The sequence below is a fragment of the Schistocerca americana genome, chromosome 5 (assembly GCF_021461395.2).
Source record: "Schistocerca americana isolate TAMUIC-IGC-003095 chromosome 5, iqSchAmer2.1, whole genome shotgun sequence".
Classification (NCBI taxonomy): Eukaryota; Metazoa; Arthropoda; class Insecta; order Orthoptera; family Acrididae; genus Schistocerca; species Schistocerca americana.
In genome coordinates this window covers 646,289,709-646,866,424 of record NC_060123.1, presented here as the reverse complement: position 1 = coordinate 646,866,424, position 576,716 = coordinate 646,289,709, and the positions used below count along the sequence as shown (strand labels likewise).

Genomic DNA, 576,716 nt, shown 5'->3' with positions numbered 1-576,716 from the left:
TACAATTTAAAACTACAATACCGACTGTTGCTTGGTCGATTCTTTGCCCTCTACCCTTTTGAGGAGAGTGCTTTTTCATATTTCCCGAGATTGTCTAACCTAACAAACAGCCCAGTCCACGCCACACAGTCCCTGCTACCCGTGTAGCCGCCTTCTGTGTGTAGTGGAGACCTGACCCATTTAGCGGAACCCGAAACCCCACCACCCTATGGCGCAAGTCGAGGAATCTGCAGCCTACACGGTCGCAGAACCGTCTCAGCCTCTGATTCAGACCCTCCACTCGGCTCTGTACCAAAGGTCCGCAATGGGTCCTGTTGACGATGCTGCAGATGGTGAGCCGGCCGTGGTGGCCGAGTTGTTCTAGGCGCTTCAGTCCGGAACCACGTGAGTGCTACGGCCGCAGGTTCGAATTCTGCCTCGAGCATGGATGTGTGTGATGTCCTTAGGTTAGTTAAGTTTAAGTAGTTCTAAGTTCTAGGGGACTGATGACCTCAGATGTTAAGTCCCATAGTGCTCAGAGCCATTTGAACCAGATGGTGAGCTCTGCCTTCATCTCGCCAGCAAGACTGGCAGTCTTCACCAACTCAGATAGCCGCCAAAAACCAGAGGGAATCTCTTCCGATCCATGGCGACACACGTCATTAGTGCCGACATGGGCCACCACCTGCAGATGGCTGCACCCTGTACCCTCCATGGCATCTAGAAGGACCCTTTCCACATCTTGGATGACTTCCCCCGGTATGCACACGGAGTGCACATTGGCTTTCTTCCCGTCCTTAGCTGCCATATACCTAAGGGAGCTCCTTAGGGAGCGCCAAGCATTGGATCTCCCAGTGACAAGCAATCCCAAGCTCTGCGCTTGTCCGGACCTCTCAGGAAGACCGGCCACTGCCGCGACAGGCGAGGCGGCCCTTGCTGCCTCAGAAGTACTTTCAGCAGTGGGCAATTACCTCAAACCTGTTACGGAGGAGTAAGGGTGCAGCCTGGCGGCCAGCACCAACTTTCGCCTTCCGCCCAGGGATTCGCGACCCCGCCATGGTTCGCCAATCACCATCAGGCAAGTGTCGATCGGCAGGGACGTCCGAATCTGAGGGCGCAGTTTCATCAGAGATCCCAGGCGATGCTACAGGTTCCAAAGGCGCCAAGGCGCTCGTCTCGGGTGTGCCAATGTCACCGCGGCCCGGGGCAACAGCCTGGAGCCTGTCAACCACGGCCAACACAGCTTCCAGCAGTTTACGGACGGTGGCCAACTGCCCCTGAATCCGTACACAACAGGCGCAGTCCCTATCCATCCCTAACAATTTTATCCTCTCTTTTATCTCACAAGCTGTTCAAAACAAACAGATGACTGACTGACGAATACGCGAATTTACACTATACGGGTACTAAAACGCGATGCTACAGCTCTCAAATACTATAATACGCCCGAAATTTGTGAATTAAACTATGCAAGTACCCAAAAAGACGCCAAGAAATTAGCAATCGAAGTATGAAACGAATAAGTGAGCGTCCTGGTGGAGGCTGGAGTACCTCCATTGCTGGTCAGGAGTACGCAACTGCTCTCCAGTTACGTTGCACACGTTCGTAGTTCTCCTGCACATCCGAATCAGTCACCTTTCCCATCCACGGCGGTTCATCTCCCGCATCGGCGGCCCAGGTCAGGGCTTCCAATTGTAGTTCGCGTCCGATCCCTTCTATCTGAACTGAATCCTTTGCCTTTACCACCTATACTCGAAGTCAATTGGCGTGCACCGCCATGGTGTACACCTAGGTCACGGTTTCGCCTGGACCTTTCGCATGGCCCAAAGGACTCAGTTCAACCTGCAGCTCTCCGCAGTCACTTCCTCTCGATCCTTTACATGTACCGAGGCCATGAAGTGATTTACACCGACGGCTTGATGGCTGATGGTCACGTCGCAATCACATGTGTTCATGGAGGGCATATTGAACAGCATTCCTTGCCAGATGACGGCAGTGTTTTCACTGCCGGGCTGGTGGCTATATCTCGCGCTCTTGAGCACATCCGTTCATGCCCTGGGGAGTCGTTTCTTCTGTGTACTGACTCCTTGAGCAGCCTACAGGCAATCGACCAGTGCTACCCTCGTCATCCTTTAGTAGCAGCCATCCAGGAGTCCATCTATGACCTGGCGCGGTCCGGTCGTTCAGTGGTGTTTGTGTGGATCCCTGAACACGTCGGAATCCCAGGCTACGAACTAGCTGACAGGCTGCCCAAACAGGCTACACGGAAGCTACTTATGGAGTTCGGCGTTCCAATGACTGACCTGCATCCGTTTTTACGCCGCCAGGTTTTCCAGCTTCTTGAGACGGAATGGCGTAGCCACAGTACACACAAGAAGCTGCGTGCCATTAAGGAGACTACGAATGTGTGGCAGTCCTCCATGCGGACCCCTCGCAGGCACTCTGTGGTTCTCTGACGGGTACGCACTGGCCACGCTTGGGCGACCCACGGCTACCTCCTGCGCTGTGGAGGCCCGCCTCAGTGTCGATGCGGCTCCCGGTTTACAGTGGCCCACGTTGTGGTGCACTGACCCAGTTCGACTGTACTGCGACGAAATCGTCGGTTACCGGACTCGTTGCCGCTATTTTTATCCGACAGCGCCTCGTCGGCTGATTTTGTTTTACGTTTCATTCGTGAGGGTGGGTTTTATCATTTGATCTAAGTTTTAGTGCATGTCTTTTGTCCCTTTGTGTCCTCCACCCTAGTGCTTTTAGGGTGGAGGTTTCAATGTTTTGCAGCGTGACTGGCTTCTCCTTTTTATTCTCATGGTCAGCCAGTCATGGTAATCTGTTTTGTCGTTTTAAACTCTTCTCCCTGTTTCTTGCTTTTGTTATTTTCTTGCCTCCTTTTTTTTGATTTTGTGTTTGTTGTCCATCCGTCGTTCTTGACTTTTCCTTTCTCTCCGTTTTGTGTTGTCAGTCGCGCTTGTCTTATTCTCATCCTTGTGGCATTGTTTTATTAGGAACAAGGGACCGATAACCTAACAGTTTGCTCCCTTCCTCCTCTTGTAAACCAACCAACCAGTCACCTGTTGAGGGCGAAGAGACTTCTCGATAGCGAAATGCGAATTTAGTCATCCAAATGCGCCAATTCCGCATATTGACGAACCCATCCAAATGAAAGTGGGATTTGTTGCTAAACCAAACCATATTCACACCGAAGCGTTGCTCGCCAGTTCTATAGAGAATAGTGCTGGCGAAACACAACCGCTGTTCCATGGCTCTTGGGCTTAATGGCTGATGGGAATGAATTTTGTATGGGAAGAGACGCAAGTCTTCAACAACTTGTCGCAGTGTCTCCCAGCTGTTTCCCACCTGTTGTACAGCTCGTCTGATGGATTTCCTGGGACTGGTTTGAAACATAGCGCGTGTCTTCTAGATGGTTTCAGCCGTTTCTACCCTTTTTGGACGGCCGACACTACCCACTCTCATCACGAACACTACCCATTCTCTCAAACTTGTGAATCAAATCCTTGATTGTTAGCACACTTGGACCGGTTGTGTTCAGCATGAACTCGGTCGCAAACTTCCCTTTAGCCGCAGTTGGTCTGTTACTGCTCGCACAGTAGGTTTTCACAAGCACTATACGCTCAGGCATGCTGTACGATATCATTTTCACGTGCAAATGGCCGACAACAACAAGGAGCATGTGTACACTGATCCAATCATGCCCCGCGACCAACCGTACAGTTTGAACGTCCTAATGCAAACCTTTCATTTCATATAGTTTAATAATGGTCAACCCTTATGTTTGACAGTTCACCTGCACGTATAGCGAATTTCGACTTCAAGTTTCGTTTTCGCACAGCTCAAATTTTTTGAGTCGTATCTCCAGAAGTACATGTCTTAAAATGATATACTTTTGTAGGTACATTCAGCGGTATATGTGGATGCTGTCTGCGAAATGTATTGCGAACAGAGTTCGCACCAAAGAAGTAATAAATGTAAACGTCATGCATGATGAGTTTTTCATTAATCTCGGTATTTGTCATATCTCCTTAAAATGTGTCATATAATCTAATTTTGCAACCACATTGAGTGATATATTCTAATGCCATCTGCAAATAGGTAGTAAAGAAGAAATAAGGTACAACGTCAAGTTTGCTGCGGAAGTTTAACTGCATGAACAGAGAAAATTCAGTAAGCGATGAACTTCTTTCCTTTCATCATTTTTTGGGGATTGGCAGAGAGAAAGTCTCAAAGATATAAAATTGTTTCATCTTTGTGGGTTGGTTGAAATGGCTCTGAGCATTATGGGACTTAACTTCTGAGGTCATCAGTCCCCTAGAACTTAGGACTACTTAAACCTAACTAAACTAAGGACATCACACATATCCATGCCCGGGGCAGGATTCGAACCTGCGAGCGTAGCGGTCGCGCGGTTCCGGACTGTAGCGCCTAGAACCGCTCGGCCACCCCGGCCGGCATGTTTGTAGGTATTTGTGCGTCGTTCGCTACACTTCTTCCTCACCCCCACCGCCACCCCTTTGATACATTTTTCTTGCCCCACAGCAATTGTTTCCAGACGTGTGAACCAACACTGGTTGAAATCGGTCCAGTGGTTTGGGTGGAGATGTGAAAGATGCAGTCATACTGCCTTTTTCGTAATGGATATGGATTATAGTACGAAAGCTATTCGATTCTCTAACTAGAAAACGAAACTACAAGTTATGTTGGTAGCAGTGGTACAGGTATTATAAGAATAGCAAGCAAGGCGTCACGTGCATGGAACAAAGTGACTTTCGTAATTAAAGTATAGAACATGAGTGTCTCGTTCATTTGAGTATGTTGTCTGGTTAGTCACATTTTTTCATGAACGACGCAGATGTTTTGAAATCTCAGTACAAACAATTCAAAAACGGCGCTGATAACCACTGGTTTGCGTGCGCACTAAAGCAGTAATCAATTAGTACCAAATCTTGTCATATCGTCAGCACATCCACTCATCCAATTGTGATCGATTCATAACCCGAATCAGAATAAGTTTCTCCCACACACTGCTGAATTCTAGTTTGAGGCTATATCACATTGGTCTTCGGATGTCTAGCACCGACATAGTTGGACTGAGCAAGGCACTGAAGACTATTAAAAGTAAAACTAATTCACTAAATGTGTGTGCATTAAGAGGTGAAGTCAACGGTACTCGGTATAACAAACGTTGCATCATGGGCGAAAACTAAGTTGTATTTTGAGAGAATTGCAAGAGCACGCTGTAGACAGGTGTGCAAGAATGAGGAAGGCTTATCTTGGGTACTATCGTGTATCTATTGTCGCAACATCTCGAAATTTAACGTGGGCCATTACATACTGACTATACATCAAGCGAAGACATTCTGAAGGTCGACTCACAATAGTTGAGCGAGGTTCGTAGCCTGTTGCAAGCTTGAGTTAAAAAAAAAAAAAACTGACTTTAACGACCACAGTGTACTACAAAAAGAATGGCGTGTGAAGTATATAGCTTTTATCTGTCGTCAGACGCTCGTTTGCTAGCTATTAACGGCCGCGCTGTGTGCTGTGTGATACCTATCGCACTTGGAGCCTTGCTGACGTCGGTTATGACAACACTAAGGTACTCCTACGTTTGTCGGCTGTCATACAGTATAGCGGTTTTTAAGGCAAACCTTATGTCGTAGGTTTGTACTATAATAAGATAACTTGACTAAAATGTTCACTAACTTACTGTTCGTCTGAGGTTTGTCGTACTCCTGGTTCAGGCTGCTGTTTCGTGAAAGTACGGAAATACCTTCAGAAAAACTACAAATGATTCTGCTCCAAGCAGCGCATCCCTCTGTAGTTGAAAGTATCACTCATCAATGTTTACATTTAGCCTGGGATGGTTTGCAGAAATGACACAATTTTTCGGTTAGAGTGCACAGCTTCTTGAGCTGCGACAGAGATGTTGCAATAATAGGGAAACGAAGCAAGATAAACAACAGCTATAGCTCATTCCAATCCACACAACCGACTTACTTGAATTCAAAGCCCTCAGGGGCTCAGCATTCGTTTGCTGGTTACGGACTTGGCGACCCCAGGGTTGCTGAGCTGGGGACTGGTAAGCTCCGCCATTACCCCGTCACTGTATGCTCTGAGCATCCTTCAGCGACCACCGTGCGGCACGGGAGTGGAACGTTGTGTGTCACAGAAAGAAAAAAGAAAAAGAAAGAAAAAAAAGAAAAAAAACTTCTTCTCAATGTGTGATGCGTGCCGATGAGATGCATGGCTATTGAAGTGGAACAGTCGGTAGCGGGCAACCTCTGCTGAGCCTGTCGCATCTCAGCTCTATAGGGCTTACCCATGCAAGTGTGGCTCTGTCTGAGTGGACTCTGTTTCCTAGCTGCTAGTGGGAACACCATTAAGCCTAAATCTCACGTTTCAACTCCCAACAGTTCGGATGGGCTGTTGGGCAGTACTAACACCCAAAATCCTAAGAGGCCTCCTGTGGTTAGTCCACCTGGGCCATCTATAACTCTCAGCGGCGGTAAGCAATGTAACAGATCAGATTTTGGGTGGATAACGTTTTCGTTGTGATGAAACATGTGGACGCTTCTTCTGAAAAACTGTCGCCATTCTATATCCAAGGGACTTTCAGGGTAATTCAAATCTGTTAAGAGGCTATGGAATGGTACTCTGCTGCTGGAAACCACGAAGGCTCTCCAAGTACAGAAACTGTTGAATGCCAAGCTTCTCGGAGAATATCTCATCAACAGTGAGTTGCACACTGGGTTGAATGATGTTAAATGTGTTGTAACGTGCCAGGATATTTGGATATGGATAAACAAAAGAGCAGCAACAGGAATGGGAAAGTGTGTAGGTGACTAAGTCCAAAACGTTTTGAGAAAGGTTGATGGGAGCTTCAAAAGTCAGTATAATTTATTCTGACGTTCAATCTGCCGAAGTTGTTGGACTACATTGCAGCAGGATTTCTACAAACAGGGTTTCCAGTGCACTGCGCCACCAAGGTGTGTTATTTGCTCCCTGGCCCTCCTAGCAGACAAGAGTGTATTTTGCGAATTGTGAACTGACTGTCTAGTGCCGCGATCGCGACATAAAAATTGTATAATGCAGTGCTGTAGCATCAGATGTTAAAGGCCGCCCTTACTTGAAAACCCCTCAGACTGCATTTAAGTGTTTAGTGACTATACTGAAAAATAGAAATAAAATACTTGTTCAAATTATAAATCAATGTGAGTGACTCAATATTTTAAATTTCACCGCAATATCTGCCTGCATTGATTTTTTTTTTATTTTTTAATTCAGCTTAAAAACTGAGGTTACGACAGGTGTGAGCTGGCACCCTATGACGAAATACGTAGCCAAGCATTCAGACCAGCAACATCTCTGGGCCACTCAATTTGCTGAGTGTAACAAACATACATATTTTCGTGGCATAGCACGTGCAGGCTAGAGTCAAACTATTCAAGCTTCAATGTGTAGTGCCCAGCACCATGGTACCGTGGAGAAGTAATTACTCAGTGACTGCGCCAATACGAACACTGTGTTTGCATTCGATTTTAATTAGGATTAAGAGTAGCTTTAACGCCCTAAAGACAGAAATAATTTTTTTACCACCACTTGAATGTAATATTTACTCAATGATGAAAGCAGAACTTACCACTATACTGAAAGGAAAGGTTGTAGTGATATGAACCTCAGCAAGCCCAAACTCGCAGATAAAACATTCTCCGAACCTCTTTCATCACTTCGGACGATTCTGTACTGCTTTATTACAAGTGATCATAAAGGATTATTAATGTTGGAATGACTCCTATCGCATGGTTTAAGAACGATTTGCCATTTCACAAAGTATTTATTTACTTAGTACAAGACCAGACCCAATATTTTGCCATGACACTAACTACGCGCATATACAGGGTGTTCCGAAATTTCCGTTACAAACTTCTAAGACTTGAAGAGTGGAGTGAGTACATAATATTTTGAATAGGAATCCATGTCCGCAAAAGTACAGTTTCCGTTCTACAACGGTTTCATTTCAGATTTTTGGCTCATCCAGTTGTGCTTGAGGAACTGAATTAGGCGTGGCTCAGTACTATTATTAGGTAACAATTCGAAAGGAAACATAATGAAACGTCTATTTATCACGTAAACTGCTTGTGCGTGTTAACACTTAAACATTACATGCTGACGTTATTTCAAAGAAGACTCAACTTATGGTACGTAGGTACAGTACTGATGTATTACGACAACGGTTCGATGCCAAAACCACTAACTTTGTTACAAACATTATACATGGTGACAATTATTGAGCTATATGAAATAAAATCGTCATAACTTCTGAACGGTTTGCGTTAGGATGTTCAAACTTCACGGTTGGCCGCGGGGCATGCTGAGAATTACTATGCGCATGCATGGTTTGGTTTAGCAATAAAGCTCGCTTTCATTTGGATGGGTTCATCAATAAGGAAAATTGGCACATTTGAGGGATTCAGAATCCGCATTTGACGATCGAAAAGTCTCTTCACCCTCAAAAGGTGACACTTTGGTGTGCAGTATCCAGTCACAGAATAATCGGTGCGATATTCCTTCATGGCATGCTGACAGCCGAACGTTACGTGAATATTTTGGAAGATGCTTTAATCCCCATTATCCAAAGTGATCCTCATTCGACAAGATGTGGTTCATACAAGACGAAACTCGACCCCCATCGAAGTAGGAGAGATGTCCTGGAGAAGCACTTCGGGTACCGCATCGTAGCTCTTGGGTACCCAGAGGCCACTGGCATGGGCCTTGATTGGTTGCCATATTCTCTGGATCTGAACACATGGGACTTTGTTTTGTGGGTCTCTATTAAAGACAAGGTGTACAGCAATAATCCCAAAACCATCTCGGAGCTGAAAACAGACATTCAGGAGGTCATCGACAGCACTTCAGCGGGTCATGCAGAATTTAGCAATTCGTCTGCGCCAATGATGGCAGGCACATCGAACATGTCATAACCCAAATCCGAATGTCTGTAGTGACTTATATATGTTGAATAAAGTGAGTGCACGCCGTAGTTTGCAACTAATTTGTTTTTTCATAGTTCAAAAATTGTCACGATATACCTGCGAAGTATCCTCTTTTACACTTCCTTCATCGCGTCCTTGTGTACCTACAGTTTCTCGTACAGCAGCCAGAACTCTTGCCAGCAGATCTTTCTGTCTCTACTAGATCCTCGTAAATTAATGCAAATATGCTTCAGTAGTAAAAGGATGTTTCGTTATGTTTCCTTTTGCGTTGTTAACAAATAATTGTACTGTGACACTCCTTATTCAATTCCTCAAGCAGTAGCAGAAGTGGAAGAGTTAAGCATCTGAATTGAAACAGTCGTAGAATGGAAACTGTACAGCCATGGGTTCTTATTGAAAATATGTTCTCATTGCCCACTACAAGTGGTAGAAGCTTTTGACTGGAATTTCCGAACATCCTGTATAAATAAATGACAGAAAACCTGTACTATAGAGTTGCTGAAGCTCGTAGGCGATGGTGAGGGAAGCAACTTCATGCAATAAACTTCAACGCAATTCACCTTCCTTAATTTAATGCGTAAGTGTGCATGGCAGTGTGCTAGTAGGGTTTCTCCTCATGAAAGGCTATTTAGGCGACTGTTCGTGAGGATATACATATGCAAGTAATTTATGCTTTTGCAAACAGCTTAAGAAGGGATTGGGCACCACACTACCTCACTTAACATGTCCCGTTGGAGGTATTATGCAGCTGCCTTCCTTCAAACGTTGAGCTCATATACACAGCCAGTTACAGGAGCACTTAAGGTTAACGTGGATTACGAGACACGGTGCAACTCGGCATTTTTCCTATATGCAAATCGTTTTCAGAGGTCAACGATTAGTGGCCTATAAATCTGTCTCCTCGAAATTTTAGTAACAGGTTCTCTCTACGGTATGAAGTGCCTCCGCTTTGTAGCTCCCATTAGACATGACTCAACATCTGTGTTGTCGAAATTAATATCCCTACCTCCCTCCCTCCCTCCCTCCCTCCCTCCCTCCCTCCCTCCCTTTCACGTCTGCTCGCTCGCTCGGAGATTGAACTCCCTCCGTCCGTCCAACAGAATGCTCTAGCACACAATGGGAAACTTTTTTTATACCCTTTGTATCGGGTCCATATATTTCACTGTGTCGAGGACAAGATGATGATGAATATAGATGATGCATCTATGAGGAGCGTCTGCAGCAGACTAAACTAGCAGTTCACAGAGGAGACACTTCTGCAAATTGGTCCCGATGACTACTGAGGATGCAGGCGCTCTGCTTCGCTAACAGTACGTTACGACCATGTGGTTTCGGGTATAATATTTTATTTATGTCAGATGTTGAAGGATTCCAGATTTACTTGTTGTTGTTGTTGTGGTCTTCAGTCCTGAGACTGGTTTGATGCAGCTCTCCATGCTACTCTATCCTGTGCAAGCTTCTTCATCTCCCTATACGTACTGCAGCCCACATCCTTCTGAATCTGCTTAGTGTATTGATCTCTTGGTCTCCCTCTACGATTTTTACCCTCCACGCTGCCCTCCAATGCTAAATTTGTGATCCCTTGATGCCTCAAAACATGTCCTACCAACCGATCCCTTCTTCTAGTCAAGTTGTGCCACAAACTTCTCTTCTCCCCAATCCTATTCAATACCTCCTCATTAGTTACGTGATCTACCCACCTTATCTTCAGCATTCTTCTGTAGCACCACATTTCGAAAGCTTCTATTCTCTTCTTGTCCAAACTGGTTATCGTCCATGTTTCACTTCCATACATGGCTACACTCCATACAAATACTTTGAGAAACGACTTCCTGACAATTAAATCTATACTCGATGTTAGCAAATTTCTCTTCTTCAGAAACGATTTCCTTGCCATTGCCAGTCTACATTTTATATCCTCTCTACATCGACCATCATACGTATTTGTACTCCCTAAATAGCAAAACTCCTTTACTGCTTTAAGTGTCTCATTACCTAATCTAATCCCCTCAGCATCACCCGATTTAATTTGACTACATTCCATTATCCTCGTTTTGCTTTTGTTGATGTTCATCTTATATCCTCCTTTCAAGACACTGTCCATTCCGTTCAACTGCTCTTCCAAGTCCTTTTCTGTCTCTGACAGAATTACAATGTCATCGGCGAACCTCAAAGTTTTTACTTCTTCTCCATGAATTTTAATACCTACTCCGAATTTTTCTTTTGTTTCCTTTACTGCTTGCTCAATATACAGATTGAATAACATCGGGGAGAGGCTACAACCCTGTCTCACTCCTTTCCCAACCACTGCTTCCCTTTCATGCCCCTCGACTCGTATAACTGCCATCTGGTTTCTGTACAAATTGTAAATAGCCTTTCGCTCCCTGTATTTTACCCCTGTCACCTTCAGAATTTGAAAGAGAGTATTCCAGTTAACATTGTCAAAAGCTTTCTCTAAGTCTACAAATGCTAGAAACGTAGGTTTGCCTTTTCTTAATCTTTCATCTAAGATAAGTCGTAAGGTTAGTATTGCCTCACGTGTTCCAACATTTCTACGGAATCCAAACTGATCTTCCCCGAGGTCCGCTTCTACTAGTTTTTCCATTCGTCTGTAAAGAATTCGCGTTAGTATTTTGCAGCTGTGACTTATGAAACTGATAGTTCGGTAATTTTCACATCTGTCAACACCTGCTTTCTTTGGGATTGGAATTATTATATTCTTCTTGAAGTCTGTGGGTATTTCGCCTGTCTCATACATCTTGCTCACCAGATGGTAGAGTTTTGTCATGACTGGCTCTCCCAAGGCCATCAGTAGTTCTAATGGAATGTTGTCTACTCCCGGGGCCTTGTTTCGACTCAGGTCTTTCAGTGCTCTGTCAAACTCTTCACGCAGTATCTTATCTCCCATTTCGTCTTCATCTACATCCTCTTCCATTTCCCTAATATTGTCCTCAAGTACATCGCCCTTGTATAAACCCTCTATATACTCCTTCCACCTTTCTGCCTTCACTTCTTTGCTTAGATCTGGGTTGCCATCTGAGCTCTTGATATTCATACAAGTGGTTCTCTTCTCTCCAAAGGTCTCTTTAATTTTCCTGTAGGCAGTATCTATCTTACCTCTAGTGAGACAAGCCTCTACATCCTTACATTTGTCCTCTAGCCATCTCTGCTTAGCCATTTTGCACTTCCTGTCGATCTCATTTTTGAGGCGTTTGTATTCGTTTTGGCCTGCTTCATTTACTGCATTTTTATATTTTCTCCTTTCATCAATTAAATTCAATATTTCTTCTGTTACCCAAGGATTTCTATTAGCCCTCGTCTTTTTACCTACTTGATCCTCTGCTGCCTTCACTACTTCATCCCTCAGACCTACCCATTCTTCTTCTACTGTGTTTCTTTCCCCCATTCCTGTCAATTGTTCCCTTATGCTCTCCCTGAAACTCTCTACAACCTCTGGTTCTTTCAGTTTATCCAGGTCCCATCTCCTTAAATTCCCACCTTTTTGCAGTTTCTTCAGTTTCAATCTGCAGCTCATAACCAATATATTGTGGTCAGAATCCACATCTGCCCCTGGAAATGTCTTACAGTTTAAAACCTGGTTCCTAAATCTCTGTCTTACCATTATATAATCTATCTGATACCTTTTACTATCTCCAGGATTCTTCCAGGTATACAACCTTCTTTTTTGATTCTTGAACCAAGTGTTAGCTATGATTAAGTTATGCTCTGTGCAAAATTCTACAAGGCGGCTTCCTCTTTCATTTCTTCCCCCCAATCCATATTCACCTACTATGTTTCCTTCTCTCCATTTTCCTACTGACGAATTTCAGTCACCCATGACTATTAAATTTTCGTCTCCCTTCACTACGTGAATAATTTCTTTTATCTCGTCATACATTTCATCATCATCTGCAGAGCTAGTTGGCATATAAACTTGTACTACTGTAGTAGGCATGGGCTTTGTGTCTATCTTGGCCACAATAATGCGTTCACTATGCTGTTTGTAGTAGCTAACCCGCACTCCTATTTTTTTATTCATTATTAAACCTACTCCTGCATTACCCCTATTTGATTTTGTATTTATAACCCTGTATTCACCGGACCAAAAGTCTTGTTCCTCCTGCCACCGAACTTTACTAATTCCCACTATATCTAACTTTAACCTATCCATTTCCCTTTTTAAATTTTCTAACCTACCTGCCCGATTAAGGGATCTGACATTCCACGCTCCGATCCGTAGAACGCCAGTTTTCTTTCTCCTGATAACGACGTCCTCATGAGTAGTCCCCGCCCGGAGATCCGAATGGGGGACTATTTTACCTCCGGAATATTTTACCCAAGAGGACGCCATCATCATTTAATCATACAGTAAAGCTGCATGTCCTCGGGAAAAATTACGGCTGTAGTTTCCCCTTGCTTTCAGCCGTACGCAGTACCAGCACAGCAAGGCCGTTTTGGTTAATGTTACAAGGCCAGATCAGTCAATCATCCAGACTGTTGCCCCTGCAACTACTGAAAAGGCTGCTGCCCCTCTTCAGGAACCACATGTTTGTCTGGCCTCTCAACAGATACCCCTCCGTTGTGGTTGCACCTGCGGTACGGCCTTCTGTATCGCTGAGGCACGCAAGCCTCCCCACCAACGGCAAGGTCCATGGTTCAGAGCGAAAATGTACAAGCTTTTCCCACTGTTCAGAGATTGCCAGTTTGCTGGCAGGCTGACCTATATTATCCCACGTAGCCGCAGAGGTGCAGGAGGTGAAAGTGTGACAAGCAACATTATGCTCCAATGCACACCCAAAATCCCCGTTCCACGCGGTTTTCTGCAGTTCACAGGACATGGGGAACAGTGTAAAGACGTTACACAGAAGTGAAAATTACACTTGTGAGTAATTTAGTGGGTCGGAACGACAAGCTAATTTCTCGTGGCAAATAATTACGTCGGCACAGAATTTTGTACAAAATTTAGATATATTCCGATCAAAAGTATCCGTACCTATTAATGGACACTGGCATGTGGGGTGTCAACCCTTCACCTTCATGACGGCTCCAACACGGCTGCGGACGCGTTCAGTCAAGTGACTGGAGGAATGTCCTCTCATTCTCAGAAAAGAGGCGCAACCAGAGAAAGTAGTGATATTGCGCACTGACGTCTGGAGCGAAGTCGACGATCCAACTCATCCGAAAGCTGTTACATTGGGTTCAGGTTGGGACTATGGGCAGACCAGTCCACACCAGGAATGTAACGTCCACAAACCACTGCCTCAGATAGTTCACTAAGACATGATGCATTGCCATACTGCTACAACCTATCAAGGTGTAAATGGTGTTCCTGCTTCCGTATTTAGCGTTTTCTTAAGCACAGTAAGGGACCACACCTCGACCACAAAAACACAGCCATTTCCGTACTTCACTATTCGCACAACGCATGACGGCAAGGTAACGTTCTCCACGCGTTTGCCTAACCCAAACTCTTCCATCCGATTGCCACAGCATATAGCTTGATAAATCAGTCGAAATCACCCGTTTGCAGCCGTCCACTGTCCAGTGGCACCACTCTTTACTTCTTCAAATGCCGCTTAGAATTGACAAGAGCAATTTGTAGCTTGTGAGGGCTGCTCCACCATCGTGCGCCATTCCATGTACGAGGTCTGCTCAAATTCCGGAAATTTGCCCATAAACTTTTCTAAGCTTATCTTTTACTTATTGTGCATGGTCTCCTTCGAAATACTGTCCACAATTGATGCAGCGCTCCCAAAACCGTTTCCACTTCCAGAAGCAGTTTTCGTACGCCTCTTGCGAAATTTCTTTTATATCATTGCAGATATTGCTCCTTGCGACAAGGTTTCCAGCTTTGGAAACAAAAAAGGCTCTAGAGGCCAGGTCTGGAGAGCACGGAGGGCGGGGCAGCACGGTGATTTCGCTTTTTGTGCCAGTCATCTTGATGAAAGAGCCCTAAATTGTCTCGCCACATTTCAGGCCGTTTACTTCTCACATTTTTTCGCAGGCATCGCAACTCGTCCCGATACAACCATGCATTAACAGCTTGCCCTGTGGCACGAATTCGTCATGAACTAATTCTTGAGAGTATAAAAAAAGTACTAGCACGGCTTCGACATTTGGCTTTGACGGCTTCGACCCGACCAGCTTGTTTTGGTGCTCGATAACCTTTCCCTACCCACTGTGAAGATAGAACCTTGGTCTCAACATCACAACCGTAGACCCACGTCACATCACCAGTTATAAATCTCTTAGAGAACATCTCGTTCTCATTTGCGTGATCCAGAAACTCTTCAGACTGTGAGTTGAAGGTCTTCCTGGTCTTGACTCATGAGCCATGGGGCGAATATGGTGGCTACACGATGCATTACAAGATGCTGTGTCGGGATCTCATGACATGATCTGACTGAAATGTTACAGTCTTCTGCAGTCTCTCGGACCGTCAGACTTATATTGGCATGCAGAATGTCATTGCCATTCTGACATGTGCTTCGCGCAGACGTTGAAGGATGTCTTGATCAAGGGTCATCTTTAACTTCGGTCCGGTCATTTTTAAGCCGTAACAAGAACACATTGAAAGCCTCTATGAGGGTGAAGATTTGTCTGATGTGATAGAAGAAGAAACAGGAGTCGATTTAGAAGAGATAGGGGATCCAGTATTAGAATCGGAATTTAAAAGAGCTTTGGAGGACTGACGGTCAAATAAGGCAGAAGGGATAGATAACATTCCATCAGAATTTCTAAAATCATTGAGGGATGTGGCAACAAAACGACTATTCACGTTGGTGTGTAGAATATGAGTCTGGCGATATACCATCTGACTTTCGGAAAAGCATCATCCACACAATTCCGAAGACGGCAAGAGCTGACAAGTGCGAGAACTATCGCACAATCAGCTTAACAGCTCATGCATCGAAGCTGCTTACAAGAATAATATACAGAAGAATGGAAAAGACGATCAGTTTGGCTTTAGGAAAAGTAAAGGGACGAGAGAGGCAATTCTGACGTTACGGCTAATAATGGAAGCAAGGCTAAAGAAAAATAAAGACACTTTCATAGGATTTGTCGACCTGGAAAAAGCGTTCGACAATATAAAATGGTGCTAGCTGTTCGAGATTCTCAAAAAAGTAGGCGTAAGCTATAGGGAGAGACGGGTCATATACAATATGTACAACAACCAAGAGGGAATAATAAGAGTGGACGATCAAGAATGAAGTGCTCGTATTAAGAACGGTGTAAGACAAGGCTGTAGCCTTTCGCCCCTACTCTTCAATCTGTACATCGAGGAAGCAATGATGGAAATAAAAGAAATGTTCAGGAGTGGAATTAAAATACAAGGTGAAAGGATATCAATGATACGATTCGCTGATGACATTGCTGTCCTGAGTGAAAGTGAAGAAGAATTAAATGATATGCTGAACGGAATGAACAGTCTAATGAGTACACAGTATTGTTTGAGAGTAAATCGGAGAAAGACGAAGGTAATGAGAAGTAGTAGAAATGAGAACAGCGAGAAACTTAACATCAGGATTGATGGTCACGAAGTGAATGAAGTTAAGGAATTCTGCTTCCTAGGCAGTAAAATAACCAATGACGGACGGAGCAAAGAGGATATCAAAAGCAGACTTGCTATGGCAAAAAAGGCATTTCTGGCCAAGAGAAGTCTACTAATATCAAATACCGGCCTTAATTTGAGGAAGAAATTTCTGAGGATGTACGTCTGGAGTACGGCATTGTATGGTAGTGAAGCATGGACTGTGGGAAAACCGGAACAGAAGAGAATCGAAGCATTTGAGATGTGGTGCTATAGACGAATGTTGAAAATTAGGTGGATTGATAAGGTAAGGAATGAGGAGGTTCTACGCAGAATCGGAGAGGAAAGGAATATGTGGAAAACACTGATAAGGAGAAGGGACAGGATGATAGGACATCTGCTAAGACATGAGGGAATGACTTCCATGGTACTAGAGGGAGCTGTAGAGGGCAAAAACTGTAGAGAAAGACAGAGATTGGAATACGTCAAGCAAACAATTGAGGACGTAGGTTGCAAGTGCTACTCTGAGATGAAGAGGTTAGCACAGGAAAGGAATTCGTGACGGGCCGCATCAAACCAGTCAGTAGACTGATGACCAAAAAAAAAAAAAAAAAAAACCATTCGTAACACCGAGTACGGCTTAAGCACTCACCACCGGAGGCTTCCTGCATCATTTGGCGTGTCTCTATAAAGGTTCTCTTGAGTTTCACGCAAAATTTAAATCAGATACGTTGCTCCTCTAATTCTGAGATCTCGAAATTCACAAACTGTACGACACAACGTTCTACTCAATACAGCACTGAACAATAACAGACATACAACAATGAAACTTCCGGCAGTTACGCATTAAATACAGGCGTGTGCAGCGATGCAACCGCATTTCGCTCCAACACAACATTGGCGCGAAATTACGAATGTACCGGAATCTTTTGAAGAGACCTCGTACAGCCACTGTGCTAGCTGGACTGCACTTCGGAACACAGGGGTGAGTATTTCCGCTGAATCCGTGACATTTTGTTCAACCACTTTCTGCAATACTAGCGCTCTCTTTCTCCTGAAGAAACACACTTCCATGATGGACACTCTCCAATTTTTCATGGTTATCTGACATTCTGTCAGAAATGTGCTGGCCCCATTTTAGCATCTGGCTGGGTCTGCACTTTGATTCTCTCTGATGTCATTAGCTAGATCCCCTTCGTACCAACCTGGAAGTAATAGCAGTAAGAGTTCAAACGACCCCAGAAAAGACCATCAGCAATGTCTACCTCCCTCCAGGTAGGCCTCTTCCTTGTGTTGAACTGTATATCTTAATACAGCAATTCCCACCACCATATCTCCTCAGGGACTGCCACATCTATGGGTAGGGGTCTTGTAACTGACCAACGTACTACAGACTTTGATCTGTGCCTGCTTACTAACTATTACCCTACCCACATAAGTGCTGCTCATGGCACCTTCTCTGCTACAGATCACACGATCTCCTCCCCTGGTCTTGTGGCTTCACTACATTGGTCACCCCATGAATATCTTTGTGACACTGACCAATTTCCGGTGATTCAATGGTTCCTCTGCCCACCAGGCAGATTGGCCCCCAAGTCAGGCATTCTACAGAAACAACTGGCCTTTATGTGTCTGCTGTGCACTTAGACACCTCTCTCTCGGGTTGCATTGATGTGGTCGTCTCTGGCACTGCTATCCCCCTCTACACAGGTCGCCCTCGTCGTCGATGGGTACCGTGATGGATCAAGGACGTAGCAGTCGCTATCCAGGACCACCGACGGGCGCTGCAACCATTTAAACGACACCCTTCACAGACAAATCTTGTCCATCCTAAACGACCTTCAACTACCCAGGGTCTTATCCTGCAGGATACTCCGTGTACTGATTCACTGGTCCTTTCAAAACACATTGCGACAGCATCAGTGTCCCCTTTCTATCGAGCTACCTTTTCCCAGCAGACACAATGAGTTGAAGAAACTCCTCTGTTTCGACCCGGAGGCTATAATGAACTCCACACTGAGTGCGGGTTCTTGCCGGGTCTTACCTCTTCATATGACACGGCACCAGGCCTGTTTCCATCCACAACCAGATCATTCAACACTTGGATGTTATCTAGAGGCAAGATCTACTTAGGGTCTTCAACTGTATTTGACTCACAGGTTCCTTTCCATCACAGTTGCGACACAGCTATTGTCCTTAAGCCCAGGAAGAACCCAACATCACTTGGCAGCTACTGAACAATTAGCTTCATAACCAGTTTACTTTGTAAATTTCTTGCGAAGATGGTTAGCTTCTGATAATGTTGAGTCCTCGAATCTCAGGGGGCCATTTGTCGCCGTATTCGTGCGGTTTCTGGGAAGGACGGCCTTTAATTTATCATTTACTCAGATGGGAAACAGCAAGCTGAGAGGCTTTTACTAACTGATATCTTACCATGATCTTTGACCTACATAAGGCATATGACGTGGCTTGGTGCTGTCGCATTGTAGTTACCCTCCATGAATGGGGCTTTTGTGACTCACGCCAGATTTTTATCCGAGAGTTTTCATCCCATCAGCTATTCTGGTTTAGAGTTGCCACTTCACTCAGCACGCATTGGATCCAGAAGAATGGAATCCCACAGGGTTCTGCATAAAGTGTCACATTCGTTCTCATCGCTATCAATGGGCTTGTAACGTCTGTTGGGCCTCTGGTTACCCTGGCGTTGTATTTTTGCTACCCACTCGGTAGCATCTGATGAATGCCTGCTCCAAGGCGCCATCCAACGGGCCTCTGCATGGAGCCTTTCTCATAGCTTCCAGTTCTCTCCCCCCAAAATGGGGATTACACATTTTTGCCATCGATCCACACTACACCTCCACCAGAACTTTATTTACAGTCATTTCTTGGACCGCCGTGATAAAACGCTGACATGGCTGCCCCATATTCGCCAACTGAAAACTACCTACATGTAGAAGTTTAATGCTCTCCGCCACCAGGCCTACACATCTTGGAGAGCAGGCCATGCCACTCTTCTCCATCTTTACCATGCTTTGGTTTTTTTCCAGACTAGATCATGGTTGTCAGCTTTATGGCTCAGCTGCTCCTTCCACTCTGAAACTACTTGACCCTGTACATCATCAGACGGTGCATCTGGCTATCGTTGCTTTTTACAGAGCCAATTCGACGATTCCCTGACCATCACATGTATCCCATCCTTTCTACAAACGAGGGATATCTCCCCCCAAATACCCTCGTGTGGGGAAAAGTTCCCCATGTATTTCTTCCTGCACCGCTACCCCCCCCCCCTCCCCCACCTTTGGATGGATGCCTTAACCATGTATTAGGACAGACCTATCCCAGGATCCCAAGGTATCTGTCGCTTCTATGAAATTCTGACGTCTTGTACGTTCTTTACTGGAAGACTTCCAATGTGCTATCATCTTCTACACTGATGGATCTAAAACGATATATAAGGCAGGATACGCTTTTAGGTCACCCACTGGCATGGAACACCATTTACTGCCAGTATCATGTGGTGTATTCACAACAGAGCTTCTAGCCATTAACAGGGCCCTCCATTCTGCTACTCAGGCCTAGATCCACAATGTCGTAACATGTACTGACTTAATGAGCATCCTGCAGGCTATAGACTGACGGTACTCTATTCACCCCTCAGTCTCTGCTATCCGTGACCCACTTTCTGCAATAGGCCTCCTCAGTTGTCTTCCTCTGAGTCCCAAGTCCTTTGGGTATCCTGGGGAATGAACTGGGTGACTGTTTGGCTAGAGAGGCAGATACTTACCTACCCCTCCCCCCCCCCCCCCTCCCATTCCATTTCGTGATTCCAGCTGCAGATACGTAGATCTACATGAAATATCTCTTTGCCCAAAAGTGGAATGACATCTGCTGCGCTAGTGCTCACAGTAAGGAACTCTGTTCAATCAAGGAGACTACTTCAGTTTGGCGCTCTTCCTACTGCTCCTTTTCGAAGGAGTCCACTGTCTTACGCCGTCTACACAGTAATCATACTACTCTCACTCATTGTTTTCTCTTGCATAATGAGCCATGCTCACAGCGTGGTTGTGGAGCCAGACTGACAGTATCCTGTAGATTGGTGGAATGTCCTCTTCTTTTGGCCCTTCATATTAGGTTTAGCCTTCTAGAGTCCTTGTCCTTAATATTAGCAGACAATTCACGAATGGTCGAACTGGTCCCTAGTCTCCCTCATGAAAGTGGTTTCTATTTTCAGTTAAGATTTTGCTTTACTCCTGGGGTGGGGGCAGAGTGGTTGTGGTTGGGGCCTCTCCTCGTGTTGTCTGTGTCTTGGATCCGTGACCATCACCCCGTTTTTCCAGTTTTTAGGTTTGGCCTAACCTTTTATTCCTTCTGCTGTGTGATATTACCTTTCTCGCTTTATAGTTTGACCCCTCTGACTGGATCCGCCCACTTTCAGTGGATGCCTCTATCTTACACATGTAACTTTTGAATTGTGGGACTGATGACCTTGCCGTTTAGTCCCACAACCGTCAATCACATCTGCGTAAATAGCAAATTTCCAAGAAGCTGACCTGAAGCTACTGTCATATTTATACCTTCCTTGTAGCTGCCATCACCAACAGTGTTTTCAAGTTGATCGAACGCATGTTTCAAGGCTGGCTGGTATGGTGGCTCGAGTCTCTAAATGTACTAACCGCCGCACAATGTGGATTTCATGCGCGACATTCCACAACTGACCATATCGTCACTATGTCAACCCACGTCACAAACGGTTTTCTCCGGAAAAGCCAGACTATGGCAGTGTTTCTTGATTTGGAGGAAGCCTAAAACACTTTCTGGTATCCTCTGTACTCAATGAACTCTATAGACATGCAGCTTCCATGGACCCTGTCCTATTTCCCTCAGAAATTTTTAAATGACAGATTTTTCAAGATACGCGAGGGTTAGCCTGGAGAATAAGTTTCCTCACGGCTCCGTCCTAAGTGTCGACCACTTTATTGTAGCCGTTAGCTCCTGTACGGCCTGTTTCCACCTCCAGTTTCCATTTCGTCGACAACTTTCCAATCTATTTCAGTGCTACGTGGACTTTTCTAGAGGAGCTATGTCTTGATCGGATTCACACGTGTAGCGTCTACAAAGGCTATCGCGTTCCCACTGACGAAAACGTTTGTATGAATTATGGCGGCTCAATGAGTTTCTCCCACAGTCTTTACATATTGAGCCTATTTCTCTTCCACTCGCTGAAACTGCGAAAGTAGCTTTCTTGGTCCTCCCTCACATCTTACGTGGCAGCATGCTGTACCTAGTCCATCAGCGTCCAATGTGTTCAAAACTGTACTTCCTGGGAAGCGGATCGGACCACCCTCCTTCGTTTATACCAATCCCTTGTCCGTTAGAAACGAGACTACGTGCCTTTTGTTTATTCATCTGCCGTATTAACACAATCCATCATCGTGGAATACGTTTGGTGCCTTTTGCACTAGCCCAGTTGAGTCTCTATGGAGAAGCTGCCATCGTGATGTCCACCACAGTCGATACACACGTAGTTTGTCTTCCATGCTCGGCCACCGATACTATGCCACCTATATCTGACTCCCTTCGCTGCCATAACGGTGCGCGCCCTTCTTCTATATTACCTCCCAAAGTTCGATTTAGGCTTCTGCTCCCGCAGCTTAACTTCACGCTGCCTGTCACGTTACCAGTAGGTGTGAAACCTTCACTGACTTGGCTTTGTTCGGCGGCTCGTGTTCATCTTTCTCATTCGCTTCCCAATGACACTACCCTGGATTCGATCTATCGCTGATCTCTGCACGCCCTTAACGATACCACTTTCATGTACACCGATGGCTCTAAGAACGACCGTGGTGGTGGGTGCACTTCCGTCGCTGGCAGCAACCATTTTCGGTATCGGCTTCCAGAACACTACTCGATTCTTACAGCAGAGGCCTTCACCCTCTGTCAGGCAATCCTGTGCATATGGTGACACATGGTTTTTTAACTGTCGTATGGTCCATTTCTCTTAGTGCTTTTCAGAGCCTCTGTGTGCTGTGCATGGTCCATCCCTTAGCGCACGGATCCAAGAAAGCTTCCACTCTGAGGTAGCCACCGTGATACTCACGTGGGTCACGTCTGTCTGACTGGAAATGAGTTGCCTACGCTGCTGCCAGGCTGCTGTCTCCTACTTCTTCCGTCCCTTTGGATGATCTCAGTGTTGCCGTCTGTTGCCACATGGTGTCATTTTTGATATTACCACTGGTCTTTCTTCACGGGAACGAGATCAGTGGAATTAAACCTCTCCCAAGGCTTACCCGACCTGCTCTGGACTCTCTCGTCGTGAGGAGATAATTTTATCTAGGCTGCGTATTGGGCACTGTTTTCCTGGTCATCGGCATTTAAGTGGTGATATCCCACCACTTCATGCTCTTTTGTCATCAGCCTTCAATGCCCCGCCATTTCCTGACTCGGTGCCCTTTTCTTAACCACTTAATGTTTGCCGTCTGCATTATCGGCCGTTTTAGCCAACGATGTACGGGCTGTCAATAGCGATTTACTTCTTATTCGTCTTAGCGATATGTCGAAGGACATTTAATCTTTGGTTTTGGACCTCTGCTGTTTCTACGGCATATTTTGTGACCCTTTCTCTAAGGGAAGTCCTTGTTTCTAAATTCTTTTCCTTCCGTCTATCGGGCTTAGCGTATAATCATTTTTAACTTCTTTTACTTTCTGGTGTTCTAAGGTTGTAATACGGGCGCTTATGCACTCAATTCTTTTTATGCCCAAAAAAAGTACTTGTAAGTCTAGCCTGCAGTTTTTTTAACGAAGTCAGATTGTAACCATGACAATTATGCAAGCTACTTCCTTGCGTTCACCCTAGAATACCAAAGGGGAAAAATGTCACACCACTACAACACTATCGTAAAATTACTACTCCACATTTTATTCAAAACCAACCATACTTCGATAATTACAATTATTAATTAAATAATTAATTAGTTAATTAGATCTCCACTCGTAAGATAAATAGCACATTATGTTCAAAATTTTCTGTTCATACCCTCCTGCAATAGTACATTTTAGAAGAGTTTTTACCTGGTGTTAAGAACAACATGATCTTCTCACCAAGATCGCGGTTCTACCTCGACGACCTCTGGCTCTGATCCTATTATCTGCTTGGCAGGAAAAGTTGTCTGGTGAAAGTGGAAAGGAATTCCAGCAGCAAGATCCTCATTCAAAGTTCAAAGCACCATCCCTCAATTTATAACAATATGTCTTCGTTTTCTTATCTGCTACGTGATGTATCGCTCCATCAATATTTTATTTTATCATCTAAAGTTTAGATCTATAGTGACACGAAGGGGATACCCTAAAATAATACTCTTTATAGGGAGGGCATGTATGTCAAACTGCTTGCGTGCAAAAGAGCATTATGGTTCCGTGCACTGAGGTGACAAGTCACGGGATGCTTCCTAATATCATATCGGGCTCCGTTTGCCCGGCTTAGTGCAGCAACTCGACATACCTTGAACTCAACAAGTCGCTGGAAGTGCTCTGCAGAAATAGTGAGCCATGCTGCTTCTATAACCGTCCAAAATTGCGCACACACACACTGAAATCGAGATTGTGTCAAATAAATGTTACATGGGACTCATGCTCAAATTGTTCAGAATGTTCTACGAACCAACCGCGAAAAATTGTCGCCCGGTGACATGGCGCACTGTCATCCATAGAAATTCCATCGTTGGTTGGGCACATGACGTTTACGACTAGGCTGCGAATGGTCTCAAAGTAGCCGTAAATCCAGAGGACGCAGTTCATTCCATGCAAACAAAGCCCACACCATTATGGAGCCGCCACCAGCTTGCACAGTGCCTTGTTGACAACTTGGGTCCATTTGTTCGTGGAGTCTTCGCCACGCTCAAACCCTACAATCAAATGGTTCAAATGGCTCTGAGCACTATGGGATTTAACCTCTGAGGTCATCAGTCCCCTAGAATTTAGAACTACTTAAACCTAACTAACCTAAGGACATCACACACATCCATGCCTGAGGCAGGATTCGAACCTGCGACCGTAGCGGTCGCGGGATTCCAGACTGTAGCGCCTAGAACCGCTCGGCCACCACGGCCGGCCCCTACCATCAGCTCTTGCCAACTGAAATAGGGAGTCATCTGACTAGTCCACGGTTTTCCAGTCCTCTAGTGTCCAATCCATACAGTCACAAGTCTTGGAGAGGCGCTGGAGGCTATGCTGTGCTGTTAGCAGAGGAGGTCGCGACCGGCGTCTGCTGCCATAGCCCATTGACCTCAAATTTCAGCCCGGTGCCCTAAAGGATACGTTCGTAATTTGTCCCAAATTGCTTACAGCGGTTATTTTACTCAGTGTTGCTTGCCTATTAACACTCACAACCGTACGCAAAAGCGGCTGCTCTCGGTCGTTAGGTGACTGTCGTCGGCCACTACGTTGTCTCTGGTGAGAGGTGACGCCTGAAATTTTGTAATCTCGGCACACTCTCGACATTGTATCTCTCGGAATACTGTATTCCCTAACGATTTTCAAGATGGAATCTCCGAGCGGTCTAGGGCGCTGCAGTCATGGACTGTGTTGCTGGTGCCGGCGGAGGTTCGAGTCCTCCCTTAGACATGGGTGTGTGTGTTTGTCCTTAGGATAATTTAGGTTAAGTAGTACTGATGACCTTAGCAGTTAAGTCCCATAAGATTTCACACACATTTGAACATTTTTAGATGGAATCTCCCATGTGCCTAGCTCCAACTACCATTCCGCGTCCAGAGTCTGTTAATAGCCGTCGTGCGTCACGAAGGAAACCTTTACACGTGACTCACCCGAGTACAGATTGCAAACTCCACCAATGCAATGCGTGCGGTACTACAGCTATTTGTATGTGCAAATTCATATCCCATGTCTTGTCTCATTGTAAAAGTTGTATAAGCTATGTACCATCTTTTGCAACCATAATGAAAGCTTAAGACAAAACACGTTTCCCTTATATTCTGCCGGCCCCTGTGGCCGAGCGGTTCTAGGCACTTTAGCCCAGAACCCCACTGCAGTTACGGTCGTAGGTTCGAATCCTGCCTCGGCCATGAATGTGTGTGATGTCGTTAGGTTAATTAGGTTTAAGTAGTTCTAAATCTAGGGGACTGATGACCTCAGATATTAAGTCCCGTAGTGCTTAGAGCCATTTGAGCTTGTATTCTAAAGCTTTTTAATTGGTCACTGTAGAAACTTTCTTCAGTTTTGTTTGCTTGGATCATGAACAGTATGCTTGTTTTACTCACTACTATAAACAGTATTACTTCTTAGTATTACTTAAAGATACTTCGTTACTGGCTTTACGTCATACGACTTGAAAGTACAGAGCACACTTCATAATCCTTGAATGTCAAATATAAAGTAGTATCCTTTCAACATACATACACTTCGATGATACGAATGTATTTTTTCCAGTACTCTATCGACGAACTTAGATTTTGCTATACTCCTTAGTTAATCTGGTCGCGTTGATAGTCAGCGCTCGTCCATAGTGATTAGAAGTTTAAAAAAGACGTATGGATTGTCGTAACACAGCTGCAGCATTTCCGCTACTACTGCGTTGGTATTCTTAAAAGGAACCTGGACGTTATGAGAGCCAAAAATTGATTTTTTATTTAATGAAGATCTGTGACTGTTCTTTATTCTAAGAATATATTTTGTATGTACATTCCTTCATTATTTTCGTTTTTATATGCTTTTCTAAAGCAGATTCGGCGCGTGAATACCTAGCTGTCACGCTAATGTCGAACACAAAACCTTGCCTACAATGTCTCGCTATTTAATTTTGACACGGCTATTTCCGTAGCAACTCGTTTGTGTAACATTCTTGAACTTATGGACATTACTATGAGCAAGGATTTATTGCACTGGATCTTTCTTTTTAGATGGGAAACACAGAATCCGAATGCTAGCTTCCATAGTTATATTTGGAAACGCTTGTTAAAAGGCGTTTGTCGGTATTTCAGCTTCTCAGACGGGTGTGCTGGACGCCGTAATATGTTTCAGTGATGGAGTAACAAGCAGGTTACAAACCACGAGCAGAAAGACATGAAAACTGGGGACAACACGAAAAGTGGGCTGCTGCGAGTGGTCAGGCAACGTGCCGCTGAAAACGAAAACGCTGATGAAAACATGACGAAGAAGACCACAATAACAAATACAGTAAGGAAAACCAAAGAGGGTAAAAAGAAAATTCAGAACCAACAAGATTAAGGACCTGCAATATTTGGAAATGTCATCATTTCAAAGAAAAACATGTAAAACTTCATTATGAATTTCTCATAATGAACGTTTTTGCATACTTAGGTATTTTATCTGATCAAATATTAAAGCTACGAAGGAGGTTCCGCATGAATAATACAGTGCTTCCTACACAGTAAACAACGTTATTCATCACTGTACTAAATATTTTTTAAACTTGAGTATGTCAATCTACTCAAATTATTAGGAGAAAACACCTACTTCTAAAATCATGTTCCTAAAAAATACATTAAACAATAAATTGGTAAATATTCCTGCTTGATTGTTTCAATAAGATAACTGAAAGAATAATTTTTTTGACATTTCGAGTAGTGTGGAAGTGCAGTGTACATAAAATAAAAATATTATGTACTTCAGTACGTAAAATAAAAATCCATATTCAATCCTATATGTATTCCACAGTTTTTAAATTTTTTGCTCGTAGGTTGTAGTATGCTAATTACTTGTTTAAAGTTTCATTCCAGTATCAAAGTTTGAGTTACTAAATTTCAAAACAGTAATACGATTAAAAACTTTGGGCCGCGCTGTCCAGGTCCCATTAATGATTACGGGTATTCGTGGATATGACGACCTCAGTCATGATAAAAATATTGTGTAACATGCTGAAAACTAATCCACGACTGATTTTAGCTCTTTTGTATTAGAGCTCCAAGATACCACTTTCCTTGAGATTCCCAGCTCTTTGCAGAGAGGTGTGCCACTTCGTCCATCATTCTTTTCTTTTTTTACCTGTGTAGTGATGGACTGTCGCTGTATACATTCACTAACACAGCGTGTATTATTCCAGCATCGTTCTTCCACTGTAGGAAACGAATTACTGCGGAAAACTAATAGCGTTGTTGTTGTTGTTGTTGTTCATTGCAAATAGCTGAAATGTTGCAGTTAGTTATAACGGTTGCCTCCTATATCCTATTTAATATTAAGACATAAACTGAATGTGTTAAAGTGAAATTTCCTTGTGCGCCTTACTTCTCGTTATGGCTCTAAATGTTTTGATGCCGGTAGCACCAGGGCAGAGTTTGCTCCAGCACGAAGCCATAGTTTAGTGCTAGCGGTACGAGGTACAACGGGGCTCAAGAGGCTATCTATTGCTGCTGTCAGCCTAAAGGAGTGGCCGCTAAGCGGTTTCGTCTTATCTCTAGGAACAGTGAGCGAAACGAGACTATCGCGTGTCGACATCCAAAACGATGTTGCACGGAAGCGTTGCAATAGGACTTGAAAAGTTCGCGAAATTTGCTGTTCGCAGGGTGAAAGACCTCGAGCCTCAGAGCAGAGCAGCAGCCGCTAATGTGGTGTACACATTGTTCACGTCGTTTAATTTAGTGCTGTTCTAGCTTACTTCTGAGCAGAAGTGGACGGTAGCTGTTTATAGTGGTACTATATATTTTTGTTGTAAGAGGTTGCGTATTTTTCGATCTTTCGTCTTGAGTGAGTTTACTTTCCAGTGTAGTTTCCAGCCGCAGGAGTTGCTAGTGATACTTCATTTACTTGATTCCACTACCCTTGCGAATAGTAAATATTCAGTAGACAACAGGGCTTAATCTCGCGTTTTGTAAGTGTATATTCAATTAGTCAGTAGCGCAGTATTTGCTGAGGTGTTTTGAGACTAGTAACAGTTGTAATCAGCGTCTTTAGCAGCACAATTCGGTGCCAGATATCGCCAGTGACTCATCTCCAGGACACAAAGTTAGGTATTTAGCTAATCCCATGATTTCTTAATAGTGTATATTTAACTGCTCACGTGTTTTGATGTGTAAGTAGTTTAGGCCCTCTTGATTGTTAGCTGTAAGTGTAAATTCAGGCGGTCTACAGCTCAGTTGTTATTTCTTCTGAACAGCCAGCTCCATATTTGAGAAACCAGCGTCCCTTTGCTTCACGTCAGGATGGTAACAAGTTGCTTACCTATGTTGCTGCCAGCTTTTACTGTTTACTCTTCAGTTAGTTCTGATATGATGTGTTCCTGCTGTGTGCAGAGGCAGTAGTAGCTGATCGCAATAGTTCGCGATCAGTCGCCTGCATGCTACCGCCTCGGAGTGCAGCTGTGGCTGAGATTTGGGAGCATCGCAAGGGACACCGCAGGTGTCGCTTGTTTCGCCCAAGGGCTCTGTTGCCGAGGCACCTTCTAGAGTAACCGACGATGTCGACCGCGTAGGGTGAGTGCTGGGTGCAAGCGCGTCGCGTCCCTAGAGACGGAGTGCCAATGTGACGGCTATCGTATGGCCTCGCCTATTGCACCCTGTGAGTGTTCAGTTGGCCGTTCATTCAGTAGGGTCCGAGCAGGAACACGTGGGTAGCGTTTGCTGATTATTGGGAGCTCCAGTGTTAGGCGCGTTATGAATCCCCTTAGGAGGATGGCGTTTAGGGCAGGAAGGAAAGCCAGTGTGCACTCAGTATGTCTGCCGGAAGCCCTCAGCAGAGATGTGGAGGCAACCTTGCCAGTGGCTGTCGAGCGTGCAGCGTGCCGTCGTCTGAAAGTTGTGCCTCACGTCGGCGCCGACGAATCCTGTCGCATGGGTTCTGAGGCATTCCTCAGTTCTCACAGGTGGCTGGCGGAGGTGGTGAAGCCTGTTGGCCTCGCACGCAGGGTGCAAGCAGTGCTCCAAATTTACAGCATCGTTACCAGAGTTGGCTGTGGTCCTTTCGTTTGGAGCAGAGTGTAAGGTCACAACTACAGACGGGCAAACTCGTTCATCCTTGGGAACTGGTTCATGGTGATCACTCTTTTCTTGGAAACCGTTCGTTTTTACTCGTTCACCGTTCGTTTGTGCATGGTATATTGTACTAACGATTAATTGAAAATTGGTAGCATGAGTGACTCTCAAGGATGGGATGGGGGAGGGGGGGGGGGCAGAAGCGACTGCTTATTTCCCACATGGAATACAAGGTCCTTATTTATCGTGCAATTCCTCAGACACTCACAGAGATAAGTTTCGCAATTTAACACCTTATGGATAAAATGAGTGTATCTGTCTGAGAATTTTTTTTTATGGACTTGTAGTCCGGGGTGATATGTTACAATACAGCATCACCGGTTTATTACGGTCTAACTGTGTTTGTGAGGCAGTAAATTTCCACAGGGCAGTGACTGCGTCACTGCAATTCACTTTGGAGGTGTGGCGGTGGGACTTGTAGTCCCGTACCACCCTCTGACATTATGAGAGCCAAAAATTGATTTTTTATTTAATCAAGATCTGTGACTGTTCTTTATTCTAAAAATATACTTTGTATGTACATTACTTCGTCATTTTCGTTTTTATATGCTTTTCTAAAGCAGATTCGGCGCGTGAATGCCTAGCTGTCACAATACCGTCGAACACAAAACCTTGCCTGCAATGTCTCGCTATTTAATTTTGACACGGCTATTTCCGTAGCAACTCGTTCGTGTAACATTCTTGAACTTATGGACAATACTATGAGCAAGGATTTATTGCTCTGTCTGAGAATTTATTTTTATTTTGTTATAAAAGGACTTGTAGTCCGGGGTGATATGTTACAATACAGCATCACTGGTCTATTGCGGTCTAACTGTGTTGGTGAAGCAGTAAATTTCCACAGGGCAGTGACTGCGTCTGAGAAAGATCGCAGCAAACTAATAAAAAGTGCCACATAAAACCTGGCTGCGAGTACAGACTGCTCGCCAATACGCACGATTTGTTGGCCGTTACGAGCACAGTAGATAAACACGTATTAATTACGCTCTAAAGAAACAACAAATAAGCTAATGCAAACAACTACTTCCAAAGAACAATGAGCAGTCTAGCACTGAGGCCTGATTTTTCCTGCGCCACCGTGTACCACTGAAATAATATTGTAGAAGATATCATATTCTCTTCAGAAACACGAGACCAGATACTCGATTACGGAGCGCGGACTTTATCCGGAGCGAGGGCTTCATCCGGTTGTAAGTCGGTCTGCCTCTCATAACAATGAAAACGCTGTTTTACCTTGTATCAAAAAGGACGGAAAATGGCTACACGTGCCGATTCACCGCGGCTTAATAATGGATTTCGGAACACACCGAAGAAGCAAAGGCTGTTGCGCACTCTGTTCAAAAGAAGATGCGCAAATGACGATAGGTAAAGATTAGTAGAGATCCTTGCGTCTATGAAAAGATATCTTCGACAAGCACACAACTGCTACCATCGTCATACCTTGGCTAAAGATCTGGTGAAAAACCGAAAATTTCTGCTCATATTGAAACGTCCCCTTTGAACAATTTTATACATGACTGTGCTTAAACTGACACACAATATTTTGTTAGCGCAACGCAATCTGACTTTCAAAATTCCCTACAAAAGAATGGCCCTGACTAACATTAAACTATACCTTTCACAAATCACTTACCTCACAAAAATCTTCGCTGCTCAAGCTACTGCAATACAGCGAGCGCCACTACTGCCAGCTAAATAAAAGATTCAAACTATGGAAGGCACTAACTACTGATAGGGATAGTTAGCAAATGAAAGATATTAATAGAGAACAAACAATGTATTTACCTTGATATCATCATATATAAATATAGCAGTTCATGACAAATTACAAATCTCCGCCATCTCTCTCCCCACATCCACCACTGCTGGCGGCTCACCTCCAACTGCCCAACGCTACGCGCTGTTCACATCCAGCTGCCGCTGCCCAACACTACAATGGCAGACAACAATGCAAAGCAGCCACAGACTGCACACAGCACAGCCAGTGATTTTCATACAGAGGTGGCGTTACCAATAAAAAAACCTAAACAGCCTACTTACATAGAGAAAACATAAACAGCCTACTTACAATATGTAAAATCGCTAAGCGGCCTAAGGCTTGGATTCAGTCATTCGTTGATCAGTACGGTCTGGCACTAGAAGATAGCAAAAGGGATGCCGAAGCTTTAAATTCTACGTTTAAAGAAGCATTCACGCAGGAGAATCGTACAAACATACGGGACATGTGACCATAGCACAGTCCCGTATGGATGACGTATCTCTGCTGTAGAGAAACAACTGAAAAAGCAGAAAACAAATAAGTCCCCAGGTCTGGATGGGAGAATCCAATTCGGTTTTACAAAGCGTATTCTACGTCAGTGGCCCCATACTTAGACATTTATCGCGAATCTCTTGACCAGCGAAAAGTGCCAAGCGACTGGAGAAAATCGCAGGTGACTTCTGTATACAAGAAGGGTAAATGAAGTGACCCATAAAATTAGACCAATATCCCCAACTTCGGTTTACTACAGGATTCTAGAGCATATTCTGAGTGCGAAACTCAGCTTGCTCTTCTCTCACATGATAACTGCGAATTATGAAGGGTAACAGGCTGAGTCCATATTTCTAGTTTCCAAAAATCATTAGACACGATACCCCTCTGCAGACTGTAAATGAAGGTGCGCGTAGACGGAACAGATTCCCAGATATGAGTTGCCCGAAGACTTCTTAAGTAAAAGGGCCCAGTTTGTTGTCCTGGACGGGGACGGTTAATCGGAGACAGGGGTAACATCAGGAGTGCCCCAGGGCAGTGTGATAGGGCCGTTGCTATTTTCTACATACATAAATGATCTGCCAAACAGTAGACAGCAATCTGCGATTGTTCGCTGATGATGCTGTGCTGTATAGAAAGGTGATGAAGAAAAAAGACTGTAGGTTGATAAAAGATGACCTAGACAAAATTGTAGTTGGTGTGATAAATAACAGCTAACGCATAATGTACAAAAATGTAAGTTACTGTGGGTGAGTAGGAAAAACAAACCCCTAATGTTTGGATACAGCATTAGTAGTGTCCTGCTTGACACAGACACGTCGTTTAAATATCTGTGCGTAACGTTGAAAAGCGATATGAAGGGGAACGAATGTGTGAGGATTCTGATAGGGAAGGTGAATGGTCGACTTCGGTTTATCGGAAGAAATTTAGGAAAGTGTGGTTCATTTGTGAAACAGAAAGCATACAGGACTCAAGTATGTACATATAGTTTAACGGGACAAGGTCCAACATTTTTCGTTTTGTCAGACGAATTCTGTTTCGTACACCATCACGATGGACGTATCAGTTCGTGAAATTCACGTGAGGTGCCGATTGCTAATACCTTGTGAAAAGTCCAGAAAAGCATACTTTCTATCGTGATTTACCCTCACCAGTAACTGATCGAGATAGCTGCTAGGTTGGAGGCAGGACCACACGCTTTCCAGTTTCACATGGAAAACTGTCTGAGGAAGCACATGGAAAAATATTTCGAAAATGAAGGGCACAGATAACATTGCGAAAACATTTTTGTCAAATACGATAATTTTCTCAGCAGCTAAGTGTTTACCATCGATACTGGGAAGACGACGTAAGGCAATCAAGAAATAAGCGTGCGATATACCTAATGAGGCTACATAACTTGATTTGTAAATGATCTGGTAGTCTTCAAAAATTCAGCGAAGTTTATATGAAAGGAAGTTTAAGATCTGATATTTCGTTTTAGAAGAAAATATTAAGGCCGCTTAAAAATTAAATTTTCGAGATAATAGATCTGACATTAAATCGATATTTAACGAAAAATAAATCAATTTTGTAATAGCTCTTGTTTCTTTAAACACGAGACATTTATTGATAAAATTCCTAGAGACCAATACAAATATGCGGTTTCTGCACACGTCTTTATTCATCTATTTAATGCAGTATGCTTCAAGGTATATGGAGTTCTACCACCGGTTTTTGAACTGCGGCAAAAACTGATTTATATATTATAATTCTCGAAAGACAACAAAAGATTTCTAAGCTGAGTTATAACTGAAACGTGTAAATGAGTTTCAATACTCGAAGGGCGAAATACTTCCACGGTAAGCGATGTAAGGAGAAAAAAAGGTAAGACTGGCTACTGCAAGATACCATTCAGGAAAAGAAAATTGTCACCATCGAAAAAGTTTTTTGTTAGAAGGGCTCTTATCTTTTCGATAATATTAGTCTTCGAGGTGCCCTTTCCTGGAAGCAAAACGTTGACAATAATGAAGGGGGATGACAAACTTTTGAAATGCGGTGTTAAGAAAATTGCTGAGGGCACATAAACTAATCTAGTGGTACTGAACGAAATGAGAAAGGAACTTTATCCTCATCTTGACTGATACAACGGTTAGCCTGACGGGGCACATCGCGAGGCATCAAAATTTTCAGAAATTGCAAACCTGAGACGGTGAGGGCGGTAGCAGAACGTTTTTTCAGCAAATTTTCAAAGCCCTCTTAAGAGAAGACGTTCAGTTTGATTTACCCAGCATTTACGTTTGATAGAAATAAATCTTTCGGTCGTAAAATTACGAAGCCAGATTTTGAGATGTGGCCACGTCACCATTGGTGGCTTAGTAAGGATATAAGAGGTCTACGTCTGTAAATGTACTCTGCCAATTAATGTACAGTTGCGCTAGAATCCTGGAATCATTATTAATAATTTCGTTAAGTCAACAACCATGTTTGAGCACACAATATTTCGCGCAGTCTTACCGTTGGAGATACCATACGACAGCAGATTTGTTCTGCTTCCTGTCCTGCGGTGTCCTTTGACATAGGGAGAGAAATATTTCGGTAAGGACTCCCTCAGGTTATCGGTGCGCCAAAGGAATGTGGTACACTTGTGAACTATAAATAACTTACGGTGTCGTGAAAGAAATATTGAGTGCTACTACAAGATTTAGTAAGAGTACAGTTCACTCCACGGCTGTTAAAATAAAAATTAAAATAGTACGATGTCAGACAATTTAGTGCAAAACAGAAAACTAAATCAGCTACTCATAACATTACAAAAAGTCGTCTACCCATCACCACTGTTCACAGCTCCGGTGAATAAATGAACACGGTATTTACTGGTCTTAATCGAAATTCCCCGTATCAGGAACGAAAGCCTTCCCTTCTGAGAATTCTGCGATAGCTTCTTAATAAGCTAGGTTTAATAAGTTCTTAAACTTCTGCGGAATGCAGATTGGTTTAGCAAGGACCTGTTTTCGCAAGGCTGTAGTAACTGGTTAAACCGGTTTGCAGAATACCACTCAGGTTAAGAGCGCCGAAGATTCGGGGACTGTAACTGTAACATAATCTGATTTTGAAATGAAGAATAAAGAAGGTACCATCCCAAATTATTTCGTAAAACTTTAATGAAACTTAAGAGGAACACAGAATTTGCCTAAGACTGTAATTAACTGATCTTAACTTTTGTTATTTGATGGATTTCGAGGCTTCTAGCGTCACCTTCAAACGTTCCATTGTACAATTCCCGTACCCTGGAGAAGTAAATATACGTTCAAACCCTGCACTGTTTATGCAAACGCGGAATCAGAGTCGTATTATATAGTAATAGTAATAAAAAAATTGCCGCAGACTGCAAGTAATTTCGTCAACGATGGACAATTCAAAAATACAGAGTGATACCAACCGAAGCTACAAATTTTAAGGGATGTTGGCGAAGGGTAAATCTGTCAATATGAAGTAAGGCACCGTCGCCGGAAACGAAAGATCGAAAGCCACAAACGAAAATCGTTCTGGTAAACCTACCTCGGCCAGTAGAATACATAACCCGGTACTGTTACCGGCAAATATGGACCCAAACAAAAGAAAAGGTCCAATAAATATGCGACCTAAAATGCATACCTGAATGGCTATAAGCACCTGGTTCATCTTCGCCGCCGGCCGGAGTGGCCGAGAGTTCCTAGGCGCTTCAGTCTGGAACCGCGCGACCGCTACGGTCACAGGTTCGAATCCTGCCTCGGGCATGGACGTGTGGGATGTCCTTAGGTTAGTTAGGTTTAAGTAGTTCTAAGTTCTAGGGGACTGATGACCTTAGATGTTAAGTCCCATAGTGCTCAGAGCCATTTGAACCATTTTTTTTTTTTCATCTTCGCCACTGTGAAACATATATCTTTTACTGGAAAAATGTCAATAGTTCTTGAGATACGCAGTTCAGAGCCTATACATTTAGTGAAAACTTTTTTCCTGTTTTGGTCCATGCGCCACCTCTGAAAAGCTAAAACAACGGTACCTGCTCATGTACTCCATCGTAACAGATATGAGGAAGATTTTAGCGTATAACTTCAGACTCTCTTTTCCGGACCAGGAACTCATACGTCAAATTGTGCATTTACCCTTCTCCAGCATCCTTCAAAGTTCGTACCATCATCACGGAACCACTCTGTATGTTTCACCTGCATATGGGAACTTTTAAAGGTACATACACTGAACAGCCAAAGGAACTGGTACACCTGCCTAATGTCGTGAAGGTACCCGCGAGCACGCGGAAGTGCCATAACACGATGTGGCATCGACTCGACTAATGTCTGAGGCCGTGCTGAAGGAAACTGACGCCATGAATCCTGCAGAGCTGTCCATATATCCGTAGGCGTACGAGGGCGTGGAGACCACTTACCACTTCTGAACAACACGTTGAAAGGCGTTCCAGATATGCTCAATGTTCATGCCTGGAGAGTTTGGCAGCCAGCCCAAATGTTTAAACTCGGAAGAGTGTTACCGGAGCCACTCCGTAGCAGTTCTGGACGTGTGGAGTGTCGCATTGTCCTGCTGGAATTTCCCAAGTCCGTCCGAATTCGCAATGGGCATGGACGCAGGTGATCAGGCAGGATGCTTACGTGCGCGTCATCTGTCAGTCGTATCTAGACGTATCAGGGGCCCATATCACTCTAGTTGCACACGCCACACATCATTACAGAACCTCCAGAACAGTCCACTGCTGACATGGAGGGTCCTTCGGTTCATGAGGTTTTCTCCATACTGCACATGTCCACCCACTCGATACAATCTGAAACGAGACTCGTCCGACGAGGTATCATGTTTCCACTCATCAACCGTCGAAAGTCGGTGTTGACAGGCCCAGGTGAGGCGTAAAGCTTCGTTTCGCGGTCAAGGATACGCGAGTGGGCCTTCGGCTCCGAAAGCCCATATCGATTGTGTTTCGTTGACTGATTCGCACGCTGACACTTTGTTGACAGCCCAGCATTCAAATCTGCAGCAATTTGAGAAAGATTTGCACTTCTGTCACGTTGTCGGTCCCGTTCTTGCAGGATATGTCTCCGGCCGCTGCGATGTCGGAGATCTGATATTTCACAGGATTCCTGATATTCACGGTACATTCGTGAAATGGTTGTACGGAAAAATTTCCACTTAATCGGGAGATACTGTGTGCCATCACTCGTGTGCCAACTACAGCACCACGTTCAAATTCCTGATCAGCTGCCATTGTAGCGGCAGCAAAGATCTAACAACTGCGCCAGACACAATTGTGTCTTACGTAGGTGTTGCCAACTGCATCGCCGTATTCTGCCTTCTTACTCGTCTCTCTATTAGAATACGCATGCTTATACCAGTTTTTTGGCGCCTCAGTGTCTAAATAAAAGGCTAGTGCCTAGCGTCCGATTATACTATAATAAAATTGAAGATCACTAAATTGCAGTCTGAGACATTCATTCTTACTCTCAATTTATCATATGACGGAGTTGTTCCTACGGTTTCATGAATGATCGAAAGTAATAATGTTAATATAACTGTATTAATCAAAGGACTTGTTGAAAAATGACTTAATGGCGTGTTGTCCCACACTTCAGAATTACCCCCCAGAGGGTCCACAACTCTTTTGTGGACACGTGCGTAGCGAGCACGGGACCCCGAGCTAATGTGGCCCCCCTTCCTTTCTGGGCTGAATACCTTCCCTTTCCTCATCCTTCCCCGTCCCCCATCTTCGCCCCCCCCCTCACCTCTGGCTCTTTCCTTTCCTGTCTCCCCCTCTGGGAGTATGGTTTGTGCCTACGTCCGGAGACGGACGCTCGAAAATGTTACAAATCCCTTGCTTTTTATACTTGCAAGTCTTTGTCCTTCCTCTGTTCTTCTCTTTTCCTTCCCTCTTCTCTTTGCCCTTTTCTCCGCTGCGGCGTTTGAGACCCCTCTTCTTTCCATTCCCTTTCTCTTTTTTCCTCCCTGTGCGTGTCCGAAGGCCGACCCACGCACTTCCATGCGTAGCCGGTGACTGGGTAACGCGTAATTCCCCGCCCCGGGTAGACAGGTAGGACACGTACGTACCCCCTGGTAATGGCCAGGCCCAGGGAGGGGTGATTACCCGAGCTGATACCTTCCGAAAGTGCCGATTGGTCCCTCTGTCCGTTTGTCGGGAGGTGTGACCTGAGGTGTGAACAATCACCTAAGGCGGGAGTGCCCTCAGAGAGGGCCCCCCCAAGGGAGGAGCGCGCCATCAGAGACGCCGGTAATCATGGGAGATTCTTCCGCAATGGTTTCCTCACTTTCCACTATGTCTGCTCACAAACGTAAGTTCACTGAGTCTCAGCCACAGACGGTTCTTCCATCGTTGCCACAGTTCCTTGTTGTTTCCCGGTCTGACGATGGTCACGACTTCTCCATGGTCAACCCTTTCATTATTCAGAAAGGTGTCGACGCAATTGCAGGTCCTGTAAAGTCTTGTTCCAGATTACGGAATGGCACCCTGTTGTTAGAAACGGTCAGTGCCCTCCAGGCACAAAAATTGCTGTGTACTTCTCTGCTCCACACCTTCCCTGTCCGGGTGGAACCGCACCGTACCTTAAATTCCTCTCGTGGAGTCGTTTATACACGCTCCCTCGATGGATTGTCTGACGAAGAAATTCAGCACTACCTGTCTGACCAGGGCGTAACAGCTGTTCATAGTCACGAAAAGGGTTGACACGAACATCATTCCAACCCGCACTGTCTTCTTGACATTTGACAAAGTTCAACTCCCATCGAAAATCAAAGCAGGCTATGAGATAATTTCTGTTCGCCCTTACGTCCCAAACCCTACGCGTTGCTATCGGTGTCGGCGGTTCAATCACACCAGCCAGTTCTGTTCCAATCCGGCCAAATGTGTTACGTGTGGCAAGGATGCCCATGAAGGTGCTTGTCCACCTCCATCCCCTCGCTGCATCAACTGTATGGGTGACCACGCTGCTTCCTCTCGAGATTGCCCCGTTTTTAAGGACGAAAAGCTCATCCAGGAAATAAGAGTGAAGGAAAAGGTGTCGACCTTTGCTGCTCGAAAATTATTCGCCAATCGACAGCCCACCGTGCCTCAGAAAGGAAAATACAGCACTGTCCTTGCTTCTCCTCGGCCAACAAAGGAGGCGGCCACGCAGACTTGCGACCTCACCTTTAGTACCACGGTCGTCAGATCGGCCAGCGCAAAGATCGCCCGTTCAACCTCACCTCTTTCGCCTGCCCACTCTATGGCTCACCCTTCGTTGGGTTCTGCTAAATCTCGAGCCCAAAAGTCAGACACCAAGTCTTCGAAAAAAGAGCATTCTCGAGAAGAGTTTTTACGTACCGCAACTTCACAACCATCGGTTCCTCCTTCATCTAAACATCATACTTCCAAGAAGGCTACGAAGAAACACAGTTCCTCTCCTTCTCCGCCAAGGCGTGTCTCATCTACAGCACCACCTGGCGGAAATCGCCCTCGGCCGTCTTCTGTGTCGCCGAGGCGCACTGCTGGTGGCCGGTCAACTGGCCAATCGTTGGTGGCAGGAGCTGCTCCTGACCAACCTATGGATCAGGATCTTCTGCCTTCGACTGAATGCCATTCCATGCTGTCGGTCGCAAGCTCTGAGCAGTCGTTGAGTTGACAGCACCCTTGGTCACGTTCCTCCATTTTCTGTTCACCCTATGTCCATTATCCACTGGAATATCCGCGGCATTCGAGCCAATCGGGATGAATTGTCGATCCTCTTACGATCCTACTCGCCGGTCATCTTCTGTCTTCAGGAAACAAAGCTGCGTCCCCATGACCGCTTTGTTCTCCCTCATTTTCAGTCTGTCCGATATGACCTCCCCTCTGTTGAAGGCACTCCAGCCCATGGAGGACTAATGATTCTTCTCCATGATACTCTCCATTATCACCCAATCCCCTTAAACAGTTCTTTCCAAGCTGTCGCCGTCCGTCTTTCCCTTTCTGGATACACGTTCTCTCTTTGTACGGTATACATTCCATCGTCCACACCAATGGCACGAGCTGATCTCCTTCATCTTCTTGGTCAGCTTCCACCCCCCTATTTGCTGGTTGGGGACTTCAATGCCCACCACCTGCTTTGGGGATCTCCACATCCTTGTCCACGTGGCTCACTATTGCTAGACGTCTTCCACCAAGCGGATCTAGTCTGCCTCAACACTGGGGTCCCTACATTTTTGTCTGCCTCCACGACAAATTTATCTCATTTGGACCTTTCGGTCGGTACTGTTCCGCTAGCTCGGCGCTTCGAATGGTTCGCCCTTGACGATACACACTTGAGTGACCACTTTCCATGTGTCCTTAGACTGCAGCCTCAAGCCTCAACTGCCATATATGCGCCCGCGACGCTGGAAGTTCACCCAAGCCGATTGGACACTTTTTTCGTCTCTAGCGACATTCGATGACCGTCACTTTCCCAGCGTCGACGATGAGGTCACACATATTACCGACGTTATTCTTACAGCTGCGGAACGTTCAATACCACGCACCTCCGAATTGCCCCGGCGCCCCCCAGTTCCTTGGTGGAAAGAGGCGTGCCCTGACGCAATACGTGAGCGGCGACGTGCTCTTCGCGTTTTCCGCCACCATCTTACTTTGGCCAACTGTATCCGCTATAAGCAGTGCCGTGCGCGATGCCGTCGCGTCATCCGCGATGGCAAGAAGGCAAGCTGGAAATTCTTTATTAGCTCATTTAACACCTACACTCCCTCCTCGGAAGTTGGGAGTCTGTTTCGACGGTTATCAGGCGCGCCTAGTTTCTCCCCGGCCTCTGGGCTCACTGTCGCGCATGATACATTAGTGGACCCCGTCGCAATTTCTAACTCATTGGGTCAGCACTTTGCTGAGATTTCGAGCTCTTCAAATTACCCGCCAGCGTTTCTCCCGAAGAAACGTGCAGCGGAAGTGCGACATCTTGCTTTCTCCTCCCAAAAACGCGAAAGCTTCAATACTGTTTTCTCCATGCGGGAACTGCAACATGCATTCTCTTCTTCTCGCTCCTCCGCCCCAGGACCGGATGGTATCCACGTCCAAATGTTGCTGCATTTATCAACCCATAGTCTGGGTTACCTCCTTCGCCTTTATAATCGAATTTGGACCGACAGTACTTTTCCCAGACGATGGCGGGAAGCTATCGTCGTTCCTGTTCCGAAACCTGGAAAGGACAAACATCTCCCCTCTAGCTATCGCCCCATTTCTCTCACGAGTAGTGTCTGTAAGGTTTTGGAGCGTACGGTGAATTACCGTTTAGCGTGGTGGCTGGAATCCCGCAGTCTTTTAACACCTGCCCAATGCGGATTCCGAAAGCATCGTTCTGCAGTTGACCATCTTGTTGCTCTCTCCACTTATGTCATGAACAATTTTCTCCGGAAACGCCAAACAGTAGCAATATTTTTTGATCTGGAGAGAGCATACGATACCTGTTGGAGGACAGGCATCCTCCGCACACTGTTCTCTTGCGGCTTTCGAGGTCGGCTTCCCCTTTTTCTTCGCGAATTTATGGCAGAACGCACATTTAGGGTGCGGGTGAACACTACTCTCTCCCGTACTTTCTCCCAAGAAAACGGGGTGCCCCAGGGCTCCGTGCTGAGTGTTGTACTGTTTGCCATTAACATAAATCCAATTATGGATTGTCTCCTTCCTGATGTCTCGGGCTCCCTCTTTGTGGACGATTTTGCGATCTACTACAGCTCTCAACGGACCAGCCTTCTTGAACGACGTCTTCAAGGATGTCTCGATCGCCTCCGCTCTTGGAGCATCGAAGCCAGCTTCCGTTTTTCTCCCAGTAAGACCGTTTGTGTTTGGTGACGTAAGGAGTTTCTTCCATCCTCCTTACACCTATGACCTGTCATCCTTCCGTTTTCGGATGTCGCTAAATTCTTGGGTCTTATGTTTGACAGAAAACTGTGCTGGTCCTCCCACGTTTCCTAACTTTCGGCTCGCTGTCTGCGATCCCTCAACACCCTCCGTGTCCTGAATGGTACCTCCTGGGGAGCGGACCGAGTGGTCCTTCTCCGCCTCTATCGCGCCTTAGTGCGCTCGAAATTGGACTATGGAAGCATAGTTTACTCCTCTGCTCGGCCGTCTATTCGTTGTCTCGACTCTATCCACCACCTTGGATTACGTTTAGTGTCTGGAGCTTTTTACACCAGCCCTGTGGAAAGCCTTTATGCTGAGACTGCTGAACTTCCGCTGTCCAATCGGCGAGCAGTCCTTCTGAGTCGTTAAGCTAGCCATCTGTCTTCCATGCCTGCTAATCCAGCCCATGACATTTTTTCCGACGCCTCCTTTGATGTAGGGTATGCAGGCCGCCCCTCCTCCCTACTACCACCGGGAGTCCGCTTCCGTCAACTGCTCCATTCTCTTTCGTCCCGCTTTCCTAAAACCTTCTTGACAACTTGGGGTACAGCACCGCCTTGGCTCCGTCCCCGGATCTGCCTGCTCCGTGACCTTTGTCAGTTTCCCAAGGACGGTACCCCTCCACTTGTTTATCGTCGGGCATTTTCTGGTCTATGTGCACAAATGACGGAAGCCACATTGAATTACACTGATGGCTCAAAAACATCGTTTGGTGTAGGGGGCGCCTATATTGTTGGCGACACCCCAAATCAATTTCGGCTTCCCGACCAGTGTTCGGTGTATACTGCGGAGCTTTACGCTGTTCTCCAGGCTGTCCACTACATCCGCCGCCATCAGCGGATACAGTATGTTATCTGCTCAGACTCTCTCAGCTCTCTCCTCAGTCTCCAAGCTCTTTACCCTGCCCACCCTCTGGTTCACCGGATTCAGGACTGTCTGCGCTTGCTCCACCTGGGGGGGGGGGCGTCTCGGTGGCGTTCCTCTGGCTCCCGGGACACGTTGGTATATGTGGAAATGAGGCGGCCGATATGGCGGCCAAGGCTGCAATCTCTCTTCTTCGGCCAGCTATTCAATCGATTCCCTTCGCCGATCTACGGAGCGTTTTATGCCGTGTTGTTCTTTTATGGCAGGCACATTGGTCGACAGTTCCCCGAAATAAATTGCGGGACGTGAAAGCTCTTCCTTGTGCTTGGACCTCTTCCTCCCGAACACGTCGTCGGGAGGAGGTAATTTTAACTCGACTCCGGATAGGGCACTGTCTTTTTAGCCCTCGACATATTTTAAGCGGCGATACTCTCCCACTCTGTCCCCACTGCTCTCAGCTGTGGACGGTAAGACACCTTTTAATTGAGTGCCCCTATTTTACTCCGTTACGCGCCCGTCTACAGCTGTCGCCTGAAATATCGTCCATTTTAGCAGATGACACGCGCTCGGCCGATCGCGTTCTCGAGTTTATTAGTGCCAGTGAAATGACGTCAGTCATTTGAAGCTTTTTTTTGGGGTCAACCAACCCCTTTCTGTAGTGGATTTTTAAGCCTTCCTTCTGCTTTTAGTTTCTCCAATTTTTTGAGTTTCGTTTCCATTGCTGCTGGTTTCCATTTTCGGTTTTTTACTGTTTCCTAAGTCACGGACCGGGCGCTAATGACGATAGCAGTTTTGCAGCCTGAAACCAAAATAAAAAAAAACAAAAAAAGGAAGCTCATGGTTGTTTCGTGAGTTTGTGTCTGATGCATACAGGACCCAGAGTTTGTTTGCCCCCATTGTTCCTTCTCAGTTGCATTTCCTTCCCTATGCCCCTTCCTCCCTGCCCTTGTTCCTTCCCTTCTTCATTATCCTTACCCCCTACAAGTGTTCTCGCTTACATTTATCTATCAACCAAGTTTCATATATTCTTTCCAGTTTCTGTTCCCCTTGCCTTTCCCTTTTCATCCTTCCTTTTTGACATTTTTGTTCTCCCTTTGGGGCTCGGCCTCCACTTCTAAATTTTCTCTCTGTAGTGGGAGCCATCTGAGGAAGAACACCCTCCCTAGTATTTATGACGTGAATACCTCTCCCACTCTCGTTCTCCTCTTTATTTCCCTCCTCTGTCCCACTACATCACCTGCACACATAGCCAGTCCGTATGGTGGTGCTGTTGTGTATCCATCTGGCTGAACCCACTGACAACACAAGGATGACACTTCTGATAGCTGTGCTGTTGTCTCCCATGTGTGCCAAGGAGTGATTCCGGGGCACTGAAACTCTTAGCACTGGCCACTGTGCCAGACAGCCCTTCCTGTGGCAGGTGTCGCCCGTTGGGAGAGTCCCTTGATTGGAGTGGATGGTATCAGGGAGAATGCTTTGCATGTGAAACGTATCAAGCTCCAAAAAACTTGACGTTCTTCTACAGCTGTCTTTTGATCCTGTGGCCTTCATTCCTCCTGCTACACCCTGCGAGTAAGGGCAGGCACGCCAGCTTACGATGAAACACTATCCTCCCTACCTGGTCTGCCTCTAGGACCGATGGGGACATGTTCACTGCCACCAAGCAGTTATCTTTTCTAGAAAATATTTAAGACCAGCTTGGTGAAGCGGGGCCTCTCTGTAAGATGTGGTTGGGGTTCACTGTTGATCGAAATAACTTCTGCAACCCCAGTCTGCAACTCTTCGTGCTTCTGACCATCTTTTCGACGTAGTGTTGTCCATTACTTCTCACCAGTCCTTCAATGTAGTTCAGGGAGTCATTTTTCATGGGGATATCTTCCTTCAAACTGATAAACTGGCCATACTGGAATGACAGGGCTTTCATTACTTTTTTTCTATGTTTGGAAAAGTCGTAAGGACAATCACGCCAACACCAGTGCTTTATTCTAGCATTTGAGCAAGATTCCCTCCTGTAGAAGGGCAGGATTGTGTATTACCAGTGTGATGTGAAGCTGTACGTTCCGCCACCCACGAGGTATTTTCGGTGCTTGCGTTTTGGACATGTCTTCTCGCTATATGGTGGTACCTCTATGTGGTGACTGTGGACACCCACTCTGAGGTGAGTCTCTGTGTTCCACGGCACATGAGTGTTCTCATCACCCTCACTCTCCATGCTCACCAAATTGCTTCGTTGCTACGAAGAAAAAAAAGAGGATAATAAGTCCCTTGATCGCTCCTCCTACAGAGGCTCATATAAAGAGACAGGCTTTCCCCATGTGTTGATTACTTCTGACTTCACCTCTGTGTGCTGTACCCTTCTCTCTGCTCCCCCGTCCCCAGCCAGAGAAATGCCCCCAGCCCAGAGAAATGCCCCCCTTCCCTTAGACACCCACTGGTGATGGAGGCTAGCTCCCAGGATCTCCCCCCCACCCCCCTTTGGCGTCACCAAGACCAAAGTCCTGATACCACAACTCAGCTGTGGGGCGCACAGACCGTGTGTCCCCAAGGACGCCTGCTCTCTTTCTGTTTCGGAACTTGCTGAAGCCCTCTCTCTCTCTCTCTCTCTCTCTCTCTCTCTCTCTCTCTCCCCATTCTCTCTCTCTCTCTCTCTCTCTCTCTCTCTCTCTCTCTCTCTCCTCTCTCTCTCTCTCTCCCCATCTCTCTCTCTCTCTCCCCCATCTCTCTCTCTCTCTCCTCTCCCCATCTCTCTCTCTCTCTCCCCATCTCTCTCTCTCTCTCCCCATCTCTCTCTCTCTCTCCCCCATCTCTCTCTCTCTCTCCCCATCTCTCTCTCCTCTCTCCCCATCTCTCTCTCTCTCTCCCCATCCTCTCTCTCTCTCTCTCTCTCTCTCTCTCTCTCTCTCCCATCTCTCTCTCTCTCTCTCTCTCTCTCTCTCTCTCTCTCCCCATCTCTCTCTCTCTCTCTCTCTCTCTCTCTCTCCCCATCTCTCTCTCTCTCCCCATCTCTCTCTCTCCCCCCATCTCTCTCTCTCTCCCCATCTCTCTCTCTCTCCCCCATCTCTCTCTCTCTCCCCCATCTCTCTCTCTCTCCCCATCTCTCTCTCTCTCCCCATCTCTCTCTCTCTCCCCATCTCTCTCTCTCTCCCCATCTCTCTCTCTCTCTCTCTCTCTCTCTCATCTCTCTTGCTCTCTCTCTCTCTCTCTCTCCCATCTCTCTCCCATGGCCTGCCTGCTCGACCTATGAAAGAGGACGGGGGGGGGGGGGGAGAAGAAGAAATGTAAGTCCCAGGACGACCACTCCGGTTGCCCCAGAGATGGTGACCCCCACTGCAATCAATCTGACCTCTTACTTATGTATATAACACCATTCGTGACAGATTTTGACTCAGCAGTGTGATTGGCTCCAGCTCATTTGTTTTATGTCTGTGCTTATTCAGTGGAACTCTAATGGACACTAATGTCACCTCCAGGAGTTGCAATCCCTTATTTCCTTTGACTTGGCAGCTTGTCATTTTCCAGGTATCTCCTTTACTGATACATACCCTTTGTGGATTCTGTGCTTTGTTGGAACTGGGTCTGCCTTTTTGAGGGCTTCCTGTTGCATTTTCATGTTGGTCCATATGGATGTTATTACACGTACCACATTGGAGGCAGTTGCTGTATAGATCTACTTGGACTCTGTGCTCACGATTTGTAATCTCTGTCCCTCCTGATAGGGCTCCTACACCTGCTGCCATAGATTTCTTCCTTCAGCAACTCCCCACTCCTTTCATCCTCCTTGACTATTTTAATACCAAAATCCCTGAGTGAGGCAGCGATTTTTAACCTAGTTGGGTGTGTCCTTATGACCAATTTCTTGCAGACTAAAAGTTCCTTCTTAATGATGGTTTCCCTACTCATTTTCATGCCACATATCGCACTTTCTCTGTCATTGGCCTTCTGATCTCTTCTTTCTTTATTCCTTTCTTACACGGGTCAGCATACCTCTGTGATAGTGGCCATTTCCCGTTGATTCTCTCGTTCCCTTCCCACCTTCCAATTGCCAGGTTACCCCACTGGGCTTTCCATTGTCCTTACTGGCACTTTATACCTTCCAGTTAGTGTTTAATCCTATTTGTCATGTTGTATTCACGTTGCTTGTGATCATTCAGACAAGATATTGACGCTGCCACACTGCAGTTTCCTGCTCTACAGGCCCCATTCACCTTCGATCAGTTTCATGGTGGTGCGCAGTCATTGCCACCACTATCTGTGATCGCCATCGCGTCTTGCAATGTGTAAAGCGGCACCCGTTCACCGCTGGTGTTATTACCTTTAAACGTCATTGCGCCAGAGCCCACTTCTTAACAAAACAGCAAACAGATGTGTTCGGAATGTTGTCTGCTCCCTCAGCTCCTCTGTCACTTTGTCACAGATGTAGGCTGTGCTCTTCACCCTCTGCGGTTGCCAGTGCCAGTCTTTCATTCCAAACCTTGCTCTTCCAGATGGCCACTGTCCAGATCCATCAGTTCTTGGAGAACACCTTACAACCCATTTTGCCAGGACATTGGCATCTGACTCCTAACCAGCCACCATCTGTTTCCTTTGGAAACAGTGGGCTGAAGCTTCCCACCTAGGTTTCACACCATGTCAGGCAGAATCCTGCAGTGAACCTTCAACTGGTTGGAAACTTCTGCCCCCCTCTTCTCAAGATTCAGCCCTCTGGCCCTGATTTAATCCATAATCAACTGTTTCAACAGCTCAGTCCTCGATAGAAACAATGTCTCCTCCAAGTATTAAACTATATTTAACTCAAAGGCAATCCCTTCTCAATGCAGAGACAGTGTTTTCGTTTCCTCTCCTTAAGCCTGGAAAGGATCTGTAGTCCCATTAAGAATTACCAGCCAATCAGTCTGACATCTCGGGATCTTCTATCTCTCTAGTGCGGCTTTTGTGAGAAACGGTCTCTGATCTATCATTTGCTCTGACTGGAAGCCGCAGTTTGGCTGGCCTTTACTCAACACTCCCATCTTGTCACATTTTCCTTCGATCTTTGTAGGGTCTACAACACAGCTTGGCGCCATAAAATCCTACATAGGGTGTGGGGTCTTAAGGGCACCATTCTCAGCACTCTGCAGACCGAGAAGAATGACGTTCACATGGCTCTGTATTAGGTGTCCTTCTTTCTCTCATCCCTATTAATAGATTCATCACCTCCACCAGACTGTTAACCATATCTGCCCTGTATGTGGACGATTAATGTTTTTGGGTCAGCCCTCACTCAGTGGCCTCTGTCAAGCAAGACCTCCAGCATGCCATCTGAAGTGCTTTATCATGGACACAGTTGCAGAGTTTTCCCATTAAGTCGTATGGTCCATCTGAATCCAGAGCTCCTCCCAGGAGGCCCTCAGTCCATTATTCGTGGGAACATGTGTGGCACACACAGGGCCCCAAGCTGTTGCAGTCTCCTTCCTCTTTACAGACTGCATTACTGTCCCTATTCCTCTCCTTCATTGTCCTTGCTCCTTTCTCCCTGCCCACTCCTTTCTCTCTTAGTGGACTTCTTTATATCGACCTGGGTATCCTCCTGGCTTTATTTTGTTATGTGCTATTGTTTAGTTTGCTGTTTCCATCTCCTTTTCGGCGTTTTTGGTCCCACTGGGGTTTGACCTCCTCCTCCAACGTTTTCCATTCAGTGTGAGCCATTTGGGGATGAACTCCCAACCTAGTTTCCATGGTGTAGGCTCCTCTCCCCCTCCCCTCACTTTTCCCCTTGCACCCTGGCCCCCTTCCTCCTACATCACCAGTATGGTAGCCAGTCTGTGTGATGGGGCTGTTAGTACACACTTGGATGAGCCCCCTGACAACACAGGGATCGCACTGCTATTACCTGAGCTGTTAACGCCTACTGTATGCCAAGGTGTCACTGCTCATCACTTTGGGGCATCAGTACTCCCAGTAATGAAAACCGTGCCATAAGGCCCTTACTGTGGCTGGGTGGCGCCCACAGGGCGAGCCCCTGGTCAGAGTGGGTGGTACTAGGGTGGACGTCTTGCATATGAAGTGAGAAAAGCTTCAGCATCCTGGCCATTCTGTGAGCATCTCTAAGAGTGATAGAAGACATGACATTTTTTTCTTCTGATCCTTCGGCCTTCGCCTCCCTGACCACGCTCTGAGAAGAGGGTCAAGCTCGCCAGCTTGGGTTGAAACCTTTCCCTCGGTACCTGGTTTGTGCCAAGAGAGATGCCGAAAGTTTTACCACGACCAAGACTTTGTTTTTCGTAGAGACGATTGGAGATAAGTATGGCCAAGTGGAGTCCATGAGAAAAATGCGATTCTTTCCTCATGAAGACACCTTCTGCTGCCCAATCTGAAGCCCTGCGTGCTTATGACCATGTTCGTGATACCCCCGTCTCCATCGCACACCACCACTCTTTGAATTCGATACAGGGCGTCATTTTCCACTGGGATCTGACCCTCTTTGGGGTAGTCACACAACTACCGCCCTGGGCAAGACAGTTGCAGCTGTTCTGGCAGGGCTTGACCTCTGTCTACTAAACACAGGCGCTCCCACACACATTAGTGTGGCACACAGCACTTTCTCTGCCATTGACGTACCCATCTGCAGTCCTGGCCTTCTTCCCTCTATTCAGTAGGGCGTCCGAAATGACTTACGTGACAGTGATCATTACCCAACTGTTTTGATCTTCCTTCAGTGTATCTCGCTGTTTCACCCTCCAAAGTGGGCCTTCTCTAAAGCTGATTGGGGTTCCTTTTCCTCTACCACTATCCCCCCCCCCCCCTCTATACCAGACCAATACTGCTGTCTGGTCTACACAGACTCTGACTGTCACCACTCTTTCTGCAGCTGTTTCAGCCATCCCTTCTTCGGGTTCCCCCCATCGGAAGATGGTCACTTAGTGGTCTCTGGAAAGTGCTGCAGCCATAAAAGGCCGCTGCCTTGCTCTTCAACTACTCAGGTGGCACCCTTCTACTGCTCTCCTTCTGGTCTTGAAACGATACCATGCCTGGAACCGTTACCAAATCAAATTTCAGAAATTTTTGGCCATCGTCCTCCTACTGGCGTTGCAGGAATTTCTGTGCATTGAGTTGTCCTTACCCATCTGCCCTTTGTTGCAGAGCATTTCGCTCATCACTTTTCCCAAGCGTCTGCATCGACTCAGTGTCCACCCATGTTCCTCCACCTGAAAGAGCGCTCAGAACGACTGTCTTCGTCTTTCGTTTCTCGCTGCTTCGAGCCTTATAATTCCCCATTTAGCGAGTGGGAATTCGCCAGCGCCTTCTCCCTTTGTCCCGACATGACTCCTGGACCGGGTCGGATACATAATCAAATGCTCCAACACTTACTGGTGGCTCGCCATCGTCGTAAACTGACCCTTTTCAACGGTCTGTGGAGTGAGGGGGTATTTCCTACCCAGTGGCAGGAAAGCTTTGCTATTCCAGTGTTTAAGCCTGGGAATCCTCCTCTTCAGTTGGATATCTACCGTCCAATTAGCCTTTCCAACACCCTTTGCAAGCTCCTTGAACGCCTGGTGAGTCGGCAGCTGTTTTGGATCCTTGAATCCCACTACCTTTTGTCATCGACTCAAGGTAGTTTTCGCTGTGGCCGCTCTACGGTGGATAATTTGGTCCACCTGGAGTCTGCAATCCAGTCGGCTTTTGCCCATCGGCAACATCTCACTGCAATCTTCTTTGACATGCATAAAGCCTGCGACAACACCTGGCGCCATGACATCCGCGCCCCCTTTCATGAATGGGGCCTTCGTGGCGCTCTGCCCATTTTTATCTGTAACTTTCTCTCTTGTCGCTCTTTCCAGGCCAAAGTTGGTTCCTTCTAAAGCACCTCCCATGGACAAGAAAATGGGGTTACACAGAGTTCTGTGCTGAGCATCCCTCTCTTCCTCATAGCCATTAATGGATTGGGGGTGGCTGCTGGGTCGACAGTGTCCCCCTCATTGTACGCTAACGGTTTTTGCATCTAAATTGCTTCCTCCATCATGAGCACTGCAGAACGCCATCTACAGTGGGCAATCTACCAGGCGCAATCTTCGGCTGTCTCCCAAGGCTTTCAGTTTTCGGTGGCAAAGTCGTGTATGACGAATTTCTGCCATCGCCGTACAGTCTATCCCCATCCAGACCTGTTCCTCGATGGCTAGTCCCCCAAGGTGGAGGACACCTATCGTTTCATGGGTCTGGTTTTCGATGCCCAGTTGACATGGATTCCTCGTCTTTGCCAGCTGAAGAGGACATGCTGGTTACATCTCCATGTTCTTAGGTGTTTGTTCACATGTGGTGCAAACTGCTCTATTGTACTGTGATTGTACAAAGTGCTGGTCCAGTCTCGTTTGGACTACCTGAGTCCAGTCTAAGATTCTGTGTCACCTTCGATATTATAGATACTAGACCCCCATCCACTATTGTGGGGTATGACTTGGGACTGGTGCCTTCCAGAGTAGCCCTGTGATTAGCCTTCTCGCAGAGGTGGGGATTCTACTGCTACGAGTTTTGCGCGAACAACAGCTGACATCTCACGCGCTCCGCATTTTCTGTACCCCAAAGCACCATAATTATGTTCTCCTATATCCAGACACGGCTATCAACCTCCTGTGGCGGCGGCCACGATGTGGGCTTACCATGGCTGTCTGCTTTCAGTCACTCATTTCTGAGCTCCAGCACTTCCCTTTACCGCCTCTTTTCTCTGCTCCTGCATGTACCCCTTCTTGTTGCATCTCTTGGCCACAGCTCTGTCTTGACCTCCCCATCAATTCAAAGGATTCTGACCCTTCAGAGGCCCTAATACAAGAATTCTAGTGTCTCCTCAGTTCATTCCAGGGTTCAGAAGTGATTTATACTGATGGCGCCATGGTTGCTCGTCACACTGGTTATGCTTACACCTATGTGAGACACACGGAACTTCGTTCCTTGCCAAATGGCTATAGTGTTTTTACTGCGGAATTGGTAGCTATCTTGCGTGCACTGGACCATGTCCGCTTCTGCTCAGGACTGTCCTTCACTATCTGTAGTGACTCCTTGAGCAGTTTGCAAGCTATCAGCCAGTGCTTCCCTCGCCAACCATTGGTAATAGCTTCCCAGGATTCCCTTTCTCTCCTTGATCCATGTGGATGCTCCTTGGTTTCCATTTTCACTCCAGGCCATGTTGGGATCCCTGGCAATGAACTTGCCGCTCGACTGGCTAAATTGTCTACTAACATGCCATCTCTTGCTATTGGCATTCCAGAAATAGACCTTCGCTCGGCATTACGTCGTCAGGTTTTGGAACTTTGGAATGCAGAATGGCACACTTATTCTTCGCTGAATAAGCTCAGGGCGATAAAGGATTCTACAACTATGTGGCTGTCCTCCTTACAGGCCTCTCGTAAGGCCTCTGTCATCCTTTGACAGCTCTGCATCGGCCATACTTGGCTGATTTACGGTTATCTCCTCTGTCGTGAGGATCCCCCTCTCTGTCGTTGCGGATCAATGTTGACTGTGGTTCACCTCTCACTGGACTGTCACAACTATTCCGTCCTGCAACGGACTTCTAGCTTTCCTGACTCGCTACCCGTGGCGTTAGCTGACAATTCCCCAGTGGCAGATATAGTTTTACGATATTTTCGTGAGGGTTTTTATCGCTTTATTTAAGGGTGGGACTTTCAACCCTATCGGTGGGTGGAGGGGATGGCAGGCCGTCTTGCTCCCCCCTTCGCCCCGATTGGACTGGCTTCGACTGGGCTTGGTGTTTCACCCCCGCCCTCTGCATTCTCACTCCTTTCCTTATGGGGGGTCTGTTTTATCTTGAGTGTCCATCTTGTCTACCTGTGCTTCTTCCTTCATGCTCCTCTCAGTAGTCACTTTCCTTCCCTCCTCTCTTCTTCTGCCTTCTTCCTTCCTTCTCTGTCAACAGTTTGTAAGTTTACGGCCATTGTAATTATCTCATATAGTGTGAGGTTTTGTCGGCTTTAGTTATTCCAAGGTCGGAGGGACTGACAACCGCATTGTTTGATCCCTTCTCCAACCAACCAGTTACTCAATATGGTGGAGACTTGCTGCTTTCTAGCACCGATCTTCGATATACAGGTGCACAGATTCCCCATCTACACTAGCTTGAGTGAAAATGCTGGTTGCTCCTTAAAACACTTCGATGCCTGAGTAACATCAGCTGGAGTGCATATTGTACTTTCTTCTGCAGCTTAGAAAGCCCTCATACAATCTTGTCTTGAATACGGGAGCATGGCACACAGTTTGGCCTCGTCATCAGCATTACGGATACTAGATCCAGTAAGCTACGGTGGGGCTAGACTTCCCACAGGAGCCTTTCAAAGTAGCTCTGTGTACAGCTTACTTTGGAGGCTGCAGTCCCTTCATTGTGGATCAGGCGCCAACAACAGCTTGTCAATTATGCTAAATGTTTGAGCTCCCCTAAGCATTCTAACTACCATCTCCTCTTCGCAACCTCGGAAATACTTCTCCAGCAATTGCGGCTCAGATCAGAAATTACGATCAGTCTGCATCCATTTACTCCTGTCTGAACTCCAGTTGTCTCCTCCACCACCTCTTCTCCAGGCCTACTCACGTACACCTCTATGGTGCAACTCCTAACCACAGCGTCATCTTAAGCTATCACAAGGTCCAAAAGACCTGGTTGTTCATGAGGCCCTCCACCACCATTTCCTCCCCACCTTCGGCGCAACGTGGGGTTCAGTAGTAGTCCAAATGCATGGCTCGATAGTTGCTGATCATGTAGGCTTTGCTTATGCCACCGCTGGACGTACGAACTGCACATCCTTGCTGGACGGGCGTAATCTTTTCGCTGTGGAGTAGGTAGCCATCCTTCATGCTTCTGAGCACATCTGTTCCTGCACTGGTCCTTCCTCATGTGCAGTGACGTCGTTAGCAGTGTGCGAGCTCTCGACAATATTACCATCGCCATCACTTAGTCCTTGCCATCCAAGATTACCTGTGTGTCCTCGAACAGTGTGGACACTGTCCCCTCCGTTTGGACCCCAGGCCACATCGCGATCCTGGGGAATGAAGTTGCTGATAGCCTGGCCTAACTGGCTACCAGCAAGCCGACTCCAGAGATCAGTATTACGGAAACACATCCAATGGTTATTAAGCTGTCAAGTTGATTGGCGACTCCACGGAGTGCTGTGTGCACAACGACCATATATGTTAAATTAAATGAAGGTCAGCCTTGGCCGTAATATTGATGGTTTATTGATAGCAAAATCGATTTTCAATCACATAGTGATCGTCTTTGGTGCTGTGGTGTGCAAATTAACTCATAGACACTGGTATCAAGTTACCAGTAACCAAAACTGAGAAGCGATCACAATATTGTGATCTGCATTAACGCCAATACCTTTTATTTTCTCTGATAACTGTTTCTGAATTTTTTTAGATTCATTCCATAGTGACTATATAATAAGCTTCTTTTTTTTAAGATAGGTTCTTTTAACAATCCTGTTCCTTCCTACATGCAACATAATTTTTGCTACCTACAGGAGGTGGTACCTTCACTGCACCGAGTGTCAGTACTGCGCATCGGAAATAACTGACCACACGTACAACGACCGACGTTTACCTGAAACTATTATCTTTACATTTGTATTATTTATCGAGTAAGCGAAATTTAATGGAATTTCTTACTATCCATGTGGAGGACCTCACTTTTGTCGTCAATGGTACGTTTTAGCACAATAGAGGTATTTTGTCTGAAAAATTTTCTAGTATTCGTGTCCATCTTCTGATGAAGTTACTAGGCGGCAAATGGTGGCATCGACTGGAAACATTCTAAAAGGCTGCTCAGATTATCTCATCAATCGCGTATGTCGATAAGAATAGCAGAGGATCTGAAAACACTTATGTATGTTGCGTGTACCATACGACGATCCACAGGCATGTACCACGTTCTATTTTCTCGTTATTTTGCAACATGCTTCGTCAAGTAAAATAATACGAATTTTGTGTTCCCTGTTTGTAATTTAGTTTTTGTTTAGCATTGTAATTTTTTAAGACCTGGTCCCAAAAATTTTGAGATTGCGTCGAACAGGAAATAAATTAAGACATATTGTAAAAAAAAAAAGCGGGTAACCATCCCTGTTCTAGCACCTGGAGTCCTTTTCGTTCCATACATAATGCAGACGTGACGCTGATAATGTGCGCAGAGGTCTACCAAATCACATTTAACCGCACTGAGAGGCAGTAAGTCTCTTAAGGTACTTAACACAGCTGACTCGAAAAGAAAGCAGAAGTTGCGTTTCGTAGGAAGTGAGTAAGGGTGCAAATACTCACTGACTCAGTTGAACAATTTATTGTACCATTTGTTCTATCTCACTCAGCTAGGATCTTGTAGGTAGTGGTGTTGTGGGTACCACCGCAATTTCCTTGGTCTTAGGGGTCTTCTTTACGGATTTCTCTCGCTGCTCCTGGAGTTTGCCTGGCTGCGAGGACTTGACTCAGTCATTCTCTGGGACTGAGGATGAGCGTGAAGCCCTGCGATCAGCTGCTTTTGAGCTCTTCAGACAATGGTGGCTGTCATACTTCCCACAAGCAGAAACCTGGGAAGGGAGTGACTCAAGGGACCCCTTCCTAGCGAGAGAAGCTGGCTTACAAGTGCGAACCGGTGTCCCCGATGGTTGGGGGAGGAACAGGGAGGGAAATGCCTCCCCCCCCCCACCATCAAGGGGTGCAGGTGTAGTCTTCCGGCTCTGTGACAGGTGACTAGGTTTGGCGGAGCTGACTGTGCCAGAACTGTTGTAGCGGCGACTTAAGACGATGTCATACGTACAGGATGCAGACGTTCGAATTTCCTCTTAGCCGTCCTTACATCTCGGTCCCGTTGCTCTCCCATTCGTGGAGGCAACAAAATTTTTAGGTCTTACATTTGACAGGAAACGTAGCTGGTCTCCACGTGTCATATTTGGCTGCCCGTTGTACCCGTTCTCTAAATGTCCTCCGTGTTCTCAGCGATACGTCGTGGGGAGCGGGTCGAATCGTCCTACTTCGCCTACGTCGGTCGATCGTCCGCTCAATGCTGGATTATGGGAGCTTTGTATACTCCTCTGCACGGCCGTCCATCTTACACCGCCTCAACTCTATTCAACATCGGGGGTTACGTCTAGCGATCGGAGCATTCTATACTAGTCCCGTCGACAGTCTTCATGCTGAAGCCGGTGAATTGCCACTAACCTACCGGCGCGATATACTGCTGTGTCGGTATGCCTGCCGGCTATTGTCAATGCCCGACCACCCGTCTTATCGTTCCTTTTTTGACGGCTGTCTCGACCATCAATACGGGTTGTATGTATCTGCCCTGCTACCCCCTCGTGATTGCTTTCGTCGCCTCCTTCAGCACCTTGATTTTTCACTCCCTGCAACCTTTCGAGTGGGCGAGAGCCAAACGCCACCTTGGCTCCAGGCTCAGGTTCGCGTTCACCTTGACCTCACCTCACTCCCAAAGGAGGTTACCCCTTCTTCGGTATACCGCTCTCGGTTTGTCGAACTTCCTTCGAAGTTCATTAATACGATCTTCATTTATACAGATGGCTCTAAGACCAATGACGGTGTCGGGTGTTCTTTTATTGTCGGGACACACAGTTTCAAATACCGGTTCCATGGCCATTGTTCGGTCTTCACAGCTGAGCTCTTTGCCCTCTACCAGGCTGTTCTTTACATCCGCCGCCACCGACATTCTGCTTATGTCATCTGCTCCGATTCCCTGAGCGCCATCCAGAGCCTCAGTGATCCGTATCCGGTTCACCCTTTCGTGCACCGGATCCAACGCTCTCTTCAGCAGCTGGCGGACGACGGTTCTCCGGTTACCTTTATGTGAGTTCCTGGCCATGTCGGTATCCCTGGGAACGAAGCTCCAGATGCTGCGGCCAAGTCTGCGGTCCTCCAGCCTCTGACAGCTTCTTGTTGTGTGCCTTCATCTGATTTTAGCAGGGTCATTTGTCAGCGCATTTTATCGCTGTGGCATGCCGACTGGGCTACACTTACTGAACACAAGCTTCGGGCCTTGAAACCTCTCCACACGGCTTGGACGACCTCTTCACGCCCTTCTCGGTGGAAGGAGGTCGTTTTGGCCCTGTTACGGATTGGACACTGCCGGTTCAGCCATCGCCATCTGCTGACGGCTGCGCCGGCGACGTTCTGCCCATGTGGGCAATTGCTGACGGTCCGCCACATTTTAACGTCATGTCCGAATTTTAATATACTGGGCATTGATCTTGGCCTGCCACGTACTCTGGATGAAATTTTAGCGGATGACCCAGGACCAGCTGCTCGCGTTCTTCGTTTTAGCCAGTTGACAAACCTGTCTAAGGACATTTGATTATGCTGTTTTCTTTTAATCCCTTGCCTGTTAATGTGCCTTTTATAGTGTTGTCCTTTTTACTTACTGTTTTCACTTGTGCCTCGCAGTTCATTCATAACTTAGTCTGGGCGCTAATGACAACTGTAGCTGTGTGCCCTAAAACCACAAAAAAAAATCATCAGACTGCAAAAGAAGGTCACTGTGTAATATGATACCCTGGACCACATTTAAGCTCTTAAGGTACGTGATGGTTACAGAAACATTCCCCAGCTTGTCACAAGCGAGTAACGCCCATGACTGGGCAGAGGATGCTGTTTTGTTCAAGAATGACCCATAAGGTAGATCAGTGCTGAAAGAAAATCAAGCCGGCCGCTGTGACCGAGCGGTTCTACGCGCTTCAGTCTGAAACCACGCGACCGCTACGGTCGGAGGTTCGAATCCTGCCTCGGGCAAGGTTGTGTGTGATGTCCTTAGGTTAGTTAGGTTTAAGTAGTTGTAAGTTCTAGGGGACTGATGACCTCAGATGATGTCCCATAGTGCTCTTAGCCATTTGAACCATTTGAAAGAAAATCGAAGTAAGTATTGAAGCAGCAGGTCAAGAAACATTAAATATACGAGTTAAAAAGCAAGACTGGAAAACAGAACACGATGGTTTCGAGAAGAGATTAAGGAAATGTGTAGAAGCATGTGTGTCTGTTCTAAATGTAAAACACTTCAAAACAACTCTTCACGAGACAAAATCACTAGTGGAAACGTTATAAGAAGGAACACTGGGAAATTTCTGAAGATACAGAGCGTGACTTCTAGGCCTGTAGAAACAAATATGGAGAATCATACGACAGCAGACGAAATAATTCAATGAAATTTTGGAAGTGAACGATATTATTGGAGCTCAGTATTAAACAGAGTGTAAAGGTAGAAAAAACACCAGGAAACGGAAAGAAATCAGATTGGCATGCAACTAAACCTTTATATAACCGCTAAACATCCATAGGTAGAAGATGCTGTAAATTTACTAAGAAATAGGAACTCCCAAAGGACACATTCGTTTCACACTGAATTACTGAAGTATGGAAGATATCAACGTCCCGTATAATTTAGCAAGTTATTTAACACTTTCAATTACTAATAAAATTCCAAATGAATGAAGAACTACTAAGTTACTTCTATCATTACTTACAAAAAAGAAAAGAAAAAGACCCTTTCAATTACAGAGCAATAACTCTACTGACAAAACTAATACAGAAAAAAAATAACCCTTGCAAAGGAGCATTATGGTTTGACAGGTCACGCACAGATGCTCCAGGTATTCTTAAACAGATTGTGGAGCAGTCCATAGAATACAACAGGCCATTTCGTCTTCGTTTTATTGGCTTACTAAAGGCTTTCGATACGACAGTGAACACATGTGGTAAACCTGATCTATGGTATTCCTTTCATATCAATAAAAAACAATTGAATAAATCTATTCGAATATCTACAACCAGGTGGAAATTGATTCCAGGCTAACTAGCTGTATACCAGTTAATAGGGCTGTTAGACTTCTTAATATAGTCATTGACGTGGTGATAAAGATGTTAGTTGGTAGTGGGTATAGAATGGATTACGAAGAAATAAAAATAATTTGATATGCTGACAATGCACTTTACAAATATTTAATGTGAGAATGAGAAACATAAATGTGGTCATATCCACTCAAAACGCCAAATGTATATTCATATCAGAGGAACCAATTAGACGCGAACCGGAAGTAGACGGCAGAATTATTCTATACCTTGTCACCTTGGTATTGAATTGTCCAGCGGTGGAAATGTCGAAAAAGGACGTTAGAGAAGTAGCAAAAGCAAACAGTGGCAGGCTGTTTAAATGACACAATTTGGAAAACCCAACATACAGGAAAAGATGCATAGAGAAGAGTATACAATGAGACTAATTATGGCATACACGGCCTAAACAAAACGTGAAACATAAACTAATAAGACTTTTGGAAATCACGGAAACGAAAATTCTGCTGAGGACTGAAGAGAAGACATTCAGAAATTGAGAACTGAAAGCCTTCAGAAGGGATGTAAAGTGGACTCCATTAATGAGTACATACATAAGAGAAAGCATGAATGGAAGGAACACACAGAGAAGATGGATAAATGGAACATTGTGAAAATCGTAAGTAAACGAAAGAGGAGGAGGAAGAGGAGGTGGTGGAGGAACGTGGAGGAGGACTCAGCTAGATACCTACGAATAATCACATGGAAAATGTTGTGAAAAGGAACCGCAGACAGCGTTTTATTGGCAAAACCATTTGAAGGTGCAAAAACTCTACTAAAGAGATGGTCTGCAATATGCTTATTCATCTTCGTTCGAAGAATTTTTATGCAGTGTAGGATTCATACCAGATGGGACTGACGGAGAACATCAAAAAGATCAAACAAGGCAACTCATTTAGTACTGTCACGAAACTGCGAAGAGAACATCACGGATGTGGCAAGCCAGTAGCAAACCGTAGCAACCCTTAAAACAAAGGAATTTTTCGTTGTGGCGAGATCTTCTCACGAAAATTATATCACTAGTTTCCTCCTCAGATTCCCAAAATATTTTGTTAGTCGCCTACATTTGGAACAGTGTCCAGGGTAATAAAATAAGAGAATCAGAGTTCGCACGGAAAGATCTGAATGTTCGGTTTTCCCATCGTACAGTAATCACGCAGATGTTAGGTGGGTATCATTTCCTGGCAGCACCGTTTGGCTCGTCCTCGTCGCTGCTGTGTGCTGTTTCCGATATTTCGATGATGATTACATGACAAAAGCCTGTCGTTTAGTCTGGAGGTGTCGGGGCAGTGTTGCACGAATTCTTCTCAGTGGTTTGAGATCCGGACCAAGTAGGTTGTTTTCACGGGCGAGGAATTCTCATCAGGCTGGTATTTTCTAGCAGATTGTAGAAATACAGTTCTGGAGGACTTGGCAGGAGGCAGTAACTTACATAGATGTCCTGCTGGCGAGAGCTGGAACTGGCTAAAGAAACTCCCTGACTGACCTCCGGAGACTAATTTATTGGAAAGGCTAAATGTCAAGTTGTTTCTTGAAAGGGTTCGGAGCTCGCGAAATAGAAGAGTTGGCCAGTGGCGGTGCACTCTCTGTGGCGGAGGTGGCGTTTTCGTAGCGTATTTCGGAAGACGGTGTTAAATTGTTCTTCGTAACCAACTAAGTTATTTCTTGCAGTACGCAGAACACAAAGGAATCGAAAGTATGTACCCATGTGCAGGTGTAGAATTCTGGATGTTATTTCCGGTTCTCTAGGCGTGCGTCGCCGCTTCGCGAGTGCACAGCTGAGGAGGCTCCGTAACTGTTTCATACCTAACATCTATGGGCATGAGTCTCCTATTCATCTAGATCCACACACATACTCTGCAAGCCGCGGTTCGGCGCTTGGTAACCTTTTCCACCACTAGTCACTTACTTTCCCTTTCCACTCGCAAACAAGAGAAAGAAAAAGATTGTAGGAGCCATAATTTCTCCTATCTTCGTGGTCCTTGCGTGAAATGTACGTTGGGGTCAGTAGAATCGTTCTACAGTCGGCTTAAAATGCCAGTTCTCCAAATTTTTTAAGTAGTTACTCGAGAAGAACGTCCCCTTCCCTCCAGGTATTCCCATTTGAGTTCCCAAAAGTTCCACCGAAACACATGCGTGTTGTTTGAACTTACCGTAACAGATGTAGCAGCCCGCCTCAGAACTGCTTCTTTGTCTTCCTTCCGTCCGACTTGGTGCGGATCCTACGCACTAGAACAGTCCTGAAGAATAGATCGCACTAGCATTCAATATGCTGTCTCCTTTACACGTGAACCACATATTCCTAAACATTGTGGTGTTTTTTCTTTTAACAAATATTTATATTTTGATTAAATTATTATTCTCTTGTGATGATTCAGAAATCTGTTGAGAGTTTTGCACCACTTCTTGGCGGGAAGAGCAAAGACTTTTCAAAAACTTAAGTACTGCATGTGATAGTTTGTCACTTGAAATCGTTTGTAGAAAGCGTAGCGTTCTCAAGATTAAGAACAGAGTTCACATTTCCACTTAATTTATTTCTGTCGTGATCGTGTTTGATCACGACCGGTTACGAGACATAGCAACTACGAACAGAGAAACCTAAGGGACCAGAAAGAGCTGGAAATTTTCTTTACTACACTAAAACACACGTTAAAAGAAATCGGATTTAAATCACGAATAAGGTAAATGGCAATGCGCTTTCTGCCTTAACTACGACGCTTGCCGACGTGCAGTCGGTCCCTGGTAGTTGTATGAAAACTATAAAAACACCTTTATTTCTGTTGCCATTAATAGGAGATGGATAGCACAGAAATACTTTAAGTAGTAAGCAGTCACTACAGCATTTGAGAGCACAATAACCAATTCGATTACCTTAGTCAGTATTGCTGACAACAGGCTCCGTAACATTTCAATTTCATATCTTGCTGGCTGTTTCCTTAAATAAAGTCCTTTAACATTTCCGATATTTCATCTTAGATGCACACACAAATTCTTACATAGCACAGAACAATAGTGATTGAGGACCACGCCACATACGCGTCCGCCGTCTTTAAGAAATATATCAGGACTGTGGTAACAGAAGAGGATTACAATTCTTCAGCTGTCAAAAAATAAGAAACACAAAATATCGTTGTTGTTGTTGTTGTGGTCTTCAGTCCTGAGACTGGTTTGATGCAGCTCTCCATGCTACTCTTTCCTGTGCAAGCCTCTTCATCTCCCAGTACCTACTGCAGCCTACATCCTTCTGTATCTGTTTAGTGTATTCATCTCTTGGTCTCCCTCTACGATTTCTACCCTCCATGCTGCCCTCCAGTACTAAATTGGTGATCCCTTGATGCCTCAAAACATGTCCTACCAACCAATCCCTTCTTCTAGTCAAGTTGTGCCACAAACTCCTCTTCTCCCCAATTCTATTCAATACCTCATTAGTTATGTGATCTACCTATCTAATCTTCAGCATTCTTCTGTAGCACCACATCTGGAAAGCTTCTATTCTCTTCTTGCCCAAACTATTTATCGTCCATGTTTCGCTTCCATACATGGCTACACTCCATACAAATACTTTCAGAAACGACTTCCTGACACTTAAACCTATACTCGATGTTAACAAATTTCTCTTCTTCAGAAAAATCGTTATCGATACAGTTTATGAACAATTCGTATTCTGCGCCGTGGCGCCCAAGATTTCTTTGAAATATCAGGTGGTCGCTGCTCAGCAACGATCTAAGAAATTTTTACGCGGATTGTGTGGCTTTTTTGAGCCTGCATGGTTATATTATCGAATGTAAGTTTATTTAAGCTATCGAAACCGATACTAGTATTACAACTTTTCCCAATAAATCGAAGTCGACCATTCGGCTTCCCTACCACAGTCCTCACATACTCGTTCCAGTCCATATCGCTTTTAACGTTATACGCACTTACTTAAATTACAGGAACTGGCCCAAGAGAATACTCCTACATCTACATCTGCATCTACATCTATACTCCGCGAGCCACCTTACGGTGTGTGGCGGAGGGTACTTATTGTACCACTATCTGATCCCCCCTTCCCTGTTCCATTCACGAATTGTGCGTGGGAAGAACGACTGCTTGTAAGTCTCCGTATTTGCTCTAATTTCTCGGATCTTTTCGTTGTGATCATTACGCGAGATATATGTGGGCGGTAGTAATATGTTGCCCATCTCTTCCCGGAATGTGCTCTCTCGTAATTTCGATAATAAACCTCTCCGTATTGCGTAACGCCTTTCTTGAAGTGTCCGCCACTGGAGCTTGTTCAGCATCTCCGTAACGCTCTCGCGCTGACTAAATGTCCCCATGACGAATCGCGCTGCTTTTCGCTGGATCATGTCTATCTCTTCTATTAATCCAACCTGGTAAGGGTCCCATACTGATGAGCAATACTCAAGAATCGGACGAACAAGCGTTTTGTAAGCTACTTCTTTCGTCGATGAGTCACATTTTCTTAGAATTCTTCCTATGAATCTCAACCTGGCGCCTGCTTTTCCCACTATTTGTTTTATGTGATCATTCCACTTCAGATCGCTCCGGATAGTAACTCCTAAGTATTTTACGGTCGTTACCGCTTCCAATGATTTACCACCTATGGCATAATCGTACTGGAATGGATTTCTGCCCCTATGTATGCGCATTATATTACATTTATCTACGTTTAGGGAAAGCTGCCAGCTGTCGCACCATGCATTAATCCTCTGCAGGTCCTCCTGGAGTACGTACGAGTCTTCTGATGTTGCTACTTTCTTGTAGACAACCGTGTCATCTGCAAATAGCCTCACGGAGCTACCGATGTTGTCAACTAAGTCATTTATGTATATTGTAAACAATAAAGGTCCTATCACGCTTCCCTGCGGTACTCCCGAAATTACCTCTACATCTGCAGATTTTGAACCGTTAAGAATGACATGTTGTGTTCTTTCTTCTAGGAAATCCTGAATCCAATCACAAACCTGGTCCGATATTCCGTAAGCTCGTATTTTTTTCACTAAACGTAAGTGCGGAACCGTATCAAATGCCTTCCTGAAGTCCAGGAATACGGCATCAATCTGCTCGCCAGTGTCTACGGCACTGTGAATTTCATGGGCAAATAGGGCGAGCTGAGTTTCACATGATCTCTGTTTGCGGAATCCATGTTGGTTATGATGAAGGAGATTTGTATTATCTAAGAACGTCATAATACGAGAACACAAAACATGTTCCATTATTCTACAACAGATTGACGTAAGCGAAATAGGCCTATAATTATTCGCATCTGATTTATGACCCTTCTTGAAAATGGGAACGACCTGCGCTTTCTTCCAGTCGCTAGGTACTTTACGTTCTTCCAGCGATCTACGATAAATTGCTGATAGAAAGGGGGCAAGTTCTTTAGCATAATCACTGTAGAATCTTAAGGGTATCTCGTCTGGTCCGGATGCTTTTCCGCTACTAAGTGATAGCAGTTGTTTTTCAATTCCGATATCGTTTATTTCAATATTTTCCATTTTGGCGTCCGTGCGACGGCTGAAGTCAGGGACCGTGTTACGATTTTCCGCAGTGAAACAGTTTCGGAACACTGAATTCAGTATTTCTGCCTTTCTTCGGTCGTCCTCTGTTTCGGTGCCATCGTGGTCAACGAGTGACTGAATAGGGGATTTAGATCCGCTTACCGATTTTACATATGACCAAAACTTTTTAGGGTTCTTGTTCAGATTGTTTGCCAATGTTTTATGTTCGAATTCGTTGAATGCTTCTCTCATTGCTCTCTTTACGCTCTTTTTCGCTTCGTTCAGCTTTTCCTTATCAGCTATGATTCGACTACTCTTAAACCTATGATGAAGCTTTCTTTGTTTCCGTAGTACCTTTCGTACATGATTGTTATACCACGGTGGATCTTTCCCCTCGCTTTGGACCTTAGTCGGTACGAACTTATCTAAGGCGTACTGGACGATGTTTCTGAATTTTTTCCATTTTTGTTCCACATCCTCTTCCTCAGAAATGAACGTTTGATGGTGGTCACTCAGATATTCTGCGATTTGTGCCCTATCACTCTTGTTAAGCAAATATATTTTCCTTTCTTTCTTGGCATTTCTTATTACACTTGTAGTCATTGATGCAGCCACTGACTTATGATCACTGATACCCTCTTCTACATTCACGGAGTCGAAAAGTTCCGGTCTATTTGTTGCTATGAGGTCTAAAACGTTAGCTTCACGAGTTGGTTCTCTAACTATCTGCTCGAAGTAATTCTCGGACAAGGCAGTCAGGATAATGTCACAAGAGTTTCTGTCCCTGGCTCCAGTTCTGATTGTGTGACTATCCCATTCTATACCTGGTAGAGTGAAGTCTCCCCCTATTACAATAGTATGATCACGAAACTTCTTCACGACGTTCTGCAGGTTCTCTCTGAGGCGCTCAACTACTACGGTTGCTGATGCAGGTGGTCTATAGAAGCATCCGACTATCATATCTGACCCACCTTTGATACTTAACCCAGATTATTTCGCATTCGCTAATAACTTCACTGGATATTATTGAATTCTTTACTGCTATAAATACTCCTCCACCATTGGCGTTTATCCTATCCTTGCGGTATATATTCCATTCTGTGTCTAGGATTTCGTTACTGTTCACTTCCGGTTTTAACCAACTTTCCGTTCCTAATACTATATGCGCACTATTTCCTTCAATAAGAGATACTAATTCAGGAACCTTGCCCTGGATACTCCTGCAGTTTACCAATATTACGTTAACTTTTCCTGTTTTTGGTCTCTGAGGACGGACGTTCTTTATCAACGATGATAATGTCCTCTCTGGTAAGCCGTCAGGTATTTTATCGTTTCGCCCAAGGGGGGGTCCCTCTAACCTAAAAAACCCCCGTGTGCACGCCACACGTACTCTGCTACCCTAGTAGCTGCTTCCGGTGTGTAGTGCACGCCTGACCTGTCTAGGGGGGCCCTACAGTTCTCCACCCAATAACGGAGGTCGATGAATTTGCAACCATTATAGTCGCAGAGTCGTCTGAGCCTCTGGTTTAGACCCTCCACACGGCTCCAAACCAGAGGACCGCGATCGCCTCTGGGCACTATGCTGCAGATATTAAGCTCAGCTTGCACTCCGCGTGCGATGCTGGTTGTCTTCACCAAATCAGCCAGCCGCCGGAAGGAACCAAGGATGGCCTCAGAACCCAAGCGGCAGGCGTCATTCGTTCCTAATGCTGCATCCGAACAAAACTATTTATTTTCCCTACTCATCCGCATTGAGTTACGTTTTTCTACATTTAGAGCTAGCTGCCGTGCATCAAACAGACTAGAAATTGTCTGACATTTTGTACCCTTCCACAGTCTTCAACGAAGACACATTATCACCAACCAACCGCACATTGCTGTCCATCCTCTACACGAAAACATTAATGTACAGAAAATAATAGCGGACCTATCATACTTCCTGGGCTCTTCTGACGAAACTGTCTTCTCCGATGAACACTCGCCGTCGAGGGCAACATACTCTGTTCTATTATTTAAAAAGTCTTACAAGGGGAAGGTCTCAGACACGGCCAACCGATTCGGTTGAAATTTGGCAGGTCGCTTGGGTACAACCGAAAACGAAGGACTCCAAGATATTTTGGGTCAACACCCCCGCAATTTTGAGAAAATCACCCCTGAAGGTTATGACGAGCAATCGACTCAAAATTGGCGGGATCGATAGATAATTGTAAACAGAGAATTTTTCATCATCAGGTATGGGGTCCGAAAAGGCATACTTTTCCAGAAATCGAGGAAAGAAACTTATACAACTGCCGCTTCTATACCAACATGGTAAACGCTCTTTGGCGACAGCGCCGATAGCGCAACGGCTAAGGTAATTCGCTGGGAATCGGTAAACCCGGGTTCTAATTTCCTAGAAACCTTCATGGCATAGTACTTCAGTATCAACAAAAGTCATTTCGTTCGTCAGCTCCAAAAATCGCTCGACGATAACCGCTCATATCGATCTGGAACGCCGAGAAACAGAACTGCCTGCTTCCAGTAGTGTATTGATAATGCATCTGTCTTGCAACACTTTTACAAACCAAACCACAGCGTCGGTAATACTGTGACACTCTCAAATATATATTACAGCGCTAGTAGAAGGGTGTACATCCTCCATTATTCAGATTATGCACCTGAATGATATGAAACAACAAACAATAACTAGTTAATACGGCATAAACAGACGAGCTACAAACTACATACATTACTCGTCATATGTTACTTTAGCGCATTAACGATTAAAAAAGTAAATATATGCATCCGCGAGGTTCGCGGCAGCCTAATGACGGAAAACAACTCTTTCCGATTGACTTCTATAAGGCTCGTGCTGGTCACTTTCACTCTTCCAGGTTCACAACTATGATATGACGAAGTGGCAACGGGGACAACATAACTCTTCCCGCGTTCATTCTGTCCGGTGCCTCGCTGTAAACAAGCGTCGCGCGGTTGGCTATCTGTGATCCCTTGTGAAGAATTCGCAGCACTCTTACTCGGAGTTGTTTTCATGTGACAAGGATTAAAAGTTTAATACTTTACTAACTCACAGCGTTTGGGAAATTAGGTTGCCTACCTTGTTATTATCATTCCTTATTGATTTACTTACCTTATTAACCCTCCTATCCCTATCAATTGAGATATGGAAAAATACAAACGAAAAGAACAACATCCGCTAAGTTTCTTCGAGATTCGAACCCGGGTTCTCCGATTCCCAGCCAGTTACCATGGCCGTTGCGCTATTTTTTTTAATCTCGTTTTGTTCACTTTTGTTCGTTGCATCTGCTCGTGGCGGATGTCGTAAGACATCCGAATAAGTTCGTTGTTCATCGATTAACTCAGTTTTTTTTTTTTTATTACAGAGGGCAGCTAACCCTCTGACCGAACACGCTGAGCTACCGTGCCGGCAAGCTATCGGTACTGTCGGCGAAAAGCGTTTACCATGTCGGTACAGAAGCAGCAGTTGTAAAAGTTTCTTACCTTGATTTCTGGAAAAGAATGCCTTTTCGGACCCCATACCTGATGATGAAAAATTCTCTGTTTACAATTATCTATCGATCCCGCCAATTTTGAGTCGATTGCTCGTCATAACCTTCAGGGGTGATTTTCTCAAAATTGCGGGGGTGTTGACCCAAAATATCTTGGAGTCCTTCGTTTTAGGTTGTACCCAAGCGACCTGCCAAATTACAACCGAATCGGTTGGCCGTGTCTGAGGCCTTCCCCTTGTTAGAGCCACTCAAATACCTGTGAACCTGTTCCGTATGCTCGTATCTTCTTTAAACGTCTGTAGTGGGGCATCGTGTCAAAGCCTGTTTGAAATCTACGAATATGGAATCTGCCTGTTGTCAATCATCCGTAGTTCGCAGTGCATCATGTGAGGAAAGTGCAAGCTGAGTTTCACACCAGCGACGCTTTCTAAAACCGTGCTGATTCGTGGATATAAGCTTTTAGGTCTGTATGAAATTTATTATATTCGAACTGACAGTATGTTTTTTGCTAGGGAGGGATGAAACGATTTATTATTCAAAACACAAAAACACTAACCAGGCGCACTGACCTTCTCAAAACATGTTCTAAGTGACAACTTCCTGCTTCCAAGCATCCCCTGAGCGCGCGTTCCATACTTCCACGTACGGTGTCGAAAGCTGCTGGTGTGTTCCGTATTTGGTCAAACTTTCTTTTTGATACGATCCATTATAACGTCGACATTGAGTACTGCAGTTGAGCACACTAGTGGTTTTAAGCAAAAACGCCATTTTATTCAAATATGGTGATCGTACAGGCCGTGCTATGTATCCCACTAGACCAGTCCACCTGTTCGGAAACTGGTTGTCGAGACAGTGAGAAACTATACGTCCAAAGTGAGGTGAAGCACTATCGTCAAGGAACCACATTCGTTTAATGACTTTCAAACTTACGTTATCAAGTAAATGAAGGAATTTATTTCTGAGAAATTGTAGACATGTTGGTTTAGTAAGAGGTGGCGTAAAAAAATAGGGACCAGTGAGAGGTTGTTGTTGTTGTGGTGGTGGTGGTGGTGGTGGTGGTGGTGGTGGTGGTTCCACCCAACATGTTGAGACCGAACCTCTGTTACCTTTATTGCCGTACTTCGTAAGGGGTTTCATAAGCTCAGAGATGATTTTTATGATAATTGGAGAGCCCACCATGTGAAAAGCGAGCCTCATCAGTGAATAAGGCACATAATAAGAACTGCGCGCGCGCACACACACACACACACACACACACACACACACACACACACACACACACACACACCGCAGTGCCCTAACATGCATCGACAGGCAATTACTCTTAGCTAAACTTATGGCTCATTTCATTTTTCCAGCCGTTGAATTTTCACGCTCAATGTTCCACGCCATCATGTGATAAATGCTTCCCTTTCTCGCAGCCCTCTTTATAGAAGCTGTTGGAGTGTCATTCGCAGGACAAAGAACCCGTTCTTAAAGCTCAGGCGTTCGTGCATTGCGTAGTCTCCCACCATCTGCAACCCACTTCTCAAATGAGTGCCTGTCTCTCGCGTCGTACAAACGTTCTTGCACAAGGCAGTTGCTTTCCAGAGTAACATTCAGCAAAACGCTGACGTGCCGTGTCCGCATTACCATCTCCTAGGCCATACATGTACCGCATGTCTGTCATTCCAGAGACTGAATGCGTCGTTGTGATGTGTTGTAGTGGAACTTACCCAAAAACAGAACAAACAAGTCACACAAACAAAAACAAATACCTTGAGCAATTGTAATCAACGAAGTAAGTAAAAATGCACATCTGAGGTAAATTAAGCAACCAGCGGTCGTTACAATGAATTCCATTCAAGCATCCATAATGAAGGATTTTCCGACATACTAACTTGTAATATTTTGATGACAACAATAGATCTCTCAAGTTTGACACATGTTTTTACACAACCTGTGTTCCAGCCAAATAGTTGGGTAGTGGAATCTTTTTTAGTTATCCATAGGTTTTTTAATTATCCATAGGTTTTTTGATTATAGATTTAGAAACAGCAAAACTTTTAACCCTGTCTCTCAGATCAAAGCGAGCATTGTGGCCCTCATTTAAACTGATTCTGCAAGTCGTTTATTTTATCTTTGCTGTTTGTTGTGTATGTAAACTGGTTACCTAGTTTTAAACATTTGTGTAGGTCTGTGTTGTAATGCGAATCTGAACAATGACGAAGTGAGTCGCCAGATCCATCTGAAACTGTCTCTCTGTATTGAAACTGACTTATATCAAAAATAATTAGAGAATGTAAGACTGTATAATAAATAAGCTGATCCGCTAAATTCTGTATTGCGTAGTGCTGTGAACAATGCTACGATGTGTGACGTCAGAGTATGTGTCATGCAATTACAACACACACAAACTAGCACAGTTAAAGTTCTTCATAAAATTATAAACTGAGCTTCGGAAGGATAACTGTCCAAAATGCTTCTGTAGAAATTGTCCAGCAAATTTACGTACCAAAACTGACTAAATAAAATTCCAAACTGTAAATGGCTCACACGTGAACACTGAAACTGCGCAGTAAGAATAAGAATGAGGAGAAATTAAATCTGAACTTGAAGTAAACTAGACTTAATAATAATTCGCTAATGCAATCTGTAACTGTGAGCTTTGTGTGTCGTAGCTGTGATTTTAAACTGGCCCTAAAATATTTTCATGACTTCTGTTGTGGTTAAGGAAAGCCTGTATGGCTCGAAAGTGATGCATATTAAATTGCATCGCTGCAGAAAATCTGCTAAAGAAAAACCTTGCCAACTGCGATGCAAGGAAAAGCATCTATGCGTATCACGCCATGATTTATATCTCGAGCAGCTGTATTCCACTAAGCCCAATGTAGAGATACAAAGTTACAAACCTTCGTGGGGAGATTCTAGGAAAGACTCGACTTAATGACTGGAAAGAGAGAAACATTAAATTGTATTGTGGAAGAGTGATTACTTGACAACTGTAACCTTTATGATCCAATAGGCCAGCAGCTTTGAAGATATCTCTCAAAGATGTTAACGGGTAGATGGCCATCTTCAGACCATGTGCGAAAGTTACATGATTTTTTATTTCATCATAATGTTCGTTATCGTGTTTTCATATATACAAATGTTTTACTTATTTCCACGTATCGTCTGTGGTCAATGTCACTCTGTATTCCATTACGGTGTGATGTAGATTTAGTACTCTTGTTATACCTGTTTTGCGGTTTGCTGCTGTTAATAGTCCTTTCTCGCAGTTCGTATAATTTGACCTTTCATCATCAGACTTAGACTGAAAGTTGGACAGTTGGACAAAGATATTACGTGGTTACAGTTGCTACGGCGCGTTCGTTATTTTGGGCTGCATGTATGATCTATGTAATCGATGTGGCTATAGTTCGTTGTTTGTGTCCGTCTGATATCTTTGGTCAGGCATTGGACATAATTTTGTATGCAATGGTTCGTAACATAATATAGTGTGACAGAGACCACTGATGATAGATGGACGTAATTACAAAATTTGTGTATCTGAAAAATACGGTAACGAACATTATAATGATGTAGCACAAAAATAGTTTCTAACTTCCGCAGATGGTTTAAAGATGGAAATGTAGCCTGAATGGATCCATCACAACAAAACACTAAACTCCTACAGCAGTAATTTGGACTCCCTTACGGTACTACAACCTTCTTCACTAAATTCACTTATTATGAAAAAATAACTCTTCCATGAAATTAGCTAATAGAATGGTAAATCAGTGGTGACACTATAACTCCTGGGTGCAGGCCATGTGTGCAGATAACTTTGTTTAATCACCTCCTGACAATCAAACTAACCCGAACCAACAATACGACGTATTACAAAATTTGCCTTTCTCAAACTCATAACAATTCTTGCTTAAGCAAGCAGTGCAGGTACGACATTTCCTGAATATTTCTTGATTCAAAAAACTTTACCAACAGGCGTATGTTTTGGTTTATTTTATTTTATATCTGAAATGCTACCAGTTTCGGCAACTCAATATTGCCATCTTCAGGTCCCTGAGTAATATAGGAGTATACATGTACCGATATACTGGTGTACAGTTAAAGTTTACAATTGGCAGGTATTCATAATGGTGCTTAAACTTAAAAATATAGCACAAATATGCCAAACCTCTCTGTATATCTAGCACAATAGATTAAAGCTTGAGTACACATTTGTTATTCATAAAACTATTTCACATGACAGATTTACTAGGGAGCACGTAAAATCATTAAAAAGATCCGCACAAGGCAGCGTACAGTCAAGAGCTGTGTACGAACAAAGCGCGCAGTTTTTTTTATAGTGAAATCCTATAAAATTCTTTTAGATGAGGGATCGCCTAGTGTGTATGAATCCCAATCGTTCATTTAAAGTAAACGTCACATAATAAGGTATGAATTACAATAGCCTCGACAATATTACGGATGGAAAGACAAGTAGTTATCACAGTATCAAAAATAACTTGACACAAAACCCACTGGCAATCGACATATTAATAGAAAATAGCATGCATAGCGAACAATACGAATATTGACAACTGGTGGCCTAAGTTATACATAACTCGGAATAAAAGATATGACTGGTTTCATTTACATCCTTGGATACGTTAACACTACCACAGTGAACTAAAAAACAGTCAAATCCTACTTAAGCAGGGCGAGTCCATAAAGTTCACAGCCGACTACTTCATACAATATCCTTGTGAGTGTAAAGAATTCCTTACACGGCCTATCTATAGACACGATATATCTATATATACGATATTGCTATAGATATCTATAGATATGATCTATAGATACGTGAATATCTTCAGTCTTTACAAAATTGTTTCCAAAAGGTAACATCCTCTGCGATGCATGTGTATGTCTGCTAGTTATTTCCAGAAAGGTCAGCACCGTGACCAACATCCGCCACTTCTCACTGAGTGCTACACTGGCAACGACAATGCTACCGACAGCCAAACATCACATTGCTTGTACTCTGAACCTCTGTGGTGTAACATATCGACCATTATACACTTCTTTCTGTTTGATAAACATCCAGCGTGCAGATATGAAGTATGACACATCGAATGAAAATACAGTTCACATCACTTCCATGTAATACCAGAAACAAGTTAGAAACATTATAAAGTGTAGCAGCGGAGAGAATTAGTTTACCCATAACCGTTTCATCAAATCTGCTTAATATAGCTGTGTGGATTCTAACAGCCCGATGGCACGGAGGTTTCGAACAGACGGAAACAAAAGTCCAGAACGGCTGTTGGTAAGCATCTGTGAGCTAGAATACCTCACATCTTTCATTACATGAACACGAGCTGTACAGGGAAAATAGTTCACTGGCTGCCTCTTCTAGGAACGTACGCCATCGGTATTCCGATAATAGACGTAAACTCCGTGAACCTCAACGCATCCTTTGCAGTATCTGAAAATGGAGCATCATTAACATCTCCGCGATGCATTCGTGCTTATTAATCGAAGAATCCCTGTGGAAAAGCACTGCTGTTGTTTGGATCTTCTCTGATAAGGATTCCAGAGAGGGGAAATACTGAAGCAGTGGTCGAACAATGGTTTTGAAAGCAACTTTCTTCATGGGTGGATTCCGTTTCCTGAGGATTCTTCCAGCGTGTGGCATTTGGCTTTTCTATGATTAGCATTACGTGGTCGTCCCACTTCAGATAGCTTCATATACTAACTCCCAGACATTTGAGCGATTTAAGGGCTTCTATTCATTGTTCGATAATCGCGTAATCTAACATTAACGGGCCTACCTGCATTTCTCTACAATTTTCTAGTTTTTGTAACTTCCCTAGAGAGAACGGCATCACCTTGTATATTCTCAGTAATGTTCCTACCACTTTGTCATGTATCTCAATATTTATAACGTCATACATCATGAATTAGGAGTTGCACGACGACATAATTTTGCAGGCGCATCCAGCAATATATATGAATAATGTCTGCAAAATGTTTTGTCAGTAGTTAATGGTAAAGATGTAATAAAAAAATGGGTCAAATGGCTCTGAGCATTATGGGACTTAACCTCTAAGGTCATCAGTCCCCTACAACTTAGAACTACTTAAACGTAACTAACCTAAGGACATCACACACATCCATGCCCGAGGCAGGATTCGAGCCTGCGACCGTAGCGGTCGCGCGGTCCAGACTGTAGCGCTTATAACCGCTCGGCCACCCCGGCCGGCGATGTAATAAATTAAAACACCATGGCTGACGCTGAAGCTTTATTGCACGAGCAGCAAAGATGTAGAAAGGGACACACTCTCTTTTCTTTAATTATTTTGTGAAGAACGTCACCAAGTAAAAGTTTAGAAAAGGTTTGAAATATTGTGTGAAGTTTGTTGGAAGGCTGGTCGAATATAGTTTGCGTAATTCTAGCGCATTCAGCTACGCTGACTCAGGCACATAAAGTTTCTAACTCACATACTTCTTTTGTTCAACCTTTGACACAGTTGTACCTCTTATTGAGTAAAGCATTTTAAATTTATGAATATAGTAAGTAATTACATAAGATACTGAAAATGAAATTTCCGTTCCCCCCAGGCATGCATTATGCAGGCGGCTGGTAACTGGCGCAAATTGATTCTTTTAGCCGTGAGTAAAATACATCGTGAACAGTATTATCACTTGGAACACGCATTATGTCTGTAAATTTCTCAGCGTTAAGAGTAACATATTGTGTTGTCAAATTATTTATTGTCCACCAGAATCACATCAATTTCGAAACGAAATTAACCGTTTCGGTCGTCACTGGTCGCCCTCGTATCATAAAAGATGCTGCTGAAAAATAAAAAAATGCTTCAAAACTATCACTTCATTCAAATATCACATGAAATGTGTGATTGGAAAAGTACGTTCCAATAGTTCTAAAACGAAAGCAATTTTCTTAAAGAAATTGTTTACTTTTTGGGATTTTCTTGGGTGGGAAGAATTAATTAGAATTTAATCAGATCTCAATTTCATTCATATTTCGAACACTTTTTTGTGAATTTTTTAAATAATTTCTGCCAAAAATAAGTTACGCTGTGATGTCCGCTGAAGGTTGTGAGTATAGTTCTCCAATTGCGTGCATTGTAGTCATTCCCATTCTCATCTGAAACCAAAAAGGTTCTAATTTTACATTTATAACTTGTTTTCTAAGAATATGAAACTCAATGCAGTTGAAAATAATGAAAATAAAAAATTTCACTGGCGTTGGAACAATTTATTTAGATTTTCAGTATGTTTTATTCTCAAATTATGCAAAGAAAAATACCCTTAAAGTCGTATCGTCATCTCCTCACAAGTTGGTTCATATGATTCATAATGTTATAAAGAATCTACTATCAGTTTTTATAATGATAGATTCAATACTGTTCGAGTTAGACTGCACGCAAATGTGAAAAAGTCATTTAGAGATAAACGCGTTAGAAAAATAAATTCTCGGAAACTAGAACTTCAAGGAAGTTAACAATAATGTAAAATGCTTACCGATTAATCTGCAATTCCAACACCATATAGTAATCCTTTTTCCTCAGTCTTCGTTTTGCGCTTGCAGCAGTGCTTTCCGACCTTCCTTCGATTCCAATGTACTACGTCGATTCTGCCGGCTCACGCGCTGGTTGTACATTTGTTTGGCATAATTAAAGCTTTGTGCGCCTACTAAAATTCCTGCCTCGTTTATGACCAACAGAAGGGATGAATAAGTCCGCTGCTAAATATGATGCCAATTCAACGACTTTTAGTCCAAAGTGCAAGTGTTTAAGAGCTAAAAGCCAAGTAGTGGAAAAATAAAATTTTATTCGCATTTTGTGTGTGGCCACCTAAACATCTCTCCAATAATTCATGCCCTGATAAATCTTTATATATTGGAAGAATTTCCTTCTGTACGTCGGGACGCAATGGAGTAGGGCCCGGTTCATGTTCCACTCAAAGGGCTGTCTGTTTCTGCCACGCGTACCAGCTGTCTTCTCCCTTTGGGCAATACTCGTCTCGAGGATTTTCACCATTGGAAATCATATGATAGCATGTCGCCATAATTGCTTTTTTCATGTCTTGCACACTATCCATATGTCTTCGAATCGCTAGTCCATAATAAGTGTGAGCTTTTTCACTATTGAGTCTGTGAGTTTGCCTTTTCCACCAAGCTTTTTAGTTTTTGCGAATGTTTGGGAGCCGAATCCCCATTCTCTTCTGGAAGTGACCTCTACATTCGCTTTTTAAGACTTGATGATTCTATGCTCATAAAATCTAAACGAATGCGAATTTCGCTTTAAAATTTTAACAGCGTATTCTTGGATGTCAAGCTAACGATTTATGCAATAAAAATCTGATTTTTTTAACCTCCTGATGTGGCTTCCCCCCTTACGCAAATTGCTGAGTTGCGACATTTGAAGAGGACATGGTGATCTTTCGCACCTGAAGGTCTGTTCTGACTATACTGCTCTTTCGGTCAGCAGTTCGTTAAACTATTTCGTCCTCCCTTTCCTGCTCCACTAAGATCATTCCGTCGTTCTCCCCATACATTTCTCTCCCTGACCATCCCACACCACCCTACCGTTTACGCTAGCTGATTTAAATGTTACCTGAAAACATAATTGGTACGACATCAGCGTTAATGCCCTGAAAATATTCCCCTTCGTGTAGCAAATTTTGACCCAGAAATGCATAACTACGCTATCTTACTTCTGTTTATCAGACATTCGGAAGTAGCGTGAACTTTCATAGTGCACAATAAATGTAAGGGATCTTGAACGTACGTTTAAGTAAATCAAAACAACGACTAATGCGCCCAAACCAGCTAAAACAAAATGGCTCTGAGCACTGTGGGACTTAACATCTGAGGTCATCAGTCCCCTAGAACTTGGAACTACTTAAACTTAACTAACCTAAGAACATCACACACACCCATGCCCGAGGCAGGATTCGAACCTGCGACCGTAGCGGTTGCGCGGTTACAGACTGAAGCACCTAGAACCGCTCGGCCACACCGGCCGGCCCTGCTGAAACGACCTGACAGTATATTGCACCCTCTCTCAATAGAGAGAATGCGTGCAATGGAGAAGTAGACTCAAAGTTTCATAGTCTAGCATCTATTCACAAGAAGCACTAACAACATATTCATGACCGACACGAGTCTAAAAGTTGTCAGTAGCTCAGACATACTTCCTGTAACATACAGGCTACGAAATAAGTGTACTATCTACCGATGGCATTTTGTCTCGAAAACAATTCGACAGGATGTATTCAATGAAGCGTACTCGCATAAACTACGATTTTATGCTAAGAATATGCGAAGACGCTGAAAAGTATCGTCCGGCCCGAGCGGACAACGGAAACAAGTGTCCTGTCACTCCGTCCACATGGTCAAGTAAACTAAAATCTCAACCGCCCTGTCAGCGGATTAGTCAGTGGGGTACGGCCTCCACAGTACCACTTACAGAAATACTTAAGCTATGCAGCTAAGGACTACTGCTTCCCTAGCAGACGAAATACTGTGCATAGTCTCTGTACCTTATCAGCGAATTAAAATTCGCCTAAAGATAAATGATACGAAAGACGTTTCAAACAGATGGCTTTCAACATCGCACACTTTTAAAAAATGGTTCAAATGGCTCTAAGCACTATGGGACTCAACTTCTAAGGTCATTAATCCCCTAGAACTTAGAACTAGTTAAACCTAACTAACGTAAGGACATTACACACATCCATGCCCGAGGCAGGATTCGAACCTGCGACCGTAGCGGCCTCGCGGTTCCAGACTGCAGCGCCTAGAATCACACGGCCCCTTCGGCCGGCACACACTTTTAAAACGAGCCTCGTACTCCCATTTTTCCCCTTGACTGTATGGTTTCCGAAGGTTTTTCTGTCAAATGACAGCTTACTTTACTACCATTGGTAAATACGTACTTCCACTTGATTTATTCTATCAATCTGCCAGCTGTAGTGTGGGTAACTGATATAAAACTGGCACATCATGCTGCTTCGACACGTAACAGTTTGTAAACTGTTTTTCTCTCTTTTAATACGTACTATCTTGCAAAGCGGCTTAAGATAAACACGACTAATCCTTCCCCTTCCTTATCTGCTTGTCACGGTAGCAAAGTAGGCCTATCTCGCGCAGGCAGTACTGTAGGATCCACTCGCCTGACTGTCGTCCTAACCACGAAGTTTGCAGGAGCGTTTTGAGCACACACTGATCCCTTGCCACAAAGTGTTGTTTCCACTAGAGCGCTTTGCTAAAGTGAACCACCACTCACAGCTCACTACTGCTCGAGATGTTTCTCCGGTAATAACCAAGTATATTTTGTGCGACAATGTCATCACCTAAGCGATCTGTCTCGCATGAACTGTCTTCTTGCGATTCAGTCACCGACAATGATACCCCCAACCACACTTGCGTTTGTGTCGACTGAGATGAGTACACGCATCGTCCGCTTACCACTACTAGCTGACAAACCCGGGTGTTTATTTTGACAGATTTCTGTTAGAAACGAAAACAAGAAATTGGCCAGCTGCGAGTAGGACTCGTGAGCCGAGGGCTCTGTACGAACTTAATTGTGTGTACAGATGGTTCATCTGTTCCAGGCATTGATGATATTGATAACTTTTGCCTGTTACTGAGACTGATACTGGGAAGATATCGGTCCCAGGAAATGCTACAGTTTTAAATTGGAAATCGGATAACAAATCTACAGCCGGCCGCGGTGGTCTAGCGGTTCAGGCGCTCAGTCCGGAATCGCGGGACCGCTACGGTCGCAGGTTCGAATCCTGCCTCGGGCATGGATGTGTGTGTTGTCCTTAGGTTAGTTAGGTTTAAGTAGTTCTAAGTTCTAGGGGACTGATGACCACAGATGTTAAGTCCCATAGTGCTCAGAGCCATTTGAACAAATCTACATCTACATGGCTACTCTGCAAATCATTTAAGTGACAGGCAGAGTGTCTATCGAACCACCTTCACAATGACAAACGAAATACTTTTTGCGTGTGATATAAATACAATTTAACAGTTTTCAGATTTTTCCTTTATTTTTAATGTGAAACGTTGCTTCTTGCCAAATTTCGCGATTCTGTCAACCTGAAGACTCTATTGATTTTAATGAGTTTCCGAGTACCAAAATACGTCACATAAAGAGCCGTATCTTTACATCGAAGCGACTTGGTTTCAAATTTTTTACAGCTCCAAGGATGAACGGGCCTTAATTTGTGACATAAATTTCAACTTAATATGTCTACCCTTTCGCGATAAGAAAGGGTTCTTGACTGATAGACCATAAAGCGATCTTATAAGGGTTCCGTTTTTACAGACTGAGGCACGGAACCCTAGAAATAAACTGTTTGTAGTGAAGTATTGAATAAAATTTCATTTCCACGTTTTCGTGAAAACGCCTATGAAATTGCGAAACAGTCCTGCAAAGAAATATGCATAATGTATAAGTACGGTATCCAAATTAGGAAACACGATCCCGGACAGCTTCTGCACGTTGGGCGCAGCTGCTTCTCGTGTCTACAACACGATATCGTAAACGCCTTCATGGCAACGCATCTTCATAGCTCTATACACGGTTATCGTTTCCGCCTGCAGTCGTTTGCGCTTCGCAGTTGAAAGCTGTCAAAAGTGCTGCCAGGAGTCAGGGATTCCCGTCAGTTGACTGTAGCAGTGTGTTAGTAGTAAAGAATAAATGTGTTAGAACTTCATGCATGTTGCCGTATTTTTTCACGTATCTGTGTTCATGACGCCAAATCTCTTGAATCATGTGTTGCCACATCATATAGAGGGCGTCTAAGAAACAAATATGCATAAGGCAGCAATTGACACGTACAGACATACTCTCTCTTAAAATACAGGTAACATATTGAAGTTTCATGCACATGTACATTTACTAAATTCCGTGACTCATGTGTTGGTTACTACGTCGTAAGACCGAGCGTGGTGTTGCAGTGGTTAGCACACTGGACTCCTGATTTAGGTTGTCCATGATCTCCCTAAATCGTTTCAGAAAAATGCCGGGATTGTTCCTTTCAAAGGACACGCCCGACTAACTTCCCCATCCTTCCCTCATCCGGTGAGACCGATGACCCCTCTGTTTGGTCCCTCCTCCCAAATCAATCAACCGTTTCGTGAGGGATGGATGTCATGACGTCATTAATGCTGTGCCGTAATGCTGCTGTGTCGTTCACTAGTGCTTCGTAACCAGGGCCTTGGCATAACCGTACAGGAAGAAATCCAGTGGTTCAAATGACTCTGAGCACTATGGGACTTAACATCTGAGGTCATCAGTCCTCTAGAACTTAGAACTGATTAAACCTAGACAACCTAAGAACATCACACACATCCATGCCCGAGGCAGGATTCGAACCTGCGACCGTAGCGGTCACGCGGTTCCGGACCGAAGCGCCTAGAACCGCTCCGCTAAAATCCATTCGTGTTAGGTCCGGTGATCACGGAGGCCAGTTCATGACACCACCATGTCTGATCAATCTTCGTGGAAACGTTGTATGCAAATATGCACGAATATCTAACCCGAAATGAAATGGCGCACAATCTTGATGGAAAATTAAGTTCGGAACAACAAATAACTAAAACATACAGACGTAGGTATTGGCTGTGGTTGTCGTTTCACTGAAGAAAAAATGATCCTATGATTTTGTTGCACTTAAGACCGCACCACACGTTCAGCTTAGGGCTGTCTCGAACGGTCTCAAACACAGCATTGGGATTCTAGGACCAGCAGATGATATCATTGTGTCGATTGATAACACTGACCAAATGCAACGTCTTAGCATGTGAGAAAGAACACCTTCCAGAGTGTCATCATCTTCCTCAGTCTGTCAGCATGGCAACAGTGACCGAACGAGGTGGTGCAATGGTTACCATACTGCACTCGCATTCGGGAGGACGACAGTTCAAACCCGCGTCCCGACATCCCGATTTACGGTTCCTGATAATTTCCCTAAATCGTTCCAGCAGCCAAATGCCGGAATACTTCCTTCCCCACCCTGTCCTAATCCGATGGGACCTAAGACCTCGCTGCTGTTTGCTCCTCTCACCCCCACCCCCCCCCCCACCCCGCCCACCCCCCTATACCAACCAACCAACCATGGCAACATCAAAGGTCAAAACGAGCGCAGTCATCCGTTGGTTGGACTTTGTACACACGGAAAAGAACTTGTTTATTCAGCACGTAGTGCACTGATGTCTGTGGAAACTGCGGACTGACTTCTTAGGACGCGAGGGCGTCTCACATTCTCTGAATTGTCTGCACACTAGATCAAGGCCTACCTGTTCTAGGAAGATCAGACAAGCTCCCTGTTCCTTTAAACTTCGCATACCACATATTGATGCTTTCAACATCTGGTGGTTTTCTATGATATGCCGTCCGGAATTTTCTCAGGACTGTTTCTGATGGCAGTGTCTGTCGATACCAGAGGACACGTGGGGCTTTCTCCTGACCTGAATACATGTTTGCCAATGGTGTCAGATTCCGACGTTACGTTACTGGCCCCTTTAACAACCAAGGTAACAGTATGTATGTATGTAGACAAAAAATTGAATTTCGCATTCAGTTAAAGATAAAAAGTGTTTGTCTATGTGTCATAATTCATACAGTTTGAATATTTGTAATCAAGGAAAGACTTTTGCGACAACCCGGTATTTGTATAGGTACATTCAGTGGCTTATGTGGAGAATGTGAGTACAATATGTTCCGAACAGAATTAGTAGCAAAAAGTAATAAATTTAAACGTTGTGCGTGATACGGCTGTTTTTCAGGCACCTCAGTGTTAGACTTCATACCTCCTGAAATATAACAGGTAGGTGATTCTTATTCTCGCCGCGCAGTTGTAGCATGACTGTAAGGGATATACGTAACAAGTTTGGTTACAATCGATCCAGTGGTTTCCCAGGAGATGTGCGAACACACACTAATACATTATTCAACGGGAATGACCTTCTGCCCTGCACTTTCCAATGGTTTGCAGAGTAAGGCTGTACATAACCCTGATTTCAGTTTGGATTAAGCAGTGCCTGATGGAGCTAAAACTCTGTCCTAGCATGCAAGTTTGCCAGCGAAGCACGTTACATTAGGAACATCAACAGAAAGCTATAGTACCTATTTCTGAAATTGCTTACTGTGTTTCTACTGCTACGCTGTGACATGTGGCACTCCGCCGTTTGCACGACTTACGAGGAGAACAGGGCATGTGACATTTGCTGAGTGGGGGAAGGGTCAAAATAAGCGAACACCTATCTCGACTTACACGTAGATACTCGACTGTTTCTGTGAAGACAACGGTCGAATTTTTCGACGTACATTATGTGGCTTTTAGCAAGTAAATTCAACCGAAGTGATGTCACAGTGGCTAGCATGAGCCTTCACGCTTATGCATCCCGCTTTCCGAACCCGATTGCTTTTAATTTTGTGTTTAGATTTCATTTGTCTACCGATGTCCGTAGAAGAATGCTGCACGAATGTGTTCCAAAGTATACTGAAATAACGTTGTCCTTATTCTACTAGTTATGTCCATATTACACTAATTGTGTGGCAAATGAATTATAGAAAATGAGAAAAATTTTAAATTATTTTCGACGAAAGTGTTGTAGGATATCTTGATTCAGAATCAATTGAAAGAACCAGTGTACGGAAAAGTGATCCGTTACGCGTGGTTTGATGCGAAATTACTGCCGATACTTGAAATCATCATCAGTGTAGTGACGTTTCTTTCCCGAGGGATTTTTACGAAGAAATATCACTGTGGCAAACCTTTCTTCGCTCGTGGTGTTCGGAATCTCTGTTTTGAATGTTTCCACGATCGGTATCGTCAAGGGACTGCACCAAATCTTCCTGAAGAAGGAACATGAGAACAAAAGATATAGTAATATGAGTTTTGGTATAAGAATAAGATGTAAGAAAATCAGAGTTTACAAAGATTGTAACCCCTGAAAATACTATACTCGAATATAGCAAATTATAAATGTATACCGCTATGGAACACAAATGTAATTTTTGAACCATTATGACGTCCTTGCATCCCCTAATTTGGTAAGAAACATTCGTGTAGTAAAGTTCTGTGGACATAGGTAGACAAACGAAAAAAAGAAAACAAATAAAAGCAATAATAGAGTTTCGAACTCGGGGAGCAAAAGTGGGAGGCCCACAACGTTAACCACTGTGCCACTACTTCGACTGAGGTTGTCGCCCTCTAAAAGGAATCTAAAGTAGATCGTTTTCTCATATATAGTAGAGTATCTACTGATGATCTGAGACACGTGTTCGCTTATTTTGAAATCTCTTCCACTGAGCGAACTTCCTTGGAAATCTGGTTATGGCACTTGTCGTGTTCTTCTCGTTAGACTAGGTCCCCCTTTGGCAGGCAGCACATAGGGCTTCAGCAGTTAGCTTACAGTTAAGTTTGCAGTCCACTGATATTGGGCACATCTGTCTTGGGCCTGCAGCTTTTCCGTCAGCTCTGACGGTAATGCAATCGATTAAAGATCAGTCCTGGTAAGAATTTGTTTCCTTATCGTTTTTTGTACATGTTCCTTTACAGAAACCAATTTCTGCTGGTACATCACCGTGAAATGCCTGTGCGTGGTCTTTCAGTATGGTGAAAAACTGTTTACTGTTGGGTGCCTAAGCTTGGTCTCACCGTAAGAACTTTTGTAAATCTACGTGACATGCATAGTTCATTGGGACTGGTCTTCAGGCGTGCTATGGTGTATGACGTACCACCGGGCTGCACCTGTTCTTCCTTTCTGAGAACCGTCACTTCGTTGCATAAATGGCTTTTTTCCTTTTCATTGGTAGTGCTACTTTCGTCTTCCTTAATATTACTCCTTCCCATTTGCCAACAAAGCCAATGATACCTCCTCATTCAGCTTTTCCAACGAAGAAAGAAACACAATTCAACTACCTTAACCTGAGTGGCGTTCTTATTCCTGCTCACTGCATCAGAGACAGAACAGTGAACTCAATTTATACTTCCAATTCTGAAGTAACACTTACTTTCAGTCTACATTGCAAGGAATATTTACAAATTTTACAAGTTTGGGGCAGTGTAACAGTGCTACCAAGTGTCTAGTGTCCCCTGCGGGCCGAACAGCACAATAAACTTGGGTTCGGTGTGGGGCAGCGGTGGGGTGGGTGAACTGCTATGGCCCGTTGTGAACCACTGAGAGGGCTACGGCGGGACGAAACCTCCTAGTCGTTTCTAGGTCCCCGGTTACACACACACACACACACACACACACACACACACACACACACACACACACACACACCATACCTACTTTTCCCCTCCATTTATTTTACTTTTCATTCTTGTGCTACGTTTTGATGATTCATCTCATGATACTGCTCCATATGGTTCTTTCTGCGGCACCCTAGTTTACTCTAATATCACAGGTCTTCCTTGTAAGAACTTTTTGATGTCGAAAAAATTCAAGACACTACAGAAAAATCTAAAAGAATACTGAAAACACTTTCTCCTCCGATCTGTGGATGGTTCGGAGCCCTAGCTACTTCGTAGATGCCTTGAAGCTTGTGTAACTTGATAAGCAATTTCGAATCCGTTGTCTTTGGTGCGGCATCACTCTATCAGAAGTTCGGGCTTGACAGCGATAATTCTAGCATGTGCACATGGAGCTTGTGGAAGTTATCTGGACATTGAAACACGGATGACGTTTGGTGTCACACAAAGCACAATATAGAGCAACATCAACAATCCGCCTGCAGCGCAAGATACAAATTAAAATTGGGGTGAATATGTACTTGTCTGGTGTAAAACTGAAAATCGTAATTAAGTTAAATGGTTCAAATGGTTCTCAGCACTATGGGACTTAACATCTAAGGTCGGCAGTCCCCTAGAACTTAGAACTACTTAAACCTAACCGACCTAAGGATATCACACACACCCATGCCCCAGGCAGGATTCGAACCTGCAACCGTAGCCGTCTCGCGATTCAGGACTGAAGCGCCTAGAACGGCTCGCCCACCGCGGCCGGCTAATACAGTTAAATTTTCAGGAAATATTACAGGCGGAGTCAACAACTCGGTATATTGACATGACGTTTTCTGTGTCACTAGTGGCATGTAGTCACACAATTTAGAAAAGTGTTTATGAAAAACTCGACATGGTTTCAGAAAAATGTACCGCCGTGAAACTGTTCTCGTTTTTGTCACGCGTGATATCTTGCCAGTAGCAGACGCAAGTAAGGAAACAGTCTTCCTAGATTTCTCGAATAGCTCTCACTGTATCGCACCAATCGATAAAAGCGATACCGTCTTACGAGCTATTTTCTCGAATATGACTGGCTTGAAGAAAACAAAACAGAGAGGTGGCGCATCCGGGAGGACGAAGGTTCAAACCCGCGTCCTTCCATCCTGATTTAGGTTTTTAGTGATTTTCCTAAATCCATTCAGGCAAATACCGGGATGGTTCCTTGGACAGGGCACGGCCTTCCCTTATGCGATGGGGCCGATGACCTCGCTGGTTGGTCCCTTCCCCCTCCTCCATATCAACCGACCAGAAACGACACACTAATGTCCATTTATGAATCACAATAGGACTTCAGTATTCTGTTCCCTGATGTTACGTACTGTGAAGCATAGGTGACTGCCTACTGGAAGGCGAATGCAGAACGATGTGAAATGTTTTAATTCGGTTCACTCAACAGTGGTTCTCCTTAAATGAGAATACGTGTAACGCATTACACACAAAGAAGAGGAAACTTACAGTATTTCAGGAACACATCTGAAACATGTCGCGTCAGTAATGGTACGTAACGATACTGAAACTGTAAGTTGCCTTATTTTTTCTACAAACAAATGTTGATGCAAAATTGATGCCCTGAAAATCACCCCCAGGCAATGAATGTCGCCCAATGGTACCGCGATAGGACGTTTCGATTAATGATGGGAGATGGCACGCTGATGCAAAACTCAAAATGAGGCGGGAAAAGTTACTCGTAATACAACTGAATGTTGAACATGTACATGAAACTGCTAAGCATGTATTACACAAACGTCAGTGTGTGGTAAATCACATCTCTTACGTCCGATTTGTGCAAGAGAAATGTCTTTGTCCTCTCTTACCTACTTATGCAGTGTAATATCTTTTTAACCTTCAGTGCGTGTGGTGAAAGCAGAGATTGGCAATTACATAGTATCGGTGGAATTGTATCAGCACCAACATACCTGGTTTACTGAAAATATTTCGCAAAAAAGAAATACTAGTAGGGAACGTATGTGCAGTGTAATCTGAATTAACTGCAAGAAATACACTGCCCCATGAAAATACACAAGAATTGCAACATGAAAGAAAATAAACGTGGTGGAAGTCGGCTATTTCAGGAAGAAGGTGCGTTAATGACCTCGCTAAGTCAAAATGTAGTAGATAAACAATATCATTAACCAGTAGATTATGCATACACATTCACCACAGTGTTTCTCAACAAACACCGGAAGCATCTCACATTCCTTCTAATCATTATCTCCCAGTCACAAAAGGAATGTTATCACAGACCGCCGAAAGTTCTTCGTGAGTGGAAAAAAACCTCTAAACTGACACTTGAATTTACAGATTTCTATCACAAAGATTCATATCACCAAGTGTTCTGAACCAACTGAAAATGTTAACAAAGACACGATGCTCTGCACATGAAATATCTACGTAAGAGACACGGGAATCCGATATGACTTGACCTAACTCAGCGATCATCATCATCATCATTCCCAATCATACGAAAGCTATTGGAATGCTTGCAGCTTGCTACGGTCTCACCGTTATACTGAAGTTTATTTAAGTGATTAACATTGCAAATGTGAATTTCTGGTATACTAATAACCAATGTAACCGCCAGAATGTTGAATGCAAGCATGTAGACGTGCATGTGCATGTGTTGTGTTGTACAGGTGCTGGAGGCCAGTTTGTGGGACGGACTTCCATTCCAGTTGAACTTGGCTCGAATTGATGGCATTTCCAGCAGGATAATAAAATCTTGTTCCCAAGAGATAAGTGGGATTCTTAGCTACATACGTAATAGGTCTCTGAAGCAGGGTATTTTCCCAGATAGACTGAAGTATGCCATTGTTTAACCACTGCATAAAAAAGGGGATACGTCTGATGTCAACAACTACTGCCCAATCTCTCTTCTGACTGCCTTATCCAATATTCTTGAAAAAGTAATGTATTGTAGAGTAGCTTCACACCTTTGTAAAAATAAAGTTTTAACTAAATGTCAGTTGGGTTTCCAGAAAGGTTTTTCAACAGAAAATGCTATATATACTTTCACTAATGAAATATTAAATGCTCTGAGTAACCGGTAGTCACCCGTTGGGATTTTTTGTGATCTCTGTCTTTCGACTGTGTAAATCATGGAATACTTCTAGATAAGCTCAAGTACTGTAGTGTTAGCGTTCAAATGGTTTAAATCTTACCCAAGTGGAAGAGTGGAGAAAGTTGAAATAAGCAGTTCACTTAATATGCAAAAAAATGGTGATTTCTCAAACTGGGGAGCAATCAAGAATAGGGTGCCGCAAGGTTCGGTCTTGGGTCCTCTGCTGTTCTTAATATATATTAATGACTTGCCATTCTATATTCTCGAAGATGCAAAGCTGGTACTTTTTGCCGATGATACAAGTATAGCTAGACACACCCAACAGACAAGAATTAACTGGTCGGCTCTTATTAAACTTTGACAAAACATAGTACACACAGTTCCACAAAGTAAATGGAATGATACCATTAATAAATATAGACTTCGATCAGAATCGGTAGCTAAGGTAGAATATTCAAAATTTCTAGGTGTATGCATTGATGAGGGGTTGAACTGGAAAAAACACACTGAAGATCTGCTGAAACGTTTGAGTTCAGCTACTTATGCTTTTAGGGTCATTGCAAAATATTGTCATGTAATATTTCGTGTAATGTAATATCTTGTATAGGCACCTTTTATTAACCTCACACGTTCCATATCATTACGAAGTGTCGTATTCATGCTCTATGGAACAAGTACTAATCTAATCTAATCTAATCCAATACAGAGACATGAATGCTGTTCGTGGATGACACTGCAGTTGTCTAGAATGTCCTACATACACTCGATTGGGAACAGATGTGGTGGTCGTGTAGATCAAGACAACACGTCTGTACTCTGTAGAGCTTGTTGAAGGGATCATAGAAGTTATTACTACGGGTTCGTAGTATTCACTAAGAGACTTCAAAGGGATTTATGATTGCATTTACCTAAAATTCCTCAACAAGAACCATCTGCTAAATTCAGTTTGTGCCAGTGTACTCCTTGCTCGGCGGAAACAAATTAGAAAGAGATAGCTGACAATACAACTAAATATGGCAGTGTTTATCTGAGCGATAGTCAAAGGATCATAATTTACTTTTAAAAGGGTCAAGTGCTTTTTGCCAGAGAAACGTTAAAGAACAATACAAAAACACTACTGGCCATTAAAATTGCTACACCACCGAGATGGGGTGCTACAGATGCGAAATTTAATCGACAGGAAAGAGATGCTGTGATATGCAAATGATTAGTATTTCAGAGCATTCACACGAGGCTGGCGCCGGTGGTGACACCTACAACGTACTTACAAGAGCAAAGTTTCCAACCGATTTCTTATACACAGACAGCAGTTGACCGGCGTTGCCTGGTGAAACGTTGTTGTGATGCCTCGTGTAAGGAGGAGAAATGCGTTCCATAATGTTTCCGACTTTGATAAACGTCGGATTGTAGCGTATCGCGATTGCGGTTTATCGTATCGCGACACTGCTGCTCGTGTTGGCAGAGATCCAATGACTGTTAGCAGAATATGAAATCGGTGGGTTCAGGAGGGTAATACGGAACGCCGTGCTGGATCCCAACGGCCCTTGTAGCAGTCGAGATGACAGGCATCTTACCCGCATGGCAGTAACGGATCGTGCAGCCACGTCTCGATCCCTGAGTCAACAGATGGAGACATTTACAAGACAACAACCATCTGCACGAACAGTTCGACGACGTTTGCAGCAGCAAGGACTATCAGCTCGGAGACCATGGCTGCGGTTACCCTTGACGCTGCATCACAGACAGGAGCGCCTGCGAAGGTGTACTCAACGACGAACCTGGGTGGACGAATGGCAAAACGACATTTTTTCGGATGAATCCAGGTCCTGTCTACAGCATCATGTTGGTCGCATCCGTGTTTGCCGACGTCGCGGTCAACGCACATTGGAAGCGTGTATTCGTCATCGCCATACTAGCGTATCACCCGGCGTGATGGTATGGAGTGCCATTGGTTACACGTCTCGGTCACCTCTTGTTCGCATTGACGGCACTGTAAACAGTGGACGTTACATTTCAGATATGTTACGACCCGTGGCTCTACCCTTCATTCGATCCCTGCGAAATCCTACATTTCAGCAGGATAATGCACGACCGCATGTTGCAGGTCCTGTACGGGACTTTCTGGATACAGGAAATGTTCGACTGCTGCCCTTGCCAGCACATTGTCCAGATCTCTCACAATTGAAAGCGTCTGGGAAATAGTGGCCTAGCAACTGGCTCGTCACAACACGCCAGTCACTACTCTTGATGAACTGTGGCATCGTGTTGAAGCTGCATGGGCAGCTGTACCTGTACACGCCATCCAAGCTCTGTTTGAGTCAATGCCCAGACGTACCAAGGGGGTTGTTCTGGGTGATGATTTCTCAGGAGCTATGCACCAAAATTGCGTGAAGATATGACATGTCAGTTCTAGTATAATATATTTGTCCAATGACTACCCGTTTATCATCTGCATTTCTTCTTGGTGTAGCAGTTTTAATGGCCAGTAGTGTATTAAATGTCGGCATCTAAACTGGACAACCATCCTATGAATAAACGATCGCTATAAATGCCTAAGGTTATCTGAGGCTATGGGTTCCTCCTCAATGACGCACATTCGTGCGCTGTTTTTATGCATTTCTGTCATCGTGCTGGGTTAATGGAGTTGGGAATATCTTATCCTATTAATCGTTCTTGATGTGAGTCTGATGGAAAAACGGAAATGTCGCGTACTAATGACAAAGGGAAGCTGTTGGGAAAGACGTCTTCGTTAACTGCGGTAGATTTTCAGAGAGGCATACTTGTGCTGTTAGTGACTTCCTAGAGATTAGAGCTATATGTCTCTGTAGAAAATGTTCCTACAGGTGTTTTCTCAAGGGATTTGTTTCCATTACTTTACTAGTCACATTACTGATGGCGTTCTTATGTTCAGAAAAAAAGTGCAAGGAAAACATTTTTTTCATCCTACTATCACGCGATCCACAGTTTTACAAAGGTGTCTTAAAATATCTACGATTGACACAAAACTGAATTACACCTAGAGGATATTAGCTAGAGTGTGGGAGACGCATTGTGTTTTCAATAAGAGCGCTATTCTGAAGATGAATCGTGAATGATCATTCGTAGTTCAACAAATAGTAATTGTCTTTCTTCAGAGGATCCAAAACTAAAAATCTCTAGGTCAGTAACCCAAGATTCCCACAAAAGAAAATATCGTTCAGAAGTTGAGGCGTAGTTTTGCAGTCTACGGTGCCTAAACAGCGAAGCATATTAATATGTCTCAAGGGATTTATATGCGGGGAACATTGGAGTGTTTGTAATGATATGGAGATACATATCTACAAAAATGTAGCCACCTGTGAGACACGATAAGACGAAATGGGGACACTGGTGAACAGTAAGCCATAAATCGTTCACATATGGGCAGTCTACCGCCGAAGGCCGAAGGGAGATCCTGGAAAATCCTCCGTGTGACCCTGGTATCACAGTGCCGCGCCCTACCCATGTAGAGGGAACACACTTCGAAAGACATAGACGAAAGTTAGCTATTAGTCGATTATGCTCTACACCGTCTTTGAGACTAATCATTTGATGATAAGAGATGACCTTCACATCAAACGTATACTTCATTTCTAAAACGAAATCATCGGAAGAAAGAGAAGGCGAGTTCATGCCACAGCCACGCAGGGATTCCAAGAAGCAGTACTATGGCGAGGAAAAGATTTTATATCCGACACCTCACAAGAAGAAAGCGAGTTAGCATCCCACACCCTTATTGAGAAGGATTGGAAGGGTCGTCCATTAGTGCCGGAAGACGGGTCTGCTAGGAACACCTCCTCTTGCGCATAATGTGCTCTGTGGATATGCAGGTTAGACTGATGATGAATCTATCACCTAAGGTCATGTGCGAGGGTTATTCCAAAAGTAAGGTCCGATTCGCCGTAACTATTGAAATTTGGCGCCAATGACAAAACACGCATGCGCGCCGACTCCCGGCAAGCCTTGCGCGTCAAACGCCACCATTCGCTTTGTTACTGTTGCTGAGTGTAGTTCACAGTGTCGCTTTACAATGTTTAAGACAATTGATCAGCCCGCCGATTGTGAAGTAAGGGCAGTGATACGGTTTTTGTCTGCAAGAAACAATTCAGCGGCGGAAATCCATCGGCAGATTACTGAAGTGTACGGTCCTAACATAATGAGCGACAGTAAAGTGCGCAAGTGGGTGCGAGCTTTTAATGAAGGACGGGATAATGTGCACGATGAACCACGGTGTGGCCGACCATCAGTGATTTCAGACGATTTGGTCAATGCGGTTGACAAAAAAATTCGTGAAGATCGCCGATTCACTATTACAGACGTAGACATGCATTTTCCGAATGTGAGTAGAACAACTTTGTACAGAATTGTGTCTGAACATTTGAAGTTTCACAAATTGTGTGCCCGTTGGGTTCCCAGGCTGCTTACTGAGCCCCAACGAATGAAAAGAATGGCTTTTGCTCTTGATTTTTTGGAGCGATATCATAAGGAAGGTGACAGTCTTTTAGACAATGTTGTCACAGGGGATGAGACATGGGTTTCTCACATCACTCCAGAGTCTAAACGTCAGTCAATGCAATGGCGTCACACGTCATCGCCAGTCAAGGTCAAGGCAAAGCAGACAATCTCAACACGTAAGGTTATGGCGACTGTGTTCTGGGATAGACGTGGAGTATTGTTAGTCGACTTTATGGAGAGAGGAACAACGATTAATAAAGCCGCCTACTGCGCTACCCTGACTAAACTTCGACGTGCAATCCAGAATAAGCGACGTGGTCTTTTGTCGTCTGGAATCTTGTTGTTGCATGACAATGCCAGACCCCACACTGCAAATGAAACGCAAGCTGTGATCAAGAAATTTGGATGGGAACAGATGGACCATCCTCCTTACAGTCCGGACCTGGCGCCAAGTGATTTCCACCTGTTCCGTTACTTAAAGGAGTTTCTCGGCGGCAAGCGCTTCGACACAGATGATGAAGTGAAAGAAGCAGTTAAGGACTGGTTATCGTCACAGGCGGCCGATTTCTATAACATGGGCATTCAAAAGCTTGTTGAACGATGTGACAAATGTTTAAATAAGTATGGAAGTTATGTAGAAAAATAGATAAAGATGTAAGGAATGTAAATAAAACAACTGTTTTGAAAAACATTTTAGTTTTGATTTTTTTTTTTTATAACCGGACCTTACTTTTGGAATAACCCTCGTAAAATAATTACGTTCATGAAGATAACAGGCTACTTAAAAAATAACCAGCTGCCGCTCACATCGGAAAACGTTATTTCATAACTTTCTGAACTCGTCAGGGGCTTCGCGTATTGCATATGGCTGGAGGACCTGGACATAATATATTTTCTTCAACGATTGGTGATGACACAGTTTGACCTGGTAAAATATTTATTCAAACAGTGTGAAAAAAATGCACGTCAAGGTTATAAAACAATTAGAGACTGAATTAACGAAGTTGAAATAGAAAAGTGATAGAAAAGTTGTTGTTCGGGTCGTCACCAGGACGACGCTGCACAGTTATGGTTGACATGATGCCCACACACATGAAGGACACGAATTACGCTTTCAACCGTGATTACAGAACATTGAAATTACGCAAAAACTGTATGAATCGAATGGAGTATACAACAGAGAAGTAAATAAAGGAAGAATCAAGAAGAAACATCACTAGACCTGTGAGCTCCAATGACATAAGTGGACAGCGATACAAAACATGAATGGTTGCGGGAATTGTCCCCTTTGACGCAAGAATTAGATCGCAGGAATTTTGCATACTAGTGCGTCAAGTGCGTAGACCAAGGTAGGAAAATAAAAAAACAAGAAACCTGTAAAGAACTACTCTTCCCTCAATATATCGCGATTTCCGACACAGGGAGTATGCATTGCAGATGCGATCTTGCCGTGGCTGCCATTGAGGTGGTCCGCGACAAGTCTGGGTGAGCCGGACTGTGCTCGCTGTTAGCTGTCGCTCGGCTGAGCCCGTGCGACGTGACTGCGAGCAGCGGGTCTCAACAGCCTCCTCACTACAAGTTGCGCTAACGAACGGAAGATCAAAATGAATGAAACATGGAAGACTCGGCAGAGAGCCGAAGTCGTAAACACGTACGAGCGCAGAGTCCAGAGTAACTTCACCTTGTAGAAGTTCGAATCAGAATACCCATAAGAAAGCCTCTGTGAATTTTCTTAGCCACCCATGAGTCCTCGGAAAGGCAGGGCACACAGTCTTCCCAGCCAGTCCCACAAAGGGCCTAAATGCTCCCCCACTCAAAGATCTGGAAGTGCGTTCCCTAGCTCCAACCACAAAGTAAAAATGTTTCCACCAATGACATAAGTGTATAAGGAAACGGGAGACGAGTGTTGCCCCGGTCCCATGTCCGGACTTGTTTGTCGGAAATGCTGAAAATAATGTTGACGGTGTTGGGACAGCAACCAGCCACGAATTTACAATCAGTGCAACGTGTGCAACGATAAGATTGGTTGGTTTGTGGGGTTAAACGGACCAGACTGCTATGGTCATCGGTCCCTGCAACGATAAGAATGCAGTAGGAATGTATGCACATCTGTTGGACGAATGTTATGAAAACACACACTCCAAACCGACATTTCACGTAAGTCACATCCGATGAAAAATCTGTAACAACCATCTGTGTGGCGTGTTTATAATTACGTATTATTTATATTTTAGAGCACTCTGTAAAAAAAAAAACGCACCACATGTTGTAAGGAAAGCATGTAAACCGTCTGAAGATGAATCATTACGATTCGAAACCGGTAACGCTACCCTTTGAAAAAAGGAAATGAAAGTAAATTTGTGGCTGGTTGCTGTCCCAACACCATCAACATTCGTCTTCAAATAACAGCCACGGTCTCCAGCCGTGTCATCGAATGACAAAATTGCAACATGCTGAAAATATATTTCGATTTCTCACACAGTTCCTTTGGGAAGGTCAAGGTTTGGAAATCTGAGACTATTTTGCTTGAGGAAACGTGTCTGCGAAGTACACACAGCAGGAAAATGGGGAGTAACAGCTAAGGACTCCACTCGAAGTTTACTAATAAAACAGAGGTTTCTTCTTCACCAGTGGTTTCCCGTTCTTCTACTAAGGACACCAGTCTTCTGATCCGCCGCTCATTGTCCACGGAAGCTGAGCCAGGAGGATAATCCCTGTAAAGGCTCGTCCAGCTCTCCATGCGGCCCACGAGAGAGAGGCCCTGCATTCCAAGTGACCGGCAGCTCTTCCAGAACGTGCGAAAGTTCCTCCAGTTTTCGCCCACCATCGACTTGGTCAAGACCAGATTGGTTTAATGGAAAAAAAACTCCTACAATAATGAAATTCAGAGGGATGGGATACCTACATCGCTACACACTACCCCTAGCCACAAATGTAATCAGCACGCAATACAGGTGGTAAAATGACAAACTGGACCTAAAAGTGTCTAGTATGAAAATTCCGTACTCGAATAGCGTAAAACGAGAGGAGAAAGGCCTTAAACAGTCTGCTGCCTCACGGTATCTGTGGTGGGTTCTAGGCTACACAGGTTAAAGATGGCAGAGTTTTTCGAACGTAGGAAGTGCCATCCCACGGAACATAGCAAGTGAGATGAATGGGCACAAATCACACTGACCTTGGATTTCATATATACGAAACACATTCTGGTTGGACTCGCATACCTCTGCGCCTCTAAATTATTTCTCAGCTCTAGCTTCAATATTACTTTCTACGCATAGATTTGACCACTATCACATACGTTCAGAATTAGATCAAATTTTTGACTGAGTAAAAAAACTTAAGACCAGCTGCAGTACAGTAAGTCAGTATAAAGGCATGTATTTTCGCAGGAAAATTACCATTATCTGTTGGAACAGGTGTGCACAATGTATGTGCAATAGTAAGGAATCCGGTAAACGACAAATGCAGTCAAACGATGTCGCATTTGGTGTCAGGAGTACAGTCTATACCAAGACATCGATTCAAGTGGTACCGGCTGGAACTCGGTATAAACACAGTCGGTTCTGTGGGGTGATAGTGTGTGCGTATGTCTTAGCTGAAGATAGAAAACACATACGATTGGTGACAGTCGATGTTGTATACATACACGACCATTGAGAGACTGCCAGATGGAAAAATAGTTATCATGTGACGAAAATCAAAAACTGGTAGGTAGAAGGAAACGAGACGCTGTAATCGTAAAATTGCCAACACGATCAATTAGAATACAGTGATCGATGATTTCGTTAAGTTGGGCGCATGACTGGAGAGAAGGGACAAGGCAGAAAATTGTGATTTTTGAAAAGGTTATTTTTGCGCAAATTAAGGGCTACAACCGTTATTTACAACTTGTTGCTGATTTACAGCTGCCAGTAACTGCCAGACATGTACGAGAAATTTTTTTCACACGACAAACATATCTTCAAGAAACGACTTAGAAAGCCGCACTAACACCCGAACATAGACAGGCTCGACTGGATATCGCTGACAAACATTCGTCATGGACTTGAGAGTGGGCTAATGTGATCTTTAGTGATCAGTAGTAGTTCAATTTAGAGGGGCAGGATGGATAAAATGGTTCAAATGGCTCTGAGCACTATGGGACTCAACTGCTGAGGTCATTAGTCCCCTAGAACTTAGAACTAGTTAAACCTAACTAACCTAAGGACATCACACACATTCATGCCCGAGGCAGGATTCGAACCTGCGACCGTAGCGGTCTTGCGGTTCCAGACTGCAGCGCCTTTAACCGCACGGCCACTTCGGCCGGCCAGGATGGATACTATTGACATGATCTGAGGACAGAGCAGCGGGTAAGACTGAGGAAAAATTCTGGTGGTGGAAGTGTTATGATTTGGGCAGTCTTCTGAGCTAAAGGTAAATCACGTTTTGTTCGGGGTAACACTAGAATGAAGTATACGTGCACCGAGACCCTTGAACAGTGTTCCCAACCTTTCTCAGGCCTTTACACCTGAGTGCAATGAGAGACTACCTAGTTCCCCCACTACTAAAGTCAACAACATCGCTAACTAAATTTTAGAATGACGAAAGATAGTTCCTGTAGGTCTTTAATTATATCATGAACTGATGATGATGCTGAGTTCTAACAACCTTTTGTTATAGAATGATGAACACTTGCAGTGCATTGTGATTGTTACCTGTACTCCTTTCCAGGGAAGAAATCTATCCACACTGAAGATAGACACATTTTACTGACTATGCTTCCTCTGCACCACTCTTCATCCTATAGACTCTTGCTTCACACATACTCTGCACCACCGTTTAAAATCAACCGAATAAAAATGCGTGAGCTGCACCTACTGTTTGTAAATGACTTCATAGCTGGACGCCCTGCTTCTGAACTGGCACAAATTGGCAGCCAAAGCTTTGTCTTCTTACTACTACTACTACTACTACTACTACTACTGCTGCTGATAACCGTTGCAGCAATTTAGTAAGCGTTAGGTAGTAACTGCTAACGTGCCTCAATTAGATGGTTTATCAGTTGCCAAATGAACAAAGGAGCCATTTTTGGTCCATTTTGGGAACTACCTACAACTAAGAGAAGGCGTTTTGATGAGGTATTAAAGCATATGTGATGTATACGTCTCAACTTTACTGTCGTAGATGCATGGCACAACGTAAAAAGTTCGTGTAAAAAGTGGACTATGTGACTAGATTATGTCCACACATTCATTTCATAAGCCTTATGCTCAGTCAAACTGTCCGGGTTAATGCTCGTGTTTGAAGAAAAGATAAGGACTGGCAACTTCGCAATCAGTATTAGTCTTACGTAATACGGATGATAACAGTAGTAATAATAAATCTTTAAAAAACAGTTTAGCTTCGTAACCGTAACACAATGGAGTTCTTTTGTTTTTTACCCCTCAGGGGGTAATTTCCCCCAGGTTGGGAACCACTACCCTACAACTACATACTAACGCGAATTCTTTCCAGGCGAATGGAAAAACTGGTAGAAGCCGACCTCGGCGAAGATCAGTTTGGATTCCGCAGAAATGTTGAAACACGTGAGGCAATACTGACCCTACGACTTATCTTAGAAAATAGATTAAGGAAAGGCAAACCTACATTTCTAGCATTTGTAGACTTAGAGAAAGCTTTTGACAATGTTGACTGGAATACTCTCTTTCAAATTCTAAAGGTGGCCGGGGTAAAATACAGGGAGCGAAAGGCTATTTACAATTTGTACAGTAACCAGATGGCAGTTATTTAGGGTGCGGGTGAACACTACTCTCTCCCGTACTTTCTCCCAAGAAAACGGGGTACCCCAGGGCTCCGTGCTGAGTGTTGTACTGTTTGCCATCGCCATAAATCCAATTATGGATTGTCTCCTTCCTGATGTCTCGGGCTCCCTCTTTGTGGACGATTTTGCGATCTACTACAGCTCTCAACGGACCAGCCTTCTTGAAAGACGTCTTCAAGGATGTCTCGATCGCCTCCACTCGTGGAGCATCGAAACCGGCTTCCGTTTCTCACCCAGTAAGACGGTTTGTGTTAATTTTTGGCGACGTAAGGAGTTTCTTCCGCCCTCCTTACATCTAGGTCCTGTCAACCTTCCGTTTTCCGACGTCGCTAAATTCTTGGGTCTTCTGTTTGACAGAAAACTGTGCTGGTCCTCCCACGTTTCCTATCTTTCGGCTCGTTGTCTGCGTTCCCTTAACACCCTCCGTGTTCTGAATGGTACCTCCTGGGGAGCGGACCGAGTGGTCCTTATCCGCCTCTATCGCGCCTTAGTGCGCTCGAAATTGGATTATGGAAGCATAGTCTACTCCTCTGCTCGGCCGTCTATTCTTCGGCGTCTCGACTCTATCCACCACCGTGGATTACGTTTAGTGTCTGGAGCTTTTTACACCAGCCCTGTTGAAAGCCTTTATGCTGAGACTGCTGAACCTCCGCTGTCCAATCGGCGGGCAGTCCTTCTGAGTCGTTATGCTAGCCATCTGTCTTCCATGCCTGCTAATCCAGCACATGACATTTTTTTCGACGCCTCCTTTGATGTAGGGTATGCAGGCCGCTCCTCCTCCCTACTACCCCCGGGAGTCCGCTTCCGTCAACTGCTCCATTCTCTTTCCTTCCGCTTTCCTAAAACCTTCTTGACAACTTGGGGTACAGCACTGCCTTGGCTCCGTCCCCGGATCTACTTGCTCCGTGACCTATGTCAATTTCCCAAGGATGGTACCCCTACACTTGTTTACCGTCGGGCATTTGCTGCTCTATGTGCACAAATGACGGACGCCACATTTATTTACACCGACGGCTCGAAAACATCTTTAGGTGTAGAGTGCCTATATTGTTGGCGACTTCCCAAATCACTTTCGGCTTCCCGACCAGTGTTCGGTTTATACTGCGGAGCTTTACGCTGTTCTCCAGGCTGTCCACTACATCCGCCGCCATCAGCGGATACAGTACGTAATCTGCTCAGATTCTCTCAGCTCTCTCCTCAGTCTCCAAGCTCTTTATCCTGTGCACCCTCTGGTCCACCGGATTCGGGACTGTCTGCGCTTGCTCCACCTGGGGGTCGTCTCGGTGGCGTTCCTCTGGCTCCCGGGACACGCTGGTATCTGTGGGAATGAGGCGGCCGATATAGCGGCCAAGGCTGCAGTCTCTCTTCCTCGGCCAGCTATTCAGTCGCTTCCCTTCACCGATCTACGGAGCGGTTTATGTCGCCAAGTTGCTCATTTATGGCATGCGCATTGGTCAACACTTCCCCATAATAAATTGCGGGAAGTGAAAGCCCTTCCTTGCGCTTGGACCTCTTCCTCCCGAACGCGTCGTCGGGAGGAGGTAATTTTAGCTAGACTCCGGATAGGGCACTGTCTTTTTAGCCATCGACATCTTTTAAGCGGCGATCCTCCCCCACTCTGTCCCCACTGCTCTCAGCTGTGGACGGTCAGACACCTTTTAATTGAATGCCCCTATTTTAATCCGTTAGGCTCCCGTCTACAGCTATCGCCTGATCTATCGTCGATTTTAGCAGATGACACGCGCTCAGCCGACCGCGTTCTCCAGTTTATTAGTGACAGTGAAATGACGTCAGTCATTTGAAGCTTTTTTTGGGGACAACCAACCCCTTTCTGTAGTGGATTTTTAAGCATTCCTTCTGCTTTTAGTTTCTCAAATTTTATGACTTTGTTCCCATTGCTGCTGGTTTTAAATTTCGGTTTTTTTCTGTTTCCTAAGTCACGGGCTGGGCGCTAATGACCATAGAAGTTTTGCGACCTAAAACTACATACAAACAGACAAACAAAAAGATGGCAGTTATGAGAGTCGAGAGGCACGAAAGGGAAGCAGTGGTTGGGAAGGGAGTGAGACAGGGTTGTAGCCTGTCCCCGATGTTATTCAATCTGTATATTGAGCAAGCAGTAAGGGAAACAAAAGAATAATTCGGAGTAGGTATTACAGTCCATGGAGAAGAAATAAAAACGTTGAAGTTCGCCGATGACATTGTAATCTGTCAGATACAGAAATTGACTTGGAAGAGCAGTTGAACGGAATGGACAGTGTCTTGAAGGGAGGGTATAAGATGAACATCAACAAAAGCAAAACGAGGATAACTGAATGTAGTCGAATTAAGTCGGGTGATGCTGAGGGTATAGGATTAGGAAATGAGACACTTCAAGTAGTAAAGGAGCTTTGCTATTTGGGGAGCAAAATAACTGATGATCGTCGAAGTAGGGAGGATATAAAATGCCAGTCTGCAATGGCAAGGAAAGCGTTTCTGAAGAAGAGAAATTTGTTAACATCGAGTATAGATTTAAGTGTCAGGAAGTCGTTTCTGAAAGTATTTGTATGGAGTGTAGCCATGTATGGAAGTGAAACATGGAAGATAAATAGTTCGGACAAGAAGAGAATAGAAGCTTTCGAAATGTGGTGCTACAGAAGAATGCTGAAGATTAGGTGGGTAGTTTGTGGAACAACTTGACAAGAAGAAGGGACCGGTTGGTAGGACATGTTCTGAGGCAGCAAGCGATCACCAATTTAGTACTGGAGGGGAGCGTGGAGGGTAAAAATCGTAGAGGGAGACCAAGAGATGAATACACTAAGCAGAATCAGAAGGATGTAGGTTGCAGTAAGTTCTGGGAGATGAAGCAGCTTGCACAAGATAGAGTAGCATGGAGAGCTGCATCAAACCAGTCTCAGGACTGAAGACAACAACAACCACCCTAGAACCATACGAAAGAGGACTCAGGGGACGAAAGTCTAATATTTCATTAATATGATGCATCTGCGTATGGTTCTGATAGAACCGAAATGTGATTTGAAGAAGAAAGATATCGATATCTTGCCCTGACCTGCATGTAGCACGAATCTGAACCCAGTGGAAAACATTTGTGGAATACTTGAAAGGTGTGTGTATCGCAAAGGAAGGCAATGTGAGGCCGTATGCGAGCTGAAAAGAGAGATGCAAAACGAATGGGCGACAATTTCACTCAAAGAACTACAAACTATAACAAAACAGAGAATTTTTGAGGTAATTAGGAAGAACGGAGGTTGGACAAAGAACTAACAATGCAATGAGAGCCATTGCATTAATTTCTATCCGGGGAAAGTAAGCGCATTATTTTGTTCATCGTGTTATGAAACAAAGGTAGTAGTCAACGATTGTCTATCTTACATTTATCTACAACTTCAGTAGCAAATCCAATACATGTATGCTACAGACGTTGTGGTACAACGTCGTCGGACCCAGCCTGTACACTGAATTCCACTCCTGCGTCTGTCGAACGAGGGGCCGATGACTTGGCTGCTCAGTCCCTTAACCCCTAACGAACAAGTACGCGTTCGGGCTGGCTGGCTGGCGGAGGGGGCCCGGGGAGTTCTCGTTAGGCGGCGGCGGCGGCGGCGGCGGAGCAGGTGTCGGGTAGCGGCTAGCAGCGAGCTGCTGGCGGCCACTGTGCGTGGGCGGACGCGGAGGACCCTGGGGCCCCAGCGGCGCCTCATATCTGCGGCGGCGCTCCTCCGCAGCGCTCAGTCCGCCAGCAGACATGGCCGCGACAGCAGACCCCACCCAGCGGCGGCGGCGCGGCGGCGGGCCTCTGCCGGCCGTGGACCTCCGCAGACACCTGTGCGCAGCCGCGGTGAGTCCGCTCCCCAGACTACGTACACGGGTGTTCCAACAGGAATTACCGGTATTCGAGGACATATCTTGACGTACATCCAGAGCAATAAAATCTCGTAACCGTGGGCCCTAAAATGCATACCTGCAGAACTAAGACAACTCGTTCAGTAGAAGAGATGTCTATCACTGTATCGAGGATGAACAAGTGGTGAATTCTCTTAAAGTATACATTTTAGAGCCCATGTTTACCAGACTTCTTTTCGCTTGTAATGATCGTCCCTCTCATCCGTGGATACCGACCATTGCTCCTGGGACGTCCTGTAAAGGCCGCGCTCAACCACTCCCGCCTCCCTCTCTGTCGTGTTTAGGCTTGAAGCAACACGTCACGTGAAAAAGGGAGAAAAGCTTCTCGATAGGCGAATACGAGCAGTCGGTTCAGTTTTTCTCGTTGTAGCTGACAACATTCAATTATTACAATAATTGAACAACTTCTTGCAACACTACTACACACACAGCAATGCAATTTGTCAAATTTCTCAGAAATTTTCAGCGTTAACGTGATGGGCTTCCTTTTTATATTTGGCCACCTGCAAAGGCAACAAACAGTTTGAAACATATTGTTGGTAGTTCATTATTTTTTACAAACGACAGAATCACATTTCAGAGAAACTTCCTGGCAGATTAAAACTGTGTGTTGGACCGAGACTCGAACTCGGGACCTTTGCCTTACGCGGGTATGTGCTCTCCCAACTGAGCTACCCAAGCATGACTCACATCCCGTCCTCACAGCTTTACTTCTGCCAGTATCTCGTCTCCTACCTTCCAAACTTTACAGAAGCTGTCCTGCAAACCTTGCAGATCTAGCACTCCTGGAAGAAAGGATATTGCTGAGACATGGCTTAGCCACAGCCTGGGGGATATTTCCAGAATGAGATTTTCACTCTACAGCGGAGTTAGCGCTGATATGAAATTTCCTGGCAGATTAAAACTGTGTACCTAACGCAAAGGTCCCGAGTTCGAGTCTCGGTCCGGCACACAGTTTTAATCTGCCAGGAAGTGTCATATCAGCGCACACTCCGCTGCAGAGTAAAAATCTCATTCTGAACACTTCAGAGAAGACTGAAAATACCGCTCCGGTTACAAGCTCTTTTTATTTATATTTCAGCATTTAGACAACAACCGGTTTCGGGTTGTTACGCGCCCTTCAACATGTGTGATTGCTCTGCACTCAAAGGGGCTACGCCGCGTCATATGCTCTCCATCGCGGCGCTCGGGCTCACAGCACAAAATTATCACACCAGATGATGGCATGTGGTATCCCGAAACGGGTCGTTGTCGATGCACTGAAAAATAAATAAAAATGCCTTTACAACTGATCCGGTATTTTCAATCGTTATTATTATGTTCAGTTATTGATGTTCGGCCGGCAGGATTGCTTTTGTAGTTTCTCAGTGATTATGGCAAAACGCATTAAGTTACCTGACGATTCCTCGCTAATACATGTGCAACATGAAATTACATCTATTTCTATCCACAATCCCTGCTTTTACACAAATTGTTTCTTCTATGATTTTTGCTTAATTTTCCGCAGGTACCGAAACAATGTTAAGGTGGGATGCATCATAATATATTGGAAAACATTGGTTACTGATGATAGTTCTGCAGTCAATTAGCTATTAAATGTTGTATTGTCCCAAAATCCTCGTCGCTCATGTAATTTCAGAATTTTGCCGATGGAGCGAAATATTACCTCCTCTTTCATATGTTTGATGCAACAAAACAATGAAGAACGTTTCACCATTGTAATAAAGAAATCTTAGAGAAAATACTGGAATTAAGAGCCGTATAAATTTTGCCGTACTCCAGAATTAGATGCTGCCGCTGGTCAGCTGACAAACGTAAACATTATAACGACATACTGTGCCTCTCTCTCTCTCTCTCTCTCTCTCTCTCTCTCTCTCTCTCTCTCGCACGCAGTTTCTCTATTCCCTGCAGCCAAACTCGACCTATATCTATGCGCCGTTCACAACCTTCCAGTATATCCGACGTTTGCTGTCCCGGTCCGTAGTGGTGCACAGGAAGACTTGTAATGACATTGCACGGCATGGATTATCATCGCGATTGGATTCGTGATTTCCTGTCAAACAGGTCACAAGTCATAGTGACTAACGGGAAGTCGTATAGTGAAACCGAAGTTCCATCTGACGTTTCCCAGCGAAAGGCTGTGGGTCTTCTGCTATTGTTAATCTATACATGCGATTCATGAGACAACCTGACCAGTCCACTTATACTGTTTTCAGTTGGTTGTGTGTGTCTACCGCCGGCCGAAGTGGCCGAACGGTTCTAGGCGCTACAGTCTCGAACCCCGCGACCACTGCGGTCGCCGGTTCGATTCCTGCCTCGGGCATGGATGTGTGTGATGTCCTTAGGTTAGTTAGGTTTAAGTAGTTCTAAGTTCTAGGGGACTGATGACCTCAGATGTTAAGTCCCATAGTGCTCAGAGCCATTTGAACCATTTTTTTGTGTCTCTACCGCCTAGTAACTTCAGCAGAAAATGAAAACGAATTAAAAACTGAACTAGACAAGATACCTCTATAGTGAGAAAGGTGGCAATTGAACCTGAAAGATATAAAGTTTTAATCAACACTAAAAATTACATTAAATTTCAGTTAACCAATAAATAATAAAAATTTAAGGCTAGAAGTTTCACGTAAATACCTAGGTTACGAGAAACTGAGATTTCAGCCACCACATACAAAGTAATGAAGACGAACAGCAGATATTGCGATGATTGGAAGAACGGTTTGAAGGTGCAATAAGTCTAAAAAAGAGTTTTCCAACGCCCCGCTTGTCCGTCATCAGTTAAAGTATGCTGTGCACTATGGAAACCTTACCAGGTAGGATTGACGGGGACATCGAAACACAGCCATACAGAAATCATCCTGTGCCATTGACAGAGCTGACACTTCGAAAATAATATTTAATTGATCTATATTGATATACTGCACACAACAAATTAAATATGTTATTGCAATAAATAAACCACAAGTAGCAAAAACTTTCTAGGAAAAAATCCATACAAAAAGGTATTGTATTGTCATGTATACAAAATAAAAGTCCTGCCGGGCTATGTCATGGCATTACTTGGCAGAGAGAAAGTGTACCAAAAAAACTGTTAGCAGTTTCCCAACATACGAGTACGAATTAAGCAACAGGAATGAGGCCACATTCATTGCGTTGTGTCGATGAAATAATTGTAAACTCACGTCGACCTCAAGGGAACATTCTCAGAAACAATAGACCTGGGGTACCCAACCAGATCCCTCACGTCGCTACCACACACTGTTCTCAGAAAATAGTTCACGATGTTCTAACCCGCAGAGGTGCAAATGTCGACTCGAGTCACTATAGAGTTCGCATCAAAGTTAAACTCGCCCCAAAAGAGCACAGTGCAGTACACGGAAAACGTTTTTTTAGCCCACTACCACTCAAACCACAGCTTTAAAACCGTGTCGTGAAATAACCGCGATTGACCCAAAACTAAAATACAACCGGCGGATGTTACCTAGACTGTATTAGACGCAATATATGCATTTTAATAAGAATGATATTCTGAAGATAGAAAGTAAATGATCACGTTTAGTTTCACAAACGGTTATCATTCGTCTAAGCACCCAAAATTGAAAATCTCAAAGTGCAGTAGCTAGGATTCCCATTAAAGATGACAGGGTTGCGAAGTTAAGAATGGACGTACACGAAGTTGCAATACGTCATAATTTTTGGTACAGTCGTTAAGGAATGTTATATGGATTCACAAATACGTTTCGTGCTTATCAAAATTTTTTAATTGTAAACGACTGAACTTTTTCAGCAAGGTAAACACAAATGTCTTTTTTAATGTCAGAATGAAACTACTTTCGTACAAAGTTTGATATATTATTGTTAGAAATAGGTGAGGGACATAATATTCATATCTTAGTTTGCTAGAACCTTTCAGCTCTCCAAATTTCTGTGCAAAAGAACTTCAGCAAATCTTAGGGCTTTTTTCTTACATAAATGCCTCGCTACTGTAGTAAATGCAAATTCCAAAACTGTAGTTTTGACTAATTGCTTGCAAAATTTAAGTATTTTAATTTCAGTAGTTTATGAGGAAAAGGTACATAAAGTTGCCAAAGTGTAAGTTACGGCAAACCTGAATCAGAAATCTGACGGTGTTTGTTTGTATTAGGCCTTATCTTACCTGGGTGAACTAGTGCAAACCACATGCATTCACCTCTTCGTCCTCAAGCAGTATTCTCTTTGCTTGTACTTTTACGTTCACCGGATTTTCAAAGTGAGTAACAATGTCAGCTGCTGTAATTCTCCCGTTATCGATTTTCTTCAATATCGACAGTGTGAAAGCTCCTGGATCAAATCCTAGATCCTAGTCTCTATAGAGCCCGTAGTCTGCCATGATTAGCTCAGTTAAAAATTGAACAAGCATAATAAGCTGCAACTTCATCAGCAGTTTTTCTGTAGTGATAATAATAATAATAATAATAATAATAATAATAATAATAATAATAAAGCCCGTGGAGGCCCGGGAAAAGAATAGGCCTCCGGTATGTTCTGCCAGTCGTAAAAGGCGACGAAAAGACAAACCACTAATAGGGCTAACCCCCCTTTTTAGTGTGATTACTTGGTTCAGGACAGAACTAAAGAAGCCTCGGACAAGCGCCGTCATGGTCGGGGACGACGCTTGAACCCTATGCCCGCCCACAATGGTAACGACATTGCTAGCCAACTGGAAAATGATTTAAATCCAAATAGAGGTGATTTGCGGGATATGCTTCCTGCAACCACCTTAGAAGGAAAACAAAGACAGATCAGATGGTCAGATGAAGTTAATAGACACCTCATGTTCTGTTATTACCAAGCAACAAACCTAGGAACCAACACAACTGGATACAGATCACAAGTATACACAACATTTATTACGAGATACCCGGAATTAAAATTTTTAACAGAACAACGACTAGCTGATCAGATCCGTGTAATAATAAAAAATAACAGGATACCCCAGTCAGAATTAGAAAACATCAAACAACAGGTACAACAAACACTGGAACAAAATAATGTGCAATTAGAAGAAGAAGAAAATACAGTAATGGACTCAAACATCCCAGTAAAGGACTTAAACATCCCAGAGCAAACAAACAAAGACCAACACGCATCAATTAAACAATCAGAGGAAAACGAAATCTTAAGACAGCCACCAGAACAAGCACAAATAGAACACGAAGTGACACACATGTTAGATATAGAAGAGAAATTTCAGCTGACATATATAGAATACAAAGACACAAATACAGACATTAGACCATTCTTGCATAGACCGCCAAATAACCCACAAGTCGAAACATCAATAAAAACTATCAACACAATCATACACAACAAAATAAATGAAAACACAACTATGGACGAGTTACAACTACTGGTTTATATAGGAGCACTCACTACACTAAATATACACACTAGGCAGAGATCAGAACCAACCAACACACAGAAGAAACCCACAAAACCAGCATGGCAACACAGGCTACAGACCAGAATAGAAAAACTGAGAAAAGACATCGGACAGCTAACACAATTTATAAGAAATGAAATATCAGACAAAAAACGAAAAAGGTTAGATAAAATCTCACAACAAGAAGCAATAGAGCAATTAGATGAAAAGAAGCGGCAATTACAAGCATTGGCCAAACGACTTAGAAAATACAAAAAAAGTGAAAATAGAAGGAAACAAAACCACACATTCAGCACAAACCAAAAGAGATTTTACCAAACAACAGATAACACACACATTAAAATAGACAATCCACCAAACATAACAGACATGGAAAACTTCTGGAGCAACATATGGTCAAACCTGGTACAACATAACAGGCATGCACGGTGGATACAAGCAGAAACACTCATAAAAGATGATACCACAAATGCCTGAAGTGATAATTTTGCAACATGAAGTCACCCAAGCAATTAATTCTACGCACAATTGGAAAGCCCCTGGAAATGATAAAATAGCAAGTTTCTGGCGAAAGAAGTTCACCTCAACACATTCACAGCTAACTAAATTATTTAACAGTTACATTGCAGACCCATACACATTCCCTGATACACTTACACATGGAATAACCTATCTGAAACCTAAAGATCAAGCAGACGCAGCAAACCCAGCTAAATATCGCCCCATAACATGCCTACCTACAATCTACAAAATATTAACTTCAGTCATTACACAGAAAATGACACATACAACACAGAACAAAATTATAAATGAAGAATAAATAGGCTGCTGCAAAGGAGCACGAGGATGTAAAGAGCAACTGATAATAGATACAGAGGTGACATATCAAGCTAAAACTAAATAAAGGTCGCTACACTACGCATACATTGATTATCAAAAAGCTTTTGATAGTGTTCCCCACTCACGGTTACTACAGATATTGTAAATATACAAAGTAGATCCTAAATTGATACAGTTCCTAAACACAGTAATGAAAAACTGGAAAACCACACTTAATATCCAAACAAATTCAAATATCACATCACAGCCAGTACAGATTAAGCGTGGAATATACCAAGGAGACTCATTAAGTCCTTTCTGGTTCTGCCTTGCTCTGAACCCACTATCCAACATGCTAAATAATACAAATTATGGATATAATATTACTGGAACATACCCACACAAAATCACACATTTGCTATACATAGACGAGCTAAAACTACTGGCAGCAATCAATCAACAACTCAACCAATTACTAAAGATAACAGAAGTATTCAGCAATGATATAAATATGGCTTTTGGAACAGACAAATGTAAGAAAAATAGCGTAGTCAAGGGAAAACACACTAAACAAGAAGATTACATATTGAATAACCACAGTGACTCCATAGAAGCGATGGAAAAAACAGATGCCTATAAATATCTAGGGTACAGACAAAAAATAGGAATAGATAATACAAATATTAAAGAAGAACTAAAAGAAAAATATAGACAAAGACTAACAAAAATACTGAAAACAGAATTGACAGCAAGAAACAAAAGCTATAAATACTTATGCTATACCAATATTGACCTACTCATTTGGAGTAGTGAAATGGAGTAACACAGACCTAGAAGCACTCGATACACTTACACGACCACAATGCCACAAATATAGAATACATCACATACATTCAGCAACAGAAAGATTCGCATTAAGCAGAAAGGAAAGAGGAAGGGGATTCATCGACATAAAAAATCTACATTATGGACAGGTAGACAATTTAAGAAAATTCTTTCTAGAACGAGCAGAAACTAGCAAAATACACAAAGCAATCACTCATATAAATACATCGGCTACACCACTGCAATTTCATAACCACTTCAACCCTTTAGATCACATAACATCAACAGATACGAAGAAAGTAAATTGGAAAAAGAAAACACTACATGGCAAGCACCCGTATCATCTAACACAGCCACACATCGATCAAGACGCATCCAACACATGGCTAAGAAAAGGCAATATATACAGTGAGATGGAAGGATTCATGATTGCAATACGGGATCAAACAATAAACACCAGATATTACAGCAAGCATATTATTAATGATCCCAATATCATAACAGATAAATGCAGACTTTGCAAACAACAAATAGAAACAGTAGATCACATCACAAGTGGATGTACAATACTAGCAAATACAGAATACCCCAGAAGACATGACTATGTAGCAAAAATAATACATCAACAACTTGCCATAAAACATAAACTAATAAAACAACACGTTCCCACATACAAGTATGCACCACAAAATGTACTGGAGAATGATGAATACAAATTATACTGGAACAGAATCATTATAACAGATAAAACACCACCACATAACAAACCTGATATCATACTCACCAATAAAAAGAAGAAATTAACACAACTAATCGAAATATCCATACCCAATACAACAAATATACAGAAGAAAACAGGAGAAAAAATTGAAAAATACATCCAACTGGCTGAGGAAGTCAAGGATATGTGGCATCAGGATAAAGTTGACATTATACCGATTATACTATCAACTACAGGAGTCATACCGCACAATATCCACCAGTACATCAACGCAATACAGCTACATCCAAACGTATATATACAACTACAGAAATCCGTAATTATTGATACATGTTCAATAACCCGAAAGTTCCTAAATGCAATGTAACATATACCGTACAGTTAAAAGGAAGTCACGCTTGATCAAGGTCCGCGTCACTTTTATTTTTGACCTGACATAACGTCTGAGAAAAGAAAGAATAATAATAATAATAATAATAATAATAATAATCACTTAAGACTGATTATGCCTTTCAGCGTTCAGTCTGGAGCATAGTCCCCCTTATATAATTCCTAACTGATCCCCTATTCAGTGCTGACATTGGTGCCTCTTCTGATGTTAAGGCTATTACTTAAAAATCATTCTTAACAGAATCCAGGCACTTTCTCCTTGGACTACCCCGACTCCTCCTACCCTCTACTGCTGAACCCATGAGTCTCTTGGGTAACCTTGCTTCTCCCATGCGTGTAACATGACCCCACCATCTAAGCCTGTTCGCCCTGACTGCTACATCTTTAGAGTTCATTCCCAGTTTTTCTTTGATTTCCTCATTGTGGACGCCCTCCTGTCATCGTTCCCATCTACTAGTACCTGCAATCATCCTAGCTACTTTCATATCCGTAACCTCAACCTTGTTGATAAGGTAACCCGAATGCACCCAGCTTTCGCTCCCATACGACAAAGTTGGTCACAAGATTGAACGGTGCACAGATAACGTAGTCTTGGTACTGACTTCCTTCTTGCAGAAGAGAGTAGATCGTAGCTGAGCGCTCACTGCATTAGCTTTGCTACACCTCGCTTCCAGTTCTTTCACTATGTTGCCATCCTGTGAGAATATGCATCCTAAATACTTGAAACCGTCCACCTGTTCTAACTTTGTTCCTCCTATTTGGCACTCAATCCGTTTATCTCTCTTTCCCACTGACATTACTTTCGTTTTGGAGATGCTAATCTTCATACCATAGTCCTTACATTTCTGATCTAGCTCTGAAATATTACTTTGCAAACTTTCAATCGAATGTGCCATCACAACTAAGTCATCCGCATATGCGAGACTGCTTATTTTGTGTTCACATATCTTAATCTCACCCAGCCAGTCTATTGTTTTCAATATGTGATCCATAAATAATATGAACAACCGTGGAGACAGGCTACAGCCTTGTCTTACCCCTGAAACTCCTCTGAACCATGAACTCAATTTACCGTCAACTCTAACTGCTGCGTGACTATCTATGTAAAGACCTTTAATTGCTTGCAAAAGTTTGTCTCCTATTCCATAATCTCGTAGAACAGACAATAACTTTTCTGTAAAAAAAAAAAAGTCTTGGTCATGGTTTTCTTATCAGAGATTTCTAAGTTTCATTCGGATTTTGAGTTTTTCCATACACAGACTTTTGTAGAAGTTCTGGATCTGCTGAACACAGAAATGTTCCCCACATTGTGACTGCATAAAACTGGAAGGAAACACCGCAGCAACGAATAATACGAGGAAATACAGAACAGCAAAGGAACCTGGCCTCGTGCACGCTTTTGTTAATTAGTATATTTTTTAAACTTAGGAGCGGAATTGGAACGTAATATTCAGGAATTGAAATTTCAATGTGATGTAGTAAATGAAGATCGAATAAAAAAAATTTTCATAATTTTGGGCGCTTTCGCGTACATATATCCTCACAGCGAGGTTTTGCAGTCAACGGTACCCAAACAGCGAGACACATTAATATAACTGTGTGAAGGTGCTGTACGCAAGCAACATGTGTGTGTTTGTAATGCTATGGAGAGAGTTATCTAGAGAAGTGTAGCCACGTGTGACACGATAAGACGTCGTGGGAACACTGGTGAACGCTAAGCCATAAATCGTTCACACAGCGGCAGCGTGATCGCCGAAGGTCGAACTGAGATCCTCGAAAATCCTCTGTGTGGGCCTGGTTTCACAGTCATCCATCATAACACATCGAAAGAGGCAGATGTAAAATGATCCATTGCTCGAGTCAGCCCTTCACAGCTTTGGTAATCAATCGTACGATGAGAGATAACCATCACAGCAAATACAATTTTTTTTTCTTCCGACGATTTCATATTAGAAATAAATTATCAGAAAACGCGAGTTAATGCGACAGTCACGTCTCTGAAACGCATAAGTAGTAGTTTCATTCCAGCAGGTATTCCAAGTAGCAGTATCCGTGGTCGGCTCCAAGCTCCGCATGACAGCGTTTTGGGAGCGTAGCACGTATCATTCCGTGAAACACAGCAAGTAAGATGCACTAAATTGATTGGAATTTCGCATCAGTACTCCTCTCGGCGATGTCTAACAATGCATTTAGAAATTACAGGCTAGAGGATATACAGACGAAAAGAAAACAAAACTTAAGAGTTAGCGAATACCTTTATTGTTTCTTACTTGTTTGAATATCTGTATCGGTTGCATAATTTGTTTAACGCAACTGACATAAAAACACAGCACATGAGAAATTACGAGAAATGCATAAAAAAGCTGAATGGGTACTTTGAAAACAAACGTTAAGATTGCGAAAGGAAGAACATTTCATCAAACACTTTAGCACTAGTGTAAAGCGATGTTGCCACCGTTTGTCTTCCATGGAGCCCTGTAGAGACAATAAAGACCAGTTCAACCCTTGAGCTATGGTTGGTTGTTCACAAAGAAGTACTGTAGAATGAACACTCCATTTCTTGAAGCAAGACTTAGATCTCCCAACTTGCGATCTTAATCTGAAAAGGAACTTCATTCAGTGTGATTTTTAGTCTAAGCTAACAGCGATCTGGGAGCATACGATCTTCCGACACCTTTGTCTCTGGAACGTTGATGGGCCGCACAGTACTTCAGGAAAAGCTTGGCCTTCACTTCAGTCGTGAATAGAAGGCTGACATCCAAGTGATCGGTATGTATTTTTTACTTGTCAGCCCGCCGCTAGATTATGTAATCCCTAAAGCTATCAAATAATAATCCCCTTACCTTATCACACATCACACATCACACATCTTACATCATATATCAACCTGCACTTTTACGGAGTGACAGTTACTGAACTACACGAAAAAAACCTAAATTATTTTCAAACTACTGTTTGCACACGCTTTATTCAACATGTAAACGTCGCCACAGATATTTAGATGTAGGTTATGGCATGTTCGATACGCCTCCAATCATTGGTGACGATGTGGAGCAGAGGAATAGCGAAATTCTGCACGACCCGCTGAAATATCGGAACATCGATGCTGTCGATGACCGTCTGACTGGCCGTTTTCAGCTCAGCAGTGATTTTGGGTTTATTGCTGCACGCCTTGTCTCTAATATACACCCACAAAAATGAGTCGCACGTGTTCAGATCCAGAGAATACGGTGGCCAATCTAGGCCCATGCCAGTGGCCTCTGGGACCACAGAGCCAGAATGCGGCCCCCAAAGTGCTCCTCCAGGATATCACACTCCTCCTTCGATGGGGTCGTGCACCGTCTTGCACGAATCACATCTTGTCGAAACCAGAGCCACTGGGGATGACATCTTCCAAAACCTTCACGTACCTATCGGTAGTTACCGTGTCACCAAGGAATTTCGCAGAGATTATTTTGTGACTGGACATTGCACACCGCAGTGTCACCTGTTGAGGGTGAAGAGAGCTTTCGATCGTGAAATGCGGATTCTGAGTCCCTCAAATGTGTCACTTTCGCTTATTGATGAACCCATCCAAATGAAAGTGGGCTTCGTCACTCGACCAAACCATGCACGCGCATACTAAGTCACGTCATGCCCCACGGGAAACAGTGCAATTTGAATGTCCTGACGCAAACCGCTCAGAAGTTACGATTTCATATACACTGCAGAGCAAAACAAACTGGTACACATACCTACGCCCCCCGCGAGCATGCTGAAGTGCCACAACACAACGTGGCGTGAATTAAACTGTCCGAAGCAGTTCTGCAGGGGAATTGACGCCACGAGTCCTACAGGGCTGTCCATAAATCCGTAAGAGTAGGACGTGGTGGTCATTGCTTTTGAACAGCACGTTGCAAGGCATCCCAGATATACTCAATACTCTGTAGCGATTGTGAACGTGAGAGATGCCCCCATTGTCCTGTTGGAATTGCCCATGTCCGTCGGAATGCACACTGGACATCAACGGACGCAGGTGATCAGGCAGGATGCTTACGTACATGTGACCTGCCACTCGTATGTAATCGTATCGGGGGTCCAATGTCACTCCAACTGCACACGCCCCACACCATTACAGAGCCTCTAGCAGCTCGAACATTCCCCTGCTGACATGCAGGGTCTATGTATTCCTGTGGTTGTCTCCATACCCGTACACGGCCATCCACTCGATATAACGTGAAACGAGACTCGTCTGACCGGACTACATGTTTCCAGTCCTCAACAACCCACTGTCGGTGTTAACGGGCCTAGGCGAGCCGTAAAGCTTTGTCATGCAGTCATCAAGGGTACACGAATATCGATGATGTTTCTTTGAGTGGTTAGCACGCTGACATTTGTTGATGGCCCAGCACTGAAATCTGCAACAATTTGCGGAAGAGTTGCACTTCGGTCATGTTGAACGATTCTCGTTTGTCGTCGTTGGTCCCGTTCTTGCAGGATCTTTTTCTGGCGGCACCGATGCCGGGGATGGTCGTACTGGAAAATCACCACTTCATCGCTACCTCGGAGATGCTGTGTCCCATCGCTCGTGCGCTCGTGCGCCGACTATAACACCACGTTCAAACTCACTTGAATCCTAATGACGACTGCGCCAGACGCTTGGCTTTCATAGGTTTTTCCGACCGCAGCGGCGTATTCTGCCTGTTTACGTATCTTTGTATTTGAATACGCATGCCTATACCAGTTCCTTCGGCGCTTCAGTGTAGTTCAGTAATTGTCACTCTGTACCATAACATCAAAATTGAAGTCCAACAACCTACACGATCCTTTGTACAACAAAAATTATTCTTTAACCATCTCCCTCTGTTAATCAAACTTTGTCGTTCTTGGTTACTTTTCTACCATTACCAAATGAATATTTGAATCCAGTATTCTACAAAATCTTATATACAAGAGCTCATCTATGAATACCTTCCTCAATTAAATCACCAATATTGGAAACAGCTCCACCATCTGGATCACAAGTGCTATATTCGTTAACTGCCACGTTCATCATATTCACATTGTTTATTCTTAGAAGGAAAATTAACCTCTCGACCCCAAACTTATTTCCTCTGGACACAGAGGACGAATATCTGTTTACGGGTAACGTTACGAAACACTGTCATATTTAGATGCTCAGTCTATTATTATGTTATTTTTTATTATTATTGCTGTGTACACTTTTCATGTTTGATTTTAACTCTCTGTTTTTCAGTTTCACACGATTCAAAACAGTAAATCGATAATCGCTTTCCACATAGTTTGTCGACACCACACAATATGTTTCAAACTTATTCTACTTTTTTTAAATATGATCGTTCCTTCGCTCTTCATTATGGCAAGGCCATAAAAACATTCCTTACCTCTCCTCTTTTCTCACTTTCCTCTATTCCTCTTCATCCTACATTGCTACTATCATTTCACACCTTAAATTAACTATATCTGCATTAACTATTCCCATTTACTCCTTTTCTATTTTAATAATTATCTAAAATTTCGCTTATCACTGTCCACCGGAATTCATGACTTCATCCAGCAATCACTTACTATTCTCCCATTCATACTTTGCAGCAAAACACACTTCTCAGCTACTTCACATACTTACTGTTCAGTAATTACTTTCCATTTTCAGTCATTGCTCCTACACAGCAACAAAATACTCTATTACTATTTCTACTAAAGTTACAAACCCCAAAACAAATTTAGCTATTAAAATACTGCCACACTAAAATATCAGTCTTGTGATTCGTAGTTTTAATTATCAGCACTCCCACATACCCTGTATAAATCTATTAACACACAAACTACTCCTGTTGCTTTCATCTGTCACTAATTTACCTATTCAACACCATCATCAGGAATTATGTCTCATTTCGGGGAATTTTGTCATACAGTTACGTCTCCTCAGTCCTTGTTCTGGATAGCTCGATAGCTGAACGAGTTGCTTTGACAGATATAAAGGATTGTAGAAGACTATGAAGCAGTGCAGAAACATAAAAAAAGAAACAGCATTAAAAGAGCTTGGGACCCTATGCACGCCACTGCACGTATTCACTAGTGAAACCCTAGGGTTTGCTTTGCCACAACAAATGGTCAAATGGCTCTGAGGACTATGCGACTTAATTTCTGAGGTCCTCAGATGCCTAGAACTTAGAACTAATTAAACCTAACTAACCTAAGGACATCACACACATCCATGCCCGAGGCAGGATTCGAACCTACGACCGTAGCGGTCGCTCGGTTCCACACTGTAGCGCCTAGAACCGCACGGCCACTACGGCCGGCTCTTTGTCACAACAGATCACTTCTCAACCATTACTTCGGCGTCCACAATTCGTGGTCCTTACCACAGTTTCCATTACCCTCTACACAACACAGATTTTATGTAAATTGATGGGTATCACTGCTGTCAGCTGCAGTGGGACATTACGGGGAATCGGCGGCGACGAGTGAAAATATGCACTAGACCTGGATTAGAACTCGGAATCTCCTGCTTACTAGACAGGTGTGGTAACCACGGTGACATCCGGGACACAGCGTGATCTCAGCTTCGGGGACTATCTCGGCACGCCTGAGTCGATCCACATTCCCACCGATCTCTGCCTATCTGCTGTCCCTGTCTATTGACTACATGTTCACCACTCTGAGATTCCCACTGGAGGTCGGACGTATTTGTGCATCCACGCTGAAGAAAGTGGATCCATTGCCCAGCTGGGCGTATCAATCATATGAACGCGTGGCGCCTGTTCTTTCGAACATGCCTGAAATAACACACACCACGCATTCATATAACAGTTAGGTTGCCATTTACCAATATCCATCATTCTGTTCAAGATAACCTTTACTCTATTGTTCTGACCTACCAACCTACAACTCTGCGGACAAGGCAAATTCTTTCCCAACACTTCAACAGGATTACTTTTTATTATAAAGTCTTAATATTTTAAATCATCTACCTCATTCACATTTTCAGAAGTGATCTCTTCAACTTCCTCCACTTCTGCCTCATTCTTCCTACTACACCCTGGAAAGCCTGGTCAGTCACTCTACTTCAGCAGCTTTGGCGTCAGTCAGTTTATCCAAGCGTACTACCTCTTCATTTCTAATACTTTCTGACTCATTTTGTACTGTAAACATTGTACTTTTAACTTCTTTAGTGTTTGATATATTGTTTCACTTAGATCGTCTAGTATTTTCTTTCGTGATTCATCTACCTTTCTGCTAAGAGTTTCTATCTATCCACCTAGTTCTCACCGCCCTTCCTCCATTTTCGCTAATAGCAATCCAAACTTACCTTCTACTCCTCCCTTCCCATCTACTTCTCTTCTGACACCTGGCTCCAATTTGACGATTAATCCTTCTCCTACATTTTTCGTAAATATCCTGTATCTTTATCTACCACTTTGACTTCCCCAAGCATGGAAACCAGCTGCCTGTTCAACCTCTTCATTCGTCATTTTGTGTACTCCTTAAAAACACGAAACAAAACGATCCACATCCCAGCAGATCTCCAACTTCGATCCTAAGATTAGCAGATTCGTCAAGACAGTATTAAAATAACACTGTCGGGTCATACACGGTCGACATGTGGAGAAGACGGTTCTCATGAGCGTATTTCGCGAGATTATAGGCAGTGTGCTTATAGAAGGTTTTTTAGAGATAACCTGGGTTGGTGTCTGATTATTTCGCCCCACGACAACTAGGTCTACTTCCGAATTGCGTGAACGTGAAAAACATGAGTCCACCTAGTTACTAAATTATGTATATCACACATAATTCTGTTACTAATTCGTAAACACTACAATATTTGACTATACATGCGTCCTCTTATCCTTTAAGCCAACAGATAGTTAGTACTCCTGAAAGTTTAGTAACACAACTGTGAGCACGATGTAACCATAACCTGTGTGGTTTGGCAGCTGTCATATTAATTTTAGCATCGACCCAAAGCTTAGACCAATAGCAAACAAGCAGCTTTAACAATGTTAGTCGACGCCCTTCCGGACGATATAGGCGCACCATCTTATCTAATATTAAAGGTATGTCTACTCACTCTGAAGATAACACTGCTGAAGCATCTGTAACAATCTACTCAAAAGGCACATAACACAAACTGCTGCAGTGTTAATTTAAAAGAAAGATAGTTTAAGTAAATGAAAATACTTATTAACCAATAGTGGCTCCACAAGGAAAGAAAATAATTTTACAATGTAACAAACGATTTACAGTTTGAACCGCTGAATTCGGTTAGTTTTTAACTGGGGAGAGCGCACGGCAGTGTAGCTTGTGTGTTCGTTGTTGAAGCGTAGCGCCGTGTCGAGGTGACTATGGTAGCTTGTGACGCTGCAGACGAGGTTATTACAACAATCCCCTTTGTCGTATTTCCACGGAAAAGTATGCTGGTGAAGTCTCTTCTCGGTTAGGCTGCGAAGTGCTTCGCAGTGACGTTTGACAGAACATTGCCTCAATAGACGTAATTATGGTGATAATCAACACGTTTGGTACGTGCACGTCCATTACTTATTATATACACTTAGTTTTCGTTTCAGTACTTCATGCACAGTTCGTGATAATTTCCGACCGCTGTATAAGTGTTCGTCACGTTTGCATACGACCACCGTGATCGTGAGAACTCAGTAAAACCGTTCTTATACCTGATCCATAACTGTAATTATGTTCACTGTAACAGTTATGGCTTAAAGCACTCGGTTATACATTAAGATGACAAACACATAAAACAGTTCAATGGAGCTTTAGCTCTCGCGATACGATAGATGTCAAAGCAGTTTCATTCACATGGTAGCAATAGTTAGTGTATTTTCGGGAAAGCATTGTCAGTACCCGTATAGACAGTCCATTTAGTAATACTCACACAGCACGCTTTTCCCGTTCGTAATCACTTCAACTTCCATTAGGCACTCCAACAGTGATCGGCACAGTCCGTAGTAAAACTCCGCGATTCAACACACGCGGGCGCGTGCACTCGCTTGTGTTGAATCGTGGACTTTTGCTACGAAATGTGCCGATCACTTTTGCAGTGCATTTTATATCGCCACTCAGCTGTTACGCTCGATATCGCTCTTTGCTTTCACTGTCACATGATTAAACAGATTTAATCATGTCTGTGATTAACAGAGCAGGTGTTTAACATCTGTTTGTGTCACATCGCTTACTCTTCATGAAGGAAGAGATTCTTTCCACAAAGGCATTGGGATACTTAACAAAAATTCTACCATTTTGGAATTATTTGGGACACGTGGCTCGGGCATTGTCAGTCAGTTTGCCAAATAACAACATTCTTCAATCAATTCTGATTTAGTCCATTCTCATGAAAGGTTGGAGGCAGTTGCAGAATAAATAAAAATTTGGGACAGATGTTTGTTTATGCTGTCTGGGCTTTAATAACGTTGACTATGTTTCACTGCATGATACACTAAACCAAATTCACTTCTGGTTATTGGCCATTTTATCACACTCTTCTTTACTGTATAAGTTAACAGAATAGCTTGATAGCTAATTTGAACTGCTGGAAATACATTTTTTAGTTAATTTGGTGTCTCTTGTGTTCCGTATGTTTCTTCAGGTCAATTTGTCCACTAAGCAAAGTATTAAAATGCCTGAATTGACGAAGTTCACGAAAGGTATGATTGAAGATATATAACTCTGAATATAAAAATACAAAAACAGATAATTACTCACTCTGGGAAAAAAGTAAACAGAAAAAGAAAATCCGAGCGAAAAAATGGAGGCATCCTTCAATAACAGAGAGGCTGTTAACATTACTAAGAAGGGCACTGATTCATCACATCGTTGCCGGCCGTGGTGGCCGTGCGGTTCTAGGCACTGCAGTCTGGAACCGCGGGACTGCTACGGTCGCAGGTTCTAATCCTGCCTCTGGCATGGATGTGTGTGATGTCCTTAGGTTAGTTAGGTTTAAGTAGTTCTAAGTTCTAGGGAACTGATGACCTAAGATGTTAAGTCCCATAGTGCTCAGAGCCATTTGAACCATCACATCGTTACTCAAAGGATGTCCTATTATTAAGCAGGAATCTCGTTGTTCTAGTGCTGACATCTGGTGGTAATTCCATGAATCTACTCAAACTACCCTCGTAGCAAGGCATTTCGAATGTTACAGCTTATGTTTGTTGTTCTCCTCATGCCCAGGTTTCCGCAGCTACAGGGACACATCCATCGTGTTAAAGAAAAGATGTATTCCAGTTTTTGACAGGCGATAGCATGGATCAAAAGAGCACAAAAATGTCCAGCAAACAAGATCTCAGGAGCTAGAACTGTGTCTTCGCTAGTGTGAAACACATTTCTTTTAGTGTAAGCTTTCTGCTATTGTGAACCACATACAGAATGCAGTAAACAAATGGGAACAAACATTGTGGAACAGCAGAGCTAATGTTATCTGCTTTCTATTACGTACGACCAGCACTTATGAGCCACCCCTAAAATGAGGTCCATTCATAGTAAGGCATGCCTCATTCCGACGTCTTCAGGTATCACGCAGTCCCTCATAAATTCCAGGTCGATCACGAATGAGTTAGCTGGCACTGATTCCTGTAGTCTTTGCTCATCATCATCAATGTGGCTTGCATACACCAAAGATTTTAAGTATCTCTTAGTCAAACATCAACGGTATTAGGATCCAGGACAAGAGCTGGCCAACTCAGGCTCTCTCCGTCCCAGTCATAGCCGATTAAATGTCAATGTAAGGTATTGTCACACATGTCTGAGGAAGTGGGCTGGTGCTTGTGAAGTTGTAGCCATCAGTGATAGTTAAATTTTTCTGTTTTTTCTGTCATTTATTTTGATTTCTTAGACTAACTATTCATATCGTTGACACTGTAGCAAAGCTGTGTTCGGTAATAACGTTATAAAGTAATTGCAATTTATTTCCTTTTCTCTAATGGATAAAAACGTCTTCTTATTACTTGAATATGGAAAAACTTTAAATTATTTTATCTTCATTTGTAATGTTGACTGTGATGTGAAGAACTGTTATGTTAATCACAGACATGATGAAATCTGTTTAACATGTGACAGTGAATTATGAAAGCATACCTGTTCAGAGTTTTCAAGTTTTGCAAAGAGTGACATTTATTTATTTAAAGTTGCAGAAGTCGGTAAAATACAATTAAAATCAAACTGAATCTGACTAACCTCTGAAAATGATAATTATGTACTTTTGTGCCGTTTGTATATGTACTTACGCGCAATTATTTTGTGCAGCCTGTTAAATATATGAGAGGGATATGTAACTTCTGTATATTTTTGTTTTGAAAATATTGTTATAAACAAGTACTGATTCATCACTCCTTCATTTTACAAAAACTGGCAACCCTATCTAATAGAGATCTGTGGTGCAGATGTCTGTGTTGTTGTTCCCGTGCAGCGCTTTTTGAAGAAGAAAACACTGAGATTCGACCATTGATTAAGTACCTTGTAAAGGTAGGAAAGCAATGGAAACTTGTGAAGGAAGATCTGAAAGAAATAAAAATGTGCCGATTTTCAGAACACACTGGGAGAATCTGCTCCTTCATATTCAGCTGTTGCCAAGTGAATGAAGCTGTTTACGTTTGGTCAGGACAGCTTACACGATTCACGTAGTAGTCGGGCAAGATGTGCCACACACCAGACATTATTGCAAAAATTCGTAATGGTCGTGGATGATTCCCACGGAAAGTGCGTGGGACTGTTGAAGTTGTGGGGACGTCTGAAAGGGCATATCAGATTTTAACTGTGGAATTGGAAACGAGAAAATTATCTGCTAGATAAATGACACGGCTCTTAACACACGATCAGAAATGCATCAGAATGAAAATGTCCGCACTATGTTTGATCAGTTTTCAAACCAGTTAACAAGATTATTTACGGCATTTTGTGACAACAGATGAAAGTATACACCTGAGACAAAACATTCATAGTAATGGAAACATGTTGATCCACCACCACCACTACCAAAGAAAGCAAAGGCAAAATGGTCGGTCAGAAGGGTCACTTTTCTGGGATGCGAAACGGATTCTGCTGGTACACTTACCTTCCAACAAGCCAAAGAATTATGGAACAGGACTAAGCGACTGGACCAACTACAGCAAAAGATCGAAAAAGGCTTCGTTTGGCGAGGAAGAAAGCCGTCTTTGATCAAGACAATGTGCGCCCACACCCAAGTGACTTTGCCATGGCAAAAATACATAAATACATCAACAAAGATCCGAATTGTTGCCACATCCGCCTTAATCTCCTGATTTGGCTCCATAAAACTTCTGTCTCTTCACCAAGCTCAAAATTTTCTTCGGTGGACGAAGGTTCTTTTCCAACGAAGAACTTACAGCCGAAGTTGATGGGTCTTTTGCAGGCCTGGAGGAATCTAATTTTTTATGTGGGATCAAGACATTGGAAGATCGCTGGAAGTAAGTGCGTTACCGTACAGGGAGACAACAGTGAAAACTGTTTCATTGAGGTAAGTCGTTCATTTCTACTTCATTCCGACAAGTTTCCAAAGTACCGTCGTACTTCACTGTATCCAGAGAATGTATCTACAGAACTATTAATTACCTGTACGTTACGAAGAATGTAGATAAAGTTTTTTTTTCCCCAATTACAACTACTCCTCTGCATCTGTCATCCTTGTACCAACAATCGTCCTTCTCCCGGGCCATTCGTGACTGGAACTGGGAAGGGGAACACTGAGAGTAGTACACAAAGTTCCCTCCGCCATACGCTATAAGGTGACTTGCGGAATGTAGAAGCAGATGTTGTGTGTGGAGAGGCGTACCAGAGTCTATCATCATAGCTCAGACTGACTCGATGGGTGGCCGTGTTGGAACACCTGTTGCTACCAGAGGTGGTAGTTCCTTGTACCAAATCTTGAATGCGCCAGCACGACCCAGAGGTTTAATCGCACTTTGTTTGTACTACAGACTGTTCGTTCTATAAGGAAACTTGGTTGGTTGCCTGTAGCACGCCAGTCCAGAAACCGCATCGCCCAGGTCCCCCGCACATTTCGCGCAGTGCTAGGCCGCTTTTAGCGGGAGTCGAATGAGACGCAGAGGCCTTTCACCCTCCCCGCCTTCTTCCCCACCCAGCCGTCAGACATCGTTAAGCCGCCAGGCCTTCCCCGTGCCACCTGTCGACCTTGAGAGCGGCCGTCGGCTGGCTGACGCTGCTCCGTGTTGGGTAATCTCTTACAGCAGCGGATGAAACCTGTCCCGTTTCTCCGGCTGCGTCACCACGCTAAGCCGAGGCCTTCGCGAAACGGCGACCGCCTTCAGTGACGTCACAGTGTGCTCGGCACAGACAGAAACGTGACGCCGCCGTCGGCTCGGGGTGCGAAATGTTGGTACAAACGTACAAACCGTCATACATTATGCATTTTATACAAATCATGTTATACTATATCGGTACTGGGAAGCTGTAATAAGAACTAGGATTGAACAATACTACTTTACACAATAAGAACCTTCACTGATCACTTCATTTTAGTAAATGCGCTACCTTGAAGTTTCCAGTGTTAAAAAAATGGTGCTTTTAAATCACATCGTACAGAATGGGAATGGCGGCATTTAATAGGAGGAAGACATCCTTATGTGGCAAACCAGATAAAAGTTTGAGACAAAGGCTGTGGGAGTATTCTGTCTTGGAGTGCGGCACACTCTGCGGCAGACAAATGGACACTGAGACGAATGGATGAAAAAAGGCTAGAAACAACTGAAATGTTGATGTAGAGGACGGAGAGGATAAGTTCGATCGAACGAGTAACGACAGAGTGTTGGAAAGGGTTCCAGAGAGAAGACTACTGCAGGTTACACGAGAAAGTTAGAGCAACTGGGTGGGACGTTCGTTGTGACTGGAGTGCTTGTTAACATACACTTTGCAATGACTAGCTAGTGGAAGGAGATTGAGAAGAAGGGAAGAGATAAAAGACGATAGATTAAATACAGGTAAGAGGAAATTATGTAGACATTAAGAAGATGGCAGAAGACAGGAAAGCGTGGAGAGTTGCTGATATATAGAAAAATATTCACGAGGGAACACTGAGAAGGAAAAGATCTGCCGCTGCACAGAAATCTGCGTCTAATCTGAAAATGTAACTTCGGTCCACTCTTATATTGAAGAGGGCTATTCCTTATTTTAGAATCATTGTTTGTTTAAATATTTCCAGAACTGTCACGTTTTTGAAATGATTTCTCTCAAACCTTCCGTACAAGTAGATGTCTCAGAAAAGCGAGTACACTCAACTGTTATTTCCAGAAAATGTTTTAACACTTACCTATTACTTGTGCAGCTTACGTACTAACTTTCAGTACCATCACCTTTGTTGGAAGCAGTTACTATATTTTGAAAGTTCGAAATATTAAACCACATGTTTGTCTTAAGGCGCCTCTGCACAGATACAGAAAATATGGATCACTCTCACATCGCATTCTGTCCGCAGAGAACTCATTTTAAACTTTCCGCACACATTTACTAATTTTAATAAACAGTGTCATGTGTAACCTTAAATACAGATAAATGCAGAACGTTGCGTTACTTCTTTTTGATTTACATGTTCATGAACGGGTTCTAAATGCCTAATCGGGTAATTCTACTGAACGTACTTCACACAATTTCGTAGGAACAGTGGTATCTTCTGTTATACCTAAATAAACGCCACCGGGCAACTACAGTTTGTCTTGGCAACTGCACCTCTGGGACGCCATAGCTGATGATGACCTGCTGCACATATTGAAACCGGTAGACAGTTACAGAAGTAGTTGTAAGTAGGCTGTTTATGTTTTCTCTATGTAAGTAGGCTGTTTAGGTTTTTTATTGGTAACGCCACCTCTGTATGACAATCACTGGCTGTGCTGTGGGCAGTCTGTGTCTGCTTTGCATTGTTGTAATACTCGCCATTGTAGTGTTAGGCAGCTGGCTGTGAACAGCGCGTAGCGTTGCGCAGTTGGAGGTGAGCCGCCAGCAGTGGTGGATGTGGGGAGAGAGATGGCGGAGTTTTGTAATTTGGCATGAACTGCTATATTTATATATGATGATATCAAGGTAAATACATTATTTGTTCTCTACTAATATCTTTCATTTGCTAACTATCCCTATCAGTAGTTAGTGCCTTCCATAGTTTGAATCTTTTATTTAGCTGGCAGTAGTGGCGCTCGCTGTATTGCAGTAGCTTGAGCAGCGAAGATTTTTGTGAGGTAAGTGATTTGTGAAAGGTATAGTTTAATGTTAGTCAGGGCCATTCTTTTGTAGGGAATTTTGAAAGTCAGATTGCGTTGCGCTAACAAAATATTGTGTGTCAGTTTAAGCACAGTCTTGTAGAATTGTTCAAAGGGGACGTTTCATATGTCGACCCTTAGCCTAGGATACCTCACTGGAATCTTCTGATTTTTCTTGTAGTTTGTGTAATTAGTGTAGATTTTGTTTATTGCTAGCGCGTAATTATAGAGAGAATTTCCTTTGTAGTTGCAGTCTTTCATTGTTGTATAGTAAAACAGTTGTGGCATGCATGTAGATTTGCACTAAGTATTTCGCAGCTGCGCTTGCAATTAACTAGATATTATTTTCAGTGCTATGTCAATGTGTTCTCTTATTTTTGATCTTCAAATTGTGTTTTTCTGTGTTGTCGTGTGAAATACTGTGACAATAATGGCGTGTGAAAAACGTAACACTAGGCTCCAAAGTAAACTGAGAAATGACAGTGAAAATGAAAGCAGTGTGTTAGCGCCACCGAGTAATGAATTAACTGATGTTCAAAGTAGTAATTTGGTAATCGTGCATAGGGAAATGGAGCGGGCTGCAAACAATGGTGTAGACAGTGAAACAGGTAGTGAACAGGGAAGCATTTTCGATCGATCGGTCGGCAACAGCTCGCCTCAGGAATCCGAAATGACAGGACACAATTTCGCAAATACTGTAGATTCAGGTTTTGGGTCATCACCGTTTTCTCAAATAAGTCAAGACACATTTTCTGCTTGTCAAAATGTGAATGTTGTCGGTGCAAATGCACTGCCGAAAAGCGTAGAGAAACAGATTCCAGACACTAATACATTATTATTGCAATTAATGCAACAAATGGAACGAAATCAGAGACAAACACAGCAAAAGCTTGAAAAGTTAGACACAATGGAACAACACCAGAGACAAACACAGCAACAGTTAGACACAGTGGAACAAAATCTCAAAAAGTTAGACACAGTGGAACAAAATCTTAAAAAGTTAGACTCATTGGAACAAACACTTGAACAAACACGTGAAGATTTAACTACTGAGTTACATAAAATCGAATCGAAATGTCAAAAAGTCTGTAACGACGTAAAAACACAAATTTGTGAGCATTTTCAACCTATTTTTTCGCGGCATGAAAATGCATTACAGAATCACGAAGCAGCCATAAAAGAACTGCAAATTATTGTTCATGAAAATCACAACACCTTGCAAGCTAAAATTGACTCAGTTGCATCTACCGATTCGGTTACGCAACTTGCAAAAACTCAGGAAAACTTAAAAGACACAGTAGATACGATTTCAACACAAATGGACACTCTGAAACTTGGTTCAGAAAAACATAGAGAGGAAATGATTTCACTATCGGATAAAGTAGCCGAACTTTCAGATCAGTTCACTAACTTATCTACAAAGGTAGATGATGATCTGAATGACACAACACCTGTAGCTTTCATGGACACTGAAGAGTATGAACAAATTAGAAAATTCAAACAAAATCAAAATCAAATCAATACACAGTACAAAAGAGAAATCCGGGAAGTGCAAGATCAGTTGGCACAAATAGTACAAGAATTACGTATTTCAGAGGACACTCGCGCCCCAATACGGGAAGAGGGACATACAAATACGGAACAGACACAAAATAATAACACAGGGCATTTCGGAAGTTATGAAAGCAATTGGCAATGTGCACCGAATTTTGAGATGGAACGGCCGACACGACCTAACAATGACCGATATGCGACTCGACGACATGATGATTTTGACTATAAGCTGTTCATTACTACACGTAAATTCAAAACATTTAAGAATTCTGGCAACGACATTCATCCACAAGCATGGCTCCATCAATTCTCTCATTGTTTTCCTCCCAACTGGTCGTTAGAACACAGATTAGAATTTATGTGTGGCTACTTGGAGAATGAACCAGCTGTAAGAATGCGATCGGTAATTCACGATTGTCACAGTGAAGGAGATTTTTATCATGCCTTCCTCTCAGCATATTGGTCTCAAGCCACACAAGACCGCGTAAAACATGGTATCATAATGATGAAACATTTCGAACAATCTGAATTTTCCAGTCTTGTGAAATATTTTGAAGACATGTTGCACAAGAATCAGTACCTGTCAAACCCATACAGCCCCTCAGAACTCATCCGCATTTGCTTACTCAAATTGCCTGAACATTTACGACATATTATTTTGGCAGGACGTTGCAAAGACGACATTGAAGCTTTTCAGGGACTGTTACAAGAACTGGAAAGTGACACTGACAATCGGGGAACGCGGAAACAGGAGCACAACAATTACAGGTCACATACGTCACAATTCCGTGACGACAGAAACAATAACTGGACACGACAAGGCTATTCTTACAACGCAAATCGTGACCAAAACAGACACCATCCATATGACAACCACTGGCAAGGTAATAATAGTTACAGAGAAAGATCGCATTTCCGTAGTAATGAATATGACAGAGACAATCATAGAAATAGACAATATAGTAATCAGAACTATTATTATCAAGGGAGACAGAATAATTTCAGACGCAACAGTTCAGCGCGCAGTTACGATTCAGGGAGAAATTCTCCACCACATGACCGACACGAAAGAAACTGTGTAAACTACCGACAAAACGACAGACCTGAATTCCATCAGAACTGGCGAGCTTTAAACAGAGCTGGGCCCTCTCGGCAAGGCGAATTTGTAGAAGTTAGGTCTCCAAATCCCATTAACGACGCGCGCCAACAAAGAGACAATAGGCAATGACTCGCACAGCAGGCAGCTGCGTGCGGCCGCTGGCTCAGGGAAAAATAACAAAGACGCTAGCCTTGGGAAAAGATTTAGCATTCTTTACCGATGTAAACAACATGATAATTGCTTTGAAGTTGAAAGTCTGCGTACTAGGAAGAGTAAAGGATTGCACCACACTTCACATGTAAAACCGTTTATTGAAAGATAATCTGCTTTTTAACTTAGTCTTTGTCATAAAATTTTTCGCTTCACATTACTAGTATGCTTTGTCAGACTTAAGAATCTGTTAACATGTAACAATGTTTGAAGTGAAATATCCAGTCAAGAACAAAGAGAACTTATTTAAACAGAAATGACGAATGCATTGTTATAGTAAACAGACGTCACAGTGTTATTGTGTGTGTACATTCTTGCTTGTTTGTTGCACGATTACGTAACGACTATAAGGCTCACATACTTAGAACATTTACCAGTACTGCTAATGAGATTTTAATGCAACATTTTGGTTTATTTGAAAATACATTCTGAATTTAAAGTGCTTTCTGAGAGATACCAGATGACACAGAGGTTAGTTTATGTAACAGCTACACGATTTTTATCACGACGTTACTAAGGAGTGACAATTTACAATGTTGCTTTTGCGGTGTATCTGTTTTATATCTGCACAGTTTTTCTGAATTCTTCTGGAAAGTAAAACAGGTTTTAGTAGTAACTTTTGTGGTATAGCAACAATGAGACAGCCTTTTTTGTGGCACAACAATACGTTACTGTACAGTACTTTCTTCATCACGCCAATAACCATAATAACTATGATATCTATACGCAAAGCATTTCACTTTTGTTTATCATGAGGTAAGTACATTGACTTCTGCAGAACTTAGCTTTCGGAGGACGATAACTACGACACTTCCACAGAGATTATGTTACAAGACGCACAGTTTCGCGCTACAGTACACGCATTTGAGTGATTAATCTTATACTTAAAACACTTATTTTTAAATATTTTTTGAATTACAAAGAAAGTTTTGCGTGATACATTTCATTCCATTGCTGTAATCTGTAACACCTGAGGGTATAATTACATTAATCCTCAGGGGGGTACACGCTTACTTTGTGTACCATGTGTGTGGCAACCACAAGGAACCCTAGCTAATATGGTATTTGCTTATACAACTTTACACATCGGTACCATATTTCTCTAACACACAAATTACACAGCTATCTGATCATTTAACTGAGAGATAAACATTTTTTTTACTACGTCAGTGACAGATGTTTACGTAATTACACAGCTGGATAACTTCACACTTATGAAACTGTATTTTGTCTGTGCATTGTAAACTGTTCATATTTTTTCGGAACCATTGTGATACTATGAGAGCTTTGAATGATGTATTTGGTATGGATTCATGATTTTTAAAGTACTTTTGAGGCAGATGACACTTTTGACATGAGCAGAGAATTTTTTTTAATTATTGGAGGAAGTTACGACGATTTTAAGATTTGACTGAAGTGTTATGAGGTTATTTTTACGACGACGATGTGTATTATGCTGCTGAGGTATGTTTATGATTAATAGGCTGAGGCTATATGAGTTATTTGAATATGCTTCATATTTATAATGACGAAATATTGACGAGTGTCGATGGATACGTATATGTGTAATAAGGTAAGGAGTAATGAATAGTGGGTAGGGACTCTGATTTATGAAAAGGATGTTGGAAACCAAGAAACGTACTTTAAGAGTTATGAAATGTGTGTGTATATGCATGAATGTATTACAATGCAGACGAAAATTTTTTGGACACTGTTATATCAATAGCATTTTGTTTCTACAGATTTGCAACGCTAATTCTTGACCTGTGAAATATTTTTATATGACTGCCACGGTAGCGGAAACTGCTGTCGTAAATATTTCCGTAAGAAAGTTAAGTGACCACCTGCACGTAATGCGTCGCGGGCACCCAGCTGTCAGACGCCTGGAGAAAAAGCCATTATTGCGAGCCCTTTTCAGCGGCACAGGTAGAACAAAAAAAAAGGGGAGGCCATTATCCTCGGAAATATTTTTACATCTGCACACCTGATTACGACAAGCGTCTTTCTACGAGAGTTGAGAGAATTTCTACTAACTTATGAAATGCCACATAGTTATTGAATGATGTTTTTATGCTTTGGTTTGCGTAATTGCTTATTTCATTTGACATCTGGTTTCCAGCTGTGTTGCAGCATTAGTTTTATAAAATGAAATGCATTTGCTAATGTGAACACTTTCTGTCAACAGATCTATTAAATAATTATTTTATGATCCACATTCTTTAAAAAAGGAGCACTTGGAAAGGAAAGAACAATAAGAAGGGACTAATACCAGTAACTGCATCTATAATTTTCTTTTCAAGTACATGGTAATATTTCTTTTTACAATCAGTTGTTGTGGTGCACCACTTTAATTACTTAGACATTAAGATGTGATTATACATTTCCCTTATCTGCATTGTTATCTTTAGTGTACTATTTTTTCTGCTTGCGCTATGTCATGTTTAGGTATAAGTTGCTGCTGTTTGCCAGGCATAGTGTTATTGAATTTGACTTTTGCTCATTTATGCTGCTAGCTTTGCCAATTTGCATTTTTTGCATTGCTGTTTGTGATAACTTGTTTTGTGCTGCTGCATTGCCTCGTCCCTTAGTTTAATATCTGAGCTCAGTAGATTTAAGTTAGCTTAAGAGGGGGTAGACTATATAAGAAACTGACTATGGAGAATAGGTAAAGAAATGCATTGAGAAAACAGGTTTAGGTAGGATTTTCTTGGAAATAAATGTTGAGGTAAGAAATGTGTGAACATATAAATACAGAAAGCATGCTTAGATAGAATTTTTTTTGGTGGAAACAAAGGATGAAATAAGAGGAAAGATATATGAAGTTTTGGGTTGGACTGCAGTACCACATGTTACACTGACAACGAACCCTGTCCTTTCCTATTGGTGTTATCCCACTATGTGTGTGTGTACCCTTGTGTATTTGTTTTCTTCCTGTCTCTGTGCAGTTTCATAGAATTTTTTCTTCTATTAATATTAAGCTACATTCACTATGATGAGGAATACTGTTATCCTCAAATATAATTGGCATTCATAATATGTTATTTACCTTATAAATATGCTTACACATTATTTATTCTGTTTAAATGCTCATGTGTGAAGTTGATGTTTCAGTAATTATTCGGATCTTCTATGTATGTACTCATGTCATAATTCCTGTAACACTGATGTATATGTCTATTTCTATTCTTTTGTAAAGCCTGTGTTACTGCAATTGTTATCTATATTGCTATGTTTTTAATGATGTATTTTGTACCTTTGTTATTGTATTCTTCTGTTATAAAATTGTAATTGTCACCAATTCATGATATTATTAACTTGTAAGTTCCATTTCACTGCACACGTTTCTGTTGGTCATAGTATATGGACAATATGTGAGAAGTTGGGACTGTTAGTGTTTGCACGTGTGTTACTAATTCAGCAAGGGACTGGATAACAGCATTGCTTGTTCTAAGGACAATTCCAAAAACTTTGTGAGTGCACAAGTGGTGGTTTATGGACTTGCTATATTCTCCGCAAGACTCTTCAATGGTGAATGTGCACCTGCACAATCGCAACAGATGGCTGCTGGCCATCTCTACAAGGACTACAGTGGGTCTGCACCTCTGGTGGCCCACCAATACCATCATCTCTACAAGGACTACAGTGGGTCTGCACCTCTGGTGGCCCACCAATACCATTATCTCTACAAGGACTACAGTGGGTCTACATCTTTGATGATCCATCAATACCATTATTTCTACAGGGACTGCAGTGGGTCTGCACCTCTGGTGGCCCACCAATACCGTAATCTCTACCAGGACTACAGTGGGTCTGCTCTGTGATGACCTACCAATGTTCTTCAAAACGTCGAATGACTCTGCTGTGGGTTTGCTATGTTGTGGCCCATTATCTGTCAGCATATCAAGAGTCAGCACTGTCTTTCCATTGGAAGGACAACACTACTTCTTCAAGACTGCATGGAAATCCACTACTTCTATGTGCATTTTCTTTTACTGCTTGGACTTTGAGAAAAACTCTGCATTTTTACTGTGATGAACAATGTGGACTGTCTTTATGGACTGTGAGAAATTTTGATCTTTTGACCAACATAATATTAATAAGTGTGTGCATTTTATATCTTTGTTACTGTAATTGTGAAAAATTTTTGTCAAATCTGTATTGGCCAGTGCCCAACACCATTTGTAAAAATTTTTGTGGGGAGCATGGGGGCTATGTAAGTAGGCTGTTTATGTTTTCTCTATGTAAGTAGGCTGTTTAGGTTTTTTATTGGTAACGCCACCTCTGTATGACAATCACTGGCTGTGCTGTGGGCAGTCTGTGTCTGCTTTGCATTGTTGTAATACTCGCCATTGTAGTGTTAGGCAGCTGGCTGTGAACAGCGCGTAGCGTTACGCCATAGCTGATGATGACCTGCTGCACATATTGAAACCGGTAGACAGTTACAGAAGTAGTGATCCAGACTGTGTCCTTTTTATTTCTACAGAGCTCATTGTCGGGTGTTTTACACAGAAGTCCCCAAACAACAGAGGCCCCGTTTCTAATACACTCAAAGTAATGAGTTTCTTTTAGGGGTCTGAGAAATTCGTTAGTAACGTGGACCAAACATTTGTCTGTAGCGAGAAACGGTACTCTTTAGGGACCTGTCTGAAACTTCGATAGTCGTAAATATTTACAACTCATTGAAAGCATTCAGATAAGTGAATGCTGTTGTTGTTTCTGACAAAGAAGAAAATATCAGGCGTAAGTTTTAAAGTATTTTCGGAGGAAAATGCATGCTCCGATAGTGGCAAACTCTTCCACTGCGTAACAAATTTGTCACACTTTCAAGTAATTAGATATTGACATCAAAGCACTTGCAACTGATCTGAGCTGATAACCAGTCCTGGAAGAACGATAATTCAAAGCAGAACCTACGGTATTTCCAAAATTCACATAGAACTGGCTCTGACGCAGCACCTACTTCGTGAAGTCACACTAGTGGGTGCCTGTCAGCTGTCGCAGGTTCTACACCCATCAAGGAGCTCCCACACGCATGTGGCAACGCTTACCTCGATACCCCACAATTTGCCAATTAATTTCAGTCGGTATTAAGAACGTCACTGTGTCCAAAATATCTCCTACGGAAAATGAACTATGTTTAGCGGCAGTTACAGTTTTTTTTCGTATCCTCACTTGGAAAGCAGTAATTTAAAATTAAGGAGAATTATAATTTATTAAACTAGCCCAAAAACGTTTTTCTTGGGAACTGTCAATAGCTTTACAGAACATATTACATTTATCACTGACCCCAAATGGTCTGCGTACATCTTCCTAGTGTGCGACACAAGCCGTTTTTCGTTTATTAGTCCTCACTTCATTTTTTATTTACTAGCCCTTAACTTTAACCGCAAGTATTTACACAGTTTACTTGATATGTCTATAGAGATTATGCCAACAGCAGCACTACTGACCACCGTAGCTCTGATTATAAACTGTATGAAGGTATCGCTGTCATCTGTCACTCGTGTGTGTGGGGTCCCACAGCCACGCAGCGTGTTGCCGTCAACTCAGTACACTGAAATCCACATGGGCACTGTATGTTGTCGCTTCTAAAATAGTTCGTGTATGTGCGAGACTTAATAATCACTGTAAAGTTTGGAAGGTAGGAGACGAGATACTGGCTGAAGTAAAGCTGTGAGGGCCGGGCGTGAGTCGTGCTTCGGTAGCTCAGATGGTAGAGCACTTGCCCGCGAAAGGCAAAGGTCCCGAGTTCGAGTCTCGGTCGGGCACACAGTTTTAATCTGCCGGGGAAGTTTCATACCAGCGCACACTCCGCTGCAGAGTGAAAATCTCATTCTGGAGACTTAATAATAGTTTGTTCCGTAAAATAGAAGTCATGTTAGATGTAGACAACCGGGTGCTCTGCTCCACGGGGTAGTCAAATATGTCTTTACCAGCGCCAGTTTTACACGTATCATGTCTGTAAACCAGTTGTTGCAAATTACCTTAACACGGTGGACGAAGTTACCGGATTATCGAAACATTTTTAGCAAAGAATGTGACATTACAGGTGTCAATTACTTCAGACGGAGAAAAATCAAAGTATAGGGGAAGAGATGTCTAAAACTATCACCTGTTTCAATTACTACTTCAGAAACTACAATAATTACATCTAATTAGGGAAAAAGTGCGAAGGTATCACTGGTAGAAACTTATTGCAATAATTTTGAAGGCTTGCAATGGCTAGAGAACTTACAAATGCGTAAACATATTAATCATTTTCCACACAAAATTAGTGGAAGCTTTTTCGTAAAAGATTCCATTGTCCACTGCGCATTGTGTAAGAGAGCCTTTGTCTCACTACGGATACACCTGTTCATATACTGCATGTGTCTTACTTACGGGGTAGTTGCTAATGTCTTCTTTTAGTCCTCAAATAGATAGTTTGTCTCTCTCTTCCCACCTAATAAAGATCAAATTTTTTTTCAGTACAATGAAGAAAATAACTTATTGCTCAGTAAAATATTTATTTTCATCCACCCTACATTATCTTCTCCACAAGAACCACTATTGGCAAAATAAGTGGCAACCTAACCACCCTGTCACGACACAGGTACATGGTATCGTCATGCCGTAAAACCCAACTGTGAAATCTGAAAACTCAAACATCATTCCTGGACTCTGATATATAGTATTTACATAAGAGACCAGATGCTTTTTTAACTTCTGTTGTGATACCCTACCCGTCAAATATCTGGTTTTGGTGTGTGTTCACCCCAGGTAATTGACTAACAGATCAACAGAGAGTGCAAAACTGCCGCAATGTCGGATAACGCAAAAAAAGTAATAAGGCCCTGTGACTCCTGATTGAACTGCGGTGGCAGTGTTGACATTAATTTATTCAGAATTGATCACTTTTAACAGGTCCGTAATATTTTTGAGAGTAGCCGCAATTTGATCCTCGTCCTTTTGTGGTTGAAAATGCGACTCTTCTCCTCTGTTCTGAGGAACGCTTCGATATCTAGACAAGTACCGTCTCCGCGCCCCCGTCGGATCACTTGTGAAGGAATCGTTTGATAATGGTCGGACACCGTTTTGTTCCAACACACTCTGGCTTCCTAGGCTGGATGTTCCATACTTATGGATTAATCCTGTACTCCCTGCGTCTCCCGAGCCCTCAGTATCACTGCTAGAATCAACGTCCTTGCTATTCAGCGGACTAAACCGGTTGTGAGACCCAATTTCACGAAGTTCCAACTCGCGCTCGTCACGCTCATCGGTAGAGCTTTCCCTACTATCACCCATGTTCTCCCGAGTAACAATCTGATTAAATTCTGCCGTTGTCTTGGCTTTTCTCCTCGTTATAATTTCACTTTTATGTTTCACGTTAACTCAAAACCCAAGTACCCCCTACACTCAATAATTAGATAACGCAAAACATATATCAGGACACAAATTGATACACTGGGTGTGAGCAGTGACCCGAGAAATAGTTCATGAAGCATTCCCCAAAAAGGCTAGTACCAATGATTGTGTTCTGTGTGCTCAGCATTGACTGATTACGGCACTGCACATCATAAGAACTCCAACAAATCACAAATACAATGCACAGGCACCTATAAATGTCAATTTGAAAGGACAGCACATGAAGAAGATAATGGACTTACTGTAACCAATGCTACCCGTTTTTCAATTAAAAATGGCTAAGCAATGGATCACGTGGAAAAATTTCCTTCTTCAAGACTACTTCCTAGCAATTCCCGAAGTATCATATCCTGGCATGGGTCAGCCGTATGTAACACCCCACCTGTCACTTATCTGGTTTTGGTGTGTGTTCACCCCAGGCAATTGACTAACAGATCAACAGAGAGTGCAAAACTGCCGCAATGTCGGATAACGCAAATAAAGTAATAAAGCCCTGTGACTCCTGATTGAACTGCGGTGGCAGTGTTGACATTAATTTATTCAGAATTGATCACGTTTAATTAAAAAGGGGTGCACATTGATGTTATATTCAGCTATTGAAAACCAGATGCAAATGTTGAACATAGAATTCATTATGAAAGTGACATGGGATTTCAACTACTTGATTGAAAAAAGATGCAGTAGATTAGCACAGATTTATTTTAACTCGCGACCTTCAATCATCACATTACATGACTCTGCTAACAGGCAGTGGTAATAAATTGCGTTTGCGTGGAGTAAAGCGCGATAAATGAAAAGTAATTCCTATCGACTGACCCAGGCGTAACGCGAAGTGCGAGAGGAATTCTACAATACAAGGCCCATGAAACCCTCATGGAAACTTTGCCGACGTGATCCAACAAATTAATGTGGCCTACTTCAAGCCGGAGTGGGTGCAATATCACCGAATTCAGCGTGGCGGGGAGGCGTTATTTTGAGGACGTCGGCCGGCCTCTTGGGGCTGTAAGGCTGCACTCATCTATTCACTCCTGGCTATCTTGCTCAGTACATAGCTGAACCATAACTTTCTATCTCCAAGCTCAATCGTTCCATTTGCTGAGTCCTAAGCTGCAGAGATGCTCACTCTCTCTCAGGAAAGCTGAGTAAAGAACGCCACGTTCACACTCTAGGCAAGCTGGGAACGGAAGACGACTACAGAGACTTCTCCCGGTCCACTCTTCACCTCGGTTTCCCCTCCAGCAAAGTCACTTACGCCAATTGCAGTGCAAGTCGCGTTAATTATGCGTCGCTTCCCAGCGCCGGCCAATGCCTACTCTGGGAAGTTAATAAATTCCCACAAAATTTGCCATCCTCTCAACTTCTGCTATTTAGCTCCTCCCAGGCCACCCATCAAGGTTAGCGTCTGCACAAACACCAATTTTTCCGTAATTATGACTCCCAGGAGAGTACTTCAAATTCCTTGGTCCAACGTTCCCATTGGAGGCCAGCGTATTTCATTCTGTCGCTCTTCACCTGATTTACTTCAGACTCTGCAGACCGTGAATTCAGTGTGAAGTTGCTATAGTCACGAACACACATATTTTGACCTGTTGACCGCTCCACCATAGCTTTGTGCGGCTTTCTCACATGTTTCACTGAAAACGGGACGACAGACATTTATCGACAGGCATACAAGTTCTCTGTCTGCTTCCCAGTACACCAGCATGGGGTCAACCACCCACTCGCTGCCACTCATATTAAGGTAGCTGGAGGCCGCACCCCGTTACCACTTTCTCAAGAGTTTGAACCGCCCTAAGCTGCCTATTGTTGCTTCCCTTCGCTGCTCCCACTACGGCCACGGTCAACTCGAATACTTCCCTGCTCTAGCCTCCAGTAAATCGAAGCGTTTTCATGTCGTGTGAATTACTTTAAAACGATCACCCTACATTAATTATTCCAATATACCCATACTATTCCCTCTACAAGATGCATTGTGCCTTGTCAGTCAATTTTGTTCAGCCCCACTGTTCGCTCAACGTGAGTTAGGTGATCTTGAACATATTCTCTCTTCGAATATAATAAACTTTCTTGAGTCTGAGAAGCTTGTGTCCACGAGTCAGTATGGTTTTAGAAAGCATAGCTCGCGCAAAACTCAGCTTGCCCTTTTCTCATATGATATACTAAGAACTTGATGAAAGATAATGGGCAGCTTCCATCTTTCTAGATTTCCGGAAAGCACTTGACACGGTGTCCCATTACAGGCTGTTCTCGAAGTTACGAATGTAGCGAATAGTCAACCAGGCATGTGAGTGGCTCGAAGACTTCTCAAGTGATAGAACCCAGTACGCTGTCTCTGTTGAGCACTCGCCGTCGAGGACAAGGGTGTCGTCAGGAGTGCCCCAGACAGCGGACAGACTGGGCAACAACTGCAGTTGTCTGCTGATGATGCTGTGGTACAAAGTAAGATGTCGAAGTTGAGTGACTGCAGGCAGCTAAAGACGACTTAGACAAAACTTCCAGTTGGTGTGACGAACGGCAGCTAGCTCTAAATGTGGAAAAATGTAAGTTATTGCGGATGAATAGAGATACGGAACCTCTAATATTCGGTTACAGTATTACTAGTGTCCTGTTTGACACAGTCAAGTCGTTTAAGTATCTGGGCGTGACGTTGAAAAGCGATATGAAATGGAACGAGCATGTGATACCTGTGGAAGGAAAGGCGCATGGCTCACTTCAGTTTCTTGGAAGGATTTTAGGGAAGCGTCCTTCACCTGTGAAGGAACCACATACAGGACATTGGTGCGACCTGTTATTGAGTACTGCTCGAATGTTTGCGATTCATCCCTGGTAGGATAGATGGAAGACATGCAAGAAATTCAGAGGCAGGCTGCTAGATTTGTTACCGGTGGGTTCGAGCATCACTTGTTCCGGAGATGGGTCGGGAACTCAGATGGGAATCCCTGGAGGGAAGGAGACCTCCTTTTCAAGAAACACTACTGAGAAAGTTTAGAGAACCGGCATTTGAAACTGAGCGCCAAACGGTCCTTCTACCGTCAACATACGTTGCGTTAAGGACCACGAAGAGACGATGTGAGAAATTATGGTTCATACAGAGGCATATAGACAGTGGTTTTTTCCTCGCTCTGTTTCCGACTGAAACACGAAAGCAAATGGCTAGCAGTGGTACAGGGTGTCCTCCGCCACGCATTGTACTGTGGCTAGCGGAATATTGATGTAGATTTGGAAGCACGTCGTAACACCTTAACATCAATGTCTTCTAATCCGGTTTTCCCACACTCCACGTCAAGACGTAAAAATCACTTGCGTATTATTAGACGGTCAAAACAGGCACCTGGCCCAAGTCATAGGCTGCCTGCCTAACTGCATCCAGGGGCAACAAAAATTTAAGTTTTTCGTACCGCACCGTACGTGACAGTGCACCGTGCCAGTACCTTTCAAATACCGTGTGAGCGAAAAGGCTACTTTTCAGAGGGTCATATCTCTGGTTTTTTTGACCAAAGATAAGGGTTCAGATGTTTTGGACAGCACTTCGTATAGCGACCATTTATATACTTAACGGAAGAACGTCGACACAGTAGCCGTCCTATACTACAGGTTCAAAATTTAAACATTACACACTTCCTCCAGCTCACTCAAACTGGAAATATCGGTTGGTTCTTTTGCTTTTGGTGTGCTCTGACAGGACTGAGCCGGCTTATAAAAGCATCATTTGTTCATGGGTGGTTCCTGAGAAATCAACGAAAAACATTGGTTTTCGTGTACGAAAAATTCCAGTTCTGGGTGTGTGGCCACTTACATAATTTGTTCGTGTGAGATAGTAGAAATCTTTAATGTGTATTCTTAAGACGATAATCTCGGAGAAATTCGAAACTTTTTTTCGATACCATTATCCGCTACCGAGGCAGATTTAACTAACACAGTGAACAGATGTCAACGGTTCTGAAGTGACCAAAATATTTTGTCAGTCGGCACTTTCCAATCAAGAAAATTTTACGACGCGTGTGTTTGTGTAATAGGCACGCCTATACCAGTATGCCCAAAGTGGTAATTTAGCGACAAAATATGGGATAAAAAGGATCTTGACATACCTGAAAAGAACATAGCGTCTCCTTAAAACTATGTAAAACTGGAAAGACCGCAAATTCAGTAAGATATTTTTAATATTTTTACTCTTTTAAGATATAAACGATTTTGTGTTTCCATTATGTGCACCCATTTTTTGTTTGTGTGTCGAAGTATATAAACTGCAAAAATTTTACTGACCTACGGAAATCGTTTTACATAAGTAGCATACCATGCTGTAGCAGAGAAAAGAATGAAACCAGCGGAAAAATGCGCCTGTCGGAGCACAAAAAAGGCGAATATCCTCCTCTTTGAAAGACTGCTGAAAAGTGGGGAACGAGATGCCTCAATTGTCGCCTTCCTCGCCGAAACCTTTGGCATGCGAACAGATTTTCGCTATTGTGCTGAAACAGGTATCAGAGACAGTGACAGGACTGACGTGGAATAAAGGAGCAAGGAGACAGTGCCAGAGAGAGAGAGAGAGAGAGAGAGAGAGAGAGAGAGAGAGAGAGAGAGAGAAAACAGAGTATCACTTGGAGGCAAAGAGAGGGGAGACAGTGGAAACGAGAAATACAAGTGAGTGGAGACCATTCATAGACTGGAGAACTTCAACGCATAGGTATAGGGATGGGCTTCTTTGAGACAGACATTTTAAACTTGAGTATGTAGGAAAATGTAAGGGTAACCCAGAATTTTTGAATCGTATGGTGGAGACAGTGGCAAGGAGACAGTGTAAGTGAAAGGGACAGTATGAGATTTTCACTCTGCAGCGGAATGTGCGCTGATATGAAACTGTACGACACACATTTAAAGAGATTCCGTATCATAATCTGATTGAAATTTCTCTTCATTAGTAATAAGGAGGAGCGATTTCTAATAGCTTTCCAGAAAATTTAATAGCCGAGTTGAATTCAGTATTACTTATTACTGATTTCATCAGTTAAGGTTCATCTTCCAGTTAAGGTTCATCATCTGACCTTTAAAGAACTCTCTGTTCAGTTACGACTCTCTCACATATTCCATGTTGCCATTCTAGTGGACATTGTGTAGCCAACTCCACACAGGTTTGTTAAAAATAAAAATATATCACAAAGACAATACAGTTAAAAAGCACCTTGTGTTATTAGGGACGTCGAAACATCTAACATTCCACTGATGCTTTTTGGATGCTGAATTTTTAACAATCCACATTTCGGCTCTTGTTTACGTTTCAATTAGGAGTTAAATACCTGTTGTATCAGCATTCTTTAATGTACACAGTTCAACTCAAAACACATCATTAACATTGACATGCGTGAGAAACCAGTTTTGTTAAATCGGGGAACAAATTACCCCATTCTTATCGCTCTCTTCCCCCCCCCCCCCCCCTCCAACGGAGGCGCAGGGATGTGGGGTCACTGATTTATCACTAAACCATACAATTACACTCGACGTACATGCTGTCACAGCGGATTACTTTGCCAGAATTCCGCAAGGGTGCAGTTTGCGGTGTTACACATTCCTTGTCACACTGCCTAGTAATAACGCATGAATTTCGATATGCCATGGTATTCTCCCTGGTGTCGTTATACCTGTAGCCATATAACAATGTCCGATGCCTGTCTTGTATCCTCTCATTCAGAGTGTCTGAAACTGCTTTACGCCCATAATCTCCAATGTATTCGCGCTGAATTCATTAAAACTGGTACTAGTAAAGATCGTTCTGGCATCAACAGTGTAAAAATGTTCGAATTAAAATATTGGAGATTACTGCACTGACGTTGCTTTGCGGATTTTCTTTTCCAAATACATCCTATAAAGCAACAATATAATGTTGGCACTGATAACTCTGTAGTCTAAACTTCGATCGAGCATTTCCTTTTAATAGACGAAAAATTCCACTTTCATTTAGTTAATTGGCCAGATGCAGTTTGATACATCTATATAGAAAACGACGATGATCATTATTTTAGTAAGACTGTTATTTTAAAATTGTTAGCTGACTAAAAGGAGGTGAACACATTGTAATATCTCCGTGACATCACTCTGGCTGATGACTGAAAAAATAACAGTAATTTCAAAATCGCAATAATTCCAGATCTTAAAAACCTATGCAGTTACTACTGAAAACGTATGCATGCGCTGACATGAAATTCCCTGACAGATTAAAACTCTATGCCCGACCAGAACTCGAACTAGACATATTTGCCCTTCTCGGGCAAGTGTTACACCTACTCGAACATGACCTACGATCCGTCCTCAGTTTTACTTCTACCAGTACCTTTCCTCTTACGTTGCCAAACTTCGCAGAAGTTGAAACTTCCTGGCAGATTAAAACTATGTGCCGGACCGAGAGGAAGCTACCCATGCACGACTCACGCCCCGTCCTCACAGCTTCACTTCTGCCAGTATCTCGTCTCCTACCTTCCAAACTGTGAAGGACTGTGGGACGGGGCGTGAGTCGTGCTTGGGTAGCTCAGTCGGTAGAGCACTTGCCCGCGAAAGGCAAAGGTCCCGAGTTCGAGTCTCGGTCCGGCACACAGTTTTAATCTTTCAGTAAGTTTCGTATTAGCGCATACTCCGCTGCAGAGTGAAAATCTCATTTCGCAGAAGTTCTCCTGCAAAACTGCGTGATTGTCACACCCAAAAGAAAGGATACTGAGTATTCGTGGGTTAGGTGTAGCATGGGGGACTGTTTACAGAATGAATTTTCACTCTGCAGCAGAGGGTGCTCTGTGAGGAGCAGTCGTGAGTCGTGCTTGGGTAGCTCAATAAGCAGCGCATTTTCCCACGAAAGGCTCAAGTCCCGGTCCGGCACACACGTTTTATATGCCAGGAAATATCAGAACGGTACGTAATTGTATCAAAACAAAAACTTAAAAGCACCACAACTGGTTATAAATACAGAAAAATCAGTTTCATAACAAAGTAACAATTTGTACACGGTCCACGGGAAATACAGACCCAGCAACGAACTAGTGACGTCACGCTAATCGTCTTGCCTGACATACATCATGAGTGCTCGACTACGTCCGGGGTCAGGCAGGATATCAGTAGGTCAATGAAAAAGTACCCAATAAAGTCAAAAACTTCGTCATGTATTACCGAGAGCATGAGTCTATTTAAACGTGCAGCTATGAAGTAGTCTGAAATAGTAACTCGCTCCCCAGCGCAAATGATCGCTGCAACTGCATTAGATGCACTGCAAATGTGAATTACCACCACAACTGTGTGCTCTGTAAAACGGGTGCACCACATTAGCCTGGCTTGACTCAACCAAAACTTTGGCTAGTTACAGAAATTAATTTCAAAAATACCTTCTTGTCATCACATACTGCCAACGTCTCTTGGAATTAGTGTTTTTCATAGTACCTTCCTTCCATTTTACTGAAGTTGTTCAGTTTTTCCCTTGTGTTGAGGATAACACACTCCACTGCATAAAATCACTCCCGTTTAATGAACGTGTTGCAGTGATGGATTTTTGTTTTTGCTGAGAGTGACTTTCTACTGTAAATGTCCTTCGTTAATTGATAAGCCTTTTCCGTTTTATGGGCTTTGTTTTTGTTTGGTTTTCTGTCCAGACCGTTTTACTGTAGTATTTCGCCTAAATACCACATCTAGCACTTCGGAGTTGTGGACAATTTTTAATATTATATGTGAATTCTGTCCTCTCAAAAGAAATTAGCAGTCAAGTATTTATGACATCTCTTTCAAGTGGTTGGTCACCTCCGTCACTGTATCGATGTTTTCGAAACATTTTGCTACATCGTCTCCGAAAGTTGGACATTTGAGTTTGACGTCAGAGTTTTTATATCCCATTCTGATTTCTTATATTCCTTATCCTTCAAGTTTAAGGTTCCATTCCCTTACTTTCTTTTTCCAAAACGCAGTTTGTCAATGGTGAGAGACCATCACCTTGCCATACACCAGTTTTTATTTCAAGTGGTTCTGAAATTTCTCCATGAAATCATTTTGTTTCTGTCACTGTTTCTTTAAATATTGCCGGAGTTCTTATGTCTGTGCCAGATCCTTTCAGTGTATTGTCTAGTGAGTCGTGGGCATCCTTGCCGTCTAGTCTAAGACTAGATTTTTGCTTCTCTGGCAATAGTTCCATAAGATCAATTTCAAATTTATTCTCTCTTCCATGTAGGATCGCTCCTTCCTAAATCTCCCACGGTGTTCGCCTAGCTGATAATATGATTGCTCTCCAGAAAGATTTTGAAACGCCTTGAATAGATTATCATCGTAAAACCCATTAGAGAGTTTCGTCTATAGTAGTTGACGTCTGACTTATTTCCTTCAAGTGTGAAGGATGTACGAGGACGCATTCCCATTCATCTGGGATTTTCTCTATTACCCAAATTTCCCACAAAAGTTTCAGAAATTCTTTCAATCGTGTGATAGCTAACATTTTCCACATTTCCCCGAGAGTTGAATGCTCTCCAAAAGCTTGGTTATTTTCGAGTTCTTTCATCATATTCTGAATTCTTGTTTCATCTAGCGGCTTCGAATTTAAAAGAAAATCCATGTTCTACCCTGTTAGAAGATCACTTGATCCTCGTAGTGCAGAAATTTCTTAATGTGTTCTACTGTAATTTTCATATTTCTTTATTGTTAATGGCAAATTTTCTGTTTTCTCTTTTAAAACATAAACTTGGTGGTTGATAGCTCGTTAATTTATTTTTAAATGTTTTATAAAAATTTGTTTTTTCTGGAATACTTATTCAGTATCATGTAGAAGAGAATCTTCATGATTTATGTTAGCAAGTCTAACAAACTTTTTGTCGTTTACTTTCCTTGGATTATGAATTCCAAATAATGAACGTCTTTTTTTTTGTATTTACCACCCTCCCCACGCCGTAAATCTGTCTTCAATAGCATCTTCAGTCTTCATTCCAACATCCGTATTTCTTGTTCCTTTGCACTGGGGCTGTTTCCTTGGTAGTATATATTATTATGGTACTGATGTTTTTACAGTCACTAGTTTCTAAGTTGTTTAACGTGTTTTGGAAGATTTCTTTGTTTGTTACATTACTTCTGTGTGTCAATATTATATATTTTATTCCTCTCGCTTCTAGTCTTAATTTTACCTTAGTTGTTGTCAGGTAATGATATGTTTCGGTATTTGATCCTTTTTGTTTAAAGTTGCAACTTAGATTTCGTACTCCGATAAATATGGATATGGTTACCTTAAAGGTTTTATTGTGTGTTGAAATATTTGGACATCAGTTTTAAACTGAAAGCTTTCATAGACTGATCAATGTTCACACATTTCTATTAGTTCTTTTTAGTGCTCGGTAGTCTCTGACAATTTTTCGAAACGATTCACCTTTCCAATTTGAACCTCAAAATCTCCGAACAGTATTTGTACATTATCAAATTGGTTCAAATGGCTCTGAGCACTATGGGACTTAACATCTATGGTCATCAGTCCCCTAGAACTTAGAACTACTTAAACCTAACTAACCTAAGGACATCACACAACACCCACTCATCACGAGGCAGAGAAAAATCCCTGACCCCGCCGGAAATCGAACCCGGGAACCCGGGCGTGGGAAGCGAGAACGCTACCGCACGACCACGAGCTGCGGACTGTACATTATCATTTGGGAATTTGGATACATCATTTTCCAATGTTTCCCAAAAATATTCCACGTTATCTGGGTTCTTCCTACCATCTTCATTTATAGGAACACAGCAATTAATCGACGTGTAATTTTTGTTTCACCACTTCAGTGTTAGAAGGGACACTCTCTCAGACGGAAAATAAATGTCACAGTGTGCATCACTTTACAGTTGATGGCGAATGCCGTCCCCTAGATATGTAATACCTGGTTTGTGACTGATTCTTACATTCCCTTCAAAGTTGCGGTAGTTCACATATTTCATAGAGTTGTCTTCCGTGAACCGTCTTGCCTCTAATGCTAAAATGTAAATTCTGTGTTTATCTAAAGCTTTTGACACTCTTTAGTTTTCTTCTTTTTAAAATTAAATTTCTTCTGTATTCTAAGCAGATATTTCTTTTTGCGTTCTCGATTTTGAGTTTTTTTTTCAGAATGCTGAGATTCATTGCTTGCATCCTGGTTTGGGCCCTCCAGAACTCGTAGGTTCAATTGCATCGCCTAAAACGACGAAGGATTTCGTTTTCAGGACACTTGCCGGAGTCGTTCATTCCTGATCGATTTCCGTTGTGCTTTCAGGAATTACTTGAACATCAAAAGGGAAAATGAATTCGTTCATTTCATTCTGAAGACTGCAATTGTTTGGTCTGTGTGAGCTATTTTTTATTTTACATTTGGTGATTCGGTAAGGAGCCCTGTGTGGGCCAGGTGGAACGTGCTCCGTAGGAGTATCACACCTCTCCCCCTGCTACATCCTCACATTAATAACATTCTAATAGGGCAGCCGTAAATGGAGATAACACTTAGAGGTTTGCCGATGACAATGTAGTTCTGAACAGACAGCAAGGGACTCGGAAGAGCAATTGTAAGAAATAGTGTTTCTTCAAAGGATGATATAAGATGTTGTTGTTGTGGTCTTCAGTCCTGAGACTGGTTTGATGCAGCTCTCCATGCTAATCTATCCTGTGCAAGCTCCTTCAACTCCCAGTACCTACTGCAACCTATATCCTTCTGAATCTGCTTAGTGTATTCACCTCTTGGTCTCCCTCTACGATTTTTACCCTCCACGCTGCTCTCCAATGCTAAATTTGTGATCCTTTGATGCCTCAGGACATGCCCTACCAACCGATCCCTTCTTCTAGTTAAGTTGTGCCACAAACTTCTCTTCTCCCCAATCCTATTCAATACCTCCTCATTAGTTACGTGATCTACCCACCTAATGTTCAACATTCTTCTGTAGCCCCACATTTCGAAAGCTTCTGTTCTCTTCTTGTCCAAAAGTTATTTTGCTCCCCAAATAGCAAATCTCCTTTACTACTTTAAGTGTCTCATTTCCTAATCTAATTCCCTCAGCATCACCCGACTTAATTCGACTACATTCCATTATCCTTGTTTTGCTTTTGTTGATGTTCATCTTACATCCTCCTTTCAAGACACTGTCCATTCCATTCAACTGCTCTTCCAAGTCCTTTGCTGTCTCTGACAGAATGACAATATCATCGGCGAACCTCAGAGTTTTTATTTCTTCTCCCTGGATTTTGATACCTACTCCAAATTAACCATACACTAAAGCTGCATGCCCTCGGGAAAAATTACGACTGTAGTTTCCCCTTGCTTTCAGCCGTTCGCAGTACCACAACAGCAAGGCCGTTTTGGTTAATGTTACAAGGCCAGATCAGTCAATCATCCAGTCTGTTGCCCCTGCAACTATTGAAAAGGCTGCTGCCCCTCTTCAGGAACCACACGTTTGTCTGGCCTCTCAACAGCGAAACAAGAGTATGGGAATATTTGAATTAAATCAGGCGTTGCTGAGGAAGTCAGATGAGGAGACGAGACACTAAAACTAGTGTGAGTTTTGCTATTTAAGCAGAAAAATAACTAAAAATGGCCAAAGTAGAGAGGATATAAATGCTGATCGGAAATTGCAAAAAAAGCGGTCCTGAAGAAAAGAAATTTAACATCAAACATATATTCAGGTGTTAGGAAGTCTATTCTCAAGGTATTTCTGTTCATACCCTTATATGGAAGTTAAATATGCCCATCTTGAAAAATAGAAAAACAGTGTTTTGTTTTGTATTGACTTTTTCTCACAACATACCTTTTAAAACTGTATCAAGTGTAAGTATGACCACGAACCTGAGAATAGCTTTTGTCACATCTCTCAGTAACATATATGCACTTCCAATAATGTATACTACCAATGGGGCGAAGAGTACATTATGCCGACCACAAAATGGTTTTAAAAACACAAATTTCGTTGGTTCTTGTCGACTTTTACTAACATCTTATTTAAAGGAATACTGATGCATAGGGAAGGTGCTGAATCTGAAAATACTGAATACATTTATTGAGGAAGTGACATCTACTTCGAAGATATGTTTGCGTTAAGTTATGGAATGTGATAGACGGATTCATTAAAAACAGTAAAAATATTTTCAAAATTTTAAAATATAAAGAAACTGACAAGATCACAGTATTTTCAAATGGTGGGCATAAATTGTTTTCACCCCCACCCGTTTGGTGTGGGCGAGGGTTAAATCAGCAGAGTGACATTTCACATGCACAAACCTTTCACTGTTTACTCTTACGTTAATATCGGGATTCATAGCCAAGGTAGCATGCTGTTCTTCAGTTTGCGCATCGGAGCACTGCTCGTGGTGACGTTACGTACCGCAAATGATGGTGATTAGGCTACCAGGAGCTCGAAAATGAACCGCTGCAGTTATTTAAATGTTGTTCCAAATGAATCGTTCACAAAAATATTGTCACGATTGAAACTTACCAGTAGACTAACCGCAAGCCAGGCCGGGACGTTAACACAGTCCCTTGTCTTTCGTGGGCAACTTTTTTATCTACTGTTTCATACAAACCGACATTTTCCGACCGACTCTTATTAACATCGTAAATCTCAGTATATAACGCGATCTGACCTTAGAGGAAGGAGTCATCAAAAGTCTGAATGTCTCGAATGACACTGATGAAATGTTTCCCTTCCACGGGAGTAATCAACACGCATAGTTGTCACTTAATTGGAAATTTACATCATTCGAGGCAGATCGGCTTAGTATAGGAATTTATCAACACCACTTTAGCACCAATGGTAGCATTCCGTATGTTATAATGTGGAGATACGTGCGATGCACACTTTCACCTCTGGAAACTTTATCAGTTATTCGAAAGGCTAAGAGCAAACAAATACGTATCTGCTCGTGAGACGATTCAAAAACTGGAAAGCTTATCGTAAGGAGCTCTTGTCAACCGGTTTTCCCGTTGAGTCGGGTTTCACGTCATTAAGATAGTAACCAGGTTATCACCCTCGGCAAGGTTTCTTCCGCAGTGTGTCACTGAACGGAGGGAACTGAAATTCCGAATGGCAGGGCTTCTACAAATAAGCAAGCAAATATCTCAGCAAATTCTTCATGATAGCTTCATTCTGATCTAATGCTGAAAAGGGTTTCGCAGTTCCACAGACTTTTATATCGAAAACCTCATTTTTAATATGCTTTTTATTGGAGAAAGCCGGCCGCGGTGGTCTAGCGGTTCTAGGCGCGCGGTCCGGAATCGCGCGACTGCTACGGTCGCCGGTTCGAATCCTGCCTCGGGCATGGATGTGTGTGATGTCCTTAGGTTAGTTAGGTTTAAGTAGTTCTAAGTTCTAGGGGACTGATGACCTCAGATGTTAAGTCCCATAGTGCTCAGAGCCATTTGAACCAATTTGTTGGAGAAAATTGCTACGTAAAGCAGACAATGAAAAACATAGTCACAGTGCAGTTAAGTACATCGCCATGATTCTGTTTTATTCAAAGTCAGCCACAGGTTGTGGTTTAGTTAGTTACAGTTATCAGATCTACAATGGTATGTTTCATATCTAACTAAGAGCAAAATTCTCTTTCTTATACCCAGCTGCAAACGAAAGCTTTACGAGGGTTTAATAAACTAAGGTAATATGTAAATGTTTTCTCCATATTTCGTTAAAAAATTCCTTCTAGAAATTCGCAGCTTAGTTAAATAAAACGACAAATAAGAAATCTGAGTGCACTAGTCACCACTGCGATTAAAACTGACAATTAACGCCGTCCTTGCATAATAAGACAAGCGCGGAACACTGACCTAGCAAGACGCTACTGGCAGCACGTTTCTGTCGCCGTCACACTGGTCGCAGAGTCTCGTAACGCAAAGTTAAAGGGGAACGGCTTCCTGGAGTCCAAAATTTTTTCTATTCCAGTGTCTCACTAAAATGAGGATTAGGACTGTATATAAGGGCCGATCAAAAAGTTCCGTTTCAGGGCATTGCTGCGGCGTATATACAACGAAGCGCCAATCCGATGAAGGTCACAGGGTGTCCCATTTTAATCTATACCAGCCGATATCTCTGGAGCGGCACAACGCTGCAAAAAAAAAAAAAAAGTCTCTAGCGGAAGTTGTAAGGTTTGAAGGCTATCATGGAATGGTTATCTCGAAATGGCCTTGAACCTTGTTTTCAAGTTCAAACCAAGGTCAAGTTCAATTTTGTAAATGGTAACCTTCATTTTCGTATTCCACGTGAAAAAATACGCATTGTTTGTAGGGAACATTTTTTTTTTCTTTTTCGAAAAGCAACAGTTTGTCGCCACGGGGCACTACGCTGTAACTTTCCCCGTTACCAGTATCTCGAGAACGAAGCAAGATCGGAAAAAAGTTTCAGTGAAGATCTTGTATGGTTTCTTAACTCTGGCCATTAGTGAAATTTTCGTGAACTTGAAATAGCCTTGAAATTAACCCCAACTGAAGAATTTCAAGGCCATTTCAAGTTCACGAAAATTTCACCAGTGGACAGAAATCAGAAACAATACAAGATTTTCATCGAAAATTTTTCCGAGCTCCCTTCGTTCTCGAGATACTGGTAACCTGGGAAGGTAACAATGACGTACCCTATCGCACAAACCATTGGTTTTTTGAAACGAAATGGTTCCTACAAACAATACGTATTTTCTCACGTAGAATACGAATATGGAATAAAAAGCAGGGGTTACTATCTGCGAAATTGAATCTCAGCTTGGTTTGACCTTGAAAACAGTGTTCAAGATCGTTTCCAGGTAACCACTCTATCACCCCCTTAAACCTTACAACATGTACTAGACATTTTTGGCCGAATTGTGCCGCTTCAGAGATGTAGGTCGGTATAGATTAAAATGGGAGACCCTGTATAGGCATCGAGATGTAGGCAACTGGTCAGTGTGGCGCTGGTTTTTTTATTTTATTTTTTTATTTTTATTTTTTTATTTTTTTATTTTTTTATTTTTTTATTTTTTTACATGCGTGTGGTAAATGCAGGAACGTGAACTATGAAGACGTTATTACCAAATGTGACCAACAGGGCCAGAGTTGTCATACTTGACTGCCGAAAGATGAACATTAGTAAACATTTGTCGGAGAATGAATAAATTGTATGGGGCAGCATGGCAGTTGAGCATCACCGTTGTTGAATGGTGTGAAAAGTAGTGCTGCTGCTTCGTGATAACGAGTCCCTATATCGCAAATGCCGTCGCGCAGAAGTAATGCCAACTAATCTCAGGACACTGGAGCATTTGCTCTGTACTACTAATCTCTCCCCCATCCGATTGTTAAGCAGTTACCTCCTTTAAAGAGGGCTCCAAAAGTCGCGAATGGTATCGGATGAACAAGTGCAGAAGGCAGATACGGACTTCTTCGCACAGGAAGACACGGTGTTAGACCAAATGTGTATCTTCGATCTGGTACGTCGGCTGGAAGATTGTCTCAATGAGCATGGCGATTTTGTCTGATTAGCATACCGATAGTACTACTTTCGAAAGTTTTTGATCGCCCCTTAAAGCACGAGACATCGAAGTGGAAAAGGAACGCCAACCGACTTTAGAGGGCAATTCAGGACTACACGCGTAAGTAATAGCACTATCATTTAATTGCCAAATGTTTCCAAAGATGATAATTGTGAATAGTGCTACGGGCAGCTCTGTAGCGAGCTTCAGAGGGGAGAAGTCCCGCACACGTCTGTGGTTCTTATGCAGCATTATCTTCTGATAAGACACGCACGCAGAGAGAGGGAAAGAGAGAGAGAGAGAGAGAGAGAGAGAGAGAGAGAGAGAGAGAGAGAGAGAGAGAGAGAGAGAGAGAATGAATTCACAGGAACCCTCCTAATACCGTATGGGACCTTCTTTTGCTCTTTGTACAACTACTTCTGGACGTGCCCGCTGCAGGAATATTGAGCTATGCTGTCTCTATGGCAGTCAGTAATTGCGGAAGTGTTGGCGGTGCAGGAATTGTTGCACGAAATGACCTCTGGAGATCTGGGTGGCCAAACCATTCGCACGAACTTCCCAGAATGTTCTTCAAACCTATCGCGAGCATTTGTGGCCCGGTGACATGGCGCACTGTCGTCCATAAAAATTACATCTGTGTTCGAAACATGACGTCCCTGAATGGCTGCAGGCGGTCTGAAAGTAGCCCAATATCCAGAGGACGATACAGAGGATGTAGACACAGCCCAGACCATTACGGAGCCACCACCAGCTTCCTCAATGCCTTGTCGACAGTGAGTGTCCACGGTTTCTTGGTGTCTGCGCCACACTCGAGCCCCGACATCAGCTCTTAGCATCGGGACTTGCCTGGCGAGGCGTCCGCAGCTCGTTGTCTCGCGGTCGCGTTCTCGCTTCCCGAGTATGGGGTCCCGGGTTCGATTCCCGGCGGGGTCAGGCATTTTTACCTGCCTTGAGATGACTGGGTGTTCGTGTTGTCCTCATCATTTCATCATCATTCCTGAAAGTGGTGAGTTTGGTGAGCAAAGGTTGGGAATTTGTATGGGCGCTGATAACCGCGCACTTGAGCGCCCCACAAACCAATCATCATCAATCATTACCTGGCGAGGCGACGGTTTTCCGGTCTTCTAAGATCCAACCGACACGGTCACAAGCCCAGGACTGGCGCTGCAGGCGATGTCGTGTTGTCATCAAAGAGACTCGCGTCGGTCGTCTGCCGCCATACTCCTTTAACGCCAAATTTCACCGCGCTGTCCTAACTGGTACATTCGTTGTGCGTCCCACATATATTTTTGCTGCTATTTGAGGCGCTGTTGTTTGTCTGTTCCCCGTCTGACTGACGACTCTACGTAGACGCGGAAGCTCACAGTCGTGAAGGAAGGTCGTCGGTCACTGCGTTGTCCGCGATGAGAGGTAACCGCAGAAATGTGCTAACCTCAGCGCACTCTTGACACTGTGGATCGCGGAATACTGAAATCCCTAACGATTTCAGAAATGAAATGTCCCATTATTCTAGCTCCAACCACCATTCCACGTTCAAAGTTTGTTAATTTCTGTCGTGCAACTGTAATCACGGCGGAAGCCTTTTCTAGCGCGTCACTTGAGTACAGTTGACAGTTCTCCCAATGAACTGCCCTTTTATACCTCGAGTATGCGATAGTGCCTCCATCTATACATGTGCATATCGCTATCCCTTGACTTTCGTCACTTCAATATATATGAAAACAGGTATTAAAAAGAAACTATTAAAATGCTTGAGAAAGCTACGCTGCAGACATAAACACCAGAAAAACAAGTAAATATTTTGGAGATATAAGAAAAGTTGCATTATCAACGAGTAGTTCATTAAAGTAATGAATAAATCTTCGAAAAACTATACTTGTGACTGCTACCCTGTTACCATTATTCGTACCTGCAGAAAGGATAAGTCACTTCGCGGGAACAGCGTTTCATCACTTGCCTTCATAACAGAGTGGAGCTTATTAATATAGGACTCTTCATTGAGTTTTCCATTATTCTTTGGGGAGGACCTGCTACGTGAGCCGAGATACAGCTCCATATGGCAACGGGGAACCGTTCACTTCTTTGACTTTCGGAGAAGCTGTTTGGTTGGAAGCGTTCTCCCTGTGGGCGGTACACCTACTAACAGTGCAACCTTTTGCTTCTTAAAATAACTATTCACACTGTCAACGCTTCCCTTTACTTAACAGATAAAGGATCTATCTAATAACAATATTATAGTGTCGGTTACTTTGAGCCTAATATAAAGGCCGTTTACGGCATAAAAGAACTGTTGTTGAAATAACTCTTTACTGTAACTTTGATGTCTGTAAAGGGTCATGGCTAAACGATGAAAATACTTTCTCATTCAAAAAGATTACTCTGCTCTAGTCGAAGCTAACATATTCTTTAGCGTAATTCATGCTGTCAGTCTTCTAATAGCTAGTGAAAGGTTACTTCGTGGCTGCTCTCCGACAGTGTAAAACATCTTCTTGTCTCTTCGAAACAGTTTCTCCGACACCACGAAAATGAGAACTCTCTCTCATTGCAAGTCAGCTGAGGAATGGCACAGCACGTATGTTCTCCATGAGACGCTGATCATCTCCTTCACTAGACAAACGGGACTGAACGCTCCCTCCCTCCCTCCCTCCCACCCGATACAGCCACCCTCCCGACTAGTCTTTTCCACCACGGTCTAGCCGTGATCTACGGTACTCCACACTTCCTCCACCTAACTAGCTTCCATTTTAGATCAGTGTAATCGCTCGTTCTAGCATCGGTGCTATTGCTACTGCATCAGCACTGTCGCCATAGTGACATGAGATTTATTAAAGAGGACCATTTACAACTCAATGGACGAACGGATATAACATACGAAAAACCGAACTCCTGTCAGCTGACACAGAAAATATAAAATTTGTCAAAATTCTTCATGCGGAATCACTGCTAAAAAGTGCAATATAAACGAGAATCTAAAAATAGTTCAAGTGAGACTACATACAGCAAAGTAAATAATTGATTCCTGTCCCGTTTGACGTATTACGAGGGGGCGTTCAGTGAGTAATGCAACCCATTTTCTTTTTCTGGAAGCAGGTTGGTTTTATGCAGGATTCCAATAAATTATATAATTCCCCACTCTTTTGGGACAAAAACCTATTTTTCAACATGATCTCCGTTCAATACGACGGCCGTACGCCACCTTAGACGGAGGGCCCGAATCTCCTAATGGTCTCCCTCTACTGGTCTAAATCGGAGCCAACGTCTTGCTGCATCAATAAACTCCCCGCCGTCCAAGTACTGCTAACCCGCAGAGTGCACTCTCATTGGGACAAGCAGATGGAAGTCTGAAGGTGCGAGAACCGGGCTTTAGGGTAGATGAGGTAGAACGTTCCAATAGTTCTGAGCTCCTCTGGGGTGCGCAGACTTGTGTGAGGCTTTCCGTTACCACGGTCAAAGAGAGATTTGTTTGCATTTTTGTGGCGACGAACACGCTGATGTCGTTCCTTCAGTTCCGGAAGGTGGTACGATTAGCAGTTGCTCACTGCAATTATTTTATTCGTTTGTATTAGGTCGGTGCATAAGCTCATAACGTTTTTGTTTTGTATATCAGTATTCCGGTTGCTGTGAGTGTATTCATCGATTCTTATTCGTTCTCGTAGGTCACTGTTGCTATTTGCGTTTACAAATTGTCGCTTCGTCATCTGGAGGTAGTGAATGAAACTGTGGACGGTAGAAAATGATGTGCGTAGTAGAGAAGTCAGAACATTTCCGACATACTCTTCTGTTTGAGTTCAATACCGGGATGACAACAGCGGAGGCAGTCGTGTATTGGGACAATGTCATTGTGCGGAGCACGGCGAGAAAGTTATTTTGTCTTTTTAAGGGGGATCATTTTGACATTAGCAATTCTCCACGTCCAGGAAGACCTTCAGGGTTGGATGAAGATAGTTTAAACGCAGTAATCCACAGTGATATAAATCATTGTACTCTAGAATTGCCATATGTGATGAACTGTGGTCATTCCAGCATCGTGACACATTGGCATGCAGTGGAGAAGGTTCAAAAATCGGGTGCATGGCTATCGCATGCTCTAAGCTAAAATCACTACAATTAGTGGCCGGACATATGTTCATCTCTGTTTGCTCGGCATCAACTGGGTCGTGGACAATCGTGTAGCGTCACCGGTAACGAGAACTGGTGTCTTCATGGAAACATAAGGAACAGAAAGAAATGGCTGAGCTCAAACAAAGCAGCAACTCCCTGTACAAGAACCTGCGCGGGTATACAAAAGATAATGAGACGTACATGGTGGAACAGCGATGGTGTGTTGCACGAACATTTATTTCCCCAATATGCAACCATTACTGCTGACAGTCAGTGTCAACAACTGAACAATCGAAGAACAACGATCGGAAAACTGCGTAAAGTTATGCTACTAATCCATGATAACGCCTTCCTGCATTCTGCTAAACAGACAGAAAACACTACAGACAAGTTATCTTGGGAAGTCATTCGGCACCCACCATATTCACCTGACCTTGCGCCCTCAGACTTTCAGCTTTCTCGCTCCCTATCTAACAACCTCCAAGGAACTTATTTTTTCATGCGCTCATATCATGAGTCGCCCAGCGCTTCGCCTCAAAAGTATATTTCTTCAGTCGCGGAATCGAGCAATCGTCCCAGCGTTGACAGACTGCTGTAAATAGTAGGAGAATATATTATTGATGATCAACGTCTCTGTTATGCGTATGTGACTTGTCTATTAAGCACAGACGTAGAGCAAAAATTATTCCTGTACTCAAACGTAGGTGTATCTCCAAAAATACTAAAGATAAAATCGTAAAACTAGACACTATTATATGCAACATAATGAGTGATATTCTGTGCAATTTTTGTTTGAAAATACGCATCGAAATAAATTTTATAATGATCTGAATTTTTAATTACTGTTGTTTCTATGATGTCCCTTTCCTCGTCAACTAAACAAGCAATAAAATTGCAATTTCACAGCTTACATCTGCATAAGACGTTAATAAAACGTGTGGCACAGATTCTTGGTTGTCATAGTTATTTTGAAATTTGTCAGTCTCGTATTACCCGGAACTACTCTACTTTTCTCAAATTTTAAGAGAGACTTTTTTGTCAGTGAAAAGAAAAAATAAAAGTGCTGTACACGATTATTCAGTAAGTAATTCTTGCCAGATTTCAGGATGTTAGCCTTTAGTACCTGAGAAAAGATACATTACAGCTCAAAAAAGTCAGTTTACGGCTATTCGCACATAAAGTTGTCATTTCAGTTTTTGAAAATATTGCTATAGCTCTATTGACTAATGCTGCCCATTTCCATAATATCTATCCTCTTCCTCGTCTTCCTGGAGTAATCTCTTCCCCTGCCTCCTTTGCCTGCCCAACTTCTGCATTTTCTCAAACATGGTTCAAATGGCTATAAGCATTATGGGACTTACATCTGAGGTCATCAGTGCCCTAGACTTAGAACTACTTAAACCTAACATCACACACATCCATGCCCGAGGCAGGATTCGAACCTGCTACCGCAGCAGCAGCGCAGTTCCGGACTGAAGTGCCTAGAACCGCTCGGCTACAGCGGCCGGATGCATTTTCTCTTCTGCTACCTTAGCTTTGTGCAGTTGCTCTTCATCGATGCTTCTGAGTATATTCAGTGTGAATGGAAACCCACATTTCCACTATTGAACACTAGGCAGGCATCACATGCAGCTAACTTCACAATTATTAGGGACACGCATACTGTTTTTGGACAACGCATCCATATAAGGTGATTGTAGCTCTCATTTGTATTCCGTTTTTTTCCCAGGTACACATCTTTTTACAGTAGCTCAGGATTGACTGCGAACATGAGAAGTGGTTTTACATCATTTCTGAAACAGAAAGTGGCAAACCATGTTTGTAGGTGTATGACTTTCCACTGGCTACTGCCTGAAGATATTTGCACCACGACATCTCAGGAAGGGAATGTTAAGGATTATCATTTGTGGAAAATCTGTGAAAGAATATTCCGACTTGGCTTGTTGCATTGTTTTCACGCTATGTAAGTTATCCCTGATAGCTTTTTCTATAATATATTTGTAAAGTGAAGATTTCCTTGTCTATCAGTTTAACATCTCTGAGGCTTTTCATCTTCTAATCTCTTGCCTTTCATTTCCCTGTCTGTGAAGTCTACCTGTCATTCGTTTTTGAACATCCTCCCACACATGCAGTGATGTGTGGCCTCTTTATCCAGGTACGTCACAATAGATTCACAGATCTGTCTTCACTACAGTGTCCTCCTTCCTCTCCATTGTCAATATCTGCAGCTTCCTCAACAGCTGCTTTCGTGTCGTCCTTGCACTCAACTTAAAGAGCACTGAGCAGTGTTCTGGTGTCCACTGAATCTAGTTCTGTCATGTTCATTAAGCCACAAAATAAATTGGTGCCTTCTCTGCCTACAACTATTTCACGGCGTAACACAATCTTGTGTTGGCCTCATACAACTTCCCACCGAGAACAGAAGTCCTGAACTGAACATCGTAGTTACAGACTACACACAAAATATGTATATTACTTAAAATGCCAATTCTATCACTGCAACCATACAGTCTAAGGCCCTTTGACCCTCAATTACCACATGCACATGAAACGTTATTCATATGGGTAACCATTTATAAGTCAATTAACCTGAATCCACTGGAAAACTCGCCTTTGGAACTGTACACAGCATCATCAATTCCTTCACTAATTTTCTTCGATGAACTCAGTGACTTTGTCGGAAATTCTTTCACACTTAGCACCAGAATCAGTAACGTTGGTACTCAAATTTCCTGTACCTTTTACATGTGAAATTCATTTCCTAGCTTTTCTTAGTATGCGTCCGCTGTTGTGACCTATTTCGAGCAAAACAGGTTGTTATATGACAAACTAAAAACGGAAGTAAGTTTGTAGCACTTACTATTAAAAAAACCACTTTGTAAACAATGAAACAAGCAAAGATAATGTTTCTCACAGCCTTCCAGACTCATCTGCAGTTCGTTTCGACTCTGTCAAAGAAAAATAAACACGCACACAATTTCTCTCTTCGAGAAGACGTGAATCACAGCATAGGGAGAGGGGGCGTGGCTGGCGCAGAGGCCCAAATAAATGTTTTCAAAACATATTTCTAGCCAGAATTAGATTATGAAACTTAGCGATGTTATTCTTAAAGAATCACTCTAATATGATATACAGTAAAAAACTTTGACTTTTTTTTTCCCTACATCTGCCCCTAAACTTACGGTAAAACGCTACCAACTTAAGCACCATCATTGGGGAAATAGTAATTGTGACAGAAAATTATGTTCTTCAATGTGTCTCGTGGCATAAGCTACCTGACAAAAAATTATATCGATAGCTTTGGTGTCCTTACGCTGAAATTATATAACACTGGCATTAATAGCCACGTTCCCAGCCGGAACGCTTCAAAAATTGGGAATTCTGGATTAAATTTAACGATGTTTTAAGTATAGAGACGCTAGAAACTCTCAGGAGATAAGTGATTCAAAACCAAAGGCCGTCGCGCCTCCCCTCTCACAGACCATCAGGGACGAGGGCGGCATATATATCGCTACGGAGCTGCTCCTAGCACAACTAGGAATTGGCAGCATCGTTGCAGACATGTGGCAGCTATATAACAGAACATCTATTTCCGTGAGTGGTCCTGAATTGTCCTGTAAATTCACTTCGAATTTGCACTCTAATTCCACTTTAATGATTCAAGGAACAAATCCTTATTTACGATGGGAACTTAGATAGAACATTTAATACTTAAAGTAAAGGAATGCTACTTTTCACATGAATAACAACTGTTCTTATCTTTCTTTAGCGTTCCATTATGAGGCCCAGAGATCAAAATCACAGTGAGAGGGACCCACTGCCAGCAAAATCTCGTTAGCTGAGTGGTTCTGAATGTGTCTTAAGGTGCAATGGCGTTGAGAGTTGTCATTTCTATTCGCGGTGAAGACAGGTGTAATCAATGTTCTCATTTTTCGTTTTATATAATGGACCTGCAAATTTTTTAGAACAAATACTTCAACGAAATCTGAAGGAAAATCTTTACACTTTAAGTGCACAAGCTCGTCTCAGTTAAGATGTGTTACTGGTCATAGATGCCTGCTTTGCGATTTCTAAGCTGCTTCACTACAAAAAATACCTGAAGTGATCCGAATCGACCGTTAAAGATAAGAATTTGAGTTTCGGCCGCCACTTAGAACTCACATGCCAGGGAGATACTTACAAAGACAACATGTTGATCAGTAAGTGCTGAACCTGAGACGTCCCCTTAGAAAAATTAATGAATTACTGTGCTGGTAAACCCCCTTACGTTATTGATTTTCAAACAGCTGAGCAAAACTGAACGTACTCAGACATTTCGCCCTTTACCTACTCTGATCAACACTAAACTGACACACAATATTTTTTAGCGCAACGCAATCAGACTTTCAATCATCCCTACAAAAGAATGGCCCAGACTAACATTAACCTATACCTTTCACAAATGACTTACGTCACAAAAATCTTTGTTACTCGAACTACTGCAATACAGCGAGCGCCACAATGTATTTACCTTAATAGTGTTCAAAAGTCATTATATATATATATATATATATATATATATATATATATATATATATATATATATAATGAAGAAATGAAAGAGGAAGCCGCCTTGTAGAATTTTGCACAGAGTATAACTTAATCATAGCTAACACTTGGTTATAGAATCATGAAAGAAGGTTGTATACCTGGAAGAATCCTGGAGATACTAAAAGGTATCAGATAGATTACATAATGGTAAGACAGAGATTTAGGAACCAGGTTTTAAATTGTAAGACATTTCCAGGGGCAGATGTGGATTCTGACCACAATCTATTGGTTATGAACTGCAGATTGAAACTGAAGAAACTGCAAAAAGGCGGGAATTTAAGGCGATGGGACCTGGATAAACTGAAAGAACCAGAGGTGGTACAGAGTTTCAGGGAGAGCATAAGGGAACAATTGACAGGAATGGGGGAAAGAAATACAGTAGAAGAAGAATGGGTAGCTCTGAGGGATGAAGTAGTGAAGGCAGCAGAGGATCAAGTAGGTAAAAAGACGAGGGCTAATAGAAATCCTTGGGTAACAGAAGAAATATTGAATTTAATTGATGAAAGGAGAAAATATAAAAATGCAGTAAATGAAGCACGCAAAAAGGAATACAAACGTCTCAAAAAACGAAATCGACAGGAAGTGCAAAATGGCTAAGCAGGAATGGCTAGAGGACAAATGTAAGGATGTAGAGGCTTGTCTCACTAGAGGTAAGATAGATACTGCCTACAGGAAAATTAAAGAGACCTTTGGAGAAAAGAGACCCACTTGTATGAATATCAAGAGCTCAGATGGCAACCCAGTTCTAAGCAATGAAGGGAAGGCAGAAAGGTGGAAGGAGTATATAGAGGGTTTATACAAGGGTGATGTACTTCAGGACAATATTATGGAAATGGAAGAGGATGTAGATGAAGACGAAATGGGAGATAAGATACTGCGTGAAGAGTTTGACAGAGCACTGAAAGACCTGAGTCGAAACAAGGCCCCGGGAGTAGACAACATTCCATTAGAACTACCGATGGCCTTGGGAGAGCCAGTCATGACAAAACTCCACCATCTGGTGAGCAAGATGTATGAGACAGGCGAAATACCCACAGACTTCAAGAAGAATATAATCCCCCCTGCGGGTCCGGGGATTAGAATAGGCCCGAGGTATTCCTGCCTGTCGTAAGAGGCGACTAAAAGGAGTCCATCCCCCTCACGGGGGTAGTTAGCGCCTGCGTCCGGAGACGGACGGTTTCACGACCTATAATCGTGGTCTCTTTGGTTTTTCACTTCTCGTTTCTTCCTTCCTTTTGTTGGTTCCTTTCCTTGCTCTTCTCCACTTCACTGTCTTCCTTACTCTTTCCCTTGACTTCTCCTTGCCTTCTCATTGCCTTTTTCTCCTTGCCTTCTCATTGCCTTTTTCTCCTTGCCTTCTCATTGCCTTTTTCTCCTTGCCTTCTCATTGCCTTCTTCTTCTTGCCTTCTCATTGCCTTCTTCTCCTTGCCTTCTCTGGTCTCCGCCTCGGCGTTTGAGACAGTCTGTCCTCTTTCTCCCTCTCTCTCTTCTTTTTCCTCTTCTTCCTTCCTCCCTGTGCGTGTCTGAAGGCCGACCCACGCGTTCGCATGCGTAGCCGGTGACGGGGTAACGCGTAAGTCCCCGCCCTGGGTAGACATGTAAGGCACGCGCGTACCCCCTGGTAAAGGCCAGGCCCGGGGAGGGGTGATTGCCTGAGCTGATACCTTCTGACCATGCCGATTGGTCCCTCCGTCTGTTTCTCGGGAGGTGTGACCTGAGGTGTAAACATTCACCTAAGGCGGGAGTGCCCTCTGGGAGGGTCCCCACAAGGAAGGAGCGCGCCATCGGAGACGCTGGCAATCATGGGGGATTCCTCCGCAATGGATTCTACTCCATCGCTTTCGACTTCGACCCAAAAACGGAAACGTGACCAGCCAACAGTGACAAAAGTACTACCGCCTGCCCCACAGTTCCTCGTAGTTTCTCGATCTGAGGACGGAAAGGATTTTTCCTCTGTCAACCCTTTCGTCATTCAGAAGGGCGTAGATGCCATAGCCGGATCTGTCAAATCTTGTACCAGGTTGCGTAACGGTACCTTATTACTAGAAACTGAGAGTGCCTTTCAGGCGCAAAAACTGCTTCGGGCCACACTCTTGTACACGTTCCCTGTCCGGGTGGAGGCCCACCGTACTTTGAATTCGTCTCGTGGTGTAGTTTATAGTAGCTCCCTCGACGGATTGACTGACGAGGAGCTTCAATCTTTCCTCGCTGAGCAGGGTGTGACGGCTGTCCATCGGGTCATGAAAAAGGTCAACAATGACCTTGTACCGACCCGGACACTTTTCTTGACCTTCGATAGTGTTAAGCTGCCATCGCGCATCAAGGTGGGCTACGAGGTTATTTCTGTTCGCCCCTATGTCCCGACACCTACGCGCTGCTACCAGTGTCAGCGTTTCAATCACACTCGACAGTCTTGCTCCAATGCGGCTAAATGTGTCACTTGTGGCAGGGATGCCCATGAGGGTGACTGTCCACCTCCGTCTCCTCGTTGTGTGAACTGTCAGGGTGCCCATGCCGCATCCTCCCGCGACTGTCCTGTCTATAAGGAAGAACGCTGTATCCAGGAAATTCGAGTCAAAGAGAAAGTGTCCACCTCGGCTGCTCGCAAGCTATTGGCTAGTAGGAAGCCCACGCTGCTCCCAGCGGGGAAATACAGCACTGTCCTCGCCTCTCCTCGGACTACCCGGGAGGTAGCAACCCAGACATGCGATCTGACCTTCAGCACCACGGTCGTCCGTTCGGCCAGTGCTAAGATCGCGCGGTCGACGTCTCCTCTTCCTCCCGTCACTCCACAGACACCAGCCACTTCCTCAGTTTCTGCTAAGTCGAAGACCCCGAAGTCAGATGCACGGGCCTTCAAGAAGGAACCATCCCGTGCAGACTTCCTCCATCCCTCGACCTCCCAGCCTTCGACTGGTACTTCCACCAAACGTCCTTCTAAAAAGGCGCATAGGAAGCACAGTTCTCCTTCTCCGCCGCGGCGCCTTTCTTCTCCTGCGCCACCCAGCGGTTGCCGCCCCAGGCCGTCATCCGTTTCGCCTGGCCGCACCGCTGGTAGCCGAACATCTGGCCGTTCACCGGCGGAGGAAGCTCCCCCTCCCGGCCATCCTCCCGAGATGGCCGATGACCCTATAGACCCCATGGACGATGACTGTCCGCCTCCTGATAGCGGCGGCAGTGCTCGCTTGAAGCCAGGCCCTAAGCGGCCTTCGAGGTGACCACTTCTATCATCTTCCTTTTCTTACGATGGCACTTATTCACTGGAATATTCGCAGCATTCGCTCCAACCGAGAGGACTTGAAGTTGCTGCTCCGCTTGCATCGTCCGCTCGTCGTAGCCCTCCAGGAAACGAAGCTACGCCCATGCGATCAAATTGCCTTGGCACACTACACCTCTGTGCGTTTTGACCTACCTCCTGTGGTAGGTATCCCAGCTCATGGAGGGGAAAATGTTGCTGGTCCGGGATGATATTTACTACGATCCCATCACGTTGCACACCGGCCTGCAGGCAGTTGCCATCCGCATTACTCTTCCCACTTTTACGTTTTCCTTTTGTACCGTTTACGCTCCATCGTCATCTGCCGTTACCAGGGCAGACATGACGCAACTTATTGCTCAGCTACCTGCACCATTTTTGTTAACTGGAGACTTCAATGCCCACCATCCCCTTTGGGGCTCTCCAGCATCCTGCCCGAGGGGCTCCTTGTTAGCAGACCTTTTCAACCAGCTCGATCTTGTCTGCCTCAATACTGGCGCCCCTACTTTTCTTTCGGACACATCTCACACCTATTCCCATTTAGACCTCTCTATATGTACTCCCCAACTTGCACGCCGGTTAGAGTGGTATGCACTTGCTGATACATATTCGAGCGACCACTTCCCGTGTATTATCCATCTCCTGCAGCGTACTCCCTCTCCGTGCTCCTCTAGTTGGGCCGTCTCCAAGGCAGACTGGGGGCTCTTCTCTTCCAGGGCGACCTTTCAGGATGAAACCTTCACAAGCTGCGATCGTCAGGTCGCACACCTCACGGAAGTCATTCTCGCTGCTGCTGAATATTCCATCCCTCACTCTACTTCTTCTCCACGTCGCGTACCGGTCCCCTGGTGGACCGCAGCATGTAGAGACGCTTTACGTGCTCGTCGACGTGCTTTACGCACCTTTAAACGCCACCCTACAGTGGCGAATTGTATTAATTATAAACGATTACGTGCTCAGTGTCGTCGTATTATTAAAGAAAGCAAGAAAGCCAGCTGGGCTGCTTTCACAAGCACCTTCAACAGTTTTACTCCTTCTTCTGTTGTCTGGGGTAGCCTGCGCCGGCTATCTGGCACTAAGATCCACTCACCAGTTTCTGGCTTGAAGGTCGCGAATGACGTCCTTGTGGCCCCTGAGGCTGTCTCCAATGCCTTCGGCTGCTTTTTCGCCGAGGTTTCGAGCTCCACTCATTACCACCCTGCCTTCCTCCCCCGCAAACAGGCAGAGGAGGCTAGGCCACCTGACTTCCGCTCCTCGAATTGTGAAAGTTATAATGCCCCATTCACCATGCGGGAACTCGAAACCGCACTTGGCCGATCACGGTCCTCCGCTCCAGGGCCTGATTCTATTCATATTCAGATGCTGAAGAACCTTTCTCCTGCGGGTAAAGGTTTTCTTCTTCGTACATACAATCGCATCTGGATTGAGGGACATGTTCCCGCATGCTGGCGCGAGTCTATCGTTGTCCCGATTCCTAAGCCGGGGAAGGACAAGCAGTTGCCTTCCAGTTATCGACCTATCTCGCTTACCAGCTGTGTCTGTAAAGTGATGGAGCGAATGGTTAACTCTCGATTGGTTTGGCTGCTCGAGTCTCGACGCCTACTTACCAATGTACAATGTGGATTTCGTAGGCGCCGCTCTGCTGTTGACCATCTGGTTACCTTGTCGACCTTCATTATGAATAACTTCTTGCGGAAGCGCCCGACCGCGGCTATGTTCTTTGATTTGGAGAAGGCTTATGACACCTGTTGGAGGGCGGGCATTCTCCGCACCATGCATACATGGGGCCTTCGCGGTCGCCTCCCTCTTTTTATTCGTTCCTTTTTACTGGATCGACAGTTTCTTGTACGTGTGGGATCTGTCCTGTCCGACACCTTTCGCTAGGAGAATGGGGTGCCACAGGGCTCAGTTTCGAGCGTCGCTCTCTTCGCCATCGCGATCAATCCAATAATGGATTGCCTCCCAGCTGATGTATCAGGCTCCCTTTTCGTGGACGATTTTACCATCTATTGCAGCGCGCAGTGTACACGTGTCCTGGAGCGCTGTCTTCAGCATTCTCTTGACCGTCTTTACTCCTGGAGTGTCGCCAATGGCTTCCGTTTTTCTGCCGAGAAGACGGTCTGCATTAACTTCTGGCACTACAAAGAGTTTCTCCCACCGTCCTTACGACTCGGTCCCGTTGCTCTCCCAATCGTGGAGACAATCAAATTTTTAGGCCTTACCTTTGAGAGGAAACTTAGCTGGTCTCCACATGTGTCATATTTGGCCGCCCGTTGTACCCGTTCTTTAAATGTCCTCCGTGTTCTCAGTGGTATGTCGTGGGGAGCGGATCGAACCGTCCTACTTCGTCTATATCGGTCGATCGTCCGCTCCAAGCTGGATTATGGGAGCTTCGTATACTCCTCTGCACGGCCATCCATCTTACGCCGCCTCAACTCCATACAACATCGGGGTTTACGACTTGCGATCGGAGCATTTTATACCAGTCCCGTAGAGAGTCTTCATGCTGACGCTGGCGAATTGCCACTCACCTACCAGCGCGATATACTGCTTTGTCGGTATGCCTGTCGGCTACTGTCAATGCCCGACCATCCGTCTTATCGTTCCTTTTTTGACGGCTCTCTTGACCTTCAATACGGGTTGTATGTCTCTGCCTTGCTACCCCCTGGAGTTCGCTTTCGTCGCCTCCTTCAACACCTTCATTTTTCACTCCCTGCAACCTTTCGAGTGGGCGAGAGCCGCACGCCACCTTGGCTCCAGGCTCAGGTCCGCGTTCACCTCGACCTCAGCTCGCTCCCAAAAGAGGTCACCCCCGGTTCGGTCTACCACTCCCGTTTTTTGGAACTTCGTTCGAAGTTCATCGACATGACTTTAATTTATACAGATGGCTCTAAGACCAATGACGGGGTCGGGTGTTCCTTTATTGTTGGAGCACAAAGTTTCCAATACCGGCTCCATGGCCATTGTTCGGTCTTCACAGCTGAGCTCTTTGCCCTCTACCAGGCTGTTCTTTACATCTGCCGCCACCGACATTCTGCTTATGTCATCTGCTCAGATTCCCTGAGCGCCATCCAGAGCCTCAGTGATCCGTACCCGGTTCACCCTTTCCTACACCGGATCCAACGATCTCTTCAGCAGCTGGTGGACGTCGGTACGCCGGTTAGCTTTATGTGGGTTCCTGGCCATGTCGGTATCCCTGGGAACGAAGCTGCAGATGCCGCGGCCAAGGCTGCGGTCCTCCAGCCTCGGACAGCTTCTTGTTGTGTCCCTTCGTCCGATTTTAGCAGGGTCATTTGTCGGCGCGTTGTGTCGCTGTGGCATGCCGATTGGGCTGCACTTACCGACAACAAGCTTCGGGCCTTAAAACCTCTTCCCGTGGCTTGGACGTCCTCCTCACGCCCTTCTCGGCGGGAGGAGGTCGTTTTAGCAAGGTTACGAATTGGACACTGCCGGTTCAGCCATCGCCATCTGCTGACGGCTGCGCCGGCGCCGTTCTGCCCATGTGGGCACTTGCTGACGGTTAGACACATTTTAATGTCCTGTCCAGATCTTAACACACTGCGCCTCGATCTTAACCTGCCTAATACTTTAGATGCCATTTTAGCGGATGACCCACGAGCAGCTGCTCGTGTTCTTTGTTTTATCAATTTGACAAACCTCGCTAAGGACATTTGATGATGTTTTTTCGTCCTATGCCTGTCAGTCTGTCTTTTATTGTGTATTCCCTTTTAGTTGTTGTTGTCAACTTGTGCCTCGCGGTGCATTCTTAGAGTAGTCAGGGCGCTAATGACCACTGAAGTTGTGCGCCCGAAAACCACAAAAAAAAAGAATAATATAATAATTCCAATCCCAAAGAAAGCAGGTGTTGACAGATGTGAAAATTACCGAACTATCAGTTTAATAAGTCACAGCTGCAAAATACTAACGCGAATTCTTTACAGACGAATGGAAAAACTGGTAGAAGCGGACCTCGGGGCAGATCAGTTTGGATTCCGTAGAAATGTTGGAACACGTGAGGCAATACTAACCTTACGACTTATCTTAGAAGCTAGATAAAGGAAAGGCAAACCTACGTTTCTAGCATTTGTAGACTCAGAGAAAGCTTTTGACAATGTTGACTGGAATACTCTCTTTCAAATTCTGAAGGTGGCAGGGGTAAAATACAGGGAGCGAAAGGCTATTTACAATTTGTACAGAAACCAGATGGCAGTTATAAGAGTCGAGGGGCATGAAAGGGAAGCAGTGGTTGGGAAAGGAGTGAGACAGGGTTGTAGCCTGTCCCCGATGTTATTCAATCTGTATATTGAGCAAGCAGTAAAGGAAACAAAAGAAAAATTCAGAGTAGGTATTAAAATCCATGGAGAAGAAATAAAAACTTTGAGGTTCGCCGATGACATTGTAATTCTGTCAGAGACAGCAAAGGACTTGGAAGAGCAGTTGAACGGAATGGACAGTGTCTTGAAAGGAGGATATAAGATGAACATCAACAAAAGCAAAACGAGGATAATGGAATGTAGTCAAATTAAATCGGGTGATGCCGAGGGAATTAGATTAGGAAATGACACTTAAAGTAGTAAAGGAGTTTTGCTACTTAGGGAGTAAAATAATTGATGATGGTCGAAGTAGAGAGGATATAAAATGTAGACTGGCCATGGCAAGGAAATCGTTTCTGAAGAAGAGAAATTTGTTAACATCGAGAGAATAGAAGCTTTCGAAATGTGGTGCTATAGAAGAATGCTGAAAATAAGGTGGGTAGATCACGTAACTATTGAGGAGGTATTGAATAGGATTGGGGAGAAGAGAAGTTTGTGGCACAACTTGACTAGAAGAAGGGATCGGTTGGTAGGACATGTTTTGAGGCATCAAGGGATCACAAATTTAGCATTGGAGGGCAGCGTGGAGGGTAAAAATCGTAGAGGGAGACTAAGAGATGAATACACTAAGCAGATTCAGAAGGATGTAGGTTGCAGTAGGTACTGGGAGATGAAGAAGCTTGCACAGGATAGAGTAGCATGGAGAGCTGCATCAAACCAGTCTCAGGACTGAAGACCACAAAAACAACAACAATATATCAGTCCATGATATCCAATATTACAAATTTACTGTTTCTGATGGACACACGTCCGGATCATCCGCTCCCAAAAATCCGCCATCTCACTTCCCCACATCCACCGCTACTGGCGGCCAATGGCGGCTCACCTCCAACTGCGCAACACTACAATAGCAAACAACAATGCAAACCAGCCACAGACTGCACACAGCACAGCCAGTGATTTTCATACAGAGCGCTGCGTGGCGTTACCAATAAAAAAACCTAAATAGCCTACTTACAAACCTCTGCAACAGCAATTAAGCTCACTCTGCAGGTGTGCGCTGATGCAGGGTATCATCATCTTCCTTCCATTTCGGGTGGATTACAAATTGGCGATTTCGTTTGCTTCGATGTTAGTGAACAACTTAAATACCATATTCGAACATCGTTAAGTTCCCCTTAATTCCATCCGTGGACATCAAAATGAGCAATGTGTCTACATTGCTATAGGCATTCACTGCGTTGTGTTCCCATAGTTTATCGGATTCATCTACTGTAAGGAATCGAACGATGACGGTAAAACACACACCACAGTTATTCTCTCTGATTTGAAGGAAACACACGAACTCTTAACAAAAAACGTTGGATGAAGAGTTACCTGTAAAAGGAAAACAAATGAAGTATATGGCATTGATAGCAGCATTGAACAATATAGTGAGATATTTCAACTGAATCACAAACTACAAAATTAATTATGAGCCATAGTCATATCTTGCATATTAATGCGATAAGACTCATATTAAACAGAGTCGACTGCCCCCGTTGCTATCGAGCGTGAAATGCAAATCGTATCCATTTTATTTTTTCAGCATTTGTCAACAACAGTAAAGCATTTTACTCTACCAGTAGCTGGCGCTTTCGACAAAGGGCGAGGTAGCGCTACGCTACCACCGCCGCAGCCGCTGCTGGATACCAGCAAATGCGTTTTTGATGGCTCTGGTGCATAAGGTATTCAGTGGCTGATAGTCTGCCAAGAAATCTGTCGCAGAAATGTCACTGGACAGAACTGTTGTATGGAGCGTCAGAGTGAAAGGCATCTATCATTGTACTCATGACCAGCTTTCAGACGAATGCGCTATAAAACTTCATACAACTAGTGGTCTCGATCGACCAACGTTGCATTCACATGACATGTAGGTTACAACTAGACCAGAGAAGCAGACGTCGCAGAACAATTTGAGCAGAAGGCAGTACACAAAGGAATTAAAGACATTAGTTGCCAGTGGGCGTTGCTTTATATCAATGGAGCAGACTGCTACGCCGTCCAGGTGGTCACCACAATCGCACGGCTTCCCTAGCACGCCTCCTGTCACATTAAAATTCTCAGTTTACACCACACACCACTGCACACTACCCACCCTGCTCATTGCCCTCATTACTCGCCGTATCTCGCAGATTCCCGTAACAGTTGGAGCTTAGTGTGCATTTGCGCTGAAGGGATCATTGGCTGTCATAGCCTTAGTTTTACATTTGTTGTGTGTATTCTTTCGGACATGTCTAAAAGAATAGACACGAACATAACCCGAAGATGATACTTCCTCCAGGAACTGTCTGAGCCTGCAGTGTTGCCAGTCTGCGCAGGCAGCCAGACTTAAAGAATTATGAGGGTGGCCAGTTTATTTATCTCAAGTCGTGATCGACGCGTACTTAGATTATATTTATGCTGCAACCTCGCTGCTGGCACCTCACTGGTCGTAGGGAGCCTCGTTGCACTTCCACGCAGCCTCGCTGCTTACACATCGCTGCTATGTGGTCGCACGGTATCTCGCTCTCCCATTAGAAATGTATACGCTGCAGTGGTTCGCATTGCCAATTGAGTGGATCACTTACAGGACATTATGCAAAGCAAAAACAGTATTCTGTGCTTCGTCTGATAGAGAAGTGATTCTTTTGCTTCTAAAATGTACTTATTGACAACGAGAGAGTAGACGGTGCATGGATTAACCATTTGAGTGTAGATTATCCACATTGCAGATACCTTCACCAGTTCTATTAACAGCTCAAAAATTTTCCAGATCACTTTTTCAGAGAGTTACGAATGTCTTAACAAATTTTGGAGTTCCTTCCAGTCCAATAACATTTAAAATAGTTAAATATTTAAGGTTCTGATCCAAAATTATTAGCATGATACTTCACACTCTACATCTGCCACTATGAAATTTCCGCAATGATTTAATACTGAAAAAAAAAAAAGATTAGATGAAACAAAACATGTAATTACCAAAATTTATTACAACCTCCATTATCCACCATGAAGGGGTTTGATCTATATACCCCTGGTCCCAGATGCTTCTGTGTCCAAAAATTGGTGACATAAATTCCTATTTAAAAATCGTTACTTACAGCTATCACAACATTACTGCCCCCCTGCGGTTCCGGGGTAAGAATAGGCCCGAGGTATTCCTGCCTGTCGTAAGAGGCAACTAAAAGGAGTTTCAACCGTTTCAGCCTTCCATGTGATGGTCATCCTTGGGGTTTGACCTCCATTTTTCAAAATTCTACAGAAGTACGAGCCTTTTGGGGAAGGACGCCTTACGTGGTGTACCACTGGTCCTCAGTGCACTAAGACCTTGACACTCAGCATTGTAACGGCGTTGTAACCATACCCACTATTCATCAAATTGGGCCTAAACGCCTGATGGGTTGTACATGTTACGCACATAGTGAGTCCCCATCTGCACCTACGATCATGATGGACTTTCCATGGTACCCGAAATCCAGCACGGTAGCCAGCCTGTTGTGGTGGGGTCGTCATGTACCCTCTAGGTTGTAGCCCCCTGACAACACAGGGATCGCACTGCCGATATCTGAGCTGCACCCTCCCCACCTCGGCCAAGGAGTAGATGCCCGTCTCCTTGGGGCATCAGGACTCCCGGCAATGGTCATCCTGCCAGATGGCCCTTGCTGAGGCTGGGTGGCGCCCGTGGGGAGAGCCCCTGGTCAGAGTGGCTGGTATCAGGGCGGACGTTTTGCAGATGAAACGTCAACATGTATCAAGTCGCTCTGCGGCCGAGTCTTTTAAACAGAAAGGTACTGTCTCTGGTTCTGGTTCTCCTGCCCTTTACCCCTTGGCCACTCCCTGGGAGGAAGGACAGGCCCGCCGGCTTGGGGCGAAGTACTTCCCCCACTATTTGGTCTGTTCTCGGACTGATGGGGGGACGTTCGCCACCTCCAAGCCCATTTTCTTTGTTCAGCACATCGAGGACATCTTCGGGGAAATCGAGGCTCCCAGTAAAATGCGTTCGGGGTCCGTTCTTATAAAGACCACCTCCGCCACACGGTCGGCGGCGCTCCAGGCGTGCGACTGACTAGGGGACATCCCAGTGTCCATTGTCCCGCATCTGGCACTGAACAGGACGCAGGGGGTTATTTTTCATTGGGACCTCCTGCTGCAATCTGATGTGGATCTCAGGGCCAACGTGTAGTGCTGAGGCGTGCATTTCGTCTGGCGAGTCCAGCGCGGCCTCAAAGACAGTCGCATCAACACCGGGGCCTTTATCCTCGCCTTCGAGGGGGACGTTCTCCCAGAGAAGGTAAAGGTGATGTCCTACAGGTGCGAAGTGCAACCTTATGTCCCGCCTCCTATGAGCTGTTTTCGGTGTTTGCGCTTTGGGCACATATCGTCATGGTGTGAGGCTGAGCCCCTTTGTGGCGATTGTGGACGTCCTCTTCGTGAGGAACACACATGCACCCCACCACCTCGGTGCGTTAATTGTCCCGGCACCCACTCGCCTAGATCCTTAGATTGCCCCGCGTATCAGAAGGAGAAGAAGATTCAAGAACTCAAAACTTTGGATCGTCTCTCTTATTCTGAGGCCAGGAAGAAGTATGACCGCCTCCATCCCATGACATTGACCACTTCGTTAGCCTCAGTCGTGTCCACTCCTTCCACGGTATCCTCACCCCTATCTTGTCCCCCCTCCACCTCCTCCCCCCATCTGGGGTCTATGCCTCCGCCTCCCAAATCCCTCCTTTCCAAACCCTCCTCCCCCGCGGCCCGTGCCCCCTCTGCCCCAGGGGCCACCCTTCCTCCTCCTCCCCCTCCCCCGCCACCTGAGAAGCGATCCTCTTCTCAGGCGTCCCCGGCTTCCGAGGTCCGGCGTTCCAAAACGGGCCCTGCGCGTGAGGACCTTCTTCGGGTCCAGCCCACCATCCCTGTGCCTCCTCGGACTTCCAAGAAGGCCTCCAAGAAGAAGTCTCTATCCCCCTCTCCACCCCGACGCGTTTCGTCTGATACTCCATCCGTGAGTCGCTGCTCCCGGCCGTCCTCAGTTTCGCCGGGACGCTCTGCTGCCAGGCGCTCAGTTGGCCTCTCGTCGGCAAATGATGCTGCCCCTCCTACGTAACCCGGGACAGCGGCCACAGCTGGCGACGACTCAATGGAACAGGATCCGCCCCCTGTCGGTTGTAGCGTTGTTCCCTCGAAACCTGGCCCTCCGCGGCCGTCGAGGTGACCAGCTCTTCCCCCGTTACGTTCCCCCTCTTTATTGACTAGGGATGACCTTGTTACATTGGAACATAAGAGGATTCGATCTAATCGGGAGGAATTACAACTGCTCCTCCACCTGCACTGTCCGCTCGTCCTTGGTCTCCAGGAAACCAAGTTGCGCCCAACTGACCGTATTGCCTTTACCCACTATACCTCGGAGCGGTATGACCACACCCCTGTGGACGATATCCCAGCTCATGGTGGGGTCATGTTGCTCGTTCAGGACGATGTCTATTACCGTCCCATCCCATTGACCACCCCACTCCAAGCAATAGCTGTCCGTATTACTCTTTCTGCTTTTACTTTTTCAGTTTGTACCATCTACACTCCATCATCATCCGCAGTTAGTCGGGCTGACATGATGCACCTGATTTTTCAGCTTCCTTCACCGTTTTTATTGTTGGGCGACTTCAATGCCCATCATCCCCTTTGGGGCTATTCTGCATCATGTCAAAGAGGCTCCCTCTTGGCGGATGTCTTCAACCATCTCAATCTTGTCTGCCTCAATACTGGCGCCCCGACTTTCCTCTCGGACTCTACTCATACCTTCTCCCACTTGGACCTCTCAATCTGTTCTACCACTCTTGCCCGTCGGTTCGAGTGGTATGTCCTTTCTGACACCTATTCGAGCGACCACTTCACCTGTGTCTTTCGTCTCCTGCACCACACCCCATCCCCATGTCCTTACAGCTGGAACATACCGAAAGCTGACTGGGGACTTTACTCATCCCTGGCGACCTTTCCGGACCACGATTTTCTTAGTTGTGACAGTCAGGACGAATACCTCACGGCTGTTATCGTCAATGCTGCCGAATGTTCCATTCCTCATACTACCTCTTCACGTCGCGTTTCCGTCCCCTGGTGGAATGAGGCTTGTAGAGACGCAATCCGTGCTCGACGACGTGCTTTACGCACGTTTCGACGCAATCCTACGTTGGCGAATTGTATTGGATACAAACGACTCCGAGCGCAATGCCGTAGAGTCATCAAAGACAGCAAAAAGCTTGTTGGGCCTCTTTCACCAGCTCCTTTAACAGTTTTACTCCCTCTTCTGTCGTTTGGGGTGGACTGCGCCGGCTGTCGGGCATTAAGGCCCACTCCTCAGTACCTGGCCTGACCTCAGGTAATGAGGTCCTTGTTGATCCTGTAGCTGTCTCCAACGCCTTCGGCCGGTTTTTCGCGGAGGTTTCAAGCTCTGCCCATTACCACCCTGCCTTCCTTCCCAGGAAAGAGGCAGAAGAGGCTCGGCGACCTTCCTTCCACTCGCTGAATCTGGAAACTTATAATGCCTCCTTGGACAGGAAACTTTGTTGGTCTCCGCACGTCTCTCATTTGGTGGCCCATTGTACACGTTCCCTTAATGTCCTCAGGGTTCTTAGTGGTTCATCTTGGGGAGGGGATCGCACTGTCCTGCTTCGCTTGTATTGGTCCATAGTCCGATCGAAGCTGGATAATGGGAGCTTCGTCTACTCGTCTACTCGGCCATCCCTCTTACGCCGTCTCAACTCCATCCACCATCGGGGGTTACATCTTGCGACCAGAGCCTTCTACACTAGTCCCGTCGAGAGTCTTTATGCTGAAGCTGCCGAATTACCATTGACCTACCGGCGCGATGTACTGCTGTGTCGGCATGCCTGCCGGCTGTTGTCAATGCCCTACCACCCCTCTTATCAGTCCTTCTTCGCTGATTCTCTCGACCGTCAGTACGGGTTGTATGTGTCTGCCCTGCTGCCCCCTGGAGTCCGCTTCCGTCGCCTGCTTCGACAATTGGATTTTGCTCTCCCTACCACCTTCAGAGAGGGTGGGAGCCCGACACCACCTTGGCTCCAGGCTGCGGTTCATATTTATCTCGACCTCAGTTCACTCCCGAAGGAGGGTCCTCCAGCTGCAGTGTATTGCTCACGGTTTATCGAACTTTGTGCTCGACTTGCCGGTCACACCTTTATTTACACCGATGGCTCCAAAACTGACGATGGTGTCGGCTGTGCTTTTGTCGTTGGGGCAGTCACCTTTAAATACCGGCTCCTCGACCAATGTTCCAGCCTTACGGCCGAGCTTTTTGCTCTCCATCAGGCCATTCAGTATGCCCGCCGCCACCGCCATTCATCGTATGTACTCTGCTCTGATTCCCTCAGTGCTCTTCAGAGCCTTGGAGCTCTGTATCCGGTCCACGCCTTGGTGCAACAGATCCAGCAGTCCCTCCATTCTTTCGCTGATAATGTTTCTCCTGTCAGCTTTCTGTGGGTTCCCGGACATGTAGGAGTGCCTGGGAATGAGGCTGCTGATGCTGCAGCCAAGGCTGCAGTCCTCCTGCCTCGGCCAGCCTCCCATTGTGTCCCATCATCTGACGTTCGTGGGGTTGTTTGTAAGAGGCTTGTGTCGTTGTGGTGGGATGCTTGGTCATCCTCCTAAGGAAACAAGCTCCGTGCAGTAAAACTGCTCCCAACTGCTTGGACAACCTCCTCCCGACCATCTCGGCGAGAAGAGGTCCTTCTGACCAGGTTGCGGATTGGGCATTGCCGGTTTAGCCACCGCTACCTGCTCTCCGGTGACCCAGCCCCGCAGTGCCCTTGTGGTCAAGCATTAACAGTGCACCATGTTCTATTGTCGTGTCCCCACTTTAGTCAATCTCGTGTTGTCCTGTCCCTGCCATCTACTTTACCGGATATTTTAGCTGATGAAGCTCGAGCAGCTGCTCGTGTTCTGCGTTTTATAACTTTGACTGGCTTGTCCAAAGACATATAACTTTTTTACTTTTTTTATCTGCATCTTTGTCAGGACTTTCTGGTGTCTCCCTCCTCCCCTTGAATTTTACTAGATTCCATGTGGTCTAACAATTGTGACTGAGCGCTAATGACCTCAGTAGTTGAGCGCCCTTCAACACCACCAAAAAAAAAAAAAAACATTACTGCTTGCCTATGGTGGTTTCACTGGAAGGATACTGAGACGTTACATACAGTCTCTCTCTCTCTAGATAGACTATTTAGAAAGTTTCGTATGTGACTTCCCAATATCCTACCAATGAAATCAACACACGTGGACAGTAATGTGATAATTGTAACTAATGATTTTTGAACGAACTTATTTCAACCAGTTTTGGACGCAAAGCTATCTGAAACCGGAAGCATACTGATCATCATAAACACTTCGTGATGGATTATATTAGGTGTAACAGGTTTCTGGTAATTAGTTCCTCTCTTACACTTAATTTACCGTTTCCTTTTTTTCGTTAGAATATCAGCACCAATATCTCGAAGTGAGAGATTTATTGCACCAAGTAAACATTTATAAAAACTGACTAAATATTACTCTGGACTGAATAGACGTACGAGCTGCATCTCAGCAAAAAGTACGTTGATGTGTAGGGTTGAATTTTATTATCTTAATCTATTCTGGTTCAGTATTATTTAAAATTGAAACATTTGTTGCGACGTTCATAACTACCTCAAAATGTGCTCTGGATAATTTTCAGCTGTTCTTGTAACTTGTAAACTATTTGTATTATGGGCGATTTACATATAAACGGTTTTCAATAAGAACATTATTGGTATGAACGACCACTGTTGTTGTCGTCCGACGATGCACAGAACACAGTTTCTGCTTCAAACACTAAAATTAATCGACTCAGCTAACCACGTGCACAGCCACAAGGTACGTCTTCATCTACATAGATACTCCGCAAGCCACGGTACGGTGCACGGTGGAGGTTACACTGTACCATTACTAGTAATTTCCTTTCTTGTTCCACTCGCAAACAAATGTAGAGAAAAACTGTTTGCGTGCCTCCGTATGATCCATAATTTCTAGAATTTTATGTTCGTGGTCGTTATGTGAAGTGTATGTTGGTGGCGATAGAGTAGTTCGGCACTCAGCTTCAAACGCCGGCTCTGCAAATTTTCTTAAGTGTTTGTGCAAAGGACGGCTTCCCTCCAGGGATTACAATTTGAGTTCCCAAACTACCTCTCTAACAGTTGCGTGTTATTCGAACATACCGGTAAGAAACCTAGCGGCCCGCCTTCAAATTACTTGGATGTCTTCCTTCACTCCGAACCAGTACAGATACCAAACACTCGAGCAGTACTCAACACTAGATCGTACCCGCATCCTATACGCGGTCTCATTTGCAGGTGAACCACTCTTTCCTAAGATCCTCCCAAGAAACCGAAGCCGACCAGTCACCTTCCCCACCACAATCGTCAAATGCTCGTTTGATTTCATATCGCTTTGCAACGTTATGCCCAGATATTTAAACGACATGACTGTGTCAAGCGCGACACTAGTAATACTGTAACCGAACATTCTTCCCACTCACTCACATCCATATCACCTCGCCTGCCAGCACTCGCGCTCGCCTGCCGCCGCTTAGTTCACCTGTCACCGTTGCTCTGACTGACAAGCCACGCCTTGTTGCAGGCTGCGGTGCTGCTGCTAGCCCAGCTGGCAACGGCAGCTTGTGAGTCAGGGCGCAGAAAGACGGCCACTGCTCCAAGGGCAGGGGACGAGCCGTTCTGCCTGCAGGAGTGCATCAGCGGAGAAATGTCAGCCGAGGGCTTCGACGCCACCTGGGTAGGAGGTGAGTGTCAGAGTGCGGCCAGCTGTGGCCTGTTATTGCTGTTGGTTTCAGACACTCGTGGGAAACAAATGTGCTCATCTCAAGACTTGACCTAGGCACCCGTTTCTGCATAAAAAGAAATTCCAACCTCCGTACTTCTACGCCTATGTCACTATCTAGCTACTCACCATGTTTTGTGTAACAGAGGGTATGTAGTGCACCATTATCGTTTCCGCCTCCCCCCTCCTATTTTATAAGGGGATGTTAGACAAGTTTCTGTAATTATAGCACCATAGTCATTATGTAAGAACTAAACAGTAGGCGTATAGTTTACCTGTACTTACAAAAATTAGCTTCTAAATACCTTTAGGAGATACAGCTATGTGGCTTATTGAAAATGGTGTCTTAACTTATAATGTTTCGCACATGTGCACCATTTGTTGGCTATAGAACGTCTGGGCGATACTCAATTTTTCTCCGTCTCTTCGCCAGTATGTCTTTCTTCACTGCCTTTACAGTATCCTGTATTCGTGTCGTAAGAGTTCACACATCATACACAAGTGGGCAGAACAGTTAGTGCTTAATATAACCCGACAAAAATGTCTGAGCGTTTCCTGCGGTGGTCGTAGTGGCTACTAATAATCATCTCTGCCGATCCGTCTATCCAGAAAGATTTCATCCAAAACGCACAAACCCCAATGTAGTTATGTTCCATGTTGTTCAAACTCTACCCATGGCCGAAGTTCATGTAATTGAGATGCAACATAGTAAACTGGTGCGGTAATAATGGGCTCAGTTAAAAAGAATGGTCCAATAATTGTATTATGCGTTAGGCCACATCACGCATTCACATTCAGACTACCCCTTATCTGCTGTACCGATATATGTTTGATCTCTCCGACTCCCTGACTGGGGTACCACTATATGTGGGGTCTCTCCGACCCCGAGATGGAAACATTGTCTGTTCCCTTTAGGGGAGATGTGAAAAGTCGCTTAATCGGAAAAAAATATCTCTAAGGCAGTCGTTATCTGCATCGAATCGTGTCATTATATTGTTAGCAAATAATCGCTTCTAGGCCTATCGTCTGGCTCAAAACGTGCAGGAGTTACACTTTGTACGCAGGGAAATACAGTCGTTTGTGAAAAATCATAATCACAGTACTCTTAGACACGCCTCATTCTCTGGAAAGACGACACGTCGATTTCCGCGGACGACGCTGAAATACTGTGCTCATGGTATCAACAGCACGTCATTCGCTACTACATGCACATCTATACTTCCCGGGTCACTTCACGGCGTGTGGTGGAAGATAAGCATTTATATGGGCTCGAATCTCTCTGATTCTGTCTTCATGGTCTTTGCGCGAGATACACTTTGCAGAAAACAGTATACTGGTTGACACTTCGAGGAACCTACACTCTCGGAACTGTGACCATAACGTGATGAATAGCGCCTCTCTCACACCGTCTGCCACTGCAGTTGGCTGAGCATCTCCATAACGTTTACGCGCTTGCTAAATGAACCTCTAACGAAACGTGCTGCTCTTCTTTGGATATTCTTTCTTTCTCAGTCCTGTCTGGTACAAAACACGTCCTGACGAGCAATATTTAAGTATTGGTCGCACGATTGTTTGGAAAGCTATCTGCTTTTTTGATGGACTATATTCCCTGAGCAAACTTCCAGCGGTTTTGTTTGGCATTTGCCTTACTCGCAGGCATGTTGGAAAAGCCGTCAAGCGCCGACGCCACACTGCAGCTCACCGTCGTCGGGGTGGTTGCCACCTCAACCCCTCGACTACGCGGCCTTCCGGTTCTGCCCTTTTGCAGCACGACCTGCAGAGGGCCTTCGCGTGCACCTGACCAAAGCACAGACGGCGTGTAAATCAGCAAGAGAGATTGCTCCTGCCGCGAATCTGTCGCTGGATCCGCCAGTGTCCCGTGCAGGCAGTCAGGAGGAAGTGTACCTCCGCCGCGAGTGTATTTAGGATCGCGCTGATCTCGGCAGTAAGGCCGCGGCCACCAAAGAGTACTAGTCTGCTTCGAATCCAGAGCCACCTACACCGCGCGTGGCTTCGCCTCCAAGAGACCTCGGCAACGTGCTCGTGGGCCTGTTGGTATTGTCAGACTCACTTGGCAAGACTGTAGAAACTGTAATCTGTTCCAATGTGCTCCATTCAAAGAGAGCGAGGACTTGAGCATTTGGAGAACGAACTCTGACTGTACAAGCAACTATTGTTGTTTCATCAACCAAAACTTGTACTTAAAGTTCTCATGTTTAGTCTTGAAATTATTGTCCTGCTGTGTTCTGTACTGTGTCTTTTGGACAAACAGAGCGAGTTGGGTTTCACACGATCGTAGGTTCCTAGGTGGTTTCGGCTTCCAGATACGTCACAAGCCCAAGCATTAAACATGTTCCCAAATTCTGCAAGTAACAGACTGCGGAGAAATAGTTTTATATTGCTATGCGTCTTTTCGACGATCCTACCCGAAGAAGGGAATGACCTGTGCTTTTATCCAATCACGAAGTCTGCTGCTTCTTGGCTTGTCACCGAGCGAGGTGGCGCAGTGGTTAGCACACTGGACTCGCATTCGGGAGGACGACGGTTCAATCCCGTCTCCGGCCATCCTGATTTAGGTTTTCCGTGATTTCCCTAATTCGCTTCAGGCAAATGCCGGGATGGTTCCTTTGAAAGGGCACGGCCGATTTCCTTCCCCATCCTTCCCTCACCCGAGCTTGCGCTCCGTCTCTAATGACCTCGTTGTCGACGGGACGTTAAACACTAATCACCACCTCCTCCTCTTGGCTTGTCATCAACACTGCCAGTCTCTCCAAACTTTTCATGCCATCCTTTGAAGCTCTGCATATCTGGCGGATCTGGACCATAGGCATTCGGAGTTTTTACTGAACTGTGATAGGGGGCCGTGTTTCACGAAACGACAGGACACACTCAGTTCCCCTTGAACAGGTGCCATTGTGACAGCAGCACTACTCGTACATTTCTCTATCTGTAAAACTTAAGAGGGTGAGGGGGATCAGGATCAGATGCTGTCAGAGCACATGTCCGAGTGCCAGATCGTTCAGAAGTGATACTACAATTGTCAATTATTCGGTTTGTTACCACAACGACCTCTGGTTTTACTTTCACAACCGTAAAAAGTCCTGTAAATAGCAAATATGGAACTTGTAACACAGTCTAATGCAACAGCTTTCAGATGCTGAAGTATTATGTGGTTGCCATCGCTGCGGGAACAGTTAATCATAGCATCGTTGACCAAAGTTGTTTTCAGCGCCATAAAACAAAACAAAAAATAGCATCGCTGGGCCAGTCTCTCATTACATTCAGTAAAGACATATACGCGGTACATATCTCCAGTATCGTGAGTGAAAGGAACAACTTTGTTCCCAAACAAGACACATCGTACATACCGTGAATGTTTGCACTGTTGGACAGCGTTTTCAGTGCGATTCGGAAACAAATATAGATGTTGTAATCAATCAAACGAAATGCAACTGCTATGTAACAAACTACCGGAGTTCGCAGGTGTCACATGCCAAAATACTCCAACCTCCCTGAAGGATCTGCGAAGTTCTGTCGGTAAAGTTCAGGTTCCCGAGGCATAAAAAGCGTTTAATAGTTAAGATTACAGTCCTCTAGGGGTTGTGGATGAGGTTATGACGAATAACCATTGTCCGGGTATGTACCCTCTGGATGTGAAGTAAGTTCGTAAAGTGGATGACTTTCAAATTTCCCGCGGGACTTCACGCACGCAGCAGAAACAATGAACTCTGACTTGTGTGCTCCACAGAACCTGCTCCACATGGTGATCTTGCTGTTCGTTGCACAAAGTTGCGACGCATGCTTACATTACACACGGTACACACACTATGGTGAGCTGAGCTGCAGTGGAGCCCCACAGCCGACCCTCTTATAGTTGCGAACAACCTATCAGTTTCGCACAGCCTTCATTGCAGTCGGAGGAAACTGGTATGCGACTGATAGAAGCTATCCGTACATGGATGCAATTTGTGCAGCTGTACCGTTACGAACAGCACTGGGAAGCGGACCTTTTGAAAGTGATCCGAACTTCAAACTTAAGTTACAGCCAAACGGTACATTTACAGATATAGGTTCTTTATCAGAACTTCACCTACTAAGCCGTTCTTAAACCCCTAGATGTATGTAATGTTTAAAAACATTGTATATTGTTAAAATCAGAATGCCTATCACACTATCTTGAGGTACGTCAGACGCTACGTCAGCTTCTGACGACGTCCGTCTGTTGAAAGGACGACACACTGACTTCCGCTCGATAAATCTCCAGTCCAATAACACCTCTGTCACTTTGGTGTCGTCTGAAGGAGGAGGTCCCATGTCCGAGTTGGTTCCTTGCAACGTAATAACAAGTAAGGACTTGCTGCCCGATGCAGCAGCGAGTAAGAGAGGTTGGCACAAACCCGCATTCAACAGGTTAAATACGCCGCCGCGTCTGGAAGATGACTTATGCCAAAGCGCAGCGCCGATAAGCTAGACTCTGCAACCATAGCTTACGACGGCATCGTCTTCTTACTTCAGATCCAGCAGCGCTTGCTATGGGGCCTATTGCAAATCAGAACTGTCTATCGAAGCCTGTAGTCAGCAAGCTGTGGCGGACCACGCTTTGCTGTGCGTGTCAGCTTAAATGGTGAAGAAACAGAGAAGGGAGAAAGCTCACGTCTCTAGATATACGACCTAACATCCTTCTCGCCACTGCCTCTGTCCGTCTCCCCCTCCTCTCTCTCTCTCTCTCTCTCTCTCTCTCTCTCTCTCTCTCTCTCTCTCTCTCGCGCGCACACACAATCCATCTCCTCCTTCCCATGTTCTACGTCCATTTCCTTCTATAGCCTGCCATAATTGCTAAAATGTTGCCAGTGTAGGACGTCGTACACAAACTGAACTATCGAGTATTCCCCGTAAATGTTCCCTAGGATTCGTGTCGGGCGATCTAGATAGCCAAATAATTCGCTCGAATTGTCTAGAATCAACTGCAGACAATTTTGGCCCAGTGACGTGGTATATTGCCATGACAACGAGAAATTCATGAGTGGCTACAAATAGACTCAAAGCTGCCAAACATAATCATTTCCAGTCAACCATAGGATCAGTTGAACAAAAGAACCCAATCCATTCCATGTAAACACAACCCACACTATTATGCAGCTATCAGCAGCTTCCACAGTGCCTTGTTAATAATTTGGGGGCCACGGTTTCGTGTGATCGAACCCTACCATCAACTCTTACCAACTGAAATTGGGAGTCATCTGACCAGGCCACGGTTTTCCAGTCGCCTATGGTCCAGTCGATATGTCACGAGCCTAGGAGATAACGTGCTGCTAGGCACTTGCTTCGGCCGCCTGCTGCCATAGCCCATTAACGCCACATTTCACCGCATTGCCCTAATGGACACGTTCGTTCGTACATTCCACATTGATTTGTGCTGTTAGTTCAGAAAATGTTGCTTGTCTGTTGGCAGTGACCACTCTATGCAAACACTGAAGGTCGTCGGCCACTGCGTTATCCGTCGTGGGAGGTAATGCCTGAAATGTTGTGTTCTTGCCATACTCTTGATACTGTGGACCTCGGAACATTGAATTTCCTAACGATTTCAAAAATGGAATGTCCCACGCGTGTAGCTCCAACTACTATTCCGCATTCAAAGTCTGTTACTTCCCGTCGTGCGACCATAATCACGTCGGAAACCTTTCCACATAAATCACTTAAGTGCAGATAATACCTCTACCAATGCACTGCCTTTTTATACATTGTGTACGCGATACTTCCACGATGTGTATACGTATCGTTATCCCACGACTTCTGTTAACTCAGTGTAGGATGTAAAGTTGACAGATTTCGAAGATATCATTGTAGAACCTTCGGAGATAAACGGCTTTGAACATACATACATTTATGTTTTTATTTGTATAGACTGAACATTGAGAGAAGACTCCCTCATTCTGAATTGTGTCAAGAGAGAAGTTACTGATTCGGCGGCAGTAACAAACACTGTGGGCATGTATTGTTTCCAAGTTAAGTATTTTATATTGTTTCAAACTTCAGTAAAGTGATCCAGTATTTTTGTGCATTGTAGTACCTGCTTGGCCCTCTCCAGAAATAAATCTCTGCCTGCCAGGACCCACTACAGTGCTGACGGGAATGTCTCAAGTGTTTTTTGGTCCTGCACTGCCCTTATGCACGAGGAGCACGCGACGGAGCAGAAACGGTTCGATGGTTTTCTGCATCAAGAAACACGAAGTCTACCTGAGCTTAGGTACCTATTTTCTTCTGGATATCGTAATCGTTCAAGCTGGGTGAAAGCTGTGTTCCACACCATTACTGCTTTCTGACATGTTGATTGAAGATAATATCTTGTAGTTGGTTAGGCGATATCATGTTCCTGTTCAGTTTCATCTACACAATCGACTTTTAGACCCCTCTGTTGGGATGTGCTTCACGATCTTCTTGTGTTCACGAGTAGCTGAATACTGTCAAAGACCAGTTTCACGTTCGCTCATGAATCTGATTTTTTTCCCCCAATTTTGCCGTTAAAGCGGAGCTTTTTGGTAAATTCCTTCCGTCTACTTCTGATGGTGCATCGTCATTGGTCAGAGAGCGAAATAGGCAGAACAAGACATGAGGCATGTTAATGAAAATTGCGTTTTCGTGGCGCAAATGTCTTCGTTTGTATTCCTCGTGCACCGTATTACTTCATTGATGTCAGGAAACCACGAAGTTACGTTCTTTCTTGGAAACCTCAGTGTCTTGGCCGCAGTTGCTCTGATGCTCCCCTGTCGTAGATTTTACGCTATCTTTTAACCGCGTGTGGCGTTTATACTCTTTATAGATTTCTTTCACATATCTTCTTTCTTCCTATATACCCTGTGCACAGTCACATATCATTTCATAAAGTCTCGCAGTGTGAAGGTAACCAGGTGCGTCCGTTTTGCATCGGAAACAGTCTTTTGTTTTGTACCGACTGAAAAGTGTAGTCCATATAGCATTTTTGCGTAGAATCCCGCTGATGCTTCTCCTTGTTGGGCACCACTGTTCTCTATACTTACCGAGCGCATCTGTTGACTGAAGGTGGTTTCGGTTGGCGTAACACTTTCCGGTGGCAGTGTCCATTGAAACAGTATTTGTTTCGATACGAAACTCCTTACTGTGAAGGGAACAGCCAGAATTGTGTTCTTGAGAGACGAGGCGGGGTGGGACATGTTCGTATTCCAAAGGGGCAGACATCGAAGCAGTAGTATCTTCCCGCTTTGTTTCCCCTGGCGTGTCTGTCACAGGAGACTGAGTCAGCAACTGTTCTTACTTGCCAGTAGTTTTCCCACCACTTGTTCATCCAGCTGCGATAATTCTCTGTCTCTAATGATGGCTTTAACGACGGGTTATAAAAGCTCTATTTTCTTTGTTTCCTTCTTTTTCGACAGGTCGGACCATTTGTAATGAGATAAGAGGTCGTTCATCTTGAACCGGCACCTTCAAATTTCTTGTCCTATCAACAGCACAACTAGACAGTTCTATGCACCAATGCTTCCAAACTGTCCACTTAAGTCACACAATTGCCTCAGTTTACATTCAGACCCTGCAATTCTGCAATTAAGTCAATCACTAGTCATCGGTAACAAAGCGGGATAGGCACAGAAGTTAGTGGCAGACCCCATATTGTGCTTCAGCGAGAACAAACATATTCTTGTGACCTCCTACAAAGTACTCAAAACCACTGCTTAACAAAAGTTTTCATTCCGTCATTGTTCTCGAGTCGATGAATTTTTCAGTTTTACTTACTTATCGGTTTGGACTGGGTCTTAATGTACGTCCACACGGACCATGACGTCCAACACAAGGCTACACGAATTGCACCCGTGTATGTACGACTATATTATCACTCATTTGCCTGGCCATTTTTGCGGCAATGTATTCGCGAGCCAGAAGTGTTTACGCAAGCCACAGTATGACCGCGAAATGGACGAAAGCGAGCTAGTAGGAGTGAATGCCACTCTCCTGCGTTAGTATTCTACACGTAGAAACGTTAGCAAGAAACAGCGAAACTGGGATTCGTGGAGTCATTTCTTGCTTAAAAAAAAAAGGGAGCTGCTTCCGAAACTTTCGCTTATAAACTATTGCTGGACTCCTACCTTCTCCAGAAACGTAAAACACAATTTTGAATGTATCGTTTAAAAGCGTTGCTTCCGATATTTTGTAAGACCAATATCAATATGAACGACTAGACACCACACTGCGCAAAATAATTACAAGGTCACTTTTTGAAACAATTCATTTTCCCCTCACTGCGGCGCAGAAGCATGAAATTAGGCTCCACCGTAATCATGTACAAGCGTGCTACCCTATGACGTCATCCTAGGTCTCGGCGACGGTTCAGATAGCAAGGTGTCGACACGTGGGAAGAAAAGGCCAGTGTTCAGAACTTTATGTAAGTTTTAGGTGGGGTTAATGCTGTCACATTGGCATCAAAGTTCACCACTATTCCGCCCAACGCCACCATGGAAGTGTCACACTATGGAAAAGTCGTCACATGCCACCTTACCTGCATATCAGCCTTTCTCTTGACGCCACTGAGCTGGAGGTCAGAACCGCGACGCATAGCGTTCAAACCAAGCGCTTTTCTTGAAAGTTGCTGAGGAATGTATTTCAAACACACCGTCGCTGAGTATCGACGCGAAAAGGCTTCGGGAGGTGGCATGACGGGCGTAAATGAAACCACCTGTTGTCTTGGGCCTCTCATTTACACGCATTTCGTAGCCTAAGAGACAGTTTCCACTACAATATGCAACGGAATGACGTACTTCAGTCTTTGACACTGCTTACACCCTCGCGGAAGATTAAACCCTTCCCTAAGGACATTGTGGGGCTGCAACCCCAATGAACCTGCTCTGACCTTTTTTGGAGTGCAGTGTACGTTTTGGTTTGGTATACTGGATGGAACCACTAGACAGAGTTGAAAACCATTCGACGAAACTGAAACTTGGTCCGAAGCTGCAAAAAAAAAGTGGTCTTTCTGGTCTTGTAGTTTGGTCCCTCCTATGGAGGAGAGGGTGCGATTAGGACACGTGTGTGAATGAAAGGCAATTCGGTGCTGCTCATGCATCTTTGTTGAGCAGTTTAAATCGTACCAAAGCAAACAGCCCTCTACCTAGTCCTATGTAGCTGTGGGTAGGCAACCGCGTGGAAATCTGATTCCCATGGCCGGAAGAAGGCGTAAGTGCAGAAGTGTAGCACGGTTCAGCTAAGGACGGCGAAGGCGACTGCGAATCGTTCAAGGTTTATCTCTGTAGGGTTACACACTGAAGTTCCGACGGACTTCGGCAATTCCAGCAGGACAATGCGACACCCCGCACGCTCATAATTGCTACACAGTGGCTCCAGGAACACTCTTCTCAGTTTAAACAGTTCCACTGGCAACCAAACTTACCAGGTATGAACATTATTGATCATTCCTTGGATGTTTGCAAAGTGCTATTCAGAAGAGATCTCCACCCCTCTTACTCTTAAGGATTTATGGACAGATCTGCAGGATTCACGTTGCCAATTCCCTCCTGCACTACTTTAGACATCAATCGAGTCCATGCCACGTCGTGTTGCGGCACTTTCGCCTGCTCTCGAGGGCCCTACACTGTATTAGGATGGCGTACCAGTTTCTTTGGTTCTTCGCTGTGTAATTGCCTTCTGTTTCCACGATTTTCCTTTCACTCAGTGTACGTGACTCGCTCCACTATTGCAGAACGGTTATTTCACACGGTAAGACATCCTTAATTGCTACCAAATTCAAGGTTCGTTCGTGTGCACTTCCGACACACTCCACACGCACACTGTAATAAATTAAATTGCTTTTAACTATGGAAAACAGTCCAAGTAAATTTCTGTACCTCCGAAATTATGAAAGACATAGAGTTGAATTTAATATGGTAAACACGTACTTCTATATGACAGCATAACATAGTTTCATTAACATTGGTTTATGGAAACGCACAAAATGCCGTCACAGCCTGTCACGTCAGTTAACTTACCGTTACACAGCAGAATGCTGCAGCAGGGCAGATGGATTCGAAACTGTGGGGATCCAGCCACATGCTGTATAGCATTTGCAGATGCACAAAACTGCCTTTCACACTGAATTACATAATGATAAGCGACAAGCTGCACGTTCCATAGGAATTCTGCTTGAGAATGGCTCCTTTCGATCTTGAGAGCAGTTGGGGAACTAGGAACCCTGAGGTGAAAACACTGAGAAAAGGAAGCTGTAAGACTTTCTCGGATAGCTCAGTTAGTAGAGCATGGCTGCTGGAATAATCAGACTCACTACTTCCGAAGTAGGTGCTATTATTCTCTTTAACGAGCCCATTCATGGTATGTGAAGTTTAGAACTCAAATATGTCGACGACAGGAGTTCGATGCAATTCTCAAAAATTCTCGAGAAAATAGGTTTTGAAGTTCCTCGACCATACGGAATACGCTAAAATAAGATGGGTTTGTTGATCAGCTGTGTGGCTCTGTTGCAGTGCTTGCTTAGAGATGAGGGAAGTCTTGGGTGCGGTTCCCAGCGAAATGAAATTTTTAAACAAATTTGAATGTTCTACGAGGATTTCTAGGAAGGGTATAATACATAACGATTGAAAAAACAGGCAGCGCCCGAGACTAGTAAACGCTGGGTCATTTTTTTGTTTTGGCCGTTTAGTTCGAATATCGGTCACTTAAATTTAAAATTCAGCAGCTCTATGGCAATTAGTACAACTAATTGGAGTTTCATATAAAATGCATGATCCGTATTTCTAATCACGTACCACATATAAAAATCCAGTTTGCCTTGCAAACATAAATTCCGGATTACCACCTTTTGTAAAAGATTGTTTAACAAGGGTGTTTAAATTTAAAAAAATTACATACTAAATTTTTTCCATATTTATGTATTTTATGCTTGACGAAAATTATCGTAGAACACGTACCTTTACTGAAAAATATGGTTCCACTGGCAATAGAATCCAGTCGCCCACACCTCAGGTACTCTACTACATAGCCACACTGCTTGTTTACAAAAAAAAACTCTTTCAGTGTTAAACATGTTTGAACAATTTCGTGGTTGAGAGTTTTGGGAGTTTCAAATGCTTTTGGTGACAGATATTTTAGTTCTTTGCTTCACATGCCACAAATACATTTTCAAAAAATACGAATATCCGATTACCGTGTGACGTTCTTGCAAGATTATTCATCCCATAGTCTCTAACCTGTCTCTCTTGTGTAAAAGAATAACTATTATTTGTCTTCTGCAACTGATTTTAGTGCTGTTTCAACAAAACATATTTCACCATTCTTTAGCTTTCTGTTGTATCCATTGTTTTGTGCTGTGGAGTCCCTGTGTGACCACTGCCATTTCATATGACACGGGTGACCGGAATCTTTGTGCTAGGGCTACCATGTTTGTGGTTGCTCCTTTTCTAAAGGTATTGACGCTATCACTCGTAGACTTCGTTATTTTGACATCTCGGTAGTGTTACCCTTTCCATTTCCATACTATATTGAAGCGCCAAAGAAATTGCTATAGGCATGCGTATTCAAATAGCGTGTTATGTAAACAGGCAGCATATGGCGCTGCTGTCTGCAACTTCTACACCTACATCTACATTTATACTCCGCAAGCCACCCAACGGTGTGTGGCGGAGGGCACTTTACGTGCCACTGTCATTACCTCCCTTTCCTGTTCTAGTCGCGTATGGTTCGCGGGAAGGACGGCTGTCTGAAAGCCTCCGTGCGCGCTCTAATCTCTCTGATTTTACATTCGTGATCTCCTCGGGAGGTATAAGTAGGGGGAAGCAATATATTCGATACCTCATCCAGAAACGCACCCTCTCGAAACCTGGCGAGCAATCTACACAGCGATGCAGAGCGCCTCTCTTGCAGAGTCTGCCACTTGAGTTTATTAAACATCTCCGTAACGCTATCACGGTTACCAAATAACCCTGTGACGAAACGCGCCGCTCTTCTTTGGATCTTCTCTATCTCCTCCGTCAAACCGATCTGGTACGGATCCCACACTGATGAGCAATACTCAAGTATAGGTCGAACGAGTGTTTTGTAAGCCACCTCCTTTGCTGATGGACTACATTTTCTAAGCACTCTCCTAATGAATCTCAACCTGGTACCCGCCTTACCAACAATTAATTTTATATGATCATTCCACTTCAAATCGTTCCGCACGCATACTCCCAGATATTTTACAGAAGTAACTGCTACCAGTGTTTGTTCCGCTATCATATAATCATACAATAAAGGATCCTTCTTTCTATGTATTCGCAATGCATTACATTTGTCTATGTTAAGGGTCAGTTGCCACTCCCTGCACCAAGTGCCTATCCGCCGCAGATCTTCCTGCATTTCGCTACAATTTTCTAATGCAGCAACTTCTCTGTATACTACAGCATCATCCGCTAAAAGCCGCATGGAACTTCCGACACTATCTACTAGGTCATTTATATATATTGTGAAAAGCAATGGTCCCATAACACTCCCCTGTGGCACGCCAGAGGTTACTTTAACGTCTGTAGACGTCTCTCCATTGATAACAACATGCTGTGTTCTGTTTGCTAAAAACTCTTCAATCCAGCCACACAGCTGGTCTGATATTCCGTAGGCTCTTACTTTATCAGGCGACAGTGCGGAACTGTATCGAACGCCTTCCGGAAGTCAAGAAAAATAGCATCTACCTGGGAGCCTGTATCTAATATTTCCTGGGTCTCATGAATAAATAAAGCGAGTTGGGTCTCACACGATCGCTATTTCCGGAATCCATGTTGATTCCTACATAGTAGATTCTGGGTTTCCAAAAACGACATGATACTCGAGCAAAAAACATGTTCTAAAACTCTACAACAGATCGACGTCAGAGATATAGGTCTACAGTTTTGCGCATCTGCTCGACGACCCTTCTTGAAGACTGGGACTATCTGTGCTCTTTTCCAATCATTTGGAACCCTCCGTTCCTCTAGAGACTTGCGGTACACGGCTGTTAGAAGGGGGGCAAGTTCTTTCGCGTACTCTGTGTAGAATCGAATTGGTATCCCATCAGGTCCAGTGGACTTTCCTCTATTGAGTGATTCCAGTTGCTTTTCTATTCCTTGGACACTTATTTCGATGTCAGCCATTTTTTCGTTTGTGCGAGGATTTAGAGAAGGAACTGCAGTGCGGTCTTCCTCTGTGAAACAGCTTTCGAAAAAGGTGTTTAGTATTTCAGCTTTACGCGTGTCATCCTCTGTTTCAATGCCATCATCATCCCGGAGTGTCTGGATATGCTGTTTCGAGCCACTTACTGATTTAACGTAAGACCAGAACTTCCTACAATTTTCTGTCAAGTCGGTACATAGAATTTTACTTTCGAATTCACTGAACGCTTCACGCATAGCCCTCCTTACGCTAACTTTGACATCGTTTAGCTTCTGTTTGTCTGAGAGGTTTTGGCTGCGTTTAAACTTGGAGTGAAGCACTCTTTGCTTTCGCAGTAGTTTCCTAACTTTGTTGTTGTACCACGGTGGGTTTTTCCCGTCCCTCACAGTTTTACTCGGCACGTACCTGTCTAAAACGCATTTTACGATTGCCTTGAACTTTTTCCATAAACACTCAACATTGTCAGTGTCGGAACAGAAATTTTCGTTTTAATCTGTTAGGCAGTCTGAAATCTGCCTTCTATTACTCTTGCTAAACAGATAAACCTTCCTGCCTTTTTTTATATTCCTATTAACTTCCATATTCAGGGATGCTGCAACGGCCTTATGATCACTGATTCCCTGTTCTGTACATACAGAGTCGAAAAGTTCGGGTCTGTTTGTTATCAGTAGGTCCAAGATGTTATCTCCACGAGTCGGTTCTCTGTTTAATTGCTCGAGGTAATTTTCGGATAGTGCACTCAGTATAATGTCACTCGATGCTCTGTCCCTACCACCCGTCCTAAACATCTGAGTGTCCCAGTCTGTATCTCGTAAATTGAAATCTCCACCTAAGACTATAACATGCTGAGAAAATTTATGTGAAATGTATTCCAAATTTTCACTCAGTTGTTCTGCCACTAATGCTGCTGAGTCGGGAGGTCGGTAAAAGGAGCCAATTATTAACTTAGCTCGGTTGTTGAGTGTAACCTCCACCCATAATAATTCACAGGAACTATCCACTTCTACTTCACTACAGGATAAACTACTACTAACAGCGACGAACACTCCACCACCGGTTGCATGCAATCTATCCTTTCTAAACACCGTCTGTACCTTTGTAAAAATTTCGGCAGAATTTATCTCTGGCTTAAGCCAGCTTTCTGTACCTATAACGATTTCAGCTTCGGTGCTTTCTATCAGCGCTTGAAGTTCTGGTACTTTACCAACGCAGCTTCGACAGTTGACAATTTCAATACCGATTGCTGCTTGGTCCCCGCATGTCCTGACTTTGCCCCGCACCCGTTGAGGCTGTTGCCCTTTCTGTACTATATAAGACAGCAAGTGTCTGGCGGAGTTGTTACATCGGTTACTGCTGCTACAATGGCAGGTTATCAAGATTTAAGTGAGTTTGAATGTAGTGTTATAGTCGGCGCATGAACAATGGGATACATCATCTCCTGTACAGTGATGAAGTGGGATTTTCCCGTATGACCATTACACGAATTTCAGGAATTCGGTGAAACATCAAATCTGAGACATCGCTGCGACCGGAAAATATCCTGCAAGAGCGGGACCAACTTCCGGAAACTACTGCGGATTTGAGTGCTGGGCCATCAAGTGTTAACTGGGCCATCAACACCATGTCAGCTGTGGATACTCCGTAATCGTGTTGGACGCGTGCAAGTGGAGTGATACGGGACCCCTCATACGTCTTCATACGACCCTGACACGTGACACGTGTGTATGCATCCTGTCTGATCAGATGCATCCATTATATGTCCACTGTGCATTACGAAGGACTGCAATCCCAGCAGGACAATGCGACACGCCAGACGTCCAGAATTGCTACAAAGTGGCCCCCGGAACAGTCTTCTAAGTTTAAACACTACCGCTGGCGACCAACTCCCCAGCCATGAACATTATGGAGCATATCTGGGATGCCTTGCAACGTTCTGTTGAGAAGAGATCTGCATCCCCTCGTACTGTTACGGATTTATGGACAGCCCTGCTGGATTCATCATGTCCGTTCCCTCCCGCACTACTCTGGACATTAGTCAGGTGCATGCGTCTCTTCTGAGTGTTCATGGGGGCTCTACATGATATTAGGCAGGTGTACCAGGTTTTTTGGCTGTTCAGTATAAAGTGAACGCTATAATGTATGTTACCAGAATGGGCACATTGTTCCCTGTGGTTCACCTGTGACGCGTGTATCAGCTACATATTTGTGGCAGTATATGGCTTGATATATATGTTACACAAATCATACAAAAATTCTGTTTCCAGTTCTTTAACAGGAAACGTACTTGCTTAAGATCGTGTACATACGACGTTACTGTAAAACTTTTATAAGAAGTCCCTTAAATTCAAATATCCTGTTTCGAAAAGTATAAACCACTGGAGATGCCTAAAACTATGTGATATATTTTTGCTTCCACCAATAACAAACACTCAGTTTATCAAGACGAGTAAAAGTTGTTCTTATCTACAAGAGAAAAAACTTCAACAAGGTAACTGATTAAAAATGGTAGTTGATGGTATTAAGTCTCCTCTGTTAGGTGTGAACTTGCATTGTTTCGAAAGGAAGTCGACCACTCTTCCTAACCAGCCCAAACCATTTTCTCATTCAGTTTATTTAGCTAAAAGTATTGGAGCGAAGAAGATGATTTCCTTACTTAATAAAGAATTTCTTTACTTAACTAGATGCTTTTGCTTTGTATTTTTTTCGGAGTTTGCAAATTGCTATTTAAAAACATGACATTGTACTCAGAGCGGGTAAAAGAACGACATTTACCCGTATTGTAAAACCTGTGTTAATCTAATGTTCAGCTATGCCTCTATATATTACATATGCACATGATTCTAGCATTTCTTGTACTGTGTCTTTTAAATTTAGCAAGTGTGAGGACTGAGAGAGCAGTATTGTGACAAAATATGTGAATCATCAGCTCGTTGCATCTCGAGCAACTGAAAACGAAGAAAATGGATTGTTCGCATTTGTGGTTCTACGGATGGACGAATCAGTAACTGACTGTGGTGTCTACTGTTCCAGAAAGCAAGCTGTTCCACGCAAAGGATGGCCAGATGGTTGTCACGGACATCAACACCAACGAAAGCACGGTCGTGGTGCCCACAGAGGTAAGTTCTATTCGAAGTAAAAAAATACCCACCACGAGAGGGAATGCTGCCTGGTGGCACTTTTTTTAAAGTGTAACTATGTTAGAAAAACTGTTATGCCTTTTTACGTTGCATTGGCTCGTTGATACGTGACACTGCATGCATTCGAAAATAGCCACAGACCGAAACTAGCCAGTTACGTACTACGTGATGTAATAAAATTCACCTGTATGAAAGTTTCTATCAGCCTACGGTTGAGGTGAAAATGGTTTCAGCATTTACAGATTATCGGTTTGCCGACTACGCCATCGATTTAAGTCACTGTACTAAGTGCTGCGATATTTAGTTGGTTGTTACTGGTACTCCGCTCTTGAATCCTCCTCACGACTTAAAGTGCCTTTCCCCATGACTGGTATGCTTTGAGTTATAGGATTAGGTTTCCTTGTGTATCCCTAGACGATGCATACTTCGTGTTGAGTGTCAATGTCAATTCCTTTACTTATATGGGCAGCGCCGTAAGCACTGTAATGTGATTGATTCATGACGGACTATTCAAAAATCATTCAGAGCCAACGGCCGGGTTGGGGATTTTCTCTGCCCGGGGACTGGGTGTTTTGTGTTGTACATCTAGAACCGAACGTAAAAGTCTCGTGTACTGTTTAGGGATTTTTCCAATTTTACTCGCTTCAGTGCGGATACTCCGGGGACTCGTTGCGGACAAAACGACGTCCGTGTTTCCTGGAGGCAAACGTAACGACCGCTCTCTGATCAGTCATCCACAGACACGCGAGTGCGTGTGGACGTGGGTGTCAAAACTTTTCTTTCCCCCCTGCGGGTCCGGGGATTAGAATAGGCCCGCGGTATTCCTGCCTGTCGTAAGAGGCGACTAAAAGGAGTCCATCCCCCTCACGGGGGTAGTTCGCGCCTGCGTCCGGAGACGGACGGTTCCACGACCTATCATCGTGGTCCTTTTGGTTTTTTCACTTCTCGTTTCTTCCTTCCTTTTGCTGGTTCCTTTCTTTGCTCTTCTCCACCTCACTGTCTTCCTTACTCTTTCCCTTGCCTTCTCCTTGCCTTCTCATTGCCTTTTTCTCCTTGCCTTCTCATTGCCTTTTTCTCCTTGCCTTCTCATTGCCCTCTTCTCCTTGCCTTCTCATTGCCTTCTTCCCCTTGCTTTCTCATTGCCTTCTTCTCCTTGCCTTCTCTGGTCTCCGCCTCGGCGTTTGAGACAGTCTGTCCTCTTTCTCCCTCTCTCTCTTCTTTTTCCTCTTCTTCCTTCCTCCCTGTGCGTGCCTGAAGGCCGACCCACGCGTTCGCACGCGTAGCCGGTGACGGGGTAACGCGTAAGTCCCCGCCCTGGGTAGACATGTAAGGCACGCGCGTACCCCCTGGTAAAGGCCAGGCCCGGGGAGGGGTGATTGCCTGAGCTGATACCTTCTGACCATGCCGATTGGTCCCTCCGTCTGTTTCTCGGGAGGTGTGCCCTGAGGTGTAAACATTCACCTAAGGCGGGAGTGCCCTCTGAGAGGGTCCCCACAAGGAAGGAGCGCGCCATCGGAGACGCTGGCAATCATGGGGGATTCCTCCGCAATGGATTCTACTCCATCTCTTTCGACTTCGACCCAAAAACGGAAACGTGACCAGCCAACAGTGACAAAAGTACTACCGCCTGCCCCCACAGTTCCTCGTAGTTTCTAGAACTGAGGACGGAAAGGATTTTTCCTCTGTCAACCCTTTCGTTATTCAGAAGGGCGTAGATGCCATAGCCGGATCTGTCAAATCCTGTACCAGGTTGCGTAACGGCACCTTATTACTAGAAACTGAGAATGCCTTTCAGGCACAAAAACTGCTTCGGGCCACCCTCCTGTACATGTTCCCTGTCCGGGTGGAGGCCCACCGAACTTTGAATTCGTCTCGTGGTGTGGTCTATACTGGCTCCCTCGACGGATTGACTGACGAGGAGCTTCAATCATTCCTCGCTGAGCAGGGCGTGACGGCTGTCCATAGGGTCATGAAAAAGGTCAACAATGACCTTGTACCGACCCGGACAATTTTCTTGACCTTCGATAGTGTTAAGCTGCCATCGCGCATCAAGGCGGGCTACGAGGTTATTTCTGTTCGCCCCTATATCCCGACACCTACGCGCTGCTACCAGTGTCAGCGTTTCAATCACACTCGACAGTCTTGTTCCAATGCGGCTAAATGTGTCACCTGTGGCAGGGATGCCCATGAGGGTGACTGTCCACCTCCGTCTCCTCGTTGTGTGAACTGTCAGGGTGACCATGCCGCATCCTCCCGCGACTGTCCTGTCTATAAGGAAGAACGCTGTATCCAGGAAATTCGGGTCAAAGAGAAAGTGTCCACCTCGGCTGCTCGCAAGCTATTGGCTAGTAGGAAGCCCACGCTGCTCCCAGCGGGGAAATACGGTACTGTCCTCGCCTCTCCTCGGACTACCCGGGAGGTAGCAACCCAGACATGCGATCTGACCTTCAGCACCACGGTCGTCCGTTCGGCCAGTGCTAAGATCGCGCGGTCGACGTCTCCTCTTCCTCCCATCACCCCACAGACACGAGCACCTTCCTCAGCTTCTGCTAAGACGAAGACACCGAAGTCAGATGCACGGGCCTTCAAGAAGGAACCATCCCGTGCAGACTTCCTCCGTACCTCGACCTCCCAGCCTTCGGCCGGTACTTCCACTACACGTCCTTCCAAAAGGGCGCATAGGAAGCACAGTTCTCCTTCCCCGCCACGGCGCATTTCTTCTCTTGCGCCACCCAGCGGCTGCCGCCCCAGGCCGTCATCCGTTTCGCCTGGCCGCACCGCTGGTCGCCGTACATCTGGCCGTTCACTGGCGGAGGAAGCTCCCCCTCCCGGCCATCCTCCCGAGATGGCCGATGACCCTATAGACCCAATGGACGATGACTGTCCGCCTACTGATAGCGGCGGCAGTGCTCGCTCGAAGCCAGGCCCTAAGCGGCCTTCGAGGTGACCACTTCTCTCATCTTTCCTTTCTTACGATGGCACTTATTCACTGGAATATTCACAGCATTCGTTCCAACCGAGAGGACTTGAAGTTGCTGCTCCGCTTGCACCGTCCGCTTGTCGTAGCCCTCCAGGAAACGAAGCTACGCCCATGCGATCAAATTGCCTTGGCACACTACACCTCTGTGCGTTTTGACCTACCCCCTGTGGTAGGTATCCCAGCTCATGGAGGGGTTATGTTGCTGGTCCGGGATGATATTTACTACGATCCCATCACGTTGCACACCGGCCTGCAGGCAGTTGCCATCCGCATTACTCTCCCCACTTTTACGTTTTCCTTTTGTACCGTTTACACTCCATCGTCATCTGCCGTTACCAGGGCAGACGTGATGCAACTTATTGCTCAGCTACCTGCACCATTTTTGTTAACTGGAGACTTCAATGCCCACCATCCCCTTTGGGGCTCTCCAGCATCCTGCCCGAGGGGCTCCTTGTTTGCAGACCTTTTCAACCAGCTCGATCTTGTCTGCCTCAATACTGGCGCCCCTACTTTTCTTTCGGACACATCTCACACCTATTCCCATTTAGACCTCTCTATATGTACTCCCCAACTTGCACGCCGGTTTGAGTGGTATGCACTTTCTGATACATATTCGAGCGACCACTTCCCGTGTGTTATCCATCTCCTGCAGCATACCCCCTCTCCGTGCTTCTCTAATTGGACCATCTCCAAGGCAGACTGGGGGCTCTTCTCTTCCAGGGCGACCTTTCAGGATCAAACCTTTACAAGCTGCGATCGTCAGGTCGCACACCTCACGGAAGTCATTCTCGCTGCTGCTGAATATTCCATCCCTCACCCTCCTTCTTCTCCACGTCGCGTACCGGTCCCCTGGTGGACCGCAGCATGTAGAGACGCTTTACGTGCTCGTCGACGTGCTTTACGCAGTTTTAAACGCCACCCTACAGTGGCGAATTGTATCAATTATAAACGATTACGTGCTCGGTGTCGTCGTATTATCAAAGAAAGCAAGAAAGCCAGCTGGGCTGCTTTCATAAGCACCTTCAACAGTTTTACTCCTTCTTCTGTTGTCTGGGGTAGCCTGCGCCGGCTATCTGGCACTAAGGTCCACTCACCAGTTTCTGGCTTGACGGTCGCGAATGACGTCCTTGTGGCCCCTGAGGCTGTCTCCAATGCCTTCGGCCGCTTTTTCGCAGAGGTTTCGAGCTCCGCTCATTACCACCCTGCCTTCCTCCCCCGCAAACAGGCAGAGGAGGCTAGGCCACCTAACTTCCGCTCCTCGAATTGTGAAAGTTATAATGCCCCATTCACCATGCGGGAACTCGAAAACGCACTTGGCCGATCACGGTCCTCCGCTCCAGGGCCAGATTCTATTCATATTCAGATGCTGAAGAACCTTTCTCCTGCGGGTAAAGGTTTTCTTCTTCGTACATACAATCGCATCTGGATTGAGGGACATGTTCCCGCATGCTGGCGCGAGTCTATTGTTGTCCCGATTCCTAAGCCGGGGAAGGACAAGCACTTGCCATCCAGTTATCGACCTATCTCGCTTACCAGCTGTGTCTGTAAAGTGATGGAGCGAATGGTTAACTCTCGATTGGTTTGGCTGCTCGAGTCTCGACGCCTACTTACCAATGTACAATGTGGATTTCGTAGGCGCCGCTCTGCTGTTGACCATCTGGTTACCTTGTCGACCTTCATTATGAATAACTTCTTGCGGAAGCGCCCGACCGCGGCTGTGTTCTTTGATTTGGAGAAGGCTTACGACACCTGTTGGAAGGCGGGCATCCTCCGCACCATGCATACATGGGGCCTTCGCGGTCGCCTCCCTCTTTTTATTCGTTCCTTTTTAATGGATCGACAGTTCAGGGTACGTGTGGGTTCTGTCCTGTCCGACACCTTTCGCCAGGAGAATGGGGTGCCACAGGGCTCAGTTTTGAGCGTCGCTCTCTTCGCCATCGCGATCAATCCAATAATGGATTGCCTCCCAGCTGATGTATCAGGCTCCCTTTTCGTGGACGATTTTACCATCTATTGCAGCGCGCAGTGTACACGTGTCCTGGAGCGCTGTCTTCAGCGTTCTCTTGACCGTCTTTACTCCTGGAGTGTCGCCAATGGCTTCCGTTTTTCTGCCGAGAAGACGGTCTGTATTAACTTCTGGCGATACAAAGAGTTTCTCCCACCGTCCTTAAGACTCGGTCCCGTTGCTCTCCCAATCGTGGAGACAACCAAATTTTTAGGCCTTACATTTGACAGGAAACTTAGCTGGTCTCCACATGTGTCATATTTGGCCGCCCGTTGTACCCGTTCTTTAAATGTCCTCCGTGTTCTCAGTGGTCTGTCGTGGGGAGCGGATCGAACCGTCCTACTTCGTCTATATCGGTCGATCGTCCGCTCCAAGCTGGATTATGGGAGCTTCGTATACTCCTCTGCACGGCCATCCATCTTACGCCGCCTCAACTCCATACAACATCGGGGTTTACGACTTGCGATCGGAGCATTTTATACCAGTCCCGTAGAGAGTCTTCATGCTGACGCTGGCGAATTGCCACTCACCTACCGGCGCGATATACTGCTTTGTCGGTATGCCTGTCGGCTACTGTCAATGTCCGACCATCCGTCTTATCGTTCCTTTTTTGACGACTCTCTTGACCGTCAATACGGGTTGTATGTCTCTGCCCTGCTACCCCCTGGCGTTCGCTTTCGTCGCCTCCTTCAACACCTTACTTTTTCCCTTCCTGCAACCTTTCGAGTGGGCGAGAGCCGCACGCCACCTTGGCTCCAGGCTCAGGTCCGCGTTCACCTTGACCTCAGCTCGCTCCCAAAAGAGGTCACCCCCGGTTCGGTCTACCACTCCCGTTTTTTGGAACTTCGTTCGAAGTTCATCGACATGACTTTCATTTATACAGATGGCTCTAAGACCAATGACGGGGTCGGGTGTTCCTTTATTGTCGAGGCACAAAGTTTCAAATACCGGCTCCATGGCCATTGTTCGGTCTTCACAGCTGAGCTCTTTGCCCTCTACCAGGCTGTTCTTTACATCTGCCGCCACCGACATTCTGCTTATGTCATCTGCTCAGATTCCCTGAGCGCCATCCAGAGCCTCAGTGATCCGTACCCGGTTCACCCTTTCGTACACCGGATCCAACGCTCTCTTCAGCAGCTGGTGGACGTCGGTTCTCCAGTTAGCTTTATGTGGGTTCCGGGCCATGTCGGTATCCCTGGGAACGAAGCTGCAGATGCCGCGGCCAAGGCTGCGGTCCTCCAGCCTCGAACAGCTTCTTGTTGCGTCCCTTCGTCCGATTTTAGTAGGGTGATTTGTCGGCGCATCTTATCTCTGTGGCATGCCGATTGGGCTGCACTTACGGACAACAAGCTTCGGGCCTTAAAACCTCTTCCCGTGGCTTGGACGTCCTCCTCACGCCCTTCTCGGCGGGAGGAGGTCGTTTTAGCCCGGTTAAGAATTGGACACTGCCGGTTCAGCCATCGCCATCTGCTGACGGCTGCGCCGGCGCCGTTCTGCCCATGTGGGCACTTGCTGACGGTTAGACACATTTTAATGTCCTGTCCAGATCTTAACACACTGCGCCTCGATCTTAACCTGCCAAATACTTTCGATGCCATTTTAGCGGATGACCCACGAGCAGCTGCTCGTGTTCTTCGTTTTATCAATTTGACACACCTCGCTAAGGACATTTGATGATGCTGTTTTTTAATCCTATGCCTGTCAGTCTGTCTTTTATCGTGTTTTCCCTTTTAGTTGTTGTGGTCAACTTGTGCCTCGCGGTGCATTCTTAGAGTAGTCAGGGCGCTAATGACCATTGAAGTTGTGCGCCCTAAAACCACAAAAAAAAAAAAAAAGAAAAAACTTTTCTTTCTTTTTGTCCGCGGCTCGTGGTCTAGTGGCTATCGTTGCTACCTCTGGATCACGTGGTCCCGGGTTCGATTTACGGCCGGGTTGGGGATTTTTCTCTGCCCGGGGACTGGGTGTTTGTGTTGTCCTCATCATTTCATCATCCTCGTTATTCGTGACAGTGGGTAGAATGGACTGTGAAAAAAGGGGGCTGTGAAAAAATTAGACCTTAGTACGGGCGCTGATGACCGCGTAGTTGAGCGCCCACAAACCACACATCGCCATCATCACAAGCTCTTTGATTTTTCTCCCGTGTGGTCACTATTGCAGATGCGACCTTTGGTTAGGTTTTCTCTTAAAATGAACCTGTTCCCATCTGCCACAAATGTTTTTAATGTCTGCATTTTAGGGTCTTCTTCGTCTGGAACACTTGCACTTGGCCGCCGAACAACTCCAGAAGGGGCCTCCCAGCCAGAAATCCCGTACGGTCATTTCAATGCAGGCCATAATCAAATTGCTACGCCTGTGTGAAATTATACATTAAGAGACCGACAAAATCGAAAGGAGGTTAAAAAATGTCAGCAGTAGTTTCTCTAACAGCGGCTACAATCTACACTTGAATTCCGGGCTGCCGATCCGTTATCTCTGGCTGTGTCAAATTGTACTTCCAGACTCCTAAAAAACTTTCGATTTTAATGTCTTGATTACCGCGAAATGACTTGGGTCTTTGCTGCATTCACCACATACGTGTTGCTCCCGACGTACACGCAGCAAGAAGCGAATCCTGTAACACAGTATTGTAGTTACTACGTTAGTGTGGTGTGCTTTCGCGTTCAGAACTAGACTCGTCGCAGGTTTGTAGTAACTAAAATATCAAAGTTGCAAAAAGCATAAGATAAAAATAACAGTAAAATAATCAACTGCCTGACAAGAGGTGAAGCACCCAGAAGAAATGGATGACAACGTAACAGGTATAAGAGCCACGGAGTGCTTTAGTGTAGATCGTGTTTAGTCTTGTTACCAGGCCTGGTGGGCTATCTAAGGAGCATAAACAGTTTCCGACGTTTGGCGATCGCTGTGAAGCACGCGAAGGTGCCGCCCAGGAATCTGTAGTCGTTTAACATACATACTCGTAACGCGTAGAGGTGGTGACTGGGAAGCAGGGTTCTTAAATTTCTTGCACTGTCACAGATATTCTGGACGTCAGAGGAAAACTATCGTAAGTGCTAAAATGACGATTTTGAGGTTTCTATGGCACGTGGCTTATTTAAGTAGTACGTTCTTAATGGTGAACTACGGTATGTATACGGCTCACAGAAAAGAAACTCAGTTATGTGACAGTATTGAATGTGCAAGCAGAACGCAGCGGTAGTCAGTGGTAAGTGATCATGATAAAGACGAACTGCACGCAGAGACTACTGGGAAAGGATAACTGTACATTTGACTTACTTCACAGGTAGCAAAGCTCATCCGCAGCATCTTCTCTGTTCTCTCCTGTAAAGTCAGTAAAATGACACTTAAATATAGTTTAGCCACGACGTCCAAATTTTTCAAAGGTAATTTTTTCTCTGTCAGAAGTAATCTGTTCCACCAATTAATCAACTGCTATCGACGCTAAAATATTTCGCCGCTGGTGATTTCTTTCCATTAGAGACTTCATTGATATTGATAACTAGGAAGACAGCAGGATTAGTAAAATGATGTGTACGCAAATGTGCAACATGCACAGGGACAGTTTTGTTAATTATTTCATTCCTCTGTTGTCATTAAACGAAAATAAAATAAATAAATAAATGTATATACATTCATTTTCGTTTTTGCTTAAATCTTTTAATTTCTCTTTTATACATCTTATTTTGAACACAATGCCATTTCACTTCTTCCTCCATCTTTGGTTCTCATCATGTTACTTTACAAGCAGCGCCATCCGAAACTCACATCTACGAACAGGTATTTTTATTCTGTGTATAAAATTGCTTTATGGAGAGGATTGTACAAAAAAGAACAACACAGCGAAAGTGTTGCGTCTCCAGTTACTTCCTCCTCTCTCCACACTAGATTTAGCAGCACAAGCAAAATTATGTACAGTATGTAATTGTTACTGTTCCTCAAACTATAACAGCAGCATCCAGTTTGGATATGTGCATGGGTGCACTTATGCCTCAGATATGTAAAAGGAATTACGGTCGTTCAATGAAACTGTTGGTAACTTATTCTCTATATATCTCACTAATATAATAATTAAAATGACCACATAATAGAAATTGGTTTTGTATATGATGAGGAACTGTAACAGTGGATGCCCAAAGGGTGATCAATAATTCAGCAAATGTACTTCCTGTATAACATCAATTACTGCCTGTATAGCACGAATTACTGCTATCATGATTTAATCATTCTAACCACCAGACATAAATACAATAACAAGTTAGCCAGTGAGTAATCAACTCCTATGATGTCTGTGTTCTTATAGTTTAATTAAGACCCTCAAAAGGATCACTTTTTCACGAAGCATATTGCACTTCAAATTTTCTATTATATTGGGTACCTACTTAGTCTTCTATCATGCAGCTGTGCTCAGTGAACATTATCTTACTTACAAATGTTGTGTGACAATCGATCATACTGTGGCGCCCTTATGTTGGGAACTTTATCAAATCGTGTATTTTAGTGTACACACTTTAGAACTTACAGGGTGTCCAGAAAAGGACTCCCTGATTTCAAAATTAAATATCTCGAAAACAAAGATCGATAGAGGAATGCAGTAAACGGTATGTTTATTGTGAAAGCTGTAAGAAGTTTATACAGCAGTTTGAAATAATAGTTACAAAAGCTGCTTACAGATGGCGCTGTAATCGCCATACGTAATGCCTAGTATAAATAATGATCCGAAGCCCAGAGCGATCAGTTCCACTGTTGAAACGTGAAAGAAGGTTAGCGTACCGAAGGAAGAGATTAAAACCATTTACTCCATTGAACAACGCGTTTTTCTGGTGCTAGAGTACCACAGGTTAGAAGAGAGTCCTACGGCAACAAGGCGGAGTTTTCAAACACGATTTAATGTTCCAAAAGGACCCGATGCGAAGACTATTCGTACGCTCATCGCAAAATTTCAACGAACAGGCAGCGTAACTGATGATCTAGTGGGGCATGTTGGCTGCAAGCAAATCGCAGATACGCGTGAAAATATCGCCACAGTTTCTGGAATTATTCAGCGAAATCCAATGTCATCCGACCGTAGAATTGCATCTGAGACTGGTTTGAAGCGTTCCAGCACGCAGAAAATACTGAGAAAGAGCCTACACATGTTTCCACTCAAAATTCAAACGCACCAGGCCATACCCGTACGAGCTGTGCAACAAAGGGTTGCCTTTGCTAATCAGATGCTCACAGTGATTGATAGTGAAGGATTTGATGTTGGCTGCATCTGGTTTACAGATGAAGCACACTTCCACCTGAATGGATACGTGAATAAGCAGAACTGGCGATTTTGGGGTTCCGAAAAGCCACATTGGTGTGAAGCGAAACCCCTGTATTTTCCTAAAGTTATTGTGTGGGCTGCTGTATGCAGCAGAGGCATTACTGGCGCTTTTTTTCATTCGAGAAAGGGTAACTGGTACACGTTACGTTGCAATTTTGGAACAATTCGTCGCCACACAGCAAGCGTTAGAGGATCGACCAGGTACAGAGTGGTTTATGCAAGATGGAGTCCGACCACATCGAACCGAACAAGTGTTTCGCTTTCTTGAGGAATACTTCGGGAATCGAGTCATTGCTTTGGAATATCCCAAATTTAATGGTGCAGCCATGGATTGGCCTCCATATTCGCCGGATTTGACTCCCTATGACTTTTTTTTGTGAGGCACAGTGAAAGACATGGTCTACCCGAAGGATCCCGCCACGCTGGACGAGCTAGAATCGGCGACCTCTGTGGCATGTGAATCTATTTCGGTTGAGACACTACGAAATGTGATGGCGAATTTCATTCTTCGTCTGCGCCATCTCTGTAGTGCTAATGGTGAACATTTTGAAAACATTGTGATGTGATTGTTTGCAAAGATTGTTTTCACACGATTATTTCACTTATGTATGCTGATATGAGCTGTAGAGCGTACAGCGCCATCTGTTAGCAGCTTTTGTAACTATTATTTCAAACTGCTGTATAAACTTCTTACAGCTTTCACAATAAACACACCGTTTCCTGCATTCCTCTATCGATCTTTGTTTCCGAGATATTTAATTTTGAAATCAGGGAGCCCTTTTCTGGACACCCTGTAAGTTCCTCACATGGGTCCCTGTCAGTCTGTGTCCTTTTTCTGGGCATAGTGCTTACATGTTGCCCTCTTTACAGGATTCTGGATGCTCTGTCAATCTACGTGAAGTCATTTCTAAGCAAAGTTGTTGCATGTACTTTCCAATCCGTTAATCAGAAATTTAGTACGCTCTCTTTTTAGTCACTCAACAGATACAGATTTTTTACTAATTTCAAGATAGTGTTGCTGTTTACATACACATGCCACACAAGCTTAGTTAAAAATCTTAGACTAATATTTCCGCTGCACGAGAATATGTTTTCATATTTTCTACTACTGTATGGAACTTGTTTACAATATACATTAGCGTCTGGCACGGCTATCGCTCGTGTTACCTTGATTAAAATACTTTGTGACTGGAGGATGGCAGGGGTGGGGAGCGTAGTTGCTGGTTTGTACAGAGCATACTATGTGCTCAAGTGATCGATAGCTGCGCGCGCACCAAAGAAGAAACAAGTCTACTTACCGACTGTTACACCGTCCTCGTAGGTAATGGGGACGGCTGTGGTGCGAACTGCTGCTGCTGTGCGAGACTGGTGCACTGAGATGCCGTAGTAACACGCTATAGGCAAATAACAGCAACAAGACGGACGAGCGTTTAGTCACACGTGAATCGAAAAGTAACGAACAAAAAGGCAAAGAAAATTTTAAGTGGTGCACACGACACACTAACGGATGCACGCCACTTACATCTGAATCACACTCGCTTCTTCAGCGTCACTCGAAGCTGTCAGAGTTCAATGAAATAAGTTCATCCGTATCATTTTCTACTATGCATTCATACTCCAGTACTTTCGTTATTACTTCTTTCGTGTGTCTTACAACATTATTCCAGTCTGATGGCGAAGTTCGGTTTACAGCATCTTTTGCCAATTTCTTTCCACTTCCGCTAAAGTACATTTTTTTTTTCTGTCCCTTGTAACATAACATTTTACTTGAGCATATACGGGTCCAATCGAACTGAAGCGGCATTGGTGTGGTGGCAGTCTAAGGACTCTATGACCATATTTTTGTCATTTCATCTAAAACGTAAAGAGGTAAAGGTGGTTCACTCTGAGCCACGAGATCCAACAGTTCACCCTTTGTACAGTCGTCTGGTAGGGAATGTTTCTTCGTTGTAGACCGTCGATAACGTCTTGCTTCCTGGAAGCAACTGCAGGTGCCTAATCAAGGATAGTTGAATGATATGAGGAGTTATCCGTAAGAATTGCTGAGGGCTTGCTCAAGTTTTTCAGAAGAGAGTACTTAAACTAGCGCCGAAATGTATCTCTATTCATTTCTTCGTGGTTATCGGCGCTTTTATTCGATCTAAATAACAACATACAGTTTTCTATAAATCCTGCAGATCTACCTGCATGGAGAAGGCCCCCCTGCGGGTCCGGAAAAGAATAGGCCCGAGGTATTCCTGCCTGTCGTAAGAGGCGACTAAAAGGAGGTTCAACCGTTTCGGCCTTCCATGTGATGGTCCCCCTTGGGGTCTGACGTCCATTTTTCAAAATTTTACCGAAGTACGAGCCTTTTGGGGAAGGACGCCTTACGTGGTGTACCACTGGTCCTCAGTGCACTAAGACCTTGGCGCTCAGCATTGTAACGGCGTTGTAACCATACCCACTATTCCTCAAATCGGGCCCAAACGCCTGATGGGTTGTACAAGTTACGCCCATAGTGAGTCCCCATCTGCACCTACGATCATCATAGACTTTCCATGGCACGCGAAATCCAGCACGGTAGCCAGCCCGTTGTGGTGGGGTCGTCATGTACCCTCTTGGTTGTAGCCCCCTGACAACACAGGGATCGTACTGCCAAAACCTGAGCTGCACCCTCCCCACGTCGGCCAAGGAGTAGATGCCAGTCTCCTTGGGGCATCAGGACTCCCGGCAACGGTCATCCTGCCAGGTGGCCCTTGCTGAGGCTGGGTGGCGCCCGTGGGGAGAGCCCCTGGTCAGAGTGGGTGGTATCGGGGCGGACGTTTCGCAGATGAAACGTCAACACGTATCAGGTCGCTCTGCGGCCGAGTCTTTTAAAAAGAAAGGTACTGTCTCTGGTTCTGGTTCTCCTGCCCTTTCCCCCTTGGCCACTCCCTGGGAGGAAGGACAGGCCTGCCGGCTTGGGGCGAAGTACTTCCCCCGCTATTTGGTCTGTTCTCGAACTGATGGGGGGACGTTCGCCACCTCCAAGCCCATGATCTTTGTTCACCACATCAAGGACATCTTCGGGGAAATCGAGGCTCTCAGTAAAATGCGTTCGGGGTCCGTTCTTACAAAGACCACCTCCGCCACACAGTCGGCGGCGCTCCAGGCTTGCGACCGCCTAGGGGACATCCCAGTGTCCATTGTCCCACATCTGGCACTGAATAGGACGCAGGGGGTTATTTTTCATCGGGACCTCCTGCTGCAATCTGATGAGCAGCTCAGGGCCAACCTGGAGTGCCGAGGCGTGCATTTCGTCCGGCGAGTCCAGCGCGACCCCAATGACCGTCACATCGACACCGGGGCCTTTATACTCGCCTTCGAGGGGGACGTTTTCCGAAAGAAGGTAAAGGTAATATGCTACTGGTGCGACGTGTGACCTTACGTCCTGCCTTCTATGCGCTGTTTCCAGTGTTTGCGCTTTGGGCACATGTCGTCACGGTGTAAGGCTGAGCCCCTTTGTGGCGATTGTGGACGTCCTCTTTGTGAGGAACGTACATGCACCACACCACCTCGGTGCGTTAATTGTCCTGGCATCCTCTCACCTAGATCCTTAGACTGCCCCGCATACCAGAAGGAGAAGAAGATTAGAGAATTCAAAACATTGGATCGTCTCTCTTATTCTGAGGCCAGGAAGAAGTTTGACCGCCTCCATCCCGTGACGTTGACCACTTCGTTTGCCTCAGTCGTGTCCACTCCTTCCACGGTATCCTCACCCCTATCCTGTCCCCCCTCCACCTCCTCCCCCAATCCGGGGTCTATGCCTCTGCCTCCCAAGTCCCTCCCTTCCAAATCCTCCTCCCCCGTGGCCCCCGCCCCCTCTGCCCCAGGGGCCACCCTTCCCCCTCCTCCCCCCCCCCCCCCGCTGTCTGAGAAGAGATCCTCTTCTCAGGCATCCATCGGGGAAACGTTCCGGACCCCAGCTTCCGAGGTACGACGTTCCAAATCGGGCCCCGCGCATGAGGACCTTCTTCGGGTCCAGCCCACCATCCCTGTGCCTCCTCGGACTTCCAAGATGGCCTCCAAGAAGTAGTCTCTATCCCTCTCTCCACCCCGGCGCGTTTCGTCTGACGCGCCATCCGTGAGTCGCTGCTCCCGGCCATCCTCAGTTTCGCCGGGACGCTCTGCTGCCAGGCGCTCAGCTGGCCTCTCTTCGGCAAATGATGCTGCCCCTCCTACACTACCTGGGACAGCAGCCGCAGCTGGTGACTACTCGATGGAACAGGATCCGCCACCTGTCGGTTGTAGCGTTGTTCCCTCGAAACATGAACCCTCTGCGGCCGTCGAGGTGACCAGCCCTTCCCCCGTTTCGTTCCCCCTCTTTTTTGACTAGCGATGGCCTTGTTACATTGGAACATAAGAGGTATTCGATCTAATCGGGAGGAATTACAACTGCTCCTCCGCCTGCACTGTCTGCTCGTCCTTGGTCTCCAGGAAACCAAGTTGCGCCCAACTGACCGTATTGCCTTTACCACTATACCTCGGAGCGGTATGACCTAACCCCTGTGGACGGTATCCCAGCTCATGGTGGGGTCATGTTGCTCGTTCGGGACGATGTCTATTACCATCCCATCCCATTGACCACCCCACTCCAAGCAATAGCTGTCCGTATTACTCTTTCTGCTTTTACTTTTTCAGTTTGTACCATCTACACTCCATCGTCATCCGCAATTAGTCGGGCTGACATGATGCACCTGATTGTTCAGCTTCCTCCGCCGTTTTTATTGTTTGGCGACTTCAATGCCCATCATCCCCTTTGGGGCTCTCCTGCATCCTGTCAAAGAGGCTCACTCTTGGCGGATGTCTTCAACCATCTCAATCTTGTCTGCCTCAATACTGGTGCCCCGACTTTCCTCTCGGACTCTACTCATACCTTCTCCCACTTGGACCTCTCGATCTGTTCTACCACTTTTGCCCATCGGTTCGAGTGGTATGTCCTTTCTGACACCTATTCGAGCGACCACTTCCCCTGTGTCATTCGTCTCCTGCACCACACCCCATCCCCACGTCCCTCGAGCTGGAACATACCGAAAGCTGACTGGGGACTTTACTCCTCCCTGGCGACCTTTCCAGACCACGATTTTCTCAGTTGTGACAGTCAGGTCGAATACCTCACAGCTGTTATCGTCAATGCTGCCGAACGTTCCATTCCTCGTACTACCTCTTCTTCACGTCGCATTTCCGTCCCCTGGTAGAATGAGGCTTGTAGAGACGCTATCCGAGCCCGACAACGTGCTTTACGGACCTTTCGCCGCCATCCTACGTTGGCGAATTGTATTGGATGCAAACGACTCCGAGCGCAATGCCGTAGAGTCATCAAAGACAGCAAAAAAGCTTGTTGGGCCTCTTTCACCAGCTCCTTTAACAGTTTTACTCCCTCTCCTGTCGTTTGGGGTGGCCTGCGCCGGCTGTCGGGCATTAAGGCCCACTCCTCGGTACCTGGCCTGACCTCAGGTAATGAGGTCCTTGTTGATCCTGTGGCTGTCTCCAACGCCTTCGGCCGCTTTTTCGCGGAGGTTTCAAGCTCCGCCCATTACCACCCTGCCTTCCTTCCCAGGAAAGAGGCAGAAGAGGCTCGGCGACCTTCCTTCCACTCGCTGAATCTGGAAACTTACAATGCCCCCTTTACTATGCGGGAACTCGAACGTGCGCTTGCACTGTCCCGGTCCTCCGCTCTGGGGCCAAATGCCATTCACGTTCAGATGATGGCACACCTTTCTCCGGCGGGCAAAAGCTTCCTTCTTCGTACCTACAATCGCGTCTGGACCGAAGGTTAGGTCCCCATGCGTTGGCGTGACGCCGTCGTTGTTCCTATACCCAAACCCAGGAAGGATAGACACCTTCCTTCTAGTTACCGCCCCATTTCTGTTACAAGCTGTGTCTGTAAGGTGATGGAGCGCGTGGTTAATGCTCGGTTAGTCTGGATTCTTGAATCTCGACGTCTACTTACCAATGTCCAATGCCGCTTTCGGTGCCGCCGCTCCGCTGTTGACCACCTTGTGACCTTGTCGACATTCATCATGAACAACTTTTTGCGAAGGCGCCAAACGGTAGCCGTGTTCTTCGGTTTGGAGAAGGCTTACGATACCTGTTGGAGAGGAGGTATCCTCCGCACTATGCACAGGTGGGGCCTACGCGGTCGCCTGCCCCTTTTTATTGATTCCTTTTTAACGGATCGAAAGTTTAGGGTACGTGTGGGTTCCGTATTGTCAGACATGTTCCTCCAAGAGAATGGAGTGCCTCAGGGCTCCGTCTTGAGCGTAGCCCTGGTTGCCATTGCGATCAATCCAATTATGGATTGCATTCCACCTAATGTCTCAGGCTCCCTCTTTGTCGATGACTTTGCGATCTACTGGAGTGCCCAGAGAACATGCCTCCTGGAGCGCTGCCTTCAGCGTTGTCTAGACAGCCTATACTCATGGAGTGTGGCAAATGGCTTCCGGTTCTCTGAAGAGAAGACGGTTTTTTTCAACTTTTGGCGATATAAAGCGTTCCTTCCGCCATCCTTACATCTCGGTCCCGTTGTTCTCCCATTCGTGGAAACAACTAAGTCTCTAGGACTCACACTGGACAGGAAACTTTGTTGGTCTCCACATGTGTCTTATTTGGTGGCCCGTTGTACACGTTCCCTTAATGTCCTCAGAGTTCTTAGTGGTTCATCTTGGGGAGCGGATCGCACTGTCCTCCTTAGCTTGTATTGGTCCATAGTGCGATCGAAGCTGGATTATGGGAGCTTCGTCTACTCGTCTGTTCGGCCATCAATCTTACGCCGTCTCAACTCCATCCACCATCGGGGGTTACGTCTTGCGACCGGAGCCTTCTACACTAGTCCTGTCGAGAGTCTTCATGCTGAAGCTGCCGAATTACCATTGACCTACCGGCGCGACGTACTGCTGTGTTGGTATGCCTGCCGGCTGTTGTCAATGCCCGACCACCCCTCTTATCAGTCCTTCTTCGCCGATTCTCTCGACCGTCAGTACGGGTTGTATGTGTCTGCCCTGCTACCCCCTGGAGTCCGCTTCCATCGCCTGCTTCGACAATTGGATTTTGCCCTCCCTACCACCTTCAGAGAGGGTGGGAGCCTGACACCACCTTGGCTCCAGGCTCCGGTTCATATTTATCTCGACCTCAGCTCGCTCCCGAAGGAGGGTACTCCGGCTGCAGTGTATTGCTGACAGTTTGTCGAACTTCGTGCTCGACTTGCCGGTCACACCTTTATTTACATCGATGGCTCCAAAACTGACGATGGTGTCGGCTGTGCCTTTGTCGTTGGGGCCGCCACCTTTAAATACCGGCTCCTTGACCAATTTTCCAGCTTAATGGCCGAGCTTTTTGCTCTCCATCAGGCCGTTCAGTATGCCTGCCACCACCGCCATTCATCGTATGTACTCTGCTCTGACTCAGTGCTCTTCAGAGCCTTGGAGCTCCCTATCCAGCCCATCCCTTGGTTCAACGGATCCAGCAGTCCCTCCATTCTATCGCTGATAATGGTTCTCTTGTCAGCTTTCTGTGGGTTCCTGGACATGTAGGAGAGCCTGGGAATGAGGCTGCAGATGCTGCAGCCAAGGCTGCAGTCCTCCTGCCTCGGCCAGCCTCCCATTGTGTCCGTCATCTGACGTTCGTGGGTTTGTTTGTAAGAGGCTTGTGTCGTTGTGGTGGGATGCTTGGTCATCCCTCCAAGGAAACACGCTCCGGGCAGTAAAACCGCTCCCAACTGCTTGGACAACCTCCTCCTGACCATCTCGGCGAGAAGAGGTCCTTCTGACCAGGTTGCGGATTGGGCATTGCCGGTTTAGTCACCGCTACCTGCTGTCCGGTGACCCAGCCCCGCAGTGCCCTTGTGGTCAAGCATTAACAGTGCACCATGTTTTATTGTCGTGTCCCTGCTTTAGTCAATCTCGTGTATTGCTGTCCCTGCCATCTACTTTACTGGATATTTTAGCTGATGACGCTCGAGCAGCTGCTCGTGTTCTGCGTTTTATAACTTTGACTGGCTTGTCCAAAGACATCTAACTTTTTTATTTATTTTATCTGCATCCTTGTCAGGACTTTCTAGTGTCCACCCCTCCCCTTGAGTTTTACTAGATTCCATGTGCTCTAACAACTGTGACTGGGCGCTAATGACCTCAGTAGTTGAGCGCCCTTCAACCCCACCAAAAAAAAAAAATAATGCATGTAGAAGAATGTTCACTACCTTTTCCAATGGGTTGTGGCATGGTGCCACACACTGAATCATCTGTCCCTCCTGTTACTCATTGAATGGCTTACATGTACCCATGTTTCATCTAGCCAAACTGTCATCAGAATTTTCCTTTGCTATTGCCCTCAAAAATTGACATAATGATATTAAGGATGTCACCTCTCTCCATTTGACATTTCTTACATCAATTTTTTTATATACGAAGCACAAGTCGTGCTCCACATTTTGCAGCGGCGATTTGCTGCCTTTGAAAATCTCCGCTTCTTCTAAGGAAGCTTTCATTATAATGCGGGGGTGATGTTCCTTTCTCGAATAGTAACTGTAAATGTGATGACGAATTACATCTTCCTGAAAATCGTAGATATTCGTCAAACGCTTCTCGAATTGCCTCTTTTCTTTTTTTTTTCTGGAGTGCTGAGGTGGGATGGTTCAGCTTCAATTTCTACGGTTCCGTGCTTTTCCTTCCCTATTCTTAAAAGTGTTTTTGAGAATTTTTAACGCCTCCGCGGTTCTGTCAGTGACTTAAGTGAGAGGAAGCAAGTGTCCACCATTGTATTTCTCTCGTTCGAAGTATTTCCCGACATTATTGCCATAGTCACGAGCCTGACCTGTCAGTGCAGTGCCCTGACCGCGGATAGCCTTCTCTCGCACAGCATGCGTCCGCAGGCGCCCTCTCCCCCTTCTTGCTTCTGACTTTGGAACAATGTGAATGTGAAGAAATAATCACACAAGTCAGGTCACAGCACCGCACAGTGCATCTGATATACGATCACTGTAAGCTTCGAGTTTAGAGCTAGTTTGTAGCCACAAGGGGGTTTCTTCTCTTTTGTCCTCTCTCGAAAGCGATCACATTACGGAAAGTGCAGTTTCCAAGAGGATTTCCATCTCCTTTCCTTGGACATCCGTAGATAAAAGCTGGAAAGCCAGCAAGTATCCGTGGCTGTCTTCGCGAACCTGTGGACGCAGCGGGTTGTGAGGTCTCGCCTTCCTTAAGGCACCTTACCGTACAAGAAAATGCACTGAACCCAGCAGGCTGTTACTGCGAAAAAACATTCGCGTAACCACAGAGGTATTATTTCTGTGGCCGTTATTACGGCTTTATAAAAAATCATTCATTCGCCTTGTCGTTTCGCACATTACTCCTTCCAGTGCGTATGCACGAATCCACGCCATGAATATCCCATATCTATCATGTAATCGGTAGACGTTCTAACAACCCTACCACAACAACGTGTTGCTCACGCTGCTAAATATTGCATTTTCGGGAAACAACAAAGTTATATTATGTGGCAGGCGTCATTAGAGCACAGTTAATAAAGTCATTTCTTGAAATAATGGATAAACTAGGCACTCATCTTTTCGTGTTTCTCACGCTGGTCTCGTTGTGAACTCACGGCTCAATCGTCGAAAATATAGGTAGTGATGATTCCAAGCTCGGATGCAATGAGGCCTAGGTGTTTTTCTGCGATATTCAAAAGTTTTATAAAAGTGTTTCATAAACCATTCTTGAAGATTAAACTTTTGCAAGTTAGGACAATGGTGATGTAAAAAAAGTAATCAGCACTCCGAATTTAAGTTACGTTTCGTTTTTATTACTTTCGTTGCAATATCACGTAACTCCTTCCAAAACATCACTTCACAATATAAATCATACTTGAAAATATCTTCCTCACTGTTAAAGTTCACATTTCATAAACTGACTGTAATTTGCGTCTTTTTAACATGACGACCAAAGCTTGACTCTTTAATAACCGCTTACGCGCCCAAAAATCAGAGCTACAAGTACGTCAATGATCACAGTGACAAAAAAAAAGAATACACATAAGAATAATATCATTGCAATATATACATATCGATGTATCGAAGTACCTCTACATAAATGAAATCAAATGTGAATGTTGTCACAGAAATATGTTAACTATTTTACAGAAACACAGTAGAATATTGCTGGTATCGAGAGGTTGAGATGAGGTGCCGTATTGGTTACGTAATTAAAGTACCATTACAACGTGAACCAGCCTGCATTTCCAGACATTTACGCTAGGTGCGCTGCTGCAGATTTGTATTTCATAGGTGTACCATGTAATAGAGCCTTCAAATACGAAAGGCATATGCGAAATTAAGCAGCGTGCTCCATTGTTGTTGTCAACCTAACAGAATGGATACGCTGTTACAGGGATAACCAGCCGGAGAATAAAATGACGTCATACAACGTGCAGCCCAATTTACACAGCGGATAGCCTATTCCACAGATTGCTATCCCTAGATTTAGCACAAGATTGTATAACTGGTTTCTAAATAGGCTAAAATAAAAAGTTCGTGTTCTGATATAACTATAAAATACGTGTATTTCATATGCAAATTCACAATATGATCATGATTCTGTATGTGAGGGCCATACGGCAATGTTAAAATATGTTCATTTATATTTTTTTGGCAGTAAAGAGCAACTGATGAGTGCGCCAAGAGAGAAGCTTTCTGGGAATAAAAACAGAAAGAGAAGTAAGGATATGACTGAACAGATAGATAAATAAATTAGCTTCTAAGATCAGAAGATAGCTTCACAAAGCAGGCATGTCATCAAGCTCCACTGATGCTTCTCTTACTATGATTTTAGGTATTTCGAAGAATTCTTGTAATTTGGATATTCAAGATAATTCGACTGTACAGTCGAAAGTTCAGGTCTCAGATGATGGTAAACAGCCTTCATCGTCGGTATTATCTCAGCGGGAAGATGACGTTGAGCAGACGGGTAACAAAAAATGTGTCTAATGGACCCAGGTACATGGCAGGACCATGAATAAATTATAGATCACCGAAGGTCATTCTTCAGCAAAGAAACTGTATTACTAAATGATAAACATCCATGGAGTTTAGGTCCACTGAACGCAACGGTGGGTATTTGAAATATCACATAGGGTTCGGAACAATGGCAAGTCAGGAAAATCTTAAAAGATCCTGGTGTGTTCATTCGAAGGTAAAAAATGCAATTTACTCTGCCGCCTGCAAGCTATACGGCAGCTCTTCTGCATCAGCCTTGTCTAGAGAGCGTCCCATTAATTGCGAAAAGCTCCAAAAAATGACTCGAGCATGAAGCATCACAGACACACAATGAATGTTTTATCAAATGGAAAACCGGCTCGCAGCAAATGAAATCGTGCCAGGGCATCGATCACAAGACTGAGAGATTTAATCACTCTGAGAAAGAAAAATGGAGACATATTCTGCATTTAGAAAAGAACGCTGTCATGTATCTTGCCACAAACTCTCTTGCTTATAGAGTATCTAAAGAAACACCTAGTGGTGTCACTGAAAATTTTCCTCCACCTAGACAAGGAAATTTTCTTAATTTGATAATTCCGCTCGCCAAATACAATCCTACTCTCAAGTGCCAGTTAGCTCACTAGAAAAAGGGACAGGTATCATACTTGTCGAAGAAAATACGAAAAGTAATCATCGATAAAATGGCAAATTTTGGAATCAGATAAAGGAGACCAACTATATCATCATGTTACGCTAGATGTATTTCACAGAGAACAAATTAGTCAAGTAATCATTGCATAAAAATAAACTGGATGTGAAATAAAGGAAATTGACGGAAAGGCTGGAGTATATATCACACTGCAAATACTACAAAAACTAGAGGCTGATGGTTTGAATGTGCAAAAATGTCATGGAGAATCTTACAATAACAAATCTAACACGGCCGGCATATATAAGGATCTCCAGTCTAGAATTATGGAAAGGAACGAGCTAGTAAAGTTTGTTCCTTGTCTGGCACTCTCTTTAAATCTTGTGGGCGTGCATTCTGCGTAGTCTTGTCCAGAAGAATTTTGTCTGTTTTGGATTGTCCAGAAACTGTATTGCATTTTTGTTGGGTCCACGATAAGGTGCAAAATAATGCAAAACTCCTACCTATTACAGTTCTATTAAATAACCTACCAGAAATTGTCAAAGCTCTGGAAGAAATCGAAAAATCCTCCCTTTGTTGCAGAATCTAAGTACGAAGCTGGCCATCTTCTAGATGCTGTGATGGATTTTAAATTTATCCCGAAGTTAACAATTTGACCTGGTACCCTTAGAGAGATCAATAGAGTGAACGTCGAAATACAGAAAGAGGACACTATCATTTCCCGCCCTGTGGTACTAATGAAATGAAATGTCGTGTGGCTAGGGCCTCCCGTAGGGTAGACCGTTCGCCTGGTGCAGGTCTTTAGAGTTGACGCCACTTCGGCGACCTGCTCGTCGATGGGAATGAAATGATGATGATTAGGACAACACAACACCCAGTCCCTGAGCGGAGAAAATCTCCGACCCAGCCGGGCATCGAACCCGGGCCCTTAGGATTGACATTCCGTCACGCTGACCACTCAGCTACCGGGGGCGGACGTGGTACTAATGCAAGGGCTTGTTAAGATCTTGCAAGAAATGAGAGAGAAACCAATAGAACTGTGGATCGAAGATGCTGTATCTATTCCAAAAGAGTTGGAAATCGAGCCTGTCCTCAGAGCAAACGAACTGCCAGAAAGATAAGGCAACACGAAATTTGCGAGGTTGAATCAAGAACACTAGACGCGACTAAGCTGTTTTCCAAAGACATAAAAATAGTAATTGACAATTTTAACACAAATTGAAACAAGGGTAGAGTGTGCAAAAGTCTAAATGGAAAATTTCGCGTTCCCTGATAGTCACGCACTTTTAAGTATGTCGACTGAGGATCTACAGAAAAATAGAGCCTATCTAGTACGAAAATATACGAAAGACTTCAGTGCAGTTGGTGTTTGCCTGGAATTCGCTGTATTCAAAAAGTTTGTGACCTAAATTAATGGAGAATCAAGTGCGTTCGACCAGTTACAACATCTGTACAAGCACGACTTACAAGAAGTTTTTCCTAATATAAGAAAAGCTTTAAGGATATACTGCACATTACCGACACCTGCAAGCGGTGAGGGAAGTTTCAGCAAACTAAAACTAATTACACGCTATCTGCGTTCAACAGTGAGTCAGGAACGTCTATCTGGCCACACGATCCTAACCACTGAAAATAAAATGGCCTATGAGGTGAACTTCGATGGGGTAAGATTCCTTTCGTAGAAAGGAAAGCACGGCGTGTAAAGCTGTAAAAGCTTAGAGAGAAAAATATGCTGGGACTCGATGACTTAAGAAATGTTTGTCTTGCTTGTCTCTTGTCTTTAATGGTTGTATGTTTCCCGTATTTCATTCTGTGTGACACAGAAGAGAAAGTTATTAGCTAATAGGCAATAAAGGTGCAAATTTTCTGAAGAGTTCTTATTCTCTCGGTCACAAATAATCTAACCCAGTATTAATGTTTTTTTTTCTCTCCTCTAAAAAGGGGTTAGGATGTCAAACCGGCCGAATGGGAGCAGGAGAGCCACCACAGGACATTTCAGCTTTCACTCTCCTGAATATGGTTGTGACGGTTTTTAGTACAAAATAATATACAGTTGAATTCCACAGAGCGAAAGACAGTGTTACACTATAGAAGAATGCTGTGTGAAGAAGCCTGGCACCCTTAGGACCAATAACATATCTTAAATTTCCTCAGACATGTGTGTCTTATTTATCAAATTCTCCAGAAAGATGTGTACTACAGAATGAATGCATTATTGAAAACTTGATTTTTTAAAATTTTTGATGTCCTATCTCAAACGCTGCAGAGGTGGTGGATGGGCGAGAGGGAGGGATCCACTATAAAGTTTTTGTCCCGGTTCCGAAATATCGTAGATCGGGAACTGTATTCAGGGGCCTGACGATGGTGTACTGTAACACCGAAACCGCTTGCATATGGATGAAACCAGTACATACAACTAATGTTATCCTTACTACGAACAATAGTTAATATTATTGTCGATCTTCATAGCTTCTATTATAATTTCTTATTTTTGCTGTCGTTGTTCATTTATTATTATATTTATTTATATTAAAACTATACCCATGCTAAAATTTCAAGGACACACACATAAATTAAGAATACTTTGTAGTACTTTTTGACATGTAGGAGACCGCCTGAAGCTCCCAATCTTCCCAGGTCAAATAAAACAAGTGACTAATGGGTACGAGAGGACAATACGTTGACTGACTATTCCAAAAATGTACGACCTGAGGAGTCTGTTTTAAAGTTCGTCTGCTACGAGAACTGCCTTCAGTTGTTTACAGTCGGGTTTACAAGTTGCCATGCCGGCACCAATTGTTCCCTTCTGTAACGAGCAATCGCAAGTACTCGCAAGACTGGCTGTTGCAGAAACAGAGCTTCTTTATACTGCCCTGAACGCAGCGCTAGAAGCGTATCGAAAGGATTAGGGCTCGCCAACTTCTTTCGATTCAGCATTCCCAGACTGCTTCGCTGCCTTAAAGGAACAATGTACAAAAACAGGTCCCATACACTGAAGGACCTAACGGTTAATATGATGGCGGAGATTATCCGCGTCAATGTCAACGTGTACGTACTTCAGTTTATTCATTGTACTTTATTTCTTTGCAAATGTTTTTTATTCCAGTCTTTGATCACAATATCAATTCTTTTGACGATGACCGGTTTCAGTCATTAATGACCATCCTCAGATCTTTGCTACACCATGTCCTAAAGTGAGAAGGCCGTAATGGCATCGTCAAAACATGTAAATATGCTCATCATAGCATCGTCACATAGATCTAAAAAAAATAAGGTGTAGAATTGGCCACATCGTCCACACAGTCATTTTTGCAACTGGCTTGAGTCTTAAAATCTTCGCGTAAGCATGTCAAAACATTGTACTACCTGATGATTTCTGCACACTCATATCGCAACACCAACTGGGTTACGCCTGCAATATAGACTAACCGATTTACACTTCAACACCTGGTCTGCTGCGCAGGGAGACACAAGCACTAATGGTTCGCTCTTGCCACGAGAACTTGCAGCTAGTAACAACCGTAAAAACATTCTACTACTAATAGCTGTTATTATTAGAGTGCAAATGAAGTAAATACTGATGTAATGCTCTATAATGCACAGTCCTCCGTCGCCATTAAATATCTGCACTTGCACACCTAACGCCCTGTACGTGTATACAGAGACAGAGAGAGAGAGAGAGTTAGAGTTTTAAGACTGGGTGCGCTTGTGTTGCAGATTCTGCAGCAGTACCAGCCAGAGCTGATGTCGCTGTCTGCTGACGAGCGGTACGTGCTGCTGGGCTACAACGTGAGAAAGGTAAGACTAGCCATCTCGTTTCTTATGATGCCAACACTCGTAATGTGGACACCGCGACAGGCGCCAGCCAACGAAGCAACCCTCCCTATAAGGTGGCCGCTGTAGTGGAATCATTTGCAAATACCCATTTGTAAGTTAGTAACATCAAGAAGAGACATAAACTGGCCCAAAGTAGTCACAAATCCGCCTCAGACTTAGAAAAATCTGCCAGCCTTCTACAACATGACAACAGCAACGCATCAAGTTCTGTTCTTTCAGAAATTTCGGAAATGCTTTTGTTTAATTCGTTGGATTTTTGAAGGTCCAGAAACTTCTGTAACAGCGTATGCGATGTCGGTGAATGATGCAGTGCCCCATTAGTTCATTTTTATTAAAGCGTGCCAACACAGCGAACTATCAAGGTCATGTTAGGTTTGAATGTTCTTGTACCATGTCTCTATGATCTTCGGGAAATTGGGTAGAGAAAAGGTAGCAACAAGTCCCCATTTCTACTAAACTTCCAGAAATGCCTCAGTTTAGTCAGTGAGTCCGTAGGAGATAGTATAAGAAACGTACAGTATGACTGGCCTCGCTTTTCCATCCGAGTTTTGCGGAAAGTAAGACAATCCGTCCTTAGACGATCTTAGTGAGTAGTTGTCCAGGATTGTTTCTACCTGTTTCGCCGAGAAGCTCTCGAAGTTCGTCTCTGGCAGAAGCAGTATCAGCGCCGTCGGGGTTTTTACAGCTCATTTCTACTTCCTGTGTCTGTAACTGATGAAGAACGAAACTGTATTATTCGGAACAACGTTCAAAAGGGATCACATTATGACATAGTTATTTACTGAGCACCATAAACTGACGATATGAACACAGGTAATAAAGGCTAACTGAGAAGTAACAATGTCCTGAGAGCGTTATTTTATGACACAACTGCATCGGTAGGCATCCTATCGCAGATTACGGCGCTTAGCATGAACCTCGTTCTTATACTCCAGACATTTCGAAGTCGTACGTACACTTTACTTAGCTAAAACATTTTATTTATGAAGACCATCGATTTATGGTGTTCTCCTAAGAAAACGCTTACCACCCATAGGCCACGTGTGATATTTGTATTTGAAAAAGCGACTTTCATTGGCAAGTAAGAGGGTCGTTCAATAAGTAATGCCCCACATTTTTTTTCTCAGAACATTCATTGTTAAGAGTGAGAATTGTGTGAAAATATACATCAACATGTCTTCTTCATGTCCTATTTTTCTACATAGCCAAATCACGTTCAATGGCCGTACGACAACGTTGTGGAAGAGCATGTGTTCCCGCTGGTAAAAGCTCTTGCCTTGTAGGCGCAATGATGCCCAACCCAATTTGGCGATGTGTTCCCGGGTTCTCAGACTTGCGTGTGGGCCTGCATTATCGTGTTGGAGCAAGATATCTGCTGGATTCTTGTCCGATCGAACCATGGCCGAAACGGTTCTTCAGTTTATTCAGAGTCTTCACGTACGCCTCGGAATTGATGGTCAATCCTCTTGGCATCACATCCACGATAATGGCTCCATCATAATCCCAGAGGACTGTCGCCATGACTTTTTCGACAGAGGAGCTTGCCTTGAATTTCTTCTTCTGTGGTGAATGAGTATGAGACCACTCCATGGACAGCCGTTCTGTTACTGGCGCACCCAGCTTTCGTCCCCCATAACGATCCGTAGTAGAAAGGCCTCTCTGTCGGTCTCGAAACGCTCCAACAATTCAGATGAAATGACCTTTCTTTGAACCTTCAAATCCGCTGTGAGCATTCGTGGAACGCATCTTGAGCACCTCTTAGCATATCCGAGAGTCTCGATCATTGCAGACGCTCTTCCAGTGCCGACCGACAACTGTAGAGCCATCTAGTGGTGGGCAGGAAATCGCGTATCTGTTAGAAATCACAGTGATTGAGAAATCACAGATATCACAATAACAACTTTACAAAATCTAACTGCGATTTCAGTCACAGTTAGCAGTCGGTAGTAGCATTTCACATTCAACGCCGTGAGCCATCTGTGGGCCGAATTCCATACTCCTTTCTGCGATTTCTGTGACAAGTCGCAACTAAGAGTCGCAAGTAGCAACTAAAAAGCGCAGTTAACATACTTTTCCCAGTGCCATCTGTTGACCGACGCACGTACTTCGTTATGAGAGCCTTGTGCCTCACGAGATCGATGTGCTGTGTGTGCATATGAAGGGCTTATTTCAATAGTGGTACAAGTCCATTTTTGTTCATTTTGAGATAGAGTCGTAAAGCTAAATGAGCGCTGAAAAATCTGCAGTTGAGATACCAGAAATAATTCAAGCATATGGCTTCTTGCTAGAGATGAACCTTTATTTATGTTTGTTTGGATCATTAATTTCAGAAGCATTATAGATAGAAAAGTGGAGGTAATGGACTTGTACCACTATTGAAATAAGCCCTCCATATTATACGAGGGCAGTTCAATAAGTAATGCAACACATTTTTTTTCTCGGCCAATTTTGGTTGAAAAAACCGGAAATTTATTGTGGAATATTTTCAAACATTCCCGCTTCGTCTCGTATAGTTTCATTGACTTCCGACAAGTGGCAGCGCTGTACAGAGCTGTTAAAATGGCGTCTGTAACGGACGTGCGTTGCAAACAACGGGCAGTGATCGAGTTTCTTTTGGCGGAAAACCAGGGCATCTCAGATATTCATAGGCGTTTGCAGAATGTCTACGGTGATCTGGCAGTGGACAAAAGCACGGTGAGTCGTTGGGCAAAGCGTGTGTCATCATCGCCGCAAGGTCAAGCAAGACTGTCTGATCTCCCGCGTGCGGGCCGGCCGTGCACAGCTGTGACTCCTGCAATGACGGAGCGTGCGAACACACTCGTTCGAGATGATCGACGGATCACCATCAAACAACTCAGTGCTCAACTTGACATCTATGTTGGTAGTGCTGTCACAATTGTTCACCAGTTGGGATACTCAAAGGTTTGTACCCACTGGGTCCCTCGTTGTCTAACCGAACACCATAAAGAGCAAAGTAGAACCATCTGTGCGGAATTGCTTGCTCGTCATGTGGCTGAGGGTGACAATTTCTTGTCAAAGATTGTTACAGGCGATGAAACATGGGTTCATCACTTCGAACCTGAAACAAAACGGCAATCAATGGAGTGGCGCCACACCCACTCCCCTACCAAGAAAAAGTTTAAAGCCATACCCTCAGCCGGTAAAGTCATGGTTACAGTCTTCTGGGACGCTGAAGGGGTTATTCTGTTCGATGTCCTTCCCCATGGTCAAACGATCAACTCTGAAGTGTATTGTGCTACTCTTCAGAAATTGAAGAAACGACTTCAGCGTGTTCGTGGGCACAAAAATCTGAAGGAACTTCTCCTTCCTCATGACAACGCAAGACCTCACACAAGTCTTCACACCCGAGAGGAGCTCACAAAACTTCAGTGGACTGTTCTTCCTCATGCACCCTACAGCCCCGATCTCGCACCGTCGGATTTCCATATGTTTGGCCCAATGAAGGACGCAATCCGTGGGAGGCACTACGCGGATGAAGAAGAAGTTATTGATGCAGTACGACGTTGGCTCCGACATCGACCAGTGGAATGGTACCGTGCAGGCATACAGGCCCTCATTTCAAGGTGGCGTAAGGCCGTAGCATTGAATGGAGATTACGTTGCAAAATAGTGTTGTGTAGTTAAAAGATTGGGGAATAACCTGGTGTATTTCAATGCTGAATAAAACAACCCCTGTTTCAGAAAAAAAATGTGTTGCATTACTTATTGAACTGCCCTCGTATGATGACATGCACATTCAGCATCAGTTATGGTTGGTCAAATACTGCTGTGACTCTGTATTAATAAGAAGCAACATTGCCTTATTCTCTTGAAATGTCAAGTAGCGTAACAAATGTGTTTGATTCTGCTTCCAATATGACAGTTTTGGTTAATACTCCACATGCCTACAGGACTTTGCAATGTTAACACAGCAGAACTCTGACATCTGCATAAGTGTAGTGAAATGAAAACAGTCCTATGAATGCCTCACTTTTGTTCCGACACAGTTCAAGACTCGGGAGAAAAGTTTTACACCTGGTGTTCTACATGCTACATGGCAACTTCACACACAAGAACTTCCGACACTACTGTGTTACTTTCAAGTAATGCACTTAAGCTATTCCTGATTTAACTGGAAGATCTATACTTCCCACTATCATATCAACAGCCTCAAAATGCATATTGTTGACTTCGGGATAAGTTACAGGTCAGTGTCACACCAAGATTGTGGAGAAATGGGGGGGGGGGGGGGCGGGGGGTGGGGGGGGGGGGGCGCGGCATGTCACTCTCCAACAAGTGTTTGCCAATAAGTAAGTGGCGGAAAATTACGGGTATTGGACGGCTTAACATGTGGAAAATGAGATGTTTATTATTCACTAACTGTATTTAACATATATTATTCCTTTAAAAATCGCACTACTACTTCAATAAAATACAGTTTAATCATTCACACACTTATTTCACAATTATTTCACTTTTAAACTGCAAATCCTCTAAGAGCTGTCTTGAATCTTCACGAGTCTCTCTCAACAGTCTTGATGTGGATAGATACGTACAGCAACCAGTAATCAGAGTCAGAACTGCGTCTGCAAAAACACAAGGATTATTAAACAATTTTTGCTGTCACTAATTATTAGCAATATAATTGACATAGTAGATTGCTAATATTTGCTATAATGAATATCACATTTGCAAGAACGATCTCACTGAAGTAATTAAGTCCATCGAAACGCTTAGAAACTAACCTCTCGTCTGACGAAAACGGTCTAAAGACGCAGTGGCAATTTCTTCAGATCTGTTGACAATGATATTTTATCACTTTACTGAGAGACTGAAATGTAGTTCAGGTACCTGTGAACATAACAATATGTTACAATTCATTTTCTAAACACGAACTATTACGGTACTGTACGGCTACTTACATATTAATTACACTATTAATATTTTCACAGCTGTTTCTTTAATACAAAATTAAAGTCAACGGAAGAAAAACGTAAAACATACTTGCCAATGACAGGTTTGTTGAGATGCAATTTTCTGTGTTGACAGATGTAACTTTTTCATACGGTGGTAAGTCGCAGAAATAGCAGGAGTCACAGAAATCACAGAAGTCGCGGAAGTAGCAGTGGCGGAGGGATACACGACCTATGTTCCTTAACTGCGACTCTTAACTGCGACAAATCACAGTTAAGAATAACAGATACTGAAAAGTAGCATTCACAGAAATCACTGATATCGGAAAATCGCAGATTAGCCCATCACTAGAGCCAACTGTCGAGTTTTCATGCTCCGGTCGGCACGAATAACGGCATCCGCACGACTCAGCATGTCTGGAGCAGTGTCAGTCACAGGAGGCTCATCATGGAACTCTGTATTTCCTGCGGCTGTAAGTTTCTTTACCCATCGCCCAACTATACCATCAACTGCAGCATCGCCATAAACTGCACGCAAACGTTTATCGATGTTCACCGGCGTTTTCTTTTTCCGCACTCAAAAATACAGTAACAGCACGTTGCTTGTAACGTGAGTCGTATGCAGACGCCATTTTGACGCTTGACTACGGCTCTGCCATCTGCCAGAGCGGTTCGAAACTTCACCGGCGCAGAGAACAAACATCAGATGTGAACCACCAACAAGGATGTTTGTGTATATTAATGGTTTTTTTTTTTTTTAAATGGCGGTAGTTATTGAATAACCCTCGTATTTCATAAGGCAGATTACCTGTTTCGCGCCAGAATAACTGTGCTTTCCCTGCGTACCTCGCTGCTGATTTAACGATCGTTCTCACCGTCCATTTGCAACGCCATATGGTGCACCAGCTGCTTGAGCCAGCGTGAGAACTAAAATCTTTGTCCCGACTGTGTGCGTTCTGCAGTACCTCTTCACTCAGTGAATGCTACGTAAAATCTGCAGACGCGATACAAAATTGTAAAACTGGGAAACAAGGAAATAAGTGTTGCATTCGAACAGAAGGGCTACCTTAGAAGGTGCTGTCCAATGGCGGCGAGATTATTTCACTCACTCTTTCGAAAAGGCAGGTATCTCGAACTTCGCTCCCATCAATTCGAATGACACAGCACACCAGCTAAAGAGCACTCTTCGAGCAACTCGACAGTGATCATCATTCCCTTGCACCTACACATAATCTACTTGTCAGGCAACAAAAGAGAACCGGAGACAACGTGCTGAACCTGCAAACACTACGAACGCTGAGCTACTATTCCTTTGCCACTCAAATTGTTCGCAGACAGGTTTCACTCGAAACAAAACCGTTAAAAATAGGACATGTTTGTATGATTAGCTCACTTCCGGTCAACCTAGCAAAGAAATGTTTCGGTTTGTACAGTTTTACGCAAGCGTGAAAGGCGTTATGGTAGAGCAGTCATCACTGGATTGCACCACCAGCTTACCTTACCCTTCTTTCGAAACTTAACACGTATGACGTTAGACACCACTCTGGATAGCTGTGCGTGTAAAAGCACCACTCGCCTGACGAGGGAAGAGGCTGACCCCAGATGGAATCTGCCCAGCGGATTAACGACAAGAGTCGATGTACTGGCCGGCTTCGATATGGTTTATTGCCTGTGTTCCACGTCGCACTAGATGACTCCCGGGCGGTTTCAGAGTCCCGTCCCAGTTAAAAGATTCACAGATAGTCAGAAAACATTCGTTCACTGTCCCGTGAATGACACTATACACAGACATCTGCGGTACACATTTTCTATCCCGGCTGGCAAAGGGTTGGCAACAGGAAGGACATTTGGTAACGCCTTCAATTAACCACACCACATCCGTTCCTACAAGTGGCGACTCAGCGCAGACGCGAGACAAAGGCACAAGAAAAAGACGACGATATTTATGACAGTAGACAGGTGTCGATGGCTAATCGCTACAGTCAAGGGAGAAATTAGCAAAGCAAGGCACAATCGATTTACGAGAAATATTACATCAACAAAGACTAACACACAGGCTGCGATTTTCAACAACCGGAAAATTTAAATTCATCGTAATTACGTAAACTGAAGGCCAAAGAAACTGCTACAGGCACGTGTATTCAAATACAGAGACATGTAAACGGGCAGAACATGGCCCTGCGGTCGGCAATGCCTATATAAGACAACAAGTGTCTGGTGCACTTTTTAGATCGGTTATTGCTGCTATAATGGCACATTGTGAAGATTGAAGTGAGTTTTAACTTGGTGTTATAGTCGGCGCACGAGCGGTGGGACACAGCATCTCCGAGGTAGCGATGAAGTGGGGACTTTTCCCACACGACCATTTCACAACTGTGCCATGAATATCAGGAAACCGGTAAAGCAAATCTCCGATATCGCTCCGGCTGGAGAAAGATCCAGCAAGAACGGGACCAATATCGACTGAAGAGAATCGTTCAACGAGACAGAAGTGCAATCCTTCAGCAAATTGCTGCAGACTCCAGTGCTGGGCCATCAACAAGTGTCACATGCGAACCATTCAACGAAACATCATCGATATGAGATTTCGGAGCCCAAGGCCCACTCGTGTGCCTCTGATGGCGGCACGACACGAAGCCTCACCTGGCCTGTCGACAGCGACAGTGGACAGTCGACGACTGCAAACATGTCGCCTGATCGGTCGAGTCTCGTTCCAAATTGTATCGTGCAGATGGACGTTTATGGATATGGAGACGTCCTCATGAATCCATGGATCCTGCATGTCAGCAGTGGACTGTTGAAGCTGGTGGAGGCTCTGTAATGGTGTGGGGAGTGTGCAGTTGGAGTGATATGGAATGCCTGATGCTTCTAGATACGACTCTGTCAAGGGACACATACTTGAGCATCCTTTCTGATCACCTGCATCCATTCATGTCCATTGTGCATTCCGACGGACGTGGGCAATTCCAGTAGGACAATGCGGTACCCCACAGGTCCAGAATTGCTACAGAGTGGCCCCAGCAACACTGAGATTAGACACTTCCGTTGGCCACCAAACTCCCGAGACGTGTACATTATTGATGCCATGCAACGTGCTGCTCAGAAGAGATCTCCACCCCCTCGTACTCTAAAGAATTTATAGACAGTGCTGCAGGATTCATGGTGTCAGTTTCTTCCAGCATTACTTCAGAGATTAGTCGAGTCCTTTCCATGCCGTTTTGCGGGACTTCTGCGTGCTCGCGGGGCCCTACACGACATTAAGCAATGTACCATTTTCTTGTATCTCAAGTGGATTTCCCCTTTCACCCATTCCCCATCCTTTACTATGATTTCACCTAAAGGAAACAAGTAACGATTATTGTTCATTCCCTCTTCTCTGCTGGGACATGTAATCCTTCAGCAATTTTATGTCAACCTTATAAGGAGCGTGGAAAACAATGTAGGCTTCCGAGCATATGGTTTATATCAAAATCTTTGGGAGTGCGCAAGTCATTGTTTGGACAGGCACCACTCTGTCGCTCAGTTCGTAGCACTGAACAAACATGATTTGATCAAAAGTATCCGGATACCTATTGGCATTGAAATGGACTGTGTCCTCCCTTCGCCTTTAGAAGGCTTGATCACTTCTGGAGGCACTTTCAATTATGTCTGAGTGTCTGTGGAGGAACGTCAGCCCATTCTTTCTCAAGAGCCGAAACCAGAGAAGGTAGTGATGTTGACGCTTGGATCTGCAGCAAATTTGACGTTCTAAACTTATCCCAAACGTATTCCAATGGATTAACATTGAGACTGTAGAACGGCCAGTCCATTCCAGGAACGTTCTTACCCACAGACCATTGCGTCACAGATACTGCTTTACGATGGGTACATTATCGATCTGAGACAGCCTCATAAGATTTCCTCTGTTCTGCACAGTACACATTGCTCTAACACATGTTCATTTTCTTCTTCAATCACTGCTTTATAAAGCTCAATAAGAGGACAACACCCTAACCTCAGAAAACACCCTATTACATAATAACACCACCTCCACATTCCGCTGTTAGCACCACACATGATAGCAGGTAGCATTGTCCACGCATACAGCAGATCCAAACTCTTCTAGTGGATTAGCACAGGCTATTGTGTGATTCATCAGTCCAAATCACTCGGTCCCAGTCATTCAGTGTCCAGTGGCGTCAACCTCTACACCGCCTCGGGCTCTGATTAGCACTGACTACAGAAATGTGAGGGTTACGAGGAGCTGCTCGATCAGAGTACGTCATTCTCTTTAACTCCGTAAGGACAGTTATTGTGCTATTTGGGCTGCCGGCAGCACTTTCAGACTCAAGTGCGATTTCATCCCCTGGCTCACAACCACCCTACGGAATGCTCGGCGGTCCCTGTCCTTCAGTACCTGAGATCTGGCTGGTCTTTGTTTAGCCTTGCTTGATCCTTCGCGCTTCCACTTCAGTTTCACGTCGTAAACGGTCCACTTGAGATGTCCCTGGTCGAGTTGGTACAATCGCAGGTCACATTCAATAAATAGGCCATCTTCAAGGTCACTTAGTTCTCCTGACCGACTCATTCTGCCATTACTGTTTCTCTGCTGCTAACTCAGCAATCACCACTTCCTTTCATATTGACAGGTCTGCCACTCGTGACATCTTGTGATCAATCGTGCATTACATTTAAAGATGCCCGGAAACTTTAGATGAGATAGTGTACGTGCAACGTAGATAGTCCCTGATTTAAACGTATTGTTTCACTACGGAAGATCATAATACCGCCCCTCTTTCAATCGTTGTACAAAAATCTAAATGGCAGATGATGTCAGTGATCGCGGTATAGAAAAGCTACAAAAATCGCTTAGTAGTGGTTGCCGTTAGGAAGCTAGGCTGAAATTGATAGGAAGAATCTCGAGGAAATGTAATTCATCCGAAAATGAGGTGGCTTACAGGAATCTTGACCGACTGATTCCTGAGCATTGCTCATCAATCTGAACCTTACCAGGTGGAATTAATAGAACAGGTAGCCAAGACTGAAGGAACAGTGGTGGTTTTTGTGACGGAATCGTTTCGCCGGCTCGGCAGCTTCACAGAGGCGGTCAAACAAACTCAAGTGCCACATACTGCTAGAGAGACGTTGTGCATCTCGGAGGGCTTCAAATGGTTCAAATGGCTCTGAGCACTATGGGACTTAACATCTGTGGTCATCAGTCCCCTAGAACTTAGAACTACGTAAATCTAACTAACCTAAGGACATCACAAACATGCATTCCCGAGGCAGGATTCGAACCTGCGACCGTAGCGGTCACGCGGTTCCAGACTGAAGCGCCTAGAACCGCACGGCCACAAAGGCCGGCTTCGGAGGGCTTAACTATTCACATTCTGAGGGGGTATCTTTCGGGAAGAGGTCGACAATATATTACTTCCTCTAACATACGTTTCGCAAAATGAAAAGAACCAGAAAATTGGAGAAAATCGAGCTAAGACAGAGGTTCACAGAAAATCGGCATTCGCGAGTGGAACTGCGATGAGGGGGTCAGTAAGTGGCGCCAGAGGTACTCTCCAACACCCACTGTCTGCTGGCTTGCAGAATACAGATGTAGACGTAGAACATAGTTTGGGTAATATGCTCGTAGTTACTTACGCTGCTTGAAGCCAGATGAAGTTTCTAACTTCAGTACTTACTGTGTTAGTGCTAACTTATGATTATACCGCTCCTTGCCGTAAAGAAGACATCTCAAGTTGCAGACATGCACGGTTAAAACAGTCACATATAACTTTTGGCCGTGTGTGTGTGTGTGTGTGTGTGTGTGTGTGTGTGTGTGTGTGTGTGTGTGGTGTGTGTGTGTCTTTCATTGACGAAGGCTGTGGTCAAAAGCTATATTCGTCTTTTTAATTGTGCCTATCTGCAACTTCACGTGTCTTCTTTACGGTAAACAATTCCGTCACGAAACCCACCACTCTTCGTTCAGTTTTGGCTACCTATTCTATTAATTCCACCTGGTAGGGTTCCTAGATTCTTGAGAAGTGCTCAAGGAATGAGTCGGTCAAGCTTCCTGTATGCCACATAATTTGAGGATGAATTACATTTCCTTAAGATTCTTCCTACCAACTTCAGTCTTGCGTCTGTAACAATGTGTTTTTTCCTACATTTTTTATATTCCTACCTGGTGTTTCCATTGTTTGATTATATGTCTGTGCGTTTTAAACGTTAAAATTTGGACAGTAGTGATACGCCGAAGGGCCAAACAAACTACTATACGCATTCGTATTCAAATACAGAGATACGTAAACAAGCAGAATATGGCGCTGCGGTCGGCAACGCCTACGTAAAACAAGTGTCTGGTGCAGTTGTTAGATCGGTTACTGATGCCACAGTGACAGGTTATCAAGACTTAAATACCTTTGAACATGGTGTTATAGTAGGCGCACGAGAGATGGGACACAGAATCTCCGGGGTAACGATGAGGTGTGGATTTTCCCGTACGCCCATTGCACGAGTGTACTGTGAAAATAACGAATCCAGTAAAACATCAAGGATCTGACATCGCTGCTGCCGGAAGAAGATCCTGCAACAACGGGAACGACGAAGACTGAAGAGAATCGTTCAGCGTGACAGAAATGCAACCCTTCCGCAAAGTGCTGCAGATTTCAGTGCTGGGCAATCAACAAGTTTCAGCGTGCGAACAATCGATATGGGCTTTCGAAGCCGAAGGCCCGCTCGTATACCCTTGATGACTGCACGACACAAAGCTTTGCGCCTAGCCTTGGCCCGTCAACACCGACATTGGACTGTTGATGACTGGAAACATATAGCCTGGTCGGACGAGTCTCGTTTCAGGTAGTATGGACCGGATGGACGTAAACGGGTATGGAGACAACTTCATGAATCTATGGACCCTGCATGGCAGCAGGGGACTGTTAAAGTAGGTGGAGGCTCTGTAATGGGGTGGGGCGTGTGCAGTTGGAGTGAAATGGGACCGCTGATACGTCTAGATACGACTCTCACGGGTGACACGTGCGTAAGCATTCTGTCTGATCATCTGTATCCATTCACTTCCGTTCTGCATTCCAAAGGACGTGTGCGACACCCCACATGTCCAGAATTGCTACGAAGTGGGTGCACGAACACGTTTCTGAGTGTAAACACTTTCGCTGGCCACCAAACGCCTCAGATGTGAAGATTAATGAGCGTATCTGAGATGCCTTGCAATGTGTTGTTCACAAGAGATCTCGCCCCCCACCCCTCCCCCGTACTCTTGCGGAGTTATGGATAGCCCTGCAGGATTCGTGGTGTCAGTTCCCTCCAGCACTACTTCAAACGTTAGTCGAGTACGTGCCACGTCATGTTGAAGCTCTTCTGCGTGCTCGCGGGGTCCCTACACGATATTAGCCAGTTGTACCTGTTTCTTTGCCTCTTCAGTGTATGAAATACTGGTATTCAAATCTTTGTTGTCCCTGTAAGCCGCTAGTCTGACAACCTTCAAGTGAGGTTGGTGACTGGTTTAGCGGTTAAGCGTTGACTCTTCTTCAGTTCCATATACTGCCATGAGTTTTACCTTCATGGGAAGAATGAAACGGGTTCACTAGGCTTCGTGATGACAGTTGAATAGCTATTTTGAGAGAGAGGTAGCGGCTCAAAGATCTGGAAATCTGGTGGGTGGACCTCTGATTGAAGCCGTATGGCACGGTGGTCGGTAGATTTCGAGTGGTCCTCTGCGCCTGATCGTGGAGTTTGTTTTACTTTGTAGAGTCTTCAGTCTCCTGAAGGTGCAGACCAGCCATGGATTCTTCTTGTGCCAAACTCTTCATCGCCGAGTAACACTTGCATCCAACATCCTCAGTTATTTGTTTAATGTATTCGAATCTCTGTCTTCTCCTAAAATTTCTACCCTCTACAGTATCCTTTATTACGAAATTACCCCCCATAAATGAAATAACGCCCTCTCGATTACAACTTCTTATACTAATGACTGCCGGTTTCAATCTCACCTGAAGCGCATATTCAGGTAAGGCGCCGCGAGGTGCAGTTTGTCAGCATGCCATGCCGTGATTTTTATTGTTGTCCCACCTACAGAAAATAGTCCACTCGCCTTGGGGTCATTTCTTCTTCAGCACACCTGCCCACACGCCTGACATTTTACAAAATGAACAATGTTCGTCGGCTAGAGAAAACCATTGCGGAAATCAGAAGCACTACACACCCCTGAAAGTTGCATCAAATGTTATCATATGAACTGTGCTGTTAAAGGAATAGGTACTGTAAGGGAAAACTTAGATATATTGTTTTCCTTTAATACAGAACACCGCCAAGTCTGTGCTAAGTTACAGTTTAGATACTCCCAGGCACTCATAGTCACTCCTAATGGGCAACTTACGGTATTTAACCGACCACGTTACCAAAAAGATTAAAAAACGAGTTGTCTGTGACAATGCTCGCGCAAATATTACAGAAAGGGACGACTACGACTACTTAGTTCGCAGTCACGACTTGTACACGAGACCACGCGGATTTTGGTTAATTCAGAAGTTACAGTTTACACACAAGAATGGGAATTACGCGTGTTTGCCTTTATTCTACGTTCGCGTTCACTTTGGGGCACTCCACGGTCAAGTTTCTCTCATTATTCCGCGAAATTGTTACATACATTAAGAGCTCCTAGTGTACGCATCCGAACAGGCTGACGGCTGAGCTCCTAACTGCACTTTAGACTTCACGAAGCAATTCCGTAGTCCACAAAATCAGCGCTACGTATTGTCCTCTGTTCGACTGCTACACATGATAGCCAGTCCAGAATTAGTATTAAACTGCTCAATTCCGCGTCTTTTACATTTGATTAATCATAAGCTAATAGATGCTGTGGACAATTTATCAAATTAACAAATTTAGAAAATCCTCAGTTACAAAAGTATCTCCCTTTTTGAACAACTGCTTATCGTAAAATGTTTGTTTGGTAGTACCATGAATTGACTGGTTGCACGTCATAAGTTTCCCCCGATACTAAGATTCGCTCCCCCTGTACAAGCACAGTTCTCACGCAAACATATTCTCACATGATGGACATACTCCTTTATTAAGTACTTCATATTCAAGCCATGATTTACACCAATAATTAAACCTATTAAATCATAAATAATTAACAACAGTCGTAATATTCACAAAAGGTACAGTTTTGTTTCCAGAATACCGTGTTTTAACTAAGTGTGATTTCACATTCCGTGAGAGGCTGACAACTTTAGACCACAACCATTACTACTTTCAGCTAGCTTGAGAAACGGAGCGCACATGTTACACGAGAACAATGACACATTGTATCTACCTGCTCGCTACCGTCTGGCTTACATAGGCACCATACCAGACGCTACGCCTCAAACAGTGGTATGAATGAGAAAAACTTTGAGTTTAGTCATTCATACCATTGTTGACAAACAGCACTTTGCCTGAAGATGGTCTGCAGGGCAGATTCAAACCGGTAGTCGTTAATAAAACAAATCATGGTCCAGTTGGTGTTTTCTTCGTTAATCACAACTATTGATATTACGAATACTATGGCGTGTCAATTATGTTATTCCCTGATACCTTAGCACATTTCCTGTCATTCTGCTCCTTCTTCGTGGCATTGTTCCCACATATTCGAATCTACGGCGATTCTACAAAGGACCCTTGCTTACGTCATCAGTCCACCAGCTTTCCAGATTCCCCTGCAACGTCACATTTTTAACACTTCGATTCTGGTCTTTCGCGGTTCGTCCGCTGTTCATAATTAACTCTCACACAATGATGAGCTAGAAAAGATCATTCTGAGAAATTTCTGCCGGTCGGAGGGGCCGAGCGGTTCTAGGTGCTTCAGTCTGGAACCGTGCGACCGCTACGTTCGCAGGTTAGAATCCTGCCTCGCGCATGGATGTGTGTAATGTCCTTAGGTTAGTTAGGTTTAAGAAGTTCTAGGAGACTGATGACCTCAGCTGTTAGGTCCCATAGTGCTCAGAGCCATTTGAGAAATTTCTTACTCGGATTAAAGCTCGTTTTTCACACTAGTAGACTGATTTTAGTGAGGAATTCCTTCTTTGCTTGTGGTAGTCCGTTTCTCACATTTTCCTCATTTCATTCGTCACACGTCGTTTTGTTCTAAGCTGGCAGAATTCTTTTACTCTCAGACAAGGTTATCTGCTCATATACACTCCTGGAAATGGAAAAAAGAACACATTGACACCGGTGTGTCAGACCCACCATACTTGCTCCGGACACTGCGAGAGGGCTGTTCAAGCAATGATCACACGCACGGCACAGCGGACACACCAGGAACCGCGGTGTTGGCCGTCGAATGGCGCTAGCTGCGCAGCATTTGTGCACCGCCGCCGTCAGTGTCAGCCAGTTTGCCGTGGCATACGGAGCTACATCGCAGTCTTTAACACTGGTAGCATGCCGCGACAGCGAGGACGTGAACCGTATGTGCAGTTGACGGACTTTGAGCGAGGGCGTATAGTGGGCATGCGGGAGGCCGGGTGGAGTACCGCCGAATTGCTCAACACGTGGGGCGTGAGGTCTCCACAGTACATCGATGTTGTCGCCAGTGGTCGGCGGAAGGTGCACGTGCCCGTCGACCTGGGACCGGACCGCAGCGACGCACGGATGCACGCCAAGACCGTAGGATCCTACGCAGTGCCGTAGGGGACCGCACCGCCACTTCCCAGCAAATTAGGGACACTGTTGCTCCTGGAGTATCGGCGAGGACCATTCGCAACCGGCTCCATGAAGCTGGGCTAAGGTCCCGCACACCGTTAGGCCGTCTTCCGCTCACGCCCCAACATCGTGCAGCCCGCCTCCAGTGGTGTCGCGACAGGCGTGAGTGGAGGGACGAATGGAGACGTGTCGTCTTCAGCGATGAGAGTCGCTTCTGCCTTGGTGCCAATGATGGTCGTATGCGTGTTTGGCGCCGTGCAGGTGAGCGCCACAATCAGGACTGCATACGACCGAGGCACACAGGGCCAACACCCGGCATCATGGTGTGGGGAGCGATCTCCTACACTGGCCGTACACCACTGGTGATCGTCGAGGGGACACTGAATAGTGCACGGTACATCCAAACCGTCATCGAACCCATCGTTCTACCATTCCTAGACCGGCAAGGGAACTTGCTGTTCCAACAGGACAATGCACGTCCGCATGTATCCCGTGCCACCCAACGTGCTCTAGAAGGTGTAAGTCAACTACCCTGGCCAGCAAGATCTCCGGATCTGTCCCCCATTGAGCATGTTTGGGACTGGATGAAGCGTCGTCTCACGCGGTCTGCACGTCCAGCACGAACGCTGGTCCAACTGAGGCGCCAGGTGGAAATGGCATGGCAAGCCGTTCCACAGGACTACATCCAGCATCTCTACGATCGTCTCCATGGGAGAATAGCAGCCTGCATTGCTGCGAAAGGTGGATATACACTGTACTAGTGCCGACATTGTGCATGCTCTGTTGCCTGTGTCTATGTGCCTGTGGTTCTGTCAGTGTGATCATGTGATGTATCTGACCCCAGGAATGTGTCAATAAAGTTTCCCCTTCCTGGGACAATGAATTCACGGTGTTCTTATTTCAATTTCCAGGAGGGTAGTTTCCGTTCCTTTTAACGGGTCCTTTAGTTCATCCGAATTTTCACTGGGGTGTGAATGTCAGGATAATTTTAACCACACTTCTGAACCGTCGTCGCCTCTTCCATGTGCCTATCGAACAGTGGAGGGCACGGTTGTGTTCCTGCCAACGTTCTTTACGATTAGAGTACTACACTTGGCCTTCAGCTGTTCGTCCTACATATTCTACACTTCTTTTTTATTTTGCACAGCACCGCAAAAACCTGTATGCCATCTCTCTCTCAACAACTATAAAGGTTGTGAAAAAACTCCAAAATAAGACCAACTATGTTCCCGGGCCGGATGACAGACTTGTAGTGTTCTCGTCCAAGCAAGAGGTGGAGAAGGCAACAGAACATCGTACCTTCTGCAATTCTTAACAATGTGCGGCTTCGCGCGCTAAGCGTATACCGAATGTCACACACTTTAACTTGGCAACGCGTCAAACTGTTTCCATGCCCATTTATACACAGGGCAGCGTGCGTGAATAAGCGTCTCGTTTTATAAACCAGTGGTCGCTTTTGTTATGCCCCCACACGTCATCACCTTTCATTCTCGTAAGTTTTAAACGTGAATACTGTAAGGGAAAAATTGGAGAACTTGTTTACCAGTCATAAAAACAGTACATGAATCAAAAACATTGATATCACAAGGTTGCTAATTACATACGTTGATGCCAGGAGAAAAGAGAAGTATTCGGTGGTGACACGTTCGTCACTAGCATAAATGAAATACTTCCAGCGAGGACTTAGCCTTTTCTTTTGTCAGGTAGGTATCAGACACCAACTATCAAAGGCACAGCATTCCTTTCCTTGCGTGAGCTGATTTCACGGGAATTTTGCAAACATGTCCGCTAAGACATTTCCTGCATTCACTCTCCAAGCTGGTAACTAGGAACCATTTGGACTGCATCTAGTAACAAAATTCGGTTTCTCAAACGCCCCGGACTTACGTTGGCTTTGTCTCTTAGTATTCAAAGTACTCCAAAGAGGCGTTTTTATTTTTAAAAAATACTTCGAGGTGGAACGGGTTGGTAGCCTATTATCCTTGGGAGAAGAAACAGATAAGGGCTTGATTAGAATCCTTGCACTACAATGTGACATGGAGTCGCTGTGAGGCAATAGGTGGTGCAAATAGTTCAGATTCTCCATAACAATGAACAGTAGTGTAAGTGGATGGTCTAATTCACGAGGAAGGGAGCAGACAACAGACAAGACATACATACAAAACCGCAGACCAATCAACCTGGTTTTGCGTAACGAAAGATGATCACTAAACAGAGGGTGAACTACATAAAAATGTATAATTTTCATCAGAAAAAAATAATCTGACTTCAGAAGCAAATACAACGGAAATTCACTATAGCCGACATATTCGTCTCGTGAGAATCGGCAACTGTTTTAATTTTTAAGATAATTTTCGGTTTTTTGTCTCGGTTGGGCGTTTTTAATTAGATAACCTGGTTCGATCACTCAGGATCATCTTCAGATCAATGTAGTTGCGTCAGCAATCCATGCTCTCTGTTCAGAATCACAATTCAGAGTACTGGTTGATCAAAGCGTGTAACCTAATTAAAAAAATTTGCAGCGAGATTGAACAATAAATAATTATCGTAAACAATGGAAACTGTAGAACGGGTAGCGAACGTGGATTTCTGTGACTTGTTCATTTTGAGAGTTCTTAAGCCGGTTTCAGCCATTTATATGATAATAGCTGTAGAGAAAAGATATGTTTACGTTATCCATTAGTATATCGAAGATTATGCGTCGTACAGCCTATGATTTAGTCCCGCAGGTGTCCGATACATACAAGAAAAATTGTCATTTCTCGTTGCATCTCCTCTGAAGCGAAACTGCGAGTCTCACATCGTGCATTGAGATGTGTTAGTGTCGTTTCGTAGATATATTCGCAGTCTTAAAAATCAAATAAGAATATGGGTGCATCTTCATGTTTTCGTGGCGTAAAGTCTGTTCCATAAAAATTCGGGCGTGCAGCAGCATAAATTCAGATCATTCTTCTAATATTTCGGCTGAATACCGTCCAGCCATTTTCAGAGTGAGCCGAGGTGACTTTCGCTCCAGCACTTGCTCCGTCCTTTTAAACTCAAGGACCGAACCCCTGCGTATGCAGCCAATGATACAGAAGGCGCCAGAGACGTTGACAGGCAGCCAAGAGGTGTAACTTTTGCAAAGAAATTAAACCTATGGCTGCGCAGTCGATCCACACGGTAATATCGATGTGTCACGGAGAGCTGCACCGTCGCGTCGTCTTTGTGATTTAATTGCAGAAATTGCCGGATTCAGTGACTTGTCCAAGCTGAAGCCGCTTTCTCTGTTAAATACGTCGCCAACCGAATTTAAATTGCTTCCTTCACTACTGAGTCCCAGAAAGATGAAGTCGAGGCTGCAATTTCGACATTATCGTACGCCATAGGCTGCCCAGTGCCGGCAGATTTATTAGGTTGTAAGAGACGGGTGTACCTGCGGTGCTCTGTGCATTCTCCTGGACTGTGAAACATCCCCTTAGTAAAATTTGTAAATGACAGTGCTGGAAAACCTCTACGTCATTTGATTTTCAAACAGCTGAGCAAAACTGAACGTACTCAGACATTTCTCTCTTTACTTATTCTGATCATCACTAAATTGACCCACAATATTTTTAGCGCAACGCAATCGGACTTTCAAAAATCCCTACAAAAGAATGGCCCTGACTAACAATAACCTATACCTTTCATGAATGACTTACCTCACAAAAATCTTCGTTACTCAAACTACTGCAATACAACGAGCGCCAATACTGCCAGCTAAATAAAAGATTCTAACTACTGAAGACACTAGCTACTGATAGGCATAGTTAGCAAATGAAAGATTTTGATAGAGAACAAACGATGTATTTACCTTAATAATTCTCAAAATTCATCATACATGATATCCAGTATTACAAATTTACTCTTTCTGATGGACACACGTCCAGATCGTCTGCTCTCAAAACTCTGCCATCTCTCTCCCCCCACATCCACCACTGCTGTCAGCTCACCTCCAACTGCGCAACGCTATGCGCTGTTCACATCCAACTGCCCAACACTACAACAGCAAATATTCCAACAATGCAAACTAGCCACAGACTGCACACAACACAGTCAGTGATTTTCATATAGAGCGCTACGTGGCGTTACCAACGTAAAAACCTAAACAGCCTACTTACAACTGTACGTGTCGCCTGTCCGATGTATAAACGACAACACCCACGGGGGATCTTATAAACCCCAGGCTTCCAAAGCACCAAATCATCTTTAACGGAACCCAAGAGTGCTGCAGTCTTTGGTGGAGGGCTAGAAATCACTTTCACTTTGTGTTTACTGAAGATCCGTCCTATTTTTGACGAAAGGCTTCCCACATATGGCAGGAAAGTCATGGATTTAAAACTCTCCGTGTCTTCTTCCTCTTTTCTTGTGCCCACTGTTGTTTTCATTTGTAATGTCTTGTGCTGTGGAGAGTACCTGATGGCTTCAAAAACTCTTCTCAGGTGTAGAAGCTCGTCTTCCAGACTGCTCTCGCCAGCAATGACGCGCGCTCTGTGTACTTCTGAGTACACACATCGTCTGCGAAGGAGCTATTTGCACATAAATACAAATCCGTATGGGTCGGTTTTCGATACACTGCATGTCCCAAAATGCTATCTTTGCGCCGTACCAACACATCCGAAAATGGAAGGCATATATCTTTTTCGATTTCCATCGTGAACTGAATTTGTCTGTAGACTTAATTCAGATGATTTAAAAATTGTTTTAGCTTGTCTTCACCATGGGGCCACACTACAAACGTGTCATCAGCCCACTTCCAAAACACTGTGGGTTTCAAGCTAGCAGGTTTCAGCGCTTTCTCCTCGAAGTCCACCATAAACAGTTGGCCACCAAGCGCGACAAAGGACTACCTATGGCGACGCCGTCAGTCCGTTCATAAAATTCGTTATTCAATAAAAAATATGTCGAGGTCAAAACATGTTCAAATAAAGCTGAAATCTTTTTATCGAAAGTCTTTCCAATGAGAGACAATGATCCCGAAAGAGGAACCTTTGTGAACAACGACATGACATCGGAACTAACATATCACAATTGTTCAGTTTGAGTGATTTCAGTTCGTCAATGAAGTCCACGGAGTTACATGTGTGATGAGCGCATTTTCCCACCAGAGGCCTTAATAACGATGCTAAGTTCAAAAATGGTTCAAATGGCTCTGAGCACTATGGGACTTAACATCTGTGATCATCAGTCCCCTAGAACTTAGAACTACTTAAACCTAACTAACCTAAGGACATCACACACATCCATGCCCGAGGCAGGATTCGAACCTGCGACCGTAGCGGTCGCGCGGTTCCGGACTGAGCGCCTAGAACCGCTAGACCACCGCGGCCGGCACGATGCTAAGTGTTTGGATCAATCACAAGTTGGAGAGCCAATGTTACTCTCTATCGGACGTAGAGGAACACCATTCTTGACGATCTTTGGAAGTCCATAAAGCCTTGGGAGAACGGCACCACTTGGTTTCAATATTCGAGCAACTTCTGGTGGAAGGGGGGGGGGGGGGGGGGGAGGCGTTCAGAAGCACAGCATTCTTCCTTACCAGCTGGTTGGTGGGGTCTTTACCGATCTTCCGGTATGTGCTGTCACTCAGTAAACTGTTCATTTTTTCATGATAGTCATCACGAGACATTAAAACAGTGGCATTGCCTTTATCAGCTGGAAGAACTACCGTCTCGGAATCCTGGCGAAGCTTACGTAGTGTAGCCCTCTCTGCGTTAGTCACCTCGGCTGACTCTGAAGATGGCTGGACGGTATTCAGCCGAAATATTAGAAGAAGCTGAATTTATGCTGCTGAACTCCCGAAATTTTATGGAACAAGAATATGGGTATACAATATTGTCTAAATTATCCAATTTCCTGTATTCGTTTTGTTAAGGAATGCCTTTCTTAATCACCTAATTTGATGCGAGGAAGTTCGGAAAATAAAGGAAACCTAACTCAGGCGGACCTGAGAGAGGTCTGAAACCGGGTCTTCCAGAACGCTAGTCCAGTGCGCGGTCCGAAATCTCATTTAGTACAGTCAGGAATGTGGGAGATGATACTTCTGGAAATAACAACTACGGTGAGAGATGTTGCGCAGCCTGAGAGCTGACTCCATGGAAAACCACTTAACATTCACTGCCAGCTGCAGACCGTCTTTAGATCGTGAGGTTGGTGCGAAAGCGAGACGTTATTGTGCACTTTACTTCTCTATTTCAGCAGCCAGTTATATGCACTTGAGAAAAAATACCTGCAGCTCTAGGACATTGCGCCATGCTGCTGATGAAACTTCACCTCTTGATAGTTTTCAGGCTATTAGTGCGACACATAATTAAGGGTACATGACATCAGATTTTCTTTCGGTGTTAGGACGATATAAACGTGCAGTTCATGTGCAGCACGAGCAGAAATAGGACGAAGTACTTAGAAACATCGTACCAGGAGAATAATAGCAATGAAAGGGAGGAATAAATGCACGGTCTTAATAGTGGCGCTTTCTAGTCATAAACGTTTGATATCAAGTTAAATCGTAAACGGTGAATGTACCGCTTCGCCTGGCACGTTTAACACACGGTGTTTCTATTTTATTATTTCTTGGAGATGCTGTAGGAGACCTAAACAAAGTGTATAGTGTGTACATTGTGACCGCAGTGCCACCTACACTGGGGAAATCGGAAGGAAACCTACTGGTTAAGGATGCGGGGATGTGGGAGTGGTGAACTACCCACGCTCAGCATCAGCAGCGTAATTAAACAGTTCTAAATGATTACCACAAATTTACTTCAAGCACACATTGGTAATAGAGACATCTTTGTTAGAGTAATAAAGTGACTGCAATGTAACGCGGCCAAAACCAAAATACTACAGAGGCTCCAATAAGGAACCGTAAGAAGGAATTATTTAACTGCGGCCCAAAAGCAGCTCAGACTACTTACCAGCAATTACTTGGGAAACACCATTAATTTACACTGCACCACAAGATAAAAAACGACTGACCACGAGGGAATTACCAGAATGCGACGGATGTCACTTATATGTACAAACAAACAAATGATTAAAATTCCAGAAGCATAATATAATTTATTGGGGAGAGAGAGAGAGAGAGAGAGAGAGAGAGAGAGAGAGAGAGAGAGAGAGATTCACAAATTCAGCAAGTCAATAACGCCCTGGTCCGCTTCTGGGCCTTATGCTAGCAGTTACTGGGCTTGGCATTGATTAACAGAGTTTTCATGGGGGATGTTGTGCCCATTTCATTCTGATTGGCATGTTAGTCCCGCAAAATTCCGAGCTGGCCGGAGGGCCCTGCCCATAATGATCAAATGGCGAGAAATCCGGCAAACTTGATGGCCGAGGTAGGGTTTGGAAAGCACGAAGAAAATTCCTTCGTGGTGCGTAGGTTTTCCTCTTTTTTTTTATTCTTAGTGTATTTTCAAGGGCTTCAATAATTAACAATATCAAAGAATTATTTTAATACAGCCAAAATCAATTCTGACCTCTTACCACAAACTGTTTTAAAACCACCAGTAATGCAAAATAGTTTGCATTAGATCTAAGGGTTTGCCGAGGAAGAACGCCAGGGGCCCGGGTTCGGCCTGAAAACTACGTTCAGACTCCCGTCTTTAACAATTCTACATGGGTACAATACTTCAGGTTTTAGAAGTCTAAAACAAAAAACGACGTTAACAGAGATACAGTAACGTGTTAAAACAAACAATGTAATCTACATTGAAGCGCGAAAGAAAATGATGTAGACATGCGTATTCAAACACCATTCAAACACCATTGCATTGTGTAAACAGGCAGAATACGGTGTTGCTACTGGCGACGCCTATATAAGACAAGTGCCTGGCGCAGTTGTTAGATCGGCTACTGCCGCTGAAATGGCAGGCTATCAACATTTAAGTGAATTTGAACGTGGTGTCACAGTCGGCGCACGAGCGATGGGACACAGCAACTTAGAGGTTATCAGCGTGGTAGCGATGAAGTGCGCATTTTATCGTACGATCATTTAACAAGTGTACCGTGAATATCAGGAATCCGGTAAAACATCAAATCTCCGAAATCTCTGCGGCCGGAGAAAGATATTACAAGAATGGGACCAACGACGAATGAAGAGACTCGTTCAACGTGACAGAAGCGCAACTCTTCCGGCAATTGCTGCAGGTTTGAATGCTGGGCCATCAGCAAGTGTCAGCGTCCGAACCATTCAACAAAACATAATCGATATGGGCTTTCGGAGCCTGACGACTGGAAAGACGTTGCCTCTTCGGACGAGTCTAGTTTCAGAGTGCATCGAGAGGATGGACAAGTACTGGTAAGGAGACAACATTATGAATCCATGGACCCTGCATGTCAGCAGGGGCTGTTCAAGCTGGTGGACGCTCTGTAATGGTGTGGAAAGTTTGCAGTTGGAGTGATATCGGACGCCCGATACGTCTAGATACGTAAGGATTCTGTCTGACCACCTGCATGCATTCATGTCCACTGTACATTACAAAGAACTTGGGAAATTCCAGCAGGACAAAGCTACTCCCCACACGTTTAGAATTGCTACAGAGTGGCTCCAGGAACACTCTCGTGAGTTTAAAAACTTGCACTGGCCACCAAACTCCCCAGGCATGAACATTATTGAGCATATCTTTGACGACTTGCAACGTGCTGTTCACAAGAGATCTCCACACTGTCGTACTCTTACGGATTTATGGAGAGCCATGTAGGATTCATGGTGTCAGTTCCCAGCAGAACTACTTGAAACATTAGTCGATTCCATGCCACGTCATGTTGTGACACTTCTGGGTGGTCGTGGGGCCTCTATATGCTATTAGGCAAGTGTACCTCTTTCTGTGGTTCTTCAGTGTAGGATGACGTACCAGATCTGCTCCCTTTTACTTTTAAGAACATACGAGAATTCCCCAAATAATCAGCCGAGAGGAAGCACAAAAACAGACCAACGTAAGCCGCTACTTAGGCAGGACATTTTTATCGTTAGGAACAATATCCAAGAGACACACAAGTTATCACTGGCACCTGCTTTGGAAATTTTAAACAAAAGCAGCACTTGAATACTAAGGCAGCCGAATCCCCGATGGCATCGTCAACATTGAATCACAAGAAGGTTCATTTACTTTGTCCTCACTAAGATGTAAAACGGCAGAGGATGTCTCACCATGAACTTCCGTTGTATGTTAACCGCCACGGCGCCAAATACTCCTCAGAGAACTACACCCGTAGTGAAATTAGAAACAGCCCTCCCTATGGGAGTGCTCCAAACCAGCAAGTAAATGCCACTGAGGAGCCTGTGTGTTTACATGTAGCTACCCATAACATTGCCATCTTCAAACAGGAAAACCTGCCGCCCTCACAAGATATTACTCGCCCAGTCCTCGTGTACTCGCGGCTGCCACCATAGTGCCACCAACATACCGCCTAACCCCTTCTCTTCTCTCTTTCGCTTGAGTGACGCTCCCAGACCGCCGATCCAGTAACAGTGCGCACCCGCCGTTTACCAAAGAGCTCCTAGACAACGTATCGCCACCGGCTTAGCCAATATACACTGTCGAAAGTCCCATCAAGGAGGAGTTGAGCGAGGTAAAGGAAAATATCCGCATCTGAAAGATGACGTCGATTCAAATTTAGCGCCAGTCGCATACGAGTGGTGCTACTAAGTTTGCTTTAAATACGCGCTGTAATGGTCGTGAGCGTTTGTTAACATTCAAAGTAGTCGTCGTGAGTTGTTCATAGTGAAGAACGCCTGTAGTACGACGAAAACGCTATTATTAACAGCGCATTAAGTTGTAACGTGGATATTCACTATGCTATACTGCAAAAACGCTTGGCAGGAATGTAGCGACTGTACATGATTGCCGACAGCGGTGGTCATGGAACGTGCGGCCGCAAGAGACCGGGCTGCGGACGACGTCGTGTCGCTACCTGGCGGAAAGACCAGCGTGTTCGGCGTCTGGCGCATCGTACTGCATCTGCAGCAGCAATCTGAGAAGCAGCTGGCACCACAGTGACCAACGAACTGTGACAAATCGGTTATTTCAAGGACAACTTCGAGCCAGACGCACCGTAGCGTGCATTCCACTGACCCCAAACCACCGCCATTCGCGACTTCAGTGGTGTCAAGCGAGAGGTCATTGGAGGGCAGGGTGGAGGACTGTTGCGTTTCTTGACGAAAGCTGTTTCTGCCTCTGTGCCAGTGATGGTCGTGTGTTGATTATAATGAGGCCAGTTGGGGGTGTGTCATCAATCTGTTGACGTGCTAGACACACAGGATCTACACCTAGAGTTACGGTGTGGGGGGTCGCGCGGGATTAGCCGAGCGGTCAAAGGCGCTGCAGTCATGGACTGTACGGCTGGTCCCGGCGGAGGTTCGAGTCCTCCCTTGGGCATGCGTGTGTGTGTTTGTCCTTAGGATAATTTAGGTTAAGAAGTGTGTAAGCTTAAGGACTGATGACCTTAGCAGTTAAGTCCCATAAGATTTCACACACATTTGTAAACTTTTTTTGGTGTGGGGGAGCGATTTCGTATGACAGCAGGAGCACTCTCGTGTTATCCTTGAGACACTGACTGCAAATTTGTACGTCAGTCTGGTACGTCGACCTGTTGTGCTGCCACTCATGACAGGATAACGCCCGCCCAACATACTTTACCGTGTGTCGACATGTTGCTTCAGCCTGCTCGATCACCATGTCTGTCTCCAGTCGAGATTTTATGGGACATCATCGCAGAACTCCAGCGTCATGCACAAAAAGCATTAGCCGTCCCTGTGTTGACCAGCCAAGTGCAACACCGTGGAACTCCGTCCCACAAGTCACATTCGCCACATGTAGAACACAATGAATGTACGTTTTCATGCTCGCTTTAAACATTGGATGTAGGAACATTTCACATTGGCACAGCTTTATCTCGTGCAGTTTATCATTTAAATATGGTACCTCGACAAATTTATTCCCGAGGTTTCATTATTTCTTGGTGTTGGGATTTTTTCCGTAAGTATATACAGGGTGGTTCATTTATCGTGACCGGGCCAAATATCTCACGAAATAAGCGTCAAACGAAAAAACTACAAAGAACGAAACGTCTAGCTTGAAGGGGAAAAGCAGATGGCGCTATGGTTGGCCCGCTAGATGGCGCTGCCATAGGTCAAACGGATATCAACTGCGTTATTTTAAATAGGATCCACTACTTCTTATTGCATAGTCGTGTAGTACGTAAAGAAATATGAATGTTTTCGTTGGACCACTTTTTTTGCTTTGTCATAGATGGCGCTATAACATTCACAAACATATGGCTCACAATTTTAGACGAACAGTTGGTAACAGGTAGGTTTTTAAATTAAAATACAGAACGGTTGTTACAATGTGATATACGTACCTTTGTGAACTTATCATATCAGAGAACACATGCTGTTACAGCGTGATTACCTGTAAATACCACATTAATGCAATAAATGATCAAAATGGTGTCCGTCAACCTCAATGCATTTGGCAATACGTGTAACGACATTTCTTTCAACAGCGAGTAGCTCGCCTTCCGTGATGTTCGCACACGCATTGACAATGCGCTGACGCATGTTGTTAGGCGTTGTCGGTGGATCACGATAGCAAATATCCTTCAACTTTCCCCACAGAAAGAAATCCAGGGACGTCAGATCCGGTGAACGTGGGGGCCATGGCATGGTGCCGGACATGCATCATGTTGGAAGTACATCGCCATTCTGTCATGCAGTGATACATCTTGTAGTAACATCGGTATAACATTACGTAGGAAATCAGCATACATTGCACCATTTAGATTGCCATCGACAAAATGGGGGCCAATTATCCTTCCTCCCATAATGCGGCACCGTACATTAACCCGCCAAGGTCGCTGATGTTCCACTTGTCGCAGCCATCGTGGATTTTCCGTTGCCCAATAGTGCATATTATGCCGGTTTACGTCACCGCTGTTGGTGAATGACGCTTCGTCGCTAAATAGAACGCGTGCAAAAAATCTGTCATCGTCGCGTAATTTATCTTTTGCCCAGTTGCAGAACTGTACACGACGTTCAAAGTCGTCGCCATGCAATTCCTGGTGCATAGAAATATGGCACGGGTGCAATCGATGTTGATGTAGCATTCGCAACACCGACGTTTTTGGGATTCGCGATTCTGGCGCAATTTGTCTGCTACTGATGTGCGGATTAGCCGCGACAGCAGCTAAAACACCTACTTGGGGACCATCATTTGTTGAAGGTCGTGGTTGACGTTTCACATGTGGCTGAACATTTCCTGTTTCCTTAAGTAACGTAACTATCCGGCAAACGGTCCGGACACTTGGATGATGTCGTACAGGATACCGAGCAGCATACATAGCACACGCCCGTTGGGCATTTTGATCACAATAGCCATCCATCAACACGATATCGCCCTTTTCCGCAGTTGGTAAACGGTCAATTTTAACACGGATAACGTATCACGAAGAAAATAACGTCCGCACTGGCGGAATGCTACGTGATAACACGTACTTATACGTTAGTGAGTATTGCAGTGCCATCTGTCACAAAGCGAAAAAAGTGGTCCAACTAAAACATTCATATTTCTTTACGTACTAGACGAGTATGTAAGAAAAGATGGGGCTGCCTATTTAAAAAAAAAAAAAAAAAACGCAATTGATATCCGTTTGACTTATGGCAGCGCCATCTGGCGAGCCTACCATAGCGCTATCATGTTTCCCCCTTCAAGCTAGACAAGTTTCGTTCTTTGTAGTTTTTTCGTTTGACGCTTATTTCGTGAGGTATTTGGCCCTGTCACTATCAGTGGACCACCCTGCACATCGATATTAAGTATCAGCATGAGTGCTACGTTCGATTGGGACAGCACGACAAAGGGACACTATAGCGTGATTGTAGGTAACACATAAGGTTTCTGGAAACTCGAGTACTCCAAAACAACTATAGATGTGCACGGGTAAGACAGAGGGACAGTCGAAGTGTGGAAGCAGCCGAACTACTTGACCCGAGGGGAACAGGGTGCTGGCTGCCAGCAGTCCCGGTACGACAGGATTTCAGGGCAGTGGCCTCGCCAGGCAGTGCAGCGACTGGCTAAACAAGAAACGCATGCAGTGCTGGCGTCGGTTGTCTGCGACTAAAAGAAAAAAAGAAAAACACGGTCCCCGGTAGCTTGTCGTAGTTCGCGGTGGGCTAGCCTTGCAACCAACGAGTAATCTTCCATACCTCCTTTCCCTCTCTTCTAACACCGACTAACGGTATTTTAGTGCCAATAAAATCCAAAATAATTTACATCGGTTGTCTTACACCCCCAGGACCGAATTTAGAATCTATAGACTGCCTGTACTAAATCTCTGATTCGGAAATTTCATGACGACTAACTATCCAAAATACCATTTTATTGCAATTTACTAATTATAAGCCGTTAAAACCGCATGTAAAATGTATGTGTTCAGTTGTAAAATGTTATATTATTCAATTTGTGCTTAGCGGAGATTATAAGATTAAAAAAGCGATAAAAGTTAAATGTTTAAGGTGTTTAAAAGATAGATTAACGCAGCTCTGAAAAACTGCATCCTAAAAAGCACAAAATTGCGATTCATGTCCATGCAAAAGTCAGTATTTCAATTTTAAAAACAACACATTGTAACAACACGGTTCAGTCACTTTATTGTGACTACCGGCTGTGTTCAACGTGCAATAACATCTCACATGTGGCAGCAGTAGCAGTGGAGTGTGTATAAAGCATTTGGTGGGGGGTGTGGGGGGGGGGGGGGGGGGGAGGGGGTGAGGGGTGGATGCGGGTAACAGTGCAGTCGTTGATGTTATGCGGAAACGGATTTGTCTGATGTCCAAAAGCACATGGTCATTGGCTTTCGGGCTAAGGGTGGCAGAAATTCCAAAACGGCTAGGTTTGTTTCAGCATGTCACTGATATCCAACCTATACGTCTCGTAGCGGTCCGCGCCGCAAAGATTGGTTATTCGGGTTTTGCGACAGGCGGCCGCATTAGTGTGACTGGACATTTTACAAACAAACATTATCACAAGCCAAATATAAGATCACAAAATGAAATAGGTGAGGGGTCGCTTCTACGCTTGATGTGGACGTTTTTAGAGTACGTATAGGTATGATTGCTTTTCTGCTCCGCCATCTCATTTTGCAGATGGTATTTCTTCCCATTTGTGAAGCGCGCCGGTATTTCTGGCAAGACCAGTGCGTATTTTGTTTAATGTCGTCCACACTTCGCGTGATACCGAAACTTAGAAATTGCGGTAGGTAGTGCTCGTCCCAGTGTTGCTTCCAGGAATTGTCAATCGGCAAATTGTAGCGACAACTGCCTGACTTCCTGTTTCCTCCGATCCGAGTCTGCTATGCTATTGTGTGTCAGTAGCTGTGGGTTATCGTTAAGCTTGTGTATTTTGTTAGAACAGAACTTTTACGCCATATCACTGGAGGTGTAATATGGATCAAGGAGGGCAGCCGTGGAGCGCAAGTAGATTTCATCACTGTTGCTGTGCATACTGTCACTTAGTAATCGTGGAGTTTTGGTCACGTGCGAGCTATTAGTCCAAACAGGAACGCAGTATTCCGCAATCGTGTAGACGAACCCTCCTGCTGATGTACGAAGCATATTTCTTTAATGATTTGCTTGATTTATTGGCTCACATGAGATCAGAATGTGATAATGTATTTGATAAATTACACCGGATACCTTTCTCACTTACTTCATTAAAGGATTATAATACCATACCCAACTTTATTTACAGAAATTAATACACTGAGGATGGCAACTGGTTGTAATATATAAGCTGTGATACTCTTTGAAACGTCTGATACGATTAATATATTGGGCAAACAGGTTAGATTTAGACTAAATATACACAATGAAAGTACACTCATAAAAATATTATCTCAGCATGATCACTGCCTAAAAGAAACGTTAAATTTATGGGCATACCAGAAATGAGTAGTGATAGGGACAGCCTGGATATGTTTATGGAAGGACACAAGATTTAGGCTGTAAATCTTACATCACACATTCGACCTTGCATCAGGAAATATTGATAAAAGCAACATACCACTCCCAGTGGCCACTACGAAATCTATAATATATACCGCAGATAAGCCTTACCTCAACTCTGAGCAAGTCCTAAATCATGAAAAATCTATTAAATTCCACACTGTAACAATAAATAAAAATGACTCCCACATGCAGATGTTCATTCTACTCCACAAATTTTGATCTATCCAGTGATTAGCAGAAAACTGAATTTTGATGAACTTTGTGTAACAAATGTTTGAACAAAAAGATGTGGCGTCTTTTACGCACAAACATTCAACATTCATTTGGGAAACTGTACATATATTATTTGGGTGTTCAAATACAGGCACTTTAATAAAGAACTATTAAAGAAAGTGCCTGAACCATGAAAACACCATTAAATTACACAACTCCAAAATGACGAAAAATAATTAACTCATGTATATATTTAATCTAACCCACAAATTTAGGTCTATAAAATAATTAAGAATTGAGTTTCGAAATACTTAGTGACACATGGTCGACCACACTACAGTCAGATAAATTCTATTTCCTTAGAAAATCAGCTTAAATTTGAAAATAAAAGTTAATTGTATGTTTGGTGCAGTTGAGGTAAATAATATTGAAAGTAAGAAATCAAACTCGTGACTGCAGCATACTGATACTACCTAACAATAAAACGAATAACTCTTATACTGCAATAACAAGTACACTGATAGCCAGAACATAATGTCCATCGATCTACTACAGATACAAACCCGTCCAAGTGGTAGCAGCGTCACCTGGCCGGGAATGACACACACGAGGTGCTTGGAATTCCTGTGATCGTGCTGTCCATGTGTAGAATGGGGAAGGTACGCCATCTATCAGAGTTTGACCGAGGGTAGACTGTGATGAACCGGAGGCTCGGCATGAGCATTTCGGAAACTCCACGACTTGTTACAGGAGTTTTGTGGCGAAACCAGTGTGAAACCGCCTCCAGACATCATGGGAGTTGGGCGGCGACCACTCATTACAGATGTCTGACGTCGTAGGATTGGTAGACTGGTAAAACAGAAAAGGCGGCGAACTGTGGTGGAAATAACATCAGTATGTGATGCCGCGCAAAGTAAAAGTGTGTCTGAACACGCAGTGCACCGAACGCTCCTAACGAGCAGCTGAAATGGGCTCTTGACCATCGGCACTAAACGTTGTGCATCCATGGATCGTATGGAGCTCGTGCAAGGCACCATGACGGCCATGAGTCGTACACTGGTTGCAGACCACGTACACCCCTTCATGACGATCATGTTTTTCGACAGCAGTGGCATTTTTCTACAAGATAAAGCAACATTTCACAATGCCGGGAGTGCGAAGAAGTGGTTAGAGCAACATAGCAGCGAGTTCCATTTGATATGCTGCCGCCCCCATCTCCTCCCCCATTTTACTCAACTATGTTTTGATTAATTGTACCTCTCAGTTTCTTTCAACTGATTCAACCATTTTTAGATGTTTTTAAACCTTAAATATACTGACTCTTATATAAATGCTTTGAGCGCCACCTTTGTGTCTCCCCCACAATCATTGTGTAAAAGTGTCACTGCAGTGTCCGCCTATGTTCCCGCTTGGCGCTCCTGCGGTGAAGTTGCGGCGGAATACCTGTGTATACTGTTCAAATATGTATACTTCTTGGTATGTGTGGTCCTGCCACAGCATCACCTGATTTAATTCTGCTACATTTCATTATTCTCGGTTTGCTTTTGCTATTGCTTTTGTTGACGTTCGTCTTGTGTCCTACGTTCAACTGCATTTCCAAGTTCTTTGCTGCCTCTGACAGAATTACAATGTCACCGGCAAACCTAACCGTTTCTATTTCTTCTCCCGATGCTTTAATTTCTACTGGAAATTTTTCTTTAGTTTCTGTTATTGCTTGCTCAACGCACAGATTGAAAAACAACGGGGATGGGCTACAACTCTGTCCATTCCCTTCTCAATCACTGCTTCCCTTTCATGCCCCCTAGACTCCTAAAACTGCTGCCTCCTTTCTGTACAAGTTGTTAATTATTTTACTCCTGCTGTCTTCATAATTTCAACGAGAATATTCCAGTCAGCACTGTCAAAAGCCGTCGGCAAGTCTCCAAATGCTATAAACGTAGGTTTGTCTTTCCTTAACCTATCTTTTAAGATAAGTCGTATCGTCGATATTGCATCTCGTGTTCCTTAATTTCTTCGGAATCCAAACTGATCCTTCCCGAGGTCGACTTCTATCAGTTTCCCATTACTGTGAAGGAATTCGAGTTAGTATTTTGCAACCATGACTTATCAAACGGATAGTTCGGTAATTTTCACACCTGCCAGCAACTGCTTTCGTTGGAATTGGAATTATTACATTCTTCTTGAAGTCTAAGGGTATTTCGCCTGTGTCAGACATCTTGCACAGCAGATGGAAGAGTTTCGTCGTGGCTGGCTCTCCCCAAGGCTATTAGTAGTTCTGACGGAATGTCTTCTACTACCGGGGTCTTGTTTCGACTTACGAGACTTAGTCAAATGAAAACCTTAAATATTTTTTTAATATTATTTATTGTGCAGAAGTGGTACAAAGCTGTATCACTTTTCGACATAATCTCCCCAACGCTCAGTAAAAGTCTTCCAGCGCTTACAAAGTGCATAAATTCCTTTAGAAAAAAATTCTTTTGGTAGTCCACGCAACCACTCATGCATCGAGTGACGTACCTTTTCATCAGAACGGAACTTCTTCCCTCCCATTGCGTCTTTGAATGGTCCAGACATACGGAAATCACTTGGGACATGGTCTGGTGAGTATGGTGGATGAGGAAAACTCAGAATGCAGGTCTGTGATTGTTGCAACTGTTTTACGGGCAGTGTGGGGCCTTGCATTGTCATGTTGCAAAAGGACACCTGCTGACAGCAATCCACGTCGCTTTGATTTGATTGCAGGCCGCAGATGATTTTTTAGGAGATCTGTGTATGATGCACTGGTGACAGTGGTCCCTCTAGGCATGTAATGCTCCAAAATGACGCCTTTTTTGTCCCAAAAGAGTCAGCATAAGCTTCCCTGCTGATGGTTCTGTTCGAAACTTCTTTGATTTTGGTGATGAGGAATGGCGCCATTCCTTGCTCCCTCTCTTCGTTTCCGGATGGCGGAAGTGAACCCATGTTTCGTACCCAATAATGATTCTTGCAAGGTAGCCATCACCTTCTCGTTCAAAGCGCCGAAGAAGTTTTTCACAAGCATCAACACGTCATTCCCTCATTTCAGGAGCCAGCTGCCGTGGCACCTATCTTGCAGACACTTCGTGAAACAGGAGCACATCATGCACAACGTGGTGTGCTGACCCATGACTAATCTGTAAACGTGTTGCAATGTCATTCAGTGTCACTCGGCGGTTTTCCTTCATTGTGGCTTCAACTGCTGCAATGTTCTGTGGAGTCACAACTCGTTGTGCCTGACCTGGACGAGGAGCATCTTCCACTGAAGTCACACCATTTGCGGACTTCCTACTCCATTCGTAGACTTGCTGCTGTGACAAACATGCATCACCGTACTGAACCTTCATTCGTCGATGAATTTCAATAGGTTTCACACCTTCACAACGCAAAACCGAATAACAGAACGTTGCTCTTCCCTGGTGCAAGTCGCAAGTGGGGCGGCCATCTTTATACTGACACTGCGACGGTATGTGTGCATCTGCACTATGCTGCCACCTACAGGCCATTCTGCACGCCGTTTGTAGCACGCTTACCAACTTACAAGATAACAGCGCGAAATTTCGATTTGTTATTACAAATTTAAGGTTTTCATTTGACTCACCCTCGTAGATCGTTCTGAGTTCTGTCAAATTCTGCTCGTAGCATCGTTCTCCTATCTCATCGTCATTTACTTCCAAATGGAGGACTGTTTTACCTTCGGAATGTTTTACCGAAGAGGACCATACAGTAGAGCTGCATGACCTCAGGGAAAATTACGGCTGTAGTTTGCGCTTGCCTTCAGCCGTTCGCAGTACCAGCACAGCAAGGCCGGTTTGGTTAATGTCACAAAGTCAAGATCAGTCAGTCAACCACATTGTTGCCCCTGCAACTACTGAAAAGGCTGCTGCCCTCTTCAGAGATCACACGTTTGTGTGGCCTCTCAATAGATACCTCTCCGTTGTGATTGCACCTACGGTGCTGCTATCTGTATCGCTGAGACACGCAAGCCACACCACCGACGTCAAGGTCCAGGGTTCATGTCGTAAAAGGATAATTTGAAGTTCAGTAAAATTCCTTATTCACATTTAGAATCGTGTATGCTAAGATCATACCCAAACTACTTATTTTTTTATCACTGTAGATGATCCGAAGATGCCTCACAAAGGCGAAACGCGTTGTTAGTAAAAGAATAAATTGCAACCAAGATTGTCTCTAATTCAGGTATTCTGCATACGGTTGCTGTACCATAAGGCCTAATAAAGTGGAAGATATTTCACACACACACACACACACACACACACACACACACACACACACACACGGACGTGTGTGTGTGTGTGTGTGTGTGTGTGTGTGTGTGTGTGTGTGTGTGTGTGTGTGCTCGTTTCTCTTAGTTATTTTAAGATGCAAGTCTACCAGCGATCATCGTCGTGATTCAAATTCTGAATAAAAACAGTGTAAGGCAGAAATTTGACATATATATTGATGCATCACTATAGATAGAACAGTTCCACGGTTAAACTGATATGCTCAAAGATATCTGCTATTTCGGGTTGTGACCATCGTATTATTTATCTGTTCAGGCTTGTAGATAATTACTGCGATTTGAAGTCGTGCTATATGGATGGTGACGGGTGTCTCTCTTTCCCTGAACACTAACCCAGTAGTACTTCGAACTGGAGATCACCAGAGGGGAGTGAAGTCACAAAAAGTGTGTAATGGGATATCAACAGTTATTTTTACTGGATTGAGAGGTTAGCTTTACCCTGTCGCCGATAGCCAAATACATGTTAACTGTACTGTTGTTGCCGGCCGCGGTGGTCTAGCGGTTCTAGGCGCTCAGTCCGGAACCGCGGGACTGCTACGGTCGCAGGTTCGAATCCAGCCTCGGGCATGGATGTTTGTGATGTCCTTAGGTTAGTTAGATTTACGTAGTTCTAAGTTCTAGGGGACTGATGACCACAGATGTTAAGTCCCATAGTGCTCAGAGCCTTTTTTTTTTTTTTTTTTTTTTTTTTTTTTTTTTTTTTTTTTTTTTTTTTTTTTTTTTTTACTGTTCTTGGACGTGCAGACTGTAGTGTAAAACTGTCCCATTAACCGGTTATAGCCACTGACGCGAAACAAGCGCTGTGTCATTGTAAGAGGAACTGAGGTGATCGCGTATGTCGGAGTTTACCCCGGTTCATTACTATCCGCGCCACATAATCATAACGCGCCTGTGTTTAACACACAAAGGACTGCACCACAATTCAAGAGTGAAATTAAAAATTAAAATAACTTTTCCAAACTTCCCAGCTTAAGTATATGAATGTTAACACAGTAAAATCTGAAAATGATCAAATAAATATGTTAGGCAAATTATACGAACCTAAGAAAAATAAGTGGCCCTGAATAATAAAATTAGAAAGCTATGAATTGGTCAGGATATGCAAATGTACGTCACAAATGTTACAACTCTCAGCTTGATGAGAACAATTTTTGGTAAAAATGGTCGTTTTTACGAGAAATTGAAGCTGCTAATTATTGCACTCAGAAAGCTGCAAATTCATATTTAGCTTGAGTTTCATTTAGAAACATGGAATATGAGACACACCGAGCTGCTTCTATCAGTTTTCAAGTTCTTTGCTAAAAACCAAATTTTGTACTAAAACTTGGATTATCATTCTTCGATTTAATGGAAAGCTCTAATTGAAGCTTTTGATTATATTCATGAAATAATACAGCTTTAGCTAGTTCAAAGACTATTGTAAATAACAATATTCGCAAGAAACTTTAGAGGCAGTTCAGCGGTCTTTTTCTATTGTCACTTACGTTCTAAGAAGTCTAGCCGGCGAAGTTTAAACGCGGTCGAACTAAAAAATTTTCTGTAACTAAAGCAAACTTAACTATATTTATATAAAAACTAAAAAGACCGTAAATTATTAAAGGACAGTGCTATTAATAAGTACGTGCCCGAGAAAGTGGTCATTTAGATACTGCTGTCTGTGCTTGATAGCAAATGTTTTGTTTGGCTGTGCGCTGCGCCCCCTAAATAAAGCCAGAGAGGCAGTGGCAGGACATACTTCACACGAGATATCAAACTTTCCACGTCAGTCAAACGCCCGCGTGCGTTGTGTCTCGAATGGCGCTAGAGTTGTGCATATTCGAATGCTTTCTTGGTAAAAGTAAACACTGAACTCACGAGAACTATACACCGTCCCGGATCGCTTAGGTTTCACGGAAGTAACTTTGTGTGCCGCCAGTAATGTTGACAAAATCGCATGGCAAGTGGCAAAATTATTTTCCACTTTCAAGTTGATTAGAAGTCAGAGTCATAGAACATTTTACTTGAACTACCTGTACAGGTCGCCTCTGAACTATTAATAATGCTGTTTCCAATAGAGGTATTAGTTACAATACTTTCGTGCGTGTGAAATATTTACAGATTGTATCAATCAATAGAAATTCAGAACTTTCATTTATAGCTATAGTCCCTGATCCCACTGAGTAAATAGCAAATACGAACATTCTCTATCAGTGAGCACAAAGAGTAAGGTGGAGTTGCAGACTGAAAATTATGGTCAGTATATTCTCTATCGATCTCTGGCTAACATCAAAAACGGTCTTCTGGCTCTTGTAGAAGGCGAAGGTAGGAGGAAGGCATGCACAATTATTTAAGTAACGTCATATCGAAGTAACGACCACCGCCACACACCATGTAATCGTCACTTGATTATTCTTTTAGGCAACAGCTTTATCTTATTAGAATGTGACTGGGCAGCATTAATAAATGATTGTGTGCGTAGCACACAGTGTCTGTTTTCGACTATTGAATTCCATTGACTTTATGTTGAAAGTGTCCTGATCGGTTCTCTACACACGGAAGTCATGGCTTCTAGATCACGTCAACAATGTGTCCTGTGTGTCACGAGAGTGAACTGTGGTTGAGAGTTTCACTCCCATCATCTCGACGTCGCGGCTGACCTTAAATAGCAAACCACGATTTCGTTTGGTTTTCAATTACGAATAGTTATTAATGATTCAGATTATTGGTATCAAATGTTCATGCACAGAGCTATTACCGATTGTACCACCTTTTTCAGTTACGTCAGAGGTTCTAGTGACCACTGAAATGAACACAGTACTTAACTTATTATTCACTTGTAGTACTCGTGCCTCTTTGTGCCTTTACATGACCTTACTCGTTACTTTCTGTCACTTCCACGCGCGAGCGTAATTTAAACATTAAAGATTAATCAAGTGCATGTTAATAAAAATGTGATGCATCTGAGCATATGATCACCTTACAAGTCTCTCTCTCTCTCTCTCTCTCTCTCTCTCTCTCTCTCTCTCTCTCTCTCTCTCTCTCTCTCTCTCTCAGCATAGCCTCTTAATAAGATCATTAACACTGATTTATGTATGATTTTTAGGGAACATTATGAATTGCTGCACACAGCAATACAGGAAATTCGATTTGATTTCATAGTGTTGTAGTGATAATGTATTTTACAGCTTCACTCTATCTTTGTCTACAGGTATACCGTCACTCCTCAGAGGCCAATTATACCATCTACAGCGTTCAGGAAAAGTAAGTATCTGCCTCTCGTGTGCATACTTTTCTTCACTTACAACGATAATTTGTACCATATTACCAGGTGTACAGTGGATAAGAAACGATATAATCATAGGCATAGGCTGAAAAGTTGTTGAAACTAATGTAGAACTCAGATGATGCAGCTTTTAAAACCGTTGCCAGAAAGACATTTTGTAGCTACTAGGGGTGGATTGAAAATGGTGGCAACACTGCCGTAACGTGAGATATGTGCATCCAGTGGTATGCATGCTATGTGTAGCTGCTAGCACAAGGTCACTTGCTATAGTGCTGCGAGCGGCAGCGGCTGTGTTAGTCAGTTGCAGTGTGTACCGTCTGAAAATGCGGGAGGCCAGTTGAAGCGTCCTAAGAGTATGTTTAGGGAACACGAACAATATGCATGGATCAAGAGCGAAGTGGCACGTAGTCGTAGTTAAAAACGTTTGTTTCATTTAAAAAGCTTTTTTCAGCTCACGAAAAATAAAGGTGGAGGGGAGGGTCCTCGCCTTCTGCACTTCAGTTTTGTTTCCTGTATTAGAGAAGTGCGTTTCCTCTGTCTCAGTCGGCAGTATACAGACAATCAAAAATCCCCCTGCGGGTCCGGGGATTAGAATAGGCCCGAGGTATTCCTGCCTGTCGTAAGAGGCGACTAAAAGGTGTCCCTCCCCCTCAAGAGGGTAGTTAGCGCCTGCGACCGGAGACGGACGGTTCCACGACCTATATTTGCGGTTTTTCACAGCGGGAAAATACAGCACTGTCCTCGCCTCTCCTCGGACTACCAGGGAGGTGGCGACGCAGACATGCGATCTGACCTTCAGCACCACGGTCGTCCGTTCGGCCAGTGCTAAGATCGCGCGGTCGACGTCTCCTCTTCCTCCCGTCACCCCTCAGACACAAGCACCTTCATCAGCTTCTGCCAAGACGAAGACCCAGAAGTCAGATGGACGGGCCTTCAAGACGGAACCGTCCGGTGCAGACTTCCTACGTACCTCGAACTCCCAGCCGTCGACCAGTACTTCCACTAAACGACCTTCCAAGAAGGCTCATAGGAAGCACAGTTCTTCTTCTCCGCCACGGCGCATTTCTTCTCCTGCGCCACCCAGCGGTTGTCGCCCAAGGCCGTCATCCGTTTCGCCTGGCCGCACCGCTGGTAGCCGAACATCTGGCCGTCCACCGGTGGAGGAAGCTGCTCCTCCCGGCCATCTTAACGAGATGGCCGATGAACCTATAGAACCAATGGACGATGACTGTCCGCCTACTGATAGCGGCGGCAGTGCTCGCTCGAAACCAGGCCCTCAGCGGCCTTCGAGGTAACCCCTTGTTTCATCTTCCTTTTCTTCTCACGATGGCACTTATTCACTGGAATATTCGCAGCATTCGCTCCAACCGAGAGGACTTGAAGTTGCTGCTCCGCTTGCACCGTCCGCTCGTCGTAGCCCTCCAGGAAACGAAGCTACGCCCATGCGATCACATTGCCTTGGCACACTACACCTCTGTGCGTTTTGACCTACCCCCAGTGGTAGGTATTCCGGCTCATGGAGGGGTTATGTTGCTGGTCGGGGATGATATTTACTACGATCCCATCACATTGCACACTGGCCTGCAGGCAGTCACCGTCCGAATTACTTTCCCCACTTTTACATTTTCCATTTGTAGCGTTTACACTCCATCGTCGTCTGCCGTTACCAGGGCAGACATGATGCAAATTATTGCTCAGCTACCTGCACCATTTTTGTTAGCTGGAGACTTCAATGCCCACCATCCCCTTTGCGGCTCTCGCCGGCCGCGGTGGTCTAGCGGTTCAGGCGCTCAGTCCGGAACCGCGGGACTGCTACGGTCGCAGGTTCGAATCCTGCCTCGGGCATGGATGTGTGTGATGTCCTTAGGTTAGTTAGGTTTAAGTAGTTCTAAGTTCTAGGGGACTGATGACCACAGATGTTAAGTCCCATAGTGCTCAGAGCCATTTGAACCATTTTTTGCGGCTCTCCAGCATCCTGCCCGAGGGGCTCCCTGTTAGCAGACCTTTTCAACCAACTCAATCTTGTCTGCCTCAATACTGGCGCCCCTACTTTTCTTTCGGACACATCTTACACCTATTCCCATTTAGACCTCTCTATATGTACTACCCAACTTGCAAGCCGGTTTGAGTGGTATGCCCTTTCTGATACATATTCGAGCGACCACTTCCCGTGTGTCATCCATCTCCTGCATCACACCCCCCCTCCGTGCTCAACTAGGTGGAACATCTCCAAAGCAGACTGGGGGCTCTTCTCTTCCAGGGCGACCTTTCAGGATCAAACCTTCGCAAGCTGCGATAGTCAGGTCGCACACCTCACGGAAGTCATTCTCACTGCTGCTGTATATTCCATCCCTCACACTACTTCTTCTCCACGTCGCGTACCGGTCTCCTGGTGGACCGCAGCATGTAGAGACGCTTTACGTGCTCGTCGACGTGCTTTACGCACCTTAAAACGCCACCCTACAGTGGCGAATTGCATCACTTATAAACGATTACGTGCGCAGTGCCGTCGTATTATTAAAGAAAGCAAGAAAGCCAGCTGGGCTGCTTTCACAAGCACCTTCAACAGTTTTACTCCTTCTGTTGTCTGGGGTAGCCTGCGCCGGCTATCTGGCACTAAGGTCCACTCACCAGTTTCTGGCTTGACGGTCGCGAATGACGTCCTTGTGGCCCCTGAGGCTGTCGCCAATGCCTTCGGCCGCTTTTTCGCCGAGGTTTCGTGCTCCGCTCATTACCATCCTGCCTTCCTCCCCCGAAAACAGGCAGAGGAGGCTAGGCCACCTAACTTCCGCTCCTCGTATCGTGAAATTTATAATGCCCCTTTCACCATGCGGGAACTCGAAAATGCACTTGCCTGGTCACGGTCCTCCGCTCCAGGGCCTGATTCTATTCATATTCAGATGCTGAAGAATCTTTCTCCTGCGGGTGAAGGTTTCCTTCTTCGTACTTATAATCGCATCTGGATTGAGGGACATGTTCCCGCATGCTGGCGCGAGTCTATCGTTGTACCGATTCCTAAGCCGGGGGAAGGACAAGCACTTGCCTTCCAGTTATCGAACCATCTCGCTTACCAGCTGTGTCTGTAAGGTGATGGAGCGAATGGTTAACTCTCGTTTGGTTTGGCTGCTCGAATCTCGACGCTTACTTAGCAATGTACAATGAGGATTTCGTATACGCGCTCTGCTGTTGACCATATGGTTACCTTGTCGACCTTCATTATGAATAACTTCTTGCGGAAGCGCCCGACCGCGGCTGTGTTCTTTGATTTGGAGAAGGCTTACGACACCTGTTGGAAGGCGGGCATTATCTGTACCATGCATACATCGGGCCTTCGCGGTCGCCTCCCTCTTTTTATTCGTTCCTTGTTAATGGATCGACAGTTCAGGGTACGTGTGGGTTCTGTCCTGTCAGACACCTTTCGCCAGGAGAATGGGGTGCCACAGGGCTCAGTTTTGAGCGTCGCTCTCTTCGCCATAGCGATCAATCCAATAATGGATTGCCTCCCAGCTGATGTATCAGGCTCCCTTTTCGTGGACGATTTTACCATCTATTGCAGCGCGCAGCGTACACGTGTCCTGGAGCGCTGTCTTCAGCGTTCTCTTGACCGTCTTTACTCCTGGAGTGTCGCCAATGGCTTCCGTTTTTCAGCCGAGAAGACGGTCTGTATTAACTTCTGGCGCTACAAAGAGTTTCGCCCACCGTCCTTACGACTCGGTCCCGTTGCTCTCCCATTCGTGGAGACAACAAAATTTTTAGGTCTTACATTTGACAGGAAACTTAGCTGGTCTCCACATGTGTCTTATTTGGCTGCCCGTTGTACCCGTTCTTTAAATGTCCTCCGTGTTCTCAGTGGTATGTCGTGGGGAGCGGATCGAACCGTCCTACTACGCCTATATCGGTCGATCGTCCGCTCAAAGCTGGATTATGGGAGCCTCGTATACTCCTCTGCACGGCCGTCCATCTTACGCCGTCTCAACTCCATACAACATCGGGGTTTACGTCTTGCGATTGGAGCGTTTTATACTAGTCCCGTAGAGAGTCTTCATGCTGAAGCCGGTGAATTGCCACTGGCCTACCGGTGCGATATACTGCTTTGTCGGTATGCCTGTCGGCTACTGTCAATGCCCGACCACCCGTCTTATCGTTCCTTTTTTGACGACTCTCTCGATCGTCAATACGGGTTGTATGTATCTGCCCTGCTACCCCCTGGAGTTCGCTTTCGTCGCCTCCTTCAACATCTTGATTTTTCACTCCCTTGCAACCTTTAGAGTGGGCGAGAGCCACACGCCACCTTGGCTCCAGGCTCAGGTTCGCGTTCACCTTGACCTTCGCTCGCTCCCAAAGGAGGTTACCCCCAGTTCGGTATACCACTCCCGTTTTGTCGAACTTGGTTCGAAGTTCATTAATATGACCTTCATTTATACAGATGGCTCGAAGACCAATGACGGGGTCCGGTGTTCCTTTGTCGGGGCACAAAGTTTCAAATACCGGCTCCATGGCCATTGTTCGGTCTTCACAGCTGAGCTCTTTGCCCTCTACCAGGCTGTTCTTTATATCTGCCGCCACTGACATTCTGCTTATGTCATCTGCTCCGATTCCCTGAGCGCCATCCAGAGCCTCAGTGATCCGTATCCGGTTCACCCTTTCGTGCACCGGATCCAACACTCTCTTCAGCAGCTGGTGGATGACGGTTCTCCGGTTAGCTTTATGTGGGTTCCTGGCCATGTCGGTATCCCTGGGAACGAAGCTGCAGATGCCGCGGCCAAGGCTGCGGTCCTCCAGCCTCGGACAGCTTCTTGTTGTGTCCCTTCATCAGATTGTAGCAGGGTCATTTGTCGGCGCATTTTATCACTGTGGCATGCCGATTGGGCCGCATTTACGGACAACAAGCTTCGGGCCTTGAAACCTCTTTCCGCGGCTTGGATGTCCTACTCACGCCCTTCTCGGCGGGAGGAGGTAGTTTTGGCCCGGTTGCGGATTGGACACTGCCTGTTCAGCCATCGCCATCTGCTGACGGCTGCGCCAGCGCCGTTCTGCCCATGTGGGCAATTGTTGACGGTCCGCCACATTTTAACGTCCTGTCCGGATTTTACTACACTGCGTCTTGATCTTGGCCTGCCATGTACTCTCGGTGCCATTTTAGCGGATGACCCACGAGCAGCTGCTCGCGTTCTTCATTTTATCAACTTGAAAAACCTGTCTAAGGACATTTGATTATGCTGTTTTTTTAATCCTATGCCTGTCAATCTTTTATCGTGTTTTCCCTTTTTGTTGCTGTTTTAAACTTGTGCCTCGCGGTGCATTCCTAACGTAGTCTGGGCGCTAATGACGATTGAAGTTGTGCGCCCTAAAACCACAAAAAAAAAAGGCGATCAAAATAACTTCGTGATTGAATAGAGTGACTCGCAAGACACTTAGGTGACAAAAATGACGGGATAACTACAAGCACACACACATAGATGGCGGTAGTATCTCGTACACAAGGTATAAGAGGGCAGTGCATTGACAGAGCTGTCATATGTTCTCAAGTGATACGTGTGAAAAGGTTTCCTGCATGATTGTGGCCTCACGGCGGAATTAAGAGCCTCAAAATGGTAGTTGGAGGTAGAGGCATAGGACGTTTCATTTCGGAACTCGTTAGATAATTCAATGTTTCGAGGTCCACAATTTCAAGACTTCGCCGGGAATGGCAAATTTCAGGCATTACCCCTCACTATGGACAACGCAGTGGCTGACAGCCTTCAGTTAACGACTGGGAGCAGCGGTATAATGTTACTTATAATCCGTCTTGATTGCAAAATTTTTTATTCGTATGATCGGTTTCGGTTCATTCAGAACCACCTTCAGGTCTGATATTTCAGTTACAGGAGTAACCCGTCCAAATCCAGCCACTTTCACATGCTGCACGTGCATTATGTCTGTTTTTGCAAAGGGAGCAGCGGTGTTTGCGTAGAGTTGTCAGTGCTAACAGACAAGCAACCCTGAATGACGCAGTCGCAGTGATCAATGTGGAACATACGACGAACGTATCCCTTAGGACATTGCAGTCAAATTTGGTGTTACAAGGCTGTGGCAGCAGACGACCAAAGCGAGTGTGTCTGCTAACAGCACGACATCACCTCCAGCACCTATCCAGCTACCTTGACAATATAGGGTGGATCCTAGAGGAATGGATAACAGTGGTTTTGGACAGATGACTCTCGATTTGCCGGCCGTTGTGGCCGAGCGGTTCTAGGTGCTTCAGTCTGGAACCGCGCGACCGCTACGGTCGCAGGTTCGAATCCTGCTTCGGGCATGGATGTGTGTGATGTCCTTAGGTTAGTTAGGTTTTAATCTGGCAGGAAGTTGGGAAATGCTTATGTTCGGTTACTTGGAGATCTTTGGCAGCAAACAATGATGGATTCCTTATGGACGACAATGCGGCAAACGCTTCAGTAAACAACAATGAAGTGCATTGCTGACCTTAATTGCCATAGAACCTCATTTTAGGACTTCCTCATATTCCAGTCGCTTATACTGTCTCGGGGGAGCTAGTAACTCGGTGTGCATTTATTAATCTAATCTTTTCTTCATTGTTCCTACTGGAGCGATATGTAGGGAACTGCAGTGCATCCATATATTTCTCGCTTGATACTTGTTTCTCAAACTTTGCAAGTACGCGTTCACGAGGATTATTGTTCAGGTGTCTACCAAATCAGGTTTTTCCGCATTTCCGTGACGCTCTCGCTTCAGTCAGACATACCCTTCACAATTTCTTCTATTCTTCTTGATACATATTTGACATCCAATGATAATCCCGTTCAGTATACGTCACATGCAGATTAACTGCATAAGTCGTACGTAAACAGTCACCGATGCAGATTGACCTAATTCTCGCATCACTACGATGCCTTATTTAGATCAGACAGGATATCTGTGCAGCTTTCCTATAGATAGCGCTTCATTGTAGAGGACGACGTTGTCTGCAAAATGTCTGACAGTACTGCTAACGCAACCCAGTTCTTTTGTTCAAGTTTCACTGTTTCATTGTTAACATTCGGCAATGGTACTTCCAGCACTACGTACGAAATCTGTGAGGACGGCATGCAGCTAGCCAAATGGGCGCCGGTGGGCAACGCGATGGCGTTCGTCTACCAGAACAACCTCTTCTACCTGCGTCAGCCGGGAGACAAGCCGACGGCGATCACAGCGGACGGCGTGCCGGGAACAGTCTACAACGGCGCCGCGGACTGGGTGTACGAAGGTGAGTGTTGGCAGTAGGACTGTTGATATTTCAAGAATATTGGGAACCCGATAGATATTTAAAAATCTACCATAATCGGCCCGCGACATATCGAAAAATGTTATCGAGGTATCGTTATATTGACGGAAAGAAGCACATAAAAACATAACCTTCGCACTTCGTTCTTAATCCAAAATATTACGCCACCTTGCTGTTGTTTGGATTATGAACGAAATGCGAAAGTTGTGCCTTTGTGCATAAAAATAGTTGCAAGCCGTCCAACGAACTCGCTCACTGTTGTAGATGACATAATCTGTACTGAGAAAAACGGCAACAGAAAACACAGAGAATATGCCGAAAAAATGACAACACTCTTAAAACCATGCATGTATAATAAATGAGATTCGAAGAGCTCACTGATTGCGATATTTGTCGCTAAAACTAGCTCGGGGAATGAATAAATAACAAAAGTGTTTCGCATCAAGGCGGACTCACAACTCCCATATTGTTATTTTTGTATGAAACACAGACTGAATGGAAGAGTTCCAAGATAATATTATTGCTACACTATCTGATGAGAACTGTGGTGTTGTCCAAAGTTGTCGGTGCCACACCAAATTCGACAAATCGCATACACACTGCACTGCCATCGCATGGATGTCGATATAGAGCCAAACGTGGGGTCGCTCTGCCCCAGTTCGTGACGTCCAATGAAGCAGTCTACCTCCCCCCCCCCCCCCCTGCGGGTTTGGGGGTAAGAATAGGCCCGAGGTATTCCTGCCTGTCGTAAGAGGCGACTAAAAGGAGTTTCAACCATTTCGGCCTTCATTGTGATGGTCCCCCTTGGGGTTTGACCTCCTCTTTTCAAAATTCTACAGAAGTATGAGCCTTTTGGAGAAGGACGCCTTACGTGGTGTATCATTGGTCCTCAGTGCACTAAGACCATGGCACTCAGCATTGTAACGGCGTTGTAACCACTCCCATTATTCCTCAAATTGGGCCTAAACGCCTGATGGGTTGCACAAGTTACACACATAGTGTGTTCCCATCTGCACCTACGATCATGATGGACTTTCCATGGCACCAGAAATCCAGCACGGTAGCCAGCCCGTTGTGGTGGGGTCGTCATGTACCCTCTGAGTCGTAGCCCCCTGACAACACAGGGATCGTACTGCCGATACCTGAGCTGCACCGTCCCCATGTCGGCCAAGGAGTAGATGCCCGTCTCCTTGGGGCATCAGGACTCCCGGCAATGGTCATCCTGCCAGGTGGCCCTTGCTGAGGCTGGGTGGCGCCCGTGGGGAGAGCCCCTGGTCGGAGTGGGTGGTATCAGGGCGGACGTTTCGCAGATGAAACGTCAACACGTATCAGGTCGCTCTGCGGCTGAGTCTTTCAAAAGGAAAGGTACTGTCTCTGGTTCTGGTTCTCCTGCCCTTTCCCCCTTGGCCACTCCCTGGAAGGAGGGACAGGCCCGCCGGCTTGGGGCGAAGTACTTACCCCGGTATTTGGTCTGTTCTCGAACCGATGGGGGGACGTTCGCCACCTCCAAGCCCATGTTCTTTGTTCAGTACATCGAGGACATCTTCGGGGAAATCGAGGCTCTCAGTAAGATGCGTTCGGGGTCCGTTCTTATAAAGACCACCTCCGCCACACAGTCGGCGGCGCTCCAGGCGTGCAACCGACTAGGGGACATCCCAGTGTCCATGGTCCCGCATCTGGCACTGAATAGGACGCTGGGGGTTATTTCTCATTGGGACCTCCTGCTGCAATCTGATGAGGAGCTCAGGGCCAACCTGGAGCGCCGAGGCGTGCATTTCGTCCGGCGAGTCCAGCGCGGCCCCAAAGACCGTCACATCGACACCGGGGCCTTTATCCTCGCCTTCGAGGGGGACGTTCTCTCGGATAAGGTAAAGGTGATGCGCTACCAGTGCGACGTGCGACCTTACGTCCCGCCTCCTATGCACTGTTTTTGGTGTTTGCACTTTGGGCACATGTCGTCACAGTGTGAGGCTGAGCCCCTTTGTGGAGATTGTGGACGTCCTCTTCGTGAGGAACATACATGCACCCCACCACCTCGGTGCATTAATTGTCCTGGCATCCACTCGCCTAGATCCTTAGACTGCCCCGCGTATCAGAAGGAGAAGATGATTCAAGAACTCAAAACTTTGGATCGTCTCTCTTATTCTGAGGCCAGGAAGAAGTATGACCGCCTCCATCCCGTGACGTTGACCACTTCGTTTGCCTCAGTCGTGTCCACTCCTTCCACACTATCCTCACCCCTATCCTGTCCCCCATCCACCTCCTCCCCCCATCTGGGGTCATCCCTCCGCCTCCCAAATGCCTCCCTTCCAAATCCTCCTCCCCCGCGGCCCCCGCCCCCTCTGCCCCAGGGGCCACCCTTCCCCCTCCTCCCCCCCCCGCCGTCTGTGAAGAGATCCTCTTCTCAGGCGTCCATCGGGGAAACGTTCCGGACCCCAGCTTCCGAGGTCCGACGTTCCAAATCGGACCCCGCGCATGAGGACCTTCTTCGGGTCCAGCACACCATCCCTGTGCCTCCTCGGACTTCCAAGAAGGCCTCCAAGAAGTAGTCTCTATCCCCCTCTCCACCCCGGCGCGTTTCGTCTGACGCGCCATCCGTGAGTCGCTGCTCCCGGCCATCCTCAGTTTCGCCGGGACGCTCTGCTGTCAGGCGCTCAGCTGGCCTCTCGTCAGCAAATGATGCTGCCCCTCCTACACAAACCGGGACAGCGGCCGCAGCTGGCGACGACTCGATGGAACAGGATCCGCCTCCCGCTGGTTGTAGCGTTGTTCCCTCGAAACCTGGCCCTCCGCGGCCGTCGAGGTGACCAGCTCTTCCCCTGTCTCGTTCCCCCTCTTTTTTGACTAGCGATGGCCTTTTTACATTGGAACATAAGAGGTATTCGATCTAATCGGCAGGAATTACAACTGCTCCTCTGCCTGCACTGTCTGCTCGTCCTTGGCCTCCAGGAAACCAAGTTGCGCCTGACTGACCGTATTGCCTTTACCCACTATACCTTGGAGCGGTATGACCTCACCCCTGTGGACGGTATCCCAGCTCTTGGTGGGGTCATGTTGCTCGTTCGGGACGATGTCTATTACCACCCCACTCCAAGCAATAGCTGTCCGTATTACTCTTTCTGCTTTTACTTTTTCAGTTTGTACCATCTACACTCCATCGTCATCCGCAGTTAGTCGGGCTGACATGATGCACCTCTCGGACTCTACTCATACCTACTCCCACTTGGACCTCTCGATCTGTTCTACCACTCTTGCCCGTCGGTTCGAGTGGTATGTCCTTTCTGACACCTATTCGAGCGACCACTTCCACTGTGTCGTTCGTCTCCTGCACCACACCCCATCCCCATGTCCTTCGAGCTGGAACATACCAAAAGCTGACTGGGGACTTTACTCCTCCCTGGCGACCTTTCCGGACCACGATTTTCTCATTTGTGACAGTCAGGTCGAATACCTCATGGCTGTTATCATCAATGCTGCCGAACGTTCCATTACTCGTACTACCTCCTCTTCACGTCGCGTTTCCGTCCCCTGGTGGAATGAGGCTTGTAGAGACGCTATCCGTTCTCGACGACGTGCTTTACGCACCTTTCGCCGCCATCCTACGTTGGCGAATTGTATTGGATACAAACGACTCCGAGCTCAATGCTGTAGAGTCATCAAAGACAGCAAAAAAGCTTGTTGGGCCTCTTTCACCAGCTCCTTTAACAGTTTTACTCCCTCTTCTGTCGTTTGGGGTGGCCTGCGCCGGCTGTCGGGCATTAAGGCCCACTCCTCGGTACCTGGCCTGACCTCAGGTAATGAGGTCCTTGTTGATCCTGTGGCTGTCTCCAACGCCTTCGGCCGGTTTTTCGCGGAGGTTTCAAGCTCCGCCCATTACCACCCTGCCTTCCTTCCCAGGAAAGAGGCAGAAGAGGCTCGGCGACCTTCCTTCCACTCGCTGAATCTGGAAACTTACAATGCCCCCTTTACTATGCGGGAACTCGAACGTGCGCTTGCACTGTCCCGGTCCTTTGCTCCGGGGCCAGAAGCCATTCACGTTCAGATGATGGCACACCTTTCTCTGGCGGGCAAAAGCTTCGTTCTTCGTACCTACAATCGCGTCTGGACCGAAGGTCAGGTCCCCATGCGTTGCCGTGACGCTGTCGTTGTTCCCATACCCAAAACTGGGAAGGATAGACACCTTCCTTCTAGTTACCGCCCCATTTCTCTTACAAGCTGTGTCTGTAAGGTGATGGAGCGCATGGTTAATGCTCGGTTAATCTGGATTCTTGAATCTCAACGGCTACTTACCAATGACCAATGCAGCTTTCGTCGCCGCCGCTCCGCTGTTGACCACCTTGTGACCTTGTCGACATTCATCATGAACAACTTTTTGCGAAGGCGCCAAACGGTAGCCGTGTTCTTCGATTTGGAGAAGGCTTATGATACCTGTTGGAGAGGAGGTATCCTCCGCACTATGCACAGGTGGGGCCTACGTGGTCGCCTGCCCCCTTTTTATTGACTCCTTTTTAACAGATCGAAAGTTTAGGGTACGTGTGGTTCCGTATTGTCCGACGTCTTCCTCCAGGAGTACGGAGTGCCTCAGGGCTCAGTCTTCAGCGTAGCGCTTTTTGCCATCGCGATCAATCCAATTATGGATTGCATTCCACCTAATGTCTCAAGCTCTCTCTTTGTTGATGACTTCGCGATATACTGCAGTGCCCAGAGAACATGCCTCCTGGAGCGCTGCCTTCAGCGTTGTCTAGATAGCCTATACTCATGGAGTGTGGCAAATGGCTTCCGGTTCTCTGAAGAGAAGATGGTTTGTATCAACTTTTGGCGATATAAAGCGTTCCTTCAGCCATCCTTACATCTCGGTCCCGTTGTTCTCCCATTCGTGGAAACAACTAAGTTTCTAGGGCTCACATTGGACAGGAAACTTTGTTGGTCTCCACAAGTCTCTCATTTGGCGGCCCGTTGTACACGTTCCCTTAATGTCCTCAGAGTCCTTAGTGGTTCATCTTGGGGAGCGGATCGCACTGTCCTGCTTCGCTTGTATTGATCCATAGTCCGATCGAAGCTGGATTATGGGAGCTTCATCTACTCTTCTGCTCGGCCATCCCTCTTATGCCATCTCAACTCCATCCACCATCGGGGGTTACATCTTGCGACCGGAGCCTTCTACACTAGTCCCGTCGAGAGTCTTTATGCTGAAGCTGCCGAATTACCATTGACGTACCGGCGCGACGTACTGCTGTGTCGGTATGCCTGCCGGCTGTTGTCAATGCCCAACCAACCCTCTTATCAGTCCTCCTTCGCCGATTCTCTCGACCGTCAGTACGGGTTGTATGTGTCTGCCCTGCTGCCCCCTGGAGTCCGCTTCCGTCGCCTGCTTCGACAATTGGATTTTGCCCACTCTACCACCTTCAGAGAGGGTGAGAGCCCGACACCACCTTGGCTCCAGGCTCCGGTTCATATTTATCTCGACCTCAGCTCACTCCCAAAGGAGGGTACTCTGGCTGCAGTGTATTGCTCACGGTTTGTCGAACTTCGTGCTCGACTTGCCGGTCACAACTTTATTTACACCGATGGCTCCAAAACTAACGATGGTGTCAGCTGTGCCTTTGTCGTTGGGTTCGCCACCTTTAAATACCGGCTCCTTGTCCAATGTTCCAGCTTTACGGCCGAGCTTTTTGCTCTCCATCAGGCCGTTCAGTATGCCCGCCGCCACCGCCATTCATCGTATGTACTCTGCTCTGACTCACTCAGTGCTCTTCAGAGCCTTGGAGATCCCTATCCGGTCCATCCCTTTGTTCAACCGATGCAGCAGTCCCTCCATTCTTTCGCTGATAATGGTTCTCCTGTCAGCTTTCTGTGGGTTCCCGGACATGTAGGAGTGCCTGGGAATGAGGCTGCAGATGCAGCAGCTAAGGCTGCAGTCCTCCTGCCTCGGCCAGCCTCCCATTGTGTCCCGTCATCTGACGTTCGTGGGGTTGTTTGTAAGAGGCTTGTGTCGCTGTGGTGGGATGCTTGGTCATCCCTCCAAGGAAACAAGCTCCAGGCAGTAAAACTGCTCCCAACTTCTTGGACAACCTCTTCCCGACCATCTCGGCGGGAAGAGGTCCTTCTGACCAGGTTGCGGATTGGGCATTGTCGGTTTAGCCACCGCTACCTGCTCTCCGGTGACCCAGCCCCGCAGTGCCCTCGTGGTCAAGCTTTAACAGTGCGCCATGTTTTATTGTCGTGTCCCCGCTTCAGTCAATCTCGTGTTGCCCTGTCCCTGCCATCTATTTTACCGGATATTTTAGCTGATGAAGCTAGAGCAGCTGCTCGTGTTCTGCGTTTTATAACTTTGACTGGCTTGTCCAAAGACATATAACTTTTTTACTTATTTTATCTGCATCTTTGTCAGGACTTTCTGGTGTCCCCCCCCTCCCCTTGAGCTTTACTAGATTCCATGTGCTCTAACAACTGTGACTGGGCGCTAATGACCTCAGTAGTTGTGCGCCCTTAAACCCCACCAAAAAAAAGCGGTCTACATCATCTCGTTAGGACACCAATGCTATTCAAGCCTCACGTGCAACAACACTTTTGTAACTGTTCGTCTACATCTACGTGGATACTCCGCTAATAACATTTAAGTGCCTGGCAGAGGGTTCATCAAACCACCTTCACAATTATCTATTTTTCCAATCCCTTATATCGCACGGAAAGAATTACACGTATCTATTTCCGTGCGAGCTATGATTTCCCTTATTGTATCATGGTGATCGTTTCTCCATATGCAGGTCAGCGTCAACACCGAGCGAGGTGGCGCAGTGGTTAGCACACTGGACTCGCATTCGGGAGGACGACGGTTCAATCCCGTCTCCGGCCATCCTGATTTAGGTTTTCCGTGATTTCCCTAAATCGCTTCAGGCAAATGCCGGGATGGTTCCTTTGAAAGGGCACGGCCGATTTCCTTCCCCATCCTTCCCTCACCCGAGCTTGCGCTCCGTCTCTAATGACCTCGTTGTCGACGGGACGTTAAACACTAATCTCCTCCTCTTCCAGGTCAGCGTCAACAAAATATTTTCACATTTGCAGGAGAAAGTTGATAAGAATTTCGTGAGAAGAATACTCTGCAACGAAAAATTCCTTTGTTTTAATGGTTTAAATGGCTCTGAGCACTATAGGACTTAACTTCTGAGGTCATCAGTCCCCTAGAACTTAGAACTAATTAAACCTAACTAAACTAAGGACATCGCACACATCCATGCCCGAGGCAGGATTCGAACCTGCGGCCATAGCAGTCGCGCGGTTACAGACTGTAGCGCCTAGAACCGCTCGGCCACTCCAGCTGGCTTTGTTTTAATGATGTCCGTTCCAAATCCATTAGTTCAGTGACACAGTCTCCCCTATTTCACGATGATACAAAACGTGTTGCCCATCTTTGAACTTTTTCAGTACGCTCCGTCAATCGTGTCTCGTAAGGATCCCACACTGCACAACAGTATTCTAAAAGAGGACGGACAAGCGTAGTCTAGGCACTCTCTTTAGTAGGCCTGTTACATTTTCTAAGTGTCGTGCCAATAAAACGTAGTCTTTGGTTTGACTTCCCCACAACATTTTCTGTGTCTGTTGCTTCCAATATAAGTTGTTCGAAATTGTAATTCGTAGGTATTTAGTTGAATCTACGGCCTTTAGATTTGACTGATTTATCGTGTAATGGAAGTTTAACGAATCCCTATTAGCATTCATGTGGATCATCTCACATTTTTCGTTATTTAGGGCCAAGTGCCATTTTCGGATCATACAAATATCGTTTTGCAATTTGTTTTGATCTTCTGATGACTTCACTAGTAGATAAAAGACGGCGTCATCAGCAAACAACCCACGACGGCTTCTCAGATTTTCTCCCAAATTGTTTATAGAAAAAGGAACAGCAAATGGTCTAAAACACTTGTACTTGAATCTGTTCAAACATAGTTGTTAATTTTCGACACGCTCCTGTGCCAATGTAAAGTAAATCACCTTATCGTTCTTCTAGTAAAGTGAACTAGTGGTTCAAATGCTGTAGTCGCGATCAGCCATCTCCCAGAGCAATCGAAGAACCCAGAGTTATTACTGGACGTTTGTAGTTTCATCAAGTCATAACAAAAAGTATCCGGCCTCTAGTATACAGGGTGAGTCACCTAACGTTACCGCTGGATATATTTCGTAAACCACATCAAATACTGACGAACCGATTCCACAGACCGAACGTGAGGAGAGGGGCCTAGTGTAATTGGTTAATACAAACCATACAAAAATGCACGGAAGTATGTTTTTTAACACAAACGTACGTTTTTTTTAAATAGAACCACGTTAGTTTTGTTAGCACATCTGAACATATAAACAAATACGTAATCAGTGCCGTTTGTTGCATTGTAAAATGTTAATTACATCCGGAGATATTGTAACCTAAAGTTGACGCCTGAAACCTCCGACGTTCAGTTGCGTGTTGTGACAAACACGGGACACGGTCGGCGAGCAGCATCTGCAGGGACATGTTTACGATGACGACCGTGTTTACGAGTGTGGCTGCAGTGCACTGTTGTGGTTTGGTCTAGCTGTCGCAGTGTCCGCATGTAGCGCTTGCTGCTATTGTTATTCTGCATTCGTCTCCGCACGCAGACCAACTGTAGTACACCGTGTTACCAGACGTCTGTGATGGTGTATTCGAACTCTGAAAAGGCGAAGATGATACTCACCTATGGCGAGTGTCGACGAAAGACGAAATGCAGCTGAAACCTGCAGGGTGTATGCAGAACGGTACCCGGGCAGAGAGCATCCAACGTGCCGCACATTGCAAAACATCTACCGCCAACTGTATGCAACAGGTATGGTCGTGGCACGCAAACGGGTCCGTAACAGGCCCGTCACAGGAGAAACGGGTGCAGTTGGTGTGTTAGCTGCTGTTGCCATGAACCCACACATGAGTACACGGGACATTGCGAGAGCCTGTGGACTGAGTCAAAGTAGTGTCATGCGCATACTGCGTCGTCACCGCTTTCGCCCATTTCATGTGTCGCTAAATCAGCAATTACATGGTGGTGACTTTAATCATCGAGTGCAATTCTGTCAATGGGCATTAACAGAGAATGCGTTGCAGTTCTACCTGTTTACCGATGAAGCGAGTTTCACAAACCACGGGGCAGTGAATCTACGGAACATGCATTACTGGTCCGTGGACAATCCTTGCTGGCTCAGACAGGTAGAGCGACAGCGACCGTGGACTGTAAATGTATGGTGCGGAATCATTGGCGATCACCTCATTGGTCCTCACTTCATTGCAGGGGCCCAAACAGCTGCAACATACATCGCGTTACTACAGAATGATCTGCCAACGTTGCTCGAAAATGTCCCACTGGAAACGCGTCGACGTATGTGGTATCAGCATGATGGTGCACCTGCACATTCCGCAATTAACACTAGGCTGACCCTTGACAGGATGTTTGACGGTCGTTTCATAGGACGTGGAGGACGCATAAATTGGCCAGCCCGTTCTCCTGATCTTACACCTCTGGACTTCTTTCTGTGGGGTACGTTAAAGGAGAATGTGTACCGTGATGTGCCTACAACCCCAGAGGATATGAAACAAAGTATTGTGGCAGCCTGCGGTGATATTACACCAGATGTACTGCGGCGTGTACGACATTCATTACGCCAGAGATTGCAATTGTGTGCAGCAAATAATGGCCACCACAGTGAGCATCTATTGACCTGACATGTCGGGACACACTCTATTCCACTCCGTAATTGAAAACGGAAACCACGTGTGTACGTGTACCTCACCCCTCATGGTAATGTACATGTGCGTCAGTGAAAAAGACCAATAAAAAGGTGTTAGCATGTGGTCGTAATGTGCTGTTCCAGTCTCTTCTGTACCTGAGGTCCATCACCGTTCCCTTTAGATCCCTACGTAATTCGGTGCTCTCAGATACACACGATCGAACAGCGGAGGAGTGGTACTCAAGCGTCAACTTTAGGTTACAATATGTCCGGATGTAATTAACATTTTACAATGCAACAAACGGCACTGATTACGTATTTGTTTACATGTTCAGATTTGCTAACAAAACTAACGGGGTTCCATTAAAAAAAAAACGTAGGTTTGTGTTAAAAAACATACTTCCCTGCATTTTTTTATGGTTTGTATTAACCAATTACACTAGCCCCTCTCCTCACGTTTGGTCTGTGGAATCGATTCGTCAGTATTTGATGTGGTTTACGAAATATATCCAGCGGTAATGTTAGGTGACTCACCCTGTATAATGCAGAATTGTCCTATAGAGATCGCGGGTGGCGGGTACACGAGTATAAAAGGATTCTGGAAGTATTGCGTTGTCAGTAGAGGAGCAGTAACAGCAAATAGGATGGTCAGAGCAGTTCAGAGACTTCGAATGTGGGCTACTTTTTGCTTTTCACCAGAGTGACAAGTCCACGACAGACATCATCTCGACTGTTGCTAATGCGATGGCGAAGAGGAAACCCGAAGGAACAAAAACAGTCAAACCAAGACCAGGCAGAGCTCATACACCGACAGAGAGGGAGCGTCGAACACTGCGGAGAATTTGTCAAAATAGCGCGTGAAATAAGAGGAAAGAATAGCTGAATGACTGTGTTAAAAAGAATGTGAAGCAGTGGTCGATCAGTTCCTCATTAGCCACTTATTTCTGTTAGTGAGTGCTAAGCGACACTTGAAATGATATAAACAACAACACCGCTGGCCAATGGATCATTGGAAACGAGTGATTTGGACTGATGAACGGCGCTGTACGCTGTGGCAATAAGATAGAAGATTTTGAGTCTGGTGAATGGCTAGAGTGTGTTAACTGTCATAGTGTGTAGTGTTGAGTCTAGGAATCCTGCATACTCGGTTTGCTAGACAATCAATCAAAACGTATTACCGAGTTTTATTTCAACAAGACAAGTGGAAATACTTTGATGTGAGAGCTTTTATAGTAGTTTACACCTTATCATCCACAAGTGCAATTACACAGATGTGTCGCAGGCAAAGGGCGAAATACAAAATAATCAGTCTTCTTCAGAGTAGACAAACACAAGTAACAGTTCTGGTCCTAGCGACTGCAACTGACAAAAGACTATCAACTGAACTGCAGTGACTGCTGATCGCTAACTGAGCCACACAGAGATCGCTAACGAAGTGGCTAACGTTGAAGCTACTATCGAAGTGCGTTGCCACCAGTCGGCCGCGTGCTTACGTCGTCTCCACCTAGGGACCGCTGCTGTCGCGTTGTCGCCCTGGCGGGAGGTCGGTCAGCATGTGATTGGCTGACCTCTTCTCACTGCTCTGTCGTTCCCGGTTCTGACTTTAGGCTGTAACATGTAGTGCTAACAGTGAAGGGCGGAGGTGGTGATTTTACAGCTTGAAGGTGTTTTCTCCTGCTTAGGGTGTCGTCACCTTTTCAGGCTCAAGTCAATGTAAACGCCGACGGATATGAACACATTTTACAACATTTTGTACGGCATACAGTAGAGGAACTGTTTGGAGACGAATATTGTTTCAGCGTGACGATAAACCGTGTGACAAAGAAGTATCTCTTAGCTAATCATTCGTGGACAATAACATTCCTAAAATTGTCTGCCCCGCGCAGGATCCCGACCTGAAGACAATGGTAAACCTTTGGAATAATTTAAAATGTTGCCTGCTCTCCTGACCCCAGCATTCAACATCACTGAGTTCTCTAGTTTCGACTCTTGAAGCATGGTCTGCCATTTCAGCACGGACATTGACACTTACCTGAAAGTGACCCCATCAGAGTTTAACCCATCTCAAGGATCACACCCCAGACTTATGTCTTCCAATAGGTGCCTGGGCGCTGTTGACCACATGATGTACAATGATAAAAACGCACAGAACTCATTGAGCGCGGTGGAAATCAGAGATACAATAGCATCAGGATCTGTATTGTTCGTGCCACACTGAAGAGTTTAGATGTGGCTGACTTCAATTGGTGGAGATTCTGCATTTTCTTGTTTTTGTAGTTGACTGTTTAAGCAGGTGTAGTTCTAGACCGTTGCACTCAGTGACAATGTTCACTGGAAGCAAATAAAATGTAGTATTACAAATTTTCTCAACGATTGTTCTGATATTGATCGAATAAATATTTCGTATACTGATAAAAAATATTTACATTGTCCATTAAGCAACATCTAACCAGGGAAAATTTTTTACAAGCCCAGAATTCAGAATTACAGATTAATTCCTCTGTTTTACGCAGATTACAGCTATTGTTCTATTTTCCAGCGTTATTTCTCGCAACGGAACGCTTCGGCAGCCTTGGGCATCGATTCGCGGAGCATTCACACCACGCCCGCGCAGGTACTTCCCTCACGAAGTCCCCAGCACCCGTGTCGTGTACAGTTCACAATTAGTCCGCACAGTTGTGCTCTCCTGTATAACACTTCATCATTTTTTTGTTCGCGAGTGTCATTTGTCGGTAACGAATTCGTAGGAAAACGCATCACTCTTTCGAAGTGATAATGTAACTCCACATATCCTCACCCTTAATTTTGTGACAATTTCAACTACTTTTCCCGTTTCTTAACATCTGCCTTCTGTAATTGTCTTAAATATCTTATCTGAAGATCTCTACGTAACGCTACATATTATAAAGTTAAAAACGTTCATTTTATGGACGTAGAACTAGAATTCTCAATTTTATTTACTGGATGTCTCGAAATATTTCATAGTTCAATAAGACACCAGTGATCATATTCCAGTTGCAATTGTTAAAGTTATGTGCTTTTTTGGGCACACAATATTTTATTATGAGTAGCCTGTTACCGAGCTTCATGTCACTGCAGCACAATTTGTATTGTGCCTGTATTTTTTGTTTAATACTAAATGTTTATTATATATGCCTCTTAAGGCCTCTGTAGTAAAGCGCTAAAATGTGAAAGCTGCAATATTACATCAGAGTCAGAGTGCCCTAACTTTTTACAACAATTTCTCAGTTTGCTGCTGGTAACAGTATAGGTGGATTAATATTCTAACTACTTACGAAACTTAAACTTTAATGTATTTTGTATGTCATTATTATTTTGTCTCCAAAACCTCTCTTATTTCAACAACAGACTCACATCTTTTACATTTTCAATGATTCCCTATTTAATTCAACCTAATATATATATATATATATATATATATATATATATATATATATATATATATATATATATATATACACTCCTGGAAATTGAAATAAGAACACCGTGAATTCATTGTCCCAGGAAGGGGAAACTTTATTGACACATTCCTGGGGGTCAGATACATCACATGATTACACTGACAGAACCACAGGCACATAGACACAGGCAACAGAGCATGCACAATGTCGGCACTAGTACAGTGTATATCCACCTTTCGCAGCAATGCAGGCTGCTATTCTCCCATGGAGACGATCGTAGAGATGCTGGATGTAGTCCTGTGGAACGGCTTGCCATGCCATTTCCACCTGGCGCCTCAGTTGGACCAGCGTTCGTGCTGGACGTGCAGACCGCGTGAGACGACGCTTCATCCAGTCCCAAACATGCTCAATGGGGGACAGATCCGGAGATCTTGCTGGCCAGGGTAGTTGACTTACACTTTCTAGAGCACGTTGGGTGGCACGGGACACATGCGGACGTGCATTGTCCTGTTGGAACAGCAAGTTCCCTTGCCGGTCTAGGAATGGTAGAACGATGGGTTCGATGACGGTTTGGATGTACCGTGCACTATTCAGTGTCCCCTCGACGATCACCAGTGGTGTACGGCCAGTGTAGGAGATCGCTCCCCACACCATGATGCCGGGTGTTGGCCCTGTGCGCTTCGGTCGTATGCAGTCCTGATTGTGGCGCTCACGTGCACGGCGCCAAACACGCATACGACCATCATTGGCACCAAGGCAGAAGCGACTCTCATCGCTGAAGACGACACGTCTCCATTCGTCCCTCCATTCACGCCTGTCGCGACACCACTGGAGGCGGGCTGCACGATGTTGGGGCGTGAGGGGCAGACGGCCTAACGGTGTGCGGGACCGTAGCCCAGCTTCATGGAGCCGGTTGCGAATGGTCCTCGCCGATACCCCAAGAGCAACAGTGTCCCTAGTTTGCTGGGAAGTGGCGGTGCGGTCCCCTACGGCACTGCGTAGGATCCTACGGTCTTGGCGTGCATCCGTGCGTCGCTGCAGTCCGGTCCCAGGTCGACGGGCACGTGCACCTTTCGCCGACCACTGGCGACAACATCGATGTACTGTGGAGACCTCACGCCCCACGTGTTGAGCAATTCGGCGGTACGTCCACCCGGCCTCCCGCATGCCCACTATACGCCCTCTCTAAGTCCGTCAACTGCACATACGGTTCACGTCCACGCTGTCACGGCATGCTATCAGTGTTAAAGACTGCGATGGAGCTCCGTATGCCACGGCAAACTGGCTGACACTGACGGCGGCGGTGCACAAATGCTGCGCAGCTAGCGCCATTCGACGGCCAACACCGCGGTTCCTGGTGTGTCCGCTGTGCCGTGCGTGTGATCATTGCTTGTACAGCCCTCTCGCAGTGTCCGGAGCAAGTATGGTGGGTCTGACACACCGGTGTCAATGTGTTCTTTTTTCCATTTCCAGGAGTATATATATATATAATGTTTTACCACACTTTTCTCCCTTCCTTTACAGAGAAATTGTCCCTACATATAGGGTGTTCGTTTCACCTTGAGACAACTAAATATCTCGAAAACGACATACCGAACAAGAAAAATGCTCCAGGTGGAAAGTTATCAGTAAAGGGACACCCATCTGCGCTACGACTGGCCACCACCTAACCATCCCTCGTGTGTGGCTGGGATGAACATCGTGTTTTCAAATGGGGAACCCCCCCCCCCCCCCCACCCATTTTTATTGTATATTCGGATTCTACGCCAAATGTATGTACGGTTTACTCAAACCATTGTTTTCTGTTCGTGGTAGTTGGTGTTGTAATGACAAATATCAAATCTGCCCGCTTTTTCAATTAAGATCTGACGCATTTGATTATCCATTTGTTTACGATGCAAGTTGTAACAGTTGATATCTACGTTCGAAATTTTAGTGTTGCAAATTTTACTGTTCAGCGCTATATCGTTAGACTTTACGATGACCAGTTAGTAAATAAGTCTAGCGTGATCCAAGAACAACAAGGTGGATGCAGTAGTTTCCTGTTTGTCTGAATGCTTGATATCGGCGAGTCCTCTTACCTCTCGTCATTGGGATGCTTGATTTCGGAAGGTATCTAAAGCAGGAGCGCCTGTCATCATTACCTCATGGATATTCTACCTTACTGCCACTGTTGTGGTTTGTATTATGCAGGTTAACGCGGTTGGAGTTAATCGCACACTAAAATCAGTCACACTGATGGGCAATCTAAATCAGGCGTGCCAATGGTTTTGGGACTCACGGCAATCAACCCCGTAGGGAACAGAAAACTAAGCTACCATAAAAGTAGCTTATTTGCCAGAAATGTCAGTGTCTAGACCTATTATTTATACTGTACAATCACGTTTGCAACAATAAAGTAACGTTTAAGCATCAGTATAAATTGTTAGAACACACTGGTTTACATGTATGTGGCTGAGGGGCCACAGTCTGCGCATCTATGCTGCAGTCACACTGCATGTGCTTCAAATATTTTGTTTATGAGAATTTCTTGAAATTTCACTGCAAAATTTCTCAAAACAAGCAACTAGGCCCTTACCATTATTTGCGGCTCAGGCCTTAAAATATTCATCACATGCAATGAAATATTGACCGGAAAATTATCATAAAACAAAATAATCAATAAAAAGCTATCATTTGCGAATTCATTAAGGTTATAGTTAAGAATAGTAGAAGAAAATGTAATGAAAATTTATAGGGTAGTAGTAGAAGAGGAGGATCATTAAGTGGAAGGTGAAACATGAAGAAATGCGACCAACTGCTAGGGTGCTTGAAGGTGTCATTCCAAAAGAGTCATTAAAAATGTCGATTCCTTGAGAACTTCATTTACATTATGAATCTTTTAACAATATCACCATTATTGCATTCTTCCTGCTTGACGCTTAACTGGTCTGCAGGGAACACTGCTTTTGGATGTGAATTATATGCTGCCTTCCAGAACCTTTGTATTTGTCGAAATACTCACTAGTCTTTCATTATATAGGAACTAGGATGATAAATTTTGACCAGCACTATTTCATCCACATTCGCATCATTGTTTACTATGTTCTGGGCCTCTTTATTTAGTTCTTCTTTCACATTTATAATTTACCATTTTGTTGAATTATGTCTTCTGATTATTTTCACAATAAAATTCCTATTTAATATCTCCACTGGCAAAAGACCAGGCAATTTGTTCAAAATAACTTTCAGTTCAGGTATCAATTGTGCCTAGGAATTATGTTGGCTAAAAACTATGTGCATGACGAAGTTGTCTAATTTCCTTAATTACTCTTTCAGATGGATTAGATTTTGATGGTATTTAGACATTGTAATAAGACATGATGTTTCCTGAGCTAAGTCTTTTTTTTCAGTTGTTCCTTATAAATGTTGTACCAGTGTCTGTAATAAAGTTCTTGGTTCACCAACGTCTATAAAATATTTTAAACAGTCTACTACTTCCATAGTATTTCCTAATTTAAAATGATACAATATGACATTCTTTCACTAAAATTCAACTGCAGCAATATACATGACATATCTTCTATAGATTTTGGTAAAGGTCCAAATAAATCTGCAGCTGTCAAATCATTTAATGTTTTTCATACTATAGAACACTTCATGAAATTAAATTTATATTAAAAACCAGAAAATTATAAAATGTTTTGCATTCTTTGATTTCGAATAATTTTTTATAGTGTGTATGCTTCATGGATCAGTTTGTATTCCATTAATTCGTATAATAGGGCGCAAAAATTTCAATTCTTGTCTTTCAAAATGGGATTGGAAAGTTTTATTGTATTTCCTTTTCCTCTTACAAGATTGAAGTTTGTATTAACAACATAAAATGATACTCCAAAGTCTTAGAAACTTGTAGTAGATCGTCTACATGACTTCTTAGTTCTTGTACCAATTCGTTTTCCACAATGTTTTCTAAAGCATGAACAAAAGCTACTATACATACGGCGTGTGGGTAATACTAGAAAAGATAATATTTATCAACAAATAAGAAAGCTGAATATGGTCTTTATTCTTTGACTAATGGGACTTGCCGATATCCAGCCTTTAGGCCCAGTGAGCTAAAGAATTCCTTTTGCTCAAACTATGATAGTAATTCTTCTATAGCTGCAGGTCTATCCCATTCAGTTTTTACATGTCTATTCAATGTTCGTACATCCAAAACTAAGTGAATTCCACTTCCACGATTAATAATGACTATTAATGGCTTATTATGGAAACTAAGACTATGTTCTATTATGGTTATCAACTACCTTTTGCGTTCTTCTCTAACCGTTTCATAGTTATAGGATAGTCAACAAAAGAAAGGGTTACCTTCTGTATCTTAAACTTACTTACATATTCTTCAATTACACCTGGTTTAACGGAATACATGTCTGTTTTTTATTGAAAAAATTCCCCAACTCACCCTTGTTCTCAGTATATGCGATTCTTGCTGTTTTAATTAAATGTTTTTTTCGATAGAACTTGTTTAACTTTTTCTTGTTCATCTACCTTAATAATTTCAGCACAAGCTACTAAACTGATATGGTTCACTAACTTCCTTTCTTCTTTGAACTCATAAGTTTTCCTGAAGGGTACACTAGATTTCTTATCTATTTTGCATGCAATACTTTTGCTGTTGAAATCTGATAACTTTGTTGATTAGCCAATCTGAACTTAAAAGTACATAAAGGTTTCAATTCGGTCTTACTATTGTTACAGTCGCCAGAATATAGTGTTCCAATGGTATTTCAAAGTTCGTATTTGACTGACTTCAATCAGCGTAGTTGGATATCATTCTGCTATTCTCAGACTTCGTCATTGCCCATAGTTTTGAATGCAAGCAAGCTAAAACCTCTTGTTATTATAAATATATTTTCTTTCAAAAATTGCATTCGTGCTTTCCTTATACAGGAAGTCGCAGGACGAGTGGACAATATTCAAAAATGTGATAGGAATGGTCATTCGAAGCAAAAGTCTAGTAAACAAGGGCTCTAAACTAGGTACTTCATAGTTGTGGGCACCTGTCCATTTTCCCTACTGTGAAACACGTTTCTTCTATTGAACACTAGTTCAGCTCTTAAGATAGACATTTTAGAGCCCATGTTGATTAGACTTTCTTACTTCAGATGATTGTTCCTGTTATATGCTTGAATATTGACCATGCGTCGTGGGACACCGTGTGTATATTCCACATCTTGTTCAAAGCCCGTTTACAGTGCTTATCAAATAACAAGAGACTTCAGTCTTCATAGGAAACTGGGAAATACTAGTAAAACGTTCCGAATTCAGAATGACAGAGAGATCATTTGTTTTATAAGATTACAGCCACTTCTGCGTCTTCCATAATGTCCTTTAATAGGTGTCGGTATACCTTTCATTGTGCACAGTGACAAAAGTGTACAGAATTCCATTAAGCGTGGCGGAAATCAGAGGAACAATTGCACCAGGGTTCTGATATTGACGGAGCGTTTACCTTCCTATTGCGGTGTCTTGAGAAGCGTGAACCTGGCAGCGAATGTAGGGGTTCGCCTTTATTGGAGAGAATCGTACAAGAAGTCTTCTGTCCAAGATTGCCTATCTAGAAGTGACCTCTTGTTATCCCTTGAAGGCCGTCGGCATTTCTTACTACATTTTGAAGGTAAGATCGCTTTAGCTGTAAGGTCTTTGCTTATAGGAACATGCGGTTTCGCAGCAATTTAGCTGCATCCTCAGGTGAAACAATATCATGTTCCTATTGAAAAACGAGAGTGGGAAGACCTAGCGTTCATAATCGGCAAATTTTCGCAAAGTAGCGGACTGCAGAAATAAAATCACATAGAACTCTCCTGTGATACATCTGTAATCTTTTCTGGTGAGCTAGCGAAGTCCCCTTCTGCCGAAATGCTGATTAAAACACAGACCGCATATAATCATCTACGGCATAATGCAAAAATTGAGTAGTTAACGGTACTCCATTTGCCAACAGCAAGCGTGCGCTCACGGGATTGAGTACTAAACAGGCAGTGTGTAAGGACGCAACAGCTTAAAATAGCCCCTCCCCCCCCCCCACTTCCCCCCCCCCCCACTCCCCAAGCCACAAACTCAGTTGGTCTGCTATGCAGGCTTCTACGTAAGATAACTAAAGAAGAATTTCGTCTCCTGATTAGTTCTATTTTGTTTCAGGCCGCCGGCCGGTGTGGTCAAGCGGTTCCAGGCGCTTCAGTCTGGAACCGCGCGACCACTACGGTCGCAGGTTCGAATCCTGCCTTGGGCATGGATGTGTGTGACGTCCTTAGGTTAGTTAGGTTTAAGTAGTTCTAAGTCTAGGGGACTGATGACCTCAGATGTTGAGTCCCATAGTGCTCAGAGCCATTTGAACCATTTGTTTCAGGCCTGTGACTGTACTATCTTTGTACTCTGCACAGAGTTTTAACGTAATCCCACACCGTCAGTCCCTGTTCCAAGCAGAGACTCACCCCGATATGGAATCAAGGGCCATTTGTCACCATACGTTCCTCTATCATATCCCTTGGGTACGTCGTTGACTGATTTAATACCTTATCTTTCAATATATATTTCTTCATTAATACACATGCAGATGTACGGTAACGAGTCAAAACACACATGTTCAAAAAAAAATTGAACCCCTAGAACAACTAGAGATAGAACATACATGTTCACAGGATGTGTACAATAGTATGTTTTGCAGAAATAAGCATTTGTCACCTCGGTTTAGCGTATGTGCTGTTGCCACTTCTCCGCCTACCTCAGACGAAAGTACAGAAACATGATAGACGGCAATGGCGTATGCAACGACCTCAGTAGAGGTAAAAATAGCATCAGATAGTTTTTCCCGAAAAATTCAGGTTCTATTTGTTTGAAAATGATGGCCATATTTTGTTTCGCCACAGGCAGGGGGAGCGGCATCGCAGAGCACAAGACATACAGCGCCACCTCAAGGTCTTATGGTGCGGGGTGCTGTTAGGTACATCCACAAACCACAGATGACGCGTGTCTATGACACTGTGACCAGCGTGAATCACGTAAATAACATACTGCGATCCATAGCCACACCCCAGATCCCACTTTTCAGCAAGAGAATGCACGACCAAATGTTGGTGCCCGAACCCGTGCCTTCTTGGTGTCTCAGGATGTCATATTTTTGCCGTGACCCGCCAGATCTCCTGACTTGTCGCCGATCGAAAATATGAGATACGTGGTGAAAAGATGGCTGCACCCTTGTGACCTAATGCCAACCACCACAGATGTACTATGGAACCAGGTGAAAGCAGCGAGGATGGCTATACAACACGACGCCATACGCGCCTCATACACGGTGATGCCATGACGTATGGAAAAAGCTACCAGGGCCCATGACGTAGACTGTGCCTACTAGGCAACATAACACTTGCTGAACCCAGGTGACTGAAGTGATCATCATTTCTGCAGAACATACTAATGTACATTCCCTGTGAATATGAACGCCCAATCTCTAGTCGTTCAAGGTCTTCTGTTTTTTTTCTGAACATGAGTATATTTTTCATTTCACTGTCGCTATCTCAGTTACCATAGCTGAGAGGAGCTGCGCGATAAACAGGTCGACACAGAAGGTGCCTGACGGCAGGAAGTGAGTAAGCCAAACAAAGTTGCCGGTGTTGCGCCAGCCGTCACATGCAGTGATTAACACGTGCGTTGTTGTGTCTGCAGAGGAAGTGCTGGCCTCAGACTCGGCGCTGTGGTGGTCTCCAGACGGATCGCGGGTGGCGTTCGCCCACTTTGACGACTCCAGGGTGCACAACGCCAGCTACATGCACTACGGCCACCCGGGCAGGATGGAGGACCAGTACTCGCAGGTCGTCACCCTCCGCTACCCCAAGGTACGTCTGTCCTCTCCTGCTACGTTAGAGGTTTCATTTCAAACAATCGTTTTCGATAGCTGTAGCATTAAGTTGCTCAGAGTTATTCCCATATTATAAGGGGCAGTTAAGTGAAAACGAGACATGTGGTAAAAGTAACTTCATTATTTCAAAAGTGTTTATAAATTTATCCTCCTATAATACAAGATCGTCAGTCATCACGGAAAAATGTTTGTGGACACACAAGTTCCCAAGGTTGTTTCGAGTATACTGCAGAAGTTTCACTGGGAAGCCCTTACACATCCCCAATACAGTTCCGATCTCTCCCGATGCGATTTCCATATTGTTGAGGCCCTGAAGAAAGACATTCGTGGCCAGCACATCGAGCAGGCGGCGGCGGCGACGACGACGACGACGACGAAGAATTTTACAATGAAACGAACAATGCAGTTGCTGCCCCCACTTCAGCAGAACACCAAATACCACGATCTGTGTATACAGCTATTCATTTGGCTACTCGAATGGCTTACTGAATTAAACGCTGGACAACTTCGAACATTTAAAATTTCATATTCGACAAGACACTGTAAACTACAATGAATTTTTCCAAAAACGGAACAATAATTTACTGTGTATAGACGTCGCTTGTACAGTACATATTTACAAGAGTAAAAGTTTAAAGAAATCGGATGGCGCTACTTTAGAAAAAATTTACAAGATCCAGAATACAGTAATTTATTTTCCTTTGATGTTTCGTTTAGCACACAATTGAGGTAATCAAAATGTTTCAATCCTCTCAGTTAAGTATTAAACATTTATTAATGCAAATATTTGTAACATCACTTTATCCGTGTGCAAAAACTGTTTTATTTTCTTGTCACCAAAAATTATTTCGCCTCAGGTCCTTGATGTGCCTATTCTACGACAGACTAATGCGAAAAAGAAATACTAAACGCAATGCCGATGCCACAGTAGTTAAGAAAGACATTTGGGTGAGCAGAAAATATTTGTTCTATGAATGACGCGGACATTATTTACGAAATAAACAAATAAAATATTAAATTTCGTTTGAGAACTTATTTTCACCTGGCATCTCAAATTCAATTTCGTGGGCGAGACATGAGTGAGTAGTCACTATACCTTATACTACTGTAGACCAGGCGCGGGTAACCTTTGGTAACCGGGTGATCAATAAGTCAGTAAAAATTTGAAAACTGAATAAATCAAGGAATAATTTACTTCTAATATTCGTTGCGGCAGGGAATCAGTCACCCTCGTGATAGTATCATGACGAATAGCTTACCATATCTGAAATTCATACTATGCCACCTCGTCAAGTGATGAGACACCAGTAATCTCAGCACCTGAAGTCAAAACTATAGCGTCCCTGACGTTAATATTCATGGGGTAACGCATCGATACGAATTACAACCCTTTTCCAACATGCCACACCAACAAGTTCTGCCTCAAAACACACGTCTCCAACAGTACACATGTATTTTATGGTCACCTCATTTCAAATATTTACATTTATTTACCCCTCATGAACATCGTTTCTTTACTAACGGCGTTTTGCAGTAGCTGCCCTAAAAACTTTTGCTTTTGCTATCTCTCTATCTCTCTCTCTCTCTCTCTCTCTCTCTCTCTCTCTCTCTCTCTCTCTCTCTCTCCCCCACGAATTTCTACCACGGGCCAGACTGAAACCAATCACAGACCAGGTTGATAGTAGCCAAACCCTGCTTTATACTACACCAGTTCACTTACATTCAATAGAGGAAATTTTACGTATAGTAGTAGCAGGGTAACAGGGGTGCTGATGCTTTTTGTTAGTGTGGGTTGCATATATTCAGGGGCAAACTTGATTATGACCCCCTCATCTCCCATTAACCTATTGTTCTAATAATTGATCTATGATCCCCTGGGGATAATCAGTTCTTCTAACCAACCTCCTCCTCCTCCTCCTCCTCCTCCTCCCCTCCCTCCATCCCCTCTGGGAAATCCCCAACCCTTCTCCCCTCCCTCTATTAACACACACACTTTTGATATCAAATTAATTGACTAGTTAATTAAATGATTACTTAATTAAATCGAGCAATTAATTATCACATCCTTCTCTGGGAAATCCCCCAGCTGTGCTCTTCGATCCCCCACTCTCCCTCCCCTCCCCGATCTGGGAATTGACGGGAAAAGGACTCAGTCTGTGATGGAGAGGAAAGATCTCATGATACAAAATGTAATTCAGTGTCAATTACATAACAGAGGATATACTGTTAATTTATGAAATTCAGTTTTCAGGGTTTGAATCTCTCTGTCTGGGGGAAAAAGCTCACCAAAAGCTACTAAAAGTTCTAATTACGTAATTACGGTGCTGCAAATGGCATTTCTGAAGACGAGAAATTTGTTGACGTCAGTATCGATTTGTCAGGGATCCCTTTCTCAAAGTATTTGTATCGAGTATAACAATGTATGCATGTGAAACATGACGATAAACAGTTTAGACTAGAGGAGAATTGAAGCTTTTGAAATGTGGTATCTGCGCGGGATTGGCCAAGCGGTCTAAGGCGCTGTAGTCATGGACTGTGCGGCTGGTCGCAGCGTTGAGTCGAGTCCTCCCTCGGGCATGGGTGTGTGTGTTTCTCCTTAGGATAATTTAGGTTCAGTAGAGTGTAAGCTGAGGGACTGGTGACCTTAGCAGCTAAGTCCGATAAGATTTCACACATATTTGAACATTTTTGAAATGTTGTGCTATAGAAGAATACTGAAGAGTAGATGGGTAGATCACATAACTAATGAGGAGGTACTGAATAGAATTGGGAAAAGAAATTTGTGGCAGAACCTGACTAGAAGAAGGGATCGGTTGGTAGGTCGTAGAGGAAGGCCAAGAGACAAATACAGAAGATTCAGAAGGATATAGGTTGCTGTACTTACTTGGAGATGAAGAGGCTTGCACAAGACAGCTTAGCATGGAGAGATACGCCAAACCAGTCTACGGAGTAAAGTCAACAACAGAAGATTAAAAAATTAAAAAACATCCGCTTGTAGACTTTAATGTGTAATGACATATACACTGAGTGAAGTATCAAGTGTTACACATTGAAAGAACCATATCTTACTGATATCCTGGTATTTTCAGGCCTGTAAGATGCTTTCATTAAAACTTCATCCTTAAACGAGCTAATTTTCGATACAGGAAAATGTCATTCCTACAGATAAACAATGTTGTCACTGCATGTTGTGTATTCAGTGTGGCCAACATTAGCAGAAATTTTCAGATGGAGATTTCAACACAGTAAGCCCAGAGGTTTTGTACATCAAGATTTCGGCCAGCTTTAAGAGGAATATCGAATCAGTAGCTTCACGGACTTGGAACAATCAATGTCCTGGCTGGCACAAACAGTTGGCTGCAATACATAGACTGCTCAACGAATGGTGATGAAACAGGCTCAGGATAACAGCGTGTGTTGGCAGGTATCCCTCCAGGACCCCACCAGAGGTGATCATACTACTATTCCATTGGATCTCGCGAGTGGCAACAGCTGAAATCCAGACAGAAGTTGCAGGCAGAATTAGGGACATTAGAGGTGTCTGTTCCGTCAGACATACCTGATAAACCAGACAGCGCTCAGTCTCAGTCTATAATTTTATGGGCGCGACGGTTACTTGACGAAAAGTTTCAGTGCGTAGGCAGAATCAAGGTTCGAAGTCCTACGGCATTCAGAAATCGGTGAGTAGGAGGTTAGTGGGTGGAGGTCAAAGCTGTGTGGCGACGGAGAAGTTGGGAATTTGGAATTGACAGAAAGCGTGTCCGGATGGCCGAGGTGGTTAAGGCAACTGTTGTAAAAAAAGTAGGGAATCCGGTTTCACGTCCTCGTCCGGCACAGATTTTCAATTCTCGCTGCTGCATTACCACAATGCCCTGTACAGCTGGGAGACTCATGTACAAACAGAATGTTACTACGAACCACAAGGAACAAGAAACTGGAAGCTGGCTTAGGATTCTGATTTCCCATGTGTTCATTACGACTGACAGCATACTACAGACAGATTTGCATGGTGCAGAGCCATAGTAAACTGTGACTTACAGGTATTCTGAGATGCTCAGCGATGAGTCTTGCTTCTCTCTGTAGTGATCAGATAGATGTCAACGTGTCCCTAGACGACCTGGCAAAAGTCTCAAAACGCGATGCTTATCGATATCCATACCTCTCTTACGTATTATGCTGTGGGGAGCGACATGATACCAAAACGGGACTGATTTCGTAATTGTTGAAAGGATGTTGAATGCTGATGAAGACGTGACAAGAATGTTAAATTCTGCTCTCAAGCTTTTCGTGACCATGATACCAAATAAAATATTCCAGCAAGACCCTACACTGCAGATCGTACCGCATCTGCCTGCTCAGTCCTTTGATTTGTCACTCACAAAGCATGCCTGGAATGCCATGGGACGTATAGTTTCACACTGGCGTCTAGCCAACAATTCTCATGAACTGGCATAGTATGAGTTTCAGATACGGCAAGCAATTCGTCATGATACTATCAGGAGGGTGACTGCTTCCATGCCGCAACGAATAGTAGAAGTGAATTCTTCGTTGCTAGGGTCACATCTCATGCTGATATTGATCTTGAATGAAAGTTTTATCGGCCCAGGCACGATAGCACTAATATGAACAAAAAATCTACGCACCAAAATACAATAATTCAGAGGGTTACAACACGACTTCTATTGATCGTAGAGAAAAGGGGTCAATAGTTTCGGATAGCCCTTGACCCGCGACTATTTGGATACCTATCGAAACAATGGGCATACAGTAGCTATCCAACTGTACAGGTTCAAAATTTAAACATTATTCTCTTCATCCAGTCCGCGGAAATTAAGCAAACCATTTGGTTCTTTTACATTAGGTATGGTCTACGGTGCAGCTTAGGTACCCTATAAAAGCACTATTTGTTCATGGGCCACTGTTGAGAAAACCCCGGGAAAACGACGATTTTTGGATACATACAGTGCCAATTGTGAGGATGGCTACATCTATAATTTTTATTCATGGCAGATTTTCGAAATTTTTACCATGTGTTCTTAAGATGATATTTACAACCTTGAAACTTTCTCGTGATCATAATCTGTCACCGAGGTTCAAGGCCCATCGCCAGGGTTCTGAGGTTACCAAAGTATGTTTGTCAGCATTTTTTCATCAATAAAACTTTGACGCGCTGTCTCAATATGAGACGATCGTTGCGTGAAGTTACCATAAAATGCCACTCTTTTGTCATCGTACTTCTAACAGGTGTTCATATATTCACAGAGTGGTACTACAGTTACAAAACATGGGCAAAAAGTGTCTTAATATGCCTGAAAAAAAATTTAAAATGACTGCCAGAAATTTTCTAAAACTAGGACTGCAAATTCAGTAAAATATATCGAAAAACATTTTTTCTGTTTTAGGATAGAAATCATAAGCGGGGCATTTCTGATGAACTGTGATCGATGAGGAAAGTACCCAGAAAAAATGTAAAGCAAACGAATTTGACTTAACCTTACATTATCTGTACTAATTTGCTATTGATCTGTGTCAAAGAATGTAAATGTGTTGAAGTACATCAACTTCACTGACGCGCTGATAACCTCGCTATTGAACGCTCTCTATATACAACCAGTAAAATTTTACTGGCCACAGAAATCATTTTATAGAAGCAGCATACCCTGCCTGAACAAGAAAAGAACGCAACTAGTGAAAAAATTTTCCTGTTATAGCACAAAAAGTATATTCCTAAAAAATAATATTTGCCCTGCGAACACATTTTAGATTTTGTGTGGTGAAAGAGAGCAGCAGAGAGACAGTGCCAATGGGAGCAAAAGAAAGAAGAGACAGTAAAATGAAAAAGACGGACGAGTGGGGACCATGGGGGAGGGTGATGTCTGGAGTTCACAAACCGGCGAATTTTAACACGTAGATGTAGAGGTCGCGTTTTGGACCGAAATTTTAAACACGTGGTTATAGGGGAAAATGTAAGTTGGACCCTCCACAATTTTTGAATTGCCGAGGTATAGAGGAGACAGTGGCAACGGGATGTACTGTAAATCAACGGGAGAAAAAGAAGAGAATGGGGGAGAGAACCATATAGACAGTGGCAGTGAGAAGGCGATAAGTGTGAAAGCTTCAATACAAAGAGAGATCGGGCAAAGGGGTTACGCTGCTCTGTACTACAAGAGTGCAAATACGAATACCAAAATTTTTGGTGGGGAAGGCGGAATCAGAATTGATGACAATCTTATGAAGAGGAACTTATTTGCTGTTTGTGTGCTCAGGCGGGAGCAATTTATCTGCTGATGACTTAATACGTGCTACGTGATAAACAGCTGCACAAAGCTTAGTAAATGCCCGACTGGTGCTTCATGGTACAATACTTGGTTTCTACCAGTGTACACTGGTAATATTAGAAATTAGAAATATGTAAAATTTTCAGTGGAGCTAAATTCGCTAAAGTGAAACAACTGCATGTTGGGCATGATATTAATGAAGATGAGACTGTCGTTTATGACGTTCGTTTTCCAAGAGGGAATTCCCCATAATTACAGGATTTTATATACACCACCTGTACTGGCATAGCATTTGGAAGGCTCGAAATTAGCTGTGCATAAAGTAACATTTGCGCGAGATAGCGACTTACCAGTCATTTCCTTACTACTATCACGGTCATATTAGTACTTTCAAAGTGTATAGCACCAATAGTTTAAGTTTCTATTAGAAGATAAGTTTCCGTCTGTGATCTGGCATCCCTTTCGCTATCAGGGGACTGGAAGGGAGGAGAGGAGGAGAGTGGCCTTTAGCCAGAGATGGTTGCCTCGAAGTGGTACCACATTCGACAAACAGAGAATGTGATGTACCGGTTTATATACAGTTGGGTCACTCCGGTCCGGTGCGTATGTACTTTGTCCAGTTTGTGGCGCTCTTTTTGAAACATGCGTCTGATGCCCCACAAAGAATTTTGGGCCATGTATGGCTAGGAAATCTGAGGAAGAAAACAACGTGAACACACAGAATACATACTAACAAAGCCTAGTTCCGTTAGTTAGAGGATATTACTGTTGCAGTGAAGCCCGACATACGAAAATAGCTATGTGGAGGGATTAGAGTGTGTTACTAACGCGAGGCTGTAGCTCTATAGGGAACATAAACTGCTATGTTCGTAGCAGAGGTAGTCGTGCTACGAAATACGTGAGAGCGCGAAACGACCTCGGCCAAAGAAAAAGTGTGAATCTCCCGGGAAATCGCCGCTCTGAAGGATATCACAGCCTCAAAGTGTAATGTTACCTCAACCCTAAGAGATCATCACTTTTATAATGACTGCTGAATAAAGGCCGCCTCCAACGTTTTACATGCCTTACAGAAAGCCGTATTTCAGACGTATGGTCATTTGCCAAAACGTGCTCGATTCGACGTCCTCTACCTCGCTGTCACATCAGTAGAATTCTTTATTCTTTGCTCTCTGTACGTAGTGATTCATCAGATTCACTTTGACTCTGCCCCCCAGGGGGTCCACAACTCTTTCGTGGATACGTGCGTGGCGAGCATGGGGCCCCGAGCCATTGCAGCCTTCTTTCTCTCCCGGGCTGCATTTCCTTTCCCTTCCTTTCCCTTCCCCTCCTTTCCCCTCCATACCCCTTTCCCCTCGCCCGCTCCTCTCCCTCTATTGGTGTCCTTGCTTATGTTGGCCCCCGCTATCCTCCTGGTTCTGTTGGTTTTACGCTCTGGCTTTGTTGCGTAATCATCTCCTCCTTTTGGCATTCCTTGGTCCCCCTCTGGGGTTTGACCTCCATTCCAAAATTTCTCTTTCCGTAGTGTGAGCCATTTGGGGAAGAGCACCTTACCTAGTGTCTCCGACGTGTGCCCTCCTAGTATATTCCACCTTTTCTTCTACGTCGTTGTCTGATGCTAGGGTGCATAGCCAGCACGGTAGCCAGCCCGTGTGGTGGGGTCGCTATGTACCCTTTTGGTTGAGCCCCCTGAACACACAGGGATCACACTTCTGATACCTGAGCTGTGACCTCCTCATGCATGCCTTGGAGTGGTTGCTCGTCATCCTGGAGCATCGGAACTCCCGGCAATGGCCGCCGTGCCAGACGGCCCTTGCTGTGGCTGGGTGGCGCCCGTGAGGAGAGCCCCTGATCGGAGTGGGTGGTATCAGGGCGGACGCTATGCAGATGAAACGCATAAGGGTCCAAACCTCTGGCCGCTCTTCTGCGGCCGTCTCTCTGCGTGGTACTGATTCCTCAAGTGCTGCTTCTCTTGCCCCTTCGGCCTTCCCTTCCGTGGCTACCCCCTGGGAGGAGGGTCAGGCCCGTCGTCTAGGGGCAAAACCTTTCCCCCGTTATCTAGTTTGCACCAGGACTGATGGAGATACTTTCACCGGTGTCAAACCTTTATTCTTTGTGGAACACATTGAAGACAAGTTCGGCGAAGTGGACTCCCTGAGCAAGATGCGGTCGGGTTCATTACTGATAAAAACTGCTTCGGCTGCCCAATCTGCGGCCCTTCGTGCCTGTACCCATCTTGGCACAATTCCCGTGTCGATTACCCCTCACCAGTCTCTAAATATGGTACAAGGCGTGATTTTTCACAGAGACCTCATCCTTCAAACTGATGAGGAACTTCGGGACAATCTCGGACGGCGGGGTGTTCACTTTGTTCGGTGTGTTCAGAAGGGTCCTAAAGATAATCGTATTGATACTGGTGCCTTTATCCTGGCCTTTGAAGGGGATACCCTTCCTGAGAAAGTTAAGATTATGGTCTATCGCTGTGATGTGAAGCCGTACATCCCACCTCCTATGCGGTGTTTTAAGTGCTTGCGTTTTGGCCACATGTCTTCTCGCTGTACCCAGGACCCTCTCTGTGGTGACTGTGGACGTCCACTCCATGAGGGGAGTCCCTGTGTTCCCCCTCCTGTATGTGTAAATTGTCATGGTAGTCATTCTCCACGTTCAGCAGATTGCCCAGTCTATAAGAAAGAAAAAAAGATACAGGAGTATAAGTCTCTTGATCGTTTAAGCTACACAGAGGCCCGTAAGAAATATGCACGATTGCACCCTGTGTCCATGACATCTAGTTACGCCTTGGTTACATCTTCATCCCTTCCTCCCCCTTCCTTACCCCCGTCCCGGACCCCTCTCCTTCCCCCCTCCCCTGCGGCTCCCACACCTTCTCCTCTGGGCGCCGCTCCCCCTCCCCAGCCGGAGAAGTGTCCCACTCCTTCGGCGTCTGCCGGTCAAGGGCGCCTCTCCCGGGATGCCCCTTCCCGGCACCTTCCAGGTCAAAGGTCTGCTGCAGCGCGGCGACCGCGAGAGCCGCGGTCTATCGGCCCCCAGGTCGCCCGGTCTCTTTCTGTTCCTGATCTTGCTGCAGCTGGCTCCATTATGCCACACAGCCCTCCTCGATCTCAGCCTGAAAAGAAGAAGAAACATAAGTCCCGGGACAAAGAGCCTCTGGTGTCACCGGAGGTCCCTTCCCCGGCTTCACAACCGGATTCTGACCTGTCGTTTATGGATGTCGCCCCCTCCTTGTCGGTGACAGGTGGGGACCCGGCGGTATGACTGGATTTAGCGTGTTCAGCCCTCATTTAAACCATCGTTCTGTGGTTCTCCAATGGAATTGTAATGGCTACTATCGTCACCTTCCGGAATTGAAATCCCTTCTTTCGTCCTACTCAGCAGCTTGTGTGGTTCTCCAGGAATCTCATTTTACTGATGCTCACTCACCGACCCTCCGTGGGTTCCGTGTTTTCTGTCGAAATCGGGTCGGACCCTTGCGGGCTTCTGGTGGCGTTTGTACGTTGGTCCGTACAGACATTGCTAGCACGTGGATTCCTCTCCAAACTACATTGGAAGCAGTTGCTGTTAGGGTCCACTTAGACTCTGCAGTCACAGTATGCAATCTTTATCTCCCTCCTGACAGGACTCTTACACCTGCTGCCTTAACCACCCTTCTTCAGCAACTTCCTCCTCCCTTCCTCCTCCTTGGGGATTTTAATGCTCATCATCCTTTGTGGGGCAGTGCCTTTCCATCTAGACGAGGTCTTCTTATCGACCAATTTATTGCAGACCACGACCTGTGCCTTCTTAATGATGGCTCCCCTACTCATTTCAGTGCTGGTCATGGTACCTTTTCTGCTATTGATCTTTCTCTTTCTTCTCCCTCTCTCCTCCCTTCATTACACTGGTCGCCACACGACGACCTTTGTGATAGTGACCATTTCCCGTTGATTATCACGCTCCCTTCCCGCTCCCCGATGGAGAGGTTACCTCGTTGGTCTTTCCACCGCGCCGATTGGCCTCTATATACTGCACAGGTCGAGTTTTCTCCCTCTTTGTCGGGTTGTATTGATGACGTCCTACGTGACGTGTCTGACGCGATTGTTCGCGCTGCTAACCTTGCTGTCCCGCGCTCATCTGGACAATTTCGTCGTCGGCAAGTCCCGTGGTGGAGTACGGCCATTGCCATTGCCATCCGTGATCGCCGTCGAGCTTTGCAACACTTTAAGAGGCACCCAACTGTAGCCAGCCTTTCTACCTTTAAGCGCCTTCGCGCTAAAGCCCGTTATTTAATCAAACAGAGCAAGCGGATATGTTGGGAACGATTCGTTTCTTCCCTTGGTTCCACTGTCCCTCTGTCACGGGTATGGGCTACACTTCGCTCTCTCCAAGGTTGCCATCGGCAGTCCACCCTCCCAGGCCTTCACCTCCCAGATGGCATTTGTACGGACCCATTAGTTCTTGCAGAACATCTTGCGACCCATTTTGCAGTGGCATCAGCGTCGGCCTCCTATCCAGCTGCTTTCCTTCATCAAAAACAGCAGGCTGAAGCTGTCACCTTATGTTTCACCACTTGTGAGTCAGAATCTTACAACGAACCTTTCACTGAATGGGAATTTCTTTCTGCTCTATCTGCTTCTCATGATACGGCTCCTGGCCCAGATTCCATTCATAACCAGCTGCTTCAACATCTCAGTGCTCCACAACGGCACCATCTTCTTCGGGTGTTTAACCGTATCTGGCTCCAGGGTGACTTCCCTTCTCAGTGGAGGGATAGCATTGTGGTTCCTGTCCTTAAGCCTGGTCAGAACCCCCTATCTGTTGACAGCTATCGGCCAATTAGTTTGACCAATGTTGGTTGTAAGTTACTTGAACGGCTGGTAGCCCGTCGGCTCACTTGGGTCCTCGAATCTCGGGATCTATTGTCCCCTTACCAGTGTGGCTTTCGAGAGGGACGATCTCCAATCGATCATTTGCTTCGCTTGGAATCCGCAGTTCGGCAGGCTTTTTCCCAGCGCCGCCATTTGGTTGCAGTGTTTTTTGACCTTCGCAAGGCCTATGACACGGCCTGGCGCCATCACATCTTACTAACCCTTCATCAGTGGGGTCTTCGGGGCCCACTCCCGATTTTTATCCGCCAGTTCCTGATCCATCGGTCATTCAGAGTTCGAGTTGGTACTGCTTTTAGTTCTCCACGGACCCAGGAGACGGGCATCCCACAGGGTTCTGTCTTGAGTGTCCTTCTTTTCCTCATTGCTATCGATGGACTTGTGGCCTCTGTCGGTCCCTTGGTCGCCCCTGCCCTGTATGTGGATGATTTCTGCATTTGGGTTAGTTCTTCCTCGATGCCATCTGCAGAACGGCAGCTCCAGGTGGCTATACGGCGTGCCTCTGCATGGACCCTCTCCCACGGGTTTCAATTCTCTCCTTTAAAATCGCGGGTGGTCCACTTCTGTCGCCGTACTACGGTCCACCCTGATCCAGAGCTCTATCTCGCTGCACAAAGATTGCCTGTGGTTCCACAGTTTCGTTTCCTAGGTCTTCTTTTCGACAACAAGCTCACTTGGCTGCCCCATATCAGACTCCTGAAGGTAGGATGTTTCCGTAAACTCAATGTCCTTCGCTTCCTTGCCCACTCCTCCTGGGGTGCGGACCATTCCCTCCTCCTCCGTCTTTATCGTGCTCTAGTTCTGTCACGTTTGGACTATGGTTGTCAAGTTTATGGTTCAGCTGCTCCTTCCACGCTGCACGTGCTGGATCCGGTCCACCATCGTGGTATCCGTTTGGCCACCGGTGCCTTCGCTACTAGCCCTGTTGATAGTCTCCTGGTTGAAGCTGGGATCCCCCCCCTTTCTGTTCGGCGGTCCCAGCTTCTGGTGTCTTATGCCCTTACTATCCGTTCTTCTCCCGCTCATCCTTCCTATTCTATCCTATTCCCAGACCATGGGCGTCGCCCGCCTGACTCCCGCCCTCGGGCGGGTTTACCGGTTGGGCTGCGCCTTGCGTCTCTTACCCGTGATTTTCGGCTTCCTTCTTTGTCCTGTCTTCCTCGCTCCCTCCCCTCCACCCCTCCTTGGTTAGTTCCTCGGCCTCGAATTCGGATGGATCTCCGCCGCGGTCCGAAAGATTCCATCCCCCCGGTGGTGTTCCGTTCCTTTTTCCGCCAAATTTTATGGGAGTTTCGGGATGCTGTTGTTTTTTACACTGATGGTTCTAAATCTGCTGATCATGTTGGGTATGCCTTCACGTCCTTTGTTGGAACGGAAAATCATTTACTGCCACCCTCATGTGGGGTGTTTACTGCGGAATTGATGGCAATTTCCCGGGCCCTTACCTTTATTAAACAATCCCAACACAACCGCGTTTTTGTTATGTACGGACTCGATGAGTGGCCTTCTTGCTATTGACCGGTGTTTTTCGCGCCATCCCTTGGTCTCTGCCATCCATGACCATCTCGCTGATCTTCACCGTGCTGCTTGTTCCATTGACTTCCTATGGGTCCCGGGCCATGTGGGTATCCCGGGTAATGAGCTCGCTGATCGTTTGGCTGGGGGAGCAGTTACTTACCCCCCGTTTTCTGTAACCCCTCCTGCAGCGGATTTACGGCTTCACATCAAATCCCACTTTGCACAGTCATGGGCCAATTCTTGGGAGGCTACTCCACTGTCTAATAAACTTCGTGCCATTAAGGTGAATACAGGCCCATGGCGTTCTTCCTTTAGCCTCTCCCGCAAGGACTCGACCACACTGTGTCGTCTCCGCATTGGCCATACCAGGCTGACCCATGGTTTCCTTTTGCGTGATGAGCCACCCCCGCTATGTGGTTGTGGAGCCTTCCAGTTAGTGGACCACATTTTGGTTGAATGCCCCCTTCTTTTGGCTCTGCGTGCTACGTACAGACTCCCCCACACTTTACCTTTGATGTTGGCTGACGATTCCCGGATGGTCTCTCTGGTTCTAGGTTTCCTCCGGGAGAGTGGTTTTTATTCTCAGTTTTAAAGTTTTTAATCTCCCTCTGGTGTTGGGGCAGGGCGGTGAGTGTTTGGGTGTCTCCCACTGTAGGCAGTGTTCAGAGATTCCCGATTCACCTCCCTGACCGGAATCCTCTTTTCTTTCCCTTTTACTCTGTTTTCACCCCTTCTTTTTAAGGCTTGGTTAGTTTTTCTATTCCCATACGTACTTTCTGCATTATAGCAGTTGTACCTTTTAAGTCACAGGTGGTCTTGCCTATGCTGTTTCAGCATAGTGTTGGGTTCGTTCTCTTGCCAACTTCCCTCATTTGTTTTTACTAATGACAACGTGACTGCCCTTTTACGTTTCCCCTTTATCCGTTTTATTTTTCTGACTATACTGAGATGTCCCGTTAGCAGAATGGAGTCTATTTGAAACAAGGGACTGATGACCTTGCTGTTTGGTCCCTTTAACCTCAAACAACCAACCAACCAACTTTGACTCTGCAGATAGTTTGTTACTCAAGAAAAATGAATACTTATTCTTGAATATAAGATTTATAATACCCATCTTAAGGGCAGGAGGTTAGAAGCAGTTGTGAAGAGAATTGTTATCGTCAGTTAGCACTAATATGCAAATGTAAGGAATGTTATCCACATATCCGCGATTCGGGAGTCAATGTCGCATCAACCCTTCATACACTTCCACTTAAAGTACGACATTCGGTCATAATCACTGTCTTGCTATACAAGTGGCTAAGCCTGAGTCTCTATTTTCCTTCTTCACTCTACCGCCCGTTCGCCAAAGTGCTCTTAGCTCTTCCTTTTTTATAGTGGTAACACTGATTGCGTCTGCTGAATATTAGACCAGCTACCATTCCGGACATCGGCTTGTTTTGTAAACAAGTAGACGACACCAAGTGACCGCACTGAGCCGTAGCAGATGTCACAGGAGGCATGAAGATAAAACACTGCAAGTAGTTATTTATGCAAACTGCGGACATACCGTCTGGTTATAATTGAACTGCAACTGTTCACTTTAGTCATCGTATGCCAGCGAAAATTAGTAGATAAGCGTTAATGCGTAACAGATTTACGTTGGGAAACCAATTAGCTCAAATTGTGGCCACCAGGTGCAACTCTGGCGGTGTACACTGTTAACGATATGTCATTTGACAATCCATAAAGTGTGTGAACAGTTTGGCAATCGAGAAGAGAGACGAAAGCGCTATTAATGAATTTGTTGTGCGAGAATGGCAGCAATTACAGTGCTGCACAGCGGGTATCGCCGACTAAAGATCTGAAGCGAGTTTCGATGTCATTTAACAGTTTTAAAGATGACGGCGACAATGATGACGACGACAACGAAATTCGTAACACGGGTGAGCTTGATGTGGCACCTGGAAGAGAAAGCGTCCCACCCCGGCGGAAGTTAGCAACCAGGTTGCTGTTGCCGTAACTAACCATGTAGCACGTGTCCCGGGCACAATTTCGCAGCCCATTTTACGCTGATATCCGTACAAGATCCACAGGGCGCAGTAACTGAAATGTCATGACCCGCAGCAGCGTTCTGAATTTACTCTTCGGTTTCTGGCACTGATCGAAGTTGATGACATGTGGCTGTGAAATATTATATGCAGTTCCGAGGCACATTTTAGCTCGTGGTCGTGCGATAGCGTTCTCGCTTCCCACGCCCGGGTTCCCGGGTTCGATTCCCGGCGGGTCAGGTATTTTCTCTGCCTCGTGATGACTGGGTGTTGTGTGATGTCCTTAGGTTAGTTAGGTTTAAGTAGTTCTAAGTTCTAGGGGACTGATAACCATAGATGTTAAGTCCCATAGTGCTCAGAGCCATTCCATTCCACATTCCGAGGCACATTTTACCCTACAGGGTGCAGTGAATACACAGAACTCCGAATTTGGGGTGTTGTTAATCCGCGTGTGCATCAAAAGCCATTGAACTCGTACGTGACTGTGTGGCATGGATTCATAAGCACCCTTATTCTCGGCCTGTCCTCCTTCGAAGAGAACACACCCAGAGTGTCTGTCTGATGTACCATGGTGTCTGCACGTTCTCGTGACCTCTTTGTACAGCATGTGATTCCTGCTTTGGGAGAGCACAACTGTGTGAAAACTATTGTTTTCATGCAAGGTGGGACAACACCTCTTGTCCCTCCCCCAGAGAAAGATCTGATTAATGGGACCTTCGATGAACGTATTATCTCTTATCTCCAGAGGTTTTGCAGACGAATGGCCTGCAAGGTTGATCCGAATCCATGCGACTTTTAGCTCTGAGGCCATCCAAAAGAGCGCGTTTACCGGGTACCGTTCGGTCTACACTTGACCTGAAGGCAAATATACAAGGACATGTTGGACAGATTCCATTGGAACTGCTGCGTGCAAATGTTGATCAGGTCGTTTTACGGATGCAGCATCTCGTCGTCTCCGGTGCGCGTACTGAACAGTGTATGCAGCAGTTAATTAACGAATAAAATCAGCACTGTGACTTTCTCACTTCTCTGACCTTTCCTTCCCCTTCCTTTGAGATGTGCACCACCACTAACTACTCCTCAGTTTCTTTCCGCGGGCGGCCTGTCTCGTATATGTTTCCAGCGTGAAGACGTCTGTACACTCTTTATACCTCGTCGAAAATTTCTGTCTGTCCTCCGTACCTCGCATACATGATACATATTTTACGAGTGTAAGTTCACTATTCCCGACTTCATATCTTAAACTATATCTTACCATATATGATGAAATTAAATAGGACGTTGTCGACATTCTGACAATCAAATGAATTCAGTGCAAGTTTGTGCCGGACAGTGACTCAGCACGCTTCCTGTCCAACTCGAATTCCCAATTTATCGCACACTGCTTACGTAGTGCCGTCTGTCCTCCATACTCATTGCGCGCAGCCTCACACTCATAACCGTTAGAGTTCGGGAGACAGAATGCAACTGCACGGAAACGATCTTTATGGCCGTCAAGGAGTACATACACTGAAGCGCGGAAGAACCTGGTATAGGCATGCCTCTTCAAATACAGAGATACGTAAACAGGCAGAAGACGGCGATGGGATCTGCATATAAGACCAAAAGTGTTTCGCGCAGGAAATAGATCGGTTACAGCTTCTTCAATGGCAGGTTACCAGATTTGAGTGAGTTCAAACGTTCTGTTACGGTCGGTGCAGGAGCGATGGGACATAGAACATCCGAGGTAGAGATGAAGTGGGGACTTTCCTGTACGACAATTTCACGAGTGTACCGCGAATATCAGGAATACGGTGAAACATCAAATCTCAGACATTGCTGCTGCCGAAAAAGATCATGCAAGAACGGGACCAGCGACGACTGAACAGAATCGTTCAAGACAGAAGTGCGACCCTTGCGCAAATTGATTTAGATTTCAATGCTGGGCCATCAACAAGTGCCAGCGTGCAAATCATTCAACGAAACATCATCGATATGGGCTTTTGGAGCCGGAAGCCTACTCATGTACCCTCGGTGACTGCACGACACGAAGATTCACGCCTCGCCTGGGCCCGTCAACACAGACATTCGAATGTTGATGACTGGAAACATATAGCCTGGTGGGACGAGTCTCGTTTCAAATTGTATAGAGCGGATGGACGCGTACGTGTATGGAGACAACCTCATGAATCCATGGACTCTGCATGTCTGCAGGTGACTGTTCAAGCTGGTGTGAGGCGTGTGCAGCTGGAGTGATATGGGACCCCTGATACGTCTAGATACGACTCTGACAGTTGACACGTACGTAAGCATCCTGCCTGATCACCTGCATCGATTCATGTCCATTATGCATTCCAACGGACTTGGGCTATTTCAGCAGGACAATGCGACTCCCCACACGTCCAGAATCGCTACAGAGTGCCTCCAGGAACAGTCTTCTGAGTTTAAACATTTCCGCTGGCCACCAAGCTCCCCAGACGTCAACATTATTGAGCATTCCTAAGATGCCTGTTCAGTAGAGATCTCCACCCAATCGCACTATTACGGATTTATGGACAGCCCTACAGGATTCATGGTATCAATTCCCTGCCTCAATTCTTTAGAAATTAGTCGAGTCCATGCCACGTCGTGCTGCGGCATTTCTGCGTGCTCACGGGGGCCCTGCATGGTATTACGCGGGTGTGCCAGTTTGTCTCTTCAGCGTATTTACCTGTTCTTTTGGACATGCTTGAAACAATCAGATATATTTATAAATGTGTAGTGTGTGTTTAGTTTCTCTATCGGAATGCCAACTTTTGGTTGAATGGTTTAAATATATTCGCCAGTTTCGCTGAGATTTTTCTAAAATATGGCTCGGTAACGAATTTTTTATCCTTTGCTATATTTCTGTTTCCCAACTGTGGACAAGGCGATTCACCATACTTAAGCTATGGCCGGCCGGTGTGGCCGTGCGGTTCTAGGCGCTTCAGTCTGGAACCGCGTGACCGCTACGGTCGCAGGTTCGAATCCTGCCTCGAGCATGGATGTGTGTGATATCCTTAGCTTAGTTAGGTTTAAGTAGTTCTAAGTTCTAGGGGACTGATGACCACAGATGTTAAGTCCCATAGTGCTCAGAGCCATTTGAATCATTTGAACTTAAGCTATTTCCACTGTGTATTGCTTCTTTAAGAGCCAACTGCCAAACGATAGATGCTTGACTCTCTATGCTCGTAGCTGTAGATAACATCACTCACATTTGGGTGTTCTACAATAACTCACAATAACGAGACAAGTTCCGAGTTGTGGCGAAACTGATAATTTTTGCTGTTGTGTTGTGATGTCTTCGCTGCAAGTTTGTACTGGTGTTACAGGCTGGAACGACAAACCCGACGGTCCAGCTGAAAGTGGCCGTGGTCGACGGTGGGACGACCAGGGCAAGAATGCGCAGTGGCAAGGGAAACCGCACAAGTGCGCAAGCGCGGGTTCGGGCGGGCACCATCATGGTACTACCCGCTCCCACCGACGTCGTATCAGAGTGAGTCACGCTTCTTCCTCGCCATGATTCCTCTTCCATTTACAGGGTATCCAACAAAGGACTTCCTGACTTTTAAAATTAAATTAACCATACCGCAGCCCAAACAGTAACTGTATGAGAGAGCAGAGGGTCTGCGCCTAACAAATAGCATTTTCGGAACCCAAGAATCGCCAGTTTTGTTTATTCAGAAATCTTTTCGGTTGAAAGTGTGCTCCATCTGTGAACCAGAAACAAACCAAATCGAATGATTCATTACAAAGAATTGTGAGAATCTGGCTCGCCAAGTCAGATCTTAGGGGCGGTTCACACTAAGACGATACACGACGCGACTGGACACGTTGCAATAAAGGTCGCGCGATGCGACGCACTGGCGTCTCGCCGTACGACAAGCAACGAGAGGACACGAATCACGTTTCTGTTTTAGTTGCAATCATAAGCTCTTTTGAAGAGGACTTTAGTGTAGTTTACCATTATTTAAACCTTACAAACTGGAAACGGAGAGGAAGTACTAGGTGTACCTGTACGATGCTGCAAATGTCGTAGTTCGGCTCTGATTTCTCGTTAGCTCTCTCAGCACTAACACAAATTCTACGAAGTCAACAGGATGAGTCCAGTTTCCATTTTTTCGATCAACTAGTGTCGGCTATGATGAAGTCTTCTCGGGTTTCAAGCAGAGTTAAGGCGCCGTTCTGTGACAACGTTTCGACAAGTTTCCTGCTCGTGATCTTCATATAACAACTTCAGCTGGAGACGAAGGGCAGGAAACTTGTCGAAACGTTGCCGCAGAACGACTCGGCTGACAACCCGAGAGTGCTCCGTCATCTCCAGCCGAGAAAGCCTGTATTGTCATTTAGTACTAGCTACTCTTAAAATTCAAGTGAGAAACTTCTGATTCGATACTTCTCCTGATGAGAAACTTCTCGTTTCAATAAGGTAAGTTGGTGGAAGTGTCTGAATGATGATGAAAAATCTGCCACGGAAAATTTATTTTTACTTAGGCTATCTAGTATGGTACTTTCGTCTGTGTGGTACATCTGCAGACGAAGAAAACTAGGGTAGCATTCCTACAACTGTTGAATTTCGCAAATAGTGTACGATTCAGCCTGAGCGATGTTCAGGAAAACGTTGCCGGATTTGAAGTGACATTAGTCATGATCAGTGGGGTAGCAGTGGGTATGAAGTCTGCGTAGGGCTAGAAAAGTGTCAAAGATGGTGATAGAGGTCCCGGCGAGTGCTGCTCGCCTTCGTCCAGGTTGTTACTCGGGAGTAATAGCAATTACACTTCCAAATGTTTTACGTCTGTTATAGTTTGCTGAAATCGGGGAACAATAACAGCAGATAATATTTATAAATAATATTTATAACTGTACTTTCAAGTATTGAACTTTATTCCCGAACTTAAACTTAGCTATAATAGGTACCGATGAACAACCTACAGCGGAATATGAAAATTGGTGCCGGACTTCGACTCGAATATAGACTTCCCGCTTATCGCGAAACTCAAAACTGTGCATTGTTGCCATAATACGGCATTCCAGAAACGCATGCTGTTCGATAACGTACATCATTTCAACCTCTTCCTTCAAAACGCTGACCTCCTTTCACGTTTCGGTGGTTGAAGTGATCGTCCATTCGGGGTATTCTCGATTGACATTACGTTTTGCGATTACAGTGCCATCTGTTGGCACATTTTGTAACTACTACTGCCGAACTTCTGCATTAAATCCTTTAACTTTCACAATAAACGCAGCATTCGTTACGTTCTTCTGTCGATCTTTGTTTTCATGTTATTTACTGTTAAAATCATTGTTGGTCACCCTACATAAGTGAAAATCTCACTCCTAGCTGGACAGTGGCCGCAAAGCCTTTCCAAGGTTCGCTATATCAGTTTGAACTGTTGCGGCGGCTCGTGGCAAGGCCTCATTGCTCTGCTACCAACTCCGTTCCCCCTCCGCATCTATCACCGGTCTCTGTACTGAGGAACACAATGGTACCAGCATGTGGCACACTCTTGACATGAAACCCCAGATAAAGATTTAGTCAGTTCCACGAGACATCACGCTAACACCTTTCAACACGGCCTGTTGTTGTGTGGTCTTCAGTCCTGAGACTGGTTTGATGCAGCTCTCCATGCTACTCTATCCTGTGCAAGCTTCTTCATCTCCCAGTACCTACTGCAACCTACATCCTTCTGAATGTGCTTAGTGTATTGATCTCTTGGTCTCCCTCTACGATTTTTACCCTCCACGCTGCCCTCCAATGCTAAATTTGTGATCCCTTGATGCCTCAAAACATGTCCTACCAACCGATCCCTTCTTCTAGTCAAGTTGTGCCACAAACGTCTCTTCTCCCCAATCCTTTTCAATACCTCCTCATTAGTTACGTGATCTACCCACCTTATCTTCAGCATTCTTCTGTAGCACCACATTTCGAAAGCTTCTATTCCCTTCTTGTCAAAACTAGTTATCGTCCATGTTTCACTTCCATACATGGCTACACTTCATACAAATACTTTCAGAAACGACTTCCTGACACTTAAATCTATACTCGATGTTAACAAATTTCTCTTCTTCGCAAACGATTTCCTTGCCATTGCCAGTCTACATTTTATATCCTCTCTACTTCGACCATCATCAGTTATTTTACTCCCTAAATAGCAAAACTCCTTTACTACTTTAAGTGTCTCATTTCCTAATCTAATCCCCTCAGCATCACCCGATTTAATTTGACTACATTCCATTATCCTCGTTTTGCTTTTGTTGATGTTCATCTTACATCCTCCTTTCAAGACATTGTCCATTCCGTTCAACTGCTCTTCCAAGTCCTTTGCTGTCTCTGACAGAATTACAATGTCATCGGCGAACCTCAGAGTTTTTACTTCTTCTCCATGAATTTTAATACCTACTCAGAATTTCCGAATATAGCATTCATAATGGCCTCAATACATGTCCACAAGCTTCTCCGCTAAGATCAGCTGACTCCTCTCACTGGTGATTGGATCAGATTGATCTACCAACAAGGGAATGTTGATTCCCCCCTTTCACTCGGGCTTTCAGATGGCCAGATCCATTTTCTATGGGAGTAAGTTCATCTGACGTAGCGGTCGAGGTGCGACTGGGTGACAGTGTTCATCAAACCAGAAACGTAGGTAGGCAGCCTGGATTCTGACATCTTGGAAAACAGCGGTGTCTACAGCAGACTCATCTCAAAGCTGTCGATTAAAGATAAACATGTGGTCACCGAGTAGGTTGAAATACTTGTTCATGTTCACGATAATCTGAAAGCGTGGGCTCAAATCATGGTACGAGAACCACCTCTGATACATCAGAGAAACTTCACTGGCGTGAACCACACCCTCTGTACACTATGAGTGAACCACTTCATTGGGACGTTTGTATGCTCCACACCCTTCATTATTTGAAGAGACAAAATCATGACGCGTTAGGTCAGACTACTCGCCTCCAGTCGGCTTCTTTGCAGTTTCACTGATGATTGTCGTACTCAAGACGTGCAACAGTGTGCCGCTCTCAGCAAGGGCCTATTACAACCTTGCAATGATCATTGCAAGTAGTTTGCATTGTGTCACTTTCATGAGCAAGTACGATTTACAACACTGAATAATTAAGTACCCGAGCGGTTCTAGGCGCGCCAGTCTGGAACCGCGTGACCGCTAGGGCCGCAGGTTCGAATCCTGCCTCGGGCATGGATGTGTGTGTTGTCCTTAGGTTAGTTAGGTTTAAGTAGTTCTAAGTTCTAAGGGACTGATGGCCTGAGATGTTAAGTCCCATAGTGCTCAGAGCCTTTTGAACCATTTTAATTAAGTACGATTAATTGGACCGTCATTGTTTGGTAGACGTTTGATGTACCTATTAACGTTACTCTACAGTTGTCTAGTCTCAGTTCGCTGTCGTACCTGAATATATGTTCTACAGTCACAGAGAGATACTGTACTGTTTTACCGCAGCTAACTTAATATTTTATCGCATAGATTACTTAGTTCTTAATGGAATGCTCATACGTACACGTGAATTTCAAGTAATAGTACTCGAAAGCAATTACTGTTAAATATTCGGTTACGCAAACACGGTAAAGCTAAACATCTTTTAACAATATTGTTTCTAGCCTACTGAAGTTTATTTCACAGTGTGCTTTTGAAGTTTATTGCACCGAGCGAGTGATACGTCGCAGGCTTGTACCAATGTATTGTAGAAAAATCTATTCACACTAATGCTATTCAAAATTAATATGGGAATTGGTGTTAAGAATAAAACCTTGCACTCACCGCCGCGCGGTCTAAGGCGCTACAGTCATGGACTGTGTGGCTGGTCCCGGCGGAGGCTTGAGTCCTCCCTCTGGCATGGGTGTGTGTGTTTGTCCTTAGGATAATTTAGGTTAAGTAGTGTGTAAGCTTAGGGACTGATGGCCTTAGCAAAATATCATTCATCTTTCACATCTACCATCTTTTTAAAAATAAAAGTATTCCAAGAAAAATCTTTCGTTCTACAGTTTAGTCAGATGCTAAAGTCGGTTGTAATGTGAGTGGGAGGACAGCAAATGCCAACGAGGGAGGTAGCGGCACAAGCTAATATCTGATTGCACTCAGGGGTAATGGTGTAAGAAAGGTCGGGAACTACTGACCTAGGTTGTTACCTGGTTATCGAAACAGTAATTAAGCTCACCAGAGAAAAAAAATTGTGACTCCTAAGGAAATCATAACAAGCATCATTTCACAACGTGTAATCTGAACCGTAGACTTGATAAACGTTTCGGTTCGATGAGTCAACACGGTTGTGCAGGTGCGTCGCACCAAATTGCGGGGACACTGAGCTGTTGTTTTACCTGCTGTTCCAACGTGTCTCGCAGATTTGTTATGGCGTTAAAGTCAAGTGATTCTGAAGGTCAGCCGAGATGTAACAGGGCGGCGGACTGTTCAGAACACCATCACATGTTCTTTTAGCTCGATGAACTCTTCTGTTATTACCTTGAAAAAAACAGGGGTGTCAATAGTACACTCATCATGCAGATGTTGGTTGAACTGCAGCGCCTGATCATTAGGGATGTTCATTTAAACGTAATGGTTCATGTTAGTGGTCCTATGCGGCTGGCCCCGGCGGAGGTTCGAGTCCTCCCTCGGGCATAGGTGTGTGTGTGTTTGTCCTTAGGGTAATTTAGGTTAAAAAGTGTGTACGCTTAGGGACTGATGACCCTAACAGTTAAGTCCCATAAGATTTAACACACATTTGAACATTTTGTTAGTGGTCACCTCTCTTAGTAGACCCAATTCATGACAGGATAAACGCCCCCAAAACATCACAGACCCATCTCTGGCTTGAATCTGATCTTCCATACGTTCAGCATGAAATGGTTCATTTGGCCATACGGTGCATTGTGACTTCATTTGAATATAGGCCCAAACGCGATTCTGTCAGCCAATCAGCTGCTGTCTATGTTCGATGATTGCTTCCACAGTGCCGTCCCGCAGCTTTATGTGCCCTTGTGAAGAAAGGCCTCCTGCGAGGTGGCTGACTCCAATAAAGATCATTGCGTGCGATTTCAGCCGCAATGTTCTCTCACTAACAGGTGGGGATGGACCTTCATTCATTCCTGCACTAATTTCTATTGGATTTGGACGCGATTTTGTTTCACAAGCCGTAAAACGCGCTTCCGGTAGCTCTGCCAGGATCTTTCTCCGACCACAGTTCTGACGTAGCGTGGCCACGTGCGTTACGCCACTGCTTGGAGACGCGTCGAATAGTCTTCCACAAAACACCAAAAACTCAGTCAACTTCACACAGTGTGTGCCCTCGGACATGGCCAAACACGACTGCCTCTTTCGCCACTCTGTTACGTCCTTACATTTACCCATGTTTACGAATCATACTCGTAAATGTCTCACTGCTCGCTGCTGCGTTGATCTCACGTAGAGCCAATTGCTCGTGCGGTTGAGCACGTGACTCGATCGCTCTGCCATCTGCAAAGGCTTCACGATTCATCTACGCGTGCGCACTGGGGCGACTAACTTTTTCTTCGATGAGCTTCTTTTGTAAGCTGCTTAAATAAACGTCTAATGACGAGACAGCTCATACACGAAACCAGCAGAATCTCTTTACCAAACAAAAAAAACAATTTAAATACGGTTTTAAATCGCTAAAGAAAATAAAGTGTAATAACTTGGAGAAAAAAGGAACATGCAAATAATTGTTACGGAAGTGGCTACATGGTGAAATAGGTGAGATATCTACTACAGTCAAAATACGTTACTTCACACAAAGGAGGCAAATTTTCCTCTGCAGGAGATTCGAATTGCTAAACTCATAAACTTCAAAAATAAAGATTATAGTATTTCACTGTTTAAAATAATTTTGAATTCTAAACCTGAAATTAAAATAATTTGCAACGCTGAAATACTAACAGAAAATCATGGAAAAGTAGAGAAAATATAGTTTTAATTGGTCATTATTAGTGTGTTCAAATATTTTTTCTGTTGTTGTAATAACACTTTCATCCTAATCACATATGTTTTACATGTCCCTGATTGTTATATGAACAGACTTACTGAGAAATTATTGTAATGCAGACACTTTTGCACGAAAAAGAAAACTGGCACAGTTTTGAAATACATTAGTTTTGTTAATTGGCAGACTACAAATTCATCAAGGATACTCCTTCCATTACAATAGAAGCGACGTCGTTCCTAGTCGAGATAAGTTACTGAGGTTTATGACAATATCGAGGAGACAGGATTCGACATGAATAGCGTTATTCTTCAATTTTCTCAGTAAAATTTACTGGATATGCATTACAAAAGTTCTAAGTTAACCTGATGTGAATAGTCTTACAGTCAGTCGATGCTGTTGCGACAACGTTGTCAGCATCTGCGACAATGGTCCATTAGTTCAACCCATTACGAAAACATCGTTGATACTTAACGAGTACCACTGGTTAAAAATATTGCTGGATAATGTTTTAATTGTAGAAAACATCCCTTTTGTTCTAATGCTAGTCAGATAAATCTATTATAATACTAAAATATTATGATTTATCATTTTGTCGGTGGAGTTCGGTTTCAGCTCTTACAGATTTGGGCTGTAATTGTTTTGTCTTTGCACTCGTATTTCGCCAAACTGACATCGTGACCTCCACAAACTACATTTCATATCATTTCTTGTCCTTGCAGGGACCTCATCCTTTACGCTGTCACCTGGGCGAGCCCTGACACACTTCTGGCTTCGTGGGCAAACCGTGTGGGCAACGTGGTGCAGTTCGTGAGCTACAACACAAGCTCTGGCGGCATAGATAGGGTACGTACTCTCTCTCTCAGCCAGAGGTGTATTTCGTTCAGAAAGTGAAGCGTCCACTTCTTACACTTAAACAAAAGTGCTAATATGGGGACCTGGACCCAGGAAATGACGATTTCGTGTTCGGGTTTTTCGTGTACGAACGAAGTAAAAACTTTCCGCTTTAAAATAACGAATTTACTATTTAGCTTATTTCTATGTATTTCTAAATTATTTTCTAAAAATTTCTGAGACACGTTCGTCACAGCATGTACACTGAAACAATCTGTCACTGAAACTTTTACGTTATTCCACAGATAATATATCTGTCGAACCTGTTTTCATATTTGGATAACATTTTGCAACAGTCAACCATTAAGTTACCTACGATAATTTACAATAATAACGTAATTCTTTGTCGTTTGCTTTGTAAATTACATTCTTGGTCCAATGCAAACACAACGCTCTATAGCGATTTTATTTTTCTTAAACAAAACCGACACAGCTGTCACGTAATGCTTTATTAGCACAACCTGTTTCGCAACACTAAGGTTGCATTACGTAATCAAATCTTTAACTGTGAAACATAGAAATTGTTGGACGCCCCCATCAGTCTTCATATTGTACCAAAACTTCCTTAAAAGAGTGGTTGTCGAAATAAGAGGTAGACGCCCATGTTAAATACCTGAGCAAAACTTTCGATACCGTTCCTTTTAAGGACTTTCACAGCAGCGTGACAGTGACAGGGGCGTCCAGTAGTCTCTACGTTTCGCCGTAAATGATTTGATTACGTACCTGATCATGCAACTCACGGAACCGGTTGTACTAATAAAGTGTTATTCAACAGACTTTGCGGTACATGCAAGGAAGGTACATACATAACCGAATAATAATAGATTCACAAGCTACGACGTGGTTGAGAATAGAAGAGTGATCCAGAAAATGTAGAATAAATTTATTTCCTTCTGTTATCACAAACTTGTTAGATCCTCAGACTACCGGTTTCGGTTTTCAATGATTATCTTCTGATCTGTAGCAAAATAAGGGAAAGCACTTTTACAACCAGTAGATCGTCTACAGCTTAAAACAGTAAAATAGGCCGTAATAAAAAGTATTACTGACATGTGAACACAATGCACATTAAATATGACCAGTCACACCTGCTTTAAAAATGTATTCTAATATATTGTACCCATATTGCCATCGATGCTCCATTATATTACGACATGTTTTTAAAACAGGCACGCCTCGTCATATCTAAAATGCATTTCGGTAATACTTCTTATTGTGGCCTATTTTATTGTTTTAAGCCGTAGACAATTTACCAGTTATAAAAGAGTTTTTCCCATGTCTGTCTGCAGATCTGAAGATTTCATTGCTGACCCAAATAGGTAGTCTGCGGACATAAAAAGATCTGTAGACGATATTACGTGCTAATGCGGACAGTGGTGGTACAGTGAGACAGACGAACGACGGCGGACCGCGCAGCTCGTGGTACGGTCAGGGACAGCAGTGCTGCTGGTTCCAAGTGATAACTCCGGTAAACGCACGGATGGACTTGAAGAAAGCGTGTATCCTGCAAATTACGCCTCTCTCTCTCGCTAAAATGTATAAGGGTCAGTCAAATCAAAACCAGACAGAGAGACAAAAAGTAAGTAAAGTTAAGTGTTAATACACTCCTGGAAATTGAAATAAGAACACCGTGAATTCATTGTCCCAGGAAGGGGAAACTTTATTGACACATTCCTGGGGTCAGATACATCACATGATCACACTGACAGAACCACAGGCACATAGACACAGGCAACAGAGCAGGCACAATGTCGGCACTAGTACAGTATATATCCACCTTTCGCAGCAATGCAGGCTGCCATTCTCCCATGGAGACGATCGTAGAGATGCTGGATGTAGTCCTGTGGAACGCCTTGCCATGCCATTTCCACCTGGCGCCTCAGATGGACCAGCGTACGTGCTGGACGTGCAGACCGCGTGAGACGACGCTTCATCCAGTCCCAAACATGCTCAATGGGGGACAGATCCGGAGATCTTGCTGGCCAGGGTAGTTGACTTACACCTTCTAGAGCACGTTGGGTGGCACGGGATACATGCGGACGTGCATTGTCCTGTTGGAACAGCAAGTTCCCTTGCCGGTCTAGGAATGGTAGAACGATGGGTTCGATGACGGTTTGGATGTACCGTGCACTATTCAGTGTCCCCTCGACGATCACCAGTGGTGTACGGCCAGTGTAGGAGATCGCTCCCCACACCATGATGCCGGGTGTTGGCTCTGTGTGCCTCGGTCGTATGCAGTCCAGATTGTGGCGCTCACCTGCACGGCGCCAAACACGCATACGACCATCATTGGCACCAAGGCAGAAGCGACTCTCATCGCTGAAGACGACACGTCTCCATTCGTCCCTCCATTCACGCCTGTCGCGGCACCACTGGAGGCGGGCTGCACGATGTTGGGGCGTGAGCGGAAGACGGCCTAACGGTGTGCGGGACCGTAGCCCAGCTTCATGGAGACGGTTGCGAATGGTCCTCGCCGATACCCCAGGAGCAACAGTGTCCCTAATTTGCTGGGAAGTGGCGGTGCGGTCCCCTACGGCACTGCGTAGGATCCTACGGTCTTGGCGTGCATCCGTGCGTCGCTGCGGTCCGGTCCCAGGTCGACGGGCACGTGCACCTTCCGCCGACCACTGGCGACAACATCGATGTACTGTGGAGACCTCACGCCCCACGTGTTGAGCAATTCGGCGGTACGTCCACCCGGCCTCCCGCATGCCCACTATACGCCCTCGCTCAAAGTCCGTCAACTGCACATACGGTTCACGTCCACGCTGTCGCGGCATGCTACCAGTGTTAAAGACTGCGATGGAGCTCCGTATGCCACGGCAAACTGGCTGACACTGACGGCGGCGGTGCACAAATGCTGCGCAGCTAGCGCCATTCGACGGCCAACACCGCGGTTCCTGGTGTGTCCGCTGTGCCGTGCGTGTGATCATTGCTTGTACAGCCCTCTCGCAGTGTCCGGAGCAAGTATGGTGGGTCTGACACACTGGTGTCAATGTGTTGTTTTTTCCATTTCCAGGATTGTACATTTATCCCGATGCAGCACAAGATGGCCAGTGCCTTCGTGGAAGGATTTCTGCGGTTGCCTACGAAATCATGACTGCGCCCAGGCTTGCGCCTCTTCGTCCGAAGCAAATAGACGGCCACAATACCTTTTTTCACACTCCCTACAATATGGAAATCCCATGAGGAGAGATTGGGACTGTATGGAAACTGTGTAATGGTTTGCCAGCGGAAATTCCGCAGCGAAACAACGTTGGCAACGTGAGGGTGGGCATTATTCTGTAACAGTATGATGGCGTCCGTCAACATTCCGAGCGTTTCAACAAAATGGCGCACTTCAGTTTTTGCAAAGTGTCTAGATACTGCTGTGCGTTAATTGTAGCGCCGTGTTCCAGAAAGTCATTGAGAAATGTGCCCTCGCATTCAAAGAAAAAAAATATTTCCCCCAGAGTTGGCGTACCTATTTTTTGGAGCCCTGAAGAAAGACATTAGTGGCCACCTATATGCTTCGGCCAAAAGCTACCACGTCTCGATACCATCATAGTTCCAAAGGCAACCGCAGACATTTTTCATTAAGGCGCTGACACTCTTGCCTCGTAGTCGACTAAATGTGTTAAGATTTATGATGATTACTTCTGAAATACACACATCAAAAAGAGTTTTGCATCACCCCGGTTCCCAGATCTCTTGAAGATAAACGTTCACTGTGGATAATGCATCACAAACATAGTCCCTTTGACTATTCAGAGATGTCACTAAACCCGCCCAAAGATGTAAACAACCATGCATGAGCAGCGCCTATTAGACTGAGGGCGTCCGACAGCCGATCAGTTCCAGTCATTCCACCAGGAAGGAGGTACACGTCTCGTGTTGTCTCTAGTTCAACCATGCCAAGACGGCCAATACCGCGGTTCGATGTCCGAATTGTTACTTTGTGCCAGGAAGGGCTCTCAATAAGCCAAGTGTCCAGTAGTCTCGGAGTGAACCAAAGCGATCTTGTTCGGACATGGAGCAGATACAGAGAGACAGGAACTGTCGATGACATGCCTCGCTCAGGCCTCCCAAGGGCTACTACTGCTGTGGATGACCGCTACCTACGGATTATGGCTAGGAGGAATCCTGATAGCAACGCCACCATGTTGAATAATGCTTTTCGTCCATCACATGACGTTGTGTTAGGACTCAAACCGTGCGCAATAGGCTGCATGATGCCCAACGACGTCCATGGCGAGGTCCATCTTTGCAACCACGACACCATGCAGGGGGGTACAGATGAGCCCAGCAACATGCCGAATGGACCGCTCAGGATTGGCATCACGTTCTCTTCACCGATGAGTGTCGCATACACCTTCAACCAGACAATCGTCGGAAACGTGTTTGGAGGCAACCCAGTGAGGCTGAATGCCTTACTGTCCAGCGAGTGCAGCAAGATGGAGGTTCCGTGCTGTTTTGGGGTGGCATTGTGTGGGGCCGACGTACGCCGCTGGAGGTCACAGAAAGCGCCGTAACGGCTGTACGATACGTGAATGCCATCCTCCGACCGATAGTGCAACCATATCGGCAGCATATGGGTGAGGCATTCATCTTCATGGACGACAGTTCGCGCCCCCATGACTTCCTTGATGATGACGACACCGCCCAACTAGAGTGGCCAGCATGTTCTCCAGACATGAACCTTATCGAACATGCCTGGGATAGACTGAAAACGGCTGTTGATGGACGACGTGACCCACCAACCACTATGAGGGATCTACGCCGAATCGCCGTTGAGCAGTGGGTCAATCTGGACCAACATTGCCCTGATGAACATGTGGATAGTACGTCACATTGAATACAGGCATGCATCAATGCCAGAAGACGTGCTACTGGGTATTAGAGGTACCGGTGTGTACAGCAATCTGAACCACCACCTCTGAAGGTCCCGCTGTATGGTGGTACAACATGCAATGTGTGGTTTTCATGTGGAATAAAAAGGGCGGCAATGATGTATATGTTGATCTCTATTCCAATTTTCTGTGCAGGTTCCGGAATTCTCGGAACCGAGGTGATGCAAAAGTTTTTTTTGATGTGTGTAATAAACAGTTTACCTCGTTTTCATCTGACTGTCCCTTATATAATTTGTTGCTTACCACCATGGGCAATTTCAACTTGCAACAAAAGGAAAAAAAATTCAGCAAATAACTCGCTACCGCCACGTTTAATGCTCGAAGTGGCTTCGACGTCAACAGCTCAGCGTACAGAACGTTACTGAACGCTTATTGTTTGTGGAAGACTGTGTGACGCAGGTGCGCGGAAAAAACCTAAACTAGAACCGCTGTCATTTCTGAAACCAGCTATAACAGTGCTGAGGTTGTGTGTGAGGAGACATGGACTCAAAGATGCAGTGCAAGGAAGCCTTACGGACCTGAAAACCCGTTAGTTCACACTGTTTTGGTTCTGTGAACTACCATAGAGACATGCCTTGAATAGCTCCATGTCGGGCGGATCTCTGAAATGTGGCCTTGTAATGTCGACGACAGCTTATGGTAGACTGTTGTTATGTAAATAAAAATGCTATGCCTGTCTGTGTTTTGTGTTTGCATCAACTGCCTGGGTTCATTTGGAACATAATCCCTGTGAAGGTTGCAGATTTATAGACAGATTATATTATAGTGTTAAAATTCTATAGAGCTACCAGCCGCGTGAAGTAGCCTAAAATTCACGAGCTATCGGCCGAGTACTCCTCGGCCTTTGTCAAGTGGTGAGTGTCTCATGGTTGCTGCTGCCATCTTCATATAGCCGTGCTACCATCTATGATATCACTGGCGTTTGTTCCGGCGTCATATAAGGTAATGTTTCCATTGCGCTCCCACCGCACACGCTTGAACCTCCCGATGGCCGGGTCCTAAGCTGTGCCTCGCTACAGGACACCGTCTCTGTTGAGGGTTTTCTCATAAATTTTTTATTTCGAATTCATCTTTTACTATACTATACCAGTTAGTCCATGTAATAACATACCTCTCTTCGAATGCAATACGATGTCCGTTGCCTAGAGCATGTTCTGCTACCGCTGATTTTCCAGAGAACCGTAGGCGGAAGCGCTTCTCGTGTTCTACACAGCGCTGTCCAATAGCACCCGCAGTATGTCCAACATATGACTCTCGTCACCCACACCTATGTGATTTTATGTACTTCTTGTGTTCTGCGGTCTACATCGCCTTTCAGAGACCTCCTGAGCTGTCTAATTTTTGTTGGAGCCCAGAAGAACGAAACGTTTTTACGCCTCTTCAGGAGGCGGCTAATCTATCGTCTCCCTGAGCCACAGAAAGGAAAAATCGCAAGCTTCTTCATGTGTTCCTCGATGTCCTCCTATTTACGTGTTTTCGGGAAGATTACTTGCGGTTGTTCTAGCCGTTTTCCTTCAATAGTTTCCTTAAATGGCACAGTTCATTCGCCAGGTTTCCAGCGCCTGAGGCGGCTCGACGCACCAAGGTCCTGTGGTAACTGTCAGTGTGCAGATACCTGTCCTTGTGAGCGGGTTGCGGGCAAGAACTCTGGCTGAAACACCCATCTGCTTCGCGGCGGACGAGGACGTCGAGGAACGGTAATGCACCATCTGTCTCTATCTCCATCTTGAACTTGATGTTGTCATGGATGTTGTTGATGTGGCCCAAGAACACTCCAGACTTTTCAAGCCCCCGGACCAGAGAATGAACGCCTCGTCTACATAACGGTAAAAGCAACTAGGACAGTTTTATGTTGGACAGACTATGCGTACTATAGAACAGCGCTCTGTAGAACAAGATACATGCATTCGCCTTCGGTACCATGAGAAATCAGCTGTAGCAGAGTATGCTCTAGGAAACGGACATCATACTACAGCGAAGAGGCATCTCCTACTACACGGACTAAAGTCTTTCGAATGGCTTAATAAAAGAAGTGATAAAAATAAAAATTTGTGACAACACCCTCAATAAAGACGGCGGCGTGCAACTAAGCTTGGCTTGGGACCTATACGTCGGAAGGCCGAAGCGGGCGCGGCGGACGCACAAAGAAAACACTACCTTGTATGGCGCTGGAACGAGCACCAACGTCGTCACAGAAGGTAGTGCGGCTATATAGGCATGGTAGCAGCAACTAAGACAGTTACCCAGTTGACAATGGCCAGGAGCGCTCGGCCGGAGCCTCGTAGATTTTAAACCACTTGAGTACATATCGCCAAGAAATCTTGCGTTAGTTGATCGTACACTGAAGCGCCAAAGAAACTGGTGCAGGCAAGCGTGTTGAAGTACAGGGATATGTAAACAAGCAGAATACGGCGCCGCGGTCGGCAACGTCTATATAAGAAAACAGTATGTGGCGCAGTTGTTAGATCGGTTACTGCTGCTACAATCGCAGGCTATCAAGATCTACGTGAGTTTGAACGTGGTGTTATAGTCGGCGCACGAGCGATGTGACACGGCATGTCCTAGTGTGCCGTGAATGTCAGGAATCAGGTGAAACATCAAATCTCCGACATCGCTGCGGCCGGAAAAAGATCCTGCAAGAAAGGGAACAACGGCGACTAAAGAGAATCGTTCAAAGTGACGGAAGTGTAACGATTCCGCAAATTGCTACAGATTTCAATTCTGGGCCATCAACAAGTGTTAGCGTGCGAACCATTCAACGAAACATCTATATGGGCTTCCGGAGTTGTAGTCCCACAAGTGTGCCCTTGATGACTGCACGACACAAGGCTTTATACGTCGCGTGGGCCCGTCAACATCGACACTGGACTGTTGATGACTGCAAACATGTTGCCTGGTGGGATGAGTCTCGTTTCAAATCGTATCTAGCGGATGGACGTGCGCGGGTATGGAGACAACCTCATCAATCCCTGGACCCTCCATGTCAGCAGTGAACTGTTCAAACTGGTGGAGGCTCTGTAATTATGTGATATGGGACCCCTGATAAGTCTATATACGACCCTGACAGGTGACACTTTCGTAAGCATCTTGCCTGATCACCTGCATCCATTCATGTCCATTGTGCATTCCGACGGACTTGGACAATTCCAGCAGAACAATGCGACACCCCACACGTAGAATTTCGACTGAATGGCTCCAGGGACACTCTTCTGAGTTTAAACACTTCCGCTGGCCACTAAACTCTCCATACATGAACACTATTGAGCATATCTAGAATGCCTTGCAACGTGCTGTGCAGAAGAGATCTCCATCCCCTCGTAGTGTCACGGATTTATTGACAGCCCTGGAGGATTCATGGTGTCAGTTTCCTCCAGCACTACTTCAGACAGTATTAGAGTCCATGCTACGTCGTATTACGGCACTTCGGCGTGCTCGCGGGGGTCTACACTATATAAGGCAGGTATAACAGATTCTTTGGTTCTTCAATGTGTTACACTCTACAGTTTGGAGTATGTGATGCTATTACTACTTATTACGAAGGGAATATTATTGTCACGTGTATGGAAAGTGCACGAGTGTCATGTGATTCGTATAGGACAGAAAGAGGAACGGTGAGAATAAGCAAAACAGTTTGTGGATGCAAGATAGATTACAGACTAAATCTGCCAATAGGATCATATATCAAGAGTTGGCAAGGGATTCGTACGTTCCTTCCTAAAGTCTGTGGCGTTCAAACTTGAAATACCAGTTCCCAGAAATGTTCCTTTTTTGCTACGATACGAAGATTTCATGTCAACTTTGGGAGGCAAAAACTTCAAACTTTTAGTGTTTGTACGGTATATCATCAGACATTTTATTATAGTCTTCTGATAAAACATTAGAAAATGAGAGATCACTGCCAGTAACAGCTGTTGAAAAACCTGTTTGTTTTAATCTTGTAAGCTATGAATATTTGAACAATAATTAAATTTCAACTGAAATTCCTTTCATAACCAACATGTTATTCCCCACCCCCCCTATTTTCAAAAGACAAATAAATAATAGACAGTTCGGTTAAATTTGCCATGCCAGACGTACGAGGGTCCAGGTCCCCTTAATACACGTAACTGTAGTTCCATGGTGACAATGTTGAGGTCTTAAGACATGTTGAAGGTGCACATGGTGTTTTGGAACCAGGGCCTCAAGGAGACACGCCCAGACGGCTGGATCGAGGTGACGCCGGCTCACTTCAGAGCGGGCAATGAGAGCTCGTTCGTGACGATAGCCTGGGAGGAACAGGCAGACGACGAGGAAGAGGCCAGCTTCCCACAGGTGGTGGCAGTCACTAACGGCACCAAGAAGCCCCTTACCTCGGGCCGCATCACCGTCACCAAGATCTACGGCTGGGATCCCAAAGGATACGTGTAAGTTGCAGCCAGCAGCAGCGTTGGCTAACGTAGTTCGAATTTGTTGAATGTAGCTCTTCAAAGCAATGATGGTGGTTATGACTGGAACGACCGGTTCTCCGATAAACAGGGTTTTTCAACGCCAGTTTAACCTGTGTGTTGAAACCGCTCAGAATAACCGGTTTCTGAAATAATCGATTTTTCAGTGTTTTATTGCTATTATTTCCTCCAGAAAACGTAGAAATCTAACAAATATTGATAAATTTTCACTACTTTAGTTCCAAGATTCATAGGATCAAAATATTAGATTAAATAGCCAAATAAAAGGAATCTTTGTAGGTTTTTCTAGAAGTGACAACTGTTTGAATACTGCAAAAAAATCACCAGTTTTCTCCTGTTCATATAATTTTTTGAAAGTGTACTCAAAAACAATGTTGTTATCGAGGATCATACCAGTATTTATGCATTACGAATAGTCAGTGCTAAAGGGTGAAACTTGACGTTCCAGCGTTCTACTTCTTTTGGATTAATTTATCTGGAATCAACGGCTACAAACAGACATATTACGTAGACACAGGCAGCTGACAATCTACTTTCTAGGATTATAGTAAGCAATGAATGAATCAATCGTTAAATTTAAAAGTTTTTCTTATATTGTATTGCAAGTTTGCTGTGGCTCCTCCCGTTCTTAATCTTTTAAGGCCAATGGGCCATTGTACTTCATTGATATCACACTTCATAAAATCCTTCCAGACTAGGGATGACGCCACTAACGTGCGACGACGACAGCGAGAAATTACGATCGACCAGACTGGATGTACACACGTACCATCTAACTGGCCACACCACATTGTAACATGTACATTTCTGCGCAGCAGTGCTGTACCATTTCTTATGCCATGTATGTAATGCTCATTTTTGTCGGCATTGTTATAAAGCTAGAACTAACTGCGTTTCACTTTTTTTTTTACAATAACGCAATATTTCAAAACAATGGAAATTTTACGAATAAAAATTACTTTCTTACAAAAACGTTTATTTAAAAAGCAAAAATTTTTGCATTGCTGCTATGGCTAATAGATATTTCGGCTTTTACCCCGTTAGTAGAAAAAATAAATGCTATAACCGAAACCAAACAATAGTAAAAAATAATGGTTATTAGGAACTAAAATACCGGTATCGGTTTTAACCGTTGGGTTCTTCCCATCCCTATTTCACAGTGTCAGTAGTATGGTGCCAATACTACGCAAAAAGAGTTTATCAAAAAGTCTGAGGTAAGAATGTGTAAGAAATTACATGGTTCTCTCGCGGACGGGGCATTGCGAGAGGGGAAGTGTAGTTCTACAGCTGAAGCCATCACGCAAACGCCACTCTTGCGTAACTTGTAAGTTACAGCTAGGAAGTCTAAAAACGATCATATTACCATGTTACGCCAGTACGACTATTTATCCGACAAGTCAATCACTTTATTATTAAAATTACTGTAGATTTCAGGTTTACACTCAAATTACAACAGAAAGAGTCATTTATTTTCACGCGACCTGTAAGCATTGTTTCCCTTGCCCTTTTGCCAAGCTAAAATTAGCTTCATCTGCCAAAACCTAATGGGTTTATACAATTTAAATGTATTTTATTCATAATGGATGAAGCTGAACTCTGTGGCTGTTCCTTTACAGGGTGTAGATTAATAATAGTCGCTACCTGGCACAATAGATGATTTTTGACACACCACTGGTTTCTGCCCTTGTGCCCATCTTCAGGTGGTTAAAATTCATGTGCATGATTCCATGCTCAGTGTTGCAGATCACTGTTGAAATGAAAAGAAAATATGACTACTCAGACACAACTGAAACATTTGGAAGTGGCTAAGAGACATTTGTTATAAAATGTTATAGTAATTACACGTAGCTGATGACTGCATATCGTTTTCACATTGCATGATCACATTTTTACAAAAACATTTCGCTTTTTATATGTTAACTGTGTATTAGTCACTAAGCTAATTATTGGTGCTTCTACATTATGTCTTCAATAAAGTAGTGGCACTTGAGACGTTAGTAAATTCAAAGGCCCAAGCACTCACTACATCCAGTGTCTTTACATTGGCAAAGAGGCTACGTTAAAGAAGTGTAGATACATTACCGATATTATAAATTATGAAAACGAGTTGCTTACATGTTTGTGGAACCAAACTGTCATTCATTTATAACATCTAGAATTTTATGTGAGATTAAAGAGACACTGTCGTCCTTCCTTTTTTTCTTTAAGAAATTGATGGTTTTGAGGGGGCCACGAGTTAGTTTCTTACTTTTTAAAATATTTCGTTAAAGATGTGAATAAATGACTATTTGCATGGTCTACTGGTTGTGGTGATTTGAAGCTATGAATTTAAACTATGAGCGTTTCAAGAAGATAAATTTTCTGTAGTTTCATCTCACTAACATGCTAATACAGTTGCAATACCGGCAGAATCCTGAAACAGTCTACTATTAAATTTTTGACAAGTCAGGCCATTATCTTATGGATATCTCATACTTGGTATAATAATAATAATAAACGTGCGAGTCGTTCATTTACGTTGTTACAAACCCATACTAATTCTCATTACACTAGTTATCGATGGCCCTCGTAATTAATTTAAGTCACTCGCGTGTCATAGCAGATGAGAAATTTTCGTATATCACCACATCAAGGAAGTGACAGTTTTGTTCCAACTTAACGCAGTGGCCGGTCATTGCATGCTGCCTAATTTGCACGGAGCGCGCTCAGTCTACCTACCTGGCATGTCCTCTAATCCAGGGTTTCCCATACTGTGATCGGCCAGAAGTTAATAAGTGGTCCTCGGAAAACTATTAATAACATGGCAATTTTTTTCAGTGTTCATGGTCAGAACACTGTTGCAGAAACAACGAGGCATGCCAAATGTTAACACAAGCAAAATCCCCAAGATTTGAGATCTTTTCAGAAGCTCGAAATTTACAGTGGACTTCAATGCAAGATGATTGTAATAGTTTCCACAACGATACTTTGTCTCGAAACCTGGCAGAAAATCCAAAGAGATTCTGGGCGTATGTAAAGTAGGCAAGCGGCAAGACAGAATCAATGCTATTTCTGCGCGATACCAACGGAGATACTATCGAAGACAGTGCTGCCAAAGCAGAGTTACTAAATACAGCCTTTCGAAATGCCTTCGCAAAAAAAGACGAAGTAAATATTTCAGAATTCGAATCGCGAACAGCTGCCAACATGAGTAACGTAGAAGTAAATATCTTCGGAGTAGTGAAGCAACTTAAATCACATAATAAAAGGAAGTCTCTGGTCCAGATAGTACACCAATTAGGTTCCTTGCAGAGTATGCTGATGCAATATCTGCATACATATACAACCGTTTGTTCGACGAAAAATCCGTACCCCAAGACAGGAAAGCTGAAAAAGTCACACCGATATTCAAGAAAAGTAGTACGAGTAATCCACTAAATTACAGGTCCGTATCACTAACGTCGGTATCTCTCCGATGGGCACGTTCGAAAAGTTAAACGGCTTTCTACTTAAGGTATTTCAAGAGCCCAGTTCATTTGACTGGAGCACTTCATTTATTGTTAGATTTTGCCATTATTTCTTTGGTGTAACATAAAATTATTTTCCACACTGTTTTTATTATTAGTGGAGCATATACTGTATATCAAACGAACATTTGTTCTTTATATTGTATGGCAGAAAATACATCATTATACAATTTGCACACATTTTGTTTTACATTGTTTTTTGTTGGAATGACATCATTTTTTTACAATTTACACTTTTGCATATTAAACACTGCCAGGACATATTGTTTTGTTTTATATTTTTGAAGACAACTGATATATTTTCTTATTTATCAGTTTTTGCTGTATCTATAGAGATCCTAACAAAAATGAAAAGAAAATGAAAACTTCAGTACAAAGAAGTACCTGTTCTAATTTTACTGTGATAGAAATGGCCATATCACCACGACACACTCATTTTTATCACATTCTGAGAATATCACAATCTGGCTGGAATGAGAACTGCATACAAATTTTCCACAGTACTTATAATTTTTTTTTGTCTAAGTTTCTTGGACAAGAAGAACACCTTTGTCATTTGTTGGCGGGTTGGTGATTCACAGGTGTACTGAGTCCTTTAGGCTCATGGCCAAATCCAAGAGCAAGACGATTACCTTTAGCTCCCTTTTGAAGGTACCTCCTATCAAATAGTCTTCTGTTGATGTAAGGTGGGTTTCAAACTATAGGTGCCCACAAGTTGATCCATGATGTCAAAATGCCCCTTATATTTCTTGTAATGCTCTATTACTTCTGGCTTCTTTTCGTGACCAACTACAGTTCCTGATGAGTGAAGAGAGGAGGTAAGTGTAACTGCTGATGACTCCTTTGGTACGTACGATATTAGTGATATGGAATTAGAGATTCCAAACACAGAGGAGTTTACTTCTCTCGAACGATGTGGCTGCATCTCCTAAGGAGTTTTTCCTTAGAGTTCCGACAGCAATTCTCTCACAGAAGGCATTCTAATGAAAAAATTGTCATCTATAATATTGCGGCCCTTTTTGAACCATTTTGCAGTTAGATGTTTTATGACTTATCTCTCTCTGTTGACCAGGTTGTTTTCCCAAGTAAATCTGTCCATTTAGTGGAAATGCATTTCTACAATCGCAAGCCCACCATATTCCTACAGCATATTTAGCAGGCTCGCTTTTCATGTTTTGTCGAAATGGACATTTCCCTCTAAAAGCAACAAGCTGTTCATTTGCAGTTATGTAAAAGCCTGGACAGTATGCGGAAGAAATCTGCCAAATGAACATTTCCCAGATGTGTCTAAATGCAGCTAATTTATCATGAATTCTACAGTCTTCCCTTGTTTCCTTATTGTCAAATCTGAGAGAACATGTGATAGCTTGAAATATTTTTAGGCGCATTGTTGCTCTGAAAATAGGCCTGCCATGTTCTTCAATCCACTGTTCACTCAAGTCCTTCCTCCCTGATCCGTAGGCTCCAGAAGATGCAAGCAAACCAATATAAGCCTCTAATTCTACCACATCTAGTTCCTTCCATACCTTAGGTGTATTACTAGGATAATCTTCATTCCACTTTTTGTATTCTCGCCTAGCCTCCCTGTTAGTTTCCCTTACCACGACGGACATTATTTCTGGGGTAATTAGGAGCTTTAGGGCTTCTTTTATTGTACTAGGGGTTTACCACTTTAGGAACAGGATTATCACGAATTGTATTATAATGTGGAAAATGGTTCAAATGGCTCTGAGCACTATGGGATATAACATCTGAGGTCATCAGTCCCCTAGAACTTAGAACTACTTAAACTTAACTAACCTAAGGACACCACACACATCCATCCCGAGGCAGGATTCGAACCTGCGACCGTAGTGGTCGCGCGGTTCCAGACTGTAGCGCCTAAAACCGCTCGGCCACTCCGGCCGGCTCCAATTAAGACAGTTGTGTGCCATTTTGTCTCGGGAGAAGATACAACTGTTTCATTACACCTTTTCCAACCGAATCTGTGCATGCGTACATGCCACTGGGGTTCCAACGTCACACGAAAAGTTGGGCTGATTCTGGCAAGTTTTTAATAAACTGGGCTCGCTTTAGTAATCATTGAAATAACACCACGTACCTCATGGACAAGTGAAGTAATACTTAGTTTCCTTCTCCACTTAATGCGACAAATGGTTGTATGACCATTAATACTTCATCGGCTATTATAGTGACTGTTATTGGAGAAACTGAGACAGTGAAACAAATGGAAAATTTAATAACGAACTGTATCAACCACGTTTTCAGCAACGTGTTTAACTTTCCGATGTAAGGGAAAATGTTGTCAGTGACTGGCTATAGGAGGACTGAGGATTACTTGTAGAGATTTAATAAGCGGCACTTTTATGTACGTGCTGATAACTGTAAATACAGTGGATGGGTGGGAGCAAAAATTCCTGTTACGTTGGAACACAGTGTTAATGATAAACCACTCGACTTGGTTACAAAGATGAAATAACTAGATGTTGAGTTGTAAAACGGCCTGAAATGGAAGGAGAACAAAGTCATTTCTATAATAGAATGTATAACTACGGATTCTCTGGAGGTTCTGGAAGAACACAACGCACCCTGAACGAAACTGCACTGTGATCGCTTGTGAGAGCACTTGTTTGGGTTCAGTATAGGGTGAGATTAAAGCAAGCCGTGTGAGCAGTTAGGAAGCATGCCGACAGACTTGTTAGCCGCAGGTTCGACCAGGACGGAAATGCACTGTGGGAGTAGACGGGAGGTTTTTAGCAGGACAGGGAAAAGCTGTTGAAGTTTAGAGAATGGGCGATGGCGACACCACCGCCGTCCATCTCGCATAAGGGCCTTAAGGATAAGATAAGAGATCGAAGCGAGGCACACAGACAGTACCTTTCTCCTCACTCTGTCTGTGGCTGGAACAGAAAAAGGAATATGCAACAATTATAATATCCCAGTCCGTATCCCAAAACACTATATAAAAACCTGAACCAAGTTTTCTGCACCTGAAAATCTTTTACAATTTATTTAATAAACTGATACCTAAATTACAACTGCCACGTCAGTTAGGTAAGCGAACAAGATGGGCAGGGCAACAATTTTCATGTTTCAGTCCATTTGTTACCGGTTGAAAATATTTTATGAACTCTATAGGACCCCGCTACGCAGATGATATTCAATAGTTCTCTCTAATCAGTCGGAAGAGCAGAAAAGTATGCAAATGTTACTGACGAGAGACTAGACTCATTGCCTTACGCTGTCTCCCAACCCCCCCCCCCCCCCCCCCCCCGCCTACATGCTCGTAGAAAATACTTCTATTTTCTCCTTATAGTAGTGAGATGTGGTTCTCCATCCAACTTTAAAGACAATTTCGATATCTGTATCTACGTTCAGTACACATCAACGTATCACGTAAAATAAACCGAACGTGTGAAGTAGCAAACGACGACTACATTTTTTTACTGCGAACAATTCAAATTTTTTACTACAGAGTACTTCAAAATTAAGTATCACAGTAACTATGACCAATAGCGAAAGAGAAATTCATCAACAATCTGTAACACGAAGCTATAAGATAAGAAATAAATAAATTTTGTTTGCGAATTATTTTCCTCACAATAGAATTGGAACTGTTATACACAGTAGTGAAGGAAAAGCGTAAATCTGAAACCAGATGTTTTTAATTTTTTAAAGGAAAAGGTAAACCTCCACCGGAAAACTAGCTACAAGTGTTGGTGTAGCTTTGCTTCATTCACGTACGGTATTTTTTACAGTTGAATAAGCTTATATTGATCACAGTAAGAAAACCGGAAAACTTTGTTCATGTTCTGCCATCAACTGCTTCGTGGAAACTGCATGTCACTTTTTCATACTGCATCAAACAACTGTTTGCTTGTGGTAAGCCCAGCAGCTAAATGGTACAATTTAAAAAATAAACAAAACTCATCCGTTTGAGTTCGGCTTAAAACACAGCTGTTTACTTGGTTTCAGTATGGCAGACTTCTCGCATGAGCACTAAATTTTGCGGAATAGATTGCAGCTGGCTTTCCATTCTGTATACTGTCTATTGTGTGGTGGAGAGCGTCATTAAACCAGTCTTCAGACCGAAGGCTACAGCAACACTACTACGCGTAGAATTTATGCCATTACACTTCCCACTCAATCAGCGATTGCGTCAAATGTGCTAGCGGTAGTCTCCTGTTTTCCAGACCTCGCTCCGTAGTGACAAAATAGCCTCTACGGCTGTTCCTCTCCCATCCGCGGCCACTGAATAGCTGTTCGTAAACCGCTTCTGCCGCGTCGCGCCATTGACCCCAAGTTTCTAATGAGCTTACACGGCTCTCGTGTAAGCCACTCTAATTGTTTTGTCCTGAACATGCGTCACAGAACAGCATTCACGTTTCAGATTCTCATTCTCTTTCACCATGCCTCCTGGGATAATTCTTTAGCTGCGGATGGCGAGAGGTAAGTGAGCCAGGAGCAATACAACTGTACTTAACCCGGAGTGTGTGGGGGAAGCGGAGGGGGAGGGAAGAAAAGAGAGAGGGGACCGGATCGACGTGGGCGGATAAAAAGTACTGTTGTGACCTGCTGGTCACGACTGCCAGACAGTTCTCCGTGCCGGCCGGTGTGGCCGAGCGGTTCTAGGCGCTTCAGTTTGGAACCGCGCGACCGCTACGGTCGCAGGTTCGAATCCTGCCTCGGGCATGGATGTGTGTGTGTGATGTCCTTAGGTTAGTTAGGTTTAAGTAGTTCTAAGTTCTAGGGGACTGATGACCTCAGAAGTTGAGTCCCATAGTGCTCAGAGCCATTTGAACCAACCAGTTCTCCGTTCTAAGCTAATATGAATACATTTTATCTTCTCAAAATAGACTATCCTTTTCCAGCACCCTACCACGTGTTTAGCTATTTGGATTTTTCTGAATAATTTCAAACGTAATAGCGTAATATTTGGGCCCTGGCAAAAAATACCAATGTCTTGTTGTGTGTCAGTACCAACGTCGAATGGAAACTAGTGTACGAACATAGACTAGAAAATAAATGCAGTAGAATGCTAACAACTTTATAGTTCTATATTAGATAACTGAGAAAGACAAATATCCATGCGATAACTGTGTTTATAGTACTTTCCTTCTTTCCACTGCTCTTTCCAATTAAATTGTTCCGTCTGTTGTCCACTGTACATCCGCGAACTGCTGCAGTTTCGGGGAATGGATTCACGTAGGTGTGACTGAAAAGGAGGGTACGGAACAAATCGTGCACTGTATGTACACTTTCAGTACTGACAGCAGTTAAATAATATGCAGCTTTAAAAAGTGTTTTTTTTTTTCGTACCCATGCAGTGACGTAAGATCTTCTGTAATTTTAACAGTGATGTATTTCCTTAGTGTACTACACTGGTTATAGTTAAATGCTTTTTTTTCTTACACTCTCGCATTGACCAAACAAAGTAAAAAATAAGGGCACAACTCTTGACTGACTCTTCTATCGCTTATGTTAATCCAGCTATAACACTATTGTATCGTCGACCTAAATTTAAATAATGTGAATGACTGTGTAATCAAGTGGTGACCTACTTTCGTTGTGTTACGCTGATTTGACTGAAGTGTGTTGGTCGAAAGACAGTAATTCCACGTGAGAAATTCTAAGAACGTGAAAAGAATTGAATTTGTTGCTCAACTCAAAATCAATAAAGTTACACTCACATACCCTGCACTTACCTTTCCCAAGCATGTAAGAAGTGGGATTAAGCAAGTTGAATATATATCCTCCTTTGACACTGTATACAGTTGCCACAATGTTGCTGAATGCGTGTACCCAAAATCACACATGATAAAAAAAAAATACGGTGAATAATTTTACTAGAAACAAATTAATAACCTTACATGGAATTTTATTTACTCTCCTCCAAAGTACTATTCCTGGCAAGTAATGCACTTGCCCCAATGTTGAATCCATGACAGGAAGCATATACATGTTTCATTTGACTATATTGACGTTTATTACTAAACATAATGAATCAAACAGATTAATAAAGGAAAATTTTTTTTTTGTATTGCCTCTTTGACTTACACGTTTACACAACATAACGCCTTTCACAATTTCGCGAAACGTATTCGTGGAGTGGAAGCCGAGGGTTTTGTACTCTAAATACATTTCCTTATGATTCTTCCATTTACACTAGTTACATACGCCGTCTTCTTTCACCAGAACCACTCTAGTGGCCAACAGGTAAGCGTAATTGGGGAAACAGCCATTTGAAAAGAGACGTGCGTGCCACCTTTATAGATGACCGTAAAAGTTCCCACAAATCAACTGACCTGTCTTCTAGTCGTAGTATTCACGATAATTCACGTTTGAAATAAGCACATGATTCTAAGATAACAAAAAGCTGTGAGTCAGTCCCTGGTCAGCTGATTTTGTAACTACGTTGTGGGTTCAGTGTATCTGTTGGTGAACACTGTGAAGTAATGTGACAATTGTGGCTTTTGAACATATCTCGGATGCATTGAAGGAGCTCGCAGCAGTGTTGAAAAGACTTCTGGCCGTATAAAAACGTAGCCGTCCCACGGAGGAACGAATATATGGCGTTAACTGCCTCACGAAATCAAGTCTAAATCTGCAAGACATCTTGTCTGCAAAGCTCACAGTGACCTCAAGCTCAGGAAGACCTGAGTATCGGAGGGTCAAAGCAGTTGGTCAGATGTCGACGATTGCACCATGCCGTGCTGAAAACAGTGGTGAAACGGGACCGTTCATAAAAAAAAAAAAAATTGCCTGAACAAGCAATGAAGGCCCAACGGTACCGAGTGGCTGCTGTGTCATCCTGAGCCACTGGCGTCATTGGATTTGGGTGTGGTGGGGCATGTGATCAGCACACTGCTCTCCCAGCTGTTGTCAGTTTTCGTGAAAGGAGCCGCTAGTTCTCAGTCAAGTAGCTCCTGAGTTGGTCGTCTTATTTGTATAATGAGGTTGCCGTTCCCTCAGTTATATTAAATACTTGCATGTTATCCACCACTGTTAGCTTAATGTCTGCATGACTGCACTGATATTTAGCAAACATCGGTTACACACATGTGAGAACTTTGGCCACTAAAGATTTACACGCCAGATTAAAGAACCTCACTATAGAACATAAGCAAGACGGAAAGATCTAATTTATAGCTCTGATCAGAGCTGTGCACCCCACTTGCCAACAGCACTCGGCAGACCCGGACGGTGACCCATCCAAGTGTTAGCCAAGCTCGACAGTGCTTAACTGTGGTGATCTGAGTGGGACTGATGGTAAGGCCGTAGGCATTCATTGTAAAGATTCAATCACATATCGAAGAATGTGATTACTCTTTATCAGAGAATCTAGCTTCAGTTTCATAGAGTAGATATATCTATAACTTGAATGTTTTGAATCGCAGAAAACGATTTTTATCAATAAAGGCCTCCAATGTCTCCAACGTCACGCGTGGGTTTTGTACATGTATTCCACTGAGATCCAATAAGTTTGCCATGGAGGAATGGAAAGAGCTTGGCTTGAAGCTTTGAACAGATAAATGTAAGGGCATTTCATTCGTTTACTACAAGCGTCACTGTTCAAATGTTGATTTTCTTGTTGTAGAGGGGGCGCCAACCGCTGGTTTTTAGATTGTGTGCTGCACTTCACTGTATTTTCGAACCTCTGTTTCAATACATTATTCTGCACTAGCATTGCAAAATTCCTTCTCAGCAGTCCAAAGTGAAAGCTTCCCCAAAACGTTGAATACTCTTCAAGTCATGTTACGCACTAAATTAACGGCTTATATACTATTTCTTAACGATTTTCTCGGTTTTCTCTTTACAATGGCGATGCTTACGATAATTCTTTATATTCTATAATGTGTATAAGTCGTATTTTAAGTACATACTGCACGCTGTTGCTTGGTGTAGTCATAAATATATGCCTGAGTGATGCTAAATGTGGTTATTTTTAGGTAAAGAAAAGTATCTTCTCAATGATCTTGAAATAGTAAGCTACACTCCTAAATTTTTATATGGCTTAGGCAACAAAAGTGCCATGAGTAAATACACTATGCCAATGGTCACTTTCAAAACTCAAATTAATAATCAAATTAATTAATTTAATAATATTTAACCACAAATTGCTGGTGTTCCATGCACCACCACAATATGGATAAGGAAGTGACATATTTAAGTTTACAAAAACTGAAAGTTTTATTAATACTTTTATAGCTACAACTAGCTGATAAATCTTACACAAATATGAGAAACACACATCAGAAAAAGGACAGTGTTTAATTGGCAGGGCAATACATTGGGATGAAAGTTTTACAAATTCTCCCGTGAATTAACCCCTTTTACAAAGTACCCTGCCGGCCGAAGTGGCCGTGCGGTTAAAGGCGCTTCAGTCTGGACCCGCAAGACCGCTACGGTCGCAGGTTCGAATCCTGCCTCGGGCATGGATGTTTGTGATGTCCTTAGGTTAGTTAGGTTTAACTAGTTCTAAGTTCTAGGGGACTAATGACCTCAGCAGTTGAGTCCCATAGTGCCCAGAGCCACTTGAACCATTTGAACAAAGTACCCTGACTTTGTTTACATGGATGCACTCAGGCCCTACTCTGTTCAAATAGAATCAACTATACCACAGACTGTTTCATCTGAGGACAGGGAGCCGTGAGTATTATTTAACAACCCTACACCTACCCTTTCACCTTGTTTCAGGCGTCAGCATAAAATGGTGCACAGTGGAAGAAGAGCGGTGTTCTGTGGCAACTGTAATGTTCTGACATATCCATGAGAATTTACAAACTACACGATCTAGCGTCCTGAATATCGGAATTTGAGAAACTTCCCTATCAGAGCTCTCAAATTCCGACACATTACAGTGTGAGGTGCATCCTTTCGGTAGTATGGCCAAACCAACTTGGCTCACAGGCACGATGGTGTACTCTGGAATTCTCAGACGGCCGACTCTGGACAAATAAGTTCACCCTCGTGATGCACCATATGTCTCAGATAAGTAGTTCCACTCTCAGTACAACTGGAAACTACCAGTGGTTCTTAGTCCACCACAAGATACAGACCCCAAGTCTCCACCGGGGCAGGATCAGAAGATGAAGGAAGGGAAAGAATCCAACCACTTTCCACCTAGCCTCGGTATGGGAGCCGAATTAGTAGAAACTAAACTGCCCCCACATTGCACAAACCAAGAGATCTATCCTCTACTCGTTGAATCTCCCCTGGTAGCCTGTCCAGACGCTGCACTGTGGTTCCCACGCTGGGGGAGCAGGCCTCGACTTTGCATATCCTGAGGGGAGCCAATCAACGACTCCAAATCTCTCTTGGCTGAAAAAAGATAATTTTAGACTAGAAAGCATGGCCATGTTTTGACAACTGAGATGGGACAACAGAATCTCATTTATGTAGAGATCTAATCTTTCCGCCCCGACCTTTCACAATTTCTGAAAAATGCTGATAAGTTTCCCAGACGGTTGAAATTGGCGACTTCCTGGCATCAGGAGAATTACAGTCTTGCCTCCACTAAAAACGTGGACGAGCCCCTCTGTGCATAGGCCCAGCTTCCAAGTGGAGTTTTATGACCTTCCCACCATTTACACAAAGGCTCATTTTACAGCAGTTTCTCTTAAACGGCTTTCTCCACGCACTTTCCGCAAACTGGCAGCCTTAGACTGCTGCCTGGCCCAAGTAAAATGTTTTGCAAACCAGCACCTTCCTGTCCACCCGTAAGTGGACGGAGGAGAGCGCTACGTCCAGGAGTTCGTCTGCCAGTGTGATGCAGTAAGCACTGCTTTCCAGACTCACTAACATGGCCCGTCAGCTGCACTTGGCATTTATGGCCCCCTCATTCTCAACCTCACTTTTATTAGATAGAATCGATCTCAGGTATTTAAATTTCTCTACTCGTTCAAAATTGTGTCCATCTATATTGATAGTGGTAGGGAAATCCTGTCTGCGTGAGGTTGGTTCAAATGGCTCTGAGCACTATGGGACTTAACTTCTAAGGTCATCAGTCGCCTAGAACTTAGAACTACTTAAACCTAACTAACCTAAGGACATCACATACATCCATGCCCGAGGCAGGATTCGAACCTGCGACCGTAGCGGTTGCGCGGTTCGAGACTGTAGCACATAGAACCGCTCGGGCACTCCGGCCAGGTCTGCGTGAGATTATCATGTATTTGGGTTTCTCTTCGTTGACAACTAATCCTACTTTGCTTGCCTCTTTCATGAACCTAGTGGTGTCAGACACTATATGATCACCACATAATCGGCAAAGGCCAAGATTCTGTCAGTTCCAGTTATATCCATCTCCCTGTCATTACCAATTTCACGTCGTACTTTTTCCAATGCAACGTTGAATAGCACTGGAGACAAAGGATCTTCTTGTCTCAAACCGTGTTGTACAGTGAAAGGCCTTGACATTTCATTTCCAAACCATACTTGACAGCTTGTATCTGTGTAACATGCTTCAGTCCCTTTGATGTATTTTGTTGTGATGCCCAACTCCTGCATTATCCTCCATAATACCGTGCGATTAATGCTGTCATAGGCCTGTTGGAAATCTATAAATATGAGGTGTAATCGTCTATCAAATTCGTAGTTCTTTTGCATTAGCTGTCGTAGTGTAAAGATTGGATCTATGGTTGAGCGTCCTGCCATGAATCCACATTGATGTGGTCCTATAATCTCTTGTAGAGAAGGTTTCAAGGAAATAGGTAACTGGGAGGTTGAGACATTATAACCTACCCCAAGTAGCGAGATTCTTCGATAATTGTCCACTTTTGTGGCATCTCCTTTTATAAAAATTGGGCATACAAATTGCTCCCTCCCATTCAGCCTGGATCTCCCCTGAAGACCAGATTTTGACAACAAGCTTTCTTAGCGTCTCCAATAAAACTACTACTCCGTTTCTAACCAGTTCTGCACTAATACCACTATCACCTGGCGCTTCATTGTTTTTGAGTGACTCCACCGTTGTTCTTATCTCTTCCATCGAAGACTCGGGTACTTCCTCTTCCTCTGTATTTAACTCCCATTCTTGTTCTTTGCTTGCTTCTGGAGTTTCTACATTTATCAATTTTCCGGAATGCTTTCCAAACTGACTTGCTTGCTCCATAGGAGGTACCACTTCCCTTCTTCATCTCTTAGAATTACGGTTTGCTGTTTATAACTGCCTCGAGCAAAACCTGCCAAACTGAAAAAGGAGTGCGGTGTTTTCTTCGATTCCTTGACTGTCGCCAATAGTTTCTTCCCATATTCTCTTTCCTTCCTTCTACTGAGCCTGTCTGTCAGTCGTCTCACTTCTGAGTACGTTGCTTGTGTATCTTCTGACGGGTGATTTAACCACTCTAATCTCCTCTTCATTCTTTCTTTGACAGCCGATTGGCATTCATCATCAAACCATGGTTTGTTTTCGGTTTAGGTTGTCATCCCAGTTCTTCCTTTGCACTCTGGATAACCACTTCCTTCGATTGTGTCCATATGCCTTCTTAATTATCCGGGGCCTCAGTTGACAAAAGCGAGCCAGTGTCTCTCTCTTGGTATCGCTGTCTTACTTGCCCATTTGAAAATTTGTCCTGATCATGACTAACTATTCCTTCTCTTTTCCTTTTCCACTTTACAGAGAGTTTTACACAGATCTTCAAAACTTCAAAAAAGTGGTATGAACTCATATCAGCATCACAGTACGTTCGTACTTGGTCGATGCAACCACAATGCCTTTCTTCCACCAATGCATGATCAATCTGGTCTTTCGTCTTACCATTTGGTGATACCATGGGGCTTTATGTATCGCTTTCCGTGGGAAGTAGGTGCTACTAATGATCATCAAAATTTATCAGCTTAACACCGTTATCGTTGGTCAGTTCGTGTAGGATATTCGACCCAATTGTGGGACCATATTCATTTTCTTTTCCACTTCGTGCATTGAGATCACCCAGGACTAATCGGACCGGATGTCGCGGTGGTCTGTCAATAGTGTCCTCAAATCAGCATAAAAGATGTTCTTTATTTCATCACCGGTGTCTTTCGCTGGTGCATGACAGTTAACAATGCAAATTTTGTATGGTGATGCTGTCAGAATCACCGAGTAAATAACACAATACTTATTGCATGAAAAAAGGCATAGTTACAGAAGTTTGTAAGAAATGTCAATTGACGCCCACATGCACAAGCCTACAAACTTCTTCCTGTAAGACGTTATACTCGAAACTGTTCTGAGCACACTTTGAAGTAATTTCAGGGATGGAATCCTTCCATTGCTACTTTCTAGTACAATATCAGTTTTTCATGTTCGATCAACTTTAGGGAATCTAAATGTTAATCACACACAATTACTTCACACTTCAGAGTAATTCTGCTGGCGTGATGGAAATAATTACCAGTCAGACTGCGTCGTCGTCGTCAGTCCAAAGATGAGTTTGATCTAGCTCCTTACGCTAGGCGGTCGGGTAGAACTCCCTTCATAGCCACTGCAAATTGCATTCCCCATCCTCCGCTAGAATCTTCAGGTTATGGTCAAGCTTTAGCCTCCAGCTACAATTTTTACCACCTCCCTCCCCGCTAACGCCCTCCCCCCTTACCCACCCCAACGTCACCCCCTGAATGCACCAACCACTACTAAACTGACTAGTCCATAATTTCTCAGATGTACTGTTAACCTATCCGTGTGTTTCATCTAGTCGTACCATAAATATGTTTCCTCTCCGACCCTGTTCACCATCTCATCATAAGAATCCAATCTCGCCACCTAATCTTCAGCATTCTTCTTCAACAGTATACTTCAGTTGTGCCTAGTCTCTCCTTGTGTGTATTTTTCGTCGTCCAGTTTTTACGTGCATATGATGCTGCACGCCAGGAAGTATTTCCTAACACTTAGATTTATTGTAAAATAAACAGCTCTAATGCTATTTTTATTGAAGACAGTCGATTTCGGTATAACATCAAACCATGCTGGAATCTACTGTAACAAAACGAGAACACCACATAAAAGTGTATACAATACTTAAGCATCATGTTTATGTATTACATGTACCATCACTCGTTATTACGGGAAGGTATCTACAAAGAGCGACTCACTTATGCACTGCCACTGTTGCAGTGCCAAATGTAGCTTATAGAATCTTCCATTACTTTTAAGTATCTGCGAGTAACATATGCCTCCAGACAACATTGGAGACAGGTGGTGGGGGTTTGGTGGTTATAAAGAATGTTAGACAGTCGAGCAGTTCCTTATAATCCTCACATTTCTGCAGTCAATACCAAGAGACGCTTGAGATGGTGTAAATACATTGGGATGGATGCACGGAAACAAGTGATTTGCAGAGATGGATCACTCTATTTCCAGTAGGAATCCGGGATTTGTGTGTCGCGAAGCTGGGAAAACGTCACCTGTCCCAATGCGCAGTGAAGAGCGGAGGTGGTGGTGGTGGTGTTACGGTATGGGATTGTGATCCATTTCTTGCTCCTTAAAAACGCTAAATCCGACCGGATACGAACACACTTTGGAGCACTATGTATTGCGTACTGTAGAGGAACAGTTCTGACAAGGGAGGCCACGACGTTTTAGATGTCCATTAGAACAACGTAAGCCGTACTACTTTTGCGATTTCGAGAAAAGCGCAAGAGATGTTATACGTGACAGTGATGTTCCAGTGCGTTTTGATCCTGAGCGCGAGATGGCGGCGGTTATGTGGCTAACGTTTAAGCTACATAATCGATGGAGCGCTGACTGGAGTTCCGCTTTTTCTTTTCCTTTTCTTTCTAAATTTATATATTTTCAACACCATTCATAATACTTCATAAATCTGATAGCTAATCTGATGAAAAGACAGGTGTATTTCCATGAAATTCCCAGTGGTGTTTGGTTATTTGCTAATTTATCACAACCAATGTTGTATTTATAACTATCGGCAAATAACTGACCGAAAGTATAAAGTTTTCCTGAAAGTGTCGGCCTGTCCTGATTTCCAAAATCCCTTGTAGCTGCAATCTGTTAAGATACCTAGAACTGCTTTACATACAAGCACTTTGATCTGCAGCCGTCAGTTTCAAGGACAGGCTTAGAAATCCAAACTCAAACGTCGATAAATAAAGGAGTAAATAACTTTATTCAATAATACGATGAATTACAATATGTCAGAATAAGAGGATAATCTATGATTGATCGACGGACGTGCTTTCCATACAAGTTGCGGTATGATATTTTTCATACAAACAGGGAAAACATAAATCAAAACGGCTTCTACTACGTCCAGTGAATGTAATTTTCCCGCATACACAAGAAATCTTCAGAGTTTCTAAGGAAAAATTTCTCGTTCTTCCGACATTCAAGATACACACCATGCGTAACGCAGTATTTTCGCTGAAAATTAGCAATGTACAGTGGGATGTATTCCAGTACCATCTTCACTAGAACGAATTTCGTTGTCAGTCAAATACGAACAAGTTTGAGGACGCTTGATAAAGTTCTTAAGTTACCGTGTACAAATAAAAGTCACAAAATATTTGTTGTAGTAATAAAAACTAGTAAACAGAGAGCGAACATTGGAAATTCAGTAAATGTTCATACAAGTAGAAGTGTCTTCTCATCATATTACCTTTCAAATGTAATATGAACGAAATAAAGTCACTAGTGTTCAAAGACATACAAATTAGAAAAAGATGAGCTAGACTCAGTCCAGCGATCCACCGATTACGAAGCTTGAACACTATCCACGTGACCGCCACCGGCTTGTATTCAGGGTCGCAATCCATCGATCACAAGTGACACTCAAAGCTTCTCTTGCGATTTTCTCGGTTCCACGTAAGTAGTGCCCCTTACTACACCGGAGAGCCAAAGAAACAGGTACAGCCATGCGTATTCAAATACAGAGATATGTAAAGAGACAGAATACGGCGCTGCGGTCGGAACGCCTGTGTAACACAACAAGTGACTGGCGCAGTTGTTTATCGCTTTCTGCTCCTACAATGTCAGGTTATCACGATTGAGTTTGAACGTGGTGTCATGGCACACGAGCGATGGGACACAGCATCTCCGAGGTATCGATGAAGTGGGGATTTTTCCGTACCACCATTTAACGAGTGTTCCGTCAATACCAGGACTCCGGTAAAACATCAAATCTCCGACATCGCTGCAGCCTGAGAAAGATCTTGCAGGAACGGGACCAACGAAGAATCGTTAAACGTGACAGAAGTTTGACCCTTCCTCAGATTGATGCCGATTCCAATGCTGGGCCATCAACAAGTGTCGGCGTGCGAACCATAAAACGAAGCATCGTCGATATGGGCTTTCGGAGCCGAAGGGCCATTCGAGTACCCTTAGGGACTACACGACACAAAGCTTTTTGCCTCGCCCGATCCCGTCAACACAGATACTGGACTGTTGATGACTCGAAACAAGTTGCCTGGTCGGACGAGTGCCGTTTCAAATTGTATCGAGCGGATGGATGTGTAAGGGGCATGGAGACAACCTCATGAATCCATGGACTCTGCATGTCACCAGGGGACTGTTCAAGCTGGTGGAGGCTGTGTAATGGTGTGGGGCGTGTGATATGGGACCCCTGATACGCCTATATACGACTCTGACAAGTTGCATGTACGTAAGCATCCTGTCTGATCACCTGCCTCCGTTCATGTCCACTGTGCTGTCCGACTGACTTTCGCAATTCCAGCAGAATAATGCGACACCCCATACGTCCAGAATTGCTACAGAGTGGCTCCAGAAACACTCTCTTGAGTTTAAACACCAAACTCCATAGACATGAACATTATTGAGCGTATCTGGGATGCCTTGCAACGTGCTGTTCAGAAGAGATCTCTCCCCCCTCATACTATTACTGATTTATGGACAGCTGTGCAGAATTCATGGTGTTAATTCCCTCCAGCATTACTTCGGACATTAGTCGAGTACATGCCACGTCGTGTTGCTGCACTTTTGCGTGCTCGCGTGGGCGATATACGATATTAGGCAGGTGTACCAGTTTCTTTGTCCCTTCGGTGTACTTACACATTATGTTTTATGTTGTCCTAATGGACTTCTAAAAGTTCACAGTTTGAAATACAGGGCGGGGCAAACAAAAGTAGCCCGGACAACGGAATTCGAGGGTACAAAGAAACAGAGAAGAGGAAAGGAAATTCAATTCTAACCTAACAATAGCACATGTTGAATGTGACCACCATTCATGTCCTAGTGCTTTTGGGCCCTGGTCAGCAAGTTGTTTGAGGCGTATCGAAGCTGGACCGCTGACATTGCTGTAGTCTCATCCGAAATGTTCAGCTGCAGCATCTGAAGACTGAGGGTTGCTGCCATTAACTTAGACTTGAGCCCCCATACAAAGTAATTAAACATTGACGGAACAGGTGAGCCGGGTGACCAGCTAGGGCGTCGACCAGACAGACCTCTGCTAACAGTTCTGTCAAGCGTGAAGGTTGCGTAAATGTGCTTCAAGGAACCGTTGCGGATGGTTGAATGCATACAGTAACGTCCAGTCGTATCAACTCGTCCGGGTCTCGTTTATTTGCCTCACCAAGTATATCCGTGATCTCCCTTGCATGAGAATGCACCCTCTCGTCAAGCAGCGTCGGTAAAACAATTGTTTGTGGACAATATTCCGCCGGCAGTCCCAACCTGCGTCCATTGGAGCACATTCGGCATGATTGGAACAGTAACTTCACTACGTAGCCTAGTGTCACCAGTTGTTCTGTCTTCGGCTCTTGAGGAGGAATTGGCTGCCACTCCTCTAAACATTCAAACAACACGCTGAAAGCGTCCCTCAATGGAGTTCAAGCTATCTTAAAGGCGAAGTATGGTCACACCCCAAATTGATGTCCACTAATAGGTTTCCAGACACTTTTGATTACATAAAGTACATAATGGTAAAAGTAGGCGGAACTACTTTACATTCGTACTAACCATCAGTCGGCTATCCGAGTGTTTCAACAAGATAAACCGAAACGAGCGGAAGCAGTTCGTTCGCGAAGCAGATTCAAGTAAGTTGTGGCGTCGTCTGTTCGTTAGAGCGAACATCTCGCGACCGTTGTAAGAGGATAAAAAAAGAGTTAAGGTTTAATGATAGACTTTTATCGCCTAACTACTTGTTTTTCTTCCTTTACGTCAAAAATGTCGTGTAAAATGATTTTCTTCATTTCAAGAAACCCTTGCCTCCTTACAAAACCACACTTTCCTGGTACCAACATCAGAGTGGGGAAAAAAATTTTCCCTAATGGGTTCGAACGGACCCTACAGCGCGACGGTTTTAAAGGCGATTATTTTGAGAATCAATAAAAATACTCTAACCAACGATTTTCGGTCGCTTCTTAGAAACAAAAAGGTCACCTTGTTATGAGAGTGATAAACTACTTCTGAGCGGTTTAGAACTGTACTGAATAAGTATCTCAACATTCCCTTCACATTTAAGGAAAATATGTATACAGGGTGATTTTTCCCACCTTGTACAAACTCCAGGGTTTGTTCGATGAATCGATGAGAAGATACGGTAAAAAGGTCTAACGAACTTGGGTCTGGAAATGCATGCATCCGTGCTAGAGACAATTAATCAATCATAATTTGTTACTGAGACTGCGGTCTAACACGTGCTGTACCATGCAGTCACAGTCAGTTACAGAATGTTCTGAAAATGGTTCCGCCGTGCCTCAGCGCATGCATGTACGCGCCGTAGCGTGTTCTGTGTCGCACGCCCAGATCGGCCACGGTGCATTCGAACAGTGTCAAAGGCAGCATGAATACGCTGCTCCATTGTCTCCACATCTGGAATGGGCTCTGCATACACGATACTTTTGGGATGGCCCCATCACCAGAAATCACACGGGTTGAGATCCGATGAACGAGCAGCCCCTGCAACTGGATCCCATCCATCGACCAGGCAAGACGCGATTGATATGCTTCCGGACGTTAATGGCGAAGTGGGCTGGAGCACCATCATGTAGTAGCCCTTCTAATCATCACTGGCTCTTCTTACAGCAGGGAGGCAAAGTCACCGGCAAGAAACGCCGTTGGTTCCGGCCGGTTGGGCGTCGCGAGACTGGTCCCAAAATATGGTCGCCAATTATTAGGGCCCACACAATCCTGCTGCATCGATGCTAATGATTCGCTGTCATCATACCATGGGGCTACTGCGTACTATCCTACAGGTAACTGCTACGAAAGTTGAAGGTACCATTCTGCGTAAAATAGGGCTCATCTGCAAATAGGGTGGACTTCACAAATCCCGGAATCGTGGTTGCATGGCGGAGAAACCAATGACAAAACTGTTCCCTATGTCGAAAGTCTGGCGCTAGTAAGCCCTGCACACGCTGTAAGTGATAAGGGCAGTAAAAATTGTCATAGAGAATGTTCCACACGGTCATCTGGTTTATCCGTAACTGACGGGCCAACTGACACGGCGCCACAACCTTGCTGCCAGCCGCCCGTTCCCATTTTCCTTCCGTGAGTAAACACAATGTCGGCAAGCCCTCGATTCCAATACGGAACCATTGTGTATAACGCTGTATCACATCCACTACAAGGTGAGTCAGCAAGAGAAGTGAATCGGATACAACATTACGAATTACCATGGCAGGACAGGGCGCTAGAACATGACATATGAGGAACACTACCACCCTCTAGGAGGAAACTATGCATACTGTAAATATGGCTGCGTGGCACAGAGCATATTAGAACAAAAATGGTTCAATGGCTGTGAGCACTATGGGACTTTACTGTTGAGGTCATCAGTCCCCTAGAATATAGAACCACTTAAACCTAACTAACCTAAGGACATCACACACACAGTCATGCCCGAGACAGGATTCGAACCTGCGACTGTAGCGGTCGAGCATATTAGACCGCAGTCTCTAACAAAGTATGAACGAGTAAATGTTCCCTATGCTTAGAAACCATGAATATTCGGACATAAGTTCATTAGCTCTTTCTTGTTCCGTATCCTCTCATCGATCGGTCCCTGGAGGTTGTACACGGTGGAAAAACCACCTGTATACAGGGTGTTACAAAAAGGTACGGCCAAACTTTCAGGAAACATTCCTCACACACAAAGAAAGAAAATATGTTATGAGAAACATGTGTCCGGAAACGCTTACTTTCCATGTTAGAGCTCATTTTATTACTTCTCTTCAAATCACATTAATCATGGAATGGAAACACACAGCAACAGAACGTTCCAGCGTGACTTCAAACACTTTGTTACAGGAAATGTTCAAAATGTCCTCCGTTAGCGAGGATACATGCGTCCACCCTCCATCGCATGGAATCCCTGATGCGTTGATGCAGCCCTGGAGAAACGCGTATTGTACCACAGCCGTCCACAATACGAGCACGAAGAGTCTCTACATTTGGTACCGGGGTTGCGTAGACAAGAGCTTTCAAATGCCCCCATAAACGAAAGTCAAGAGGGTTGAGGTCAGGAGAGCGTGGAGGCCATGGAATTGGTCCGCCTCTACCAATCCATCGGTCACCGAATCTGTTTTTGAGAAGCGTACGAACACTTCGACTAAAATGTGCAGGAGCTCCATCGCGCATGAACCACATGTTGTGTCGTACTTGTAAAGGCACATGTTCTAGCAGCACAGGTAGAGTATCCCGTATGAAATCATGATAAGGTGCTCCATTGAGCGTAGGTGGACGAAACTAAAATGAGCGCTAACATGGAAATTAAGCGTTTCCGGACACATGTCCACATAACATCTTTTCTTTATTTGTGTGTGAGGAATGTTTCCTGAAAGTTTGGCCGTACCTTTTTGTAACACCCTGTAGACGGGACGCAAGATGTTTCATACAGTCCAAATAAACTCAGGTTTCAAGGAGAATGTAATATTTCCAATTCCATAAAAGGAATCTGCTGACAGATGTGAATACAACTATCAGTTTAATAAGTCATGGATGCAAAATGATACGGACTATTTAGAAAATAATGGAAAACTGATATACTGCGATTGTTACAAACTAATAGAAGAGGAAAAATCAGTTTGTATTCCGGAGAAACTTACGAACACGTGATGCAATCCTCGGTCTACGTTTTACTTTAGAACATAGGTTACAGAAAGGCAAAGCTACGTTTATGGGGTTTGTATATGTATAGAAAGCTTTTGACAACACTGAGTGGTCCAAAATCATCAAAATTTGACGGCAATAGAGATGAAACACAGTGCGCGAAAAATTATTTACAATTTGAACGCAAAACAGACTGAAGTTAACCAACTGTAGCAAACTGTGAAAACAAACATGGTATAACAGTTTCGCTAGTCACGGCCTGTGACATACATACCGACATACACATGGGAAACAGTAATTGAAAAAAATTAAGTTTAAACTGACTTTAAATGATATAGAATATTCTTCCCATTAAGTATCAACACACAGCAGGAAGGTTCACAGCTGATTCTTGGTCTGACCAGAGGGGGAGGGTGGAGGGGTGGTGGACTGAATGATGCCAAAACCACAACCAATTATTATGTGGATTAAACTTCAGATATTTACAGACAGACACCTCATGGACGGGATTCCACAGTAATCTCACGAATTATCCAAAATAGATAATTGAACACAAGTGGCGGGAACACAAGGCCGTGCATCAATTACAAAGGAAGGATACTACAACTGACAAAATTCTTAATTGAAACTGGGGAAGTTTAAATAAATTCATTGAGACGCGCTCCTCACTGAAGGAAGTCACTTAAGCAGTTTCTTTTGACTGCGAAAGCCCTACCTCACGGCAAATGGCGGGTAGATGTGGGTTGAAACTACTTACAAAAACATCACAGAAAAATTGGTAAAATTCTGACACAAGATGTTCATGACATCTCTCATATTCACTTGATGAATCCCACCACCACGTGCAAAGGATCACACTAAAACGTGATTTGGACAGATCTAATCAAACATACGATTAATGAGTGGCGCATGTGGTTGTAAATCACTTACAAAGAAACAACCACAAATTTAAAAAGTGATATGCAAAATTATGACCTTCATGGCGTTCGATTGAACAAACTCTTGCCGAAACAAAACCACCCAAAAACGTAATTTGGCCATAGTTCAGCTGAAGCTCTACTAATGACGGGAAGGCGTGGCCAGGTGATCTGTTAGCAGAGGTACGAGGATACAGAAGAGGCTCCCAGACATGTAAGTGGACTGGAGACTTCTTAAGTAAAAATACATCAAGCACTCTGTTCTGGACGGTGGCGTTCATTAGAGACAAGGGTATCGTCTACAGTGCTCCAGCAAAGAGTGCTAGGACCGTTTTCCTGTTATACTCATAAATGATGAGCTGTAACGTGCGGCTGTTTCCTGGTGGTGCTGTGATGTACGGCAAGGTGCCGTCGTTGAGGAACTGTAGGACTGTACGGGATGACGTGGACAAAATTTCTGATTGATGCGGTGAATTCAAGCTATCTCTAAATGTAGGAAGATATAATACGGATGTGTAGGAAAAACATACCAGTAATGCTCGAATACGGCATTAGTAGTGTGTTGCTTGACACAGTCACGTCGTTTAAATATCTGTGCGTAACGTTATTTGGAACGAGCATATGATGATGACTGTGGTAGTGAAAACAAATGGTCGACGTCTGTTTATTGGGAGAATTCTAGAAAAGTGTGCATTTGTTAAGGAGACTCCGTTACAGGACATTAGTGTGACCTGTTCTTGAGTACTGCTCGAGTGTTTGGGACATGCATCAGGTCCGATTGAAGGAAGACATCGAAGCAATTGAGAATGTGGCTGCTAGATTTGTTACCGGTAGATTCGAACAACACGGAAATATCAAGGACATGCTTACAGAACTCAAATGGAAATCCCTGGAGGGAAGGCGACGTTTGGAGAACCGGCATTTTGAAGGTGACTACAGGAAGGTCCTAATGTCGCCAACATACATTCCGCGTAAGGACCACGAAGGTAAGATTCGAGAAATTAGAGTTCATACGGAGCCATATAGACAGTCGTTTCTCTCTTGCTGACATTTCTTAGCGTGGTAACGCCGCTTCTCTTTGGTGCCAACTTCCCTTTGTTGAAAATACTCACATGGTAGTACCTCGTTCTACTCCCACTACCTATTGTTTGCATCAAACGTACCTATATTCACCTCGTTCTCCATCTTCCGCATTCAGAAACACACGAATAGAAGTTGAGGCAAGCAAATAGAGTATAACATATAAAACAAACACAAGTAGGTCGATTTTTCTGTTCAAAGGGCGTGTTGTCTCAATATAAACAGAAGACGGTCATTAACATACCATCCAACGATATCATACTACGACCGTGTGAACACTGCAGATGGAGTCACATTAAAAGTTCCGCTTCAGAGGTAGCTGACAACACATTCGCTAACTTCCCTCTTCGACCTCAAACGTGGGTTCAGTACGTGTTCTTTCTCGGGTTCGTTATGACACACGTCAGTATCGGTAGGTTAATTGACAAAGAATTGGCCGATATGTACCTAATATGAGTTCACTGAGTATAGTGGAAGAGCGGCATAATGGTGATACGATGAATTGCTTAGGCAGCGAAGGAAAACGCATAATCTAAAGGCGAGTAGCGCTAGATAAGTAATGCAACACACATTTTCAGCTTTCAACTGACAACATTTTCAGTGTTCACGTTTGCCAAAAACTTAACTGCGTTTTCCTTGTTAGCCCAGAAACGTGTGCATTGAGGAGAGAAGCAAGGTATGCTATCACATCTTGTGCGTGTCAACAAAGTGAACGATTATTTCAGAGAAACAAAACTTCATAGAGGTATACCACCATGCAGAAGAGAGTTCCTGTTTTATTAGATTTTCAGTGCATTAGTCTCATTTTCCATTACGCATCTTCTGTATTCGAAATCTTACCTAGGGCACGACAATCAGTGTTTGGCCAATAACAGCACTTGCAGGGTAAAGAAGATATCTTTTTAAACGTGTGTAAGCATACTATAAATGTGATTAACGGAATGGTCTCAAACCCGTAAAATGGATCTTGCTTTAACATGCATGTAAGTGATTTTTTAGTAATGCTGTGAGCACATTTTACTAAATCTGGTAGGTTCTTGTACATATACATCTACGTGGATACTCCGCACATCACATTTAAGTGCCTGGTAGACGGTTCATCGATCCACCTTCACACTTCTGTTATTCCAATCTCTATAGCGCGCGGAAAGGACGAACAACTATATCTTACCGTACGAGCTGATTTCCCTTATTTTTATCATGGTGATAGTTTCTTCCTATGTAGGTCGGTGTCAACAATATTTTCGCATTCAGGCGGGGAAGTTGGTGAATTGAATTTCGTGAGAAGATTCCGCCGCAACGAAAAACGCCTTTGTTTTAATGATGTCCAACCCAAATCCGGTACCATTTCAGTGGCACTCTCTCCCCTCTATTTCGCGATAACATAAAACGTGCTGCCCTTATTTAGATTTGACTGATTTATCGTGTAAACGAAGTGTAACGGATTTCTTTTAACACTCATGTGGATTACGTCACGCTTTTCATAGAAGAAAGAACACAACACAACATGTCATTCTTAACGGTTCAAAATCTGCAGATGTAGAGGTAATTTCGGGAGTACCGCAGGGAAGCGTGATAGGACCTTTATTGTTTACAATATACATAAATGACTTAGTTGACAACATCGGTAGCTCCGTGAGGCTATTTGCAGATGACACGGTTGTCTACAAGAAAGTAGCAACATCAGAAGACTCGTACGTACTCCAGGAGGACCTGCAGAGGATTAATGCATGGTGCGACAGCTGGCAGCTTTCCCTAAGCGTAGATAAATTAATACAATGCGCATACATAGGGGCAGAAATCCATTCCAGTACGATTATGCCATAGGTGGTAAATCATTGGAAGCGGTAACGACCGTAAAATACTTAGGAGTTACTATCCGGAGCGATCTGAAGTGGAATGATCACATAAAACAAATAGTGGGAAAAGCAGGCGCCAGGTTGAGATTCATAGGAAGAATTCTAAGAAAATGTGACTCATCGACGAAAGAAGTAGCTTACAAAACGCTTGTTCGTCCGATTCTTGAGTATTGCTCATCAGTATGGGACCCTTACCAGGTTCGATTAATAGAAGAGATAGACATGATCCAGCGAAAAGCAGCGCGATTCGTCATGGGGACATCTAGTCAGCGCGAGAGCGTTACGGAGATGCTGAACAAGCTCCAGTGGCGGACACTTCAAGAAAGGCGTTACGCAATACGGAGAGGTTTATTATCGAAATTACGAGAGAGCACATTCCGGGAAGAGATGGGCAACATATTACTACCGCCCACATATATCTCGCGTAATGATCACAACGAAAAGATCCGAGAAATTAGAGCAAATACGGAGACTTACAAGCAGTCGTTCTTCCCACGCACAATTCGTGAATGGAACAGGGAAGGGGGGATCAGATAGTGGTACAATAAGTACCCTCCGCCACACACCGTAAGGTGGCTCGCGGAGTATAGATGTAGATGTAGATGTAGATTTAGGATCAGTAGCAAATTTTCGCCCCATACAGATATCTTTTCTAAATCGTTTTTCAATTTGCTTTGGTCTTCTAGTAACTTTACTAGTCTATAAACGACAGGGCCATCTGCAAGAAACCTAAGACGGCTGCTGAGATTGTCTCCCAAATCGGTTATACAGATGACGAACAATAAGGGGCCTATAACACTACCTTGGGGAACGCCAGAAATCACTCCTGTTTTACTGGATGACTTTCGGTCAATTACTACGAACTGTGACCTCTCTGACAGGAAATCACGAATTCAGCCAAATAACCGAGATGATATTCCATAAGCACACACATTCACTACAAGCAGCCGGCCGCTGTGGACGAGCGGTTCTAGGCGCTTCAGTCCGGAGCCGCGCTGCTGCTATGGTCGCAGGTTCGGATACTGTCTCGGAGATGGATGTCTGTGATATCCTTAGGTTAGTTAGGTTTAAGTAGTTCTAAGTCTAGGGGACTGATGACCTCAGATGTTAAGTCCCATTGTGCTGAAAGCAGTTTAAACCATTTTACTACAAGCCGCTTGTGTGGTACAGTGTCAAAGCATTCCGGAAATCCAGAAAGACGGAATCAATCGGAAATCCCTCAACACTTCATGCGAGTAAAGAGCTAGTTGTTTCACAAGAACGATGTTTTCTAAATTCATGTAGACTCTGTGTCAATCTTTCCTTCCCAAAAGGAAACAGCACAGTCATAATTGTTGTATGCAAAAGAAAATACTGGTTGAACGGCGCCACTTACGATTGAAATGTGATTCCTTCAAACTTTGAATTACGATCGGGTCGATTAGTGCACCTGTGAACGACCCAAACTGACGTTTTTGATGACAAGTCATTTTTTTACCTATATGCATTTGAGTGTGTGCTTACTGTAGTGTAACGTTGCTGAAGCACGTGGTACCTGGCAGCGGAGGTGGCTATCGTATACTTCATTAGGAAACAATACCAGAAAGTGTGCTGTTCTCTTGAGTCGGTTACGTTTCTGAGTGCAGTTATCTTAGAGGTAGGAGTTTGCTGTTGTAGGTCGTACCATATGGAGGACACACTGGTATCCTCTTTCTCAGGTACTACACTAACTACACCTACATCCATACTCTGCAAGGAACCGTACGGTGCGTGGGGGATGGTTCCCTGTGCCACTACTAGTCATTTACTTTCCTGTTTCCCTCGCAAATTGAGCGATAGGAGAACGACTGACTATATATCTCTGTATAATCCCTAATCTCTATGTTACCTTCGCTGTCTTTCCACGCAGAGTGTTGGCAGCAGTAAAATAGTTCGGCAATCAGCCTCAAATGCTTGTCTAAATTTTCTCAGGAATGTTTCTCGAAAAGAAAGTCGCGTTCCCTCCAGCGATTTACATTTGAGTCCCCGAAGCATCTCTGTAAGACTTAAGTTTTCCTCAAACGTATGGGTAATAAATCTAGCAGCCGGCCTTCGAATTGCTTCGATGTCTCCCTTCAGTCCAACTGGGTGCGGACCCAGAACACTCGAGCAGTATTGAAGAATAGGTCGCACTAGCGTCGTATACAGCCTCCTTTACAGGTGAACCACTTTTTCCTAATATTCTCTCAATAATCCAACGTCGACCATCCGCCTTGCCTACCACACTTCTCACATGCTCCTTCCATCTCATACCGCTTTGAAACGTTACGCCCAGATAATTAAACGACGTGACTGTGTCAAGCAGGTCTCTAGCAGTACTGTGTCCGAACATCATGGGTTTGATGTTCCTACTCATCCACATCAATTTAAATTTTTCCTCATTTAGGGCTAGCTGCCATTCGTCACACCAACTGGAAATTTTGTCGTCTGGTATCTTCCTACAGTCACTCAACTTGGACACCTTACCGTACACCACGGCATCATCAGCAAACAACCGCAGATAGCTGCCGATCCTGTCTGCCAAATTATTTATGTATTCAGAAAATAACAGTGGTCCAGTCACACTTTCTGGGGCTCTCCTGACGATAGCCTTGTCCTCGATGGCGAGTGTTCATCAGAGACAAAATACCGGCGTCTGTTACTTACGAAGTCTTCGAGCTTCTCACATATCTGTGAACTTATTCCATATGCTCGTACCTTCATTAACAGCATGCAATGGTGCGCCGTGACAAATGCTTTCCGGAAATCTAGAAGACTGCGATCTGCCGGTTGCCCCTCGTCCATAGTTCGCAGTGCATCTTGTGAGGAAAGGGCGAGCTGGGTTTCGCACCATAGAGTAGAAATATCTCTGGAGTGAGCATTGCGTCCTGCGCATGTTGTCAACATTTAACAGGAATTGTCACGTGATCTAGGGAGGACGTAGATAGTTTAACGCCAATTCGCGTCTGCCATCAGGTGACGTCGCGTAGCGTCTCGTCACATAACACCAAAACATTCTTCAATACCTTTCGAATGGAGGCATTCGCACAGGTCGCCAACGGAACGTCACGTCATTTCACGGTACGTCAAGGTTTCTCGGGAAGAAAATTTTGACGGTACCAGTATGTTAACATCTTAAATTAACCTATTTTCGCCGCACTCATTCTCCTTATAATAGTGGATTTTGTATTGTTGTATCTTCATAATCTGTATTTTATGATAGCGCTTTGTTTTAGTGACAAATTGGAGATGTTCCATGATGACTGGGATATTTTTTCCACTTTCTTACACAACTGCGGTCGTATGTCTGAAGGCGAAACATTATTTAGGTTTTACGACAACACAACGGCGCTGACGCCCACAATGAATATGTATAAGAACATAAGTAGACGAAGCAAATTCCACCATATGACATTTTAAGCAAAAAAGTCAGCTTTAATGAAGGAGTAAAATACAGTTGTTTATAACGTTATTAATTACGTAAGAAAAAACATAATGGATAAGTTTAACATGCTTCATTAATTCTTTTGAAGCTTTCCTTGATGTGTATGAATGTACATATTTTCCCTAGGAAATAACTGTCGATATTTTGAAACGTTGTCTCACTTCTCAGTAATTTATCAAACGTAATTAATCAAGAACATAGGTTATAACGTTTGCTTCGGCCATTGACAAACTTTGTCGTTGTTAGCTCCTCGTTTCTGATACTATATTCTAACATTTTATGCATATTGGGGATGGTGACTCAAAACCCCAATTTTTCCGTTCAGTGCTGTGTTAAATGACTTGACGAGATTTGTCATGAAAGATATTGTAAATACGTGCTGACGTGAAGCTTCTGTGACGTCATGCTCGCTCATTTTGCTCTTCAAAGCTAAGACCCCAATTTATTTCAAATATCAGACGTAAACTGTTATGGTGCCTGCAAAACGTCTGTACTAAGCCCACAGCACTTACCAAGGGAATCGGTCTTTACTAGCGATTTGACAATATTCAAAATTTATAGGACAAATGTCGGACAAATCTACGGCGTCCCGAGATCACGTGACCATTGTGGCAACGTATGTTGACAACACAAAATCAATTCTGCGCTTCTGAATTCTCACTCCAGAGATATTTCTACTCTTATGTTTCGCACCAGCGATGCTTTCTGAAACCGTGCTGATTCGTGGATATAAGCTTCTCTGCCTCAAGCAAGTTCATTATATTCGAACTGAGAGTACGTTCCGTTGTGTGGTCAGCTACATGTGAGTGTGCAGTCGTGGAACTGGGTGCCTGGTGCTGCAGGTGGTTCCAGGCGACGGAGGCGCTGGAGCCGACGACGGCGGCGGCGGCATCCCCCAGCCCGTCCCGCCGGCAGGTGTTCGCCGTGAGGGAGGGCGCCGCCGCCGAGTGCGTCAGCTGCCGGCTGACCACCGCCGAGGGACAGCCCTGCCGCTACGCGTCCGCCTCCTTCAGCACCGACTACAGCTGGATGGCGCTCTCCTGCTCGGGGCCCATGGACCCACCACTCGTCACCCTCTTCACCACGGCCGACCAGCTGGGTAATTACTTTCTGCCAAGCCTCAGTACGTCACCTACAGATTTAGAGCTGTGCACTTGAAAACGCGAATATCGCGGTTATTCTAAATTTCTGCGTCAATGCGTGTACGGCGCCTCTCAGGTCTCACGGGATGGAGCCCACACAGAGGAGACTTAAGTGGCCGGCGACCACCATCCAAGTGTGCGATCGCCGCCCGTCGCCGAAAACTGCTCGGTAAGGCTGGCACTTGACCCTGGGGCGCCCACCGCACTCTGTAACCGCGCACCACGTTCAACTCTTCCCCTCCGTCACACAATAAAAAGCTGCCGAGCACGTATCCTGTCTACAGTGCACTTCTCGTTGTAACTAACTTTGGTGCTTTCTTCCAATCTCAACAAATTCTCTGCAGGAATCAATCGCAGATTCCTCAGATTTTCTTTTCACAAAAATAACTAATATGAGTTGTATCGCTTGAGGCTTTGCCAACAAACTAACTGTACAAATGGTTTTCGAGCAAAATGTCTGATGTCGTTGCAAAATTCCCACAATATTTCATTGACGCAGTTGGCCTCCATGGTCAGGTGCGATGAAGTCACTACTGAGCTAGCATTGCCTGCCGGTGTGGCCGAGCGGTTCTAGGCGCTTCAGTCTGGAACCGCGCGACCGCTACGGCCGCAGGTTCGAATCCTGCCTCGGGAATTGATGTGTTTGACGTCCTTAGGTTAGTTAGGTTTAAGTACTTCTAAGTTCTAGGGGACTGATGATCTCAGATGTTAAGTCCCATAGTGCTCAGAGCCATTTTTTCTACTTTGTCGTTTCGGTTCCCCAGGCAGGAAGGGCTGGCAGCTGATAAAAGTGCTCTTCAGCCAAAATTTACATAACCTTAAATGACGTTTTAAATACACAAAAACAAATTAGAATTAGTTTTTTTTTTTGAGGTTCCGTACCTGAACCGCTAGAAACAAAACCCACAGAGGATCACTTTGTTGACTTTCTGTCTGTCAAGATCCCTTTTACAGGAACGGGTAGATGCAACAAGTTCAGATTCGTGTCAGGTACTAAGATCTACGATCCTATGGCAGTGTAAAACATTTACGCTTCTAAGTCAATACAGTCAAAAGATACGGCCGTGTATATCGCATATTTTGATACTAGTAAACTCCTCCATCAAAACCTATAGGGGACTTCCCCTTGACCTAGAATCATGAAATTTGATAAAAAGCAGAGTTTCACAGTAGAAGTAAACGAAAATCTCCAGAAATTGTCAAATTCTAGTTATATAATACGAAAATAATTTTTTTCTCGTTTATCTGGCAGTCTGGTAAGACCGCCTTTCTCAGGAATTGGCAGACGCAGCAAGTTGAAATTCACGTCACCTTGGAGGTGTAATTAACAATTTATTCCTTCGCTGGTACTGTGAACGTTGCTTCTTGCCTCATCCAACGACTCACCGGGCTTTTGTTCACTGACAGACTTCAGTAGACATTCTGCAAGCGCTTAAAAATATCTGCGACGCTCTGGTTCTGCGTCAAAAGAAACTCTGAGAGCTCCTTTTTCGGAACGCACATCCACTTTAAAGACGCCATTTTGAAGGCTACTTACAGAGCCGCCACCAATCGGAATTTCATGGAACTATTGGGGCTGAAGCGGAAATATTTCATAATGTCCCTCAACAAATTCCGCGTTTTTTTTGTTTTTTTTTCAACCGAAATTGGCCGAGGAGAAAACGTGTTGCATTACTTACTGAATGAATGCGTCTCGTATAAATTCACAATATTCGTTATTGGGTACAACATTCTGTATGAACAAGATAACATAAAAAGTTATAGTCCCTTAATGATGATTATTAATGAAAGGAAAGCAGATGCAAAAGAGAGAGCAGTTTATAAAGGTGAGAAGAGGTTTGCTCAGGTACACGGAAAACTGAAGAAAATCTTGGTTTAATACAGTATTCTACCTGCTTCAGACAAAACTCAAAACAGACATGATACGTATTCCTCTGCCGTAGGAACTGTTTGGGCTGATTGAGGAATCCACCAGTCAGAGACGTGGCAGTGAAGCTGAACACGCAATGGTGGTTCAAATGTAAGACACACTTCCATATTGCGCAATCTAAATAGAGTAACATCAAAACGCCACTGATTGCTGAGGGCAACGTAAGTTCATGGGCTATCGCACATTGACTATTATGCTTCATACGTCCTTTTCAAGGACGAATTAAATGTCATTCAAAGATACTGAAAATGAAACCGTTAGAGATGGAGCTTACACCATAATTATGTGACACGGGATGATCAAGTAAACATGACACATAGCTTACTACGAAAGACCTCTGGTAAGTGGTCATGGCCACGTGCATCGCTAAGAAAGCCAATTGCTTGTACACATCCTTCTCTCTTCAGTCAACTGCTGGGTGACACGAAGGACCGTTAACATGAGAAAATTCAGTACTTCAGGGAATGATGTAGGCAGAGAGGTAAAAATAGACACACATGTTTGAAATGACACTGGGATTTATACACACCGAAAACAGTAAACAAAATGTTGAAGAGATGGCGCTTCATATGATACAAAAGAAATAAGTAGCATAACAATTGACTTTTTTAGCAAAAAGTATGTTCTTTATAACAAACACTCAGCATGTCGGCTGTCGTTCGTCAGTAATACCTTTTCGTCGAAGCAAAATGCTGTGAACAGCACTGTACAGCATATCAATAGATGGGGTAAGAAATTTCTTTCGGATGTTGTTTTTGGCATCCCTAATGACGTCGGATGGTCGCGGTAGACTTGAGACTTAGGTGACCCAACATTCAATAATCACATGGATTGAGGTCTGGAAGTCTGCGAGGCCAACAAGCATGGCGGAAGTGGTGGCCCTTAAACGATCCTCATTAAACTACGTGCATAAGAGACTGTGACGTAGCAACCACGTTACGTGGTACTGTGTAAACGTACTCCCCCACCCCCCATAGTATTTTTCACTTTGTTTCATTTAAAAACTTCAAGAATAATATTTCTGATAATAAAAGCATTAGGCCCATAACTAAACGGAAACAATTCAAGCCACCCATAAGGCAATTTGAATTGTTTTATTTGCTTTATTGTCCAAAGAAATGCAAACGAGGGTAACCCGGAGACATTGGTCATGTGTCCGAAATAACGATCCGTGTAGAAGGCTCAGAGTCACATAGAGCGGGCAGACACACAGGCTGACGTAGCCTGAAGTATTAGGGAGTGTCTAGTGCGAGAGAAAGTAAAAGGTTTCCAGTAGATAATAGGACCAATCCAGCGTAGGAATAACTTTCCGGTAGCAAGAAAGAGCACTGGACTGATATTTATGCGCGCAACCCCCGTACGACTTCGATGTGCGATATTGCAAGTTATCGTCATCTTGACAAAATAGTTGCAGTTATTCTTAATCCCTCAGTTTAAGAAAGATACACTGTAATAATTATATATAGAAGGTAATGAAGAACAGGACACCTGAAGAAGGCAACGAGTTACGTGGCCGAAATATTGTGCCAGAGCGACACAAACATCCAGTAGTAGACTCGATTATTCCACATGTCACAAATAAAACAGTTTCTGCGTCAGTCACTTGTTTATTTTGCCACTACGAATTTCGACGGTCACGTCATCTTCTTCATGGGAAATGGTTTATTTACATGACTGGTGGTGTTCAAGAGTACAGTCACAGACCAAGGGCATTGTGGATTATTTTGCGTCTTCTGCTAATTATAAAAATTATTTAGAAAAGGCACTTGATAGGTCAAATAACATCAATTTCTGAAAATGAATTGCACTTACAAGGACAGAAAAGCTGTAACAGGTGCGCATACTGTTGCCTGATGTATGTTCTCTTCACTGCACGTTACATTTACACTGGCGTTCAAAGATATTGTACTTATTACACAAATGGTTTTTCCTTACTTTTACAATGGATACAGAGATACAAAATTAAATGATTTGTACAAAACTTTTTTTCAATATATGAAGGGGCTGCACCAGGATACTGAAAGGTTCACAACTCAGTCATTACGTTACGTAGCTGTATATACATTGTTAAATGTGCATGTGCTGCAGCATTGGATACAAAAATAATGGTGAAATGGATATATACGTGAATGTATTTTCCTTTTGTTTGGAAAAATGTTAATGGGCTGCTCTTAGATGTAGATAAGTGTACACTTGAGTTATTATATTAATTTCTTATTTATAAAAAGATTACAACAGATCATGCACACATATTGTAGGCTGCACTTAGTGATGGATAAATGAGAATGGTTATGTTGATTGCTGTGCATTGAAATGTAGTGGCGTGGCTAGACAGCCAAGCCACTTTAAGGTAGCCGAAATGCACGCTGTTAAAGCTCACGCAAACTGTCGTGAGGTCTGGAACAGGTCAGAGAAATAAGACTAGCAAAACAGGAGGTAACTGGTAGAATACTTAACTTTAATTCACAATTGGAGAACATCTCTCGTTACTGTACATGCTTCATTAGATACATAGCAAAGGATAAATGGCGCCTTGCTAGGTCGTAGCAAATGACGTAGCTGAAGGCTATGCTAACTATCGTCTCTGCAAATGAGAGCGTATTTGTCAGTGAACCATTGCTATTAACGTCGGCTGTTCAACTGGGGCGAGTGCTAGTAAGTCTCTCTAGACCTGCCGTGTGGCGGCGCTCGGTCTGCAATCACTGACAGTGGCGACACGCGGGTCCGACGTATACTAACGGACCGCGGCTGATTTAAAGGCTACCACCTAACAAGTGTGGTGTCTGGCGGTGACACCACATGAAACAGTAAATTATAAGCATGCATCAAGTACTTTGGCAAAGCTTTTGAAAAAAGTTAGTTATCTACAAGTTCACTGCGTTTCCTGTCCACGTGTGAATGTAATATTCTTTTGCATTTTGTTGAATGTGTGGAGGATGTATTGATGAGGACGACGACGATGACGATGATGATGATGATGATGATGAATATATCCAGCCAGAAAACCCTAAAGTTCTTTGGAGAAAATAATGTCATACAGCTAGACAAGGCCCTACAAATAAATTCCAAATTGAACTTAAAGTCGTCCTCAAAATACTAACTTCCTGCTTACTGAAACGGAAAAGTTCCAGTTTACATGCTTGAATCCAACAGCGTCATGCCTAAGATCCCAATTAAAAACCGATAAAAACAGATGGCTCTACAAGACCTACCTCAAACTCAATAAACTACCATGTGTATAAAATTCTACAGAAACTTGGGAAGATACTACGGGATAACTTTGTGCTTGACAGTAACAACCCAATAAAAAATAGTCTCTCATTTGCCAGTGATCTAAAAGACATAAACAATATCAACAAATGCCAAATGGTATCTCTAGATGCAACGAATCTATATACTAACATCCTATTCATAATACTTTAGATATTGCTAAACAAAACTTAATAAAATACGAATCTCTGCCCAGTAGGAATCATAAATTCATCAACTTTCTGCAACTGATATTGAAATACACTCCTGGAAATTGAAATAAGAACACCGTGAATTCATTGTCCCAGGAAGGGGAAACTTTATTGACACATTTCTGGGGTCAGATACATCACATGATCACACTGACAGAACCACAGGCACATAGACACAGGCAACAGAGCATGCACAATGTCGGCACTAGTACAGTGTATATCCACCTTTCGCAGCAATGCAGGCTGCTATTCTCCTATGGAGACGATCGTAGAGATGCTGGATGTAGTCCTGTGGAACGGCTTGCCATGCCATTTCCACCTGGCGCCTCAGTTGGACCAGCGTTCGTGCTGGACGTGCAGACCGCGTGAGACGACGCTTCATCCAGTCCCAAACATGCTCAATGGGGGACAGACCCGGAGATCTTGCTGGCCAGGGTAGTTGACTTACACCTTCTAGAGCACGTTGGGTGGCACGGGATACATGCGGACGTGCATTGTCCTGTTGGAACAGCAAGTTCCCTTGCCGGTCTAGGAATGCTAGAACGATGGGTTCGATGACGGTTTGGATGTACCGTGCACTATTCAGTGTCCCCTCGACGATCACCAGTGGTCTACGGCCAGTGTAGGAGATCGCTCCCCACACCATGATGCCGGGTGTTGGCCCTGTGTGCCTCGGTCGTATGCAGTCCTGATTGTGGCGCTCACCTGCACGGCGCCAAACACGCATACGACCATCATTGGCACCAAGGCAGAAGCGACTCTCATCGCTGAAGACGACACGTCTCCATTCGTCCCTCCATTCACGCCTGTCGCGACACCACTGGAGGCGGGCTGCACGATGTTGGGGCGTGAGCGGAAGACGGCCTAACGGTGTGCGGGACCGTAGCCCAGCTTCATGGAGACGGTTGCGAATGGTCCTCGCCGATACCCCACTAGCAACAGTGTCCCAATTTGCTGGGAAGTGGCGGTGCGGTCCCCTACGGCACTGCGTAGGATCCTACGGTCTTGGCGTGCGTCCGTGCGTCGCTGCGGTCCGGTCCCAGGTCGACGGGCACGTGCACCTTCCGCCGACCACTGGCGACAACATCGATGTACTGTGGAGACCTCACGCCCCACGTGTTGAGCAATTCGGCGGTACGTCCACCCGGCCTCCCGCATGCCCACTATACGCCCTCGCTCAAAGTCCGTCAACTGCACATACGGTTCACGTCCACGCTGTCGCGGCATGCTACCAGTGTTAAAGACTGCGATGGAGCTCCGTATGCCACGGCAAACTGGCTGACACTGACGGCGGCTGTGCACAAATGCTGCGCAGCTAGCGCCATTCGACGGCCAGCACCGCGGTTCCTGGTGTGTCCGCTGTGCCGTGCGTGTGATCATTGCTTGTACAGCCCTCTCGCAGTGTCCGGGGCAAGTATGGTGGGTCTGACACACCGGTGTCAATGTGTTCTTTTTTCCATTTCCAGGAGTGTATAATCGAGAGCAGTCCATTGACATTTTTCAAAACAAAAGGGAAATAAATTTGTGTCTATAATCATTTAACAATTATTTTTGTACCTAATTTTGCAGCACATTCACATTAAAAAAACAACAGAGCTATCTAATATAATAAATAAATGGGTTGTGCACATATGAAGTATTCTGGTGCAGCCCATTTATATGTTAAAAAAAGAAAAACATAGTTTTATAGAAACAAATTAATTCTGTAGCTCTGTAAGCAATGCAAACAAACATCTGTAACATGAACAACGACTTTGAAACGCCAGTGTAAATGTAATGTGCAGTGCAGAGGACATACGTCAGGTACTGAAAACGATAGTGTGAACCATCGAAGCGCGTAGTGGCAAAATAAGGAGCGAAGGTATAGGTACGGCCGAGGGGGTGCCAGCTTAGGGGTTGTCGCGCTCAATCCAGAGAGTCGCTTTTGAGCCGTCACTGAGGCCTTACTCGTATCTGACCGCTCCGCTAAAATGTTCAGTTTATGTGGTCATTAAGTACTTTCAAAGTACAAAAACTTTCAGAGTGCCTGGAACAGCAGTTCAGCAGGGAGTAGGTTGTTCAGCTATTAATACACACCAGTGAACGTGAACGTGTACGCGAGGAAGCGACTTTAATTGCTCGGTTTCGTTAAACCATGACAAACTTCAGAACAACGATAGAACCGCGTACCGCAATAAAGATCCTCTCTCATCTTCATGGGTAAGAGATTTCGTGCACAGCTAGGTGCTGGAGTGAATTTCCGATATGTCTTCAAAAGTACAGCACTTTAGATGGCAGACTGGTTGAGTACGTATAACAGAATCAAAATTCATTGTTTCGTGTCTGAATGTGTAGGCGAGCGAGTGGAATTGTAGTTTCATAATTAAAAGACCCGGGTGGCAGTGCAAAATGAACTATTTACAATTACTCTGCGTGAAACCGGTATCCAAATTCTAGGCACTTCCAGTATAGGCGGTTCGTTGTAGAAGTGGCTAGCGTTTCTCAACTTTATCTAAGTAGTAGGGTCTGGTTCATAGTGAAGAATAATATGAACACGAATGGTGCGTGGCGTGTGGCATCATATGGCGCGGAAGGGAAGGCGTTACTCTGATACTCTGTCATTGTTGTGCCCACTGATTCAGAAACAGGTGGCAAGTACAACTTTAACAGGAATCTCTTGCAGATTTAACATGTATTTTCTTAGAGGACAATGTGCTTCTCAGTTACATTTCGGTTATCATGTTAATCGGTTTTCTTACTTACAACGAACCTTTTCATTTCCAAAATTACAGTATTTATTTGTTTCTTCCCACAAGAGATTACAGTGAATACGACGAGAGCAGAAGAGCAGGTCTATCTTCGAAGGCAACATATCTTCGTGAAGTATAAAGTTCGTGGTCTGTGGTGCTGGCGACACTTAACGTTAGGTGGCCGTTAGCACACTGAAGGGCCTGATTGGTGTAATTTGTTCGGCATCCCTGCTCTCAAGTGACTAACCACTGGTAGCAATACATAGTGAAGCGTCCCCTTATGACAGTGCTGGAAAACCTCTACGTTATTTGATTTTCAAACAGCTGAGCAAAACTGAACGTACTCAGACATTTCTCTCTTTACTTATTCTGATCAACACTAAACCGACACTCAATATTTTTAGCGCAACGCAATCTGACTTTCAATAATTCCTACAAAAGAATGGCCCTGACTAACAATAACCTATACCTGTCATTAATCACTTACCTCAAAAAAATCTTCGTTACTCAAGCTACTGAATACAGCGAGCGCCAATACTGCCAGCTAAATAAAAGATTCTAACCACTGAAGACACTAGCTACTGATAGGCATAGTTAGCAAATGAAATATTTTGATAGAGAACAAATAATGTATTTACCTTAATAATGTTCAAAAGTCATCATATATATATAAAGTTCATGATATCCAATATTACAAATCTACTCTTTCCGATGGGCACACGTCCAGATTATCTGCTCTCAAAATTCTGCCATCTCTCTCCCCACATTCACCACTGCTGGCAGCTCATCTCCAACTCCGCAACGCTACGCGCTGTTCACATCCAACTGCCCAGCACTACAATAGCGAATATTACAGCAATACCAACCAGCCACAGACTGCACACAGCAGTCGGTGATTCTCATACCTAAACAGCCTACTTACAATAGAAACAAAACTCAAAATTATTTTCAATCATATTACACCATTTGGTTTGGTCACCAAGGTACTCGGGTGGAATGAATCTCAGAGTAACAAGTATCTCCACCGAGCCTGCTAACGTCAAAGATCTTTCACATATTTAGCAATATGGGGTGGAGCGCCATCTTGCATATAAGTCGTACCTTCCAGCATGTGTCTCTCTATAACTACAGCTCATTTTGTACACGATTCTCATGCGACGTAGTTGACATGTTGCTGTCCAGCGCCACGTGTTGGCCAATTTTTGCAGCTGTTTTTGATTTCAGGAATACCCGTATTATTTCACGCATGTGTTCCAATTTTTAGCTGTCTACGTACGTTGTTCCCTGAATCGAATGTTAACCGACTTCGGGATCAGCCTGTAAATAAATTCATTGAAATGAAATAGCAACACTTCGGAAGATTCTATAAACAGAATGTAATGAAATTCCTTCCCAAATAACACCTGACCCTCACAGACCAATGCACACCATCTTAATCTTACAATTTCAGCGGGAGGTTCACGAATCGTCGTGTTAAGATGACCGGTGGAGGCCTTAAGCGCCGGGGAGCGGTTTTCTTCTTCTTCCGAGAGGGGCCTGGACTGCCTCATACGTCAGTTACTTAGCAGTGGTAAACTCTCCAGTTCGTCAAAGAAAGCACTCGCCCGAATGTTCTAGAGAAAGCTATGATTGGTATGTAAAAGAAGATCTCGGAGACTCCACTGGAAACACTTAACAGAATCGATGCTACAGCACAGGCTGTAACGAAAGTTCTTAGTCTCGAAGGAAGATATTTAATCAGCCAAAACTCAACCCCACTCTGCCCTGCCCCGAAAGGGGCGAGAGGGGATCAGTTTTCAAATCTAAAGTAAGAACCCTCTTTTTTACCGCGGATTCTAATTCTCAGAGAAAAAATGCGTAATTGTTGTACTTAACTTTTTTCGTTGCGTGATAGACGGTACTCCAAAGGAAAAAATCTAAATAGTTTTAAAACAGCTGAGAAACAATATTATCTCAAGAACTACACAGCGGATTAGGATCCCAGAAGGTTAAAACTGCAGTTAATCGAAAAGGTTTAGTAAGAAACTGGTTTTCACAGCAAAAAGAAAAAATTTTCTCCTCAACATAATAAGTAACTGCCCACATTATAGGAGTAATTTCTTTTACAGATTATGTGGAACAATGTATTGATAAAAAGCCTTTGAACTGTTCTAACTACTTTCCAAGGGGGGGAGGGGGCGGTTTCTATTTAAGATTTGACACTTGACCCCATCCGACTTCTCTGGGGATAGGACAGGTATTCGAATTTTGGGTCACTGAATGTATCCCTTCGAGACGATCAAATATTGTTAGAATCTTTTTTTAATCCGATTTGAAGTTTTCCAGATATCTTCAAAAACAAAATTCAGTGCTTTATCATGTATATGAATATTAATTGATGAATCAATTAGTGACAGAAGTCTGCTTCTGCAGCAGAAGGTTGGCGGAAGTGGACGGCGATGTGGAGTGCATGTCTTTCTGTGATTTCAATGGCCTTGTGGAATTCAGGGGAGATGAACATCCAGGCAAAATTAGTGTAGATTACAATGCGGTGGATGATAGATTTATAAGTGGGGTAACGGTAAGCTGCAGATCCCAGCAGCGACCTGTTAGTAGCTTTTGTAGTTTTTGGCCTTTTTGTTGTATGGTCAACAAGTGTGCAATCCATGTTAGTTTTCTGCCGAGGATTAGTAGTCCCGGGGATGTCTTGATTGTAGGTGGAGTGATGGAAATATGGACTACGGAAACGCCGAGTGGCTGCTACCGAAGATGGGTGGCTTGGTTTTGATCTGGACTTACTTGAAGTTTTCCGCGTATCACAGTACTCGACCAGAAGATTAAAGTGGGGTTGGATGAGACATGGAAGAGTTAGAGAGTTTGGGGAGTAGTTAGGTATGCGCGATCAAAAAGTTTCCTTTTAAGGGCATTGCTGCAGCGTATATGCAAATATGCAACATAGGCAGGCTCCAATGTGGACATATAAACACCGACATATAGGCAAGGGATTAGCGTAGCGTTCGTAGCTTTCCAGTTCGCGTTCGGTAAATGCAGAAACGCGAAGTACAACGACGTTATTACCAAATGCGTCCAGATAGGACGAATGCGTTGTTACTCTTTTCTCGGTCGCCGAAGGACAAACATCAGTAGACATCCATCAGCGAATGAAGAATGTGTACGGGGCAGCATACCTGTCGAAACCACCGTTGTAGAATGGTGTCTCCAGTTGCGTGCTGAATGCGATTCGACGCAAGACGCCGATCGACCTCAGATGCCAGCCTCATTGGGAGTTCAAATGGGAAACACTCGAGCCCCCGCCCACTAGTTACAATCTCTCTTTGTGCGATTATCAAGCCTTTCGTTCCTTAAAAAAGGCGACACGGTGTTTTACCAAATGGGGTATCTTCAGTTTTGGGCGTCGGTGGCATGATTACCTCAGAGCTCACAGGGAAAATTGGAAATTTGTGGTAAGCTTCAATGGGACCAAACTGCTGAGGTCATCGGCCACTAGCCTTACACACTACTTACTCTAACTTAACACTAACTTATGCTAAGGACAACCCACACACCCATGCCCGAGGGAGGACTCGAACCTACGACCGTAGAGGTTGCGCAGTTCCAGAGTGTAGCGCCTAGAACCGCTCGGCCATCGAGGCCGGCAATGGATAGTAGTCAGGGGCTCGTATTGTTAGCCGGTCAACAGGTCTTAATAGTACTAAGAATGAGTACATCTCGTGCAAATACGCTTCTTAAGTGGAACAACATTAACAGAGTAAAAGTAGAGTAAATCTGAATGCCAGTGCTGTCTGTTACATGATCCTTGTGACAGTCGTCTGTGTCATATCGTATTTTGAAAATTTCCCATACAGACACTTGTATAATGTCTGTAGTAGGGAACACTAAACAACACAAGTGCATACACTAGTTATGTGGATTATGACCAATAAGGAGAAAATTAACCGTCACAGATTACGTTCAAAATGACCACCAGCAGTGGCAATACAGGCTTCCAGTCTGACATCTAAAAACTGCTGCACGCGTGGCAGCATTTCAGCGGAGATGTCCGAGCAGGCTGCAGCAGTACGTCGTGGCTCGTCATCGGGAGTGGACTGTATGTCCTCGTAGACAGCGTCTTTCAGCTTTCGCCACAGAAAAAAGTCTACAAGCGTCGAATCCGGGGAACGAGGTAGCTAAGGTTCAGGTCCTCTGCATCCAGTCAAACAATTCGTGAAAACGTGTTGTGTACTTCGCGCACTAAGGGCTGGACAGTCATCATATCGGCATCACAGGTTTCTCCTAGTCTTCAGGGAAACGTCTTCTAGCATCAGTGGAAGATGGTCCGTTAGGAGGCTGCGATACTTGAGCAGTTTCAGTGTTCCGTCTACGAAAAAAAGCCTTTGAGCTGATGTTTCACTATCCGACACCACACATTTTGACTCTATAGACGCTGATGTTCTACTTGAGGAAGCCAACGGGGATTGTCAACAGACCAACAGTGCAAGTTTCGGCGGTTTAGCTGGCCCTGGTTGGTAAATGTGGCTTCATCACTTAACAACATACACGATACGTCTGGAGTATCCGTCTTGGTGCCAATGTACAGAAGTTACAACGATTCTCATAATCGTTTCCAGCCAGCTCTTGGTGGAGACAGATGTGACAGTGATGGAACTTACGTCAGTGGAAAATGCGTATGACTCGTGCCACTTCCTCGTGAGATTGCACGGGAGCTAAGGTGCGGGTCAATTGCAACAGCAGCAGGAAAACTAACTTCTCCCCTCTTCGTCGTCACTTCTTTCCTCTGTTACGTTGTCTAGGTGTTACACTACTACTTTCACGTAACTGTCTGAACAGGTTGATAAATAATTGCCGAAATGGTTGACGCCTGTTGGGATATATTGTCGCACACTTCCTAAACACTTAAACACACCATTCAGCATGATCACGTCGGCTTCTTCTACACTGGTAAATCCCGCAGTCCCCTCAAGGCCTACTGCTCGCACGGTCAAGTACTGAAGAGTCCCAGAGCACTCAAGTAACACACAAACACACCGTAAGCAAGCGTAACCACATCGTACCTAGCAACTAAGCAAATTGAATGGCAAAAACAAGTGTCGGTGTGGAAACGTTTCCAAATACGATATCTTGTAAACGACTCGGATTAGACTCCTGTAACAAACATCACTTATATTCAGATTTACTATACTTATGGTTTATTAATGTCAACAGACATTGCTGTATTTAAAAAAGTGAATGACTCCGCAAAAAAATACAGTTTCTAAGTTTTATTACAGTCTGTTTATTGGCTAATAATACGGGCACCTCACTACCAGTCCAATCTACCATGTATATAAACACCCACTATAGTTTCCTACACACAACAAGTCCCCTTAAGATTCAACTCTCGTAACCGATCTTAAACGGGTCGTTATGAACGGAAGAAGATAAACCATCCAGATTTGGTGGCTGAATCTACTTTCCGAAGTATCAGTGGCAACAATCCCATACGACCCATCCAATCAACAGTCTTAAATCTCACTTAATACGCGTATAACTCTCCAGTAGTAACACCGTCTTGGCCGGCCGCTGTGGCCGAGCGGTTCTAGGCGCTACAGTCTGGAACAGCGCGACCGTTACGGTCGCGTCGCAGGTTCGAATCCTGCCTCGGGCATGGATATGTGTGTGATGTCCTTAGGTTAATTAGGTTTAAGTAATTCTAAGTTCTAGGGGCTGATGACCTCAGATGTTAAGTCCCATAGTGCTTAGAGCCATTTTTGGACCATTTTTTTTGTAACACCCTCATCGCTGACCGTCGTTGACACCCAGAAGCACCATCCACAAATGGGAGGATTATCTTCGACTCACCTGGACGGAAAGGTGTGCCGTATGGAGAGCAACAGTGCACTAATTATAGCATATCATTCCACAGTTTCACCAATTCTACACTATCGGCACATTCTTGCTTCCTGTTTCCTGTCTCGCCTCACTATGTGTCCACTGCAGCAAGCAACAGATCGCTCTCACGAGTATCCTACACGTATTTGCCTTTCTTTGGGCAGTCACATCAGTTACTAAGACGTAAGTGCATGTTTATATTCTATGAGTGTTCGTTAATCAAACTAACAATGTTAAATGCACTGTGTGTATTCATAGTAGACGTAAGGTATTGTAAGTGTATTCAGAGTACCTGATTTCGAAGACTTCTTACAACATATATATCAATATGTTCATCGAATCACTCGTTTGCGAAATTTTTACCTATCTTGAACTTCTAACCCCTCATTCATTTCTCTGAAGTGCACACGGCAAATAAATTACCAATCCGTGTTTGCAACTTGGTATGAAGTGTGAATTGCTTGCTTTAGCATAACGAAGGCTTACTCTGATCAGCCAGAACATTATGACCACCTTTGGCACGGCTAACAGCGCGACGCTTTGTGGTGTGGAAGGAGTTGTCACCACATCCGCGCAGACAAGTCACCTAACTCCCGTAAATTCTGTGCCGTGGGGGGACGGTGGGGGAGAGAGACCATTAGCTCTGACGCCACGTTCAGTCACATTCCAGAAATGTTCGCTCTGTTTCAGATCTGGCGAGTTTGGGTGCCAGAAAATCAGTTGGAACTCACCACTGTGTTCCTCAAACCACTCCATCACAGTTCTGGCCTTGTGACACAGCGCATTGTATTGTTGGAAAATGCCACTGCTGGCAGGAAACAACGATCATCATGAAAAAGTGTACGTGGATTGCAACCAGTACACAATGCTCCGTTGCTGTCACGGTGCCTTGCACGAGCTCCACTGAACCTGTGAATGTTACACAGACCATAATGGAGCCTCCGCCAACTTGTCTCCGTCCTTCACTACAGATGTCAAGCAGCTGTTTCCCTGGAATACGACGTATCTGTGCCATACCATCGACACGATGAAGGTATCGGGATTCATCAAACTACTGCCCCAACGTCCACTGCCGATGGTCATGTGTGCTCATTTCAGTCGCAGTTTCCGATGTCGCGGTGTTAACATTGGCACATGCATCGGTCGTCGGCTGCGGGGGCTCACCGTTTTTATTGTGTGTACAGAGATACTTGGACTCTGCCCAGGATAGGACTGATGTCAGTTCCGCCGAAACTCGCCACCAGTCCCGTTTTACCACTCTGACGAGCCTGCAACGTCCGTCGTCTGTAATGAGGAGTGGCTCCCCAACTCCTCATTCGTCTGCACGATGTTTTACCTTCGTTTCACCACGTACTGAAGACATTCACCACAGCACTTCTCGAACAGTTTCCGAAGTGCTCGTGCCGAGGCTCAGGGCCATCACTATCTTCCCTCAGATGGCGCGCCTTCCCCACTCTACACACGGACAGCACGCTCACCGATACTTAATGCGCAGTGCGTGTGTCTGACTCGCAGTCACTCCTCGCCAGGTGACGCTGCTACCTCGTGGGCGGCTTTATATCGATAGTAGGTGGCTGGTCGTAATGTTCCGGCTGATCAGAGTATATTATTAAATGTCATAAGTCAGTGTCGTCTTGGGACGGTGAGGTCCCTTGCAGGCAGGTAACACACACCTCTACTTTGTCGACACGGAAGAAGTCTGTTGTTTCGTTTTACGTAGATCTTTAGCAATTTAATAAGGGCCCAACAAACATTTTACAAAAGCTAGAACCACACTCTAACATATAAAAGAATGATAATTAATTGAAACCCTCAGCTGCCGCCAGGTGTTGCTGATATACATCTATGGGGACAGCTGAAAATGTGTGCCCCGACCGCGACTTGAACCCGGGATCTCCTACTTACATGGCAGACGTTCTGTCCATCTAAACCACCGAGGACACAGACGAATAGCGCGACTGCACTGACTTATCCCTTGCACGCTTCCTGTGAGAACTTAGTGTGCGCCTTTAATGAGTGGATGGGCAAATACCTGTTAGGTACATTACGTATGTAGATTGTGGACAGTTGGGAATGTGGGTCTCACGGGAAGCGTGCAAGGGATAAGTCCCTGCAGTCGCGCTGTTCATCTGTGTCCCCGGTGGCTCAGAGGGATAGAGCGTCTGTCATGTAAACAGGAGATCCCGGGTTCTAGTCGCGGTCGGGGCACACATTTTCAGCTGTCCCCATCAACCTATAACGACACCTGTCAGGAGCTGAGGGTTTCATTTAATTATCATTTATTCTAGAGAAGCTGCATGGTCATCAATGGTATCTGTCCTTTCGAGAACAGTTGCTATCTTCATATTACACACACTTCTGTACACTGCCAAATATTTTACAAAACCTCTTATATAAGAGATCGTTCTCATAATTACCTTTCTGTCTACAAGGGGCCTTATTAAAAATTAGTGCCCCTTGAAATAGAAAGTAAAGAAATGAATTTCGACTACTGTAGTTTCTGTAAGTGGGCACAAAGAAACCACGAAACCACCGCTGTTCTGGCGTAAAATCTACGTAGGATTTACAAGTTATTTACTAATTACCAGTGTGAGGAAGGTCGAGGTGGTTAAGGCAAGAGCTCGCGTTAAGCCGGACATCCATGTAAGAGTCTCGGTCCGGCACAAACTTTTCACTATCGAATTTTTTCGATGATCGATTGCGATTGACGTCGGCGTTTCCTTCGAAATCTGCAGTGGAAGACGCTACGACGGAGACGATGTAAGTCACGGGTAAACTTACAACATTCCGAGGGCTCGAAGTCAGTAAATGGTTCTTCAAAATAAATATCACGTAATCTGAGCCTATGCCTTTTAAGTCCTCTTGCGGCATGTGACAGTGGCTCCTTTGTCTACGAATGTCACTTCCCCACCCCCTCCCCTTTCCTGTTCTATTCGCCACTAGCTTGTTCGTAAGCCTCATTGTCATCTCCAGTCTCTCTAATTTCACCTTAATGGTCCTTTCACGGAAGTCTATAGGAGGAAGTAATGTATTGATTAATTCTTCTAGGAACGTACGCTGCAATAATTTTAATGGTGAACCACACCATGATGCCCCTCTTGCAATGTCTGCCACTGCAGCGGGCAAAATCACTGATGGTCTCGCGCATGCTGAATGAACTTCTGACGAAACACGCTGCGCTTCATTGGACTTCCCCTGTTTCTTCTATCAATCCCGTCTATTACGGGGATCCCAGACTGAAGAGCAATATTCATGTGTTATTCGCACAAGCGTTTTGTAAGCTGCCTACATCCCGGGTACATTGCCTTTCCTGAGGATTCGCCCATTAATATGTTTGCATCTGTTTTACCTGCGGTAAGTTCTATGTGGTCGTTCAACTTTCAGTCGCTCTTTACACATATTACCTGATATTTAATGGCTACAAGCGCTTCCAGAGATTTCTCAGCGCTCGTGCAACCATGCAAGAAGCGTCTTTTTTCCTATACATTTCCATATCTTTGTTTGTTTATACTGGCGACTGACTGCCAACCCCTGGACCAAGCGTCAATGGCTTACAGGTCTTCCTACATTTCGCTAAAATTCCCTAGTCATGCCACTTCTCTGTGTATAAAAGCATCATCAGCAAAAGATCTTGTAAGGGGAGGTAGTGATAATCGGATCACGAATTTATTTCAGACCTAGAACACTTTTACTATTCCATTAGGAAAGCAGAATGTCCATGTAGTAAGGCGTAGTAGTTATCGATTTCGAGAAAAAAAGCAACAAGAGTGTTACGCACCAGTAATGTACCGATGCGTTGTTACGCCGAGCACGAGATGGCGGTAGTCATGCGGTTACCGTTCAAGCTCCGTAATCGGTGGATCGCTGGATCAAATCCTGCCCATAGTTTTTATTCATATTTTATTCAACGCTAGTCACATTATTTCATACATATTACGTTTGAGAGGCAATATGATGAAAAGACGTGTATTTGCGTGAACTCTTATTGGATTTCCACTGTTGTTTGGTTGTTCTCCAATTTTAATCATCACAACAAATACTATATTTATAATTATCTACAAATATAATGTATGCCTGTCATGATTTCCGAAATCTCTTATACCTGTAATCTGGTAAGGACGAGTTACCGACATTACAAGTTGCTGGGTGATATTTTTCATACAGACATAGAGTGAAACAGTATCTGCTTCACCGAATGCAGTTTTTTCCACATGCACAATGATTCTTCACAGTTTCTAAGGACAAACAAAGCACATTGACATTTCGAAAAATTTCTTTTTCTTCGAACAATCCGGACGCTAACCACGCACAGCGCAAAGTTTCGCCCAAGTATAACGCTTTACTAATTGCACATACTGTTGTCCTTGTGGACTGTTAAATGTGTACAGAGTCTGAAGTAAATCCGTGATCCGAACGTTGTGGCCTCGGCTTATTCGTCAGACACTTCACTTCACGCGATTAGGCTCAGAGGGCACGGGGCAGCTACAGAATTGTTGCTCTTCCATTGTAATCTGTTTCCCTCTTTCTGCCACCAGTCAGATCTGCCGATTTGTAGCAGGTCCTCATGAACACCATATCCCCATCTTTCGCCTGGACTACCAAGGGATCTTGTTCTACGGGGAGTAAAATCCATGGATATCGAAGGTCATCAGTGTTTTTTTTTTTAATTTTTCATCAGTCTTCTGACTGGTTTGATGCTGCTCGCCACGATTTCCTCTCCTGTTCTGCTGGGACAACCTCTTCACCTCAGAGTAGCGCTTCCAACCTACGTCTTCAATTATCTGCTCGGTGTATTCCAATCTCTCTCTTCCTCTACAGTTTTTGCGCTCTAGTACCATGGAAGTCATTGCCTCATATATAACAGATCCCTTATCAGGCTTGCCCTTCTCCTTATCGATGTTTTTGTCATATTCCTTTCCTCTCCGAGTCTGCGCAGAACCACCTCATTCCTTACGTTATCAGACCACCTAATTTTCAACCTTCTTCTGTAGCACCACATCTCAAATGCTTCGATTCACTTCTGTTCCGGTTTTCCTTGCTTCACTGCCGTACAGTGCTGTACTCCAGACGTACATCCTCAGAAATTTCTTCCTCAAATTAAGGCCTGTGTTTGATACTAGTATACTCCTCCTGGCCAGGAATGCCCTTTTTCTCACTGCTAGTCTGCTTTTGATGTCCTCTTTACCCCGTCCGTCATTGGTGGCAGGTAGCAGAATTCCTTAACTTCATCTACTGGGTGATCATCAATCTTGATGTTAAGTTTCTCGTTGTTCTCATTTCTGCTACTTCTCATTACTTTGGTCTTCCTTCGATTTATTCTCAATCCATTCTCTGTACTCATTAGATTGTTCATTCCATCCAGCAGAACATGTAATTATTCTCCAGTTTCACTCAGGACAGCAATGTCATTAGCGGATCGTATCATTGATATCCTTTCACCTTGAATTTTAATTCCACTTCTAAATCTGTCTTTTATTTCCATCATTGCTTATTCAATGTTCAGATTGAACAGTAGGGGCGAAAGACTACATTCCTGTCTTACACCTTTTTTAATCCAAGCACTTCGTTCTTGGTCATCCACTCTTATTATTCCCTCTTGGTTCTGGAATATATTGTATATTACCCGTCACTCCCTATAGCTTACCCCTATATTTCTCAGAATTTCAAACAGTTTGCACCACTTTACATTGTCGACCGCTTTTTCCAGGTCGACAAATCCTAGGAACGTGTCTTGATTTTTCTTTAGTCTTGCTTCCATTATCAACCGCAAAGTCAGAATTGCCTCTCTCGTCCCTTTACCTTTTCTATAGCCGAACTGATCGTCATCTAGCACGTCCTCAATTTTCTTTTCCATGGTGTATATTATTCTTGTCAGCAACTTGGATGCATGAGCTGTTAAGCTGATTGCGCGATAATTCTCGCACCTGTCAGCTCTTGCAGTCTTCGGAATTGTTTGGATGATATTTTTCCGAAAGTCAGATTGTGTGTCGCCAGACTCACACTATTTGCACACCAAAGTGAAAAGTCGTATTGTTACCACTTCCTCAAATGATTTTAGCTGCCTATACAAACCGTTTGGTTCTAATTATGCCTACAATATATAGTCTGTTGGAGATATCATCCATCTTACAGTTACGCCGGATCCTGTATTTCCGCATGACTCCAACTTGTTCCGAACCATAGATCTTTCTCAAGACTGTCCGACTGAAAATGAGAAGATACGTTGATCCTTTTATTCCCAAATTCCGCAACAGTACACCTCTGTGGGTTTGATCAGTGCCTTGTACAGCTGAATTCCAGAATTCCTTGAAAGATAACGCAATCGGAAAAACTGACCCAGACTGAAGTACGATCTGTTTGGGGCTGGAATCCTCGCTTTGGTTCCTGACTCACACAATGCGCCCTCAGATAATTAAAATTGTGAACACTTTTGTAGAACTGGGTTGCGGCGACCAGTGACTGGGGCTGGTCTGTTGCATAGGAACGAGTTCTGCTTTTGACTAGATACTCGATCTTCGATTCATTCACAAGGAGACCGTCCTTGCTCGCTGCCGGAAATGATCACTACGCTAAAATAAGAGAAATTTGGAGCCATAGTGTCTCGTTTCTTTGCACGTTCAATTTGTAAACACTGTGTGTCCCCAGCGAGACGGCGGACAGTGGCTTGATCCCCTTCTTAGTGTAACCGCCCTCAGAAACCTTTTTCGATCTACCAAAGACACACCAAGCATGATTTTACTAGAACTTCCGTGTAAAACAATTGTCGATGGGTGATAATCGTGGAGATGTAACGAGAGGACGGCGCTGCGGACTTAACGTTGTACGTTGCTTTGAAACCAGCTCCGCCATGTTAGTTTATCCAAAACATTAGCAGATGATTGCTTATCGTTCTTAATTTCTGTCATGTGTACGCAGCAGTTGTATTAAATAATAAATGTTACAGTGCCTTCCTCAATAATACAACATCAGAAAGGTATTTTCAGGCAATTCTATGATTTAAAGTGCCTGTTTGATCCAGTCATACGACGCATTTCCCCTCGTTACCGTAATTTTTTTTTTTTTTTTTTTTTTTTTTTTGTTATAAGTTTCTAATAACCAAGAAGAGAGTTGCGAATACGTAAAGGCTACTTTCATAATCTAACGTGTTTCTTAACCCGGACTACGAAACCGATGTTTGGTCACCGCCTTCTTCCTAAAAAGTCTGTGAACGTATTTTGTCATGTTTGGCTGGTTTCCGATCTCCCCTTCAATGTTGGATGATAAGAAATGTAAAGTTAAATGACAGAAACAAATCCACTACTGTAAAAGTAAGTAGCCAATAAAAATTGACGCATATAAAAGAAAATATTGCTGAAAAGAGTCCACTACGAATGAAATGTGGCTCCTTCACATTTCAGACTACAATCATAACGATTAGTAGACCTGTAAATGAGGCAAGCGGACATTTTCTTTATCGAAACGGTGCTACCGGGAGTTAAAGTTTGGGCCTGCTAACATGTGGAACGTCGGATTCAAGTCTGTGACGTCCCCCCTGCGGGTTCGGGGGTAAGAATAGGCCCGCGGTATTCCTGCCTGTCGTAAGAGGCGACTAAAAGGAGTCTCAAATGTTTTGGCCTTAATGTGATGGTCCCCCTTGGGGTTTGACCTCCATTTTTCAAAATTCTACAGAAGTACGAGCCTTTTTGGGAAGGACACCTTACATGGTGTACCACTGGTCCTAAGTGCACTAAGACCTTGGCACTCAGCATTGCACCGGCGTTGTCACCATACCCATTATTCCTCAAATTGGGCCTAAACGCCTGATGGGTTGTCCAAGTTACGCCCATAGTGCATCTCCATCTGCACCAGCGATCATGATGGACTTTCCATGGCACCAGAAATCCAGCACGGTAGCCAGCCCGTTGTGGTGGGGTCGTCATGTACCCTCTAGGTTGTAGCCCCCTGACAACACAGGGATCGTACTGCCGATACCTGAGCTGCACCCTCCCCACGTTGGCCAAGGAGTAGATGCCCGTCTCCTTGGGGCATCAGGACTCCCGGCAATGGTCATCCTGCCAGGTGGCCCTTGCTGCGGCTGGGTGGCGCCCGTGGGGAGAGCCCCTGGTCGGAGTGGGTGGTATCGGGGCGGACGTTTCGCAGATGAAACGTCAACACGTATCAGGTCGCTCTGCGGCCGAGTCTTCCAAAAGAAAAGGTACCGTTTCTAGTTCTGGTTCTCCTGCCCTTTCCCCCTTGGCCACTCCATGGGAGGAGGGACAGGCCCGCCGGCTTGGGGCGAAGTACTTCCCCCGCTATTTGGTCTGTTCTCGAACAGATGGGGGGACGTTCGCCACCTCCAAGCCCATGTTCTTTGTTCAGCACATTGAGGACGTCTTCGGGGAAATCGAGGCTCTCAGCAAGATGCGATCAGGGTCCGTTCTTATAAAGACCACCTCTGCCACACAGTCGGCGGCACTCCAGGCGTCCGACCGCCTAGGGGACATCCCAGTATCCATTGTCCCACATCTGGCACTAAATAGGACGCAGGGGGTTATTTTTCATCGTGACCTCCTGCTACAATCTGATGAGGAGCTCAGGGCCAACCTGGAGCGCCGCGGCGTGCATTTCGTCCGGCGAGTCCAGCGCGGCCCCAAAGACCGTCGCATCGACACCGGGGCCTTTATCCTCGCCTTCGAGGGGGACATTCTCCCGGAGAAGGTAAAGGTGATGTGCTACCGGTGCGACGTGCGACCTTACGTCCCGCCTCCTATGCGCTGTTTTAGGTGTTTGCGCTTTGGGCACATGTCGTCCCGGTGTGAGGCTGAGCCACTTTGTGGCGACTGTGGACGTCCTCTTCGTGAGGAACATACTTGCACCCCACCACCTCGGTGCCCTAATTGTCCTGGCGTCCACTCGCCTAGGTCCCCAGACTGCCCCGCCTATCAGAAGGAGAAAAAGATACAAGAAATCAAAACTTTGGATCGGCTCTCTTATTCTGAGGCCAGGAAGAAGTATGACCGCCTTCATCCCGTGTCACTGGCCACTTCGTTTGCCTCAGTTGTGTCCACTCCTTCCGCTGTATCCTCACCTCTATCCTGTCCCCCCTCCGCCTCCTCTGACCATCAGGGGGCTCCGCCTCCGCCTCCCAAATCCCTCCCTTCCAACTCCTCCTCCCCCGTGGCCCCCACCCCCCCTGCCCCAGGGGCCACCCTTCCTCCTCCTCCTCCCCCCCCCACGCCACCTGAGAAGCGATCCTCTTCTCAGGCGTCCATCGGGGAAACGTTCCGGACCCCAGCTTCCGAGGTCTGGCGTTCCAAAACGGACCCCGCGCGTGAGGACCTTCTTCGGGTCCAGCCCACCATCCCTGTGCCTCCTCGGCCTTCCAAGAAGGCCTCCAAGAAGAAGTCTCTATCCCCCTCTCCACCCCGGCGCGTTTCATCTGACGCTTCATCCGTGAGCCGCTGCTCCCGGCCGTCCTCAGTTTCGCCGGGACGCTCTGCTGCCAGGCGTTCCGCCGGCCTTTTGTCGGCAAATGATGCGGCCCCTCCTACACCATCAGGGACAGCGGCCGCAGCTGGCGACGAGTCGATGGAACTGGATCCGCCTGCCGTCAGTTGTAGCGTTGTTGCCTCGCAACCTGGCCCTCCGCGGCCATCGAGGTGACCAGCTCTTCCCCGTCTCGTTCCCCCAACTTTTTGACTAGCAATGGCGTTGTTTCATTGGAACATAAGAGGTATTCGATCTAATCGGGAGGACTTACAACTGCTCCTCCGCCTGCACTGTCCGCTCGTCCTTGGTCTCCAGGAAACCAAGTTGCACCCGACTGACCGTATTGCCTTTTCCCACTATACCTCGGAGCGGTATGACCTCGCCCCTGTGGACGGTATCCCAGCTCATGGTGGGGTCATGTTGCTCGTTCGGGACGATGTCTATTACCATCCCATCCCATTGACCACCCCACTCCAAGCAATAGCTATCCGCATTACTCTTTCTGCTTTTACTTTTTCAGTTTGTACCGTCTACACTCCACCGTCATCTGCTGTTAGTCAGGCTGACACGATGCACCTGATCGATCAGCTTCCCCCGCCGTTCTTATTGTTTGGCGACTTCAATGCCCATCATCCCCTTTGGGGCTCTCCTGCATCCTGTTAAAGAGGCTCACTCTTGGCGGATGTCTTCAACCATCTCAATCTTGTCTGCCTCAATACCGGCGCCCCGACTTTCCTCTCGGACTCTACTCATACCTACTCCCACTTGGACCTCTCGATCTGTTCTACCACTCTTGCCCGTCGGTTCGAGTGGTATGTCCTTTCTGACACCTATTCGAGCGACCACTTCCCCTGTGTCGTTCGTCTCCTGCACCACACCCCATCCCCACGTCCTTCGCGCTGGAACATACTGAAAGCTGACTGGGGACTTTACTCCTCCCTGGCGACCTTTCCGGACCACGATTTTTCCAGCTGTGACAGTCAGGTCGAATACCTCACGGCTGTTATTATCCATGCTGCCGAACGTTCCATACCTCGTACTACTTCTTCTTCACGTCGCGTTTCCGTCCCCTGGTGGAACGAGGCTTGTAGGGACGCTATCCGTGCTCGACGACGTGCTTTACGCACCTTTCGCCGCCATCCTACGTTGGCGAATTGTATTGAATACAAACGACTCCGAGCGCAATGCCGTAGAGTCATCAAAGACAGCAAAAAAGCTTGCTGGGCCTCTTTCACGAGCTCCTTTACCAGTTTTACTCCCTCTTCCGTTGTTTGGGGTAGCCTGCGCCGGCTGTCGGGCATTAAGGCCCACTCCTCAGTACCTGGCCTGACCTCAGGTAATGAGGTCCTTGTTGATCCTGTGGCTGTCTCCAACGCCTTTGGCCGCTTTTTCGCGGAGGTTTCAAGCTCCGCCCATTACCATCCTGCCTTCCTTCCCAGGAAAGAGGCAGACGAGGCTCGGCGACCTTCCTTCCACTCGCTGAATCTGGAAACTTACAATGCCCCCTTTACTATGCGGGAACTCGAACGTGCGCTTGCACTGTCCCGGTCCTCTGCTCCGGGGCCAGATGCCATTCACGTTCAGATGCTGGCACACCTTTCTCCGGCGGGCAAAAGCTTCCTTCTTCGTACCTACAATCGCGTCTGGACCGAAGGTCAGGTCCCCATGCGTTGGCGTGACGCCGTTGTTGTTCCTATATCCAAACCCGGGAAGGATAGACACCTTCCTTCTAGTTACCGCCCCATTTCTCTTACAAGCTGTGTCTGTAAGGTGATGGAGCGCATGGTTAATGCTCGGTTAGTTTGGATTCTTGAATCTCGACGACTACTTACTAATGTCCAATGCGGCTTTCGTCGCCGCCGCTCCGCTGTTGACCACCTTGTGACCTTGTCGACATTCATCATGAACAACTTTTTGCGAAGGCGCCAAACGGTAGCCGTGTTCTTCGACTTGGAGAAGGCTTATGATACCTGTTGGAGAGGAGGTATCCTCCGCACTATGCACAAGTGGGGCCTACGCGGTCGTCTGCCCTTTTTTATTGATTCCTTTTTAACGGATCGAAAGTTTAGGGTACGTGTGGGTTCCGTATTGTCCGGCGTCTTCCTTCAGGAGAACGGAGTGCCTCAGGGCTCCGTCTTGAGCGTAGCCCTTTTTGCCCTCGCGATCAATCCAATTATGGATTGCATTCCACCTAATGTCTCAGGCTCTCTCTTTGTCGATGACTTTGCGATCTACTGCAGTGCCCAGAGAACATGCCTCCTGGAGCGCTGCCTCCAGCGTTGACTAGACAGCCTCTACTCATGGAGCGTGGCAAATGGCTTCCGGTTCTCTGAAGAGAAGACGGTTTGTATCAACTTTTGGCGATATAAAGCGTTCCTTCCGCCATCCTTACATCTCGGTCCCGTTGTTCTCCCATTCGTGGACACAACTAAGTTTCTAGGGCTCACGTTGGACCGGAAACTGTGTTGGTCTCCACATGTCTCTTATGTGGCGGCCCGTTGTACACGTTCCCTTAATGTCCTCAGAGTTCTTAGCGGTTCATCTTGGGGAGCGGATCGCACTGTCCTGCTTCGCTTGTATCGGTCCATAGTCCGATCGAAGCTGGATTATGGGAGCTTCGTCTACTCGTCCGCTCGGCCATCCCTCTTACGCCGGCTCAACTCCATGCACCATCGGGGGATACGTCTTGCGACCGGAGCCTTCTACACTAGTCCTGTCGAGAGTCTTTACGCTGAAGCTGCCGAGTTACCATTGACCTACCGGCGCGACATACTGCTGTGTCGGTATGCCTGCCGGCTGTTGTCTATGCCCGAACACCCCTCTTACAAGTCCTTCTTCGCCGATTCTCTCGACCGTCAGTATGGGTTGTATGTGTCTGCCCTGCTGCCCCCCGGAGTCCGCTTCCGTCGCCTGCTTCGACAATTGGATTTTGCCCTCCCTACCACCTTCAGAGAGGGTGAGAGCCCGACACCACCTTGGCTCCAGGCTCCGGTTCGTATTTATCTCGACCTCAGCTCACTCCCGAAGGAGGGTACTCCGGCCGCAGTGTATTGCTCACGGTTTGTCGAACTTCGTGCTCGACTTGCTGGTCACACCTTTATTTACACCGATGGCTCCAAAACTGACGATGGTGTCGGCTGTGCCTTTGTCGTCGGGACCGCCACCTTTAAATACCGGCTCCTTGACCAATGTTCCAGCTTTACGGCCGAGCTTTTTGCTCTCCATCAGGCCATTCAGTATGCCCGCCGCCACCGCCATTCATCATATGTACTTTGCACTGACTCCCTCAGTGCTCTTCAGGGCCTTGGGGCTCCCTATCCGGTCCATCCCTTGATTCAACGAATACAGCAGTCCCTCCATTCTTTCGCTGATAATGGCGGTTCTGTCAGCTTTCTGTGGGTCCCCGGACATGTAGGAGTGCCTGGGAATGAGGCTGCGGATGCTGCAGCCAAGGCTGCAGTCCTCCAGCCTCGGCCAGCCTCCCATTGTGTCCCGTCATCTGACGTTTGTGGGGATGTATGTAAGAGGCTTGTGTCCTTGTGGTGGGATGCTTGGTCATCCCTCCAAGGAAACAAGCTCCAGGCAGTAAAACCGCTCCCAACTGCTTGGACAACTTCCTCCCGACCATCTCGGCGCGAGGAGGTCCTTCTGACCAGGTTGTGGATTGGGCATTGCCGGTTTAGCCACCGCTACCTGCTCTCTGGTGACCCAGCCCCGCAGTGCCCTTGTGGTCAGGCATTAACGGTGCGCCATGTTTTATTGTCGTGTCCCCGTTTTAGTCAATTTCGTGTTGTCCTGTCCCTGCCATCTACCTTACCGGATGTTTTAGCTGATGACGCTCGAGCAGCTGCTCGTCTTCTGCGTTTTATAACTTTAACTGGCTTGACCAAAGACATTTAACCTTTTTACTTATTTCATCTGCATCTTTGTCAGGTCCTTTTGATGTCCCCCCATCCCCTTGAGTTTTAGCAGGTTCCTTGTGCTCTAACACCAGTGACTGGGCGCTAATGACCTCAGCAGTTGAGCGCCCTTAAACCCTACCAAAAAAAAAAAAAAAAAAAGTCTGTGACGTCATGGCACCTCTCCTTATTACAGCTCCATGATGAGAAATCATCAATGAATATTTTCGTAAATTTTCTGCATGTCGGAAAATGAATGTGAAATGCCACTTAACAAACCACGTAATCCAGACTTTCGTTTTCAGCTTTTAGTATTGACAAAACCATAATATTTACTTCGATCTTCAGAATATTTATACTGATTGAGCGACCTGTAAATCGGTTCCCAAACTGAAACTCAACCGCGTGGCTACTACTGCACTGTCTTATATACATTTTCGACAGTACATATGTTATTCTACATAATTGAAAAACTCACTGATTGATTTACTATTGAAAGTTGTGGTTATGTAATACCTTACATACGTCATGAACATTTGAAAACTGCGTGGAATCTTCGGTCGTAAACTCAGTTTGCAATCTCTTATGACTTACACATGACTATAGTTACTCTGTCGTTTCAGAAAAAAAAATTGATATTTAATAGTTTCATTACAGAGTTGTTACTGCAAGCGTTTCTCAGCTAACATGATACCGGCGTTTGTATAAAATTTAGGCAGTATTGTACATAAATTCTTCAGTGTAAGAAAATGTTAATATTATATTGCAGAATTATTGACAATTTTACAATTGCAAGGATGGACTTCGAACCCATAATTTTCATAACAAAACTGGATAATTAGTTGAAATTTTCTTCAAACAAGAATGTAAACCAAATTAAATATCTTAGAAACGTGGGCGTAAGCATAGGAATACACAATCAGTAAATATGCAAAATGTAAAAGCAGAGTACACGACTGTAGCAGCGAATGTGCTGGCTCACTCGATATCGATCAATACAGTAAGTGAAACTTCCTGGCAGATTAAAACTGCGTGCCGGACCGAGACTCTAACTCGGGGCCATTGCCTTTCGCGGGCAGGTGCTCTCTCTCTGAACAACTCAATCGCAACTCAAGACCCGTCCTCATTTCATTCTGGAAACATGCCCCAGCCCAAAGCTGTAACTAAGGCCGGTATTTGTCCAATATCATTGTCAAATATCTTTGTCAAAGAAATTTGATGGTGTAATAGGGAACTTTGTCAAATGTCGTCAAATATTTGATCAAATCTAGGGCCTCGCTGTAGATTTGATCAAAGTCGCCGCTTGTCTTCTGTTCACTGCAATGTGACATGTTACCACGTGGAGTGCTAGCATCGCTGCAGCGTTCTGTCCTCTGTAGTGTTTTTATAAACATTGCCGGTAAATGCAATTGATGTGTACCGATAACTACAAAATTAATAGAGATGCATGAAGCTGATGAGGCGCTTTACAACGTGAGGCACCCTGACTACAAAAATTTATAAAGAAGATTGGAGACATAACCTAACCTGACCTGAACTGACCTAACCTAAGTCTCTCCTGTAGTAAGGAATCTGAGTGTTACAGGGAGCCTGTCTTCTGCAGATACAGCAGTTCTTAATTGATAATTGTGCTTTGTGATATGAGGATACGCTTCACTGAGCAGCCGGCCGCGGTGGTCTCGCGGTTCTAGGCGCGCAGTCCGGAACCGCGCGACTGCTGCGGTCGCAGGTTCGAATCCTGCCTCGGGCATGGATGTGTGTGATGTCCTTAGGTTAGTTAGGTTTAAGTAGTTCTAAGTTCTAGGGGACTGATGACCACAGCTGTTAAGTCCCATAGTGCTCAGAGCCATTTGAACCATTTTTTTCACTGAGCACATACAGAAATGTATGCTCATCCATTCTTAAGAAACTGATGCACGACTTGACGTCCTCCACTATAAGCTCACGTAACAAGTTTTGTTGAATGCTTTCATCGTGTCGTCGTAAAACCCACGGCTTCACCGAGGTACGTTTCCTTTTTTTCCGCCGCTTCTCTTCCGCATGTGCTCACAGTGGAATTGTGGTACATGCAACTGCTGCGGTTAATAACAAGTTGTTGTTGTCAGCCATCTTGAACTTTGACGAAAAATATGATGACAGTATAATACCCCTTTTTAGCGCTAAGTCAAAGATCTTTGTCAAATATATTTGACGAATATTTGATCACATCTTTGATCAAATCTTTGACAAGGAAATCTGACAGTGTAATACCAGCCTAAGCCATGTTTCCGTAGTATCTTTTCTTCCACCAGTGCTTGAGTCCCTCGGTGTGGAGTCTCTACAACCCCAAATCAAGGGTTTTACGCGCCTGCCAGATTTATTGCAGTACAAGAGAGATTGCACTCCGGCCACCGTTTTTAATTCAGCATTTTCTGCCATTTTATCTGAGCACCACGACTATGTAGCTGTTTTTACGGATGGGTCGAAACAAGGGGATTCCGTTGGTTGCTCAGTTGTTTCTCCGGATCGTGTCCTCAAGGTCCGACTGCCTCAGACTTTTACTGTCTTTGATGCAGAATTGTTTGCGATCTATCTTGCGGGCACTGGAGCAGATGAGACATTCTTCCTCTCCTAAATTTCTTGTCTGTTCCGATTCACTCAGTGCCCTTCACTCATTGCAACTTTTGTATCCGGCAGACAAAATAGTCCAGACCATCCAGGATGCCCTCCTCCGACTACAGCGACTGGGGAAGGTTGTAGCTTTCTGCTGGGTTCCGGGGCATGTCGGCATTGCTGGTAATGAAAGGGCAGATCTCGCAGCCAAGGAGGCGTGTCTCGATCCACAAGTATCTCAGTGTGCTATCCCCCTGCACGCACTCACCTCGCTGTTGAGCTCACGAGTCATGAGTCGGTGGGAGGATGAGTGGCTGGAAGTGACTGACAATAATCTCCGTATCGTCAAGCCCACAACGCGTGTGTGGTGTACTTCCTTTCAGCCCCATCGATGGGACGAGGTTCTCCTCACTCGGCTTCGAATAGGCCACAGCCCTATGACGCATGGCTTCCTGCTCCGGCGAGAGGACCCTCCAATGTGTGGTGCTTGCGGCGTCCAGGTCACTGTGCGCCACGTTTTATTGGATTGCGTTTTATTTTCTGACCAGCGGGCCGCGGCTGACTTGCCAGCGGGCTGCCATCTCCTTTAGGCAACACTCGGACGAATGTGGTCAAAGTTTAAGTTTTGTGCCATGTCAAACGTTTTTACGAAGATTTTAGGGAGAAGATTTTATTTTGCTCACTGTGTGACAAGCTCGCCCATATTTTATGTAAGTGGCCAGCCAATGACAATCTCCTGTGGCATTCTTGTTGCTATGTTTTCCGTTTCCTTCGGTTTTACTTTCTTATGTAACATTTTCCTTCTTTTCCTGCTTCAGTTTTATTAGGTCTGTCCACATTCGTTCCTTTTAATGTGTGTCAGGGCGCTGATGACCTCGATGTTGAGCGCCCATAAGCCCCAACACACACACACACACACACACACACACACACACACACACACACACACACTTCCACCAGTGCTGATGTTGCAAGTTTCGCAGGGAAGGTTCTGTGATGATTGGAAGGCACGAGACGAGGTAAAGGTGGAAGTAAAACTGCGAACACGGGTCGTGAGTTGACCTTGGGTAGCTGAGCGGTAGAGCACTTGCCCGCGAGAGCAAAAGCCCCGAGTTAGAGTCTCCGTCCGGCACACAGTTTTAATCTGCTAGAAAGTTTCGTGTCGGCGCACACTCCTCTGCAGACTGAAATTTTCGTTCTGAACACGGTAAGTGTTCCCCTACTCTGCGACGTTACAATAGTATCCACAGTGGTAACATACAATACAGCCGTGTGCATAAATTCGTGTCGATGTTGGCTTACGCAGCGACTGCCCCAGTTTTCGCGCGTTTCTAGCGATTGTTGATGGTTAAGAGTTGGGAGATTAATGATACCAGTTGTGTACGGCAGAAAGGGCGAGGAGCACCAGGGCCAGGCAGCTGGTGTGGACGGACAACGCGGATCTGCGCCAGAAGCTGGCGTCCAAGGCGAAGCCTCAGGTGGTGGACACGTGGGTGGAGGTGGCCGGCGGCGCCAAGGCGCAGGTGCGGATGTTGCTGCCGCCAGACATGGACACGTCCGGCGCGGAGCAGCGGCCAGCGCTCGTGCACGTGTGAGTAGCCCGTGGCTCTGCGCCATCACAGCCTGCCGCAACTTGCCTTCAAATGCAGTCCCTTGACAGCTGCTGCTATGCTAGCACCTCAAGTGGCCAGCCCCTTCCCCTACCCTCTGCGCCCTCACACACACACACACACACACACACACACACACACACACACACGCACGCACGCACGCACGCACGCACGCACAGAGAGAGAGAGAGAGAGAGAGAGAGAGAGAGAGAGAGAGAGAGAGCGCACATTCCACATAAAATTAGTCAATGGTAGGCTTAACCATAACATTCCCAGTCGCAAAATTTCGAAGTAAATAACTGTTATATGTTAAGTTGCAGATGACAAACTGTGAAACAAAGCAACTGCTATAAACAACATAAAAATCTATGAAATCCACAGCATGTGGTAACAAGGTATATACCGGCTGATCAAAAAGTCAGTATAAATTTGAAAACTTAATAAACCACAGAAAACTGTAGATACAGAGGTAAAAATTGACACACATGCCTGGAATGACATGGGGTTTTATTAGAACCAAAACAAAAAATGTCCGACAGATGCCGCTGGACAGCAAAACGTGTCAGTGACTGCTACCGTGACGAGTGAGAGGTACGCCGATATGTTACAAAATCGCATCATCCCCAGCCTGGCTGATAAACACCTGATGGAACGTACGATGTTCATGCAGGATGGCGCTCCACCCCATATTGCTAGACGCGTGAAAGATCTCTTGCGGGCGTCGTTTGGTGATGATCGTGTGCCCAGCCGCCACTTTCCTCATGCTTGGCCTCCCAGGTCCCCAGACCTCAGTCCGTGCGATTATTGACTTACCTGAAGTCGCAAGTGTATCGTGATCGGCCGACATCTCTAGGGATGCTGAAAGACAACATCCGACGCCAATGCCTCACCATAACTCCGGACATGCTTTACAGTGCTGTTCACAACATTATTCCTCGACTACAGCTATTGTTGAGGAATAATGGTGGACATATTGAGCATTTCCAGTAAAGAACATCATCTTTGCTTTGTCTTACTTTGTTATGCTAATCATTGCTATTCTGATCAGAAGCGCCATCTGTCGGACATTTCTTGAATCTTTGTATTTTTTTGGTTCTAATAAAACCCCATATCATTCCAAGCATGTGTGTCAATTTGTACCTCTCTATCTCTCGCTATCTACATTATTCCATGATACTGACTTTTTGATCACCCTATATATATATATATATATATATATATATATATATATATATATAAAACTTTGTTTTCCAGATGTACAAACTGTCTTAAGAACTCATTTATGTCTCTACTAGCAGTAAAGAGCACCTTTCCTGTTTTATATAAGTTTATAGAAAGTAGTTGAACACTCAAGCAATAACAAAGAAAAGAACTTGCTCTAACAAAGCCCTGATTACTTAGGGGGTGCCACAAGGCTCTGTTCTAGGCCCCTTTCTCTTTCTGCTTTTTATTAATTATCTTCCCCTAAAACTTCCTAAAATTTCTCCTATACTGATTTCTGATGATACAGATCTGTTGTTCAGTAGCACATCAGTGCAACAAATGAGTGACCAAATATTCGATTCAATGAGAAGGGTGCTTTCTTGGCTTCACAGAAATAAACTGGTGTTGAATGAAAATAAAACAGGCCACATGTTCTTCAGTCTATCACAAAATCACACCTTACTCAAATGATACCCATAGTAATACAATGCCATGAAATCGATTAAGTTGAAGCAACGAAATTTTTGCGATCGTGGGTGGATAACACTTTTAAGTGGAATGTGCACGGGGATAAAGTACTGAGTAAGCTGAGCAGCCTCTGTTACGCTGTTAGAATTCTCAGCCAAACTTGCAACACAGATACATTAAAAACAGTGTACTTCGACCTAGTTAATTCCTTTTTAACATACGGCATTCCCTTCTAGGGTTATCACACGAAAAAATCTTTATAATGCAGAAAAGGCTCTTAAAGATAATAAACCAAGAGCATCCTAGATCATCAGGAAAGTCAATTTTCAAAAACTTGAAAATTTTACTAGTACCCCGTATTTATATAATGGAAAGTGCTGTTCGTAAAAAAAAAACGTGTACTCCACAACAGTAAACAGGGGATATACATGATCACAAAACAAGAACAAATTTGATCATTCACTGCTGCCCCAGAGACTAAGTAGGTTTCAAACTGGTCTCATGAATCTAGGTACTGAGCTGTACAATAAACTTTACAATAAACTTTACAATAAACTTCTTATGACCATAAGAAGTAGTAAATGGCTATCTACTGATGAGTACTGAAAGGCAAATTTACCTTATCCCTCCAAAACTACTTCCCAGAAAAACAAGAATACAAGCTCACTAACTTCAAATAACGCAATAAATTTAATTTTACCTATTCTTAATCTGGTTGTATATACTGAAATAAACTGCACAGTAAGTTAGTTGTGTCCGGGATATACAGAAATAAGACTATATGTTTGTACTTACTGTAGTTTCTTTCTTTCCCATCATGCATTGTAAGCCCTCACGCATTACTGTTACTTCATGTTCTATGCATCTCCATACAAATGTAAACTGTCTCCTATGTGTACTTAGCTTTGTCAGTTTTTAATTCAATTACCCATATTAATTGCATCATATGTGTATTTAGCTTTCTGACAATTTTTATGCCTTCATACATTTAAGCTTATTCATTTGAAATTATTTAACTTTAATACTGTTTCCACTATGTCTTAAAACATTAAACAATCGCCGCAAAATTCTGTAAACCATGTCCCATATCTTTGTACAGTGAATACCACAATATGCCTGGGACAATAAATAAATAATAAAAAAAGTTAATGATGCTGAACCTCCAGCGAAACAAGTCTGGGAAGTATAAAAAAAAACGAAAATTTTATGCTCTAGGTGGACCCCGCTCAAAGGCAAACCAAAGAAACTGAGATTTGGTTACCAATAAATTTCAAATGTAAGGACATATTTTTTATCACTTGTTAACTTTATCGAGAAAGACGGCAGTCTTCTTTGACATCAACTAATCTTCCAATGTTGAGAGAGTAGATAGTGGCTGCCATTCGAGTATTGTTGTCCAAATGTTCATTAGTTAGTCTGTTTCTGTACTTGTTTTTTTACGAATGTCTGGAAAATGAACTTAACACAGCTATTTAGAGTTGAACACGCTTTGCCTTCCAACAACGTGGACCAAAAACGAACTTTTTTTAGCAACAAGAGGTTAAGTATTTTCAGAGCTTGAAGAAAGCGATCTGGAAGATAAAGTTTTGAAAATCAGTCAGTTCAACTCCACTCTTGCATTGTCTCATTGGAAATCAAAATGCTTCACCACCTGAGTAGAGCGCTCTTCAGGATTAATCTCTCTAAAATGAGATTTGGCAAACTGCAACATTTCAAATGCTTTTGTAGTCCTGGATGCGTTTGTTAAATTGAGTCTTCAAATCTGAAAGAATTTGTTGTTGTAAGGAGATATTGAAGAGCTTTGCTTGTCAGGGTTTATTTCAAACAAGCAACGTGTTTGTGTTCGCCTTGGATGATATTCCCTTTTTCTGTGATTAATTATTGAAACTCGGAATGACACCTCGGTATTTGATTTATTCCTAAAAAAGTTGACTGTGGAGCTTTAAGTCTGGTTTATAGTTGACTTACCATTTGTTTCTTTGGAAAAGAATCAGTTAGGAAAGCCTTTCAATCCCTGAGTGAACGGTTTTGAAGTGACGTTCGCCCTGACCTTTCTTTCCAATTGATACAGTTACATACAGCGCAGTAAACACACGCATTTACCCTTCACATGGGTAAAGAAGTAATGGGTTTGCAATTGCGAATCAAAGTGCTAAGTTTTTGCCATTTCCTTAGAACAAACCTAGCTCATTATCAATGCGTAAATCAAACTATGCACATTAGAGAATGTCTAATATACACACGAAAAACATAGCGTGCGCAAACTCAAGCGAATACATTGAGTGACAAGTCATGGTATAGCGATATGATCATATACACATGGCGGAAGCATCGCGTACGCAAGGTATAAATGGGTAGTGCGTTGGCGGAGCTGTCATACGTACTCAGGTGATTCATGTGAAAAAATTACCGACGTGGTTACGGTCGCATGACGAGAATTACGACTTTGAAAGCGGAACGGTAGTTGGCGCTAGACGCAGGTGGGTGACATTCCATTTTGGAAATCGTTACGGAATTCAATACTCGGGCATCCACAGCGTCAATAGTGTGCGGAGGATACCAAATTTCAGGCACCACCTCTCACCGTGGACAACGCAGTGGATGACGGCGTTTACTTAACGTCGGAGTGCAGCGGTGTTTGCGTGAAGTTGTCTGTGCTAACAGACAGGTAACTCTGCAGGTAGCAGTGTGGGACGTACGACGAATGTATTCGTGAGGATAGTGTGGCAAAATTTGACGTTAATGGGCTGTGGCAGCAGACGATGGAATCGAGTGCCCTTGCTAACAGCACGACGTCGCCTGCAGCGCCTCCCCTGGGCTCGTTAAAACATCGGATGTGTGTCGTCCTGAAGGGGGTGACTTCAACACAAACAAGCGTAACTTCAGGCGTGCCCCAGGGCAGCGTAATAGGTCCGCTGCTTTTTACGATTTGCATAAACTATCTGGTTGATAGTATTGACCACGCCATTAGACTGTTTGCCGATGATGCTGTAAGCTACAGGAAAGTAGTATCACACCAAAAGTTGTGAACAAATCAATGAGGATTTGCAGAAAATAAGTGCGTGGTGTAATGACTGGCAGTTTCTCTCGGTATTAGTAAGTGTAACCTACTGCGTATAACAAGGCGAAAATCCCCATGTACGAGTACAAAATAAATGCCCGGTCTTTGGAAGCGGTAACGTCCGTCAAGTACCTGCGTGTGACTATTCGAAATGATCTCAAATGTAATGGTCAGATTACAAAAGTAACGGGTGAAGCGAACTCTAGATTGCGGTTTATTGGTAAAATCCTGAAGCGATGCAGTCTTTCAACAAAGGAAATAGCTAACAATACGTTAGTTCGTCTAGTGTTAGAGTATTGTTCGTCTGTATGGGACCCTTACCAGTTGGGTCTGATTCAAGAAATTGAGAAGGTCCAACGAGGAGCGGCAAGTGTCGTGACTGGTACATTTAGCCATCGAGAGAGCGTTACAAATCTCATAGAAAGTTTGAAGTGGTACACAATTGAAGATAGACGGCGCGCTAAACGGAAGGGACTGCTCAATAAATTCCGAAATCCGATCTTCGCCGAGGATGAAGAACACATTTTATTACCACCAACTTTCAAATCGCGCAATGATCACCATTCAAAGATAAGGGAAATTAGAACTCGTACTGAGGCGTTTAGACAGTCGTTTTTCCCTCGCGCTATCCATGAGTGGAACAGAACAGAGGGGGGGAAATATGACTTCGACGCGGATTGTGCCCTCTGCCACACACCGCTTGGTGGCTAACGGAGTACATATGTAGATCTGTAGATGTAGCATGGACTCTAGACGTCAGGAAAACCTTAACCTGGTCCGATGAGCCCGATTTCAGTTGGTAACAGCTGATGGTAGGGTTAGAGTATGGAATAGATCCCACGAAGCCATCGTCCTAAGTTGTCAATAAGGCTCTGTGCAAGTTGGTGGTGGCTCCGTAGCGATGTGGGCTGCGTTTACTTGGAGGCTGACTGGTCCAACCGAACCGATCATTGACTGGAAATCGTTATCTTCGGCTACTTGCAGACCATTCGCTGCCATTCATTGACTTCATGTTCGCAGACAATGGAAATTTCATGGGTGATAGTGTGCCATGTCACCGGGCAACCGAACAGCAACTGTTCGCGACTCGTTTGATGAACATTCTGCACAATTCGGGCTATTGATATAGCCACCCACATCGCCCAACATGAATCCCATCGAACATTTACGGGACAAAATCGAGAGATCCTTTCGTGCACAAAGTCTTCCAGAAGCAACACTTCGGAATTATGGACGACAGTGGAGGCTGCATGGATCAAAATTTCTGCAGGGGACGTCCAACAGTTTGTCGAGTCGACGTCGAGGAAATGGAAGTCTGACACGATATTAGGAGGTATGCCATGACTTGTCACCCCAGTGTATAACCAGCTATGAGACTGACAATGTAGTGTTCTTGACTGACAATAGCACTTGCGGGGCAGAATCAAGCAGTTGCTCTTTTGACTACGCTCAGAGTTCAGTGGAGCTACCCAGGCTAGCCAACGTGAGTGTTGCTGCGATCTACCGAAAATGTCCCCGCAAATTACTAGTAGCTCTCGATTGACGGTTTTTCCATCACTAAGCTACCCTTCAGTAACAGGAGAATGTTGTTGTTGTTGTCTTCAGTCCTGAGACTGGCTTGATGCAGCTCTCCATGCTACTCTATCCTGTGCAAGCTTCTTCATCTCCCAGTACCTACTGCAGCCTACATCCTTCTGAATCTGCTTAGTGTATTCATCTCTTGGTCTCCCTCTACGATTTTTACCCTCCACGCTGCCCTCCAATGCTAAATTGGTGATCCCTCGATGTCCCAGAACATGTCCTACCAACCGATCCCTTCTTCTAGTCAAGTTGAGCCACAAGCTCCTCTTCTCCCCAATTCTACTCAAAACCTCCTCATTAGTTATGTGATCTACCCATCTAATCTTCAACATTCTTCTGTAGCACCACATTTCGAATGCTTCTATTCTCTTCTTGTCTAAAATATTTATCGACCACGTTTCACTTCCATACATGGCTACACTCCATACAAATACTTTCAGAAACGACTTCCTGACATTTAAATCTATGTTAACAAGTTTTTCTTCTTCAGAAACGCTTTCCTTCCCATTGCCAGTCTACATTTTATATCCTTTCTACTTAAACCATCATACATTTTTCTACTTAAACCATCATCAGTTATTTTGCTCCCCAAATAGAGAAACTCCTTTACTACTTTAAGTGTCTCATTTCCTAATCTAATTCCTTCAGCATCACCCGACTTAATTCGATTACATTCCATTATTCTCGTTTTGCTTTTGTTGATGATCATCTTATACCCTCTTTTCAAGACACTGTCCATTCCTTTCAACTGCTCTTCCAAGTCCTTTGCCGTCCTTGACAGAATTACAATGTCATCGGCGAACCTCAAAGTCTTGATTTCTTCTCCATGGATTTTAATACCTACTCCGAACTTTTCTTTTGTTTCCTTTATTGCTTGCTCAATGTACAGATTGAATAACATCGGGGATAGGCTACAACCCTGTCTCACTCCCTTCCCAACGACTGCTTGCCTTTCATACCCCTCGACTCTTATATCTGCCATCTGCTTTCTGTACAAATTGCAAATAGCCTTTCGCTCCCTGCATTTTACCCCTGCCACCTTCTGAATTTGAAAGAGAGTATTCCAATCAACGTTGTCAAAAGCTTTCTCTAAGTCTACAAATGCTAGAAACGTAGGTTTGTCTTTCCTTAATCTTTCTTCTAAGATAAGTCGCAAGGTCAGTATTCCTTCACGTGTTCCAACATTTCTACGGAATCCAAATTGATCTTCCCCTAGATTGGCTTCTATCAGTTTTTCCATTCGTCTGTACAGAATTCGCGTTAGTATTTTGCAGCTGTGACTTATTAAACTGATAGTTCGGTAATTTTCACATCTGTCAACACCTGCTTTCTTTGATATTGGAATTGTTATATTCTTATTGAAGTCTGAGGGTATTTCGCCTGTCTCGTACATCTTGCTCACCAGATGGTAGAGTGAATCCCATGTTATAAAACAAAAAACTCATCTCTTTGGCAGTGTAATTGTGCGTCCACATGTCATTTTTCTGTTTAACTTTCATGTGTTTATAATTCCAGCAGCACGAACATTCATCCATATTTGTGGAGGGCGTGCGTCATAGCACTTTGCTTCTCTGGTGAGGCGGAACCATAAACATTCACTTCATTAAGGCAGAGGCCATCAAAGTTTTTTCATAGTCGGCTAGAGAACGGACGAAATGTCGACTGCGGCTGGTATTATCGTTCTATACAACACGTGCAAGCCGGAAGGAAAGCTCTGTTAGAAAGACAAAAAACTAGGGTCAGCATTCCGTGTTAGCCATGGCTGAGTGGACAACAATGCTTAAAAACAAAAAGCAACCAACATATGTATGTGCTAAAAAAGTTATCGAGGAAGATAGATCAGACCTACTGTGCACATATCTGAATCCAACGATCAAAGCAGCAAGAAACGTTAGCCTTCAAGATATCATCACTGTTTGGATTTATTGGGTCATATCATAAGTTCGTAACAGAGTATTTTTGCCGAGCGGTCTCAGGCGCTGCAGTCATAGACTGTGCGGCTGATCCCGGCGGATCTTCGAGTCCTCCCTCGGGCATAGGTGTGTGTGTTTGTCCTTAGGATAATTTAGGTTAAGTAGTGTGTAAGCTTAGGGACTGATGACCTTAGCAGTTAAGTCCCATAAGATTTCACACACATTTGGACATTTGAACAGAATCTTTTGGTCATCAATAATAGATATTCTCTTTCACTGTTCACAACAGTCTTCCAACGCTGGGGTAACTTTTCGATTCTGCGACTGTAGAAATCACGTGGTTTTGAGGCGAAGAAACCGTCGAGTCATGTTCGGAACGCATTTTCATCCGGAAAAAAGAAGTTTCTTGAGCGCTGTTCGATAGACCGGAAAAGTGAAAATCTGAGGGCGCAATATCAGGTGAATAAGGCGGTTGCGGAATGATCCCCAAGTTAACTCCTGTAGAGTGTTTTTTGTTAGTCTAGCAGAATGCGGGCGGGCGTTGTATCAGAGTGACATCACTTCGCGCAATCTTCCCGGTCGTTCCTCTTAGACTGTGCCTGAGAGACGTCTTAGTACATGACAATAAGTGTCAGCAACGATGGTTATACCTCGGGGAAGTAATTATTTGTACACCACACTGTCGCTGTTCCGTCAGGTGCATAACACTATCACTCGTGGGAGCGCGTGGGTCTTCGTACGGGGAGCTGGTGCCTTGTTTAGACTCAACCATACCGCCCTCTTCCTTATGTTAGCGTAAATACAGCGTTTCTCGTCACCATAATGATACAGGATAGGAATTGTCGGTGTTGTTCACTAGCCAAATGATGATGGGCAAGGAGAGATGCACGTATGTCCACCCACTCGTCTTCATGATTGTTGCTTACAGCATACGGTGCCCAACACCCAATATTTGAACATGTAAACGTCGCAGGGTAGTGAAATATTCACAGTTTCATCACATCTGCCAGTTTTCGAGCACACTCACGTGGATCATTGTGGAATAATGCTGTTAAAGGGTCTTCATCAAACCCCGAACATCTTCCTGAACTTGAAGAGTCACTAATGTCAAAGCGATTCTCATTAAAACAAGAAAACCATTTTCTTGCTGGGCTCTGTCCAATGCCATACACGGCGCAAATGTTTCTGCCCGCCACCGCTGCTGTCACCTCTCCATTGAACTCAAACAAAAGAATATGTCGGAAGGATTCCGATTTCTCCACATGGCACTCCATTTTCTATCGTCCACAGCTCAACTCCTCATCTCCAATGACAAAATAACAACATGTAAACTCATATAGGACCAGTGAATTACAAATGAAAAATTACAATCGGTAAATAAACCCATAGTAATCGGGATACGAGCATGCCAATAAAAAATGCTACGAACTTACTACGCGAATCTGATACACTACTGCGTTCAATCAAGCGAACTGCTTTCAACTGTCATTCGATATGCTTATTTAACAGACCCCATTTTCGAGAATGTTTGCTCAGAGACGTAGGTTGTTAGAACACTAATGCCATACCAGCGCCAAATTTCTTGAGTTTCCGGAAGTTAGTATCAGATAAGCAGAAGTAAAATCCGAAGCTCTCCGATGTATAAAACAGCTTAAAATGGCTGATTACTTAACAGTTCATGAGTTAATGCATTAAATACCTGACGTGTAGCAGGTGCGGGAGAAAAAGCTTAGAAACCGTTTGAAACAAAGTTTAAAATTTACTGGAAGTAGCTAACTGCTGCCATCATGAAACATTGGACGAATATTAACTTCGTAATTAAGTTCCATTTTAGGCAAAAGGAAGTTTTGAGGCAGCTCAATGTTTATGACGACACCTCTCCTGAACTATCTGTCATGCAGTGATATAATTTTGCAGGTACGCTTAGACGCTTACAAGGATGCCGTCTGCAAAGTTTGTTTCTTCTCCACTACTGAATGTATTCCCAACGAATTAAAACGTCGTGTCTGATGCTGAATTTTTATTGCTTGAACAACGAAGTCACAGCATGCGATAAACGTTCCTCGTTTTATTATTTTGTGACGGTGTGAGCCAGAAAAAGTTGCGAAAAGGTTAAATCTATATGTAAAGTTCGTTGGTAGTCGTTACGTTCAAATGGCTCTGAGCACTATGGGACTTAACATCTATGGTCATCAGTCCCCTAGAACTTAGAACTACTTAAACCCAACTAACCTAAGGACAGCACACAACACCCAGCCATCACGAGGCAGAGAAAATCCCTGACCCCGCCGGGAATCGAACCCGGGAACCCGGGCGTGGGAAGCGAGAACGCTACCGCACGACCACGAGATGCGGGCAGAAGTCGTTACGTACTCTCATTCTCAAATAATGTATGGAAGAAGTCCGGATATTTACGTGCCATCAGTTACACTGATTCCACACACACACACACACACACACAGACACAGTTTCTAACTGTAATAAACGCATGTTCATAAAGAAACAGAATTCCTTGAACGACTAGAGATGGGACGTTCATTTTAACAGGACATGTGCATTAGCATGTTCTGCATAAATGATTAGCATTTTAGTCAGCATGTGTCCTGTTACCTAGTAGATGAAGGGTCCGCCATGGGCCCTGATAACGTGTTCCACGCGTGATGGCATCGAAGCGTACAAGGCGCGAATGGCGGCGTGTAGTACTCGTATTGCCATCCATGCTGCATTCGACTGATTCCAAAACTCATCTGCTGTGTTACCCACTGGGTTACAGTGCTGCACCTGTCGTTTCTCCATACACCATACCTTTTCGATTCGCATCAAGTCTGGTGGCCAGGTGGGCCAGGGCAAAAGGTTGACATCCTGAGACACCAAGAAGGCACGTGTTCATGCATCCAATGTGTGGTTGTGCATCGCCTTGCTCAAAAATGGCGTCTGGGGTGTTGTGCAGAACGGTTATGGCTACAAACGCTACTGCCGTCTATCCTGATTCTGCCCATTCGTCTAATGTAGGAGGAGAAGTGGACAGGGCACACGTAACCTAAGTCGCCTAAGTCGTAATAAACGACGGACCGTTACCCCTGGTAGTGTACGATGTGTTCCACTGTGGTGCCAGAGCAGAGGATGATGCAGATCTGTCCTCCAGTGCCACTCAGATGATGTGTCGATCGTGTCGTGGTGCGACCTGACCCATCTCGCTGTTTTCTAAGGCCCACTGCCAAAACACTTCGTCCCACACGAGTAGCAATTTCCCGGACGGATGCATCACATTGTCTCATGCCAATAACGCGCCCTTTTCCATACTCGCTAATTTGCTACTATGATTCGCGCATACATCTGCGAGGCATCCTGCACATCTACTCTAGTCATACTGATCCATTTCTTTCGGTTTATAGGGACAACTAGAGCCGCAGGCACATTTTACCGGAAGGCAGTGTTGCGCCGCGATATCGATATTAACCTTGAATCCGCTGCCCGACATGGTCCAAATGCATTTCTGCAGAATATACTAATGTACATGTCTTGTGAATATGTAAGCCCTGTCTATAAGCGGTCACGGTGTTCGATTTTTTTCTCAATAGGAGTGTACTTGTCTTACTGTGTTAAACTTTTAGAATAACATTATACCTCTTAATGAGTAGATTATGTCAGCATTTTAAAGTTTGTTAGCCACAAACAGGCCGAACGTTAACGAAGGTGTCAGTATAGAGACGGGGATTAGCGACCACGATGGCGTCATAGCGACTATGGTTAAAGTTAATACATCAGTCACGGAGCCTGAGAGTGCGTTTCTGGTAGAAAGAGCAGATAAGCAGTTGTTAGCATCTCATTTGGACAATGAACTGACATCATTTAGTTCCTGTATGATGATCGTAGAGGAAGTATAGGCAAAACAGACTGTAAACCGTGCTCTGGAGAAGTATGTGCCTAGCAAATGGGTTAATGACGGGAAAGACCCACGCGATTTAACAACGAAGTTCGGAAAATCCTCAGGAAGCAAAGGTTGTCTGCACTCTAGGTTCAAAAGAGAACGAGCAAATGAAGACAGAGATTAATAGAGATAAGTGCTTCTTTGAAAAGATCTACATCTGAAACACACGACTATTAACACCATCATATCGTAGCAAAAGATCTGGCCGAGAAACTTCTGGTCCTAATTTAAATCGCTAAGCGGGTCTAGGGCTTACACCTTTGAACATTTGAACTAACTCCCGTATGGATGATATTGTAACAAGCATTCCTGGTGTAGAGAAGCAACTGAAGGAGTTGAAAACAAATAGTCATCAAACAACTGGAAAAAAGCCCAGGTGGCTCCTGTATATCAGGGGTAAAAGAATGGACCCACATAATTACAGACCAATATCCTTAACATCGGTTTGCTGCAGAGTTCTTGAACACATTCCGAGTTCGAACGTAATAAATTTATTTGAGACCGAAAAGCTTATGTCTATGAACCAGCATGGTTTTAGAAAGCATGGTTCGTGTGAAACTCAGCTTGCCCTTCTCTAGCATGATTAGAATTGCAGACTGTTGATCACGAGCAACAGACAGATTCCATATTTCTACATTTCCGAGAAGCATGTGACACGGTGCCAAACTGCAGACTGTTAATGAAAGTACGACCGTATGGAATAGGTTCCCTGATATATATCCAAGACTTCTTAAGCAACCGAACCCAGTACAACGTCGTCGACGGCGAGTGTTCATCAGAGACAAGGGAATCACCATAAGTGCCCCAGGGTAGTGTGATAAGACTTCGGTCATTTCCTATGTACAGTACATAAACGTGGACAACAATGTGGGGTTGTCTGCTAATGACGCAGTGGTGTACGGGAAGTTAAGTGAATGTAGGGTGATACAAGATGACTTAGACAAAATTTCTAGTTAGTGTCACGAATGTCAGCTAGCTGTAAATGTAGAAAAATGTAAGTAACGGGGATGAGTAGGAAAAACAAACCTGTGATGTTTCAATAAAGCGTTAGTAGTTTGCTGATTGATATAATCACGTCGTTTAAATATCTGGATGTATTGTTGCAAAGCGACATGTAATGGAATGAGCATGTGAGGGGTGTTGGGGGAAGACGAATGGTGTACTTAGGGAGAATTCTAATAAAGTGCGGATCATCTGTAAAGGAGACAGGATATAAGACGCCAGTCCTACCTGTTCTTCAGTACTGCCAGAATGTTTTTGGGATCACAGTCAGGTTGGATGAAAGGTAGACATCGAAGTAATTCAGAGACGAGTTGCTACATTTGTACTGGATGCCTCTAACAGATCGCAAGTATTACGGGTATGGTTCAGGAACTCAAACGCAAGTCCCTGGGCAGAGAAGGCGACGATCTTTTCATGGGACACTACTAAAAAAAAGTTTAGAGAACCGGCTTTTGAGGCCGACTCCATCATAATTCTGTTGGCGCCAACATATATTTCGTCTACGTCCCTGAGAATAAGATCGAAACTAGTGCTCATATGCGGGCACATAGAAAGTAAGCCGGCCGGTGTCACCGAGCCATTCTAGGCGCTTCAGTCTGGAACCGCGTGACCGCTACGGTCGCAGGTTCGAATCCTACCTCGGGCATGAATATGTGTGATGTCCTTAGGTTAGTCAGGTTTAAGTAGTTCTAAGTTCTAGGGGCTGATGACCTCAGATGTTAAGTCCCATAGCGCTCAGAGCCATAGAAAGTAATTTTTCCCTCGCTCTATTTCGAGTGTAACAGAAAAGGAAATGGCTGATAGTATTACAGTTTCCCTCCGTCACGCACCATACGGTGGCTTGCGGAGAATGTAGATTTAGGTTTAAACAGGAGAAATACTGAAAAAAGATACATTGTTGCTCCTCAGAACCGTTACAGCCGCCTGCAACAGGTACTGCGTCCGAGAATAGTCGCTTACCAACATAGTTCCACTGCGCTGTTCAGCAGACAACAGCTAGCTGGGAGCTCATGTGCATTTTCATTTGTACTGTGCTGAGGTTATCTTTTAAAATTATTTCTGTGCAATAGTGTCTCCTGACTCCAAAGAAATGTGATCAGAATTTATAGATGACTAGCGAACCCGGCAATGCTCCACAACTGCTGTATACAGGGTTACAGTTATTGAACTATATGAAATAAAATAGTTACAACTTCTGAACGGTTTGCGTTAGGACATTGAAACTGCACGATTGGCTGCGGGGCATGATGGGAATTATTATGCACATGCATGTTTGGTTTAGCGACGAAGCGAACTTTCATTTGGATGGGTTCGTCATTTAGCAAAATTGGCGCATTTTTGGGACTGAGAGTCCGCATTTTGAGATCGAGAGGTCTCTTCACCCTCAACGTGTGACTGTGTGGTGTGCAGTGTCCAGTCGCGGAATAATCGTGTGGTATTCCTTGATGGCACGGTGACTACATCCAGGTTTTGGAAAATGATTGCATCCCGATTAATCAATGTGACGCTGATTTCGACAAGATGTGGTTTACTTCTTGATGCAATAATTTACCAACAGTCGTATGTAATGTCGAAATTTATTTTATTTTATGAACTTTTATGTGCTACCAGTTTCGGCATTACATTGATGCCATCTTTAGACCCCACAAGTCATAGTCGTAAAATCGCTATACGCGGAAGGAGCCATGTAACTGGATCCGTGAATCAAATCGTCCTGCAATAGCTCTTGGCGACCAGGCGACACAGACTCAACAGTCTGTAATTGACTGGGTCCTTGGCCCAGGGCCAAACAATGCTTCGGCTATATACTGTCCCTGCCACGAGCGGACACTTCACTTTATCTCCCTCGACTCCTCCTGAAAGGCGAGCGGAAATACCCAGTGGGGCTGGCCAGACAAAGTCACTCACTGTCCTGGTACTCTCTGCTTATCCTGAGTCACCGTAGCTCCAGTAAACTACAGGAAACTAGCTTAGCTCCCGCTGCTTCACTCCCGTTGACTTTATGGTCTGCACAGAATTGTTTTCCTTGAGTCGAATGTTTATGTTGTTCACAAACTGCAACACTTTCTAGACTTTGTACGCTTAGTAAGGTCACAGAAGCATGATCTTTTCCGAATTTACTTCTGAGTGAAAGGCAATTCCGACAGTTGGAGTCGGAGCTCTTTGTTAATCCTTCCTTTTGAGTTCTTTTGGTGATGTTTCCATAGAAACTTTAATCCCCTACCAGATATTTACTTAGAAGTGAAATACAAATATTCATAGAATTAGCTTTAAAGCTTAAGTAACTGTTTAATATTTTTTAAAACATTTTTCCAATTCTTTCATTCCCATAGGGGTTACATTTCCAAAATTTCCGAAACTTGGATTTCTTTATTTCTGACCGAGAGATCAAATAACGATTCTAGCTTCAAAACTGCTCTAATATAGAAGCTTTTCAAAGAACTTTTCATCCCCTATTTCAGAACCTTATGGCTGGAATTTCGAAACACCCCTTCTTAAATGACACCTACAGTATAGGTACAACACCCTTTGCAGATTTCAATTTTGTCTGGGCCATGATGAGTCAGTGACTGAGTCAGTCAGTCAGGACATTGCGTTTTTTATATATGAAGGGGTACCTAAAAAAGGACCGGAATTATTTTTAAAAGCTACATATTTTCAAATTGTTAAAATGTAAATCCCTCAAAAATACTCTTCATCACAACTAATACACTTGTTCCACCGATGCTTCGATTGTAGGAAACATTTTTTGCAGGCGTCTTTAGAAATGGTTGACAGCTCCTTCCAAGTTCTTTTTGACATCTTCACTGTTGTAAAATCGGTGTTCTTTGATGCCCCTTTCCAGGCGTGGAAATAAGAAAAAGTCGCACGGTGCCGGGTCAAACGAGTAAGATGTGTGGGGCGGCGTCACCATGCCATTTATACCCAAAAACTGTCTCGTAGAGATGCCTTGTGTGCAGGTGCGTTCTCGCGGTACAACTTATCTTCTGTTAAAATTCGCTGAACTGAGCTCCAAGATCTCCGACAGTTGATTGTCTGTCGACGGTCTGTGAGCACAAGCTCTCAAATTTTTTCAATATTCTCGTCGATTCGGGCAGTTGATGGACGTCCAAAACGAGGTTTGTCATCACTCGACAGTCCGCCCCGGTAGCTGAGTGGTCAGCGTGACAGACTGTCAATCCTAAGGGCCAGGGTTCGATTCCCGGCTGGGTCGGAGATTTTCTCCGCTCAGGGACTGGGTGTTGTGTTGTCCTAATCATCATCATTTCATCCCCATCGACACGCAGGTCGCCGAAGTGGCGTCAAATCGAAAGACCTGCACCAGGCGAACGGTCTACCCGACGGGAGGCCCTAGCCGCACGACATTTCCATTTATCACTCGACATACCACCTTTTTTAAATCGAACAAATCACTCTTACACTTGAGTTTCTGCCATAGCGTCATGTTTTCAACATTAAAGACAGTTTCAGCAGCATTTTTGCCGAGTAGAAAATACAGTTACTGTAGATGGACAGAACAATCCAGGTCGACAAACCAGGTGGCACTGAACTTGCAATTAGTTAGGCTGTAGACACCTAGCGGCAGAAATGCGAACTAGACAAGCTCCGGCCACGGCAGTTCTATTCCGGTTTTTTCTGGGTATCCCCTCGTAGCGATAACATATGCAAAACGGCCACAAGAAAAGAGGAGGAATTAATATAATCCACTTTCCCTCGGCAATTATTAAAGGTACTTATTCCAAGCGTTAAACATTTATTAGATTGACAATGATGGAACTCAGATTGTGACGAATTTAAACACGAGACGTTCCAGTTAAGCAATGGACTGACTTGTATCAGTAGGGTACTACTATTGTTAGTAATAGGGTTGTTACTGTTATTGCATGACGTAGACGATGTCTCCTGAACCGATCTCGGTTCTGTAAATATGCCAAAGTCGTCATCGGAAAGGTCAATTAGATTACAAAATTACTCACTCAGTTCTTTTGCGTAGACCACAGAGTGCACCTGCCTTCTTTCGTGCACATTACTATAGCACTAGCTTTGTTCAAGAGGGTGCTTCTATCGAGGCCAAAACCGGAGCAGTGTGGAGGAGGTATTAACATAATTAGAAACGCTGAATTTCAGTAGTACTTCGTGAAACTGTCAGTTTATTTATACAGCAGAATTAATTGCGATGGATCGAAAGACAAACATCGTCAAGGACACACAGAGGCAATATCAATAGTGCAATGTATGGGAGAAGGCAACAAAGAATTTAAAATATAGAGGAGTGCGTAAAGGCATGATGTTTTACCGTTTGGAGTCAACTATGCCCTTGACAAAAATTGTAAGAGAATGGAAAACAGTAGGTGCACCAACTCACAGAAAAGCACTTAAACGCAAAGATGTAGAATTATATTGTCTAGCCTTTGCAGATAACAAAGCACTTATGCCCAAAAGCAATTCGAAGTACTGCAGGAACAAGCAGAGAAATTCAGTCCACTAATTTCATCTGAGAAGAAGCAAATTGATAACTTGCTGAATGATCTCAAAATTGGCATAACCACGTCTTCCGTGTTACAGAATTTAAATACTCAAGTATATTGATTATTGTAAGTTACAACGAAGACTTCACAAACCACAAACTACGTTTCCGTTAGCAAAAATTATGTTCAAACCCAAAATGCCTTTTCCGGAACTGCAGAAATTGCTCACAACAGTTAACAAACAACAAGCATTAAAGGAACGTATGGGCGAAACATTAAAAACCCAGTTAGAAGTAAAGGAGCCTAAAATTGTTGTAAGAGTCTTCGGATCAAGAACTAAAAATCCATTGCAGAAATGTACAGGCAAATTCTTCAAATCACGTTTATAACGCGTGTGCGGAGAATCTAAATAATGGGACTCACAGTAAGAATCGACCTAAACAGGCCAACACATCATTTTACCACATTTTTGAAAAATGTATACGGCCGAAAGAAGGAACGAACAACAGACGTGTGGGGAGTAACGGGAACAGTTAGCCTCGTGCATGAAAAAATTTCGGACTAAAGGAGAGGGGGCAACCAGCATTTCCGTGTTTTCCATTAAGTGGTCCATTCAGGAAAGTGGTAGCAGTTACGTCAATGAAACCCACGGGTCCAGACGTCGGCCTTGACCCGGTGAGTGATGTGGCGTGTGGCGTCATTCGTACGCCGACCGTGACGTAAAAGAAAACTGGCTATATCTACACTGAGGTGACAAACGTCATGGGGTAGCGGTATGCACACATACAGATGAAGGCAGTACAGAGTACACAAGGTATAAAGGGCAGTGCGTTGGTGGAGCTATACGTCTTCTCACCGCATCCCTGACGTGCTTTACAGGTGACAAATTGTGGGACTGGACAGACTAGTCAGGAATTCGTGCATACGTCAAGATGTTTGTTGTACGAACTGCAGTGCTGGTTCTCACTGGCATATGCCATTTGGTACCCCGGTCATTAAGAGTCTGAGAAAGGTTTCCCATTCCTGCAAAATACTGGCGAGTAATTAGCCTCCCTTCAACAGTTACTAAGTCAGGCGTGTTTCCATATACAATTTTCCCCGTATCAGGAAATTGAGAGATACGGATCTAGAGAACCGCTGTTTCCTTGGACCTCCACAGTATCTCCAACGACCACAGGCATCGATCTGATAGACACAAACACAAGTGCTATCATCGCTGACTGCCATAGCTTGCCACTCAATGTCCCAGTTGATTAGGGATCTACGCCATACGAATCTCTGAGGTGTAGTTTCAGCAGTAAACAATGCATGGCAACTCGAGATAACAACCAATCCTAGACTAATCTGTTCCCTACGATTCTTGATCGCACTCTCCGTGTAACATCTGCCCAAATTTCAGCTGTTGTCGTCTACTTATCTGACAGTCACGCAAACAGTCCTAAAATATTCTCGGTGTTTATTCCTTCTGGAAGGACCTATGTCGATTCTCCTTGCCACGTTGTTGTCCTGTGTCTATCGCGTCACCACTTACTCTGCAGTCATTCAGACACAGCCAACGGTCTACACTATCTGACGAGCTACAGTGCTAGCATATGCCTCCTGCCAGTAATCAGACATTGCTCAAAGTCCGAAAGCCAGCGATGAGTTCCATGAACATGTCCTGAGAATGCTGTTTTTCCAATCGCCACATGAAAAGTGCCGGTGCCGTCAGACGCACCAAATAGCCATCATGTACTCATGTCACCCTTCATATGGAGGAATGACGTTTTTCTGTACTGATAACGCAGAAGGTAAGCTCACGTCACAATTAAATTTTAATAAACATAACCCAAGGACATGGAAATATTACGGGATCAGTTTTTTAGCATTCGGCCCCGTTGTTACTGCTGTAGCACTACCCATTTCCGTCAATGCACCGGGTCGTTATAATTAATTGACGGCGTTCAGAACGCTGCAGCACAGACTGCATACATCTCAGGGTGCTGAAACATTATAGCTATGTCCATTTATGGGTGCACTCGCGGATTAATGAACGAATCTACGATGTTATAATTATATCTTCCCTGAGACATTTAAGTCTCTTCTTTATCTGCGATAATGATTGAAGCAGAAGAAATGGATTAAAATTTGTGCCGCGGCCGGGACTTGAACCCGGGTCTTTTTGCTTGCTAGGCAGAAATGCAACCATTAAAGGTCTCAGGGAAAAGTATAATTATAAGATCACCAATGGTATAGGACTTTCCCATTACGTCCAACGCTGAGGTACTATTCCAGTGCCAGAGAGCCCTGGCAGTGGTGACAATGTGAGGGAAAAGAACCAGCAGTTATGAAGTTTCTGTTGGGGAGCGCACTCAACTTGGGTAGTTTGTGCAGCACTGTGAACCCACGAGGGAACAGTAACTGCTGCGCAGAAGCAAACCCATTTCTGACGTTCTGCGCATGACGTCACTAAGGAACAGCTCTTGGCGCGCGCGAAGTGTACGTCTGAGCTTTGTGTTGTCGTGGTTCGTTCGTGTTGTGTTTCGTGCGTGTTGTCGTTTCCGTTTGGTTATCTTTGTGCAGTGAGTGTTTGTCCGAAGTATTAGAGTGTGTGGAAGCAATGCCAGGTTGTGCTGTTGTTGGCTGTAACTCTCACAATCGCAATACAAAAGGGACTGAAATAGTGTTGGATTGTTTCCCACGTGATGAAAGTCTGCAAAAGGTTTGGCTTTCAAAATGCTTTAGGAAAGATCCTGTGAACGTAGGGAACGCTAGAATATGCTCTCGTCATTTCAAGGAAACGGATTATATCCGGGACTTACGTTCAGAGCTGTTAAATTTACCGCGGAAACTGATTCTTAAGAGTGATGCGTATCCGTCTTGCAATTTGCCTTGTGGTAGTAATGCCAATGATAACACACCGATTGCAATAGAAGAAAGGAAAGAACGTTTTAACAAACGTGAAATTCGTAGAAGAAGCCTAGAGACTTTAAAGAAGCTCTCACCATTGAAGAGGAATGTTGACAAGTATACATTTACAGATGAAGTTCTTTGTAGTGATCCACATAAAGTCACTTCACAGAATTCTGTAGCGTCACTACAGAGGAGAAATGCTCATCTAAGGAACATGTGCATGAAATTGCGAGCACGTAATAAATATCTTAGAGGTCAGCTGTCCTCAATGAAACGACGTCTGCACGAAGAAGAATTTAATAAAAAGGAGCTTGTGTCTCGTGAAACTAATCAAATACTGGGCAAAATATTTTCACCCAATCAAATTAGAAGCTTGTTGCATGGTTCAAAACGGGTTCGATGGGGCAAAGAGGACATTTGTAAGTCTATTACTTTACGTGCTCTGTCGCAGAAGAGTTACAATTTCCTCAGAGAAAAACTCGGATATCCTCTACCTGCAGTGTCAACCTTGCGTTCTTGGATTAATCGCAGTTTCAGTTGCCAACCAGGAATTTTGAAGGATGTTTTAGTGATGATGAAAATGCAGGCTGCAACACTGACTGACAGGGAACGTATTTGCGTTTTGTCATTTGATGAAATGAACATTGACAGTAGAATTTGTTACGATCAGCAAGATGACAGGATTCTTGGACCTCACAGTAATGTCCTTGTTGTCATGGTCCGAGGCTTGTTTGCAACGTGGAAGCAACCTATCTATTTCAATTTTGACGTTCAGATGACAGCAGCACTCTTGAACGAAGTAATTGTTTCCCTGGCCAGCATTTGCTACAATGTTGTGGCTGCAGTAGCAGACATGGGTGCAAAGAATAGTTCTGTCTGGAAGGAGCTTGGCATTACTCATGAAAATACTTGTTTTCCACACCCGTGTGATTCTCTGAGACGTGTGTGGGTGTTTGCTGACGTTCCCCATTTGCTCAAACTCTTAAGGAACCACTTGCTGGATCAAGGAATAATGTTGGAAAACAAGGCTGTGACAAAAACTGTGTTCGAGAAACTGTTAGTTCTGGACAGTGGCGAGATGAAAATATGTCCCAAGTTATCTCAGCAACACATTATAGTGAAGGGCAGAGAGCGACAGCGAGTACGCTTAGCAGCTCAGCTGCTATCAAATACAACTGCACAGGCGATTCGGTATTTGATGCCTGAAGAAGGACACGCCAGTGATTTCATACAGATGGTGGATGAGACTTTCGATGTACTTAATTCAAGGACAAAAGAAAGTAATAAATCACTAGCTTGCGGATTTGGTGTCAATTTTCAAGCCCAAGAACAGTGCCTACGTAAATTTTCGAAGTGTTGTGAGAAGATGCGTGTTGGCAACTCAAAACATCTCCTACCCTTCCAGAAAGGATTTTTGAAAACTGTTCGGTCACTTTTGGGTCTGTTCAGTGACTTAGCTGTTTATAATATTGAATATATTCTTACAGCAAGATTAAATCAAGACTGCTTGGAGAACTTTTTTTCTCTTATAAGAGGCCTTGGACGTTTTTACGATCACCCATCGCCAGTCGAAGTAAAGAGCCGAATAAGACTGTTGTTGTTGGGAGCAAACGCTCATGATATTCCACTTTCAAATGCATCGTCTGTTGAGCCAGATGAAGAAGGAAGATTCGTGACTGCAACTGTTTTTGGCAATATCCTGCCTGATATGTCTGAGGCGTTGGCAATGGTTGAAGGAGAGAAGGAGATAGAAGATTTAGATTTTGGAGTAGGAGAATCCGATGTGCCTCCAATGTCACTGGCTTCTGATTGCAGCACTGAAGGATTTAAATATCTTGCTGGATATGTAGCTTATCGATGCAGACAATATGACAGATCACTGGCCACACCCACTGGAGAGTTACTGACACTGCCTGAGGAGACATCGAGAGGATGGCTGGGCATGGTTTCTCGTGGGGGTTTGCTTGTGCCTTCAGAAACGTGGCTCGAAACAATTAGCAGATTTGAGTTAATTTTTGCCCAGATCCATGGACACGACAGTTTGTCCAGGGAAACTGGTGTCATCAAGAACCTGTGCGCTATACTTACCGAGCGACTCCCCACTATTCACCCAGAAATCATTAAGATTTATGCTAGGACGAGAACCTTTATCCGACTGCGTTGGCTGTCTGCAAAGGACAAGTCGAAGAAAGCAGTTGCCGCTCAGCAACGGAAAGCAAGGAAGTGGTATTTGTCATCGCTTTAGAATGTAAATAAACATTATTTGTGAAAGTTAAATAATATATAAACTTAGTGATAGAAGTGAAGGTCCTCTGACTGTGTGTTTCACAACAAGCAAGACTCTACACTGACAGTGTCAAGGATTGGCTTATTGTTTCCCACACTACATACCAACTTTGCTGAACGGCGGACTCGGTAAGTTAATTTACCACTATTTCCTGTAAATCGTATTTTGCAGCACTTTTTTTGATTCAATGCTCTTTTATATAAGTGAATTTTAACAACTAGGGCAAACATTATACAGCCACCTTGATAAAAATATAAGCCAAGGTTTGAGATGTGAGAAAATTAAGAATGTGTGTGTGTGTGTGTGTGTGTGTGTGTGTGTGTGTGTGTGTGTGTGTGTGTGTGTGTCAGTTCAGGTAGGTAATTCAAATGCTTCCTACAAATAAGGCAATTGCATAATTTCTTGAGTGAAAATGAAAGTGTTTTTGTAGACATGATGTAAACAGAATATAAATGAGCGTTACATAGAGCTTGTCTACAAGTTAACACTTTTCCCAGAGCCAAAGTTAGAAAATCGAATGCTCATTTCGAACGTTTACTTCGTAGAGAACTGCAAAACAGACTGTACTTAGCACTTATTTTTGTATAGTTTGATCTATAGACGCTTGATTTTTATTAAAGTCAGCACTCAGCAGTGTCTGTTTAAAAGCTGGACAAGTTACAGAATATAGCAGTAACTTTCTAGAAATAGCAGAATAACAATTTACCTTTTACTATTTCTGTAGAAACTGAAACATTTCACAAATACATCGCTTAAATGCGCGGACTGCGTCTTGTAGCGCTGTTCAGAGGCAGCGGCGGTTCCTTCGTGACGTCACAGCCTCAGCCAATGGCAGGACAGAACGCTTACTGCTCAACCTTATTTTTTTACGGACCTTGTGTGAACCATAGTGCTGTGGTGGTGTAAGGGTTCAGTCCGCTGTTAGCAGCGGCGGGGCAAGGTCGTCGTGCCTGTGCCCCCCTGTTAGCGCACCGCGCGCGCGAGTGTTTACTGTTTCCCTTCCGCTGCGGCGAGTGTCACGCGTTCGTGTCTCGGTAGTGCCATGGCGCACTCGTATCGCAAGTCCACAATTAAGATCACATTTCAAGCGGACTACGCAAGACCTCGAGCACTTGACATTGAACGTTTCATCCTGGAAGAACTTCACATTGCACCTCAAGACACCATTGGAATCCACCTTTCTATAACAGTGTCGTCTACATAAAAATGATCAATGAAACGACATGCACTGATGTGTGCCGACACGCTCATGGACTTAAATTCAAGCATTCTGATGGTCACATAGGAACTGTCACGATCGACCACGCTGGATTAGGCCTTCGCACTCTGAGGGTCTTCGAGCTGCCATTCGAAGTCCCGCCAGATGTTGTGATGACAGCTTTCAAACCGTACGGCAACGTGCTAAGCCACTTGGCTGAAAAATGGCAAACGTTTGAGACGTGCCCCGTCTTAAATGGAGTGCGACAAATTAAGACTGAACTGACGAAGCATGTGCCGTCCTATTTAGTAATTGGCGGCTGCAGAGCCATTGTCATGTACGACGGACAACCGCGCACTTGCGCCGGCTGTGGCCAGGAGGGACATGTCCGATCGGCCTGCATTCAACGCCGACTGACCCAGACACCGGTTGGTGAAGTTCCATCCCCGGCGACGCCTACTTCACTCCCCATCACGTATGCAGCGGCTGCAACCGCAACAGCTGTTCCTGCCCAGGATCGTAACACCGTATTGCAGTCAGTGGTCGATGACACTGTGGCGGACAGCATGTCCCCCCCCCCCCTATGACGTCATCGGCAGACTTGCCTCAAGACGGTGATCAATTGTGCCACCGAGACGAGCCTAAAGAGAAGATGGAAGTAGAAACTGAAATTGTCCCGACCTCTGCCTTCCTACCAATGGAAACCGCATCAGATGATTGTCGCCCGCACTCTGACACAGAACAACATGTCCGGAAATAACGGTCCCCTCGAAAACGCCATCCGATGATTGCTTGCTTCGGATGTGTGAACCGGACGAACATCCGGCGTCGGACGACACTCAGGACTCTACCACCACAACTCAGCCTTCCCATCACGATGCTACGGCGGATACAATTTCTGAGCCTCAGTCTGACAACATCACTTCTGCTACTGAAAATGCTCGCAAGCGCTCTACTGACAGCACTCATCAACAGTTACCAATTGCTGCATCTGATTCTTGGGCGGATGACGTCGAGGATGAGCCACAGCACCAGGAGGATGCCGAGGGCAGAGATGCTCCCTCGGCTGTACCCAGCACCAACCAACAACAGTGACTACGGCTGTATCGTCAGCCTCTGTGGGGCTACCCCTGCCGCCCACACCTGGCCTCCTACACAACCCAGTTGCCGACCTGGCTGACCAAACATACCGTCTAGCGACTATTAACATCAACAACATACGTGCCCGACATAAACTAGCGATGCTACAGGATCTACTCAACGCAGCAGACATCGACATTGCGTTCCTTCAAGAGGTGTATGTCGCAGACTTCAAGGGACCCTATGGCTACAAGACTTGGATCTCACATGCGTCTGCCAATGGCAGTGGTGTGGCGATCCTCCTCCGCGAAGGTATATCCGCACAAGACGTCGAGTATCTCCCTGACGCTAGAGGCATGGCTCTTACTATCCAAGGAGTCAAACTTATTAACATCTATGCACCGTCAGGATCTGGTCGGCGTCGCGAACAATCCACCTTTTTCGCTCATACAATCACGCCCCTCTTTATGGGCCGTCAGGACGCCTTGACAATGGGAGGAGACTTCAACTGTAGCCAAGCACCTAAGGATCAGTTACCACATCATTCTCCCTGCGCAAAACTTACGGCAATTATAAATAATCTTCAATTGGTGGACTCGTGGGAACATGTTTGTGGCTATCGGCCCGGATTTACCCACTACACCAGCCATTCCTCCAGCCGCATCGACCGGATTTACATCTCGCGCTCAACAGCTGTGGGGACAAGAGCTGCCGAAATTTGGCTCACAGCTTTTTCTGACCACGAGGCCTCCATCTGCGCTATCACCCTCGGCCGCCAGAAGGTATGGCACAGCCGTGGTCCTTGGAAGTTGAACGTCGCCCACCTCGCTTCTCAGGAATGCCGCCGCCTTATAGAGAACACGTGGGACTCTTGTAGCCGCCGGCGTGGCACCTACCGGTCTACACTGTCGTGGTGGTTACTCTGCGCCAAACCAGCCCTCCGGAAGACCTTGATAGGCTACGGCCGAGATGTTGCAGCATGGAAGAGACATACCATGGACTTTTACTACAGCGTCTTAAGGGAATGTACAACACTGCCGTACTCACCTGCACGGCAGGTGACGGTGAACCGTTCCAAGGCACAGATCATCAGATTAACACCAGGAGGGTGCGATCGTCAGAGCGCGCACTCAAGACAGTGGCCCAGGAGGAACCGTCTATTTACCACGTCATTGCAGAACGACGGCGCCGACGCAGGACACTGATCCAAGCTATCACGACGGAAGACGGACGACGCCTTGATACACAGCGCGACATAGAAAACGCCCTTCATGCTCACTACACTAGGCTGTACTCGGAACATCGACATCCCCCAGAGGTGATCGCCGAAGACTCTCAACTCACTTATGGCTCGATCTCTCCGACAGCGGCGGCGAATTTGACAGAAGATGTAACGGAAGAGGAAATCATTGAAGCAATACAGGCTAGGGCTACTCATAAGTCCCCGGGACCTGATGGCCTTCCTCTGGAATTTTACCGGACGTATCAACAATTGCTGGCACCAGCATGGACTGATATTTGCCGCGATCTTATGTCTCCCACGACGCAGATACCTGAGGCCTTCCTAGAAGGACTGATTGTGCCTATACACAAACCACGAGGCGGATCCAGGATCAGTGACTATCGGCCCTTGACCTTACTCAACAGTGACTTGAAGATTTTCACCCGGCTTCTGGTGGCACGCCTAAAGCGATAAGTACGATGTGTTGTGTCGCAGGACCAGGCATCGTTAGGTGGTGACCATAATATTCGCACTGCTTTGTGCCGATATAGAGATATGATCGCGCTAGCCAAAGCTCGCCAACTGCCAGGAGTTTTGGCCTCACTCGACTTTAGCCAGGCCTTTGACAGAGTCGACCACACATTTTTGATGGAGGTACTGCGACACATGGGGTATCCGGACGTCATAGTTAATGTACTGATGCGTCTCCTACGCGGCGCGACGTCCAAGGTGTTATATAATGGCCGTCTTACGCCGCCGGTACAGATCCAGCGATCGGTGCGACAAGGCTGCCCTCTTTCGGCGATATTGTACGTCCTCGCCTTGGAACCACTCCTCTGCGGCCTCCGACAACGCCTGACTGGGATGTCCCTTGGTGGACACACTTTTTGCTGCACTGCCTATGCGGATGATCTGGTACTCCTTCTTCGCAATAATGACGATGTTCGTGCAGCACTGGCGTGGGTGGCGACCTACGGCGCGGCATCGGGGAGCCATCTCAATCTCCACAAATCACACGCCCTGTCTATAGGCAGAGGCCTACCAGACGAGAGCGTCGCACCGCTACGAATCAGTGACACAATCCGTTGTCTTGGCATTGCTTTCACATCTGACATGAAGCGTTCAACAGTCCTTAACTACAGGCGTTCATTGAATCAGATGAGAGCGGGAATAAGTGACCACCGTCTGAGTCATCTAGACCTCCTGCAACGGACACGATATGCTAACATCTATTTAGCGTCACGTATCCCCCATTTTGCACAGATACTCCCCATACCACCTACCCTGGCTCACCGCATGTTGGCGGTTTTGGGATCCTTTGTTAATATGGGCATGTTGTTTAAGATTCGTTACGAGTCCCTAACCCTCCCGAGGAGCAGAGGGGGTTTAGGCCTTTGTCATGTTCAGGACATAGCGAAGGCCCTGTTCGTCAGCTGTCACCTGCAACTGTGGCGACGAAGTCCGACGTGCCTCACAAGTCTCTTACTGGAAGCCTTACGACCAATCTCACTCGCACCCCCTGTGATGATATCGGACATCCCAGCACCTTTCGTCTACATTAGCCAATTCTTCCTTGAGTTAAGCTACATCCGCACCGCAGTACTACCCACACGCTTGATGATGACGAGGGCGATATATGCTGCCATGCAAATGAACAGGACGCCGAATGTGATTGAAAGCAAACAACCCAATACAAAGTGGCGCGCTGTGTGGCAGGCAGTGAATGCCACCACCCTTGATACTAACGTGCAATCTGCATGGTACGTAACTGTTAATGGGAAACAGGTGTGCCAGTCCCGCCTACATCACATCCACCTCGCTGATTCACCCTTGTGTGCCACATGCCAAGTGACTGACACGGATAAACATCGTTTCGAATGTGGGTCGGCAAAGGACGTTTGGTATTTGGTGCGTCAGATATTGCCTTTTCTCACACGCACGACTCCCGACAGGATAACTACCCGATCACTTCTTTTCCCCGATAAGATTTATTTCCCAAGAGCAAAAACGAACTCTGTGACGTGGATCAGCGGCCACATTGTTCACTACCTCTTTGGTAATGGCGAAAAGACAGTACCCAATTTTTGGTATTACCTCAACGAACGACATTGTGCGATCGTCAAGAACCCTAAATATAGGCAATATTTTTCTAATTTTCTTTGGAGCGCATTCGATAATCCGCCTCGCAGCTGGATTATCGATGACAAGAGAAGATAACCATAGCACCTCTTCCCAGTTCCTTTTTTTATGAGATTGAACAAACAACACAGCAACGATTTGTCGTAACGGGACGACTTCCTATTATTCTGTTTATGTAGCCGAAGAGGAACAGCCTTCCTTTTATCCATTTGTATAAAAATAAAATAAAAATAAAAAAAGCAGACAAACAAACCATCCAAAATCCCTTTTTCCTTTTTCTTCATTTTTGTTTAAAATAAAATGGCTAGGATAGCAGGCTATCAAAAAAAAATGTAGCATTTCTGCCTAGAAAGCAATAAGACCCAGGTTCGAGACCCGGCCGCAGCACAAATTTTAATCCATTTCTTCTGTTTCAATCATTATCGCATGACTACGGTGGTTTATCGTTCTGTGATGTATACGGTCCTCACTGCAGCACGTGAAACACCGTCTGTTTAACTATAACCACCTAGCAACTGACATTCTGTTTTTTGAAGTTTGGGCTACAAACTCTGAAACTGTAGAACTTCGATCTCAAAACTACCATTGTTATAATTTCAGTGAGAAGGTACATTTTACCTGTGGAGTGGCTATCAGTTTACCAATAGGCTATACAAAAGCGCTTCATCTCATAAACACGATCTCTTACATCATAGTCAACCGATCTATTGTTTGCACAAACTAAGTTGACATTCGACACCATGGCTGAAGGGCGAGACCGTAATGGCATTCCCATTTACAGTCACTCCTATCAGCCAACGCACTGAGTGTCAACTTAGTTTGTGTGAGTGGTATATTCTGTATGTCAGTGATGGCAGCGTCGGCGTCGTCTCATCGTCGTCGTCTTTGTCATTTTTGGCATTGTGAGTCATTTGATACTCACTGCTGGATAAACGCCTAGAACTTTCGTGGCTTCATGCTCGTATCTAAATTAGTAAACAGCTAAAATGGTCACCCAGTTTCTGTTGCAGATTGCCTGCCTAATGGCTTAAAGGAACAACAAAAGATTAATTTTTAGCACTTCATATAACTCTCGACCAAATTTAAAAATTTCATCTGCGAGGATATTTACTATTACATTGTATGATCGTCTGTTTGTGATATAACACACCAAGTCAATTATTATAATTAGGACCTGTAATGTCATGGATTCTGTGATCCGGTCTGTGGTGACATAGTAAAGGGAGTAGGCTTATAACACAGGTCTACACAAATCTGTTTTGATTGTTTGAACAAGTTTTGATTTTTTGGCATTGACATGTGGGACAATTTTTTACAATTTTGTTTAACAGTGGTAATGTATGGAGAATTTTGTTAAGGTTTTATTTGCTGTTTTGGATACTATACAAGCCAGTAACCCGACATCAACTGTCAAATTACATGGTTAGGATATAATTTCAACTCTGATGCTTACTTGTTTGTGTCAACCATTACCGCCTTAGTATTTAGGCAGTTTGACAGCATTGGTTAGCATTTTCAGCAGATGTGAAAAGCTTTGCACATGGAGCAGTTAGTTAAATTCTGCTGTAAAATGGTGATATATAGGGTGAAGTGCCAAGTAGTCTCCACTATGTGATAGCATAAATTAGCATTATTAGTGGAAGATGAAAAACTTTTTCTACTTCAAAGATCAAGTTAATACTCCAGCATGAAGGTCACTGACATCGATATCACGTTTAGTTGCACTAAGAAAAATTTCTGACAAATAACATACACAATCTAAACATGGGGATAACAAAGATCAAACTGGTCTTGTCGACAATTTGTACCGGCAGTGGTGACATGGGAGTTTCGTAAAGTTACTGAACAAATCTTAACATATTTCGATAACTAATACAGACAGTCCTTGATTTCTTTAATGTGTACAACAAAGACTTAACTAATCTCATCAATAAGAGCATTATAACACGCAAGTTTTATCAGTTGTGCTATTAAGAGAGCTATGTGCTTTTTTTAAATATTAAAAAGAAATTGTTATGATGGCAATGACCAATGTGTTTTGTACTCTAAATCTTCATATATTTTGAAAGTAGTTTTATTTTGATGCAAGAACGTATTTTCATTCTTGATCAGAGATCTGTAGTTACACTTGCATATAATAAGTAATCTGCATGTATTTAGTAATCAAAATCCTTACATATTTTGATAAATTTTATTTTGGAGTAAAGATCTTACTTTCGAAATATCGAACTCTCCTCTCTGTTTGTGCAGTCTTGTCCATCACTGTCTTTGGTTATGTTCCTTATTTACATCTCGTATTCTGTGCATTATGATGCTCTTGCATATTACGAAAACACACAGTTTGAATGATACCACTCACTAATAATCACATCAAGGTAAATCATTTTCAGTAAGGTTTGTTGTGCTCATGTGCTGCAAAATGTAATGTCTGTGGATAACAGTGCTACCACAGGTGATTAATAAATACTTAAAAGGTGTATCCAGAAAGTGAGTTGAGATGATGATATAGAAAACAAAAAAATCTCTAAGTAATATATTTTATTGGAATGTTTACATAGATTCCCTGGCTTCGTCTTAGCATAACCACCACTTGCTGACAGCAACGAGAGCTACGATGTCACTTCATTCTGCAGCTCAGTTTCGTTGGGGAAATGTTTTTTCTACCAGAAAACGCTTCATTAGATGGAAGACGTGAGTCGCTTGGGGCCAAGTCAGGGGTGTAGGGTCGATAGTCAAAGATCCTCTGCCCAAGCTGAATCAACACATTTTGTGTGGCATTGGCTATATGGAGTCTCCCACTGTCATCCACAAACATAATGCCTTTTGTCAACATCCCACACATCTTGTTCTGGATTGATGTCCTGAGATTTTTCAATGTCTGACAATACTGATCAACATTAATGGTCTTTCTGCACGGGAAAAACTCACAGGAGGACACCAGAACACAGTACATATGATGTTTTGAGAGAGACTTCCTGCTTAAATTTGGTCTTCACAGGGACCCACTATGCTGCCAATGCATGGATCGTTGTTTTATTTCTAGTGTGGCATGCGACACCCATGTTTCGTCCCCAGTGACAACATGCCCGAGAAACTTGTCACCGTCACCGTCACCGTCACCTTCACCTTCACCTTCACCTTCCTCTTCCTACGCCCAGATACTTGGTTTCGTGTTCGCCTGTCAGTTACCTAAGCACGTACTTTATAAGAACCAAGCGACTGGGGAACATTTCGTGATACACCGAGTGAGACATCTGGGGGGAAATGACAAGGGAAATCTGGAACTGTGAAGCGCTGTTCTGAAAAACTGCTTGCTGCAAACTTTCCATTGGTTCTGGTGTCACCAGGGATGGTCGGACACAACATTCCATCGTGAATATTGGTTTATCCATCGGCGAACTGCCTGCAGCACTGTCTGAACATATTGTTGTTCATAATGCCTTGTTCACACCTGTGGCTCAATTGTCGATGGATATCTGCTGCAGACTGCTTCTCAGCATGCAAAAATCGAGTAACTGCACGAACATCGCAATTGTCAGAAGCCAATACCAGAGCAGTCATCCCACGGTAGCACTGCGTGGTAACCGCTGCCATCACAGGACCGAACGACATTGCATTATTCCCGCATACCTGCTTCTCTACTCCTCCAGATGCACATTCCTGTCAGACTACTCATGCCATTTCTGGACATGATCGGAACTTACTTTCTGGATGCGTATCGTATACTCGTTAGTCAATATCATCGATGTACACCTTACTGTTTTTGTAGCAGAATGAATGCTCCATAAAGTTTAGGATGTGCAGTCAGTTACATTCCGCTTCTTCTTCTTCTTCTTCTTCTTCTCCTCCTCCTCCTCCTCCTCCTCCTCCTCCTCCTTCTCCTTCTAATATTCCGGCTGTACATCGTTTAACCTCCTCAAAGTGAACCGAAAGATTGACGTTCAAGCACTGGTGCTTCTGTGTCTACAGTCGGATCCGTAGTGGTGCGGTCTGAGAGCTTCAAGGTCGGAGTGAGTGGCGTCTTAAGGATATATACCCGAAATGTTAGAGAATTTTAAACGGCTGCACGCTCGAGCCGGCCATGGTGGCCGAGCGGTTCTAGGCACTACAGTCTGGAAACGCGCGACAGCTGCAGTCGCAGGGTCGAATCCTGCCTCTGGCATGGATGTGTGTGCTGTCCTTAGGTTAGTTAGGTTTAAGTGGTTCTAAGTTCTAGGGGACTTATGACCTCAGCAGTTGAGTCCCATAGTGCTCAGAGCCATTTGAACCATTTTTTGCATGCTCGAAATTTTATGGAACAGGTAATAACTGTTACAGAGAGTATATATATATATATATATATATATATATATATATGTGTGTGTGTGTTAGGGATAAAATAAGTCTAGCCGTAGGATATTTTTGAACATGGTTCCTGGTTCCTGGACTGTGACATCTGAGGGATTACAAAACACAACTGGGCTATTTCAGACAGCCTGAACTTTTTAAAAATCTGATGCCACTACCATCTTTCAGCTTAAAATTTTATGCCGTCACCATCTTGGGTCTTATTTCCTTTCATCGACATTCTGCATTTTTCGACGTCAGGAACGGCGACTAGTGACAGCTGAGACGCCCGCTAAACCCGAAGGGCAGAACAGATAATAGGGTTGTGGAACGGGCCAAGGGTTGAGGTCAGTTTCTGCTTCTAATTGTCATTTACTTTAATTTAAAAACATTTACAACCAAAACGGCACATAGCCGAATCTTTACCGAATGCAACTCTTTCACGGCTGAAGGCCTCCAACAAGAAATCTTAGCAAGGTAAAAATCCAATTAAGATAGCAATAAAATAATTTAAAGAAGCAACGAATGCAAGGTGCAATATCAATGGCTGAGGGAATTAAACTTCAAAATTTTAAAATGTATTACCATAATCTTTAATGGCAGAAGGCCGCAGCGTTTAAGCTTGAAAGATAAATTTAAAAATCAATTTGCTAAATTTTAAGAAACAAAACAAATAACCATAAGCGTAAAATTTAAAATAGCTGACAACAGATAATTAAACATCGGTGGCACTCAGAAGGCCTCCAGGTAGGTCGGCCTGCCCTCGTTCACTTAGGTGAGACCGGTGGTGAGCCCATCTACACTTGATCCGTCGGAACCCAATCAGGGGACAGCCACAGACCGACCGCGACACAACGACTTGCTTCCCGTCAATCAGTACATGAGAACTCAAACCGGCAATGTTACAAACGCGATAATCCACAGTGGAGTATGTATAAGCTGTCAAAATTACACCCTATGTTGGACAGCAACAACAGGTGAGGAAAGGTCGCTGCCTGAAATTACGTTAGTGGCCAGGGCAGGTAACCGGAACACTCACAGCCACAAGACAGAAAATTCCACTAGTGTACTCAAATCTTAGTCGACCAAAACAGTTAATTGCACCGCATGGCGGCTAAATCTCAGCAGTAGAACCAGTCGGTGTTGCTAACCGGAAAACCTCCCCAACAGCAAACCACCGAAGCGAACCACCACAACATGAATGGACGTGGCTTGGGTAGTTGAAACCACTATTCAACTTTGACGTCCTGGGTCGGTGAGCCACGAAGCTCGTGGTGATCGGACAGCTCCACACACGCTCCGACACTGCCCCAGCCGACTGCACCGCTCAGAGGTAACTTCCCTCGTCCGCAACAACCGACCGACCCCTCCAGAACCACTTGCCAGAAACTATATGCACCAAACCAAAGATGGTTCACGGTGCAAATATCGATACATATCACTGCTGCCACACGTAGAAGGAAGGAGAACCACGACCTAACCGCGACAAGAGCGGGAAACCAAACGCAGATAGACAGCGAAGTTCACGAAAACGCATAGTCGGGAGAGAGCACGGCACAACAGCTGTTTTAAATATGGCCCAGGTAGTATGTTGGTATACCACTTACGACACACATTTCTGGAGATGTGACCTCGTAAACATTGCATGTGAAAATCTAGCTTTTCCTAAACAGAGCACAAACTATCCAAACTATACTCATCCGGTGTTTCAGAAGCGGAGCACTCACTGATACAAGCTTACCGTGAAATACTTCACATTGTTGCCGCCCTCCGTCGATCTGCTGTCGTAGACTTCTCTGACGTTAGCTATTGATGTTGATATCTGCTATAAATGCTCGACTGTTCGTTATATCTGTACCTCAGACGGAGCAGCTAGAAACCTCTTCACTATAACGGCGACTAAATTTCGGGTGTTAATACTAATAATTAATGTTAAATTTTTTCTCAGTCGATCGCCCTTCATTTGTTGCTGCCTTACCGAAGACAAGATAGTTAATAACGTCTTTGGATGTTACTTACTATTTGCTAATACACACGTAATTATGGAAATCACTTTAGTTTTTTACTTACCACATTAGATAATAATTAAATGATCATGATTGATTGCGTTTTGTATAGAGGGAAAAGGGCGGTTGATCGTTCAATTACCATCAGCAATTACGGTAACTAAAATGTCCATGATTTTTATAGTTCGACCCTCATAGATATTACAGCAAGGACAATCGTCCATTACCATACATTGATAGTCATTCAAACTTCGAGCGCTTTTACTTTCACAAAGCTAAGTGTCCAGTTCCGTTCTTATATTCAGTTTAACGTCCCTTCGTGTTGTCCACAGATTCTATTACCAGTTATTCGGCACGAAATAGAATTTAATACTGAGCGCTACTTCTTCTCGCACACACAGTTCCTCAGATATTCTCTGTCCGTGAGCTTACGGCAAAAGCTCTGTCCCGTAAAAATTAACTATAGTCAATTTTCTTGCACTTTAACAAAACTGACCTGATCCCTTCCGTAACATATCACATGGAGATGCCCGCTACACCGCAGCTACGGAGACTTATTCAGAGCGCAGACAAGAGAGCACATGGCTTTTATAGTATAATTTAGAAACAAACGTATCTGCGTTAAACCGTCTTCGATTTCCCTGAACTGCTACTTTGCTGCGGGCGTTATTCTGACGAGAGATTATACATCGATAATTTTAATAAAAACTTTTTCAGTGCTATTACTACCGACGTTGTCGATCACCTGTTCCCTATATCAAAATAAGGCTGATCATATTGTTCGATTTTAAAAGCGGTTATAACATATAACATACAACCACACATCTGAATCTGTTTTCTATATGGGAGTTCGATTCTTCGAAGAAACAGGAGTTGTTGGACGGGGGCGCTTACTGTGCACATGAATCCGTGTCTGTCCTTACGATTTATATCACCTATCAGCTCTCTATTAGGTCTTCATTTCGGATTTTGCTTAGTTCCTGGAAGATCAGAATAAGAATAAAAGAGCTTCTCGTCCAGGAACATCACTAACATCGATTCACTAGGGTTCATAATCTGCAAAGATGAATTTCAGTTCCGCTACAGTCAAATTCTCGTCTTCCACTTAAGGCTGTTTCTTGAGGAATAAGTTTCTTTACCTGTCCCTCCTAGCAATTTCCAACACGCATCTCTCCGCTGGGTGACGAACACAGTAAGTTTTTGGATTTTTCAAATTAAAAGTTCATGTATCACACTATCTATAGTCAAACTGATTGCAGACATTCCTTTTTAGACACTTTTCATGTTTATATTTGAAAAGTACTTAGTTTATCGAAAGCACACAGACCATTTTCATTGCACTGTGTATTTTTGTACCCATCCAGCCTGCTTTTTCTATTACTACTGTGTTCAGCAGTAGTTCTTCATTTTTGGTACATTCAATAACAATACTTTAGTTTTTCTGTAATTTATTTGTAGTATTAGTTCGAAAATTGGTCTACGCAGTAGTTCCGTGTGTTGCACTATAAGCAAACATTACAATGTCATTTGGCCATATGCAGGAGAGCAACACACTATTAATACGCATTCAGTCTGATAACTTACTCTAGCACTGCATCCCGGGCGCTAATGACCATAGAAGTTTTGCGCCCTAAAACCAAAACAAAAAAAAGAAAAAAAAAATCTAGCACTGCACAAAATAGTTTTAAAGATGTGGACTCCATTTATTCAGCTCTCATTGCAGTTGTACAAAGGACCGAGCTGCAACATCTGTTTAGTCCCAGAGTAGAACTTACCGCTTGTTTCACCTCTGGAAATGTATCAAGCTGCACTGTATATGTTTTGAAATCCGTGTTAAACTGTAGGTGACGCTATAACCAGAAAGATATGTCAATTGTAAGATGACAGCAAAATGAAGTGACGCACTTCCAACACGATCATATCTGGGAAACCATTTTCGGGTTAGAAACGAATCTTACGATTCATGGCTGGCTTATCTTTTACCTTATGAATTCAAATTGTGGAACTTATATGCAGGGTCTATTATCTTCAGTACACTCACGCAGGTTGACTCCATTTTTTGTTTCTCAAGGACTGTTAAGAAAGAGTTTTGTTGAAGCTGAGGCAAAGCTTTTTTCAAAATCAATGAACCACAGGCGAAATTGTAATTCACATTCTTTGCTCGGTCCTGTAATTTGTTTCATCACTTGCAGGTGACCCTTCATAGACAGACACATGCCAGGAACTGCTGCGACCATGTACCACCACTTACCATAAACACTGTTACTACTGTGACAAATTTTCCTCCCATCGTCTTAGATGATAAATGCACTGTCGTCTATGGTGGTGGCCTTCCAGGTACGCCGGTCCAGGATCACAGCAGATCAGCGACTCGTTTACGATTGGCTTCCAGCATTACATGGTCACCTATCGGCGCTACATATACATCTACATAGACGGCCGCGGATCCAACTGCAAGGGCGACCATATCCTCTTCTCCGTCAACCGCCATCTCGGTGACCTAGAAATCCAGGACCAGATCAACGTCACCAGGTGAGACCCTACTGCCGTGCAAACTGGGGAACCAGGACTAGATGAGCGTCATAAGGTGAATATCACTGCTGTGCAACCAGGAGGTCCAGGACCAGATCAGCGTTATCAGGTGAGACCTTGCAGCTGGAAACCTAGGTATCCAGGACTAGATCATTGTTACCAGGTGAAGCAACAGTATCTGCAGGCCAGGTATCTGAACCAGGTGAGGCCCAACTATTCCATGTTTTCAGGATACACGACTAGGTGAGGATCATCAGGTGAGCTTTCATTGCTGTGCGGCCTAGAGATCCAGCAACGGATCAGCTTCACCATGTGGGTCGCACTACTCCACAACCTGGGTTCCAGGACTAGATGATTATCATAAGGCAATGTCCCACTGCTGTGCAACCTAGTGATCCAGAACCGAATGAACATCATCGGACAAGGCTTCGCTGCCTGTTATCCAGGCATGTACCGTGTACCGCAAGTCTCTAGAGGAACGGAAGGTTCCAAATGATTGTAAAAGAGCACAGGTAGTTCCAGTTTTCAAGAAGGGTCGTCGAGCAGATACGCAAAACTAAAGGCCTATATCAGGAACATCTGCATCGGATAGGCACTTGGTGCAGGGAGTGGCAACTGACCCTTAATATAGACAAATGTAATGTATTGCGAATACATAGAAAGAAGGATCCTTTATTGTATGATTATATGATAGCATGATAGGGGAACGAACACTTGTAGCAGTTACTTCTGTAAAATGTCGGGGAGTATGCGTACGGAACGATTTGGTGGTATGATCATATAAAATTAATTGTTGCCAGGTTGAGATTCATTGTGAGAGTCCTTAGAAAATGTAGTCCATCAACAAAGGAGGTGGCCTACAAAACACTCGTTCGACCTATACATGAGTATTGCTCATCAGTGTGGGATCCGTTCCAGGTTGGGTTGACGGAGGAGATAGAGAAGGTCCAAAGAAGAGCGGCGCGTTTCGTCACAGGGTTACTTGGTAAGCGTGATAGCGTTACGGAGATGTTTAGCAAACTCAAGTGGCAGACTCTGCAAGAGAGGCGCTCTGCATCGCGGTGTAGGTTGCTGTCCAGGTTTCGAGAGGGTGCGTTTCTGGATGCGGTATGGAATATATTACGTCCCCCTACTTATACCTCCCGAGGAGATCACGAATGTAAAATTAGAGAGATTCGAGCGCGCATGGAGACTTTCCGGCAGTCGTTCTTCCCGCGAACCATACGCGACTGAAACAGGAAAGGTAGGTGGCACAGTGGCACGTAAAGCGCCCTCCCCCACACACCGTTGGGTGGGTTGCGGAGAATAAATGTAGATGTAAGAAAAGATCAGCGTCACCAGGTGAGTACCTAATGCTCTGTAACCTAAGGATCCAGGACAAGATGAGCGTTACCAGATGTGCCCCACTGCCAACAGCCTAGGTATCCAGGGCCAGCTCAGTGTCACCAGGTGAGACCTCTCTGACCATGACTACTACCCATACTACTGTCTCCAAGCCTTACAGTTGTACAAATTACTTGCCTAATTTTTTCCTCAATAATTTCGTTTTCTAGTAAAAACGAGACTGTCGTCGGTGATCCAGTGACGAATGTAGAGATTTTGTAAGCAGCATTTTTAGGAACTGTAAGGCATGATCTTGGTTTGTGTAACGCCGCTTTCTACCATCTTCCGGGCATAGAATCTTCTGTGATGATATGAGCCGCCATAACCTCTCGTGCACATTGCTGGTAATTTTGACAGCAGGTGTCCCATTTCTATCATGTAAACGCTGGTGGCTGTGTCATACCTTCAAGATCTCTGTGCCATAATATTTCAACAAGATAACTCCAGACTGTATGTTCTCCAACTTACCATGACCTGTCTTGGTGGAAGACTTTTGCCCCAACCAGCATGTTCGTCAGATCTCTCACCACTGGGAAACATTTGACCAGAGGGTGACATATGCCAGGAGACCTGTACACCACCAGTCGCCACCCTTTCCATCTGGCATAGCTCAAGTAGCATAGAATAACGTACTTGCATCTTTCAACCAACATACTAAACTTTGCTCATTGATAATGTCGCAGAATGTTGAACTGCAGTTCCGACAAGCCATGGTCCTGGCGCTATAGTCTTGGGACAGGTGCAGATAAACGTTTCTCCTCCTTACAAGAGGTTTCACCCAGTCGTCTCACAAACAAGCAACATTTGAGTGCCATTTCTGAGTGAATAACTCGCTATGTAACCTTTCCTTCTATGCGAATTTAGATGGCGTTACGACAACCTTATTCGTGCAGATGCTCTGGAATGGTAATTACTTGCATATGCAGGCATAGCAATTAGAAGTCTGTCTTACGTATCCTTCATGTTGTTGCAGTTTTAATCACCATAGTGTAATTCTGTTTACACTTAATTATGTAAAAATAGTCGCAAAACGACATAGTCTTTTCATACCAATGTACATTCGCGTGTGTGTGTCTTTTGAAAAAGAGGGAGAGGGAGAGAAGCGCTGATTAAAAGTGTGCTCTCACCCACAGGCAACTGAAGCAGAAGTACCCGTACATCGACGGATCGCGCACAGCTATCTGGGGCTGGAGCTACGGCGGCTACGCCACTGCCATGACGTTGGCGAAGGACAACGACAGTGTCTTCAGATGCGGCGTCTCCGTAGCTCCCGTCAGCAGCTGGATATACTATGGTGAGTCCCGGAACTGGTGCAACAGTTTCCCTCCACGGGCAAGAAATATTACGAAAGTTTATGTGACAGCGTCATCGTTAAATTAATTTGCAACGAAGAGAGAGAGAGAGAGAGAGAGAGAGAGAGAGAGAGAGAGAGAGAAACGCTTTACGGTAAACCTCTGCATCGCAAGAAATATGTGACGAGCGACATTTGTTTGGGTGGACTCCAGCTACGCAATGCAAAAACTAAATTGCAAATACCTGCTGAAACACCGGAGAAATATGTTCGACGAGTCATCTTGGATACCTGTGTTTGCATTTCCGAAATGGCGCTCACTCTTACACATGTTGAAGCCTGAAGTGAATTTCAGCAGCACGCAGCACATTTTCCCCTCTTTAACAAGGAATCCTCAGGTAGCACGCTGTCGAAGCGATACATTGGAGTCGGTTATTTTGGAAGTGCTGCTTGTGACTTGTGGTCACGTACTTACTTTACTTTACTTTACTGGGCAGGCGAGAACATCTGAACTTTCTACCTCCACTATTCTGTAACCTTTATGGCCTCGTCATTGCACAAAAAGAGGTCTTCTTCTGTGCAAACTAATGTATCCGTGGGCACTTCAGCAAATGTTCAGTCGTCTGTGGTTCACAACATTCACGCTGGTCATCTTTGGCGTAGAGGCCACTTAAACATGTTTAGATTGGATTTTGCGACTCCTGTTCTTAAACTACCAGTACTCTCCATGCACTATACTGTGTGTTCTGTCCTTGCGTTATTTTCTCTTCGGGGTGCAGGTTTGTACACTCACATTCAGAAAAAAGAACACCTTTGATACGTGGTACTTACTGGAATTAAAGAAAACATGGAAGGGAGGACATACCAATATAAGTTTTTCACACAACCTGTTTATTTAATAATATATAACAATAAAATTTTCTTTAACAAAATGAACAAGTTTGCAGAATTCTTTTCACCTTTACCCTTAAGTTGAGCCGGGCGGTGTGGCCGTGCGGTTCTAGGCGCTTCAGTCTAGAACCGCGTGACCGCTACGGTCGCAGGTTCGAATCCTGCCTCGGGCATGGATGTGTGTGATGATGTCCTTAGGTTGGTTAGGTGTAAGTAGTTCTAAGTTCTAGGGGACTGATGACCACAGCATTTAAGTCCCATAGTGCTCAGAGCCATTTTTGAACCTTAAGTTGAATAATCTTTTGCAAAAGAAATCTCAAGTGCTGTATTGCAACACACCAAACAATATGACAATGGTTACAAGACGGCCGGACCTGCAGCCCGCCCGTTACCGGGTGAAACAGCGGTGTTTACTGCCGTTCTGGACACAGCCTGTCTTATTAAATTCCCTTCTGCAACACATGAAACTATATAACGACCATTGATGACAAGAGTGATTCAATTACTCAAATCAGATGACTTTACTTTTAATTTGAAAGCTGTATGTCGAAAGGTTCGGGGTTAAGATGCACACCTGTGCTTAAAGCTTAAACAGATTAGGAAATAATGTGACAATGATAAGGTTTAATTCAAGGCAACCAACCTCTTAACTTCAATTGGCAAACAAGGTTGCGACAGGTTCCCAACCCGTTCTTTCTGACAATTTTATTTCGACTAAGGCCCTGGTGATAGTTGGCTGTTAATATTTTCAAAGTTAATCTGATTGTCAGTCATTAAGATCGCTCTGAATGAAAGTCTTAAAACATTACTTGTGAACACTTTACAAGAGAACTCACTCGGCGGAACCACAAGATCCAGCTAAAATACACCAATAATGATCCGGTCTTTGCCGGCCGGGGTGGCCAAGCGGTTCTAGGCGCTAGAGTCTGAAACCGCGCGACCGCTACGGTCGCAGGATCGAATCCTGCCTCTGGCATGGGTGTGTGTGATGTCCTTAGGTTAGTAGGTTTAAGTAGTTCTAAAAGTCCTAGGGGACTGATGACCTCAGAAGTTAAGTCCCATAGTGTTCAGAGTCATTTGAACCATTTTTTGATCTGGTCTTTCTAACACAGCAACGAAAATCTTAGTACAACAGGTTGCTCAGATTATAACTAGTGACTGGGAAATGCAGTTACAGTCCAAGAACTGAACCAGTTAACATCTAACTCTAACCACAATGTCCCTCTTTTGTTTGACGACAACCTGTGCCTTAGTACAACTGGCCCGGCTGTATTTACGACCAGCAGCTTATTCATTAGAACATTAACCATCGGGTATAAAACAGAAAGGAAAGGCAATATAATAGCGGGACAAATTTGCAAACAACAACTAGTGTCCAGAATGAGATTTTTACTCTACAACGGAGTGTGCGCTGATATGAAACTTCCTGGCAGGTTAAAACTGTGTGCCGGACCGAGACTCGAAATCGGGACCTTAGCCTTTCGCGGGCAAGTGCTCTACCAACTGAGCTACCCAAGCACGACTCACGCCCCGTCCTCGCAACTCTACTTCTGCCAGTACCTCGTCTCCTACCTTCCCAGCTTTACAGATGCTCTCCTGCGATCCTTGCACAACTACCACTCCGGTAACTTCGGTCTGCGCAGGCCCTCCTTGCGCAGCTCGCGGCATAGGCCGCTCGGACCTCGTGACCACTTCTTGTCGCGACGCTACCGCCAATCCGCAGACTTCGTGCCTCCCTCTCGCACCAGCGAACCCCGTATATTATATATATAGGCAAGCAAAGACCGCCTCAGGACACAATCAACAGATACCAACTCTTCCTCACAATGGGACCGCAAGAGATATAGTCCATAATACACCTGAGCCATAACAGTCAGCTAACTCAATGTCGCCAAGGCTCAACCTTGAAAGACAAGAGAGAGGACGTTTATATTCACAGGACATGCACATTAGTATGTTCTACAGAAATGATTAACATTTCAGTCACCTCGGCTCAGCATGATTCCTGTTGTCTAGTAGGTAGAGGGTCTATGATGGGCCCTGATAATTTGTTCCATGCGTGATGGCATCGACGCGTATAAGCCGCGAATGGCGTCCTGCAGTATATCCATCTATGCTGCGTTCATCTGCTTCCAAAGTACATGTGTGGTGAAACTTCCTGGCAGATTAAAACCGTGTGCCGGACCGAGACTCGAACTCGGGACCTTTGCCTTTCTCAGTCCGGCACACAGTTTTAATCTGCCAGGAAGTTTCATATCAGCGCACCCTCCGCTGCAGAGTGAAAATCTCATTCTGGATACATATGTGGTGGTTGACATTGGGTCACACTACTGCACCCGTAATTTCACCATATCCCACACTTTTTCGACTGGCAACAAGTCTGGTGATCTGACGGGCCAGGGCAAAAGGCTGACATCCTCTGACACAAAAGCACGTGTTCGTGCAGCGAGATGAAGTCGTGCACTGTCATGTTGAAAAATGGCGACTAGGGTGTTGTGCAGAAAGGATATGCCTACGAGTCACGGGATGTCTTCACGTTGGTTCTACTGGTCACAGTGCCCTAGACAAGCGCCAACTATGATTTGTGGTTACACCCAATAGCGCCCTCATCAATAAGGCCTTGATTAGGCGCTGTATGTCTTGCGTTAATGCAGTCACTGTGATGTCGCTCCTCTTGTCTGCGGCGAACCAAAACGTGGCCGTCATTTTCAAACAGAACAGAACCTGGATTCGTCCGAGAACACAATCTGATACCATTCTTGTTCTCCGTGACCTCCTTCCATGCGCCATTGCCGTCTAGCATGCTTCTGCCCATTTATCAAAGGTTGGTGAAGGAGAGGACGACGCGCACGTAACTCATAGCGTAAGAAAAGGCAATGGACTGTCACTCATGATAGTATACGAAATGTTACACTGTTGCACCAGAGCCGAGGGGGGTGCAAATCTGTTCTGCAATGCCATTCAGATGAGGTCTCGGACTTCGCTGGAGGTGGTCTGGGTGGTGCGACATCAGCCATATTGTGTTGTATGGCCTTTCGTGAACCATTCTGCACGCAACCGTTGCACTGGCGAAGTTATTCGTCCACACTAACAGCAGTTTCTCGGATGGATGCGTCACATTCTCTCATGCCAGTAATTGACCCTCTTTCAAACTCACTGATCTGACGATAGGGTTAACGCACAAGAGGCATGCTCCCCCCCAGGGGATCCACAACTCTTTTGTGGATACGTGCGTAGCGAGCACGGGGCCCCGAGCTAATGTGGCCTTCCTTCCTTTCCGGGCTGCATACCTTCCCTTTCCGCATCCTTCCCCATCCCCTGTCTTCACCCCCCCCCCCTCACCTCTTGCTCTTTCCTTCACTTTCTCCCCCTCTGGGAGTATGGTTTGCGCCTACGTCCGGAGACGGACGCTTGTAAATGTACCGCATTCTTCTTCTTCCTTGCTTGTATGTCTTCTTCCTTCCTTTGTCCATCTCCTTTCCTTACCTCTTCTCTTTACCCTTTTCTCCGCTGCGGCGTTTGAGACCCCCTCTTCTTTCCTTTCCCTTTCTCTTTCTTCCTCCCTGTGCGTGTCTGAAGGCCGACCCACGCACTTCCATGCGTAGCCGGTGACGGGGTAACGCGTAATTCCCCGCCCCGGGTAGACAGGTAGGACACATACGTACCCCCTGGTAAAGGCCAGGCCCAGGGAGGGGTGATTACCCGAGCTGATACCTACCGAAAGTGCCGATTGGTCCCTCCGTCCGTATGTCGGGAGGTGTGACCTGAGGTGTGAACAATCACCTAAGGCGGGTGTGCCCTCGGTGAGGGCCCCCACAAGGGAGGAGCGCGCCATCGGAGACGCCGGTAATCATGGGGGATTCTTCCGCAATGGTTTCCTCACCTTCCACTATGTCTGCTCACAAACGTAAGTTCACTGAGTCTCAGCCACAGACGGTTCTTCCATCGTTGCCACAGTTTCTTGTTGTTTCTCGGTCTGACGAAGGTCACGACTTTTCCACGGTCAACCCTTTGATTATTCAGAAAGGTGTCGACGCAATTGCGGGTCCTGTAAAGTCTTGTTCCAGATTACGGAATGGTACCCTGTTGTTAGACACACACAGTGCCCTCCAGGCTCAAAAATTGCTGCGTACTTCTCTGCTCCACACCTTCCCTGTCCGGGTGGAACCGCACCGTACCTTAAATTCCTCACGTGGAGTCGTTTATACACGCTCCCTCGATGGATTGTCTGACGAAGAAATTCAGCACTACCTGTCTGACCAGGGCGTCACCGCTGTTCATCGGGTTATGAAAAGGGTTGACTCGAACATCATTCCAACCCGCACTGTCTTCTTGACTTTTGACAAAGTTCAACTCCCATCAAAAATCAAAGCAGGCTATGAGATAATTTCCGTTCGCCCTTATGTCCCAAACCCTACGCGTTGCTATCGATGTCAGCGGTTTAATCACACCAGCCAGTCCTGTTCCAATCCGGCCAAATGTGTTACGTGTGGCAGGGATGCCCATGAGGGTGCTTGTCCACCTCCATCCCCTCGCTGCATCAACTGTATGGGTGACCACGCTGCTTCCTCTCGAGATTGCCCTGTTTTTAAGGACGAAAAGCTGATCCAGGAAATAAGAGTGAAGGAAAAGGTGTCGACCTTTGCTGCTCGAAAGTTACTCGCCAGTCGACAGCCCACCGTGCCTCAGAAAGGAAAATACAGCGCTGTCCTTGCTTCTTCTCGGCCAACAAAGGAGGCGGCCACGCAGACTTGCGACCTCACATTTAGTACCACGGTCGTCAGATCGGCCAGCGCAAAGATCGCCCGTTCAACCTCACCTCTTTCGCCTGCCCACTCTCTGGCTCACCCTTCGTCGGGTTCTGCTAAATCTCGAGCCCAAAAGTCAGACGCCAAGTCTTCGAAAAAAGAGCATTCTCGTGAAGAGTTTTTACGTACTGCAACTTCACAACCATCGGTTCCTCCTTCATCTAAACATACCTCCAAGAAGGCTACGAAGAAACACAGTTCCTCTCCTTCTCCGCCAAGGCGTGTCCCATCTACAGCACCACCTGGCGGAAATCGCCCTCGGCCATCTTCTGTGTCGCCGAGGCGCACTGTTGGTGGCCGGTCAACTGGCCGATCGTTGGTGGCAGGAGCTGCTCCTGACCAACCTATGGATCAGGATCTTCTGCCTTCGACTGAATGCCATTCCATGCTGTCGGTCGCAAGCTCTGAGCAGTCGTTGAGTTGACAGCACCCTTGGTGCCGTTCCTCCATTTTCTGTTCACCCTATGTCCATTATCCACTGGAATATCCGCGGCATTCGCGCCAATCGGGAGGAATTGTCGATCCTCTTACGATCCTACTCGCCGGTCATCTTCTGTCTTCAGGAAACAAAGCTGCGTCCCCATGACTGCTTTGTTCTCCCTCATTTTCAGTCCGTCCGATATGACCTCCCCTCAGTTGAAGGCACTCCAGCCCATGGAGGACTCATGATTCTGCTCCATGATACTCTCCATTATCACCCAATCCCCTTAAACACTTCCTTCCAAGCTGTCGCCGTCCGTCTTTCCCTTTCTGGATACACGTTCTCTCTTTGTACGCTATACATTCCATCGTCTACACCAATGGCACGAGCTGATCTCCTTCATCTTCTTGATCAGCTTCCACCCCCCTATTTGCTGGTTGGGGACTTCAATGCCCACCACCCGCTTTGGGGATCTCCACATCCTTGTCCACGTGGCTCACTATTGCTAGACGTCTTCCACCAAGCGGATCTAGTCTGCCTCAACACTGGGGTCCCTACATTTTTGTCTGCCTCCACGGCAAATTTATCCCATTTGGACCTTGCGGTCGGTACTGTTCCGCTAGCTCGGCGCTTCGAATGGTTCGCCCTTGATGATACACACTCGAGTGACCACTTTCCATGTGTTCTTCGACTGCAGCCTCAACTGCCATATATGCGCTCGCGACGCTGGAAGTTTGCCCAAGCCGATTGGACACTTTTTTCGTCTCTAGCGACATTCGATGACCGTCGCTTTCCCAGCGTCGACGATGAGGTCACACATTTTACCGACGTTATTCTCACAGCTGCGGAACGTTCAATACCACGCACCTCCGAATTGCCCCGGCGCCCTCCAGTTCCTTGGTGGAACGAGGCCTGCCGTGACGCAATACGTGAGCGGCGACGTGCTCTTCGCATTTTCCGTCACCATCCAACTTTGGCCAACTGTATCCGATATAAGCAGCTCCGTGCGCGATGCCGTCGCGTCATCCGCGATAGCAAGAAGGCAAGCTGGAAATTCTTTACTAGCTCATTTAACAACTTCACTCCCTCCTCGGAAGTTTGGAGTCGGCTTCGACGGTTCTCAGGCGCGCCTAGTTTCTCCCCGGTCTCTGGGCTCACTGTCGCGCATGATACCTTAGTGGACCCCGTCGCAATTTCTAACTCATTGGGTCAGCACTTTGCTGAGATTTCGAGCTCTTCAAATTACCCGCCAGCGTTTCTCCCGAAGAAACGTGCAGCGGAAGTGCGGCATCTTGCTTTCTCCTCTCAAAATCGCGAAAGCTACAATACTGTTTTCTCCATGCGCGAACTCCAACATGCACTCTCTACTTCTCGCTCCTCCGCCCCAGGACCGGATGGTATCCATGTCCAAATGTTGCTGCATTTATCAACCCATAGCCTGCGTCACCTCCTTCGCCTTTATAATCGAATTTGGACCGACAGTACCTTTCCCAGGCGATGGCGGGAAGCTATTGTCGTTCCCGTTCCGAAACCTGGAAAGGACAAACATCTCCCCTGTAGCTATCGCCCCATTTCTCTCACGAGTAGTGTCTGTAAGGTTTTGGAGCGTATGGTGAATTACCGTTTAGCTTGGTGGCTGGAGTCCCGCAGTCTTTTAACACCAGCCCAATGCGGATTCCGAAAGCATCGTTCTGCTGTTGACCATCTTGTTGCTCTCTCCACTTATATCATGAACAATTTTCTCCGGAAACGCCAAACGGTAGCAATATTTTTTGATCTGGAGAGAGCGTACGATACCTGTTGGAGGACAGGCATCCTCCGCACGCTGTTCTCTTGGGGCTTTCGAGGCCGGCTGCCCCTTTTTCTTCGCGAATTTATGGCAGAGCGCACATTTAGGGTGCGGGTGAACACTACTCTCTCCCGTACTTTCTCCCAAGAAAACGGGGTACCCCAGGGCTCCGTGCTGAGTGTTGTACTGTTTGCCATCGCCATTAATCCAATTATGGATTGTCTCCTTCCTGATGTCTCGGGCTCCCTCTTTGTGGACGATTTTGCGATCTACTACAGTTCTCAAAGGACCAGCCTTCTTGAAAGACGTCTTCAAGGATGTCTCGATCGCCTCTACTCGTGGAGCATCGAAACCGGCTTCCGTTTCTCACCCAGTAAGACCGTTTGTGTTAATTTTTGGCGACGTAAGGAGTTTCTTCCGCCCTCCTTACATCTAGGTCCTGTCAACCTTCCGTTTTCCGACGTCGCTAAATTCTTGGGTCTTATGTTTGACAGAAAACTGTGCTGGTCCTCCCACGTTTCCTATCTTTCGGCTCGCTGTCTGCGTTCCCTTAACACCCTCCGTGTCCTGAATGGTACCTCTTGGGGAGCGGACCGGGTGGTCCTTCTCCGCCTCTATCGCGCCTTAGTGCGCTCGAAATTGGATTATGGAAGCATAGTCTACTCCTCTGCTCGGCCGTCTATTCTTCGGCGTCTCGACTCTATCCACCACCGTGGATTACGTTTAGTGTCTGGAGCTTTTTACACTAGCCCTGTGGAAAGCCTTTATGCTGAGACTGCTGAACCTCCGCTGTCCAATCGGCGGGCAGTCCTTCTGAGTCGTTATGCTAGCCATCTGTCTTCCATGCCTGCTAATCCAGCCCATAACCTTTTTTTCGACGCCTCCTTTGATGTCGGGTATGCAGGCCGCTCCTCCTCCCTACTACCCCCGGGAGTCCGCTTCCGTCAACTGCTCCATTCTCTTTCCTTCCGCTTTCCTAAAACCTTCTTGACAACTTGGGGTACAGCACCGCCTTGGCACCGTCCCCGGATCGACTTGCTCAGAGAGCTATGTCAATTTCCCAAAGATGGTACCCCTACACTTGTTTACCGTCGGGCATTTGCTGCTCTATGTGCACAAATGACGGAAGCCACATTTATTTACACCGATGGCTCGAAAACATCGTTAGGTGTAGGGAGTGCCTATATTGTTGGCGACACCCCAAATCACTTTCGGCTTCCCGACCAGTGTTCGGTTTATACTGCAGAGCTTTACGCTGTTCTCCAGGCTGTCCACTACATCCGCCGCCATCAGCGGATACAGTACGTAATCTGCTCAGATTCTCTCAGCTTTCTCCTAAGTCTCCAAGCTCTTTACCCTGTGCACCCTCTGGTCCACCGGATTCAGGACTGTCTGCGCTTGCTCCACCTGGGGGGCGTCTCAGTGGCGTTCCTCTGGCTCCCGGGACACGCTGGTATCTGTGGAAATGAGGCGGCCGATATAGCGGCCAAGGCTGCAGTATCTCTTCCTCGGCCAGCTCTTCAGTCTCTTCCGTTTACCGATCTACGGAGCGGTTTATGTCGCCAAGTTACTCATTTATGGCATGCGCATTGGTCAACACTTCCCCACAATAAATTGCGGGAAGTGAAAGCCGTTCCTTGCGCTTGGACCTCTTCCTCCCGAACGCGTCGTCGGGAGGAGGTAATTTTAGCTCGACTCCGGATAGGGCACTGTCTTTTTAGTCATCGACATCTTTTAAGCGGTGATCCTCCCCCACTCTGTCCCCACTGCTCTCAGCTGTGGACGGTCAGACACCTTTTAATTGAGTGCCCCTACTTTAATCCATTACGCTCCCGTCTACAGCTATCGCCTGATCTATCGTCGATTTTAGCAGATGACACGCGCTCAGCTGACCGCGTTCTACAGTTTATTAGTGACAGTGAAATGACGTCAGTCATTTGAAGCTTTTTTTTTGTGGACAACCAACCCCTTTCTATAGTGGACTTTTAAGCATTCCTTCTGCCTTTAGTTTCTCCAATTTTCTGACTATGTTTCCATTGCTGCTGATTTTAAATTTCGTTTTTTTCCTGTTTTCTACGTCACGGGCTGGGCGCTAATGACCATAGAAGTTTTGCGCCCTAAAACCACAAACAAAAAAAAAAAAAAAAAAAAAAAAAGAGGCATGCTCCTTTTCTTCACGTCTACTCGAGTAACACTGATCCATTACCTTCGGTATATGGTAATAACGATAGCCGCAGGCACATTTTATCGGTTGGTGGTGTTGCGCCATGATATCGGTGTTGACCTTTAACCTGCGGGCAGACGTGGTTCAAATGCTAATCATGTCATACTAATGTACATATCCTGTGAATATGAACGCCCTCACTATAGTCGTTCAAGGTGTTCTGTTTTTCCTGCATACGAGTGTATTTTGCAGAGAGTCGAACCATGAAGATAGAGAACATGGTCTCGGGTCGGCCTTCTAAGATACTGCCCCTTGTGTTGAGCTCTTCCTTGACTTGAGACGAGCTGGATCTGTATGGTGGTTATACATTCAGTGCAGTAACTCGATTTGCTTCTTTTTTCCCTTCTATTTCACTGGCTACTTTGGGTCCGGTATTTGGTGATGCTATGGTCATAACTGGGACAGCTGTAGGCCTCAGACGTCTGGTGACAATCCTGACTGTCTCACTGACTGTGACGCCTACTTTGCAGTGGACAAACGCCTCCCGTACTGGTGCAGCTTACTCTCTGGCTGAAAAGGAGATAATTGAAGATAGTCAGGTTGCGTTTCCCATGCAAAACTAGTCGCCTTACGTATAATACTGTTCTTGCACGTATTTTTTTTCCTTACAGATCAGTGCAATATTTTTTAAATCACAGTGTACTGTCTAAGGTGACGCCCAAGTATTTTGGTTTGGTGCACTATTGCAGGACAGCATCTTTTCCTTCCATTGCCAACTTTCTCGAGGCTTCTGCTAAGCATGTATATTAGGTCGCAGGTGATTTTCTTCACAGTAGTTCCACAAGGTATGTAAAGCCTCCGTCAGTTTCCTTTCAGCCTCTTCACATGTTGTTCCTTGAGTATCAAACGCAGTGTCGTCTGCATGTATGAATCTCTCAATTTCTAGGTGGTGTGGCTCCTCATTTTCGTACTTACTGCGCAAAATAGAGGAAAAACACGCCCCTATTGCAATCTATTCTTTTGGTTTCTGTTGTAGTTGGCAGAAGTGCCAACACCGTGTTACTAGAGGAGGCCGAAATGCACGCGTTTTAGCTCACGAAGGCTGGCGTGAGGAGGGAAGAACTATACTGACGTGAGGTCTGGAGCATGATAAGGAATTAGAATTCAGAAAGCGGACGTAATTAGTTTCATAGTTAACTTTAATCCATTAATGATGAACGTCGCTCTTGACGGTACACGATTCACAATATTAATATCAGTGGTAACTGAATATGGCGCCTTGCTAGCTCTTAGCAAATGACGTAGCTGAAGCCTATGCTAAACTGTCGTCTCGGCAAATGAGAGCGTCTGTAAACAGTGAACCATCGCTAGCAAAGTCGGCTGTACAACTGGGCAAGTGCTAGGGAGTCTCTCTAGACCTGCCGTGTGACGGCGCTCGGTCTGCAATCACTGATAGTGGCGACACGCGGGTTCGACGTATACTAACGGACCGCGGCCGATTTAAAGGCTACCACCTAGCAAGTGTGGTGTCTGGCGGTGACACCACAGTTTCTCCATCGACTTTTACTCCCTTGGAGGGTTACGTAGAATCTTCGATTCTGCAACATGTCTCTTAATATGTAAGTCAGTCAAATGCCCTTTGTGATTTCGTAGACATCCATGAGGAGTCGTTGATGGTTCACTGTATCACACCCAGCAGGAAGTTCAACAAACCCATCTTCAATGTGTTATAAGATTTAATATTGGACTACAACACGCTTTGCCTGGTCAGAATCCTGCTTGTTCAAGAATAAATTTTGTATCGATTCTGGGTGATACTCTTGACGGGATTAATCTTTCAAATAACTTATGTAGGCCACAGGTTAAGGAAATAGTAAGAAAATTTTATAACACATTTGGCTCTATGCCAGGCTTTAGTAATCTACTACTTGTGCTTACCTCCACAGTTTAGGAGTCTGAAATGTTTCAAAACATCTGTTCAGCATCCTCACTAGCCATTCATGAGTTTTTGGACCATACAGTTTTCTTCGTTCCGTTCGTATGTCATCACGGCCTACAATACGGGAACCCGGTGTAACGGCTGTAGATTGCGATCCTCTAGTCGTTTTTGCTACGGGGCTGAAACTGGAATTTTAATGACTTTCGGTATCGCCCTAGTAGCTGTCATGTAAGAGTGTGCGATCTTTTGAGCCCAAAGTCATTTTAAAAAATCGTCTCTCTCGTGTGTGTGTGTGTGTGTGTGTGTGTGTGTGTGTGTGTGTGTGTGTGTCGACATCGTATATGATACAATCACCGTTACGGTTGTTGTGGGCAACATTCATCAGTGAAATAAAGGTACTATTTTTACTAGAAATGACGTTGTCACATACCGAGAATAATTTTATAGAAATTGTAGTTTGCTCTTTCATTTAAAACACAAGTCTCGGATTTCACGCTGCTTTTTATCTTCGGCAATTAAGATGCCTGAGCACAAAATTTATCAAATTCGGACGTTTCTTTACTTCAATTTTAATTCAAAGTTTCCTTTCCATTTTTGAATGTCTTACTGTAATATTTCTTTTACTGTTAATTTTAATTAAACCTTTCATAAATGCCGAAAATTTAGAATCCATACTGTGTATTTGTTTTCTTTACCATCAGCTATACTGATATATCATGTGTGAGTCTTATGCGATGAATGGTGATACCATTCACTTTGACATGTTTTTCCTTTTCGATGAAAAAACATTGAAAATGGTAGCGATACAGGCCTGTACCCTGGTCTTACCCTTTTCCAATTTTGGCTTTAGGATCATTACGGCAAGTTTCCTCCTTATAAGGACTGGGGAAATATTTAACTGCATATATCGTGACGAAAATATCGATCGCTAAGGGCGCACACATTTCAAAATAGCTATAGTCATTTCAGTGGCTTTAGGAACTGGGTTACTTGGTTCAAATGGCTCTGAGCACTATGGGACTTAACATCTATGGTCATTAGTCCCCTAGAACTTAGAACTACTTAAACCTAACTAACCTAAGGACATCACACAACACCCAGCCATCACGAGGCAGAGAAAATCCCTGACCCCGCCGGGAATCGAACCCGGGAACCCGGGCGTGGGAAGCGAGAACGCTACCGCACGACCACGAGATGCGGGCTGGGTTACTTGGGTTACACGTGATACATCTCCGACTTCCTTGTAAAGAATTTTCATTCAGCAGCTGAGTGTGCGCCAATTTGAAACTTCATGGCATATTAAAGCTGTGTGTCGGACTGGGAATTAAACCACAGATCTTAGCTTTTCGCATGCAAATGCTCTCTGACTGAGCTATCCAGGCAAGATTCACAAACTGTTGAAAAAGCTCTACTTCCACCAGTATCTCATCTCCTACTTCCCAAACTTCACAGTAGTTCTTCTGCGTACCTTGTGGGAGCATCACTCCTAGCACCACAGATCTTTCACAGAAACGGCTCAGCCACAGCTTAAACCTAGGAGAATTGTTTACAGACAGGACTTTCTCTCTGCAGCGGAGAAATGTGCCAGCGGAAATAAAACTGTGAATAGTGCGTCGTGCCAGTACAGCTCAGTCGGGAGAGCACACGAGGTATGTGAGAAAACGGAGAGCGATTTTTTTGTCTACCAAAGTTTTTATTTATTTTTTTCAAACAACGCTATTGTCGCCTTTAAAGTAGTTCCCTTCAGCAGGCATACACCGGCAGTGTAGTTGTTCCCAAAGTTGGCAGCAGCGCTGAAAGGGTTCAGTTGGTAGGGCCTTCAACATGTCGGTCATGTTGATCTGAACGTTCTCGAGAGTCCAAAAATGACGTCCTTTTAAGACATTTTTCAGAAATGTTACAAGGAATCATATGAGGTGAACAGTGGGGCTGTGGAGCACCAGGAATGCCTTTTCAGGGGAAAAATTCCGTGATGGAAGTGGCCGCCTGACATGGGGCGTTGTGGTGATGTAGCACCCACTTCTCTGCAGTGTCCGGTCTCACTCCATTCACCCATTTCCCTAGCCTTCCAAGGGCACTTTTGTCAAACACTTGGTTGACAGTTTGTCCTGACCGAACAAATTCTTTATGCAGGATATCCCTCTTGTCCAGAACGTAAATCAGCGTTGTTTTGGTATCTGATTTCCTCGTCGGAGCTTCTTTTCAGTACCGAGATGTCAGTGTGCCACTTCTCACTTCGCCACTTTGTATCAGGACCCTGGATTCACCACCTGCGATCACATGACTCAGCCATTCGTGGTCATTGGCAATCCTCTCCAGAAGATCAACGCACTCCATTCTTCCATTGTCCTTCTGCTAATTTTAGATTTTTCGGCATTGTTTTGGTACAATCGATTCCCATTTGCTACACGTCGGCGATGATGTGATGTAGAGTGAAACTGCTCAACTAGTCCTCATCATCCTTAGTGTTAAACGTCAATCTGATCTTACAAGAGCACGCAGACTTTCGACGTTTTTCGTCAGTTTTCGAAGTTGAAGGTCTCCATGAGCGGGGTTCAGCTTCAGACGTGTTCTCGGCCTCCCAAAATTGGTTCGTGCCAGCGAAAAGCTTGTGCTCTTGATACGGCCTGTTTCAATTTCTCAAAGCACGCACTCGCCGATCGTCCAAGTTTAACACAAAACTTTATTGCATAACTTTACTCTAAATTCCGCTGTTCCACTTACGTAACACGTAAAAAAAAAATCGTTCGCTGTATTTTCAGTCTCATCACTTTTCTCGCACACCTCGTATGCCAGCGAAAGACAAAGTTTTCCCGGTTCGAGACTCTATCCGGCACACAGTATTAATCTTCCAGGACATTTCAGTTAAAATCGGGTATTTCTGGGGAGCACAGCCTCCAGATGCTTAACAAACGTAAATATGGTCCTTAGTAGGCTGTAATGTGATGTTTATTTAATCGTGCGACTAGCTAAAAATTTCCACTAAGCGTCATTGTTAAGCACATTTGCAACATCTGTATTTCATATCATTTTCACTCTTAATTACAAGTAAAAAGTAGCTATCTATACTCCGTCACCGAGCGAGGTGCGCAGTGGTTAGCACTCTGGACACGCATTCGGGGGGGACGACGGTTCAAACCCGCGTCCGGCTATCCTGATTTAGGTTTTCGGTGATTTCCCTAAATCGCTTCAGGCAAATGCCGGGATGGTTTCTTTGAAAGGTCACGGCCGACGTTCTTCCCCAGTCCGATGAGATCGATGACCTCGATGTTTGGTGTCCTCCTCCAAATCAAACAACCAACCATATTCCGTCATCCTACGCAAGGATCCATATTACAGTTGAAAAGTTGTCACTGTAGTGTGGATTCTTGGGTAGGATGACGGAATATGGCTACTTTTTGCTTGTAATTAAGAGTCATTTCAAAATGACGTGAAATACAGATGTTACAAATGTGCTTGACAATGGCGCTTAGTCGAAATTAACTAATCGCTCGATTAAACAAACATCGCATTACAGCCTAGTACGCAGGCCGGGATGGCCGAGCGGTTCTATGCGCTACAGTCTGGAACCGCGCGACCGCTACGGTCGCAGGTTGGAATCCTGCCTCGGACATGGATGTGTGTGATGTCCTTAGGTTAGTTAGGTTTAAGTAGTTCTAAGTCTAGGAGACTGATGACCTCAGATGTTAAGTCCCATAGTGCTCAGAGCCATTTCAACTGGTTTTCTGCAAATGGTCTCACCTCGAATTTCACAAAAACACACAATATTCAAATTAAAATTAAAAGGAAGGTCAGCGTTGACCGTAATATTGATGGTTTATTGATAGCAAAATCGATTTTCAGTCACATAGCGATCATCTTCAGTGCTATGGTGTACATATTAAACTCGGACACTGGTATCAAGTTATCAGTAACCAGAACTAAGAAGGGATCACAATAACTGAAGCTGCTGTTTACATTCATCTATACCCATCACTGAAGATGATCACTATGTGATTGAAAATCGATTTTTCTCCCAATAAACAATCAATATTACGGCCAACGCTGACCTTCCTTTTAATTTAACATAAATGGTCACTGTGCATGCAGCACTCCATGGAGTCGCCAAACACACAATATTCAGTTCAGCACCCCTAGGCGTAACACATGGTGATGAAATAATAAATAGGATGAAAACTTTAAAATCTGAGGTGTCCATTTTGATGAGAAATGAAAGTGGAAAACACACATTTTTGGAACTCCTAAAACAGCCTAGTTGGACCACATTTGCACTTAGAACCATAGCAAATTTTGGGGAGGGAGAAATCATTAATGAATGAAAGTAAGCAAAATATGTCAAATTACTATCATATGGAATAATGTTCTGGGTTAACTCATCTTTATGAAAGAAGGTCTTCATTGCTCAAAAACGTGCTGTAAGAATATTATGTGGTGCTCACCCGCAATCATCGTGTAGACATCTGTTTAAGGAGTTGGATATTCTGACAAATGCCTCACAGTATATTTATTCCCTCGTGAAGTTCGTTGTAAACAATCGACTTCAGTTCAAAAGGAACAATGTGGTACATAATTACAGTACTAGAAGAAAGAATGACATTCATTACTCAAGATTAAGGTTCTGTTTAGCACAGAAAAGGGTTCACAACGCTGCAACAAACATTTTTGACCACTTACCCAGTGATACAAAATGTCTAACAGATAGCAAGGTAAAATTTGAAAATAAATTGAAAAAGTTTCTTCTTGACAACTCCTCCTATTCTGTAGAAGAATTTCAATGTTTGCAGTGTGTAAAACGTGGTGGGTAGGAATTGATAAGTCAATCTGTGTACCTTGTTTTGATTTCCGAAAAAAAAATATGGTGATGTTAGGAGTACAAATAAAGGTACAAATTAATTTTCAATTAGAATGTAAAATGACCTGTTCCATATCATGACGATTTATCGTGCAAAATGATCCATGGAACATGAAAGTAACTAACTAACTAACTAACTAACTAGGTCCACTGCACCTACAGCGCAAGTCAGATTTCCTGGAACAAGAGATACGGACTCCAGGAGCCGTACCTGCGTGCACTTATCTTTACGTGGGCGTGTTCCGCAGACTCCATCTACACGGAGCGCTACATGGGGCTGCCCACGCCGCAGGACAACGAGGCCGGCTACAACGGCAGCGACGTGACGCGCCTGGCGGGGCAGTTCACCAACAAGACGTACTTCCTGATCCACGGCACGGCGGACGACAACGTCCACTACCAGCACTCCATGATGCTGGCGCGAGCCCTCGAGGACGCGGGCGTTCTCTTCAGGCAGCAGGTAGGTTGCCAGTTTCCGCGCCCGCATCAGCTCGCTCACCTACAGGTGTTTGGGGAGACCGGGGGAATACTGACAACTTCAGTGATTGTGTGTATCGTGTATTGAACCGGGGACCTAGAAACGACAGAGAGGCTTCATCCCCGCCATAGCCGTCAGTGGTTCACAACCCCACAACAGGCCACAGAAGCCCACTCACCTCACCACCACCCCACACCGAACCCATGGTTATTGTGCAGTTCCGCCCCCAGTAGACGCCCCGGGAACGTGTCATAACCAGACAAGTGTAGCCCCAAATGTTTGCGTGGTAGAGTAATTATGGTGTACGCGTACGTGGAGACAGTGTTTGTGCAGCAATCGCTGACGTAGTGTAACTGAGGCGGAATAAGGGGAACCAGCCCGCATTCGCTGACGCAGATGGAAAACCGCCTTGAAAACCATCCACAGACTGGTCTGCACACCGGACCTCGACATTAAACCGCCGGGCGGATTTGTGCTGAGGACCGGCACACCTTCCCACTCGGGAAGCAGCGCGTTAGACCGCGCGGCTAGCCGGGCGGGCTACTTAAGGGATTTGTCATTTTCTTTTGGAATCTGCTACTTCCATGGAAAATTCACTGCACTCTGTGCGACCCAGGAAATGTTAGAGGCGTAATTGTGTCAAAAAAAAAAAAGTTGGAAAATGGGAAACTTCGGGACTATATACGTGAACATGTTCTTATGGGGGACGTTCATGAAAATCACATACTATTTGACCAAGCGGAATAGCACAGTGGTTAGCATACTAGACTCGCATTTGAGGGGACGGCTGTTCAGTCCCGCGTCCAACCATCTTGATTTAGTTTTTTCGAAAGGCAAATGCTGGGATGGTTCCTACGAAAGGGCGCGGCCGCTCTCCTTCCCCATCCTTCCCAAACCCGAGCTCACGCTCCAACATCCTCGTTTTCGACGGGACGTTAAATACGAATCTCCTCCTTTACATACTATTTGAAAGATGCACCAAGTCTACAATTCTGAAGATAAAACAATAAAATTTTGTACCATGCTTTACTTGAAAATAACTTCTTGTTCCTTAGAATAAGCACAGACTGGTCAGAAATTGACGTTACAAACTTCTAGGACTTTTGTAGGGGAGTGAGTACGTAATATTTTGAGTAGGAAACTATATGCGACCCGTTCGAAAGCATATTTGCTAGATGGGTTTGCAACAGGGAAGGCATGGTGCAGGTTGCTTATGCCTGACTGCCTGATGTTATTTGACGCCTCTCCTAACTCTGTGATCTGGTTCGAGTCCCGCTGACGTGTATGTGAGCGTTGGGGGTGGTGTGGATGTAGTCGTTGGTCATCGTCAACACACCAGATGGTCCTGGGAGCAATATCTATTGCACGCGGAATGGATCGTGTACTATAGTCCGCTCCACGAACTATGTCGGTTCGCGCATGGCGAGGCACGGACGAGGACTGCATTGTTCACGATTCCAAGTGACAATTGCCGTATGCACATACGCGTGATTTCCGCTTGAAGAAAGCGTGTATCCTGAAATTTATTTCTCTCCCTTACTTATGAGGATTGTGTCACTCACCACCACCATCAGAGATGACAAGTCGCAACATGTGAAATAGAAATTCACTAAACAGCTTGCTACGATCACGTTTAGTGCTCGTATTAGCGATGGCATTCAGAGTAGATCGCTCAGAACACTACTGAATGCTCATTGGTTGTCGGAGAACGGGTGACGTAGGCCCGCAGAAGAAGTCTAAGTTCGACCACAATCGTTCGTGACTCCAACTATGGTTGACGGGTTCTCTTCAACATGATAGAGTACGGCCTCTTCGAAATCGGCTTTGCGGCGTCTCCTTGGAGCAACTCAGTCACGCCTGCTGACTGAGAAGGTACCCCTTACTCGAAGCCGTTGCTTAATTGTGATTCGAAGGATACGTTATTTGGTCGGACGTTGTGCATAATGATATGGATAAAGGTGGCGAGCGGCTCATGCATTACAGTAAGCTTCGCCTCCATACAGAAGGACCGTGTCAGTGTATTCTGCAAACGTGTACTCAACCATATTGCTCTAACGCTCACAGACACGTAAATGAGGCTCGAGCCAGGTAAGAGATGTAGAACAGACGTCAAATGACATCAGCCGATCCGACGTAAGCACAACCCACAATGACTAACCTCTTACAAATCTACCTAAGAAGAATGTTTTCGAACGGCTGTAGCACGGAAACGGAACCTCTCTGGAATGGCTTTCTGTTCAAAATATTATGTACTCACTACCCTCTACACGTCCTAGAAGTTTTCAACGGGAATTTCCAAAAACCGTGTATATTTAGCTTCATGTGGCCCTGCACGTCAAGGCGATTGGAGGGGTGCTGTCAACCGCTTCCTGGTATTAAGTAAACGCACTTTTAATGTGTTAGTTTTTCAACTTCTCAATTTGAATTATGACGCTCTGGTTGTTGCGGGTAACAGTACTTTAAGAAGGCTGAGTCTCCCTCCGTCCCATATCAAGGCTTAAAAGTTTTACTGACTTTTGAGTATTTCATACTGACTGTCATGAGCATAGATTATTGGCATTGGTATCTGTTACTTATCATAATATGGATTCTCCGTTTCCTACCTTGTAGATGTACGCCTGAAGATGTGATCTGAAATCACGAAACCGGTCGTGTTCCTGTTAAATTCATGTGCAGCTGAAAGTTATTTCCGAAACATGGATTACTTCAGCGGCAGTTGTCCTCAACAGAAAACTATTTTTATGAAATTTGTAAGTCCACAGCTCGTGGTCGTGCGGTAGCGTTCTCGCTTCCCGCGCCCGGGTTCGATTCCCGGCGGGGTCAGGGATTTTCTCTGCCTCGTGATGACTGGGTGTTGTGTGGTGTCCTTAGGTTAGTTAGGTTTAAGTAGTTCTAAGTTCTAGGGGACTGATGACCATAAATGTTAAGTCCCATAGTGCTCAGAGCCATTTGAACCATTTTTTTTTTAAATTTAAAATTTTTTTCAAAAATAAAATGTGTACCTTTTTCCCAGTAACTGTTCAAGAGATATATACAAAGTTTCTCTGTTCACTGTTTTTGCCTATACTAAGCTTCCCTCCGAAGTTGTCTGAATATGTCGAATAGGAAAATTTTAATAAATTTTTAATTAGAATTCTGTAAGTATAATATAAAATTCATGTAAAATTCCAAGCACTGTTCCTTATATCTCAAATTATACCCAAAATTTCCACTTGAGACGATATTTATTGGGTTTATAGAAATAACAGTACAAAATTTCATAATTCTACCCCTCTTAGATTCTGTGCAAAAGGTATATAAACTTCGAAAAACATAATTTTCAGGATGTAGAATTTAAAGTTCAACCGAACTTTTTATTTCACGTCTTCAGAAGGTCCTCTTTGCCTTAAATGCTTCTCTTCTGGTTACTTCTTTTCTGCCTTCTTTCCTTTACCAGGTCTTCAATTGATTTTTCAGCTGCCGAGAGGCGCTGTAAATCTATTCTTCTCAAGAATCCTAAGGCCCATTCTCTCTAGTACATTCATCTTCCCTACATTCTCACCATTAAATACAAGAACTTTGTCATAAGTTGCTATTCTGACACCTGTAGCAGATTAAAATGTGGCAAAACAAGAATTTCTTCTTCATTAACAAAGCAGCTGGTTTATTATTGTTTCTAAGATACGGAACAGAGTCGCAGACAATCTATAAAACCACACCCTTCTGTATGTATCCCGTGCAAAAAGGTTTGCGTGGCAGGCATTTTCCAGGCGCTTCCGATGTGATTTCATCATTGAATCTTTGGGAATTTACTGTCGATGAGTTCTACTGATAAATAAAAAATAAACTGAAATTTTAGATTATCAGTCAATTTCATGAATGTCCCCCCTGAAGTCTGCAACATGTTTGTATTGCCCACTTAACTAGGTAATATCGACACCTGTAGAGGCTAATATCAGCAGTATGAAATAAACACAGAATAAAATACCTTTTAAAAGAAAGAAATACATTTTGTTATGGTAACTTATACTGCAATATGTACGCAGCATGTTTTTCGAAAATGATGTCCTATTAGGAAAAATAAGAGTTTGGGCATTTTTGAAACCTCTTGATACTCGTTGTTGATGATGTCCTTTATTTTAGAATTTCTTTTTTTTTAAGCCACAAACCCAGTCTCCACTCACCATTTTGAGAATTTTATTGAAACTGTGCTTAAGACTAGTTTTTCGGCAAGGTCATTGTCAATTTGCCGCAAATTAACCACGGAAGTATCGTAGAATAATTTCACTAATGTTATAAAATCATATCTTCTCTCCAGGTAAGGTATCGTGTCTGTATCTGATTGTAATCGATCATAAAGTGTAAAGCTCCTCTGTTACACTGCTCCTTGACTTCACTACACCTCATGCCTGTTTAAGGGTTTCTTCAGTCCATTTAGTCCTCCCTCATTTTCTTTCTCTTGTCGTCGCCATATATATATACCTTACTTTAGCGCAGACAATTTTTGTGAACTGTAGAGCCCGCGAAAATTTCGACACCTCTCGGACACCATGGCGGAGAGCACAATCTAATAGTTTTGCTAATGCTCCAAAAGTTACAAAACCCATACCAAAAGAACATACTACATACCTACATCAGTTATTTCAGTTAAAAAACTATTGAAACGCTTCACTTTACGGATAAACCGCAAATAACACCAAACTTCAATAAAAAAAATTAATTTTTAGCGCCACAAGAAGACGGTCGTTTACCAGAACTCGACACCTCTGCACCCTCCATCTGGGGTCGTCAGCTGTGCTGCATCACTGTCTCCTACTGTGTACAGTCGTATCCCCTATCTTGGCCTCAGAGTCAACTTCAGCGGACCCTAAAATTTAGTAAATTGCCAGGTATGGACTGTAGCGAGGTTTGTGTTAACACTGTTACATTATTTAAGTAATACCACACCTAGCTGCGTGGCATTGGGGAGACCATCTCATACTAGTAAAGGTCCAAGGGACTCCAGCAGAGAATGTTACGCGCAATTTAGATATCTTCTCCTGGCCGCGCCTGTTGGTTCATCCTGTTGACTGTTGTGGCCATTCGAACCAGCTGTACCCCAGAAACGGGAGTAATGGTGAGGATGGCGATGGTAAGGGTTCCATTTAACCTCGAGATGACAGGTCAATCTTCGTGTAATATTTGTACTGGGTGGTATAATTAAAGTGCGGCTACTCACAGAGGTCGGGTGCAGGCTGTAACTATAGTACGGTAGCGAAATTCGATAGATATGCTACTGCCTTAATGCGGAACAGATTTATTCTGGGAAAAAATTAATTCCAATTTTGTCAGCCAGGTGCAAATGTGGCGCTGTACACTTTCTATGACGATATGACATCCACACTGTCGTTTGACAAGCCATAATGTGAGTGAACAGAATAGCTATAGAGAACAGACGTCGTGCGCCGTTAGTGACACTGTTTTGTATGAAGGGTAGCAACTACAGTATATTGCCGCATTGAGAGAGTACCGCTGACTGAAAGATCTGAGGAGAGGATTGGCGTCATTAAATGGTGTGAAGGAGATAATGACTTTCGAAAAAATGGGTGAGCTTGGGAAGGCATGTGGAAGAGGGAGGAGTCCTGTTCTGATAGAAGTTATTGACCACGTTGCTGTTGCTGTAACCCAGGGGTTCTCAAAATGCTGGGGAGAGCGGGAGCGCGACGAGGGCTTGTGAACCGCGTGCAAGGGGGCACTGTGTATTTGACAAAATAACGTTCTTAGTAACAAAGAATTACGTTTGTCTTCTCCTTCGCACAAATGAGATGCTGTTGATATGAACTGAATATGGCCCGACGTTGGCGACGAAAATGAAATCGCGGTTATGTTCTTAGCACAGTTTGTAACGATGGAGCGTGCTAGGTGACGTCGGACATGGGTGCAATCGCCCGCTGTCAGCTACTCTGCTACTGTAACCTTAACTATCGCTTGTAGCGCTTGCTTTCGCTCGTGTTATCTCGACACCTCCTTATCACAGTCTGAAAGAATTCGTGAGGGAGATTTCACTGCAGGATGAAACGGTTCCTGGGTCAGCGAGAGTCGTGAAGGCACCATGCAATGCTGCGTGCGATAAGTTGGAAATTTGGGTCGGTCGAAGACAATGTCCGCGTGGCCGAGGCGGTTAAGGCAGTCGCTCATGAGAAGTGGTAAGTCCGTGTTGGAGTCCCGGTCCTGCTGGAAGCCACTAGTTCCTCTCCCACCCTTTCCCTCTATTTCATATACAATGTATCTACCAGCCGCCTCATCATGAATGGTGTCTGTTCTGTCGGACACTACTCATATCTAAATGCATTTCTTCTTTAGAGCCACCTTTAAACTCGTCGTCTGCTGCTGAAAATTGTCCGGACTGTTTAATTACGTTGAGAATTAAGACGCAACGCATTTGTTTTTAAATTCACTAATTGATATTTTTAGTTACAATTAAATCACCGCTGAGCGAGGACCAGTTCTTTATAGTCACTCATATAATCATCAGTTCATTGTTTATCGCCGAGTAACCAAGCAAGTGACTCTAATCGTTGACGTCAGACAGTGCTACAATAATTCAATGATAGCTATGGAACGAGTTGATTGCAAACTCTCTTCTCAACGTATTTCCACATGACACTGAATAATTGTTCACGAACAAGGAGAGGACGCCTACTCCCCATCGCCGAATTCGTCCAAATTCATGGTACATGTAGGGCGTGGTGAGACATGAAAGTGCTCGAAGTGGGAACTTCAGATGGCCAAGCGTTTAGGAAATAGAAGGAATTGTGTTACGGATCCAAGACAGTGTGCACCTTATCAATTGTTCCTGTGAAAATTTGTTCAGGCAGCTGTGTTTGGCTCAACGATACTGAGCCTGGTGCGTGAGCGGTAACGCTCGGGCCTGTCATTCGGTAGAACCTGGGTTCAATTCCCGGGCCGGCAGTTTTGATTGAGGTTTCCATGGTTTCCTTGGTCATTCCAGGCAAATGCTGGGACTGTACGTACCCTTTAGATGGCCACGGCCGACATTCCCGCCCCATCTCCCCCCCCCCCCCCCCCCCCCCGCCCGCCTCCCTCCATAAAAAAAACCGGCAAGGTAGCTCAGCGTGTTCGGGTGTTCGGTCAGAAGGGCAGTTGCTTTCTGTAACAAAAAGAAAACAGAGTGAATAGATCAACGACGAGCTGTAACGGGTGACATTGGACATTCGCCACGAACAAGTGCAACGAACGATGATCAACAAAATGAGATCAAAAGAAAAAAAATGCGGTAACAGAACAGGTTCGTAATGAAAGGGTCGCGGGTTCGCGTCCAGCGGCAAATATTTTTGTGCTCCTCCTTCAAAATCGTAAACTGACAACAGACTTATACAAAAACTATTTAACTGATGTGATGAAGCCCTACGTGCATGAGAATAAAATTCTTCTGTTGACTGACTCGTGAGGAGGACAAACGAATCCACAAATATACGACGAACTGTTCAAAGATGAAGACGGATTGCCAACGTGCAGTATCAAAGTAATTCTCCCAAATGTACGCCATTAGTGCAACCCTGCAATGTATATTTTAATCATCAGCTGAAATATAGAATAAAAAAATATCTAAACTGCACTTACCTCATCAAGAAAGGAGGTGAAATCACTTCCGGAGAATCTTTCATCAAATTACATTCCATTTTAAATCACCAGCTATCTTCGCACGTATTGAGCGACATGCTGCGTTACGCGTGGTTCGCTGCTAGAATGTGCGACGAAAAAAGCTGTTTTGAGAATGTCGATCAAGTTTGATTTTCTATGGAGACATTAAAAAAACCATGTCACTGCAAAAAGGCGGCGTTCATGACGTGCGCAAGATGCGGTCGAAATTATTGCTTCCCCTGTTTCTTTGATGGATATCATCCCGGTAAATGTAATTGTTCAGTTGCAAAAGAATGGAAGTATCGATTTACATACTCGACGTTCCCGTGTACGCATTAACTACAATCCCTTTCTAAATGTTTGCAGTCCCGCGTTTCATCTTGAACCTATACTTTTTGTGCAATATAAATAACGTATGATGTTGCCGTTGATTGTGACATCGGTAGTGTACGCATTGCCAAAGAGCACAAAAATATTAACCACCGGGCGCAGCTGAACCTGCGACAATGCGATCTCTTCTCGCTGAGCCAAACACCGCTTGCTAAATACACTGGCACAGGGACAATTCATAAGGTGCACATGGTGATAGATCGGTATCAAAATTCGTTGTATTTCGAATCTAAACGCTTGGCGATCTGGAGTTTCCACCTGGGGCACTTTGTTTCACCACGCCCTATATGTACCTTAAATTTGGACGAATTCGGCAATGACGAGTAGGCGTAAGTTTGAGCGTCGTAAAGTCTAGACAAATATTCAAATGTAGCACTTCATGAGCTAATGACTGTCTGTGTAAGTGTCGCCTATCAGAAGTTCACATACAAGGCGTACTAAAAAAGTAATTCCACTGAATTATTTATACTGTTCTCAATATCGGTTGAGATATCATGTCACGCATATTTTCCGTTTAGCTGACCTAAGTTACAGACTTATGCTGCTAGAGGACTCCGAATTGTAGCGTGCAACGTGGTGTTGTGAAACATAACCTCAGAACACTGGAATCACGATTACAATGTAGTCGTCCGCGCATACAGCACTCCGTCCTTCAGTAGAACAGTACTAGACCACACGCGAGCGCTGCGACATCTGCAACAATCCGATGTCATCAATCATTCTCCATATAGTCCCGACTAAGCCCCATCAGATTTTTGTGTGTTTCAACAGCTTAAGCTTCGACGACCTCACTTCGATAGTGATGAAGCGGTGCAAGCAGAGGTGGTGATGTGACTCTGTCAAGGAAGTCCTACATCATGAAATAAAATAAATTCTGACATTGGCCTCAATTACGCATTGAAATGAAATAAATAGTGACATGTGAAATTTTGTGTCCGACTCGAAGCTGGACCTGCGGGTGGAAATCCGTCTTCGAGCTCTGGTACTTTCTCGCGGCTTTCTATACGAAATGCGTACACTAATGTGGAGACGTTACTCGAGTGGATTCTGACCACGTACTGAGTATTCGCTGTCGGAGTGGGTTATATAAAGACTGGTGCAATCACATTTGTGAACTCTGTAATTACATAATACAGAAAGGTGAGTTCTTAGCGGTGTTGGCAACCTATTGATTCCAACAATAAATTAGTTGAACTGTACGCTAGGTCATTAGAAATATATTAAAGTTCAATGTAGTATTTGAATGACAGATATGTGCACGTGTATTCCGTACTTCCATCACAAATTTCCAAGTTCATAATTTGGCTAATTTGGGTAATTTCTTAATCAGTGGCTCAGGAAGATAACAAAGGCACTATGCAATGCAGAAAAATCAGGGCAACAAAAGTACAATATCAGATCTGCGAAATTAATAAGCTTATAGGCTCAAATGAAGAAGGTATTTTAGTGTAAGAAAACTTTAATTGTAGTGAATTTCTTAATCAATGGGTTCTCGGAAGAACTAAAATATTAAGTGAAAAGCGCGAAATTTAGGGTATGTACAGAGCTAGGTCGTTTTGCGAAAAAACTGGTACCAGCGTCCACTATTATGATGAAACTTCCTGGCAGATTAAAACTGTGTGCATCGACCGAGACTCGAACTCGGGACCTTTGCCTTTCGCGGGCAAGTGCTCTACCGTCTGAGCTACCGAAGCACGACTCACGCCCGGTCCTCACAGCTTTACTTCTGCCAGTATCTCGTCTCCTACCTTCCAAACTTTACAGAAGTTCGCAGGTTCGCAGGAGAGCTTCTGTAAAGTTTGGAAGGTAGGAGACGAGATACTGGCAGAAGTAAAGCTGTGAGGACCGGGCGTGAGTCGTGCTTCGGTAGCTCAGATGGTAGAGCACTTGCCCGCGAAAGGCAAAGGTCCCGAGTTCGAGTCTCGGTCGGTGCACACAAGTTTTAATCTGCCAGGAAGTTTCATATCAGCGCACACTCCGCTGCAGAGTGAAAATCTCATTCTGGCACTATTATGATGATTACATGCTAAAGAGACAACTTAAATTAGCACTTCATTTTTAAGAAAAAAAAATTTTTGAAACCTAAAAGGTCATTAGAATCAACAGATAAATTATCAATTGTAATGTGAATACTACTGTTAAATGAAGTTCTGAATCAACAGTAATCTGGGTATCTAGGGTACATACTATATGTACGTGTGTAGTTAGAATTATTCGAAAGACAAGAAAATAATCATTTACCTAAGGGTATAGGATAATAAAAAGCAAAATAATTTCGTCTCCCTGTTTCGTTATGACCCAGTTTTGTCACACTGTGACTTCACTGTAATATAGAAAACTACCAGAATAAATGTAACTGGTACAAAAAGTAACTAATTTTTCAATATGAACATAATTATTAAAGTTTGTACATTAAATCACCTCTTTACTACATACTAATTCTACTTCCATTGGTTTATGTTTCTGTTCTCTCTCCTTCTTATGACATTCAAGATAGCGTTCTCTATTCCTTCAACCATGTAATAAAGTTTTTTCTCGGATGGACCGCCTGTTGTACTTTCCGGCGCAACAATCAATAGCAGTCTCCCACTACACTAGTTCTGTATTCATGAGGTTCATTGTACTCCCTAACTCCTTGAATTTCAAAAATACGAGAATTAGTTATTCTTCACTATTTCAGTAATATTCTTCTGATGATTACTAGTCGGAAACTTACCACAAGTGTAATAACTGTCAGCACAATTTTTATGACAGTGACTAGCCATTGTATAAAACACGTACAGTAAGAGGTAGAAAAGTGAGGTTACACTGTTATAAAACGAACAGCAATAAGTAAAGGCGAGTCAAACAGCATATAAATTACGATATATATCAGCAAGCACAACCAAAACCACCGAATTTTCAACTTCACTGTGCCTCGTCAGTCCGAAAAAGTTCTGTCATTGCATTGGTAAAACTAGGAAAAAATTAAGATGGTGGTTCTAACGCTTCAGGTGTTCTATGTAGTTTTCTCCTACCTACTTGCTCCCCGCTTGAGTACAACACACAAAATATTCATACAACCATGTGAAACTCTCAGAAATGTCTTTCTTTGGGATGGCGTTAAACCCGATATCAGAGAACATGTGGAAATGTATTTGTAACACCTTCATGAGCTACCATTTGCAGAAAACCTTAAGTAATCACTTGTACTCAAGGAAAGACCTCACGCTCGCCGCGTATAAATACCACGGTTGTTAACCGTGCATGGCGTGACTTGTTCCACAGAGCTACCCCGACCAGGACCACAGCATGGGAAGCCTGATTGAGCACCTGTATTCTTCCCTGGACGAGTTCCTGCTACAGTGCTTCAACGAGGACAGCCAGTCCGTCTCTTCAGCGACTCGCATCAGTGGTGGTCTGTTGGCCGCGAGGAAGTACGTACTGTAGGGGGCGCGTCAGCACCGGTCCAGCTGCTGACAGTGCTGCCAACTGCGGAAGGCGCCACGCGAGAGCAGTGATACAACAACCACCTTTGAACCATTTAGAGAAGTCTTAAAATTACAATTATTTTTGTATCTAAATGAAGTCACAAACTTTTATTTCCACGTGTGCAGTCCCAAAGCAAGAAGGTATATAAAGTATCCGAAGTTTCTACGTTTTTGATGGTTTTGGTGCCTTTCTAAGAGACTGTATAATTCTGTAGAAAGTTTTGTAGTCCTCCATACAAAAAATTAGTCTCGCATGTGATTGACTTTGATACAATTGCGTACTTAATGGCAGCGGATGAGCTGTGTCCTATCTCAGAGCTTGCTTTAATTCAAAACTAAAAGTGTTACAACAAATCCACTGTTAAACTGTGCACATATTATATAACAGTCACTCTTATTCATCATTTGTAACCTCTAGCGTAAAACTGCCAAAGCTATGCAGTTAGTCCATGTTTAAATGCAATCCCATACTATTGTTTCTCGATCTCATGATTTGCTATCATTAAGAGCTCATTACTGAAAGCCAACATGAAATAATTTCAATACGATTCTTTTCTCAAGCAATGTTCGTCACTAGTGCTAATTTTGAATATGTAATGCCCACCATGGGGCTGGTAAAATTAAACAATAATAAATATTGTTTATATGAAGTTTTCCAGCCACAGCAGTTCCTACTCAACACCTCGTTATTCGCATGTCCAAAAAAAATCTTTGTTGCGTACTAACACTAGAGGTGCACCAAAAGTCGGTAAAAATGAGAAAACTTAGGGGGAAACAGATTGTAGTCATTCCTTCACTCATAAAAAGGTCATTGTGTACTTCATGTACTTACATTGAATAGACTGTGTAGTTACTTGATATTAGCTTATGGCTGTAAAAGCTTTGGTTAATATTTTCAGATGAGTTTAAGAAATATGTATAAATACATATGTTTGTGATATAATTTTACTGTTTTATTTTGAATAGGTCTACCAATAAAAATACTTCTGTTCTAAAACTGGTGAAAATTACTTCATTCCTTGATCACTATTCTGAAAAAAATTCGACGAGAAATGTGCTCATATTTTGATTTACTTTACTAAAATGCAATACAGAAATTTCTTGTTGAGATACATAATTATAACACATCTTAGCGTGTTTTAATAACAGTTCATAACGAATTATCTGTTGATTTCATGTAAAGGCCTGCTTAATTTGACGTCTTGTTAGAACAGATTTTTGCACATAGAGCCAGCATCTCAGTTCTATTTAGACATATATTATGCTACAAAACAACTTTGTCTAATACCTTATAAAATAGATTTTACAAAATCTTCGACGATATGTAGGAGTACTTCAATCATATTTTTATAAAAGTTACTTTAATCCTAGCCTTTGTAAGAGTTCTCTCAGACATCTTTATCATTGTAACATGTGGCTGTGTCCTTCATACAGCGCACGTGTGTACTGTTCTAAATGAAGTGACAGCCGATGCCGAACGCCCTCCAGCAGCACGTCAATGTGTGTTTATCAGTCATTTACGTCCTTAGTTTCTTGAAATACATTGAAGTGTATTCCACAATTAATTATACGTGGTTTTTAGGTTCAGCCGCTAATTACTGTTTAACGTGATAAACTTGTAAGCGACCTATTCGCTTACAGATCCACATGGTAAGCTGTTCCCTGTCCTTGCTGGTCGAACAGGGTACCGGAAAGCCGGGATTTTCCAGACCTGAGTGGTAGAAATAACGTCCCATCCAGCTGAGTAAAAGTTCCGGATTTTTAAAGATTAATCCCTTTACAGAGACATCGAGGAAACACAATTAAAACGCCCTTGCGATCACTTCAAACTTTGAATAGTCCAGATCAAAAAAATATCGATTACATTTTACCTTATCGATGTAATAAGTAAACTGTCAAATTATCGCCTACTTGTACATACTTCCGGTGTTATAGCTTCTTTTTTCTAATGGAATGCTGGAAAGAATCACTTACATCTATACTCTGCAAACACCCGCGAGGTGCATGGCAGAGGGTACGTCCCATTGTACCAGTTATTAGGGTTCCTTTCTCTTCCATTCACGCATGGAGCGTGGGAAGAATGATTGAACACCTCTGAGCGTGCAGTAATTATTCTAATCTTATCGTAACATACCCTGTGTGAGCGATACATTGGGGGTTGTAGTGTCCCTAGAGTAATAATTTAAAGCTAGTTCAGTTTACTTCTGTTCAAATGGTTCAAATGGCTCTAAGCACTATGGGACTTAACATCTGAGGTCATCAGTCCCCTAGAACTTAGAACTACTTGAACCTAACCAACTGAAGGACATCACATCCATGCCCGAGACAGGATTCGAACCTGCGACCGTAGCGGTCGCGCGGTTCTAAACTGAAGCGCCTACAACCGCTCGGCCACATAAGCCGGCTTTACTTCTGTCTTCAAGAGTTTGCCATTTCAGTATTTCTGTGACACACTCCCATGGATTAAACAAACTTGTGACCATTCATGCTGCCCTTCTCTGTATACTTTCAATATCTCTCTCTCCCCCCTCCCCTCCCCCCCCCCCCCTCCGCCCCCAAATATGGTCCCACACATTTGAACAGTATCCTAGAACCGATCACTAGAGTGATTTGTAAACAGTCTCTAGTGTAGATTGACTGCATTTTCCCAGTATTCTACTAATAAACTGAAGTCTGCCACCCACTTTATGCACAACTGAATCTATGTGATCATTCCATTTCATATTCCTACAAAGTGTTACACCCAAGTACTTGTACGAATTGGCCAATTTCACCAGTGACGCATCGATACTCGTAGGATACTATATTTTTTTCATTTCGTGAAGGGCAAAATTTTACATTTCTCAACGTTTAGAGCAAGTTGCCAATCTCTGCACGATGCTGAAATCTTATAAAGATCTGACTGAATATTTATGCAGCCTCTTTCAGATAGTACTTTCATACAGATAGCTGCATCACCTGCAAAAACCCTGATTTTACCATTAATATTGTCTGGAAGATAATTAATATATAACATGAACAGCAAGGGTCCCAACACACTACCCTGGGGCTCAACCGAAGTTACTTGTACATTTGATTATGACTCTCCATCCAAGATAATGTGCTGTGTCCTTCCTACTAAAAAGTCCTCAGTCCAGTCACAAATTTCGCTTGATACCCCATATGATCGTACTTTTGACAATAAGCGTAGGTGTGGTACTGAGTCAAATGCTTTTCGAAAATCGAAAAATACAGCATCTACCTGATTGCCTCGATCCACATATGATCGATGTTTTCGAAATCCGTGCTGGTTGGCACTGAGGAGGTCATTCTGTTATACCTCATTATGTTTGAGCTCAGAATATGCTCTACAGTTCTACAACAAATCGACTTCGAGGATATTGGACAATAATTTTGCGGATCACTTCTATTACCCTTCTTGTAGACCTGTGACTTTTTCCAACTTCTGGGTGTGGATTTTTGTTTGAGGGATCTACCATAGATTATGGTAAGAAGATGGGCTAACTCAGCCGCAAATTAAATATAGAATCTGACACAGATTCCATTCGACCCTGGAGCTTAGTTCAGTTTAACAAATTCAGCTGCTTCTCAGCGCAGCTGACACTAGTACTTTTTCTCATTCATTTTTCCAGTGGTACAAAGATTAAATTGGGGCAGTTCTCCTGGCTTTTCCTTTGTGGAAAAACATTTGAAAACTAAGTTAAGCATTTCAGCTTTTGATTTGCTACGCACACTTTCAGTTCCTCTCTCATTCACTATGGACTGGACAATGACTTTGGGGCCACTAACAGCCTTTACGTATGACCAGAATCTCTTTGGTTTGTGTGAAAGAGCACTTTCATTGAAGGCATCAAGCATTGCTCTTTTGACAGCCAAACGCGTTTCATTCAGCACCTAAGCTTTGTTTTATACCTATTATGCAGTAATCTGTTTCTTTGCAGTGACATTATATCATGGGGGTTCCCTCCCATTATGAACTGTTCTACTGGACACACATCTATCCAGCACATGATCAACTGTTTCTTTAAACTTGAGCCAGAGTTCCTCTACCAGCTACCAACCTGTGCTGAAAGTTTAAAGTTCCTCGCTGAGATACGACATTACTGACTTTTTATCAAGTTTACTGAACATATATATCATTCTGATGGTTTTACTTGTCCTTTGTACTTGGGTATTCATTGTTGCTATAACTGCCTCTTGGTCGCTGATACCAGTTTCGATATGGACTCCTCAAAGAGGGCAGGTCTATTTGTTGCTATTAGATCCAATAACTTTCCATCATCAGTGGGGTTCCTAACTGTCTGTTCTAGGTAGTCTTCTGAGGAGGAATTTAGTAAATTTGCACAGGATGTCTTATCACACCCATCAATAACGAAACTGTAATTTTTCCAATTCATCGTTGGATGATTAAAGTCTCCACTGATGATTACAGTATGAGCGGGAAGTTACATACAAGTGAACTGTGGTATTCTCAAAAGTTTTCGGTTGAATCATTTTATGCCCACCCATGATGCTGAGTCTTGCACAACCAATCTCACATGCAGCTTCAATTCTAACCGTGGTGGATTTGAGTTTCTTGCTACCGTGACAAATACACCACCACTATTTCCCATTTGTCTATCCTTTCGATATGCACTTAAATTTTCCCCAAAAATCTTGCTGCTATCAGTTTCAGGTTTCCATCAGTTTTCTGTACGTAGTATTATGTGAACTTGACTGCTGTTCCTGATGTAGCTGTACAACGAAATTAGAGAAGGTAGTTTTGAACAAGAATGGGGGTACTATTCCCAAAACTTTTAAAAGAGCACAATAAAGCTTAAGCCTACAATCAACGATAACAGTAAGAGTTTATCGCGGGACTCGCACATGTCCAAAATTCCACAGTATATCACAGTGCACATGGATATTGATACAATCAATGAAAGATTACGCTCAAACGACGCCTACAGTAAAATTTGCGAATCTAGGACTTCAACGTAGGTGGTACAACGTGAGTATCACCATTCGTTCTTGCTTCGGTGCATGGTGGTACAAAAAAATGTACCATTTGATTGTGAAGTCCTGACTCGTCCAGCATGAAGGTATGTTTTCTGAACCACACACTGAATGTAATTTGGTAGTTCCCACTATGACAGAGGGGTCAGACGCAGCGTTGCTCCATGCAGTCCGTGTGTGGCGATTGTTGTTTCCTGCAGTGTTGCTGCTTTTCCCCCAGTGCGACCGAGTGCGTAATTGTTTCCGCCTTTGTGTGATACATTGTTGGTTCAGCTGTTTTACAGGTAAGATGATGATAGTTATACATTCAGAATCACTCTAGAATTCACGGTTCTTAGATGTATTCTACAGAAGACGAGTATTTCGTGAGTAATACAGAATGCGAAAGATGTACCACCATGCATCAATGTTCCTCCACTACATGAGATACTGCTTTGGATATCGAGTAGTGTTACACATTTTGTGCATTCTTTGTGCAATGAAGTTGCATGGGAGTGTAAATGAAGTTCATATATGTAATTTGAGGCATTATCTTCCATTTCAGTCTATAATGAATCGCTTTAGTGAAATACTGAAAGATGATGAGATAATGGCAATACTCCATGCTGAAATACCTTCAGGTTAAAGTTCGTCGGACGAAGACTCATATTTTAGTGGTGACGACCCATATTACTGTGTACCACATTCAGGAACAGTTATATCTGAAACAAGTTCTTCAGACGAAAGCGATTCACCTGAGAAAATACACAATCAAACTATGGCCTTTCCATGTTACTATTCTTGTAAAACTGTATTCAGTTCAACTGCTGATCAAGAGCAAGTACCAGCAAATAATACAGGTGACGAAAATGCAACGTCGCACAGATGTAACATCACGTAAAGAGTCTCCCCAGTGGGGGAAAACAGAAAAACCCCAACAACCTCCACCTTTTTCCTCAGTAACTGACCCTGCTGCGCATGTGAGAAACTTAGAGGATTCCACTCCCTGTAATTTGTTCAGATTGTTCATATCTGATGATGTAATTCAGTGGATTGTTATGCGGACTAATCTTTATGCTAAACAGGAGTACCAGAAAAATGGGAAATTTTATGAACACACAACGTGTAGAGAGATGGAAACTTTTCTTGGCTTCAACATTCCCATGGACATACAATCACAGCAAGTTAAAGGGGTTACTGGAGATCTGCGCCTGATCTTCGTGATAGCTACATTATTTCAATGACGTCTGTTAATCGTTTTGGGTGGCTTTTGTCTCATTTGAGTCTAAATGACAACAGCTGTGTGCCAAAGCAGGGTGACGAAGGTTATGATAGCTATACAATTCACAACCGTTTTTGTTTATGGTGGGTGACAATTTCAGAAGTGCCTGTCATCCCAGTAAATATGTAGGTGTAGATGAGTCGATGGTTAAATACAAAGGCAGGTCATCCTTGAAACAGTACTTACCAAAAAAAATTATCAAAAGGGGCTTCAAGGTGTGGACGTAGCAGATAAGTCTGATTACGCACAAAAATTCGACATTTATACTGGTAAAGTAGGCAATACAATGGAAAAATGTCTTGGAGAGAGGGGAGTAAAAGAGTTGCTGACAGGCCATGAAGGAAAAAATCACTTTTCTTTGACAGTTATTTCACCAGTGTACAACAGATGGAGAATCTGAAAAGGAAACAAATACATGCAAGTCGTACTGTCAATTTATCAAGAAAGAACCTGCTTAAACTGAAACAAGACAGAGAACTGAAACATGGTGAATACGAATGTATGAAATGAAATGTGTGGATAAATTTTATGAAAGGAAATCAACATATGAAATTGATAGGAAGAGTATGAAACGGTGGCCTCGTACCTTCTAGTACTATATTGATGCAAGTGTCGTGAATGCCTTTGTGCTTCACAAGGAACTGAAGCTTGAAACAATGACGATGGAGTTTCGGAGGGAAGTGTCCAGAAGTACCTATTGTGAACAACGTCCTGGTTGCTTCAAGGAAGAGACGTAGGCGCCTGAGCAATCCAGTAGAGATCAGCAAAAAGAACCTCATGTGCCAAAACTTATGAAAACAGAAAGTTCCGCACACCAGCCACAAAGAACTACATGACGAAGACGTGCAAAGTAAGCAGGTAAGAAACGCATTGATGTACTGCTTGTGCCAGGTACCGCGCTTATAGGAAAAAAAGCAAGTCTTGCTTCCAAGACTACCACGGTATTTGAAGTGTTTCGAGTGGCAGGTTACTATATGTCTGTAAGAACAGATCCTGCATCCAATACTGCGATGTAACTTGAAGGGTGCTGGTACATGTAATGTATCACTATTGTTTTCGAAAGAATCTTCTGAAATGCATCATAATGTCTATTAATGTCTTTATTGTAGCCTAATGTAATTATGTAACTTTTAACCAAATTTTTATATTTTGTTTAACAAATAAGTCTTGTGCAATAAAGGTCGAAATTTCTCATACCCCTGTGCATGAAAGAGTTAAATCGGCACATAATCTTATACTAGCGGTCTTACACAAAGGAAAATTCGTCTACCGGCTTTCGTATACAAATATACGTGCATACTGCACGGATTTTACGCTTAGCTAATTCTGTGCACACTTCTACACTGGTGTGCCGAAGAAGAACACTGCAGCGTGAGTTTATCTTGTGTAGCACCAACAAGGCACGTCTTCTGTTGCAGCTAACAATTCAATCATATTCTATGTTCTAAGAAGAGGAGTCTGTAGGAATCCATTAGTTTCCGTCTGATAGTCTGGCAAGTGACTGGTGTCACAAACGTGAAACATTTTTCATTTTTAAAGCCATGGCAACAAATGGAAGACATCTATTAAAGATGAACATACCAGAAAATTTCCTTCACTGAAACGAGATCGAAGTGAACATGAAGCGGAATGTAAGCGCAGCAAGTAAGTTCTTCTGTACTTTATTTTTTAAAGCCAATTTTTTATTGTAAAATTGTATTTACGAACTCTATACGCGAATTTCCAGTGACAAAATATTGAAATACCTTGAATACGTACAGTTATCACAAATAAAATATAAATTTTAATATCCTGAATTAATTTCACATTAAAACTTTCGCAAATGTATCTGTACTATGTACTTCATAGACAGCATGCTGTATTTAATTGTTAATATGCATTTGTCCAGGTTTTGTGGAAGAGAATTATGGAAACCCTAGGTGCGAAAGTAAATTGTTCATGAGCATTGACCCTATGCTTAAACCTCGTGTGGGGTCATGATAAATAAAATGCATGGGTACATACAATTTTTGGAGAATGAGAACATAAACGTCATGTGTGGTCATTATAAATAAAATGCAAGGGTCCATACAATGTTCAGAGAGTGAGAACATGCATTGAACACAGTTTATTAGTGACTCAATTTCCCATTGATTCACAGTTCCACTATGCTTCTTACATACAGCATCTGCAGTTTCACTGCACTGCTCAGCTGGAGGGCATGATAAATAACATCCACATTTTATTAACATATTTGCATGTGCCTGAATGTGCTTACATTTTACACATTTCTACACCCACTGAATTACTTGTGGTCATATCAGACTATTATTGTAGTTATAAGCCTGTACGTTCTGCAGTAGTTACACAAGGTTACAGTTTTCTTCACCAAAATGATACTGTCTGCATTTTAGCCACAGTATAATTGAACATACATTAACAAATACATCTAACAGTATTACGAAAATATTTTAGAGTTAATGCTGTTTTTGGCCTAGCAGTATTACAGCACTGCTTGTACAATTAGTTCCTTCCTCACTGTTGCTGACATTCATTGCGACACATTCCACAACTGTGTTAAAATTTATCCTTTGTCTTATCATCCCAATTGCACATTTAATGTTATGGAATTACTAGTTTCAAACAATATTTCATCGTCTTTACATCCGATAATAAATCAAAGTACTGAAGTGTGAGTAGCTCCACATGGATATGGCATGTTGCTTACACTATTAGGTAGGTATATGCAATAGGTATCTGTTCTACAAACCTACCCTCAAAATTTGGGGATAACCTCTGTCAAGGATGGGAGAGGAGAGCATTGGAAGGGGCAGCTGTTCAAAATGAAAGACAGAAAGTCATCGAACTTGGGATACATATTCTCAATGATGAGGTACACGAGGGCCTGTCATGGGGAGTGGTATTTGAAGGATGGCTGCCAGTCTCTGATTTGTGTCTGACTTCAGGAATAGGAAGTTGGAGCAGTGGCAGTTAATGTCTATGAGACTGTTGGCTAATCCTAGCAAGCAGTGGCAGAAGCAGATGGCACTAGGCCATCTGCCCTAAAGTTTGGAAACCCAAGGGAAACATCTCTTGTGGCTGAAGTCTGGTCTACAAGACAGCAAAAAAAGCAGTTTTCTGCACTGCAGAACCCTCCAAAAAACTTGATCCCTCACTACTGACTATACTGATAGTGTGGATTCACCAGAAAATTCAGAAGAGGGCTGAAGCAATCTCTCGTCCGTAGTTTTATCTGGACAGAATTCTTAATTCTGAAAGATGGGCAACTTCCATTGCACAGTCCAGTGGTAAGGGTGTATGGAGTGAATTTGGAAAAGTGGTTTAAAGATGTGGCTGGTACCTTTTGAAAAAAATTTTAAACTATAAATTTTAAACTAAATACCTAAATATTCCTTGGCTAGCTAGTACCCCGTATATCCTTATCCCTTCCATGAAATAGTTGGCCTCACGAAGTTGTGGTTCGACATGATTCCCAAACCCACCCCCCCTCACAAAGAAAATCTCTCAAGTAAAGGAAAAATATTGTGTAGCCATGTGGTGTTCTTAAATTATCCAGGAAAATAATTTAAGAGCCAGTATTACACAGGTTGGTAACAGGATTGGAGTGGGAAGTTTTTTATGGCTACTTAAAAGTTGCCATTCAGCTTCTAAAACATTAAAAATCCATATCCATTCCTCAGCCCCCTAGTTTGGCATTTGTCCCCCCTCCCCTCCCCCCCAAACCCTCCAACAAGCCATCGTATGACCCCTCATGTTAATGGATGCTTAGAAACTAGGGGGAGCTATATTACATTTGGTTTGTGTAAGGGGGAAGAGACTTGCATGTAGTTATATTTCAAATTTGTCAATAAGTAAATAACAAAAAATATCAGATGTTCAAGTTTTGTGTCAGGAGGCAATTCCCTTAGGAAATCAGGTAGTTAATAATAAAATCATAAAATAATTGTTACAAAAACTGCAAAACATATTCAAAGGGCTAACTGTTTAGAATGGAGATGTACATATAGTTGAAAATTTGTTTAATTTTTTTAAGTTGCAGTTGTACAGAATTAACATCTCGAAAGAAATGAACCTAAAATTGTGTCAGAGAGCTTCACAAAGATTGTATGAACTATTACAGATTCTGTTGGTTTTAACAAACTTCTATTATTAATTTTATTGCTACCAAACTTCATGTGATAACAGTAGATACTGGCCAAACTGAATTGGCCTTGATGTTTCAATATTTTATGGATGCCCCTAGAAAGACATAGTTGTTTGTGTTGTCAGGCAAATGTTAATACACAATTTCAGTAAAAAGAACAGAACTGAGTGGGTCAAAGGGATGGTGTAGCATAAAACGCACAACCTAAATCTTAGGTATATTGACCCATGTCAAAATACAGAACTGCAAAATCTTTTCTTACATTTCATAGCACATTCGTGTTCAGAATAACTGAAAAAACTTCCATTTATCGATACAAGCAGGTGGATGATTTCCTTAGGATGCCAGAAACTTAGACTTTAACATAATTAAATGTCAAAAAAACGTTTTGTACGAGACATGAAGATAACTTACAATGGAATGTTCCTGGTCCACATATCATCAGGTAGTGGTTAAGTACAGCAACAGTAAAGTGACAACTTATGAAAAACAAATAGAGTGTACCTTCTGATTTTGAAGTTAAAAAGAGGGTGCAAGATAGCAAGTGATAAGCTTAACTGCCTACTGGTTATGCACAATATTTTCCTTATTCAATATTCCCATTAACAAAAATCTGGTCTCCAAACATTGTGGTTCTCTCTAAAAGAAAATGTGAATCTTTCTACAAAAGGACCCAACTGCAACAAACTAATCATATTCCAGACAGTGGGATACAAACACAGAGATGAAATGGAAACCTTACAGACTATGTGCAGAATATGAAGGTGAAGAAATACAAATTAATGAGGCTAACAGAGCACAAGAGGAAAAAGGTTGCATGGGCAGCAAGACCTCAAGAAACATATGCCATTCAGACAAAGCAACAAGGAAAGAATGATACCTCAAAATTGTGGATGGAAAGATTAAAAAATTGGCACCACTAGGAGAGCTTAGCTGAAATTTCTCTCCTTCAACAAAAGAAAGGCATATAGGATAGCTTTCATACGTTAGCAAAGGATAAAAGACAAAAAGACTCGGGCAAAAATAATCTAGTTAGGGCACTGAAACTAGAAGAATGGATGATGGCTACTGTATTGCCTATGCAGCATAACTAACTCTGCTATGGAAAAATTGACCTAACTTCTCTGGTTGCCTGGTAAAAGAGTGCAAGTGCAGAGACAGACATCATGTAAAGGAAAAAGAAAAGATACACCTATTCACTTCAATCATCTTAAATTACCTTGTGAAGCAACAGTCCTTCCACAAATGACATTGTGAACTACTTGGGAATTTATAGTGAGAGGCATTCAATTACATCTTACATTTAGATCAAAGTTAAATGGAATAAAAGGTAACCTCATCTAACAATTCATTACTCCAGTAAACGAGTTTAATACAGAGGAGCTCATTTCCATCAAAATCCTACTCACATCACTTAGTTAAGATTAATTAGGCATAGTTGAGGCAAATGAAAATTAATGTAGTTGAAATGTGATGAAGTTCTGATCTGCATGGTTATACGTTTGACAACAGTTTTATAGATCAATATCTCTAAACCACACTTAAGTATGTGACACTCAGTGAATATTTTTTCATGAGTCACCACTCAAGACTTGACATGCCTCAATGATTCTCAATAGAAAATGAGGATCTGGTATAGCATTAAATGTGTGTGGAGAACGACATGTAAAAAATAAAATACCAAGAAAAAGATTGAATGCGTCTAGTGTAAGAGCTCTCCAGAAATCATACAGTTTCAACTTAAGCTACTCATCAATTGTAAAAAAAAAAGAAAAAAAAAAAAAACCTCTCTCATCTGATTGCTCATCAAAATACCAGAAACACAAAAGTAAAAATTATCAGCCTGTGTCACCTAAGTATGTCACAATTCTAAGAGCATGAAGCAAAAAAGTACTTGAGAGAATAAATATGTGACAAATTGTAAACTCTAGATATCATACAAAAGTGTAAGAACAAAATTATCTGATAACCACTCCATTGAGTGCCCTACAAACCTATCATCATCATCATCATCCTCCATCATCCAGGAGTTTAAGATCTCACTGCAGTGCATTAAATAATTTCACAAGAATTAGTGTCCAGGATAACACAGACTTACTACTTTTCTCAGTAGTGTCAGTTGCCACACAATGCTCTACAAACTGATTGTAATAATTATTGATAAACTCTTCTCTATGGCTAAAATTTAAAACTAAAATAGTTGAAGCACATAACCATAAACAGCACTTGTTGGATTATCAATTAAAAATGAGGATCACTTACAATCCTACTTTTTGTTCTCTGATTGCAATGTTAAAATATATCAGTTTTGTCAGTTGTTCTTAGAATATACAATTATCAAATCATCAGGCAACCTGCCTATGACATAATAGAAGCATGGCACTTGGAAGTATCAGTTGATACTATGCAGATGAAAATATTTTGTAAAATATTGGAATGCTTCTTTCAGAATTTCACTCATTCCAGTACAGCACATGCGTTGTATGCTACATGTGTCAAAGTTGGCACTGGACAATGAAGGTGCTAGGCATAGAAGAGTGTGATAGCTTCACAATAAGTCTGGCAGGTAAAGAATTAATTGCAAGTTCCAAGTATAATGGTTCACGTGGAATAAAAAGCAAGCAGAACAGGCATTGCAAAGCGGGGGGTGGACTTGCAGCAAAGTTTAATGCACTTTAAGCAGAACTGTACGATGTAGAAACACTAAGGTAGCAAGGAAAACAAAGCATTCTTTCAAAAGAAACACCAAAATAGATAACACAAGATCCTTGTCAACAGAAAGAATCTGAAACGATGTCAATGAGCTAGCCAGTTTGAGAGAAGTACATTATGGTGCCAAAATTCTAAAGCAAGACTAAATAATGGAAACTGCCTGGTATAATCTCTGTCAGAGACCTATATGATAAATGAGCCTAAAACCCTGCACTCTTTTACTTATTAATTGGTCCTTTAGAAGAAAACTGGCTTCTGTCTTCAAGGATCGTTAATGTCTATAACCACCTAAAATTGTTGCAAAATTAGGGTCAACTAATTGAGAACATTGACCAGCTTAATTTCATACAGAATAGCTAATAGCTATGGGAATAGATGTAGAGTTAGAGCCATTGCTCACTTACAATATTGGGGTCAGCAAAACTGCTCAGCAGTGCTGGAAAAATTGTTGTTCAGTGTGGAACTCACAAAGTGATATAAGGTAAAACACAGTTCCACCCTCATACAGCATAACAGGGTTTTATTTCCCATGTGAGAGTTTCATACACCATAACAGGGGCAATATTTACTTCTTATTAAGCATGTACCTCTCTGCGCTACAGAAACCAACAGCAGAACCTGTAGGTGCACTTCATCTTCACCACATTTATCATCTCCTTAAATCACTATCTCTCAGGCCAAAAGAAGAAATCTATTTCACATATTAGTGTAAATCATCATTGCTTTGTGCTCTGGGAACAGTATACTTACATGTATTGAGTTCCACTTTTATTAGAAGAATACATCTTGCACGTATAAGACACAGAGGAAGAGAACAATTAGAACATAAAAGATGGTGGAGCATTAGCATGTTTTTGCATAGCTGGCTTCTTAGTTTTCAGAGTTATTAGGTACTACAGAAAAAGGAATTTTACACATTCCATTCATTAACATGAATCATATACAATAGCAGAATGGAGTCAGTCAGATTACAGTGAGATTAACAGATGCAAAATGCGGGGTAGCAGTTGTCTTATTTAACTTGATACTGATAAGTACTGAGTATACAATATTCTTGGTATTCTTTGTACATGATTAATCAACTTGAGATTCAACTAGAGCATTCCTAGCCCTCTCATTATTAATCATTTTCAATTACATAATTCTCAGGTAACCTTGGTTGCCCTCTGGGAACAACAGCCAAAGGCCATCATATCCTTACTTAACAACCTGCAGTGGTATAGTGGATCAATTCCCCATCTTCATTCATTGAAGTTTATTTTACATCACTTAGTACATCATAACTACATGCTTTGAGTTAGCCAGCCAAGCAACTACCACTTGTGAAAAAGAGGATTCAGGCAGTAAAAGAATATAAAATGGGGAGGGAAAAAGTAGAGAATCGCAGAAAGAAAGAAAACAGAAGACAGACGCAGTTTACTCCTTCATCCTACAACTGGATAGGTAAAACAGACGAATGCTGAAATTTAGGTGGACTGATAACGTAAGGAATGAGGAGCTTCTGTGCAGAATCAGAGAGGAAAGGAATAAGTGGAAAACACTGATAAGGAGAAGGGACAGGATGATAGGACATCTGTTATGATATGAGGGAATGACTTCCATGGTTCTAGAGGGAGCTGTAGAAGGCAAAAAGTGTAGAGGATGACGGAGATTGGAATACATCTAGCAAATAATTGAGGACATAGGTTGCAAGTGTTACTCTGAGATGAAGAGGTTAGCACAAGAGAGGATTTTGTGGTGGGCTGCTTCAAACCAGTCAGAAGACTGATGACCAAAAAGAAAGAAAGAAGAAAAGGTGAAACAGCATCCTACAAGTTTCGGTGGCAGCAGATGCTAATTGTTTATAGTGACTGTATGGGCATCTGAAAGCCCATAGCTGCATCCACTTAATCCCGTTAGCACTTTGATAGACATAAATGTGGTTGTAAAACTTAATTTTGTGACTTTTCTTTCAAAATATAGACACAGATATTGCATCTGTGTTTGGTCTTGAAACACACACAATCCCATCAAGGTTCTAGGGATTCAGTACACTGTTGAGCAATGGGCAGGGACATACTTTCATCAGGAGCACAGAAATAGTGCTTATAGGAAAGATGGAAGGAAAAATGGGATGGATCCTGGCGCAAAAGTGAAATGGAAGAAGATGAAGTGAATGGCTGAATACCTTGTGGGTGCGAATCGCCTACTGCTAGCAGCAAGTCTCTGGAGGTTAAATGAAAACTCTGTCCTGGAGTCAGCTTAGCACATAAAATTCAAAAATATATCTATACAAACTACTTCCCATATTTCCACACCTCAAGCAATAACCAAACACAAAAAGATGATATTAGAAATAAACTTAAAGGCAATAGTTCAACAACAATGCAGCTTAAAACCAGGCTAAGAGACCCACTGCACAGTTTCAGTGAAAGTGTATGTCTAAATTATACAGGCTCTTAAACATACAACCAATATACACCTGAAGTACCTATCTAGGAACAATTGCACATTTATCATATCTCACAGAAACTATACTCAACACAAATTTAGTGCTCAAATTGTCCTGCTAAGTAAGGATACCTCCAAACAAAAATGAAATAATTGGTAACATGCAAAATTTACCTATAAACAATATTGTTTTAAATATTTAATGAGGGATCCATACAAACACCACCACCAATAAAGCATAAAACCAACACATAGTACCATAAGATTCAGGAAATCACTGTCTAAACATATTTCAGTCTGTCATGAGTTATGCAGTGACCTAGCAAAATAGTTCTGAACGTATGACATTTTTATATTACAGGCATAAGGTGTCAACTAATGGTGTGTAATATGAAAACTAGCTTGTATAAATGTACAACAGCACTGTAGTTGTCCATTTAAAACTATAATTTTCTATTCTGAGAATCTCTATTCACCATCAATGATCTCCACTGAGCCAATGACTACAGTGCTTTTGTACATTGCAACACTCATCGCATCATGATACCCAGAATATGGCAACGCACAGTGCAGCAATATCAGCAGACGTCTGAGAGCCATATGCACATGTGATACCCATGTGTCAGCACCATGGACAGCAGGGATGGCTGGTTGCAAGATGACGAAGATAATGATCTGGCATCAAGGGCAGGCAAGCATGCACGCAGTGGTCAACTATTTGAATCGGTAGGTAGCATGGGACTCAAGCAAAGGGTTGCAGCAGCTAGTGTGGCATGAGTGAGGTTGGCATTTTGGCAGCATGGCCACAGATAAGGGTGCTGTGGTGCTGCCCAAGTGAGGCCTGCTGGCAAGTGGTGTGGGACAGTTTATCTGGGTGATGGTGGCAGCAGTTTGGGTGGCCCATGGCATGAGGAACTTGGCCCACAGACAAGGCCATGGTGCAATATGGACCTGGCGATGATCTTAGGCACAGCAGCATGTGAGTCATGGCAACCATAGATAGTGTGCCCATAAGCTTAGGGAGCCTGCAAGAGCAGCATGAATGCAGCTCATGATTTTTCATGTCCCATACTTGCAGACAACTTGTGACAGTGTGGCACAGGCTGGCACACCTCGTGCACATGTCTGCTGGCTGACTGCATAAAATAAAATGTGTCCTAAGTAATGCAGATCCACACAGTGTGCACGTGTAGGGTGGCAGCAGCAGTGGGCTCCAGCATGTGCAATGAACTCTGTCCTGGACACAGTTGGAATCCAGAGGTGCAGTGCTTACTCATCAGCGAAGTCGGCACACTTGTACATCCACAATGTACCAACACTAGCAACGTTTCCTGACCACACACACAACACTGATGTGAACAGAATTTTTTTTTTTTTTTTTTTTTTTTTTTTTTTTTTTTTTTTTTTTTTGAGCCGAGTGGTCGGTGGTCTGAACTTCTGACATCAAATTTGTACAAGCCCAAGCCCGTAACAGCAAAGTTATCTGTGTCAAGATGGAAGAGGGGTTGCTAGCAGGAATGGCTGTTTGAAATGAGTCAGTGACATTCACTGAACTTGGAAAATGATTGAGTACATGAGGGCTGGAGTGGGAGTTACAGGATGGCTGCCAGCCTTAGATTTGGGCCTAACTGCAGGAATAGGAAGTGGGAGTGGTAGCAGTGGCTGGTGGTGAGTCCTGGCAAACAGTGACAGAGGTGGATGGTACCAGTCTGGGAACAGAAAGATGTCTGTTCTGGCTGCGATCTGGATTATGAGAGAGCAATAGTGCTGTGGTTTGTGCTCCAGAACCCTCCAATGGCCACATGTATGATCCACCACACAGCCACACTCACTTTTGGCTAAACCAGTGGTGTAGATTCGTCAGAAAGGACAACAAGAGGCTGAAGGCATCTCTTGTCAGCCATTTTAACTCATCAGAACTGCCACTGTTTGGAAAGGCAGGCAACTCTGCTCACATAGGTCCAGTAGAGGCATATAGAGTAAACCTGGGAAAGTGTCTGAAAGGTGAGGCTGGTATATTTGAAATCAAAATTGTTAAACTAAATCCCTAAATATTCCTTAACTGGCTGGCACTGTTTACACTTTAGTCCTTTTCTACCTACTGGAAAGTAATAGAAAGTAAAAACTTAGTTTTTTACCTTTTTAGTTTTAAACTGAAGATGATCAAATATTTACTGGAACTAGTAATATCAAAAAATAAGCATGCAGTTGATACAGAAAAATAAAGGCTAAATTTTCAACAGACACTTTTTTCATCAGATATTATTAGGCTGCACTTTTCTAAAATAAATCACATGCTTTTATACTGTTATACCACATTAAAACTAGACTTCCATTTAACAGTAATGCCACAATTCTGACTGTTCATCCACATGAGATATATGAGGACTCTGTATGACCTGGACTGATGGCATGTATTTTGTTACACAGCAAACCTGAAAACCCTGTGACAGTGCCCAGTTGCAGTCAACAGCAAGGGCACATGACTTAGGAATGTTCACATTGGGACGACCGTATGCTAAACAACCTGCTATCTCCAGATGTCTTATTGCTGTAAGACCCAAGTAAACAGTCAGATTTGTACCAGAATGTCAAATTCACTGTTTGTTATCAACAGGTTTGTCAAAAAGCATATAGGCATAGCAACCAAGTTTGCCCAATATAACTTCACTTGTAAGTAGTTGTGATGCTCTTCGTATTGTGTTATGGAGTATTTTGACGTTAGTGGGCAAAATACAAGGTGTAAATCAGGATACAACCTTTAAATTTTCTGTATCTGTGCCACTTGCCAGATTATTGAAGTTAGAGGTCATAGTTGGGCAAGCTGCAAGCTACTGTTTGACAAATGCGTGCATAAACAATCAAACTTTTCTGTCAATGTGCCCTTCCAAATAACTTGAAAAATGTGTGAATTTTCACAAGTTGTTTTATTGGTCTTTACCTTAATACTTCACACTCCTGCAACAGTATCCAGTATCTGTTTTGGCATACTGTTCACAAGCAAACCTCCCCATCGCTCCCCACCAGCTATATTGGTAACATAGCCCCATATAGCCCATCGAAAACTGAACACAGATCAAGTATGAAAATGCAAAGAAGGTGTACTTAACTGTGAAAAAAAAAAGCAAAATACCAACCATGAATGGTCCAAGCTCAACAAGTGCAACACCAAGCAAAGTTGAAGATCAACTGTGTCTTGGTTAAGTGGTCATAATGTTGGATCGCCAAGTGGATGAGCCATGTTCAAAACTCTCTCCTGTGTTTATTTTTTCTTGACATTATGAGCTGTCTGTCCAGTCACTGAAACACTTGTTCTCTTGATGTAGTCTTGGCAGTTGTCGTACTATATATTGGTTATAGAATATGAGTGATGTGCTAAGAATACATTACTGTCACAAGTAAATGTGATGAATAGTGAGAGCAGGTGAGATACCACATAGACGTCTCACAGAATGAAAACAACAAATAAATGGATGTGAACTATGTTACAACAAAGGAATTCAGGACTCAAAACTTTCAAAGTGGAACACAACTTCAAAAATGTTAAAAACATATGTACTCACTAGTATGAAACTAGTTTTTTTAATGACTCACCATCACTCACAAAAATAAGTAAAAGGAAGGTATATTTCCTTTTTAATACAGGTCACTAAATTACATTTTTATCTGGTTAGAACCTATTTTGAAAGGACATATCAAGAGGAGCAATAATTTTGTCTTATGACCCTAGTAATTTTCAGATACAAAAGTTTTAAATTTTGTCTACTGCAAAAGTTATAAATAGTACAACAAAATCCTAAATATTTTTTGTCAAGTGGAAAAATTTTAAAAATGACGACTGATTCTTGTTCTATTTTGATATTTTTATTGGAAAATATGCAATATAAGAATTGTAGCAATTGTAATTGAAGTATCTCTATAGTCATCATTTACAGTTGATATTACCATATATGTTCCTGTAAAGAAAAATTAATCAGTGTTGTCATTTATGAATAAAATTTGACCCATTTTAGTTGATATAAGTCTGCTTCTGAAAATATTCATTTACAGGCAACTAATGTGGCTGTGATACACGATACTTTTAGAACCAATTGATTCAGTGCTGGCCACAGAAATTTTTTTGTTTCCCACCAGTTTAAGGGATTACTGTCTCTTCGCAAATATCTCTCCACTAAATATTTTTCCAGGCTGTCACTTGCTAAAAATTGACTGGCTGGTTGAGACATGAGCTCTGTTTTTTCCTTATTGAACCACCAATGCTTTCACTTCTGCAACAGCCTTCATGTTGCAGTCCTGAAATGTCTTGTCATCTGAAAATCCTTGACATTGAGTTGGGGATCCAGTAATGTTGCCTGACTAATCATTTCATTGCTGGAGATAACACCAAGTCACTCTGATGAACCTTTAAGCAAATTACCAACTTGTGACTTTGTTTCTTGTTCCTTATTTTTGTCTTTAAAAGATTTTAGTTGCCTTCGACTGTGGAACCATGAAATCCTCCTTTCAAAAGCTGTCTATTAGGCTTTAAGTGGCACAATGGGAATGTGGCTTCGATCACACTCGGTGATAGAAAGCAGAGGGTAGAGGGTATCACTTAATCATGGAGATGGCACAATAACATCTGGTTGGAGAACAGCAAATATAAGTTGTATATAAAGTCCAAGAACACTTTTAATTATTTATTGCACAAGAACCAAACATTGTACAGTAGTTATACATATTGCATTTTGAAAAGAAACTTTGAAAGCTTTTTCACAGACATTCTGCGTGTGAACCATGAGTGACCCAGCAGACATCAATACGGTAGCTGAGTGGTCAGCGTAACAGACTGTCAATCTTAAGGGCCCGGGTTCGATTCACGGCTGGGTCGGAGATTTTCTCCACTCAGGGACTGGGTGTTGTGTTGTCCTAATCATCATCATTTCATCCCCATCGACGCGCAGGTCGCTGAAGTGGCGTCAAATCGAAAGACCTGCACCAGGCGAACGGTCTACCTGACGGGAGGCCCTAGCCACACGATAAAAAAAAAAAAATACGGTAATCAAATTGTAGCCTTACCCATCACAGTGTGGCATCATTGACTGAGGCAGGTATTCTCTCCCGGAGCTCTGCTACATCTCGTGGTAGAGATGATACATACACCAGACCTTTAATGAGTCCCCACAGGAACAAGTCACACGGAGTGAGATCTGGTGATCGGGGAGGTCATTTCATGAAACATCTGTCCCCTTCTGTAGCACAGCTGATCCATCAATGCAGCAGCTCTGTGTTCAGGTACCCACGGACTTCACGATGAAAATGGGGTGGAGCCCCATCCTGCTGAAAGATGAACAGAGATTCCGACTGCATTTGAGGCATCAGCCATTGCTGCAACATGTCCAAGTAGGAATATCCAGTGACAGTGCTCTCGGCAAAGAAGAAGAATGGCCCGTACAGTTTTTGACGTGAAAAGGCACAAAAAATATTAGTCTTTGGGGAATCAGTGCATTTGTGTGGATGCTTTGTACCCCAGATTGGACAATTATACCTGTTCACTTTAGCATTAGTGTGAAAAGTGGCTTCATTGGTAAAAATTAAGCGATCAACTCCAACACACAGAAAGCTCGCTCCGCACCTGAACTCACCATGTTTGTGACTAGCACTGACTATCGACAAATTACCAAAATACGCTGTGGTGGTAAACATAAAAAATAAAAAAAAATTAATTAATTAAATAAAAAATAAAAATTAAAAAAAAAAAAAAACTTTCGGCACTCTATGTGCACCCTGTACATGAGTGCTGCAAGATTCTGTGCTACGTCCATTGCTCTTTCTTATTTTTCTTAATGACCTTCACACTCTACAAAAGCTACTACCAAATTTACTCTCTTTGCAGATGATACATTTCTTTTAGTTGAATAAACACCTGACAGTGATATTGAAAAATCTGGCAACTTTGTGTTCAGTTATCTTTATAAATGGTTCTCCTGCAATGACCTGACTGTAAATTAAAAAAAAAAAAAATCCAGTACTTTTATTTCCATGGGTCTCAGAAAGTGCAGGACAACGTAAGTATAAGCTGTAATGATCAAGAGATACATCAAGTATATTCTTCTATATACTCCGCATCGACAATAAATTAAATTGGTTGAGCCGTATTCTAGACTTCAGAAAAAGACTTAGTTCAGCAACTTATGCTCTATGTATATATCGTATCCGTTATGTCCTTCTTAGTTAAGAACCTATACATGCACAAAACCAACAGTGACTATCATGATTATGACACAAGATCAAAACACGGCTTGCATGTGGATGGAAAAAACTTGAGCCTATACAGAAAGGTGTACACTAATCAAGCAAAAAGGTGTTTAATGCACTTTCTATGGACATAAAAAAATCTTACTAGTGCAATATCATAATTTAAAAAAATTAAAAGAATATCTTCTGAAGCACTCTTCTTACTTTTGTGATGAGTTCTTTGACATAAACATTTCTATATTGTAGTCAGGTATGGCACATTGACTTGTAATATTTGCTGTTAACACTTTGTAACTGAACATGATGACCTATGTCAGAATAACAATGTACTTGACTTCTAGAAAAGTTATAACATAATATGGAATAATTGTAATTTATTATTGCATTGTTTTATACCTCTATTTTACTTTTGGAAGTGCCCGGGCTTGTAAATGTTAACATACTTTGTTCCTTTACACATATTGTATCTATTAGCATCTATAAGCAGGCTACTGTTCTCATGTATAGTTCGTGACGAAGCAAGTTGGGATACTTTTAATTGCCCTCTTGTTTTGCCATCTGCCTCCTTAAATTCGTTTCTTCATTTCTTACGATTTACCATTAACATGTTGTTGTTGTTGTTGTGGTCGTCTTCAGTCCTGAGACTGGTTTGATGGAGCTCTCCATGCTACTCTATCCTGTGCAAGCTTCTTCATCTCCCAGTACCTACTGCAGCCTACATCCTTCTGAATCTGCTAAGTGTATTCATCTCTTGGTCTCCCTCTACAATTTTTACCCTCCACGTTGGCCTCCAACACTAATTTGGTGATCCCTCGATGTCTCAGAACATGTCCTACCAACCGATCCCTTCTTCTAGTCAAGTTGTGCCACAAGCTCCGCTTCTCCCCAATTCTATTCAATACCACCTCATTAGTTATGTGATCTACCCATCTAATCTTCAGCATTCTTCTGTAGCACCACATTTCAAAAACTTCTATTCTCTTCTTATCTAAACTATTTATTGTCCACGTTTCACTTTGATACATGGCTACACTCCATACAAATACTTTCAGAAACGACTTCCTGACATTTAAATCTATACTCGATGTTAACAAATTTTTCTTCTTCAGAAACGCTTTCCTTGCCATTGCCAGTCTACATTTTATATCCTCTCTACTTCGACCATCATCAGTTATTTTGCTCCCCAAATAGCAGAACTCCTTTACTACTTCAAGTGTCTCATTTCCTAATCTAATTCCCTCAGCATCACCTGACTTAATTCGACTACATTCCATTATCCTCGTTTTGCTCTTGATGATGTTCATCTTATACCCTCCTTTCAAGACACTGTCCATTCCATTAAACTGCTCTTACAAGTCCTTTCCTGTCTCTGACAGAATTACAATGTCATTGGCGAACCTCAAAGTTTATATTTCTTCTACATAGATTTTAATACCTACTCCGAACTTTTCTTTTGTTTCCTTTACTGCTTGCTCAATATACAGATTGAATAACATCAGGGATAGGCTACAACCCTGTCTCACTCCCTTCCCAACCACTGCTTCTCTTTCATACCCCTCGACTCTTATAACTGCCATCTGCTTTCTGTACAAATTGTAAATAGCTTTTCACTCCCTGTATTTTACCCCTGCCACCTTCAGAATTTGAAAGAGAGTATTCCAATCAACATTGTCAAAAGATTTCTCTAAGTCTACAAATGCTACAAAGTAGGTTTGCCTTTCCTTAATCTTTCTTCTAAGATACGTCGTAGGGTCAGTATTGCCTCACGTGTTCCAACATTTCTACGGAATCCAAACTGATCTTCCCCGAGGTCGGCTTCTATCGGTTTTTCCATTCGTCTGTAAAGAATTTGCGTTAGTATTTTGCAGCTGTGACTTATTAAACTGATAGTTCGGTAGTTTTCACATCTGTCAACACCTGCTTTCTTTGGGATTGGAATTATTATATTCTTCTTGAAGTCTGAGGGTATTTCGCCTGTCTCATACATCTTGCTCACCAGATGGCAGAGTTTTGTCAGGACTGGCTCTCCCAAGCCTGTCAGAAGTTCTAATGGAATGTTGTCTACTCCGGGGGCATTGTTTCGACTCAGGTCTTTCAGTGCTCTGTCAAACTCTTCACGCAGTATCATATCTCCCATTTCATCTTCATCTACATGCTCTTCCATTTCCATAATATTGTCCTCAAGTACATCCCCCTTGTATAGACCCTCTATATACTCCTCCACCTTTCTGCTTTCCCTTCTTTGCTTAGAACTGGGTTTCCATCAAAGCTCTTGATATTCATGCAAGTGGTTCTCCTTTTGCCAAAGGTCTTTTTAATTTTCCTGTAGGCAGTATCTGTCTTGCCCCTAGTGAGATAAGCCTCTACATCCTTACATTTGTTCTCTAGCCAACCCTGCTTAGCCACTTTGCACTTCCTGTCGATCTCATTTTTGAGATGTTTGTATTCCTTTTTGCCTGCTTCATTTACTGCATTTTTATATTTTCTCCTCTCATCAATTAAATTCAATATTTCTTCTGTTACCCAGGGGTTTCTACTAGCCCTCATCTTTTTACCTATTTGATCCTCTGCTGCCTTCACTATTTCATCCCTCAAAGCTACCCATTCTTCTTCTACTGTATTTCTTTCCCCCATTCCTGTCAATTGTTCCCTTATGCTCTCCCTGAAACTCTGTACAACCTCTGGTTCTTTCAGTTTATCCAGGTCTCTTCTCCTTAAATTCCCACCTTTTTCCAGTTTCTTCCATTTTAATCTACAGTTCATAACCAATAGATTGTGGTCAGAGTCCACATCAGCCCCTGGAAATGTCTTACAATTTAAAACCTGGTTCCTAAATCTCTGTCTTACCATTATATAATCTATCTGATACCTTCTAGTATCTCCAGGATTCTTCCATGTATACAACCTTCTTTCATGATTCTTGAACCAAGTGTTTGCTATGATTAAGTTATGCTCTGTGCAAAATTCTACCAGACGGCTTCCTCTTTCATTTCTTTCCCCCAATCCACATTCACCTACAATGTTTCCTTCTCTCCCTTTTCCTACTCTTGAATTCCATGCACCCATGACTATTAAATTTTTGTCCCCCTTCACTACCTGAATAATTTCTTTTATCTCATCATACATTTCATCAATCTCTTCGTCATCTGCAGAGCTAGTCGTCATATAAACTTGTACTACTGTAGTAGGCGTGGGCTTCGTGTCTATCTTGGCCACAATAATGCGTTCACTATGCTGTTTGTAGTAGCTTACCTGTACTCCTATTTTTTTTATTCATTATTAAACCTACTCCTGCATTACCCCTCTTTGATTTTGTATTTACAACCCTGTATTCACCTGACCAAAAGTCTTGTTCCTCCTGCCACTGAACTTCATTAATTCCCACTATATCTAACTTTAACCTATCCATTTCCCTTTTTAAATTTTCTAACCTACCTGCCCGATTAAGGGATCCGACATTCCACGCTCCGATCCGTAGAATGCCAGTTTTCTTTCTTCTGATAACAACGTCCTCTTGAGTAGTCCCTGCCTGGAGATCCAAATGGGGGATATTTTACCTCCGGAATATTTTACCCCAGAGGACGCAATCATCATTTAACCATACAGTAAAGCTGCATGCCCTCGGGGAAAAATTACGGCTGTAGTTTCCCCTTGCTTTCAGCCATTCACAGTAACAGAACAGCAAGGCCATTTTGGTTAGTGTTGCAAGGCCAGATCAGTCAATCATCCAGACTGTTGCTTCTGCAACTACTGAAAAGGCTGCTGCCCCTCTTCAGGAACCACACGTTTGTCTGGCCTCTCAACAGATACCCCTCCGTTGTGGTTGCACCTATGGTACAGCTATCCATATCGTTGAGGCACGCAGGCCTCCCCACCAATGGCGAGGTCCATGGTTCATGGGGGGAGGATCAGTAACATACGTGAACATGATCTGCATTTTTATAAAAGAGAGAGGTTGGCCCATAGTTATGAAGGATTTAACACCAGATCTAATTTTGTGCTTAGTTGTATGTATGTACTTGATTTATTTTGGTTATTCATAGTTAGTAACTTTGATTATAGGGCAAAATCAATAATTGTTGACATACAAACAAATATAAATTCTGTAATAATTGTGAACATTTGAAAGACGAAATGCTAGTAATCTCAAAGTATGTATTTGGCTCTCTTCGAAAACATGTTAGCAAAACCAACCCTTAATTAATTCCAAAGTAATTAATGTTTTTGTCAAAAGTATTGTTTGCATAACTATATTTGTTAATTTCATGATGTAAAAAATAATTCAGCCTAAACCTTGTAGAAGAAATGTATTGAGTTAATTTAATGAGTTAAGTTTTATTTGTAATTTCTGTAAATTTTACATTAAACATTGTGTAGTCTCAGCACCTATTATTGTGATGATATATAAGAACCTGATTTTTGGTCATGAGAAAATCAGTCCACATGCGAGTTTCAGACGAGTAACTTGTGCTGGTTAGAACAACAACAATGCTTCAAATTAACTGTGGAACAAGTGTTGAACAATTCGGCCATGTGTAAAAACAGTGACAGTGTTTGCTCCAAATATTCATGATTATTCTTCAAGAAATGTTAACTTTGTGGTTAGGTTTTACTGCTCGTAGATGTTCAACAGTTAACTATCATAGCAGTATGTGGAGTTTCGCCTGAAAATTATTAATGAGGCTTATCAAAAGTTCAAACAATAGTGCACTGGCCACATAATTGTGTATTATTGGGGAGTTGTGAACAGTGAAATTAAAGTACTGTGACACACAACTGTGCACCAGTCGGCTACATAATTTACAGTAGTCAGTGTCGGAATCCACAACCCATATTTTTCAGCCAGTGTAGCAATGCAGTACATCAACACCAAGGACAACAATCAACAAATGAAGAAATAAAAGCAGGTGGAACTACCACAAGTTATGACTCATTCCACATCCATACAGTTATCCTGTATACTGGATCTACAGAACATAAATAAATAAAAGTTCCATTAATCTTGGTAATATTTTCATTATTGGAAATGAATTCTGTGTGGGCATCTCTTTGGTTACCACATCAAAAACTTTCTAAATCTGTAAAGCCTGTTGCATTATTTCTCAATCTGTATCTTTTTTTTCCACCTGAAATAGCAAGGTAAGATATTATGGGATCTTTATTTAAAGTAAATCTTTTCAACATTTTGTAACTAGTTCCATCTCGTTGGACATCTTGTTTCAATTCAGTTAATCTTTTCTTTTTTCTTTCAATCTTCTTGCATTTCAGCAAGTTTTCCTAAAGCAAAGGGTTTTTCCTTAAGAAACGCAACAACTCATTTGAACGCGTCAACGGTTTTCTCTATGGACTTCAGAATTTTGTGTTGTGCAGTGGTGTTTAAAGAATTTGCAAAGCATGGCAGTTAATTTCATATTAGACACATTTTCTGTTATTATGGAAGTGGTTTTAAAATTTATATTGTATTTGGGACAACAGACTTTACCCTGTTCAGTGTTTTCTGCAAACTGCCTGTCTTTGAATTGTGAGCATTCTAAAAGGTAATAAAATAATGTTACTTACACTCATCCATGCATCAGACGTATGGCAGACTGCCTTTTCAGTTACCAAAATTTTTTTAAAATTTTTACTGCAAATCATTTTTAAATGATGTACATCATATGACATACATTTACTTGATGTAAATGGCTTTAAAATATTTAAAAAAATTACTTATTGGCTGTTGTAAATGAAAAGCAGTTGAGGATGAGTGCACCACAAGAAGATAAATGAGGACTTGGTCCAGAACCTGATGACACTGATGGGCTGGCTAGCACTTGAGACACAATTTGCCTGCACCCAAGGTGGAAGCAGATGTCGGTTAGGGCAGTTCACGAGAAATAATTTCTCAGATTTCTGCATTGGTTGATGGCAATCTTGATCAGCTTCCTTTTTCTCCATTTTTGGCAAAATGGTACTGGACATCACTCATAATTCTTCTAGGCAAAGGCAATGTAGATAACATATTGTTGTCCAGTACGGAAAGTACACTGGTAAAAGTAAAATATTTGTTGTTAACATAGCCATTTTACATTGTAAAAGCTTAAAGTGAGAACAAATATACATGTGGCACACTGTATTGTATTGTATTGTATTGTATGGAATGGGGACCTAGAAACGATGGAGAGGCTTGGTTCCCGCCGTGGCTTTCAGTGCTTCACAATCCCACAACAGGCTACAGCAGTCCTCGACTAACCCCACTGCCGCCCCATGCCAAACCCATGGTTATTGTGTGGTTCGGCCCCAGTAGACCCCCCCCCCCCTCCCCCTCCTAGGAACATTTCACATCAGATGAGTGTAACCCCAAATGTTTGCATGGTAGAGTAATTATGGAGTATGCATATGTGGAGATAGTGTTTGCGCAGTAATCGCCAACATCGTGTAACTAAGGCAGAATAAGGGAAACCAGCTCGCATTCACCGAGGCAGATGGAAAACCACCTTAAAAACCATCCACAGATTGGCCGGCACACTGGATCTTGACACTAATCCTCCGGGCGGATTCATATGCCTTCCCGTCCAGAAAGCAGTGCATTAGACTGAACGGCTGACTGGGCAGGCCTTGCAGCACATTCTGTAATTAGAGGTTATAAAGCAGAATGTAGGAAGTTGTGATCTGTAAAACCTATAGCCACAATCATGAAGTTTGTATCATATATGAAAAGGTATGTAAAAGTCACAGTACTTAAGAAACTCATGAAGACAAGCCTAACAATATGCAAGGATTTCACTGCTGAAAGAAGAAAATTTGAATAATGTGATATCTGAATTTGGACTACATAGCAAGAGATAACAGGGTAATACTGCAGATAAAGTCTGGAAAAAATCATTGCAAATGAAGTCTAAGTTTTTGCTTTAGGAGCTACGAGCTTGTCTATTCATGCAGCCACTATTTCTACCAGTGCATTTGTATTGTTACTGTAGAGCATAGTTGGCCATCACTTTCAACTCATTTCGATGAACTCCACCTTACATTTCAGATTATTGACATCCATATCTTTCTTTTAACCAACTTGGACACCTGGATCAAGCCAAGCATGCTCTCCAGTTCCCTAAATATAGACTCCACTGTCCTAAGACAACAAAAGTAACAGATGTAGAGGAGAAGTAGTGGCATACAAACACTTTGATTTATTACTGACCATGCTACTCACATTCAATACTAATGAAGATAAACAAGACAAATGTGTGTTTGTAAATATATAATCCCTTAAAAAAATTTGCCTAATGTGCATCCTCTACAGACATCTGAAAGTAGGTGGGATAGCCTGTTTCAAAATTGACCTTTCAAAATTCGATTTGAGATAGAATATACAAAAAATCCTAGGAACACTAACATAAATATTCTGCCCCTTCATTGTGACATTCAAGTGTGCAGTTTCATCTTCAAATGCAACAGTATTTCAGCTTGCACCTGCCCATAATGCAGCTTATATTCAGGCCACCATACATATATTTGCCATGAAATACACAAGCAAAGAAACTTGTACCTGGTATATCAGCTCACAACATCGTTACCAAATTAACTCTGTTACACAATAAATATGCTCCCCCAAAGACTGGAAACCTGAAGGGAAAACCTGCACCTTGGCTAATGGAAGAGCTAAAACAGTCCTTGAGATAAAATGAATAGAACCCTTTTAAAGCCAATTTAGTGTAGTTTAATTTTGTACTGTGACAAGTTTTAACTAGAGGCTGCAGATTTTGTTATTCAAGAAAAACATACAAATGTAACTTTAAATATGTTTCATCTCAGAAACCATTTGCAATAGGGCATATGTCATTATTTAGATTTTTGCTTCAAATGATCATTCCTGTCATATCTCTGAATATTTGCCATTCCTCCTGAGGCAGTCTATAAATATGGACTATCATGAATGTTAAAATAACCATTACATTTAGTACCCTATCCACCCAAAGTAATTAAAAGGTGTGTAAAGGCTACTGACACACCAACAAAAGCAACTATAAATGCAAAAGACACAGAAGAGGCAATAATAGCACACCTAACAAGAACACACACAGAAGAAGAAAACAGAAGAGCAACAACACAAGAAGATGACTGTTAGAACAGATCATATACAGATACAAAGAATTAAGAGCTGAACTTGGATGGAGACATGCTCAGTTGTGAAAGTGAGTTGCAAGCTCTTTCACTGCACCAAGAGCGCAGAGAACCAAGTGACGCCTCAAGTCGCAGTGTGGTCTGCTCCATGCAGTTTCATCAGAGAGAGCTAGTTGCCTTGGTGGGGAGATGTGAGATAGTTTTCAGTCTGATCCTTAAGAATGGTGGGGAGCAGTGAGATAGTGGGCTACCTTGCAATCTGATCCCTGGGAGTGGTGGGGAGCAGTGAGCTAGTGAGGCAGCCTACTTTCCAATCACTGAGCTATTGGGCAGGAAGTGATGAATGGATCACTTTGTGACATGGTGGCCAAAGGCCACAGCCTTTATGAACACTGGCAACACTTTACGGGTGTGATGCTAAATCAAAGGATAAAAGTAACAACTCACTCAAGAACATGTAAACGTTTATTGAGCTCCTAAATGTGAGATATTCTTTTTAAATATTAGAAAGGCTTTACAATAAGAGGCTAACAGACTTCTTAGAGGTAAATGACATTGTCAGAATCTCAACATGGATTTAGAGCAAACCGCTCAACCGAATCTGCAGTTCACTCCTTTCTATTAGAGGCACTGATAGCATTAGACAACAAAAAACTTACCATGGGCATATTTTTAGATTTGTCAAAGGCATTTGACACCATAAATCAGACAAATTGCTACACAAGCTAGAAAATCTTGGCATTAGGGGAACAGCTAACTGGCTCAGCTCTTATCTTAAGAACAGGGAACAATATGTGGAAATAGATCAAGAAAGGGACAATGTCATTAGGAAATATAATTCCAAGCTACTGACTGTTAAATATGGAGTGCCACAAGGATCAGTAATGGGTCCTGTTCTGTTCTTACTCTATGTAAATGACCTTCACATAAGCAATGACAGCAGTAAAATATTTCAATTTTCTGATGATACGAGTGTTCTAATTACAGGAAACTCAGAAGAAACTCTTGTAAAAAACATAAAAGAAGCCACTGACAGGCTAACATGTTACTTTGATGACAATGACTTAATAATAAACACTGAAAAAACTGTAGCTATGGATATACACACAGCACAAGCAAAAAATCTGATATCACCCAATGTAGAGCTATACGGGCAGATAATTGCCAAAACAGCCTGTACCAAATTTCTTGGACTTCACCTACAAGACAACTTGAAATGGAAAGCACATTTTGAGCAAATGAACAAAAAAATAAGTACTTCTTGTTTTGTGCTACATACATTAAAAAATTTTACCAGCTACAACACCCTTCATTGTGTATATTATGCAGTTGTACTCTCTCACCTCCAGTATGGGACTATGTTCTGGGGAAATTCTGGAGATGCCATCAAAACACTCAAAATTAAAAAAAAAAAATTATAAGAATAATGGAAGGGGTAGATAATCGCAAATCATGTAGACCATTGTTTCAAAAAAGGATGATCCTGCCACTTCCTGGCATATATATACTTGAAGATATAATTTATTTAAAGCAAAACTTACATACAAAAAGACCACTCATCACTCAAAATCACACAATACACAGCTATGATACAAGACAAAAAATGGATGCACATGTTCAAAGCGCCAACACAAAGTTATTTCAAAACAGCCTTATCCATCCTAGTATCAAACTATACAATGCCTTACCAGATACCATTAAACACATACAAAACATTGGTCACTTCAAATCTAAATTGAAGTTGTACTTGGTTGATCACTGCTTTTACACAGTAAATGAATACCTACAAAACTAAATTTTTGTGTGTTTACCCAATGTAGTCTCATTCAGAGGAACATTTGTATTTTATCTCTCTGTATATAGTGTAACAACATTTCTTTAAGTATTCATCATTAATTGATATATTAATGTGTGTTATTATGTACAAAGGTATATTATATGTAAAACTGTTAATATTAACAAGTGATAAGTATAAATGGAAAACAGTTTCCTATAATAAGAAGGGCAAACGTAAAAGTGCAACGAACAAAGAAGATGACAAAAACGATTTTCTGTTAATAGGTGATTCTATATTAAAAAATGTTATTGTGCCGGACTGCAAGGTCGATGTTCGACCTGGAATCCGATCGCATCAGCTCAACAAACACTTTAAGAATGTATTGTCCACGAAAAGAAACACGGGCGAAACTGGTAACAAAACTTTAAGTACCGACGATTACAGAGGTGTCTTAATCCACGTGGGCACAAACTCCATCCGCAGTAACAGTGAGGAAGAAATCGTGAATGAAACGCGGAATCTGATTAGATCGGCGAAAACTGTATACCCAACAGCCAGGCTGGTAATTAGTGGAATCATTCATCGAAGATCGGTAAGTGATACTTACATCAACAGGATAAATACCGGCATTAGGGAACAGTGCAACAGACTCGGTGCAGTATTCATTGACCCAAACAAATTCTTAAACTGCAAGTGTCTGGGAAAAGACGGCCTGCACTTGAATAGATTAGGCTCTGTGAACCTTAGTAAAATGTTCATAGACGTGTGTAAAGTCCTAAGAAGCAAGGGAAACTAATTCATTGTGATAGGGGTGACAAAGAAAAAATTCAAACTGAAAATAAAAAGTTTAGGTACCAAACAAAGGATGCACGCGAAATAACTAAAAGAAAAAATGATCTATTGATGCACTTGAATATAAATGGCTTAAGGGCAGAACTACCAAATCGTTAATTCCCAAAAATCGACGAACTAAAAATTCTGCTTTCTGAATCCGTAAATATTAAAATAATCTGCCTAAATGAACACTGGTTAACAGAAGATAGTATAAAAGTACTAAATAGTATTAATAATTTTAAGGTAGCTGCTAGCTTTTGTAGAATAAGCAAATCTCGTGGAGGCTCCTGCATTCTTGTCAATTCTTCCATAAGTTATACAGTAAGAGATAGTTTTAATTATTTAAATGAAGAGAGCGTGTTTGAAAGTTGCTCTGTAGAGCTGAGTGATCTGAATACATTGGTTATAGCAATCTACAGAATTCCTGGATGTGCGGTAACAAAAGTGTTTTTAACCAAATTCGAATGCCTCCTGGAAAAACTCCAGAAAGAAAGTAAGAAAAAAGTTGTTATAGCAGCAGACTTCAACTTAAATGTCTTAGTTGAAAGCAATGATTCCACAAAATTTCGTGACTTAATTCAGAAATCTGGTTTCAAGCTAAATTTTTCTGAAGGCACTAGGGAAAACAGCAGATCAGTGACCTGCATTGATAATATTATTACTAACTACATATTTGACAGTGGAAATAAGCACAAATACTTGGGTATTTCAGATCACTCAGCTCTGTTTATTGAGCTCCCAAAAGCAAATAACCTAAAGTCTCCAGAAGTGTGTATCAAAAGGGATCTCAGTAAAAGTAAAATGGATTTATTCCGCAGTAAATTAAGTATAATAAGCTGCCCTGTAGACTACAATAGTTCAAGCTCGATTAACTATGACAAATTCTTAAATTGTTTCTTAGAGGTATTTAATGAATCATTTCCTCGTAGATATAAGCAAAAGAAGGTTAATTGTAAACTCAAATGGATTACAACAGGAATAAAGATCTCTAGTGCCAGAACGAGAGAGCTCCACAATGAGTTAAAATCAAACAGAAATCCAGATTTTGTCATTTATGTCAAACAGTATAAAGCTGTATTTAGGAAAGTTGTAGCGGCAGCTAAAAAAATGGCAAATAATAAATTCATACGAGAACACAGAAATAAGACAAAAGCAGTGTGGTCAGTTGTTCAGTCTGAACTAGGAGCCAAAGTAAAAATTCATGAGATTTTGAAAATTAGACATGAAAATGAAATTATAGTAAACCCTGTTCAGATGTCAAGTTGTTTCAATGAATTCTTCCTAAACGTAGTAAGATCGGATGTGGATATGACATTCTATCAGGGCATCACAAATTTGGAAAACAGCCAGAACACATCTTTTAAACAATTTGAAAAAATAACCCAAAGGGATGTGGAAAAGGAAATATTGTCTCTAAAAAACAAAACCTCACATGGGTGGGATGAAATAACAACATCTGTAATCAAGTATGTGTATGATATTATTTCCCAACCACTGTCAACTATTATAAATCAATCTTATGAACAGGGATGCTTTCCAGAGGTATTGAAATATGGTGAGATCAAACCTCTATTCAAGAAAGGATCGACAGAAGATATGGGGAATTACCGCCCTATCTCTCTCTTGCCGGTCTTCTCTAAAGTGTTTGAAAAGATTGCAGCAAAACAAATTAATAACTTTCTTACTGTAAATGATATAATTTTTAAAAACCAGTTCGGATTCCAACAGGGTAAAAGCACTGCGAATGCTATAAATGAGTTTATCCAAAAAATATGCTCCACGTTAGATAAAGGTAGAAAGGTCACAGGTATATTCTGTGATCTGACTAAAGCTTTTGATTCAGTGAACCATGCATTACTCCTCCACAAATTACAGATGTATGGAATCAGAGACACTGCTTTAAAATGGTTTAGCTCTTACCTGTCAGGTAGGAAACAAAGAGTAATTTTAACTTCAAATGGAACCAATTATTCATCAGACTGGGAAACAGTTCCCCAAGGAGTCCCACAAGGTTCGATATTGGGTCCCTATCTGTTTCTTTTTTACGTAAATGACCTACCACTTGCTATTGATGTTCATTCAGTCTTATTTGCTGATGATACATCAGTTCTAATTGAAAATGAGGTATCTGAAAATATTCCAGAAAAAGCCAAAAACACTTTAGAAAAACTTGAATCTTGGTTCTATCAAAATGGACTAAAACTAAATGTAACTAAAACCAAAATGATGCAATTTGAAGCTAAATCAGTAGAAAGGAGTGAAATAAAGATAACTTGCAATGATCAGGATATCACAGAAGCAAACCACGTGAAGTTCTTAGGCCTAAATCTTGACAAAAATTTAAATTGGAAGGTACACATAGATTACTTAGCAAATCAACTGAACAACTTAGCATTTGCAATGTGTATTTTGTCAGGTGCCACAAACATAGATACCAGAAAGATAGTTTATTACTGCTACTTTGAGTCAGTTATTCGTTATGGCATAATCTTCTGGGGAAATTCAGCAAATGTCACTAGGCTCCTAGTATTACAAAAGAAAGTAATTAGAAACATGTGTGTTGCAAAAAAACGGGAATCCTGTCGACCACTGTTAAAAAATTTAAAAGTACTATCTATCCCCTCACTTTAATATATGAGATGGTGGTGTTCCTATATAGAAATCAACATACACTAGACAATTTCCGTTTTGACCACAACTACAGCACTCGCCACAGAGATAACTTCAAACTTCCAACACATCGTTTAAAACTTTATGCCCAAACGCCAGAGTATATGGGGTTAAAAATTTTCAATAAAATAAAAGGCAGTAATATATTTAAAATGGAGATTGGTTCACTGAAAAGATTGCTCTTTACTCTCCTGGTGGAAAAGTGTTATTATTCTGTCGATGAATTCATTGAGGACAGCTTCACAATCTGAACACAGGGATTGTAATACATTTATTATTTTATATGTGTAGCTGTAACTTAGAAATGTAAAATATAATGTAAACTTTTGTAGTTCTCTTAAAAAAGTGAAAAAAGTTTCTTTTGTAAACCTTGACATGTCTCCTGTACATCAAATCAAATGATTTGAAAATTGTATGTAATGAGATGAATAAACCACATAACATAACATAACATAACATTGTGCAGCTGAAGATGAAAATGGATCAATAAATCAAATCCAAAAAATCAAGTAAATCGAGAACAGGAACATGCTGGAAGTGTTTTCAGCATAATGTATTGTTCTGAAGGCCTCGCTTTCATTTGCCTTGGTAGCTGCACGGTGAGTGTGGTGGATTTTGAAGTCAAGGTTTCCACGTTTGATTCCCAGCAAACTCGATTTTTTTTTTTTTTTTTTTTTTTTTCCCCTTCACAGACTGGGTGTTTTGTTGTGCTTACTTTCATATCATCATAATTAGCATTACTATTGAAATAGCTGAATGGTTACTGCCTGACAGCCCATAAATTGGGGAAAAAAGAAGCTTTCTTTATGTTCTGTTTTCATACATGAGAAAAGCTTCATGTACTAATAAGGTTTGAAAATATACATGTGCACATGGTCTGTAACACATTTTTTTGTAGCTTGGGAAATGTTTTCTTAAGGATGTGACGTGGTGCACTATTGCAGCAACCTAGCCCAGAATTTTCTACCTGCTCATTAGTCACCAGAAACACATTTTGAGACCAGATGAGCAACCATTCATTTTTTGTGAATCATCCATTAGCCATTCTTTAGAAAGATCTGGCTCTTTGAATCAATTCAGGAGCAGAGTGCCCATTTCTACAGAGCACACAGAAACTGTATGATTGTGAAACTGCTGCTTTCAGCTTATGTAAGAAACTATTATGTTTTCATCGTGCCCTTGGGAGTGATTACATTCATACAAATACCTAAAGGGGGCAAGGAGGCACATCTCACTCACTCACCAGGCATATAAATTAGGTGCATTGATAATCGATTCCTGTCATATAGCACACATACAGTCATTAATGCCGTGTATGACACACCAGACATGTTTTCCAGTGTAGGAGTTGGTTAACTTGTCATCTTATCATCAAACATTTGCAGTTCCCATTTGAAAGCCACTTCCTTTGGGCTGCTAATAGAGCAGTTGTGGAGAATCAACTTTCATTACAGGTCCCTTCCTTGCACCTCGCTGTGACAAACATATGTTATACCACTACACAGACACAAATCTGAATGCAGTGTGAAAAAAATAAATAAATAAAAAATTGGTACTAGCAGGCTTTCAATATGGCTCACCAGCTTGCTAGTTCAACACCCTGACCATTTGACCACAAGGCTGTTTCCTTTTGGCTTAGACCATTCATTTTTTCTATTTTTTTTCTTTTTTCACAGTTCAGTACACCTCCTTCCTGTTTTTGTGCTTGATCAGTGTTTGGTTTTAGACTGACTGTTCACTGGGCCACCATACCTCAGAATTTGAGGGGGCTGTGTTGGGAGTTTCCCTTGTCAGAGTAAAAATGCTTCACATGTTCCTATAGGACACACACAGATTACTTCAACCTCATCCATTTACATATAGTTCTCCTACATGTTGTTGTTGTTGTGGTCTTCATTCCAGAGACTGATTGGATGCAGCTCTCCATGCTACTCTATGCTGTGCAAGCTTCATCATCTCCCAGTAGCTACTGCAACCTACATCCTTCTGAATCTGCTTAGTGTATTCATCTCTTGGTCTCCTTCTATGATTTTTACCCTCCACACGGCCCTCCAGTACTAAACTGGTGATCCCTTGATGCCTCAGAACATCCCCTACCAACCGATCCCTTCCTCTAGTCAAGTTGTGCCACAAATTTCTCTTCTCCACAATTCTATTCAATACTTCCTCATTAGTTATGTGGTCTACCCATCTAATCTTCAGCATTCTTCTGTAGCACCGCATTTCGAAAGCTTCTATTCTCTCCTTGTCTAAACTATTTATTGTCTGTGTTTCACTTCCATACATGGCTACACTCCATGCAAATACTTTTAGAAACGACATCCTGACATTTAAATCTATACTTGATGTTAACAAATTTCACTTCTTCAGAAATGCATTCCTTGCCATTGCCAGTCTACATTTTATATCTTCTCTACCTTGACCATCATCAGTTATTTTTCTCCCCAAATGGCAAAATTCATTTACTACTTTGTGTCTCATTTCCTAATATAATTTCGTCAGCATCACCTGATTTACATCGACTACGTTCCATTATCCTCAATTTGCTTTCATTGATATTCCTCTTTTTTGTTTCCTTTACTGCTTGCTCAATACAGAGATTGCATAACATTGGAGATAGGCTACAACCCTGTCTCACTCCCTTCCCAGCCACTGCTTCCCTTTCATGCTGCTCAACTCCTGTAACAGCCATCTGGTTTCTGTACAAATAGTAAACAGCCTTTTGCTCCCTATATTTTACATCTGCCACCTTCAGAATTTGAAAGAGAATATTCCACTCAAAATTGTCAAAAGCTTTCTCTATGTCTACAGATGCTACAAACATAGGTTTGCCTTTCCTTAATATACTTCTAAGATAAGTTGTAGGGTCAGTATTGTCTTACATGTTCCAACATTTCCATGGCATCCAAACTGATCTTCCACCAGATTGGCTTCTACCAGTTTTTCCATTCGTCTGTAAAGAAATCGTGTTAGTATTTTGCAGCTGTGACTTATTAAACTGATAGTTTGGTAATTTTCACATCTGTCAACACCTGCCTTCTTTGGGATTGGAATTATTATATTCTTCTTGAAGTCTGAGGGTATTTTGCCTGTCTTATATATCTTGCTCACCAGATGGTAGAGTTTTGTCAGGGCTGGCTCTCCCAAGGCTATCAGTAGTTCTAATGGAATGTTGTCTACTCCCATGGTCTTGTTTCAACTTAGATCTTTCAGTTCTCTGTCAAACTCTTCATGCAGTATCATATCTCCCATTTCATCTTCATCTACATGCTCTTCCATTTCCATATTATTGTCCTCAAGTACATCACCCTCGTATAGACCCTCTATATACTTCTTCCACCTTTCTGCTTTCTCCTCTTTGCTTAGAACTGGGTTTCCATCAAAGCTCTTGATATTCATACAACTGGTTCTCTTTTCTCCAAAGGTCTCTTTAATTTTTCTGTAGGCAGTATCTATCTTACCCCCTAGTGATATATGCCTCTACATCATACATTTGTCCTCTAGCCATCCCTGCTTAGCCATTTCGCACTTCCTGTCGGTCCCATTTATGAGATGTTTGTATTCCTTTTTGCCTGCTTCATTTACTGCATTTTTATATTTTCTCCTTTCATCAGTTAAATTCAATATTTCTTCAGTTATCCAAGAATTTCTACTAGCCCTCGTCTTTTTACCTACTTGATCCTGTGCTTCCTTCACTATTTCATCTCTCAAAGCTACCCATTCTTCGTCTACTGTATTTCTTTCTCCCATTCTTGTCAATCATTCTCTAATGCTCTCCTGGAAACTCTACACAACCTCTGGTTCTGTCTGTTTATCCAGGTCCCATCTCCTTAAATTCCCACCTTTTTGCAGTTTCTTCAGTTTTAATCTACAGTTCATAACTGACAGAGTGTGGTAAAAGTCCACATCTCCCCCTGGAAATGTCTTACAATTTAAAACCTGGTTCCTAAATCTCTGTCTTACCATTATATAATCTATCTGAAACCTTCCAGTATCTCCAGGCCTCTTCCATGTATACAACCTTCTTTCATGATTCTTGAACCAAGTGTTAGCTCTGAGGAAGTTATGCTCTGTGCAAAATTCTACCAGGCGGCTTCCTCTTTCGTTACTTACCCCCATTCCTTATTAACCTGCTGATTTTCCTTCTCTTCCTTTTCCTACTATCGAATTCCAGTCACCCATGACTATTAAATTTTCGTCTCCGTTCACTGTCTGAATAATTTCTTTTATCTCATCACAAATTTCATCGATCTCTTCCTCATCTGCAGAGCCAGTTGGAATATAAACTTGTACTACTGTAGTAGGTGTGGACTTCGTGTCTGTCTTGGTCACAATAATGCGTTCACTATGCTGTTTGTAGTAGCTTACCCGCACTCCTACTTTTTTTATTCATTATTAAACCTACTCCTGAGTTACCCCTATTTGACTTTCTGTTTATAACCCTTTAGTCACCTGACCAGAAGTCTTGTGCCTCGTGCCACTGAACTTCACTAATTCCCACTATATCTAACTTTAACCTATCCACTTCCCTTTTTAACTTTTCTAACCTATCTGCCCGACTAAGGGATCTGACATTTCACACTACAATCCGTAGAATGCCAGTTTTCTTTCTCCTGATAATGAGATCCTCCTGAGTAGTCCCTGCCCATAGATTCAAATGGGGGGACTATTTTACCTCTGGAATATTTTACCCACGATGATGCCATCATCATCTAACCATACAGCAAAGCTGCATGCCCTCGGGAAAAATTATGGCTGTAGTTTCCCCTTGCTTTCAGCTATTCTCAGTTCCAGCACAGCAAGGCTGTTTTGGTTAGTGTTACAAGGCCAGACCAGTCAATCATCCACACTATTACCCCTGCAACTACTGAAAAGGCTGCTGCCCTTCTTCAGGAACCACAAGTTTGTCTGGCCTCCCAACAGATACCCCTCCGTTGTGGTTGCACCTATGGTACGGCTATCTGTATCGCCCGAGGCATGCAAGCCTCCCCTTCATTGACAAGGTCCATGGTCCATGTGGATGGGGGGGGGGCGAGGGGGGGGGGGGTTTCTATGACATGTAACATATAGGCTTTAGGGGAATAACTGACTAATATTAATGTTCTGCTACATATGAACATAAATATTTGAATGTTAGAATGTTCTGCTACATATGAACATTAATATTAGTCAGTTATTCCCCTGAAGCCTATAAAGACCTAGGGAACAGTTGCACAAGGTTATACCACTAGAATATTAGTGTTACATGCCCATCTCTTCCCATTCAATTAGCAAGACATAACACTACACAGACCAATAAGCTGCAAAGCAACAGTGATACGGACATAGATGGGAAAATACTGGTTGTTATGTTGAGGATGTGACCAGCTTGCCTCACATGATAAATACAGATTAGTTACTGCTACGATACAAACATGGAGGATTTCTGTATAACAGAAGATCGCAAAAAACAAGAAGTGCAAAATAGAATGAAACCTTTGCAAGACTGCTGACAGTAACTATGCAGTAGGTTGACATGCTGTAGACAAACACAGTCATACAAGGAAGAATAACAGCTTTGTCGGATGAGGTGTTGCAAACAAACCATATTCATAGACTCCAACACCAAAGAAGATAAATAAGCCTCATGATGACTTGCAAGTGCTGTTGATTATGACAATTTTGAATTACATTCAATTTCATTTAATTACGCACAATTCAATAATTTATCATAGTTAGAAGACACAAGTTATATTATTTCCTTTTATTCTTTTATTTCTTTCTTTTTTTTCATTTTATGGCACTTTGATGTACATGTGTCAGTTAGGTACCACAATGGGTAACAACAATCAAACTAGCGTAACAGAAAAAATGCATTAAAGATACACCAAACTGGTAAGGTAGTTATGCTAACTTTTCTTCTGGGTACAGAAACGAGATTAATTTTCACAAGTACCTGTGGAAAAGAGATTTTGAAGCAGTCAGTCATATGGCAAAGAAGTCATGCCAAAGAAGGCATCCGTGGAGTGTGCAAGGAAGGGTGTAACAGAAGGGAGAGGACAATAAAAGTAGGCAATAGATAAAAATAAATAATGAAAATAAGTATTAGAGACACTTAAAAGACAGGTTACATAGGTGAAGACTTCTTTTTATGACCTGAAAGAAAGATGTACAACACTACCAATTTCAGGCCATAAAAAATCTGTTTCTAGTTTTTTGTATTTGATCTAGTATTGGACACAAACAATAATGTAATACTGAAGAAAGTGACATTTAACAGCATTCTTTGAAACTGTTATGAAGTGTATGAATGTTATTTTTTACGATGAAAATATAATTAAAACAAACTGCATTTAACTTAAGAACATAAACATAAATGAATAAGAGGAACGCATCAAACACAGGCGTGGGCTCATACAGATGAGAGCACTCTCTCTCTGCTTCTGCACTGTAATACTCTTCTATGGCATCTAGAAGCACTGTCAAGTTCCACTGATCTGGAGAAAATTCATTTTGAGTGACATGTTGTAGCCTAAGTGATGATAGTTGTCCAGCAGGTTGTTCACCAGCTCAGCATAATTTGCAGCTCTTCTGCTTCTCAAGAAGTTGCGAATAAAGTTTTTGAACACTTGCCTGGGAGGACTAGTCAGATTTTTGGTCCACAATAATCTTAAGAATTTCAGGACCAATGAAGATTCTTTTCTTCAGTTTTGTCTCATTTAGCTGTGGAAATTTGTATCTTAGGTACTTGAAAACATCATCATCCTTGTTCATTCCATTTACAAAGTTCTTCATGAGGCAGAGTTTGTATGTCATCTCCAAAATAGTATGCATAAAAGACATTCAAAAAGAAACATCGCTGATATTATACAATGAAAGCTGCTATAGGGTTTGTAGTACCATTGCCTATGAAGGAAAGTGTGGTCCCTATAAGAGTGATGAGACCGCAAACTTGCTATTGGAAGGACATTAGCACACACCCATGTGATTTCAGAGCAAGCATGTGCATGCATTGACCGTCCATTACACTCAGCAATGCTGAAAACAAATACAGAAACTTCAAAAGGAGAACAAATAGGTGTGCTACATTTTCTTTACAGCAGAAGGAGTGTGGGGGAATTGAAATTTAATGAATAATGGCACAAGTGTGTGGAGAGCACTGTATGTCTATTGCAGTTCCAATGTTCAATCTGGCCTCTGGGGCAGTGGCTGCTATCAGAATTCACTGCTCTTCAATAATGAGGTCATCTACCTGCTGAACAGTGATATTGGTAATGCAGTGTGCCATTTCAGATTGTGCATCATCGGCTCATGACACCCATCCTCCTTTGAATCACTATGGCCCCACCTTGATCCTCGCAACATATACAGTGTTCTCCAGAATACATAAGTCAATCTATAATGAATTTTCAGTTCCACACAGTCCTTCTACTGTAAGGAAATACACTACACCCCTTTCATCTTCTTTTGAAGCCGCCTTTCCTCCTTTTTCATCATGACTGAATGCAGTGAACAATCAAAGCATGCACTTGCTTGATCTCTCATTACACTATCGTGTGCCAATGTCCATCTAGTAATGAATTTGGGGCCCCAGCATTCTTAAAGGGACCACAATCACCATTATCTAGCAATGGCATTAAATCTCTTTAGTGGTTTTCATTTCCTAATGCTCCTTACAATTCTTAAGAAAACTGCTGCTAATTACCATGTTTCTTGTGTTGAAAGAGTGATTTGTGATGTTACCAGTTCAGCTTATTGTCTACTGTGAACACCTATAAATGTGCAAAAGTACACTTACTTTATTGGTTCTTTGTTGTCCATAATATTAATTTTCTCATGCTTATGATTTGCATGGAAGTGGATGGAACTAGTTTACATAGGCTTACCAAGAGTGTGTAACAATGAACCACATCATAACTCCTTTGCATGTGTCACTTAAGTCTGATTCTAAATCACTGGTAGACACACTATCTACCATTCATTTTTTGTTATTATTGGCAAAGTTAGGTCATTGTAGTGCATGAATCATCTGCATACCAGCATATTTTCTGAGACAGCATAAATAAAATTCTCAGCATATGGTTCAGCCCTTATAGAGTGAAAAAGGTGAATATATTCATTTATTCACATGCTGTGTCCTGTAAATACCATTACAAATGAGAGCCTTATGGTTCAATTTAAGTACTAATATGCAAAAGCACTCACTACATGCAAAGTATATTGTCAACAAATTATGACTAGTTTATTCTACTCTGATAATTATTGAAGTCACTTATAGATCACTTCACACATCTATAGATATACATATTAGAAGAAAAGCTGATGCTTAGAAGTATTAGACATAAACAGAATGTGAAAGAGGGAGGGGGACTGAAGCATAGTTGACAGGTTGTTGAATTTTGGCCAACAAGAAAGGTTGAAATGAAATACCTGAAGGAAGCCTGAAGTGAATGGGTAGTGAAGGAGGGAAGCATTTACTGATTGCTGTTTTGATAAAGACTGCAGAGATATAGTTGAAAACAAATATTAGTGAGGGGTAAGTGACCTTAAAACAGTAACAGTGGATGTAAGGTCAGAGGGTACAAATTTTCTGAAAGTGAGGCTAGCAAAGCAAATGCAGAAATGCTGGACTCTATTTTCACATGTTCCTTTACTAGGGATGATATAGAAGTATTGCACCAGTTTATTTCTTGCATCACTGTAAAGATGAGTGATGTAGGTATTAGTGTCAGTGGCACTGAGAAACAGTTAAAATTGCTAAAATTAAACAAGGCTTCAGGGGCTGATAAAATTCCTGTTAGATTCTGTAAAGAATTTGCACCTGAATTAGCTCCCATTTTAATCACAGTATACTGTAGATCCCTTGAACAGAAAAATTTCCCAGTGATTGGAGGAAAGTATAGTCTACAAGAAGGGCAGCTGAAGTGATCCAGAAAGCTGTTGTCCAATCTGTCTGATATCATCTGTTGTAAAACTTTAGAACATGATGAGATATCTGCACAGAATGTGACCTCTACCATGCCAATCTGTATGGGTTCTTAAGATATTGGTCATGTGACATCCAATGTGGCTTTTTCTCACACTATGTCCTGAAAGCCATAGATCAAGGTAATAAGGTGGATGTATTATTTCTTGAATTCCAAAAAGTGTTGTAATTGGTACCAATCCAATGTTTATTAACAAATGTATGGCTATATGAGGTGTTGATCAAATTTGTGACTGGACTGATGATTTTTTGGTAGGGAAGTTCCAGCATGATAGCTTAGCTGGAGAGTTTTCTGCAGAAATAGGAGGCATGCCCCAAAGAAATGTGTTGTGACCGTTACTGTGGATATTGTATATCACTGAGCGTAGCAGACAATTTTAATTGTGAACTCAGTCTATTTTCAGCTGATGCAGTTATCATTAATGAAGTATTGCCAGAAATAATCTATACAAATTCCTAGGCAAATGTCAATAAGATTTCAGACTGTTGAAAATATTGGCAACTTACTTTAAATGTTCTGAAATATAAAATTTTGCACTTCACAAAACGCAGAGAAATAGTATCTAATGATTAAAATATCAGTGAGTCATAATTGCAGTCAGTCAAGTGAAACAAATATCTCAGTTTAGCAGTTTTGTAAGGATGTAAAATGGAATGGTCACATCACTCGGTGATGCGTAAAGCAAATGACAGACTTTGCTTTATTGGCAGGGTAGTGGGTAAACTCAGTCAGTGTACAAAAGAAACTTCTTAAAACTTGTTCATGCATCCTGTCTTAAAATTTTACTCAAGTGTGTGGGCATGAATGTCACAGGTTTGTTCAGCTCACAGGTGAGTATCATGGAAATGTTGGAAGGGAAATGGACCATGTTTGAAAATATATGCCATTTATCCTGTGAATGCCTTCGAAGAATTTAGGGATGTTCTTCATCCCCCTACATATTTCTTCTGTAGTGAGTGTGAAGGTAAAATTATATTAACTCTTCCCACACTCCATCTGCAACTGTTAACACCAACATGGTACAATCCTAAGCATCCGCTTCCATGCACTTCACAATGGTCTGCAGAGTATGCGCATGGATGTAGATGTGAAGTATCACAAACACAATATGAGCAAAATACAGAAGAATTTAGCTGTGATGTTGGCTCACTGGATCCACAAATAAAAAGATATCAACACTCTGTTTTCATAAATGAAACAGATATTATGCAAGTGTGAAGATAAGCATGTACCACAGAATCTCATCACGAAATTCTCAGACCCATTATATCACATTAGAGCAGCAAGAATAATAAAAAGAAGAGCTAGAATATAGACAAATAGGTTCATGAGAGGAAGGCCCAGCTGAAGAAGTCCGATAACGGTAAGAGAGAATCAAAAAGTGTTTCCTAAAAATGGTGGTTATGGTGGGAAGGGTTACAAAGACAGTTACTGGAGCCTATTCAGATATATGCAATAAGTCAGAAAGTAACTCAAAGGACAATAGCAGTTATTAAACCAGACAGAAATGTGGTCAATGAGTTCATATACTATAAAAGGGAACTGTACTGTGTCATAAATCACTGGTTGCAAGAGAGGAGACAGGAGTGGACCATGTAAGATATCTTGTCTAATCATTCCATAACAACAATTCCATAACAAAGTCAGGTCACTCCAAATTAATGACATGCTACTGTTTTGGACATAATACATAGCTTATTTACAAGTTTGTAATTTATGGGTAAAGGAGACCACTCACTGAATAGTGGAAGCACTGAGTTGTCAACAGGCACACACAAAAGACAAAGAAGACTTGCCAGCTTGGACTGCAGTTCAACAGATAGACTGGTAGTGTGGGGGTTGTGTTGATCATGGTGGGTAGAGGAAGAGCAAGATGGGAGGCACAAAGACGGTTTGGTGTGAGTAGATATCGGCTCAGGTAGGATGATAGGGAAGAAGAAGGGGAACCGTTGGGTGGAGTGTGTTGGAACAGTGGATTAATGGAGATTGAGTCCAGGAGAGTTATGTGAGTGAAGTATGTGCTGTATTCACATTTCTCATGTGCCACTCCCCATTGGCTCTAGCACCCATGCATCAACAGGGTGTATATGTGGACAAGGGAAAAAAATTCCCGGATTTCCCGGTTAAAAATACATTTTCTCCCGGGTGAAAATACACTTTTTCTGTGTTAAGTGACAGTACACTCTTCCTCGGTACTGTAAAACTCATCAATCCTTTGAATGTTTATGGTTTTATATACCAATGTAGAGTTTCCCAGCACTTTAGAAGACAAAAATCAGAGGGGGAAAACACATTTTGAAAGACCTTTGATGTGCAGCAGCATGTACGCTGTATATTTTCGTATTACGAAGGTATAAATCTGAATTCCAACAAACTCCACATGTCACTTTCCGAAGCATTGAAATTGAGATTGCAATGTGCTTTTGTAAGCCAGTCATAGCTCATGTCACCTGATCTCGCCAGCTGATGACAGCATAAGACACGTGATGCAGTCAGTCAATAGCAATATCAGTCTTAAGTAGCGCAACATACAAATAAGGAAAGTTAATGGTTTAAATTAATGTACATAGCATTCACATAAGAAGATTAATAAGCTGGAAGAGAAGCTAAGCTTCCACATATAATGTTGATCTTTTTACACATATTACACTTTAAGACATCACACAAATGTGCCAGCAAATTATTAATAACGATGAAATGTCTGATCTTATGGACTCAAAATTCTTCTAAATGGACGTTCTCCAAGAGTTTATTTTTAAATGAGAGTCAAACACTTTGTGATTTAAGAAATTCATCATACTTTCTCACACATAGTTCATCTTGCGTAAACGGAAATTTACTTTGAATGTAACATTTCTCAAACCACCAATCGCAACATTTTCCTGTGAGCTGTCAGAAATATGTTCGTTTCAGCAGTTGCCAGAGAGTGCCAGATAATGGGCGTCACCGCGCTTGCGCAAATACGATGATGCCGGCCGTTGTGGCTGAGCAGTTCTAGGCGCTTCATTCCGGAACTGCGCTGCTGCTACGGTCGCAGGTTCGAACCCTGCCTCGGGCATGGATGTGTGTGATTGTCCTTAGGTTAGTTAGGTTTAAGAGGTTCTAAGACTAGGGGACTGATGACCTCAGATGTTAAGTCCCATAGTGCTTAGAGCCATTTGAACTACAATGATGCCAGAAACCCGATGTTCCTACATGTAAAACATTAAAAGATCTTACATCAGGACATAAAAGAAATAAGACATCAGAGGATACTTCAAGAGAATCAGAATTTCATGAGCCATACTAAAATGCATAATTCGGCTTAAAAGTGCACATTCGTATGTCCGGATTCGGATGCAAATTTTCTTGGAGTACCAGTACAGTATTATCTCATGTTTGGTGCTTCGTTATGGCATAGTGCCATACATACTCTTGAAATGCAGCAAACCATCGAAACTAGACAACAGTGTGAAATTAAACACTTTGTTTCAAATAAATTGACTGCCTCAGCGGAAAAGATTTAATAAAAGCCAAATCTCTTTAGCAAACCAACAAATATAACTTCATTGTTCTGCAAGGTGATTAATGCTTGATTGTCAGAAACGTGGACATAAAATCTGTAACTACTAACATATTTTAGCCTTCTATAATTATGCGAATGCAATTTTATTCATTTGCTAGCTCCCGACCACAAAAATCCGTTTTGTTTTCATTTAACGTGAGAGCAATTAACAAGGAGGAAACAACAAAACCACTGAACGTAAACACGGGTCACGTGGAGACGACCCACTTCCCCACCACAATTCACTCTGCCCTGTGCATCAGCACCGGATCTACGATATTTCCGAACCACGACAATACTGGATAGTGGCACCCAGCCACACTTCTGTAACCAGAAGCAACTGCGCATTCCCAAAAGCCCCCCTGCAACTACTCAAACAAATCTAATTTAAACAGATGCCATGTCACGCTCATCAGGGCAATTTGTTGTTATGAAGCATTGTGTAGCCTTTCTAAAGCCTTTAACACACTTTGCTGTTTGCAGACGCTCGTCTGAGCACTGTGTTTTGGTGTTGTATATGGCGCATTTCCTTTGCAACTTAAGTTTCATTTCCGTTTTCTTTTTTTCTCTTGTTCATGTTTTGTTTCTGCAGAATTATTCTGCAGTTGCAGGATACAGTAATATCCTATGTTAGAGTAAACTAGAGTAAAAACTACAACAATGAAAGATTCCTGGAATTCTAAACAATTCCCAGGTTTTCCCGATTTTCTCCCAGATGAAAAAATTCCCAGGTTTTTCCCAGGTCTCCCAGTTGCCCCGGAAAGTATACACTCTGATCAGGTGCCTAGCTCATGCACCTGCCTTCCCTCCCACCTGCATTTCTAGCCAGCAAACTGGTTGCCTCTCTTTGAGCCACTTGGTACTCATCCCCAGCCCCTCTTCCTACCACCCACCTCTTCTCTCTCTACTCATCCCATGTGACACAACCTCCACTCCACATTAGATTATTTTATTATTGTTGTACAAATAACTGTTTTAATTTTTCTTATGGCATTTTTTATCTGAAGTTATTTATTGCAAATGGTTGTAATCAAGTTGACAGTCTCATCTACTCACTGCTAAAAGAAAAAGTCCTGAGATCTTCCCATTTTGAGTACAACAGCATCTAATTTGCCTTATGTTGCTGGATTATCTAGAAATAAAACTCTGACAGTGCTTTGAAAGTCACTCCCACATTTATTGCATCAAAATTGTGCATAGAGTTAATCATACTGTGTCTGAACTGTCAGTACTGGTTTTGGTCTGCAACGTACCCTTTTGGCAGGTACAGTGTACTGGTTTGCAGTGTACTCTTCTGGTGGGTGTACTTCTCTAGTTTGCAATATACTTCCTGGCAGGGACACTGTACTGATCTACATCTACATCTACATTTATACTCCGCAAGCCACCCAACGGTGCGTGGCAGAGGGCACTTTATGTGCCACTGCCATTACCTCCCTTTCCTGTTCCAGTCACGTATGGTTTGCGGGAAGAACGACTGCCGGAAAGCCTCCATGCACGCTCGTATCTCTATAATTTTACATTCGTGATCTCCTCGGGAGGTATAAGTAGGGGGAAGCAATATATTCGATACCTCATCCAGAAACGCTCGCTCTTGAAAACTGGACAGCAAACTACACCACAATGCAGAGCGCCTCTCTTGCAGAGTCTGCCACTTGGGTTTGCTAAACATTTCCATAACGCTATCGTTTACCAAATAACCCTGTAACGAAACACGCCCCTGTTCTTTGGATCTTCTCTATCTCCTCTGTCAACCCGACCTGGTACGGATCCCACACTGATGAGCAATACTCAAGTATAGGTCAAATGAGCGTTTCGTAAGCCACCTCCTTTGTTGATGGACTAGATTTTCTAAGAACTCTCCCAATGAATCTCAACCTCGCACCCGTCTTACCAACAATTAATTTTATATGATCATTCCACATAAAAATCATTCCGTACGCATACTCCCAGATATTTTACAGCAGTAACTGCTACCAGTGTTTGTTCCGCTATCATATAATCATACAATAAAGGATCCTTCTTTCTATGTATTCGCAATACATTACATTTGTCTATGTTAAGGGTCAGTTGCCACTCCCTGCACCAAGTGCCTATCTGCTGCAGATCTTCCTGCATTTTGCCGCAATTTTCTAATGTTGTAACTTCTCTGTATACTACAGCATCATCCGAGAAAAGCCGCATGGAACTTCCGACACTATCTACTAGGTCATTCATATATATTGTGAAAAGCAAAGGTCCCATAACACTCCCCTGTGGCACACCAGAGGTCACTTTAACGTCTGTGGACGTCTCCCCATTGAGAACAACATGCTGTGTTCTGTTTGCTAAAATCTCTTCCATCCAGTCACACAGCTGGTCTGATATTCCATAGGCTCTTACTTTGTTTATCAGGCGACAGTGCGGAACTGTATTGAACGCCTTCCGGAAGTCAAAGAAAATGGCATCTACCTGGGAGCCTGTATCTAATATTTTCTGGGTCTCATGAACAAATAAAGCGAGTTGGGTCTCACACGGTCACTGTTTCCGGAATCCATGTTGATTCCTACAGAGTAGATTCTGGGTTTCCAGAAATGACATGACACGTGAGCAAAAAACATGTTCTAAAATTCTACAACAGATCCATGTCAGAGATATAGGCCTATAGTTTTGCGCATCTGCTCGACGACCCTTCTTGGAAACTGAGGCTACCTGTGCTCTTTTCCAATCATTTGGAACCTTCCATTCCTCTAGAGACTTGCAGTTCATGGCTGCTGGAAGGGAAGCAAGTTCTTTCACGTACTCTGTGTAGAATCGAATTGGTATCCCATCAGGTCTAGTGGACTTTCCCCTGTTGAGTGATTTCAGTTGCTTTTCTGTTCCTTGCACACTTATTTCAATGTCAGCCATTTTTCGTTAATGCGAGGATTTAGAGAAGGAACTGAAACAGCTTTGGAAAAAGTTGTTTAGTATTTCAGCTTACGCGTGTCATCCTCTGTTTCAGTGCCATCATCAGGTGGCAGGTGCAGCCATTGAGGCGTAAATATGTTTGTAACAATGTAAACCAGTACATACATTGTTGACAGTAACATTTTAATTGTCTTACAGAGACAAACAGTAATTCCAAAATCATCATAATGCCCTATTGCACAATGACAAAACGTGATTGCAATGTCCATAGCAAAAGATAATAATTTTACATTTCTTCAAATAATAATTTACATACTAAATGTCTTTAATCATCAATTTTACAGAATGTTAATTTTAAATGTAATTAAATCTTCATTTCAGTTGCCTACAATTGTACTGTTTTCTTATGAAATTTCGTATTATTTGTATAAATTGCTCCACTTCAGATTATACTGGAGATGATTTCACTTTATACTGAAGGTGATTTCAGCTTATACTGAAGTTGATAAATGACTACTGACGGCCTTGGGAGAGCCAGTCCTGACAAAACTCTACCATCTGGTGAGCAAGACGTATGAAACAGGCGAAATACACTCAGACTTCAAGAAGAATATAATAATTCCAATCCCAAAGAAAGCAGGTGTTGACAGATGTGAAAATTACTGAACTATCAGCTGCAAAATACTAACGCGAATTCTTTACAGACGAATGGAAAAACTGGTGGAAGCCGACCTCGGGGAAGATCAGTTTGGATTCCTTAGAAATGTTGGAACACGTGAGGCAATACTGACCTTACGACTTATCTTAGAAGAAAGATTAAGGAAAGGCAAAGCTACATTTCTAGCATTTGTAGACTTAGAGAAAGCTTTTGACAATGTTGACTGGAATGCTCTCTTTCAAATTCTGAAGGTGGCAGGGGTAAAATACAGGGAGCAAAAGGCTATTTACAATTTGTACAGAAAGCAGATGGCAGTTATAAGAGTCGAGGGGCATGAAAGGGAAGCAGTGGTTCGGAAGGGAGTGAGACAGGGTTGTAGCCTCTCCCCGATGTTATTCAATCTGTATATTGAGTAAGCAGTAAAGGAATGAAAAGAAAAATTCGGAGTAGGTATTAATATCCATGGAGAAGAAATAAAAACTTTGAGGTTCGCTGATGACATTGTAATTCTATCAGCGACAGCAAAGGACTTGGAAGAGCGGTTGAATGGAATGGACAGTGTCTTGAAAGGAGGATATAAGATGAACATCAACAAAAGCAAAACAAGGATAATGGAATATAGTCGGGTGATGCTGAGGGAATTAGATTAGGAAATGAGATGCTTAAAGTAGTAAAGGAGTTTTGCTATTTGGGGAGCAAAATAACTGATCATGGTCGAAGTAGAGAGGATATAAAATGTAGACTGGCAATGGCAAGGAAAGCGTTTCTGAAGAAGAGAAATTTGTTAACATCGAGTATAGATTTAAGTGCCAGGAAGTCATTTCTGAAGGTATTTGTATGGAGTGTAGCCATGTATGGAAGCGAAACATGGACGATAAATAGTTTGGACAAGAAGAGAATAGAAGCTTTCGTCATGTGGTGCTACAGAAGAATGCTGAAGATCAGATGGGTAGATCACATAACTAATGATGAAGTATTGAATAGAATTGGGGAGAAGAGGAGTATGTGGCACAACTTGACAAAAAGAAGCGACTGGTTAGTAGGACATGTTCTGAGGCATCAAGGGATCACAAATTTACCATTGCAGGGCAGCATGGAGAGCAAAAATTATAGAGGGAGACCGAGAGATGAATGCACTAAGCAGATTCAGAAGGATGTGGGTTGCAGTAAGTACTGGGAGATGAAGAATCTTGCACAGGATAGGGTTGCATGGAGAGCTGCATCAAACCAGTCTCAGGACTGAAGACCATAACAACAACAACAACGATAAATGTATTAATTTATTAGTATTACTAGTGGTAGTCATAGTAGCCGTAGTAGTAGTGTATTATGCATCCAGAGACAATTTAAATTGCATGGATTTTGTAATGGATCTGGGGGGGAGGGGGGGGGGGGGTTAAGGGCGCTCAACTACTGAGGTCATTAGCACTGTAATGGATTTGGGAGATGTGGTTTTTTTTTACCGGATTTGTTGATATTAAATTGTATATGTTTTCTTATTTTATTTGTCAGAATTTTTTTTATTATAATTTGCCTTATTATATGTTAATTTACTTATATTTTTGAGAGTGAAAGCATATTGATTACTATTAGTAAATGTGTCGAAGAATAGCAAAGAGACTGATTACAAGTGGAAGCTTGTGTGTTGTGTAAAATGTCTTTGACACTGAAGTCGTCTTTGACTATAGTTAGTCGGCAGTTAACTCTTGGTGTGTGTTGACGGAAGAAGAATGTGCAGGTCGCCGTCATAGGGTGGTGGTGGTTAGTGTTTAACGTCCCGTTGACAATGGGGTCATTAGAGAGGGAGCGCAAGCTCGGGTTAGGGAAGGGTTGGGAAGGAAATCGGCCGTGCCCTTTTAAAGGAACCATCCCGGCATTTGCGTGAAACGATTTAGGGAAATCATGGAAAACCTAAATCAGGATGGCCGGAGACGGGATTGAACCGTCGTCCTCCCGAATGCGAGTCCAGTGTGCTAACCACTGCGCCACCTCGTTCGGTGTCGCCGTCATAAATAATTTTGAATTATGCTATTATTTTTTTTATACAAACTATAAGAAGAAACTACATTCGAAGAAATGGTATTTGAAGCACCAAAAATGAGGCAAACACATTGAACCAGGTCATTTCTGCAGCTGACAAAGATGCATTGTGGAATCATACTTCCATTAGACAACTGAAGCCAAGACCAATATCGCCTTGTAATCATCTAATGGATAAGGTGCTGTCACGAAATATGCCAAATTTAAGTAAATAAAAAAAATAGTGACCATATTTCAACTTTGTGTCTCAGCTGGGATAGCATATTTCAACTGGGGGCTCAGCCGGGATATCATATTTCAACTGGGACTGTAGCCGGGATATTGTGTTCACGTGATCTTCAACAGTGCTACGAGGAAGAAAATTTTTGTGTGTTAATACCAGTTTTTTCAGAATGTGTGTTACAGTATTAGTGTTCATCAGGAAGTAAAAGTTTTGGAGAAGAAATGTTTTGGCAAAAAATGTAGTTCACGACGGAAGAAGTAATTTCAAGAATTTTGGTCAACAATCACATGGACGGAAAACGTGGATTTGCAACAGTAGAAGAGTGTTCCAGATAAGTCACAAATCCCTCGTATTTTGTTAAAACAATATTTTTAACTTGTTTTGTATTGTTGTGTATAAATTTTTTTCTTCACAATGACTTATGAGATTTTCGAGAGTATTGTGCCTAAAGTAGAAAGTAGTAATTTAATTGATTTCGAAAATCAGGACAGTTCAAATGAAACAGAAAGAACCGATCAATTTGATGTAAAAAGTTTTCTTGTAAATTTCACGAAAGAAATTAAACAATCAGTTGTTGACGACAATAAGACTTACTGGGATGAAAAAATTGATAACATTTTGTTGCAAGTCCAAGCAGTCAATACCCAAGTGGGTGATCTTTCGAACAGAGTTGGTAGTGTTGAGGAAAAAATTGAATCTGTGGAAGCAAAAGTAAATGAAATTGATGCTAAATTGGGCGATGAAATTAATACTGTAAAAAATGAATTACTGGCAGATAGGGAAAGAAATTTAATTGATTTTAATGAGATAAAAGGGGAAATTAAAATTTTGGATGAGAATACAAAAGTTTTGGTTAAAAATGTACAACAAGAAACTGACAATCGTTTGGTTACTCTAGAAAAAAAAGTAGAGTGCAATGATTTAGAATACAAAAAATATGTCAGAGAACTTAGCGAAAAAATTGAAAGTTTTGACATTGAATTTCAAAGCAAAAATCACAATGTCAACACATGCAATCTTGTATCTAATATTCCAATGAAGCACTTTTCGGTAGATGGACCTTTAATCCTGTTGATTTTATACAGTACTGTAAGGATTGCTTTGTACCTCACTCACCAGATGATATGAAAATTAAATTTGTGAAAAAATTCTTGGAAGGGGAAGCTTTGACTTGGGCGAACCAGATTGAAACCTTGGGGATGACCTTTTCAGAATTTGAATCAAAATTTTTGGAAAATTTTTGGGATGATATTAAACAAACTAGAATCAAAAGTGAATTTTTGAATGGGAGAAACTATAGAGAATCAGATGGGAGCATGAAACAATTTTGCAAAAGTGAACTTCAAAAACTTATTCATTTAACAAAACCTTTGGATGACTTGATCAAAATTGATACCTTAAAGAGAAGATTGCCATCAGCAATGCAGTTGAGTTTAGCTCATTGTCCTGATAGTAATGTAGAGCAGTTTCTCAATTATATTGGGAAGTTGGATAGGGTAACAACAAGAACACACAGTGGGTTTACTCAGAAAGGTAATGATCAAAATTGCGGAAATGATTATTTTCAGAAAATGGAACAAAACAATTATAATGGTGTCAGTCAAAATTCAAGGTGATATAACAGTTTTCAAAAGAAGGACCATAATTTTTATCCAAAACAAGAACAACATTTTCGCGGAAATAATCAACAAAATAGAGAACACTTTAGGGATCAAAATCACAGAAATTTTGCTAGAGATCAGTACAATAGAAACTACCAACAATCAGGTAATGTTTGGCATAGGAATGGGAACAGAAATGTTGATCAGAGACACTGGCAGAACCACAATCAGCAGTTCAAGCAGGAACAAGTTGTAATTCAGGAAATAAAAAACTTGTAGACGCCCCCTTGAAGGTCCGCAAGGTTGAGGCAGAAGGTGAGCATGATGAAAGGACCAATGGATGTGACTATCATAAACCCAAACATGACAGTTCCAAACCTAAGCTATCACATGAGGTTATTAGTTGTTACTTATTGAAGAAATTTCAAGAGGAAAATTATGATGATATTGATAAAGATAAAATTTTCAGTACACAAGAACATACAGTAGATAAAAGTAATTGTGATTCATTTAATTTGACAGAGTTTTACACTTGGGCAGAAAAGAACAACACTTTGTCAGATGATGTAATTTGTAGTAGTTTAGAGATGTGTGTGAATGAAAGAGAGAATGCATGCTGTGAGAATGAAAATATTGGTGAAAGGGATCTGATAACTTTAGAAAGGGGAAATTATATTTTGGGGGATAATTTGAATGTGTATGGCCTGAATATGTATAATGATAATGATGTTGATGATAAAGTTGATAATGATGGTAATGGTATTGATGATGATGTTGAGGAAAGGTGTTTCATTAGTTTAAATAGGGAGTTGGGTATACACATGGTTGAAAATGGATTAAATAGTGAAAATGTTATAGAAATTCCCAGGGATGTTACCAGGATGAATAAGGCTCACAAGCTGGCTGTATGTAAAAGTGTGAATTTTTATGTTGTTGGTAAAGAATCTGACTACACAAATAATGATGACACATGTATAACTTCTAGCCTAAGTGAAACTTTTACAGATACTAATGACACACACCCATTTCTTATGAATCTATGGCTGAACAGTGAAACTATTTCTTTTGACAAGAACTTTAGAAAAATGCTTATTAATGTATGTGAAACTGTATGTCCTGAGTGGTGGAAAAAGATGAGATATTTTATTTTTGAAAAGCTGAAGGATAAGTACTTCAGTAGTATACAATGTGATTTGGATGAAATTTCTTGGCTATTTGAGATAATAGAGAGTACTAATGACAATTTTGTATCTTGTGCAAATTTTATAACTGTGACAAATAATACGTGTAATGATATACCATATGATTCTGATAAGTATAGGTTTGGGGAAATTGAAAGTGATTTATTACATGAGGATACAGGTTCTGAGAAAAGTGACCAATTTTGCAGTCCTTATATAAAAGTTCAAATTGGGTCATGGATTGGTAAATGTTTAATTGATACAGGAAGTGAGATCTCGGGAATATCTGAAAGGTTAAGCAAGAAATTGAAAGTGGGGAAAGGTTATGTTAAAATTCCAGTTGTTGGGGTAAAGATAAAAGGTGCTACTGGGAAGAGCAGTAAATTGGTAAAAAGCCAGGCTTTAGTGATATTTTTAATTGAAGGCAAGTTGTTCACACATGGATGTTTTGTAATTCAGGAACTTAATGAGGATTTTCTTTTGGGTATGAATTGGATAGTAAAAGTAAATACAGCATTTGATTGGGTTGGAAGAAAACTTTTGATAGAAACTAGTGAAAGGGAATACTTTCGGACAAATTTTGTGAACACACTTGGTGATCAGAGTAATGGAAATTTTGACAGTATCAATTTACTAAAATAAAATAGATTGGAGAATATTGAAATTCATAGATTTGATACTGATGAAGTTGAATTTGGGAATTTAGTAAATCTGAAAATTTCAGAAACACAAAATTTATCTAGGGAGCAAAAACAACAGTTAGAAAATCTGCTGTGGGAATACAGTGATGTTTTCAGTGACATACCTGGTAGGGTAAAGGGTTATCAGTGTGAGCTTCAGGTAAAACCTCATGAACCATTTTTCATAAAACCATACAGTATTGCAATATCAAAAAGACCTGCTGTTGAGAAAGATCTGAAAAAGATGGAAGGATGTAATATAATAGAAAGGAGTATCAGTGCATATAATAATCCTCTAGTAGTGGCTTTGGAAAAAGATGGTGGAGTAAAACTGTATAAACAGAAATCATAATTTCAAAATTTAAATAACCTATTATCATCTAAAACAAAAGTTCTCCACTGGAATATGCTTGTTAGAACAAAACTACCTGTACAACCAAGTATGTATATTTGCATGTATAAATTAATAATTTGAAGTCACATGTTAATTGAAACTGATGAAAAAACACTGTTGTAACAAAAAATGAGAGAAAGATTTATTTTTACTTTTTTACAAAAAAAAAAAAGTCTCCCTAGTGAGCATTTCTGAATTTTTCTAATTCACCCTGTGGGTGAAGGCATGCATGTGAGGACATGCATGCAAAGGTATAAGTTTCAAAACCAATTTTAGATAAAGCCTCGTGATATATGAGCAATTTATTGTTGTTTATACTGATGATGTAGGGAGCGAAAGTACTCTTCACAAGAATGTGACTTCTAGTAATATTGTAGCAGAGGGGCAAGTGTACATAAATAATTGCAAAAAATTTAGATAATACTGATGCATCTTTAGCTGTACTAAAAAAAATCATAAGCAAAAAAAATACAAAAAAAGAGTAAAAAAATTTAAAAAGAAAATCATAAGCAAAAAAATTATACAAAAAACATGAGTAACAAAATAAAAAAATCAGAAGTAAAAAAAATATAAAAAGGCAAATATATAAAAAAAAGCACTACACTATATATGTTCAAGAGCCAGTTGGCACAGTGTGACCAAAGAAGTGGTTGTAGATATCTTATTCTAGCAAAGAAGTTTTATCTTACTATTATTTTCAATCTGTAAGCTGTATGTTAGAATATTTCGCATGTATGTTTTATGCCATGTATATTTGTCATGTTAAATAATTTCTTCACTTGAATTTTTTGTGTATGGGATTGATGGGGAAGGATCATTGCAACAACAGCCAGTAACAAGTCCACAGATTCAAAGAGTCCAATTTGGAAGAGGTTATCAGACTGCATCATTAATGTACTAATTGTGTAATACAGATCCATTACTGAGTGTGGTCGGGATTTTGTTGTATACGTTCATAACAACAATAGACCTGGGGAGCAGTTGTAATGGATCTGGGAGATGTGGTATTTTTTTACCGGATTTGTCGATACCAAATTGTAAATGTCTTCTGCAGCCGACAAAGATGCATTGTGGAACCATACTTCCATTAGACAACTGAAGCCAAGACCAATATCGCCTTGTAAACATCTAACGGATAAGGTACTGTCACAAAATATGCCAAATTTAAGTAAATAAAAAAAGTAGTGACCATATTTCAACTTTGTGTCTCAGCCGGGATAGCATATTTCAATTTCATCAGAAAATTCTTACCCTAATAAAATAACATACTGGTATACAGTGCCCTATACAAACAAGTGTGCATTGTACCCTACACAATAACATACCGAAAATTACCTCATACAGTTTTGGTTGGTTACGTAAATGTATGAGGAAGACATTTTATCTGGAAAACATAGCTGATGTTTACATACAAATAAATTAATAAATGTTGAATCTAATTTAATGTCATTAAACTCTGAAAAAACCCACTACATGGAGTTCAGAACCTGTAAGAGATTTCCTTCCTGCATGTGTATAACATATGACGTCGAAGAGGTTGACAGTGTTAAATTTCTGGTTGCTGAGCCACCTAAAGGAGTTTGTATTTGCAGTGAGAATGATGCCCTATACAGGAGATATAAAAAAAACGTGTATACATTTCTTACTTTCATTGTGTTGTGTCATACAGGATCATTTTCTGGGGTAACTCATCAAATCGATCAAAACTTTTTGGTGTGCAAAAGCATGTAATAAGTCATTTGTGGGGTAAATTGAGCACACCATGTAGAAACCTGTTCAAGGAACTTCATGTTCTAACCACTACTTCTCAATACATTTGTTCTGTAATGAAATTTATTGCAAGTAATACATCTCTATTTCCAACAAATAGCTCTATATATATTATCAATACTAGGAATAAGAGCAATCTACATAAAGACCTAAAATTACTTACCTTGGTTCAAAAAGAGGTCCAATATTCAGGCACACACATCTTCAATAAATTGCCAGCAACCATTAAAAACTTGATTTCAGAAAAGGACAGTTTAAACAGAGTTTGAAAGACTTTTTGATAGGCAACTCCACCTACTCTGTAGATGAATACCTTAACAGAGACAGTTACACCATCTCAAGTAAAAATGTCTGTTAGATTTCAGTTTTGACAACATTTGGTCACAACAGTCAAGATTAGGTATTTTATGTGTGATACATTTATTAAAATCACATAACTATGTTTCATTCTGACAGTGTATTAATTCAGTAAATATTAGCAGTTCCAGTTTATTGTAATGAATTCCCTATTTTGGCAATTTCCTGACAAATTGTCAGGGTAGTGAGTATTATATTCAAATATTTAATGTTTTTATGTTATACTTTATGACTTATTCCACACCCATGAGAATCATCTCCTTTTTGGGCCTATGAAATGAAAACTGAATCTAATTTAATCTAAGAGTTCTAACAATTCTGTTCAAAATATTCTTTCACATCAAAGCAAGGAATTGATTAAAAATACTATTGACATGTAATACAAGAATGTAATTATTTGCTACAAGGTTACTACAGGTATTCATTTATACCATAATAGCAGTCATTAAAATTTTGAATATGGTAGCACTTCTTTAAATGAAGACAGTGTTTTTCTTTTATCTGTGTCCAAAGGTAGTTGTAAAATCTGGTACCTTGAATTATTGTTATTTTTTTTTGTTGTGCTAAAGCCTTTTTTACTTTTTTTATGTGGATGGCACTGCTGATTTGTGTATTGTAAGAATAAAGATCTGGGTTAGTTTTGAAGCTGTCAATGCATCTTTTTATATCAATTACACTTTTTCGTACATAGGGGCATAGAGCAGAATATTTAGCTGTTGAAATAACTGCTTGAAGGGTGTTAGGCTCGGTAATTATCGTTACAGCTCATTTTTACAGAGTGAACATAGTTTTCAGGCTTGCCTTATTATGACCTCAGAAGGTGAAGCCATGGGTAAGAACTGAATGGATGTTAGCAAAGTAGACAATTCTACTACACTGGCTACTATACACTATGCTAATTACATGTAATGCAAACCAATCAGTGCTTAACTTGTTTGTTAGGTTGAGGACATGGGCTTTCCAGTGTACATTTCGGTCAATATGCACACATAATGACATTGCGACAGCCACTCTCTCCATTTATTTATTCTGAATTCTGAGATTCAGGTTGCTATGTGGCTTTATTAATGTAATTAATATAAATTAGTCAGTTTTGACCAACAAAAATGCAGGATGGTGGTATGCATCAGCATTGAAGAAGTTGGACTGGTTTATTTTTGGTTTTCATTAATAATTTTGAAAAACATTTTTTAATTCACATCCCACTCCAGCCAATGGCATTTCTTTTTACAGACAATATGTTGTTGATACTGTTGTGACAGTGCCATGACATTTAACAGTGCCGCCACGATGGTACGCGCAAACGGCGATTGAGGCGCTTCGCAACTCGGCTGAGCGCGGGAGCGCCACCTAGCTACGAACGGCGCCGGCCGCATGTCACGGCACGGCAGTCGAATGAGAGATAATGAGTTGTTATCATGTAACCAGCTATTGTTTCTAAGTGAGTGTGTTTGAATATCCACGCAATTATTGATATTAAAGGTTATAACACTTTTTGGCGACGAGGTCGGATATTTTCACTGCATTGTGGATTTGTATGTTCGTGACGGGGCAGACATGGAACAGCTTATGCAAGCGCTCATTGAACAACAAACACAGCTGACGGCTGCTATTCAGGCACAACAAACACAGCTGACAGCTGCTATTCAGGCGTTGTTGACGTCGCTTACTCATCGTCTGTCTTCCTCTTCTCCGCCTCCATTCCCTTCTTATGACGAGGCCACTGAAGACTGGGAGGATTATGAGAAGCGTTTGCAGCAACACTTCTTGGCTTTCGGCGTTGTTGACGCTCCTATGTGTAAGTCATTATTTCTATCTTGGATTTCCCCACGGATATATCAGCTGCTATCTCAGTTAGCCCCTCTGCGGGCACCTGCCTCCCTGTCCTTCCAAGAAATGTGTGACTTATTGTCTAACTATTACCGAAAAAAACACCCACGTCATTGCCGCCCGCGTGGTGCTCTACCGGTGTCGTAAACAGCCCCATCAATCGTACCGGGCTTGGGCGGCAGAACTACACGGTCTGAGTAGGAAATGTCAGTTTGTCACGGACACTCATCATGAGTCTTATGCTGATTCAATGGTTCATGTGGTGTGATGTAGGCACTGTACAGTCAACTTTCGACACGGACAATTTGCCTGTTTCACAGGAGAACGAAGATGTGGTGGCAGTTCACTCGCATAAACAATGTCGCGTTGGGCCGCAACACTCGCAGCGAAAACAGCAACCACAGAAGCAGGTACGTTCCGCACTTCCTTCTTATCCACGTTGTTTCATACAGCATGACAGGGCCGCGTGTCCAAAACGTTGGGCCACGTGTAATTCATGTAGGAAAAAAGGCCACATTGCTTCTGTGTGTCAGTCCCCTAAAGTTCCTGTCGACGAGGACGAGGCACCGGACATGGATGTTAACTGTGTGCTTTCTCAAACAAATAAGTTGTTTGTTACTGTTCGTGTTCTGGATAAAGACACTCGCATGCAAGTGGTCACTGGCTCTGCAGTAACTCTCATTAATTCTCGCACGTATTTGGAGTTGGGTTCCCCTCCCTTGTCTCCAGGTATGCGAAATCTGAGAACTTACAATAAACAGAAAATTCCTATCATTGGCCAGTTTGATGCTTCCACTGCCTACAGGTCTATTGTTAGGCCCCTCACGTTTTATGTGGTGGATCATGCGGGCACTGAAAACCTGTTCGGTTATGATGCTTTCCAGTTGTTCGGGTTCTCCATTGATGATGATGTGCACCTCATATCTGATAATATTCCGTATCAACAGCTGGATGGATTGTGTTCTGAATTCTCGTCCGTGTTCTCTGCTGGTCTGGGTCGTGCCAAGGATTTTGAAGCCCACATTACTCTTAAACCTACAGCTCGCCCTAAGTTTTTCCGGGCACGCCCTATTCCGGTGGCGTTGCGTGCACCTGTCAAGGCTGAGATAGGTTAACAGCTTTAGGGATTCTCCTTCCTGTTACCTCCAGCGAATGGGCATCGCCAATCGTGGTGGTTTCTAAACCAAACGGGAGTCTGCGATTGTGTGGTGATTTTAAAGCCACCGTCAATGCTCAGAGCCTCATTGACACTTATCCTCTTCCTCGTCCTGAGGAGTTATTTACCAAGCTCGCTGGGGGCCAGTTCTTTTCCAAACTTGACTTATCGGAGGCGTACCATCAGTTGCCGTTGGATGTGTCTTCCAAGGAATTTCTCTTCATCAACACTCCTTGTGGGTTGTATCAGTACCAGCGGTTACCGTTTGGCGTCGCTAGCGCGCCGGCCATTTTTCAGTGGTTTTTGGAACAGCTCACGGCTTCCGTTCCCGGCTGCATAAACTATCTGGATGACATTGTTGTCATGGGGGCCTCCACTGAGGAGCACCTTCGCAATTTGCGTTCACTGTTTCGGGTTCTGCATGCGGCTGGGTTGAAGTGCAATCTGGACAAGTCACAGTTCTTCCAACCCTCCATCATGTACCTTGGTTTCTACTTGTCCCGTGATGGTATACGTCCTCTACGTCAGCACGTTGCGGCCATTAACGCTCTACCCCGGCCGTCTACGGCCAAAGAACTTCAGGCGTTTCTAGGCAAGATTGCTTATTATCACAAATTCATTCCATCCGCGGCGGCGGTAGGCTCATCCTCTGCATCAGCTGTTACGCAAAAACGTCCCTTTCTGTTGGTCCGACGAGTGTGAGAAGGCTTTTGTCCACCTGAAGGCTCATTTGCAGACGGCGCCTTGTCTTGCCACATTCCGTCCGGGTCAGCACTTGGTTCTGGCGACTGACGCGTCCCAGTATGGCCTAGGGGCTGTTCTCGCCCATCGGTATGAGGATGGGTCGGAACGACCCATCGCCTATGCTTCCAAGACCCTCAACGATGCACAACGGCATTACTCTCAAATCAAAAAGGAGGCCCTCGCTATCATTTATGCTCTAAAATGTTCAGCGTTTTTTTGTATGGTTCTAAGTTTCACCTCATCACCGAACACAAGCCGCTGGTCTCTCTGTTCAGCCCATCGGCATCGCTTCTGGATAAGGCAGCTCACCGCCTGCAACGTTGTGCTTTATACTTGTCTCGTTTTCACTAAGAGATTCACTATCGCCCCATGGCCCAGCACGCCAATGCTGACGCATTGTCGCGATTGCCGATGGGCCCTGACCCGGTTTTCGATCGTGATGAACTACTCTGTTTCCACATTGATGAGGAAGAACGTCGTGCGGTTGAGGGTTTTCCACTTACGGGTTCACAGGTCGCTTCGGCTACTGTGCGGGACCCGGTCCTGCGTCAGGTGATCGGTTTTGTTCAACGGGGTTGGCCGGACAGGACCAAGGACCGGGCATCGCATCCACTTCGCAACTACCATGCCTTGCGCTTTCATCTGTCTGTTCGTGATGGTGTTGTTCTTCTGGCCACGGAAGGCGCATCTCCTTGGGTTGTGGTGCCAGCCTCTCTTCGCAAAGATGTTCTCAAACTGTTGCATGAAAGCCATTGGTGGATTTCTCAGACTAAGTCCCTGGCCCGCAGGCACGTTTATTGGCCCGGTATTGATTCGGACATTGCCCACATGGTTATTGCATGTGGTCAGTGTGCTCAACAACTGGCTGCACCTCGTACAATGCCCTCTCCGTGGCCTGATCCGGCTTTGTGAAATACGTACGGACGACGGCATGGTTGTTTGCCATTATGACCAGATGCACACACAAGTGGTGGCCACACTGGTGCCACCGCCCCTTCCTTTGCCTCCAACAGCCAGAGAAGCCAGTCCTGTCGCTGCTGCCGATCTCCCGTGTGTGTTGCTGCAGCCGACGTCGCTACCGCTTCCGGGTACGCTGGAACCGGCCCCAGTCGCGATGCCACCTTCTCCGGGACCCATCTCGCTGGAGCACACCCCCAGGTGCACGACACCTATGGATGCTGCTCCGGAGTTTTCACCCATCATCTCGTCCAGGAGGCACGTTCCACGCACGAGCTTCCGTCCTGGACATTTTCGACCATACTCTCGTGTCTCTCCGCGGGATCTTCTCGGGGCCTCACAAGAGGCCATGGATGTCTCTGCGCTGTCCATGTCTCCAAGGAAGTGAGCGTTTTTTTTTTTTTTTTTTTCACGGGGGGAAAAGTGTTGTGACAGTGCCATGACATTTAACAGTGCCGCCACGACAGTACGCGCAAACGGCGATAGAGGCGCTCCGCAACTCGGCTGAGCGCGGGAGTGCCACCTAGCTACGAACGGCACCTCCGCATGTCACGGCATGGCAGTCGAATGAGAGACACTGAGTTGTTATCATGTAAACAGCTATTGTTTCTAAGTGAGTGTGTTTGAATATCCATGCAATTATTGGTGATTAAAGGTTATAACAGATACCACCACTGTATTAAAAGTAGATGTGAATAATTTCAAATCATTCAGTGAGTCAATGAACTGCTCCCACCCTAAAATTAAATTTACATGTGAAATAGAAAATGAACATAATGAACTCAGTTTTCTGGGTCTGAAACTGTGTTTAGTAGATGGTAAAATTAATTTTGACATTTACAGAAAACATACCACAACAGCTGACAACATTCATGCCTCTTCTTGTCCCCTCATTAAGCAGAAATTGCCACTCTTTCCTGCTATGATCAACCACATTGTTGAGCTGATGTGTCCCTATCCCCTTTGCTGTTGCTACCAAACTTAATAAATGAAAGTATACAGTAGTCAAAAATTGATATCAAGCAAACATAGTACAAAAACTTCATAAAAATAAACCAACAAGAATATAAATTCCTCTACACTCAATAAAAATGATCTTACTATTAAAATGTACTCTAAAATCCCACTTCTAGGTGACATTTCCTACTGTATAGCTAATTTGTTTAAAAAGTATATCATAATTGTCTTTTATCACCAATAATGTCACTGAGTTGCTCCTTATGTATAATGAGAAACCTCCAACTGAAAAAATTCTCAAATCTGGGTGTATAAAATATATGCAAGGTATCTTCAAGTTTGTATGTAGGACTGAGGGGGGTGGGGGGCACTTCAGACCCACTTTTGTGAGCACTTACTCAACAAAGATAGTGGACTTCATATAAGTCAGCTTCTGCAGAACATCTCAAAATCAAGAAACACACTCTTCCTCCTCTATCCTTGCTTAGCATGGTAATTTTGCATATAGTTGACAAGGGCTACATAATAAACCTTTTACGAGAATTTGAAATGTAGAAAAGTTCCCATCTAAATTTGAAAGATTTGTTGAGTGATCAGTTTGCACTAAAAAAAAAATAGACATTACTCTGAGTCTATAGCTTCTATTATAAAATATGAAAATTAGCCAAATTCGTTTTATATATTAGAACTATGTGCCATATTCTTTCAAATCTATTACATATAACTTCCTTACATACATTAATTATACTCCTTTTATGCTTTTTTGTATGTTCGCTGCTGGTGGTGCAACAGCATGACAAGTACAGAGATGTGATTCATTTATGTGAATGATCAATCTGTCAATCTGTGTTTACAATAATCACATTAGGTATGAACATTTCCGGTCATATCATGGCATTATGGTCCTGCAAAGAAGATATTGACATCTCTTAAACCGTTACAAAGTAGTGTTCTGCAATAAACTTTTTATGCTTTACATAAATGTACAGCCAAAGCCTAACTCTGAAATATATACTACGGTTTCTGAAATATAACAGCATGAACAAAATAGTATAAATGTATTTGCAATGTAAATTTTTGAATTAAGTCCCCATCCTATTGCACTCAAACTTCATCCAAGGCCTACCTTCAAAAAATAAAAAAATCTACTGCAGATCATTACGTGTTACAACTTACTACTCTCTCATACCTGTTGAAGGAGATGCTGCATGTGTCATCCTCACATATGAAGGCAATACTGGCTCATATGTGCAGAGAGTTACATATTCTTTCAAACACCTCCACATCATCTCGTAAACACTGACAAGATTGAACAATTTGCCCCACATGTTCTTCAGCCGCAACGACTGGATCACTGGACACTTCCTGTTTCAAATGACCCCACACAGAAAAAGCAGGCTGTGCTCCACCTACCTGGTTGACATGTTTTGTCAGCATGGACCCTGATGTGTGCACCATGTTCCACATTATTGTGCATGGTAAGGTTGGCCATGGGTTCAGTTCAAGCCCAATTAGGTGGAAAGTTAAATGAAAATGTCACATTTCAAATGCATTTGTACTAACTATCACAACATATAATACTTAAGCCTGTGGCAGCTCATGACTACAGAGTCACACTTATCTTGCAAATGTATCATTTGCAGATCCAGGTTCACTCTAACATGTTTGCCAAACTTTCAGATGTGTCAGCTTTTTCTGTTAATTGTGATCCACCCTGTATATATAACATATTTTATTAATTAATCACTTGTAACTTGGTAAGTAATGCCATCATGTTCAGGGGAAAGAAAAAACAGAACACCTTGAATGACTGGAGATAGTACACTCATATTCACAGGATATGTACATTAGTGTGTTCTGTAGAAATGAATGGCATTTGGACCATACCAGCCTGAAGGTTTAAGGTCAACATCAATATCACAGTACAACACCATCCATTGGTAAAATGTGCCTGCGGCTCTCATTATTGCTATAAACCCAAGGTAATGGATTAGTGTGACTTGAGCAGACATGCAGGATGCCTTGCAGACATATGCATGAACTGTACCATCAAATCAGTCAATTTGAAAGAGGATGCATTATTGGCATGAGAGACTGTGAGGCATCCTTCTGGGAAATTGCTGCGCATGTGGGACAAAGTGTTTTGGCAGTAGGCTGTAGAACACAATGAGATCGGTCAGGTCACACCATCCAGACCATCTCCTGAGAAGATTAGAACCTCATCTGAATGGCATTGCAGGACAGATCTGCATCCTTTTCAGCTTGCCAGAACAATTGAATAGTGTAACACATTGTACTCTAGCAGGGGTGACAGTCCGTCACTTTTTATTATGACATGGGTTATGTGTGCGTCGTCCACTTCTCCACCTACCTCTGACAAATGGGCAGAAGCATGCTAGAAGTCAGTGGTGAATGGAACAACGTCACTGGGGAAAGCAATGGCATCAGATAGTGTTTTCAGACAGAATTGAGGTTCTGTTTGTTTGAAAATGATGACCACATTTTGATTCATGTCAGACAGGGGGAGTGGCATCACAGCGACTGCATTCACACAAGACACAGTGCCAGCTCAAGGCCCCGTGATGTGGGGTGCTAATGGGTACAACCACAAACAACAGTTGGTGCGTGTCCAGGGCACTGTGATCAGTATGATGTACATGAATGACATTCTGCAACCCATACCCATACCCCTTCAGCACACCACCGTAGACGCCATTTTTCAGCAAGGCAATGCATGACCATGTTTGGCTTCCTGAACACATGCCTTCTTGGTGTCACAGGATGTCAGCCTTTTGCCCTGGCCTGCCACATCACCAGACTTGCTACCAATCGAAAATGTGTGAGAAATGATGAAGCAACAAATGCAGCACTACAACCCAATGCTGACCACCACAGATGAACCTTGGAACCAGAAGAATGCAGCGTGAATGGCTATACCACAGGACGCCACTGGTCCCTTATATGCAGCAAAGCTTTCACACAAGGAATAAGTTACCAGGGCCCAAGACGGACCCTGTGCCTATTAGGCAACAGGACACATGCTGAACCGAGGTGACTGTAACCACAATTATTTCTGGAGAACATATTAATGTACATGTCCTGTGCATATGAACATCCTATATCTAGTCTTTCAAGGTGTTCTGTGTTTTCTTATCATGAGTGTACGTCTTCTGTGTCTCACAGCTTGGAGCAGCTTGAAATGACAACATTTCAGTGAAGGACATGTCAGTTTAAGTTGGTGGCCATCAGAGATCAAACCCATGTCTATCACATGTAAAATATAAACATTATCATATAGCTAAGGATGGTATTATTAGATTTGTAGTGGGGGAGAAGAGGAGATGGGCACCACAGGCAGCTAGGATGCATGATTCTGTGTCCATAAACATTTTATTCATGATAGTGGATCATTGATGAAATTTATTTTTTCTATGAATAACAATAGCACTTTTTCTGTCAAAGTGCCAGATGGTTAATAATATCCAGTCAAAAGCCCTTACTGTCTGCCTGTGTCCATTCATGCGAATGGACAGTTTGTTGCTGGTCATTCCCACATAGAAGGCTTCACAGTGTAGACATATCAGCTGGTAAATCACGTGGGTGCTTTCACATGTGGCTCTGCCTTTGATCATGTACACCTTCCGGATTACAGAACTGGAGTAGGTGGTGGTGGGAGGCTGCATGGGACAGGTCTTACACCAGAAGTGGTTACGAGGGTAGGGGCCAGAGGGTAGGGAAGGTGGTTTGGGGATTTCATAGGGATGAACCAAGAGGTTACGAAGGTTAGGTGGACAGCAGAAAGACACTCTTGGTGGAGTTGGGAGGATTTCATGAAGGATAGATTTCATTTCAGGGCAGGAATTGAGGAAGTCATATCCCTGCTGGAGAGCCACATTCAGATTCTGATCCAGTCCCGGAAAGTTTCCTGTCACAAGTGAGGCACTTTTGGGGTTCTTCTGTGGGAGGTTCTGGGTTTGAGGGGATGAGGAAATGGCTCTGGTTATTTGATTCTGTAGCAGGTTGGGAGGGTAGTTGCGAGATGCAAAAGCTGTTTTCAGGTTGTTGGTGTAATGGTTCAGGGATTCAGGACTGGAGCAGATTCGTTTGCCACGAAGACCTAAGCTGTAGGGAAGCAACCGTTTGATATGGAATGGGTGGCAGCTGTCATAATGGAGGTACTGTTCCTTGTTGGTGGGTTTGATGTGGACGGATGTGTGAAGCTGGCCACTGGACAGATGGAGGTCAACATCGAGGAACATGGCATGGGATTTGGAGTAGGACCAGGTGAATCTGATGGAACCAAAGGAGTTGAGGTTGGAGAGGAAATTCTGGAGTTCTTCTTCACTGTTAGTCCAGATCATGAAGATAGATGTCATCAATAAATCTGTACCAAACTTTGGGTTGGCGGGCTTGGGTAACCAGGAAGGTTTCCTCTAAGTGACCCATAAATAGGTTGGTGTACGAGGGGGCCATCCTGGTACCCATGGCTGTTCCCTTTAATTGTTGGTATGTCTGGCCTTCAAAAGTGAAGAAGTTGTGGGTTAGGATGAAGCTGGCTAAGGTAATGAGGAAAGAGGTTTTAGGTGTGGTAGCAGGTGTATGGCATGAAAGGAAGTGCTCCATCGTAATGAGGCCCTGGACGTGCATGATATTTGTGTATAAGAAAGTGGCTTTAATGGTTATAAGGATTGTTTCCGGGGGTAACAGATTGGGGAAGGATTCCAGGCATTCGAGAAAGTGGTTGGTGTCTTTAATGAAAGATGGGAGACTGCATGTAATGGGCTGAAGGTGGTGTTCTATGTAGACAGAGATACATTCTGTGGGAGCTTGGTAACCAGCTACAATGGGGCAGCCGGGATGATTGGGTTTGTGAATTTTAGGAAGTAGATAGAAGGGAGAGGTGAGGGGTGTTGGTGGGGTCAGGAGGTTGATGGAGCAGATGAAAGGTTTTGTAGGGAGCCTAAGGTTCTGAGGATTCCTTGAAGCTCCGCCTGGACATCAGGAATGCGATTACCTTGGCAAACTTTGTATGTAGTGTTGTCTGAAAGCTGACGCAGTCCGTCAGCCACATACTCCCGATGATCAAGTACTACAGTCATGGAACTTTTGTCAGCCGGAAGAATGACGAAGGATCGGTCAGCCTTCAGATCAGTATAGCCTGGGCTTCAGCTGTGGTGGTGTTGGGAGTAGGATTAAGGTTTTTCAAGAAGGATTCAGAGGCAAGGCTGGAAGTGACAAATTCCTGGAAGGTTTGGAGGGGGTTATTTTGAGGAAGAGGAGGTGGGTCCTGCTGTGACAGAGGACAGAACTGTCCCAGGCAGGGTTCAATTTGGATAGTGTCTTGGGGAGTTGGATCATTAGGAGTAAGATTAGGATTATTTTTCTTCATGGGAAAGTGATATTTCCAGCAGGGAGTACGAGTGTAGGACATTAAATCTTTAACAGGGGCTGTTTGGTTGAATCTGGGAGTAGGGCTGAAGGTGAGGCCTTTGGATAGGACAGAGGTTTCCCTCTATTATATTCATAACATTAATTTGAACCCAACAATTACGTTTGTTAATTTCACTGTTGCATATCAAAGTCTTTTCTGTCATTTTAATTTCTCTTTTTGTTTATGCAAGTGGCCAGCCGCATTGGCCGATCAGCTGTAAATGATTCACTCGGGAACTGCGTGACCGCTACGGTCGCAGGTTTGAATCCTGCCTCGGGCATGGATGTGTGTGATGTTCGTAGGTTAGTAAGGTTTAAATAGTTCTAAGTTCCAGGGGACTGATGACCTCAGATGTTATGTCCCATAGTGCTCAGAGCCATCTGTTTGTGCAAGTAGTTTCACTTTGTGTTCACCTTCTCCTTTTTACCATAATCTACCATACAATTTTATCCTGCCTATATATACTCGATAATACGCATCTTACTTCCAAACCATAACCAAAAAATATTTTCTGCTTTCAACACTACTGCTGCTATAAAATCCACCATTCCCAGTTCACAAACAGTTCCTTTCACCCATTAATTAACCATTTTGGCTAGTTCTAACAACTTTGGTTTTAGTTCCATTTCAGTTTTTCCCACATCACTGATCATTTTTAGCCGCTTCCCACAGGCTATAACGTCATTATTTCTTCGTCAGACAATTGTTAGCCTCATTTTCATAATCTGCCACCACAAAACCACTCCTTTTAATACATTTACACGCAGTTTTATCGAAATTTTCCCGAATTTCTCCACCCTTTAACGTGTTTTGGAGGCAACACAACCACCTAACCTTTGTGCACATCGTTGTTTACTAACCCAAGTTCACCACAGAATCAACATAGCTCACCTTTAACCAACACTTTTTCGACTTTTTTCACACCAGATCTCCAGTTGCTTTCTAGTTCACCTTTATCTCTCCCCATATATTTTTATTTTCATTTTCATTTCAGCCTCATGTTACACTTTCCACCTTCTAATACCATGTCACCCTCACAACATCCCCAAAACTACCCCATTAAGTTTTATTTACATTTACTCCGCAAACATGCCTTCGCCCTAGCCAGATTACGCTCCCATATTTTATTTACTCATGCTTGTCTGATATTTGGCATTACGCCCAAAGGCCTCACACTTAAAGTTCCCATCTCTGGCTGTAACCCTTCTTTCCATCAGTTCCTACACCAATACCAAACTGAACTATCCATAGCCCTCACCCGCCTAATCCTTCGCCTACACATCAACTCAGCCAATGAACACACCTGTCAACTCCTATCCCTAATAAAAGCCCTCAATCTTTCCTCTCGCACATCCACACCGGCTGTTCAGAGCATCTTCCTACAGGCCAACCGCAAATTAGAACAGCATGCCCCCCTCCACCTCAGAAAACTATCCAATCTTCTGGTTTCCCACCTCCGGAAAGGCAACTCACTCACCCTCCACAACCTTTCCAACAACCTTCAACCTCCTCTCATTGGACACAGACCCAGTCTCTCCCATCTACTCAATCTTCCATTTCCAGCTCCACTCCCCCCAAAGCTTCAAAATTCTAATCACCACAATCTGGAACAACAACACCCCAATTCAGTATTTAACCTTTCCTTCAAACCTCTCTCCGAATCCAAAACTTCTGTCCTATCCAAAGGCCTCACCATCAGACCTACTCCCAGATTCAACCAAACAGCCCTCATCAAAGATTTACTGTCCTACGCTCATACTCTCTGCTCGAAATATCACTTTGCCACAAAGAAAAATAATCCTAATCCTGCTCCTAATGATCCAACTCCCAAAGATACTATCCAAATTGAACTCTGCCTGGAACAGATCCATCCTCCGTCACAGCAGGACCCACCTCCTCTTCCTCAAAATCACCGTCTCCAAACCTTCCAGGAATTTCTCAGTTCCAGCCTTGCCTCTCAATCCTTCTTGAAAAACCAGAATCCTACTCCCAACATTACCACAGCTGAAGCCCAGGCTATCCGTGATCTGAAGGCCGACCGATCCATCGTAATTCTTCCAGTTGACAAGGGTTCCACGACCATGGTACTTGATCATCGGGAGTATGAGGCTGAGTGACTGCATCAGCTTTCAGACAACACTACATACAAAGTTTGCCAAGGTAATCCCATTCCTGATGTCCAGACGGAGCTTCAAGGAATCCTCAGAACCTTAGGCTCCCTACAAAACAATTCACCTGACTCTATCAACACCCTGACCACCCCGCACCCCTACCTTCTACCTACTTCCTAAAATTCACAAACCCAATCGTCCAGGCTGCCTCACTGTAGCTGGTTACCAAGCCACCACAGAGCGTATCTCTGCCTACGTAGATCAACACCTTCAACCCATTACATGCAGTCTCACTTCCTTCATCAAAGACACCAACCACTTTCTCAAATGCCTGGAATCCTTCCCCAATCTGTTACCCCTGGAAAACATCCTTGTAACCATTAATGCCACTTCCTTATACACAAATATCCTGCACGTCCAGGGCCTCATTGCGATGGAGCACTTCCTTTCCTGCCATACACCTGCTACCACACCTAAAACCTCTTTCCTCATTACCTTAGCCAGCTTCATCCTAACCCACAACTTCTTCACTTTTGAAGGCCAGACATACCAACAATTAAAGGGAACAGCCATGGGTACCAGGATGGCCCCCTCGTACACCAACCTATTTATGGGTCACTTAGAGGAAGCCTTCCTGGTTACCCAAGCCCGCCAACCCAAAGTTTGGTACAGATTTATTGATGACATCTATCTTCATGATCTGGACTCACAGTGAAGAAGAACTCCAGAATTTCCTCTCCAACCTCAACTCCTTTGGTTCCATCAGATTCACTTGGTCCTACTGCAAATACCATGCCATGTTCCTCGACGTGAACCTCCATCAGTCTTTAATATTTTTTCTAGTATCTAAAATTTAAAAACCCTCTCTCACACCGGCCTAATTTAGCTTCACTGATCAGGATAGGAAGAAACACATGCATATTTTAAGGGAATTTTCATTCACGAAGCAGGCTTATCACATTCACACAGTTCAATACTGTTCTATCCTGATTAAATTGAGCTTAACTTAAATTACATGAGGCAGTGAAACAATTTCGAAGTCTCGGTGCGACGAAAATTGTCAGTCGATCTCTGGAATACATTTGTAATAATTATTAATTTTCAGTGATCACATGGGGAAGACCGGAGATCTGCTGGTAAGACCGTGTTAGCCTATTTATTGGAAGTAATAAACTGGATATCTTGAGCATACAGAACGGCAGGTTCGTCCAGTGTAAATCAGACGTTCCCCACTGATCCTGTGCAACACAGCGTGGTATGCAGACACTGTCAATAACAATCAGTTAAATAATACACAAACAAACTTACTTTAGTTTAATTCATGTATTAAATTCCTTCTCATACAGAATCTCATCAAGATGGCGACTAGCTCAACAATACAGACATATACATCTTCGTTCTTTCATGGCTAATCGGCAAGATCTGAATCATTCTTTTTATAAGAGAAAACATAGATAGCTGAGAAGCTATTCCATGGAGTAAATGCACGCTCCAAGGAATAATAGGGCTAGAAACTACTTTGCATTGATAATCATCTTATCTTAAAGTTTAGGAATCGGTAAGATAAGAAGAGATATTTCGAGATATGTACTGAGTTATATAATTTATAAAAAATTTCTGAAAATATTGCAGAGAGACCGCTGCAAGAGACATTACATCGCCCCTCGCAGAGAGCAAAGTTGATATGTATCCACTTTGCGAGCTAACTATTGGCTTAGCTAACTCATTAGAATTTGTGGAACATACGTTCCTATAAATTTTAAGAGGTTAGTAAGATATTTTGATTACAAGAATTGATAGAGATTTGGTGTAAGTAACACTGATCTTCGTTACCTAGATACCTAGTTGTTGTTTTCACGTGTACTGGGGCATACCCGCATCCCACGTACACAACCAGGGATGATGGACTTATATAGTTGTTAATCAGGTCTACCTATTCAGGAACTGGCCTTCACAGGGAAAACCTGGAGGCTTAGACCCCAACTAGGTATCACAGATGATAGGAAAGACAGAATAATTTAGAAATTTTAGAGATATTCTAGAATTCATAGTAAAGATAAAATCTGCCTCATAGCCAAAAAAAAAAAATCTTTACACATGCAAATTTTTACAATCTTCTGAACAATTTTCTTCATCGATGTCTTGCTGAACTGCAGTGAAACTGATCGAACAGGATCATGGAACACGGCACGGAGGACAGGCATAGCATTGGCATACCGGACAGGAGGCGTAATGGATTTGAGAGACCAGAAGGAACTTCAGCAACAGGTACTCAGGTTTGTGGCATGAAACAATCGAAATTCATCTAAGGAATGGTCAACTATTAAAGATTCCTGGAAGAGAAGGGTTAGTCAAATTTCTCCAGATTCATTTTGAACTCAGACATGGACATGATCCATCCAATCTTCCATCTGAGGAATGGGAAAATCCATTTGTCTTATACTTTCCACACCTAGGTGTCTTAATCGATACTGTAGTTGCACAATATCACAACTCCAGATCGGAAAACAATTTTTGAAAACATGGATAATTTCATCCATCTTCTTGAGTAAGCCAAAAGGTTCTAATCCTGGTTTTAAATATTTTTTTTTATTTTTTTATTTTTTTTAATGGCTTTTCCAGGTGGAAGTAGATCTGAATCTTTCCTAATTTGGTTTCAAGTGAATGCGGATAGCATGTCAGAGTAGCTATACAATCTATGACCGAAAGTTGTGAAGAAAATTTATTTAATAAAGGTTTGCGAGAAGCTAGAGAACAACTAGGAGAAGCACTTAAACAATGGAAAGAAAACATTGAGAGATCTTTAAATCTATCTTGAGAAGATTTGCATTCCACACAAGGAAATGAACCCATAACAAGATCTATCAATGAAGCTACATTATTTAACCGATCAAGTACAGGAAGGGACATTAATGCACACGTTCATTTTTGCAATCAACGTCAATCACAACACTATGAGGGTAGTCATAATGACTGTAATTGTAAAAGCAATTCTGAGGAGAAAATTCTGAATCAACGTCAATTCCAGATCTACAACCCAGACAAGAAAAATGTTCATCCCATAGTGTTTATAAGAAGTTTTAGGGGAGTATTGCCAAAAAATTGTTGTGAGTGGCAAAAGGTTAGTTTCGTGACCGGTTATATTCAGGGGTCAGGAGCTATATGAGCATCAGATATGATATCAACTTGGGACACACATGAAGATTTTGAACAAGCATTTTTATCCAAATACTGGTCCGAAGGAGTACAAGAACGTTTAAGGCAGGAGGTATTATACCCGGAACCTTTTTCCTTTTCACGTGGGTCTTTAGAGAAATACTTTGAGAAATATATAAACAAATCGCAGTATTGGGATAAGCCTATGCCTCTACAAGACGTGATTGGCATATTAAAATCTCGACTTCCGGCCAGCATCAGAAATAGAATGCTGTATATTAATGAGCATGATCTTGACTCTTTCATGACTACGCTTGACACCATAGATATGATGGGAGAAGATGAACATTGGTCAAGACAACCTGTAATGCAGAGGAGAGCAATTGAGGCGACAAACGCAAACTGGAACAGAAATGGATTTAATAATTATTATATTAGGAATAGTCAGAGATTCAACGGAAACAATTGCAATGGAAATGGAAATTTCAATAACAGCACTGCGAGGGGCAGGTTCAGAGACAATCGAACAGGCCGCAGATACAACCCAATGTTTGGAAATGCAAGAGATTATCAGAACCAGCAGTTTTCGAACAATAATAATGCGTACAGAAATTCTGACCCTCGATTTGAAACAAATAACACAGCCAGTCATCAACAACAACCAATCACAACAGAAGTAGTAGATGATTCAAGAGGAAATAATAATCAACATTTAAACTGAAGAGGGCCGCTTTATGCTCCGTAAAGTCGGCCGGGGAATACAAAAGGGGCAAACCTGTTTTAAACAAAATTAATTCCGTTGCAATGTTGAGATATAATGAAGGAGAATTAATGACAAATGAATTGACAAGAGACTTAGAGGCCTGTGTAGTCAAAGATAAAAGGGTTCCTGTGTCTGAGATCATCACAGAAGTGGGAGGAATTTTAACCAATGTTGTATTGGACACAGTTTCATCTACAGACGTAGTCTCCGGAACTTTGTTTCACAGAATTAGTAAAATTAAGAAAATCCTTGTCCTACCAGTACAAAATTGCCGAGTTATAGGTGCAGTGAGAGCAAAATCCCAGAACGTCAAGATACAAATGCTTATAGAGATAAAATTGAGAAATGTAGCTAAACAATGCACATTCCTTGTAGTGGAAAAGTTGTTAGTAGATTGTATTCTTGGCATTGGAACTTTGCAAGCCTGCAATTGCAAGTTGGACTTGGTAGAAGGAAAGGTGCAATTTAAAATCGAAGATCTTTTTGTTACACTGATCTTACTGAGAAAGGAGGCAGTGTATGAGCGATATTTCCGTGGTGCTGCTGTGCAGTTGATTTGTGCTGAAAATTTTAATATGTACTGACTACCAATGAAGTCAATTCAAGTAGCGGATTTCAGACAAACAGTCGAACAGAAGATTGCTGAGTCAGATTGCCTAACGGATAGTCAGAGGGAACAATTATTCAATATATTAACAGAATATGAGTCAGTTTTCAATGAAAAGCCCGGAATTATTAGAGGATATGTTTGTACATTACAGATTAAGCCCCATAAGACATTTTGCCGCACACACTATCCCATTCCCTGGTGATTAAAACAACCAGTTCAGGAAGAGATACAAAAAATGTTAAACTGGAATCTTATTGAACCGTCGAACAGCCCATATTGTTCTCCGTTGCTTGTTGTACCAAAGCCAGGAGGAAAAGTTCGATTAGTATTAGATGCAAGGGATATTAACAAAATTATAGTACCTGTGCGCACACATCTGGAGAACATTGATGAGTTAATACAGAAATTTCAAGATGTATCCTATCTAACCAGTATTGATCTGAGAAGTTTGTTCTGGCAAGTTCAGTTAGACAAGGACTCAAGAAAATATACCGCTTTTATATATGGAGGGAGAAGCTATCAGTGCAAGGTCATTCTGTTTGGTCTCAATATCAGCTCTGGAGTTTTTATTTCTGCGTTGGACTATGCCCTTGGACCAGAACTACGTAGTCGAATAACAATTTTTGTGGACGATTTATTAATTGCCTCTAAAACTTGGGAGGAACATGAACAACTTATTATGAGGATTTTTTCTGTGTTCAAACAAATTGGTATAACTGCAAATCTAAAAAAATCCCACTTTTCGCTACAGAGAATTAAATTCTTAGGACATATGATTAATGCAAAAGGCATTCTTCCAACAGAAGCGGAGTTTAGTGCAATAAAAAAATTTCCAACTCCAAGAAACAGAAGGCAACTGAAAGGCTTTATAGGCTTGGCTTCATTTTTCCCTCGATTTATTAAAACTCAAGCAATAACTCTGAAGCACTAAACCAGCTCCTGAGGAAAGATGTACCATGGCAGTGGGGTAATGATTGTGAAAAGGCTTTTTGTGAAATTAAGGATCAACTGATAAATGCTCCATTATAATACCACCCTGATATGAATATCAGATTCTGTTTAGCCACTGATTCATCAGATGTGGGATTAGGATCTTGTTTATTTCAAATTAGGTATATCGAGGGTGTAAAACCTTTTGTCCAATTGCATTTGCTAGCAGAGTTTTATCCACCTGTGAAAGAGCATATACCACTTGTAGCACTATATCTCTAACACTCTACTGATTTATTTTGCTTTTGTTTTATTTAATGTTACATCGTTGAGTATCTGTAAATGTGTTTGATTGAATAGATAACACAAAATTGTATACTCCTTTCTTTGTACAAACTTTGATGTCATGGTTTGGTTCTATGCAAAGTAGTGTATCTGTCATTTAAATTCTTTGTCCCATTTGCAGGGAACAACACTTACTATACATAATTGTAATTTCTGTGTGAATAATTTTTTGTAGAAATGTCAATATGTGCAAATTTTCTGTTTTATTTAATGTGTTTGTTTGCTGTTTTGTAAACTGTTGATCCTCACTTAGGGTTCTTAGTTATTCTGTATGTAAAAGTTGTTGTGGTTCCCCTCGGGAACGGAACTGTGTAGCATGTGCAAATTGTGGTTGGCCTAGGTAGAATAGGTGGAACAAGAGTCAGTCGGAGACAAGCTACGAGTCGGGAACAAGCTTCGAGTCGGGGACGAGCTACGAGTCGGGGACGAGCTACCCAACTGTGCACCGCCGTGTTAATGTTGTGTATTGTGCTGGTTCCAAGAGAGGTTTTTTCTGACACTTTCCCATGCCTCGGATGGATGGATAAATAGCTGGAACGATTCTGGAATTAGTATTAATCATTGCCGCGAAGAAGGGACAGAGTCCAGCAATTCTGCCTGTAAATCCACCTACCAACATGCAGTTGCTACCACATTGCGCAATCACTGTAGCGGAATGATACAATAATATACAGTGAAGGATCAGCTCATTGGATGTTTTAGTGTGCACAAATATAAGGTAACTTATAACTGGATTTATGTACCTACCTTGATTTTTTCCTTATCATAACACCTCTCAGGTTCCTCTCCATTTGAACTAAAGTGATTACCAAGTGTCCCTACTGAAAGAACATTAAAGACCAGTGTTTTTGCTAATTAATGCCTCTTGAACATAGTAAAAAGAAAGTTAAAGTCAATGTGGCAAGGGAGTGAGTTAAAGTTAATGATGCTTGCTGAAAATAGTTTTCCTAGTAAAACTGCTTATTAATGTGTTGTTGCCAACTTCAAATTAAAAGTAAGACTGATGCTTATAAAGTTTTGCTTAGTAAATGATCACATTACTGCCTGTTGTAAATCGCAGAAGGTGAGTCAGTATCTTACATATATGTTAATTTTGTCCCTCAATGTAGTAGAAGTGGAAAACTGCAGTTGTGAAACGTTATATACTCATGTTTGCTAAGTGTTTGTCTCTCTTGTGTATTGGAAGTGCATATTAATAATATAACAGGATCCACAGTTTGTCTATTGTGTTAATGCTAGGTAACAAGTAATGGGAAGACCACTAATTATGAAAACCATAATTTCTTTATTCAAATGATAGTGAGAAACAACCTGTTGGTGGATTCCAATTAACTTTCATTTTAAATAGTAAAGTATTTAACTGAGAGAGACTTAACCTATATCCAATTAATGATTCTGCAGTGAATAGTAATAATAATATTATAAAGACCATTCAGTTTGTATAAGCCCTGAAAGTAATAGTGTGTTTCGGTATCTGTTATAATTTTGCAAATAGTTTGTGCTGCTCTGACTGTTAGTTTCAATCTTACCGTAAACATATGTATGTGTCAGAGATCACTGCACTCACCTGTGACAAAGTATTGGTTGTGCTTATCCATTAAAGTTATTAATAACTATTTTCTTGAATGAGAATGTTAATCATTCTCTTGCCTAGTTAGGCTGGCGACCGTTTTCTTTATCAGTTAAACGGTGCAGATAGGCAAAATTTTGTTTGTTACTGTTCAAATATTTATGTAATTCTGACTTTCATTTCCGATAAGCCACCTCCGTTAGGTACAACACGGTCAACATAACAAAATTCCTCTCAGAGGGTAACACTGCTCTGTTGCTTTATACCATAATTGCCTTAACAAAATAGTTTTATTTCACAACCTGCCTACAACTTTAAGGTTGTGGTACAGCAGTAGCAGACAGGAGTGTTATACACTACGGAATTGGAAGCTTTAGCAGTTATTTGGTCTTTGAAAAGGTTTAATTATTATGTATATGGCTCAAGGATAACCGTTTATTGTGACCATCAAACATTAGCCTTTTTACAAACTTGTAAGTTGCTGCATCCTCGCTTGTCAAGCTGGATAATGACGCTGCAAAAATATAAGTTTCAAATTATTCATGTAGCCGGAAAAGAAAATATTATAGCTGACGCGTTGTCAAGATCTCCAGAAGGAATAACACCTGAAATGGATGTAAATAATAAGGCAGAAATTCCAGTGCTTCTTCTTCAAGAAAATAATTACAAGTAGTATTATATCCATTTATGTAAGACAATGGCTCAGCTTCAGAAGAAGGATCGGCAATGGAATGCTACAATACGAAAATTCAATCAACAAAATCCTACGGTAAATTTGGGATATTACCAGCTTGTGAATAATATTTTATTTTTTAAATCTGGGAAGACAGAATCCAAAGTGGTGTGTCTGCATACCCGAAGAATATGAAGAACGATTAATTTGGTTTACACATTTGACCTGGGGTCATGTTGGTGTTGTAAAGTGTGCTAATAAGATTAGATATTGTTGTTATTTCCCAAATATAAGGCGAAAAGTGTACAAAGTCATACAGAAATGTGTTCTCTGTCAGAAGGCTAAGCCGGACAACAATGGAAATAAAATTGCGCTTCACTCAATAATACCTGAAGCACCAAGGTCACTTATATCATGTGATATTTGTGGACCACTTCCTAGAGCCAGAGGTGGTGTTAAGTACATTATTGAATTCTGTGATGTGTTTACAAAATACGTTAAAATATATCCCATAAAATCAGAAACTACAAGAGCTGCTGCAGTAAAGTTTGTAAATGACTACATTCCTCATGCAGGGATTCCAAAATGTATAATCTCTGACAATGCGAAGATATTTACTGGATATTTATGGAGAAAATTAGTACCACAACTAGGAATAAAACAGATATTTACATCTTTACAAGGAAATTTAATTGAACCGGTTTTCCAAGAACTAAACAGATTCATGAGAAGGTACTGTCATGAGAAACAAACTACCTGGATAAACTATTTGACCGAGTTTGAGAAGATTTATAATAATTTACCACATAGTTCTAGAAACTTTACCCCGAATGAACTGATGTTCAGAGATAACGAAAGAAACTTTTGGGTAGATAATTTGCCTGAACTTGAGGACACCAAAATGTCATAGGAAGAAAAAATTCGCAATTCTCTCATTAATATTACGGAGAAAGCAAGACAACGAAAGAAAATCCATGATAGAAACATCAAACAGATTCAGACTTTCAATATCAGACAGAAAAGTCTTTTAAGAAGACACATCAAGTCATCAAGGTTGAAGAAGACCATCAGAAAATGGAATCTAATTTATACAGTTCGATATATAATAGTTGATATACCGAATCCTGGTGCGTATTTATTAGCATATCCGGATTCTGGAAGAATAAAAGGATTATTTCCCCATGTAGACCTAAAGAGGTACTTTTAAGGAAAGTGTTTCAAATTAAATGAAAAGTCTGTATGAAGTATTTGGGTGTTGAAAAAAAATTGAAGTGCGAAGGACAGTATGCCTCAGCTACTGTGACAGGTTAAATGACGGCATGCCAAGCATCTGTGATAGTTTAATGAACAGTAAGCCATTGCTTCTGTGATAGTATAGAAATATTTAGAAAAGTGAGTGGAACTGTAGCTATTGCTGCTGTGAAGACTTACAGGTTATCTGTCTATGCGATGATCACCAAAGAAGCTTGTGCGTGTGAAATAATATACATTCAGGGAGTGTTAATCACCAGTGATAATAAGTTTACTGAAACAATATGATCAAATACGGTGCTTGCGTGTGAAGTTAGTGTTTGTAAACTGACAGTTAACAGGAGAACAAATGAACCACGTTAGGAAATTAGAATCGATTGCAACTGTCCACAGACACAAAGACTCGCTGGTTTTTTTTGGCGCAATCTAAATTCTATTAAAGAGAATTTAATTAACTAGCTCAGTGTGCGTTTATAAAATTAGAGTTAATTAGGAAGTTCTTCATTGAATTTATAATAATGTGTCATTTTCCAGTTGTATTTGTTTATTGATATATTGTATTCATATATGTTCATGAGAAAATGCGGCAATCGGAGTATAAAAGAGAAAAATTTGATCGTCAATCACTACTAACAAAGATTAATTTCAGCTGGAGAGGTCATGCAGCAAGACTTAATTAAACGTTCTCTTTCAGCAAAATTTCATTGTGATCGTGTAAGAATAAGTTATAATTTTTTTTGCAATTGTCTCAAATAATAAAGTTTTTATTATTCTGACATGCTATCCACATTCGTACTTGAAACCAAATTAGGAAAGATTCAGATCTACTTCCACCTGGAAAAGCCAAAAAAACAAAGAAAGAAAGGAATTAAAACCAGGATTAGAACCTTTCAGCTTACTCAAGAAGATGGATGAAATTATCCATGTTTTCAAAAATTGTTTTCCGATCTGGAGTTGTGATATTGTGCAACTACAGTATCGATTAAGACACCTAGGTGTGGAAAGTATAAGACAAATGGATTATCCCATTCCTCAGATGGAAGATTTGATGGATCAGGTCTATATTTGAGTTCAAAATGAATCTGGAGAAATTCGACTAACAATTCTCTTCCAGAAGTCCTTAATAGTTGACCATTCCTTAGACGAATTTCGATTATTTCATGCCACAATCCTGAGTACCTGTTCCTGAGGTTCCTTCTGGTCTTTCAAATCCGTTAAGTCTCCTGTCCGGTATGCCAATGCTACGCCTGTCCTCCGTGCCGTGTCCCATGTTCCTGTTCGATCAGTTTCACCGCAGTTCAGCAAGACATAGATGAAGAAAATTGTTCAGAAGATTGTAAAAATTTGCATGTGTAAAGATTTTTTTTGGCTATGAGGCAGATTTTATCTTTTCTATGAATTCTAAAATATCTATAAAATTTCTAAATTATCTAGTTGGGATCTAGGCCTCCAGGTTTTCCGGGGTTTCCCTGTGAAGGCCAGTTCCTGAATAGGTAGACCTGATTAACAACTATATAAGTCCATCTTAGCTGGTTGTGTACGTGAGATGCGGGTATGCCCCAGTACACGTGAAGGCAACAACTAGGTATCTAGGTAACAAAGATCGGTGTTACCTATACCAAATCTCTTTCAATTCTTGTAATCAAAAAATCTTACTAACTTCTTAAAATTAATAGGAACGTATGTTCCACAACCCCCGCATGAACCATGGACCTTGCCGTTGGTGGGGAGGCTTGCATGCCTCGGTGATACAGAGGGCCATACCATAGGTGCAACCACAACGGAGGGGTATCTGTTGAGAGGCCAGACAAACGTCTGGTTCCTGAAGAGGGGCAGCAGCCTTTTCAGTAGTTGCAGGGGCAACAGTCTGGACGATTGACTGATCTGGCCTTGTAACACTAACCAAAACGGCCTTGCTGTGCTGGTCTTGCGAATGGCTGAAAGCAAGGTGAAACTACAGCCGTAATTTTTCCCGAGGGCATGCAGCTTTACTGTATGGTTAAATGATGATGGCGTCCTCTTGGGTAAAATATTCCAGAGGTAAAATTGTCCCCCATTTGGATCTCCGGGCGGGGACTACTCAGGAGGACATCGTTATCAGGAGAAAGAAAACTGGCGTTCTACTGATCGGAGCGTGGTATGTGTTATAACCTTTAATCACTAATAAATTGCGTGGATATACAAACGTAGAAACAATAGCTGGTTACATGCTACCAATTCTGTATCGGTCATTCGACTGCCGTGCCGTGACATGCGGCCGGCGCCGTTCGTAGCTAAGTGGCGCTCCCACGCTCATGCAAGTTGCGGAGTACCTCTATCGCCGTTTGCGCGTACTGACGTGGCGGCACTCTTAAATGTCATGGCACTCTCACAACACTTTTCCCCCTTTGAAAAAAAAAAAACACTCACTTCCTGGGAGACACGGACAGCGCGGAGACATCCATGGCCTCTTGGGAGCCCCCGAGAAGATCCCACAGAGAAACACGAGAGTACGGTCGAAAATGTCCAGGACGGAAGCTCGTGCGTGGAACCTGCCTCCTGGACGAGATGATGGGTGAAAACTCCGGAGCAGCATCCATAGGTGTCGTGCACCTGGGGGTGTGCTCCAGCGAGATGGGTCCCGGAGAAGGCGGCGTCACGACTGGGGCCAGTTCCGGCATACTCGGAAGCGGTAGCGACGTCGGCTGCAGCATCACGCACGGGAGATTGGCAGCAGCGACAGGACTGGCTTCTCGGGCTCGTGGAGGCAAAGGAAGAGGCGGTGGCACCGGTGTGGCCACCACTCGTGGGCGCATCTGGTCATAATGGCGAACAACCATGCCGTCGTCCGTTTGTATTTCACAAAGCCAGCGGCCGCGAAGAGCCTTGACCACCCCTGGAATCCATTTAGGGCGAGATCCACACCCTCGTGCCCACACTTCGGCGCCCACCGAGTATTTTCCAGCACGAGGGGACACAGCACAAGGCCTGACAGGGTGAAGCAGGTGCAGTAGAGTGCGCTGTTGGCGGCCATGTTTCGACAAAGCCAGAGTCATCGCCACAGTGGTGGGCGGCGGACATCGAACAGCAAATGGAAACTTCGAGAAGGCGTCAATCAACAGTAGCCAATAAGTACCGAGGAAGGGGCCGGCAAAGTCAGCGTGCACCCGTTCCCATGGCAGTGCCGGATCAGGCCACGGAGAGGGCATCGTACGAGGTGCAGCCAGTTGTTGAGCACACTGACCACATGCAGTAACCATGTGGGCAATGTCCGAATCAATACCGGGCCAATAAACGTGCCTGCGGGCCAGGGACTTAGTCCGAGAAATCCCCCAATGGCCTTCATGCAACAGTTTCCGAAGAGACGCGTCAGTCACCAGAACCAAGTGCTGACCCGGACAGAATGTGGCAAGACAAGGCGCCGACTGCAAGTGAGCCTTCAGGCAGACAAAAGCCTGCTCACACTCGTCGGACCAACAGAAAGGAACGTTTTTGCGTAACAGCTGATGCAGAGGATGAGCTACCGCCACCGTCGATGGAATGAATTTGTGATAATAAGCAATCTTGCCTAGAAACGCCTGAAGTACTTTGACCGTAGACGGCCGGGGTAGAGCGGTAATGGCCGCAACATGCTGACGTAGAGGACGTATACCCTCACGGGACAAGTGGAAACCAAGGTACACGATGGAGGGTTGGATGAACTGTGACTTGTCCAGATTGCACTTCAACCCAGCCGAATGCAGAACCCGAAACAGTGAACGCAAATTGTGAAGGTGCTCCTCAGTGGAGGCACCCATGACAACAATGTCATCCAGATAGTTTATGCAGCCGGGAACGGAAGCCGTGAGCTGTTCCAAAAACCACTGAAAAATGGCCGGCGCGCTAGCGACGCCAAACGGTAACCGCTGGTACTGATACAACCCACAAGGAGTGTTGATGAAGAAAAATTCCTTGGAAGATGCATCCAACGGCAACTGATGGTACGCCTCCGATAAGTCAAGTTTGGAAAAGAACTGGCTGCCAGCGAGCTTGGTAAATAACTCCTCAGGACGAGGAAGAGGATAAGTGTCAATGAGGCTCTGAGCATTGACAGTGGCTTTAAAATCACCACACAATCGCAGACTCCCGTTTGGTTTAGAAACCACCACAATTGGCGATGCCCATTCGCTGGAGGTAACAGGAAGGAGAATCCCTAAAGCTGTTAACCCATCTCAGCCTTGACAGGTGCATGCAACGCCAGCGGAATAGGGCGAACCCGGGAAAACTTAGGGCGAGCTGTAGGTTTAAGAGTAATGTGGGCTTCAAAATCCTTGGCACGACCCAGACCAGCAGAGAACACAGACGAGAATTCAGAACACAATCCATCCAGCTCTTGATACGGAATATCCTCAGATATGAGGTGCACATCATCATCAATGGAGAACCCGAACAACTGGAAAGCATCATAACCGAACAGGTTTTCAGTGCCCGCATGATCCACCACATGAGGGGCCTAACAACAGACTTGTAGGCAGTGGAAGCATCAAACTGGCCAATGATAGGAATTTTCTGTTTATTATAAGTTCTCAGATTTCGCATAAATGGAGGCAAGGGAGGAGAACCCAACTCCAAATACGTGCGAGAATTTATGAGAGTTACTGCAGAGCCAGTGTCCACTTGCATGCGAATGTCTTCATCCAGAACTTGAACAGTAACAAACAACTTATTTGTTTGAGAAAGCACACAGTTAACATCCATGTCCGATGCCTTGTCCTCGTCGACAGGAACTTTAGGGGACTGACACACAGAAGCAATGTGGCCTTTTTTCCTACATGAATTACACGTGGCCCACCGTTTTGGACATGCGGCCCTGTCATGCTGTACGAAACAACGTGGATAAGAAGGAAGTGCGGAATGAACCTGCTTCTGTGGTTGCTGTTTTCGCTGCGAGTGTTGCGGCCCAACGCGATGTTGTTGACGCGAGTGAACCGCCGCCACATCATCGGTCCCCTGGGAAACAGGCAAATTGTCTGTGTCGTAAGTGGTCTGTATAGTGCCTACATCACACCACCCGTCTATTTGCTCACCAGCACTTCAAAAGATTGAGCGATGCTTAGAACTTCCGACAACGACGGGTTTGGCAGTTGAAAGGAACGTTGCCGAACTTCTTTATCAGGAGCAAGCCGTAGAATAGCATCCCTAACAATTGAATCAGCATAAGACTCATGATGAGTGTCTGCGACAAACTGACATTTCCTACTCAGACCGTGTAGTTCCGCTGCCCAAGCCCGGTAAGATTGATGGGGCCCCTTTTTACGACACCGGTAGAACGCCACGCGGTCGGCAATGACGTGGGTGTTTTTTCGGTAATAGTTAGACAATAAGTCACACATTTCTTGGAAGGACAGGGAGGCAGGTGCCCGCAGAGGGGCTAACTGAGGTAGCAGCTGATAGATCCGTGGGGAAATCCAAGATAGAAATAACGACTTACACATATGAGCGTCGACAACGCCGAAAGCCAAGAAGTGTTGCTGCAAACGCTTTTCATAATCCTCCCAGTCTTCAGCGGCCTCGTCGTAAGGAGGGAACGGAGGCGGAGAAGAGGAAGACAGATGATGAGTAAGCGACGTCGACAACGCCTGAATAGCAGCTGTCAGCTGTGTTTGCTGTTCAATGAGTAGCTAATTTTAATTCTGTCTTTTCATTCTGAATTTTCAATTCTTCCGCAATTTTATTTATGAGGGCAGTTCAATAAGTAATGCAACACATTTTTTTTTCTGAAACAGGGGTTGTTTTATTCAGCATTGAAATACACCAGGTTATTCCCCAATCTTTTAGCTACACAACACTATTTTTCAACGTAATCTCCATTCAATGCTACGGCCTTACGCCACCTTGAAATGAGGGCCTGTATGCTTGCACGGTACCATTCCACTGGTCGATGTCATAGCCAACGTCGTACTGCATCAATAACTTCTTCATCATCCGCGTAGTGCCTCCCACGGATTGCGTCCTTCATTGGGCCAAACATATGGAAATCAGACGGTGCGAGATCAGGGCTGTAGGGTGCATGAGGAAGAACAGTCCACTGCAGTTTTGTGAGCTCCTCTTGGGTGCGAAGACTTGTGTGAGGTCTTGCGTTGTCATGAAGAAGGAGAAGTTCGTTCAGATTTTTGTGCCTACGAACACGCTGAAGTCGTTTCTTCAATTTCTGAAGAGTAGCACAATACACTTCAGAGTTGATCGTTTGACCATGGGGAAGGACATCGAACAGAATAACCCCTTCAGCGTCCCAGAAGACTGTAACCATGACTTTACCGGCTGAGGGTATGGCTTTAAACTTTTTCTTGGTAGGGGAGTGGGTGTGGCGCCACTCCATTGATTGCCCTTTTGTTTCAGGTTCGAAGTGATGAACCCATGTTTCATCGCCTGTAACAATCTTTGACAAGAAATTGTCACCCTTAGCCACATGACGAGCAAGCAATTCCGCACAGATGGTTCTCCTTTGCTCTTTATGGTGTTCGGTTAGACAACGAGGGACCCAGCGGGAACAAACCTTTGAATATCCCAACTGGTGAACAATTGTGACAGCACTACCAACAGAGATGTCAAGTTGAGCACTGAGTTGTTTGATGGTGATCCGTCGATCATCTCGAATGAGTGTGTTCGCACGCTCCGCCATTGCAGGAGTCACAGCTGTGCACGGCCGGCCCGCACGCGGGAGATCAGACAGTCTTGCTTGACCTTGCGGCAATGATGACACACGCTTTGCCCAACGACTCACTGTGCTTTTGTCCACTGCCAGATCACCGCAGACATTCTGCAAGCGCCTATGAATATCTGAGATGCCCTGGTTATCCGCGAAAAGAAACTCAATCACTGCCCATTGTTTGCAACGCACATCCGTTACAGACGCCATTTTAACTGCTTCGTACAGCGCTGCCACCAGTCGGAAGTCAATGAAACTATACGAGACGAAGCGGGAATGTTTGAAATATTCCACAAGAAATTTCTGGTTTTTTCAACCAAAATTGGCCGAGAAAAAAAATGTGTTGCATTACTTATTGAACTGCCCTCGTAATTTATCATCAAGTTTCTGAAAACTCTCTACTAATTTATTATTTAATTCCACTTGATTATCTTCTAGTTGCTCATTCAACTTTGTTTGATTAGCTAGTAATTGCTCCTGGACTTACACTTGATTGGCTGCTAATTGTTCCACTTTCACTTGATTGGCTGCTAATTGTTCATTCATTTCCCTTTTAGTCTCTATTTGCACTTTAGTTAATTCCCTTTTAGTCTCTATTGTGCTTTAGTTAATTCCCTTTTAGTCTCTATTTGCGCTTTAGTTAAGTCTGTTACATTTTTGGCTAACAGTGTTAACTGCTGCATGATTACAGTCAATGGCTTTATTTCGTCCTGCTCAGATGACATCGAAACACTTAAGCTTTGTTGTGGGGCCTGATTAATGCTGCCGCTAGGCACTACTTCAGTTAAGCTAGCGTCTAATGTTTCACTAACCTCAGAAACAGCTGAGGGCTGTTGTGATTTGCTCTGCTGTTGTATTGCCATTTTTTAAGCTGCCCTAGTGAGAACCATTAATACACAGAACAATAAATATATAAAGTCACTCGCATCTAAACTTTGCATAATACTCACTTATAATAAACACTTCCTGTCTAAAGTTCAACCCAACATTCACTTAATCAATCTAATTCAAACCGATAGACATTTAAATAGTTATTCTAAATTTCTATCTACAAAATTTTAATTGTATATTGTCTGGCCTGAACGACGTTCTCGTAGGTTGTGGCGAAATTGTGACTTCTGGAACAGGCCTCGTCTTCTTTTCTCTCGTGCACATCCAACATAAAAGTCACATAATGTTTAAGTAATGCTCAAAAATGCGTCCTGTCATGATCGCCAAATTCAATATTTTTTGAGGGATCTAAAATTTAAAAACCTCTCTCACACCAGCCTGATTTAGCTTCTCTGATCAGGATAGTAAAAAAAACTTGCGTATATTAAGGGAATTTTCATTCACGAAGCAGGCTTATCACATTCACACAGTTCAATACTGTTCTATCCTGATTAAATTGAGCTTAACTTAAATTCCACAAGGCAGTTAAGAAATTTTGAAGTCTCGGTGCGACGAAAATTGTCAGTCGATCTCCTAAAAACATTTGTAGTAATTATTAACTTTCAGTGATCTCATGGGGAAGACCGGAGATCTGCTGGTAAGACCATGTTAGCCTATTTATTGGAAGTAATAAACTGGATATCTTGAGCATACAAAATGTCAGGTTCGTCCAGTGTAAAACTAACGTTCCCCACTGATCCCGTGCAACACAGCGTAGTAAGCAGACATTGTCAATAATAATCAGTTAAATAATATGTGAACACACTTACTTTAGTTTAGTTCATGTATTAAATTCCTTCTCATACAGAATCTCATCAAGATGGCGACTAGCTCAACAATACATACATATACATCTTCGTTCTTTCACGGCTAATTGGCAAGATCTGAATCATTCTTTGTATAAGAGAAACCATAGATAGCAGAGAAGCTATTCCATGGAGTAAATGCACGCTCCAAGGAATAATAAGGCTTGAAACTACTTTGCATTGATAATCATCTTATATTATAGTTTAGGTATCGGTAAGATAAGAAGAGATATTTCAAGATATGTACTGAGTTGTATAATTTATAAAAAATTTCTGAAAATATCGCAGAGAGACCGCTGCAAGAGACATTACAAGTCCAATGGCCAGCTTCACGCATCCGTCCACATCAAACCCACCAACAAGCAACAGTAGCTCAATTTTGACAGCTGCTACCCAATCCATATCAAACAGTCGCTTCCCTACAGCTTAGGTTCTCGTGGCAAGCAAATCTGCTCCAGTCCTGAATCCCTGAACCATAACACCAATAACCTGAAAACAGCTTTCACATCCCGCAACTACCCTCCTGACCTGGTATAGAAGCAAATAGCTAGAGCCACTTCCTCATCCCCTCAAACCCAGAACCTCCCACAGAAGAACCCTAAAAGTGCCCCACTTGTGACAGGATACTTTCCAGGACTAGATCAGGCTCTAAATGTGGCTCTCCAGCAGGGATTCGACTTCCTCAAATCCTGCTCTGAAATGCGATCCATCCTACATGTCATCCTCCCCACTCGACCAAGAGTGTCTTTCTGCCATCCACCTAACCTTCGTAGCCTCTTGGTTCATCCCTATGAAATCCCCAAACCACCTTCCCTACCCTCTGGCTCCTACCCATGTAACCACCCCCGGTGTAAGACCTATCCCATGAACCTTCCCACCACCACCACCTACTCCAGTCCTCTAATCCGGGAGGTGTACACGATCAAAGGCAGAGCCACATGTGAAAGCACCCACGTGATTTACCAACTGACCTGCCTACACGGTGAAGCCTTCTATGTGAGGATGACCAGCAACAAACTGTCCATTCGCATGGATGGACACAGGCAGACAGTGTTTGTTGGTAATGAGGATCACCCTGTGGCTAAACATGCCTTGGTGCACGGCCAGCACATCTTAGCACAGTGTTACACCATCTGGGTTATCTGGATACTTCCCAGCGACACCAACCTATCGAAAGATAGGAACTTGCCCTTCAATATATTCTCTCTTCCTGTTACTCACCGGGCCTCAACCTGCACTAATTTCAAGCTACCGCCACTCGTACATCACCTGTCATTCAACAACATCTTTGCCTGTGTACTTCCGCCTCGACTGACATCTCTGCCCAACCTCTTTGCATTTACATATGTCTGCTGTGTCTGTATATGTGTGGATGGATATATATATATATATATATATATATATATATATATATATATATATATATATATATATATATAATAGAGGGAAACATTCCACGTGGGAAAAATTATATATAAAAACAAAGATGAGGTGACTTACCGAACGAAAGCGCTGGCAGGTCGATAGACACACAAACAAACACAAACATACACACAAAATTCAAGCTTTCGCAACAAACACTTGCCTCATCAGGAAAGAGAGAAGGAGAGGGAAAGACGAAAGGATGTGGGTTTTAAGGGAGAGGGTAAGGAGTCATTCCAGTCCCGGGAGCGGAAAGACTTACCTTAGGGGGAAAAAAGGACGGGTATACACTCGCACACACACACACACATATCCATCCACACATATACAGACACAAGCAGACATATTTAAAGACGCTTTCGTTCGGTAAGTCACCTCATCTTTATATATATTATGTCTGCTTGTGTCTGTATGTGTGGATGGATATGTGCGTGTGTGCGAGTGTATACCTGTCCTTTTTTCCCCCTAAGGTAAGTCTTTCCGCTCCCGGGATTGGAATGACTCCTTACCCTCTCCCTTAAAACCCACTTCCTTTCGTCTTCCCCTCTCCTTCCCTCTTTCCTGATGAGGCAACAGTTTGTTGCGAAAGCTTGAATTTTGTGTGTATGTTTGTGTTTGTTTGTGTGTCTATCGACCTGCCAGCGCTTTTGTTCGGTAAGTCACCTCATCTTTGTTTTTATATATAATTTTTCCCACGTGGAATGTTTCCTTCCATTATATATATATATATATATATATATATATATATATATATATATATATATATATATATATATATGTGTGTGTGTGTGTGTGTGTGTGTGCGTGTGTGTGTGTGTGTGTGTGTGTGTATACTTGTCCTTTTTTCCCCCTAAGGTAAGTCATTCCACTCCCGGGATTGGAATGACTCCTTACCCTCTCCCTTAAAACCCACATCCTTTCGTCTTTCTCTCTCCCTCCCTCTTCCCTGATGAAGCAACCTTGGGTTACGAAAGCTTGAATTTTGTGCATGTGTTTGTGTTTGTTATTGTCTCTATCAACGTTCCAACACTTTCGTTTGGTAATTCAGATCATCTTCGTTTTTAGATATATTTTTCCCACGTGGAATGTTTGCCTCTATTATATTCATATCATTAATTTGAACCCAACAATTACGTTTGTTATTGTCACTGTTGCATTTCGAAATCTTTTCTGTCATCTTACTTTCTCTTTTTGTTTGTGCAAGTAGTTTCACTTTGTATTCACCTTCTCCTTTTTCCGTAATCTACCATACAATTTTATCCTGCCTATATATACTCAAAATACCTAACTTACTTCCAACCCATAACCAAAAAGTTTTTTTTCGGCTTTCAACACTACTGCTGCTATAAAATCCACCGTTCCCAGTTCACAAACAGTTCCTTTCACCCATTAATTAACCATTTTGGCTAGTTCTAACAACTTTGGTTTTAGTTCCATTTCCGTTTTTTCCCACATCACTGATCATTTTTAGCCGCTTCCCACAGGCTTTAACGTCATTATTTCTTCGTCAGACAATTGTTAGCCTCATTTTCATAATCTGCCACCACAAAACCATTCCTTTTAATACATTTACACGCAGTTTTATCGAAATTTTCCCGAATTTCTCCACCCTTTAACGTGTTTTGGAGGCAACAAAACCACCCAACCTTTGTGCACATCGTTGTTTACCAACCCAAGTTTACCACAGGAGCCGGCCGCTGTGGTCTCGCGGTTCTAGGCGCTCAGTGTGGAACCGCGCGACTGGCACGGTCGCAGGTTCGAATCCTGCCTCAGGCATGGATGTGTGTGATGTCCTTAGGTTAGTTAGGTTTAAGTGGTTCTAAGTTCTAGGGGACTGATGACCACAGATGTTAAGTCCCATAGTGCTCCGAGCCAGCCATCACCACAGGATCAACAAAGCTCAGCTTTAACCAACACTTTTTCGACTTTTTTCACATCAGATCTCCAGTTGCTTTCTAGTTCACCTTTGTCTCTCCCCATATATTTTTATTTTCATTTTCATTTCAGCCTCATGTTACACTTTCCACCTTCTAATACCATGTCACCCTCACAACATCCCCAAAACTACCCCATTAAGTTTTATTTACATTTACTCCGCAAACATGCCTTCACCCTAGCCAGATTACGCTCCCATATTTTATTTACTCATGCTTGTCTGACATTTGGCATTACCCCCAAAGACCTCACACTTAAAGTTCCCATCTCTGGCTGTAACCCTTCTTTCCATCAGTCCCTATATCTATACCAAACTGAACAATCCATAGCCCTCACCCGCCTAATCCTTCACCTACACATCAACTCAGCCAATGAACACACCTGTCAACTCCTATCCCTAATAAAAGCCCTCAATCTTTCCTCTCGCACATCCACACCGGCCGTTCAGAGCATCCTCCTACAGGCCAACCGCAAATTAGAACAGCATGCCCCCCTCCAGCTCAGAAAACTATCCAATCTTCTGGTTTCCCACCTCCGGAAAGGCAACTCACTCACCCTCCACAACTTTTCCAACAAACCTCAACCTCCTCTCATTGGACACAGACCCAGTCTCTCCCATCTACTCAATTTTCCATTTCCAGCTCCACTCCCCCCAAAGCTTCAAAATTCTAATCACCACAATCTGGAACACCACCACCCCAATTCAGTAGTTAACCTTTCCTCCAAACCTCTCTCCGAATCCAAAACGTCTGTCCTATCCAAAGGCCTCACCATCAGACCTACTCCCAGATTCAACCAAACAGCCCTCATCAAAGATTTACTGTTATACGCTCTTACTCTCTGCTGGAAATATCACTTTGCCACGAAGAAAAATAATCCTGATCCTACTCCTAATGATCCAACACCCCAAGATACTATCCAAATTGAACCCTGCCTGGAACAGATCCGTCCTCCATCACAGCGGGACCCACCTCCTCTTCCTCAAAATCACCGTCTCCAAACCTTCCAGGAATTTCTCAGTTCCAGCCTAGCCTCTCAATCCTTCTTGAAAAACCATAATCCTACTCCCAACATCACCACAGCTGAAGCCCAGGCTATCCGTGATCTGAAGGCTGATCAATCCATTGTAATTCTTCCAGCTGACAAGGGTTCCACGACCGTGGTACTTGATCATCGGGTGTATGTGGCTGAGTGACTGCGTCAGCTTTCAGACAACACTACATACAAAGTTTTCCAAGGTAATCCCATTCCCGATGTTCAGGCGGAGCTTCAAGGAATCCTCAGAACCTTAGGCCCCCTACAAAGCAATTCACCTGACTCCATCAACCTCCTGACCACCCTGCACCCCTACCTTCTACCTATTTCCTAAAGTTCACAAACCCAATCATCCTGGCACCCTCCCACCACCACCTCCTCGAGTCCTGTAACCTGGAAAGTGTACACGATCAAAGGCAGAGCCACGTGTGAAAGCACCCATGTGATTTACCAACGGACCTGCCTACACTGTGAAGCCTTCTATGTGGGAATGACCAGTAACAAACTGCCCATTCGCATGAACGGACACAGGCTGACAGTGAAACTTCCTGGCAGATTAAAACTGTGTGCCCGACCGAGACTCGAACTCGGGACCTTTGCCTTTCGCGGGCAAGCGCTCTACCAACTGAGCTACCGAAGCACGAGTCACGCCCGGTACTCACAGCCTTACTTCTGCCAGTACCTCGTCTCCTACCTACCAGTTTTAATCTGCCAGGAAGTTTCATATCAGCGCACACTCTGCTGCAGAGTGAAAATCTCATTCTGGAAACATCCCCCAGGCTGTGGCTAAGCCATGTCTCCGCAATATCCTTTCTTTCAGGAGTGCTAGTTCTGCAAGGTACGCAGGAGAGCTTCTGTAAAGTTTGGAAGGTAGGAGACGAGGTACTGGCAGAAGTAAAGCTGTGAGTACCGGGCGTGAGTCGTGCTTCGGTAGCTCAGTTGGTAGAGCGCTTGCCCGCGAAAGGCAAAGGTCCCGAGTTCGAGTCTCGGTCGGGCACACAGTTTTAATCTGCCAGGAAGTTTCATATCAGCGCACACTCCGCTGCAGAGTGAAAATCTCATTCTACAGGCTGACAGTGTTTGCTGGTAATGATGATCACCCTGTAGCTAAACATCACCTGTCATTCAACAACATCTTTGCCTCTGTACTTTCGCCTCGACTGACATCTCTGCCTAAACTCTTTGCCTTTACAAATATCTGCTTGTGTCTGAATATGTGCAGATGGATATGTGTGTGTGTGAGAGTGTATACCTGTCCTTTTTTCCCCCTAAGGTTAGTCTTTCTGCTCCCAGGATTGGAATGACTCCTTACCCTCTCCCTTAAAACCCACACCCTTTCGTCTTTCCCTCTCCTTTCCTCTTTCCTGATGAAGCAACCTTGGGTTGTGAAAGCTTGAATTTTGTGTGTGTGTTTGTGTTTGTCATTGTCTCTATCAACGTTCCAATGCTTTCCTTTGGTAAGTTTCAACATGTTTGTTTTTAGATACATTTTTCCCACGTGTAATGTTTCCACCTATTTTTAATGGCTGTGTGAGATTAATATATGTGAACACAAAATAAGCAGTCTCGCATATGCGGATGACTTAATTGTGATGGCAGATTCGATTGAAAGTTTGCAAAGTAATATGTCAGAACTAGATCAGAAATGTAAGGACTATGGTATGAAGATTAGCATATCCAACACGAAAGTAATGTCAGTGGGAAAGAGATATAAACGGATTGAGTGCCAAATACGAGGAACAAAGTTAGAACAGGTGGACAGTTTCAAGTACTAAGGATGCATATTCTCACAGGATGGCAACATAGTGAAACAACTGGAAGAGATGTGTAGCAAAGCTAATGCAGTGAGCACTCACCTACAATGTACTCTCTTCTGCAAGACAGAAGTCAGTATCAAGACTAAGTTATCTGCGCACCGTTCAATCTTTCGACCAACTTTGTTGTATGGAAGTGAAAGCTGGGTGGATTCAGGTTACCTTATCAATAAGGTTGAGGTTACAGATATGAAAGTAGCTAGGATGATTGGAGGTACTAGTAGATGGGAACAATAGCAGGAGGGTGTCCACAACGAGGAAATCAAAGAAAAACTGGGAATGAACTCTATAGATGTAGCAGTCAGGGCAAACAGGCTTAGATGGAGGGGTCATGTTACACGCATGGGAGAAGCAAGGATACCCTAGAGACTCATGGGTTCAGCAGTAGAGGGTAGGAGGAGTCGGGATAGACCAAGGAGAAGGTACCTGGATTCGGTTAAGAATGATTCTGAAGTAACAGGCTTAACATCAGAAGAGGCACCAATGTTAGCACTGAATAGGGTATCATGGAGGAATTTTATAAGTGGGACTATGCTCCAGACTGAACGCTGAAAGGCATAATCAGTCTTAAGTGATGATGATACATATATAAAATAGAGGGAAACATTCCACGGGGGGAAAAATATATCTAAAAACAAAGATGATGACGCTTACCAAATGAAAGCATTGGCATGTTGATAGACACACAAATGAACAGAAACACACACACAAAATTCAAGCTTTCGCAACCAACGGTTGCTTCATTAGGAAAGAGGGAAGGAGGGGGAAAGACGAAAGGATGTGGGTTTTAAGGGAGAGGGTAAGGAGTCATTCCAATCCTGGGAGTGGAAAGACTTACTGTAGGAGGAAAAAAGGACAGATATCACTCGCACACACACACACACACACACACACACACACACACACACACACATATCCATCTGCACATATACAGACACAAGCAGACATTTGTAAAGGCAAAGAGTTTGGGCAGAGATGTCAGTCGAGGCGGAAGTACACAGGCAAAGATGTTGTTGAATGACAGGTGAGGAATGAGCGTGGCAACTTGAAATTAGTGGAGGTTGAGGGCTGGCGGGTAATGGGAAGAGAGGATATACTGAAGGGCAAGTTACCATCTCCGGAGTTCTGACAGGTTGGTGTTAGTGGGAAGTATCCAGATAACCCGGATGGTGTAACACTGTGCAAAGATGTGCTGGCCGTGCACCAAGGCATGTTTAGCCACAGGGTGATCCTCATTACCAACAAACACTGTCTGCCTGTGTCCATTCATGCGAATGGACAGTTTGTTGCTGGTCATTCCCACATAGAAAGCTTCACAGTGTAGGCAGGTCAGTTGGTAAATCATGTGGGTGCTTTCACATGTGGCTCTGCCTTTGATCGTGTACACCTTCCGGGTTACAGGACTGGAGTAGGTGGTGGTGGGAGGGTGCATGGGACAGGTTTTACACTGGGGGCGGTTACAAGAGTAGGAGCCAGATGATAGGGAAGGTGGTTTGGGGATTTCATAGGGATGAACCAAGAGGCTACGAAGGTTAGGTGGATGGCAGAAAGACACTCTTGGTCGAGTGGGGAGGATGACATGTAGGATGGATCGCATTTCAGGGCAGGATTTGAGGAAGTCGAATCCCTGCTGGAGAGCCACATTTAGAGCCTGATCTAGTCCTGGAAAGTATCCTGTCACAAGTGGGGCACTTTTAGGGTTCTTCTGTGGGATGTTCTGGGTTTGAGGGGATGAGGAAGTGGCTCTGGTAATTTGCTTCTGTACCAGGTCGAGAGGGTACTTGCGGGATGCGAAAGCTGTTTTCAGGTTGTTGGTGTAATGGTTCAGGGATTCCGGACTGGAGCAGATTCGTTTGCCATTAAGACCTAGGCTGTAGGGAAGGGACCGTTTGATGTCATAATGGAGGTACTGTTGCTTGTTGGTGGGTTTGATGTGGACGAATGTGTGAAGCTGGCCATTGGACAGATGGAGGTCAACGTCAAGGAAAGTGGCATGGGATTTGGAGTAGGACCAGCTGAATCTGATGGAACCAAAGGAGTTGAGGTTGGAGAGGAAATTTGGAGTTCTTCTTCACTGTGAGTCCAGATCATGAAGATGTCATCAATAAATCTCAACCAAACTTTGGGTTGGCTGGCCTGGGTGACCAGGAAGGTTTCCTCTAAGCGACTCATAAATAGGTTGGCATACGAGGGGGCCATACTGGTAGCCATGGCAGTTAAATACTTCCAGCCACAAGCAGAAGCAAGGACGTTCACAATCTAAATCAGGCTCGTCCAAACTGTACCCCTGGGGCGCTAGCGCCCGCAATCGCCCGCGGGCAGCGCCACGGGCGAAATCATTTGTTGTCGCAGTGGCCAAGCTGTGTAGCTCAGCTGGCTGTGCAGACCGCCTGCCAAGCCTCACCATGCCACGTACGCAAATATTGCAAAAGATAAAAATTTATTTTGCGACCACACATCTATAACCAATCTTTTTTGTTAGTTTCAATGAATGAAACAATTAATTGCTAAAGTGATAAAAGTGTTTTAAAAACATGATTGTACAAAATTAATTGTACGTTCTTTTTTGGCATGGTAAGAGCAGGAAACACGTGGGCAAAGTTTGTGCGCAAGTTAAAAGTGATCGCTGAGAATTGGGAAAGCAGGGAAACCCCTTGCTGTTGGTAATCTCATCAAGGATTGCCTGGTCGACTCGGTGGCTCATATTTGCCCACCAGACCTCACGGAAATATTTGAAGAAAACAGCTCTTTTGCCTCAAACTGTTGCTCACATAGTCGAAGATATGGTCTCAGATATGGAGAAGCAATTAATGGAGAGAGCGGCAAACTTCATTTCACTTTCTATCGCTCTTAACGAGTCCGTGGACATTGCAGACATATCTCAGCTCGTCATATTCATTCTAGGTGTTGACGACAATCTGCGTGTCACCAAAGAATGGCTGACGTTGGCTGTTCCTTATTCGCGACAGTCCATTGTCTGATACACCAGGAGGCACCTTGTGCGAAGATTGACCACATAAAAAATGTTATGGACAAAGTTCTTCAAACGGATAATAATCTTCGCTCGCATGGACTAATACATCGCCAATTTAAAGAATTTCTGGCTGATATCGAAGCGAAATACCCGGACATCCCCTACCATGCCGAAGTAAGATGGCTGAGCAGAGGAAAGGTGCTTCATCGGTTTTTCTCCTTGAGGGGCGAAATAAATACCTTTTTGGAAATGAAAGGACGTCCAGAAGAATTACTTTGTGATCCTAAGTGGGTGGCAAACTTGACTTTCTTGAGTGACCTTACTGGTCATTTAAATACTTTAAACATTTCACTCCAACGCAAAAATCACCATGTCGTTGATTTTGTGCAGACGATTCAAGCATTTAAAAAAAAATCTTATTTTGTGGTAAAAACAATTGCGCGAGAAGAATTGTGGAAACTTTCCTGCACTAGACAGCGTTGAAGAAGATGTGGATTTTTCAGATTATGTTGCAATCATTTGCAAATTACAAGAACGGTTTGAAAACTGATTTTGGAGATAAGTGAACTTCAATCGGCCTTAGATATATTTGTTCGCCCATTTTCCCTTCGGCGTAGGATGTCTCACAAGTGTTTCAACTAGAGTTGATTGACCTGCAGTGCCATATCCGTCTGAAGAACCACTTTCTCATGTGTAAAACTTTGGATGACTTCTACAGCTGTCTTCCACTAGAGAAATATCCCTCTTTGCACAAGCACGTGGTGTAAGTTCTCTCAATGTTTGGTTCCACGTATATCTGTGAGTGCTTTTTCTCTCTTTTAAAGCTTGCTAAAACAAAGAACCGTTCATTACTTGGTGATAAAAATTTGGCTAATTCTTTGGGATTATCAGTCTCAGGGAATATTCTACCAAAAATTGACAAAACCGTTTCCTCGAAAAAGAGAAAAGTGTAAAATGTTAATTGTCTTCTTTACCAATGTTGACTGTAAGAATTAAAGAGCTTTAGAACCTTAAATCTATTTTTAATGTTTTCAAACTTGATCGGTTAAAATTATTTAAACTCTGAAAAGAGATACAAAGAGATGTAGCCCGAAGTATAACAAAAAATATTTACTAGTAACTGCTAACAGTAAGAATGAGACTGTATATCCCTTCATAAAGTTATTTATAAAACAGAATATTTATCACTCAAGTTCGTTCAAGAAACTGATATATTTTTCAGATGACGCCTATTGTATATATGACGAGTGTGCATGTGGAGTACTAATAGAATGAACCTGTGGGTCATAAGACAACTAAGATATTCTTCGACTCTTGTTTTGGATATTGCTGTCTAAAGCTCTGCGTAGTAATTCTGCCACACAAACACTAGTTGTTACCTAAACGGTAAGTGGTTTGCTTGTTTTACTGCTCATCGGCCTCTTTTACAGAGGTGTGCTTCCTCTGTTATTAGCCGGCCGTGGTAGCCGAGAGGTTCTAGGGGCTACAGTTTGGAACAGCGTGACCGCTACGGTTGCAGGTTCGAATCCTGACTCAGGCGTGAATGTGTGTGATGTCCTTAGGCTAGTTAGGTTTAAGTAGTTCTAAGTTCTAGGGGACTGATGACCTCAGAAGTTAAGTCCCATAGTGCTCAGAGCCATTTGAACCTCTGTTATTTTGTTTGCGTTGAATCTGACTGTGGGACAGTCCACCACAGAGAAGTGCTGTGCGGTCTCACTCACTCCTCAGTTGTCTCTCTCACTCCTATGCCGACACTAGCCACACAAGGTCGCGGATGGGGCACTAAACTACACTGCCTTGCGCCCGCGGGGCACGGGCGCGCCCGCCGGGCACAATTCTTGGATGAGGCTGATTCAAATGGATCACAAGCTGCTAACCTATGCTTTCAAATGGAATAGCATCAACTGCTCTCCCCACCAGCATGACCATCAGGAATTTATAAGCCAATTTAGCATGGACATATAGCACATTTCCAGCATTGACAGTATGATGGCCAATTGCTTTTCACACATCAGTAGTGTGTCTTGATAAGAAGACTTTCCAGAAGTGGCATGCAGCTGAATGACAGATTGTTCCAGACCTTCATTGACAGCACCGCTTTGGCATTAAAGTTGAAACTGGTCAATATTCCTGGCAAAGGGGCCCAACTGCATTGTCGTGTTACAAAGAGAAGACCATAGCCATTCCTACTGACTGCATTTTTGCAGCAAGTCTTTGGCAATTGCCAAAACCTGCACCACCCTGGAGCCTGTTCAACTTTATGCCTTATGACACAATGTTTATTCTGGCCAGGGATTAAGGGAGACTGCTGAGTGTGGACATGGATATGCCTCTAATGCCAATTCTGTAAAGTGTCCTGCCATGTGCACATGCCCATCAGTATTTTCCAGATGCTACATCTCACTTCCCACATGTGCAGCTCAATGTTGTAGGACTGCTTCCTCTGTCACATGGCCAATGATACCTGCTCACAATGACTGACCGTTTCAAGTCCTGGCTCGAGGCAACACAAGTGGACAAGATCACAGCCTTTGTATTCATATCAACTTGGCTAGCTAAGTTTGGCTGCCTGATATCCATGACTATTGATAGTGGCCAGTGGTTTGAATTGGATTTATTCACCTAGCTGGCAAAATTCTAGCTACCACTGTGCCAATAACGGAATGATCAAAAGATGACATCATTCCCTGAAGGCAGTGCTAAAGTGTAATGGAGCATCATGGACTTCTGGTCTTCTGAGAGTTTGCCTGGTCCTACGTTTGACATATGAGCAGAACTTGGACTCTATAGCTGTGGAACTGGTCTATGGTGATCCATTGCATCTTCCAAGAGAATGTGTTGAGACCAGCTCACTCCAGTCAGTTAGCCAATATAAACTAGAATTCCTTTGACAATTAAGGGACCACATCACTCGAATACAACCTCCCACAGCCTCCAGATGTGGTATGCTGGCCACCCACATGCCCCCAACTTAGAAAGCTGCTAATACATGATGCTTCAAAGGGACAGTGTCAAGCCATCACGACAGCCACCATACTATGGCTTGTACTATGAGCTACGAAGAAGCACACTGACATTGGACACCATGGTAAACAGAAAGTCTGCAATTCATTTATAGTGATCACAAATAAAATCTTAATAGGCAACTATCTTCTTGTCAACGGAAAATGCACACTTCGATCAGATGGTGAGTTGAGTTCTGTTACAACCATGTGTGCTCATTGTTTGTTGCTTTTGAAAATATATTCATCTTGATGGGCAGAGATGATGGGCTACATAAGGGTCCACAGCTATTTTTTATGAGAATTGTGTATACAAATTATCCATTTAACAATTACTTTAAAACAAGTAAGATGGCATTTGCAGTAAGATAATATGAAAAGTGGGTCTCTTATTTGTTATTAATAAGTTAGCTCCATAAAACATAGGTATGAAGCTGGGCATACATGCTGTCCTTTTGTATGATAATAAAGGAGCCTCTTTTATGTTAAAATTTTTCACAAATATTAAGTCTTAGCATGAAATCAGTATCCTATGTCAGAAGCCAGTAAAAACCCTGTATAATGATACCTCATTCACCCTTGTATGATTAGTATTTGTTGAGAAAAAGAGCTGTTGACTTTAAGAAATAATTTATGATGATTATTAAGTGTCAGTTGGTGGACTGAGACCAAGTAACAAGAAGATTCCTATGCTCAATGTGTAGAGTGCATCCAGTGCATAAATGGGAACGTACCTACAAGACATCAGGGATTGAAGGTCCTTGTGCAGTTATTCTATATGATGACACTAAACAGTTATCTCTCCTTAATGACTGTAGACAGTGTCAGTGCATTTTCTCAATTCTATAGAGAACAGAGTCTGTGGTGGCCTGTTAGGCAAACTTTCAGTAGTGAATTAAAGAGGTCATATTATCAAACATGAGCTTTTACATTGGTTCCCAGGTCACCTCATTGTGATGCAGCAAGTCCACCCCACAATTTGAGCTCAGATCTGGCACAGTGCAACCACAAACCACAGTATTACACCATATCACAGCATCTTATAGTGGCTTTCTCATTGAGCAAGGGAGCTACAATTCCACATGCAGAGTTTGGTGTAACTAATCACACTGGAGTGTAAGAAACAAAGAAACAAGGGTGAGCAGTTCCAGAAATGGTAGCATTTGGGGGTGTCTAGAGAACCCTGACATTGGACATCATGGTAAGCAGAAAGTCTGCAACCATCGCCATCATCCACGTCAAGCCTACATACTTTTTCAAAGCAGAGACACCATCCACAGCACCAAGACTTCAGCACCCTCCAGTACCACTGCTGCTATCTCCACTGCAGAGGCAACAGCTGGCAGATGCAGACTAATGACAAGCCCACACAACCCATTCTGGTCACCAAGTACATTTTTCTGGCTGATTCCATGATAACGTTCCCCTTCCATCACGGGGTCTGACGTTCTACCTACTACACGATTGCATTTCATCACTGCAGTCAATGTCAGGTTCGCACCAACTAGTGACGCTCTTGTGTTTGCTGGTGTAGTGTCATGTGTACACAATAACAAGTAAATCACAGCTGTCAAGCAGCTTCTGTGGCAGCTACCAGGGGAACTGTATTTTCTAATAACTTTTTACGTCTCTATGTATTGTTTATTCCTTGTTGTGAATTTGTGAGTGTTTTGTATGTGTTTTATGTTCTGATCTTAATTCTGTCACTCCACATTACAGTGCTAATTATGGACTGACTTCCTCTCAAGTATTCACACAATCAGGATCAATTTACTTCAGAGTATACTTTCTGAGCAATACTCATTGGGCATCAATAATTGCTAGGCTCCCTGCTCAAGTTATTCACTGAATATAGTTGTCACAAGAAAGTATTTTTGCTCCAGTAAACCTCCAGTCTTTGTGTGTTCATGATTTGCAAAGGTTAGACAGCCCAAATTGAGCTGTACCAAACAAAGCAATGATGTTTTATTATGAGGTGACATAACTATGATGATTTTTTAGGAGTCTTTGGAAGTATTACAATGATGCTACTGATGATTGTTGAGTACTATGGGAAATAATGAGGTACTACGTGTAGTATTGAAGTATTAGAGAGTTACATGATGACTAGGTTATAATTAGGGATTAAGTGTCATGGGAAAATAATGGACTGTATTCATGGAATCAAATGAAATGAATTCACAATAAAGTAATATTGTGAAAGAACCTAAAGGTATGGTCAGTGACAAGATGAAAGAAATGTTAAATCAGTGAACTACTGGTTTTCTGAATGAAGAAGAGTGGTTATGCTTGGTTTACACTGTTAACTATTATTTATGCTCAGGATAATGATTCAAAGTCAAATAACTGTATGTGGTGTCAGTGACACCAATCTATCAGAATTCCGGAGATGGGAACTTGCCCTTCAATACGTCCTGTCTTCCCGCTACCCTTCAGGCCTCAACCTCCGCTAATTTCAAGTTGCCGCCCTCGTACATCACTTGCCACTCAACAACATCTTTGCCTCTATTCTTCCGCCTTGACTGCCACTCTGCCCAAACCCTTTGCCTTTACATATCTCTGCTTGTGTCTGTATATGTGCCGATGGATATGTGTGTGTATGAGAGTGTATACCTGTCCCTTCTCCCCCTAAGGTAAGTCTTTCTGCTCCCGGGATTGGAATGACTCCTTACCCTCTCCCTTAAAACCCACATCCTTTCATCTTTCCCTCTCCTTCCCTCCTTCCTAATGGAGCAACCGTGGGTTGCGAAAGCTTGAAATTTGTGTGTGTGTTTTATTGTCTCCTATCAACATACCAATGCTTTCGTTTGGTAAGTTACAACATCTTTGTTATTAGATATATTTTTCCCAGATGGAATGTAACAAACATGTTGAAACTTACCAAAGGAAAGCGTTGGCATGTTGATAGACACACAAGCAAACACAAACACACACACAAAATTCAAGCTTTCGCAACCAACGGTTTTTCATCAGGAAAGAGGGAAGGCTGTTCCCTTTAATTGTTGGTATGACTGGCCTTCAAAAGTGAAGAAGTTGTGAGTCAGGATGAAGCTGGCTAAGGTAATGAGGAAAGAGGTTTTCGGTAGGGTGGCAGGTGATTCGTGTGAAAGGAAGTGTTTCATCACAGTGAGGCCCTGGACGTGCGGAATATTTGTGTATAAGGAAGTGGCATCAATGGTTACAAGGATCGTTTCCGGGGGTAACAGATTGGGTAAGGATTCCAGGTGTTCGAGAAAGTGGTTGGTGTCTTTGATGAAGGATGGGAGACTGCATGTAATGGGTTTAAGGTGTTGATCTATGTAGGCAGAGATACGTTCTGTGGGGGCTTGGTAACCAGCTACAATGGGGCAGCCGGGATGATTGGGTTTGTGAATTTTAGGAAGCAGTCATGTGCACACCACTTTCATTGTGACAGTGACAGTTGGCATGAGAAGTTTGTAAGTGGTTGCCAGGAATGTCTGACCATTGTTGATGTATCACACCAACAGCAGTTTGATTCACTTCTACCACTAATGCCAAAGGTGTGTCCATCTTAGTGTGCAGGAGGAGTGCTACATTTCCCATACTCTATTTGGCAGCCTCAAAAGTGGAGCACATTGCTTCATTCCACAGCACAAGAGTCCCACACCAAACCATTTGGCCAGAACTGCTGCATTCAATGGTTCTTGTAGTTTTGTTTCATGGTATAGATGCTAGTGGTAATAGCTTAACATAGGTGTACCTCATTGATTGTGATCAGCTGTACTATCTGTAGAGTAGCTTCAACCTTCTCAGTTAGTGCTTAGGAACCCGCAGATGATATCTGATGAATTACAAATGTTACCTCAGACCTCACAGACATGCACTAGGCTGTGTTTAATTACTCACAAAGCTGCTCCATACATTGAAGTACCTCATGAAGATGCTGGTGGTATTGCTCCCTAGTGGCTGAGTACGCAAGTATATCATCTAAATGGGTGAAGCAAAATGGCAATCCTCACAAAACTGAATCAATAAACCTTTTCCAGGTTTGGACACTGTTTTGTAATCCAAACACCATGAATCTGCTTTCAAAAAGCCCAAATGGAGTAGCTGTCACTGTCTTCGCAAAATCTCCCTCCACCACAGGTTTCTGTACACACTCTTTAGCACAGTACAAAAGAACTGAATATTGTTGCATTGCAACCACATCTTTTACTTCTGTGGCACTGTAGTGGCCATGTGCTTCCTCACCAGCATGGCTAAGAATGCGGCGACAATGAGCGCCCACGATCAGGCTTTCGAATCTGCAGCACTTGCCTTGGAATGCCTCCGGCATGTGTTGGGAGCCAAAACGACAGCCTGCAGTAGTAGGCCATGGCATGGCCCGCCACTGGCTGGCTGCAGACCCCACGTTTGCCTCAGAGGGTCAAACCAGTGACCTGAGGTGGACTGAAATGTTGGCGCCCCATCTGCTGCTGCATGTAGCTGGTGGTTGACACGCCCTGCCATCCAGGAGAGCTGTCACACTTGAATGCCTTTTTAGTGAATTGGTGCCTATTTATATGCAGCTGTGCACCTCCATTGTGCTAAATGCACCGCTCTGTGTCACATACTCATAACACTTAGGTTGGCCAGTGGCCCCCTTCTGCCTGTGACTTGGGCCATACAAAATGCTGCGTGTACTTTTCCCAGTAGTTCTACACCCGTGTGGCCTCTATCTTACTTCGCAACTGCTGGTGAGTGTAACTCACTCTGAACACGCCTGCGCCTAACTGTAACTTGTGTGCTCAGAAATATTGCACCAAAACTGACTTTTCCTATTCCAAACGGTAGTGCCACTACAGCATAGTGGTAGTCAAGTTGATTCACAACAAGAGACAATTACGAGTCAGCCATAATTTCTGTATAGCAAAAGCTGGCCTCTACTTGAGTGAACCATAGAATCAGGTTGTTCAGCAAGAATGCATCAAATGGGTCACTAGGTTGGACACTGCTGTGTACTGATCATCTTCTGTAGTACTTAAATTCACTGGTGATTGTGCAACCTTCTTCAGCCCTATCACATAGGTACCACCACTTGTCAGGTGCAACTCAGTATGGGCTGCCCAACCTTGCCAATACTTGAACACCCTCAGACTGGAGGTTTATCGGAGCAAAATACTTTATTATGGCAACTGTGTTTAGGGAGACAGGTGAACAGGGAGTGCAGTGACTGTTACTGTAAAACAGGTATTGATCCAAATGTCATCTCAGAAATAAATCATCCCTGATTGTACAAAAATTTGAGAGGAAGTCAGTAAGCCAGACAAGGAATAAACAATAAATAGACATAAAAATTATTAGAAAACACAACACACCTTGGGGCTGGTACAGAAACAGCTTGACAGCTGTGATTCACATGTTATCATGCACATGTGACACTACATCACTAAAGACACTAGTTGGCATGAACTTGAAAGTCAACCACAGTTATGACACACAATTGCTTAGCAGATTCTGCAAGTTCATTTTCACCTCATGAAAACGGTTTCATCAAAACTACTCCACAGACATAACGTTCTTAAAATCATCAACTGTACATATGAAAGAATTTAACTTACTTTTCATGGTCTTGCATTCCACAAAATTTCCTCTCCCAACAATAATTATGACTTAATATCTCAAAATGTGAATGAAGTTACTAGTAGAAGTTGTTCTACATATTTATTACTCATATTAAGCCAGACAACACCTCCATTACATAAAGACTTTATAACTACAGCATGACTGTAGACACAAGATATGTGCCCCTCTTTTTTCCAGTTAGTTGGCTTCATCATGAATACCGTTTAACAGGCCATCATGTGATAATTTTTTAAGTGAAAGCCAAATATGTGGTAAAATGTACTGGCAAGACATTCAAAACAAAATTACAGTGAAAAAGATTTATCATTTAAAAAATGCAGCAAAGATAATGGTGTGTGCAATTAACATTAGAAACATCAGTTTGGCATTCATTAAACACAATTTTTACAAATTCCTTAGTGACTATGTAAACATATTCAAACATCCTTACAGCCAGATTTTTACATAAATCTGATAACCTCTGCCATTTGTAACACACAACTACACAGACACCCATGTGCACACTTCTGGAGGTATGAAAACAATCAGACATTGAGTTAACAAGCACAATTAATGATCAAAAATATCTAATAATCATTAGAATGATAAATAATAATCAATGTCCATACTACAGTATGAGTCTTAGCAAAAACCATAGTGTAGCAGAATTCAAAAGACCATTCAGTAATTAAAGTAATGGAAGAGGTTTTCAACAAGTCTTTGGTCTTATTTTGTCAGTTTCCAGACCCAAGAAGACAGACAATAACATAATCATGATATTAGTGACTGCTCAGAATAACATAAAGTTAGGTAACACATATGGGTAGCGTATAATCAGTAAGACACTGTCACTAAGTGAAGTCTGGATCAAACAAAAGATATGCAATATGAATAAGATTTAAATAAGATCAGTAGTATTGGATTGATTGGAATATACAAGACTGGTATGCAAGGAAGTGTTTACAGGTTCTACAAGTTACAGGTTCCATTAGATCATTTAATAGTGTGTGGCATGTACTGCTAAAAGACAGAATTATACAGTATGTTGTATGTTGGCCGAAACAGTGGCACAAGAGAATTCCTAATGGGCGGAGAAAGACAATATACAAACATGAATATATCCCCTTCTATGAATTGCCTTCAGATGGAATTAATCCATAGTTTCTCAGGTAATAATGGTAACAAAGATAAGGTTAGTGCACAAATGAACATGTGGACCAACAGAAAATGTCCAATAAGATAATTTTATGGTATGTGAAATCCAAGGTAATGAGCATTATTATTAGTGTTAATTGTAATATTCTATTTTGCAAAGAAGTATGTGGTACAAGAAGTCAATATTCACAAGCAGTGACCTTCATGATTACGATTATGGGTAGTTTGTGTTTAAAGGACACATCACATACAGCAAATTACATACAAAATTGTCAATTTTAATACAAAACAAACTAGATAATCAATGACAAACTTTGTGTGATCAGAAGTGATTAATGTGAATGGGAGGTAAGATGTAAAATGCTCCATATGTTTCATTTGAAGTTTCACCGTAATACGCTTAGACATGATACGCTACTGATCAGACAAGAATTCAAAACCTAATGCATTTTTATAATGCTTGTATGCATGAGTACGAGTAACCTTGAGTTAATACTTTACTCAAAATCATCATGAAGTGTAGACATAATGCATAACAAGACAATGAATTGTAGGAGATATGAGAATTAAAAGCATAATTAGTAGCAAACAGCATTAATTGCCAAAACCTTAAGGTAAAGAGTAAACAAGTACATAATTGATGAACATGAATTTTTGGTAACATTGCATGAGCACATAAATTATGAACATAATTGACCATATTGACAACATTTACTCTCATATAAGAAATCAGCATAATCAGTTATGCAATGATCTTGGCAAATGGTAAATTGTTTCAGCACTGGGGCAAAGAGTATGAATAGTTTTGAGGTAAGGCACAATTAATGACAAACTGAATGAGTCCTGGGGTAGTGGATATAATAAGCAATGGTTCAAAGGGTAAGTCTAATGACCTATTATGTTGTTGTTGTTGTTGTTGTTGTGGTCTTCAGTCCTGAGACTGGTTTGATGCAGCTCTCCATGCTACTCCATCCTGTGCAAGCTTCTTCATCTCCCAGTACCTACTGCAACCTACACCCTTCTGAATCTGCTTAGTGTATAGATCTCTTGGTCTCCCTCTACGATTTTTACCCTCCACGCTGCCCTCCAATGCTAAATTTGTGATCCCTTGATGCCTCAAAACATGTCCTACCAACTGATCCCTTCTTCTAGTCAAGTTGTGCCACAAACTTCTCTTCTCCCCAATCCTATTCAATACCTCCTCATTAGTTACGTGATCTACCCACCTTATCTTCAGCATTCTTCTGTAGCACCATATTTCGAAAGCTTCTATTCTCTTCTTGTCCAAACTGGTTATCGTCCATGTTTCACTTCCATACATGGCTACACTCCATACAAATACTTTCAGAAACGACTTCCTGACACTTAAATCTATACTCGATGTTAACAAATTTCTCTTCTTCAGAAACGATTTCCTTGCCATTGCCAGTCTACATTTTATATCCTCTCTACTTCGACCATCATCAGTTATTTTACTCCCTAAATAGCAAAACTCCTTTTCTACTTTAAGTGGCTCATTTCCTAATCTAATCCCCTCAGCATCAGCCGATTTAATTTGACTACATTCCATTATCCTCGTTTTGCTTTTGTTGATGTTCATCTTATATCCTCCTTTCAAGACACTGTCCATTCCGTTCAACTGCTCTTCCAAGTCCTTTGCTGTCTCTGACAGAATTACAATGTCATCGGCGAACCTCGAAGTTTTTACTTCTTCTCCATGAATTTTAATACCTACTCCGAATTTTTCCTTTGTTTCCTTTACTGCTTGCTCAATATACAGATTGAATAACATCGGGGAGAGGCCACTGGACAAAGATGGCGCCGATAGGAAAGTGTAGTGACGCTTGTCTCTCGTTAAAAAGGCAAAAAATGAACAGTTCTTCGTGTAGAGAATGTAAAAAGCGTGTGATGAAGGGTATTCTGTGTATCAAATGCAACTTCTGGTTACACGAAAAGTGCGCGAAAGTAAATCTAAAGTTCGTCAGCGATGATTTTCCGTGGACATGTCACGGTTGTTTACGTGACGAAACGGCCGATCTTGTAAGTGCAGTTGATACAAAAAACGAAATTATAAAGTTACTACGAAGTGACATTGAGGCATTAAAAACCGAACTTTCAACCATCAAGAAAGAAAACGATACATTAATACAAGAAAAGAAGTCCTGTGTGTGTAAAAGCCATCAAACGGAAAAGCAAGAAGATCGCGAAAATACGAATGACCGATCGTACTTTAAAAACAACATTTCAAGTGTTCCCGTTGATGCCTCGGTAAACTCAGTAAGCCAAAAACCGGAAGATAAATATAAATGGAAGGTGGTGACATACAGCAAAAGGAAAAACAAGGCGACAGATACGCAACAAAAGGAAAATGACTTTTTAATAATTGGCGATTCGCTGCTGAAGAATATCGCTGTCCCCAACTGCAAGATCGACGTACGACCTGGTATTAGAACGCATCAACTCGGTAAACATTTTAAAAATATGGTAAGTGCAAGACAAGATACTACAGAACCAGATTCTGAAACCAGACATAACTATAATGGGGTGTTTATACATGTTGGGACGAATTCGTTAAGGAGCAGCAGTGAGGAAGAAATGGCAAGCGAAACAAGAAACATGATTCATACTGCAAGAAATATGTATGCAGGATCTCGTCTGATACTTAGCGGAATCATAAACAGAAGGTCGGTGGGTGAAAAATATATCGCCAAAATAAACTGTGCTCTTAAAGAACAATGTGATCGTCTTGGGGCAATTTTTATAGACCCAAACAAATTCCTATGTAAAAACTCACTAGCAAAGGATGGCTTGCATTTAAATAGACTGGGGTCTGTAACGTTCAGCAGAATGTTTGCAGATGTCTGCAAAATCATTAGATGCAAGGGAAACTAATATGGCCTCAGGGGATGAAAAATCATACACTCCAGCTGGAAAAGAACAATAAGAGTGAAGTAAGACCAGACATATTATGCATAAGTGAACATGGACTAACTGAAAGTAAAATACATAATGTGGCAGTAAAGGACTACAAACTAGCTAGTTACTTCTGCAGATCTAAATATAAGGGTGGTGGCGGTTGTATATACATTAAAACAGGTACTCTATCAAAGAATGTAAACAGTGAAGCTGCTACATTTCCCATAGCTAGAGAAAAAGACTTTGAAGTTACTGGTATAGTGGCAGAGGATTTTAGAGTGTTTTGTGTGTACAGGTCACCATGTGGCAATATTAGCATCTTTTTAAAAAAAGTTGCTAGCTTATTGAGAATGAATATGAAGAGAAATCTTATTATATGTGGAGACTTCAACATTGACATGGGAAAAGACACAAAAATAAGACAGGATTTTGAAGAATTGTTAATACAGCATAACATGAAAGTGACTTCACAAAGTGAGACAATTATTGACAACATAATTACTAATATGTGTAACTATGAGTCACATGTAGTTCAGACAGAAATATCTGATCATCATGGACAACTAATCAGCTTTTGCAGAAGTAATGACAAAGTATCAGAACCAAAACAAACAACCAAAGAAATTAGGATCATCAGTGAACAAAATATCAACATCTTTAGAACAATGTTAAGTAAGGAAACCTGGAATGAAACCCTACAGGCCCAGAGTGTAAATGAAAAATATGATGCATTTATTTCAACAATTAAGTACCATTTTAATGTAGCATTTCCCACAGTAAAGAGACAAGAAAGGCATCAAGATCAAACACAGTGGATTACGAGTGAAATACTAGAACAGCGAAGGAAGCTTCAGGATGTGAGACGGATGGGTGAAGCTGAAAACTATAAAATGTTAAAAAAGAAGTATAGAAAAACAGTAAGAGAAGCGAAAGCAAGAGCAATTGACACCACTATAGCGAACTCAAAAAACAAGGCAAAGGCAGCTTGGAATGCAATCAATGCTGAAAGAAAGGAAAAAGATGGGTCAAACAAAGAAGAAGGTATTAGGTCAATTAAAGTAGACAACACAGTGGTCGCAGATGGTATGGAAATAGCAAACATACTGAATAATAACTATATCAGTGTAGTAGAAAACCTAAAATTGGAAAGAAATAGTCAAAAACAGAAGGGTATTAAGGTACCAAAAAGATCATGCAGTACTATGTTCTTAAGACCAGTCACGGAAGATGAATTGCGGAAAACTATACAGAAACTGAAGTCCAAGAAATCAGCTGGTGATGATGAAATATCAAATCATGTAATAAAGCTGGTATGTGAGGAGATAATAACACCACTGCTGAACATAGCAAACTGTTCTTTCAGAGATGCAATTTTTCCAGAAAAACTGAAGATAACGAAGGTAGTGCCAGTGTACAAGAAAGGGTGTAAGGATGATCCCAACAACTACAGACCAGTTTCACTGATATCAGGTTTCTCAAAAATCCTAGAAATGCTTATGTATACCAGATTAGTTAACTGTTTGGACAAACAAAACATTCTCATGACCTCACAACATGGTTTCAGAAAGGGTAAATCTACAGAATCAGCAATTGTCAGTCTAACAGAATACATTTTACAGTCCTTAGATGAGAAAAAGGTTGTCTCTGCAATGTTTCTGGATCTTTCAAAGGCATTTGACACCATTGACCATGAAATGCTGATACAAAAATTAAGCAACTATGGCATTCGGGGGCAACCAGGTGAATGGATAAAATCATACTTGTGCAACCGCAAGCAGTATGTATCATTAGGAAACTCGTACCAATCAGAAACCAAATCCATCAAATATGGAGTGCCGCAGGGTTCGGTAATGGGGCCATTGTTATTTAATGTATTTGTTAATGATATAGGTGTTGAGGAGGAAGAAAAGAAAATATTGTATGCTGATGACATGACAATACTAAATAGTGACCAAAATATGGAACAGCTTGAGAGAAGAGCATACATATCTGCAAATGTCACAGCTCAATGGCTGTTGGAAAATGAACTGGTTATAAATCTAAAAAAGACTATGTATGCAGTGTTTAAAAACAAGGAAAAGGCTGTAGACATGGATTTAGAGGTTGACGGAACAAGGCTGGAAGAAGTAGAACCTGCTAGATTCTTAGGTATTCTTGTGGATAATGAACTGAAATGGAAAAAACATATTAATAATGTCTGTAAGAAACTGAGCTCTGTCATATTCTTAATGATGCAGCTATCACAGTATTCAGACAAGAACCTTCTGTGTACAGTGTATCATGGACTTTTCGAACCATACTTACAGTATGGAGTGACGGTGTGGGGAAACTCAAACAAACAAGAGACAAAACGAGTGTTCACATTACAAAAAAAAAGCAATTAGGACCATTTTAAGAAGAATGACCTCTGAAACATGCAGAAACTGTTTCAAGAATTTAGGTATCTTAACTTTTTCATCATTATATATATACAAAACAATAATGTACATCACAAAAGGTAGTGAGGACTGGATTACAAATGCTAGTGTACACACCTAAAATACAAGAAAGAAGAATGAAGTACGGAGCATACCCCACCGACTGGCAATGCTAGAAAAAGGACCCCAGTACTCTGGTATCAGACTACTAAGAAGTCTGCCCAAAACCCTGCAAGATAGTGTACTTCACAATGAATTTACAAAGAAACTTAAAGACTATCTCATTGAAAAAGAGTTTTACAGTGTTGCAGAATTCTTATGCCATTAAATTTGTATATATTGTTACCCATTATCAGTGATGTAAAAATGTAAGCTAAAGGTGTAGAAAAATAATTGATAAAGAATTTTAATACTTTGACATGTCCTATATTACACGTACATTTACTGTACACGATGTAATCTTACAGGATCAAATAAAATTCAATTCAACAACCCTGTCTCACTCCTTTCCCAACCACTGCTTCCCTTTCATGCCCCTCGACTCTTATAACTGCCATCTGGTTTCTGTACAAATTGTAAATAGCCTATCATACTAACGCAGTAATGAAGAGTATCACAAGTACTGGGACAGATGGCATGATTAATGTTATATGAAACAAGTACTGCAGCAGAAGGTATAATAGAAATGAGTCAAATGATTAATTGCATGAGCACTCCAGCAGGAGGCACATAATAACAAATGTAGGGCACAATTAGTGACAAACTGTATGAGCACTGCTGCAGAGGACATAATAACTCCAAGGGTAAAGAGCATGTCCTGTGACAACTTATGGCTGGTTTAAGTATGAGGACATCAGTCCCTTCTACCTGCAACCTGCAAGGCAGACAACAATACACTCCAGAGAAGGGACCAATTGGTGAAACCTCATTGTCTACCAGAAGTCAATAAAGCCTGAGTAAAGGAACAAGGAAGAAGGAAAGAGGGGAAAGGAAGAAAGGCAGTGCAGTTCTCCATCCAGTGTGCAGCCACATGCCCCCAGAGGCAGAAAGTGCGATGAGGGACACACCCCTTGCCACATACCACAGGCACTCCAACCAAAAATGCCCAGAAAAGACTAGCAACACAGACAGGGCAAGAGAAGCACGGGAAAACAGAGGAAGAACAAATCAAACAGAACATGCAGGAAGAGGAAAGAAGTGGAAATGAGTGTGTAGGATGAGGGATGGTGCACACCATCAACCCCAGACAGCAGCTGACCGTTTAGAGCAGAGGAGGCAACAGGGCATCTTGCCAACTTCTCAACAGGCTGACAAAGCTAGGGCACGTCCCTTAGAGAGAATGTTAAAAATACCATTCACAAATAAACCGTAAAATGTCAGCTGCTGAGACATCCTCACTAACACCAGGGGTAACGAGTCAGAAAGGTTAAAGAATCCACTGCAGGGTGGCTGACCACAATAGATTCAACTAACAAGCAGAGGACATTGATTAAACTGATCAAATGATAACTGTCCATATGAAGAGGCAATTTACCCAGTTTCAAAACTGGAACAATAATACTTTCTGACTACTGGGAAGGACGTTCCCCATTTTTCAGAGATTTTTAAAAAGGGCAAATATGTGACATTGGCTCGCCACTGATAAGTGTTGAAGCATTTGGCTGTGTACCCAGTCTGGTCCAGGATCCATGTCAGGGCAGCAAGCAAGGGTGCTGGCAGATTCCCATTCACTAAACAAGGTGTTATAAGGCTCCATGTGGCAGGGAATGAAAGATAATTGTTCCAGCAGTGGACCAACACTAAAGCCTGCTCAATGACAGAGTCCAGGCTGATGAGGATAACACCATTCAGGAAAATCTGTTGGCGGATGCTGCCACAAATGGACCTGATCTCTGCCCATACTTGTGAAGAAGAAGTATGCAGCCCTATGGCAGTGGTGTATAGTTCCCAACAAACTCATTTCTGGCTTTTAAGATGATATTTAACCCAGGCATTAGAAGTGGATGCCATTTGTAGCATTGGAGGGCATGAAAACAGTATTTAATAGCCATAGCAATTTCAGGGATCCACCAGGGAACAGTCTTCCATCAGGGAAAACCTGAGAAAGACAGAATCACCAAAGCAGCTGCTGAAAGTATGGTGTTGGTTGCACTTTGTATGGACTCATCAGTGTCACCTGCCACCATGTTGTGAAGCAGTTGGGTTGGCAGACAAGGAAAAGACAACCCAATCCATGTTAGCCAAGACCCACCTAGGAGGGCATCCAGGTGAGTGATGTTGGAGAAAAGATAAGACTATTGGAAAATGATCACTGTCACACAGATCATCATGAACTCCCCATCGAATACAGGGCTGGCCGGAGTGGCCAAGTGGTTCTAGGCGCTACAGTCTGGAACCATGTGACCGCTACGGTCGTAGGTTCGAATCCTGCCTCGGGCATGGATGTATGTGATGTGTTTAGGTTTAAGTAGTTCTAAGTTCTAGGGAACTGATGACCTCAGAAGTTAAGTCCCATAGTGCTCAGAGCCATTTGAACTTTTTTTGAGTAATCCAGGGCTACAAATTGAAAAATCAATGGCTGAGAAAGTTCCATGTGCCACACTAAAGTGTGTGGGGAAGCAGAAATCAAGCCCTGCCAGCAGGTATTCAACAATCCTGGCCCAGTTAGTGGTCACAGTACCACCCCGCAGAGGGTTACGGCTGCTGAAATCCCCAAAGGGAAGGAAGAGGGAGGAAGCTGTTGAAGGAGGGCAAGAAGAGCAGGAAGTGTAGGAGACTGGTTCTGGGAGAAAAAGACTGCCTGTCGTTACTACAGTGTCTGATGTATCTGAACAGCCACAAATTCCAATGCAGTATGAAGAGAAACCCAGGAACTAGCAGTGTCCATAGTAGCAATATACAAACGTCAGTGGAGGCTCGCTAATGGCCAAACCAGTTCTGGCAGACAGCTTGGAAACCACATAGGGTCAATGAATGAGTATCCCACAAAACTAAATTCCCACAATGCAACACAAGTTACAGAGTAGAGTGAATGAAGAGCCTGCATTCCAGGAGGTGACAATAATAACCATTAGAGTTCAATTGGAGGAGAGTAGTACAAGAAGCTGGATGTATATCGAACAGGCTAGAATCAATCATTGTGCCAAGTCAGTGCCCATAATTCGTAAGGGTGGAGTAACATCTATGAATGTAAGATCGATCCCTGATTGAGAGGGAGGAGGAAACACTCCTGGGATATTGGGGGGGTGAGGGGCTCATACTGAGACTTACACGTCTTCTTCTCCTTTGGAGGACATGAATTTCAACTACTTCAGATGGAAGAGAAAGCTTATATGTGAGTTAAGTTTTCTAGAGCAAGAGATGTCATATTGAGATCAAAAGCATTTAGTTTCATATGTCCAATCATGTAATGGCACCATCTGCTCACTACTGAATGGAGAGGTCCTTAGTTCTTCCTAATTTGAGTATGATGCCATGTAATTTGCTTTATGAAGCTGAATAATCTTTAAATAAAACTCAGGCAGCACTTTAAAATTCACTTCCACATTTATTGCTTCAAAGTTCCACATAGATTGACTCACACTGTGTCTAAACTTCCATTACGATACTGGTCAGCTATGTACTCTTTTGGAGGGTACAGTTTTCTGGTTTGCAATATACTATTAGGTCTGGAGCAGCAAGCATGACAAAATATAATTACAATTTCCATTGTAAAATTTATTAAATTTTCATTTACTCTAACCAGAATTTATATTGTAAGGGATTTTAAGAATTCGTTGTACAAAATGTTAATTTCAAACATAATTAAATCTTTATTTTACTTGCTTCCAATTGTAGTGGTTTCTCATGTCAGCTCATATTATTTGTATAAAATACTTCATTACAATTTGTACCGAAGATGACAAATATGACATATGTGTAATTTTCAAACAATATTTTACACTTCATATTATTTAGTTTGATCATAGATTCGTTGAAAGTATTTTCTGTGCTTGGCTCTATGTATCATTAAGAGTAATTACTGCAACTTTAAATGTAAAAATATAACTATATGCTTGTATATACGTAAAGGAATTGAATTGGATTGGGTGATACGTTAAACCGATATACCAAGTACTGTATTGTAGTATCTCAGTCTCGATTTGTTTCATTTCAACAGGATAAGTGCAGAAATAGGTTGGAGCATTGTGTCTTATGTAGGATACCAATTTGACTTCTGCTTAAATAACACTGTGTTCCCAGAAAAATGTAAAGAAGCTGTAGTGTCATACATGAATGAAAGGGAAAGGAAATGAGGAAAGATAGCATAAACTATACCCCAATGAAAATTATGTGTATCATATGAAAATATTTGGAGGAATTACAGATATACATATCAGAGTGTGTCTGCATATGCAGGATGGTGGTGCAGGAACCAAAATGGATTTAGAGCTTGTGAGTCACACCCAGTTCGTTTTGAGTAGGATTTATCAAAACTGATTTATGGAAGAGCGCAATTTGACTGTTCATTCATTAATATCTACATCTACATTAAATCTATGAAAACCACTATATCAGAGAGAAAGTACTATTGTACCTCAATTTAGGCTTTATTTCCATTAGTTTTATCCATAGAGCATACGAAAAATTATTCCTTAAATGCTTCTGTGCATATGGTAATCAGTTTAATGTTGCCTCAACAGTCCTCTTGGAAGTAGGATATAGGAGGTTATAATATATTCCTAAATTTCTCACTTATGCTCTCTTCCCTGACACACATTAACAGGTACCACAATGCATGTAGGATCCTATTAGTAGAAGTCATACAAGTGAGTGATCACTCCTGGTCTGCCTCAGAACACAGATTTGTACAAGATGAACAGTGATATACAAGTGAATATTTCAACCCTAGTGCATTTTTATGGATAATTTATGGAAATCAAAACTGCAGCCTTCAATTCTTAGTAAACCTATGTATAGAAATGAGTACTAGTACACTACTCCACAGACTTTGCCAAGATTGCATGTTGTTGAAAGTATAAGAACTATTCTGACATTGTAAATTAATCCAAAGAACATAACACACACCTTGCCATGACATAAATCCTAACCAATGCACTCACAATACTGTAATAATTAGTAATGAGATAATCCCATCATATAGTGGAAGAATTATTATTAACAATGGGAAAATCAAAACCCAAAGTTTACCTAATTTGTTTTTGATGTCTCGACAGAAGTGCCGACACAGTGTGATTTGAGGGGACCGCAATGCACGCTATAAACACACGAAGGATGGCGTGAGGTCTGAAACAGGATACGTAATGAATGCTATAAAGAAAAGTACGTAGCTTTTGGAATACTTAACTGTACTCCATCCTTGTTGTATACATCGTTCTTGATGAGACATGCTTCATACGATAAGTATCAATTGCTATGTAAGGCTAATGGCGCCTCGCTAGGTCGTAGCCATGGACTTAGCTGAAGGGTATTCTAGCTATCTGCTCGGCAAAGGAGCGAGGCTTGTGTCAGTGTAGTCGCTAGCAAAGTCGGCCGTACAACTGGGGCGAGTGCTAGTCCGTATCTCGAGACCTGCCTTGTGGTGGCGCTCGGTCTGCGATCACACAGTGGCGACATGCGGGTCCGACATGTACTAATGGACCGCGGCCGATTTAAAACTACCACCTAGCAAGTGTGGTGTCTGGCGGTGACACCACAGTTTTAATAGGAGAAACTGTATGAAACAAAGTATTTATGTTGTACCCTAAATCACTTGCAGTAAAAGAACACACAATGTATACTTGAGCAAGATTATTTCCCCAAAATTATTTGAAGATGCACTGTAATGAGAAGTGACATACCTAGCTCATATTCTCATTTCAGCCTAATTTGTTTGAATAATTATGGAATGAAATCTAATTGGGCAATGAGAAATATATATACACTTTACTCATCCAAATTGGTTTGCACCAGTTGTTGCAGACAGGCATATCAAAAATTCTGAGCACTCAGATGTTCACCCTTATTTTGTAAATGTGATGTTTCATTATAGTAATGTTTTAATTCTTCATTTCCACAATAATAAGCATCAGTATTATAGGAAGACTTAGATGCAAATAATAGAAAATAATAAATTAAGAAGTAAAGTACTTAATTTGTGTTAGAATTCAAGTGTAATGTTTTCTCATTAGTGTAAGTTTTGTTTGACCTCTCAAGTTCATGCAAAACTATTGGATAAGCTGTGCTGGATAAGCTGTATTTGTTGCCAGCTGAAAGTCACCATGACTACTGTTAACCAATTGCAAGCTGCTGCAAATGGATGGGACAGGAAGGCTATGGAAAGTCATGTACCACAGATACCAAAGGTACATCAAGTACTATCCTCTCCAACGGATACTGACTCTTCTGCAGGAAATAGAGGATCCATCATTTCTCATCCACTTGACTGTGAGTGGCATGTCAGTGGAGGCTGACTAGACATCTTGTACAGAGGAGACAGGAACCAGTGTGAACTCAATGTGTTACACCCATTCATCTAACCAATAGGTTCGATGTGCTGTCTTCTACTGAAACCAAAACTGAACCAGTGAGACTCACTTCACATACTGGAAAACCTGCTGCTCCCAGTGTCAAGAGTAGGCAGACATAAATGGATGGGGGCCTGTTAATCATCAGCAGTCAAAATGTGTGGCAAATAATGGTACTCCAAAGGGAAATTGCAGAAAAGGATGGGAAGGAATGCCAGGTGCACTCATTTTATATGCCTTGGGGCCTCATTTAGTTTATTGAAGAGGCTATTCTCGCAGCCATCAAGGGAAAAGGGTGCACCCAACTACAGATTGTGGCACACATTGGAATGAAAAAGCCTGGACTCTGAAGTTATACTTGGATCGTTCCAGCAACTAACAGGAAGCTCATTGAGTTCCAATGGAGTTTACAATCTGCAGCATTGCCCCGAGCACAGATCATGCCTCCCTGATTGTCAGTTGAGTGGAAGGCTAGAACCAGAGACTGTGAAGGTTCTGTGACAAGTTAGGCTGTCAATTTCTAGACTTACATCATAGGGTTGAGAATTGTAGGTTACCCCTTAATCAGTCAGGTGTGTACTACACATCACCCAGGTAGCCTGATTGTGTGTCGGGTGTTGCAATGGAGTGCCAGCATTTGAGGTGCTCCTAAAAAGCAATGAATCTTGCGTAATGCAAGGTAAAAACCTGAAGTAGACAGCAATGAGTTTTTTGGGGAAAATGTAGTGCATATCAAAAGGATAAGCTAATGGCTAATGGAGATGGTGTATTTGTTACAGTAGACAAGTTAGAAATTGAAGTTGTAGCGAGATTCTTTAGGACAAGACTCTTTAGCAAAGGTTTACATAAAATTATAATTGCATCCTTCTATTGACCACCACACCCACCCGTTGTAATCAAAATCTTTAAAGAAAACTAATTTTGCTTGAACATGAGTTCCCTACTCAAACTGTTACTACAGTGCGATCGATGAACGATGGCAGTTCATGCACGTCAAGGAATAGACAGGGATTGCATTGTTGCCAACTCCAAGCAACAGTTGTGGAACACACATGCACACACATTGCACTTGATGGAAGTGTGTAACCTGCAAATTATGTGTCTCACTTGCTTGTGTAGGATTTGTTGCTTAGCACCACCTTCAGCCATGACAACTTGCAACAAATGGAATAAAATTCACTAAATAGCTTGCTACAATACTATTTAATGCTCACATTATCTGTGAAAAGTCTGAGGTTACTAATAATATTGTCTACAAGGTCATTAATATACAACATGAACATACATTGATTATTACAGCAACATTGGTCATATGAAAACATGCTCCCACATTACATCTTGAATACAAATCAAGGTAATCAGTTGGATGCAGTATTTCTTGACTTCCAAAAAGCATTTAGCCCAGTATAACACCCATGTTTATTAAGGAAATAATATCGTATGGGGTATCAAATTACACTTGTAAGTAGATAGAGAATTTATTTGATTGACAACTCCATAGAGTGCTGTGTGTATTACGACCATGTATGTGAAATTAGAAGGAAAGCCAGCGTTGGCCGTAATATTGATGGTTTATTGACAGCAAAATCGATTTTCAATCGCATAGTGATCATTTTCAGTACTGTGACACCAGTGCCTATGAGTTCAATTTGTGCTGTCAATAAACCATCAAGAGAATTTCTTGTTAGGGTGGACACAGCATGTTATATTGAGAAAGATGTATAAGTAACTTCAGTCCTGCCCTGTGTAAGTACTTGTGACCCTTGCTGCTGATGTTGCATGTTCTGGATCATGCAGACAATGCAGATTCAGTCTCTTTGCATTTGGTGGAGCCATTTTTATGAAGACCATCTGAAAAAAGCTGCTGAAACATCCAATCACATCCTGAAAAGATTTCAAAGTGATGCAAAGATTGGCAGCTCCTTCAAATGTTTGTAAATACAAAATTGTGCACTTTTATAAGGGCACACATTTTCAACATGTCCCCAATGTAGTATATCAATGCCTGTTTGCAGCTAGGGTGTCCATTTAATTATCATTTCATTCTAACAAAAGCTGCATGGTCATCAACAGTAACTGTTCTTTCGGGAACAGATACTACCTTCATATATAGAAACAAAAAAAAGTAGTTTGACTACAGTATAACAAGCCACAACTGGAAACAGTTACACTCCATCCTGGATTTTCTGTTGATGAAAATCCTCAATGGGCGGATACTATTTTGGAGACAGACATCAGTTATCCTATGGAAGCCTAATTAAAACTTTTTAATGAGTAGTGTTTATTGAAGAATCTAGGAATGTACTACAGTCTGCTGCATATTGTTCCTCTAGGAACCATAAATACAGAATTAGACTGATTATAGCATTCAAAGGTGTATTTAAACAGTCATTCATCCCTAAATCCACATGTGAATGGAATGGGAGAAAGCCCTGATAACTTGTAAAATGAAAAGTACCTTGTCATGAACTGCACAGTGATTTGTAGGCTATGAATGCAGATGTAGATGTTAATTAGGGCACTGAATGTTGCAATAATGGCTACAAAAGAAAATCCCTCTCTATGGGTATCTACTAAGAATACCATTCATAATAGAGGATCCACAGGAATACTAACTTGCCACTTCTTTTCATCTGGAATGAGTTATATGTTAATCGCATTTAGACCAAATTTCTTTTTTAAAAAACTGAAGAAGTGGTGATGCATGATGATACAAAATTGTGTACTTATGTTATCCAACTGCAATTTTGCAGTTAGTGTTGAAATCTCTCCACAGTCTGAAGAACATCCATGGAGTTATCAAATCCAAGGATCCAGATCCTTTTTATTAGGTTCAAAATTAAAGTTCAAATTGTATACATATTCCTATTATTACATTTTTCAATATTGTCCAATATCTACAGGATACTCATTACAATTTATTGAGTTTAAGACTTTCACATTTTGATTTTAAACAATTGTTTATTATTATCTTCAAATACATCCTATCAAAACAACTGCTTGCCATAAAGTACCTCTAACACTGGTATTTTTAAAATTAATGCCTTAAAATGTTGATGCCAAAACAAAGAAAACATCTACAGCTGGTTGATTTAGTGGCTGACTTTAGTATATATTCACAGTGTGTTATTTCTTACTCATATTCTTTGGTAATTTATAATTATGAATTTTCTTTATAATATTGTTATAACATTTTTGTGTGGTGTTAATTTGACTTCTCTTTCCATCATGAAAGATTATATCCATCCAATTTACAATTTTTAAATTACAAAAATGCGAAACATGTAATTGGAGTAACAGGTTATCTAAACTATCGCAACATGGTGCACAAATTTTTGAAATATTAAAAATAGAAATTATTTTCACAAATATGAACAACTTACATCTTTACAAGTGAAAACCATACTGAGACAAAACTATGTTACATTAACAGAACCATACTCACTCAGTAAGATATCACATGTCTTGGGTAACTAAATGAACTATTCAAACA

At 43.5% G+C, this 576,716-nt stretch overlaps 1 protein-coding gene and 4 non-coding genes across 5 annotated transcripts; 3 read left to right on the top strand and 2 right to left on the bottom strand.

Annotated features, from left to right (window-relative positions):
- The first annotated feature begins 100,757 nt into the window (after positions 1-100,757).
- Positions 100,758-453,099, top strand: LOC124615663 (venom dipeptidyl peptidase 4-like). Its single transcript, XM_047143691.1, has 17 exons — positions 100,758-100,850; positions 175,977-176,136; positions 192,360-192,445; positions 218,110-218,190; positions 256,550-256,602; positions 263,680-263,867; positions 284,747-284,916; positions 302,972-303,135; positions 310,313-310,436; positions 319,550-319,776; positions 351,467-351,723; positions 351,843-351,935; positions 383,103-383,304; positions 420,439-420,633; positions 423,150-423,310; positions 440,420-440,631; positions 451,930-453,099. The coding sequence occupies exons 1-17, from the start codon at positions 100,758-100,760 to the stop codon at positions 452,089-452,091; spliced, it is 2,628 nt and encodes an 875-aa protein (XP_046999647.1). The 3' UTR covers positions 452,092-453,099.
- Trnas-cga lies at positions 450,283-450,356 on the bottom strand. Its single transcript has one exon. It is a non-coding gene; the product is annotated as a tRNA-Ser (tRNA).
- On the top strand, positions 450,523-450,596 carry Trnas-cga. Its single transcript has one exon. It is a non-coding gene; the product is annotated as a tRNA-Ser (tRNA).
- A 94,341-nt stretch (positions 453,100-547,440) lies between the features above and the next one.
- On the bottom strand, positions 547,441-547,515 carry Trnas-cga. The gene has a single exon. It is a non-coding gene; the product is annotated as a tRNA-Ser (tRNA).
- A 282-nt stretch (positions 547,516-547,797) lies between these two features.
- Positions 547,798-547,872, top strand: Trnas-cga. Its single transcript has one exon. It is a non-coding gene; the product is annotated as a tRNA-Ser (tRNA).
- Positions 547,873-576,716: the final 28,844 nt, after the last annotated feature.

Bases quoted from the DNA above. Each gene is read 5' to 3' on its own strand.
- LOC124615663 (XM_047143691.1), top strand. From the start codon at position 100,758: ATGGCCGCGACAGCAGACCCCACCCAGCGGCGGCGGCGCGGCGGCGGG. The intron at 100,851-175,976 runs GTGAGTCCGCTC...GCCTTGTTGCAG, and splicing joins GACACCTGTGCGCAGCCGCG to GCTGCGGTGCTGCTGCTAGC. The intron at 218,191-256,549 runs GTAAGACTAGCC...CTTTGTCTACAG, and splicing joins TGGGCTACAACGTGAGAAAG to GTATACCGTCACTCCTCAGA.